The sequence below is a fragment of the Vulpes vulpes genome, chromosome 1 (genome assembly GCF_048418805.1).
Source record: "Vulpes vulpes isolate BD-2025 chromosome 1, VulVul3, whole genome shotgun sequence".
NCBI lineage: Eukaryota > Metazoa > Chordata > Mammalia > Carnivora > Canidae > Vulpes > Vulpes vulpes.
Genome location: NC_132780.1, coordinates 82188239 through 82764954, shown reverse-complemented (window position 1 = coordinate 82764954; position 576716 = coordinate 82188239). Strand labels below are relative to the sequence as shown.

Sequence of the window (576716 nt, the reverse complement as noted above, 5' to 3'; positions counted from 1 at the left end):
GAAAATTTTGTCCATGTAACTTCAATCAGTTGGCTATTGTCTTAGTCTTTGGAACTCTAAATCTCTTTTCCACATCACAGCACTTCAATTTTTTGAAGATTGGTGTAATGTCTTCTTTTCTAGTCTAAGTATCCCTACTTGTTTCTACCTCTCCAGAAATGACATGATCTCCTTAGGTTATATCTGGAATTGCTTCAGGTCACTCTGGATGTACTCTTCCAGGTATGGAGGACTGGCCAAGGATGAATATAGAGGACCTGCCTTCTCCAGTGTTCTCAAGGCTTGACTTCCACTAACGAAACCTAAGACTGATTAAGTTTGCAGTCAACAGAAACCAGATCTTCTCCATATAAACAAATGATTTTCTAGTTAGCTCAAACTTCTAACAGATTATGTGTTGAAATGAAGTTATAGAATATTTGGAGAATAGTTACCTACGTAAACCATATTGCTTTTAGCATGTACATATTTTTCCAGTTGTCTACTATTGAGGATTATCCACAATTTGCAAACCTGTAGGACCAAAATAAATTGATGAGTAACATATTATTTAATGTAATAAAGATAAGAAAACTTGGCCTGGAGACATTGAATGATGAGCAAATGTTTGCCCACTCAATTACCACAGTGTGACTGTATGTCCCAATTAGCCTGGAACAGTCACAGTTTTTATGCCAGCTGTCCTAGTGACATAGTTAATGAAACCTTTTCTCTAGAAAGAAATAAATGTCTAGGTTTGGATTTTTTTTTCAAGATTTATTTATTTTAGAAAGAGGGAGAGAGAGTGTGTGTGAGTGGAGTTAGGGCAGAGAGGGAGACAAGCAGACTCCTCGCTGATCAGGAAGCCTGATATGAGACTGAATCCCACGATCCTGAGATCATGACCAGAGCTGAAATCAAGAGTCAGACACTCAAGCGACTGAGCCACCCAGACACCTCTAGGTTTGGAAAATAATTTAAATGATTGCCTTAAGTAAGGGCTCTTTCTGCTGTATTACACTGTTTCTTATGCTAACTCTGTCCATCTTTGGATCTGCACGTGATAGTGTGATGTAGGACATTCAAAGAACTGAAATTACACAGATTTTCTTCATAGATTCAGACATCAGAAAACCATCCCAATCTAGATAAATGAATCTTGGATGGCTTTCAGTGCTGACATGTCTGAACAAAAACATCCCTCTATGTAGAACTCTGAGTAGACAAAACACATCTAACCAATCAGACTATGATAGAAGGGTCTAACAATTTTTTTATGGTACTAGAAGATATTTTGCAGTCATGGTAAAGTCATAGTTTAAGAAGCCAGACCTAGATAACTCTATTTCTTCCAGTATGTGAAAATGTACAAGTTGAGTGCTCTGTAAATGATGGGAAATTAGTTTAAAAGTAGAAAAATAGAATTTTGCCCTCTTCTCTCCATTCTTTCCTATAAGCAAAAAATATAGAGAGAGTATTTAAGGAAGTATATTGAAGGATATATTTAGGATTCATAAATGATTATCATGTGCACGCATGGGAAATGAGATGAAGTTTTATACTGTGGTCATTCATAAGTGCTTATATAGTGATGCACACTTTGGTAACTGCCAGAACTTAGTTATTAGAAGCTATAAAAATATGCAACAGTCCATAAAATACTTTGAAGATTTTTTTGTGTGTTTTGTGAAAAAGACTTTTGGTTGCTTCTCTGAGATGGCTATAATGGTTTGAGCAAGAAATAATATGTTGGCACATAAATACAATAGTGGTCTAATCACGAAGTTTGAAAAGATAGTGACAATAATAAATGTAAACTACTAATGTTATTGTTTGAGGCATCTGTCAAGTTGTATTAGACCTTAAATTTCCTACATGAAAACATTTGAGCACTCATCAATCACGTATCATTCCCAAAGGCAACCAATCATCGTGGCTGTTTCTCCATTAGGACAATGCCAAGCTTAAAGATTTTAAGTCCTGCCAGTGGCAGTAAAACTAAGTGTTCTTAGGGGAAAGATATAAAGGATACTTTTTTTCCTCTTTTGGTAGGAGCACTAAAAATGGTCACCAAACAATTGACTTTGATTTGACAGCTTACAAAGTGTTATTAAAAAGATTTTCTATAATCTCTTTTTATATTCCTCACGATAAAAAGAACTTACCTGTAACTTATGTTACTATATAAGTCCCTATATTTTATACAGACTTTTCTCTGAGACTTTCAAAAAATAATTTTACATATATATGTGAGTGAGTATGCCTGTGCCTGTGTATGACTCTTTTGTTTCTGGGGGTAAATTTGCACTTTATTCAGAAAACTAGAGGGTATCTTATCAAGGCAATGTAACTAATTCTGACCCCATGCAGACATTTTCAAGACATTTGAGGCCTGTATCTTTTTTTTTTTTAAGATTTTATTTTTTTATTCATGAGAGATGCACATACACAGAGAGGCAGAGACACAGGCAGAGGGAGAAGCAGGATCCATGCAGGGAGGCCGATGTGGGACTCAATCCTGGGTCTCCAGGATCAGGCCCTGGGCTGAAGGCGGTGCTAAACTGCAGAGCCACCTGGGCTGCCCTTGAGGCCTGTATCTTATACAGATATATAGAAGCCTAAACCTTAGATATGCATTGCCTCATACCTTTTAGATACAAATAGTTCTATATATTATAGATACAAAAAGGCATATATCTTATAAACACAGAGCTTGGGGCACCTGGGTGGCTCAGTGGTTGAGTGTCTGCCTTTGGCTCAGGTCATGATCCTGGGGTCCTAGGATCGAGTCCCACAGGAGGCTCCCCACCTATGTCTCTGCTTCTCTCTGTGTGTCTCTTATGAATAAATAAATAAAATGTTTAAAAAAACACACTCAGACACACAGAGCTCCTTACCTAATGCACTCATAGGCCTACCCTTTGTGGACACATGTTGGCTTACTCTTAGGAGCCTGTACTATATAGATACATATAGGCCTAAAACCATACCGACTCATAGAAGCCTATAAGGCCTTAGAGACATGTATAGGAATTTGCCTCATACACACATATAGGCCTATATAATCTATATATAATCTATAGATACCCATAGGCTAATAGACTCACAAGGCCTATATCTTATAAAAAGTGACTAAAAATTTCATAATGAATACATTAAAGACCTAAGTACACACAGTTGAGATGTCCTTCTAATCACAGAACTTTGAAACTTGAAGGTTTATCATTCTGGGCGCTCTCTTCCTTATGAACATTTGATGAACAAGGGCACTGACTCCAGATAATTTGTGCTAGGCTCACAGATTTGATCCACGGGGATGAGCTCAAAGTATTCTGATTCAAGACCTTATATATTTTCTTAGTGCGTAATCATAACCATATATTACATCTTAAGAGAGTTTTTCAACCTAAATCCTCTTTAGGTGTATATTCTGTGTTTATAGAACATTGATTCGGGTTAACTGGTCCTGTTTACTTCAACAATTCAAGCTCCAAATTTAGTTAGCACTTAATTTTTGTGCAATCTTTTTGTTCAATCTCCTTCATGGTATGCTCCTTTACATACAAGTATCTAAAACCCCACTCCAGTTTAAAAAAAAAAAAAAGAGAGTCTCTTAAGATATCCTAAAGCCTTCTGATATTTTGCATTGAATATGTTTCATTTAAAATATCACCAAGGCAGGTTATTGTCGACTTGTAATTTATTTAAATTGCCATTGGCTTCATTTCCATTTTCGGAGTCCTTAGCTTAGCATTCCAGAGACAAAAAGTGAATCTGAGTTCAGAAAATGCAGTATATTTTTTGAAAATGTGTGTTAAATCTTGTTAGGCCTGTAAATAATAAAGGATTTCAAAAACTAAAAATAAATACAGATACCTAATGTTAAGCTGGATACATTCTCTTCAAAATGAGAAGATGAACATTTTTAGAAAGGCTGTCACAGATATTGGAAACTGCCGAGAAGCTAGTGCAGGCTGGATATAGTATGGAGTATTGATTCAGATGTCATAATTAAATGAGCCTGAGACTGAGCTCAGATAGAAACTGTTTGGAAAGATGGATAAAGAGTCAGGAAGAGATATGAGTTAGAGTCTCTTCTCCTAATAGTACTTGTCAGAATTTCAAGGGTGAGAGGTTCTATCAATTGGAACAAGAACGGTGTGGGTGTGATGGAGTTTGGCACCTTATCAATTCTCTCCTTTCTAAGAGAGCATGTGTCTGACATCTGTGATTTATTTCCGATCTACCAGTCTGGTGAGCATGAGTCTTGAGTTTGCTGCCAAATTACTGTACTCGTCTACATGCTAAAAGGCTGCTGTCACATTTAAGACTGTCAGAAATTCACATCCTTCCCATGGGTGATCCCAGAGAATACATATAATAGAGACTTGCTTTTGCTTATGGAGAGTCATGTGTGGGAGTTACGTTGTTGCAAATCAATTAATATTATACCAAATTACCAAATTAGCTTCCCCCTCTCAACTTCTGCATAGATGGTTAAAACAGTATTATAGCCATATAAATGGAAATATAAAATATAAAAAAAAATTCTCCTATAATCTCACCACCCTAATACAAATGTTACCTCTGCAGTTTCTGTCTATATGCATTCTATAATATTGACATTTATTCTTAGAAAAGATTTTCTGGGGGCACCTGGGTAGCTCAGTCAGTTAAGCATCCAACTCTTGGGTGGTGAAATCATGTACTGCATCAAGCTCTGGGCCGGGCATGGAGCCTGCTTAAGATTCTCTGTCTCTCCCTCTCCTGCCACTTGCTCTCTCTCTCTCTCTCTCAAAAAAGAAAGAAATAAATAAGAAAGAGATTTCTGATTATTAGCAATTTATTCCCATAAGGGGAGATTCCCCCCCCTAAGTGGGAGGAGGGTATAATCTTGGTTGAATTGTGAAAAAGGAGGAGCATTCTAAAACCCATGACATACTAGTGGGATGGAAATGAATTAAATTGCAATGACCCCTGAAAAAGACACATTTCCCTTATCTCTGATGTAGCTCTTGAGAGGTTTTCTCATTTACCAGCCAACTTTGTACAGCTAAGACTCTCTCATCTTCATATCCTTGCCCTGGAGAGAGAGAAGCAGGTGATATACCTACAGAGGGCATCACTGATAGTCAATATGTTTCTCTAAATGCCACCTCCTCCTAGGCCTGTGGCAAGGAGAGATATCATTTAAAGTTGACACTGCAGTTCCTCTGGCCATTTGAATTGTGACCTTCCAACCCAGGAACTGGCCCACATCTACAGGATTTATCAAAAAGACCTTAATATTGCAGAATGGCAGCCCTCACCAATCATTCCTTCACTATCTCCCTCCTCCTCTTTATCCTCATTATTAGAACAGTCATTATTTTAAGCCACTCAGTTGCCTCGGGGTCTGTAAGATGCCCTTTGTGATAATTCTCTATGGCAAATATACCTACATAACCTTTCTCTGTTCATTTGCCCTAACCTTCCCCCTAGAGGAAATTTACAAATGTCCTTTATTCTTCAGGGCATTTGCACTAAAAGGCTTTTGCCATCCATTTTCTTGCCTAAGAGTTGTAAACAAACAAAACAAAGAGTTCTATTTATTGAAAAGTTAACTTCCTACAGTACGAAGGATACAAATGTTTGTGAATGATTATGAATATTGTAGGAATTATTTTAGGGCTGTTGGGAAGTGCTTACTTTTAATTTTCTTTCTTTCTTTTTTTTTTTTTTTTAGAACTCAAAAACTAGAAAGATCCTTAGTTTATTCCACTACCCAAACACCCTAGTCCCACAAATAAGGAAGAGGAAGTTAGAAGCTTCAGCTTGTTGGCGCAAAACCTGAAAGCCAACAGCCTAGCAGAGGCTTTGCTAGATCATTGATTGACCTCTAGCTTACTCCCTGGGAGTCCTTGTGCAGTTTACCCAGGTCCTCCCCATCCCATGGTCTTCTCAGCTGTGTGTTCAAAGAGAAGATACCAAAGTCTCCAGTTGTGAGGATTAAATGAGATCTTGTTGGCAAAATGCTTAGTACCATTCCTAGTGTATTTTAGTTACTGGGTGCTGCTCTTTCATGATGCTTCAGGTAGGAACTGAAGGTGGTGATAGTAACAGAATTATCATCATTCTTATGCCATACAAAGAGCATCAATCTCTAAAACTCCATCTTTTTTCTTGCCACACATCCCTTAGTCTTAGGGGAAAGAGACTCTGTCTTTAAAGAGCACCACCTTGAAGAAAGGCTTTTTCCTCTAGCAGTTGGACTTTCATTCCTGGGTCGAGAGATGAGGAAAGTGTGTTGTGCATTCAGACAATCCTTGCTGGAAAGTGTTGCCAGAAATAAACAAGCTGTCAGGAGCAAATGATTCATTTCTCATCTACTCAGATGACATCTGGTTTAAGTGTGATGAATACATGCTTGTTTAAATCATATGGTGACGGTGATGCTATCTGACAGAAATGTTTGCAAATATTTGGGGAATCCCTTAAGTGCTTGCTACCAAAAGAATGAGCTTATTTAAAAGGAGAAAGGCATAAACTTCCATCTATCAAATCAACGCTTGCTTCAACCTCCTAAGGCTATGAGATTTGCAGCTACACCTGCCACACTGTTTGAAGATTAAGAAGTGGCTCTTTTGACATTAAATGTGGATGCTACCATCAACATGCTGATGTGTAACGAATGCTCAATGGCCATTTGGATATTTAGGAAACAGCCTTTGAATAAAAGAAATGTCAAGCATACCTGCGTGTTTGAATTGGCTTCAGTACCTTTAATGGTTTGGTTATTGTTTTCATTTACCTTTGCAGCTATTCATTTAATAGTGTTTAGGGGGTTATATTATGCCAAACACAGAATTGCCTAAGAGGAAATGAAGATATGTGCCTGCTAGGGGACTTCACGTGCCACTAGGGAAATAATCAGTCTTAGCATAATGCTTGATTATTCAGATTCATAATGCAAAGATATGGCATGTCCTGCAGTCTCTATGTGCTGTGCCTTATCAGTCATTCTGGATTGTTCTTGCCAAGCCAATTGCTTGCCATCTTAAATAACCTGAGAATTAGCAGTATTTAACTGAAATATATTGATAGTCTTTTTTTATGGAGAAGATTTAAAATATATAGAGGGAAATTCTAAATTATCTGAATATTGAAAATTAAAGACTTATGCATAATGCATAGCAATTGCTCAGTGAGTTAGGAATAAACATTTACATGGAGAAAATCATGTGAAACATGTGTCAAAGCATAAAGAATGCGTGCTTGATATATAGCCCATTTAATAATATTTTTATGCAAAGAAGAGAGAACAAATATCTCTTTTTATGCATGACATCAATAGCTACTGTTTCTGTAGCACATTGCAGTTCTTAAAGCACTTTCCATGAGTTATATCATGTGAGATAATAATTCTACTTTAATCCAGGTAATTCATTATATTTTTCAATCATATAATTGACATTTCAAATATACAGTTGTTTTCCTGAAACATCAATAAACAAAACCAATTTTATGAGCTACTTATATAAAGTCAGCCTCAAGTATTTCAAAATAATTGATTTTTATATATTAAGTCTATCATCTCCATCATTATATTTTCAAGTTCTTTGTTTCTAATTTACATTCGGGAAGATAAAGAGGTTTATCAACAGCATTACAGTAGACATTTTATGGTTTTACTAAAAAATATTAGCTTGTATTTATCATAAATTACAAATTTTTGAAGCACATACAGAAGAATTAATGACAATAGATTAGGTGTACAGTGAGAAGAAGTCATCTCTGCCCCCCTGAGAATGAGCTTCAGCTATTGAGAAGAGGTCTGGTGATCTCAGATTTGAATAGAGTTTTTGAATACCTTCACCAGATTAGATTTTATGAAAATACAAAATGCCAAAAAGTACATGTAAATACATATGTGTACATAACACATACATGTGTGAAAATCTGTTTATATTCATATATACCTGTGTGAGTTTACAAAATAGAAGAGGTACATAAAGCTAATGAATACTTGAAAACAGTGTAAATGAGGTGGGGTGGATGAAAGAGGTCTTCTGTTTTTTACTCCTTAGACTACGGTATTATTTTGATTGTTGGCAATGATAATGTCTTCATTGATTGCTCGTGTGAAAATAGATAATTAGATAGATGGGTGGATGGATAGATAGATAGATAGATAGATAGATAGATAGATAGGTAGATAGACAGCAAGAAAGCCTAAATGCATAATAATACCAAGAATAAAAAGTGGGCTGACCTGGTCAACTCTGTCTTTTTTTGTTTGTTGTGTTGTAAAGGAACTTTCTGCTTGCTTTTCCCTCAAGCAGATGTGGTACTGAGTGCCTCAGGCTGAAGGATGGCTCTCTTTGGCTTTATCTCATTTAATATACTTTTGTCCACAGTGTGTTGTTAACTGCTGAACATCTGGCTTTTGAAGGAGAGAGGTTCTAATTTGTAGTATTTACTGATTTCCATTGTATAAATACTCTCAAGGTGGCCAATTTTAAACTACCAATTTGACATCAGTGTCTCACAGTCCCTGGAAATTATTGACTGACTTTGTGTCCCGTGGCTCAAATTGTGGCATCTAAAGCCTTGATTCTTTTCCATAGGGATGCTCCCTTGGATTGGGTATCATCTCTCCAGAAACTCTTGCTATGGGGGACAGGGTGTGGCTAATGACAGGAGGGCCAGGAAGACTTGCTTAAGCAACCAACCCAAGTGCAACCAAAGGCCTATTACTGAACATCACTGAACCTACCACCAGACCGAAGTGCCAGCTCCTAGTCTGCTCACAGGGGCAAGGCACAGATTTCCAACCCAGCACTGCTGAAAAAGAAGCAGGTTTAGTTGGCCTCTTCAAGCTCTTCATTTATAAAATAGAAATCATTCACAGGATGCTCAGAATTACAAACCATTTGGGGAAAAAAAAGTGCTATTTAAATATATGCACCCAGGGAGCCTGAGTGGCTCAGTCGGTGAAGTGTTTGCCTTCAGCTCAGGTCATGATCCCAGGGTCCTGGGATTGAGTCCCACATCAGGCTTCCTGCTCTGTGAGGAGCCTACTTCTCCCTCTGCCACTCCCCCTGCCAGTGTGCTCTCTCTCTGTCAAATAACTAAATAAAATCCTTTAAATTAATTAATTAATTAAATGCACCCAATTTTTTCTTCTTCAACACTTTTTGTTTTGTTTTGTTTTTTTCTTCTTCAACACTTTTAAAGGCTGTCCAGCTTTTTTCAAATGGCATGTGTTTGTATGATTCCCACAGCTTCATGCAATTATTCTGCTCAGCACTGAAATAATTAAATCAATTTAAGAGACAAAAGGGCAGTACCTCTGTACCTTTGTAAATGTCAATATCCCAACCAGTGGGGCTGAGATCGGAGGTGCATTTGGAGGAGAAAAGCACACTGGTGGTGGTCGGGAGTCTGGGAGTGATGCCTGGAAACAGTACATGAGAAGATCCACTTGTACTATCAACTACAGTAAGGACCTTCCTCTGGCTCAAGGAATCAAGTTTCAATAAAGGTTTCTAAGGAGGCTCTCCCTCCTCCTGTGTATCTGCTAAAGCCATGATGCGGTGGCCAATTTTCTAGCATGCTAGGGTGGCTTTTTTGGGCTTTTTTTTGGGGGGGGGGGAACTAATTCATAATTTCTCTACATATGTTTCTAACAATTTTGAGCACATATTTTTGTCATAATGCTTATTTAAAAACTTTACACTTAAATTGTCAAAAAAAAATTAAAAAAACATACCTCTGTACCTCTAAGAGGCTTCCTTTTAAGATACAGTTTACAGTAAAGGCCTATGTAGCCTAACCATATGCTTTGGGCTGGCCCAGTCAAGGACAACTACATTGTTGAAGGGGTTTTGACTTAACGAAGATGAGGCCTCTTTCTAGTGACTGCCTGGAAATCAACTGAGAGGAGCCTGGGGGCGTTTCTAACCGTCCTGCTTCCACAGGCAGGAGCTCTTGAGGACAGAATGGTATTTGAGGCTATGGGCAAAGTTGGATTCAAATGATGAGAATGTTTTGCTCCCTCCCACCCCAAGACCTTCTTCAGCCCTAGATGAGAAGTGGATGCTTGCTCCTTTGTGAGGCAGAGCCATTTACAATCAAGGAAGCAGCTGCTTGATTTTACGAATCAGACTTGTTCATCTCTGCAGGGGTTATTTAGGAGATGCTGACCGGGGAAAGTACGTTGACGCAGTCTGCGCAGGATGGTTTAGAATCTCCATGAGGCCGGCCTCACCCAGGATCCCACAGTAACCTTGGAAGGAGTCCTGGGGCTCTGTCTGCTGTCTTTACAGCTACCTGGGGAGGCAGACGTAAGAAAGAAGTGTTTGATTTGCGGATTACAGACCTAAGAGTGTCTATAAGAGAGGTAGCCTGAAGAATGTCTTCATCTCAGTTTGCTTTTGTTGCTTGCTGAGCATGTTCGCTCCACAGGAAGATTAGACGTTTCTTGTTTGTTTGGAACAAGCATTCAGAAAACCCAAAGCCCTCAGCCTCCTACAGCTGCTGGCCTGGCTAGTGGGGAGCCCAGGGCCCTGCCCTGAACTAAAAGGTCTTCATTAAAATTTCCTTTTTTCTCCCCTTCTAATCTATCCTGAACGAAGCTGATGGTTGGTTTATTATGTAGTTGTATTTCTTTTATTCTTTGATTTGTGGATTTCTTTGGGTGGAAGGGGCGGTCTATGCTCTCTAGTTTTTTAAGCGCGGTGATTTATAGAAAGCATGCTGGCCGGCCCAAATACCACCCCAGGTAGTCCTCAGAAGGGATCACCAAACTTGAGCAGCTGTTAGATCAAAGCATAAACCAAAACAGAGAGACTGGCTGGGGGTGAAACACTGGCCCTTCTGTGTGCAGGTTCCAATCACACACGGATTGTCCTTCCTGCCTGGGAGAATCATTTCCAAAGTCAAGTGCCTTTCACTAAAGAAATGTCAGCATTGTGATCAAAAGCTCCTGGTGCCTTCCTAAGAGTTCTACTGTAAGGATATAGTCTGTCCCCCTGGGTGTTGCCCAAATAAGGCAAGTAGCACCATGCTTACGGTGAATTTTGTGGTGGCTTATTTTTATGTTGTTTGAGCTTTGAAGGTGACTATGGTTTCCCAATTCTTCTATTAGCACTTCTCTTCTGCTGTATAAGTTTCTGTCTGCACCTCTACTTCTCATTTCTGCATAACACCCTGCAGGATGCAAGTGATAGAACTAAGGTTGCTAATGTATATCCTACCTCTATGAAGTCATAGGAAGGGATATTTCTAAATATTTGTTTGGTGTGTAATTAAGAATTCCAGTGAACTGAGGTTGTCGGAATGGCACCTTGTGCATCACCATATAAACAATCTCTAAGCTATGTGATTCCTGAAGAAACAGTACTTTCCACCATGTGAAATATTGATGGGATTATGGGTTGGTCATGGCTATGATTACAGAGCATCTACTGTACCAGGTAATGTGCTTCTATTGTACCAGGTAATGTAATAGACATTTCACATATTCATTTTTGAACCTCCTAGAGTAGACTTAAAGCTAGATAGTTTTCTCCATTTTATAATGTGAATAAAGGTAAAGTCATTTGTCCAGGATCAAACACCTACCAATTAGCAAAGCTGCAGTTTGAACCTGGATCTTCCTGCCACCAGAACCCCCCGCTCTTATCATGACTCAGTGTGGCCTTAAGGGAAAATGAGCAAGTGCTAGAACGTGGCATACCACAAATATGTGGAAACACCACTTTGGAGAGGCGATTTCTAATAGCACACTTAATCTGCCTATACAACTGCTGGCTTATTCAGAGTTAAATAAATCCTTTTAGTGGAATAAGATGCTCAAGGGAGATAAGATTAACATATAAGATGCTTATCACTCATTTTCCACATTTCAAACAGAAGCGCAAGATGTTTTGATAAGTGAATTGAACAACAAAGTAATTTCACTATTGCTTCTAAGAACACCTTAGAAAAATAGAAAAAGTTTGATATTATAAAACTCCCCCATCAAGGATTGAAAGTCATTATTTCTTTCACAGGTCCCTTTGACTGTTAAATTCTTTTTCTTTGTGGGGTGGTTGATTGGGATCATTTCCCCTACGTATAGAAAGTATTTACACCTATAGCAGATTTTTCAAGGATAAGGGCAAAAATGTACATTCCGGATGCTTTGGTAGCTCAGTCAGTTAAGCATCTGCCTTGAACTCAGGTAATGATCTCAGAGTCCTGGGATCAAGCCCCCGTGGGGCTCCCTGCTTGCAGAGAGTCTGCTTCTCCTTCTCCCTCTGCCCCTTCCCACCTTCTGTGCACTCTCTCTCTCTCTCTCTCTCTCTCTCTCTCTCAAATGAATAAATAAAATCTTTTTAAAAACACATATATTCAACATCAGCAATCAGGTCTACTGAAAAGGAAGATCCAAGTTAAAAACAGAACGGTTCTTCAGTGACATCAGAATATGGCATTCTTGGGGTGCCTGGGTGGCTTAGTTGGTTAAGTGCCTGCCTTCAGCTCAGGTCATGATCCTGGCATGGAGCCCCACATGGGGAATCCCTGCTCAGCTGGGAGTCGGCTTCTCCCTCCGTCCCTCACCCAGCTTGTGTTCCCTGTCTCTCTTGCTCTCTCTCTCCCAAATAAATAAATTAAATCTTAAAAAAAAAAAAAAGAATATGATTTCTTCCCTCTTTTCTAGTCTTTATTTTTTTAAATTTGGTCCTCAGGAAGTAAAGATTTCATGCTTTCAGTGGCTTGGCTCCCCGAAATAGCCAGTAAAAGATCCTCTAGAAACTGTTTGAAACTAAGGAATGCAGTGGAGTTAAGAACAAGACATTCTAGATGCCCTGCACACACAGGTATGTGTGTGCATGCATGCCTCACATTCAGGCACACATGCATTCCACAATACTCATACACACCGCAGAAACACACACATGCATACAGGCATGTATACGTGCATGCACGCACACACACTCATTCCCACCATACACATGCACACACATCAGTTAAAGTTAACGTGCAGCTCACATAACCAGAGCTGACCTTTAATGAGTGACTAAGGTGTGCCTTCCACTGTGCTGAGCACTCAGCCCCTGAAAGCATTCTTTCTCTGCAGCAAGGTGCTGTGATTACCATCATTTTGCAGGTGGGGAATGGAGCTCTGAAAAGTACAATAGGAAGGAAAGGAGTGCATATACATACTTCTCTGAACTCCATCGAAAAACTATGTACATAATCTAAAAACTCTTGAGCATTGCAGCTCAGATCTCTCTGGCAATTTTTTTCAACCTGCCATACAGCTAAGCAGAACTCTACTCAGCAAATTGTGATGCAAATTTGTATGCTTTGAATAAGCTTTTGGGATCCAGTTCCCTGACTTCATTCAGGGCTCAGCCCTGACTCCCTAGATGATGCCTTTGTCTCCTGAAAAGCTAGCCCACCTCTGTGTCTGTATCCCTCTGCCATTCTTCCCAAAACACAAGCCTAATCATAGTCCCTACCTGCTAAAAGAAAATCCTGCAATGAGGTATCCTCAAACCTTGAGCCTGACTTTAAAGACCTTTCACTACTGAATAACCACCTGCATAATAAACATGATCCCAATGCTGGATCTGTTCTCTCTCCCTTGCCTTTCCTTATCTATATCTGGAAAATTTCTTTCATTCAATACCTGGTTCACAAGTCACCTCTTTGGCAGTGCCCTGTCCAGCTCCTCTGCCCACGTGCTTTCTTTTTTTTTTTTTTAATTTAATTTTATTTATGAGAGACGCACAGAGAGAGAGAGAGAGAGAGAGAGAAGGAGAAGCAGGCTCCATGCAGGGAGCCCGATGTGGAACTCGATCCTGGGTCTCCAGGATCAGGCCCTGAGCCAAAGGCTGAGCTAAACCGCTGAGCCCCCCGGGCGGCCCCATGTGCTTTCATTTCAGCATTTCAGGTTATGTGATGGCTGTGTTTATTTGCATCTCTGTTCATTACACTTTCAGCTACTTGAGAGCAAAATGCCATTTACCCACCTTTGTTTCCCAAGCAATTAGCACAGTGCCTGGCATGTAATAAACACTAAAAGTAGTTTTTTTTTTTTTTAAATGATCAGTGAATGGATAAATATATGAACCTTGTTATGGTCTAATTTCAATCCCACACTTTCCTTGCAGCTGTGTAGTAGTTGACAGTGTGTTTTTAACTCAAGATTGTTTTCAGGCTTCCTGCACCTGGCCAGGTAGTTCTTTCAAAACACCTTGTACTTGTTCTTGTTGTTCCCCTCTCAAAATGTTCTTTTTAAAATTTGTTCATCTCTGAATGAAGATATTCATGAGGTAGTGTTTCATGGTAGTTTGGTACATGGGCCTAGTGCCAAGGGCTGGTGCTCTGCACCCGCCACACATGACTCTGTGATGGAGCAAGTTGCTTATGACAACTTCTCTAGCAGTCAAAATGACAGAGAATCTTGCCCATGTCATGTGGAGGAGGGGACAGAGCTTTTCTCATTCACCCAGGTCATTAAGGAAGGTCTCACAGAGCTCAGTGCCAGCCCAACTGTGTCCTCTTTGGTTGCTATTAAAACATTAATCTATTTTTAAAAATTTACTTATTTGAGAGAGAGAGCAAACAAGTATGGGGGATGGGAGGGGCAGAGAGAGAGAGAAAGAGAGAATCTCAAGCAGAATCCCTGCTGAGCATGGAGCCCAGTCCAGGGCTTGATCTCACAACCCTGAGATCATGACTTGAGCCAAAATCAAGAGCTGGATGCTCAAACAACTGAGCCACCCAGGTGCCTCTAAAATATTAATCATATTCTTGAATAGCATTTTCCCATGAACTGTGTCCATCTTAACTGCAAATGTATCCAGACAATTTTTAATCTGTGTACATCAAGAAGACGAAAAATGGCTTCCTTAGTTCTTTTGGGACACAGACATGTCATAAATTAAAAAGAAATTATGGAGAAAAAATAAAAATATACTTGCTGATGTTATGATAAAATCCCTTACCCTCCTCTCATAAGTCTAAAATATAAAAATATTTAGAAATCACTTGTTTGTCAAACCAGACTTGGAAATCAGGACTAGTGAATATATGGACTGATGTGAACTCTCAGACTTTGGCCAAATAACAAGTCAGTAGGCTTTCGTAAATTGATTTAACCCACTTTTCACACATATGATTAGAAAACTGCTTAGGATGTGATTTATTTTAAATAAAACTAGCACCTAGCATTTGGAGGTGCCCAAGTACTGATTCTCCTTCCTCTGCAAATCATTTATAAAGTTAACTAGAAGCTGTGAATTTAGATGCCTCCAAATCTACACTCCTGAACAGCTGGTTATCAGGCAAAGACTCCAGACAGCCTGCCTGGCAAAGAGGCTGGGCTGTTCCCCAGGTTGTGCTCATCTCCTGCAGAACAGAAATTCGCATTCTCCCTGTAGCTTTCAAGCCTCTTGGATCCTGTTTGGCATTTCTCTTTCTACTGATAGATGAACAGAGGGAGGGAGGAGGCAGGGAGGAGAGAAGGAAAAGAAAGGGAGGGAGGAAGAGAGAGGGGGAGTCAAGCCGGTTACTAGGTTTGTCCCTTTTAATTCTCTGCTTAAAGATTACTTTTAATAGATCCACCAGAATTGAAAATGAATATCCTTACCTAAAGGTCAGCATTATTATGTTTCCAAATAGGTCACATTTTTTGTAATTCCACAAGGAACAAATGTGTTGTCTACATTTCTGCCACAAAACATAGCTTCTAACCATGTTTGTGATTATGGGTCATGGAATTAACTGGATGGTCAAGAGAAAAACAGATTATGAGAAGAGGACCAAAATACTGGCATGGTTACATGTTGCACCATTTTGTTGGTATTCACATGATACCTTGGCATTTTATACACTTGTACCATGTTAATGTCTATGTATTTAGCTTAATATTTAAGAAATAGCGGCTACTGATGAACAATTCCCAGTTCACCATTCCAGCTCTACTTTCTGATAAGACCTATGGACAAGAAGAGGTAATAATGTCTAAGGGGCTGGAACTACAAATGACCACTTCTCATCTTACTAGAGATGAGGGAGGGGACTGTTATTTCTAGGCATTGTCTTCCACATCTTCTTTCTTAGCTCCCAGAATTCTGGTTTTTAAATATTTTATCGAGACATGAAAACTGGAGTGCCTGTGTGGCTCAGTCGAGCATCCAACTCTTGATTTCGGCTCAGGTCATGATCTCAGGGTTGTAAGATCAAGTCCCACATGGGGCTCCATGCTTAGCGTGGAACCTGCTTAAGATTCTCTTTTTTTCCATCTGCCCCTCCCACCCCCTACTCTCTCTCTCTCTCTCAAGTAAATACAAATATCCTTAAAAAAAAGTTCAGTTAATATCAATATTCTTATAAAAAGAAAAAAAAAACAAGAGAGGGAAAAATTCTTTGTGATGAGAACTCTTAAGATTTATTCTCTTAACAACATTCCTATATGTCATACAGCAGTGTTAACTAGTCATCATGTTGTACAAGACATCCCTCATGCTTATTTCTCTTATAACTGGAAATTTATACCTTTTGAACACTTTCCTCCAGTCCCCATTCCCTACCATCAACTTAGCAACCAACCATAAGTCTGATCTCTTTTTCTATGAGTTTGGTTTTTTGCTTTTCTTTTTTAGAATCTACGTACAAGTGAAATCATACAGTATTTGTCTTTCTCTACCTGACTTATTTCACTTAGGACAATGCCTTCAAGGTGCATCCCTATTGTCACAAATGGTAGGATTTCCTCATTTTAAATGTCAGTATAATATTCCAGTGTTTGTGTGTGTGTGTGTGTATCTCTCATCGTCTTTAGATTGACACTTAGATTGTTGGGCACTTAGACACTTAGATTGTTTCCATGTCTTGGCTATTCTAAATAATCCTGCTATGAATATGTGAGTGTAGATATCTTTTTGAGTTAGTGTTTTCATTACTTTTGTTTATATTCTCAGAAGGAACATTGCTAAATCATATGGTAGTTCTATTTTGAATTTTTTGAGGATCCTCCATACTGTTTTCCAGAGTGGCTGCACCTTTTTACAATCCTACCAACAGTGCAGGCGGGCTTCCTTTTCCCATCATCCTCGCCAGCATTTGTTATCTCTTGTCTTTTTGATGATGGCCATTCTAAGAAGCATGAGGTGATGTCTAACGAGGGCTTTAAGTTGAATTTTCCTTATGACTAGTGACTTTAAGCATCTTTTCATGGACCTGTTTGCCTTTCATAAACCTTTTGGATAAATGTCTGTTCAGATCTTTTGCCCATTTTTTAGTTGGGTTATTTGGTTTTTTGCTCTTGAGTAGTATGAGTTCTTATACACTTTGGAATTCTTTTTTTTTTTTTTAAGATTTTATTTATTTATTCTTGAGAGACACAGAGAGAGAGGCAGAGACAGGCAGAGAGAGAAGCAGGTTCCCTGTGGGGAGTCCATTGTAGGATTCAATCCCAGGACCCCAGGATCATGACCTGAGCCAAAGGCAGAGGCTCAACCACTGAGCCACCCAGGTGCTCCTACTTTGAAATTCATACCTTATCAGATGAATGACTTTCAATTTTTTTTCCCATTCTATAGGTTGTCTTTTCACTTTGTTGATGACTTCTTGGCTGTGCAGAAACTTTTTAGTTTAATATAGTTCCACTTGTTTATTTTTGATTTTGTTAACTTGTGTTTTTGATGTCATCAAGAAAATTGTTATCAAGACCCATGTTAAGGAATTTTGATCTTGTTTTCTTCTGGAAGTCTCATGGTTTTAGATCTTACATAGAAGTCTTTAATCCATTTTGAAATAATTTTTGTGAGTGGTGTTAGATATGGGTCCAGTTGCATTCATTTATATGTAAATACCCAATTATACCAGAACCATATTTGAAGGAATTATCTTTTCTCCATTGAGTATTCTTGGCGTCCTTGTCAAACATTAGTTGATCGTATATGCTAGGGTTTATTTCTGGGCTCTTGATTTTTTTTCCATTGGTTGATTTTTCTGTTTTTATGCCAATATCATACTATTTTGATGATCATAGTTTTATAGTGTAGCTTGAAATCGGGAAGTGTGAAATCTCCTGCTTTATTCTTCTTTCTTAGTATTTCTTTGGCTATTGGATGTCTTTGGTAAGTCAATATAAATTTTAGGAATACTTTATCAGTGCCTGTAAAAAATGCCATTGGAATCTTGATAGGGATTACATTAAATCTATAGATAGCTCTTGGCAGTATTATCATTTTAACAATATTAATTCTTCCAATCCATGAACGCAGGATACCTTTCCATTTATTTGTGTCTTCTTCAATTGATTTCATCAATGTCTTGTAGTTTTCAGTATAGAGATCTTTCATTTCCATAGTCAAATTTATTTCTGGGCAGCCTGGGTGGCTCAAAGGTTTAGCGCTGCCTTCAGCCCATGGCTTGATCCTGGAGACCGAGGATTGAGTCCCACATCGGGCTCCCTGCATGGAGCCTGCTTCCCCCTCTGCCTGTATCTCTGCCTCTCTCTGTCTCTCTCTGTGTCTCTCATTAATAAAAAAATAAATACTTTTTTAAAAATTTATTTCTAGGGGATCCCTGGGTGGCTCAGCGGTTTAGTGCCTGCCTTTGGCCCAGGGCGCGATCCTGGGGCAGGATCAAGTCCCACGTCGGGCTCCCGGCATGGAGCCTGCTTCTCCTTCCTCCTGTGTCTCTGCCTCTCTCTATGTCTATCATAAATAAATAAATAAATCTTTAAAAAAATTATTTCTAAGTATTTTATTGTTTTCAATGTTATTATAAATGGGATAATTTTTTTCAGAATTTTTTTTTAGTGTATAGAAATAGTGCTGATTTTTGCATGTTAATTTTGTATCTTTCACTTTACTGAAGTTGTTGATTAGATCAAACAGTTTTTTAGTTGAGTCTCAGATTTTCTATATATAAAATCACATTGTTTACAAATAGAGATAATTACACTAATTCCTTTCAAATTCTGATACCTTTTATTTCTTTTTCTTATCTGCTTTTTCTAGCAAGGATTTCAATATTTTGTTAAATAGGAGTGTTGAGAGTGGTCACCCTTGTCTTGTTTCTGATTTTAAAGCAAAAGCTTTTGTCTTTTACCATTGAGTATGATGTTAGGTAAGAGCTTATCATATGGGGCCTTTACTATGTTGAGATAGTTCTTCCATGCCTAACTTTGTTAAGACTTTAATCATGAATGGATGTTTGAATTTTGTCAAATGCTTTCTCTGTAACTATTGAGATAATCAGATGATTCTTTCTTTTATTCTATTAATGTGATGTATCACATTGATTGATTTGTTTATGTTAAGACATGCTCGCATCCCAGGGAAAATCCCACTTGACTGATCCTTTAAATGTGCTGCTGAATTCAGTTTGCTAGTATTTTATTGAGAATTTTTATACCTGTATTCATCAGGAGTATTGGCCTGTAGTTTTTCCTTCTGTTTTTGTTTTTTCCTGGTAATATCTCTTTATGGTTTTTGTATCAAGATAATGCTGACCCAATAAAATGAGTTTGGGAGTATTCCCTCCTCTTCAATTTTTTTGTAAGAGTTTGAGAAAGATTGGTGATTCTTTTTTGAACGTGTGATAAAAGCCATCCAGTCCCCCCGGGCTTATTTTCATTGGGAGACTTTGATTACTGATTTAATCTCCTTACTTTTAATTGATTTATTCAGATTTTCTTTCTTTTTTTTTTTTTCCTGATTCAGTCTTGGTAAGTTACACGTTTCTAAGAACCTTCCCTTTCTTTTAGGCCATCCAGTTTGTTGACATATAGCTGTTCACAGTAACCTCTTTCAATCCTTTATATTTCTGTGATATGTGCTGTAATGTCTTCCTTTTCATTTATAATTTTGTTGGTTTGGTTTACCTCTCTGTTTTTCTAGGATAGTCTATCTAAGAGTTGGGTAATTTTATTTATCTTTTCAAAGAACCAACTGTTACTTTAGTTTATTTTTCTCTCTCTCTTTTTTCTGTACTGTATTTCACTTATTTCTGCTCTAACCTTTATTATTTTCTTTCTTCTGTTAACTTTCAGCTAAGTTTCTTCTTTTTTCCTAGCTCCTTAAGGCATATAGTTCAGTTCTTTATTTGGGATTTTTCTTGCTTTTTAATGTAGGTATTTATTGCTATAAACTACCCTTTTAGATCTTCTTTTGTCATATTCCATGAGTTCTGGTATGTTGTGTTTCTGTTTTTGTTCGTCTTAAGGAACGTTTATTTCCCCTTTAATTTATTTGATCTATTGGTTGTTCAGGACAGTCTTGTTTAATTTCCACATGTTCTTGAATTTTTCAGTTTTTCCCTTGTTACTGATTTCTAGTTTTATGCCATTTTGATGAGAGAGGATATTCAGTCCTTTTGAATTGCTAGGACCTATTTGCCTAATATACAGTCTATCATAGAAAATGTTCCATGTGCCCCTGAGAAGAATGTGTATTCTGCTATTGTTGGAATAGAAAGTTGTCTATATGCCTGTCAGGTCCATTTGGTCTGTAGGTATAGCTACCTACCCCTGCCTTTTTGCTGGTGTTGTTGTGTTGCCATTTATTTGAAATGTCTTTTTCTGTCCCTTCACTCTCACTCTATGTGTGTCTTTAAGGCTTCTAGGCAGCATATTGTTGGATCTTGGTTGTTTCCAGTCAGCCATTCTGTGTTTCTGGGCTAGAGAATTTAACCAATTTATATTTAAAGTAATTATTGATAGGTAAGGACTTACTGTTGCCATTTTGTTAGTTTTCTGGTTATTTTGTAGATCCGTTGCTCCTTGTTTCTTATCCTGCTGTCCTTGTGCTTTGATGCTTTTTAACATCAATATGCTTTGACCACTTTATCAAGTTTTTTTTGTGTAATTACTACAAGATTTTCCCTTGTGGCTACTGTGGGCTTTATATAAAATACCTTGAACTTATTAACACTGTATTTTAAACTAATAGCACCTTAAATTCAATAGAAGTCATATACTTTACACTTTTACTTCTTTTCTGCTTCGCATTTTAGGTCATTGCTATGATAATTTACATGTATTCTTTACCAACTGGTAACATTATTATATTTATGGTTATTTTGCTGTATTCATTTTTTTAACTTTTAAACTGGAACTATGAGTTATGCATCACTGTTACCATATTGTAGAACCTAAAACTGTATGTTTACCACTACTAGTGAGATTTATGCTACCATTCTGGTTTTATAATGTTAATTAATGTTATTTTAGTTCCACTCAAAGAATTCCTTTTAGCATTTTCTGTAAGGCAGGTTGGGGGCTCAGCTTTTGTTTGTAAAGAAAAGTCCTTATCCCTCTTTTGTTTCTGAAGGATATCTTCATCAGCCATAGAGTTCTTGGTTGACAGTTATTTTCTTCTAATATTTTGAATATGTCATCCCATTCTCTCCTGCCTGAAAAATTTCTGTTGAGAAATCCACTGATAGTCTTATGGGGCTTTCCTTGATGTAATTTCTGTCTTTTCTCTGGCTGCTCTTAAATTTTTTTGTGTGTTTGATTTTTAACAATTTAATTATAATGTGTCTAAGTATAACCCTGCTGGGGTTCAACCTATTTGGGACCCTTTGGGTCTCTTGGATCTAGAGGCCGATTTTTTGCCCAAGGTTAGGGAAGTTTTCAGCCATTATTGCTTTAAGTGTATTTATTGTCCCTTTCTCTTTCTCTTCTTTCTGGAATTCCCATAATGTGAATACTGTTCCTTTTTATTGTGTTCTGTAATTCCTGAAGGCTTTCTTCACTCTTTTTCATTTTTTAATTTCTTTTTTAATCTTTGAGTAATTTCTAATGTCTTATGTTCTATTCTTTAGGTCTATGATTCTTTTTTTGCATAGGCAAGTCTACTTTTGAAATTCTCTGTTGAATTCTTCAGTTTAGTTATTATGTTTTTCAACTCTAGGATTTATATTTTTGTTTTGTTTTGTTTTGTTTTTGCTTTGGTTTTTTGATGATTGTATCTCTTTGTCAAGCTTCTCATTTTGTTCATGCATTGTTCTCCTAATTTTGTTTAGTTATCTGTCATCTTGTAGTTCACTTAACTTTCTTAAGAGGATTATTTTGAACTGTTTGACAGTTTATAGATCTCCATACCTTTAGCATCAGTTATTGGAGCTTTATTAGTTTCCTTTGATAGTGTCATATTTACTTGATTTTTGTGTGTGTGTCCTTGATTCCTTAAATTGGTGTCTGTGCCTTGAAGTAATGTTCATCTTCCAGATTTTATAAGATTGCTTTGGTAGAGACAGTTCACCAGTTTTGGTTTCTGGGTGTATCTATCAGTAATTAGGCAGGGTGGGGGCCTGCTATTAAAGTCTATTTTGGGGCAAGGCAACTGCTCAAGTTCTGCAGACAGGGATGTGAGATGGTTTGCCACTGCCTGAGAACAATTGGATAGGACTGCAGCTGGTTTGGTTCCCTACCCAAATGTGGCTGTAGGATGGACTCCATGGCTGCCTGAATTCTCTAGTTAGGCTTACTAAATCATTAGGACTGGACACTATATTTAGTAATAGAATGGGCTATGAATTTGCTTCCCTATGCTGGCAGGGGAACAAGTCAGAGCTCTGGGCCTTAAGAGCTCATTGTCTGGGGGCCCAAATCAGACCTGAGTGTACACTGAATTTTCTGGTCAAGTAAGGCCACTAGTTTTGTTTGACAAATGAGGTAAGACACACGCTGCTTTCTGAGCCATTTTACATAGGGCTGTTGAATGGCCTATGCAGTTTTCCATGTGCTCTGGCCAGGTTCCCTGGTCAGACAGGCTGAAGGTTGTATTCAGCAGTGAGTGGGACTATGAATTAGATTCCATGCCTGCGTGCAGTGGGACAAGCTGCTCTAAAACCAGTAAATCTCTTTATTTGTTGTCTCACCTCAAGCTGACCTGCACCTCAAGTTCCCTGGCCAAACACTGCCACTAGCTTTGCTCTTCAAACCGTTAGCTCTGTCTGTCCTTCTCTTGGCTTGAGTGCCCCTAAGCTGCACAGCTTTCAGGTATAAACCCTGTGGTTGACCCTGTGGTCAAACGGGGCTGGAAGACACCCTCTATAGTGGATGGGGCTAGGTTTCATCCTCCTTGACTGGGAAGGAAGGGCTCCTGCAGAGCAGACTCTGGCTGGGGTGGGCTGAGAGCTGTGCTAAGCCTAAATTGTGAATTAATCCCTGTCTGTGTCTAGCACAGGAAGCCTCCTACCTAGTAATGGCTTTGCTCTGGGGACTGTTGGGTCTATCTAACCACCAATGGGCTACAGCACTGCTGGGCCACACAGTTTCCAGGAATTGTCACCACCTTTTCTCATCAGGTGGGCCTGGAAGGCACTCCCTACAGTAGGTGGGGCTGTGATTCAGCATCCTACCGGGGTGGGGGCAAAGTAACTCTAGGACCAGCAAAACCCCTTGTTAGAGGATCCTAGTAGGGCAAATCTGCACCCCCACCAAGTTCCCTGGTCAGAGTGCACCCCCACCGTAGTTCTGCAGATGAGTAAAGCCAGCAGTTGGGATTACTACTTGGGCACTGCAGGCATGAAATCAGTTTTCCAGGATCCCTATGCTGGTTGTTGTAACTTCCTCCCCTCTTCTCTATTATGATCAGATTCCCAGTGGCTGGACCCTGCAGATTCCCCTGCAATCTGTATGGGGTGCAATCTGAATAGGGGCTCCCACAAAGCAACTCACAGTGTTTTAGGAGGCTATTTGCCCCCTGCATTCTTTTTCCACTGGAGGAATTGGAGACTCGGGGGGGGGGGGGGGGGGGGGGGGGGGGCGGGAACCTCCATGCATGGTATTGCATTGGCCTGGGGGAGGGGCAATATAGTCCCTGCTCTTATCCTTCTCATGCAGGCTCTCATACAGAGGGTGCTTCAGACTCACTCCTGTCCCGCTGTTCTAGGGCTGTCTTTGTGATGTCTTGTTTTTGAACAAATGCTCATCATTCTTGTGAGAGGGAGCCAAGTTAGAAATGACTTATGTCACCATATTGATGACCTTATTCCTCAATTTAATTCTTAATTCTATCTGCATCTAAATTGGCCTTTGAGAACATAATGCTCCAAAAATAAGGGCATAAGTTTTAGGCCTACATCAGCATGTGTTATTGGTAGGATTGTTAAGAGGGGGACAGAAGCAGAATTGGAATCTTGTTGGGTGTGCATTTACTCTTTTTTTGTGTTTCTCTGCAAATATTTGTCTATTCTACCTTTGCCAAATCTATTTGCCTTTTCCTTGGAGTCATTAAGAAACAATGCATGTTGCTGTGCTGTTTGAGGCTTAACAAGATTTTGAGGTTTACAGACCCCAAAATCCTGCAGAGACACAGGTCTTGCTGGTAGCATTTGGACAGAAGAAGACTGAAAAACAAAATGAGTTGACAGTTGTATTTCTCTGTCAAAAGCAGCAAAAACCCAGGTGTTATGTTTAAGGGAAAGAATAGCACATAATCTGAGTTTGAAAGATGATTTATGCCAGGGAAGTCACAAATTGTGCATGGCATGTAAGTTTTTTGTTTTTGTTTTGTTTCGTTGTTCTGTTTTGTTTGCAACCCTTGAGGCAAGATAGAAGCACAAAGCCTCAGTCCTAAGCAAGGTTTCTAAAAAAAGAAAGAGTAAAATCTATTCCTGTACTTCCAGCTGTAGTTCCAAGTAAAATGATTGAAAAATCTAAACAAAACCAATGTGAAATTCATTGCAAAGCCAAGGTTTTCTATCACCATGTCTGGTTCAAAAGTGAGTTGTTATAGCAACAGGAGAAAAGTAAATGAGCATTTCACATTGTAAAATTATGCCTGCCTCTGTTCTAAACAGTGCCGTCCATGCAGTCAAATGAGCTCAAGTCATTTAAAGGAGAAGAATTCCATTTTAATTGTGAAGGCTTGCACCAAACCTACCTTTAAAACCCAAAGTTCATTTCAATTAACCTTATTCCCCAAATCGATATAATAAATTCTCTGGCAGGATGAGACTGAGCAACATCCTGTCTGATGAAGATGACCTCAGGAAAATATGGTGCCATGGATTTCAGCGCTGAAGAATAGCCAAAGTGCTGAGTGGCACTGAGCTCATAGCACAGTACACAAGAGCCTTTCACCTCTAAATCATTGTTTTTAATCCAGTATAGATTGGAAGCAGGCGAGTGACCTTGCTTTTTAACACTTGTTCGCTGACCTGTATTAAATTGGATGTTGATCTGGGTCCAGTTTCAAATACGTGTCTACACAGTGAACATTTTCTGAGCCCCACACTGGCTTCCAGGAAACTAGACGGAATGAAATCAGAGAGGATTTTTTTGGCTTTGTGTTTATTTTTTCCACTTGTGTTGTTAGCCCCTCCATGACTGCAATGGAGTATTTATAGGGAGATTTTTTGGATCAGTGATTATGTCTTAGTCATCTCATAAGGAGCCTATCTCAAGACTAACACATTTTTATTTAGTTAAGCATTTATAATTATCAATGTTGCAGATTATCACATTTACATTAATTTGTAAATATATAGAACAACAAGGGAGAGAGAACCAACCCTTAGTCCCTAAGATCGACCCTCCCACAAAGCCTCAGGCAGATTTTAATTATTAGCTATAACTGATCTGTATAATTAGCCTGGGCTAATATCCCCTAATGTCTTTCTATTTAAAGACACAGACACACTATTTATATACCCAGACAAGTTTGCCATTCTGAGAAATCATATCCATTTCAACAATGAGAAGCACCAAGCCAGTAAACAGACTGACAATTTGGGACTGTAAGAGGAACCTAGATCCATAAAGCCATCATCAGAGGAGTCCTAGAGTGTGAACAACAAGAGAAAGAAGAGAGTGAGCCCAAATGCATTGGTCACAGTTGACTTTAGCCCATTCTGACCCCCATTCGGTAATTAGGAAGGTAATTAGTAACTTCCCCTTGCATTTCCTGGTCTCACTGACATCAATAGAATTGGCCTGCTCCTATGCCCTGCATCTCAACATGGCTGATGAGCTGAGTCAGCTAGGATGAAAGAGATTCTCCGGCCCCCACCATGTGATTTTGATTAACCAAGTCTGGGAGAGTATTCACAAAACTGAATTTTTAACAAGCTCCCCCAAGTTATTATGATGATCGTCAAGACTTGGACGCCATCACTAAATCACTTAATCTTAGGGGGAGTGGAGAGCCAGAAAGAGGGAGTTCCATCCGTGCATCAGTGGAATCAGGCCCAGGCACTGGCTGGGACTTTTGCGAAAGATCCTAAAAGTACTCCATCCAGCCTTCTATGTTTCTTTTCATAGGCTGTCCTTCCAGGATGTCTAATACTAAGATTTTTATAAATCTGGAGCAAATTGATATAATTTCTATGAGAAGATAGAGTCAAACCAAAACTCCATATCCTGGTGCTCCTACCTTATAGTTTTTATACTGGCCCAGCTATTGACAGGACCATTAACAGAAAAAAAACCCTAGATGTGCATATAGTTAAAACGGAAAAGAGGAACGCCTGAATGGCTCAGTGGTTGAGGATCTGCCTTTGACTCAGGTCATGATCTTGTGGTCCTGGGATAGAGTCCTGCATCAGGCTCCCGGCAGAGAGCCTGATTCTCTCTCTGCCTATGTCTGCCTCTCTCTGTGTGTCTCTCATGAATTAATAAGTATAATCTTTAAAAAAAAAAAAGGGGGGGGGACCATTAAAATGACAGTGTAAATTACATGTAAGAGAAACCAGAATGGAAGAGGAACTAGAACACACTGGCTACCCATTATTGGCATGTATTTGTTAAATAGTAGGTGCTTCTAACTCTAAAACTCAAAGAGCCTGTACGCCTGGCTCACCGGTTAAGCACCTATCTTTGGCCCAGGGCATGATCCTGGAGTCCTGGGATTGAATCCCACTTCGGGCTCCCTGCATGGAGCCTGCTTCTCCCTTTGTCTCTGTCTCTCTCTCTCTCTGTGTGTCTCATGAATGAATAAAAAAAAAAAAAACCCAAGAGCCCTTATTATACAATTGGACAGTAATGTTCAAGTTATTTTAAATTCAGATTTTCTTTAAACATTTCTAGTAATCTTCCCTTGTTTGTCTTTCCAAAGCCTTGTTCCTCTTCCCAACCCCCTCCAAATCAAGACACTTTTTTTCTTATTCTTATTATATTTTTTTTGTAAGAGAACTGCAAAAGAGTTGACACTTGGCATGTGGTGATTGAAAAAATACACTGTCCCTTCTCACCACCCCTGATGTCTTTATCTGACAAAATCCATATGCTGTGTGATCGCCATGGCAACTAAGTAGGATTGTAATTGCAACCCCAGAAAGCTAATTTTTTCACTCAAATTGTGGCATACGTTTAACCTGTCTGAAGTTTCAACAAACCATCTTTTAATGACAAGTGTTTTGAAAGGTCTAATTTAGTCTGTTTGTTTGAAGGCACATTTCTTCCTTTTTTTAACTTAATAAATTAGCTTTAAAAGGGGGAGTACAAGAGGCTGCAATATTTTCTGACCTTACCTTGCAAAATTATACCTGATTGTTTTATAGCAATCAAGTCTAAATGTATGACTCTTCCTGAAGGCACACAGGCATTAGAATCCTCACACTCCGTAGTGAGAGCCAGGTAAGTCTCTATGGAGGTACAACCACACAGACAAAAAGTTCTTAAGGTTCAAGTTCCAAACTCTTTTCTTCTATCTGCCATTAAGGAAAAGCTGCCTCCTCTGTGACCAATGGCATGGGTATTCAAGCTACATTGCTATTAAACTTTATCATGTAGACAAACCATAAGAGACTCTAAACTCTAGGGAACAAGCTGAATGTTGCTGGAGGGGAGGTGTGATGAGGGATGGGGTAACTAAGTGATGGACATTAAGGAGGGCATATGATGTAATGAGCACTGGGTGCTACATAAGACTGATGAATCACTGTCCTCTAACCCCTGAAACAAATAATATGCTATATGCTAACTAAATTGAATTTAAGTAAAGAATTTTTCTTTAAGTTTCTCATGTAATGAACTTCAGCTTAGGTGAAATTTTCCTTCGGTGCTTCTGATTCACAATAATTTCTAAAGTGGCTACATTTTATCTTTCTGGATGTGTAGATGAAGCATTATTTTGAAAAACTATGTGGGTTTAATCATCAAATTTTCTTTGGATACATGAGGAATGAAGTGCCTGGTAAAGAAACTTTAAGAACCTGGCTCTGACCCAGCCAAGAATTATAGGTATTGCCCTCAAGAAGCCTACAATCTAGCTACCTGGAACTTCATGGGTTTAAAAAGGAAAAAAAAAAAAAAAAAAAAAAAAAAAAAAAGCTTGGGAATGGAGTTCAAAAGAATTGGAATCTAGTTCGAGCTCCAATGGTTTCTAGCTGTGTGATCAAGCCCATAATGTGCAAATGGATGGCTTGACAAAATGAACAGTGTGTATCCTTGAGTCCAAGCCCAGGTCAGCCTGAAGGAGGAAGGGATAATCCAACATCAACCTCTCTGCTTGAGGGACAAGGAACTTCTCAGTGAAGACATGAACCTACAAGAAGGGAAAATGAGCCCCGCATGGCCCAAGGAAGAAAAGGTTGATGAAGCAGAGAGTTGCTCAGCACAGCACAAGGTATGGATTAGAATATGCCCTACCCCCTGACAATATCCATCCTGTACGTGCTAGGACCCCATCACAGTACACCAGAGGACAGAGACTGTGGCCCAGAAAGCCAAACAAGGGAAAGATCCTTCGTGCTAGAGTGACCGCCCTGTGATCTGTCTGGGATAACCTCAGGTTTACATACCTGTTGCCCCAGCATAGTTAGCAATGGCTCCCTCCCACCTTCGCTCTCAGAAGTGCCTCAGTCTGAATTTGGAAGTATGTGGTCACCTGCTCCATGCTGGAATTTCTGGATGGTGAAGAAAGCTACGAGGTGGTGCCCCTTTGTGAGTGTGTAACCACAGCTCCTGGGTGTGAATTGAGGAAGCTTCCCACTCCCCTTTGCCCAGAGGTGGCTGCAGAAGCCTGGAACAGGTGCAGTGAGGACTGGAGCGATTGGGCCCAGGAGCATGGGGCAGCCTCAGGAGCAGCAGTGCCACAGTCAGCAGATGGGAAGTCAAGGAGAATGACCATGGCAGCGGTGCTTCTGAGAACATGGAAAGTATACCCTACAAGCTCCTGGATGTAGTGGAAGGCAGAGAAGCATGGTTTTGCCATAGTGAGGGCGAGTATTGGCCACACCTGTCCCAGCTTAGGAGGCCCTCACACTGGCTGCATCAGGCTCTCCAGGGGACCGGGGAAGCATGCACAATGCAGGAGTAGCTCAGAAGCAGTAGGCAGGCTTCAAGTCATTTGTGAGCTTTCCAACAATGCTCCCGGTGTTAACCCTTCACATGGTCTAGCCACTGAGCTCATTCCAGGCAGTGGGTCCTTTCTTGGGCTACCAGTTCCTGAGAACCCTTCTGGTGAGTCTTCTTGGCCTCCTTCCCAGTCTTCTGCCTACAAACGTGGGGATAGCTCAGGTTCAAAAGGCACTCTCCCCTGTCCACCCTTCAGTCTTCTATTTCTATAAAAAAAGGCTGGAAAATGTGCAACAAATTCTGGGCACACTCCATACCTCATGGCTCCCCAAAACTAGAACATTGATTTTGTTTACATTTTTCAATCATTTTACTTGGAACTACAGCTAGAAGTACAGGAATAAATTTTACTCTTTCTTTTTCTAGAAACGTTGCTTAGGACTGAGGCTTTGTACTTCCGGTTTGAATGAAGAAAAGAAAGATGGGAAATTATGAGAAAAATGATAACTCTAACTGGTTTTCTATTTCTTCTATAACAAATTACAACAAGCTAAATGGCTTAAAATAGCACAAACTTAGTATCTCATGGATCTGTAGGTCAGAAGTCCTGGTGGGTTTAGCTGATTCTTCTGCTCTGAGACTCACAAGGCCAGAATCAAGGTGTTGGCCATCCTAGGCTCCTATGTGGAAGCCCTGGGGGTGGGATGGGCAGTCCTCTTGTTCTATGCTCATTTACACTCTTGGCACAAATCAGCTCCATGTGGCTGGCTATAGGTCCCCCCTTCCTTCCTGGCTGTCAGCCTGATGTTATTCCCAGATTCTAGAGGTGGCTCACATGCCCTCACTCATGACCCCCTTCATCTCCAAAGCCAGCAGCCCTGAGTCTAGTCTCTCCCACATTTTAAATCTCTTTTACTTCCTCCTCTGATACATCTTCTGCTTGCAAATGGAGAAAGTCCTCTGCTTTAAGATTGGTAATCCATGTTAATCTCCCTGTTTTAAGGCCCATAACCTTAATTACTTCTGCAGTCTTTTTTGCCACATAATATAACATAACCATGGTGTGTCACCAGAGGGAAGAGGGTTTGGGAATCAAAATCTGACTACCCACAAATTTAATATCTTGAAATGTGACCGGTCCCATTGCTATTCCTATAGCTCCAATTTCAACTTCAGCTAAAGGGAAGCCCTGAAGATGTAAGCAAAGAGATGGTAGATGAAAAACACCTAAAACGCATGCCAAGGTGGGAATCTAATGAGGACTGCAAAAGGTTTCAACGGAGAAAGTACTGTAACTTCTCAGGCAAAATAGGTGACCTAGATCCATTTCCCTCCAGCCACTGTCCAAAGATAGCATAAGCTTTTTTCTGAAGAGGACACAGCAGGGCCAAGGCAGCGGCAGGGACTACTGAAGGCAGAAGCCCTGAGCATGAGCTGTGTGTAGGGCACATTAACAGTCAGCCCAAGGATGCCAAGGTCTGACCTCATTGCTGATGCCAGCCCAGGAGTGGAATGACAGCACCACAAGAGTGGAAGTCCGAAAGAAAGACACTAGAGGGAAGGGCAACCAGAAGGAGAATAAAATTTATAAAGATGCCATTAAAAAAAGAAATTCAACTGAGTAAATTTGAAAATCAAATTGGCTTTATTAAGCTACTCGTGAAACAGAGAGCTTCTCATCTCGCAAGTAGGGGGAGCTCTGAGAAGTTGTATAAAGTGGAAGGTTTTTATAGGAAGGAGGGTGTGGCAAGAAAGTTACTAGCAAAAGAAAAGGACTGCTCCAGGTGAGGTCACCTCGGCTGAAGTGGAAGGACAGAGAGTCTTGAGGTGGATTCCTCATCTTCCTTTGGGGGAGAAGAGGGCCCATGTGACAGATGATAGCATTGGTTCTTATCAGAAAACTCCTGACTGAATGGCTAAGAGTTACATTTCTGGGGGAGGTTGAAACTACAAGTAGGTTAGGTATTAAGACCTTTGTAACTGGGCCAAAGTGACACCATTTTGGGCCTGTGGTTTTCTTTTCAACAACTCTTTGATATATTTTTCTAACAATGTGCATGTTTTAATGCACAGGATTAGACTGATCATAAACCAAATATGACATCCCAATTAACTGTGGTGATGTTCTAGGACCAAAAGACCACTTTAACCTTAATGCCAGCTGATGACTTTGACCTATATCTTCACAACTCACTAACCAGCAGGACCGTGTGCCCTCAGCTGCATGATGGCATTGAGCCAAGTTAGCTTGAGGATGTGAGAGACTCAAGAGGATAGAGGTCCATGGATGGGGACAGCACAATATCCCCATTCTTTCACTTGAATTAAGTACATAATTAGAAACTTTAAAGTAGAGGCCAATGTGTTCTCAGGACAGTTATTAAAATTGCTTTTTCAGTGTTTGCCTATCCAGTATTACAAAGTTGGGTTTTTTTTGTAGGAAAGAAAGTAATTCATGTTTCAGAACTGCTGTCATTATAAAAGAAGTCACAGCTACAAGTCTAGACATTTATGACTATTTCACAAGGACTTGTCCTTATGAAATAATCATTGTTTTATGCCAGCCATAGTTTATTGATCTGATATGTGCCTGAAATTATTTAGATAGGAGAAATAGGGCTCTCTTCTCTTTCCAGCATACAGAGAAAAATTATCCTAGACTCCTGAAAATATAATAAGCATCTTATATTGGAAACACATTAGGGTTATATTTTTCATTTATTAAAATCAGTTTAAAATATGCTCCAAATTCAGTTTCTACCCCTCTCTCCTCTTATAAAGAAAATAACTTTTCCTCAATTGTCTTCAGTTGTCAGGAATTTCATTTTTACAAAATAAGGGAAAAGGAGGAAGAGGAGGAGGAGAAGAAAGGGAAGATGAGAGGAGAAGGGAATGGAGAGAACAAGACAGTCTTTACAGTTAACTGGATTTTATAGATCTCCAATGAGCACATAGCTCATAGGCAGGAACACAAAGATTAGAGTATGTATGGCAAGGACTGTAGGGTCACCAGATAATAAGGGCTGGCCTAGAGGAAAAATTCTTATGCTCTGTAGCCTCAGCTTTCTGTGGTGCTTCCATGATTCATTGTCTTAAAACCAAGTAATTTTGGGGGTAGTTCATTGCAGAGGTCTATAGCTATGTATCATTTTTATATTCTCTAGAAATTACTTCTTTCTGTTTTACAGATGAAAATGTTAAGTGTAGCTTTCATGTTCTAATGTACTACATCAGTTAATATTGATAGGAAAGTATGTCCCTTGTGACTCAATATTGACCTTTAATATTTATTTTATTGCTTATGCAAGATATTTCAATGAACTCTATTCCCTCTTGATGTGTGTTGATGGTATTTTTCATTGCTTTCCCTTACTAAAACTACCTGTTGTCAGACAGTGTAGTCAGTCCATCAGGGTAGGAGTAAGAAGGAATCCTGCGTGAGAGGCCTGTATTGACAGATTAATCTCTGTTACTTGCCCTGAAGCCTGCAATTTGCCACAATTAATTTTGGACATCCTTTTGCCCCATGTAAGATATCTTTTTCCTTTGGTTACTTGCAGAAACTGAGACCTAAAATGTTACTTTTCAGTGTATCCCAATGTATTATCTCCAGAGGTTTATTATGTGTTGGATAAAAAGTGCTTCCCCAACCCAGCTCATAAAATAGTACCTATGTCATCTTCCAAAAGCTCTGTAATTTGGGGTTCCATTTTCAGTTTTTAATCCACTTGAAATTGATGTGCGTTTATGGTGTGAGATTAGGATTTAATTCCCCCTTTTTTTTAGATGACTAATGACTTTTGTTAAAAAGTCATCTTCTGGGCACCTGGGTGGCTCATCTGTTAAGCATTGACTTAGTTTTGGCTCAGGTCATGATCTCTTGGGTCCCGAAATTGAGCCCCGCTTCAGGCTCCACGCTTAGCTGGGAATCTGCTTAAAGATTTTCTCCTTCTGCCCCTTCCCCCATGCACTCTCTCTCAAAAAAATAAATAAATCTTAAAAAAAAATAGTGTTCTGCCCATAAATTAGCAGCGCCCACTTTGAAATAAGTCAGGTCTCCTGGATATGTGGCTCCCAAAACACCTAATCTCAGTATATTTCATAACAATCCCTGAATTCTCATAAACTTGAGTTCTCCACTCTTTGTTTTCTCTTTTTAAGAAATATATTAACCATTCTTGACCTTTTGTTCCTCCATATACATTATAAATCCATTTATTTTATTCTTTTATTCCACACACAATAAGAAATCCCTGCTCGGGTTTGAATGGGAGTTTTGATAGGAAATGAATCAATAGAATCAATAGGTCAATTTGTTAAGATTTAGCTTCATAATGATTTCAAGTTATGCCATCTCTGAACAGGGTATATCTTTTGTTGGAGTGGGTAGGGAATTCTTTAATAGGAACATTTTAGGAAAAAAATTAGGAAGTTTTTCAGAAAATTACATTTAAAAATTTTCTACACAAACTAGAAAAGTAGCTAGATTTATTCTTGGGAAATTTATATTTTTGATACTATTATACATGGTATCTTTTTTAAAAAGACTTATTTATTTCATTTTAGAAAGAGAGAGAGTACAAGTGTGGGGAGGAGTACAGTGAGAGGGAGAGAGAAACTTTACCATAATCTGCCACTGAGCATGGAGCTGTCACAGGGTTTGATCTCAAGAAACTGAAATCATGACCTGAGCTACAATCAAGAGTGGGGTGCTCTACTGACTTCACCACCCAAGTGCCCTATAAATGATGTTTTAAAACTATTCCCTGATAGGAGCACCTGGCTGGCTTAGTTGGTAGAACATGTACCTCTTAATGTTGGGGTTGTGAGATCCAGCCCCACACTGGGTGTGGAGATTACTTAAAAATAAAATATTTTTAAAAAGTATTCCCTGATGTGTAGAAAAATGTAATTGATATATTTATCTAGACAACTCTAAGGAGCCTAAATTATCCAGAAAATTCACTAAACTTTCTTAGGAACCATTATACTTTATTTGTAATTCCTTGGGATTTTTGATATAGATAATTTTACCATCAACCTATAATGACAATTTTATTTCTTTCTATCATGCTATTTTTCTCTTTTGATCTGTTAATGTGATAAAAATATATTAATGGATTGTCTTATGTTAAACCACATGGGATAAACACAATTTTTTTTTTAATATTCTTTGCTGGATTCAGTTTACTTATATATTTGTGATTCTTTTTTTTTTTTTTTTAATTTTTATTTATTTATGATAGTCACAGAGAGATAGAGAGAGAGGCAGAGACACAGGCAGAGGGAGAAGCAGGCTCCATGCACCGGGAGCCCGACGTGGGATTCGATCCCGGGTCTCCAGGATCGCGCCCTGGGCCAAAGGCAGGCGCCAAACCGCTGCGCCACCCAGGGATCCCTATATTTGTGATTCTTATATTTTGTATTAATTAAGCTAGAAACTAAAGTGCTATAACAAAAGAGACTGATCATACAGCAGTATACATACAATAGACATTTACTTTTCTTTCTGGTAATAATCTGGGGTACTTGAGTGTGTTCCTAGCTGGCAGGACAGCTTTATGTGTTTTGTTTTTGGCTTCAAAGTCATAGCACTTCTCAGCTACTTGAAAAAGAGACAAAAAATCCTGGACAGTTCTCTTAGAAAGATGACCAAGAAATTGCCCTTCTTGGATCCATTCATATCTCGTTCACCCAAAGTTAATCCCATGGCTACACATAGCTGCAAGGGAAACAGAAACATATTTCCTATGGCTGGGTGACCATGAGCCCATGTTAGATGAAGTTCTGTATGAGTTTCTTTTACTAAAGCAAAGGGAAACTCGAATTTGGGAGGCAATTAACAGTCTCCAAATACATATGGTTGTGAGAAAGAGTGAATTGTGGTTTTCTTTTTTGTATTGTCCTTGTCTCAGGTTTTGGCATCAAGATTTCATTAGTTTCCAAAACAACGACATAAAAAATAGAAAAAAAACCCCGCTTTGTAAATATTCTGTTTTATCTACCCTTTGGTGTAATTTGGGTAAATTTATAACTTAAAAAAATTTTATTAGAACTTTTGTTAGAAATACCACCTGGTTTTTATTTTTCTTTAGAAATAATTCTATTTAATAATTCCAAATATTCAAGAGACACAGTACTATTCAGCCTTTCTATCTCTTCTTGAGTCAATCTTTGGTGCAATTTTAAAAGTTACTTGTCTATCAGCATAAAGTTATTTAAAATACCATCTCTTACTATATTTTTAATTTGCCATGTCTGAATTTATTTCATCCTTTCCTTCTATGTATAATTTAATTATATGTTCTCTTTTTTTATTTGCTTCTAAATAGCATTATAAATTTTATTTGCTGATATTCAAGAATAACTTTAGTCTATCTTAGCCCTCTCTGTTGTATGCTTGGTCTTTATTCCTCTTATCTTTTCTCATTTCCTTCTTCCTTCTGTTTTACTCGCTTTTATACCAATGCTTTTGTTCTGACTTCCTAAGATGAATACTTAATTCATTCACTAAGTATTACTTAAGCTGCATCCATATGTTTTGATATTCGATGTCATCATTATTATTCCACCATAAATATTTCTAATTTTATCATAATCTTTTCTTTAACTCTTGAAGTTTTTAGAAGCAAAATATCTCCATAGAAACAAAATTCAAAGCAGAATAATATATAATGGGACACCTGGGTGGCTCAGTTGGTTGAGCATCCCACTCTTGGTTTGCTCTGGTCATGATCTCATACATCATGGGACTGAGCCCTGTGATGGACTCTGTGTTCAGCAGGTAGTCTGCTCTAGATTCTCTCCCTTTGCCCCCCTGACCACCAGATGCACATGCTCCCTCTTTTTCTCTCTTTCAAAGAAATGAGTTTATCTAAAAAACAAACAAACAAACAACAAAAAAAGCAGGATATATGGTATGCTAAGTCTTATGTAAAAAAAAAGAAATAATATATTCATATATCTGTTATTTATTGCAAAGAGAAACACAGGAAGGATAACTTATTTATTTCAGTAAAGTTTTTTGCCTACAAGTGATATTGGGGGTTAAGAGGAAGAAATTTGGGAGAGTGACTTTTCTCTAAATATACCTTTTTGTAGAATTTCACTTTTGGAAGCATATGAATGTTCTACATATTCAGAAAAATAAAATTAAATCAACAAGGTTGGGAAGAGAGGAAAAATTAAAGCTGAAAGCAGATTGAAACAAATACACTTAATTGTATTTTAAATGAATTCCATAAGCATCCCAAAAGAAAAAAATAACGCTAATTGATGTGATTTATGAACACAGTATTTGACTGTATACTTTCCATCTTGGGCAATGTTATGGGGCAAGTACTGCAAACAAATCTGGGAATCATTTTAGTGGATTTTGGTTTTTGCCATAGTGTAGGTCAAACAGTTCTAAAACAATTTAGATCTATGATAGGGTCCAAAAAGTGCGTAAATGTGTTGCTGGGAGCCAGATTTATCATTATGACATATGTGTATGGAATGAGGGCAGGAAAGAGTCACATGGGAATGGGTTGGAATTGGAACTATCAGTGTAAATTCATTATCTCTACAACACACATACATGTGTGTAATGCATATAATATGGGCATTTGAATACACGTACGTGTACACGTAGCTATATGTTTGCCCATGTGGGTATGCAGATATTGTCTCCTCTAGTGGCTGAAAAGGCCAAGAAGCAAAGACATCCTGGTAGTACCATGAGCACACCCAGCACCCTGATCTTAAATACTAACTCCAGCCTCACTAGCCAACTCCAGGTTTTCTTTATCTGAAAATTACTTTGCCTTTGTTTTTGAGAGATATTGTCACCAAGGCTACAAATTTATCTTTCTCTCTGCATACTGAAGATATTCGAGTGTTGTTACTTTTCTGTTGTTAATTTTGGGAAGTAAACTCTCAATAAAATTGTTAAATTTTGTAGGTAATTTGATCCATCCCCATGTCTTTAAGATCTTACCTTTGTCTTTGGTGTTGTGCAATTTACTTCTATGCATTAGGCTTATTTTTTATACTGCTCAATACAAAAAGTACAAGACAGTAATTATACCATAAATGGTATAAAACTAAGGAAATTCATAGCCATTAATTCTCCAGTTGTTGCCTCGGCCCCTGTTCTCTTCTCCTTCTGAATTTTCAGGAAGATACAGGTTTGACCTTCTCACCCTATTATCTGCATTACATGACTTACCTTCCCTATTTTGCATCTCTTTGTCTCTCTGTGTTCTGCTTTCAGTAATTTCTACAAATCTAGTTTCAAATTTCCTAATTCTCCCTAAGCTATAGGTAAAAACTAGTAGCAATAAAGTTTTTAACTCTGAAGAAGTTTTACATAATTTCTGGAAGCTCTATTTAGCTCTTTTTTTTTTAATATTTGGCCTTTTTTAAGTTGCTTGCTCATTTTATTCATGTTTTCAAACTTGCTAGGACTTTAAATACATACTAAATGTGATTATTTCATATGCTCTGCTTGATGATCATAATATCCAAAACCTTGCAGGTCTAGTCATACCATGTGCTCCTCGTCAGCACTCATGTTCTTGGTGCTCTTCATTTTGTGATTTTTTTCTCTCTTTCCTTTAGCACGTAGGCCACTCAGATATTTCTTTTTGTAGACCTCATATTAGAGACCTTGGCTGGACCTTAGAGTTCTCTGGCTTTGTTTGTCTTTCACCCTGTGTGTTTCATAAGACTACAAAAGCCAACATTTGAGTTCACTCTTGGAGTAAAGCCCTTAAAGCCATGAGCATGTGTCTTACCTCTTCAGAGTCTTATTTTCACTGGATCTTGGTCTTCCAGTCATCAACTACTTTTAGTATTTTATTTAGAAATTTTTACCTGTTTTCAGCAAGAGGGTCAGTCAAGGTATTTGGTCCTCCCTACTGCTGGACCCTTCTAGAAGTGCCTTGCATATATTTTAATGACCTTTATAAATTTGCACATATTGTATAAATGTTTGTGTTATTTTATTATAAGAAAATGTTTATTTTTTATTTTTTTAAAAAATATTTTATTTATTTACTCATGAGAGACGGAGAGAGGCAGAGACACAGGCAGAGGGAGAAGCAGGCTCCCTGCAGGGAGCCCGATGTGGGACTCTATCCAGAACTCTGGGATCACACCCTGAGCCAAAGGCAGACACCCAACCGCTGAGCCACCCAGGTGTCCCTATTATAAGAAAAATTTTAAACAAAAGACTAGAAAATCACTGACCTAACATAATATGCCCTTTGTCATCTAGGAAGAAATATAAAGAAATAATGGTAGAAATACCATGGCCATTGTTCACCTCTGACTCCTTTTCTAGTGCTTTCTGTGAGTGGGGTGCTAGCAGTGGGAAAAGGGTGAGAGGAGGGCTTGATTAATACATGGGCTGGAATTTAATGCCCCAGAATAACAGCATTTGTACATACTCCTTCCTGGACATGTAGAAGCCTATATAGTCCTCTCCCTATATAGTCTTTTGTCCTTTGAAACATTTAGACCCATCCTTTATTCTAGGTGCATTCTTGAGATAAACTCTTGATCTAGGAAATTCACCAGAACTCAGTAACGCACATGCATTTGTGGATTCTATTAATTACAATATTTGGTTAGACTTCTTTTCTGTTAAATAATATACCCAAAGAATTACATAATATAAATAATAATTTAATAATATGTCTTGAGGATTTTCATGCTGGATTGTCTTTACAAGTGTGCATTGAATGGTTATACCATAGTTTGACCGGTGTTTCATTTTTAGTACATTTCTGTGGCTTCTCACTCTTAGCTCTTACAAACTGAGCTGTTATGAGTGACCCTGTAATTCATCTTTATTTTATAATTATGTGCTTAAATTCCCAGAACTTAAATTGTAAGGTCACATGGCATACATATTCTTAATGCACTCCAGAAGAGTTGGGCCAATTTACCTTCCACAAGTGGCCATGGAAGTACAGCAAGAGAGGTTAGCTTGTTAAAGGTGACACATCCAGAGCTAATCCTCTGATTGAGCTCTAATAAAAAAATAATTTTATCAGATTTTTTCTTACTTAAAGATCTTACAAAATATCCAGACTTCCCTCCCCTTTCACTTCTTTGTAAAAATTTAATATCAGAGTTATTGCAGTTTTTCAAATTACTGACATATCTTTGCTTTGACAAAACCCCAGCTGTCACATGCTGACTAGTAGCCTGTGGTATTTTCACAATTAATTAGAACCAAATAGCAGTGCCACAACAAATGAACAGACAATTTTCCTATTGTTATCTCTTTGAATAACTCTGTCCACAGACCCCACTAGTGGTAATTCATGCTGAGTTCCCTGTAACCAATGTGAATTAGCAGTAGATATAGCTTTTTGACACTAATTCTGCTTGGATTTGGTCACATGAGCATCATATGTTATGATTTCTAGCAGATAATGTTGAAAGATTGATCTTATAAAATAAACAGGCAGCTGGCTATCTGGCATGACTTTACATTTGTTTTCGCTTAATAGGAGACAGGATTGTTGTTCATTAGATCTCTTGCTGTCCCTGGTTAAATCCTCCTGTCTTACTGTTCCTGCTTTTGAGATTAGGCTGCGCAAAATGGCATTTCTACATAAAGAGCTTGTGGCCAGGGGCAACAGTACATTTGAAAGGCTATTTCCTTCTCACCATGGACAGAAAGGTAGTTCAGGCGTATGTAACAGCTTCCCAGGCAAACATCTGTCAGTTGCGCCTGGGAAGATGTCAGATGCACAACTTCATCAGCTGGGAATCAAAATCCATTCAGAATACTTCTGTTTGCAAACTTCTGTCATCAAGGCTGTTCAGGTTGTAAGTTCTATGGCAAAGAGAAGTCAGGGCTTGAATGCTTAAAAAGAGGCTCAAATTTAAGGTAACACACGAAAATTGTAAGGAGTTGGCAATTGCCCAGAAGCCCCTTCTCTGAGTCGAGGTTGGGAAATTTGGATGTAGGGTAGGTTTGAATTATATACTAACCTTATCAAATCTTAACTTTTTTTCAGACACTGGTGGATTTTTCTGGTTGTTTGTGTTATTCATTTGGTTACAGAGAAGGCCTTTCACAAAGCTTTTATGTTGATTTTCCTTGAGGACTTGAGTTCAGCAGTATGAAGAATATTGAATATATGCAGGGTCAATCCCATAAAAACTGAGTCAGAGAAAGGAGGCAGATGATTACTCTTAATTTGCTATGAAATTGCACATAGACTCATAAATATCAATGTGACCTGTGAAAATGAAGCAAAGAAAGGATTTACACACTAGGAAGATTTTAGGCAGTATGCTTCTTGCCTTTTTTTAGCACATCTTACCGTGTTATTTGTTTAATGATATGTTTTTATTGCAGCATTACAGCCTGTACATTAGTTGTTATTCTTGTCCTTTGAAAGCAATTAAATTGTTGTGATTTTTAGGGCACGGTTATAGAATTGATTTAAGTAATACTTAAGAATTAGAACAATGCATAAGAATCATCTGGAGTATTTGTTTAAAATGCAGATTTGGGGGATGCAATTCCCCCATGGTTCTAATTGGGTACACAATCAGCAAAGCCTAGAAATCTGTTTTTCTAACAAGCATAAGAGAGTCTGGTTTGGGTGGTCCTCAGAAAAACACTGTTAAAAATACAATTTTTCAAAAGATTAAAATTAAAAATTAAATTTAAAAATCAGCTTTATAGAAAAGATAAATGAAGAATCTTGTTTTCTTGTATAATTTATTTTTATACTAAAGAGGTGTGACCAGAGTCCTGATTCTTTAAGAACCAAGGCAGATAAAGTGTGGAAAGTGTGTGCACTGGGATTCCTTGGAGGCTACCCCTGCTTGAGATTAGGAGATGACTTTAGTAAGTCACTGTCCTGCCTGTATCTCTCTTTCCTCTCCTTCAAACTGGGGGTGGGAGTGAAGCAAAACATTTCTTCCACCTGGATAGGTTGAATATAAAGCTGCTCAGTAAATCCAAACTGATGTTATTATATTCAACACTTGGACAATGTTTCATTCTTTCCAAATTGTTGAATTTGGTGCCCTGTAATCATAAATGTGCAGGCTTTAATATCAGACCCTAAACTGTGTAGTCATAGCCTCTTTGAGGCTTTGAAGGGTAAATTAAGGTCACAGCCACATTGCAAGTACACCAGCCCTGAAAGATACAATCTTAAAGGCTGCTAGAAAAAAGAAATTTCTCAGCTTCCCTTGGTAGTTGTGTTTCAGGCCTTAAAATCTTTCAAGATCGAATTCTCAATCCAAGCTGTCTGTGCCACATTCTTGCCTGTCCTTGAAAGAAGGAGAGAAACTGCCCACCCTGTGGGCAGAGTATCTCAAATGATACTCTTTCACAGACCACAAAGAGTCACACTCTCTCTTCTTACGTTGTTGTTGTTGTTGTTTTAATGCAGGGTATAAAGCCAGTCTCTTTGACCTTTCCTATAAAGCCTCAGTAAAACATCTGTATTTTGCCCATTGCTTCTTTTCATTCTAGGCACTCACATGCACTGTGCTGATGACCATGACTGTTGCATGTGACATCTTTCCTTAAACTTTCTGTTGTTGAGTAAATGTTCTCAGAGACCATTAAAAAAAAAAAAAAAAAAAAAAAAAACTAAGCCTATCTGGGAATTTTCATCATTAATCTCATCGTGGGGCTTCAGCAAGCCAATTTCACCCCACTAGTTCTCTGCATCCCTCAAATGAGAGGCTGGAACTAGACGCTCTTCGTTTTGTTCCTCTGCAAACTCTTCAAGTTGCTTCCTGTACAAAGAGGATGGTGTTAACCCAGAATGATTTGGTGGCAAGCAAGGACTCCTGTTTTGTCAAGGGCATCTTGTTTTTTCTAACACATCTGTTCTGGTGATGAGGATAGTCTCCCATGGCAGGAAAGAAGGGAAAGAGGGAGGGGCAAAGAAAACAGGAAGAGCAGAAGGGATTGAAGGAGAAACAGAAGGAGGAACAGAAAGAAGGGAAGAAAGTCGTAGCCAGCAATAATCACAAGGACTGTAGATGTCACAGGTACACAAGGGAAAATCACAAGTGTTTGGTGCCCATATATATCCTCTGCCTGAGGGCTGATTGAGTTCCTGAGACTGTTTCCTAGAATTCCATATATTTATTTGGAGGGAAAAGTATATTTTTATATATTTTTAATTGGGTCTAAATAAACATAGGGCCTTGAATCAGTTACTGGGCTTCTCATGGTTCATGGTCTCTGTCTAGTCACTGGTAAGATATTTGATCGATGCATTTTTCCTTCGATGTTCCTTTAGTTACTGTCCATTTTTACTTATAAATTTAAATTTTACAAATGGCATAAAAAACCCACTAAGAGGGGCACTGTCCTTACTAGCTTTTTCCTCCTTTAACTGCTGCTATGATTTGCAGTTAAGAGTTTATATCCAAGTCCACATGCTCAGTAAGGATTTGAGGCTTGGGGTTGTATACAGATCTTTAATTAGTCTTATAATTGTTATTATTTAGTCCAGGTATAGATTTTTTCCCCTTAGTAATTTATATACTGGAATATTCTCTGTGGAACATGATAGAAAAAAGAAAGGATAGAACTCTTGTTAGAACTTTATGAAAGAAAGAGCTTTAAATCACCTGCAAATGTAGAGTCACTTTCCAGCATGTCATGTCAAGGCATTGCCTCTAAATTTTCATTGTTTCAGGATTTAGCCAGACTGTTTTTACTCACTTTAATGAATGTAGCTGTCCATTCACCAATGTGAAAATACAGGGTTTAACAGTGTGAAATTCTGCATTGAATATGTGGAACTTCAGTCAAGGCCATGATTTTTTTCCTACACATTTTATGACATTATTTTATCTAGACATTTATGTCCTTGTTGCCCCAAACTATAGCATCTATTGCCAAATTGCTTTAATCATTCATCACCATTCAAAACTATGTGTCTGAAAGAGTTTACAAAGAAGCAAAGTACAATAATGATATGAAGAAAGTAAACTGTGTTAAACTATGCATCATGTTTCTTGATTAAAATACATATGAGGAGCCCTGTTACATTTCCAACCACCACCTCTGAGCCCACTTATGAAAACTTAGCCAGTTATATCCCACAGAACATTTTTACTCAGAGAACCTCAAATATTATGGGGGTGAAATCAGGCTTCCTCTACTACTTGTATTCTCCATAGTCTTGGACAAAAGCATAACAGCTAAATATATTTTTGAGTCCTAATACAGGAAAAGTTTGAAAGTATCAATGATTAGCCTTAAGACTATAAATAATCTTCCTTTACAAAAATTATATCTTGACAAAAAAGGGGGAGTGCAGGGGCGATGGTGGGAGGCAGAGTGGTGGGCCAGCAGTAGTGTGGGCTGGTAGCGCTGACTGGGCAGTGCCAATGTGGCCTCTGTCTGAAAAGGATGCAAGATGACCATGGAGGAACCTGTTCCCAGAAAGGTTTAGATGAGTGAAACAGACTTCACAGTCATGGCATGAGATGAAATGATTCTAAGATGGAGACAATATGAAGCATATGTCCAAGCTTCAGAAGGCAAGTACACAGATCTTAATTCTAATAATGTAACGAGTTAAGGGAGTCTGAAGAAAAACTAAAGCAACAATAAGGAACACATCCTTGTTATGTGGCCAGCAACCCAGGAGCAAGAGGAGCAAGAGTGTAGTACTCAAATCCAGTACCTCAAGCAAGTCCAATAGCCAAGTGTTGCCCAACTGAGATCAACAGTGGTAGGCCCAGCGATCAACTTATTTTTCCTAAACATGAAAGGTGTGTTGGAACCAACTAAAGACAAACTGGAACCAGCCCCAAATGAACTGAGTGCCTGGAAGTTTACAAGATATCCCCAGTCAAGACTTCCCTGACAATCCCACTCTAAGAGAGCTGTGGTGGGACAGCCAAGAACTCAGGTTCCACAACAAGATTCAGACTTTTTAGCCAAAAAAAGCCTCATTCTTATTTTTTTTTTTATGGTAAGCCTCATTCTTATACTATCTAGCTTATAATGGATCATATAAAACTTACCAGATGAACCTGTGTTTCAGTTTTTTTTTCTCTTCCCCTCCCTTCATCTCAAAGGACTAATGGCATTTAACTATTCCAAAGAAGTGGCCACCTCTGAAAAATTACCCTCCCAGAACATGTAGATACTTGGGAAATTTTTCTGAAAAAGAAAATAGAGGGAGAAATGAAAGTCTTAAGTCTGTAGCCCACTGTGTCTTCAGACAATTTAGAGGAATGAGAACCTAGAGATTTAAAATCATGAATTGAACAAGTAAAATTCCAGTAAAAAGTAAAAGTGGAATCTATTCTTAACCTTGAGCATAGTGACCTAGAGACACTGTATAGCGGTTTTGCCAATAAGACTGTGGACTTTGTGATTGTTGTTGAATTTCTGGGTCAAACCTCAAATGAGGTGGATTCTGCCTTTAAAGAGCTTTTTTGCTAAGAACCAATTTAATTGTCATGAGAGAATCAAATAACAGATGTCAGTACAGTACAATATTTAGCCATTTAGTTTGGGGCTCTGTATTGCTTAATTGAGCCTTAAATCAATATGGTTTTAATCCATGGTTTATTCTTTCAATGGTTGCTAATGCTGTAGGTACTCTTCTTGACTATATAAACATAAAACTGTGGTATCAAACTTCAGGATGAAGCTATTTGAAACATTATAAACATTTGTTTCACTACTAGAGTATAGTAGGATATTGGCTGTGATGAGACTCACTTATTTTTTTCAGTAGTAAAGTACAATCCCCCTTGGCTTCAGCAGGCACATGTTGAAAGAGCATTGTTATTGGTATTAATGGGGGAATGCTCTCAAATGCTTACAAATCCTTCATTGTATTTGGGCCTTTCGTATTATGCTCTTGATATTAAATTAAATGTACCTTGAAAAAAGCAAAACCAAAAATTATATCTTGACTATAACTTCAAATTTTCTACCTTAAAAAGTATTTTAAGAATTCTTCTCCCCTTTCAAATTAAATGTGGTGATTGCTACCAAGATTAGATCCTTCATATTTTTGTGAATAGAGTGGTTGCCACTATGGAAAACATGACGGCTCTAATTCTGGCTAACATTTAACAAGAAGTCATCAGCCAAGGTTACCAATTTCATGCCTTTAGTGCATCATAGTTACCAAAATAGTATTCACCATTTTACCTTTATATATTATATGGCTATAGTTATATAGCTATATTCAGTGTCTATTATTGTGCTGTATTAATGACTACATATCTGATTCACTAAGCATATGGCCTCAGTCACTTCTTTGTTCTCACTTTTTAAATGAAGTACTTTGGTTGGATGTTCTCTGAGGCCCATTTCAGCCCTAAAATTTTATGATTTTGTGTTCCATGAAATAAACTGGCCATCTTGTCTTTTATATGATCCCACCTGCTAACTCAGATGTAACCTCTCCCTCATTCCCAGCAGGAAAAAATTGGAAATATTTTGTATGTAGATCAGCTTTTTAAAAGTTAGCAAAATGAAGACAATAAGAAGGAATCAATGCAAATTTCAGCAGAAGAGAATGACATTTAAAAGTTATTCTTACCTTGAAGAAATTTGAGTCATTTTCAGATAACTCATTTGAAACCGTTTATTGTGGAGACTTCCTAGAATAGAGCCAGCTAATTTAAAAATGATTCAAGGTGGAGTTTCCCCTACTTTGGCCTAGAACATGAGACTTCATATTATATTATATTTTTATTTTTATTTTTTTAATATTTTATTTATTCATGAGAGACACGGGGGGAGAGGCAGAGACACGGGCAGAGGGAGAAGCAGGCTCCATGCAGGGAGCCCAACATGGGACTTGATCCCGGGTCTCCAGGATCACGCTCTGGACTGCTGAGCCACCCAGGGATCTCCTCTATATTATATTATAAAACAAGGTGTGATGCCGGCAATCTTCTGGAATATAATTATTCCAATGACTGAGGCCATAAAATATTGAGGAAACTGTTCTTTAACACTTAGGTTGATAGGAATACTATGCTGGCTCATCCATTCGGACATTCTAAGAGATAGATACTATCAGCATCTGTGGATGGATAGAATCAGGTTCTAACAATAAAGAGGATAGCTAACCTAAGAATATGCCAGGCACTATCCTGAAGTCCTGACAGTGGTTCAAAGCTGGGTACTATTATTCTTCCCATGAAAAGGAAAAAAAAAAAACAAAAAACAGAGAAGAAGTGTATGCGATGAAGGGAAGGACAGCTTTCCCCCGACCATTATTACAAGAAAGTCTTTCTTTAGAAATGGATTTTTACTTAGTTCATTCATTTATTCATTATTTACTTATTTTTTTTCTTTTAGCCCTAACGGTAGAACTGCCCTCTGATCCCTTACTGGTTGCTTCCCAGAATCACTCCCCATTCTAGTACCTGGTCCTCCCAGGAAAACCAAGCTGCACAAACTCAAAGCCTGGGGTCATTGCTAGGAGTCTCCTATCCCTCGGCCCAGACAGTCTGTGGCATCCTCATGTGTATTTTGTATAATTACCCTTTGCAGTTTCCTAGCCAAAGATCTCATATGAAGTTAAAAGAAGAAACTCATTTTCTCTTTGGATTTCTGTGCTCCTGGGAAACTTCATCTTGAACCAATTTTTAATTAGACAGCCCTATTACAGGAGTTCCCGAAATCCCACTTCTTGGTGTGGCTGGCTTTATTGAGGACACACAGCTTAACTCACAGAAGTCTGCAAAGATTGCTGCTGATTCTGTTGACCCATTTAAGCCCTGGTGATTTCTCTGCCACCAGGTCCCTTTCTAAATGGACAGCCAGCCGCACCGAAGGGGAGATTGGTATGAGGGGCAAGTGTCCACCAGGGAAAGTACAAGGCTATCAATTCACCATTTTTCTGCCACCTAAGGTGAACCTGAAGTCTAGACCCAAAGAAAAGCCTTTTTCCTAGTTCTTTAGATTATTTATAACATCTTTCCTCTCTAGCACCCCCAACTTGTTATCCTTTATTTCGGGAACTGAATTAAATAATGGATGCTCTGTCATCCGCATTTCCATAAGGTTAAGATGAAGTAACCTGTTTAACAAGTATTTCATTAGGGAGAATGAAAAAGGTAGACTGAGAAATTCCAGTAAAAGTTTGTTATATAATTTTAAATGCTTTAAAATAACGTCACAATGTCCTTCTAAAAAAGATCGGTCTTTTGTGGAAGATGTTATTAGTAAAGTCCTTGAAGCAAGTGGTGGAAAATGGCTTTTTCATTACTTCAAAGGCAATATTAAAGGACCATGAAATTCAAAGCTCCTGGTTTTATCACAGACATTTTTATGTCAGGATTTAAACATTTTCCTACTCGACATTCCCCTAACAACTGTAGTTTTACAGGAAAGAATTGTTATAATTGGCCCGGATCATAGTATGATTATTAAATGATAGGCATCAATTAAGCTGATATTTAAATTGAAGATATTCATATCAGATAAGAGGAAAGTATGATTGTAATTAAATGCATAAAATGTATAATCTGCTTTGGGAGTACACTTTAAACCATGCGATTATTTGTTGGAATACAAACTGTCACAAAAATTCTTCTGCCTATTTCCTCTTTGCTCACTGTCACTAAGCGTAAATAAAATGTTTCATACATATTTTCCTTAATCTTAATATGATTATGGGGGTGCTTTATGTAGATTATCATGTTGAAGCTGTATCATTTTGGAATAAAAAGAAGCAAAGAGAGGAGAAGCATTGAAAATGATAACCCAGGATTACTCTTGTGAATGCAGGGTTGTCAACACACTTGCATTCCCCAGAGTTAACCTTTTGGTTCCCAGGATTTTGCCATGTGTTATGATTTTAGCCTTAGCACTAATACAGCAATGCAATAATATAGTGATAAGGTGCTTGCTAAGGACTTAGCGAACTCACTACTTTTATGGATTTTTTTAAGTATAAAAATACTGTTAAGTAGCGACACTTGTATGTTTAAAGTATTATTTATTTACCTACTGGAGATCAGATAAGCTCCAAAAATCAGATTCACATATTTGACACTAATACTTTCTTAGATAAAGAAAAACACTAAGATCACAAAGGGAATAGTTTATCACTTTGATACATTTTTTTCACTTGGAAACTCTTGAAAATAGGATTTCTTCATTTATGTTGTGTGTATTTTCATCTATATCTAAAATATGAGTAATGTATGCCTTGCTGGCTGCCTCTTCAGGTATTGACAAGCAGCCAGGCAGTGTCCATTGGGGTTACTCGGCTCCAGCTACAGAGTGAGAAGCCATTGGCTTGGGTCTATCAAAGTAGTCCCATTCTTCCTACTATAGTTACTACCCAGAGGTGATTATGTGATCTAACTTTATCCAATTAAAGCAAAACTCTGGATTTTGTTTAATGATAAGAAGAAAAATCTGCCCACTGCCCTTCTAATCCCACCACACATGACCTGGAGAGAGACGTATGTATGCTGAGTTTTAGCTGCAGCTATGTTATGACTACAAGGGAAGATAGCCTAAGGCTATCTTCATCCATAAGGATGAAGGGACAAGAAGAATTGAAGGAAATGGAGCTAGATCTCTAGCTGTACTGCATCCAAAGCCCCACCTCTTCACTGTCAGTGATATGAGCCAATCAGTTCCCTTCATGATTTAAGCCAGATTGTAATGATGTACATTATTTGTAACCAAAAGCATCCTACCAGGTACAGATTTTAGTGTTAAGAGTGGTGCCTTACACATCATAGATCCTAAAATATTGCACAAACTACATCGGGTAAGCAGAGCAATGAGGAATAATCTTTTCTTTCTGTGATCAGAAGTTGGTCGATTTGTATGTGTGTGTGTGTGTGTGTGTGTGTGTGTATTTATTTATTTAAGCATAATTATACATAACTGGTTAAATGATTATACAACTGGTTGAATGATTGCCTGTTGTACCTTACAATAGAGTTCAAGGGTTAGCCAAAATTGCAATATTTGGTGATTTAGTAGAAAATGTTCAGCTTTCATTAGAATCCTTCAGGAGAGAGACAAGAGTGGACTAAAACTAACCAATATGAACAATCAATTTAAAGCAATATAGCTTTTCTAAAAGAAGCACTCTCTGCAAGTGACTTTCTTTCCTAGACTGGTAAAAGTCTGGTTAAGACTGACCAGTTAAAAAAAAAATAACAACGACAACAAAAACAAATTCTCTGCCCTAGGGTTAGGTCAATTGGAGCAAAAGCAGAATGGAGGAGCCATCACAGGAGGCAAAGCTGACATCTGAAGGAAACCTAATTCTTAATCCTCTCCCCAGTAACTAGAATTTCCATACACACCCCAAGCCAAGGATTAAGCTCTTGTTTATCCCTAGGACAATCTCCAGATAGGACCTAAAGGTGATACAGGCCCAAAAAGAGAATTCTCCCCAACTTCCATCTTTGACATAACCCTAAAAGACAAAGGATAGGTAAGATAGTTCTGCAGAGTAAAACTAGGGTCTTTGAGATTGGGCAACTACACCATTTAGTCCTCATGCAAGGCAAAAACTCACTCAGTGTTCTTGTCCAGCAGGATATGAAATGTAGTATGAGCCAATACCCACTCCATGTTGCTTCCTATTCTCCTCTTTACAAATGAAATCTGTATTGTAGCTTACCATCTTCTCTCCATCTTTTGTATACTGGGGAGTGTGAGGGATGGGTAACTTAAGTTTGTTGACTTCACATTGACAGAGGAGTTATAGCAGAATTTGATTTAAAAAGAAAAAGGACTTCACCTAGAAATCCTGCATGTGAGGTGCTAGTAGACTTGATTGTCTCTCCCTTTAGAATAGTGGTTCTCAACTTTAGTTGCTATTCAGGACAACTAGGAACTTCTCATGGCCAGGTTGCACCTTAGATTAATTCAGAATCTCTAGGGGAGAGACCAGACATCAATGTAGCTTAATTGAGAACCACTGCTTCCACTTAGGGGTGAACATTTGGGGAAACTGGATATGGGGAGGAAGATATATGGATGTTGATTTAACAGAAATGGCAATGGATCCTTTTGCTTGCTCCTTGGGTCATTGCACTCCTTTCTTTTTTAGTAATAGCCATGCTCTTGATTGACCCCATTTTGGCTTTAGTCAATCATGGGAACATGGACATTGATTTAGGAGAGGACATTTGACCTAATATATTCCAGTTAAAATAAAGCTCTAAATTTTTGCTTTATGGTTAGGAAAGAAAAAATATGAAAGAAGAGTATTAATACTGATTGTCCCTGGACAAATCGACTTCCAGAGGATACAAGACCCTGGAAAATTGCAGGAAAAGCATGCTGGAGCCTAGAATATGCCACATCTAAAACCTACCCTACCTCTGAATGAAGCTAGTAAATTCCTTTTGATTAGGACCGTTGGAACTGGGTTTTCTCTTGCAAGTATCTGAAAGCATCCTAACTGATAGGTTCTGCAGTGGACAGAGGCAGTGCTCTGCCAAGATCCCTGAGCTTCCTTTTCCATTGTCCCCCCATTGCTTGTTCTCCATTTGCTTCCAATGGCCTGTACCTAGGACACTCCTCAGAGGACTGCTCTCAGGCTACTGGAGCTGCTTTGCTAGTTTGCTCAGAGAAATAGAATTTACACCCTCTCCAGGACAGGCCTTAGCCAACCACCTCCCAGTACAGGAGCATAACACCCAGCCTCCTTGCCTGGAATTAGACAAACCCTGAGGCATATTTCACACTTCACAGCCTGGCATGGGATCTGCCCCTTAGCTGTACTTCTTCTATTCCTTATCCAACACATCCAACTCATTCCCCAGTTTCTGGTGCGGCGGGGGGGAGGGGTACTTCCTTAACAGATAACTTGAACACAAATCCTCCCTTAGCGTCTTCTTCTGTGGAACCCAAACTAAGGCACATGCTGATCCCCACTAGTGCTGAATTCTATGTGAAGCACATAGTGTGGGATTGATTTGTGTGACTGGCTCACCAGCCAATTGCCTTCTCTAAAAATATTTTGTCTTATTTTACATGTTAAACAAAATAGCAAAACATATTTAGCAATGAGACACATGGCAGGATCAAATTTTAGAAGTCCAGAGAGGTCACCAGGATAACCTGTTATGCTACATATAAAGAAATTAAATTCTAGTGAGGCTACATGACTTATTCCAAGCCTCTTGGCTGCTTAATGACAAGGCCAGTGTTTAAAGTCAGTGCTTCTTTGAGTGCCATTGGAAGTTTGTTTATTGCCATGCCTAACTGGAATCTTATTTAAATAAGATTCCAAGCATCTTCTTTAAATTATATTTTCTCTGTTGAGAGATAAACTCTCTATTCTTGCTGCATACTGTAGTCTACACTACACTTGGTCTTCACACTGTCATCTTGGAGGCCTTGGATTGTGTTTTGCTAATAAATTTACTTATTTTCCTTATATAGACCCAGAAGGGTTTTATTTAAAATAAATGTAGATGATACCTTAGATACCTTAGGAGCTTAGCATATCAATTTAGAGAGTACTTTACAGTAATCTCAAAGGCTTTGTTAATCAAGTTTATATAGGCTTGGATATGGTTTCTATCCTGTCTCCTAGATTATCAGGAAAGATCATCTAAAGCATATCTTTAAACGGAGGATAAGTGGAGGAAACTCTGTTCTAAAAAGACAGAGAAATATTTACACACATATATGGATTATTAAAGATTGAATAGATAGGGGCTTCAAATCAGATTCCAGAAATGTCAGCAATTTTTTTTTATTGCTTTTAATGCTCTAAAGCTAAAATGTACTGTTAACAGCATTTCTAAAATTCTCCCGATAGTCCTGCCCACATAAGAAAAGAAAAAGAAAAAAAAAAAAAGGTCAGGAGGAATTGGAAAAGGTTTGCCATTAAAACCAGCTTTGTTAAATCACCCATTATACTCCACCTGATTTCAACCTTATCTCATGTAATCTTCAAAACTACCTTCTAGATAGTATTTTATATATGAAGAAAGCAATTACACAGTAAGGTAAAATAATAACAATGGATTTAAACCCATGTCAGTCACATACAAAGTTATAGGAGAAATGAATAAACAATGCTAATAGATTGGAAAAAAAATCAATAATGAAAGATCTTTTTAAAAACTTTTATGAGGTTAATCATTACTTTGAAGAATATAAAATCTAACTCCTGCACTTTGTTATATCCTTAAAAGCAAAGGTGGTGTCTTAAAAACTAAGCAATATATAATCATTGGAACAGGAAGGATTGATGATTTGCCATGGAATTAACACTATGTGTGTTAGGTGTTCCTAGGCCAAAGGATGTACATTGGATGTACGTTCTGGTGTGTATGGAGTAGGTTCTGTAAATTTTTAAAATGTACCCTTGAAAGTTGATTAAAGTAAAATTTTGTCTACATACTCCGTTTTTCATTGACTTATTTGAAAGTAACAGTTGCATTCAATTCATCAACAAATATTTATTGAATATTTATTTATTTATTGAATAAATATTTTATTATTTATTTATTTATTGAATATTTATTTGAAACACAATTTTCATTAGGTTTTATAAAACAGAGACTAGAGAACAACAATGATGGAACTAATAGACCAAAGAAAAGATTTGGCCATGTTTGGTAACAGAAAAGTCATTTTAGCCCCTTTTACAACCATTTTTAGTTCTTTCTAATACTACACATACTTCAGCCTAACTCATCATCTCCCTTCCGATTCTCCATCTCAGGTCATTTGGATTTACCACTCAGCAGAGGCTGTTCGCTGCCAGACCCAAAGTATGAGAAAGTCAAGATGCCAAGACTAATTGTTAACATTTGTTTAGCACTTACTATATACCAAGAAATGAGCTAAAGTTTTAAGATGCAGTAACTGATTAAGTCCTAATAAATAACCCCATGAGTGGCTACTTTCATTATCTCTTATCTATCTGTGAAGATACTGATATACTACAATATTATTATGTTCACACTCTTTGAAGAAATAGGGATATTCTCAATGAGATAAGAGGTAATGAAGACAGGTAGAGTAAAGATATAGGTAAATTTTTAGATAAAATGGAGAGCAATTGAAAAGATGATCTTTATCTTTCCTACAGAATAAGAGGCCATAGGGGGAGATGGCGGTACAAGGGAACAAAAATAGGACTAAGGTAATTGTGGCTTGGCACTCTGATATTAGGTAGTTTACATAAAACTTTAACCTGGTGCTTACTATAGCCCTTCTAAGAAGGTAATAATACTCCCATTTTACAAAAAAAAAAAAAGCATCTTGAGATTTGAGCAGTTAAGTTACTTACCAAAGGCTACACAGTCTGCAAACTCAACATTGTTTGCCACCAAATCTTGGTTCTTTCCCCTATGGTCTTCTTACTTATCAATTCTCAAGTTGGTGGGAATGCATTTGGGAAATTAAGAACAGGATAGGTTTGGAATAATTACAGTAGGAAATGAACCTCGGAGCCAGACAGAAATAAACAAAAATTGTTGAGCAAGTCTCAGAACCAGATGTGAGGACTTGAGGTCTTCATAGAAGAAGAAGAAGAAGAAGAAGAAGAAGAAGAAGAAGAAGAAGAAGAAGAAGAAGAAGAAGAATGAACTGAAGAATGAATGATTTGATTCACCTATAGCAAAGCAGTGTGCATGACAGGAAGTTTGGAACTGTTAGAGATACGGAAGTAAACAGACCGATCCAAGTAGCACTTATAACATGGGTATACACAAATACTTAAAATACAAAGCAAAACAATTATATATGATACCTGCCATGAGTGAGGCACAGAGGATGCCATACTTCATTTATTCTAATTCCAAAATTTCACATTTTAACATCTTAAAATTCGGATGTTTCTTAGTATGAATGACATCCTTTTTCAGCAATGACCAGGTAGTTGTCATAACTTGGTTGTGATTGTCTGTACAATCTTGAACGTAGCCATGGGGGTTCAAATTGTCTTCACTTCCACTAGGTTGTGTTCACTGAGGATACTACAGATATAAATTTGTATGTGCCGGGATCCCTGGGTGGCGCAGCGGTTTGGCGCCTGCCTTTGGCCCAGGGCGCGATCCTGGAGACCCGGGATCGAATCCCACATCAGGCTCCCAGTGCATGGAGCCTGCTTCTCCCTCTGCCTGTGTCTCTGCCTCTCTCTCTCTCTCTCTCTCTCTCTGTGACTATCATAAAAAAAAAAAAAAAATTAAAAAAAAAATTTGTATGTGCCATTCAAAGTATCTTCTTGAAAAGTACCCTATTATTTCAATATGTATTTATCAACCATATATGTTAGTGAAGCAGATATTTCTGTTAATTAAGTAAAAATGACCACAAGTTCATATTTTTTGTGAAGCAGCAACTCCAATACTTTACATAAACTATCCACAAGTAGATGCAGCTACTTATATTTTGTTACTGAGATTCCTGAAAAAAGGAATGCACAGCACAAACCAATCAATTCAACTAAAAGTGGGCGAAATTGCCAGATCCCTAGGAATAGATGTATTCTAGTTATCTCTTGCTATGTAACAAATCAGCCCCCAAACCAAAGGACTTAAAGCAACTCATTGTTTTATTGTCTCTCAGAGGCTCAGTGGGGCAGGAATCCAGGAAGGGTTTGCCCAGGTGGTTCTGGTTCAAGGGCTGTCATGCAGTTTCAGTCACAAGGAAACTAGAGCTGGGATGGGAGCAAGCCAAAGCACCTGGAGGTGAGTCTGTCATCTTTCTCACTTCATGTAGTAAAAGAGCTTCTCCCTGTAATTTCTCTCCATGGGCTACTTTGGGCTTTATAATGTATTGACACCCATGAGACAGTTGGACTATTTATGTGGCAGTTAAAGGTTTTCACAATGAGTAGTCCAGTGAGCAAGATGGAAGCCAAAACACCTTCACAATCCTGCTTCAGAAGTTGTGCAGCGTCACTTCTGAGGCATTCTTTTGGCTACAAGCAAGTCAGAAGACAGCCAAGATTCAATGAGAGGGAAGTTAACGCCACCTTTTGATAGGGGAGCAAAATCCTAGAAGAGCATATGGGTTGGGAGCTACTGTTGCAGCTGTATTTGAAAAATACAATCTGCCACAAGATGAAAGAAATGTCAAAGCAATAAGAGGCAGCATTACTGATTCATTCATTGTGTAGAACTTAGCATTAAAGCGTTGGACTTCCATTGAACTTCTGCCTGACTTTGAACAGAAGCCATCTAACTTCCTGCAACATGCCATTCAATCGGGGAAAAGTGGAGACTATGAGGTTATGCTATTTAAACCATGGTGTTCTTGAAATAAGTTGTCAATGCTAAAGGTATTGAAGAAGTCAAGATCATGATCACCAATCACATGTCTTCTATGTGTAAATGACCCTGGAAGAGCTCATTCTGGTAAGTTAAAATAAGACTTCTAAGTGACAAGAGAACACCATGCTGTACTTAATTGGTAACATTTTTTATTTTAGTGCTGCATAAAATAATGGTGTGTCTTACAATTTTTGGCATTTTTTGCATTGATGAAGGACAGTAGTGCCATGAAAGCATGAGATCAGCATAAATTTCCTCTTCTCAGGATAGTCAGAAGGCTCAGAGAAGTGCTACACGGAAGTTTTAGACTTTGAGAGGTAGAAATAATACCTAAAGAGGAAGCAGGAAGTCAAGGAGTAGGTTGGAAAGACACTTTACTACCAAACCCCATTCCATGTGCCCAGGCTCTGCCCTGTTGTTCCATGTGTAATTCCTACTCTAATCAGTCTTGCCATTCCCCCTGTGAGCTCCCCAGGTGCCTGCCAATCCTTCATGACTCCTGTTAGTCCTGCCAACTCCATGTGGAGATCTTCATTGGTTGCAACTGGAGGTTACGAAGGGTAGGCTGGCAGGGCAGAATTTGGTTCATCTGTCTTACCTACTGGGATTTCTTATAAAGTTTCTATTGATGAATGGGGTGCACAGCTTAAAAACAAAAGCAAAAATGTAAGTCATTGTAACATACCATACACTTTCGTGCTCAATCTTAGAGCATACCATTAATTAGTCATCATCCTTCAATTAAAGCCTGCTTAGGAGTATCTTCCAGGTATTAAGTAGTATGTGAGGCATTGGCTATTTATGGTACACCTTGCTTCCTGGAATTTCAGACTGAGTTAGAATGGACATGTTTTACTTTGGGGGGCAGATGTCTAGGATTGGAATTGCTGGATTGTCTGGTATTTTTATGTTTAACTTTTGTTAAAGTAGCTGCACCATTTTACATTCCTGTTAGCATTGATTAGAGTTTTAGTTGTTTTACATCCTCACTGATACTTGGTATGATTAGCTTTTTTTTTAAAAAAGTCCAGCCATTCTAAGGATGTATATTAATATATCATGGTAGTTTTCATTTGTACGTTCTTGATACTGATATTGAGCATCTTTTCATGTGCTTATTCGCCATTCTTATATTTCCTGTTGTAAAATGTGAGTTCAGAGCCATTGTCATTTTAGCTGGAGTGTTTTACTTCTTATTACTGAGCTGGAAGAACTTTTTTTTTTTTTTTTAATAGCTCCTGTTGATGAGCTCTTTGTCAGATATATGTATGGTGGATTTGTTTCTTCCATGGTTTGCTTTTTCATTTTGTTTTAAAGATTTTATTTATTTATTCATGAAAGACACAGAGAGAGAGAGGGAGAGACACAGGCAGAGGGAGAAGCAGGCTCTGTGCAGGGAGCCCAACGTAGGACTCGATCCCGGGTCTCCAGGATCTTGACCTGGGCCAAAGGCGGCGCTAAACCACTGAGCCACCTGGGCTGCCCTGCTTTTTCATTTTCTTAATGGTGTCTTTCAAAGAGCAAAGTTTTAAATTTTGAGTGAGTCTAATTTATCAAAGTTTTCTTTTATGGTTCATGCTTTTGTATCACATCTAAAAAACTAGTTGCTTATACCAAAGGCACAAAGACTTTGTCTTATGTTTTCTTCTAAAGCTTTTATAGTTTAGTTTTCATGTATAGATATCATCTCTTTCTAGTTAAGTTTTTAATATGCTATGAGATAACAGTTGGGGGGTTATTTTTAAGTTTTCCTTTACTTTTCAGCTGTCACTGCTTCCTCCTATTACTGATCCCCTATTTTTTATACCCTCTAACCGCTTCTGATTTGTTGTCCCTAGTATTCTCGGACACTAGACAATCAGGCTCATTAGAAGACACTGTGAGCCAGAACCTAAGATACAACTATTTTAAAATGCATAGGAATTGAAGGCATTTATTTTGGCACCACAGCAGCCTGATTTTGCTGGCTTTAGGAGTCTCATATATTTTGGATGGCCACATAATAAGTTCTCTGGAGAAGTGACATGCTAGTTCCTACACTATATTATTTCAATTGAGTTCATTTTATGGTGTATAGTTTGTTAAACCCTAGGCCATCTATTTTACTATTAGTAATTCTACACACTATGCCTAGCATAATGTCTGTCTCATAAAAAGTATTTGGTAAGTTAAATATGTTCTAGTAATTGGCAGCAAATAGAAATGACAGTCTTTCAGACTTACTATTTTCTAGAGCAGTAGCCTTGCTTTTTTACTGCTGTGTAATTTTGATCATGCACTCTCCAATGCATGCATATTTGTTTATTTACATCGTAGAAGCACACATCATTTCAGTAATATTTTTATTTATAACATTAAAAATAGAAATTGAAAAGAATAAAATAAAATAAATTTAAGTAAAATTTAGCATTTTAATTTTGCACTGGAATCATATTATGATTTTGTACCTGGAGACATGATATTGGATTCCTAATTTTTGAATTAGATTCTGAAACTAAACACCAAGGATGTGAATGCTATAATAATGAAATTTCACACATAGGATTGCTGAATAATCAATAGAGGGACCATGTTTACTAACAATTATACTCTTATTTTTAGAACCCATATTAATTAATAAAATTTTTAAGAAGACACAATTATTGACAGTAACAATATCCTTTTAAAAATGTAAAATACCATATAATCAGTTTTAACCAACCTTTATCTGTTGCTTAAAAAATAAGTGTTTCTGAATTGCTTTAGTCTCATCACCAGAGTCATGAAGAGGATTGCTGTGCATTTCCTATGACAACATTTGGATACCCCCCCATACATCTGTACAATTTTTGTATTTCTAATCATTCATATTCAGCATGTGCCTTCTAAATATGCCAGTGAAAAATAAAATGATTACTTTTCCTCAAATGTTCAGCAGGCACTCTAAATTAGCCAGCTGGTCTCTTGTCATGGCTGGAAACATATAGTCTTTTTATAAAAAGTGACAGTAAATATGTCCATGGCTCAGACACTTTATATGCAAGTGGAAATTCCATTGGTGCAATGACTTATGATTGGAGAAGAGCAAAAAATGTGTAAAGAAAGAGAATTGGTGTGAATAGTGCTCCACAGGCCTTACAGTGGCTCCCAGAGAATAATTCATTTTAAGGAAGTGAAATCTCCTTGTTTTATGGCAAGGCAGTAATCTCAAGGTCCACATGTTAAGGTTTTTTTTATTATTATTAAAGATTCAGAAGTCATTTAAAAACATGACCTGTTAGAACAATTCAATGCACCAAGTCTATTTGCAAAATTCATGTTGTAAATCACAATTCATTATGTGATTGTGACCAGCATACATTGTTAGAAATGCATCTTTCTTGATGATATAGTCCTTTCTATGTGGTTCCTTTTATGCAACAGAATGGTCCCCACCTCCACTTTTATTCTCTTTTTTCTTTGCTCTATTTTGTTCCTCTTATTTTATTTTATTTTTATTTATTTATTTGCTGAGAGAGAGAGAGAGAGAGTGAGAGAGAGAGAAAGAGCACAAGCAGGAGGAGGGGTAGAGAGAGTGGAAGAAGCAGGCTCTCTGCTGAGCAGGGAGTCAGATGTGGTCTCCATCCTAGGACTCTGGGATCAGGACCTGAGCCAAAGGCATTTAACTGGCTGACCCATCCAGGCACCTCCCTTCTTTTTTATTGTTGACTCTTTTTAAATCTACCTTATGCTTTTTTATTTTGGCCTATCTTTTGTGATTTAACTTGTGTAAGCATACTCTATGATAAGTGGAAAATACCATAATGAAACCATTTTTATTTTCACTGAGACTCTGGACTTAGACTCTCTCACAAACTATGAAATAAAAAACAAACACCTGAATGATAGAGTTGGAGGATGCTTTAGAGATCTTCTATCCTAGTCTCCTGTTTAAAGACAAGAAATTGACACCCAGAGAAGCCATGTGACCTGCTCAGATAACAGAGTGATAACCTAGACTTGCCTTATCCTCAGCCTAGTGCTTTCTCCCTCTGTCAAAACTTCCTCTATGATTAAAACCAACTAAATTGTACAATTGGCAATCATCATTCTGATGGTCCAACTATTTGTGACAGTTATCTTTTTCCTTGATAATCCATCCAACCATCATTCTGTGATATTGGTTGAGCACCTACTATGCACAAGACCAGTTGAGGATATAGCAGTAAACAAAGAAAACAAAACCTTGCCTTCATAGGGTCAGCATTCCAGCAGAGTAAGATAGATGATATGCACCATAAATGGACAAATCATACAACATGCAAAATAATGGTAAATGTTGTGAAGAAAAATTAGGGAAAGAAACTTGGGAATAAGTTTATATTTTTGTGTTGAGGGGAAAAGGGTGGGTAAAATCTTAAGCAGTGTAGCCAGAAAAGATATCAACAGAAAAGATGATATTAAAGACCTAAGGCAGTAGAGAGCCAGGCATGACTGGAAAATGTTGACTTTGTCCATAGGGAAGAAAGCCAAGATTTTCCATACAGCTCTCCTTCATCTTCTGTAAGTATTTAGCTAAACCAGATGAACATCTTAAAGTCAGAGTCCTTTCTTTTACCCAGAACATTTGCATCCATCAGAAGTTTCCTTTATGTTGCACATCTAAATGTAAGTGATTTTAGCAACTATAACTGTGCACATGAAGAATGTAAATGAACTTAGCTGGCATTTGATAACTGGGCAGGAAAAACTGGATTTGTGTTGGTTGGGCCAGGGCCTGCTTTTCTACTTATTCTCTGCCCATCAATTAAGCTTGATCCACGGCGCTCAGATGAAGCCCAGCTTGAGATCTGCCCCGCTTGGAAACACTTTATCCTGAGACTTGGATAGCAGAGCAGGAGAAAAGTAATTTGTTTAGTTGAAAAAAGAGCAGTTTTCTGACAATGACCATACCCTTGAACATCTTTTGAAATAAAATAATTCTCAGGGAGCTCAAGAAGTTTAACCATTAACTGACTTTTATTGTAGATAGAGGAGAGCTAGGTTTGTGATTGTTAATTTTCTCATATTTTCGATGATGTAAAAGAAGCAAAAATGTTAAAAATAGAGGAGAGCTAGGTTTGTGATTAATTTTCTCATATTTTGGATGTTGTAAAAGAAGCAAAAATTCTTTGATTTTTAACTCAAAGAGTTAAAAATAGACCTGCCCTACGACCCAGCAATTGCACTGTTGGGGATTTACCCCAAAGATTCAGATGCAATGAAACGCCGGGACACCTGAACCCCGATGTTTCTAGCAGCAATGGCCACAATAGCCAAACTGTGGAAGGAGCCTTGGTGTCCATTGAAAGATGAATGGATAAGGAAGATGTGGTTTATGTATACAATGGAATATTACTCAGCCATTAGAAACGACAAATACCCGCCATTTGCTTCAACGTGGATGGAACTGGAGGGTATTATGCTGAGTGCAGTAAGTCAATCGGAGAAGGACAAACAGTGTATGTTCTCATTCATTTGGGGAATATAAATAATAGTGAAAGGGAATAGAGGGGAAGGGAGAAGAAATGTGTGGGAAATATTAGAAAGGGAGACAGAACATAAAGACTCCTAACTCTGGGAAATGAGCTAGGGGTGGTGGAAGGGGAGGAGGGGGAGGTGGGGGTGAATGGGTGACGGGCACTGAGGGGGGCACTTGATGGGATGAGCACTGGGTGTTATTCTGTATGTTGGTAAATTGAACACCAATAAAAATAAATTTATTAAAAAAATTTTCAAAATAAATAAAAAATAAATAAATAAAATAAAAAACAATTTCAAAAATTTCTGTGTATCTAACACAGAAAGAATAAATATGAGGCTTTATAACCGAAAACACTTTATGTGTGGCTGCAAAAACTACCTTTCTATATATAATTATAAATTCCCCTTAGATGCTTTTAGATTTTCTATATACATCTTAGTACAAAAATTTTGTTATTTCAGAGGAAAAAATACCTTCATTAAATTCCCAATACCATCTTCATTTATTCATTCATTTAGTATATACTGTATGCCAGGCACTGTACTAGGCGCAGTCTGTATGATCAGTAATAGAACTACCATTCCTACAGTTAATGTATTTCTTTATTTCTTAAGGATCAAAATCAGCTGTAATTAATTAGTTCTTTATTGAACAAATGCCTTTCCAAATTTGTTTATTGACACATTATAAAGTATAATGATGTATGAAATGTGTACAGTACTATTAACTTCTGGGAGGGGATGGTCAAGTTTAAATTAACTTATGTGTTAACTTAAAAGGTAGAGGATTACTATACAATACAACTGTACCTTATTTAAAAGATAGACTACTAGGGGCGCCTGGGTGGCTCAGTCAGTTAAGCATCTGCCTTCATCTGGGGTCATCCTAGGATCGAGCCACACATCAGGCTCCATGCTCAGCATCGAGTCTGCTTCTCTCTTCCTCTCCCTCTATGATCTCTTTCATCTCATTCACACTCTGTCTCAAATAAATTTTTTTAATCTTAAAAAAAAGCTACTAAGTAAGTCAATTAGGAGGATAGTGATATTACCAAGTAATAAAATTTCAAAACTTCCAATTTTATAAATAGGCTTTTCATAATAATATAATAACAGAAGAGATGTCTAATCTGTTTTCAGCCAGGGCATGGATATTTAGGATCTTAAAAAAAATTTAATCGCAGGAAGATTTCCACTTATGGAAAGATGGAGTAAATATACTTCTCCATTTTCCTTCTGCTAAATATAGCTAAAAACTCCAGACACATTTATAAAACAAACATAAGAAGACTCAGAAAGGTGATGAAGAAAACAGATTAGCTATGGATTTGAGGACCCAAGGAATAGCATAGCAGTAAGTTTGCTGAATTTTTCCCCCCTCATATGTCCAAGATTTATTGTTGAAGACGCCAGCAATCTGGAAACACCAATAGGTGCAGATAAAAACAGCCTCAACAAAAGCCTGCTCTCTGTTGCCAAAGGGCTAAGAAAGGGAAAAAAATCTTTTAGACAACAATTGCTCCGTTCTACTCTTGGATGTATTAGACAACAGCAGCTTCCTCTACTTCCTATCTCACCTAAAGCTCAAGGAGGAGGGAAGCTACGAAACACTTTTGAGAGGCACAACCTAGTCCACTAAAAGACTGAGATTTAATAAGATTATAGAAGACTTCCTCTTCCCCATATCTTAACACCACACCAGCAGGGCTCCAGTATAATAATATGGCTTCCAGCTAAAAGATCTGCAAGATGCAAAATATGTGGAGATATAACTGAACTGAAAGGAACAATCAACAAATCTATGGTTATAGTTGGAGAATTTGCTACCACTCTCAACAAGTGCTAGAACAACTAGAGAGAAAATTAGCAAGGATATAAAAGAACTCAACAATACCATCAACCAATAGAATCAAATTGATATTTATAGGACAGTCCAGCCAACAATAGCAATTCTTTTCAAGTATCCACAGAATGAACCTACATCAAGATAGACATAACATGGGCCATAAAAGAAACCTCAACAAACTTAAAAGAATTAAAATTATACAGTATTTCTCCTGACCTCAATGGAGTAAAACTAGAAGTAAATGACATACAGAAAACAGGAAAATCTTCAAACACTTGGAAACCAAATGCTTCTAAATCTATGAGTCAAAGAGGGAAATTTTTAAAAATACATTGAACTGAATGAAAATGAAAACACAATATATCAAAATTTGTGGAAAGCTGCTAAAGCAGTGTTGACAGGCAAACTTATTGCACTGAATCCATACATTACAAAGGAAGAGAAATTTTAAATCTGTATTCTAGAATCCCTCCTCAATAATTCAGGGGGAGAATGAGCAAGATAAACTCAAAGCAAGCAGAAAAAAGGATATAATAAAGCCAAAAGCCAATGAATTTGAAAGCAGGAAACTAGTATAGAAAATCCATAAAGAGCTATTCTTTGCAAATATAAAATTGATAAAAATTAACAAAGAAAAAAGAAGACACAAATGATTGTATCAAGAATGAAAATGTAGATTATCTATAAAGACCCTCTGTATTAGTTTGCTAGGGCTGCTCTAACAAAGTACCATAGACTGAGGGGCTTGAGCAGTAGAGATTTATTCTCACAGTGCTGGTGGCTGGAAGTCCACAAAGCAGGAAGAATCTGATCCACACTTCTTTTCTTGCTTTTAGATGGCTGTCCTCCCTCTACACATATCTTTGTGTCCAAACCTCCTTTTTATAAGGACACCAGTCATATTGGATTAAGGTTAACCTAAGTACTTCACTTTATTACCTCGTTAAAGACCCTATCTCCAAATAAGATCACATTCTGAGATTCTGAGAGTTAGAACTTCAATATATGAATTCTGTGGGACAGTACAACCCATAATAACTGCAAGCAACAAAAGAACAGCAAGGAAATGCTTCAAAAGACTCTATATACATAAAATTGACAATTTAGACAAAATAGGCCAGTGATTGAGTTCATTTTGTTGCTGTTGTTTTGTTTTGTTTTTGTTTTTGTTTTGTGAGGGGGGGGGAAAGTCTTTATTGATAAATAGTTTACAATGAAATAAATAGAGTGACGGTTTTGAGGGGAATAAAAACTCAGGCAGGATCTCAGTGTCTCCACTCCACCTCTAGCTCTCAGTCTCTGCCTTCCTACTGGCCAGTTTGGATGAGGAGCTCTTGGTGGGCGTGCCAGCCCTCCTAGGGCCCCTGTGGGCCTCTGTCTTCCTGGTCAGGTGTTCAGGGCAGCGTCTTAGACCTGCCACCATTTGGAGGAACATCGGCCTTGGCTTTAGGTCCCTCCTTGGCTGCATGGAAGGAAAAACAAAATATACCACAGCTCACCCAATATGAAATCCCTAGGCAACAAAAGTGAACCTAGTTGAATGTTTAAAACTATTAAGAAAATTAAATCTATCATTTAAAATAAAAACTTCAAAAAAAGAAGAAAGGAAGAAAGCCAACCAGCCAGCCTGCCCAGGTCCGGGTGATTAAGTGGGGAATTATACCAAACATTAATTCCTCAGAATCTCTTCCAGAAAATATAAGAGGGGAAACATTTTGCAATTCATCTTGTGAACCTAGTGTGATCTTGATACCAAAAACAGATTGAGATGATTCAAAAAAGAAAATTACAGACCAATATTTCTCATGAATATAGATGTAAAAAACCATAACAAGATAGTAACAAATAGAATTGAGCAAAATAAAATTAATTATACTCCATGGTCAATTAGAACTTATCCTACAGATATAAGACTAGTTCAATAAAATCCAACATATCAGCAGATTAAAGAAAAATTACCTGAAAAGAAAAATGACAATTAATGCAGAAAAGCATTTGATAAAATTCAACACCTATTCTTGACTCAGAAAAAAAAAATCCTCCCAGGAAAATAGGAAGAAAAGGAAATGTCCACAATTTCCTCAATTTGATTAAAAACATCTACAAAAAATTTATTGCTAAAATTTTGCTTAATAGTGAAAAACTGAATATTTTTCTCCTAAGATCATGAATAAGGCAACGATGTCTCCTCACAGACACACTGACCAATGGATCAGAACCCGGAAATAGGACTCGCACATGACCCATTGAATTTGACAAGATGAAAAAGCAATTCAACACGGGAATGATAGCCCTTTTGAGAAATGATACTGGGCGAGTGGACATCCATAGGCAACAAAAGTGAACATAGCTAGATTGAAGACTCATAATACCCTATATAAAGGTAACTCAAAATGGATTACAAACTTCAATGGAAAATTTAACTAAATTTTTTTTAAAGATTTTATTTATTTATTCATGAGAGACACAGAGAGAAAGAGAGGCAGAGACACAGGCAGAGGGAATAGCAGGCTCCATGCAGGGAGCCCAATATGGGACTCGATCCTGGGACTCCAGAATCATGCCCTGGGCCGAAGGCAGGCACTAAACCACTGAGCCACCCAGGGATCCCCATATCTAAATTTTTAAGGAAAAAAAATGAGAGTTAATCTTTGGCATCTAAATCTAGGCAATAAATTCTTAGATTTGACACCAAAAGTACAATCTATAAAAGGAAAAATAGGGGAGAGTGGTATCAGCAAGATTACAGTATAGGAACATCTAGTACATATCTCCTCCAAGAAATATCAATTTGAACAATATCCATGCACAAGAAGTAGGAATTATAGTACCTGAGTGCAGCACAGAAATAAGAAAAGACACATTACTGCTATCACCTCTCCAAACCCAGACAGCTCAGCATGAAGAGAAGTACACTTCTATGGGGGAAGTGTACACTTCCCCATAGGGGAAGGAGAATGAAGTGAGCATCTAATTTCATTATAGACCCTAATCAGCCCCACACCAGCTTCCAAAAATACAAGCCCCTGGTTCTCCCCAGTGCCAGCCCAGTATTCAGGGTCTTAATCTCTAGACTAGTTCCAACCTGCCCCAGCTCCTACAGTTTCAGGCTCTAGGAAGGATTCTGTAGACTAAAGTTTCTGGTCTGCCTAACACTCAACTGGCCCTAGGGGTGTCAGCCTACAGGCTAGCTCCCACAGACCCAACCTTCAGGCAGTCATCCCAAAGTCCTAGGCTCCAGGGTGATTCCTCTGAACTGGGGCTCCCAGCCTACCCCAGCATTGGTCAGCCCCCATGGGCCCATGATCCAAGCCCAAACACATGGACCCAGGTTCCAGGTCTACCATCACATATGCAAGTGCCAGGCCAATCCCAGTGAACTTAAGCTACAGACCCATCCCCCTGAATCCAGGCACCAGACATGCCTGCCTGAGAGTTTATAGTTTGTCCAATTTGTTGGTGATAATTGTTCATAGTGGTCTCTTATGAACTTTGGTATTTCTACAGTATCAATTGTAATATCTCCTCTTTCATTTCTTTATTTATTTGAGTTCTCTCTCTTTTTCTCTTGATAGGTCTAGCTTAAGGTTTGTCTATTTTGTTTTTTTTTTGTTTGTTTTGTTTTTTTAATAATAAATTTATTTTTTATTGGTGTTCAATTTGCCAACATACAGATTAACACCCAGTGCTCATCCCGTCAAGTGCCCCACTCAGTGCCCGCCACCCAGTCACCCCCACCCCCCGCCCTCCTCCCCTTCCACCACCCCTAGTTCGTTTCCCAGAGTTAGGAGTTTTCCATGTTCTGTCTCCCTTTCTGATATTTCCTACCCATTTCTTCTCCCTTCCCCTCTATTCCCTTTCACTATTATTTATATTCCCCAAATGAATGAGACCATATAATGTTTGTCCTTCTCCGATTGACTTATTTCATTCAGCATTATAACCTCCAGTTATGCCATCCGCGTCGAAGCAAATGGTGGGTATTTGTCATTTCTAATGGCTGAGTAATATTCCATTGTATACATAAACCACATCTTCTTTATCCATTCATCTTTTGATGGACACCAAGGCTCCTTCCACAGTTTGGCTATTGTGGACATTGCTGCTAGAAACATCGGGGTACAGGTGTCCCGGCATTTCATTGCATCTGAATCTTTGGGGTAAATCACCAGCAGTGCAATTGCTGGGTCGTAGGGCAGATCTATTTTTAACTCTTTGAGGAACCTCCACACAGTTTTCCAGAGTGGCTGTACCAGTTCACATTCCCACCAACAGTGCAAAAGGGTTCCCCTTTCTCCACATCCTCTCCAACATTTGTTGTTTCCTGCCTTGTTAATTTTCCCCATTCTCACTGGTGTGAGGTGGTATCTCATTGTGGTTTTGATTTGTATTTCCCTGATGGCAAGTGATGCAGAGCATTTTCTCATGTGCTTATTGGCCATGTCCATGTCTTCCTCTGTGAGATTTCTGTTCATGTCTTTTGCCCATTTCATGATTGGATTGTTTGTTTCTTTGCTGTTGAGTTAAGTAAGTTCTTTATAGATCTTGGAAACTAGCCCTTTATCTGATACGTCATTGGCAAATATCTTCTCCCATTCTGTAGGTTGTCTTTGAGTTTTGTTGACTGTATCCTTTGCTGTGCAAAAGCTTCTTATCTTGATGAAGTCCCAATAGTTCATTTTTACTTTTGTTTCTTTTGCCTTCGTGGATGTATCTTGCAAGAAGTTACTGTGGCTGAATTCAAAAAGGGCGTCTCCTCTAGGATTTTGATGGAATCTTGTCTCACATTTAGATCTTTCATCCATTTTGAGTTTATCTTTTTGTATGATGAAAGAGAGTGGTCTAGTTTCATTCTTCTGCATGTGGATGTCCAATTTTCCCAGCACCATTTATTGAAGAGACTGTCTTTCTTCCAGTGGATAGTCTTTCCTCCTTTGTCGAATATTAGTTGACCATAAAGTTGAGGGTCCACTTCTGGATTCTCTATTCTGTTCCATTGATCTATGTGTCTGTTTTTGTGCCAGTACCACACTGTCTTGATGACCACAGCTTTGTAGTACAACCTGAAATCTGGCATTGTGATGCCCCCAGCTATGGTTTTCTTTTTTAAAATTCCCCTGGCTATTTGGGGTCTTTTCTGATTCCACACAAATCTTAAAATAATTTGTTCTAACTCTCTGAAGAAAGTCCATGGTGTTTTGATAGGGATTGCATTAAACTTGTAAATTACCCTGGGTAACATTGACATTTTCACAATATTAATTCTGCCAATCCATTAGCATGGAATATTTTTCCATCTCTTTGTGTCTTCCTCAATTTCTTTCAGAAGTGTTCTATAGTTTTTAGGGTATAGAACCTTTACCTCTTTGGTTAGGTTTATTCCTAGGTATCGTATGCTTTTGGGTGCAATTGTAAATGGGATTGACTCCTTACTTTTTCTTTCTTCAGTCTCATTGTTAGTGTATAGAAATGCCACTGACTTCTGGGCATTGATTTTGTATCCTGCCACGCTGCCAAATTGCTGTATGAGTTCTAGCAATCTTGGGGTGGAGGCTTTTGAGTTTTTATGCAGAGTATCATGTCATCTTCTTTGCCAGTTTGAATGCCTTTTATGTCTTTTTGTTGTCTGATTGCCGAGGCTAGGACTTCTAGTACTAGGTTGAATAGCAGTGGGGAGACTGGACATCCCTGTCTTGTTCCTGATCTTAGGGGAAAGGCTCCCAGTGCTTCCCCATTGAGAATGATATTTGCTGTGGGCTTTTCATAGATGGCTTTTAAGATGTTGAGGAATGTTCCCTTTATCCCTGCACTCTGAAGAGTTTTGACCAGGAATGGATGCTGTATTTTGTCAAATGCCTTCTCTGCATCTATTGAGAGGATCATATGGTTCTTGGTTTTTCTCTTGCTGATATGATGAATCACATTGATTGTTTTACGAGTGTTGAACCAGCCTTATGTCCTGGGAATAAATCCTACTTGGTCATGGTGAATAATTTTCTTAATGTATTGTTGGATCTTATTGGCTAGTATCTTGTTGAGAATTTTTGCATCCATGTTCATCAGGGATATTGGTCTGTAATTCTCCTTTTTGGTGGGGTCTTTGGTTTCAGAATTAAGGTGATGCTGGCCTCATAGAACGAATTTGGAAGTACTCCATCTCTTTCTATCTTTCCAAACAGCTTTAGTAGAATAGGTATGGTTTATTCTTTAAACATTTGATAGAATTACTCAGGGAAGCCTTCTGGCCCTGGACTTATGTGTCTTGGGAGGTTTTTGAAGACTGCTTCAATTTCCTCCCTGGTTATTGGCCTGTTCAGGTTTTCTATTTCTTCCAGTTCCAGTTTTGGTAGTTTGTTTACCTTTTCAAAAATCAACTCTTAGTTTCATTTGTCATTTTAGACTATTTCATTTATTCCACTCTGATAATTACTATTTCCTTTTTTTTTCTTTTTTTCTTTTTTTTTTTTTTTTTTTTTTTACTAGCGTTGACTTAGTTTGTTTTTCTTCTAGTTCCTTGAGGAACAAAGAAAAGCTTTGCTTTTCACTGGTGAATTCTACCAAACATTTAAAGAAGAATTAACATTAATACTCAAATTCTGCAAAAAAATCTAAGAGAATGGAAACCCCCAAACTTGTTTTTTGAGGCCAGCATTACCTTTATATCAATATCAAAGAAAGTTACCACAAGAAAATATACTAGCTAATATCCCTGATGAGTACAAATGCAAAAATTCTCAACAAAATACTAGCAAACCAAATCCAACACACTATGATCAAATGAGATTTTTCCCTGGAATGCAAGGATATTTCAACCTACACAGATCAATATATGTAACACATTGCATTAATAGAATGGAAGATAAAATTATATGATCATTTCAAAAGATGGCAAAAAAGTATTTGACAAAATTCAGCATCCTTTTGATTACAAGAATTCTAAACAAACTGGATATAGAAGGAAAATACTTTAAAATAAAGGCTACCTATGACAAGTCCACAATTAACATCATACTTAATGGTGAAGGGTTGAAAGTTTCCCCTGTGAGGTCAGGAATAAGATGAGGGTGTTCACTCTTATTGTTCCTATTCAGCATAGTTCTGGAAGTCCTAACCAAAGCAATTAGGTAAGAAAAAGAAGCAAAGGGCATACAAACTGAGAAGGAATGATATGTATTCTGTATATAAGGTCAGATGATGTGAAATGATACTGGGCAAGTGTACATCTGTAGGCAACAAAAGTGAAGATCATAATAGATGATGACTTTGTATATAGAAAATAAGGTCAGATGATGATCTCCTATATAGAAAATCCTAAAGATTCCACCAAAAGTCTCTTAGAACTAATAAATTCAGTAATGTTTCAGGATACAAAATCAACATACAAAAATTAGTTGTATTTTCTTACACTAATAATAAACTATCTGAAAGAGAAATAAAGAAAATAATCCTACTTAGAATAGCATCAAAACAATAAAATACCTAGAAATAAATTTAACCAAGGAGGTAAAACATCTGTACACTGAAAATTATAGTATATTGATGAAAGAAATTAAAGAAGACACAAATGTATGGAAATGTATCCTACATTCATGAGTTGGGAAAATTAGAATTATTAAAATGTTCATCCTACCCAAAGTGATCTATAGCATCAGTGCAATCCTTATCAAAATCCCAATGGCAGTTTTTAAAGATACAGACCAAACAGTCCTAAAATGCATATAGAACCACAAAAGACCCTGAATAGCCAAAGCAGCCTTGAGAAAGAACAACTAAGTTGGAGGCATCATATTTACTTATTTCAACCCTTATTATAATACTATAGTAATCAAAACAACATGATACTGGCAGAAAATCAGACACATACATCAATGGGACAGAATTGCAAGCCCAGAAACAAACCCACACATATGCAGTCAACTAATATTTGACAAAGGACCCAAGAACACTCAATGGGGAAAGGATAGTCTCTTTAATAGATGGTCCTGGGAAAACTAAATAATCACGTGCAAAAGAAAGAAATTGGACCCCTATCATACCACACACACAAATTAACTCAAAATAGATTTAAATATGACTTTAAAACATAAAATTCCTAGAAAATACATGAGGTAAAACCTGCATGACATTGTACTTGGCAGCAGTTTTCTGGTTGTGTCACCAAAAACACAGGCAACAAAAGCAAAAATTAATAAGTGAAACCACATCAAACTAAAAATCTGCACAGCAAAAGGAACAATCAACAAAATTAAAAGGCAACCTACAGAATGAGAGAAAATATTTATAAACCATATATCTGACAAAAAGTTAATATCATAAATGTGCAAGGAATTTATATAATTCAATAGTAAAAACAAGTAACTTGATTAAAAACTGGGCAGAGGACCTGAAAAGACATTTTGCCAAAGAAGATATACAAATGGCCAACAGGTACACAAAAAAGTGTGCAGCTAATCATCAGGGAAATGCAAATCAAAACCACAATGAGATATCAGCTCACACCTGTTAGGATAGCCATATCAAAAAGATAAGAGATAACAAGTGTTGTTGAAAAGAGAACATTTATACCCTTTTACTTGGAATGTACATTGATGCAGCCACTAGAGTCAACAGTATCTGCATTCTTCAAAAAATTAAAAATAGAACTAACATATGATCCAGCAATTGCACTTTTTGGTATATATCCAAAGGAAATTAAATCAGTATCTCAAAGAAATATCTGCACCCCTATGTTCATTGCAGCATTGTTCACAATAAGCAAAAAGTGAAAACATAAGGGTCCAATGATACACATACACACAATCGAATATTATTCAGCTATAAGAAAGAAGTTCAAAGAAGTTCTGCTTTTTTGCAATAACATGGTTGGACCTTGAGGGTTAAGTGAAATAAGTCAGATAGAGAAAGACAAATATATGATATCACTTATATGTGGAATCTAAAAAAGCCAAACTCACAGAAATAGAATAGAATGGTGGTTGGCAGGCCTCTGGGATAGGGAAAACGAAGAGATACTGATCAAAAGGTACAAACTTCCAGTTATAAGATAACTAAGTTTGGGACTTATAATGTACAGTATGGTGACTATAGTTAATGATACTGTACTTGGAAGTTGCTAAGTGAGTAGATCTTAAATATTGTCACCATAGAAAAAAACAATAGTAATCATATGAGGTGTTGGAAGTGTTAAACTAATTTTAGTAATTATTCACAATATAAGTGTGTTTTAAATAATCCTACTGTATAACTTAAAACAATAGTATATGTCAATTATACATCACTAAAGCTAAGGGGAAGGAAGGTACTGAATCTTTTTAAAAAATGCACATTGCCAGGCAGAAATGTTTATATGTCTCCCCCATTTTCTTGGGTGAAAAAATAGAGTTCAGCAAACTTTACCTTAAAACAGGTTCAAGAAACATGGTATTGTGTCCATGTCATCAGGCCCAGAGAATAGAAAGGTAAAACCCTCAAATAGGAAACTCTGATAGCAGAAAGAATATTTAAAAGGGAAAAAATGGTAAATTAGACATCATCAACCTTAACAACTTATATTCTGTGAGAGACTGTGTTAATGAAATGAAAAAATAAACTACAGAGTGAGAGAAAATATTTACAAACCATATACCCAACAAGGGAATACTACCTTGAATATGTAAGGAACTCTTTTCTTTGAGAGAGAGAGCATGGAGTCAGGGGCAGGGAGTGGCAGAGGGAGAAGAGAGACAATTTTAAACAGACTTCTCACTGAGCACAGAGCCAATGCAGGACTCGATCTCACGACCCCGAGACCATCACCTGAACAGAAATCAAGAATTGGGCACTTGACCAAATGAGCCACACAGGTGCCCCTATAAAGAATTCTTAAAAAAGAATCAACATTAAAAACAAAGGACTTAACTAGGAATGGACAAAGATATGAAGAGACATTTCCCTCAGAGGATACCCAGATGCCAGATAACATGAAATGATGTTCAGCAACAATAGAAAAATTAAAACCACATTGAGCTATCTACACACATTTAACACAATGGCAAAAAGAAAAAAAAAAAAAGAAAAAGAAAACTCCAAAAGCTGGCAAAGATGCAGAGAAACTGGATTACTCATAAACTGCTAGAGAGAATATATAATAGTACAGTCACTCTAGAAACATTTTGCAAGTGACTTTAAAAAGCTAAACATACAGCTACGATTCCACCCAGTAATTGCTCCTTGGGCATTTGTTCCAGAGAAATAAAAACTTAAATTCACACAAAAACCTGTACATGAGTGATCATAACATCTTTATTCATAATAGCCACAACCTGGAAACTACCAAGATGTCCGTCACCAAGTGAATGGTTAAACAAACTGCAGTACATCCATACCATGAAATACTTCTTAAAAATAACAAGGAGCAAGCTACTGATAGAAATGGTAAGGTGGGTGAATCTCCAGAGACTCATTCTGAATGAAAAAAGTCAATCCTAAAAGATTACATGCTGCATGACTCCATATGTAACATTATTGAAATGGCAAAATTTCAGAAATAGAGAGCATGTTAGGTGCTGGAAGTGGGAGGGAGATGGGTGTGACAACCTGAAGATCCTTGTGGTGTAGACATGTTCAGTATCTTGCCCGTGTCAGTGTCTATATCTAGGTTGTGATATTGTACTTCATGCAGTCTTACAAATTGTTACCATTAAGGAAAAATTGGGTAAAGGATAGCCAGGGTTTCTCTGTATTATTTCTCACAACTGCATCTGAATCTACTATTATCTAAAAATAAAATTTTAACTTCAAAAAAAGTCTACTAACATTCAGAATGCAGTCACCTCTGCTTGCATGGACCATTTAGATTTTCAATATAGTAAACGGGGAATTCTCTGGAAGACTGAATGAGTTTTAAACTCTGTAATTGCCTTCCTTAAGAAGAAATTGGTAAATTCACCAAAGAGACTCACTAATGACTGCAGGGATTTATTCATATTATTGATTGGCTTATTAGTAAGCCACAGAAATAACAGAAAATCAAAATGAACAGGGTCTCAATTTGTTTTCTTTTTATTCCAGAGTTGTAGTGTTCCTTAATCAAATCAAATAGAAATTACAATTTATCCTGTGGTTCTGGCTATTATAGGGAATGATCTATTTCTCCATATGAGGATTGCCAGTTAAAATACATGTCTTTTTTTTATAAAACTCAAGTTGAATGTGTTTCGCTAAAATATGTTGTTCTTTTACTCATTCCTCCACTAAACATATATTTATGGAGTACCTATGATGTGCCAGACACTGCTCTAAATACAAAACTTCTAGAAGGGAGCAGAGGCTATGCTTTTCTGGCACACCACAGGCTCTTTTAATACGGCCTATGTCATAATTTTCTGCTTGAGTACAGTCCAATAAAAAGTTGTTTTCCTAAATTATGCTGGCTGGCTGGCTGGTTGGTTAGTTTGGTTTGATTTGATTACTAGAAAATAAACCCAAAGAGAGGACATTGCTGTGCTGTAACGATCATCTAGTAATGATAACTATTTGAGAATCTCAACCCAACCACCTGGAAACATCTTCTGTTCCCTTCTGGTGCATTCCCCACTGCCATGTCTCACTTTGCACTGTGTTTTGATATATAAACTGCCTCCAGTTCATCTAGAAGAACTGGAGAGTGTTGGGAGATTGAGTTCTTCCATTGTGTGGCCTTTGCTCACAGACGTGTCTCTCTAGTTTGCCACTTTTTGTGCATGCATCAGCCTGGGAATGGAAGCCAAGCAATGATGGAAAAGGTTCTTACTCTACAGTGTTTCCCTGTTTCCTAAAAAAGTAACTCACTACTCTGTCCTCTTCCTTTGTCGTTCTAAATCTAAATTAGATGTAAATTTTAGATTCATTCTCGTTCTGCTGGAAACCATGGTGAAAGATTGCTCAAGGTATTACAGACTTCATTTCTGTGTGTGACATACTGGGGGGAATCTGATGTCACTAGAACCACTGTAGGAGCCTAAACAGAACAGAAAAAGAGGAAAAAAACCAAGTGGGGCCCCAGCCCCATTGTCTTAGCTATGATTTTATGGACTTGTATTATGGATGGGAATGTTAGGTTAACTGTCGCTTCTTAGGAATATTTTACTTTCAATTTTTACTAGACATAAATCCCAAGGATGCCGTATTCATTAAGACTGCTTAAGTGATTTTTGCAACTAGAATTGGATAAGATGTCTGATTATGAATAAGAATTTGCTGCAGAGTGTTGTAAAAAGGGTAATGAGTTGCAGGTGGGTCACTGAACTCTACCAAAAGGGCTAAGAACAGTTGATAGATACATCTGTGTGTGACAAAGAATTTGAAGCTTTTTCCTAGACTCATGGTATAGCTTTGACAAAATGTTTTCTTTCATTTGTAATAAAAGCACATTAATTGTTCTAAGCTGCCAGTATCTACCTCACAACATAGAATCGAGAGCAGAGGGTAGCCATTGCTCCCCGTATACCTGTTAGGGTTATACCAGATTCATCTGAGATTAGCTCATACATATTCATCTTTCAGCCAGGATCCCCTTCGACTGCACAAAGGCACTAAACAGAATCCTCTCTGTATCAGAGGTGGGGGGCAGAGCTAAGCAGCCCCTCCTCCCTGGATTTTCCCCTCCAGCCAGGCATCCCTCAATAGGCTCCATCCTTAACCCCAGTACTAATTCTCTAGGTCTTTATCTGAACTACTTTTAAATTAAATTTAAGCAACTATTTGCTCCATTAATCCGTGCAGCCCGTTAGCACACTGTGTGCATTTACTGTACGATATTTCAAATGAAGTGAAACTTCAAAGCCGTTTGATAGGTATGGGAAAAGTGGGGGGAGGCTGATATAGCCAGAAGGAAGTAATAATCTCCCAAGGATTTCAGCAGGAGAGCTAAACTTAGCGGGAGACTTCACTTTCCATTTCACTTTAAATGTATAGCTACTTGGAGCAACTTGGGACCTTGCCTTGTGTTGCAGATCAAGTCTTAGGAATGACGAGAATGGATATATTCTGGTCAGGATGAATATTTCCCATCATCCCAAACATTCCTTTCCTGCCCAAGTTACCAAGGACATAGGATTCTAGTGTTTTGCTTGCAAATGTATGTTCTTTACCTTGAAGTGGGAGTCCTCTCCATGAGGAAAGGTCAGTGTCATAGGGAGATCCGGAGGGCTGGGGGAGAGGGGTAGGGTCAAAGGACAACAGCTGCCATCCCAGGATCTGGCTTCAGGCTATTACCAAGGGTCAGAGAGAATAAGACCATATTGCTCCATCCCCTTGTGGGAACTGAAATGCGTAAAAGATGGGTACATTTCTTTCCTTTGACTTCCACTCCCAGCTAAGCAGTGGACTGGACAGAGCAAGGTCTTTCCAAGCAAGTTGGAAATAGACCAGTATGGATTAAAGTTTTGCAAGTTTATGGTTTATGGACTCTTGTTCCAAGTCACATAAACCACACACACACACACTCACACACACACACACACACACACACACACACACACACACAGGCTGTATTCACTCATATGGTCCAGCCTTCCCCATTTGCAACTCATCTTACTGAAAGGGTTTCCCAAAATGTGAAAACTCACAGTCCCTACAATATAGTATAGAGGGTACATGGTTAAAATATCCAATTCTGGGTGAAAGGGGGAAAAAAGTTTTATTCTGAACTTCCTATCTGCAATTGGTTAGTCTCTTACCTAGAAATTAGAATCTTTTGACTCTAGTCAATAACTTCACTTCCTTCCCATTTTTGGTACCGTATCAATTCAACAAGACATTGTCATACCAGGAGCACCTGGGTGGCTCTGTCAGTCGATTGGGTGTCTGCCTTCTGCACAGGTCATGATCTCAGAGTCCTGGGATCAAGCCCCACATCTGGCTCCCTGCTCAGTGGGGACTCTGCTTCTCCCTCTGCCTCTGCCCCTCCCTCCCTGCTCATGCTTGCTCACCCTCTCTCTCTCTTTCAAATAAATAAATAAAATTTTAGAAAGAAAAGAAGAAAGAGAAAGAAAGAAGAAGAAAGAAAGAAAGAAAGAAAGAAAGAAGGAAGGAAGGAAGGAAGGAAGGAAGGAAGGAAGGAAGAAAGAAAGAAAGAAAGAAAGAAAGAAAGAAAGAAAGAAAGAAAGAAAGAGACTTTACCATACCAGGACCTTCCTGGAAAGAACTTTGAGTACTTTGGAGAAAAGACTGAAAGTATCTCAGAAACACTTAGACTTGAAAACATAGAAAACCCTACTAGGTAATGAAGAGTGAGATGCTAAAGGAATGCATTCAGATGCAAAAAAAGTTTCAGGTAGTGCATTGTGGGGGCTGAAAGGAAGAGAAAATCAGGGGGGCCAGGTTCTCCCCTGTAAACTCTAAAAAGATGCATCTGTCTTAGAGACCAAAGTAGGGGTCATTTTCCACGTGGTCTCATTTCCCCCTGCGTGAGTCACTTGGTTGTGAGTTCAGTATTTAAATCTGAAGGCCACATTTCTCCTCAGCTACAGTTGTGCTGGCCAGGCCAATCACAATCAGAATACTTAAGGGAAAAGCAAATAGCGCTCTGACTAGCAAATGTCCACCAATATGATGAGTAAGTAGCTACTCTCGGATATTTGTTCACTTGACCATACTCCAGATGTGGACGTGTGTTGTACTAGAATTGTTCATGAAAGCAGCCTTTCTATTTTTTTGTGTAGCTTTCTACTCCTGATGTTGTGACGGCACAGGTTTTCTTTTCATGCAAAATGTGAGTGGGAAGTGGAAAAAAAGAGAAGTATTTGATTGCCCTCAATCAGACGCCAGCTTTCTGTTGTCATTAAATCAGAGGCTTATTTGAAATCCGTTATTGACAGTAACCCATTCTTAGCCTGCTTATGTGACTCTCAAGTTCATGTGTAATTTCATGTTTTATTTGTTCTTCATGCACTGCTTCCGTGATGTGCTCATTCTTATGCATCATTTCTGGGGAGTCTCACCTTGGAGCGTGCTTAGATTGCTGGCAGAAGAGAGAACTCAGTCTGCGGATTAGTCAAGTGGAAATGACAGTGTAAAAATCAAATTGAATTTATAAGCCCACTTCTTCATTCCTTGCTTAAGATAGTAACTGCAATTTGAAATGGTATCGTTTTAACATGTTTTAGTTTCTTTATATCAGAGGTGTATCATGCTCAGAGTCAGCTAAATTATTAAACCTTTTCTAATTTCCATCAAAATTCTCTCTGGACTAAAAAATGTGACAACCTCAGGGTGAATGTGAACTGAAATTCTACTTGTAAAACTGGCTTAGAGGTGTGGGTGTTCTACTTCTCTGTTAGTGGTTGGTGGTTCTGTGTGAATGTATCTTGTAAATATATATGTAGATATTTGTGCCTACAAATGCATATATACTTTCACACTGATCTATTTCTCCATACCTTGTCCTCTATGACAATTAAATCTCTCCCAAGGAGTAATAGTCATGTCATGCAATATTTTAAGTAAACAAATGTGTACGTTAAGATCATTTCTTATCCATTTGTCACCTCTAACCTTTGTGTAAAATGTCTTTTGCATTAGCATAAATATTAAGAAGATGCCATTTCTGCTATATATAGGGCTGCCTTCAGCTAATCAGTTTTTCATGCATTTAAATAGGAATATTAGAATGATGGTAATTAGTTTAGTTTTCCATGAATGATCCATCAAGACATTGCTTTGCACTGGATGGTATTGCTGCGAGTAAGTAGAACGGAGTTAAATTGTTAGCGGGACTGGAATATCTTTAGTGTTTTGTTGGTGACTTTAAAAAAAAACAGAAAAACAAATTCATCTGAAGCCTATTATCTTTTCTAGGAGTAAATGCACAAGTTGCTTTGGAAAGACTAATGTGAATCATGGAGACTAAGTGAAATTGTAATGAATTGTAAAATAAGACCTGTTTGTTACATGCAAGAGAGACAAGGCTTTCAGGCAGATGACAAAACCTCACACACAGAGATGAATATGGGAAAATTCATAAGCACTTTCAGAAGAAGTGCCTTTTAACAAAATGAGACTGCTCTCTCTTCCATTGCACAAACATACCTGTATGGTTCCACAAATTACTATCACATGTAAACTGAAATGTTATGAGGTTGAATTTAAAACAACTTGCACTTTTATGCAATATGCATGTATATCCTTAAACTACCTTTACTCTGCTGGAGTTAGATGCCACCAACAAATATTTTAAACTGCCTGGTAGCTGGGAGTTCTTCAGCCGTGCTTTCCTCTTTGTCTGAACAGCAGTGTTTGTTTGATCCAAGATATCAAAATAATTGCATGTTTTGCTTCATTGTTTTCTAAAAATTAGTAGAAAATTTGAGAAAATTATTGGTTTGATACTGCAAAAAGTATAGTCTTTTAAACCTATAATCCAGATAAGGGCAGAAATCTCAACACATGCTGAAAATAGCAAAAAATCTAACTCAAAAAAAAATAATAATAATAGCAAATCTTAAGGAAGACGAATACACATTCAATGAGAAGTGAAAGAACAAACATGAAAACAAGATATCTTCCACAAAAGTCTATGTTGGTACAAATTTATAGAAACATGTATAGAAATATACATAATTCTTGTCAACACATGGAATGGAACACACCAGATTGACGATAATAGTTATCTTCGGGACTTGGAGTAGGAAATCTGAAAAAAAAGAAACTTTGCTGCTTATTTCAGTATCATCAGTATTTTTGCAACACATATTTGTATATTACTTGGGAAATTTAAAAGGCAGTAATGAGTAAATGACTAAAGGAACGTGCATAAAAAGCTTGAATATATTGCCAAAATTTCTGTCTACCAGGTGATGTTTAGAGATTTCAGAATACTTTTTACAGTTCAGAAAATAGAAGTTCCTTCCAACTCTCCAGTCTATCTTTGGGATGTTAGTCCCACTTACATTTTCTCAGGAAATCTTATGCACAAAAATACGGGACTACCTACCGGTTGTCAAGTTCCATCCTCCTCACAACCCAGTGTGTTCACTGGGCACGTGTAATCGTTTCCGTGTTATCAGCAGATGATGATACTGAAACTCCAGGTTTATAAGAAATTTGCCCAAGTCCACATGGCCATAAGTGGTAGAATTGAACATGAACCAATGATCACATCTCTGGGTATAGGTCCAATGTATTGCACTGGTTGCTATAGATTAAATGTGTTCCCCCCAAATTCATACATTGAAACCCTACCCGCCCCATACCCATGTGGATTGTTTTGGAGACAGTCTTTAAGGAGATGATTAAGATAAAATAACATCATAAGGATGAAGCCCTGATCTGATTGACTTAGTGTCCTTACCAAAAGAGGAAGAGACATCAAAGATCAGTCTCCCTTCCTCCCTCTCTCTCTTTCTTTTTACCATATGAGGACACAGTGGGCATCCATAAGCGAGGAGGAGAGCTTCCACCAAGTACAGTCAGCTGACGCCTTGATCTTAGCCTTCCCAGCCTCCAGAACTGCAAGAAAAATACATTTCTATTGTTTTAAGCCCCCCAAGATATGGTATTTTGTGATGGCAGCTGAGCAGATGGTAGAGGAAAGACACTTTGTGTTCCTGAAGGCCAAAGACATTCCAGTATCCTCCTGTCCTACCAAACCTTTTCACTCTCCCAAGGAACAATCTACATTATCTGTCTTTTTATGATTGTCAGTCACGAATATGTAATATCATGGCACAGGGTGGTCTGAGGCATGTTACTGTAGCAGAGAAAATAATGCTGTAGTGAAAAGGGAAGAACAGCACAGGCCTGCTAGCTGATCTAAGGAAAAGACTTGGCATGCCACTAACAAACCCCAGATGACTTTGAAGGGAACATTGAAGCCTTCTGTTTATAACAACCTGGAAAGACCATGATCTTTGGACTGAAACAGACATGGACTTAAATTCCAGCTCTGCTACTTAAAACTGTATGAACTGTATTGTTCCTTAGCCTAAGCCTCAGTTCTGTAGGAATTTAAGTTGTGCTTGAGTTGTGGCTTACACCTACTAGGATTATTGGAATGAAATATAACAATACACATCATATAATCCCCTCAGCTCCTGGCAAATGCTAGGTACCCAAGACAGTGTGGTCACTGTCCTTTTTGCCTCATTTTTTTTCTTGTATCTTGCTTCTATCCATACCCTTTTACCAAAAGAAAAAAATCATTTTTATTTTGCGAGTGTGTTGGGCAAAGCATAAAATCCATAGGCAAACTCTGTTATACCTCACATTTCTACAGTGGTTTGTGTTTCAACAAAGTGTTTCCACATACACTAATCCTACTTGCTCTTCTAAAAACTGTTATTAGCTATCAGTCCTCATTATTAACTTCCCTTTGATCAGCAGGTTGCTCCAAAGTCACTGGAATCTAGAATATTAACTATTAGAGAATACAAATATAGTGTCAACATAAAGCTCAAGAGGCTCTGTTTTATGTGCCCACATGTTTCATGCCATCAGCATATTATAACAACACTTTGAAAAAAGTTTAAGTAGATATTGGCTTTTGTTGCTGATATCAAGATTTATAGGTTCAAGAGTTATTGATCATGGGCAAATCTCGGCCATTATTATACCTTGAGGACAAATAAATCTTTATCAGCTGAACATGAATCAATATAATTATGCTTCACTTATGCACATCTTTTTCCTAACCATATTGGGTTTTCAACCAAATCATGAAATATGAGACAAACTACTTAGGGAGGCAGTTGTGAGGAATGATGCCAAGAACATTTATGTTTTGCAGCAGTGCCAATACTAGATAAAGCCAAGCCTTATCAGCTCTTGACAGAATGGAGGTAATCTCAGCAAAATGTAGAAGTTAATTTTTGAGGATACTGACTCAGAAATACAAAAATATCATAGGATAGAATAAAAGATTTTAGAACTAGAAGAATATAACAATCACATCACATACTAGAAGAGGTAGCTGCAAGAGGTCTAGAAAAAGAAGGTGGACAAGCTGTGGAAAGCCCAGGGAGCCTAAATTTATTCTAAATCTTCCTTGGTGACTCTAATGTGCAGCCTTTGAGGAAGGACGGACTCTTACTAGATGCAAAAAGTGTCTTTCAACATTTCTTTCTATGAACACAGATTAAATGTATGTCTTTTTATTCAATGCAACCATATCACCTCTGGTAAAACTGAAGCCTTCAGTTCTTCATTATAGGATCTTCCAGTTCTTACCTATGGCTTACTATAAATCTACTCGAAATGCTGGATTTTTTTCCTGTTAATTGTAATTCTGGCATGCTTCTTCATTATCCTGCCCATTTTTGTTTCATTTGCACATTTGATCAGCTCTCTTCTCTGTCTCAATCCCAGTTTCTGACAGAAGTTGGAGCAGAGATAGAGTCGTATAGTAGCCCCCAAATCCAAACTGTTTTACAGTTGTTAATACCTGCTGGGTCTTCTTTGCAGGCTGTCTCTGCACCTTATACACACGCTCTCATGTTAAGCTGTATCAAATGTAATGCTGACATTTAAAAAAAGAATCTTGAATAGGATTTAAGGTGGTTTCTAATTTGTATCGAGCTGTCTGTCAAAACACAAGCACAACATTAATTATGTGGGAGTGTGGTTAATACCTGGCATATGACTCTGAGCTCTTAGATGCAGGAAATATGTTATTTTCTTTTCTACTGACCCCCTAGTCAACTACAAACTGACTCTGTTTTTAGTGCCTTTTGATTTCTGGTTGACCTCACAGATAACTTGAAAACTCACCTAGGCTTGCTGTGACAGTATTACCGATGGAGATGGGAAGAGCTGCATTGTATAGAAGTCCATCCTTTATCATTCTCTTGCCTATGATTGAGGCAGACATATCTAAGCAAATTGAAGCTGATCATGATTGACATGATAATTTTGTGGGGTGTGATGCCCAGTAACAGGAATTCAAAAAAGGAAACAAAGAGCCAGGAAAGGGAAAGAAATAATTATGTGCTTCCCTGAAAAAAAGTTTTAATGAAAATATTCTTTGTTACATTTAGAAATCAAAGCTAGCAACTCAACTGTGAATGGTAGCTATCACACAAACACAGCTCTTCCAGTGGTTTACTGTTGATTACCTAAAGCGTACAAAATACTCAGTAATGCTATAATGAGGCACAAGCCATACTTCGCCATTTCCCAAGTGCCACATTTGGCATTTGCCTCATGACTTTAGGAATTGGTGCATCAAGTCAAAGAACAGCCATAGAGTGGGAGTTGGGGAGGAAAAGGGTAGGTGTCTGTAAAGTTTAGGAAGGTGGATTTACTACTTGGGTGGTTGGTACCATCAGGACAAAATCCACAACCAAGTTTTACAGCCACATGTGACAACCTGTCCTTCACATTGTCTTACCTTATGTATTGGTTTACAACCTACAGAGTACCTACACACTCAACCTAATTTACTCTTATAAACCTCTTTGTGGTATAAGTCGTTATCCCACATTTACAGAGAATGCCAAAGCTCAGAGAGGACTAGGGACTCACCCAAGGACTCCTGTTTCTCATGGCAGTATGGGGGCTGGCTCCAGTCATTGACTTTGGTTTCTAGCTCTCTTCCCTAAAATGCAGTTCCCTACTTTTATGTGTAAGATTTTTATCTATTCTCCAAACATTTCTGTACACATCAGAGCCATGAAGACTTTCTGCATCCCCCAGTTTACCTTTATGATGACGTTGGCTGGAATCAGATATTCTCTTAGATCCACACTGTGTCTTTCCACCTCATTTCACACCCTTCTGGGAAAGAACTTTTATCAGGAGTATGTTCCACACATAGTGGATATTTTATATGTGTTTCTTCATGGTGTGGAACTCTTCTGGGAGTTATTATCTATAAATGTTTTTCTAAACTTTCTCTTTAGTTATTTAGTGGTGTGTTTATCCATTGGCAAATTTTAATGAATCCATAATAAACCGTTGCTATGCTTGGAAATTAATGTTTATTTTGTGATATGGTAGAAAGAATCTCAAAACCAGAGATTAGATTTGTGGTGAGCATGATGTGATAAGCACTGGGTGTTATATGCAACTGATAAATTATTGAACACTACACCTGAAACTAAACTAACCTAACTAAGTATTGGTTAATTGAATTTAAATTTTAAAAAACAAAAAAATAAAAAAAAGATTTATGGTGAGTGACTAGATCAACTGTCAGTTTGCGGGATTTTTGTTTGCCCTTTCAGGTATGACAGTGGGAGGATAACCAGAGGGACATCAGGGAATTCCTGGGATCCCAATGGGCATAGCTGATATGACAGAATCAGTTGGAAGACTTGGGTTTTGTTTTGTTTTTAAGATTTATTTATTTATTTATCCATTCATGAGAGACACAGAGAGAGGCAGAGACATAGGCAAAGGGAAAAGCAGGCTCCCCACAAGGAGCCCGATGCAGAACTCAATCCCAGGACCCCAGGATCACGACCTGAGCCAAAGGCAGATGCTCAACCACTGAGCCATCCAGGTGTCCATGACTTGGGTTTTAGATGTGGCTTTGCTAACACTGCACTGTGGGACTTTGATGAGGTCATTCATTTGGTCTCTAAATTTCTATTCTTTCATCTGAAAAAGAAAGAGTAATATTACTGACTGTGTGAAAGCAGCCCATGAAGTACTATAGAAATATAAGATAAAATTGCCATAGTATACAACTTTTATGAAAACCATAATAATGTATTTTCTTTGCAAATGTTGAGTCAGTCCATTAAAATATACCCCATGTAAACATCTTTTAACCTAGATTCATATCACTCTCTGATTACTATTAAAAATCTCAAACAGGAAAAATAGAGATATATAGTATATAACATTCACAGATCTTAAGTAGACATAATGCTAAGGGCTGGTTTCTTTGATCAACTCCCCCTGACTCTTTTTCTCATTAACTTAATTGTCAATTTGTGTTTCATAGGTAAGCGCAGCTCATGGAAGAATTTAGTTTTAGCATAAAGTCATCAAGTGCCCACTGTGCAGCCCCCTAAAGTTTGTTCAACAATCCAGAGTTTCCTTTGCCTTTGTTCATTTTCAAGCAAATTCATCATATTTTCTCCTCAAAATCCAGAGATGGTTGAGTGAAGGTGAACACTTAAATAGATTTTTGAGGCAGATAGTTGGAATGTGTCTCTTTTCTAAAAGGGAGCAAGTATTGTCAAACCACTTTAACATAAGACAGGAGTCAATACTATGAAAAAAATTGCACACATCACAGGAAAGCATTACTTGGATGGGGGACAGAAGCAACCCAATAATGATGGACTATGATAAGATCATGTCACCACTGCTTTATAAACAAAAGCTCTTCAACAAAACCAATGTCAGCAAAAAGTTCACTTATTCTTGCTTTACTGAGCATGAAATGGGATTGAAAGATGGTATTAAATGGATTATTAAACTGAAGAAATGATGTCTTGTGATCTTTCACACGAAAGCCTCCACTTGAGACATGCATTGTCTCAGTGAAAAACTCTCCAAAGATTCAGGTCCTTTATATGAAACCTGAGCCTTTTAAATGTTAGACTGAAAGTTTTATTTCCCTTTTCCTTGCTGGACCTATGATCCCTTAAGAGATGACTGTTTCTCCTCGGCTTTTTTATTCTTATGTCAACATGTGGAAAAGTAATGTTTGTGAGAACTTAGAAATTTCAAGCACAGTAAACTCTTGATTTTTTTTATGTACCAAGAAAGGAAAAAGATTTTATTTTTAATTTTATTTATTTATTCATGAGAAACAGAGAGAGAGAGAGAGAGAGAGAGAGAGAGGCAGAGACACAGGCAGAGGGAGAAGCAGGCTCCATGCAAGGAGCCCGACGTGGGACTGGATCCCGGGTCTCCAGGATCATACCCTGGCTGAAGGCAGCACTAAACCACTGACCACCCAGGCTGCCCAGGAAAAAGATTTTAAAAATTTACAGGCCATTCTAGCATTTCTAGCATCTTCTCCTTTAATTAGTTTTTTAAGTTTGGTTTAGGCTTTTGGAAACAAGTTATGAAGCTTATTTATTAAAAATCTGAAGAACTAAAAACATCAAATAATCATCATTTTCTATTCTTATACAAAAGAAAATTGATATTCTTATATAATTAAGACCCAAGCCACAGAATGGCATTAGCAGCAAATATATGCTTTACTGTTTCTGAAACTTGTGATTATTTTAATATGTCAACTAAGCTAAACAAAAAACATCAAGCCTCGATGTGGTTTTTCTAGTCTTCAAAAGGACTCCAAGTTTTGTTTTTGGCAACACTGTAGACTATAAACTCTGAATAGACACTGTATCTAAGAATAACTGAAAATAATGGAATTTTTAAAACGCTTTAAATGCTTATATGAGATAGTAGAAATGTTAAAAATTCACAGCATCAAAAACCACTCAAAGTAGGAACCGGAGATGTGAGCTGATTACTTAACCAGCATTTACCCTGAGGGTGTTTGCTCCAGTTGATCTTGAACTTTATGATCTCAGTTACAGGCTAAGAGAATCTCTCCCAGGATGGCGAATTTAATAGGAATGTTTCCTAGTGTAAAGTGTAAAAGCAAACTAGAAAAAATCTAGCCCTTCAACATTCATCTGTATCCTAAGAGAAGCAACAAAAACTGCCTACCTGGATAGAAAGGAAAATTGACACTGGGAGGAAAACCTTTTCCCTGAAAATCTGTAACAACCCAGACATCAGATGAGTTTATCAAACAAATTCACACTCACTAGTCATTCACAAACTTCAAGTTAGAAATGTACTTTACAGTGTCCTTGGTTGAAGATTCAATCAGTAACTTTATAGAGACAGATGCAAATCCTATATGGAAACCTACTTGTGATCCAGCCTTCAAAGAAATGTCATAGACAATGTGTAATGAGCTTACAGGGGAGAACCTAAACACAAGAGCAAACAAGACTTCATAAGCAAGACTTTAGATACTGCAATTATCAGAAACAAGAAACAAAATATGTATGTTTAATATGTCTAAAGAAATAAAATACAGAAGTGAAAATGTGTGCCAGAAGAAGGAGACTTTAAGGAATAACCAAGGATGGGGCACCTGGGTGGCTCAGTTGGTTAAACATCTGACTCTTGATGTCAGCTCAGGTCTAGATCTTAGGGTCGTGAGTTCAAGCCCCACATCTCTACCCTGGGCATGGAGCCAACTTAAATAAATAAATAAACAAATGAGCAGATGTTTGAAAGAGAACTAATAGAACTTCCAGAAATAAAAAAAAAAAAGATAAATAATGAATGAAACTAAAATCAACAGAGGATTGGACACAGCTGAAGAGAGAATTAGAAAGCTGAAAAGTAGATTAAAAGAAAAATTTCAGATAACAGAACAGAAAGGAAAGAAGATGGAAAATATAAAGGACAGGTTGAGAAACATGGAGAATCATTTAAGAAGGAATAACATAAATATAATTAGAGTGCAGGAGAAAGAGAACTTAAAGAATGGAGAAAATGCTAATCTTCAGAATCAGGAAGCCCTAAAATCCAAAACAATAAATAAACACAAAGAAATCCACACTTAAAAAGATCATAATGAAGCTGCAAAATATCAAAAACAAAGAGATTAAGTCTCCAAGAAAGAAAATTCTAGTCCACATTGTTTCAAGAGGAAAATCTACCAAACATTTAAGAAATAAATAATTTGAATCATACACAGACCATTCATGAATATATTGAAAGATATGTACTCCTCAGCCATTTTATGAAGCTATGATAATCTTGTTACCAAAATCTTTACAAAGGATGATTATTAGAAGGAAATAATTATTGGCCTATCTCTCTTATGCTAATAGAGGCAAAAGTTCTAAGTAAATATTAACAATTTTAATCCAGCAATGCATTAAAAAGGTAAGAATATTTTTTACAAAGCAGATAATGTTTGTTTAATGTTAACATCTCTTAATGTTAGTATCTACTAATGAAATTTATTACACTAAGGATTTTTTAAATTATGTAATCAGTTTAATGGAGGCAGAAAAAATAAATACACTATCTAGAAATCTAACCAAAATATGGAATTGTCTTTTAAAATGAAAAGGACAGATGAGATATTAATGATTTGACTATGAATAATAAATCCCAAATTTGTTCAAGCATTGCCTATTTAATTTTTATACCTTTCTCATGATTAAGAAAGAAATGTGAGCATCTTAGATGAAAAACCAACAGATTCACTGGAACCATTAAAATTGAGATAACAATCCCTATATTCTCCAGGCAGACCCAGTCTCAGGTACTTTTCTTGACCACTAGAGATCTTATACTTTCTTTTGTTTGTAGAAGGGAATTGGGAATTTAAGGAAATGTAAATATGTTTTTCCAGTATTAAAGCCATTATCTTTCCCCAATATTTACCTTGAAAATTGTTATAAAGTTTTATTTAAAAGCCATTTATTTTAATATCAACAAAATTCACCAAAATGTGTTTTATTCTATTTTTCCATTAAATTCTAGAGAATCATACCTTTCATCAGCAATGTCTATCACAGCATCAGGCTGGTACCAGAAAGAAGTTTGCCCTGCCAAACTTACTTATTACTTATTTAAATAAATAGATACTATCCTATGTCAGGAAAATCATGAAGCAAACCAATAAGGGCAGGAGAATCTATGAGAAGGTAATTAGTTGTTTTGGGATTAAGAAAGGGGTCCACAGTTTGATTTCAGTCATTTTTTGGTGCACAAATGGGCAGTTTAGATTAGAGTCAGGTATTAAATTTCCCAAGAGAAGAAAGGGAATTTAAGTCAAACTACAACTGGAAATTAGTCTCTCAAAAAGCAAAAGCAAATATGCACACACACACACACACACACACACACACACTGGAAAAATACATATATATGACACATAAATGCTTTTTCTCAAATCCCAAATTCACATACAGTGCTTGAAAACGGAGAAGATGATGCTAAGTGGAAGACATTATCATCAGTTCGCATTTGTACATTTTAAGTAACATGACTGGCCCATTAAGTATGCCCAAAGCAGAACAGCATTTTGCCCGAGAGAAGACTAGGAATGGTAAGTGGTGATGTCTTCTAAAAAATACATCGATGAGCCACATGTCTTTAAGAACCCATTTTTTCTTTAGTTTATGAAGAATCCTGTCTTGGATGTCTAATTAGAGTATCAACTGCAGGATCTTTCAGATTCATCAGTTGGAGTGAAATCTCAGTTGCCTAAAGTTTCTGAATTTTTGTGAACAAATTTGTAAACTGCAATAGCAGAAGTAACTAGTAAAAGACTTCTCAGGGAGAATTTTGTCTTTAAAGAAGTACTTTTCCCTCTTTTAAATAATTTACCCATCTTGTAAAAAATGAATTTTATATCATGACAAAAAGGAATTGTGTTCCCTAGTGCCAGACTTCCGAGAAATATTGAGCTATGAGGCTGAATGAAGTCACCAGGGGGTTGGATGACGAAGGAACAGAAAAGAGGTATAAAAGCATGGAATTGAAGTCAACCCACTAAAGATAGGCTATGTTTTTCAACATCCTCATACAGATATGGGATAGGTGGAGAAGTGAATTTAAAAGGGTTTAGCTGGGGATCCCTGGGTGGCACAGCAGTTTGGCGCCTGCCTTTGGCCCAGGGCGCGATCCTGGAGACCCAAGATTGAATCCCACATCGGGCTCCCGGTGCACGGAGCCTGCTTCTCCCTCTGCCTGTGTCTCTGCCTCTCTCTCTCTCTCTCTCTCTCTCTCTCTCTCTCTGTGACTATCATAAGTAAATAAAAATTTAAAATAAATAAATAAATAAAAGGGTTTAGCTTTTGTCCTGCTGGTGTATCAAAATGAGAGAGGATGAGGGTGTGAACGATATAAGTAAGGGAGTTACTCTAATGATTGTCCACACTTTAGCTGAATAAGGAATTAAGGACATGAGGGCAGGTGAGGTCATCAGGAAACAGTGAGGAACAGTGAAAAGGAATATTGAACAATAGGATCTGACAGGGCCAAAGGATTGGAATAGGGATCCTAGAGGAATGGATATGAAATATATGAGGTGGTGGTATCAGATGGAATGGGATGCTGGGGGTAAATATTGCCTCACAGGTATTGAAAATGGCAAGGTTTAGGTATGATGACCATGGGAGTCACATTACTGAGGTAAGTGAGGAACAAGATAATTGGGAGAGAGGAGGTCAAGAAACTGAGAGGTCAAGGTTTGGAAGTAATTTCCTACATGGATATAAAAATCATGAGTTATAATAGAAATAGTTTTGTAGAGAGTGAGCCAGGAGCTAAAAACTTCAAGAAGTAATGGAGTATACCCTAGCTGTTGGTAGATAAGTGTAAGATTATAGTATGAATGCATAAGATTCATAAGGGAAAAGAAGAAAAAAAACCTAAATGGAGCAGAAAAAGACTTGCACCTCACTTCTGGATCCAATGAGAAGAGAGCTATAGGAGAAAAATGGCTACCAGCTGAGAGAGCGGCTGGGAAAACAACCTCCTTAGTGGTACCAAGTTTCAGGCAGGCAAAAGTGAAGAGACTCTTCAGAGAAGAGGTCAAGGATATGGGTATTTTCCAAATGACAGATTATGTTTTCCAGAAGGTGCAGAAGAAAGCTTTCCACAACCTGATGGGAGTGAGTACACAGGAGATGAGGGGAGAGGTGGGCTTCATATAGTGACAAGAATGATCAGGAGCAATTGCCATGGTGATATCAGTCCAGAGGCCTCCACATGGAAAGTATGAGAATACCACGAGCCCTGGGGGAAACTCGGAGAGTAGCCTTGCAAGGAGTGTGTACGATTCTGGAGATCCCTTTTGAGCCCTGATATTGAAGATAATTGTCATGCTAGAAGTCTCTGGATCTGTACTACATGCAGCTGAATTGTTGTCTTAATTGTGTGTGCCTTAACTTTGCAGAAAGACTATAAGGCCTCCTATCATGGTGTTGGTTTTTGTTTTTTGGTTGTTTTTTTTGTTTTGTTTTGTTTTGTTTTGCACTGCACTTTCTTTCTCTACTCTCTTCCCCCCAAGTTCATATGCTGAAGTTATAACCCCCAGTACCTCAGGATGTGGATGTGGCCCTTTTTTAGGTATATGGTCTTTACAAGGTAATCAATCTAAAGTGAAGTCCTTATACTGGGGCCCCAATCCAATATGACTGGTGTCATTATAAAAAGAGGAAATTTGAACATAGAGACAGACACATAGGGAGAATTCTACACAAACAGGAAGACAGCCAAGGAGAAAGGCCTGGAACACACCCTTCCTTCACAGCCCTCAGAAGGAACCAACTCTATGAACACCCATTAAACAGACTAATAGGGAAGTCTGGGTGGCTCAGTGGTTGAGCATCTACCTTTGGCTCAGGGCCTGATCCTGGAGTCCCGGAATCCAGTCTGCATTGGGCTCCCCGCAGGGAGTCTGCTTCTCCCTCTGCCTATGTCTCTGCCTCTCTCCCTGTGTCTCTCATCAATAAATAAATCTTTTAAAAAATAAATAAATAAAAAATAAACAGACTAATATATTCAGCGACACTTGGTAAAGGTGGTAAGGATTCAGGACCATCACAATAGGCATGGAGCCCAGTGCAATGGGATTTGACAGTTGGAGAGTTCGGGCCCAGCACTAAATACAGTATGAGCAAGTGGGAATTTACAGCCAACTTGTAGAATGGGGGTCGTGAAAAGAAAATTAACAAGAGGAAACATTAAGGGTAAGAATGGTGTTCTGGCTGAACCTACCTAACAAGTTTTTTGCTGAAGACAGGCAGGGTGGTCAGACATCACCTGGGGGGATATAGGAGCCTGATCCTGATTGGAGATAAAGGCTAGAGATGAAGTGGCTTGGCAGGATTCCTGCTAAAATTACATTTTACAAGGAAGTGCACAGATGGGCTACTAGAAGGTTGAGAACCCTGGCTAAAGTTTGATCAAGCAAAGAGTCTTTGTCACACCTTGATCATGGACTTCTGACCCCCCAGAACTGCGAGACAATGCATTTCTGGTGTTTAAGCCACTGAATCTGTGGCACTTCATTACAGCAACTCTAGAAAATTAATATACTACATCTGTATGTTGAGCTTCAGAGCAGGAACTGAATTTCATATATAACCCCGAGGGCTAGCAGCCCAGCATATGCCTTACTCAGATTTAACTACCATTGAGATCTTATGTGGGTGTATTTTCTTTTTATTTGAGTATTATATTTTAACTGTAGAGCAATTAGACAGGGAATCAGTGGAAATGTCTGAGGACTTAGTTTACAGTGTTAAATCATCATTGGAATCTTGAAAATTCTTTCCAGGCTTCAGGTTCATGGCTGTACTGTATGCCATAGCAATCTGGACCCAGCATCATCAATTTAGGCTCAATTTACTAGCTTCAGCTTTATGCCAACATCAGATCATTCTTATTGCTACTTCTCTTTCACTTGCCCTACCATTTGGGTGATTGAACCCAATTTAGAGACAGAGAAATCTTTTCCTCTGAATTCAGTTCACAAGACTTGTATTGACATTACATATGACTTTGCCTGTGTCTTCCTACCATATAAGTTAGAAGTATTTTTTTTTAACCCACTCCATTGAGAGGAGATAGGGCCCTGGGTCCAGTACACCTTTGATATATTATTAATTATATTCTGATAATTTATTGAAAGAAGGAAGAATAATTTGGGGGGCTGTGGCAACCTGCATGAATAGAATTGATGATGGAGAAAAACCATATTATGAATAGCCTTGGAAGTGGAATATATTTGAGTGGGATTAAAGATATTTATCAGCAGTAAGGGTGACAGTTCATGGTGTGATTTGCTTGGCTATTCAGCTATCTGAATATGATGAGATCTCTCTAACTCAACCTCCACTGCTAATCTCAGAATTCATAGTTTAAATGCCCACAAGCAGTAAGATTATCATTAAAAACCAATTTCAGCGAAAAACAAGAAACAAGAATGTCAGCAAAAATGCAAAGTTGTAAATTAAATTTGAGAAATTATGATGCAGGATTTGGAACAGTCTGAAGTGTGCTTTCAGATTCATTCTCTCTCTCTCTCTCTTTATATATATATATATGTATATGCATACATATATATATAAATTTTTGAGGAGAAAACTAAAGAGTTTAGCAAACCTTTGTAATATGTATATGTAATATACATATGTTACATGTAACAAAACCATAAAAGATGTTAAATCTATAAAAGTGAACACAGTACGGGAAGTGAGTGAACTAATTGTTCCAGCTACTTATTGCTGTATAACACATCATCCCAAGACTGAATGGCTAAGATAGTATTATCTCTTAGGATCCTGGGGTTGATTGGGTTTAGCTAAGGGTCTCATGCAGTTGCAGTCAGTGGCTAGAACTGGAGTCACCTCAAAGGACTCATATGCCTGGCAATTGATAGTAGCTGTCCACTGAGCCCTTAGCTGCGGCTTTCAGCCAGAACACCTGCAGGTGGCCTCTGCTTCCTCAGAGCATAGCAGCTGGGTTCCCAGAGCAAGTATCCCAAGAGAGACCATGTTGAAACTCTATATTCTTTTACAATCTTGCCTCAGAAATTACATCACTTCCTCTCTAGTCCCATGCCTGCTCAAATTCAAAGGGAACATTAACCCCACTTCTTGATGGGAGGCATGTAGATATCAAATTGTAAGAAGGGTATGTGGGATGAAAGACTTCGTTGTGGCCATCTTGAAAATATGATCGGCTACATACTCTGGTTATGGTAATTCACATCCCTCTCACATGCACACATCCTCATCCTCTCCCATCAAAAGCCCAAGAACCTGATGCAAGTCCTTGAAATCACAATGTTGATCATAATATCAGTATGTGATCTTTAGGTGTTTATAATTTTCAAGTATTAAAATTCATTTGAACCCTAGTCTAAAAGAATCAGTTATAAGAGAGAAAAATCCCTGTTCTTGCCTCCTGCTCTGTGAGTTATCAGATATCTGCACACATTGAGAGGCCCACTAAGCTAATGGGCACAGACTGGGGAAGCCTTGACCTCTAGTTCAATTCTTACTGAACTACTGGCAACATTATTGAAATAATTTCTCATACTTCCCAGAAACCAAAGCTCACTATTTAGAAAAGTTTTCATTCATTCAAAGCCTCATTGGGGCACATGTGCTGATGGAAACTCCTTGGAATCTTACACTTACATTTGAGGCATGAACCTGAGAAAACAGTCTAGATTGGGCAGACAGCAGAATATTCAGAGTTCTCTCTATTAATTCTCCCATCGATAAAGATTACATCTTTTCAAATTGAGCTGGTTCTTTCATATCCAGGATCATTCTATTTTTACCAATACCTTTTAAGGGAGAGTACTCCCTTGAGATAATTTCCAGTGCTAAAACCATCTTTATTAAATTCCACCAACACTTCTTAAATCTTGATTCTGCTCTAGACACTTAAATCTCCATCCTGATCTCCCACTCATACCCAAGCTTCAGAGACACAAAATGAGAGATAGTCCTTGCCCTCAGAGAATTTTTTTTGAGAATTTATAATCTAGAGAGAGATGAACATATAAGGAGAAAGGGAAGATGTAAGACATATGTGTAACTGTTAATTAAGACAGCATTGCACATGTAGTCAAAAGATCCCTGTTTTAGCAAACGCATGCTATTACCTAGTATGTAATTTTTGGCAAGTCACTAAACCCCTTTTAAGTTTCTTCATAACTAATAAACAAATTAATAATTTCCTTATAAGGAGAGTAGCATCTTCCTGATAGATTGCATTTGCTTGTTTAAAATACATAGGCTGGTTCTTGTAAAATGCTTGCCAGAGCTCCTGGTACATAGTAAGCACTCAATAAATGTTCATTTCATCATGACGTGGTAGTAATGGTGGTAGAGCATATGGGAATGCTTTGTAAACTGAAGTTTCGTAACAGCCTAGGCATTTCCGTTCATAATATTATATTGAATTCTGCAATTCTCAGCTCACCTACCAGCATCCCAAACACTACCTTTTGCTGTTTCTAGAAACTCTGGGGCTTCCCTGCTCTACTCCATCCCTGCTTTCTTCACTATTCAGAGTCCAGTTCAAAGACCATCTCAGCTTTACATCAGTCCAACCCCATGAGGCCAAATATGTAACTCCAGTCCATGTTCCTTTCACACTTTGCCCACACCATGATTCTGGTGCTTTTGTCTTATTTTGTATGTGTCCCTAGTGCCCAGAATAGTACCTGATGCATGATGGATGCTGGTGTGCATTGGGTGTTAAAGCAGTAGGAATGTTAATAGGAATCAAAGGAAAGAGACATGTGGGCAGAACCCTGACCTTGGGCCAGATTTCAGGTGTAGCTCTGGCTTTTTCAGACTTGCTGTTTACCTTTAAAAAAAAAAATTATTTGAGAGAGAGAGAGCTTGTGTGAGGTGAGAGGAGAGGAGGGACAGAGGGAGAGGGAGAGAGAGAATCTCCAGGAGACTCCCATTGAGCAAGGAGCCTGACATGGGGCTTGATCCCACAATCCATAGATCATGATCTGAGCTGGAATTAAGAGTCAGACTCAACTGATGGAGCCACCAGGTACCTCTAGATGTGCTGTTTACCTTTAATCCATGCTGCTTACCTGTGGTTTTCTCATCTGCAAAATAGGTCATGAAAGCCAAAAATAACTGCAGTGTACCACAAAGTCTTCATAGCTGTATGAGGAAGATACCAGTAACCCCACTTCAGAGGCGAGAAAATGAGCATTCAAGGGAGCTTAAGCACTTGCTTCAGAATCACCGCTTTATGTGCTACAGCCAGGTCTGTCCACCTGAAGAGTCCAAGTTCATAGCTGCCATACCGCATGGTGGCTTATTAGAACAGATAAGATCTTGGTTATTTCTGACTCTGAATTCCAGAACATCATGACACAATTCATCTCCTGTCCCTTCTGTTCTCTGCTTGTCACAGGAAAGACATTCTAAATCTACCCCATTCTATTATTTAGCATTACTCAGCTCTAGAATATTAACCCAGTGAAAGTCAAGGCCATTACTCCACCTCTTCATTTTCCCCCCAGAATGCAGTGGCTGGAGTTAATGGCAGGGTGTGGGGGATAGTGTTTAGCAGTGATTTGCTGTAGTTTAAACAGTTTTCAGGTAGATGAAGCCATTAGAGTCTGATAAGACCTAGAGGGGAAGAAAACAACAACTGCGTTTTTCATTTTTGTTTTTCTCTTGGATTCTTATCCCAAGGCAATCTATTAGGCATTTGAACAGCTTTTTGGTGAATAATTCTAAACAAATTCTAGGTAATCCTGTTATGAAATAAACTAGACCAAGGTTTCTTGATGCTGGCATTATTGACATCTTGTGCTGGATAATCCTTTGTTGCATCAGGCTCTTGTGTGCATTGTAGGGTGTTTGGCACCATCCCTGGTACCTACCCACCAGATAAAAGTAGTACCACCACGCTCAGTCATGACAATCCAGACTATCTCCAAATGTTACCAAATGTCCCCTGGGGGTAAAATCCCTCACCCCTCAACTTCTCCATCTCCATTTGAGAAACTGAATGGTCTAGGTGGGCCAGATTGCATTCATTACATTACACAGTCCAGTTTTAAATCAAAGATATTTTTACCTAATGGAGTAAGGGTACACTGGGGGAGACTGTTCTTCTCCCTGAAAAGAATCTGACTCTTAGCAGTAGGTCCATCCAGCGCTTTGCCAAAGATTATGATCCATGGTCCTCAGAAAGCTGGGGCAGCAAAAGCAATGTTAGGGTTTTGTTACACCAAAGTGTCCCTGAAATTCAAAGCTACTTGTTTATCAAGATGTATTCCCCTGTCACTATGACAACTTATGTTGCCTTGGACTGCAAAGAAAGGACAAGGAATGATTGAGTGTTTTTTTTTTTTTTTCTGTTCATGTATTGTACCTAAGTTCTGTCTTAGTCTGCTTCCCAAATAGAATAATCAATGCCATTATCTCTTCCTCCCTCATCTAAATCACATCAGGCCTCTACAGTAGATCAATAGTTACAACAAAGAAGGCCGGAGCTTTCATTCCAGGGGGACTCATTACTCTGCAGCCCAGGATCTGGGTATGGATTCCACCTAAGGTTATCTACTCTTCCGTAGGAGTTAACAACAGCTGTCAGTTATTAATACCAAGCCACAATCCCACCATAACCGGGCACGTGTGTGCAGGGAACATGCCCAAAGACCATACGAGACTGCTTCCTTTTTCCCCCTCCTTTGACTTCCTCTTCCTGTTCATATTGTTTAAAACTGTCTTCTCCGGCAATGTAAAACGTTTGAGACTTCATTGAGATTCTCAGCCAGTATAGGTTGCATCTAAGCAGACTCACATCTGCTGCAGTATTACAAAGACTAATTAAAGTAAATTCAGATCTTAAATTAGTCCTTTCAGTAACATTTATTGCATAAGCCACTGGGCAGTAAAATATACAATTCAGTTAAGCTGAAGAGAAAAAGTGATTTTCAGATCGTATTTCTTCACCAGCCCCACAAAGGGGGGTAAAATAAGAGAATGATTATGCCCCCACTTACCAATTTTCCAAGAGCAGTGGTTTTCCCATGGTTCTTCTTAGCCTTGGAGCCATCCTATTTCATTGCCAGTAGGGACTAGTCTGTGTGCAGTGTGAGCTAAAACACAGTCTTGGACAAACTCTAAGGCAAACTTTCCTTAGTGGAAAGGCTGGTCACTACTGTCCCTAGGTCACCTCCCACCCTAAGGGATTCTGCAATGGCCATTGTTTAAACCTGAGACCCAAAGGAGGGACCATTTGTTAGGAAAGCTCGCTAAGTCAGGGAAGATCAAAATGATGCCTACTTGTCACCAACTCTTCAAATTCCTCATATGGATTTTTTTTTTACAGCCTGCTAATATGGTATTTTAGTAGTTTAGCTGTACAGCTGAAATTCAATACTGCTCCACCTCAGTCTGGGTATCTCTTTGTGTGAGAATGAGTTTCCCATAGACTTCAATGACCTAAACTTTGTTTTTTCAAAAAAGAGGTTCATTTTTTTAGTTCAAAAAAGCCTTTACTTGAAGTCTGCTATGCATAGTGCTTGAAGTCTTGTCTTATTGAAGTGCAATAAGTCCACTTATTGTTCCTCTGGACTTATTTTAAAGAAAAATATCACAAAGAACCGAAGTGCCATGACATTTTTACACCTTTATACAATTCTCCAGATTATTCCCTTTTCAATACTGATCAGCCAGTTACTTTAACATGCTCTGAAATACCCCGGTAACTTCCTCCAGTGAGGAGATTCGTTAAATCTATTGGAACTTGTGTTGTGTTCCTAGGTATCATTGGGCTCTGGACCTTTCAGGACCTCTCTTCTTCTGGTGGCTCGGGAGGACACACAACAGTGAGGCTGGAGACAGGTGCAACTTCCAAATGCATAGAAGTCCGAGCAGTGTGTTCATCTATTACTAATGCCTTGGACACAGGACTGGAAAGCTCTAAACCTCTGCATCTCAGATTGTTTAAGACCCTTGAATAGACACCTTTATTTCTAGGCCATCTGGCTGATGGTTGGGTTAGTGACAAACTTTGATAAGTGGAATTCATGACAGTAAGAAAGCATTTTAAGTTGTGGGATTTCCTCTTATAACTTGACCTTGTAAAAATTATATTTAATGAAAGGCACCTTCCCTCTTAGAGTACTGAGCCCATGTGGGTTAGACTTTCCATATGATATTTTTATCGAAAAGAACTGACACTGTATTTATTATTTTGTTTACCATTTGGCCTTACTTATTCAACAGCAATTTTGTATGTTTTTTATGGTTGTTTCTTGTTCTGTGGGTATAAATGTCCTATACCTGTCTAAAGTTTGAAAATACAACTTTGTGCTGCATTGTGTGTGTGTGTGTGGAATGCATCCTAGGATGCATGACTGAGTCACATTGTTGGCTGCTGTCCACCAGCTGCCCAGCTCTGTTGCCCAAGGCATGAGGCACCCTCACCTTTATTTCTTTGCAGATATCAAGTATTTCCATGAGACATTATTCTGTAGATTTCTCAGAGGCCTTTTCTAATTAATCACCTGGCACCTGCCCTGGGTTTAAAAGATGCTACCTGCCTTCCTGTGGTGAGACAGTAGATTAATGAGTAAAGGTTTGCTTTCCTGGTTATTCATTTGATTCCTGTGTTAGCATTTTATTTCAAGAATGATTTATATCCATTTCTAATTTCTCCTATGGTTTTCTACTTGGGACTTACTCTCCTTAAGTTACCATTAGAGAGGAAAGTGTGTGTATATGTGTGTGTGTATGTGCGTGTGTGTAAATACTATGAATATATACATGCTGAACAGACTGCATTTAGGAGTGCTTTAGAATAAGAATATGATCTATTCTTTGTCATGCTGTTCTCTTTTGCTTTAGCATAACAACCAGTAGGGGAAATGTCGGGTCCCCATCATGATCTTTTTTTAGAAGCTTTAATTAGAGTTAATTTTTAAAAATTAAAAGCTGTCAATATTACTTACAGAGAAAATGCCCAAGAAGCTAAAAGACTGAGAAAAAAAAATAGGATTTCATAAAAACAACAGCTTTAAACTAACCACAAAAGATGCCCTCTTCCACATTATTTTCCCAAGAGTTTGAAGATTTCTGGTGTGGAGCCGGTTTTTCCTCTCCCTCTCTCTCTCTCTCTCTCTCTCTCTCTCTCTATTTCTCTCTCTCCCCCCTCCCTCTTTCTCTCTCTCCCTCTCTCTTTGTTACAGAATTCCAGTTTGAACTATTGATTGCGCTCTGCCTGTACATTTGCACCAGACCAATCCTAATTAGAGGTTGTTTAATAAATTGGGCCTGTGCTGCCTGCAGCTTCTTGACCTTTGTTCCCTGATTGTCTCCCATTAATCCCCTTGCCCTCTGGTGTTGGAAACCTCTAAACTTTGGGAATTCACTGATTCCAGTTCAATTTGTGGACCTTGTGAGCTCGCTGTAGCCCTTTAGGAGGTTTCCTTGTGCTAATAACCATCTGTCACTGCCTGTGCTTTACTGCTGCAGCTCTTACTGCTGGAGACCAAGGCAGGGCCCTAAGCAAACTGCTTGTATCTTTAAATCAAAGAGTGATCGTTAAGTAACATACCCCCAACATCTCTGCAATATAAAACTCTGAAGTTACATTAGGTGTAGCACTTTAACCTTTGCCATGTTGAAGAGGTAATGATATCAGAACTTGGCTTCTATCCCTCAAGGGCCCATAAACACGCTGTGTGGAGACCAAGTGATAGATCACAGGTTTACAGTGTATACTCCTGGTTTCTTACCTCTGCAACTTTAAAAATCAGGCAACTGATAAATTATCCTACATCGTGGATGATCGGCTTCTAAACCTCACCTCTTCATGTTCCTTCAACAGTGTTTGGCATTCTCAGGAAAGATGACAGTCCACACACTCTTTGGCACTACTCAGAAGGCTTGCTTTCCACAATAGCCTGAGAATTGGTGACCTTTCTCCTGAGTTGTCAGGAGGCACCAGGTACCAAAGTCAGTTGCCTCACCATGTTGGAGTTCCTTTTTCAAAGTTTACGAAGAGCAAAAGCAAAAAACGAGACATACAAAAGAAAATCCTATTACATATAATGTTTTTAGAAAAATTTAAATAATTCAGGCCTTTTTAATTGGAGAGGTTAGGGCAGAGAGATTTGGGAGCACATAAACTACTGAAAGGTCACATGTTCAATACCACTCTAAATCATAATAGCCTCGGGGCAAACATCTCATGGAATTTTAGAGACATAAGCAAAAAACCCTATTATCATAAACATCACTACATGCTATTCATTTCTCTTTTTTCTTTCCTTCCCTGCTTCTTTCCTTTTACTTCATAAAATTGTCCTTGAAATTGTCTCCTTAAAATTGTCTCCCTTTGGATACTGTGCAATTTCTCTCTCCTTCTCAAAGTTAAATTTCTGGAAAGAGGATTCTTCTGTACTTGCTACTTCCATTTTCTCTCCTCCTTGAATCCACAGGGATCTGGTTTCTATCTCTAACAGCCTGCTAAACTTTCTTTTACTAAAATCACAAGTGATATTTCTCCTAATCAAAATTCAGTGGACAATTCTGATTCCTTTTCTAATACATCTTTTCTGCATTGTCTGGATTTATGGATTATTTCCTCCATTGTAAACCTCCCTATTTTGTCAAGGTTATATTTCAAGTTCTCCTACAGCTTAACAACCACTGTTCCTCAGCTTCCTTCATGGGCTCTACCCAGCCCATCAGTGTTGAAGAGGAGCTTCCATGATAACATGAGGGGGTTCAGTCATGTGCTCTGCAAGACAGCATGCATACATGTGAGGGGGACAAGTTCAAGAGGAGCTGATATGAATATGGTTCAGAGAAAGAAGAAATGTAAAATATGCATTGGAATAGTTCTGGAAGCATCATGGCCACATAGAATATGTGTGACATTTGGGGTTTTCTGATTGCATTTAGATCCCAACACTTACTCCTAAGACCTTGGGCAAGTTACTTGAGCATAATGAACGCTTAATGGGGTGGTAATACTTACCTCAAAGGATTGTAAAGAGAATTAAAGCCATTTGTCATTATTTTTGTTGGCACATAGCATGTACTTGCTTCATGACTATTTGTTCATTTTTCTTGGTTCATAGAGAAGAGGAATCTTGAGAAGGCCTACAAAACAATGAAGTAGTATTTGGATAGGCAGAGAGAAAGAGGAAGGACATTTTAGGAGAGAAGACTGGTCTGAAGAAAGGGCTAGTGTAGAGGATTACTTCTAATATGCTTAAAGTGTGGCACCCCGGAGAGGAAAATGTGTATAGTGAATAAAAGGAAAAGATATTTAAACATGTAGATTGTGTCCATAAAATTATTTAGTGGCAAATTATTTAGTGGTTCAGCTTGCTAGTGCCATGTTTCTAAATAGCCCAATTTTGCTTATTCATTGCAAATCTTGTTCAAATATAACATCTTATTTCACTTCCCATTGATAAGATGTTGTGAATTTATGCTTTAAACTGCATCATCCCCTCCAATACATAGGATTGAAAGATAAGAAGCAAAATTAATAAGTATGCAATATGGCATTTAGAAAGTAAAAAGGGCTCTGGAGAAAGCGGGGTCCTAGAAAGTCCCCTCTAAGGAGGTGACATCTAACAAAGACTTGAGTTGGTAAAGGAGCTAATTGCCTGAATATCTGTGGGAAGGGTATTCCAGTCAAAGGGCCTAACCATTTCAAAGTTATGGAAGCAGGAGGGTCCCTGATATATTTGATAAAGAGCTGGAAGGCCAATAGGGCTGGAGGAGAGTGAGCCAGAGGGGAGGGAGGCTGGTGGAAGAGGAGGTCAGATGCAATTGGGACCAGATCATCAGGGCCTGGTAGGCCACTGCAAGGATGGTGAAGTTCATGTTAAGTATGATGGGAAGCCACTGAAGATCTTGAACAGCAGAGAGGCTGATGTGACTGAACTTACCTTTCATCAGGGTCACTCTGCTACTATGTGGGGGAGGATACTCTTGGCCCCTTTCACTCCTCTCCCCCATCCAAGCCAGAAGAACTTGAGGAGTAGAAGAGCAGAGGGGAAACTGAACACCTTCACTGTACCTCTTCCCTGCTGCATTCTGCTAAGCCATGGTCAGCCTGAGGTAGGAAGGAAAATACTAGATGGCTAGATGAGACCTTTGACCAATGTCAGAAAGGTGCCCTAAGAAGATATGGGAGCTGGTGCATTAGTTAGGGTTCTCCAGAGGAACAGAGCCAGTAAGATACAATGCTAGTCCCTTCCAGGAACAGCTACACCCAGAAATAATGTTTTACCAGCCATCTGGGCATCCCTTTGCCCAGTCAAGTTGACACATAAAATTAATCACCACACCTGGCTAAGAATAACTCAAAGACCTTGCTGGAAGGCGGTGGTGTGAAAAAATGTCCAGTTCTTTTTTTTTATTTTTTAAAGATTTTATTTATTCATTCATGAGAGACACAGACAGAGGCAGAGACATAGGCAGAGTGAGAAGCAGGCTCCATGCAGGGAGCCCAATGTGGGACTCGATTCTCGAACTCCAGGATCACACCCTGAGCCAAAGGCTCAACTGCTGAGCCACCTAGGCATCCCAGAATGTCCAGTTCTTGTTTAATTTCATCTATATCAGGTCCACCTCATTCAATAGCTGAGTTATATATACTTATAAATCATTATAGACATGGAGTACTCTCAAATGGTACATTACCTAGAAGTTTTAAGTTCCTTCCTATTCTAGATAATATCAATAGAGGCACCCCAGTGGATCACCCTCACCTCTCCATTTCAGAGAACATCGCAAAGTAGGACCTTCCATGGGGGCTGCAATGCCCCTAGAGTGCAGCTGATCAGTGAGCAGAGGAGACGGATGAACAAGAGATGCAGCATCCAGGCAGTGGTGGTGGTGCTTGACGCTTCCATAGTAGAAAACACAGGAGGAAAAAGCCAAGGGACAAGAGCTGAGGCTCTGGAGATTCATCCCACAAAGTAGAAGGAGAGGGAGGAAGGTAATGGCATCCCAAGGACAATCAATTAGAAAAGATGGAGCAGGGAAGAGGATGATAGGAGCACTCAAGGGGAGAAGGGGAAGCAAGCCATTGTGTTACTGGCCAAGGAGGAGTGAGTGGTCAGGTGTAAGGAAGATGGAGTGTTTGAGCGCCCAAGAGCCTAAGGAAAGAGAATTTTACTTATAGATCAGGCGATAATGCTGTAAAACTGAAAAGAACAAAAGATAAACTAAGACAATTGACAGACTGTGGAACAGGTGTATGAGTCCCGGGTGTACTCATACATTCTAAAAAGAACTACTGAAAAAATAAGCCATCTCAGCAAAGCAAGATTGGGTGAGAACTTAAGGTTATTCTAGTCCTGGATTGGCAGATGAAGGGCAGTATAATTGTCCAGAGTATCTCCTGCTCTGTTCTGGGATGCAGAGATGCTGCGTTAAAATGCTTTGCAACACAGCAAGAAGATAGTTTGAAGGTACTTGGCTTTCTAAAAAATATCTGTCCATAATAATGTTCTTCCATTTCAGAAACAGTTTAAATTGGCTAATGCTAATTGCTCTTGGCATCTCCGAATACATACTGAATGCAAAGAAAAGCACGCTGCAGTGGGAATTTCTGGTCTCTCTCCTGTTGACATTCGAGGCTCCCAACTCAGCTTTTACATAAGTGTCCTTCTAACTTGAGACGGGGATGCCATCATACTACTCCCCTTCCATTAGTGGCAGATACGTGAGTTGGGTCTCAGGAAGATTAAGAAAAGAAAGCTCTCTTTGCTGGAGATGCACAGTATGATACATTAGAACACTGGGCTCTCTATGGGTAGCTTCTGACCCTGGGGCTATCACACATCTGTGGACTTAGGAAAAGTCATATAATGGCTCAAGCTTGGGGTCCCAGTTAATCATTTTGACTTGTGTTGCTATTTGATGGTTCAGGATAATTCCTTGGAAGACCCATTTCCATAACACTCTGATGATGCTATTTGGAAAAATAGAGGGGCACAGCTGTTTAGATAGGAAATTTATGAAGGATAGACTAAAGAAACCTGGAAAATATACTGTGCAGCCAACCAGGGATTATGTAAATAGGGATGCTAATATAATAATGAAAACAGTAAATTTCCTCTATAAAATCAAGTAAAGAAATTAAATTACTATGTGCTCTTAAAATATGTTGCATCTGCGTGATTTGATTGTAATGGCTCCTGCCACATCCTCAATAGTTACATGATACCACCTAGTTTTGTATAATATATTAAAATCTATAAGTTGCTTTTGTTCAGACTCTCATCTGATTCTTGGGGTGACACCATCCAATTGGGAATATTGGTTTATTAACCCTACTTTACAGAAGAAATTCAGAGAGTCTAACTTAGTAGAAGTTTTGCAGCTAAAAATGACAAGTGGGAATTTTGAATTCAGATCTATCTGACTCCAGAGCCTGTGATCTTTGCATGACAGCATGCTTCCTTAGAAACTAAATGGACTTGCCTCACAGAAAGTGTTCTTCTAATTGGGGCATAGGAGGAGTCCTAGGTAAATATGCAAGTGATCTTGAAGAGGGATGTCTTTTTTTTAAGATTTTATTTACTTATTCATGAGAGACGCAGAGAGACAGGCAGAGACATAGGCAAAGGGAGAAGGAGGCTTCCCCTGCAGGGAACCTGATGTATGATGATCCCAAGACCCCAGGATCATGACCTGAGCCAAAGGCAGACTCTCAACCACTGAGCCACCCAGGTGCCCCTTGAAAAGGGATGTTTAGAGGCACCTGTCTGAAGTCCTGGCTAGTTAGCAGTACTCTGTCCCAAAATGTAGCTATCAGAGAGAATTCAGCCATGGGGACTGGTCTGCCAAAGGAGGACCTGGATGGGTAGACATAGGGTTGCTGTGCCCTGTGGCTTCCATTTGCTCCTCTAGATCCCACTGTGCTCTGTGTTCCTGGAAGTCAACCTGCATGCACATGATCAAAGGAAACCCTTGCTCCCTGGCTTGCTATTGCCTTTTGCCAAAGGGAATCACCAGCAGGATATCAGAGAGTGGAAGGAGGGTGTAGTGCGAGTGTTGTTTCCCCTAGATCCTTCCCTGTGAGTCTGTCTGGAGCTGGCTATAGCTCTCAGTCTCCCATTGGATGGCCTTTCCCATCGATTCCTATTACCACTCCTTTTTAGCCCCTCTGACCTAGCCCCAGGTGCTTCATGATTTCTTACACTTTCTGTATACCTTCCCTATACCTTTGCAAATGATTCCTGTGTCTAGCCCATCACATTACTCTGTTCTAGTGTGCTTTCTGTTTCCTAATGGGTCCTTCACTGATCAGACCCCAGAGGAACTGGGTCCAGGGCAGGAACTGATGTCTGGATTTAGGCAAATGATCAGTACAGGGACCCTGCTACTGGAACCAAACTTAGAACGAGGACTTAGAACCAGGAAGATGGAGCCAAGCATGCATTAGCAGAACTAGAGACAAGAATGGAATAGACTAGGAAGAAATCTGGCCCAAGGCTGAGTGGCTAGGATTCTGCTGGATAGGTTTGCTGCTCTTCCAGGGACCAAGATTCTTCAGAGATGTAGACTGTATGCTGGAAGTGTAAGAAATGCAAGAGGTAGCAGAACCTAGGGAAAGCTGTAGCCATAACCAAGCAGACATGTAGAGTGGCTGTATGTTTGAGCCTTTACTCCTTGTGGCAGAGGCTGACTGGCTGTTCAAAACCTATTTTTCCTTCCTCCTGGGTGCAGAGATGGTGATCCCATGTGCTGAGTCCTGGTGAATGGAATGTGGGCAGAAGGGATGTACTAGCCCCTAAAACCTCCCTCACTATGCTCCGCCTTCTGCTAGTTATAATTAAGAGTGGTGTGTGCCACAGTGACATCCACCATTCACTCATTTATTTATCTCATTTATTTCCTAAGACAAGACCTGGGAGTATAGCCTCTCAAGGAGCTCACTCAAGTGCCCTTTTATTAAACTGGTTTATGCCTGGGGACATGGTGGACCATTGCAACACCTGGTGTTCACAGAATTAGACAACTTTCTTATCTCTACCTCAGTTGTACCTCCTATAATGGCCATAGCAAAACACTGTCATCAGACCCCATTTTCTATCCTTTTCCCTTCAAAAATGATGATCATCTTTCTTGAGTACGAATGCTGCTGCAAGTGCTTCTGAAACCTGATGCTTTGATGAATATGAAAATGGGGACTTATAACTAAGTTAAGGCAGTAACTAATTTAAGCCTCATTCAGCAGCTAGGCAGCCTGAATCTTCTTATTAATATACAGGGAGTGGTTGCTGATAATAGACGCATTATCAAGCCCAGAGGCATCTTGGCAGTGCATGCTGAGGAATGGAGGAAATATGAGAAACTTGCAAGGAATTCTCCTGATATTTTTGCATTCATATGCATGTATGTTTTTTCCACTGTTTTTTTATCCTAAAAAGATCCTTAAAAGCAGACAGAAGCATGCTCTGGGTATGTACATCCGGGAGATATTTCCCAGAATCTGTTTCTCTGACATCCTTTTATCTACATTTTATCTCTCAGCATGAATCAGTTGCCTGACAACTCCTGTGATTATTTTCAAATCGCTTTAAATACAGTTTTTGACGCCCTAAGGTAATTTACGAAGGAGGAGAAAAAAGACTCTACTTCAAGAGTACCAATACTCATAGATACTAATTACAAAATGTAATTTTTTTGAATAAAATCTTTTTTTGATTTGGGGTTGCACAGAGCAGAGCATTTTGCTGGTTTAAATGCTTTTGCCCTTATGGGAGAATCCATCCCTGGGGTTGGAGTCCTAATCTGGGAGGGATGCTATAAAATGCTGCTTTCCAGGTGGCGCTGATCTCAGCCAGCACCCTTTCCTGAGAGAGCTGGGTGGAGGTGGGATGGTGAGGGTATGGACAGGCAGAGGCAAAAGCTGCAGTGTCCTGATTCCCTTGTACTGGAAATTTCATTACAGATACTTTTGCCCATCAAATGCATTGTTGGATCGAAGTGTCACATGTTCCTTCACAGATGTTATTTCAGATTAAGCCACAGGCAGCAGGGAGTGGACGTGGCACGCATTTTCCTCTTCACTTGGTAGCATCCTGTCTCCCCGCCGTCATTTGCGGAGCAGCATTACTTGCATAACAATTGAGCTGATCTGATATTTTAGGTTATGATGTCAAGATATATTATCCTGCAGCCTACTGACTTAAACAGCAGCCAAAGAAGGAATGATTAGGGCCAAGTTGGGATTGAAAAGGACCTAAGGGAATGTCATCTGTTATGAGAATCTTAAAAGCTTCTAATGACCTGTTATTCCCAAGAGGCTCTTGCTACTGTGACTATTGAATTTATTTTTTGCTAAACAAGCTTTGCATTTAGCGATATCTTTCTTTATAGTCTGAGGCCCACAGGAATTGATTTTACTTTTTTTCTGAATGAAGTATTTGGTCAACAATTCATCATGCTGACATCACCTATGCTTCCATCACTATATTTAGTATTCTATATTAAATGCATTTATGACTTTTTCTGTTAAGATTCTTATCTGTTTAAGAACCTTGACAGGCTATCTTAGAGAGGCCACATGTCATCTTTGCTTTTCTAAATATATTTTATGTTCTTAAACCAAATATGTTGTCTCTGAACATTTTCCTGGCAAAGAATGAACTGAGCAAAGAATAGAATATAGGCAAACCTTTTAAAAATAGTAGCAGTGATAATCATTAAATCCCAGTGTTTTTAGGATAACACATCCCACCTCTATGAGTTTTGTGATGGCAGAGACCTTGCCTGTTTATCTGCACCTGTGTCTTCGGGTACATAACAGGTATTCAGGAAATATTCGTTGGCTGGCTGGCTGGCTGGGTGGATGGGTGGATGGAAGGGTGGATGGAAGAGTGGATGGGTGGATGGGTAGGTGGATATAAGTATGTGATTTGGAGTTGGGGTTTGTGCTTCTCCTGTGAGCCTAGACTTACGTTGGGCTGTTTGGAAATACTGAGCTTCCAACATTTCCTGGAAGTCAGTGTCCTGCCGTTCAGGTAAAGAAGTAAACATGCAGGGGGCTAATCCACTCTTAGGAGGATGACACTGCTTTCTGTTAAAGCAAGCCAGTTCACTTTGGGCTTAGGAAATGAGTTAACAGTTGAAATTGCTTTCTCCGCAATGGTTGCAGTCTTTCGATAAAGGGCCATCTTAGATATTAGAGAATACATAAAACTGCAGAAACATTGCTGAATCTCACTCCTGATTGAAGAGTCTCCTTTGTGGTGGGCGCACTCACAAGGATGGAAATGGACACAAGTGACAGCCACTTTGAAATGTCTCTGGGTGTGAGTTTCTGAGAGGACAAATCACTTCCACACAGCCTCGAAAAGGATTTGGTTAGCATGATCCCAAGCAAGGCTAAAAACAGGACTGGGAAGCAGGAGTAATGGATTGTGCTGCTGTGTTTCTTAATACTGGGGACAGAAAAAGAAGGATTCTTCTTTTAGAGATAGGTATCATTTTAACATGCACATTACAGATGCTGGCTTTTTTTTTTTAACAGACATAAATGTAGCTATTGCCTAACGGGAGCAGTGTCCCTTCATATTTCTTACAGCTCTTGTCCCATGAGGCGACAGATGAGTATGTGATAGTGATACTGATTCCAGTGCTGAGATGCCATCTGATCCACCGGGAGAGCTGGTGGATTCAAATCAATGTCAGCTTGTGCCTTCTGGGCAGCAGTCTTTCTGTGCAGGATTTGCTCTATGGATCAGAAAAACAGCTGGCGACTCGCAGTATGTTGTACAAAAGACCTTCTAAGTGTTTTGTTGTTTCCAGCTATGATGTAGCGTGAGTCACTTCAAATATTTTTCTTATTTGTGCGCCTGCTTGTTGGAGCAGAATCCTGTTAAGCAACTGGTAAAAACACAATACCAATTTAAACTTTGTCTGCAGAATCCTGAGGCTTTCAAGTGCCTAGAAATAAGCCTTTGCCTTAATGTACATTTTTTAATATAAAAGTTTTATCCAGGGAAAGCATTTATTGGAAATCCAGTCCTGAAATTGCCTGTAAAACACAAGCATGTACTAAAACAAATAATCCTCTTGGGCTATTCAGAATTCTTGGAAAACAAGAACTTTTACATTTTGCTAAGTTTCAGCATAGAGTTATTTATTTCTAGAGCATGCTATTTACATATGACAGAATTTGGAGTCTCTTCTCTTTTTTGGGTCAAGTTCTTTTTTTTTTTTTAACCCATAAAAGATGTATAATTTCTATGAAGGTAAAAAACACATTTCTGGTTTTGGAAACTACTCAGTGCCTTAATCCTGGAAGCTAAATTTATTTCTCTCAGTTGTTTTTGCTTTCTTATCCCCCCCCCCCCCTTTTTTCATGATTTGGGGCCATTTGGGCTTTGTCTGTAGCTGTGTTTTTTGTTTTTCTTGTTTTTTTTTTTTTGCATGACATTCTTTCTCACTTTTTTTTTTTTTAATATTTTGCTTCCTGCTTCAGTAATTCAAGTTTCTGGTCATAGTTAGGGTCACTAGTGCAGAAATACTATGTGTATTTAGATTAAAAGTCAAAAAGGAAGCTAGCAAGATTTTTCGAAGATCTAGACTAAGTCAAAGAGAAAGATTGGAATTTTCTAAGCATTTGATAAATTTTAGTCTAGTTAACAGGTATTCAGTATCAAATCCGTTGGTGTTCAGTATAAGAAAAATTTTGACTGATTGATTGATTGAGCTGTGTTTTAGGCAAAACATTATCACTTTGTTCATCTATCTTGGGTAGCTATTTTTATATGTACTTAATATTCCAGCAATACTGATGTCCACTGTACACAATGGCCTCTGAATAAGTAAGAAAACAATTCCTTCAGGAAATGAGGTTGAAGGAGGGAAAAGAATAACAGACTGAATGAGCCTTGCCTGAAGTGTGTCTGGAAGCATACTAATTCTTGGAAAAATTAACAGAATTTGGAGAAGAAGAAGAAGAAGAAGAAGAAGAAGAAGAAGAAGAAGAAGAAGAAGAAGAAGAAGAACCCAATGAAAGGAGTTTGAGAAACACTGGAGATAATCCCTTAGTATATTTTCCTTACTGTAGGACTCATCAGAACTTTTAATATGCTGTGAATATTGCAAATCTCAAAGAGAGAAATCTACAATGCAATGCTTCCACACATTGTTTAATGGAATATCCCCCCTGCATCTAACTCCCCAATTTTCCCCTGAGGAATATTTTGAAAAACAACCTTCTGTGATGCTTGCTTGGTAGATGCAGACTTAAGTACTATGCTAAAGTAATAAATATTATGTGCTTATAAATAAAATTAAATACCAGCCAGAAAACTGGACATCTATAGGCAAACGAGTATCTAGATACAGATCTTATGTCTTTTACGAAAGTTATACAAAATGGATAACAAATATAAATGCAACTATAAGTATTTTATAGTTTTGCATTCAAAACTGTAAAACTCCTACAAGACAACATAGATGATGACCTTGGTTTGGCAATGGCTTTTTAGATACAACACCATAGGCACACTCCATGAAAGAATAATTGCAAGACTGGACTTCATTAAAATTAAAAATTTCTGAGGCACCTGAGTGGCCCTGTCTGTCTTCAGCTCTGATCATGATTCTAGAGTCCTGGAATTGAGCCCCATATGGAGGCCCACTCTTGGCGAGGAGTCTGCTTCTCTCTCTTCCTTTGCCCCTCCCCCCTGCTCATTCTCTCTTTCTCTCTCTCTCATTCAAATAAATTTTAAAAAAAATCTTTTTTAAAGATTCAAATTTCTGTTCTACAAAAGACACTATCCAATGAATGAAAAGACAAGCCACCAACTGAGAGAAAATATTTACAAAAAAACCGAGAGAGGACTATTATCCAAAATATAAAAAGAACTCTTAAAATTCATCAGTAAGTAAACAAAGAACTTGGTTTTAAAATAGGCCTCTGAATAAGACCTTAACAGATAGCTTCACCAAAGAAGATATACAGGTGGCAAATAAGCATATGAAAAGATGCTCCACAATGTAAGCCACCCAGGAAAGGCAAATTGAAACAATGAAATACTACTACACACCTATTAGAATGGCCTAAATCCAGAACACTGACAACACCAAATGCTGACGAGGATGTAGAACAATGGAACTCTAATTTGTTGCTGGTGGAAATGCAAAATAGCACAGCCACTTTGGAAGACAGTTGGCAGTTTCTTTAAAAAACTAAACATACTCTTACCACATGATCCAGTAATTGTGTTCCTTGGTGTTTACCCAAAGGAGTTGAAAACTTATGTCTATACAAAAACCTGCACAGATGTGTATAGCAGCTCTGCTCATAACTGCCAAAACTTGGAAGCAACCTAGGTGTTCTTCAGTAGGTGAATGAATAAATAAACTGTGTTATATCCAGACAATAGAATATTACTCAGCACTAAAATGAGCTATCAAGACATGAAAAGACATGGAGGAAACTTAAATGCATATTACTTAGTGAAAGATGCCAATATGAATCATATATACTACATGATTCCAGCAATATGATATTCTGGAAAAGGCAAAACTATGGAGAAAGTAAAAAGATCAGTGTTTCCCAGGGGTTAGGGCAAAGGAAGGGATCAGTAGGACTCAGGATTCTAGTGAAACTATCTTATGATGCTATAATATTGGGTGCATGCCATTTAACCTTTCTCCAATCCCATAGAATTACACCAAGAGTGAATCCTACTGTAAGCTATGAACTTTGGATGATAATGATGTGTGAATGTAGGTTCATCAGTTGTAGCAAATGTGCCACTGGTGAGAGATGCTGATAATGGGGAGGCTGTGCCTATGTGAGGTGAGGGGGTATATGGGATATACCTTCTGTACCTTCTGTTTCATTTTTCTTAGGACCTAAAAACTGCTCTGAAGATTAAAATTATTAAAAACAAAAACAAAAAATAAATACATAGAGGGGCGTATGGGTAGCTCAGTCAGTTGAGCATCCGACTCTTGATTTTGGCTTAGGTTGTGACTTCAGGGTGCTGGGACCAAGCCCTGAATTGGTTTCCACATTCTCTGCTTGAGATTCTCTCTCTCCTCTCCCTCTGCCCCTACCCTCCCCCTTACTTACATGCATGTGTGTGCTCTCTCTCTCTCACTCTCTCTCTAATGTTTCATATCCAAAAACCAGACTATAAATACAAAAGATATTTAAAATATTTAAAATTCTCCCAATGTCAAGATAAGAAAATGTAATGTCCAGGAAAATAAGATCAAACTATGACATTCGAATAAGAAGTGATGCAACTAGAGTAAAACTTAGACTTTTATTTTTGAAGATCAAAGCCTAAGCCCAGCTTTATATACAGGGGTTATAATCACTTCTGCAGTCTGATTTGAGATTAGACAGTACCATCTTGCTTCACTGCCTAGATTTCTACCTTTCCATGTTGCATTTGATAAAGGCAGTGTGTTTTAATAGTCATTTTTAATGAAAATAACTCTAGAATAGAAATACATAGAGCAGATTCTCAAATACTAAACCCAGCATTAGCTTGGGCTTGGCATATCACTTTTCATTGGTGTCAGCAAATAAAAGATAAATTTTGGCGGGGGAGGAGGTTCATGAAAATGTTCAGAAAATAAAAGGATGCTTGAGGCAAACAGGCTATATAAAGGCAGCAAGAATTAACAACACTGTGTAGGGGTTGGGGGCAAGGGGGAGAGCATGAGATCACCCAGAGGAAAATGACCCTAGAAGGAAATGCTGGAAAGTGCTATAGTAGTCAGTATTTTGCTTTTTGATGATGCAATCCAATCTTAGGAATTACCTACCATAGAGCAACATAGATTTCCAATCCCTTAAGCTTTTATAAATTTTATAAATTGGTACACACCAAAAAAAGAGATTGGGAACAGGAAAATATGCAGGAATATAACTCTAGCCCTGTCCTTGACCAGCTCTCATCAGGTGTGCAGCTGCTGTATATATAAGAGAAGTGGTGGATGGCTGGAAAATGAAATAAGCAGTTCCAGTGTGATCTCCTGAAATAGATAGAAGACTTGCAATTTCACACCAAGATCCACAGCCTGGCCTTGTTTTCTGGTTGCAAATCTGAAAGAGCAGTAATCCATCTGTCAGCCTGACATCTTTTTATGCTCCCTCTCAATCACTCTCAGCAAAAAAAAAAAAAAAATTTTTTTAGATTGATTCTGATTTGCCAGCTTCCTTATTGCCCTATCACTTTAAAGACATTAAAAGATAGCAGCAAATTTCATTTTCTCTGATCCTTCAGGTTTTAAAACTTGGCCTGTTCCCCATTCTATTTGGGTCCCAAGAACAGTCATATAACGTGCGCACAACTGACTGGCAAATGGATGGTGGAACAGCTGTTCTGTTCACCTTTGTGTAAATTTTAAAGGATGATAGAATAAATTTATTTATTCATTAAATAAACATATGCTGAGTGCATAATAGAAAATTGAAAAGAGATATTCCTTCTCCAAGCTGTGCAAGAAGCAAGAGTGAGAGTCTGAATGAAGGTGAAGATGGTAATGGCACCCCATGAGGGTCAAACTTCCAGGAAAACAGGTTGCTCGTGCCAGAGAGATCCAACTAGAAGCAGGCGGTGGGTGACTTAGAAAATTAGCTAAATGTAAAGGACCAGGAGATTAATTGATATCAAGGCATGTGTAGATGAAGTCTGGGAGATGTGTCGGCAGCAGCCATATAAAAAAGCAGTGTTCAAGTGTTCTTCCTGCAGAAGAAGCTCTTTGCTTTCCATTTCCCTTTTTATGCCTATTGGATTGAGATGACCCTGCGTGGTGTCTTACACATCAAAAGGCTCTAAGTCACTCAAGATTTTATGTGTTTTGAGAGATCTATTCCAGCATGCCAAAACGCATATCAGAACAAAGTGGGCAATGGTATCATGCACTGACAAACTAGTCAAAGTTCCTCTGTGCACGATGCTACAGAGCTAAGCTTGTTTCTTGTTTCTGTGTCATAGAGGGTAGCATCGTTGGAGTGAACATGAGTTGTACAAAGATCCCACTGACATGTGAGTGAATCAAGCCTTAAGAGGTATCATATGTATTTCCTTACTTCGAAATAAGGAATATTGGTTTGGTTTGGTTTAGTTTGGTTTGGGTTTGTTTGTGTCTATGAAAGAGTCTCATTTCATGATTCAGAAATAGTCACTCTTTCAAATTTTGGTTTTATTTCTAGTTTCCTCACAGTCTTTTGGGTCCTTTTATTAGAATTTGAGTTTTTTGAGTCTAATTCCACTAATATCTATAGATTCTACAGGAATATAAAATTAGCTAGGAGGCTGCTTTATGGACAAGAGCCAATTCCAAATCCTATAGTTTGCCCCTTAAGTTTGAAGTTTGGTTCATGGTACCATGAAGAACTTTGAAATCAACTGACATTATGGCAACTTTATAAAGGTTTGTTTGGATTAGAAGACTGTCCCATTTCTTCTGATTAAAATAAATTCTACTCACATCCTGCACCTGTTGCGTTGTTTTATGTTGTCATTTAACTGTTTGCATGCATGTGCACATACCTAGCACATCACTTCACTTAGGCTGAAAGCTCTCCAAGACTGAAATTGGATCCTTTATCTTGGGATCTTCAGTAGTAATCACAGAGCCTGATATATAGTAAATGTCCAGAGTTTCTAATGAATCAAGAAAGGTCAGATATCATCGTAATAACAGGCAAGACCAGCTTTTATAAAGACAATATTTTAAAACTTAGAAAGTGGATGTTGCCTTGAAAAGAAGAGAGAAAGATAAAGGAGAGAGAAAGGAGAGATGAGGAAGAAGGGGGAGGAGGAGGAAGTTAGGAGTGGTTAGGAATTCTTTGGTTGGAGGAAAATACTGACCTGTCACAGAACATGAAGATAATGTAGAGGAAGAGCAGCTTGAATTTTTTGAGTGGGATAAATAAGAAATCAGTGGAATGTATAGTTTCTATCCTTAGTCATATGTTCCTTTTAAGTTATAGGTCTTTAAATATAAACAGGGAAAAATTAAGTGTCTTTTACATATTTAATATGAAATGGTGGTGAAGTAACTATGTATACCTGGGAAATTGGGGCACATGGGTAATAAGGGATGTTTATTTTTTCATTTTTTCATTTTTAATAGCTTTGTCGAGATATTATTTGCATACCATAAATTTCACCTGTTTAAAGTATACAATTCAATGTTTTTTATTATATTTGTAGAGATGTGTAACCATAACTATTGTGTAAGTTTAGAACAATTTAATCACCCTCTAAATAAATCACTCTCCATTGTCCCTCATTCACTCCCAGCTCTGGGGTAACCACTAGTCTACCTTTCTTTATAGATTTACCTATCCTGACGTGTCATATAAATGAGATCATGCAATACATAGCCTTTTGTGACTGGCTTCTTTCACTTTGCACAATATTTTTCAGAAGGCTTATCCACATTGTAGCATACTTGAGTGGGTATATGTGAAAATACACTCTCGTGCTCAGTGTGCTGGTATGTAGGAGGAGTGGGAGCGAGTTAGGTGATGGTAGTAGAGAAAGACTGAGCTTTGGGCATGCTCATCTGTCCAGTACCAGGCTCACCTGAGCCCAAAGATGCACCGTATTTCTATGCAGTGATACTGATCAGAGTGGCACGTGGTCCTATGAAAAATGGAATCAGATAAGCCTGATTCTCTCCCTCTTGTGAGAACTCGTAAAGAACTAGAGAAGGGCTAAACGGGATTTATCCAAGAATCTACTGAGCAAAGAGAAGATGGATATTTTCTCTTATTAGCTGAGCTAAGCAGCTGGCAGAAGGGAAGCATGCCTTTTGTATCAGTCAGGATTCTCCAGAGAAAGAGAACCAGTAGGGGGTATATACACGAAAAGACTTAGCTCGCAAATTGGCTCACATGATTATGAGGCTGAGAAGTCCCACAGCCTGGCATTTTCAAACTGGAAACCCAAGAAAACCAATGCTATAATTCTACTCTGAGTCAGAAGGCCTGAGAACTAGAAGAGCCAGTGATGTAAACCCTAGTCCAAGGGAAGGAGAAGACTGATGTCACATCTCAAGCAGGAAGTCAGGAAGCAAAATGATCAAAGCTCTCTTTCTTCCTCCTTTTTGTTCTCTTCAGTACAACCGTGGATTGGATAATGCCCAACCACATTGAAGAGGGCAAATTTCAAGTATACACGTCAGTACTGTTAATGATAGTCACCATGCTAGCTATATATTAGATCTTCAGAAAATTTTCGTCTCGTATAACCATAACTTTGTACTCTTTGAGCAACATCTCCCCATTTCCTTCTCCCCCTTCCCCTAACAGCCCCATTCTACTTTCTGATTCTATGAATTTAACTGTTTCAAATTCCATGCATAAGTGAGATTATGTAGCATATATCTTTCTATGTCTGACTTATTTCACTTAGCATAATGTCCTCCAGGTTCATCTAGGTTGTCATAAATCTTTCTTGTTTAAGGCTTATAATATTTCATTGTTTATATACCACATTTGCTTTATCCATTCATCTATTGATAGACATTTAGTTTGTTTCCATAGCTTAACTATTGTGAATAATAGTGCAATGAACATGAGAGTGCAGCTATCTCTTCAAGATATTGACCTCATTTCCTTTGGATAGACACTCAGGAATGGCGTATATCAAGATCAAATGAAATTTCTATTTTTAATTTTTTGAGGAACTGCCATACTGTTTTCCAAAGTGACTGCACAAATTTACATTCCTAACAGCAATGTACATGGGTTTCTTTTTCTCCATATTCTTACCAATACATGTTATCTTTTGTCTTTTTTTAATAGCTATCCTAAAAGGTGTGAGTTGATATCTCATTGTGATTTTCATTCGCATTTTCCTAATAATTACTGATGGTGAGCATCTTTTCATGTACGTGTTAGCCCTTTATATATTTTCTTTTAAAAACTGTCTATCCCAGGGGGACCAGATCGGCTCAGTCAGTAAGTGTTTGATTCTTTAGTTTGACTTAGGGTTGTGAGATTGAGCCCTGAGTTGGGCTCTCCTAGATGTGGAGTCTGCTTAAGATTTTTTCTCTCCCTCTCCCTCTGCCCCACCACCTCCCTTTCATTCTCTCTTCCTCTCTCTAAAAAATAAAATAATAAAATTAAATAAAATGAGAGAAATGTCTATTCCAGTCCTCTACTCATTTTTAATCACATTATTTGCTTTATTGCTCTTGAGTTGTGAGTTCCTTGTGTATTTTAGTTGGCTTTTTTTTTGTCCTGGGGCATTTTATTTTTTATTGAATTATAATTGCCATATATTATACTCCAGGTGTTTTTTATATATTTTGGATATTAATCTCACATCAGGCATATGATTTGTAACTATTTTCTCCCATTCTGTAGGTTGCCATATCACAGTGTTGATTGTTTCCTTTGCTATGCAAAAGGTTTTTAGTTTGATGCAATCCCACTTGTCTGTTTTTACTTTTACTGCCTGTGATTTTGGTGTCATATCCAAATAAATCATTGCCAAGACCAATATCAAGAGGCTTTTTCCCTATGTTTTTTTGTAGTAGTTTCACAGTTTCACATCTTACATTTAAGCCTTTTGTTTTTCATTTAAATCTTTAATTCATTTTGAGTTGATTTTTTTTTTGTATTTAGTATAAGAACCCAATTTCATTTTTCTTCATATGGATGTCCAATTTTCCCAACGGCATTTATTGAAGGAACTATCCTTTCTTCAGTGTGTATTCTTGGTACCCTTGTCAAAAATAAGTTGACCGTAAATGCATGGATTTGTTTTTGGACTCTCTATTCTACTCCACTGGCCTATATATCTATTTTTATTATTATAGCTTTGTAATATATTTTGAAATCAGTATATGTGATGCCTCTAGCTTTGTTCTTGCTCAAGATTGCTTTGGTTATTCAAGACCTTTCATGATCCATATAAACTTTAAGATTTCTTTTTCTATTTTTGTAAGAATGCAAATTGGATTTTGATAGAGATTGCACTAAATCTGAAGATCACTTTGGGTAGTATGAACATTTTAACAATATTAGTTCTTCCAATTCTTAAACATGAAATATCTTTCTATTATCTGTGTCTTTAATTTTCCTCAGCAGTGTTTTATAACTTTTGGTGAGCTAATCTTTCACTTCTTTGTTTAAGTTTATTCATAAGTATTTTATTCTTTTTTTTTTTAAGATTTCATTTATTTATTCATGAGAGACACAGAGAGGTAGACGCATAGGTAGAGGGAGAAGCAATCTTCCCCTGTAGGGAGCCTGATGCAGAACTTGATCACGACTGAGTTAAAGGCAGCTGCTCAACCACTGAGCCACTCAGGTGCCCCAGTATTTTATTCTTTTTTGATGCTCTTATATATGCAATTGTTTTCTCAATTTCCTTTTCAGATAGTCAGTTGTTAGTGTAGAGAAATACCACTAACTGGATGCCTGGGTAGCTCAGCCCTGCATTGGGCTTCCTGCTCAGGAGGGGATCTGCTTCCCTCTCTCCCTCTGCTCCTCCCCTTACTTGTGCTCTCTCTATCAAATAAATAAATAAATAATTTTTAAAAAGCATCTAACTCCTTAAAAAAAGAAATACCACTTTTGTATGTTGATTTTGTATCCTACAACTTTACTGAATTTGTTTATTAGTTCTAAGAGTTTCCTTGTTGAGTCTTTAGTATTTCCTACATATATGATCATTTCATCTCCAGAGATAGTTTTACTTCTTTTTCTTTCTAATTGAGATGTCTTTTATTTCTTTTTATCGTCTAATTGCTTTGGCTAGAACTTCCAGTACTATGTTGCTAGAAATAGTGAGAGTGGGCATCTTTACCTTGTACTGGATTTTAGAAGAAAAACTTTCCATTTTTTCCCCATTGATTATAATGTTAGCTATGGACTTTTATGGACTTTTTAAGGATAGCCTTTATTGTGTTGAGATATGTTTTTCTGTATTTTGTTGAGTTTTTCCTCACAAATGGATATTGAATTTTGTCAAATGCTTTTTCTGTATCTACTGAGATGATCACATGGTTTTTATCTTTTGTTACTTTAATGTGAAGTATCACATTGATTTGCATGTGTTAAAACATCCTTGAATGCTAGAGGTAAATCTCACTTGGTCATAGTGTATAGTTATTTTATTGTGCTGCTGATTTTGGTTTGCTAGTATTTTACTGAGTATTTTTGTATCTGTGTTCTTTAGGGATGTTGACTGTGGTTTCCTTTTCATATGGCATCTTTGTCTAGCTTTGGTATCAGGGTGATGCTGATGAGTTCCCCTTAAAACAAATATGGAGTATTTCACTTCTTCCATTTTTCAGAAGAGCCTAAGATATATTGATGTTAATGCTCCTTTTAATGTTTGGTAGAATTACAGAAAGTCATCTGGTCCTGGAATTTCTTCATTGAGAGATTATTTTTTTTATTACTGATTCAATCTTCTTATTTGTTATTGATCTATTCATGCTTTCTATTCTTGATTCATTCTTGGTAGGTTGTATATTTCTAAGAATTTGTCCATTTGTTCTAGGTTATCTAGTTTGTTGACATACAGTGATTTGTAGCAGTTCCTTATGGTCCTTTTCTTCCCAAGGCATCTGTTGTAATGTCTCCTCTTTCATTTCTCATTTAATTTATTTGAATCTTTTCTCCTTTTTTTTTAATTTTTTTTTATTTATGATAGTCATACAGAGAGAGAGAGAGAGAGAGAGAGAGGCAGAGACACAGGCAGAGGGAGAAGCAGGCTCCATGCACCAGGAGCCTGACGTGGGATTCGATCCCGGGTCTCCAGGATCGCGCCCTGGGCTAAAGGCAGGCGCCAAACCACTGCGCCACCCAGGGATCCCCTCCTTTATTCTTTATTAGGGTTTGCGGATTTTATTTTTAAAGGACTCTTAGTTGTGGGGTGCCTGGGTGGCCCAGTTGGTTAAGCATCCAGCTCAGTTCCAACTCAGGTCATGATCTTAAAGTTGTGAGATTGAGCCTTTCATGGGGTTCTACACTCAGTGCAGAGTCTACTTAACACTTTCTCTCCCTCTGCCTCTCCTCTCAAATAAATAAATAAATCTTTTTTTTTAAGTAGTCCCATTTATTTTTTTCTATTTTTTCCTATTCTCTATCTTATTTATTTCTACTCTTACCTCATTATTTACTTCATTCATTATTTATTTCTGCTCTAATCTTATTATTTCCTTCATTCTGCCAAACTTGGGCTTAGCTTTTTCTTCTTTATCTAGTTCCTTCAGGTGTAAAATTAGGTTGCTGAGTGGACATCTTTTTTCTTTTTCAATGCAGGAATTCATTGCCAAAACTGATAGCAACACACAACTTATCTCTTAAAAATATACCCAAACATGTGCCTTTTCTCTCTACAAGCATAAACCACTAGTCTTTCCTTATTTGCTTGTGAAAACTGGAAGTCTAGTTAAAAGGGGTGGGGGGCAGCCCAGGTGGCTCAGCAGTTTAGCGCTGCCTTCGGCCCAGGGCTTGATCCTGGAGACCTGGGATGGAATCCTATGTCGGGGTCCCTGCGTGGAGCCTGCTTTTCATTCTCCCTGTGTCTCTGCTACTCTGCATCTCTCTGTGTCTTTCATGAATAAATAAATAAAATCTTTAAAAAAAAAAAAGATTCTTTGACAATGAAAGACGTCCATCTTTCAAAAAGACCACTTAATTGGGGCACCTGAGTGGTGCAGTCAGGTAAGCATCCAATTCTTGGTTTCAGCTCAGGTTGTGATCCCAGGATCATGAGATCAAGCCTGCGTCAGATTCTGCACAGTGCAGAGTCTACTTAAGTTTCTCTCTCCATCTCCCTCTGTCCCTCCTGCCACTCTCTCTCTCTCTCTCTCTCAAATAAATAGATAAATTTAAAACAAACAAACAAAAAAAAAAAACCACTTTTGCACTTTTACTTCCCAAATGGTTAGCACTTACTAAATTAATTGAGGCATCAGTTAAGTTCATTTAAATATAGTAGTCCCTCAATAAGTATTTATTACTCTTTTGCTAAATTAGTATAGCCAGTTCTGCCACTGGTGTTTAGAGGTAAGGTGATTACCCATTTCATTTTTCCAAATCCAATGATTATAGTTAGAAATAGCCATGCCACATTTAGAAAGGAAAGTAATTTGTAGTGGAGGATGAACTCTCAAAGGCTGTAAGTTCCAATATAATCCATCAACTTTATGAACAAACTTTAATACTCTCTGTGTACAAAAAAACTAGCTAGTGCTATGACTATAAGACAGTTTTTAAAATAGCTAGAGCTTTAAAATGCTTACATATAGTCCAGAAAGAGGGCACGAATAAAATTGAATTACTTAGCACAGCATTTCAAGGCTTATTCTCACATTATTCCCTCTTTCTTCTAGTCCTACCTGTTCTTCTAGCACCACCTGGTCAATGTTGGTGCCATTCAGAGGTTATTTATGGAGATAGGAAGCTGAGGAGGTGGTGTTAAAAAGAAACTGATGAGTTGAATGATGGACATGTTGAATTTGAAGTGCTAATGGAACATGTAAATTACTGAGCGGCAGTTGGATAATAATATTTAACGATTTGGTAATTTTGTGTGGACTAAGGAAAGGAAGAGTTTTAAGCCTAGGTTGTTGGAAAAAGATGTTAGAAAGTAAGAATTCAAAGAGAGTTGGCTTTGAGAGAAGGGTGGTGAGATTTCTTTTAGATTTGTTGTACTGTTGTATTTCAGATGATGATTGAGACATTAAAATTGACATTGGCCATGTAATTTTCACAATGAAAATGAAGGAAAGGTTGAGGAACTGCTCCAGATTGAAGGAGATTAGAAAGATGTGGCAATCAGGTACAACACAGGATCCTGGAGTGGTGCTTCTGCTATAAAGGAAGGACTTGGTTAGGGGCACCTGGGTTGCTCAGTGGTTGAGCGTCTGCCTCTGGCTCAGGGCATGATCCCGGGGTCCAGGGACTGAGTCCCACATCAGGCTCCCTGCAGGGCGCCTGCCTCTCCCTCTGCCTATGCCTCTGCCTCTCTCTATGTGTATCTCTCATGAATAAATAAATAAAATATTTTTAAAGAAAACGGACGTGGTTAGGACAATCGGTGAAATTTGATCCGGGTCTTTGGGCAAATGGTATATAGGAGTTCTTTGTACTAGGCTTATAATTTTTCTGTAAATTTGAAATGGTTTTAAAACAAAAAGCAAAAAATAAACAAACACATAATTTTATCACTTTTGGAGGCCAAAACCTGACATTGTCAAAATATCTTAGGATAGGGCAGCCCGGGTGGCTCAGTGGTTTAGCGCCGCCCTCGGCCAGGACGTGATCCTGGAGTCCCGGGATCGAGTCCCACATTGGGCTCCCTGCATGGAGCCTGCTTCTCCCTCTGCCTGTGTCTCTGCCTCTCTGCATCTCTCTTTGTCTCTCATGAATAAATAAATAAAATCTTTATATATATATATATATATATATATATATATATATATATATATATATCTTAGGTTATATGTAAGGTAGGTTAGATATATGTATGTTTAAATCCATGTAAGCATTCAGGTACTTAAACCCAGTAATTCCACTCTGAGTCTCTCTCTTGAAGAAATGATTCTATGCAGGAAGTATTCGATACAGCATTATTCATAATTGCAATATTAGAAACGATCTAAACATCATGTGGAGAAGGGATGATTAAATGTTGGTTTGTCTCCTTGACGAAGCCTACTTAGCTGTGTTACAATTTGATAAAGGACTGGATTGCAGCATGCAAATGTCTTTGGTCTAGTATCAAATGGAAAAGTAGAATATAATCCAAGATATTAACTGTGATTATCATGTTAAAATGTAGTGACACAATCCACTGAAATAACATGGAGGTTCTGGGATGGCAGAACTTTAAGTGAATTTTTCCCTTTTTAGTTGTTTAATTTCTCATAATGTATTTATATTGCTTTCAAGATTTTAAAGATATTTTAAGTCAAAAAGTCAGTAAGTAGCTAGGAGTGCACAAACTCAGGACTAATGATTTGTTGGTGGTGGTGGTGAATTTTGGATTTTATTTATTTATTCATGAGAGACACAGAGAGAAAGAGAGGCAGAGACACAGGCAGAGGGAGAGGCAGGCTCCCTGCAGGGAGCCTGATGGGGGAACTCAATTCCAGGACCCTGGGATCATGACCTGGGCCGGAGGTAGGCGCCCAACCACTGAGCCACCCAGGCGCCCAGGACTAATGATTTGTATTGAAGGTTATTTGCCACAGAGTTGTAACCACCTTAGGGGCGCCTGGTGGCTCTGTTCGTTAAGCATCTGCCTTTAGCCCAGGTCATGATCCCAAGGTCTTGGGCTAGAACCCTGAGTTGGGCTCCCTCCTCAGCGAGGAGTCTGCTTCTCCCTCTCCCTCTGCCTGCCACTCTGCCTACTTGTGCTCTCTCTCAAGTAAATAAATAAACTCTTTTAAAAAAATAAAAATAAAAAGGTCTTGGGGCACCTGGGTGGTTCAGTGGTTGAGCATCTGCCTTTGACTCAGGGCGTGATCCCGGGGTCCTGGGATCAAGTCCCACATCAGGCTCCCAGTAGGGAGCCTGCCTCTCCCTCTGCTTGTGTCTCTGCCTCTCTCTGTGTCTCTTATGAATAAATAAATAAATAAAATCTTAAAAAAAAAAAAAAAGAGTTGTAACTGCCTTTGAAAAATAGAATATAGAGAAGAAGGGGCCAGAGGGAGCCAAAAGGGAGCCATAGAGTGTTCCAACACTTGGAGGAGGAGAGGAATGTGGTGAGAAGAGGTGATGGGAGCTTGCTGAGAGGAGAAATCTCTAAAGTGTGTGTGTTGATGTGGTGCTGGAAGAGGGTTGCACTTGGGAGTATCACACTCTTAAAAAGACCAAGGAGAAAAGAGCATAAATAAAGAACTTGGCTATTTTTTCACTAAGCATTTCCCAGCAAGGAGCCTTCAATGAAGACAAACTGGCTTTTATAATTCTACACAAGCACATATGATTTTTTTAAAGTTCATTCCCATGGTTTGCATTGCAGTATTTTAAAGTGGAAAGTGGAGTTTAGAAACTGCAACAAAAGGGATCTGGGCCATGATAAGGTATTTGTAAGCCTCTCCCAATGACCTTGGTAATGAAAGAGACACTGCTCTCCTGTGTCACAGAAGGTTCTGGACCGCCTTTCCAGCAACATTTTATCATCAGAAAACGGTTCACTTCATAAGGTTTATAACCTTCCATAAAACTGCAGAACATTTTATTCTTTTTTCATTAAGCCACCTTTGGAATCATTTTGGTCCCTTTATAGTCTCTTATTTAATCTGTTTTTTCATAGACTAGAGGGAGAAAAAAATTCTATCAATGGTCAAAATAGTAATTAGATAGTATAAGTCACAGTCTAATGGCTTGAAGGCACATGTACTTACCAGTTATCTCCTCCATCTGCCTTCATCAGTGAATTCCTTTAAATCCCAAGCATATCTTTACCTTCTTCTTAAACAATGGAAAAAAGGAATTACCAAAATGTACACTTTCCCAATTACAAGAGTTGCTAATGTTTATTTTTCCTTCTGTTAAAATGTAACTCCCATGGTGTGAAAGCTCTTTTACAAAACTCTGAGGAAAACATGAATTAATAAAACATCAAGAGATTTTATTTCCTATATTGAAAAATCTTACATTTGCATAAAATCAACCACTGAGTCTCCCAGAAATAAATTTAATCATAAGGAGAGGACCATAAAAAAGGGGGAAAAAAAGAGGGAAAAAAAGAAACCCATTACAAAATAAACCTTAAAACCACATTTGGATTTAAAAAGAGGAAAATATCAGTTCTACTTATTCCTGAAGGATTTTTTAAAAAATCTTTTAATTAAGCACAGCCCTCAGGGCACTGAGCAATTGTTAATTAAAACAAGGAGGAAGGGGAGAGGAAGTAGGCAAGAATGCTGTGATGAACACGTTTCCTTTTCTCTGCAGGGGAATAACATTACTAAGCCAACATTAATAAATATGAATATTTTTGAGAGAAAGTATATAAAAATGTAAAAAAAAAAAAAAAAAGCTTAACTCAACTTGGCACACACTAGCAGGTGCATAAATTAATTGGGGCTCCTCAAGAATTGTAAACCCTGGGGTGTCCCCCTTTGTGTAATTGAGCAGAGGCAGTGATGTCCCGCCCGCGACAGGATGGAGCACTTCCTTCTCCGCACAAGCTGACTGCTGTCAGGGGAGAGTCCCTGATCAAAGGTCTTCTAAGGGATTTCATTCACTTTCATTCTGGGTGAGCATGCACGTGGGCAACCACCATCATTATGAAACGTTTCTTAAATGCTTAGAATTAGCAGCTAGACTCACTGCCCCTTCCATTCATTGCATTTTCTCCTTTCAACCATTAAAGTTTTACTTAAAAAAAAATAATAAATGATTAGCAGATCTTTTGGTTCACCCCCTGTGCTTACCTAATTTGGGCAGGTTATTAAAGAAAACATTTTTCCAGACCTTCCCTACCACTTTCCCTGTGCCCCACATGAAAAAGGCTTTTATCTTTCTCATGTGCTCAGAAATCTACTTAAAAAGCAGAGCTTTAGAAGCCAGGAACAAAAAATATATATATAAGAAAATCTGTTTCTCACTTTATTTGGAAGGTAACAGAAGCCAGAACCCATAGGCTGTATGTTTAACATGAATAAATTCATTCTTTGAAATTAAGACAATCTGAGATCATTTTATCAATTTTTCTGTGACCTTAGTTTTACATAATTTTATAGTCTTTTTATCAAAGTTGTTTTTCAAAAATAGCACTCAGCCTCTTAGGGTTTAGGTTTGGGTGTGTTCTTTTTTTTCTTTCCCTTTAGTCTATATGCATGCATCCCTTTGATGTTCTGCATGCTGGGATATCAGGGTCAGCTCATGGGGGTCAGTGTCCTTTACAAAATTTCTCAGATGCCAGCTAAGATCAGTAGCTAGGAGACAACTTTGAATTTCATTTTGCTGTTTGTAGTCAGAATCCATTCTTCACCACAGATAAGACTTTGGCTCCCTAGCACTCTATCTCTAAAAGAATAAACTCTAAGTAATCGGAAAACTATATTCTGTAAAAAAAAAACAAAAAACAAAAAAAAACCAACAACAACAACAACCAAATCTCTGCTTACTGGAGCAGTACCTGATCAAACATAGATGCCAGGGCAGAAAAAAAATATTTTATTTTCTCCCATCACTGCTATAATGATTTATATTGGAAAACTTCTGATTTTCTTCAGATGCCCTAAAAAAAGTTTGTTCATTGTTTGTACTAATGCAGTAGCTAAAGGCAGCCATTTACAGAGACATGGGGAAACATAGAAACCATTTTTTGTTCTCATCACTCGTGTATGGTATCTACTAATAATTTGTTGAAGCTAGTCATTTATATGTTATTTAAAAGGAAAGGGTAAAAGAAAAACTCTTGACTATTTTTCAAAGTGGACCTGCTTAAGTATTGTCAAGAGCACTCATTTAAAATGCTTTCTTGTTTCTCCTTCCCCACTGCACAAATCTGAGGTCAGTGACCAGGATTCTATATTTTTCATAAGTGATTGTCTTATATACTCAAGCCTGAGACATGAATATGCCAAATGTTTCTATAGGGTAACATGATTTGTAATTGTAATATATATTACATAATATTTTTATTGTTATTTTATTTAGATATAAAAATGTAGATTATTAAATATATGTAGTTATGATGTATGACTGCAAATGTATATGAAACTTTGTTCAAACTCCAAGCTAGCAGTATATATTATATTTTCAGACTCGAAAATATAATCCATAGTCAAGGTTTTGGAATTTGGGTCCTGGCTGGAGAGCAGACTGCAGGGTCAGGTTACAATGCCAAGATGGCATACCTGGAGTGGGAAGGGGAGAGGAAGGAAGAGGGGAAGGAAAAGTTTAGGGGAGGAGGAAGAAAAGAAGAAAAAAAAAAAATACCAGGTCTGGAAAAAGCAGGCAGGTAAAACTCAGGCCCAAAGCATCACTAATTATAGGCTAGGTTCCAAATGCTGACTCACCTTCCCCTAAAGGGATTTTTTTAAATTAAGGACTGGCATTAGAGATGACTTTATTTACACTTAATCTCAAACCTTCTCTCCAACCAGAAGGGTAGTGAAGCCAATATCCTTAGGCAACAATGACTTTGGACTATTCTAATGTCTATATTTTACTGAAATTCTGAAATTCGAGAACAGTTTCTCACCCTCTTGTGAACTGCAAAGAGGTGCAGGCCACCCACATTCTTTTGGGAATTCACTGAACAGAACTTGGCAGTAAAATATCATGGGTATCCAATAGGGGTTAGGGCTGGAATCGTTTTTAACTCCAGTTTTGGTTCAAGGAAGCTAAATGGTACCCTACATTTTCCAGAAAACTTAAAAAAAGCTTTCATCTCTCAAAGGCTTTTTCAGCCCACTTCCATCTCATTGGTGTTCTCACTAGGTTGCCTGTGGGATAATGCATTGGCTACCAGTGAGTCGGAACATGGACTTTCACATGCCTCACGCAAACTAAGACACTAGTTCTCTTTAGACTTTTGCTAATGAGAACTTGCTCAAGAAGGAAATTTATGTGCTGTTTGCAAATGACCATTTCCTAAGATTTATGTACCTATGAGAGATTTATCGGTATGGTTTGAAAAAAAAAGTTTTAATCTCTTTTTAAATAAATGCTCATTTATAAATATAGGAGCATGTACTTTTCATAAAAGTGTATCAAGAGGCCTTTCCACATACTGATGGTTTAAACTAACAGTAGCAATAATGCTTAAATACACTTGCCGATAGCATCCTCACACTTTACACCTTTTATTTTGGGGGCAAATTAGATTTAATTATTAAGCCTGTGAAGATCTCATAGCCTTGGGGAATTTGGATTTTGTTTCCTTGCATCATTCAGGAATGATGTGTTTAAAATTTGTAAATAGTTAAATCCATGAAGAGGTTGTCATATCCTAAAAGGGCAGACCTTGGTTACTGGTGTCTTGCTGCTGTGATTCTCCTGAGTTCTTCCTGCAGTGACCATCCTTGCCTCCTTACCTTTCCTTCCCTCCACTGTTCGCTGCCCTTCTTCCAACTGTCAGCTTTCCAGAGACCTCTTAAGGACTAAATCCAGAAGTATCCTTCTCTGCATGTCTTTCTTGTCCTCGCTGCTTCATGAGCAACTCTAGACTACTCTCTCGTTCAGACTCACCCATCTGGCAGCCATTCGCCTCCGTTCTGTTGCTGGCCATTCCTTTTTCTCTTCACTAACTGCTCTTCCCATGTTGACCTACGTCTAGGAAAACCACATTTCTGCCCTGTATTCTCACACACTTCTGACTCTGGACCTGTAGCTATTTCCCTAATTCTACAACACCAGCTGCATGTATGACACTTAGAGTCCATTCTTACAGTCATCTGAGCAAGCACCGCCCCTACCTGTTAAAGTCTCAGTCCCACAGGATTGCACCCAGTTCAGATGCCATTCACAAGCAGTGTCTCCAGGTACCCCCAATTTCTGTGTGACTTGGCTACAAATCACAGCATCCCATGACCTCCTCTTCAGGTTCCATAATTTGCCAGAGTGACGCAGAGAACCCTGGAAAAAAGTCTGCTTAGTGTTGCCAATTTATTACAAAGGATATTTCAAAAGATACAAATGAGCATTTAGATGAAGAGATCCCTAGAGTGAGGTTTGGAAGGGTCTTGAGCACAGGAGATTCTATCTGGTGGAGTTGGGGTGAGTCATCCTCCTAGCATGTGGATGTGTGCACCAACCAGGAAGCTCTCCAAACTCATAGTTCAGGGATTTTTAGGGAAGTTTTGCATCCACCCATAATCAATCATTGAATGAATCCTCAGCGCCTCTCCCCTCCCTGTAGGATAAGGGATGAGAGTTCCTTATCAGGGGACCAGCCACCGTCCAGGAGCCATCCAGTAGTCGTCTCATTGGAACAAAAGATGCTCCTATTAAATTCCAAAGTTTTAGGAACTCTGTGTTACAATCAGGGTCAAAGACCAAATATTAGGGGCAACTGGGTGGCTTAGTCAGTTAAGCATCTGCCTTTGGCTCAGGTCATGATCCCAGGGTCCTAGGATCGAGCTCCATGTTGGGCCCTTGCTCAGTGGGGAGTCTGCTTCTCCCTCTACTTGTGCTCTCTCTCTCTCTTACTTGCTTACTCACTCTCTCAAATAAATAAATAAAATCTTTTTTTAATAAAACAAATATTAGCTTATTAGCAGGAATAAGGTGTGTGTGTGTATAATGGATTTTCTTATACATATACCCCCAATAATAATATATATTATATATGATATATTATTATTTATCATATATTATTTTTATATACATCTTATTACTTCACAGGCCTTTAAATTTGTTATTCTTTCTTTCACGGGCATCATCCTTCTCTTCTTTCTACCTCTACCCATTGTATCCCATATTTGCTGATATATAGCATCACTATACTGTGTCATTTATACTGTGCCATATTTTTATTATCTTCAGTATGCATGATTCACCCCTAGGTATTCATTGGGGGTAGTCATTTGCTAATTATTTAGAAGTAAAAACTAAAAGAAAAACATTTTGCTGTATTTTTCCAAAGTGGACGTATGTGAGAATTGACTAGTAGGGAGGCTCATTAAAAATGCCTTTCTAGGGTGCCTGATTGGGTCAGTTGGTAGAGCAATGCAACTCTTGATCTCAGCCTTATAAGTTACTTAAAAATTAAAAAGTAAAAAAATAAAGTATTTCTGGTCCCTTTCCACTTTGCCAGTCTGGAGATGAGGGCTAGCAATCTGTATGTGTAACAAGGATCCAAGTGATTCTCCTGTACACTCAAGTATGAGACTTCTGAGAGGGGAGATATTTGTGTAAAGTAACATTTTTAGGGCGCCAGAGACTGAGGAACTACCTCTTTATTCTTCACCCTACAATAACACCTACTAGGTCTCTAAGTTGAGTTAATTGTGAATTTTCTCTTCTGTATTCTTCTCTTCTATTCATCCCCATTTGGCTTTCTCCGGGTCCATAATTCATTGTGTCTGGTACTATACCTCAAACCTACCATTTACAGTGTTTGCAAATTTGATAAAAGGCTGAAATAGAATAGCAAGATAAGTTATAAAGTTAAATTCCCTTCCAGGCTATCTTTACCACAAGAACACATAGTGGTTTATCTGTCTGTGAACTGTGAGCTTGGGAAAGAGATTGTCATTTATATTTTCAGGTCTTCCCATAAGTCTTGAATAATGTTGAATTTTATTATTGAATGTGTCCACATTTCTAATGGCTTCTTTATGATAATTTTCTAGAAGTGGAATTAATAGATTGGAAAACAGAAGCATTTGGAATGTCATTGGTGAATATCAACAACTCAATTTTCAGAAAACTCATACAATATTTCCTCTTCTGATAATTGAAAATGATCCTGATGTTATTTATATTTTATTTTTTTAATTAACTTGTTAAGTATTTATGTGTTTATAAGCCATTTGTATTTGTCAGTTTATAAACTGACTAGTTATTTGGGAGATTTTTGATCATTGTTTTTGCCCTTTCCTCCCCGTGAAACCTTAGCATATTTTTTATTTATTTGGAAGAGTTCTGTATCAGCAAAAGATATCAATCCTTTGTTTTATCTCTGGCATTTTCCCTTTATTTGCTATTGGTCTTTTAATTTTATTAAGGTTGCTTTCAACAAATGGAAATGCACCAGGATAACAAATTCACTCAATACAAGGTTTTGATGTGCAGGTAAATGTGATTTGTTTATTTTATCTGTAACTTTGCTGGTCTTCCTTAATAAACTCTCATCCATGGGGTAGGAAGGTAGAAATTAATTTGTAGGCCTTTTTTCTTTTTAAATTCTTTTTCTGAGCTGATTTTTTAAACAGGCCACCTAAGCAGTATTTGTTTTGTTGAGATAATTGCTTAGCCTCTCTTATTCCCAGCCCCATTCTCCAGTCCTGTTCCAAATAGAGTAAAAGAGTTGAGTGGTTACTGGTACACCCACTGGTATGACCTCTCTGTGGTGAACTGACTCTCTCTCTCTCTCTCACCCCCTTTCTCTCTCTCTCTCTCTCTCTCTCTCTTTCTCTCTCTCTCCCTCTCTCTCCCTCTGTCTCTTTCTCTCTCTCTCTCTAACTCCAGCCAGTTTAATGATGCTGTCTGACTTGGCTGGGCTTTCTTAGATTGATTATGTTGCTGGGTGAAGTGAGGAGAACTCAGGCCCTTGAGATGTCAATCCAGGCTATCCCGAAGTTGTCCCCCAAAGGTTCTTATTCTTGTCAGGAGAAAGAATTCAAGGACAGACACACAGCACTGCAGAAAGTTTATTAAAACAAAAGTACACTCTTGAGGTTTGAGAGCAGGCGAGCCCAAGAGGGAGAGAGCTGCATGCCCTGCGGTTTGGGGTTCTCTTTTATTGACAGTTGTTAACTAGGGAGTGATATACTCCTTCCTCAGAGCTCTAAGGGAGGAATTCTTGGAAGCAGGGTTTTTACACCTTTTCTTCCTTATTTGGTCAGGGTTTCCTGTCATGGCACCTGCCATCTTGGGCCTGTGTGCATTGTTCCAGCCTCTTGTGAAGTGCCACCTGGACAGGCCTCTGACTTTCCCTGATAGCTGGCCATGAGTTTCTGGAGGTATCCTGTTAGAACCTAACTAATTCCCTGCTCTAAAATGCGCCATACTGCCCTCTGACTACAGTCATGTTCTCCTGAGGTTAAGGAAACCACCCCCAACTCTGCTGAGCAGCCTTCTCACCGTCACCATGGTGCCGGGCCCATGGGCTCCCAACTCAGTTCCAAGACCTTCTAGGGGCAGGTTCTAGACACAGCACATGTGAATCAGAAGGTGCCCAGAAAAACTATTCTTCCAGACCTCCCTGCACCTAACCAGCAGCACCAGCAAGTCTCCCTCAATGTGGCTGCACTTGAGTCATTAAAGGAGAAGCCAGAGAGGCTGGCTTTTTCTAAGGTACCATGTGAAGATGGAGATAGAGACCCTTCCTCCCTCTGAGTCGCCATATGGAAGAGCCACACACAACATACACTTCCCACAACTTCTTTTCTCCTACATTCTCACTTTCCTCTTCCATGTACAATCCCTCTGGATTTTTTAGTTTTACCTTTCCTGTGTCAAACCACTATTCCAACCCAAAGCAGCAGGCCTCCTGGCCTTAGCCTCAGGGCACTCATAGAGAACTGTAGGAGATGGTCAGCTTCACCCAACCCCTGAGGGGTTAAATTGTAGCTAAACAAATTTAGGCCTTTAGCAGTCCTAACTTTTCCAGGGCTTTCCCCTGCTCTGGGCAAGTCATCAGGGGGCTCTGCCTCCCAAGGAGGAGGCTGCAGATGGGACCTGAATAAGGGAGAAAATAAGGATGCATGTGTTTGATCTTGGCAAAATATTGTCCTGGTTACATATATTTTATGTAGTCGTATCTTACATTGTTACTCTTGGAAAGTTCTTTCCCATGCAAATATCTGGTAAATATTCATCTGTGGTTTCTTTTCATTTTTAAAGATGTTCCTTTTTAAAAAAATTTTTAGTCCATATGGGATGTATTAGAGGAGATGCTGTGAATTAAAAGTTCCAGTAGTTTTTTTTTTTTAAAGATTTATTTATTTTGAGAGAGAGAGAGAGAGAGAAAGCATGTGGATGCATACACCTGCAAGTAGGGAGAGGAGCAGAAGGAAAGAAGCTCCAAGCAGACTCCTCGCTGAGTGGAGAGGCTGAGGGTAGTGTCTCAATCTCATGACTCTGAGACCATGACCTGAGCTGAAATCAAGAGTCAGATGCCTAACCTACTGAGGCACCAGGCACCCCAATAGTTCCAGTAATTTTATCTTTTAACGGTGTTCTCATAAATCTTTACTGTATTACCTTCTTTGGTTTCCACATGCTACAATTTCCTAGTATATGACTTTTCTTCTTCCTCTTTGCCCTTAATAGTAGGACATTACATAAATTTTTATTATTTTCTTTATTTCCTCTCAACCTGGGTTTCCTCAACATCACACACATACTTTCCACATCAGCAATCTTCAATATGTAGGGACTCAAATATATTCAGAGGACTGGAGGCTGTGTTTCAATTTACGATTGGGTTTTTTCATGAGGATTTTGCCCCTGCTCTATATAACACAGTCTGCCCTCCTGCTCCCAAACTCCCATGTGTTGCTGCTGCTCACCCATCTTCCTTGTTGTGTCTATACATGGGTCACCAACCCCTCCCTTCTCGGGCTCTAGGCCTCTCACCCACACTAACACTTCCCAGCCAGCCTGGACCCCTCTCTACCAATTTTCTGTCAGTTTTCAAGTACTTAAGATCCTTCTTGCATGGCATTTGCACTCCTAAAGCCTTTGGTCCCTTGAAATACTGCATATTCTTTGGAGTCAATCTGAAAGATAGATCCTTTCTGCAACCTTCACTCTGTTCTCCTTCCAAATCAATGCAGTCTCTTTTTATTTAAATGTTCCTAGCACTTCATGCTCTTCTGTCTCATTTGACCTTGTATTATAGATAGTTACACATGTCAGTTTCTCCTTCTATATTTTAAGTACCTTGTGTGTGGGATTTCTATGCTACCAGGTAATGATATAATAAAGGAGTAATACTTTCTAAATAAAGGTACATTGAAAAGTAGCCTACATTGAAACCTATATAAAGGGGAGTAAATAAATTCACCTTACAGAATTAATAAAACTAGAAATAATTAAGGTAAACTTATGATCGGCCTTTTGACCACAGCACACACGCTCTCCTTTTGTTCCTGGGGCTCCCCTCTCCCCTTTTCTTGCATAAACTGAAGGATGGAAACCACATCATACAGTTTTGTCTAATCCACATTGCCAGGGCAGTACTTTAAATGTTATAGATCTGCAGCACATATTTATTAGAAGGATGGATAGATAAAAGCCATGAGCATCTAACAAATAATATTAGAATTATTTATACAGGACCATAAAATACACATTCGGAAGTGTTCTCACTTTTCAGGAGATCCTCTCCTACTGATTTTCAGTGTGAGGATCAGCTCACCTCTGGCCTGAGCCTCTGCAGCCCCAGGGTACCAGCAGGCCTGTCAGCCTAGGCCTCCTTCTTCCCAAATCCAACTACATGAAGCCAGATTGCAATGGGAAATCTCATGCTAGCCTCCAAAACATTGCTTATAAGAAGTGAATAGAGCCATAAAATAACAGCGGTGGGGGAGTTCACTGGAAGTTCAGATAGCAAAACAAAAGCCAGCTCTCATCTACAAGGGATCAATTAATTCTGTGTGATATACTTTTGATGCTTACTATATGAAGTCCACACATGCTTCATGATGACCATTATGGACATTTGATTTTCTAATCAAACTCGATATTAATTATGTGTCACCCAGGTAAGCAGAAATCTGGTCTAGATAATGTTAGTGTACATGCAGACACCTCCTCTTTAATTAGGGGAACCAGCCTTCCACCAAGTAGCCTTTCCCAACTGTGGCTGTAAATGGGTTGCTAATCAGAAAGGCCTCAGGACAGAAGTAAGTGGGATAAATTCCTATTTACTGAATTAATATTACTGGTTCCCTGGGTGCCCTTCCTCTCCTTGGAAGCACTACTGGCAGTCTGATTTGGGATTCTTATCTGGCACTGTTCCGACACTGGGACTTTGGGGCCTATATTAATTTTAGATCCGAGTCTGTGGAGATTAGTCAATTCCATGAACTCTAATGTACTAGTGAAATAGTTTTCAGGAGCAAAAGTGCTTGCTTATCTGATCCATACTCTTCGGTATGAATTCCACCCGAACATTCTATGTTAAGGACGAGTATGATTAATTCATTACCCAAGATTACAGCAGTATGCTAAAAGCTACCTGGAGGCATTTCTTTTGGTGTGAAATATTAAAGATTCAACATTTATATCAGTTGCACCTAATTCATATTCCTGAGCCTGTGGGCTGAAAAGGAACTTGGAAATATTCAGCCATTTTCTGCAATGGTTTGTTAAAATGTTTAAGAGGATTATTGCATTAACTACCTCTTTGATAAGAACAAGAAGAACTCTATTCAGGAAGGCTAAAATACAAAAACTAAAAGCTATAGTGTCTTTTATTTCTTAAAAATGTTATAGATCAGGTTTTGACAATAGTGTACCTTGGGGTACCTGAAAGCTTCTCTGACAAAGAGAATGGCTAATACCGTAGAATCATTAATAAATAGGAACTAAAACATAGAATCCCATAGGCAGTAAATGTGAGAATTTTGTCAGCCATTTCCAGAATTTTGAGTAATAAAACTGGATTTCCAAATTTCTCTGAGGTGACTTTAGAAATGTATTTTAATGCTTAGATTTGAATCACAATGTGACTGAAATTCACCACCAATTCAAGTAAAATAACAATATGAACTCATGGTATCATACTATGAAGAAGTAACTTAAAAGCTGAAAAAAGTGCACAGCTTCCAGATCCTGCCTGTTTGCTCCAGGGTCTAGTAGAGGAGGCCAGGATGGTTGCACTGACTTTTCAACCCTCTAAACATGACTAAGGCACGCTCTCACCTTTTGGTGGATGTGGGGGTGGGGGGGGATGATATAATTAGGCATATAGTCAGATGCTATGTTATTTCCCTTTATTTGTAAAAACTATACTTTTAGAAGAAATAGATATATGTATTTCTAGAAGATCCAGTGGAATTATGACTTTGCTCTTTCAAATCATGGTTCCACTAAAAGTCCTTGCCGTCTAGAGATCATGTGTAAAGAATCAGTATTGAGTAAAAGTAAAATAGCACATTCTTCCCTGAATGGTAAAATTTCAAAGATTTATTGAAAATTAACCCCTTTAAGACTAGTCCTTGGGAGCAAATCCTTGGGAGACTACAGAAAAGCCTACGTATAAGAGTATGGTGAAGAAGTTCACACAGAGTTAATGTTTGCCAATTCAGATTCTCAGGCAATTATTGAGCACCGACTCAATGCAAAGCATGCCATGTGCCCCAGAGCATGTGAATTGTTATCAAAATAACCACTACATACACAAAAAGGTTTCTGCGGCCAAATACAGTAAAACATTTTTTTCTTTAAAGAGAATTTTTTCCTCCTAAAAGAGTCTTATAGCATAAAATGATTCCTCAAGTGTTTGGCTAAAGACAATCTTTTTGGAGCAATAATAGAAAAGACAACTAATGTTTTACAGATACACTTAGGGAAATTCTGTCCAAGAATATCAATATATTTCATCGGTCAGGTGTTTATAGATCCCCTAATTTAATTTGAAATCGTTTCAGACAGATGAAATCAGAAAAAGATTTTTCTAAAGTATGAAAACCTCTTGAGCCATCAAAAGCAATGTGCAGTGTGATTGGGTCATCACTCCTCTAAGAGAACAGGTCTTTGCTGTCATTGGTGCCTTTGGCAGCATACTTAGGTAGAAGGAGCCCTGACTTGGTAGCTTGAGGTCAAGGTGACCCTATCCAAGATAGTCAGCCTTTGGGGCCCCAGTTTTTTCAGACCTGAAAGAAAGGATGGGTTCAGACGGGATTATTATTTTTAAGAGTAAATATTCAAACAGACTGGCCTTGATCTCAAAGTACATGAATATAAACTGAAGGAAATCATGCAGCTGACCTATGACATTTTAATATTGTATCTTTTTTTTTTTTTTTTTTTTGGCCCTATTCATTGTCTAAGCATTGAATGTCTTTTGGTCCTATTCATTGTGAGAAGAACCTCCCCAAACCTCAAGGAAATCAGCACTGGATGGAGTTTTTTGTAAGCCACTAAATAATTTTGCTGGCCATTCCTAGAAGGAGTGAGATTAATTGGAACCAAATTTGAGCACAGCTTAGCAAGGCTCTGTGTACTTGTTTACCAGATTGCTCTTCACTGTACATAAATAATTGGTTAAGTCTTATCAGACCCTGAGGGTACTTTGTCAAAATAATGTGTGTTTTTCTATTTCAGTGTTAACTCCCATTACGTATTATTAATAGATTATTAACTTAGTATAAATAGCTTAGGGAAAACCATTTAGTTAGATTTGTTTGTTTTCAAACATTTTAATGGGGCAAGAAAAAGTGATCTCAAACTACTGAGCAATTATACACAATAAACAAAGTTTAGAGCATAAAAAATAGCTAGCTTCTCTCAGAAGCTGACCAAAGAGAGGATTGCTCAATCAATTACAAATAATGGACTCCAAGGAAAAGTATTCTAAATCCAAGATAGTAGCATATCTCACGGAGAATATATTCGGAAAATATGGAAGTAGAGATGGGAAACATATGCATTTGACTGCCTCTTTTAATCAAAGCAAAGGAAATAAAAACACCATGTTTCCTGGGGGCACCTGACTGGCTCAGCTGGAAGAGCACATGTCTCTTGATTCTTGGGGTTTTGAGTTCAAGCCCATATTGGGTATAGAGATTACATAAATAAATAAACAAATAAACAAACAAACTTTAAAAATATTTTTAAGGGGCATCTGGGTTGCTCAGTAGATTAAAGTGCCTGCCTTTGGCTCAGGTCACAATCTCAGGGTCCTGAAATCAAGCCCCAGGTTGGGCTCCCTGCTCGTCAGGGAACCTGCTTCTCCCTCTCCCTGTGCTACTCCCCCTTCTGTGCTCTCTCTCTCTCTCTCTCCTACAAACAAATACAATCTTTAAAAAAATTTTTTTCTTTAATCCCACCATGTTTCCTGTACTCTGAGTTATTAGAGGGTGTTCAGATATCCTGACCTTTCAGGAATCCTAATCTGACGGTTGGAAAAAAGGTGGAAAGTGCAATTTTACATTTAACTGAAATAATTATTCTTCTTTCTTGAGAACTGTGATCTGGGCATCATGTGCCTTGGGGACAAGAAAATACCAGATCAATCAATAATAAAGTTCTGCTTTTATGCTGGAGTCATGACTTCAGGGAATAAGGAGGAGATCAGGATGCATTTTTACAGTTGAGCACAGACAAGACAGATTGCTCTAAGATGGTTGATAGCTCTGCAAACACTGATGTTAGAAAGAAAGAGTGAGCTAGAGGAAAGAAGGAAAAAAGAAAGAACAATAATATTCCAGAAATGGATATTCACAAATATAAATGCATTGTTTTGTTTGTGAGCATAGAACACCTGGTACTAATACTATTTGCTTCTTTGGATAAAGATCACTAGACTATATTATTAAGAAGAAAATACTAGAGAAACTGTGTGCATTAGTGATCTGAAATGCATTAAGAAATATATTGTGTTTACAGAACTTTCAGCAAGAGATCTTTCAGCAACAAGATTGGCCATAGGCTGTGAATGGAGAAATAAACACTGTATTAGTCAGGATTCTCCAGAGAAACAGAACCAACAGGACATATGTGGAGATTTACTATAAGGAATTGATTCATGTGATTATGACAGCTGAGAAGTGCCACAGTCAGCTGCCTGCAAGCCAGAGCCCCAGGAAGCCAGTGGCATAATTTAGTCCCATCCTGAAGACCTGAGAACCAGGGAAGCCAATGGTGTAAATTCCAGTCCAAGAGCAGAAGAAGATGAGATAAGATGTCACAGCTCAAGCAGTAAAGCGGGGGGGGGGGGGGGGGGGGGGTGGCTGGAGGAGGGGGAAGCAGGTGTGTGAATTTCTCCTTCCTCTAGTTTTTGTTCTATCTAGGCCTCAACAGGTAAGGTGATCCTCACTCACTTTACTCTGTTTTAACTGAGTCTACTGAAATCAAACACTCTTCTCATCCAGAAGGACCCTCACAGACACATCTAGAGCTAACATTTTATCTGGGCACCCTGTGGCCAGTCAAGTTGACACATAAAATTAACAGCAAGAGGTGAAATTCACATTCTGGTGATAGTATAAACCAAAGAAAGTGAATAACAGAATGTCATCTTTTCTCATCTCTCTCAAATTGGCTGCAAAATTTTCCTCCATAATGTCGTAAATAGGAAAACCTGTAGTTTGAACTCTAGATTTTTTGCCTCATGTCTCCTCCTGGCAATTTTATTTTTTCTAAAGAAAAGAAATAATATCTTTCATTTTAAACTTAGAGATCATATCACACAAATAATTTGTAAAGTCACTTTGGTCCTACCCCTAAGAGATGAGATATACTGGTGAGTGAGTCAGTCTAAGAATAACAGAATCAACCAGAGATACCTGGGCATCCTACTATGCTGTGAGCTTAACAACCTAATTCATCTATCATCATTTTCTCACACATATGTTTACTTTTATGTGGTTGACAGAATAGGTTCCATATTAAAGGTACAATGTAGAAGGCCAACGTGTCAAATCTGACATCTTTAAACAATGGGTCACTGAGTTCTTGGGGTATGGGAGCAGTTCTTACAGATAAATCATAGAGCTTCTATTTGGAGGATGCGGTGCTGGCCACTTGTATCATTGCTGTGCAAACTACTGATGACTTGACCATGACCAGAGAGTAAATTTAATCCTGGGTCTATGTCAGGAAATTCTGTAGAATTTTGTGGTGTGTTAAATTTGAGTTCCAATATTGCATGTAATTTCTTTTTTTTTAAGGTCATATTTAATTATTTGAGAGAGAGAGAGGATGCAGGGAGGGACAGAGGGAAAAGGAGAGCAAAACCACAGAGCAGATTCCATCTCAGGGCTAGACCCTATGACCCTGAGATCATGACCTGAGCCAAAGTCAAGAGTCTGAAGTTTAATTGACTGAGCCACCCAGGTGTCCATTGCACATAATTTCTATTATTGACTACAAAAAGAAAAACATCCTTGGTATGTGGTGGCAGGTTCATGTTGTTTTACCTACAACTGGTCTTATGTCTATACATAAGAAAAATAGTCTCTGAGGTTCATCCCAAGTAAAATTTCCATTGCTGAAAATTTGATTGCCAACCTTCATGGGAAGGAAAAAAAATCTTGGGCAGAATGAACATTGATTTCAGAGAGTCAAGGTTTTGTGTCCCTTTTGAAGATAGAGGAAAAAGTTATTGGAAATTAATTTGAAATGGATACAGTGTTCATAACAAAAGCTATTTGCCAAAATCAGAATGTAGCAGACTTCAGTGTCTTTTTAGTTATCTAGCAATCAAAGGAATAGTGATTCCCTAGAAATTGGAATGTAATTTTTTAAATGTGTATACATCAATGTCTATTTTTCCAATGTGTCTCCACTCTAAAACTTGAAAAGAGTAACTCAAGTTTAAAAAAATAAAATAGCCCCTAAATAACAAAGTCACACTTGAAAATGAAGCCAGGTCATTAAATGTGTATACTTTTGGGACACCTGGGTGGCTCAGCAGTTGAGCATCTATATGCCTTGGGCTCAGGGCGTGATCCCAGGGTCCGGGGATCAAGTCCCACATCGGGCTCCTTGCAGGGAGCCTGCTTCTCCCTCCGCCTATGTCTCTGTCTCTCTCTGTGTGTCTCTCATGAATAAATAAATAAAATCTTTTTAAAAAATAAAAAGATAATAGAAGTCGTAGAACTACATTATAATTTTTGAAAGGTGGTGGGGGAGAATGATCTGTAACTACCTCTCTCTAAAATAATCACTATTCACAGTTTAAGTTTTTCTTAGTTATTATTTTTCATAGTTTTTGCTAGATATAACCGAAGTATATATGCTTCTCTCTGTATTTTCCATGAACACTATAACTTAAGTGTTTCTGCATTGCAGTGTAATATTCATAACCATCTGTTTAGTGACTACCTCAAGTGGATTAATACATTAAGTTAATCATTTCTTTGTTGTTGAACTTATAGGTAGACATGACCAAAACTCTAAAAAATGCATATTTAAACAAGAATCAGTCATCACTGGAAAATGTACTATATTTGCTACATAACAAAATAAATACACAGCAGCGCAGTTCTGGCAACTAGCACGCTCCCGTCAGGTGGGTGAGCACAAGCAAGCATCTCGCTTTGCAGTCCCACGGCACCTTTTATTCCTGTTGGATTGATCTGAATTGCATTTTCTTCTGTCAGGTTTTGTTATCAGCTGAGGAGTAAAGAGGGAGGCATTTGCTGTCTCTACACATTTTCAAATTTTATTTTTGTTTCTCTCCCCTTTGTGAAACTCTGCCACAGCGCCTGGTCCTCTTTGCCCTTGCCTTACATAATCTTTCTTTTCGATGAAACAACATAATAAATTGTCCAAAACATATATATTTTTTAAGGTGTTAAAATTGGAAGGAAACTTGGCATTGACTTTTCCGCCATACATTTGCATTGCTCTCGTGGAATATTAAAAGTGGAGCCTGGGTGGGGGCACCTGGGTGGCTCAGTGGTTGAGCGTCTGCCTTCGCCTTGGGTCCTGGGATCGAGTCCCGCATCGGGCTCCCCGCAGGGAGGCTGCTTCTCCCTCTGCCTGTGTCCGGGCCTCTCGCTCTATGTCTCTCATGAATAAATAAATAAAATCTTTAAAAGAAAAAAAAAATGGAGCCTGTGTCAACAAGGCAGCTGAGCGCTATTTCCTGAGGCAGTGCTGCTGGCCCAGACCCACAGACATGTGAAAGAATCTAAAATTCTGTGCCAGTCAGTTTAAGGCAATAGACAGTTAATTCCTACTATGAGTTAAAGGCTTTTTCTTCAGTCTTTCTTAAATATAGAAGAATCAGATTCTGGGGCACCTGGGTGGCTCAGTGGTGGAGTATCTGCCTTTGGCTTGGGTCATGATCCTGGGGTCCTGGGATTGAGTCCTGCATTGGGCTCCCCACAGGGAACCCCCCGCCCCCCACAGCCTGTGCCTGTGTCTGTGTCATAACCAAATAAATACAATCTTAAAAAAAAAAAAAAGAATCTGGGGATGCCTGGGTGGCTCAGTAGTTTAGTGCCTGCCTTCGGCCCAGGGCCTGATCCTGGAGTCCTGGGATCAAGTCCCACATCTGGCTCCCCACAGGGAGCCTGCTTCTCCCTCTACCTGTGTCTCTGCCTCTCTCTCTCTCCCTCTGCCTGTGTCTCTGCCTCTCTCTCTCTCTCTCTCTCTCTCTGTCCATCATGAATAAATAAATAAAATCTTTAAAAAAAAAAAAAGAATCAGATTCTGCGGGTAACAAGTTTGGGAATCACTGAATACAATGGTCATCTCATGGAGATCCAAGTTGGGAGGGGGTCCTACAGGTTAAAAAAAGCAGGAGGGGGGGGCTTTTCATTTGGTTTGTCCTAGCATTTACCAGCCTTGCTTCACTCTGGATTTCAGTTTTCCATCGGAGAAGGACAATCATTATATGGTTTCACTCATATGAGGAATATAAAAAATAGTGAAAGGGAATAAAGGGGAAAGGAGAGAAAATGAGTGGGAAATATCAGAGAGGGAGACAGAACATGAGAGACTCCTAACTCTGGGAAATGAACAAGGGGTAGTGGAAGAGGAGGAGGGCGGCAGGGGGATGGGGTGACTGGGTGACGGGCACTGAGGGGGGCACTTGATGGGATGAGCACTGGGTGATATACTATATGTTGGCAAATCGAACTCCAATAAAAAATATAATAAATAAATAAATAAATAAATAAATAAATAAATAAATAAATCCTATTGTTTCATTTACTAAGAGAACTTAGGTTTAGTGTAATGCCATCTTTTGAGTTGACATGTTTTAAAAATGGTACCTCCATCTTCATTCCTTCATTTGTATTCCACAGTATTAAGCACCTACTGTTTACAAGGCCCTGGGTTTCTCTTGACCTTCTTCTACCACCTCGACCTTGATGGACTCTCCAGGCAGGGAAGCACTAATGTAAGAAAAATGCTATCACAACCCTACGGGCACCTTCGACCATGTGATTTATCATTGAAAAGGAGAGAAGAGAATTGTTTATCAGCAATGCCTCCCGTGTTGGCAGTGCCCTGGAGGTGGAGACTGTAGAGGGTGTCTTCCCCACTCACCATCAGGGATTCTTGTCTGGCAACGGCTAGAGTTTACCTCCCTTTGGGAGAGTTTTAGATTGTGAAGCATGAAGTGAAGGATTTTCCTCTCCTTTCATCCATCCCCAAGTGGAGCACCAGCTGCTAGGGAGACCTAGCATTCCTTTCAACACAAGGGATTAAAGGGCATGTGGCAAGAGGATCTCTTTCAAAGAGCTGGTGGAAGGTGATCAATGACCTAGGAAATCAGAGTTGAAGAAGGAACACTGGTGCCTTGAAATGTTCCCTAGAGCTCTGACCCCATGAGGGTTTTAACTAAATGGCTACTTCGTTTATTGGATTTATCCACAGCACATATTTAAATGGAATGAACGGAGGAAAGAACCACTAAAGCTACATGACCGAAAAATGACAGAAAGCTTTTGAAGGTCAAGGAACATAGCACAATCACTTTAGACTAGTGGGAAAATGAAATTCTTCTCAGGACCTTGTAGACCTGGTGGTACTATCGATTCGAAAATGGATATAGTGCTTGAGAATGCGTATGTTTCATACTAAGTGACTATGTACTGAATTATAATAGCTTTGGACATTCACTTGAGAACTTAATTAATGACTTACATGAAATGTTAATATCATTAATACCAAAGGAATTATTTATTTATTACTGTCATCACATATTACAAAGCTGAGCTTCCAAGCTCCTTTGTGAAAACAAAAACAGGGAACCCTGGGTGGCTCAGTGGTTTGGCACCTGCCTTCAGCCCAGGGCCTGATCCTGGGGTCCTGGGATCGAGTCCCACATCGGGCTCCCTGCATGGAGTCTGCTTCTCCCTCTGCCTGTGTCTCTGCCCTCTCTCTCTCTCTGTGTCTCTCATGAATAAATAAATAAACTCTTTAAAAACAAATAAGCAAACACGCAGAAACCTATTTCAGTAATTCTCTTGAACAGAAGAACAACCCAACAATACTGATCTGAAAGGAAAAGGTATATAATCATAAAATAAATTCACATCCCCAAATTCTTTCTGTTCAATTGTCAGCCGATCTCACTCTATGGAATGCTACATGGTGGGAAATCGTGTTTGAATTTTCTTTAGCAAGCTGGTAGACATGAAGGGGCTTGTATCTCTTGATGTGATTTAAAACACAAATGGGATATTTTCTCCATTCAACGTACACATTTCACTATGAGATGAAAACATCTATTCATAGTAATGTGCTAAATTCCAAAATAATTCAATCAGGTGGCATTTTCAGTGTTTGGAAATATGTTAGGAAGCCTTAAACTGAAGATGCAGATAACCTCTGAGGTGTGTGTATGTGTATGAATGGATAGACAGACACATCCTCTTCTATCGTGTCTGTGGGTGTATATATGTATGTGTAAACATATTGTTAGCTCGTTAAGAGCGGTATTTGACAAAACACCACACGCTAGGTGGCTTCATAGACATTTATTTTCTCACAGTTCTGGAAACTAGGGATTGAAGATCAAGGTGCCAGCAGGTTCAGTTTTCTCTGGGGCACCTCCTTGGCTCACAGACAGCCTCCTTCTTATCAGCCCTGTCTCCAAATACCCATCCCATTCTGAGGTACTGGAGGTTAGGGCTTCAACATTAAAACTGGGGGGATGCAGTTCAACCCATAACACATACTATCTAGGGAAATGCATAACTATGGTTAAAACTGATTTTCCTGTATTCGGTCTCTGTATGTGTGCCATCATCTGTGCTGCTCAAGTGAGATGCCATTGGAAGAATCGGTGAATCCATTTTCTTCCTACAATAAACTGGCTTCCACTAGTCGATGAGAAAACCTTTATGATTAACAATAGATTAAAACTTTTATTTCAGGGAATCTTTTGTATGCTTATTTTTTTTAATGTAAAATAATTTACCACCCAAACATGGCTAATTAGTAAATAGGGGCGGGGAAAAAACATAAATATAGCCTCAAAGAAATTACTACCTTGAGGTGAGGCAGATGAGAAGAAATTCTAACAGGCATACTGATTTAAAGTTGGAATACACCTTAGAGAATTTCCTTTTCTTATCGATGGACCCTTTTTAAGAGACTAAAATATCACATAGAAATAGTAATGATTTTTTATACACCAAAAAAAAATCACATTTACATTTCTTAATAAATTGTTTGACCTTAGATTTGTTTAGCCATGATACAACCATAGGGTTTTAGAGTTGATCAATCTTTAAAAAAAATATTGTATTTATTTATTCATGAGAGACACATACAGAGAGAGAGAGAGAGAGAAAGAGAGAGAGAGAGAGAGAGGCAGAGACACAGGCAGAGGGAGAAGCAGGCTCCATGCATGGAGCTTGATGTGGGACTCAGTCCCAGGACTCCAGGATCATGGCCTGGGCCAAAGGCAGGTACTAAACCACAGAGCCACCCAGGCATCCCTAGAGTTGATCAATCTTCAGCAATTCTAGGTTAGGGAACTTAAGCCTGTGATTCCGAAGAGGGGCATGGGAGGGATGCTGAGCAGTTGAGGCTCCGAGCTCTTCTCTTGCCTTTGTTTTCCAACAAGAATTGATTCACTCTTACCTGTTTTAATATACCAAAGAACCACACAAGATCAATTTCTATGACTCTGAAACATTAAAGAGAACTTTGGATGTGGTGGTTTGTTCCCATTATACAGTCGTGACACTGAGGCCCAGACAGGTAGTGATCTGTCCAGGATCACACAGATTTTCTGATTCCCAAATCAATCCTCTTCTAGCTATACCATATTACTGGAATATCATTTGATGAATTCTTGTATAATTCAAACAATTTGGATTTTACTTTGGTTTTGCTTAATAGGTAAAAGTAAAGATTGAGATTATAACTTTATTCATTTGGAGTCTTGATAGAAAGCCAGGATAGGATTAGGTCTCCTGATTTGTCATCCCTGGGTGACACTACCTTTTTATTTTTCAATTAATATCATTTTAAGTTCTTTTCTTAGTTATGTATTATCCACAATTGAAGTTTTGCTTTTCCACTGGCCATTTTTTGAGGAAGTTAAGACTGAACCTAGATTCAAGAAATTGCTGTGATGGCAGTTCATTATGTAACTCACGAGAGCACATGTCTGTTTCGTTCAGTATTTTTTTTTTTTTGAGACTTGTTTTCCTTTATTCTCTGATTCTAGAACTGTACTTTAGATACTATGTGCATATGGGGTACAATTAAAATACATAATAAAGCAAATTCGTTTGAGCAAGTGCATCTTCATTAAAATGGCACCCAGTATGACCTTGGAAAGTAACTGCGTATTTTAGAACAATATTTGTTTTAATTAAGTGTTCACAGAGCATCAAGAGAGATGAACTTTACCTTTAATTCTCCTACCATGCTATGCTTTTTCCCTGTGGTTAGTGTTTGAATACCCCCTTTTACTGGGCTGTAGGTAGGAAACAGGACAGGAAAACTTAAACAAAGTTTGCCTGTCTATAGACAAATTCTCCTAAACCTTACAATCTAACACTGAACTCAGAATGTTTATTTTCTTTCCTACCCTAGATAGCTTGAAAACCCTCAAAACAGAGTCTTTTATTGAAGACAGTCATTCATTTAGCAAATGCCCATTCTTTTCTGGGCATTAGCACCATGGATGACAACTCTTTTATTTATCAGTAGCAATTAAAAATCAAAATATCTCAAACAATGGAAATAAAATTGTCTTTTTAGAAAGGGTGTAGAGATAGATGAAACAAGACTGGCAAAATGTTGACAATTTTTGAAGCTCAGTAACAAATTAATGAGATTTGTTGTTAAATGAGTCACTCATTGAATCATGATGTTTTTAACTATGTGCATGCTTGAAAACTTCCTAAATAAAAATTTTGAAATCATATTAATTGATGATGCCTGAGTAAGTCCAAAACCAGAAAATCAGCAATGAGACTTAATAGGAAAGAGATAATTTTTTTAAAAAAGAGGAAAAGTCAAATAAAAGTTAGAACCCCAATAGACATTAGAGGACACTCACTAGGGTTTTCCACCTCCTATGGTGAGATGAAGCTGGTGACTTGTAGCAGAACCAAGCTACAGTTGTGACCATATGTTATTTCTAGCACTAAGTGCATATTTCTGAGTCAGCTAACTGCTTCATAATTTATATTCAGTTATCTTCAAAGTATATGATACTTCTTTTCCCTGGGCCTTCTTGAATCTCTTGAAAATCAAGGATCTCTTTTGCTCACCATTTGAACCCCAGTAATTAGATCAATAAGTGGTGCATATCAGGTACTTAAAATAATTTTAAGTAAATGTTTTTAATGTTCCTATTTAGAGGTTCTTGCTCTCAGATTTTCCTGGAGAGGAGCCTGAACCAGTGATCCAAACATCTGTATGTATGATTCTAGAATCTCAGATGGGTAGGCTGGTTTGCGGGCACCTATAGAGAATATGCCCTGGTGACTGTTGGATGTGTTCCTTACATTTAATGACAAATTAATCTTTTTCACATTGTTTATTTTTCATTTTTTGTTTTTGGACTGACACTATGATAGTGCTGAATCACAGTGTCCACATGTTTGATTTTTGACAGCAAGCCAGAGATTTCCTCTCTGCAAATTGAGCAACACTGATCCCTTTACGTGAGGCTTGTGAGCATGTCCAATTGTTGGCATGATTATTTGATGAGTTTATTATTACTGGGCAGGGAGCCTCCTAGGATGTTCTAACCTGGAACTTGAATTAAATGACATTTTTATGGTTTTTTAAGAGACTTTTTGAAGTCAGACTGTAGGATTTATGGAATACTGATTCTGCAGAGCACTATCAAGTGTTCTGAGACCCTGTAAAGAAAAAGAGAAATGGTCCTTGTCTATCTAGCACTTAACATCTAGTGTGAAATTTTAAACCTACCTACCATTTGAGTCAAAATGATGCCCTCTTCTTGGATATTGTTTTCCTGTATTAATTCAAATTGTGATTAAAATAGGTTGATAACTGGCTAATAGCGTTCTTTATAGAATTTTCATTGTAGTTAAGGCCTGGAAATAGCAGTTTAATTAGAGACTTAACAGTCATGCAACTCATATTGATAAATGCCTTGTAAGTGTTTAGACTGTGAGCAAAAGTGAAATATTTTTGGCTTTCCATAACTTATTTAATATGCTCATTTTCTGGAATCAATTTCATAAGCAGATTTCAAACTCTTGTTCCAGTTGAAAATAGTGTCAGAGATGCTTTATTTTGAGGCTAGTCCTTTTTTTTTAATTTTTTTAAGATTTTATTTTTAAGTAATCTTGCACCCAACATAGTGCTGGAACCTGCAACCTTGTGATCAAGAGTACTATGCTCTACTGACTGAACCAGCCAGGCACCCGTGAGACTAGTTCTACCACCACCACCACCTCAAAAAACCTACCATGTCATAAAAGCTTACTGTTCGATTTTTTTCCTTAAAAATCACTAATAATAGAAAACTTTAAAGAGAAACAAGTCTCTTTGCTCTTTGCTAAGTGGTTTAATTGATATATAACCAGACACACACACACACACACACACACACACACACATACATACATAAATACATGGATGCATCCATGTGAAGTTTATTTGAGAAAAACACTTCAAAAACTCTACCTATTATCCAATTATTTATGATTTTAATATGTTTCTTTGAAACAAACTTATACCATTCTAGAAATTATTTTTACCATGTTATTCCAATTGACCAGTGGGTAATAATTTAGCAGAACTGGTATCAGCCATAACCTCAGCCACTCTGGTTAGGCTTTCCAGGAGAGGAGTGAAAACTGGATCATAAGTTTATCAACAAGGCCTGTGTCCATGGCTTTGGATCTACCAAAAACTGCAGCAACCCCAGGTCTACTTAGTTTACACACAAACACATACAATATCCAGAGTCACCATATGATGCTCACATATGCTTACATACAGACATCTCTGCAGCCAGTTAGTTCCCTCTACTCTCTTGCTCTGTCTGCTGCTGAGCCCCCTAAAGCCCTGAAGGTGTGTCTGAGTTGTTCTCAGGCCTGGGAAACCACTCAGCCACTGCTGAAGCCATGGGTGCTGCCCCCAGGGCTATCTGGCTCTGCCTTCCTGCCAGCAGAAGGCCTGTCCACTCCTTGTCCAGGTGTAGTTTCATCCCTCCCACCACTCAGCTACACACACTGTGAGCCCCCTGCCCAAACCACATTCAAAACACTCTACATCTCCCACCTCCCATTTAAAAAAAAAAGGCAAAAACAGAAAACAGAACTGCAGTCTATGATGGAAAGACTTCAAACCCCCTAATACCTTACCAAAGTTTGGGGGGATAAAAAAGGTATTTGATTTTCAGTTGTTACTATATTTTAGCTCCATCACCCTGAGATTTGTGCACGAGTCCTGGAGGAGCTGAAGCCATAGTTTCATAGAAATGCGTCATTTACTTTGCCACACAGCCATGAGTTCTTCCTTAACCTCTGGGCCGAGGCAGGACAGTGGCCCCAGACACAAGGGTGTGGGCCCAGCTGGTGTGTCATGGAGGACACAGGTCTCTGCAGCCAGCGAGTCTCCTTAGCCCAGCTCCACATCCATGCTGGTTTAATGTGCCAGCCTGTCTTTAAGTAGGAGAAATGGGAAATATTTTATTTCCTGCAAGTACAGCTCATATGAGGTTAATCAATGTCCTCTTTCCACCTTTCTCAGAATTCCTAACAGGCTTTCCAGTTGAGGACTACTTGGCAACTTTATCAAAAAAACTGGCTGCCTTACATAAGAATTTTTTATTCCAGTTTCCTTGAGAAAAACTCAGTGATTAAGTTTTTCTGAAAAAAAAAATCTTTATAAAAGAAATATTTATTGAATCATGTGGACAATGCACTTGCCTTTGAAACACTGAACACAAACATTTTGTGTTCTTCCTTTAAAGGTTTCAGTTTAGGTAGTTGTGAGAATCTTTGGTTTGTTTTTTCTTTGTTTCTGGTTTTTTGTTTTTTTTTTTTTATAAATCTGGATGTTTTCACCATGGAAAACACAGCTCTCTCCAGATCCTGTTTATGAGAAAGTCACTGGCCTGGACATGTTCATGTCCCTCGAGAGGACATTTCTTCAGAATTGGAAAGACTTTTTCAAGAAAAAAAAATCTGCTGGTCTCAGTTTGTTACATTTGGTTTTAGATTGTTTCAGCTTCAGTATGAACTATCTAGGTAGAAGAAGAAATATTTGTTTCATAGATAACTTCTGTATTTATTGCTAAAGTGAATCTCTAAAAATCTGGACTTTTTAATGTGCATTTAATTAGTTTTAAAACAAAAAAAAATTTTTGAGAAGTTAAATGTAAATTTTTATAAAGCCCTAGATTGCCATTGATAAACTGACTATGAAGTATATAAGTACTATAGATATAGTTATGAACATTGACTAGTCTTACCACGTGGGATTTGTATTTTTGTTAAATCCAAATGATAGGCACCTTGCTGTACACAGAAGCAGTGTCCCTTGCCAAAGCATTGTTCCTGTATATCTCCTTATTCTCTCAATGTTAATTCTTGCCCAAGAGACTTCTCAGTCTGTCAAGAAAGTAACCCTTTGGCTGGTCATCATACAGGCATATTTAGGCACATCTGAATCCTAATCTGAAAACAACTTTTGTTCAAATGGAGACCCTACTACATATATTATACAGATCATCCTGTCACCATAAGGCAGTTGAAATATTTGCCAGGTGGTTAAGCACAGGAGATCTGAGCCATTAAAGAGTATGGGTAACAGTACATTGCCCACTTTGCTCTTTCTCTGCAAATAACCATCTTTATAAGTCTTCTTTTTGGTTGTCTGTGTCCAGAGAGGTAAAAAGTGGTCTTGAACCTCTTCAGAAGAGGTTCAGAGGTTTATAGCACCAACCATGTATGATCAAAATGAGACATTTAGTACCTCACCCCTAGCCTTAAATACCAAGGTTTTAATCTTGTTTTTTTGGTAAATATGGTTCATTATTTACTGTATGGCACTAGTACAGCTCCTGTTGTACTAATCTCATTACCTTTTAGTAATTACATTCAAACACTCTTTGGAAAATCATCTTTTCTCTCTTGAAGATGTGTGCCGAGTTTTTACAATTAAAAAGTAATCTGTCCCAGCAAGCAGCATCCCTGTCTTTGAGTGCTCAGTTTGATCATCCATGTCCAGTAGCAGAGGGAGGCGTTGTCTCCAGGATTCCCCTGCTAGATGTAGTGGTTGTGTCTTTAGTTATCTAAGTGGAGGGTAAGTAAGAGCCCTGTCCTTTGAGATGGTATTTGTTATTCCTATCGTGATTCATAATTCTTCAAGGAATGTATGCAGGTTTGTCCTACACTTTTGCTGTCAAGGGCTTTGGGTTTCTACCCCTCTTCCTCGTGCTTTCAACAAGTCTCACCTACATTGTTGTTCTCTCTATCTACATGAATAGAAAGAAAAGTGGATTCTGATTCTGTAAGGGTTGGAATTCCTGCAAAGAGATTTGCCAATTAGATTTAAAGCATAGCTTCTAGTCTCCTAATAGCTATAATAACAAAATAATGGCAAAATGATCTGTGTGAGCTATTTTCCAGCAGATGATCACTACCCCTGAAAGAAAAATGCCTCCTCTCCAACCCGGGGAACTGTTTAACAGCCAAGTTGCTCCTCAAAGTAGCTGGGATGCATCCAGAAGTTTGACTGCATCACCTCCTTGCCTCTGGTCTTTCTATCACTGATGCTGAGAATGCTTTTGAGAATAACTTGCATGCTAAAGGAATAGTCTAGCTACGTAAAAACAATCTCTTTCCCAGTAGTGTTACCTACTAGATTAAATGCTACTTTTCAGCCTGTGCTCTACTTATTATCTACATGCGAGAAAAATGAAAACTTGGTTGACCTTCAGGATCGGGGAGGAGAACATAGGAGAAGTGGTGGCTGAGTTTAGTTTAATGTTCTGTAACAAACAAGGGGAAAAGATATAGAGATACCGATTTTGAGGAAATGTTAATTATCTAAAGCTTAATTACAGATAACATCATGAGGAGAATACATAAAAGACTTGAAATGCAGCCAAAGCATTTCCCTAAGAACATTAAAAAATGATTGTTGTTTACAATTCACAAATCGCACAGACATAAAGCTGAGACGGGAAAAACGGAGTCAGGCTTGAAGTAAAGCCCCAACCTGCTCTTTTAAAACCAGCTCGGAAGAGGAGTGATTGTATTACAGTTAGCTCATGTTTTGGAAGCAAACAAGATTCTGTACATGTTTCCCCTTTAAAAGAAAAATTAGCAGATCACTGGCAAATGCATCGAAGTAAAACCCAAGGAGACAACACAACCAAATAAAAATAAATAATTTATGAGGCCTTAGAATGGGACCTACAAATAAAGTAGAATTCACAGACATTTATCTCCATGTAAATACAATAGACATAAAGGAAGCAAGATTTTTATGTTCCTGTCACTTCATTACTGAATTCAATGATATGAAAATCTACCTTTTCACTCAAATGTAATTTCATTCGATGCAGCGAAGAATGGCTTACATTTATCTTGTTTACCCTTCAAAGAGTAGTCTAGTCTGGTCTTCCAGTTAGTTTATTCTTTGTCTTTTTTTTTTTTTTTTTTTTTTTTTTTTTTTTTTTTTTAACAATTGGTACCTGCTAATTTCCAATTACCTGTAGAGGTGAGTTTCAGGATAATGGAATGTAACATTTTGGAAGAAGTTTGCTTTTAAAAGAGGCTCTAGGAAATGAGTACCTGGCAGTTCTTATTTGCCTAAAGCCAATGGGATATAGTGACCTTGGGAAAGATCGGTCTTGGGTATGTAGGCCAGAGTTCCTGGTTCTGGCCTTTCTGGTGTTGCATTAGCTGTTAAGGGAGAAGTGTTGGGGATCTTTCTAGAAATAGTAGAGTTGCAACTAAAGGTCTTGACACTTGGTACTTTTTCAAAACATTGGAGATGCATGAACTTCTTTCTTTTTTTTTTTATTTCACATGTTTAGTTAACATGTATGGTAAAATTGGTTTCAGGTGTAGAATTTAATGATTTATCACTCACATATAACACCCAGCACTCATCACAAGTGCTCTCCTTAATGCCTATCACCCATGTAGCCCATGCCCCGCCCATCCCCCTCCATCAATCCTATTTTTTCTTTGTAGTTAAGAGACTCCTATGGTTCACTTCCCTTTCTCCCTTTCTTTCCCCTTCCCCAATGTTCAACTGTTTTGTTTCTTAAATTCCACATATGAGTGAAATAAAGATATACATACAAAGGAATATTACTCAGCCATGAAAAAGAATGAAATCTTGCCCTTTGCAATGACATAGATGGAGCTAGACTATATTATGCTAAGCGAAATAAGCCAGAGAAAGACAAATACCCTGTGATTTCACTCATATTTAGTGAACTTCTGCTGTGGCCAAAGGATTTTTACATATATATTTGAGTGAGTAGCTAGTGAGGATGGGGTTATTGAAGGAGAAGGAGAGTGAGAACTATGGGCAGATTAAGTCACATGTTTACTGAGAGAACAATTAGAGATCCAATGGTGAGAGCTTGCTGATCTTAGAGGAAATAAAAATAATTTTAAATTTGATAAACATTTGTTGAATGAACGAATGAATGAATGAATGAAAAGAGATTAGAGGTCTGTCTCTATTTGTTGACAGCTACTGAGGGGTTGTTCTTTGTCCTGTTTCTTCATGTAGTTTTTTTTTTTTCTCTAATGCCTTCTTTCATTAATTGAGAAATTCACATGGGCCACTAGGTTGGCTCAGTCAGTTAAGCATCATCGGATTCTTGATTTCTGCTCAGGTCATGATCTCAGGGTTGTGGAATCAAGCCCCACATCAGAATCCACACTCAGTGGGGAGTCTGCTTGAAGATCTCTCTGCCTCCATCCTTCCCCCCTTTAAACAAACAAACAAAAAGAAATTCATATAAAATAAAGTTACCCATTTTAAAGTGAATGACTCGGTGGCATTTAGTATACTCACAGTGATGTTAGTTCTATTTAGTTCCAGAACACTCTCATCATCTCAAAATGAAGCCCCTAAGTACATTAAACAGTGATTCCCATTCCCTCTTTCCCCAGACCCTGGCAACCACTGGTTTGTGTTCTGTCTCTCTGGGCTTATTCTGAAAGTTCATATAAATGGAATCATACAATATGTGGCCTTTTGTGTCTGGCTGCTTTTACTTAGCATATTAGTTGCAAAGTTTGTCCACATTGAAGCCTGTATCAGTGCTGCATTGCTTTTGATGGATGAATAATATTCCATCCTATGGATATACAATTTGTTTATCCATTCATCTCGTGATGCACTTTTAGGTTGTTTTCACCCTTTGGTTATTGTGAATAATGAAGCAAAACTTTTGGGGGATATTTCAGAAGATGCCATTGGAGGAAGAGAATGCAGAATCAAATGGGGCAAAAATTGAAAGGCACACATGCCACTTTTTTGTACTGCAAGAACAGAGTTTTTATATTTTTAATAAAAACTGAGATAATTTTTTGTAGAACACCCACGTTACAAGAAATAGTGAAAGAAGTTCTTCAGACTGAAATCAAGTGAGCCAGTATAAGAATGTCAATGTACATAAAAATACAAAGAGCCCTAGAAAAAGTAATTATGTAATGATAAGGCAATGTACATTAACATTTGTCTTCTTCTCATTTTTAATTTTTAAAATAGGCTTTATTTTTAAAGTAGATTTAGGTGCACAATAAACGAGTGAAATGTATAGAGAGTTCCTGTATTACCATCCCCACCCCCATGCACATCTTCTATTACCATCAACATCCTATGCCAGAGTGGTGCCCTTGTTACAGTTGATGACTATACATTAACACCTCATTATCATCCAAATTCCATAGCTTACATTAGTTTACATCCATGCTGTACGTTCTATGAATTTGACAAGTGTATAATGCCACATATCCACCTTTATTAGTATCATACAGAAGAATTTCACTGCTGTTAAAATTCTCTCTGTTCACATATTCATCCCTCTTTCCTCTCTAACCTCTGGCAACCACTGATCTTTTTACTGGCTTTATAGTTTTGCCTTTTACCAAATGTCATAGAGTTAGAATTATATAATATATAGCCTTTTCAGGTTGTCTTCTTTTACTTATTAATATACATGTGACTATGAACAGGGTCTTTAATGCAGAATGTTTTCAGCAGTTTTTCTTTCTTCATTTTTAAGATTTTATTTATTTATTCATGAGAGGCAAAGAGAGAGAGAGAGAGAGAGAGAGAGAGAGAGGCAGAGACACAGGCAGAGGGAGAAGCAGGCTTCATTCAGGGAGCCCAACATGGGACTGGATCCTGGGACTCCAGGATCATGCCCTGGGCCAAAGGCAGCGCTAAACCACTGAGCCACCAGGGATCCCCTTCAGCAATTTTTCTAAACAGAGTTTTAGAATTCTTCATATCATTTGAAAATCTACAATAGCCCCTACTTTTGTGGCAGAGTATGAGATTAGTGCAGGAGGGGAGACAATCTAGTTTTCAGTGACTATCACAGGAGCCTTAAAACTGAGTCTCTCCATTCAGTGAAGTCATGGGACCCCCTCTCTAACTGGGGATCCTGGTGACCTGATCTTCCCCTCAGCTCTCAAAGCATCTGCTCCAGTATGGCTGCTGTTCTCACCCGAGTGGAGAGAGTCCCTGGTCCACCCCTACCATAGCTTTCATGTTCTAAAGAGGTGCCTTACTTGTCCTTGTCCTTATAGCCTCATCTCTTGATGAACTACGGAATCCCCTAACAGACATCTTCAGAGTCTTCCCAGCCCTACTCCTCACCCAACCCTGTAACCCAAATAAGTCCCTTGGAGAAATTTTACCCTAGGTTTTCTCCATGGGCTCTGGGGAAGCTTTGGCTTCCATTTATTTCTAAAAGACAATCTGTTCTTTTTCAAACTTTTATCCCCATACCCCACTTAGTCCTCATACAGCCAGGATTCCAGGCATCCTGCCTTGGTACCCAGGCTCCCATAGGCAGTATGTGGACAGAGTGCCAGCCACTCTCCAGCTCAAACTAGATTAGCTTCCATTGCTTCATGGTCTTTTTATAGTTTTAAACCATTTCCAATGAGATATAAATGAAATAGCTTTAATTGTGTTTATACTCAGAATCCCATGGAAAAGAAAATTTATTGATGAAAAGCTAAGTGGTAGGCTGACCTAGGAAGGTCAACATCTTGTTTATCTGAAACCACACTTGAAAAATTTCATTACATTTTTTAAATTAAAACTAAATAATTTATTTAAATGTATTTCAAATTAATTCTAAATGAAATTAGAAATAAGTATTTTTAAAAGGTGTCAGAGGGAGTTGCCTGTGTGTCTCAGTGCTTGAGCATCTGCCTTTGGCTCAGGGCGTGGTCCCAGGGTCCAGGATCAAGTCCTGCATCAGGCTCCTTGTGGGGAGCCTGCTTCTCCCTCTGCCTATGTCTCTGCCTCTTTCTCTGTCTCTCATGAATAAATAGATAAAATCTTTTATTAAAAAAAAAAAAGGTCAGAGGAAGGCATTTACAACTGTTGATTAGTTTTGACTGCTCTGGCCACTCCTCCTTAGGTGTAACCACAACCATCCTTCACTACTTAGGGCCATTTCCTCCCATCTGGTCTTCAGATTTTCTCACAAAGGACCTTTTCCCCTAGAAGTGATGCCTTGCAGTGAAAAAGGAAGCCAGAGCGTGCATTTGATATACTCAGTCCAGCTGTACTTTGAGAGCACAAATACCTGATGTTCCCAGCTGCTCATTCTCCCATTCCCTCTGCTTATATTATCATTCCTTCAGCAAGTGATCACTAGAGTCTCCTCTCTCCCAGATCTCTTTTGTTCCTGTGATCAATCAGTCAATCTGTACCTCTGATTTTCCTGTTGAATTACAAATTATTGGGTTTTCTATTTTGTTTACTTACAAGGTTTTCTGGTATATAACAAAGAAGTATATAGCAGACAACTGGAGTGAACTTTGCTAACAGGGTAGAAACTATAAGGAAAGAGTCCTGAATTAACTTGGTTGCTTTTTACAATGAAAAAATAGCTATTTGCAAATATTAGAAAGCAAAAGCAATTTTCATCAATTCTAAAATCAGACTAGATTTTAAGAATTTGTTATTTAAGCCTGAGTTAGAATTATATGGAGAAATGAACTATCCATGTCACACTTTCTGATTCAGAAATGGAAAGAAGTTGATAGGTGATCCAATAGACATGGCACTTTTAAAGTCTTATAAAGGAGATACATAGTGTTTCTTATGAAAATTGCTGATGAATCTCCTCTAGAAAAACTGAACAAACTGGCATGGATTTAGTCGGAGTACACAGCACAGTGAAGGTTGCATTGCTTTCTAATCTGAAAATTGGCTCATACTGAGACCCAGTGACAGGACAACATTTGGGCCCTTTGTTTTAAATAAACCTGTTGTAGAATAAATGAAGAGCAACCAAATGAGAGAAGCAAAGGTTATTTATTCAGAGCCTGCTATTGCAAGGGAATAAGCCACCATCACTTGGGTTTTGACAGAGGCTTTTCAACTGAGGAATGAGGAAGATTTCAGGTGCCTTGATGGAGCCATAGGCATGGGGAAACTGTAGGCAGTTAACTAGAATCCTCCATAACTGGGTAGAAGTATATATTTGACTTTCTCTGGTTGGATCTGAGTTGGAAGCAGGGCCAAAAATTAGGGAAACTGTCAGTTATTAATGAAGTCTTGGCCATTTTGAGACAATTGTTACAGAAGAGATTGCTTAGCTTCCTGGAGTGTTACTATGGATAGTTATCTGGCTTCTTACAGGTTTGATGGAAGCAGGCTTGCATCCTAGCCTGGTTACTATATATCGTGGGCTGATTGCTGCAGCTTATGGGTCAGAGCTCTTTTTTTACACATGGTCTGGCCATTATCTCTGTGTATATATTCAGTCACTCACCATCAGATTGAATTCACACATGCTCACCAGCCTTCCTAAAGACACCTTTATCCAGGATTCATTTTTACTTTTAGCAGTTTGGGTGGCAGGAGTAGGTTGTACAAGTCCCACTGAAGTTGTCTCCATTGGTGTTGGGTGTGGTTACAAAGCAAGGGGCGTCCTCATCTAGGAGCAGAGCTGCTGCCAAGCTTCTCTGCCTGGTATAGTCCAATATTCACCAGGTTCTGTGAATAACTAACTGCCTTAGATTTAGTGGTCCTGTGCTTTCTTTACAATAAATAGAATATACTGAATCCTTACTACTCCTTTGGGGGTCTTGAAAGCTAAACAAAGGAAACTGAAATTATTTTTTTTTAAGATTTTATTTATTCATTGATGAGAGACCCAAAGAGAAAGAGAGGCAGAGACACAGGCAGAGGGAGAAGCAGGCTTTATGCAGGGAGCCCAACATCGGACACGATCCCAGGTCTCCAGGATCATGCCCTGGGATGAAGGCGGCGCTAAACCGCTGAGCCACCCGGGCTGCCCCGGAAGCTGAAATTAATACACAGTATCCAATAGTGAACAAATACATGTTCTTTCAATAGAAAATAATATGATTAAAGCCATGGTTCAAGAGCATTAATAATCTATCAGTGTATGTGAAATGCATTAGTAAGGAGAAGCACGAGGCCCAGAGCCCATCCAGGAAGCTGCTAGAGTAGTGATGAGATTCAGGTCTGGTGTGATGAGATTCTACATGGGGTAAAAAAGGGAAGAAATATAGATGGCCATAGGTTTAGCGGGAAAAAAATATGTATTTAAAGGAACCTTTTGAAGTAACAAACACTAGACCTGGTGACAGATTCGATAAAGAAAAAGCATGATTTTAAATGTTTCCCAGGAATAAAAGCCAAAATAGACTGTTGGGACTACATCAAAATAAAAAGCTTCTACACAGCAAAGAAAAGAATCAACAAAACTAAAAGACAACTTACTGAATGGGAGAAGGTATTTGCAAATGACATATCTGATAAAGGGTTACTATCCAAAATATATAAAGAGTTTATACAACTCAACGTCAAAAAAATATTTTGATTAAAAATGGACAGAAGACGTGAACAGACATTTCTCCAAAGAAGATAGACAAATGGCCAAACAGGCACAAAAAAAGAGGCTCAACATCACTCATCAGGGAAATGCAAATCAAAACCACAATGAGGTATCACCTCACATGTATCAGAATAGCAAAAATCAATAACAAGAAAAAACAAATGTTGGTAAGGATGTGGAGAAAAAGGAACCTCATGTACTGTTGGCAGGAATGTAGACTGGTGTAGTCACTGTTGAAAAGTATGAAGGTTCCTCAAACAATTACAAATAGAAATATCATATTAGAGGTAGTTCAGCATGTTAAGTGTCTACATTCAGCTCAAGACATGATCCCAAGGCCCTGGGATCAAGCCCTGAGTCAGGCTCCCTGCTCAGAGCTCCTTGTCTCTCCCTTCCTCACTCGTGCTCTCTCTTGCTATCTCTCTCTCTCTCTCTCAAATAAATAAAATCATATATGTATGTATGTCATATTTTTTTTTTCACCATCTGTGAGGCCTTAGCCACTGCCTCACTTCTCTGAGCCTGCACTCTTCCACTGTGACCTGTGGGTGGCAGCTCTGCCCTCAGTGCCTCTGAGTGGCTAAGAGGAACAAAGGAACAGATGGACTTCATTCCCTCAGTCTGTGGTTTGCACTGATGGGTGGAGGCTGATGTTTGGGATCCTGCAGCCCCAGGGTCAGTGGGAGCACAGTGGTCAAGGTGGAGCAGGGAATGGGCTCGGAGAATACCAGGCAGATGACAGAACAAATTAATAAACAGGACCTGTACAAGTAGGAAATAAATGGACTTACCATGAGTTGCTTCAGAAAAAAAAAATGTATGTATGTATGTATTTATTTATTTATTTATATGTATCATATGATCCAGTAATTCCACTTTCCACTACAGAGTATTGACCCAAAGAATACAAAAATACTGATGTGGAAAGATATATATGCATCCCTATATTTATTGCAGCATTATCTACAATAGCCAAATTATGGAAGCAGCCCAAATACCCATTGATAGATGAATGAATAAATAAGATTAGGTATGTGTATATATGTACGTGTGTGTGTGTGTGTGTGTGTGTGTGTGTGTATAAAAGATATATAATGGACTATTAAAGAATGAAATCTTGCCATTTGCAACACCATGGATGGATTTAGAGAGTAGAAAGGCTAAGTGAAATAAGTCAGTCAGAGACAGACAAATACCATAGATTTCACTTTTGGAACTTAAGAAATAAACAAAAAAAGAGAGGGGTGCCTGGGTGGCTCAGTGGAGTAACCATCCGACTTCAGCTCACGTCATGATCTCAGGGCTGTGGGGTCCTGGGATTGGGCCCCACCTCAGACTCACACTCAGCAGGGAGTCTACTTGTCCCTCTCCCTCTGCTGCTCCCCCTGCTTATGCTCTCTCTCTCAAAATATTTTTTTTTTAAAAAGAGACAAACCAAAAAACTTCTTAACTATAAAGAACAAACTGATGGCCACGAGAGGGGAGGTGGGTGGGGGGATGGGTCAAATAGGTGAAGGAGATTAAGAGGACACTTATCTTGATGAGCACTGAGCAATGTATAGAATTGTCGGATCACTCTATGGTACACCTGAAACAAATATAACACTGTATGGTAACTTTACTTGGATTAAGATAATAAAATAAAATGAAATAAGTCTCCTGGGTTACTAGTCAGGGCGATGAGAGGAGGTACACATTTGTACTGTGCAGATGCCCCTTCAGGAATGAATGTTTTACTGCTCCAGCTCCAGTAGTTTTGCCGGCAGACAGCGCTAGTCTTCAAGTCTCATTGGCCATTGTCTCAGTTGAGAGCCACAAACACACGATGGCTTCCCCTTCTGAACAGCTGCATCCAGTGATCCAGAGCAGGTATTAAAGACTCTGCTCACCTGCCCCCAGGTAGCTACAGCTCCAGAACTCCTTCTAAGGCACCTGAGGCTTCTGCTGGTGGCAGCGCAGCTCAACTTCCCAGTCTGTCCCATCCTGCTCCCTTCTTTTCCCTCCCCTTCCATGAGTGCTGACCACAGTGAACCCCCCGAAAATGGGCAGCGTGCTAATTTCCATCTCAGAGCCTGCCTCCTGGGGAACCTGACCTGTGAGACCAGAACAGGAATATCACTGATAAACTTGGAGAGTTGAACATTTTGCTGCTTCATGGCTAGAGAGCATTGGCAAATTTCTTCCTGGAAAGGAGCCTCTAGTAATGGTCAAGACACATCCAGAGCACCATTGCTGTGGATTATGAATTGCATCTTCTTTTTTTTTTTTTAAGAGATGAAAGTGAAAGTTTCTTTTCTTTCTTTCTTTTTTTTTTTTTTTTTTTTTTTTTTTTTTTTTGCCTTTTTAAAATAGCACAAAGAATATATAACAAACCAATGTAGATCCCATAAATGCCTGGTCCATAGTTAAACAAAGAGCACTTTTCTATTGAAATAAGCTCTTTTCTGTCAAGGTAGGAACTATCTAGCATACATAATTATTTGATGTTTTAAGTATTTTTTAAACCCAATTAGGAAAAACCAAAAAGACAGAGAGAGAAAGGATTGACTATTTCCCTCATGAGCCATGGTTTTTTGGCAAACTCAGAACTGGCCTCAAAAAATTTAGAGAAAGAGGGGCAACTGGGTGGCTGCCTTGGGCTCAACTCATGATATCAGTGTCCCGGGATTGAGCCCCATATCCCCCCCTGCTCATGCTTGTGCTCTCTCTCTCAAATAAATAAAATATTTTTAAAAATTTTAGGGAAACAGAATACCAATGTTTTAGTGATGACAAGTTTATGTCATATTAAATGAAAATTAAAATTAAAAATGTATAATATTCCAACTTAGAAGCAAATAAATATATCTTTTTATCTCTATATGAATGAAGTTGAAGGTGATATGTATCTATGTCACCAGTGATTGTCTCTGGGGAGTAGGGTTGTGGCAATTTTTCTTTGCCATGCTTATTAAAAATTTTAAGTATCAAAAAATCAGGGGTGCCTGGGTGGCTCAGTTGGTTAAGCATCTGCCTTCAGCTCAGGTCATGACCCCAGAGTCCTGTATTAGTGGTTGAGGAGGGGGGTGGTCCCTGCTCAGTGGAGAGTCTGTTTCTCCCTCTCCCTCTGCTAGTGCTCACTCTCTCTTTCACTCTTTCAAATAAATAAAATCTTTAAAAAAAGAAAATCAGCATGTATGATTCTATTAATACAGATAAATTTTAACATAACAAATGTTAACCTTTTGACTTAGCATTTTCATAGGACAAAATATCAATGGAGAAGAAGTTAGGGGATTTCACTATTATCTAAAACTTTAGTTTAATTCTGTTTAGTCTCCCACAGTAAACTTTTTAAATTACAGAAGTTTCCACTGTAATTATTTGAAAACTGTGGCCTTCACATTTCTCACCTTCCTAGAAATTTCATGTTTTTCTTCCTATTTTCTTTTTGATAAAAAAAAAAATCTCTGTTGTCCTGACAATTATAGTTTCAGAATGGACCAAAAAAATGTACTTCTATTTCATTTTTGAAAGATTGAGCCTTTTATAAAATTTAATGGAAGTGGCTGAACTACTGGGTTTTGTCTGAAATTGCAGTTAGTCATTATTTGAACAACAGCCAGCAACTATGCCTTTCTCCTTGAGTTTCAAGTTTAGAAATGTTGCTCTCTGTCTTCAGTTAGCAAATCCTATTGTTTTACATCTCATCCTTGGCCCTGGTAGACCTTGGGCAGTTGACTTTTCTAAGATTCTTTCCTCCACTTTTTAAAATGGAAAAAATCTTGGATGGGTCAGCCAAGTGCTAAATTGAACTACTTGCTCTTCTGAGGACAAAACAGTGGCACAAAAATGTTTGAAAATAAAAATAACGAAAACGTCTATGTTAACCTATTTTAATCATCTTAATTACATTCCTCTACTATAAAATCAATACATGTGTAATGCACAACTTTTGGAATTTTATGTATTTTAGTCAAAACTGACAACAAGGCAAAAACTATACTTTCCTGCTTTAAGTTCATAACATTGAACTTTTTGATTTTGAATTATTAAGGAAAACACAAACATGATATAATTCTCTTGCAGACATTTGATACAGTGTGATGTGGTAAACCAATTCCTCACAGTGGCTCTTGTTAACTTGCAAGTTTCAGAGTGACGGCTCCTTGCTGATGGCATCAGACTGCCCATTTTAAATGCCACTATAGCTAAAAACCAGCTATTTTTATGTTTAAATGTTCCTTTTACATGGTTGGCATTCAAAGACTTGACACAATATTATTGTCTGCATTTTATACCATCAGCATATTCCAAATTGCTATCATAGTCCTTTTTTAATTTAATTTTTGTACTTAACAAAGCAGGATACATACATAGTTCCAGTAAATAAATAGTGCTATAAACCCAGTAAAGGAAAATAAATGTTCCCTGTTCTCATCCCGCCTCAATCCTAATTTCCCTCTCTTCAGAGACAACCACATTGAAATCCTTTAACTACTTATCCTCATGGGGGCACATAGCATGATTAACAGGATATAGTTTTATTTTTAAATTACAGACCTTATTTATTGCCTTCCTTTTACCCAATCTTTGTCTTTTTGCCCCTGCCACACATATACTTCTCTCCACCATGCTTCCAATGAGATTTAAATTACAGTTTGTATTCATATCAATGGTATGCTGTTACATGGTAATAATCATGTAAGTACTAGTCACAACTGAGCCATGTAGTTTACTGTCATTTCGTTTACTAATATTATTACCTGACTTGTCTGGTGCTTTATTTTCTTTGCAGCTAATAATTATCTTGGTCTCCTAACTTTGTTTATTTCTTTGCTTCATTTTCTTTGTACTCACCACCTAATCCAACCCTAACTTTTCCAAAATAGCTATAAAAATTCTTTCTAGTATTGTCAGTCACATAATAAAGTAACTTCCACTTTTTTTCTTTGGGAATATTCCCTCCTAGACCTCTGGCTGCTCTTCTGCTCTAACCCACAATGTTTGTTCTAGAAGTTATCGGCACTGTCATTCTGGGAACACCTTTCATTTCTCCCCTGTGTGAGATCTCTTGTTTCCTGGATCCCATATCTTTCTCCTACTTGATATACTCTCTCATTTTGATGGAGTACATTCTCCAGTAGCTTTCTGAGAATAATCACAATGGGGTTAATTTTCGTAACTTGTTTCTCTCTAAATTTGACTTTTTAAGAATTTTCACACTTGAGAGTTTGGGCTAGTATCATATTCTAGACAGCAGATGATTTTTCTCTAAGGATTACTGAAGTCTTTGATTCATTGTTTTACATTTTCTAGTGGTACTATTATTCAAGGCCATTCTGATACCCAGTTCCTCATATGTGATATAGGTTTTTCCCCCCTCTTTCTCAAAAGTTCTAGAAAGTTCTCTGTAACCTTAAAATGTTACAATGAGAGGCACTCAGCTGGCTCAGTCAGTGGAACATGTGACTCTTGATCTTGGGGTATTGAATTCAAGCCCCACATTGGATGGAGAGATTACTTAAAAAATAAAATATTTTTAAAAATGTTACAGGGGTGCCTGGGTGGCTCAGTTGGTTAAGCAGCTGCCTTCATCTCAAGTTATGATCTCAGGGTCTAGGTATCAAGCCTCTCCCTCTCCCTCTGCTCCCCTGCTCCTGCACTCTCTCTCTCTTTCTCTCTCTCTCTCAAATAAATAAATAAAATATTTTTAAAACTCTTACAATGATATGCCTTTGTATAAATCTTTTTTTTTAATTTATTTTACTGGCCACATTGTGGGCCCTTTCAATCAGTACATTTCTGTTTTTCATAAATTCCTGAAATTTTTCATAAAACATTTATTGAATAAATTCCTTCTCTTTCCTTTTTGATTCCTTATCTGCCTTTTTGAGACTCATAAATGTATTAGTTAGATATATAATCTTATTTGATATGTGGTATTCTAGTTTTCTTATCTCTCTCTTGTCTTCCATCTCTGCCCTTTTTTGCTTTACTATGTGGAAGATATACTATGCTTTCTCTTCCACACCAGAATATCCTAGAATGGTGTTGTATGTCACAGTTGCATTCTGATAGATGTTAGGGGGTATTCCATGGGAAAATGGGGCACCATGGTCAAGGAATGATATATACCACTCATTTGGCTCTTGCTTTTAGTTTTCTTTGTGACGTCTTGATTATTATGCTCTTGATTCTGATTTAATTTCTAATATGTTTATTCTATAACCCCAGCTATACTCTAGGATCTCTTGAAGTTATATACTATGTTTCCATATATACTATATTTAGCGTAGTATATCATAACATCTATTTAGATATCTGGCAGTCCTGATTAGAATGTAAACCCCTTGAGCAAGAACTATGTCTTATTCATCTCTGTATTCCCAGCAGCTGGCGAGGGAGCTAGAATATCACAGGGATCAATAAATGTCTGCTGACAAGTGAGTGGGTGAGGGATGTGCTTTCTTACACATTCCTTAATCCCTTGTTTACCACATACAATAGATGCCTTCATATGTTCCTAAATGAAAAATCATGTAATACTAGGAGCTCTTCTCATGACAGAGAATAGGGACAGGGGTAGTAATTTGGGGAAAGGACATACATTCTCCCATTTTCTCCCCACCCCATGCACATGCCTGCCCCCCACAAAGTACTGGCCTAGTCATCCAAGCCAGACACTTTGCAGCTCCCAGTCAGAAGCTGGGTGGGTCTCCTGCTCTGAAGGAGAGGAGGTGTATTTCTGGTAGTCCTAAGGCAGACCAGAATTTATTTTCTCAGAGAAATAGTTTCATAAATATTGCCCAGCTATAGTAAAAAAGATATTGTTGGTAAAATATTTCCAGTTCAATATGAGTTAAATTGGTTTTAGAGGATTATCCTTGAAAAGTAATTGTCATTTTTTAGAAACTGTTTCTGTGGGAAAATGCATTTTGAGTTCCAACACATATATAAACTTTTGGAACACTGCTCATTCATATGTTGCGGACTGATTATATAATATTTGTAGTCCATTTGGGGCCGTGGGAACAAAAGGAAAATCAAATTATCAACTGGATTATACCACCACTGGGAACAGCAATTCTAAAGTTACAAAATAGCCTATAATATGGAATATCATATCAGAATAAAAGTGAACGTATTTTTCACAGTTTGTGTTATTTGTGAGCTGACTTGATGTCCACAGGAAAGAATGAATGTCTTATAAAATTGTATGGCATGTGTCTAATGAAGTTATGTTTGCTTTTGTCTTAAGCCCTGAGATAGTCTAACTAAATTATGAGCACAGAAAAAATGATGAATTGGTACTATGCCATATATCACCTTTACAGTGGACAGAATAATTATTCGATGCATTTTTAAAAATCTTTTGGAGACTTATGAATAGACTGAGATTGGATTGGTAGTGGAAGAAAGGATCTCAGAGGTTAAGGTGCTCTCTGAATTCGAGATTTGTGCTTTTTTTATATCATAATAATATGACCATATTAATAGTCAACTCAGTATTTCAGAGCAAAATGAAGATAGAATTTAGGACATACCAAATTTTGTGATGAAACAAACCAGACACCAGGGGGCTCAGTAGAGCCATTACTTTTTGAACCAACAAGGACGTTACTGGTTTTTTTTTTTTTATTATTATTATTTTTTTTTATTTATGATAGTCACAGAGAGAGAGAGAGAGGCAGAGACATAGGCAGAGGGAGAGGGAGAAGCAGGCTCCATGCACCGGGAGCCCGACGTGGGATTCGATCCCGGGTCTCCAGGATCGCGCCCTGGGCCAAAGGCAGGCGCCAAACCGCTGCGCCACCCAGGGATCCCCACGTTACTGGTTTCTGGAGAGAACACTGCACAGCACAAGCAGTGAGTGGTAGGCACAGAACAAAAATGAAGTGAGGGAATGTTCCATAAGAATAGTCTAAAGATAGACTAATTTCTTCTAAAACTAAAATCATGCTGCAAAGACTCTATGTCTACTTATTTATCCTTTGAGTGGCCTAAATACTTTTCATAGTCCATAGGTCCAAATATTTATACTAAATTGATAGTATTCATTTTGCTAAATCCATTTAAAAGTATTGTGAAATTACTAATGATGGATGTATTCTATAAAATATACACAATTAGTTATTGTTCAGAAAACAGATATTGACTGAGTATTTTATTTGGGTTAGACACAGGGTTAGGTGCAAACTACAGATTAAATATTGGACTACAGGGTTTAGTGACTCCACTTCATAATCTGTTACTGCTGGGCAACAAACAATGGAGTGACCTTTCCAATTAAGTATTTCTAAAATTGTCAGTAAGTGTTTTATTGAATATATTGCTTCCTAAACAAGCTTACTCTATGAGTTCTTTTATTATTTTAACATTGTATCTGCATTTTTTCAATTGAAGGAAATGTTATGGTCTTTCATTTTCTAGACTAAAGCCAAAGTATAAATATGCTTAGCACTTTATGGCTAACAAATTGTCATGTCAGGTGAATTGGACCCATTTCATTTAATAAATGAAGAGGGAAAAGTAAAAGACTATTAAGTTACTAACCAAACACATCCCTAAAAAGTAAACAATAGATTTGGAAAATATAAAATGTTCTTGACTCTCAGAGCCCTATGGAAGCACAAGAACTCATAGTGGTTTGTAGTTGATGATCATTATGGGTTTTTTTCTTGGCAGCTCTAAGAATCTATCACCTACCATAGTCATTGCATGGTGTTAGTAAAGGGGGAAAATTCAAAGACTATCAAAAAAAGCCAATTTCATCAGGATCTAATATTTTCCAGTATCAAATATGAAAAGTTGAGCTGGAAGTTTCTCCATCTTCCAAGAGGAGATGGGAACTGAGTTAGCTAATAACTCTCACCTTTGTAGGACCTCATATATGACCTCAGCTACTCTAAATCTGTTTCTTCATTCTAAAATGAAGACAATAATCTGCTCTGCCCCAGAGGTAAGGGTCAATTAAAATGGGAGATTACCGGTGTGTAAGCATTTCGTGAAGCGGAAGGACATTGTTGTTGTTGTTTTTTCTGTCATAATTATTTCCCTAACTCACTTCCTGTTGTGCCCCCTCAAGGTGGGTGGCACCTGTGAAAGTCTGACATTCAGGGGAGTTGTCTCTGGCTTAGTTCCTACTGGTGCTGCTAGGTAACCTGGCATGCATCCTGTGCAGAAGGACAGACGTGGTTTAGACTGGATGCCAAGGCTCCAGGCACGATCAGTCTCTCAGGATGGCTTTTTCCCTCCCCATCATGAGTCCTGCCTGTTCTTAGAACTGAGTCACTTCTTGCAGTTCGTACAAGCAGAAGGAAACACAGTTTACCTGGGTGCACCCACCCTCATGCGCACCCTTCACCCATAGTTTGGAGAATTGCTTTGGGTCAAGGCAGACCAGAGAGAACCCAGTGCAAAGAGGATGTGGGGAGGTACCTAGAGGGTCTGACGGTGGTGTATTTTCATCACAGCTCTGCTGTGCTGCATCCTTCACACTGATGAGCTCTGAAGAAGGTATTTGCTATGAAGTATGTCAGTTAAATGTAGTAATTATTTTTCTCCAAAGAAAAAAAGGCAGTAAGTAGCACGTGCTCGCTCACCAACATTACAGCTTTTGCCCCCTGATCACAACCATAGATTTGGGCTGATTTCCTATTCTCAGGCAATCAGTCACAGGAGGAGAGAGAGCCATTAGCAGGGTGCCCTAGTTGACCTTCAACTAAATTATTGTTCCATTCCCCTCCTGCCTTTCTTTCAATATAAGAGGGAGGAGAGTAAAGTAGCTCTCCATAAAAATAAAAAAAAAAAAAAAGGAAAGGGAAAGAAAACAGGTGCCAGGCCAGAGCTGTCTAGCAAAGGGATATAATTGAGGGTGACAACAGCCTTCTTAGTCTGACAGCTGTTTTGGTTGCCCCACCCCCTTTGTGTCAGCGAATAGGAAAATAACTTATTAGAGCTATTTATGTTGGAGATCTATTTAATAAATATTTGTTGGGCCGTTAAGTGTTGAATATTGCCTTAACAAGTAAGTTTTTGTTCTTTAATATTAAAAAATCCCAAAATGTGAAAGGCAAAGAGGGAGTCTAATTAGCCTTGTCATAGTTTTACCCTACCATATAAAGCCCTATAGGCAAATGACAATACATATTTCAAAGACATATTTTTGATTCTTGCTATGTCAGAGATGTCCTATCTCAAAGAGAAGATGTAAATCAGAAATATTGAAAGCTCAATTCAATGTCATCCCAATAAATATCTCTCAAGCTGTGCAAATGAGTACCAGTAAGTACAGCTTGAAACTTGGATAAAAGTACATTACTTTCCAACAATTGGTATTGCAAATAAAGCTACTGACAACTAGAGCCATTTGGGGAGATTGGATGTTCTCTTGTTATAACTTTTGGAGCATTTTATATCACTTGGGGAAACCTTAGAGGTGTTTTTCAGCAGTGCTGTGTAAGATGAATTTCTCCTAACAGTCTATCTCATTGTTATTACAGACGAGTTCAGCTTGAGTAGTCAAGAAGGTAATATAAGTGCTAATGGCACTTGGTGCTAATGGGTAGTGGAGTAGCTTAGGTTAACATAAAAAACAGTTAGGTGAAAGTGTGGGACTGGCCACAATTAATCTCAAGTAGAACCCAAATAAAGACAAAAACCACAAGTGTAAATAATGGCATTCTCTAGTTAGTTCAAAGGAAGACAAGTTGAGAATTATTTTTTAATTTCTTTTAACTGCAATATGAAAAATCCCCATCAAATTAAGTTCTTATCAATTGGCTAATAATAGATCTACCTCATGATGCTGTTACCTGTAATGGTCATCTCTGTGAACTTTCTAAATTCACTGTTAAAGGCTGAAATGAAGCTACAGATAAATTCTCTTAAGTTTTTATTAACACATTATGCAAAAGCAGTATCCTTTGTTTTATATGATGCTAGATACATATAATTAATGTATGTATATAATTTATATATACTCTAGTTATGAAACAGAATCATAAAAAGAGACACATGAATTCATTACTCAGCTTAAGAAATAGAACATTTTTACTACTTTTGAGGTGGCCTGAAAGTCCCTTCCCCTTCTGATCCCTCCTCCTTGTAATTGTTATCCTGGTGTTTTCAATGTTGTTTTTATTCTATCCACTTTGTCATTTTTTTCTTTATTTCTTTTATTTATTTATTTTAGAGAGCGAGAAAGGAGGAGCAGGGGCAGAGAGAAGGAGAGGAAGAGAATCTCAAAGAGACTCCCCACTGAGCAAGGAGCCTGATGCAGGGATCAATCTAAGGACCTCAAGTTCATGACCTGAGCCTAAATCAAGAGTTGAATGCTCAACCAACTGAGCCACCCAGGCACCCCATTTTGTCCACTCTTTAAAAGATTTCATTTATTTATTTGAGAGAGAGTGAACAAGAAACATACCATGATCAAGGTGGAGGGGCAAAAGGAGAGGGAGAATGAGGCTTTCAGCTGAGCAAGGGACCGGATGCAGGGCTCAATCCTAGGACCCTGTGATCATGACCTGAGTGGAAGGCAGATGCTTAACTAACTGAGCCACCAGGTGCCCCTTTCTTTCATTTTTTTAATGGTTTTCTACATACATATTTCATCTCTAAACAATATGTTGCTCGGTTTTACACTTTATAAAATATGTTATACTGTATATTCTTTCATTATTATTTTTAATTCAGTTGTTACTTTAATTCAGGTTACACAAAAACACATAAAGAGGCAAATTGTACCACAAGTCTTGACATTAAGGAAAAAAAACAAAAAACAAAAACAATTCCCACCTCAGTATCCACTCCCAATTTCAGCTTTTTACATGGATTTTTAAAATCCATTATTTACCTATATATCTTTAAATAATATGCTTATATTACTACTCATTGGCTTTTTCAGTTTTAAAAAATACTTCTCTTATCCCACTTTGAAATTAGAACTTGGTTCTTTCATACACGTCCTATCTCACCACCTATATACTGACTCTCCATTGCCTGGATCCTCCCCTCAGTAGACTTTTGTCAACAGTTAGATAATATATGGCTAGATCACTAGTTGGAGTTCATATAATTATGACTATGTGAACACCATCCACAGCCTCATACATGGTACAAATTTATTGCACATGTTGAGTTTTCCCTAAAATTAAAATTAACTTACTTTTTTATTCATTTAGTTTTCTATGTGCCCATAATGAATTCGACTCACAAATTTCCCCCTCTTTTGTAAATCTCCTTTTAAAATGTTCAAACCTGGGCAGCCCGGGTGGCTCAGTGGTTTAGCACCACCTTCAGCCCAGGGCCTGATTCTGGGGAACCTAGGATCGAGACCCATGTCAGGCTTCCTGCACGGAGCCTGCTTCTCTCTGTGTCTGTGTCTCTGCCTCTCTCTCTCTCTCTCTGTCTCTCATGAATAAATTAATAAAATCTTTAAAAAAATAAAATAAAAAGTTCAAACCTATTAAATAGTCTATTATTTTCACCTTCTTGTAGAAATTTTTCAACCTGTTCCAATCTGGAAGGTTCACAGGGGTCATTAGATATTTCATTCTAGAGACTGTCATTCTACAGTCTATCTTTGCTTCTCTGTTGCAGTGGATCTCCTATTTCCTAAGTTCCATATCTTTCTTTCTCTTAGTTTACATCCTTGTTTTGCTGGAGCACATGTGCCAGTAGCTTTGTAGGAAAGGATGTATGGATGATAAATTTTGATACAGGAAATCTAAAAGTGTCTTTGTTGACTGGTTATAAACATCTAGGTTAGAAAGATACCAGTCTTGCTACTGAAAAGTCTAGAGCTTTGCTGCGTCTTGATCCTTTGTATGAAAGTTGTAGTTTTCTCTGCAAGATTTTAGGGCCTTCTCTTTGTTGTAAATATATTGAAAGTTCATGATAATGCACCATTCCAAGATAGGGGCTGTTTTCATCCATTCTGCAGGGTGCTTGGTGAGTCTTTCAATCTGGAAAATCATGTTGTTCAGTTCTGAAGAACTTTCCTTCAACTGTTTTATTAATAGTTTTCTTCTGTCCTATTGTTATGGAATGATTATTATTTCAGATGTTGGATTTCCTGGACCAATCTTTATGTTTCCCTGTTTGTTTGTTTTTTCTGTTTTCATTCCCTTTGTCAATTTCTATTTTTTCTAAAAGATTTATTCAACTTTTCTTCTTATTCCCCAAATGAGCTTTTCATTTCTGCCATCAAGCTTTTACATTTCCCAAGAGCTCTTTCTTTTCTTGGACTGTTTCTTTTTTATAGCATTCTGCTATTTAATAGATATGGTTCTTTGCATACCTGAAGATCTCAAAGTTTCTTTTTCTAACATGTTCTCTACATGCTCAGAATTGTTTCACCTTCCCTTTTGTTTTCTTGATCTCTGTCTCAAAGTCTGGAGATCCATTTCTGCCTGTTCATGTTTGAGAGTGATGTGCTAAATAGTGTACAGGAATTTAGTTATGTGCATTAAAAAATATCTTTCCCAAGTTTATGGTTTCTCTTTTCACTTTTTTATTTAACTCATGAACAAACTTTCTTAAGCTGAATGTGGCATATTTTAATTTTTTCCCTTAGGTTTTCTGCTTTTTATTTCTTATCTAATAAATTCCTTTTGATGATAAATATATTTTCCTATATTGTCTTTTTAAAGTTTCATACTAATAGTTGTGCTTTTCACATTTAAGTCTTTAATTCACCTGGGATTAAATATTGCATATGATCAGAGACAGGCATCCAATTTCATCCTTTTTCCGTATGGATAACAAACTGCTCTAGCCCCATTTATTGAAAACTCTATTCTTTCCTCGCTGATAACAATGGCAGAAATGTCATAACTCAAGTTTTTGGCCATATTTCTGGGCTCTCTATTCTGTTCCATTGTTCAAATTGTCAATTTCTTTGTCAATATTATATAGTTATATAATAAGACTTAATAGGACAGATTTCCCTACCTTATTCAATATCTAGAATAGCAATCTAAAAAGAAAAGGCAGGGGAGGGTGGGGGGACAACAGCTTCTAATGTGAAATAAATGGTAGGCTTGACTTCATTCATTCATTCATTCATTCATCAAAAATGTATTAAGTATTCACCATGTTTCAGACAAGTTCCAGAAATTAAAAAATAAATGAGACCCAATTTCTGCCCTAAAGGAATGAATAACCTAGGAGAGGAAACTAATTAAGAGTTACACATTAATTCTGTTAGAAGCAAGAATAAGGGATGCATTAGATGCTGTGTGCACAAAGAGGGAGGAAGTAATTATGCCCAAGGACAGTTAGGAAAATCTTGACAGGTTTGACCAATAAAGGGTAGAATCAACTTGGTCTGAAAAGATTAAATGGTATTTAATAGGAGAGAAAATGGAAGAATTACAGGCAGAGGAGATTCTGTAGAGGTATGAAAGCCCATCATCTTTTCCATAATAAAGGGTCAAGCAAAGGAGAAGATAAGGTTAGGAAGGAGGTTATGGCCAGATGGGGAAAGACATTGTCTGCCCACCTGAGATTTTCGGACTTTACCCTCTAAACAGAGGAGTTGAAGTGGAAGGCGATGTCACTTTTGTTGTGCATTTGGCAGCACAAAAACCAGATCTGAGTAGGGGCTGGAGAAGGCAGTATGTATGGGGAGGCCAGTTCTAGGTTCCATGTCCATGGGAGAGATGCTGAGGTCTAAACTTAGGCAGGAATGAAGGGAGTGGAGAGAATGTAACAGATCAGGAAACACTTGGAAAGAGAAAGAAGGAAGTTTGGTAAAAGTGGTTGTCAATATAAAGGAAAGGGTGGAGTAAAAGACAGTCAAGTTTTGAGCTTGGGTAGCTAAGTGGGTAGAGACATCACTCACCTTTAAAAAACAGAAATCAAAATGTATTAAATGTATTAAGTATTCATCATGTATTAAATGTATTAAATGTCTGGTAGAAGAAAGGGACAATCCAGGATTTTAAATTTGATCATGTCAAGTTTAAGGGCTCCCAGGACACCCATGTGGAGAGATAGGGAAGCAGTTAGAAATACAGGTGGAGAGCTTAAGTTACCCACTGTCAAAACCCTAAACATACCCAAGTGTCCCTCTCATTACTTGAATAACCTGGATCCTCAAATGCACTAAATTATTTTTCTATATATGACAAATTTTCCAAATAAATACATTTAACTTTTCAGAATATTTATCCCCTATGCATTTTCAGCCTGAAGACCTGCATGGGACAGTACCTTGCTCTGCTTTTCATGGGGAGCTGGTGTGGGGAGAGGGTGCTAGCTCAGTGACTGTCTAAGTACTTAGTAACAAGGAAGTGCTGCCATGGGAAAGAATATTTCTGATGAGGATATCCAAAACCAATTCCTCACTCTTAGAGAGTCTCTGCCACAGTGACAGGAAAATAAGTGTCATTTAAATACACACCTTGTACCTCACCTTTTACAAAGGTTCTACCAGCATGCCTTAGGGTAGTTTTGGGAACCCAGAATCAATCATGAAAAGAATGAAATTTCAAAGAGAAAGAGCATGGGGTGCAGGAAGTAGGAAGTGTTCATGTATTTAAACCATAGGCTAGTTAAAAAGCTATTTGTCTTGTCCTGTGATTTGAGTGTGATGATTATATTTCCAGAGTAAGATAGAATAATTTTTAAAATTATTTTTGAAAAAAAGTAAAAAGAGGCTGATTTCCAGCTACATGTAAAACACTTAAAAATATGATGTTTTCCTTATTTCAAGAAATATCTATGGTACCTTTATAATGGTAGCTGTTACATTTTAAATGTGCACTGTCATCTTGTAGGAATTAAACAGTCATTGCCTTTGCCTTAGATACAAACTTCAGACATAGTGTGTGAACATCATCCTCCGCTTCAGGGGTATGAAACTAATCAGTGCTATGTGGTGGATAAAACAAATTATAATCTATAATACGTGGGGTGGTTACTACAAATCCAAGTCAGATCTCACTGTGGCAAGCCACTAAGGAAACGCTTGTTGCCTTATAGTATAGGCATTTAAGAGTACCCATATTGTTTGTCATGAGCAACCCATCAGGCTGAGCATTATAAATCCTTTTCCTATAGCTGTTATTTACACTGGGATATATTGATTCAAATGAGATTTGACTTCTATTGCCAAGAAAGGTGAAACCAGAAAACATGAAGGTGTGCCTGTAGACTAAACACTTTTCCATCCATCACATTGTCCTTCAGGCTTATTCCTCACCAAATCACCAAGCCACCAAAAGAGCAAAATGTTATACAGAGAGACTGGGAAACCTACTCTTTAAAACTCTTGATTCATGCTCTCCCCTAACATAAGCATTTTTCTCCCATTTAGCTGCTAAGAAGTACAAGAATACTCAGATATCAAATAACAGTGAGTCATATTTAAACTTTGACACTTGTTTTGGGGGTTTGAGAAGCCATTGATCAGGAATAGGGGACATCTTGTGAAAGTCTTCCCCAGCAATTCCAGGCAGATTTAGTGCTTGGTGCTCACTGCTCCAAAACAGCACTTCTTACCTTGCATCACAAGGTATATCTTTACACATGGTTCCAGCCCATCCTGTGAGCTCCATGGTGGCAGACCTGGGTGCTCCTGTCTAAGTGCTTCCTTAGTGTTGGAAGTGGTCCCTGCTCCCCAGTAGGGATCCCTGAGAGTGGATCAGTTGCTAAGCTTCCTATACACTGAGTCACCCGTTATCCAACTAGCCTTTTACGGGTTGAAGGATGTCCCCCAAACTGCAGATGTTGAAGTCCTACTCCCCAGTATCTTAGAATGTGATCTTACTTGGAAATAGGGTTGTTTAAGATGTAATTCATTAAGTTGGAATGAAGTCATACTAGATTATTAGGAGATTGGCTCTTCATCTAATATAACTGGTATCCTTATAAAAAGGAGATGTTTGGTCACACATAGGCAATGAGAATGCCATGTAAACATGAAGGCTGATCAAGGCAATGTACCTACAAGTCAAAAAAGCCAAAGATTGCTAGCAAACCCCCAGAAGCTAGAGAGAACCCCTAGATTCCTCCTCACAGTCTTCATACTCCTGCTGACCTTGATCTGAGACTTCTGGCCTCCAGAACTCTGAGACAATAAATCTCTGTTTTGGAAGCCACCCGGCCTGTGGTACTTTGCTATGGCAGCCCTAGCAAACTCCTACAAAGCCCATAGCCTAGAAAATAAGGAAGGGAATGACAAGGTTTATTATTATCAGTTCATAAGAACAGAAATGACAGCTTTCTAATGGCAAAATTAATCATTTTTAGATTATTCACTTTATAGCCTTCTGATTCTTAAACTTGTAATTGCCATATGTGGTAATAGAAAGTGGAGTGAGAAAAGGTATGATGGAAATGTATTCTTAAATGAGGGATGTATATTACACTGATGGATGGATGATGGATATATTTGAGAGAATGAGGCCCTATTACAGTAAAACAGGCTCAGAGCTATACATAATCTAAACATATTGGTACCAAGGGCCCAATACATAAAGCTTCTGCTTTGATATTAAACTGATGCATGTGTTAAAAAGATACTAAAGACAAATGTGCCCAAATAATCATAAACCAGATTTTTATGAGTAAAGAGGAGACACATGAACTCACATATTTTGCTTCTGCATCACTATGACCAGAATTGAAAATGGAAAATCAATAATACTGAAAGGTAAAATTGACAACAAAATGCTTTATTCTGGGGGTGCCTAGGTGACTCCCTAGGTTGAGTGTCTGCCTTCAGCTCAGGTCATGGTCCCAGGGTCCTTGGATCGAGCCCTGAGTTGGGCTTTCTGCTTAGCGGGGAGCCTGCTTCTCCCTCTCTGTTCTCCTTGCTTGTACTCTGGCTCTCTCTCTCTCTCTCTCTCTCTCTGTCAAATAAAATCTTAAAAAAAAAAAAAGAAAGGAAAGAAGAAAGAAAGAAAGAAAGAAAGAAAGAAAGAAAGAAAGAAAGAAAGAAAGAAAGAAAGAAAGAAGAAAGAAAGAAAGGCTCTATTCTGGAGGCTCAGGAGAAAGGACTGAAAGAGCACAAGATTTGGTGTCAGATAGAGCTGGGTGCTTATTCTTGATTCTGCTGCCTCCTAGTCATATGACCTGTCACAAATCATTTAACTCTCAAAGACTCCATTTCATTACCTGAAAAATAGAGATAATAATACTTCCCTCAGAGAACCAACCTGAGGATCAAGGGAGACAATATTGCTACAGTGACCAGCAAAATGCCTACAACATACTTAATAATGACATTTAGCAAGTGGTAACTGCACATTTTGAATTTTTTCTTGTTACGACCACATGCAACTGTTCTGCCAAAACACCAACCATTCTGGCAATGTCAGAACAGGAGGTCCATTTATTGGAGTCTCTATGGTAATGACACCTGTGAAGACTAGCAGGATCATGGAAGTGGCTACCAACCCTTTCCTTTTTCTTTTCCTCCTTCTTTTCTTAACCACAGAGTATATCCACCTTGTGAGCTGGAGCCTTCCAGTACACTGGCATGGCATATACTTGGCTTTGAATGAGCTCTGGTTCAAGTGAATCCAGGGGAACCCTCAGTCAAAAAAACTTCCAATTAAAAATAAAAGACTCAGGGAGCCTGGGTGGCTCACTCAGTTAAGTGTCTGCCTTCAGCTCAGGTCATGATCTCAGGGTCCTGGGATCGAGCCCCACATCAGGCTCCCTGTTTAGTGATGAGTCTGCTTCTCCCTCTGCTCCAGCCCCTTCCCCTGCTCATGTGCTAACTCTCTCTCTCTCTCAAATAAATAAATAAAAGACTCTATGATTAGGAAAAGATGATTAAGAGATAAAGTTTTAGAAATGGAGACTGTACAGTAGGCTCTTCTTAATTTCAAGGCAGTCTTTCTTTACTCACCAAAATAGAGGCTGCACTTTTAAACTTGATCCCGGTCCGTGTAGTCTTTGTGTGCAGTGTCTGAAGAAGCTGGGCCATGAGAACTGAAAATACAAAACAGGGAAAAGGCCTCAAGGAGCAAAGTAGGTTTCCTGATCATTTCTGGTGCATCCCTAGGCAGACTCTTCTTGTCAGCGAAATAATTGGGCTCCAGTTAGACTTCCAGTCAGCAAGCTGGAAATTACACCAGCTAGTTTGGGGCTGAACACAGTGATTTTGTTCAGAAGGAACTAACCCATCCACTCACGGGATGTCAAGGCACCAATCACTGAAGGGCTGGGTGGTTTTGAAGCTTCTGTTACAAATGCTCTCATCACCCTGAAGCTCCATTTTTCTAGCTCCTTGGTATTTGAACTCTGCAAGTTCAGCACCACCATGTGTTTTCCTGAAAGGAGGTTAATATTTTCTGATTCGAATGTAGTGAATCACTCCAGGTAATATTCATCCATCCCCTCCTGCCGACTCTCTCTACCTCTGTGTTACCTGTTCTAATTGCCCATTAATCAGCCTTCAGCTTGCCAAAAGGAAAACTCATCCACAAGGCTATGAACTTGACAGGATTAGGACAAATTAACCCAATGACGTGCAGTGACAGGCTCAGGTTGTGTGACAAGCCCAGAATGCACAATTTGGTGGGCGGGTGGACATCTTTTAGCAGAGGGCTACAGCAAAGCTACTGATGGGAAATGTCCATTTGTCTTGTACAGAGAGAAGGTGACATTTAGCAGTTTCTTCACTAACACATAAAACACAATTTGGGTAGCTTTTACATTTACTACTCCAAAATCAAAGACATATAGACAATTTAAGAGGTACATAAGACCTTATGTGTATATAATCTAAATCCCTAGCTTTGTAGATGAATAAACTGAAATCCACATGGGTAAAGGTGCTGTATAGATGCACATAGGACTAAAACCCAAGCCTCCTCCTTCTAACTTAAGAAATCCATCCAGGTGTAAGAAATAGATCATTTGAAATACATAGAGTGTGTCTAGATTCCAGTATTATCCATCCAACCACCCAGAGAGAAAGGCCATCCTTGCCCCAGAAGCTATAGACTTAACGAAAAAGGCCAGGGCTCTGCCTTAGTTTCTCCCTTCCCTCTTCTAAACAGGGCACTTGCTCAGTCCTGAAGAGCCTTAAAGTTCTCTGTCGCTCTAAACAAGGACTTCAGACCCTATCTTCCTGGGCTGGGATCTGAGCTGCCAAGCAGCCCCAGCACCGAGCACACCCTGAAGGGGAGACACTATAGATTCCTAGAAAACCAGCTGGAGGGTGTTTCTCTCTTTTAACAAGTCATTAATTTGACTGAAATGGACAAAGGGAAAGAAATTTAAATAACTATCATGTGACACAAAGGGCTCCCCTAACAAGCAACTCTCTTAGTTTGGGCTCCTACAACAGAGTACTATAGCCTGACTGGCTTCAATTTTTTATTTTTTTTTAATTTTTTAAAAAGATTTTATTTATTCATGAGACACATAGAGAGAGAGGCAGAGACACAGGCAGAGGGAGAAGCAGGCTTTCTGTGAGGAGCCTGATGCAGGACTCAATCCCAGGACCCTGGGACCACGATCTGAGCCAAAGGCAGACACTCAACCACTGAGCCACCCAGGTGCCCCTGGCTTCAATTTTTTTTTAAAAAGGCATTTGTGTCTTTCAGCTCTTGAGCCTGGAAGTCTTGAGATCAGGGTGCCAGCATGGTTGGGCTCTTAGGGGAGGGTCCTCTTCCTGAGTCCCAGATGACAATCTTCTTCTGGTCGTGCCCTCCAGTGATAGAAAAGTCATCTCCCCTGTCTCTTCTTATAAGACTCTCATGCCATCATGGGGCTCCACCCTGGTGACCTCATCTAATCCTAATCACCCCCAAAGTTCCCACCTCCAAATACTATCGTGTTGGCATCTGGTGTTTCAGCATATGAATTTGAAGGGGATACAGACATGCAATCTGTAACAGCAACTTACAGGCCACCCCACGAAACCTTCCTTAGAGACCTACAAAAATATTTTATTGCTAGTACTTATTTATGAAAGTGAAGTTCTACCTGGAGTCAGAGGATGGAACAGAAGAATCCTTCAAGTTCCTGCCAAACTTGAGATTGGATTTCTTTCATGTAAAAGAGTGAGATTTTTAGGGGGAGCAGTGGTTTCTGTGGGCCACCAACGGCCATGGAGGAAAGTATTGCAGCTGGTGAACAACATTGCCAACTCTGGTCTCTCCCTGTAATTCTTCTTTATCTGGAATGTCCAGCTGCCAAGTTCAGACTTCTCAGACATAGACACGATAACTCTTGAATAAATATACTTGAAGCACACAATCATTAACATACGTGTGTAGCTTGGGACCTCTGCATCCTCTGTACTAGCACGGTAGTCGGCTGGCAGGCCCATTCCTGGACCTCTCTGCTCAGTACCTTCTGTGATGCAGAACCGCTCATTTACAGAACTGCCTGTCTCCTAGGAAACGGGAAAGCCTTCGAGGATGGAAATGAGATGGAAATAGTTCGTGGATCTCAAACTTTACGTAGAACAACCTGCCGTCCTTTATGCGATCTCACTTCTTTTGGAAAAGAAATTCAGTGTTAATATTTTCAGGATTTGAATGAAACTTTAAAATCTACCCTTGTACATTTTGGTTCTAAATTTTTATTAGAATGTCACCCTGTTATAATATTGCCCAAAATTTGGACACCTGGGTTGCTCAGTGGTTGAGCATCTTGTCTTCGGCTCAGGGTGTGATCCCAGGGTCCTGGGATCGAGTCCTGCATCAGGCTCCCCACAGGGAGCCTGCTTCTCCCTCTGGCTATGTCTCTGCCTCCCTCTCTGTGTCTCTTATGAATAAATAAATAAAATCTTAAAAAAAAAAAAAAAGCTACACATTGCCCAAAATTTCACAGGCTCTTTTTTTGCAAGTAGGGTTTGGGAGACATTTATAACTGGAGGAAGTAGTCACTAGGATTGGTAGAGAAACTAGGAACCCCTCACATCCTTGAGGGTCAATATTCCACCTACCAAAGAGGCCACATTGTAGCATGAAAACCGTGCCAGCCAGCAGCTCACATGGCGTAGGCTTGCTTGCAACAGGCTCTTCCTCTGCCTGGCCCAGGACTTACAGGCGCCCTAAGAATGAGTATCTTTCTTACACTTTGAGCCCTAGGCAGGTGCCCCTCGTAGGCACGTCACTCTAGTCTCAGGCCTGACCTGTATGACTTAGGGGTAACGTTGAGCCTTCTATCCCTAACTGGTAATGCATCTCAGCATCAGTTCATTGTCAACATCCATGTTTCTGCCGGTGTGGTCCAGGGCCAGCAGCACCTGCATCACATGGGAACTTGTTAGGGATGCAGGTTCTCAGGGCTTGGCTTACACCTGCTGAATCAGAAACTCTTGGGAGACCAGACCTATCTGTGTTCCCTTCCAGTTGTTTCTGATGGAAGCTTAGGTTTGAAAACCACAAGTCTGGAGACAGGGGAGGTGGGTATTGATTCTTTGTTTGAATGGTTTGTCCAATTTTCTGAAAATAAATCTCTCGGAGCTGCTGCCACACACACCCCTCAAATATTCCACAAACCATAGTCTGTAAATTGCTAGTAACAGTCCCCTCCCCAGGCCTGACTCACATTTTTGGAATATGATAATCCCATCACCAGCATCCTGTATCTGGAGGGAGGTCCAGATACATAAGGAATGATGAGAAAAACCAAAGGAGCTTAGACTAAGAAAAGAGAAAGAAGATTAAAGATGGACATGATACATGACTTCAGATATTTTTAAGGACCATGATGTGGAGGTCTTAGAATTATTCCTTATTTATAGGTTAGAAGCAGGACCAATAAATAGGAGTTACGGGGACCCATATTTGTGCCAAATGATAAGGAAGAGCATCCTGATGCTCACAGGTGCACATATAGAACAGGAGGCCTCGAGGGGTAATAGGTTCCTCATCACTGCTCATGTTCAGCCAGAGGCCATAGGATTCCTATCAAGAATTTGATAGAACAATGGCACCTGGGGATGCCCGGGTGGCTCAGTGGTTGAGCATCTGCCTTTGGCTCAGGGCGTGACCCTGGGGTCCTGGAATCGAGTCCCACATCAGGCTCCCTGCAGGGAGCCTGCTTCTCCCTTTGCCTGTGTCTCTGCCCCTCTCTCTGTGTCTCTCATGAATAAATAAATAAAATCTTTTAAAAAGGGGGGGGGCACCTGGGTGGGTCCATTGGTTAAGTGTCTGATTCTTGATTTCAGCTCAGGTCATGACCTCAGGATTGTGAGATGGAGCCCTGTGTTAGGCTCCACACTGGGTGTGGAGTCTGCTTAAGATTCTCTCTCTCTCTCTCTCTCTCTCTCTCTCCCTCTCCCTCTGCTCCTGCCCACCCCCATTCTATCTCTCTAAAAAAATAAAAGGGAAAAAAAGAATATGATAGAACAACTTCACGATAAGCCAAGAATTGCCCCCGGTTACTTTAAGGTTCTTCTGTCATTCTGCAATCTTAGTGCCCTATGGATAATAAATATCAGCGCATATAAGAAGGAGAGAAATGAAGAAAGGAGGAGGAAACAGTGAGAATAATCCTCAAATTATTTATATTGTGGTTCTTATATTTGGTTTGCACTTGTATTGACTAAGTAACATCAAGTTTACCTTCCTACAATGTGTTGTGTTGCTATAATGTTACTTTTTATGTTTAATATGCATCTGTGAGCACATGTAAACTAAGAGGGGGAGAGGCAAAGTAGTAGGGGGAGAGGCAAAGCGGTGATTCATTGATTTATGCAAGATGTGCAGATGTGTGCCATCACCAGGTGCTGGCAGAGTAGGTGTTAGGGGTGCAGGAAAGAATTAAGTCATGGTTTCTGCACCAAGCTGCTGCAGCTGGCTTGGGACTGACCACGAAGATAGAACCCTAGAAAGGAAGGCTCCAAATGGATGAAACCTAAGGTATGATGGTTAATATCGAGGCAGAAAAATTAAATTCACTTACTAGAGGCCCATTTTCGTCTTCTTACTTTTCAAAAATTACTTTAGCCCTTCTTTCCCTTACAGGTTTCTTTCTTTTCCTTATATCCCCTACCTCCAGTCATCTTACGGCCCTATCTTTTTCTAACTCCGGTCACACTGTAGAAAACATTGGTTTTAACTGTTAAATTAACATTTTTAAAAGAAGGAAAGGTAGGTTTCAAAAAAATGGAAAGTTGGATAGTCCTTTTTTTAGTGGGGGTTTAAAGGAAGAGTTAATATTTTTATCATTAGCAAGCTGAGGAGGTTAACTGGTGGTCTCTAAAAGGTGTCATTTGTCTTCAGCTTATCTCCTCAGTCCCTGACATGTGAGCCACTCCAGACTCTCAGGAAGTGTTTTAGATTTTGAGGAAGTTTGGAAATCACACTCAGATTCACATGCATCAAACAGACTAATTTCTGATATTCTGGAGGCGCATCCCGGTCCCTGCCTCCCACCAGTCCGGCCTTATAGGGGTCAGTTGTTACCATATAGTGTTGCGGTCCAGGAGATTAGGCTGGGTGTCTGATCTCTCCCTATGACAGCCCTGGAAATTGCCCGGTTTGAATCACTCCCTGATAACTATTGTTGACTTCACATTTGTCCTTTGGGCACAGAAAATCTAGTCAGAATTGGGTGGGGAGAAAACCTCCCTCTAGGTTACTCCTGCTCTTGATATAACACTGGACTAAGAACACGGTCCCCCTGAGAACCCAGCCTGTGCTTCCTCTCCGCTTTCCTTCGTGTGCTTGTCACTCGGTGGGTGAGTGCACACGGGAGGCTTGAGCCTCGCACTGTGCCTCAGCAGGAAAGCAGCAAGGAGCCCGGCTCCCAGGAGGTGGCTCGGTGGCGCCATCTTTGTATATGAAGACCTGCCTGTCTTGCATCTGTTCCAAGATTATGTTTAAAAGTCTTCCTGCCTTCTCTAACGATGCTATCTGTGCTGAACTCTGTATATATTGAGAGGGGAAGAAAGGAAACACCCGTGACAGTCATTGTGCTATCTGTTCAGGTAATTTATCCAAATATTCAGATTAATGTAAGCAATCTTTGGGTTCTTGATTTGCTACACGTATTGCCAGCGTGCCAGTCTGTTCAAAGCTGAAAGTATATTCTTCACAAAGCTGGTGTTGCCATTCTCTCCTTCTGCCCCCATTGTCTTTCCAGCTGCATAAAATGTTCTTCTCCCTTTCTCTTCCCTCTCTTCACTTTTCACTCTGCCTGCCTTGCTAACCTCTCTTGTATCCATTCCCCTGTCTCTATTATCCTAGCCAGGCCTGCGGTTTTCGGAGCTGAAGAAAACCACCTGGTCCAACCTTTTGCTTTTTATACAAGGAAAATGACCTAAAGAAATGAAGTTAATGGTCCTGGCTTTAGGACGATAGCTTGGATATGACCCTACTACTGCCTCTCTCCAAAACTATCCACAATTGCACAGCGAGTTTCTCTATTTCCATCCATCCGGCACACAGATTCCAGGCTGTTTTGTCTGAAGCCCTGCTGCAAGGCTACTCCTCAGCTCAAAACCCTTCAGGGGCCCCCCACAGCCTCCCAAATAAAATCCAAACCCCAGCATCACCCAAAACTCTTGCATGCAGCATTCAGTCACCTAGGATTCAGAAATAAAACCAATTTGTTCATATACGGTTGACCCTCGAACAGCATGGATTTGAACAGTACAGGTCCACTTGCCACAGATTTTTTTTCAATAGATGTATTAGAAAAATTGTTTGGAGATTTTCAGCAACCTGAAAAAACTCACAGATGAACTGCATAGCCTAAAAATATTTTTAAAAAATTAAGAAAAGGTAGGTATTACTGTGAGAATACAGTATATAATACATGTAACATACAACATATGTGTTAATTGCTTTTCTATTTTTATCAGTAAGGCTTCCGGTCAATAGTAGGCTATAAGTTTCAGGGGAGTAAAAAGTTATGCATGAATTTTTCAACTGCACAGGCTTCAGTACCCCCAATACCTCACATTGTAAAGGTAAGGGTAAACTCTATTTTCAAGTCGTTAGGCAGTGTACTTAGAATGCTATAGTTTCACCAAGCCAAATGTTAATTTTTTTTTGTTTATCTTCTTTTGTCATATACAATTATATTAGTTTTGTTACGATACACAACTTAACTGCTATGATAAGCCATGTAACTGTCACCCACTTGAAAGCATTTTGAATTAATTACATACTGCTTTTCATTTGACACAAAAATATGAAACAAAATAAAAATCAAATAAAATTTTCTTCTAGAACAAGTCTTACTCCCCTTCTCCCGCTCCCCCCTCCCCATTTACACACAAAAGCTTAAAATTATCATAGACTCATCAAACATTTACTGCCATCTTGTGGACAGGGACACATTATCCAAACACCTAAATGGAATTGGAGTGGCCCTTTGCTTTCTTAGCTAAGCAGTCTGTCCGTGAATGTTCCATGATTCAACCAAAGGAAGCATCCTCTTCATTAATGAGACCATTTGCCCAGAAAGTGGTTAGTCAAAGCCAGAGAAACATTTGTTAATTATTCTTTATCATCACAGAACCCTAAATGGTTGTCAGAAATATGCATATAAATTATCTTCATTTTCTCATTCCTAATATCCAGGAAGGGGGTGAGGGCAATGTCAGAACATGGCAACTGGGTGATTTTTATAGGCTTTGCTTCTTGAATCAAAAAAGCCCAAGTTTTTTTAATTAGTGCATTAGCAATTAGAGGTTTGCACCCGAAAGAACACAATTTACTGTTGGTGATTCAATAGTCTCCCTGCTAAGTTAATGCTAAAGCTGAAGAAATGTGGGTTTCTCCACATGGATTGTAAAATCGGTATTTCACAGAAGAGACAACTAAGAAGCCCATATGTGGCCACCCACATATTGAAATTCAAATTAATTCATAAGCGGTGGGCATGAAATAGGAAGAATGAAATAAAACATTAAGCAAGCATCATTTCACTTTCTGTGGGAGGAGGGGACCCCATCCCTACAAATCTTTCTTTCCTTTGTTTTGTATGGCCAATCAATGATCTCCTATTTCAAATGGCACAGGTGCTCAGAATACTGGCCTTCTGTAGGAAATATAGTCCCTATACAAATACTGAGCCAGACCATATCTACAAATGTGTTCATGTCATTATTATGTCTTCAGGGTGCTTTATTGTCTCCTATTTGGCCTGTAATGAGACTTCTATGTGGCATTGAACTTGTCTTAAAGAAATGATTTCTTATATACATAAAATTAGGCCTCCCAGAGAACCAGGGCACTTCCAGCAGAGCTGATTCAGTGGGCGGCACTTCCCCTCATGTGTGCTACCTCTCTCCTTTCCCTTCCCTGTTCAGCCTCCCCGGGGGATCAGGATCATTTGTGTTTTGCATTTCTTTCTTTCAACCTTGCCTGACTGTGTTAATTACTCTTAAAAAGTTGTTTAGATATTAGCTGTCAGATAAGGTCATGCCTGTCAGTCAGCAGAGAATTGCATATTCATATATTTATTCACTGAACCAAAATGTATTGACCACTTACTATATACCAGATCCTATGATAGGCATTGGGATATAAAGATACAAAACCACTGTCTTCCATTGGCCCAGTCTGAGAAGAGTAAAACAGTAAATTGTTACAGAGCCACCTGAGAAGCCCAATGACAGAGGAATCTACGTGAGGTGAGTAGTAGGAGCTTGTAGTTGCTAAATATAAGGTGCGTGAGGGAGTACAGAAGGAGTGATTATCATGGAAAAGCAGAGGGAAGCTGAGTGGTAGGAGGACTTCATTCCACATTAGAGAACAATGGAGAAGATACGTGTGAGGGAGCCAAGACTAGAATCAGACTAATTATGCAAACTTCCATTAATCTCAGCAACAATGATCAAACCCTGAGCTAAGCAGTGGAAATAGACAAGAGTAGTTAGATAATCAGCTCTTAAAGAGGGAGAGAGAGCAGGACTTGGTGACAGGTGGAATATGGACTCTGACCATGATGCCCTGATTTCCAGCTTGGGTAACTACATAGAGTGTGGTGCCATTTTTATGAGTGAGGAAATGGAACTTCTGAGAATAGGTATGGAAGTCAGGGCTCTGGAACCTTATGTCCAGAGACCAGTGGTAGGACACGTTTCAGGAAGGAAACAGAGAAGATCTGAAAAAGATTGATGGAACCCTGTCACTAGACCATGGATGGACTCAGCAAGACACATCTAAGGGAAGTGAAAGAATCAGAAACCAGAAGACACAGCATTGGAGGAGTTCATAGAAACAATAATTAACCAGCACATCTCTCGTTTGGCTGCATATTAGAATCACATGAGGTTCTTCAAGAGCAACCAATGCCCAGGTGACATCCATGACCAATGAAAGCTCTCTGTGATTCAACAGTGGAGCTTAGATGAGGCCACTGATACAGATACAGTCCACCTCTCTTTCTAGAAGCTGAAATGGGAAAGAAGTGAGAAAGATTAAGGAGTACCATCATGGGAGGTTATTTTTAAGATGGGAGTTATCTGAAATGAAAGTAAGGGGGGGGGGGACAAAATACCAGTTGAGAAGGAAAGAACAAAACAGGGAAGGGAACAGTTGATGGTGAAAGTCTAAAGGGGAAGCAAAAAGAATGGGAAAGTATTTAGAATTTGTTTTGAATGGAAGAAAGAGTATCTGGAAGTGAGGTTGATGAGAGAAGATGGGTGTACATACAATTAAGTTTGTGGGTGGGAGAGGGAGAAGACTCTTCATTATCAACATGACAGTAATTAAATGCATCTTCAAACAGATCTGTTTGAAATGTGTCCTGCTGTGAATATACAAACTTGTTTTTTAAAAAAACATTTCGGAAGACTCATTGCAGGATGTACAGATTCCATCTGCTTTTTGCTCTGTCTTGAGGTCCCGATTCCTCACCCCGCCCCCATCATTACTCTGTTCTCAATGCAGAGTGGATCTTGCCAAGATAGGTATTGTTCTCTTTCTCTATCCATTACCATTTTGCCTTCTTCACCACCTTCACCCTTCACTGACACAAACTATCATGAGCATGTTGTCATCTTAGATTTCAGGAGAAATCATCTAGGTCGTATCCTGAGCTCAGGACATTTGTGATCTAACAGAGGACAGTGATATAAGGGTAAAGAAGTGAAACATTAAACACATGTCCATGCTTGCAGACGATAGGCTCAGTCCATTTACTCTACATATTTTGTGGTGTGTATGTGTGTGCACTCACACAACGAGTTCGCAGAGCTGTATTTGTCTCTACCTTTTGTCCCATAACAGTTTTGCCCAGACTGACCAACAGAAGCTCCTTTTAAGATACTAAATTTTGATGAGGTACCTAATGCCTACAAGCCAGTAGTTCTGTTGCCGTCCTTCACACTGCCTCCATACTGTTCTTGTAGCATCCTCTGCTGTAAAACTATTTCTGGCTGACTCTGCCATAAGGGGAGTTGGTTGGATGGGCCACTGTCCTTGGTCACCTTCACCTCTCTGACCAGTATAGCTAAGCCAGGCAACACATGGGATGTCAGTTCAATGGGTGTGACAGGTCTAGGACCTATGGATGGATGGCCAGCCTGGCTACCTCCTAAACTGACTTCCACACCTAGACCCATCCCCTGATTGTTTCTGTTCTGCTCAACCTGAACTTGAGAAGTTCAAAGAAGAGCAAAGGGGAGCATTTTGCATTTGGTATGTTGAAATTTAGACTCTTAACAAGGTCTATTTTAGGCTGCCATCTCATGAAATAAACATGATGCACAATAAACTTTTATGATACCACACATGATCTGTTAACGAGATTATTATCTCATTTTCCTGATAGAATCATCAGAAACAATCTGGGCCGTTGGGGAAATCCTTTAGGGAAATATAACCCGATAGAAGCTACCTAAAGATGTTTTCTTAACTATCTTGCAGATGCTTCTTTAAAAGTTGTCTTGCAGCAGATAAGGACAGAAACTTTGGAATCAGACAGATGCACTAACCACTGACTATGTCACTCCTGCCCCAAGCCTGTCTTCATCTGCAAATGAGCAGTACTATCTGCTACCACATCACGGATTTGTTGTCCTGTGTACTATAAAATATTGCAAGTAATTAACACAGCGCCGGCCTCACAATAAGAGCTTGGTAAACATGAATTATGATTGTTTTTATTACTATTAGGAAAATACTTTTATTGAGGGAAGACAAAATGGAGGAGAAGTGAGATAGTGGTCTTGCAAAGTGAAGAGCAGAGTCTCGTAATATCCTTCAAATGCCACTATATGGAAAGAAGTGTCTAGTGTCCTCATCAGGCAATGTTCTTCTTTCTCTGAACTAAGGGGGTTTTGTTTCTTTTGTTTGTTTGTTTGTGTTTACTCTATGGAGACTGATTCTTGTAAACAATAAAGTTTTCCTCTTCATATTTTATGCAAGAAAGCCAAACACAAGCAAATATCTAGGACTGTAGGACATGCTAGGCTCACTCCTGGCACCTTCTGATTTTCATATACTTTATTTTCTCTTTGCCTTATTTTTTGTAATTAAAATCTATATTAGGTAGCTTTATTATTATGTATCTCTATGTGAGCTGCTCTAAATCATTTTTGGGATAAAGAATATCTCTGATCAAAAATAAATAATCGATAACCATGTATTGTTTTTCTCTTGAGAGTCTAGTCTTGAATAATCCATTATTTATCCCAGATTTCAGCAAGTCAGACTCTTGCTCCAAGCCAGCCAAATCATCCAGGAGGGTGCTCCAGAATTACTGCCGAGGTCACCTTTAGGCGTGAATGGACCATGCATTTAAAATGGCCCATTCATTCTGCCCTTGGCACAGATGCTGTGGTGGTTGGTTAATTATTTTGATGCTAATATGTGTGTATATCTTTTTTAATGTGGATGCCAGATCGAAAATTTGGATTGAAACCAATAATCAACAGATGGCAATCACTCAGGGTCATGGCTGTCCTGGGCCAGATTTTCACCACTGCCTCTTAATAGAAGTCCCAATCTGGCCTGGTAGCAATTCCCCCAGTGTCTGCATGCCCACTCAGGACCTTTGCACGGAGAAAGTCTGTGACTGCTCTCCTTCGGTAAGGAAAGTTTCTTGTATGCACCTGTGCGAGGATCCCAGAGTAGAGATCATAGAGATGTTTTCACCTGTGGTGTACTTTAAATGTCCTGTATCTTTTATTTCTTTGTATTAAGTGATGTTTCTAAAGCCGTCCTTTCTTAATAAAAGTCTCTGTCCCATAGACAGAGAATAGCATGAAGAAAGAATCATAGATAATTGCAAACAGATCTGACCTATGTCCGTAATATTTGAGTGATTCAACTTAATTTCACACATCTCTATTGAAAACATATTCATTTGGGCATCTGGGTGGCTCAGTGGTTGAGCATCTGCCTTTGGCTCAGGGAGTGATCCCGGGGGTCCTGGGATCAGGTCCCACATCAGGTCCCCCAGGGGTAGCCTGCTTCCCCCTTTGCCTATGTCTCTGCCTCTCTCTCTGTGTCTCTCATGAATAAAGAAAATCATAAAAAGAAAAGAAAGGAAGAAAAAAGAAAGCATATTCTTTTCAAGTCACTGCATGTGCCACAGGATGATGCTCTGGAGTCCAACCTTTTTAATTGTCATATACAATAATGTAGAACATTTTGAGGATTTTTTTCCCATACTTCCTTTGTTGTTTTTAACCATTTTCATGCAATTCTAGGTATCACCTGAGGGCAGCTCTCTCTCCCCCTTGGTAGCAATGCCCCAAATCAACTCTTAGGTGCTAAACGTCTTGGTGGGGACTTTCCCTTGAGATAGATACTGGATGGAGAGAATATTCAGTTCAGCATGGAGTAAGCAAAAGGAATTTATTGGCCAGTATAACTGAAAACTCAAGGTCTGGAAGCTATTTCAAATGTTTTAATCCCGTGCCTCAAACAATGTCATCGGGACGGCATCTCTCTCACAATCTCTGCTCTGCCTATGTGGGCTGGCAGCAATATAGGGCAGGTTCTGTCCACTTGGCAACCCTGGAAGCTGAGTCTGACTTTTCTCACATTTATAAAAGGAAAGAGATCATCTCTTTTCCCAATTGCTTCAATAAAAATCCTGAGATTCCTGCTGATTTGCTTAGCTTCAGTCACATGATCACCCCCGTATTCGTTTGCTAAGGGCTGCCATCACAAAGTATCATAGACTGGGTGGCTTAAACAACAGAAACATATACTCTCACAGTTCTGGAGGCCAGATGTCCAAAATCAAGGTGTCTGTAGGGTTCACTCCTTCCGTGGACTGTGAGGGAGAATCCATTCCATTCTCTGTCCCAGTTTCTAGTAGCCTTGGCTTGTAGGTTACATTCGCCTATGTCTTCTCATCGTCTTCCCTCTATTCATATACTAGTGTCCAAACTTCTCCCTTCCCCCTTTTGTAGATAGAAACACCTGTCATATTGAATCAAGGCTCACCCTGATGACCTCATTTTACATGGATTTTCTCCAAAAAGAACCTATCTCTAAATAAGATCACATTGTGAAGTACTAAGGGCTAGGATTTCAACCCATCTTTTCTGGGGAATGAACAATTCAACTCATAACAATCCCTAAATCAAACACTATATTAAAGGGATCAAAAGCACTGATCTGTCATTCTGGATCACTTGAGCACCCCTGGAGCAGGAGTAGCCTCATCTCCATAAATATAAGTGGTAAAGTAAGAAAGGGCTAGCTCTCCAGGGAAGAATCGGTCTACTCCACCAAAAAAAGAGGGAATAGATAGTGGGCACACAAAAACAATATTTGTTACATTAAGTATCATTAAGTAGACATCTTCGTGCCCACAACTGGAAGGAAGCCCTTTATAAGTCCTCCTCCCATCAGGCTCCAGCAGCCTTTACCACAATCAGAATGGGCTCAGGAAGCCCAAGCCACTTGCCCTCCGAATGAGCCTGCTGAGTTATCTGCCCTTAAAAGTTTCCTGACCTTATCAATCTTATGCCCATCTTTGCTCCTGGATGCTTATTTTATATACATAAAATATAAAAAGCTACATATTCACTATTATATATAGTGATATCTTAATATTATATAACAAATTCCTTGGCTCGGTATACCTCTTGTATAAATTAGAAACAGTCTTCTTTATGTCAGGGAATGTCAGCTCATATTTCTAAGTTTCTAGCAGCTCAAGAATGCATTTTTCTGACAATGGCTCAGGATACAGGCTGGTGTTTTGCCAGCTTGCTCGCTGTTAGTTCATTTCTTTAATAGCATCGTGGTGAGAGTCTTTTCAGAACCGAGGGACTCCAGCCTCAACCCTTTCTATTAACTAAAAAACCCTGAATAACCCTCCATATGGTGCTGCCATGGCATTTGATAAATACCTTGCTGATTATTTATGTGGCTTTACACTTATTTTGACAGGTTGATCACATTAGTCTGTATTGCAACCAAACTTTTGTCACTGGGTTAAGTGATCTCCTGAATTTCTGCCACAGAAACTTGGTGAAAATGAGAATCAGGAAAGTACAATCTAAAACAAAAGCAGACAGAAACAATTCCAAAAAGCAAGAAAAGGGACAAAACTCTCTTAGAGCTCCTGGTGAATATATTTGTACCTTCCATCAGCACGGCTCTTGACTGTAAACAGCTTTAACCACCAGGATCAATAAAGGGCAAGGCCAGGAGATAGTAATTATGCTAACTGGTAATGACTAGAAAGCAGGCAGGCTGCAGGATAAGCAGACAGCGTCTCCAGAGAAACAGACACATTTGTTGAGGGTGGGCGAGAGGTAGTACCTTCCGTGTGGTTTTTCCTATAATCCGTTCAGGAAATGTCAAATGCATTTTTTAGGTTCTTACCTCAGTACATTAAGTCAGGCACTTCTGAACAATATCAAAGAAAGATACGACTGAGCACCTGTCTTCAGGAAGCTTATAGCTTAGCTTACTCTACAGCGGTGCACAAGCATATGTGTGCGCACACACGCATGTACACACATAAACTCAGTCATTTGCACTGTAAGAGTCAAGAACTGAGAACCTAAAAACCAGGGTGTTATCAAAAGGAGAAGGGACCAAAGTCAGACGGGATGAATCATAGCTTCTTGTAGGCACCATGTTTAGGGAGAGGCTTTGACTAGAGAGAGGATGAAGGCATCTCAAGGCCTTTCTCTTGATAAAGGAGCTTAAGAATTCTGACACAGAAGCTGCGCAATTGTCATTACATTATAGTTGTAAAAACATCTTATTATATGTGTAAGTATAAAAGCTCTCAAATATCATCCCTGTGAATGTAACGTGGATGCCATCTTGGAACTAGTAACTAAACCGGTTAATCAAAATGTATGGATAGGTATCAAAAGAATAGATGAGCTGGTTAAAATTTTTGGTTAATTATCCTGCCAGGCCTCTAGGAGATTCTGAACTTCCTAATAAACTTTGACCAGTAAAATTGTACACACAATATCCTTTCATCATTGGAATTATATTTAAGGCTCAAGTATTAATAAAGTCTAAATAAAACTTAGCTAAATGCATGAAAATTTAGAAGGACGATTGGAACCTCCTGGCCCTGTATATATCAAATTCATTTCTCTTAATTCCATCTTCAAATCATTAGCTTCAGTTATGAAAGAATCCTTTCCTCAGAAATAGAAATATAAAATAGTAGGTGAAAAGTTTCTATTATTTTTATTCCATGAAAAAGATGTAGGGAACCATAAATACTACCTATATTCCACAAATTGTATTTTGGTGTTTAAGGGAAATTCTAAAACTTCTAAGTTAAATGGGTCAGATACCAAGGATAAGATTCACCATAGAGCACCCAACTTCCATATATATCTTTAAAACACACGCACACATAAAAACAGCCCGGTCTATTTTGGAACTGTGAATTCTGTGTGTTGGGTGTCCCATGAAGATGGGTGGTATAGAAAGAGACCTGAAATGAAAGCTGTGCTAATGAGCAAGTCATTTCCCCTTCAAGGCTGACTGCAGCTTCCATTGTGCAGAAGAGGTGGGGTGGGCAGGGCTAGTGTGACCCAGATTATCTCCTAGAGTTTTAGAGTTCTAACACTTCCCAGCAGATCCTGGAAATGGGGAAATAGAAAACATTCATTTGCAGGGTTACATCACTCCTACCAGCAGGGGGAAGCACTGCTTAGATAATCACTCTATTTTTGCCCTTTCTTCTTTAGGAAAACCCACAGAAAAAAAAGGAATTTGTTCCCTCAGCTCTTAGCAGCTCAGTAACATTCTAGTGGACTAAAGCCAAGGAATGCCTTTGGTCCAAAAGATTTGCATTTTCAAGGCACCAACACCTCCCCAATAGGTGTACCAACAACTCACATTTCCTTGTGGACACTTACTTCATTGATACTACTTGTGGTTAGTTTTCCTTTTTATCTTTGCCCACTATTAATTTCCTACCTGTTCCTTGTCAGGCGGAGAACCATTTTATAAGAAAACTGAAAATCTAAGACACATAGGAAGATTTTGTCAATCTTTATGTCTTCGAAAATAAAGTCTCCTATTTGAAGTAGTGTTTCAAAAAGGGACTGGGAAGGCACTTCGCCAGAAGGCAACATGTCACACGATGAAGAGCAGAGATGAAAATGTATCACGGAAGGAAATGACTCTTCATGGAAAAGCCATGAATTGACCAGTGCTGCCCTCTGCTGCTGAACGGAAATGAGGCAGAAACAATAGAGTTCCTTGTTCTCTGAATCATATTTTATTTTAATGACGTAAATATTTATTGAAACATGTAACTTGCTTAGAGCATAATGCAAAACCACATCTTCCAGTTAATTCTTAAAGCTCAGATTCAATGATAGGATTGATTTTAACCTTACTTTCAAGTTAATTTAAAAATCACTAGAAACCATTTGTTCCATTTCATAAGAATGTATTATTATTTGACAGTAAATTTTAATTCAGATTATATTATGGGCTTTCATTCTGGTAAATTATGTACCCTTAAAATGTTTAATCTAAAATTAGAGACCATTTTCCATAAAACAATAATACTTGGGAGCTTTGAACATCTAAATATAGTATCTAAAAAGCAACAGGTCTTGTCATCGGGGAACTATCGTCACTTTCATGAAAACATCTACGTACACTTCTTTCTTTTTTCTTTACCTTTCCTTTCCTTGGGCACCCTTCATATACGTAATCATTTCAGGCAAGGTTGCATGATGTGAAAAACTTGTGCTTTGAACTACATATACCAGGATTTATTATTTTTTATTTTTTTATTTATTAATTAATTTTTATTGGTGTTCAATTTACCAACATACAGAAAAACACCCAGTGCTCATCCCGTCAAGTGTCCGCCCCAGTGCCCGTCACCCATTCCCCACCCCCACCCCCCCGCCCTCCTCCCCTTCTACCACCCCTAGTTCGTTTCCCAGAGTTAGGAGTCTTTATGTTCTGTCTCCCTTCCCGATATTTCCCACACATTTCTTTTCCCTTCCTTTATATTCCCTTTCACTATTATTTATATTCCCCAAATGAATGAGAACATACACTGTCCTTCTCCTATTGACTTACTTCACTCAGCATAATACCCTCCAGTTCCATCCACGTTGAAGCAAATGGTGTATACCAGGATTTAAAACCCAACTCTGCCACTTGTAATTTTCTTGACCTTGAACATCACATAACCATGTTGAGCCTATTTTGTCATCTCTGACATAGGGACAAATTTGATACTGATCTTATGAGGTTGTTAAGAAAATTAGTTGAGAAAACATGTAAAGCTGCAAAGTGAACAGTCAGTAATGGCAGCTAGCAGACTTTCCTCAAGGAAGCAGACAGTAGAAAGTCTCTAAGATCTCTGCCATTAATTCTTTCCCTTCTCGTATACACATGCTATTCCTCACATCAAGAGTCAGTGCCTCATTGTCCTCCTCTGAATCTGGACTGGCTTTGCTCACTAGTTTGACTGGTAGAAAGCAGTGGCAGTGATATTTTGGGACTTCCAAAGCAAGGTCATAAGCAGTCTTGAACTTCTATGATGGCAAGTCTCTTGGACACTTGTTCCTGTGATGCATTCTCTCAGAACCCAGCCACCAGGCCAAGAATCTCAGGCTACATGGAGATGCCTAATGTAGACATTTCAGCTGACAACCCAGCTGAGCTCCCAGTCAATAGCCATCATAAACTGCAGGCCACACGAGTGGGCCATCTTGGACATCTAGCCCTTGGGGGCCTGTAGACCACTCCAACTTCAGTCCTTATCTGACTGCAGCCATATGACAGATCCTGCATAAGAACTACCCAACTAAGCCCAGCAAATCCACTGAACTATGAAGGATAATCATAAATTGTATTTCAAGCCACAAAATTTGGGGATGGTTTGTTATGTGTGCAGTGATAGATAACTGGAATAAAGCTACAGGGAACATTCCTATTTTATTTTTTTTTTATTTTTTTTTAAAGAAGTTTATTTTTTTATTTATGATAGTCACAGAGAGAGAGAGAGGCAGAGACACAGGCAGAGGGAGAAGCAGGCTCCATGCACCGGGAGCCGACGTGGGATTCGATCCCGGGTCTCCAGGATCGCGCCCTGAGCCAAAGGCAGGCGCTAAACCGCTGCGCCACCCAGGGATCCCGGGAACATTCCTATTTTAAAGAGCCACTAGTCGAAACCCAGAGAAATAGCTGGGAGGGAGGGAATCTTACTATAAACATTTATCTGTAATTCACAGTTGTGTTACTCAAGTCATTTTTCACAACTTCCAGAAAAGCCCAATTCAGTTTTTAAAGGGACATATGGGAGTTCAATAAATGTTGGTTGGATGAATAAGGGAATGTGTGAATGAATAAATGTTTTCTATCAGTCCTCGAGTAGAAAGTTTCTAACAACCAGCAGTCAATCAAGAAATTTCATTAGGAATCTATTATTTCAAAGCCATTTGGGGGATATAAGGCACACTCTAAAGAAGTTCAAGTCTTAGAAAGATCAAAAAAAGAACATTAGAAAATAATGATAATGTGCAAACTTGTTCTGCAGCAATGACAGAAAGAACATGGATTAGGGATGAGAAAAGGCACTTTTGTTGGTAGAGTTGTAACCCACAGACTTGTAACCCACACTGTACCCAGAAGTTTGGGTGGATGACAGAAAGGGCATTTTGTGTGAGAAGATGTCTGGGAGCCAGGGCCAAGAGGGGAAGGTACAATGGGTAAGGAATAGAGATTCTGTGTAAGAGTTAGTACTGAATCTGGATAAGTGCCTAATACACAGAATGAGCACCAGTCAATAAGAGGTGAAAAGCTCAGCATAATCATTTGCCCCATCAGGACCATAAGAGACCATGAGGCCCCTTTATTGGAAACTCTGTATGGACTGGAGAGAGGAAAGAGGTCACGGAGTGAGACCTTGAGAAGCCTGTCCCTTGAGTTTGGAAGTGTGTGGGATGACCTACATCTTGTTCCCTTGACCTAAAAAATGTGCTTGAGGGAACTGGAATGGGGAGGGGGCAGTCCTCATTCAGGCCAAGGAAGCATTTCATAGTACGGTAATGGGGCATCGCCATTTGTGTGTATTGCCGTGGCATTTTCAGAGGATCTTCATTCTCATTGTTATCTCATTAAACCCTAGGAAGCAGATAGAATAGAAAGCTCCAGTGTGGGTATGGCCTGTCCAAGGTCACCTGACTAATTGGTGGCCAGCCCAGACTCCAATCTTCTGCCTACAGGTCAGGTTCATACCAAACCCTCTGCTCTCTCCAGATTTTACTGTGTCTGGAGCCCACCAGTGTCTCCAAATGACCTTGTTTACAGCACAAAATAATGCTACAAGGCTGCTCTTTAAAGCTATCTGAGAAATGGCGTATCACTCTTTGTTAGAAATAATGATACTGATTGCTAGACCAAAATAGAGGATGTCTATCACTGAAATAATTCAAAAAGCTATTTTTGTGGGTCACATTCTACGTGATAAAAACTGTCATTTCGGTTGACTTTAAAGGACACATCCCTCTGTAAATCCATACAGCGTGCTGTATTCTTGGTGGAATGGTGACACCTTCCACAAAGAGTGTATAAATGACTCTGATTCAGAGTGGAGGGAGAACAGATAAATAAAGTTGACAGTTCACAGAAGAGGTCTTCATTACTAAATTATTTTGGGAGGTTTTGTAAGTCGGGAAAACTAATCTGCAACTAATGCCCCTTCGGTGCCACTTATCCTGTATTCATCTCCTCACACCGACTATGAAAGAATCCAAACACAGAGTTTTGCCTCCCCATCATCAATTACAAATATGTCCTTTTTTTTCTCTGTGTGTGAAATTGCACTTCTTATAAATTGCCCCATGCTGGTGCCTTGTGAAGTAAACATCCCAGTTCCTGAGGCATCTGTCTGCCTTAGACAATGAGGGACACCCACCCTGTTGGTGCTCTTAGGCCAGGCTGGCCCCGTGTGTGGTCCCACACGAGTGGGAGGGCAGGGGACCTAGGAGGCCACATGCCTGGTTGTGAAGCTGTCCTTCTGCATTCCATATTATTGATCTGTAAAGGTTGCTTGGCTTGCAAGAAGCTGATGGCCACAGACACAAATTAAACCAGTGTCTCTTCTGCCTGGTGTCTACAAAAACATCTTTATGAGCCTGTGTAGCAGTGATGGTCAGGGGTCAGCTGCGTTATGGGTGGCGGGAGGGCTGGTGTGCACACCAGGGGAAGGTAGGAATCATTACTGCATGCCCCCTGGAGACTGGTTCCCAACTAGAACACCTTCATGCCTGGGGCCAGTAGCTCAGAACCTAGTCACTGAATATGAGGTAAAGATCTGAAAGGACTGTGTCTTTCCAGTTGGCCATTTGCCAGATGACACAGAAAGTTGATATTTATGGGGAAATTTTTCTTTTAAAATCTAAAAGTTCATCTGATCGAGTCCACGGTAATGCTTACAACAAAAGGACTTAAACATAATCACTTAAACTAATTTTAAACATTGGTAGCTGCATCATTAAATGATCTGGAAAAAAAAAAAGACATAGACAATGAAGACAATCTGCATTTTCTCTGTTTATTCTAATGCACAGCTCCATGTGTGTACTCCTTAGGAAAACCTGTGCATTTTGCTTCCCTTTATAGATTGTGTATGTTGAGTAAAGATGGCTTGATGGTGTACAAATCAGTCACTGTGTCACTAATTGCATTTGGTTTCGTTGTGTTTCAATAATTTCCAGAAAGGGCACAGCTAACACTTGACGTAACACTTTTTTTAAAAAATGATTTTATTTATTTATTCATGGGAGACACACAGAGAGGCAGAGACACAGGCAGAGGGAGAAGCAGGCTCCCTGCAGGGATCCCAATGTGGGACCCGATCCCAGGACCCCATGATCACAACCCCAGCCAAAGGCAGACGCTCAACCACTGAGCCACCCTAGTGCCCCTTGACGTAACACTTTTATGTAACACTTGTTACACTTCATCAACAAAATGAGTCCTTTGAATCTACTAGGAACTAAAAATATTATCAACTATTTGATCAGGTTATGCTTAAAAGAACATGAATTCACCAACATTCAGATTACTCAAAGCCCTAGTTTTCTGGGCGATCAGTATAGAGGTATTTATAGGCTCAGTGCACAGAAATGGCTTGCCTTTTGCACCGTTTTCTAGTGTACAAGAAACACTATAGTTGCATTTCTTAGTGTTCTCCAAATTGAGGGGCTACTGTTAAAGAGACAAAAGATAAGCCTTGGTAGACGTTGGCTATTGAGTTTGAAAGGAGGTGGTGGTGTCACCTCATGGGAGTTGAAGTTAGGGCCAGACCTGATATTCTGCTTCTGATGTGCAGGGTGAGGAATTCCTGTCACTTCCCCTTGTTAGGTGGCTGCAGATGCTGCTATGACATTTTTAAACTAACCCCCCAACCTTGCCCTAGACACAGAGGGAGCACATGAATATGCCATTAGCCCCATGCTCACGGAGCTCCAACTTGTCTAGATGGTCTCACAACTGCATCACATGCCCAATGTCAGATGCCATTCCCTTCCTTCTCTGGTCTCCAACTAGGACTGGACTTAGCACATTCTTTTAAGGTGTGCCTTCTACCTTATATGAAAAAGAGGGATCCCTGGGTGGCTCAGCGGTTTGGCGCCTGCCTTTGGCCCAGAGCGCGATCCTGGAGTCCCAGGATTGAGTCCCGCGTCAGGCTCTCAGCATGGAGCCTGCTTCTCCCTCCTCCTGTGTCTCTGCCTCTCTCTTTCTCTCTGTGTCTATCATAAATAAAAATAAATAAATCTTTAAAAAAAAAGAAAGAAAAAGAGACATGGATCTCTTTTTCAGATATCTCAGTTTTAATACCTACAAACTAATGCTTCCACGGACAATGGCTGAGTTTACTACACTGGGCTCAACAAAGTTGGAGACTGCAGATCCTCTAACTGGCTCATGTGACTTTGATTTTAACTAACCAAAAATACATTTTTCTTCCCTTGAATATTACCAGGTGTTGGGTTGGACTGAACATATTCAAGAAAATTATAGCATTAGAATTTCCAACAGTGGATACTAATATCTGATAAAAGCAATATTTCCCACCCTCTCTCCAAGAATGAACTTCAGTTGTGGCGAGATGATCAATTTAAGGGGTTCTCTCCATCCTAATTGCCTCTGCAATGTGTCCTTCAGGTACCTATGGTACTTTAGCACAAAGTAAAAAAAAAAAAAAAAAAAAAAAAGGCTAAATATGAATCAGAATGAAGCACAGAGGAAAGGAAGCCAAAGACAGAAAGCTAAAGCCTGATTTTACTGTAGACTTTGCCAGAGAGATAAATGATGTCTTTGTGGTCCAAATATGTTGAAACTTTAAGTAAAAGGCTAAGAAAACACCCTGGGAATTGGGATGGCATAATGGACTATTTTCTGCCTTAAATGTGCTGTGAGAAGTTTCTGGAAAAGATGGAATATCTACACTGCAAAGCTGAGGGAATTGGAGCCTCCAAATCCTCACTACCGCCATCTTTGACCATCTTTGACAGGGCTATGGAGCGATGCAAAAGTAATAGGATTGTATCAGCACAAAATGGGAGCAAATTGTACACTTTAAGATTCTATAGAATTGCTCAGAGTGAATCACAAATCTGACATTAATCTGTGTAGCAACTATTGCCAAGAAATTTAGACTCTGTCACTGCCGCACATTTTATACTTCGTTTTGCTTGACTTTTCAGATGGGTAGCTTTGATTTCAGCAAAATGTTTTGAGATCATCAGAAACAAAAAGGCTTTCAAAACAAAGGATGATTTATTTGAGTGATAATTTCAACCTCTTTTGCTTCAAGGGAGGGGTTAAGAAAAGAGAATAAGACAGTGGAGAGATGCTACCTAATGGAGTATAGAGCTGGGACATGTCCTGGCACATACATGCCTGGCAGGAGTAGCTCAGGAAACTGGGCTCAGGGCTCCTGTGTCTGTCAGAGGGCACCATCCACATATACATGGGGGTTGTCAAGTTCCAGAGACTTACTCTGCTCTTGACATTATGCCTGTGGTTTAGGTAAACTGCCATAGGTGGGCCATGAACTCAGGACCCAGTGTCCTGATACTCTGATTTTTAGGCCGGAACAACTGAGAGAGATAGTCTTCTCAATTATCCTTTTTTAGTGTCTTGAAATGAATCTATCATTAGTTTTTCTATCTTAAACAGTGAGGTATAATTCAGAGCAAAACATAAAGAAATTTGAATTACTAAGTCAAGGAATATCAGCCAGATAGTATTAGATATCTATTCTTTTCTGGCGTTCAACTGTTGTCAGTCACTCGTTATTTAACCTTAGCAAGGTTTCTGTGTTTATATGAAATACATTGATTAGACTATCTAACCTAGAGGTAGTCAGGCCTTGTCTGTGTCTCCTCAGTGGCACTAGCACACAGCAACTTTTACCAACTTTTGGTCCAAAGGCCTCTTAGGTATTCTGTTTAGATGGTTTTTTAATACCTTTTAATGAAAAAAATTATTTTCCACTTAGAAAAGAGCATCAAAGGGTGCTTTTTTGCATCTGGGTGGCTGAGTAGCTGTGGGTGGCTCAGTCGGTCATGTATCTGCCTTCGGCTCAGGTCATGATCTCAGGGTCCTGGGATGGAGCCCCATGTCAGGCTCCTTGCTCAGTGGGGAGTCTGCTTCTCCCTCTCCCTCTGCCTGCTGCTCCCCCTGCTTATGCTCTCTCTACCTCTCTCTCTTTCTCTCTGTCAAAGAAGTTAAATCGAAAGAAGAAAGAAAGAAAGAAAGAAGAAAGAAAGAAAGAAAGAAAGAAAGAAAGAAAGAAAGAAAGAAAGAAAGAAGAAAGAAAAGAAAAGAAAGAAAGAGAGAAAGAAATCATGATATGATGGAAAGAGCATGGAGTTTGCAGCAAATCAAACTGGGTTTGAATCTTGGTTGAATATTTAAATAATCACGACCATGTTATTGAAACTTTCTGAGGTTTTTAATCTGTAAAAATAATGTAGACCTTGCTTGGTTGTCGGACCATTAAATGAAGTAGCATGTAAAACTCCTAGCACATAGAGAGGTTGTGGTCTTCATTACTACCACATCAACCGTTTCCCTAATTTCACTATTACAACTACTGCCAACTGAGTGACCATGGGAGAAATCCAGGTAACACCCTGTACCTCAGCTTCCTCTTCAGCAAAACAAAGGTAACAATATCTACCTCCCAGGGCTCTGAGGATAATGAAACAGTATCATGTGTAGAGTGCTAAGGAGCATGGCATATAACTCAAAAATTGTCCCTCTTTTCTAGCAATAACAGGGAGCTCTCCAAGCACTTGTCATTCCCAGGCTAATAGTTCACTCTGATCTTGAGATTAGATTAGAGCCTGCAGGGTCACCCACCATAGATGTACTCTAACTTGGACCTAATGTCCAGATTTGTGTCCAGAAAAGATCCACACTCTTCTATCAGTCTTGCAAGGCCTGAATCAGTCTTTGGGCTGCAGAAGAAGCAAGAAACATGTGCAGCACATGGATATTCCCCTGAGCAGGGCTCCCTCTTTCTCTGGAGACCCTTCCTGGCCAATGCCCGATACAATAAATAGCCCTACACCTTTTCTTTGGGCCTCGGCCTGTGTTTCTTCTCTCTTTGCTCCGTAGCAAGAGGGTCTTTCCTCCTCTTCCTACTTGTTTCCTGGCCTCACTCACTATTTCCCATTGACAGAGACAAGAAAATGGACTACCTTCCCATGCGTACTGGGATCCCGTAGTGTCCCCCAAGGGCATCCTGATGCAGGAAACATGCAGCTGACCACAGCAACCTGATGATTGTCATGTCCTTACACTGCCTGAGGAAACAGTAGATTAAAATGAAGACACAGTCTCAGCACGTACGTTTTCTTCACCAACAACACGGACCATTCATTATCCCTCTCCTCTTGCTCTTGTGTTCTGTGCGCCTTCCTTCTGAAAAGTACAGAAGTTTCCTCTTGTCTGTGCTTGTATGGCTTACTAGGGTGGGGAGCAAATGCTTCCTACCAGCTTTTGGTGTTCAATTAAGGTTCAATGTGTTAACCATATTCACCCATCTATGGATCATTTAGGGAGAAAACTGAGAAAGGTCCCATTTTATCTTTCAGAGAGGCTCCAATGTGCATGGCAGGGCCCTTGACTATTTTTCCATTTTTATTTTTAGTTGCATCTGTCACTGGTCCCAGAAACTATTTGGAAATGGACATAGGCATTATGTACAATAAATTTCAGGAACAGCTACACTTAACGTTGGGAGAGAAAGGCCAGATTGACTTATGGGGTGATTGTGTCATGCTCATCATCTTATGGGGCCTCTGATAATTGATCCTAAATGGATCTTTTTCTCTGCCATAGAATTTTATTTGGTCCGGATGTGCTCTCTCTTTCATGGTCCAAAAGCTAAAATTGCAACGAACATGATAACTACTTCTAATTCAAAAATCTCACCATCTGTTCTTTCAACCAATGTCACTTAACCCTGCAGAGTCAGAAAACAACAGCAATAGAATGCTCAGCTTAGAGCCCAACGGTGAGGGTCAAGGTGATGCCCAAGGAGCAGAGGTTTCCAGGTGACCTTGAGGCCAGGAATAAAGTGACACACAACACTATCTCTTTTTTTTTTTTTTTGTATATTTTTTATTGGAGTTCGATTTGCCAACATATAATATAACACACAGTGCTCATCCCATCAAATGCTCCCCTCAGTGCCTGTCACCCAGTCACCCCATCCCCCTGCCCAACTCCCCTTCCACTACCCCTTGTTTGTTTCCCAGAGTTAGGAGTCTCTCATGTTCTATCACCCTGATATTTCACACTCATTTTCTCTCCTTTCCTCTTTAATCCCTTTCACTATTTTTTATATTCCCCGAATGAATGAAACCCTGTTTGTCCTTCTCTGATTGACTTGCTTCACTCAGCATAATACCCTCCAGTTATATCCACGTTGAAGCAAATGGTGGGTATTTGTCGTTTCTAATGACTGAGTAATATTAATATTCCGTGTATATATAGACCACATCTTCTTTATCCATTCTTCTTTCAATGGACACCGAGGTTCCTTCCACAGTTTGGCTATTGTGGACATTGCTGCTAGAAACATCGGGGTGCAGGTGTCCCGGCGTTTCACTGCATCTGTGTCTTTGGGGTAAATCCCCAGCAGTGCAATTGCTGGGTCGTAGGGCAGGTCTATTTTTAACTCTTTGAGGAACCTCCACACGGTTTTCCAGAGTGGCTGCACCAGTTCACATTCCCACGAACAGTGCAAGAGGGTTCCCCTTTCTCCACCTCCTCTCCAACATCTGTTGTTACCTGTCTTGTTAATTTTAGCCATTCCACTGGTGTGAGGTGGTATCTCATTGTGGTTTTGATTTGTATTTCCCTGATGGCAAGTGATGCAGAGCATTTTTTCATGTGTTTGTTGGCCATGTATATATGCCTTCTTTGGTGAAATTTCTGTTCATGTCTTTTGCCCATTTCATGATTGGATTGTTTGTTTCTTGCTGTTGAGTTTTAAAAATTCTTTATAGATCTTCGATACTAGCCCTTTATCTGATACGTCATTTGCAAATATCTTCTCCCATTCTGTAGGTTGTCTTTTAGTTTTGTTGACTGTTTCTTTTGCTGTGCAAAAGCTTCTTATCTTGATGAAGTCCCAATAGTTCATTTTTGCTTTTGTTTCTCTTGCCTTCACAGATGTATCTTGCAAGAAGTTGCTGTGGCCAAGTTCAAAAAAGGTGTTGCCTGTGTTCTCCTCTAGGATTTTGATGGATTCTTGTCTCACATTTAGATCTTTCATCCATTTTGAGTTTATCTTTGTGTCTGGTGTAAGAGAATGGTCTAGTTTATTCTTCTGCACATGGCTGTCCAATTTTCCCAGCACCATTTATTGAAGAGACTGTCCTTTTTCCAGTGGATAGTCTTTCCTGCTTTGTCAAATATTAGTTGACCATAGAGTTGAGGGCCCATTTCTGGGTTCTCTATTCTGTTCCACTGATCTATATGTCTGTTTTTGTGCCAGTACTACACTGTCTTGATGATCACAACTTTGTAATACAACTCGAAATCTGGCATTGTGATGACCCCAGATCTGGTTTTCTTTTTCAATAGCCCCCTGACTATTTGGGGTCTTTTCTGATTCCACACAAATCTTAAGATTATTTGTTCCAACTCTCTGAAGAAAGTCCATGGTAATTTGACAGGAATTGCATTGAACGTCTAAATTACCCTGGGTAGCATAGACATTTTCACAATACTAATTCTTCCAATCCATGAGCATGGAATATTTTTCCATATCTTTGTGTCTTCCTCAATTGCTTCCAGAAGTGTTCTGTAGTTTTTAGGATATAGATCTTTTACCTCTTTGGTTAGGTTTATTCCTAGGTATCTTATGCTTTTGGGTACAATTGTAAACAGTATTGACTCCTTAATTTCTCTTTCTTGAGTCTCATTGTTAGTATATAGAAATGCCACTGATTTCTGGGCATTGATTTTGTATCCTGCCACACTGCCGAATTGCTGTATGAGTTCTAGCAATCTTAGGGTGGAGTCTTTGGGGTTTTCTATGTACAGTATCATGTCATCTGCAAAGAGGGAGAGTTTGACTTCTTCTTTGCCAGTTTGAATGCCTTTTATTTCTTTTTGTTGCCTGTTTGCTGAGGCTAGAACTTCTACTACTATGTTGAATAGCGGTGGTGAGAGTGGACATCCCTGTCATGTTTCTGATCTTAGGGGAAAGGCTCAGTGTTTCCCCATTGGGAATAATATTTGCTCACACAGCACTATCTCTTCTAGTTGTAAGTCCAGGGACGTGACTCTACCTGCTTGTATAGAAAAAAAAAAAATTGACAAATTGGTGTTTGCCATCAGAATGAGTAGTTGATATGAATCCGTGTACTCAAAATCAGGTGAGAACTAAATGTAACTTGATTTAGATTTTTTTTATAGCAACTCTGAGCCCCCGGGGCATTTTATTTTTGTCATTGTTAGGCTCTCCTCTCCTTCCCAGGGCTGCACCAGATTCAGGAAGGCTTATACAGTGTCTAGAAAGGCAAGGGCCCTTAGCTGTGGGATCTGTCATGGTCTCACCAACACCCCACCACCGAGGCCCCCAGTGGTTTCTGACACCCAGCAGTTCTCAGCTGCTCCCATGCCCTCTGGAGGCATGGGGGTCTTTGTGGAAGTTGTGAGCCCCAGGCCTGCAGTTTCTCCTCCCTAAACACACCACCACTCTTCCTCCTGGGGATTTCTCTGCCTCCTCAGGGTGGAACCAGGGAGCCACCCTTCCCTGGGACCTCAGGACCTATCCCTGCCTCCAGACCAGGAGAAACTCTTCCTCATATGAATGAGACTTCACATCTCACCATGACCCATTTCTTAAATACATTCTGCTCCTTTCTTTAAATTCTATCTTCCTTTTAGGAATCAGGCTTTTAGAAAAGAAAAGCCAGGAAGTTTGGCAGGCTAGGTCTGGCTTCTGCCACACTAAAGCAAAGAGGCAAAGAGGCATGGAGAGAAAGAGGCAAGATACAGAAAGGGAGAAGGAAGGAAACCCTCAATTACAGCCGCCAGGCATTTGTTAATAATGTGGATGATAGCACTAAATGCAGCGCTGCCCTCCCTAAGAGACTCTAGCCTTTTCCTCAAGAAATGGAGGGGACATTGTACAAAGAGAAGGAAATGCGGGATCCTCAACTTCCTGCGTTTGTGCAAGGGAATGGGGAGGGGGACTGAAGGTTTATTTTCAAGGCATCACTGATTCATCCTTTACAGGTTACCCTTAAGACCATTTTCATTTGTTGGGAAAGGTACACCAATTCTGTATTCTCTTTTGCTTCTCGTAAATCATTTGTCAATGAGTAAAAATCATGAAACCCCAAGGAGGCTGTCTTAACTGTGCTCTGCTAGAGGGATGACCAGAGTTTGCCTGTGGAATCAGCTTTGTGATCCAGTGACATTAGTTGAGTCAGTCATAGGCCAAGGGGGCTGAACCCGTGGCCCTCAGCTGAAGAAAACACAATCTGTAAAACCTCACGCTTGCAAAACATTGATGTGGCAGATGGTTTTAAAGCAAAAGCTGTATCCCCTTCACAAGTAGATGTGCCAGGGATTCCTTTAAGTATCAAGATGTCCTTGAATTTAAAAAAAAAAAATGATGCAATTTAGAATCATGGGTTCATGTAGCTTCTCAAAAGCCTATCTGTTTCGTAAAGATGCGTGCATCCATGCTCCGTGAAATGAATGGTAAGCCAGAGAAAACAGGAGATTTCACCAGTGGGAACAAAAGACTCGCTGCCAGATTCGAATAGTTGTTTCACATGTTTGGGAGAGTTGCACAATACTCAAATGACTCAGCTCGTCCACAAACACAGTTAGAGGTGGACTGAGCCATGAGACGAGACCCGCAAAACAGGTTTTGATGGCGCAGTGGTGCATGGGGTGGTTACACTAAGTATAGCCCTCCTCAGCTTCCAGGAATGAAAAGTAAACAAGGGCTCTTACGTGTCCCCCCAACAGAATCCTCTTTCTCCTTTCGAATAGTTACTATTCTGTGGCCATTTTTGAAATTTTATTTCCCCAGGTCTTTTGGTTTGCAAATATTTGGTTCTGTATATTTAAGCAGTGACTCTGACAAGGTTGATCCTAATCTAGGGTACCAAGGAAATGGAGAAAATGTACCAAATATAAATAACTGCTTTCCTGGGTAAAGTGATATAAAACTAGGCATTTTAGAAGGCTCTGCCCATATTAAAATGAGGGAGAAAAATGTCTCTGGGCATGAGAGGAACCATAAAAGTGATATATTTTGTGCTGGAACAACATGATGTTAGCTTCTTGTGTTCCACACCAGGCTTTGGAGGTAAAGCTCAGCTGTTGACCACAGTTATGTTTTCCTGTAAAAGGCTACTGCTCACTAAGTCCTATGTAATTAGAAACTCACAGAGGAAGGAAATGTCATTAGAACACCCAGGGAAAGGTTTATTAAAGGATACACAGTTTGTGCATTTGAGTTTTGCTTTTCATCATAAGCTTTGACAGCTTCATTGGATCTAAATATCCAACGTATTGAATGTATAAAGGTCGAAAGGAATGACCAGAATTCTTCTAGGTCCCTACTATCAGATTTTATTGAGACTCTACTTTTCCTTATTCCTTTCATTTGTAGGAGTGGTAGGTATGAGGTGTTAGACTTCTCTACTTACAAATATGTTTCTTTTGCATGATCATTGGAGTAAACAATATTGATAAAGGTGGGAAAGTTCGAGTTAATGCCTAAAATGTTAACCACGGATCCAGTGCTCTAGGATATTTTAAGGAAGATACTTCTCCTGTACCTTTTAAGAAAAAAAAAAGTGAGAATATTTGAAGCATATGTATCTTTGTTCAGCTTTTTAAAATCAAATTTCACCTGTTCTAACAGAGCACACAGAGGATGGATCATTCAGCAGCCAACTTTGGTTAATTTTGCCCACAAGAATGCCTAAAGTTGTCTCCCTGAACTTGCCACCTAATACTTGCACTCCAGATGTCCATTCTTGTGTTACTGTGCACGCCTTAAATTGAGCTGGGAGATTTATAATTACCTGAGTCTTCCATGAAAGAAAAATGCCAGAAGTTACCTACACCACCCACTATAGGATTGTTCTTGGCATGGTGACTGAGGCGTGGTGAATTTGTGCGTGGCAGTATGAGTTGTCCTGTCTTAAGTGGCAGTAATGCTAGGGGGTACTTTTCTTCTTGAAGTTATATTATTAACTCCTTGAATGAAACATATCTTGGTTTTGAATCATAACCATGGGAAATGCCCACACCCACCTCGCCTTAACATATGTAAATTCCATTTCTCCCAAGACTCTCAGCTATGAGAGAATGCAACCCTCAGTATTATGAAAGTAGTTCAGCTGAAATGTTTGCCTTCCTGTGCTCAGTCACTTGAGCAGTCCAAGTGACACCTTTGACAAGACAGAACAAGAAATTTATTCCTTCAATATGGAGCATTTTGCAAGGGAGGCTGAGTTTTGGAGCAGGCTAATGGTGAGTTGAATGAAGTGTTTAAATACCAAGGGCATCATACTGGGCATTTTCCTTGTAGCTTTTCATAAAATTAAGATGAAAGAGGAATTTATAATCAAAAGATTATAGTCTTGTTCATTGTTTTAAAGTGAAACATGCCTTCTATATACCAAACGCCATTAGTGATAAATGACTTTGGATGAATTGTTTGAGTATAAATTTTTCTAACTTTATTGATGAACTATACAGAACAGCTTGTGGGCATACAAGCCATGATCTTACTGAAGCAATATGACTCGCTGGCAAAAAGGAACTGTAAAGTCAAGCTAGGTTTTTAACACAAATGAGGAATTTCTTGGAACTCTGTATTGGATTGTTTCTTTTGATTTTCTTTCAAAGTACCTCTTCTAAGATTTCACACATACACATGTATGTGAATATGTATACAATAATTATACTATAGATTATGATCAGAAAAGCATGATAAAAGAACATACCCGTTTCTAAAACTAATTTTTATGATTTTTGAACTGGACATATTCAGACTTGCTATTTCCTTTAATGTTACAAAGAACTACTGAGTTCAATTCCATATGAATTGGTCAAGTCCTGAAAGTCTCACAGAATGGCCCAGATTCCCTGACCTCAGTAACCCTGACTGGTCATCCATTTTAAGGTTGAATAAACTGGGCAGCCCCAGTAGCACAGTGGTTTAGTGCTGCCTGCAGCCCAGGGTGTAATCCTGGAGACCCGGGATCCAGTCCCATGTCAGGCTCCCTGCATGGAGCCTGCTTCTCCCTCTGCCTGTGTCTCTGCCTCTCTCTCTCTGTCTCTCATGAATAAACAAATAAAATCTTTAAAAATAAATAAAATTGAATAAACTGAAGTTCCTCTACTTGAACAACTCTACATTGGGCTACAAGATCAGAGGCTTCACCCCAGCCCAGGGCTTTTTTTCAGTTAGTATATCTCCCACCCCACAGTATACATTTTCATTTTGTTTTCTCCTTTTAATGTGAATTTGAACTTCACTGGAAATATAAGATGCTGTCACAACCAGAGGTGATTTTTAGATTGGATGGTATAACAAATTCTCCTCTGGTAGCAACAATGTGACCCATCTGTCTTTTCTGTGGGAATATTGACCTATGTTTACCTTCTTTTATGTCATAAAGTTGATTTTAAGAGCAAATCAGTTAAAACATTGGATTCTAAAGTAATCATCTATTTATTAAAGAGTGTTCATCATCCCTAATGTCTTGGCTTTTAATGTTATATCTAAGATGGCAAGTCATACTGTATACTTTGGAAGAAAGGAGTGTAAAAAATGCTGTATTGTTCCCAAGCCTAACTAAAAAAAAAAAAAAAAAAAAAAAAAAGCAAACAAACAAAAACAAAAAAAACCCCACAATTTTCAGATGGGTATTCAAGCTCTTCAGACATAGATCTTTGTTTATCCAAGTCATTCATTCATTTCCTTAGCTAAAATATCCCTGACACTGAGCCATTTCTATGCTCTTGTAATATTTAGATTTTTAAAATTCCTTTGTTTTTATGAGAAGATCATTTCTGACAAACTATGGAAAAATGAAAGGAGTTTTTTCCTGCATGCCCTCTGGCCAAAAAGGAACATCTGTGCTTCTAGGAGCTGAGAGCTGAGGTAGCACAGGTCTGATTGGCTCCAGGGTCCTAAGGGCCCACAGGGCCCAGCCAGAAGTTCAGAAAATACATGAAGAGATGAGATGAAGGCATTGGTCCTCACCACTCAGACATCCCCAGCCCCCTGCCTGAGTAGACTCCCAGTCACATGAGAGAATGTCAGAATTTTTAGGTCAACAGATATCATGCAAACTCAAGCTAGCTTTTTGTTCTGTTAAACCTTAATCACCCAAACTGCCATTTTGAAAATTCTCTCCACGTTTGGAATTTCTTTAGTCCCTGGCTCTGTCTCTGCCACTTCATTTTGTCACCAATTCCATTAACAGGCCACTACCACCAGATCAGTGGCCTCAGAGACTGCCACAGGTGGCTGGCAGCATCTCAGCGATCTCTCATCAGCTCCTTCCAGCCTGTGTAGTGGAGAAAACATGCAGAGGCAGGCACCCAGGACAGGAGGAACTGAAATTCATTGCAATCCTTAGCTGCTCCAGATATGGAATGAATTGAAGGAAATGGAGTTTTGAAAGCCTGGTTTATTTTCAGGGTCTTTCTATCACAATTAACACACCCCACCTCTCTCGTGGTCAACAAGTTGCTGCTGGGGTGGATCTTGTGCCAGTGCAGAGTCAGATACTGTCTTTAAATCTTTGGTGTTCAGTTATCATGGATGTTTTGGGTGAATTTTGATTTACAAAGTATTCCACTAAAATGTTTATCTTGATTACTGAGTTTCTCCATATCTCCTTAAGTTTTGTATATCACCCAAATTACTCCCCCCATCCTAAATCCAGCCCTGAAGACAGAAGGGTTTGCAATTTCAAATACTGTAGTTAAGGAGTCAAAAAGAGAGTCAAAGAATAAATAGGGTGATCAAAACAAAAAAAAATTTATCTTACAGATGCATAGATGGTGAGATATAGAGATTTAATGATGGGCTTGGTGCTCTCTGGTTAGCGAGCAGTGTGGAAGTGAGAAATGCAAGCCTCTGCCATCAGAAGCTGGCAACTTCATACATAATGTCAGACGTACTGTCTCTGCCTTCTCTGCCAGATAGAGGACCAGAATAGTTCCTCTATCCATAGTTTGCTGGTTATTCTTTGTTCTGAGTGCATTTGAGTTCTTGCACATCTTCCTTCTTGCAGATTGCTTGTGTGGCTTAGAAGTTCACTTCTGTGCTAGACGTCACTGGATAATGCTTCTCTCAAAGAGGAGAATAGTGGTCCCTGGAAGTTCAAATTCAGGATTGCCTCCAAGTGCAGCTTCAGATCCCCAAGGATCTGTGCTGTTCAAGGACAGCTGATTGATCAAGTCCCTTCCCTTCACACAACCTAGCACGACAGTTACACAGGCTAATTTCAACAAGGATGGACTAAATACAAGGATGTACTTGGCAGTGGATACAATGTATGGTGGGCAGCATGATTTGGGGAAAGTGGACAGTGGTAACTGGCTATGTAGCCCTGAGTGATTATCACCACCCAAGAGACCCAAACCATCTTTTTTTTTTTTTAAGCCTAAAACCCTCATTTGCCCCCATCCTCTTTCTCCACGTGAGCTCATCTGAGCAAAGCATCAAGAGCTCACTGAGTTCAGCCTCTGTACTAACTCTGTTGTTTCTTGAAGAGAACACGGAGGGAGAAGACATGCTCTTGACTCGTGAGGGTCAAAATATAATTAAGAGACAAGGCATGCATACATGAAACAATCAGAGAACAAAATAACATGTGATTGAGTGGCAGGGTGCATGGTTCAGACTTTAAATGGAATAGTGCTTCTGAAGTGAGGGTGGCCAAAGAAGACTTCATTAGAGAAATAGATCAAGAAGGACGGGTTGGATCTGAAAAGGAGAGGGATGAGCATCCGGGTGAAGGGGATAGTTTTGAGTAAATGCCAGCAGAGAGAAACGGCCCTGGTGGTGAAACAGTACTGAGTGTTTGAACAGGAAATTCAAGTGAGGGACCGGGGAGAGAGAAAGTTAAGCAGATCTTGGAGAGGCTTGAAGGCCAAGCAGAGGAGTTTGGATGTGGTAGGAAATGGGAGCCAGAGAAGGTGTTGGAATAGTGAAACAGCATGATAAAAGCAGTGTGTGAGGAAAATTATTGTATCCAGGTACATTGTATTCTGAAGACTCTGGAGGCCAGTCAGGAAGCTATTGTTACAGGACCGAAACAGGAGATGACAGTGGTCCCAGATTAGAGTGGTACCAGCAGAATAGGGAGAAAGAAGCATATTTCTAAGGGAAACTATGAAACACTCGTTGGTCATGAAAGACTCCTAACTCTGGGAAACGAACTAAGGGTGCTGGAAGGGGAGGTGGGCGGGGGGTGGGGGTGACTGGGTGACGGGCACTGAGGTGGGCACTTGACAGGATGAGCACTGAGTGTTATTCAATATGTTGGCAAATTGAACACCAATAAAAAATAAATTTATAAAAATAAAAAAAATTTAAAAAAAGAAACACTCGTTAGTGAATGGGATCCTGTACAGTGCAAACTATACAAAGTTAGCAAATTGCGGCTATTTTGTGTAAGTGACTGTCTTTGTGAAGAATAGAAGTCTGATTCTTCTCCTTAGACCTATCCGAAAGCCAGCCAACCTTTCTCATACCTCCTTCCCTATTCCTGGAGTTAACCAAAGCTCTAGAAAATTCTCCAAACCCCAGTACCCATCCTAACAGTTCAGGCCCAAGCTTTTCTTCCAGGCAACACTCCTGCCACTTAGAACACTTTCCTCCTTCAAAGCTACCCCCTCTCTTATAGCTGGGCTCCTGAATCGAGGTGCGTTTTCTCAGTTCTCCTTCCTAGCTGTTGTTGTACATGAAACAACTTTCTTCTCTCTCCCTCGCTTAGTTATATTTCTAGTTAGTTTAGTCCTCTCATCTGTCTGCTTTCTGGCTTATTCATGTCAATTTGCCCAGTGACATCTGGTTCCTTGGTGGTGTACTTTAGTGTTAGATGACTGACTGTGTCGTGTGCATATACATGGTTGCCTTTGACTTAAAGTCTCTCCTACCTACAGGGAAGAGGGGTATACAGTTCACCTGATAGTTTGAAAGGGAAAACAAGTCAGAAAGATGAAGAAAATCAAGGGGTTGCGTGTTTTGACAGACAAATCCCAGATAGATTTTGAGGGAAATTTGTAGGGGTTTTGGGTTTTTTGAAGATTTTATTTATTTACTTGATAGAGAGAGAGTATGAGCAGGGAAAGCAGCAGGCAGCGGGAGAGGGAGAAATAGACTCCCCACTCAGCAGGGAACCCAAAGTAGGTCTCCATCCCAGGACCCTGGGATCATGACCTGCCGAAGGCTGATACTTAACTGACTGAGCCACCCAGACGTCCCTCAAGGGAAATTTTGAATCATAGAAGATGAAGAATTTTAAGAAGTCATGCATGTGTTCTATTTGACCTGCAGAGTATTTTTTAATAACTTATTTCCTTTTAATCTTTGGGCCAATATTTAAAATTCAAAAGACTTGGCATACCGATCCAGAAACATATTTCCTTGAACAATCAGAAGATGTGTCAGTAATCAGCTGGAGCTGAGTATCGCTATCCCCTGTAGATGCAGCAAGCATGCATTCTCTTCCTCGGCTACATTTTTGCAGACTTATCAGGACCTGTGGACATTTGAGTTTTTATTTTGGGACCAGACTGATTTATTTTATAAAAAAGAGAAACTGAGGCACAGAGACGTTGAAAAGCTTTTTCAATATCACCCGAGAGGTTGGTAGCAATACAGGGGTTAGACCTGACCTTTGCTCTGACTCGTTGACCCTCTTTTTTCTGCCTTTTGGGACCACAGTTGTTTCTTGAATACAAGACCAGAAAGGTTGACAAGCTGGAGGAAGGCAAAGGCTTGCATGTAGGAATATGTTCATCGGCCTAAAGGGACACTGACCAGGAGTCCCTGAGAGCAAGAATCTGGAGAACACCTAAGAGTAATAATATTTCTCTGCTGTGACCTTTGATGTAATTTTCTTTTACTCTACCGTACTTGCTACTTATAATTCCAAGAAGCAACATGTTTCATAATTAGCTTTTCCCCTTTATTACAATGTCTTTACTTAAGAAAGAGTGCACTTGAAAATAAAGCCGTTGTGATAGAACATTGTAAGCATTTGTAGTGAAAATGTCCCAAATTTCTAAAGGAAGCTTACTGATAAAGACGATTTGTGTGTGTTTTTCTGTCCACTTTCCTGAATCATTTCATTTGCCTAGACCTCCGGCCTGCCCCGTTAGAGTCTCCGTCTTGAATATGTTAAAATGACATTGGCACTTGGCGAGAGGCTGGCAGGCTCCCGCAGACTCAGCCGGGCTGTGATCTCTGCAGGCTCACGGGGCAGGCAGGAGGGGGGAGTGATCATCCTGCTTATCATTATTGATGTGGCTTCGGCGACCTCTGATGCGTTTCTGTCCAGTGCGATTCTGGATGCCATTCAGAAAACACCTGCTGTAATCCTTGCGAGAAATCCGTGCGTGTGCCAAGGCCGGGGGATTGGTGTCGCTCTTGAACAACATGAAGGTCAACGTCTTGGCTCTCCTTTGGTAGTTATTTTTGTGAAAGTCAGAATTCTTTATGGAGTGAATTTTTATACAGACCCAGCACAGGCTGGCATTTCTACTTTTTGCAGAATAACATTTGAAATTGCCTTTTATCTAAAATGGAAGATGGGTGGAGATTTTGCAGGGCATTTGGAGTTGGAAGACACACAGGAAAGAGAGATTCTTTGTGTTCTCTGAAATACAGGAAAGCTTATAATTGATGTTGAATCTCTGCTTTCACTACTTTGCCCTCATCCTCCTCAAAGGAACTATGCCTCTGTGATTGCTTCTTTTCTTCGGTGGAGGAGTGCCTATCTTCCTCCCCCCACCCCACCAAACCCTTAAAGCCTTTGGCTGATGTAACAAGATCACTTCCTTATGTGGGTGAGATGTTTCAACTGTACCATTTATGCTATTGTTTTCAATGCAAGTTCTACATTTCTATCTACTATGTGCCTGTATGAGTTATAAATGAGAGACAAAAACTCTGTAGAGGTATTTGACACCCAGTCCACAGTAGAAGTTACCATACATAAGAATTCATCTGATTCGGGGATCCCTGGGTGGCTCAGCGGTTTGGCACCTGCCTTTGGCCCAGGGCACAATCCTGGAGTCCCGGGATCAAGTCCCACATCAGGCTCCCTGCATGGAGCCTGCTTCTCCCTCTGCCTGTGTCTCTGCCTCTCTTTCTCTCTATGTCTATCGTGAATAAATAAATAAAATCTTTAAAAAATATATTTAAAAAAATAATTCATCTGATTCAAGGCCACCTTGATAAAATGTGCTATAACTGTTACAACAAATTAACTAATGACAATAATAACTAACACATATTCCATGTTTACTAGGTGTTAGGAACTACGCTATGTATTTCATGGATATTATCTAATTTGATGTTCCTAATTGCTCCCATATTCCACAAAATGAATGCAATAATAGTCTGTGAGAGTAAAGGTTTAGTTTTAGGCACACAGTTTAAGAGGGATCCCAGCAAACTGAAGTACACAGCAAAGTGACAGCAGGGCCAGCTAGAGAGAACTGAGATTCTCAGTTAAACCTGAGCCTGCAGCAGAGTCTCCCTGAAGGCCAGTTAGAGCACGTATTGCAGCACCCACCACGATGTGCCTCCTCTAAAGTTTCTTATCCCGTGGTCTAAGGCGGGACCCCGACATTTGCATTTATAACCATTTCCCCAGGTGATGCCAGTGCTGCAGGTCCAGAGAGCGCAGCTAGAGCGCAGCTGGCCTAGAGCTCAAAACTACACCTACCACAGGGAGAACAGGTTGAATCACCCAGAGAAGACACTGCTCTGGGCACACAAGAGCCTCTTGCAGCCCATTCAAGGGCTGGAGTATGTAAGTGATACTGGCTGGGTCCCACCAGCGATGCTGGCTGTGACATTGGCCAGTGGGTGTGGGTTGAGACAAACATAGGTGGAGAGGAAGGGACAACAGATGGAGAGGCTGCTTGTGGAGGCAGCAAATCAAGAACCCTAGGAGTTGTCCAAGCAGAGGAGGGTGAAGCTTTCTGAGTAAGGTTTACAAACCGGAGACCGGAGGCTTAATGCAGACTGCAGACATGTCTTCAGCGAGTGTATGGGGCCAGCAAGTGTTTCCTTTGAATGTGACTAGAGTCAGATACCCTCTGGTCCCCCCAGTCCCTCTTCTCTCTTAATCCTCCTGAGCCATCCACAGGTGGCCCGGATCTGAAGGCTGTGGTGTACAAGGTGATGAAGCAGCAGTGAAGTGCTGGATTAGGTATTTTTTGTCATGCAAACCCTAAAGGATGAGAGAAAGGTCACTAGGTAAGGTGATCCCAGTTTGTTCACCTATAGGAACTGCACACAGTGGGGAGGACCCACTCTAAACTGTGACCCATGGAAGTGCATTCTCACATCCCCAGGCAAGGCGGTGTACCCTAGTAGGGCTCTCTCAGTCACTACCCCATGTTACCTCTACAACTCCTCCCTCCAGTGGCTCTGCTTCTACCTTAGTAGAGCTGACCACAGTGGCCAAAGAACCTAAATGGGAAAATGCACAAGAACTGTGGCCAAGCCCATCCCATCCCAGCCCTCCCTGCAAACATCACCCTAGGTCTGCCCTCCTTCAATCCAATGGGCTATTTCCCAGGTAGGAGGCAAGGGGGCCCTCCCAGAGCCTGGAAACCAGACATTTAGAAGTCATGGAATGACCAAGTCATGGAAAGAAGAGAAAGGAGAGAGAAGAGTTTGGAGTTGATTACAAAACAACCAGCACCAAAGAAGGTGGATTCTCAGGAGGGAAAGCTTATATAAGAAGTTCCAGTACAAGGAAGAGTAAAGAAAAAGAGAAATAGCAAAGAGAAGTCACAAGACCAAATTAAGAAATGGAAGACCCAGATAAATTGTCAGAATAAATTTTCAGTGATGAACACGTTGTCCTTAAGACATCTGGAACAAAACCAGAGAGAGCTAGAAGTATGCTCTGGCTCTAAGAACCTGGTTGGGTCTTTTCCACCTTTGTCTCTGGATTGGGTTGCTAAATTGTTGTCTTTACATTCCCCCTGCAAAGACACTGCTTTCTTAGTGATGAGAGTTCAGGGTTGGGGCTGCCATCCCAGTGGTAGAGCTAACAGCCTATCCCCCCTTTCTTGGGTCATCCTTCCATTCTCTTTTCTCTCTCTTCCCTCCCTCCCTGACTTCCTACAAGTAAGGAAAGAAACACTTGGGGAGACCTCTGGTGCAAGTTCCAGTAACGAGGCTGGCAGGTGAATTTTGCGCGTACAAAGTGAGTCATTTTCTCATAACTGAGATCAGGGGCTGTATTCCTCCCAGGAGAAAAAATACTTATATTGACGTGTTTATGTTTTGGAATAATAATATTTGTCCATGTGAAAATATGTGTGATTCCTTTCTGCCACACCATATGGCTGATTACTATTCATAATCCAAACAGTAGCAGCTGCTGCAGAATTTTGAGAATGAGTTTTCTTGAAGTAAAAACAGACAAACTATCGGATGCTGTATATAGTTTGCAAAGTGTCACTAGTTATTCACCAGAAACCTACATATGGGTCCCTTTCATTAATCCAGTATGGTCTTTATGAATAGCCCAGCAGTTCATTTTTCTATCCACTTTGATTCTCTCCCTTTCATCCAACCTACTCCGTCTTTCAACCCGTGCCCCCTGGGGCCAGTCTACCTTGGAACCATTGGGCACACAAGTTCTCAGTTTGGTTTTTGTTGACTGATGATAGCTGCCAGAAAAAATGGCAGGGCATTTTTGCCCTGGTTCTCCATGTGGCTTCCAACGCTGCTGAACCACATTATATATTTGTGGTTAATCAGACACATGGAGGCACTGAAGCAGTTAATGATCCCCTCTCGGGCCTACTTGGCCCAACTCTGAGGTAATGGAAAATGTAGAGTAGCACTTTCTACAGACCATTTGAAGGTGGTTAGCAGAAACCCTTGAGGTTTAAGAAGGAAGTGATTTGCAGAATAGGCACTGGACGCCACTGCAGAAACCACCACAATCCATGGTACAAAATCACAGGGAAGTATCCCTTATATCATTTCGTCATCATTCTAAGTCCCCAGAAGAGCTGGGAACTTTAGTAAATCAAAGCACTCTTTTTTTTGCTTTTCCATTAACTATGCAAAACATTCTTTATGCTGATTCTACGCATCACAATGGTGAACATCCAAACTATTTAGCAAAAAAAAAAAAAAAAAAAAAAAGTCCTGACCCAATATACCAAAACTTGAGCCTACGATGAAAGTAAATTTTAGATAATTTTCCACTTTCATTAGTTTAATCTTAATACCCCGCATGGTTGTTTTCAGGGTGTTTTTGTATATATTATTAGTAATTGAGACTTTTTTTCCAAGAAGACTGTCAGGTGCCCAAATCAATGGATGATCGTGAGCCTGGGATATTATCTCTGGCTTGGATGCCTTGTCCTGTTCTCCTCACAATGGGTATCACTAATTTCCAACTTGTTTCCATTGTCTTCCTGCAGCCATTTGTCTTTTTCAGGTGTCTACCGATCAGTTCTCTAAGTACCTGCTGCTTTTATCACAAGTTATAATAGGGTGATTTATCAATGTCATTCTCCTCACTTGCCACGAGAGAGCAACTACAAGATATTATAGAATTGGTCTGCATACTTGGCCTTGAACAACAGTCTCTGATTTGAAATGGTATTTATACCTCTGTCATCCCAGAGCTTGTCAAGAGGTCTCTGAGTCAGCCTTAACTTTGCCAGCCTTTGCCTTCAGGGGCCATTAGTTGATTGTTTCATAAACTTCTCTTTCCCAAAAGGAATATCTGACAACATTTCCAAGTCACGTCTTGTATTTAGGATATGTGTGTGAATGTGTGTGTCTGCGTCTCATTCCCGTGTCTCTTATCACCATAATCACCCTGACTCAGGCTAAATATGTGATGGCTCTAGATCCCTATAATGTGATTTCAGGACTGAATGGTCCAAACGGGTTGTTTCAGCTGATGCCTGAAATCCTCTCCTTGTCCATCCTCACCTTTCCCCAGCCTCCAGAAAATCGTTACCCTTAGAGCTCAGCGCTGTCCACATGCAGAATCTGTATGACCCACACATAGTCATCATTTGAACAGGGGTTGGTCCTGCCGTCCCATTTTGTTTTGTTTTTGTTTGTTTGTTTGTTTGTTTGTTTGTTTGTTTTTACTATAATGTCAAGTTTAATCTGCCAAATATACAAGTTGGACCCGTGGAGCATGTTTTGCCTGGGTGCTGCACAGTAAACAGAGGTTTCTTGAAATGATCAATGGGTAGGGTTAAGAATGGGCCTGAGCTCTGGCCAGAAGGGTGGGGATGGGACAGGGAAGGGCAGAATGGACTGGCTGGAGACAAGCCATGACCCTCAGGGACCCAGGGGCATGGGCTCCCAGACAACGACAACAGCCCCTCTGAGTGAGCACCCAGGCAACACAGACTAGGGCTGGTTGTTGCAAACTTGTCAACAGCCACCCCACACACAACCACCCCCTACTGTGCAACCTATGGGACAAATGGAAGCTCCTCTCACCCCACTTCCCAGGCACCCCCAACGAGAGTTCTGAATTCTAAAAACAATAAAAACATCCGAATGGTTACATATGAAACGCTCTCCCGCGTCTTTCTGTCTCAAAGATAGCAGCCACCCCCTCCCCCTAGCCCTCCCTAAGCCTGGGGTCTAGTGTGCCTGGGCTAAGCCCTGGGCATACCATCTCCTAACCCACACCTGAGCTCAGGCCATGCTAGGCTGGTGGGCATTCATGGGATGCTGCTACTGTCTTCTGATTTATGCTTGTGCCCCCCTACTGAGATCCAGCTACCCTACTCCTGCCCACTGGTTGTGCTGCTGAGCAAGCACTGCCCTTCTGTATTCCACTGACTCAGGGTGCCTTCCAAGTGTGTCTAGAAACAGAGTCATATTATGATTTTCATGGGTTGTAGACACGTTCACTTCCATAAGCCCCTTCCACCATTAAAAAAATCTTTAAAATTGCATTTTTTAGCTGTGTTGGAATAAGGACAATATATTGATATCATATATTAAAACATTTCTTTGACTTGAAAGTATATTCTTTTCTTCTGACTTGAATTTCTTGAAAGGAAATTAATACATTTACATGGATTCCTAAAAGTACCATAAGCCCTAGGCACTGTGCTGAGTGCACCTGATGGATAAGGTGGCTCCAGCTAGAAATGGACGTGTGGGGCAAACCCTTTTGCCTTAGATCAGTGTTTCAAAGTTCAGTCCTTTGTAAATCACACTTAGACCTGTCACCGTATTGCTCTTCCCAATATAAGTTTTCACCTAATATTTTTCTTTAAATTTACCTTCTTTGAAATTTTAGCAATTGTATTTTTATGAGAAGGTTTAAGTCACTAGCATAAAGCCAGTGTAGATTGCACTTAGGGACTGCATCTTTGCATTCTCCCAAAATTCATGTGTTGAAACCCTAATCCCCAGTGTGGTAGTATTTGGTAGTGGGAACTTTGAGAAGTAATTAGGTCATGAAGATAGAACCCTCAAGATAGGATTCGTGCTCTGATAAGAAGAGACACAGGAAGCTTGATCCTCTGACTGCTCTTTGTGTGTCCTCACATGGAGGACACAATGAAAAGATAGCTATGTGCAAAGTAGGAAGTAGGCGTCCACCAAGAACTGAATCCATGGGCACCTTGATCTTGCCCTCCCCAAGCTTTGGAATTATGAAAAACAAGTGCTGTTGTTTACACCACCTAGTCATGCTAATTTGGTATTAGCAACCCAAGCAGATTGAGACATGTGTCATAAATAGAAAATACTCATCAATACAAATTGGCATGAATAAAAATTATGCAATTTTTTAAAATTTAAGTTTGCTCAAGTTCAACCTAACTCTCGTTCTGAGTTCCTCAACATCCCTTGTCCTCTCCTAGTCCTCATGGAGTCAGTGGTTGGACCAGTGCTTCGCCCAATGTCCACCCTGGTCATGCTTTTCGATATATTCCCTGTTCACCCACTGACATCCAGCCCCTGTCCAAATGCCTGTCCCAAAACAAATGAACCAACTCAACCTCTCCAACTCAATTTAAACATTGACGATCATCCCCATCCATAAGACTGGACTTCTCTGGAAAACATCACTGGCTGTCATAATCCTGACTTTCCATTTCTCTCTAGAATGGCATGGTCCAATAGAACTCTCTGATGATGGAAATGTACTATGTCTGCAATTACCAGTATAGTACTCCCAGCTAGACACATGTAACTACTGAGCATTTGAAATGTGGCCAGTGTGGCTGAGAAAGGAAATGGTTACTTTTATTTAATTTTAATTAATTTACATGTAAAATCTTTAGCCATATATGTCTGTTGGTTACCGTATTGCTCAGGGCAGCAGTAGAGCATGTGATTTTGAGTCTGGCCATTCTTTTTTGGGTTCTAGATCTCCATCCCAGAAGTGATTAGTTCTAAAATTCTTTCCCTTTCCATGAGACCCATCATGCCACACAGCCAAGCTTATTAGCGAAATGGATGATACTTAAGCTATTCAATAGTAACTTCCTAGTGTGAAAGAAAGCTCTGGGAGGAGATATCGCAGAAGGAAGCAGGAATAAAATATGAGAACCCTGTGTGCCGCTGGGAGTCATGGGGGTGAGAAGGGGGGACGAGGGACAACAGAATGGAGAGATGGAGGTGTCAAAGATTAACTTCCTCCCACTTTTCAGTCACGTAAAGCTAACAATAACCAAGATACAAACTATATTAATATTATTTTATTTCTTCATTCTTCTTCATTTTATATTTTTCATTCTTCTCTTTTTTCCTTTTAAAACAATTGTCAGATATGGTTTCACTCATATGTGGAATATAAGAAATAGTGAAAGGGACCATAAGGGAAGGGGGGAAATTGAGTGGGGAAAAATTAGACAGGAAGGCAAACCATGGGAGATTCCTAACTCTGGGAAACAAGCAAAGGGTGGCAGAAGGTGAGGCAGGTGGGGGAATGGGATAACTGGGTGATGGGCAGTAAGGAGGGTGCATGAGATGAGCACTGAGTGCTATACTATAGATTGGCAAATTGAATTTAAATAAAAATAAATAAATAAAAATAAAATAAAACAGTTGTCAGTTGGAGTCCGAGGATTAGCTTCAGAATAAGCAATCTCCTCAATAGTTTCTCATTAATCTCCTAAACCTAGAAACTGCAGCCTTAACTGGCTTCAAGCCCCAGGCTTTAGTGTTTAAATCTTTGGATCAACTATATTGAATCAGATTTAGCACAAAACCTGGTACTCCCTCATAGATTCCAGTGAGGCCCCAGGTGTCCATGACTACATTTAAGTAGACCTTTGAGGAGCCCAGTAATGGAACTCACTGGCATGGCACACATACAGATGACTGTCTTCCATCCCCACACCACTGTCCCCTGCTTCCTCACCCTTGGAACCCTCCATTCCATGTGGTGTACAGCTTCTTCTGGGATACCATCAGTTCATGGATGGTGACCCTATCTGGAACTCATGGATGGGATGGCAAATTGATTACCTAAGCCAGTTGTGGAGGTCTACTCCTCTCACGGCTTGTTGATGATGGAGAGGAACAGGATCTAAGGCTGGCTGCTGAGAGACTCCTGGAAAAAACTTGCCTACCAATAAAAAGAGATGTATAGAAGATGATCTTCCTTCCTTCACTGTTGGTATTGGGTCTGCAACTGAGGCCAGCATCTTAGCAACATTGTTCACCATCGAAGTACAAAGATCACCTGCTGGATGGTGGAGGGCCAGGATGGACAGGGTCCTCAATAGCACAGTAGAACAGGCAAGTTAACCCTGAAATGACTTGGACTTCCTCTTTGTGAAATAATCAACCTCCTAATAGGTTAAGACATGTGGAATTGGGTCTTCTGTTATTAGTGGCCAAAAGCATCATTGCTGGTACAATGATGACACACTGTGGAGTTCTTATTGCCTCTAATTTGACTTAAAACTTCTTTCCACCAGAATATCAGCAGACTGAAGCCTTAGCCTTTTCCTGCTTTGTGAATTGGAAAAATGATCTTTCCTGACAGTTTATTGTTTTACTTCTGGGCTGCCTCTCTCAATAAAAGCCCTACCAAACTTGGCCTATTTCTTCCTCTTTGACACAGGAATGAAGAACTAGGAAACCATTCTCTTTCACTAGAATCAATGACTAGCCACAGCTGATAATAAAAATAACTTCTAGATAGCAAGTAGTAAATAATAGTAAGACATGGCCATTTGCTACAATGCTTTTAATTACAAAGACAAAATATAATTTTATTTGTGTCTTTAGGAGTGAGCCCCTTTTCTGCTGAGCATGGAGTATCGAACACTTACTTAATGGGCATAATTCTATTTCCATCATGGAGAAGGGACAAATAATAGCAGCTTTTGCCCCAAAGCAGAAACCCTTTGGGGAGTCTGTCTCCACTAATGCATATATTGATATACATGCATATTTCCCATTAATACTAATAGAACCTAATGCGATTGTATAAATCACCTGAATTTTGATGCAGTGTGAATGTGATGTTGGATGATTCAAGATGAACTCACAAAATACATTTGTCTGGGAGCTATTTCTTAATATGCCTTTATCGTGTAGCCAGCTTCCTCCTCTGTGACTGAAATATTAATCAAAGGCTGTTTCTGCTGGCTACCACCTTGTGTACCCCCTCTCATCATCAGAAGAGATGAAGTAGACTCATCTGTGTGACAGTGTACCTCTACCCAGGTATAATTTAAGATTCTATTGGAAGAAATAAAAAGGAATGGATGGAAAAGAGAAGTCAAGACAGATTTTCCTTCTTGTGGGGAGTAGTGCGTGGGGCTGGGCTGAATTAAGTGTACACATGTTCTTGAATCCTAGAAGAAGTGACAGGTCACATAGGACAAGTATGAGGAATTTAAGCATCTTTATTCACCACTTTGTCCTTACCCATTGTCAGCCCTGTCGAGCATCTTACCTCCAGCCTCCAGAGCAGCATTTTTCACCTCCACTGTCAGTGTGCTCTCTGGGAGAAATGGATTATATTACCTACCTCTCAGAGAGAGGTGAGAGCACATTCCAGCCAGCTGGTCTTGCTCTTCTGCTCTCTTCAGATCTTTCTCCTCTCCTACCTGGATTCTTGGCACAGCGATTGCTCATAGAGACTTTCATTTTACCCCATCACAGGCAAAAAAGAAAAAATGTACCCTTAAGAATCAGATGGAAGGAAAAAAGAAAATAATCAGAAGGAAAAATGTAGATTATAAGTAAAACCTACATAGTCCTTGTTTACCGCTAGACCACATAATCTTGGGATTATGAAAAATAAGCACTGAAAAGGATTTCTGGCAAAATAACAAAGTAAAGTGACATCCAGCAGCTGCAGCTTTGCACAGCTGGCCAAGCCCTGGGTGTTTCCATGCATGTTTCAGAGGGCACGGCAATCCTGCCAATGCCCCTTTTACAGGTAAAGCTACTGAGGCTAATCGAAAATGCTGCAAAAGCACATCAGTGATTTCTGTGTTAATAATTTTGAAATCATTTCCTTTCTTCTCTATTCCAAGAGAATGGAGGAATAATTAAATATAGAGCTGCTTGAATAGGTTTTAAAATTTACAGCATCTTAATTCCCAAAAGCTACATAAAGCCCTCAATGAATCTTGGGGTCTACTAAAACATTGCAGAATTAGTTTGGTCATTATAATCTGCCTGAACCCAAGGGAACACTAGGATTAAGCTAAATTTTAATTAATACCAGTTGAGGATTAGAGGAAAATATATTGAGCTGCAGTAGATCTTCAAATCTTACTCAAAATTGAGACATCATTTTAAAAATGTAACATTTTAACACTAGTTATCAGGAGGTATTAGTCTGTCTATACAATTAAAAGTTCCATTTTTTTAAAAGTTAAACACAAGATCAGGATGAAAGAGCTTGTGCAGTGTCACTCTGTTATCTACATCAGAAACAAATATGGTTATTTAGACCATAAAGCTCTGGCTCAGGCATCTTCACCCTGGTGGCCTCTCATCAAATTGTGAATATCAGATTTAGGAGGAACCAAAGGTGTGCCACCGACAACAAAAACAATCGTATTCATTCATCCATTTATTCAATAGTTTGTTGCATGCCTGCTACGGGCCAGACCCTGTGCTAAGAATAAATACAAAGAGAAGACATGTTCTTGCTCTTCCAGGGTTTCCTGGACTGGCAAGAGAAAACCGATGGAAAGGCCTGGAAGGAAGAGACTGGAAATTTATTGGGACATTTATTTAGGTTGTCTCACATTCTCCTAATTATAGCCTTTGTCGAGTAGTACCATTATCCCCATTTTACAGCTTGAAGCACAGAGAATTTAAGTAACTGACCCGAGGTCACACAGCATGCAAACGAATTCGAAATCAAACTCCCATATGTCTGATCATGCTCTTTGCACTGCACCAATGTTAAACTGTATGATCCCCGTGGCCATCCAGTATCACACAGGTGGCCTTTGACGACTGCCACATGCCGCTGACCCTGTGCCACTGGCAGTGTTGCTCTCTGCTGTCATGGTGATGTTAGAGCCCACATTCCTTCTCTGGGGACACTCTGGAATGGGGAAGAGAACCAAGGAGTGCCATCCCCAGGAGGATTTTCTGTGTCGTTCATTCTCAAGCAGCCTGGAAGCACCTCTCAGGCATAACCGAATGAAACTGAGGAATGTCCTCTCATCTCCAGGGGAAGAGTGTTCTTCTGACCAGTGAACAAACCAACGTCATCAGGAGTACTTTGAGAGCTCCTTGAGAATTTATTAGACAGGCAGCAGACAGCCCTTGGAATACTGGAGCTGTGGCGAGAGAGAGACTACCTCAGGAACTGGGAGAGTGCAAGGCAAAGCCTAGAGAAGAGAGGAATCTTCTTCAGCCAGAGCATTAATAGGAGAAGGGAGCTGCCGTGTTAAGCAGGACACAATTCAAATGAGCGTGAAGGTAAGAGATATACCGGGTAGCTGGCTCAGCTGTCAGCCCAACTCTGTAGTCAAAGGACTATCGATAAGAGGACAAGCCAAGGTTGGTAACTCAACGATGACATAAGAATGAGGACCTTGGGAACTGGAGAAAATAAGATGTAACCAATGGTTGTTGCAAGAAGACAGGTCTACAATTGCTTATTCTTGATCCCCAAATCCAAGTGCTCTGAACACTAAAATTTTTTGGTGGCAAACCTACTTTGAACTGATGTAAAACTGTAATCTAGAAAGTGCTGAGTTAGAATGAAACAGGATTCCTTTTAAAACTCTGATTTCAGGTGCCTGGATGGCTCAGTTGGTTAAGTATCTGCCTTTGGCTCAGGTTGTGATCCTGGGGTCCTGGCATTGAGTCTTCAGGGAGCCTGCTTCTCCCTCTGTCTCTGTCTCTGTCTCTCTGTCTCTCTCTTTCTCATGAATAAATAAAATCTTTTTAAAAATAAAATAAACTCTCATGTCGCTCAGCCTCATAGAGGCCTCTAGGACAGGGGTCTTGAAGCTAGGAAGGGGACTCAGAAAGCCTTTGAGAATCCCATTAAAGCTATGAAACTTCTCCACAGGACACTGTACAAACAATTCCACAGAGGAAATTGTTCATCCTATTTCAAGGGAGCCAATTTATGAACTCCAGTTTAAGAATCTCTGTTCTTAGCTTTTAGGGGATTAGTAAACTCTGCATAACAAAATTAATAGTGAAGTTCAACTTTAAGGAGTAAAGATCATTTCAATTAATATAGTCCAATGATCCAGTCAAGATATAATTACCATAGAAGCCAAAAAAAAAAAAAAATTACCATAGAAGCCTAGAATTCCTTGGTCAAAGGGCGTGCAAGCACGTGTGTGTGTGCACGTGCATGCGCGTGCATGCACATTGGGGTATTGGGAGGAAAGACTGGCAGGAGGGGAGATCCTTTGGCTTCTCCAGAAAATTACCTATACAGGTATTATTAAATCTTTATAGTTCTGTTGATCTCTCTGCTCTTAAAAGCAATGAAATGGTCAGTCCTAAAAGCAGGGATTACATTAAAAGTCACTTCCAGTCCCAGGATCTTGTAATTATCTTCTGTGTGTATGTGCTTGGAGATTTTGGTCCTCCTAGGCAGATTACTTTTTTCTTTCTTTCTTTCTTTCTTTCTTTTTTTTTTTTTTTATCATCGTCAACATGAAAACTTGCAAACCACTGTCAAGGCTCAACTATAAAGATTCTCCAGCTGGCATCATAACTGTATTGTTTATTTTCCCCCTTGCTTTTTTGATTTACTGGGATTCTAAGCCATTATATTCGGAAACTAAATGTTTCCTAGTCTTTTATATCTCTGGTTTGATAGTTATGATAACCTACTCCCAAGAGTATAAAACTGGAAATGATGAATAGAAGAAGTGTGTTCATCATTAGCCAGTACAGAAAACAACCCCTTCTCGGAAATTCAGAAACCTAATAATGGCAGATTTTGTTTTTTACATGATTACCTTTATGACAGCTCTGTCACTCCATACCAAGTGCAATATATTCGGGTGGGTTTTTCTCTGACGAGAGTATCCATGGCTCATGACACTGGGCTGAGATGTATTTCTGATTTGTGCATTTGGTAGTTGATAGAAACTGATGGTGCATGCATTTTGATGTGAAGTCAAAAAGTAGGCACGTTCAGATGAGTAAAATGCTTGTATGCCCCTCCTTTCTTACATATTAATAAATAAGATTAATGACAAATGCAATGTAGCAAAATTGGTTAAGTTCTTGGCCTCTGGAGTTAATCCAACCTGGGTATGGATCTTGAATCCATCACTTACAGGCCAAATGACTGTTGACAAGTTACCTCATCTCTGGATGCCTCATTCTCTGTAAAATGATATTAAAAATAGTACTCCCCCATAGAGTTGTTGTAAGGATTAATTGAGATGATGTGTATAAAGCTCTCAGCACAAGGTAATATTTTCTCTCAAGATGACAGTGCTGTCCCAGCTCCGTTCTCTGGTAAGGACCCTCTCTGGTGTTATTTGGGCTTAGATACAACTGAGTCTCCAGATGTGCCAAGGTGTATATTTATTTGGTATTTCTCCCAGCTCTGAGATAGAAAAGAATGAGCGCACGGAAGAGAAGAGGGGAGGTGAATCTCATATTACCATGGTGCTTTGCAGGAGAAGGAGCTGTGAGCCTCCATGACAAACAGCTTTTTTTGCAGACTGTATGGCAGCCTAACAAAAACTCAGTGTGCTTCTGCTGAACTGAGCTGAAGAGGCAAGAGAAAGAGAAAGACTGTACCCTTTCCACCTGCTTCGTCCCTGGCATCTGGTCCACCTCAGCTGTGGTCCTGTGGCTGTCACAGGTGAGCGGCTCAGATTTGTTCCAGACCCAAAAGATTCTAGGCAGGCAGGTGGGTCTGTCCAAGTCACCCCTGGTCCCCAGGAGCCCAGAGATGCCAGGTTCAGCTGAGATCAGCATGGGCATCACCTGTCACAGCAGAATTGGACTGAAGACCCTGAGGGGTCTGTCAGTACTGAGACAGGCTCTCTGTGGCAAAGGCTGCTGGCCCTACTTTATTTTTCTATCAGCCTTGAATAGCTTTGAGCCTAAGACCACCTGTCTAATTCCATCTGAAATCCAGTAAGTATCTGGAAGAAAGCAACCCCATGTGGAAATCGGTAGGGGTGTATAGATCCTGGTTTCTTAGAAATTAATAAAATTTCAAAATGCGCATCCTAACAAGGCTGAGGTTCTAAAAGAGAAAACGTTTATGAAGCTAAGTATGTTTAAAGAATGGTAAATAGGCCCTCCATAACTGGGCTTAGCAAAAGCAAATGCTTATGATCTTGTGCTCCCTGAAGAGGAGAGAGGCTGTCTTTAGGACAGGCACCGAGACTTTGCCAGGCTGCCTTTCCTTGTGGCGCATCATGAGGAAATTTGTAATAGGTCAAAACATTTGAAAACAAGATTCTCCATAATAAACGGCCCTGCCTGAGATGTCATAGAAAGCAACATTTTAATGACTATCCTATTACTGATGATAAACTATGGCGTCATCTCATCATATCCCCAGGTGTAAGGTTCAAGTATAAAATCAGTTAAAATCACCGTACAGGGAGAGCAGGCCTGGACTTTTCCACACTACTAAAATTTTGTTATGGTATGTAGTGGGCAGAACTAGCAGAAAATACTTAATTAAAAAAAAACAAAAACCAACCCTTTTCCTGGCAGAACTATAACCAGCAATACCTTCTAATAAGTAATTGTGGACAGTAATTTTCCAGAATATGGATAACATGAAGGAATTTGGCAGTATTATTTTCCCACATCTACTTTTACCACTTTTTAGCTTATTTCTTTTTCCTGCTACTTTTATTTTCTGAAGAAAAGTGCCCAGATTTCTTGTTTACTTGGCCTTCTGGACGTCCTCGTGCTTGTGCAAATTAGGTTTTTAATATTTATTCATTTTAGAATCTTTGTATTATTATAAGACTTGGGGCCAGAGGAAAAGAAAACATGAAGTATATTGAGTTACTCACAGTGGCAGTTAATAATGTTATTATAATACCATGAACAAAAACATAAAACAATGGTCTGGAGTCAGGACACGTGGGTTTCAACTCTTGTGTCTCCCGGAAACCTGTTGGCATCCTGATGACATTTATGGGAGGTGACCATGCAGGTCCATGCAGCTCTGAAGGATCTGGGGAACTGCCCAGCAGTGTGCAAGGAAACGGTGTGGGGCACCAGCTCTGGAGCCAGCCCCTCTCGGCAGCATATGTCCTCCCTGACCTCCTTTGATCTCACTGACTTCCCTCATCTCTAGCGTGAAGGGAGTAATAGCATCCCCCGGACCATGGTAAGAGAGTTAGCTTAGGGAGCTCAATGGAGCCTTGTGCTGTAAAGCGCTTACCCCTGATGCCTAAAACAGAGTGCGCACTGCCTACTATGTACCACCCAGCCCCCCTTAGCACCCAAAAGCACCGAACAGAGAGAGACTCTGGAGCCAGACTGCACTGCCACTTTACTAGCTGTGCTGCCTTGGGCACGTTACTTCACCTCTCTGTGCTTCACCTTCCTCATCTACAACTCAGTGATAATATTAATAGCAACCAACCCCATTGGAATATTAGAAGGTTTTTTAAAAATCAAGATAGAAATCATACCCACCATTTTGGCAGGAGCTGAGTGCTTATTCTGTGTCAGTCATTGAACGAACATGCTTTATGTACCTTATCACTTCTCATCCTCACAGCAGCCTATGAGGTGCTACCCCATTCGCATCCCCAAGTAACATACAAGAGACTGAGAGCTTTGCTCACGTTCATCCAAGTCAGCAGGCGATGGAGGCAGGGTTCAGATACAGGGCACCCTAATAGAAAGTGTGTGCTTCTCAGCCCTACAAGTGTGTGCTGGGCCTCCGTTCCTCCAGGGAATGGCCTGTGCAGGTCCGAGATGCTAAGATGCTTCCAGGCCCAGGCACTAATATCCCTGAGGAAAGCTGTCAAAGATCCCCATTCCCAGCACCCTCATTTGCAAACCAGATTCTGGCTTGAGTGTAGCCTCACCGTCAAGAGGGCACTGCATACTCTGCTTAAAAGTCAAGCACTTTTTAAAACATCTGCTTGAAATTGTGTGCCACTGATTGAAATGAAAAACAAACTCAGCTGCCAAGCAACCGTGGAAAGAGGACGGGGAAAAGAACTAGTGACAAACAACTAGTTAGCACATCCCAACAGATGGTTATAATAAGAGCCTAATGAAAAAATAACCTAACAAGTAAAATTACTGAGGTCTTTGCCAAAAGGCATTTTATATTCCAGTATGTAAAATATAAAACTGTTACTTTTCTATCAAATGGCACAAATCTATAGGCCTAGTTGTTTTTTGGGGTTTTTGTTTTGTTTTGGTTTTGGTTTTTTTTCATGGAAAATGCTTTTAATTTGTTGGCTCTATCATGACACTGCTGCCCCCAATGCTTCTGAGTGCCGTGAAAGCTCCCTGGCCTTTGTCTTCACTCCTCCATGTGGTAAAAGGAGGGACAGTTCCCTCTCCGCTCCCAGCACCCATGTCAGGACAGAAAACACTCATGCTAGCAGGACTTCGGAAGAAGAAGACGTTCTGGTTTGGACTTTCTAGGTCACACAGCTGGCAAGAGGCAGAGTCAGGATTCAAACCCGGGCAGTTTGGATACCACATCACCCTGTCAGCTCTTCTGTTTCCCGATGATGATCATTTAATGTTATCTGACCATGACTTGGGTGCCTGCCTCGGGATGGACTTGTTTATCCTTTTAGAATAATCCTACATTTTTATAATCTCTACAAAACCCCTCCTCCGCTCCCAAAGTGAACATAATTTAGAGCTCCCAGCTAACACTGCCCTCCTGGCTCAGCCAGACAGTGGATGGGGGTGCTGAGCTGGGGTGAGGTACTCGCTGGAAAAGACTTTGAGGGGGAGGCGAGGTTCATAGGAGCTGTGAGAAGTCAGACTTGGCATTGGTTATAGGAGCGGTGTTCAAAGCATACCCACACCTCCCTTGACCTCTCAGAGGGAAAAGAGCCTTCCTTCGAGTCTTACTCAGTTCGAGCTGCTGTAACAAGAATACCGTAAAGTGGGTGGCGTCAACCACAAGCATTTATTTCTCACAGTTCTGGAGGCTGGGAAGTCCAAGATCAAGCCTCTGGCAGATCCTGGCTTACAACTCCTTCTCCTTCCATCCTCACATAGCAGAGAGAGAGAAGGCTAGCTCTTTCCTCTTCTTAGAAGGACGCCAATCCCATTGTGGGGGTCAGACTCTCACAATGTAATTACTTCCCAGAGGCCCCACCTCCAAATACCGTCATATTAGAGCTTCAGCATATGAATTTGGAAGGGACACGAAATCCAGTCCACAGCACTAGGAATAAAGCAGCAGCCATATTTTCTCTTGCGAAACCATCCTTGACCCCATTTCTCTGTCTCCTTCAAGCCCTACTTCTAATTGATTGTCTCTTCTTCTTAGAAATTACATGAACTCCTTTCTCTCTGCTTTCAGTTCTTGTTACTTCTGGCCCTGACCCTCGCAGTCCATTAATTCTGCTCATATCACTGTCTCCCCTGCTTTCCCATCCAGCCTGTGCACAAATGTCTAATCATTTCTTCCTCTGCTTAAGAGTTTGAATTCCCCATTGCCTGTATGATCAAAGTTCTTTATCCTCAAATTCTTGTCCACCTAGGATCTGGTCTTCCCTCGGCTGTATGAATTCTCTGCTGCAAACAAACTAGTCTTTCTTTATTCCCTTAATATGCCTCACGATTCCCACCTGTTACCCCCTCAACCAGCACTGTCCTTAGATCCAGGTAAAAAAGGCCTTTGCCCCAGTTTCACCCTTTATATGGACCATGTTCTGGCTCTTACCCTTCCTCTGGGGGTGAAAAATTGTCAGGGCCAAAGGGAGGTGTTCACCCTGAGTCCTAGTCCTGCCGTCTAGTCCATGCTCTGGATACCTGAGACCCAAAATTCCCTTATCCAGTAACAGTCCAATGGCAGCTTCTGTGGCCTGATTGCACAGGGGCCAGGGGTTGAGGTACCCTCTACAGGCCAGAGGGTTCACACACATGAATATGAGGAATCTGGGATGGGCAGGGAGGGGGCATGCCTCATACCAGGGTCCAGGGGCTAGCTCTCCCATCCCATGGCCAAAGTATATTTGTCAAGGTTAAAGCATAGAGCATGTTTTATTTAACAGTTTGCTAGCTTGATTTATAACTTCAGAATAGACAGAATACATTTTATTTAACAGTCAATTAGTTTGACTTACAACTTTAAATATGAAGACATAAGGTATGTAGATCCAGAAATGTTAAGGACTCACATTCCCTCTACTTCCATTTCTACCAGTCAACACTTGACCATCTTTAAAGTTATAGGTCAATTCCCACGTTTACCACAAAGGCTTTGCTGACTGCCCCAGCTGCAACATATTTTTCCTTTCACTTCCTTTATTCTCAAAACAGTTTCAGTGACCTGTTAGGTGCCAGGTGTGAACTAAAAATGCAGATATGAAGAAATGGTCCCTTTCCACAAAGAGCTTACTTGCTACACAATGAGTCACAGACATAAACACCTACCACACACAATCCATCAGCATCTTCTATTGGCAATATATCCGAATTATTACCAAACATGACCCTTTCTGTGACTTCCCTGCTAAAATCCCAGTTCAAGACATCATGACCCTGAATCTAGGCTATGCCACTGCCTGTGATCCTACCCACTGCCATAAGAAACTTCTGCCCTACTGAAAACCCTCCAGTGGCTTTCCACTGCAATTAAAATAAATCCAAGCCCCTACCTGGCCCCCATTGACCTCTCCAGCCCATCTCCTGCATTGCTCCCTTTCATCTTCTACTTGAGTGACTTCTCAAGCCCCCCTGGCTTCTTTGCATCTCTCAAACATCTTATTACAATCTCAGGAGCCTTTCAACTTGCTGTTCCCTCCACTGGGAACCTTGTTCCTCTAGATCTTCAGACAGCCACTTTTATTGTTATCATTTATCTGTTCACATTACCTTCCCAGAGAGACCAGTGCCACCTTCCCTAATGGAAGGACCTCCAAGTCCCTTACTATCAATTTTTCTATGTTATTTTCCTTATTTATGTTTACTGTCTGTTTCTTCATCTAGAATTGGATTCCATGAGCACAAAAACTTTGTTTTGCCCAAAACTATCTCCCTGGTGCACAGAACACTGTCTGGCATATAGTTGGCACTCTGTACATTTTTGTTACTGAATAAATGATTGTAATAAAGTGTGATACATGCAGGGTGCCGTAGAAGTCATAGGAGGAACCTAATTTCACCTGGGACATTGGTTTTGACTATAGTCTGGGCTTGGGAAGGGGGAGCTGGTGGAAAATGTGAAGCCATGGACAGGGATGACCATCCATTTGCTCCTGCTAATGGGTCTGAACTTTAATATGAATTCCAGCAGGAGTCATTGAAGGCTTTGAGCAGAAGCCTATGATTAGATTTCCATCTTAGAAATGATTTGGGGCAGGCGGGAGAAGGGTCTATAGAAGGCAAAGCTGGAGGCAGGGATTAAACCTGAGGTAAAACTTAGGGGAATAGAAAGATAGAAGCATATTTAGGGGTAAGATAATGATTTCAGTTCTAACCATACTGAGTTTGAGATGAGGAGCGAGTGATGAGCTGTAAAAAAGAAAGAGAAATCAACATATAAGAGTTAGCTGATGCCAACAGAATAAAGGTGGTTACCCAGGAAAAGGGTAATGAAAGGAAAGAGCCAGGGCATAACCCTGGGAAACCTCATTATTTAAGGCTTACTTTAAAGCTACAGGTTAAAAAGTTGGCTGAATCAAAGCATCCCAGGAGGAAGACCTAGAAGGAGAAGACAGCAGCTTGCAGAGAAACAGTACACAATTATGCATGGTACTGGGGAAGCCAAAGAGTTTCAAGAACAAAGAGATGATCAGTAATGACAACCATAACAAAGGTGAAATAGGAAATGTATTGGAAACATACATGTGGATTTGGCAATATAGAGGTCACTTCATCTAATAGTGAGAAATCACCCCAGTGAGTCTTCTCATTTTGAAGTCAAGTGAGCTTGTTTTTATTACTATTATTAATTAGTAATTAGTATCATTACTACCAGTAGTAGTAGTGGTCATAGTAGTTCCAACGGTTGGGTGGGGAAAGCAAGAGTGAATTACCCTAATCATGTTTGAAGTAATTTTTCAAAATCTCTGTGGGTATAGTTATAAGATAGATTATGATAGATCCTTCATTCATCAGAGCTACAGCAGTCCATTATATGGGCTAGCTTCTTAAAAGTGTCCAATAGATCCTACACGCAATATATGATTTCTGTGTAGTTCACCATTAAAACAAAATCCATCTTTTTTTTTCCCCAGTGATGTGAATTTAATTTATTCTCATTTATTAAAGCTACTTTCTGGGACTTGAAAATGCTTTCTAAATGTTCTTTCCATTTTTACATTCATAATCCATTTCATTCAACACGCCTTACTGCAGATTGAATTGCTGGCTAAATTTGAAAGAGATCAATAAATAGCAGCAAAACTACAGGAGGTCATTTAATTTTTTTTTTTTTATTAACAGACCCAATAAATCTGAACGTATTTTCTTCAAATACATCAGCTGGAAATAAAAAATTGCTCTGGGGCAATTTATGAGGTTAAATCTAAAAATAAAATTTTACTTTCATTTGTGGCTGTATTAACATGACAAAGCTTCAACAGAGCTTGCTCAGTACCAAATTTATGTTCCCCCATTTGCACAAATATCTTGTGGATAACTGTATGCAAGTAAGTGACTAGATTTGAAACAGAAGACAGTGAAATTAAAAATGCAGTCAATAAGGAAGAAGTTCTCTGTGTTTAAAGGTTTTAAGCTACATGTTAAAATTCTGGTTTTTAGGCAAAAATTTTACAGGCTTGTTTCGTTTTGAACATCACCTAGAATTTACCCAGTCTAGAATTTACCAAGTCTACTTAAGGCAGGAGGAAGGAGTTGTTAACCTCCAAGACCGGTTTTCCTTGAGTTCATCTAGACCTGGGGTGATTTTGCTTTGGCTACAACTGGGAACATCATTTTCCCTTTGGTGAGCTGCGGGGGCTGTGAACAGTGATTAATTGGCTAATTAGAATTTCAAAGGGCAGTGATAACAGTGGTGAACAGCCAAAAGTGATGGGAGAAGTTCAAGTCCATTAAAGCACTTTGCAGTGTTGGAGCTTTCCCTAGCCAGTCTCTCTGTCCAAGTGTGCCTTTCCCTCCACTTCTCCGTGCTGGCCAGTCCCGTCCGCCATCAGGCCCCAAACCTGCCTCTCTAACTCACCCTCCACACTGGCAGTCTTGGATTTTTCTTTATCCTCTTTTTCAGCCTCTTTTTTATAGCTCTCTTCAGCACCCACAAAGCCAAAGTGAAAACTATGAGCCTTTTCCCTTATAAAGTTGTATTTTCTCTCTTTTTAAACCAAAAGCAAGTTGGATGCTTTTCCCCATTTCCTCCAACTTATGACTGTTCTTAGTAGTGTAGGGGCACCTAGATTTTGTTTTACCCCCTCTGCACCAGTGGGCCGCAATATCAAATGGATTCTCAGGCTACCTCGACCCCTAAGTAGCTTAGGAAGAGTGAATTTGACATATACATCAACAACTACCATTTTTTTTCCCAGAGACTACTTCACAAGTTTTCCTTCATTCCCAGATTAAAAACCAAGAATTAGGCAAGTGAACCAAACTTCTTTAATTAGGGAATGTACCAGCACAGAGCCCACCCTGTGTGACTCGTCTCACTCGAATTTCAACTCACTTTGGCCCACGGTGAGGCTAGATCATGACCCAGATCTTGAACCATATGGCACTGTAAGAGTCTCTCTCTTTTAAAAAAAAAATATATAGTTGGTACACAATGTTACATTATGCATTAGTTTCAGGCACACAACATAGTGATTCCATAAGTTTATACACTGTGCTGTGCTCACCCCAAGTATAGCTCCCATCTGCCCCCATCCATACATCACTACAATACCATTGACTATGTTCCTTATGCTGTGCTTTTCATCCCCATGACTTATTTATTCTGTACCTAGAAGCCTGTACCAGCCACATCATCCCTTTACTCATTTTACCCATTCCCCCCACCACCTCCCTCTTTGGCAACCATCAATTTGTTCTCTGTGTTAATGGGTCTGATTCTGCTTTTTGTTTGTTTATTCATTTGTTTTGTTTTTTAGATTCCACATGTAAGTGAAGTTATGTGTATTTGTCTCTCTCTGTCTGGCTTATTTCACTTAGCATGTTACCCTCTAGGTCCATCCATGTTGTTGCAAACAGCAAGAGCTCATTCTGTTGTTGTTTTTCTTTTCTTGAGAGAGAGAAAGGAGGGTGATCAGAGGCAGAGGGAGAGAGAAAATCTCAAGTAGACTCTGCACTGATCTTGGAGCCCGACATGAGGCTTGATCTCATGACCCTGAGATCACGACCTGAGCCGAAATCAAGAGTCAGACGCTTAACTGACTGAGTCACCCAGGAGCCCCAAGATCTCATTTTTTTTATGGCTGAGTTATTCATATATATAATTATATATATAATATAAAGTATTCCACATCTTTATCCAATCATCTATTGATAGAACCTAGGTTGCTTCCATATCTTGGCTATTTTAAAATAATACTGCAATAAACACAGGAATAAACATATATCTTTTCAAATCAGTGCTTTTTTTTTCTTTTCCTTTGGGTAAATAGTCAGTAGTGGACTTAATGGGTTTTATGGTATTTCTATTTTTAGTTTTTTGAGGAATCTCCATACTATTTTCCACAGGGACTACACCAATTTATATTCCCACCAAGCAGTGCGGGAGGATCCCGTTTTCTTCACATCCTCACCAACACTTGTTGTTTCTTGTGGTTTTGATTTTAGCCATTCTGACAGGTGTGAGGTAATATCTCATTGTGGTTTTGATTTACATTTCCCTGATGATGAGTGGGGTTGAGCACCTTTTTATGTGTCTGTTAGGCATCTGTGGGTCTTTTTTGGAAGACTGTCTATTCAGCTCCTCTATTCACTTTTTAATTGGATTATTGGGGGGGGAGGTGTTGAATTGGATAAGTTCTTTATATATTTTGGGCATTAACCCTTTATCACATATGTCATTTGCAGATATCTTCTATTCAGGAGTTTGCCTTTTCATTTTATTGATGGTTTCCTTCTCTATGCAAAAGCTTCACAACTGGTTTATCAAGCTAATACCCACAATATTATAATTATGACTATGTCCAAAATAATACGTTTCCCTCAACATAGGAAATGTTGAATAAATATGTAAAATAAGGGCAGCCCCGGTGGCGCAGTGGTTTAGCACCGCCTACAGCCTGGGGTGTGATCCTGGAGACCCGGGATCGAGTCCTGCATCAGGTTCCCTCCATGGAGTCTGCTTCTCCCTCTGCCTGTGTCTCTACCTCTCTCTCTCTCTCTCTGTGTGTCTCTATGAATAAATAAATAAAATTTAAAAATATATGTAAAATAATTTTGCTTCCATTGCCCTATAAATTTGATGAGGCAAAGGGTTTTACGTTTCAGATTTTTTGTCCCTACTTTCCCCTCAATGACATTCACTGTCTCTCTCTCCAAATCTGTTTACTAAGCAACTCATGGGAACGGAAACTTCTATTATGATTAGATCACAAGGCAAGGGGCTTCTATTTCCAACTTTGGCTCAGTTACACTTACCTGACCCTTTGTTCCTCCTTTCCTTATCTATGTAATGAAGATAATAATGCTCTGCAGGGCAACTGATTCTCAGATGAAAGCTGAGTGTCATTAAATGTTTTCATCATCATCCTCAAACAGTGGGCATAGCCAAGGTAAGAAGGGAATGATCCTGAGAAATCCCTAAGAAGACTCAAGAATTGAAAATGATTCTAGAGAGGCAGCTGTAGCACGGTGATTAAAAGCAAAGACCAAAAAAAAAAAAAAAAAAGCAAAGACCAAGAGAACCAGACAGACTGGATTTGAATGCCAGTTTTGCTACAGATTAAGTGGGGGTGTAACAGTGACCCCCTTGGGACTGTAATTAGGATTACACAAATTAATATTTATAAAGCTCTTAGAACAGTGCTTTCAATGTCAAAGTGCTATGTTAATAAAAATTTAGCATTTCTGATTATGCTGAAGAAGGGCTCCCTCTTTGTCTGAAAAGATAGAGTTCTGCTAGTCTCTCATGAGCAAAAACGGAGTTCAAACAAAGGAGCTTCAGCTGACAAGAGGCGGAAGTGGCCGATGGAGACCAGAAGAATCCATCAATTATGGGTCTTTAAGCTATTTTGCGTTTCTACCTCCTAAAAAACTCATGTAACTCACACAGTTTAAATTTGATATCTGAAATTGTATTGTAACTTTAAGTAAATTTGTTTTTGTTATTAGGAGGTAGAAATATGAAATGAATCTGATAAGGATTGACTGTAATTGCAAAAAATATCTCATGATTTGATTTGAAAAAATAGACTTTACCTGCCTTATTAAATAAAGCATGACAAATCTGAAATAAATCACATAAAATGTTGATGTGTGGATTTATCAAATATATCACCAAAATTTGGGGTAGACCCGCAAAAACATTCCAACTGCATTGAAACAGATCAGCTTCAATAACCTATACCACTTTTAAATTGAGAACATCTAGGGGGGCCCCACACAGATTGGTAGGTTAAGCATCTGACTCTTGATTTCAGCTCAGGTCATGATCTCAGGGTGGTGGGATTGAGCCCCAGGTAGGGCTCTGCACTCAGTGCAGAGTCTGCTTAAGATTCTCTTCTGCCCCTCCCCACCCCACTCACACACTCTTTCTCTTAAAAAACAATTAATAAATAAAAAAAATTTTGAGAGCATCTATCCCTACATAATCTTAAAAAATCACTTTATCCCAGCACCAATGTTTTACAAAATTATGTGTTAAAACAAGAAAAAGGTAACAAGCCTTATGTGTTTAAGTTGCCTTAATAAATCAGTAAAAGAGGCTCCCTCAAACCATTATTTCTCTTTATTTCTTTGTTTAGCTCTCCACAAAAGATTACACTCTTGGGCCATAGTAAGTAATGTGCCATAGTAAGATTTGGGACAAGAGATGGGTTGTTTTTATTCTTCTAAACTGATACAAACAAATTACTAAAATCTTTTCTAAATACATATGAACCAAGCTATCTGAAGTAAATCATCTTCAGAAAAAATATATATGAAAGTTGAGGATATGGAAACTGATACCTTTTAAAAAGTTGAGCATGTGTAGATATGACTCATAGCCTGTCTTCTTCCCAGGGAGATGGAGGGAAGAGGGGGGTGCTCTTTATTCCCCAAGGGCTACTGAGGGTTGCTGGTTAAAGGAAGCAAACAGGGAGAAATATAATGGTGGCTTGTTACATGTTGATATGATAGAAGAACAAACCAGAAGATGAACAGAGCAAGAGGTACTGTTGGTTCTAGGTGGAGGGAAGACTTGTGATGGTTTTGAAAGTGAAAGGAGATCTTCAGTGTAATTCCATCTACCCCTACTTCCACCTCACCCTCCCCTGGCTTCACTCACTAGTTAAAATGTGTTCCAGGTTGCAATACATCAAGATTGTTGATAGAGTTATACTGACAGAAGTAGCTTTATGAAGGCTATATATTTGGTTTTTTCACAAAGACAATTCCTTACCATTTGTCCTTTAGATATAACGGTTGAATTGCTAAATAACAACCCAATGAGGTGTTTATTGCCTTTTGGGTCTTTCTCAAAAAAAAAAAAAAAACAGATCTTTATAAATATTTATAAATATTCAGAAGCTCTGACTATATCGAAGTGACCAGTAGAACATTGCAAATGAGAAGCAGAAAATATTTGCAAGACAATTGCCATTTCATTTTTAGAGAAAGCTGTTTTCTGGCAGTAATAGTTTAGCATTTTTGCTTTCATTTTATTTAAAAGTAGACCCAATGGAGAAACTGTGGTTTAAAAGAAGAGGCAGTATGAAAAGGAACCCAGTCCCCCCCTCTCATTTCCATACATAATGTATGCTTGTGGGAGAGCTCTCTGGGAGAACAAACAGGCGATTGATAGCAATGACTGTTCTCTGTTTGTTCCAGTGATAAAATGAAAGACCAGGCTCAACATCAGATTTTTTTTTTTTTATTAAGGAACTTAAAGAAAAATTGGCTTATTTGATGTCTTATTACATCTTAAGCAGTTAACAGATTTGTAAGCATCTATTTTATTTTAGCATCATATCAGTAGATATTGAATTGAATTTTTAATTGTAGTAAATTCAGATATTTATTTTCAACCCTGAAATTTTCTAATTCTACTGTTGCTTTTGCCTGAGGTAAAAATAAATGTGACAATCATAGTGGAGTAGGGAGGTAATTTATGCCTACATATACATTTAATCAATCAGTCAGAATGCTCATTATATATGTGCATTTATATCTACTTTTATCTGTTAAAATGCTTTAGGCTGCTGGTAAGAAAACAGGCATATCTCACATAGCAAGAAGACTCAAAATGGGATGCCTCCAGGGTCCGACAATTCCATGGCTCAACTGCATCACCAAAAATATAGTTTCTTTCTTTCTTCTGGGCCCTCTTGGGCATGTTGGCTATATACCCTCACTGGCTTCTTTAGGGCTGCAAGGTGATTGTCATATGTATATGGTGTCTCACGAAGGACATCATATGATTTCCAGTGGTAAAAAAAAAAAAAATCTCTTCTTCCCACATCTTTGTTTTCTATGAGCCAGGAAACCTCCCTTAGAATCCTCTTGTCAGATCTCAAGTCCCATTAGCAAGGCTTGGGTCATATGCCTCCACCTAAAACAATCACAACCAAAGAGAGTAAGATTACTCTGATTGGTTTAGAGAGCTCAGATTAACTTCTAAATTCCTCAGGAGGAATGCAAACCCAGCAAAATTTTGGATTAGTGAGCAGAGAAGCTTGGGGGTGAGGGTGATCTGAGGTGGCAGCTGGCCATTGAGAGGCAATAGTACTAAACACATATTGTCATATGTATAAATCAAGGAAGTCTGAATTATTAGTTTAGGTATGTTCATTGTAGTCCTAGGGATTCTAGCCTTTAAAATGAAAAACCCAGAATCCAGACGCCATTTTGTTTTATTTTCTTAATAAAACTTCTCAGAAAAGTTTTTATGTACAAAGTTGGTTTTGGTCTCTCTTCTCTACTGGAATGGAAGTTCCTTAAGAGTGGAGACTGTATCTGTCTTGTTCACAGCTGTCTCCAACACTGAAAGCAGTATAATCAGCATGTGGTAAGCACTCAGGGACTATTTGTTGAATAAATGTGAACATTACAAGGAGGATATTCTAATCTTTATCCAGTCACAGTGTGGAAATCGTGATTTGGAAATTATATTTTTTCATATTGCAAATCAAAAATGTAAAGTCCCCATCCCCTTATATACATGTGGCTCTGTTCTCTCCCCAGAAATGGGACAACAGCACAATATTTATTATCCACCTTTCTTTCTTTAACATGGTTCTGTGACATGGTGCATAGAGAAGAGGTTTTATTGGGCAATGCTCCACCAGAACCTAATACAAACTAGAAAACACACCTGTAAGCACGAGAGCAACAGAAAAAGGTGAGCCATTGGTCCAAGACTGACAGAACTAAAACAGAAGAAGTACAAGTGCAAGAAACATTACATTCTAAGCTAGTATGGACTGGTTTGAAAACTCTAAAATGATTCAGTCTCTAAACTTTAAACATACAGATTGTGATATTCCTGTAAATTATGTCATGAATCATTGAAGAAGATTGGGGAAAGGTACCTACTCCAGCAGAGTTTTTGATATGGACTATTTTAATTTATTTTAGAATTACATATGTAATTTTAAATATATAGAACCCCCAGGTGTGAGTTTTAATAGCATTTTAATAGCACTAGATATTTTATTTAGTGTTATTTATAAAGCTAATGAAGCATTCTTAAATTCTAAGAGGAAAGAGTATCAAAGAAATCATAGTTCCTCCTTTTAAGATTCATATGATCTAGCGCAGCTGCTGAGACACACACATGAACAATTATAATTCAGGGTAGTACGAGATTATCCCAAGAGTAGTACAAATGAAATATTATAACAAATTAGAGAGACAGAGAGAGAGATTCTAGCTGAGGTGATTGGAGAATGGGCCGTGAAAGCGATGGCATTTATCTGAGCTTGTCAGATAGATTGTAAGAGGCAGGTAGAAGGGTAGGGCCAAGAAATTCCAGCCACTGAACTAACCCATAGTTTAGTTAAGTTGAGCCTTTAACCAAGTCGGTCTTCAAGTGAGTGTTTGATGTTCTACCAATCTTTGATTTTGGCTCTCTCCTACTCAATGTTATTATCAACATCTCGGAGAAAGATTTCTAAGTCTTTAATGATAAACTTAAAAGTCTTTAATAATAAGCGTGCTTATTCAGATTTGTTTGTGATATGAAGCAGATGAAAACAGAGACTCCATGATGGAGAAAAGATTTAAGGAAATCTTAACTGGCTGGAATGACTGATGGTATCTCAGAAGATAAAATCTAACAAACAAATGTAAAGCTCTTAACTTTGATTAAAAATGTATATATATCGCTGAAGCCCAAGATGGAATTGCCTGGCTTAACAACAATCCACCTAAAAGGAGAGAGTGGCTGGTTGTATGAGAAATGTCTATCCTAAAGCTGATGCAAGATACATTGATTTAGCCTAAAATTTATCCATTCAACCAACCGTTTTTTAATTAAGCACTCTGCACAAAATGCTAGCAAGAAAATTGAGGTATAACAATTAATAAAAACAATCCCTGTCCTTAGGGACATCCAGTTTATGATAGAGATGAACAAATACAAACTACAATGTGGGATTGTAAATATAAAAATGTAAAATAAAGCCGAGACCTCAAAAATCACTAATAATCCCAAGAAACAAATACTGGTCAGATCACAGTAGAGTTTTGTGCTACATTTGCACCATACATTTTTTTAACAGCTGCATTTAGATATAAGTAATATACAATATAGTTCACCCATTTGAAGTGTACACTTCAATGGTTTCTAATATATTCACAAAGCCATGCAACCAGCAACACAATCTTTTTTTTTTTTTAAACTTTTTTTTTTTAATTTTATTTATTTATGAGAGTCACAGAGAGAGAGAGAGAGAGAGAGAGAGGCAGAGACACAGGCAGAGGGAGAAGCAGGCTCCATGCACCGGGAGCCCGACGTGGGATTCGATCCCGGGTCTCCAGGATCGCGCCCTGGGCCAAAGGCAGGCGCCAAACCACTGCGCCACCCAGGGATCCCCAGCAACACAATCTTATTTCAAAACGTTTTGCCACCCCATAAAGAGACCCTTGAACTATTAGCAGTCTTGGTCACTTCCCTCCAACACCACTGCCACCACCACAGCACTATGTAACCTCTCATCTTCATTCCATCTGATAGATTTGCCTGTTCTGGATATTTCATATGAATGGGATCATACAATATGGGCTTTTTTTTTTTATTGGTGTTCAATTGGCCAACATACAGCATAACACCCAGTGCTCATCCCATCAAGTGCTCCCCTCAGTGCCCGTCACCCAGTCACCCCCCCCCCCCCCCCCCCGCCTTGTATGGGCTTTTCTGTGACTAGATTCTTTCACTTGTCACAATGCTTGGGGATTCATTCCTTTTGTACCACAGATCAGTATTTCATTTTTTGTTGTTGAGTAATACCATACCTCCTTTGTCCATTTATCAGTTGATGGAATTTTAGGTTGTTTTTGCCTTTTCGCTATTGTGAATAATGGTCCATGTTCAAGTTTTTGTGCCAACCTATGTTACATTTCTTTTGGGTATATATCTAGAGGTAGAATTGTTATGTCACAGGATAACTATGTTTAACATTTAAGGAACTATCACACAGTTTTCCAACGTTGCTAATTTTATATTCCATTTTACATTCCCACCAGTGATGTATGAGGTTTTCTCCACACACTTTCCAATACTTGTTATTGCTGTCTTTTTGATGATAGCAATTCTAGTGGGTATGAAGTCATACCTCGTCGTGGTTTTGATTTGCATTTCCTTAATGACTAATGATGTTGTGCATCTTTTCGTGTGCTTATTGTCCACTGGTATGTCTATTTTTTTCTTTTTTAAGATTTTATTTCTTTATTTATGAGCGACAGAGAGAGAGAGAGGGGGGCGGAGACACACAGGCAGAGGGAGAAGCAGGCTCCATGCAGGGAGCCTGACGTGGGACTCGATCCCAGGACTCCAGGATCACACCCTGGGCTGCAGGCGGCACCAAACCGCTGCGCCCCCAGGGCTACCCTTGTATGTCTTTCTGAGAAAAATATATACCTGGATCTTTTGCTCATTTTTAACTGAGTTATCTTTTTATTGTTAAGTTTTAATTTCTATATATTCTGAGTACAAGTCTCATATCAGATATATGGTTTGCAAAAATTTTCTTCCATTCTGTGGGTTATCTTTTCACTTTCTTATTGATACAATTTACAACACAGAAGTTTTTAATTTTATAAAGTCTAATTGTTGTTATTGTTTGTACTTTTGGTGTCCTTAGAAACTGTTGCCTAATCCAAGATCATAAAGATTTACTTCTATGTTTCCTTCTAAAAGTTTATTTAACTCTTAGATTCATGTGTATGATCCATATTGAATTAACTTCTGTGTATGGTGTGAGGAAAGAGTCTAACTTCTGTGGATATTCACTTAGCCCAGCATCATTTGTTGGAATGATTATGCTTTCCTCATTTAATTATCTTGACACCCTTGTCAAAATTCAATTGACAGTGCATGTTAGGGTTTATTTCTGGACTCTCAATTCTATTCCATGGATCTATACATCCATCCTTATGCCAGTACCACACTGTCTGGATTCTTGTACTTTGTACCAAGTTTGAAATGGGGAAATGTGACTCCTCCAACTTTGTTCTTTTTCAAGATTCTTTTGCCCATCGTTGGTCCATTTCCATGATCAGCTTAAGACAACATATTTTACGAAGGATATTGATAAAAAGGAGCAAACCAGAAGACATTAGAAGAAAATTTTCAATAATTTGTGATGTTTAATCTATAAGGAGAAAGATAAAAGTGGAACATTAAAATTTGATTTCATGAACTTAAGAGGTTGTTATAATGGAAAATGATTCCATCAAATTCTTTGTACTCCAGATGGTGAAAATTACTGAAAGGGGAGCCTCAGTTCAATATAAGGATGAACTTTAAAACCACTAAACTTCGTCATAAGTAAATCAGATTTTCTCATATCTGATCTACCTATCCCTAAAAAGTCAAGCCAAAGCCACATGACCTATTTATCAATAATGTTGTAGAAGAAATTTCAGCATTGAATAGAGGATATTATTAGTCTACAATAAGTAGATATGAATAGCAATATGAATCTAGACATTGTCACTAAACACTATCTTGATTAATCCCCCAAAACCATATGAAATGTGTACTATTATTATTTCTTTTATTGGATAAGGAAAGAGGCTTAGATAGGTTTAGTAACTTGCCCAACTACACAGTTAAAAAGCGACTGAGTGTATCCTCAAACCCAGTTCTATTTCATACCAAAGCCTATGCTTTTAACCTGTCTAATATGGACACAAGTTATGGTGGCAGATATAAGAAGAAAACTGAGCAGTAGATTATGTAAAAGGAGAACAGGAGCTATTTGGTTTATGAAGTATCATCAGTGAGAAAGAGTATGTGGTTAAGGATGAGTTTGAAAGGTTTCAAGCTTTAATAACTGCAGAGAGATATGCTCCCATATTCTAATAGAAAAATGGAAGTTCATGGGGCACCTGGGTGGCTCAGTTGGTTAAGCGTGTGCCTTCGGCTCAGGTCATGATCCTGGGGTTCTGGGATTGAGCCCTACGATGGTTCCCTCCTTGGTGGGGAGCCTGCTTCTCCCTCTCCTTCTGCCTGCCACTCCCCCAGTTCTTTCTCTCCCTGTGTCAAAAAGTAAGTAAAGTCTAAAAAAAGAAAAAGAAACAAACAGACACCTGGGTGGCTCAGGAGTTGAGCATCAGCCTTTGGCTCAGGGCGTGATCCCTGGGTCCTGGGATGGAATCCTGCATCAGGCTAGTGGATTCACACAGCAAGCTCACCCATTCAAAAGCAGGTAAGGGTCCATGTTCAGATCAGGGCTCAAGCCTACTTGCTCAAGACACTTGGTTTGACCACTCTTCTAGGTGAGGCAGAGATAGCTGATTCTGAGGCTTCCATCTTGGATTTCCAGAGAACAGAAGTGAAATTAACAAGAGAGGAAAACTGAATAGACACTAGCTTAGGATTCTTTGCTTGGTGTGTCACACATGTTAAATATGAGCATACAAAAAGTATTTTTCAAAAAATGTAAAATAGTATATCCAGCTGTGTAGAAGATAATTAAAATGTGGGATTGAGCCTTAGATCACTGGACAGGATTGGCCTTCAAGAAACCGCTAAAGAAGAGAAAATATTAAATCTCTAAGCCAAAGACTGTAAGGGAGGAAAATCGGAGGGCTTGGCATTTAGCTTTGTGTCCTTCAGCCCTACTGTGCATTTCCCAGAATTTGCAGCTCATATGCCTAAATTTCCTCAAATCAGTGCCCCTGGGAAAAAATTTAGTTAATGTCTCCTGATGCAGGTCTTGGGCCCGGCACCAAGCTAAGAGTTTTCATGGAGAGAATATTATTTGGTGCTTAGCACAAAGTCTGTTGCAGATGGTATTCTCTTCAGATGAGGAGATTGAGACTCCAGGAGGTTAACTAACTAGCCGCAAGTGAGAGCACAGCAAAGATGGAAACCCAGTCCGTCTGACACCAAGCCCACTCTGCCTGAAGGGCTGGAAGTCACCTCACTGCAGCCAGGCTGCTGTTCTTTCTGAGCCTCTAGAGGAGTGGAAGGTCTCTGACAGACTGGAGCCCTCACCCACCCAACTCCCACCTTTGTTCCTTCTTTCTTTCCTTTCTTTTATTCTTCCAACCATCTGAATATCCATTCATATCCTTTTAAAAATATGTCATCATGTGCATGCTAGATACCAGTTACTGATGATATAGGGAGGAACAAGATTCAGTTCTTACCCTCATGGTGCTTACAGACAAGAGAGAGATAAAGAAATTAAACAACTTACATACACATGGATTTAAATTAGCTAAATGCAGGCACTTGGGTGGCTCAGTTGGTTAAGTGTCTGCCTTTGGCTCAGTTCATGATCCTGGGGTCCTGGGATTGAGATCTGCGTCAGGCTCCGTCCTCAGCAGGGAGTCTCCTTCTCCCTCTCCCTCTGCCCCTACCCCCGTGCCCTCATCCCTGGCTTGTGCTGTCTCTCTCTCTCAAATAAATAAATAAAATATTTTTAAATAACTAAATTAGTTAAATACCCCTCCACTTATCTGATTTCATACAGAAAGAGAAAAAGAGTTCACTTAATAACATTTGCTATAAAATAAGAACCACTTAGTTTAATTAAAGAGTCCTAAATTTAGTCTTAAAGCAAGATCAGATTCAATAAGAATTGCTTATTTCTTTTAGAACATGAATTCTGCATTGCAGTCCTTTTAAAATACCTTAACCAAAAAAATCTAGCAAGCTTAGCAAATCTTTTCTTTAATGGATTCAAGTGGTTTGTAAGTTTGGACGTGTGTGTGTGTGTGTGTGTGTGTGTGTGTGTTTATATACTGACTATCCATATTTGGCTGCTGCCAGTGCGGTTTCTGCAAGGCAACTGGGGTTGCTGTGACCCTGACTTGTCACTCTGGGCATGTCTAGCCTTTGCTGAGTTAACCTAGGATGACAAGGTAAAGACAAGAAGAAGGTAGAGGTGAAGCAGGAACTGAGGCCAAGGAAGAAAACTTGCAGGACCTGAAAATCCTGTTTATCAAATGTTTTGAAAATATCTGAACTATGCCCTAAAATTCACCCTAATGGATCCATGGTTAATTTTGGCTCAAGAATAGAATTCATTTTGGAGAATGTGTTAAGGGGCTCCTAACGGTGCATGGGGTGTCCACCTTCCTCACTCAGCACCTCCACCATATGATTTAGACTTAGGCTTCTAACAAAAATGATGGACCACACCTCAGGGCGACTGTGTCACAACAATATGTGTCAAAAAAATTTTTTTTAAGATTTTATGTATTTATTCAGAGAGAGAGAGAGAGAGAGAGAGAGGCAGAGACACAGGCAGAGACACAGGCAGAGGGAGGCTCCATGCAGGGAACCCGATGTGGGACTCGATCCTGGGTCTCCAGGATCAGGCCCTGGGCTGAAGGCAGCACTAAACTGCTGAGCCACCAGGTCTACCCTATGTGTCAAATTTTAATCACATAACTAAACTCAATGCTGCAAAATCACAAATTTTAAAAGGCATTTGGTGGGTGAAAGGGGGAGGAGGAGCTCATAGGTAAATTAACACACCCTGATTGCTGACCTTATATTAATCATATGCTTAGTCTGGTCAAATGTAATCAACTCACTGAAAAGAAAGACAAAATCAGAAAAATAAAATCTCTAATCAAAAAGGTATTTTCTGTTACTATAACCCCTTATTGTCCCTTTTGACCTACTCAATTATGGAGGGATAACTAATAGTATTGTTTTTCAGCATGAATACTTTCCACAGAACATGCTAAACTGATTAGAAACTGTATAATTTTTAAAATATGTATTTATGCTTGGTTTTTATAAGTCTAAGTTATACACTAACTCAGCAGTTTCCAGGCTGTAATAACATGTCCAGGAGCCCTTTCGTTGACTCTCATATATTATGATGAGTCAAACCCACAACTCCTTTTTTCAGCCCACTTATCCGAAGCGACCAGTACAAACGTGTTTCTAGCAATTATAATCAGTAGTAATAGAAGATGCAAATAGTAAGAGAAAACTCCATGAGCCAAGGATCTGAGTCTCAGAAGATCCCTACTCATTCCAAAATGGCCTTGAATTTTCTTCCTTGGCTAATTACATGATATTTCTAGATCTTATATTTTTAAAGCTTACAGGTGGTTAAGTCAAGATTGGAAATGTCTCTCACAATTAATGAAAATGTAAAAGATGCTTGCTGAGACACGATAAGCATATTCCCTTCTTTTGATATTTTAAAATTACTTCTTTCCATACGAGGACTCTGAAGGCCCTGGTTCACTCATTATGAATGTCAGGATTCAGGAAATAATAACTGAATACAGGAACTATTAATAACTTCACAGCACCTTTAACTTTGCACTTAGATTATAAGGGTATGGTGAAATGGTAAGGAAATGTAGATGTGTGGGAAAACATCCTGAGATATCCCAGAGGTCGTGCAATAGGAAGGCACACTGATAAAATTAATATGCTAGAATCGTACCATTTATTAAATTGATTTAAAATACAAACAAAAAACAAGAGGAAAGAGATGGAGGCAGTCCGTGAGGATGGGATGCAAGCAGATGACAGACGGCACCCCCTACCTGAATCCTGCATTATGAAAGTCCATGTGCCCTGTTCTCTGCACTGATGGGGTGGTTTGGGGCCAGCACTAAGGTTTAAGCAAGGGAGGCTGCAGACAGAAGGGCCCGCTGGGCCAATGACACATTCTTGCTCTATCATGGAGATGCAGAGACAAGGATCCTGGTCAATATCTGCATTTTGCCAATTATCTTGCTGAACAGCTATAGATTTTTATCTGCATTTTTTTTTTTAGCACAGCTGTTGTTGGGCCAGAAATAGGACCATATAGAGGGTCACCAATGAGTGGCTAGTAATGCAGGGGCAGGCATAACTGTCAGCCCAGAGGCAGCATGATCAAGATTTATAATCTGATATTCCCATCCATTTCTGTCTATAGGTAACATTCTTGTTTGTTTCATCATATAGTTCATTTTTCTATTTATATGCCTTAGCATATTCTAAATTACTTCCTCTCTGTATTAACACATGCTGTGAATTTTGCCTGTAGCATGTAAGGAACTAGCTTACTTGCTATCTATGCCTAGGGATTTCATCATTCCACTTGTTTTCTTGTTTTCTTGTCCTCTGTAGCAGAATTGAATGTTCCAAATAATATAGCAAACTCCCATCACAACGTGTTGATTCTTACAGCAACTTTCATTCCCAAGTTCAGCAGGAAATGGAGAATTGAAAGGCCACCATGCAAACAAGATAAATATCTTTATATTTCAAGGAACTCACTTATTAACTATCAAACTGGAGGTATTTAGGCACATTCCAAACTTTTTAGAATCTGTGGCATTAGTAGTCATGAGCAATGAGGTGGTCTAAGATTTCTTTGAAAAAAAAAAAAAAATAGGGCAGCCCGGGTGGCTCAGCGGTTTGGTGCCTGCCTTCAGCCCAGGGCCTGATCCTGGAGACTTGGGATCGAGTCCCATGTTGAGCTCCCTGCATGGAGCCTGCTTCTCCCTCTGCCTGTGTCTCTGCCTCAATCTGTGTCTCTCTCATGAAAAAATAAATAAAACATTTAAAATAATAATAATAATAATAAGGTTTCTTTGTATAGTCAACTCATCTCCCTACAGTTACTCAAAAGAACCTGGAAATACTCAAAACAGCGTGGAAATATGTGGTCTTCCATTTTCTCTCTGACTCCTTCTACTTCTGGCTTCCTTGCTCTTCCCAGAATTATCCTGCCTCATGACAGGTCTCGCAGTGTTTCCTACCATATGCTATTCATGACACAGTTCCTGTGGACACCATTGACACAGGATACCATGAGAATGATAAAAATGGGCCATAGCTGAGAGCTAGTTCTACCTGCTATCTGGGTCTGAAAAGTTCTTCCCTACATAGCCTTAGGGGTTGCTACTTTTCTTTTTTTGCTAAAGTGTTACATTTTACACTGAACATTCTGTTATCACTTTATTTAAATTGTGCTCATCACTTCCCACCTCAACACTTCCTATCCTCTTTTTCTTTACTCTTTTTTTTTTTAAGATTTTATTTATTTGAAAGAGAGTGAGTGAGAGACACAAGGAGCAGGAGGAGAGGCGGAGGAAGAAGGAGAAGCAGACTCCCCAACTGAGCAGGGAGCCTGATGTGGGGCTCCATCCCTGAACTCAGGGGTCATGACCTGGAAAGGAAGCCAGACCCTTAACCCACTGAGCCACTGAAGCACTCGTCTTTACTCTTAAAAAAAAAAAAAAAGAAGACTTTATTTTTAAGCAATCTCTACACCCAACATGGGGCTCGAACTCATGGGGCTCAAGATCAAGAGTCCCGTGGTCCACCAACTGAACCAGTCAGGTGCCCCTCCTCTTTTTCTAGCTTGACTCTACAGCACTTTATTGCCTTCTAATATACCATTCAAAATTTTCCACTGATTTTGACCATTTGTCTTACCAATTCCTATACCAATTACACACACACACACACACACACACACACACACATACATACACACTATTGTAAATTCAACAAGAGGATTTTTGTGAACTTTGCTCAGTGCTCTATTTCCAGAAAAGTACCCAGCATATAGTGGGTTCTCAGTCTATATTTGCTTAGTACATCTACTCCACACCATTATCACAACTATATATATCAATTTCCATATCAGGTTAGTAAGGGAAAAAAAATCAAAATAGGTCAACTCAAAAATAGCTCCAAAAACTACTCTGGAAAACATTACCACTCTATGACCAAATTTGCAGGCAGATTACAGGAAGCTGGGCGTGGTTAATGTCACATGAAAGCAGAGATACAAATCGTATAACCCTGCAAAGTACTGAGTATTCCACTTGTTATGGGTTTGCCATGCCAGAGGATTGGCTCAACCAAGGATATTAGAATTACTTTAAGCTCTATCACTGGATCCTACCTTGAGGGGCTCCACAGCTTATTTGATACAGGACTTTTTGTTCACTGATTTCAAGCATATTTGTTTGAATGAAAAAGATATTTCCTTGATCTAAGAGGAGAGCTGTTGTTCTGAAGAACCTTGTGATGGCTAAATAGTTTAGGGGGTTTAGCATTTCCTAAAGGAAATGATAACATCTTGTGACCCTTCTGATAGGAAAATAATACTGTCCCACTGTCACCATATTATGGCCTTAGGATGTTTCACTAGAGGGAGTGCTGGCTCAACACTGACACGCCCACACACTCCTAGTCTTGTGCTCTCCATGATCTAGGACAGGATTTGAAGAAGTCTGACCAGTTGAACCATTGTGGAAGGGAAGCTTGCTTACTCTTTTAATCCTCTTCCTTTCCAAAATCTGGACTCCCTTTCGTTGTCAGAACTCAGAAGCAGGTATCAGACATTTTGAATGCTTCTCTGGGTCCTGCTCTGATTTGTTAATCTCAAGTAAGTCTTTCTACCTCCTGCTTTGTCCTTTCTCACTTTAGATCTTTCATCTGTAAAAGTGGGAACTTGCTAATCAGTTTCTCAACAATGACACAGAAGTCAGCTCAGAAATGGTTAACAAAAACAACTTTGGGGAATGCTGTCATTCTGTGACAGTGCTTCTTTTTTCTTTTTCTAACTTTATTTATTCTTCTGTCTCCCTCCCAAAAGGGAATGCCTGGACATCCAGCAAACCTCACCCCTCCTTGACCTCACATGACTCCTCATGCATACACCACATTGGAGGCAATGGATGTCAGGCCATAGGCAGTGCTTGTGCACCTGCCTCCAGCCCTCATGCTGCCTCTCTGGAATCTGCATTGGTTCAATCTCCCATGACATTGACATGTTTTAAGAGTTGGCTTGTACCGTGTGTCATTCTTGCCCACAGAAAAAAAACAGGGTTAAATCAGAGAAATATCATTCAAAGTTTCTAAATTAAGTAATTCCTGTGTCTGGCATGAGGAGTGTTTGTTTTTGTTGACTTGTTTTCTTTTTCTACCCTGTACCAAAGTGTCATTGAGGAAGAGAAACACTTGTATGTTCTTAGGCTGGGACGGAATATTCTCCTAACAGTCTTTAACATTTGGCCTGAGGCTACACTGCAGTTTTAGTTGTCTGAGTGTTAAATGTAGGGTAAATTCAAATCTTCCCTGTTTTCATGGAATAATCACTAATGAATATAATCATGTTCCGATGTAATTTGTTTCATTTGCAAGTTGGCAGGAGTGAATAAGGCAGCTTTCTTTAAAGATGATTAGACCATGGTTATTAGGGTGAGGTCATTGGTTTACAATTAAGTCATTTTTTTCCCTACAGTTATAATAATAGTGATGGAACCCAGAATCGTGTAGCTTGCTCTTTGGCAAAAGAAGGAGATCAAATTTTCAGAGTTTGGGCTGCCTTCCCTGAGTTGAGGAATAGTTTCCCACACCCGAGGCTGCTGGTGGATAATGGCCTCCTCATACCACAGGCATTACTCCCTGTCAGGCCTCTGTGGGCCCAGGCAGCTCACAGCATTCTCCAACTTGGAGCAGAAGCCTTTACAACATAATTGAGATGGAAGATATTTTAAATTTAAATCCTAGATTGGATTTATTGTCACCTGATCTACCCTCTGCTAATAAAGGGAAGAGATAGTCTTTAAAGGGAGAGTAAAAGCAGAGCCAAGGATTTTGTACTCCCCACGAAAGAAAAATATCTTCCCACTGGGGTCAGGGAAGGTTATCAGCTTTAGACCTCTAGGCATGGGACTTAATTTCCCATATAATTATTTTTGCCTGCATAGTCACCATTTTTTTTTAAGTTATGTTTTTATCTCTTTTCCTCTCTTACAAACAAAACATTTTATGGTCTCCACAGACCTATTTTTGGCAAGCTCCAAAAAATCTGTGAAATACTTAGAGCCCATCATAGGGAAAAATATCCACTGGAACTAAAACCATTGGATTCTAGGTACTAATTGAAATTCTGTTGCTCTGTTAAAGATTTCTCCTCTTTGTTCTTGGGGTTAGGATGGAGAAACAGTGGGGAGAGCCCTGAAACAGTGAATGAGACTTGTGCTTCATCTTGTCCATGTTGTTAACTAGTTATCAGGCCCTGAGCAAGTCACTGAACCCAGCTGAAGAGCTGGATTGTATATATATTAGACCTCTACCAGTCAAAATCCCTCCAACTGTGTGCAAGTATGAAAGTGCTGGAGTCACACATTCTCTAGTTGCACTTTTAGACTTTTCCTAAAATGCATACTTTGAAATGAAAACTACTTGGCAAATGGCATCTCCTCCTGCCTTTAAAACCTGAGATTTATGGACACTTAAAACTGTGCCTGTGTCTAAGAATTTCATAGGAATATACTTATTGTAACATACAAACATATAAACAGGGTTCTGTTTATATTCTCATACATATTTAAACAGAGAATTCTGAGTGCCAGATTGTCACCAAAGAAGGAGTACTGCAATATCACCTAGCTTCACAAAGCAATAAAGCTTCATGGTCAAGAGTGTGGGTTCTGGAGTCAAAAGGCTAGGACGCAAATCCTTATCCTGTTAATGTGTTTGTGATCTTGGGATGTTGGCTTAACTTCTGTGTGCTTCCAGCTTCTTATCTATACATGGGACTAATCCCATTATCTCCCTTCTAGGATGGTAGTAAGGACTCACATAAATAATGCATTTAGAGCAACCGATTCTGTTATTGGCACACAACAAGCATTCAGTAAACTTTAGGAACTATTTTTACAAACTTAGAATTAGGTCCAAAATGATGGAGTCTGAGACCCTCATTATTACTTTCAGTTTTTTTGTAACTTTAAATCTAATAGAATTAGATAAAAAACAGTCAAGAGTAGCCTTTGTTAGTTGCTTGGTTCCTTAGTAATTTCTAAGTGCAGACATTTTAAAATTATTTTTAAAGATGTTGTTTATTTATTTTTTTATTTATTTAAAAGAAACAGAGCACAAATGGGGAGGAGGCAGAAGGAGAGGGAGAAGCAGGCTCCCAGCTGAACAGCGAGCCCAACATGGGGCTCAATCCCAGGACCCGGAGATCATGACCTGAGCAGAAGTCAGATGCTTAACCGACTGAGCCACCCAGGTGCCCCTAAGTGTAGACATATTGAAATAATGTGGGACTATTCAGGATTAGCTATAGTCCTCTGGGGTCCTGCTATGCAGTGAGCCAAAAAGCAAATGGATTTGACTAGTAGAGCTAAGTGGTAGTTGAAAATGGAAATTTTTCTTTATGGATTTAAGTTTAAATAAGATTTGGGGGAGGGTAAGTTTTCTCTCTTCATAAAATAAAGCACCTTCATTATAGAAAGCATCTTATTTTATTCCTTTAGACAAGCACCTTTAACATTTTTTATTATTTGCCATCTTTTTCTGCACATAATTTTGCTCCATCATTATAGTCCTACATTATATCCTGCTATTTTTATTAACCTTTTTTTTTTTTTTTTTTTTTTTTTTAACCTGAAGACTGGTCTTTGGCCTAATTTTCAGGGACCATTTTCCTTTTGTAAATAACTAACTAAAATCAAGTCCTTGTGATTCAGAGACTGAAACGGGTGGGAAACTATGTGAATGACTTCTCCATTCCAGTGGGAACCTGGATGGAAACCCTCTTTTTGGAAGCCAAGAAGGCAAAGTTCCATTTTTTTCTTGGCAAGAGACTTTATGAGATTCTGAGTGTCTTTGGACTCTGCACTTTGGTAGCTTGGAATTAGCCTGAGAACACTTTCATGCCCCAGTGAGCTCAGAATCTCTCCCCTAACAACAAAGACCCTGATTTCCAGGGTTCCGTCGAATTTCTCAAGGCCCAATGAAGTGTTGGTTTGTATCCATCTCAAGTTCCCGTTTCCTTGTCCCTCACACACTGATGTTTATTATAACTTTCACAGAAAGAGGATTTCTCACCCATAAGGTAGTTTACAGGTTAAGGGATGACCTTAATATCCTGTTAGTGTTTTTCTTACAAAGGCTAGCTGCCACTCTAAAAATTACATACTGTATTTTATTCTGAACTCTTTTCTTTTCATACTCTTTTTTTTTTCTTATATTCTGTGGGTGCTTCAAAATCCCATATGCCATGGTGAATACAATTTTCTTTTCAGGATAAATATTTTTTCAGCCCAACCCAAAGAGGTAAAATAGTTTCTTCCTTAAGGACTGTGGACTGTGGCCAATTGCTATATAAACCTTCTCCAGTATTTTGGCTCTCAAATGTGCTAAATTTAACCCTTACTGATGGTATAAACCCTGTCTGTCGGCTACCCCTGCAAACAAGATGTTACAACTGGCAGATTATATGGAAGACTTGGAAGTGATTGGAAAACTTGAAATCCTACTTTAAAGTTGGATTTTAGGGGCACCTGAGTGGCTCAGGCAGCTAAGTGTCTGCCTTTGGCTCAGGTCATGATCCCAGGGTCCTGGGAGATTGAGCCATGCATCTACTTCTGTCTCCCTCTGCTTCCCTCTCTCTTGCCTGCTCCTCTCTCTCTCTCCCTGTCTCTCACTCTCCCATTCTCTCTCTCTCTCTCTCTCTCTGTCAAATAAATAAATAAAATCTTCAAAAAAAAAAAAAAACAAAGCTAGATTTTAACTTTTAGCTCTCTGAACAATCGTGACAGTCATTGTTGAGCTTTATGAACATGCTAGCTACTGGGCAAGCTATGGGAATAAATGATGAGAAGTGATCTGGGATTGCCCATCATTGAGTTAAATCAAACCTGATCCTCTCACTTATATGATACAGGGAGACTTGCCCCCTGGGAGGCTTGTGTACTGACTTGGTTATGATGCTGGGCTCTCCCCTGGCCTTTCCATGCCAGTCTCAGGGACATGCCCTCTCTCTAACATTACTCTCAATGGCTGATGCAAGACTGTCCTCTGAATACCCCAAAGCACTCTAAGACCAGGCTGGACCATTTAAAGAGGGTCTTACTAAGTGACTAAGCACAGCAAAAGGAATAGGAGAATACACAACTGTACAATATGTCCTCAATGTAGAGTTTCCTCATCTGCCTCCCTTGCCAGCTGTAGGCCTGTATCCATGCAGCAAAATCATCTGCCTCTCCTCTGTGAGGCCTGGATGCATGCTTAGACCTCTGGGAGCCCAGATCTAATCACTTAAACTAGGGTCTGGCTTCCTAACCTTGAACCCATGTTTTCTCTGCATGCTTGACACTGGAATATGTCTTCTTAGGCTGCAGGAAATATCAGCTTTATTTATACAACATGGCCTTTCCTGTAACCTCCACAGGACAACCACATCAGAATGCCACAGTCAGGTATGATGCAAAAGCACACCCAGTGACAGGAAGCTATGTTATTGCAAATGGCTATGATGGTAATATGAGTATCAAAGATACACCCCAAGAGGGGGCCAGTGTTCCTGGGTGCCCAGGTGCTGTTTGCAGCTCTAGTAGAAGGAGGCAGAGGATGGTATGGAACAAGCAAAATGATGTTTAAAGTATATGCTTTATGGCCTCCCCCTTCTTTAACGGGGACAAAGGTCTCTCAATGCAGTCATGTGGCAGTTTGGAGAAGGAGCTGTTACTCCTGCTGTTGTTCCTCCTGGCTTGGGTTTCTGGGGGGCTGCAGCTTCAAAGGCAGCTGGATCACCGTTGTGCTTCCTGCTGTAGAGTTCCTCTGAGCATGGGCCTCTGGAGGATGATATGAGAAAGGTCACTCCACTTGACAGAGGAGAGGCTGGATTCTTGCTTAGCCTGGCTGTAAGAGAAAAAAGAGCTTCAGCTGAGCTGCTCACAGGTTCTGGGGCCTGGGGCGTGTGTGTGTGTGTGTATGTGTGTGTGTGTGTGTGTGTGTGTGTGTTTACAAGCTGGATCTCAGCATTCCATTTTTTTCAAGCCCACATTCCATTACCCCATGTTCAACTCAGTTGGCTTCCAGGAACCCTCCCAAGAGAAACAGCTGTTTGATGCCTTAAAGAGGAAATTTTAAAAGCTCTTGAGGTTTAGAATTTTAGAATCTGCAGGGCTGATAACTTCCTCTCTGCTTATGAAAACAAATAGCACTAACTTCTCTCTTTCTCAATACAAACAATTCCAAAAATGCATGCTACTCTTCCAAATGCGATTCTATCAAGGAAGCAAAGATGAAATTGGGTAGCTGGTGATGAAGTTGTAGATGCAGCCAATAAAATCAGTTCTTGATATTATAGGGTGGGTACTGTTGATCTTTATGCTACAGTTGACAAGTGATAAAAAGATGGAGACCATATTATTGCTGCTTGAGACAAGAAAGTTTCCTATCCCACTTCTGACCCTCAAAGTACCAATCTAACAGAAGGGACACGTGATTCAGAAACACTTAGAATAACTTAGAATAATTAATTACTCCGCAGTAAATACACTTCTGGATGTTTCTGCTACAGTTCTTTAGTAAGCCAAGTTATAGAACCAGCAATATAGTTTACAATAACTGAAGGATGGTTTTTCTTTTGGAAGCTGTGTGCTTGAGGGATAGTGTTTAGTTCTGATTTTTTTCCAGTTTGAGAAAAATAAGAACTAAGCTTTAAAGAATCTGCTTGTCCCTAACACACACACACGCACACACACAAAGTTTTATTCTGGCCCATTTTCTCTCCTTCCCTCTATCTTTCTCTCTCTCCTTCCCTTCCTTTCTGTCTCTCTCCCTTTCTCTCTTCAATTACCCGTACCCTTGAGGGTTGATGGGCCAGGCCAGTGGAATCAGAAATGAGAACAGGAATGTATAGCTATGGATAAGCAAAAGGCTTTTCACTTTAATTTTTCTTAAATCATCCTGCTCATTCATTTTCTTCTGGATGTTCTTCTGTCTGAAAAGGCTATTTCCATTAGACTTATTTACCTTCCTTTAACTTCTGTCTCAAAATTTGAACATAGTGGGATAATGTTTTATGCGGGAGAGCTTCAAAACAAACAGTAGATTTTTCTGAGTGAAAATGATCTATATTAGCATGAATACCATTCATTTTTGTTATTTGAACACTCTTCAATAAACAAATTCATCTATATCAAGACTGCTTTATTCTTGATATAACTAGTTTCTAATCAGTAGCTCTTACAGCCAAGAACAGAATGATTTCCAGTGCTCCTAATTATTCATGGAGCTGATAGACATAAAATAACAAAGGGACTATTCTGTAGTGACAAAGTAAAATATTTTAAGGAAGAGATAACTTTATATCAACCATGGTCAAAGTTGTAATATATTTTATGTGACTTGTACACAAACAGATGAAAGCTCTTCAACCTCCAAGGCATTATGAATACTTTGCAATGAAAAAATTAATTAATTAAAAACAAAATGATCAATAAATCCAGCTAAAATTTGCATTGCTACTAGTTAACTGGTATCCAGAGTACCACACATTTTTTTCTTATTCCATTCAGTAAGTATATATTGAGTTTCTTTACTCTGTACTCTGCATTTGTACTGTTTGGAATATAGATGGCCCCAGTTCTCAAGGAGTTTACAGTCTACTTGGGAGACAAATAAACATTTCCAATAAAGTACAGCTGAAAGTAGAGGAAGAAAGCCAAGAGCAATACAGTGGAATATCTGTCCCTAGAGACAGGATGTTTATTTTAGCCAGTTTGCCATGGTCCAAAGTCTAGCTTCATAGGCTCAGATACCTTAGCATAAATTGTTTCTCAGTAACAAGTAATTGATCAAGTAGCGAGAATAATTACTAGCAAACTAGAATGCCAGTTTATTAATTTGTCCTGAGAAATAGAAATGCCCAAGGAACTAGACCCGAAGTCCAATGGCCAGTGCACCATCGGCGACCACAGCAGGAACTAGGTTATAATCAGAAGGTTTCTTGGTGGGATCCCTGGGTGGCGCAGCAGTTTGGCGCCTGCCTTTGGCCCAGGGCGCGATCCTGGAGACCCGGGATCGAATCCCACGTCGGGCTCCCGGTGCATGGAGCCTGCTTCTCCCTCTGCCTGTGTCTCTGCTTCTCTCTCTCTCACTGTGTGTCTATCGTAAATAAATAAAAATTTTTTTTAAAAAAGGTTTAAAAATAAAAAAAATTAAAAAAAAGAAGGTTTCTTGGTAAGCATGAAATAGAAGAAATTAATATTTGATGAAATATCAAACATTGATGATTTATACAAAATTATAATGATACTGGGCTATAATTATAATGATAGCCTCATAAATCTCTCTCCTAAAGTGGGTAGACCTGAGACCATGGAGGGGACAAGTTAAATTATGAACATACTTTTATACTAGTCAATAAAGCACTGCTGTCCTGACTCCTGTCCTCCTAGCCATCCTGACTCCTCCCTTCCTGGGAAATCCTGACTCCTCTCTTCCTGGGAAATCCTGGACCTTACCATGTTCCAACAATGAGAGGACTAACATCTGGGACTATAGCATCTGTTCTGATTGTGGTGATTGGTAAATATTATCAACACGGCTTTCTTTTTAAGGCACTTTTTATATATCTCTGATCTAATGAGTTACATACCTACTCTGCCATTTAACTCTGAATGTTAATCCCTTTTTCTCAAATTGTTGGCAGAAACCTCAGGATAACCCCTAACTTGTGACTACTAATACAAATCAGAAATAATTAAAATTCCTTTTAAAATGCTCTATATATTACCAAATAATGAAGCTGAGTGGAACCCTTTTTCTCTCAAGCAATACGGCTTTCAGGGCTTCCCCAGCAAGAAGTTCTAAGGAACAAGCCCTGTAAGTTTTGTTCCTGTGAGCAGTGGTCATAGCACAAGTTCCCAAAAGACTGGGAGAGAAGGCAATCAAGGGGATTTTCTTCTTTGGTTGTTTTATGTTTTGTTTGGTTTGGTGTGGTTTGGTTTTTTAATCAAGAGCCAGTACAAACCTTTCCCCAGGGAAGAGTTGGCATATTATTTAAAGGAGAAAGACTGGATGTTCAGTGAACAACAAACAGCAAATGCATTCTCAAAATGTATAGCTCGTTCAGGGCATTAAAATTGAGAATTCATGCCATACAGGGACAGCTCCTCAAAATCTCCTCCCTCCTGATTTAGGTACATGTGTTGGGGAGAAGGGGAGTATTCTTGTATTGTTTTTAAAGAAGCAGTTACTATATTTGACTATGAAACTTAGTTTCCCACAAATTCATTATCAGCTGGTATAATGTTGCTCTCTAGAACATTTGCAACATTTTCAATTTCATCAAGCCAAAAGGACAGTTTATTAAGGCAGTCACTTTCCCCCATGAGTCTCAGAAGGAGATTCATTTGGCTTTAAAGCATCTTCATATAATTTGTAGCTGTGGGTTTCCCAGGGGGAAGACATACAAAGGATACTGTGAGAAAATATGCTTCTTATTTAAGCTGTGAAGTGTTGATAGAACTATCTTCAGCTGACAATGACAACCACTGGGGATGTGAAAAGCAAACAAACAAACAATGTCTTTTGTTGCATTCTGTCCTTTTAAGCTAATTTGTACAAGATCTACAATTAGGATTGACTATTTTATATACTGAGAAACATAACATGTGGTTAATAAAAATTTAAGAATTTATCTTGAACAGGACCTGGCTCACAGTGACTGACAAATGACAGATGACAGAAAGAATGAATGAGTGAATGATTAAGTGAGCAAGACAGCACAACAGCTTTCTCTCTGAGAAAGCTCACAGATTGAAAAACTAAATTTACATTTTTAACTTACTGTCTAGCAAAAAGTAAACAGATTCTAGAAAAGCAAATGGCAACTTCGCTAAATGCATAACTGACAGTATAATTACCCCAAGGAGAGAAGCTGTTGCTCTGAATGAATGCTAAATGCAAAGTCTATAGATGAGCATGTAGGTGTATGTGCGTGTGCATATGTGTGTGTGCACGTGCACATGGATGCAAGCTCACCCATGGACACACTAACAGAGAGACCCAGAGGAACTGGGGAGTGGCACTTCAGAGGCAAAAGGGAGTTTCTGTGTAAACAGTCTGTGTGATCTCAAGAAGGGTGTTCAGTGCTTCTAGGAGGCACTAGGGTTCAGTGGGAAAAGCAGAGACAGGCTTTGGGTCCAGACAGATAAGGGTACCTACCAATATGCAGCCTACCCGCCCTTTGACCTTAATCAATTTACCTCACCTCCCTGAGCCTCAGTTAGCTCACCCTTAGATTGTTGATGATAACACTCCCTCTCCAGGGTGTTACTGAGAAACTGAGGTGATGGTACAAACACTTGTAGAGCATGCATTATGTGCTGGGCAGCATTCTGAGCACTTCATATACATGACCTCATGTGAACCTCACAAGAGCCCCATGAGACAAGAATTTCCCTTCACAGAAGCAGGGGTTAGGTAATTGCCCCCAGTATATGGGACAGGGTCTGCCCACAGTTGATTCTCAATAGATAATAACGGACATTATTTATTGCCACCGTGCTAAGAGTTTTACATTTATTCTCTCATTTGATCCTCCAAACAACCATATGCCTTTATCATGTGCCTGGAGGATAGCAAGTATGTAATAAATATTTGTTAAATGAACGTGGGAATCGTCCCTGTACAGAAAATTAGCTGAGGCTTACATAAGTAACTTGCTCGAGGTCATACAGCCAGAATGTGCACCCCACACGCTAACCCGGTGTGCGTGCTCCTAATCATGCCAGTTATTTATGGTCTGTGTGTCCATCTCCCCCAGGGTCAAAGAGAAGAAAGACCCTGGTAGTGGAACGGACATATCAAAACCATCAAGAGCAGCTAAGACCCAACACTTTGGTGTGTTTAGAAAATATGGAATCCATGATCTTTCCTTTCTCTGGCTCTGTCTTTTTCATTGCACTCTTGATCTCTGTCTCAGCCTCTAAAAAATCTATGTTCTGCAATCTCCGATTTCTAATTCTGGCTGGCAAAGGGAAAAATATTAGAAATTGTACTCTGAACTATCCATCATTTAGCTAAGACTTCTTAAGGGTTCTTAAGTAATCAGGCATTTGAGGCTTTGGATTGTATCTGAGGGGAAGAGGGCTTTAATGAGGTGAGTGAAGAAGTATGTGATCTGTTTTAATATACAATTCCCACACGCTACAAATAGTGAGGTCCAAAAAACCCGTCTTCAAGGAAAATTGCTTTACAAAACGGGATAATACTTTACTCAAACTATTACATGCTGACCTGTAATGGAATGTTAATATTGAATTAATTGCCTTTACATGCATCATTTCTATAATATGGATAAGTGGAGAGAGCTTCCAGAGACTCTTTCTTTGATTTAGAATGAAAGAATAATGGCTATTTGCTTCTAGCTTGGCGGACTAATTATTGAATGCTGTCATTCTTTGTGTTTCAGTACCTTGAGGTGATTAAGCAGGGATAAAAGCTAAAATTAAAAAGAAAAGCCCATTACCAAATACTAAACAGCTTCAGTAACTTCGTGCCAGTCTCTGAAGGACATTCCTGCCTTGTTATGACAAGGAATTGTTCATAATGTGTGCCTAGCATATAGATTGCATCCTTTATTTGAAACAATAAGAGAGTCATCCTGAGTAGTTGATGGAAATAAATAGGCAGGCAAATTTTAAAGGGAAGAAAAAAAGACCGACCAGTAGGCCTCTATAATAATTGCTTGTCACCGTAGCATCAAGTAGTCCATCCTTTTAGGAACTCGTTACGTGGCTAGGCCATTATGTTCTCTGGATGGAAAAAAAAATGTGGTAATTCACAGAAAAGCAATGACAGTATTCTGCTGGTTTACCTAATAGTATTGACTAGATAGGAGAATGGTGGCTTGAGAGCAAAGAGTGATTCTGTATTTGAAATTGTTTTTGCTGTCTTTTGTTCCCCGATCAGAATTTTTCTCATTTAAAAAATATTAATACCTTTGAAAAATATCAAAGAGACCTCCACCAGTGTTTAGATCTGACTATAGAGTGCACAGCTTCCAGATTTGTGCCCAATTACTCGCTTAGAGAAATGTTTGCTGTTGCTGGGAGGAAACGTGGAAGAGATGCTATGCTTTAGTGCCCCTTGCTGGTCAACCTGAAGAAAATCTGAGCGTAATGATTGCCAGAGCCCAGGTTTCCATAAATGGTATGCCACATTCCACTCACACGCATAGGAAGCCCAACTGATTTAGCTTAAACATATGTAGCTAGTCTTAAAAATCATTATAAGGATGAGATGTTGCATCTGGAAATGCATATATTATCTTAGAGAGGAAAAAGTTCAATTATAAAGACAAACTACACATTAGGTATTAACCTCACTTCAAAATAAATCCAAGTAAATACATTCCTGTGAATGCACTCTTAGAAGAAACTTTTCCTGTGCCCAAAGCATGTTTTTTGCTTCATTATGTCTCAAAAAATGTGTATGGCCTTTCAAACCATAGGGAAAAAAGAGGTACCAAAAAATACCAAATGGAATTCTCAATTCCAACTGACTTCCAAAAATGATCCAAAAATTTATTTCTACAGGAAAAAAAGGGCATATCAACAGTAATGTGCATTAGATCATTGTTAATTACATTATAATTTTAACAACTGAATTCTGATTTTGGTGAATTTTTTACCTGTTTGCCATTTTTTGAGAATGTAATGCTACTTTTATAATTTAAAAACAATAGCCACAACAAGGCTACACTGACAAGTTGTCTACCAAAGCTAATTAATTCTTAGGATTCCATAGTTATCCATCAGACCTAACACATCAGTCCTATTTGAAACACCATTAGAGCTGGGTTTAGAACTAGATCTCCTCCCCTATGAGGTACCCATCAAAAGACTGGATTCACAAGATCCAGTTCTGGGGGGCTTAAAAAGTCTATTCAGACAGACTAAATAATACCGAGATGTATGGTGACCAGCCATGTGGTAATCTTGGCAGATTTACAGGCCAACATCATATGCCTCAGCCAGCCAGTAGATCCTGGCAGAAGGCACCACAGAGAGATGATCCTTCAAAATCCTGAAGAGTTCAAGGGACCTAGAATAGCCAAAAAAAATCTCGAAAAAGTTGGAAGACACACTTCTCAATTTCAAAACCTACTATAGAGCTACTGTAATCAAGACAGTGTTGTATTGGCATTAACAATAGATGTATATTGTGGGACAAAATTGAGAGTCCAGAATTTTAAACTCTTTAATTTTGGTCAACTTAATTATGTTCATTAACAATTCCCAGACAATTCAATGGGGGAGAGTGAATAGTCTTTTCAACAAATAATGTTGAGATAACTGGATATCCACATGCAAAAGAATGAAGCCAAACCCCTACCTCACACCATATATAAAAAATTAACTCAAAAGTGATAAAAGATCTAAATGTAGGATCTAAAACCATAAAACTAGTAGAAGAAAACATATGAGTAAATCTTCATGATCTTAGATTTGACAGTGGTTTCTTAGATAAAACACCAAAAGCACAAGCAACAAAAGAAAAAAATAGATAAAGTTGACATCATCAAAATTAAAGCTTTTGTGCTTCAAAGAACACCATCAAGAAAATGAAAAGACAACACATAGAATGGTAGAGTGTTTTGCAAATCATGTGTCTGATAAGGAACTTGCATCTAGATTATATAAAGAATGATTGCAACTCAGTCATTAAAAAGTTAAAAGTTAAAAAAATAATAATAATAAAAAAATAAAAAATAAAAAGTTAAAAGTTATTTGCTAATTTAAAAATAAGCAAAGTATCTGAATAAACATTTCTCCAGTGAAGATATACAAATCAGCAATAAGCATATGAAAAGATGTTTAAAATCTTAGGGAACGGCAAATCTAAACCACTGTGAGAAGTATTTAACACCCACTAGCATGGCTACAGTAAAAACGACAGACAATTACAAATGTTGATGAGGATATAGAGAAATTGGAACCCTCGATCGTTGGTAGTAAGAATGTAAAATGGTGCAGCCATTTTAGAAAAGAGTTTAGCAGTTTCTCAAAGATTATAATGGAGCCCCTATATGACCTATAAATTCTACTCCTAGATATGTATACACACCCAAGATATATATGACAAGAGAAATAAAAACATATGTCTACACAAAAACTGGTACATGAATCTTGATAGCAGCATTATTGATAATAGCCAAAAGGTGGAAACCCACATGTTCATTAACAAATGAATGGATAAACAAAGTGTGGTACATTCATATAGTTGGAAATTATTTGTCATCAAAAAGAAGGAAGTACTGATACATGTTACAACATGGATTAAACCTTGAAAACTCTAAGCTAAATGAAAGAAGTCAGACACAAAAGTTACATATTGTATGAATCTACTATATTAATCTGCTAGAGCTGCCGTAACGAAATACCACAGACTGGGTGGCTTACATAACAGAAATTTGTTTTCTCATAGTTCTGAAGACTAGAAGGATAAGATCAAGGTGTTGTTGGCAGGTTTATTTTCTCCTGAGGCCTCTTTCCCTGGCTTACAGATGGCTGTCTCCTCACTTGCCCCTCACATGCACACACACCTATGGTATCTTTCTCTTCTTATAAAGGCACCAATCTGGGCACCTGGGTTGCTCAGTTCATTGGGAGACTGCCTTTGGCTCAGGTCATGATCCCAGGGTCCTGGGATCCAGTCCCACATCAGGCTCTCTACTCAGTGGGGAATCTGCTTCTCCCTCTGCTCCTCCCCCTGCTTGTGATGTCTCTCATGCTCTCTCTTTCTCTCTCTCTCAAATAAACAAATAAAATCTTAAAAATTAAAGGCACCAATCCTATTGGGTTAAGTCCCTTATGACCTAATTTAGCCTTAACTAAACCTCTTTCAAAGCCCTCCAAATACAGTCACATTGGAGGTTAGGACTTCAACATATGAATTTAGCAGGATATAACTCAATCTATAACATCCATGTATATGAAATATACAGAATAGGCAAATTTATAATGACAGACAATAGATAGTGGTTGCCAGAGGCTGGGGGATGGGTGTGAAGATTGGGGTGACAGCTAAGGAATGCAAAAGTTTCTTTTTGGGATGATGAGAATGTCTTGAAGTTTACTGTGTTGATGGTGGAGCAACTCTGTGAATATGCTAAAAGTCATTGAACTATACATTATTAAAGTATACATTGTGTTTATTTGTTTTAGAGAGGGAGAGAGGGGTGGGGGAGGGGCAGAGAGCAAGAGAGAATCTTAAGCAGGCTCCACACCCAACGCAGAGCCCAACATGGGGCTTAATGTCACAACCCTGAGATTGTGACCTGAGTCAAAATCAAGAGTTAGATGCTTCACCAACTGAGCCACCCAGGTGCCCCTTAATTATACATTTCAAATGAGTGAATTGTATGCTATGTGAATTGTATCTCAATAAAGTTATTACTGAAAAAAAAAAAGCCAAGTGGACTAGAAAGGCCATCAGTAAAGTTTTTAAAAGGAATCCACTCATAAGGATGAAGCTCAGAGCCAAAGTCCTTAAATGAAGACAGAAAAGAAAAAAGCCCACTTCTGACCCTAAACATTAAGTATTCAGTGAACTAGGGGCAGCAAAGCAGGTATCAGATATGGGGCATGTGGTCAAGGCTGCCCTGGCTATAAACATGGCATGAACCTAAGTCACAAAGTGTTGGCTTAGAGCTCCATGAGCTACTGCCAAGACCCACATTCATGTTAGAGATCGAAGAATGATGTCCCAGCCTGGGGAGAAAGAGAACACTGAGGTTGGGAACCAGGCAGGGTGTAAGGCAGGGCCTGAGGTAGTCTCTCTTATGTTCCTGACTTCCCTCCACCATTTCTTTAGAATTAGAATGTTCAACTTCAGGAGCACGTGGGTGGCTCAGTGGTCGAGCATCTGCCTTCAGCTCAGGATGTGATCCCAGGGTCCTGGGATTGAGTCCCACATCAGACTCCCCACAGGGAGCCTGCTTCTCCCTCTGCCTGTGTCTCTGCCTCTCTCTCTCTCTCTTTATCTCTCTCTTTCATGAATAAATAAATAAAATCTTTTTTTAAAAAAAAAAAAGGATGTTCCACTTCAGTAAGCATGGAATCCTTCTGGTATTCTTCTCTCACAAACTCTGTGTTTTCAAAGCATAGGTCTGCCAAACTATATTTCTTAAGCACAAATGCTATGCTGTCATTGTCAGTTTGCTTATTGATCTCCACTGGACTTCAAGACCCGGGAAGATGGGGACTATTACTTTTATCTCTACACCCCCCACAGGCTCTCCCATGGCTGAGCACATAGAAAATGCTCCATAGACATATGTGACATGAATAAGTAAATAAGTACTTGGCTTTCTCATTTTTGACTTCTTAGAATGCACATCAACATCTTGCTTCTGCTAGACGGAGCCATTGTCAGAACTAGTAAAACTCAAGAATTCTAACTAAAGTACTGATTTTTTTTCCAGTAGAATTGACATAATTATCAATAATAATGGTTTAGCATTTATTGAACATGTCTGGGCTGGGCCTTATGCTAAGCAATATATAGTCATTATCTCACTGAATCCTCACAATAAACCCCTGAATAGATATTTTTATTACACCCATTTTATAGATGTGGAAACTGAAACTTATGGAGGTTAACAGACTTGCCCAAAGCCACAGCATTGGTAGTAATAGAACCATGATTCACACCTCAGAACTCCAAAGTATATGCACTTATCCTCTGTGTAATTATGACCTCTCAATGCTTTATTCTGCTAACATACTCTGTCAGAGAAAAATGGAAAAAAAAAAAAAAGCAACAGTTGAAGTTTGAGATTACTCACACCTTTCAGGCCCTGTCAGAAGGCTTTCTGGCCTCAAAATTAGAGAATCCCTGCTTGAGTTTGGAATCACATCCAGCTTCCCTGCAAATTCAGGCTGCAATGTTCTCAGGTCACCTTGCTCCATAGGCAAAAATTACTTGCCCTGATGTAAGCAGCTCCTTGCATTGAGGAGACCACAAAAATAAGCCGTGTGTAGAAAGTATGGGTGGGCTTCTCTCCCTTGATATAAATTCAGTTTGTAATCAACCAAACCCAGAAAGCCTCTTCAGATTGTTTTCACTGTCTACTGACTCACAGCTTCCAGTTTGCATTTTATTCTCTTTCGTTCCCTTTATGCATTTTAGTTGCACTTCACAGAGTTCTGCACAAAGGGAAAACCCAGTATGAGTCGAATGCTTACCAGGATGGAACATTCTGACATTTCAGAACAACAAACTCAGCTTGAGGTGTTTCGACAAGGCCTGCATCAAAAGTCCTGAACACTGTTGTAAGAGATTCAACAGCTTTCACATTGACCTCAATAGACAAAATTAAATGTTTGCTTATTTCATGGTTACCATGTCCCAGTGCAAACAGCCTGGTGTTTTTCCTATTTTCTATCCACTTCTGTTACCTTGGCTGTGTGCATATCATGACTGAATGGCACTCAAGATCATCATCTGCAAAAGTGAAGGGAGTGGTCATGCCCATAATAGGGCAACTCTTGTTCCAGGAGAACTTGGAGCCGTTCAGGACCAATGTCTATGATTCGGAAAGCTAAAAAAGAACCTAAGTTAATCTACCACACTCAGGGCATTCATTGTATCTAGAACTAAGCCAAAATTCTAAGAAGGAACAGGGTTGCTGATGCCAATTGTATAAAATGTCCTCAGATTTCAAATGAACCTTGTGGGCAGAGAGAGAGGAAGTCCAGATATCTCTCTTAGATTCTTCTCAGAGCAAGAGGGAAATGCTCTACTTGCCCCCCCTCCCCAACCATCTTCACCAATGAACACGGATTGGTGAGCTGCTCCTGTCAAATGCCCAGTAAGTATTACTCCTTTTCCCTTCTGGCCCTGGCTCCATTGACATTGCTTACCTCACTGCCTGTCTCTGTACACTCTAGGAGGCAGGGCCAGGTCCTACTCATCATCGTACCTTCCAGAACCCAGCACATACCTGACTTACTACATTTTTGTGAACTTCATAAATGCACTACAAGGTCAATGGAGAAGAAATGCCTGGCAAAAATATGGCTGGAAATGGACTCCCCTGACATAGAGGAGAACTGGGGTCTCAAGAGGGTGCCCTTTACTCTAAGAATGAGTCAAAACCTATCTGCTGGGGGAAGACTTTTGTTGGATGATAGGATCTTTTAAAGACTAAGGTACTCTTCATCATTTTAACATGCTTTAAAAGCACAATAAAGCTTGGCTTTTTAATTTATTACTTCCTTAGTTTTTAAGTTCTGAACAAAATAGCGTATTTAAGCAACAACATTTTTCTTTAATCCATGATTAAATATGTGTATCTATTCAAAATAGACATTTTGAAAATACCAGAAGAATGGAGGTTAGAGGATATCATTTCCATAATGTTTCTTTTACTTATGAAATTTGAAGAAGCTTGATTTTTCAGTTATGTGAAATTCATTGGAAAGTATTTATAAATTTGAATCTAAATTATTTTTAAGGGACGCCTGGGTGGCTCAGCTGTGAAGTGCCTGCCTTTGGCCCAGGGCGTGATCCTGGAGTCCCAGAATCGCGTACTGTGTCAGGCTCCCTGCATGGAGCCTGCTTCTCCCTCTGCCTGTCTCTCTCTCTCTCTCTCTCTCTCTCTCTGTGTGTGTGTCTCTCATGAATAAATAAATAAATAAATAAATATCTTTTAAAAAATAAAAACTTAAAAAATAAATTATTTAAATATTTAAATAAATATTTAATAATAAATAATAAATTATTTAAATATTTAAATAAATTATTTAAATAAAATAATAAATTATTTTTAAATATCACTTATTACATTAATCATCTTATATTTGCCTCACTCCTTCCCCCCAAAATCTTAGGACAGATTATATAAAATATATAAGTATAATAACATTAATCAGTTTTTTATGGGCCTTGTCTTGAATCTGCATAATATTGGTGAACCTCCTAAAAAAGCTTTGTAAATATTAATCTATTATTTAAATTTTCAACCACTGAGTTGCTCATTTGGAAGATTTCCACCTGGTTTTGATGATGGAAAGTCAAGGATAAATCACTAGACAGAAAACCAGCCTTCTTGTTTCAATATTTCATCCAAACTCAGATTCTTACTAGAGGGACCTGCTATAGCCCCAAGGTCTTCCTGAGTCAGAAGGACATCCATTTGACACTTACTGTCTATTATCATCTGTTGAGTCCCTATGTCCCTGCCTGCCTCCCACTTATAAAACATGTGCCTATCTGCCTAGGAGAAAGGAGAGATGATCAGAATATTTCAAGCACCAAGTGGAAATGCAAACAGGGCAATATACAATAAACGGAAGCAAACGTGTCACAAAAACTAAGCCTGGGAGAAGGGAGGGGACTGGGTGCATTTTGTAGTCTTAGCCAAGGATTTCTAGATACAGGTGGCAGCAGCAAATTGCCTGTCAAGAGAGTCACTTCGTAACGAGGCCAGCCATGTAGAACAGCCACCGTGCCACGAGGGCACCACTGCTAGTTGGGGCTCCCAACCACCGCAGGAATGACAGTCCTGTGCTCCCCAGCAGCAGCCACATCCCTTGGGGGTACGGAGACAGACAACAGGGTTAATGCCACCAGCCATCCCTTCATACTGCCACTGCCAAACCGTCAGTCAAGAGAGGAATAGAAATAAGGGAATGGGGGCAGGGAATGAATCAGTCATGGGATGCAGGACGTAGATGCAGAGGAAATGGAGAAGAGCACCCATTTGTCTTCAGGATCTTTCTGTCATTTTTGGTTAACAGTAGGGGGGTATACAACAAGCTAAAGAATAGAAGGATTAAATAATGCTAGGTCCTGACCATGTTTTTCTCATGTTTTCCTCGGCTGGGTGCTTTCAGATGTCCCCCAAAACATGGTACACTTTTCCAAGCTCTATCTCTCTCTAACTCTCTGTCTCTCTCTCCCTTTCTCTCTCTCTCTCTCTCTCTCTCTCTCACACACACACACACACACACACACACATGCACACAAACACACACATTCCCAGTATCTTACTTGTGTCTGTTCATCTCTGAATTTAAAACTAAAATGACAGTAGGGAAACCTCAGTGTACCAACCTCATTTCTCACCATTTTGCTCCCGTGCAAGAGATTAATTTTCCAGGATGGCAAAGCAATGTCACTCTCAAAGTCAAGATCAATTTGAAAGGCACTCCCTCACACAGAGGAGAACCCCTTTTGTGTCCTTGAGCCACTCTTCTATCCTTGATGGGGTGACTTCACATTGAGAACATAGGCAGGTACAGTGCCACATCGGTGGTGGCCTCTAGACCCTTTGGCGGCTGACTTGCCACACCCAGGCACCCACGTGGGCTTGGCAGCGCCAAAGGAGGACACTAGGCTACCTGCGGGACAGGCTGCTGCAACTTTAAGGGAAATCTGGTTGCAAGTCAGATACATCCTGGGGGCCCAGGCTGAATAACAAAAACATCAATGAAAGGGAATGTCAAGCTTAAGAAAAAAAGAGATGCTCAGCATGTAAAGTTAGGTAAACATCCAACTCTGTAGAAAAACACCATGATATTAGGACTAGAGATTCAGGCAGAGGCAGTGGAGACATGGATCTTTAGAGACAATTCTGAAGAAGTTGGAAGAGAAGATCAGAAACTAGAGATCAGCCAGCCACTGAAGATTGGTCTGCAGCTCCCACTGCTCAGGCCACTGAATGGGTAGGAACAACCACTGAGTGGTCTTAAGCTGCTCTTCCACAGAAGGAACAGAATGGAAATAAGGTTGACGGAAAATAAACAGTTTCTAAAAAAAAAAAAAAAAAAAAAAAAGAAAGAAACTAGAGATCAAATGGTGGGTATTCGTCGTTTGTTTTTTTTTTTTTTTTTTTTATCTGTTCATCATTCGATGGACACCGAAGATCCTTCCACAGTTTGGTTATTTTGGACATCGCTGCTATAAACATTGGGGTGCAGGTGTCTTGGTCTTTCACTGCACCTGTATCTTTGAGGTAAATCCCAGCAGTGCAATTGCTGGGTCGTAGGGCAGATCTATTTTTAACTCTGAGGAACCTCCACACGGTTTTCCAGAGGGGCTGCACCAGCTCACATTCCCACCAACAGTGCAAGAGGGTTCCCCTTTCTCCACATCCTCTCCAACATCTGTTGTGGGTGGGGGATGGGGTGACTGGGTGACAGACACTGGGGGAGGGCACTTGACTGGAAGAGCACTGGGTGTTACACAGTATGTTGGCAAATCGAACTCCAATAAAAAAAATAGAAAGAAAGAAAAAGAAAGAAAGAAAGAAAGAAAGAAAGAAAGAAAGAAAGAAAGAAAGAAAGAAAAAAAAAAGAAAGAAAGAAAGAAAGAAAAGAAAGGAAAGAAAGAAAAAGGAAACTAGAGATCATTCCAGAGCACCTGGGGGGCAGAATCCTTGTCAGGTTCATCTTCAACTTCTTCAGAGTCCCTGGCCCAGGGCAGGCGCCCAGGGAAAACCTGATGAGTCAAAGCATGAATGTGCGGTGGTTGGAGATCTCTCTCAGAAAGCAAAAGGTTGCAGGCTGGACTGTGTGCTCTTCAGAAAGCCTACACCTGCCTCTGGGGAACCCAGGCTTCTTGCATCCTTAGATATGTTTTCTAAACTCGTGGCCTGGGGAAGCAGAAGGCAGTTCTCAGCTTCACTGAGCTAGAACAGCGTTTTGATGCAAACAGACCTGGGCCCACTGAAAGAGTTACGCACTTGGCAAGAATACCCCCTTGAGTTCAGACAGAAAGCACATCTGTGCCTCATTGATAATGTAATAACCTACATTACATTTTTGGCCGAGAGCACCTGTGCACAGCCCAGAAAGTCAACCCAGGGCCACCATTCTGATGGAGGTGATATTAGCAGCTCTCATTAAAACTGATGACTAGAGCGGTGCCCAGTAGTGCGGCTCTCGTGAGGCATCTTTGCATTTCCACCACCAGCCTCTCTTTTTGGAGTTCATAACTCAACCATCAACATAGGCCTAGCGTTGAACCGAAACCTGAAAAAAAAATGATCATGGGGTAAAGAGAGTTGGACTTCTGGAGCTGTCAAAGTATGTCAGTTGTCACATTTGTACCTGTTCAACTCTGCATTATATGGAGCCTTACTGTTTTGCTGCCCCCCGTCTGCACGTTGGAATTAGAAGACTGCGTGAGGGATAGAGAATTGATTTTTGAGCCAGCTAGGGGACAGTTTGAGTGTCTTCACATTTATGGACAGTATTTGGGGATGCCACGCATTCTGTTGTGATGGGCACCGACCCTGGTCTCCAGGCAGCCGTCCTACGTATGCATCCATGTGTTTTGTAGGCCATTACCTGCCCGAAACAAGGGAGCACAGAACTCTCAGTGCTCCACCTGGGACTTTAATGAGGTCACATATGGCTGGATCTTTCTCACTTTCAACACAGCACCCTTCCATGATGAAGGAGGGAGCCAAAGACATGCACCTCACTGACAGTGATTTGAAAAGGACTCTGTTATCTTTTATTTTGACGAAAGTGTGAAGTGCAATCCTGTCTTCAACCAGGCAGGTTAATGCTCAATTGTCTACATACCCATAAAGCTGTCCCACTGAGAATGTAAGAACTACTATTCTTAACAAAAATAGGAAGGAGTCTGTCCCTCGAAGGTTACTTTAGAAATATAGGCAGATTACTTCATAAGGTCTGCTTTCTTAACAAGGATTGCTTGGAAAGAGAAAGGTCATCACTGTCTACAATCTCTTCTCTCCACATGTAGTAGGAATTACATTAAGGCACGAGTCAGATCATGCTGCTTCTCCGCTTCCAGTTCCTCAATAGCTTTTTACTGGACTTATAATCTGTACTCATCATCCCCCAAGAGGGCCTGTGTGACCTGGCCCCTGAAGAGCCTCTGGCCTCAGGTCACATCCCTGCTCCCCTGCTCTCCACACACCAATTATCCTTGACCTTTCCAGTTTCTTAACTATATCAACCGTATCCCCCACCTTAGAGACTGCATTTATGACTCTCTTCTCTCACAATGCTTTTCATCTCACATTTAGAATACTAGTTTCTTCATCTTCGTGCAGCTTAAGTGTCCCCTCCTCCTGACTGCTCTGTCTGAAGTGGGTACTTATTCCAGCCATCTCTATCTTAGGCCTCTGTTGGTCTCTTTTTAGAAATTTAGCACATTTATTGTTTTACTAATCTGTCCCTGCACTTGTCCTTTGTCTGTGTGCCATCTAAAAAGTATGCTTCGTGAGCGTCACCCCTCTGTTCCTAGATCCTGCATGTAGTAAGTGCTCGGTTAATGTTTCTTGACTAAACCAAGTTTTATATACAAGGTGATAGGTTAAGCTTCTATTAATTGACTTAGCAAGTAGCCTTATTCTCTTTGTAGTATACATGAAAGAATTTTCACATAACCTCTTTACATAACCTCACATTTTGCAAAATTAGCTAGCATTCCCACAATTTTTAGGACAGTCCAAAATTGGAGGAATGAAGAGATTCTGTTCTTTTACCTCTTTCTCTCCTTTATGGCATCATAAAATAGTACCTAATTTCTGTAAAGAGTTTACTTAGCTAAAGAGAAAACACATGCCTCTTGAACTTCTAGGAACCAGACTCTTGACTTGATTTGCTTTGAGCTCTGGACACTGAAATAATAAAAATAAGTTCCATACATGTCAAGGACTAAGTGTACAGTCAGGGCCACCTATTAATAATACTGTATGTTTTTCCTACTTATTAGTGATTAATTGTGATCTAACAAGTAGTAAGTTCAATGATGATGATGATGGTAGTAATGATGTCTAGGATTATTTACTTATTCTGTATCAGGCATTGTAGGAAACATTTTATTTATTTATTTATTTATTATTTATTTATTTATTTATTTATTTATTTATTTATTTATTTATTTTTATTCATGAGAGACACAGAGAGGGAGAGAGGGAGAGAGGCAGAGACACAGGCAGAGGGAGAAGCAGGCTCCATGCAGGGAGCCTGACACAGGACTCGATCCCTGGTCTCCCTGGGCTGAATGTGGCAATAAACCACTGAGCCACCCAGGCTGCCCAGAAGCATTTTATTTATAAGTAAAATGAACTATAATGTAATATTTTGTTTTCATGGATAGTATAATATAACTTATCTCTGTAGTGATGATAGAAATGGTTACAAGAACAGCACTAACCACAGACACAGCTGGGGAAAAAATAGGTTCAATACTGTGGAAACCTTAAAAAAAAATAGAAGAATATTGATTGATGTTCTAGTTGGGCGTGATTCTCTCAAAATATCCTGTATATGATTGGCTCAAGACCCCAAAGCTTAAGAAAAAAAAAAAAGAAAGAAAGAAAGCATTCTGGACCCAGGCCCAAGTCTTTTGATACCAAATCAGTACACTATGATGATCTCTGGGAATGCAGGTTATCCTTAGGTATAGATAAAGTGGGTGGTTAAGAATTAACAGTCCATGGGGTGCCTGGGTGGCTCAGTTGGCTAAGCATCCAACTCTTGATTTTGGCTCAGGTCATGATCTCAAGGTCATGAGATAGAACACCAGTTGGGCTCCCCACTGAGCATGGAGCCTGCTTGGGATTACCTTGCTCCCTCTCCCTCTGTCTCTCCTCCCTGCTCCTGCTCTCTCTCTCTCTCTCTCTCTCTCTCCAAAAAAAATTAACAATCTATGATTTTTCCAATTAAACTCATCAAGTGCTAGATACTCATGTTTTCAAATGGCTGGCTCTAGAAGTTTTTTAAAAGATTTAATCCCCATATTAGGAGTGGCAGTACAATTCAGGAAAGCTGTAATTGTCTGTAACAGCTTTCTCTGAATTGCTTTATCTGATCCTTTCCTCTCTGCCACTTGCTGAAATTTGGGTGACTGCAAGGAAAAGAATAAGAGATTTAGATGAAATAAGAAGAATACTGCATAGAAATGTGATCTTGGCAGTTAATCTCAGTTTCCTCACCTGCAAAATGGGGATAATAATCTACCTATGGCATCTTTGAGGCAATTAAGATAATGTATGTGGAGCACTTAGCACCACGTGTAGAAAGGATCCGATGTTAGCTGCTGCTGTGCTTGTTATTAGTATCTCATTAATAACAATGCTGAAGTAAGAGAAGTTCTAGGCAATCAAAAGTTTTGTTTTGGGTTGTTTTGAAAGGGAGGCTGGGACAGGTGGGAGCAAGCAAGGAGCAAGGAAACATACGTAAGATAGTAGAACATCTCAGACAAATCTTACCAGTTCCCTAATTCTGCTTCAAGTAGGACCTCCATCCTGCCACTTCACTTCTCTGAGTTTTGATTGGCTGGTCCACAAAGAAAGATAATGTCCACTCTTCCCACCTCAACGGGTTGTCAAAGATTCAAGTGATACACTTTGAACATCTTAATAGAAGTGTTAAATATTGATTTCACACGTTTCCCTTAATTGACTGTCATTTCAATCCAATCAGTGATTCTCAACCCTGCCTGCACATTAGAATCAACTGGAAGCTTCTAAAAATCCAAATGCCAAGCCACACATGGAATCTCTAGGAGTGAGACCCAGGCTCAGTACTATTTTTCCCCCTCTGCAAGTGATTCCAATATCCAGCCAAGGTTAAGAGTCAAGAGAATCAAGTATTTCTCAGACTTGCACAGTGATAAAGAGCCCCAGAGTCCCTCCATTTCTACATAATCAGCTTCTAAGAGAAGCGCCTGGAAGTCCGTATTTTCAACAAGTACCCCTAGCTGTCTCTTCACAGCAGGCAAGTATGAGAAACACTATGTTGAATCAGAGTCTGAGTTGGAAGGAATATTGTTTAAAGTCTTCACACTTTATTCATCTCTAAACCATGTGAAACTTTATGAATCCCATGAATGAAATGCAAATGTGTGTTAACCAACTATGTGAACAGTAAATAACACAACTGATAACACTCTTAGTCCCAGAATTGACGCGGACCCCTTTCTAGAGTTTTGGGAAATCTTGACTGATGGAGAAGAATTTCAGTTCAGAACTTTCCTTGATCAAACAATTTGGAATGGCAAGAAATGAGCCAAAAGAATTCTGCCGATTAAGAACAAATGTTTGAATACTGTGAAATAAAATAATAAGCTCAAGTTTTGGTGCACACAATGAGAATGGGACACACATAACTAAATGTTTATTTGGTCCCCCACGAGAAGGATCTGTTGGGGATCCCTGGGTGGCTAAGCGGTCTAGTGCCTGCCTTTGGCCTGGGGCGCGATCCTGGGGTGCCGGGATCAAGGCCTCCGGCGGGCTCCCTGCATGGAGCCTGCTTCTCCCTCTGCTGTGTCTCTGCCTCTCTCTCTCTCTCTCTCTCTCTCTCTCTATCATGAATGAATAAATAAATAAAATCTTTAATAAAAAAAAAGAAAAGAAAAGGTTCTGTTGCACAGCTCTGTAAAGCCTCCGTTATTACTTTAGGTCTCCTGGGAAAGCTAGGTAGATGGGGTTTAATGTAAATAACATACAGACAAGCTACGATGGCAAATATGAAGGGAGAAAAGTTAATTAACTACTGTTATCCACGTTGCCAAACTCGGCTCAACTCTGCAAGGCAAGAGATATTTCCACTCCTCCTCACTATTTTGAAAGCATCAAACTCTGCCAGAACCACTGGTCTATCAGTTTCCGCTGAACATTCTAGCATTGTCTTTGAGAAGTTAAGTCTTGCAGAGTCCTGTTTTCTCTGGGGCCCCATCCACTTGCCTGGCCTACGTAGTTAACTTGAAAATCTTCCTTCCTACTTCCTGCACTGAGTCCAGCCTTTGTCTCAGCTTTGTGTGAGCCATAAATACTCTCAGTATTTAGAGGCTGTGTTTAATTCTAAGCTTGTTAAGAAGAAAGATAATGGAGATTGATTTTAATGAATATCTAAGTTCAGAACATTTGCATTTCCTTTAAAATGGCTTTGTAAAATTTGCTCACTTCCAAACTTTGCCAGATAAGGCATTTGGGAAAAATGAGGCTGGATCCAGGCTGGGTTTTATCTTTGGAAATGATATCAACTTGCCCCGGGTAATCAGTGCTTGTTTTAAAGTCCCTGTTTCTTAGCATCTCCCTCTGTTTCTGAAAGAGTGCCTTCATTGGGAGACTCACTTTTTTTGTGATATAAAATGTATGTTCTTGCTGCGTTTGTTTGTATTGGGGAAAAAAATCCTTCTAATTACTAAGAGGGTATAGTATGCATGCTCAGAGTGGGTGGCATGGTTGGTGGAGGCATGGCCCAGTGCTTGTGCTAAGTCAGCATACATGAAACTCAGATTGAGAAGGTGGCTGTGGGCATTCCCAAGTGTAGCCTTGGCCACTCCTAGCTTCTTTAGGTTTTTGTTATTATATTTGTTATTGTTTTAAAGATTTATTTACTTATTTGAGAGAGCAAGAAAGCATCGGTAGGGAGGAGAAGAGGGAGAGGGAGAGAGTCTTAAGCAGACTCTGCACTCAGTGCAGAGCCCAATGTGGGGCTCTCCCAGGATCCTGAGATCATAACCTATGCTGAAACCAAAAGTCAGAGCTTAACCAACTGTGCCACCCAGGTGCCCCTAACTTCATTAGGTTTTTACATTTGTACATTTGTTTGTATTTTGTGTGCCTTGTTGAATCATTTCTGTGTTATACTGTGTTTTGAATTCACGGACTGAGTGGGGGGAAGCGGCAGGTAATAGATAGTAGGAATTTTTTTAAACAAAAAATGTATTTATTGCTACTAATGGCCTTCCCCCATTGTCAGCCCATTCCCAGGGCCCATTTCTTCCACCTCTCACATTCTTCGCTTCTAGAATATTTTATTTGTTTACCTGAGTGTTTGATACACAGTAGGGTGCAAGACATCATGCACGATCGATCATTGTTCAGAGGATGTCAATTGCGTTAGTTTGCTAGGGCTGCTAAACAAGGTACCGCAGAGGAGGTGCTAAAACAACAGAGATGTACTGTCTCCCAGTTCTGGAGGCTAGAAGTCCAAAATCAAGGTGTCAGCAAGGTTGATCCTTCTGAGGGCCAGAAATGGGAATCTGTTCCAGGCAGCTCTCCTTGGCTTAAAGGTGGCCCTTGTTCTGTTCTCATGATGTCTTCTAGTATGCATGTGTCTATGGCTAAATTTCCCCTTTTTAATAGTCAGGTGAGTGCTCATCGTAATGACCTCATTTTAATTTAATTACCTCTATAAAGATCCTCCCTCCAAATAAAATCACATTCAGAAGTACTGGGTTTAGGACTTCAACATACGAATTTGAGGGAGACACAAGCCAGCCCACGGCACCAGTATTATACATGGCTTTTAAAAAAATGTTCATGGGACGCCTGGGTGGCTCAGTGGTTGAGCATCTACCTTGGGCTCAGATCGTGATCCCAGGGTCCTGGGATCGAGTCCCACATCAGGTTCCCTGCAGGGAGGCTGCTTCTCCCTCTGCCTATGTCTCTGCCTCTCTCTGTGTGTCTCTCATGAATAAATAAATAAAAAATTTTTTAAAAATAAAACTAAAAAAATGTTCATATACCAGGGGTACCTGGGTGGCTCAATCAGTTGAGTGCCCAACACTTGATCTCAGCTCAGGTCTTAATCTCGGGGTCATGGGTTTGAGTCTTGCATTGGGCTTCACACTGAGTATGGAGCCTACTAAAAAAAAACGATCAAATCATAAGTGAGAAATAAAAATAGGTTTATGGAAAGAAAACTAATTATTATGATGTTCTCTGTAACAGGACTTGACTGGTATACCTGAGCTCTTTTCTATAGAGCTGTTGCAAAAATGAAAATATCACAGGTTAACTGTAGATCTTTGCCTCATCTGCAGTTATTATCTGATGTACACAGAACTTCTGATTTTATAGGCATAGCTTCAGTGCTCCTGGAAGTCAAACTCCAAAACCAAAGTGACATCTCATGGGGCAAAATTTCTCCTTTGATTATTTAGGCAAGAAAGAAGATGCAGCAATCAATGCCTTCCTCGTATAGACAAGGAATCAGAGGCTTAGAAAAGAGAAGTACTCAGCAGCAGCCCTGGAACTAGCACTTGGACTTCACAGCTCAACCCCATATTCCGTTACCATCTCACACTACCTACCTCCTATGCCAGATATCCCCACCTTCCCCATCTATCAGAGTTACCCATGGCTCACTGACATCTGACTTACCCATTTAATCTTTTTTATTAACTAATCATAATAAATGTGCTAAGTACATTACTGATGCCCATGAGGAGGACCAGAATTCTAAAGTATCACTTAGATAATTCTTTCCCAAGAAGCCTATGAAACCAGAGGAAAACAAGAATCCAGGTGTCTAATTTATATAAGGTAGTAGGTTTCTTTACCCTTCAGCTCCAACTTTTTAGCTAAAACTTGCCTTTGCCATGAAAATAAATATATGTTTCAAAGTGGGAAACAAATTTTGTCTGAGATAGTCTGGCTAGTGGTAATTGGGGATTACCCCTGAAAACGAAAAAAGGCAAGTTTTCTGCTCTGTCAGATTTTGGTTAATGCATTATAACTGATACTTGAGGTATGGATTTTAGAAACCACCTACCGAATTCAGCCACTTTACAAAGAAACTGTAACCTGGGCCGTGGCTTGCCCAGAACTCCCCGTTAAAGTGATGTGGGGACAAGTCCCCTTAGGCCCCATCTAGAACACTTAACACCCCTTGAAATGCTGCCTACTGGTTATTTAGCACATGTGTAAGCTACTGGAAGCTTAACTTCTTCTGCCCCATGAAGATAAGAGAAATAGTAGCCCTTGTGTTCATTGGTGGGTGACTTAATATTTCACCATGTGAATCTGTTATGTCACTCTCATGGTATTAATTTTAAAGAGTAGACTGTTAGTTTTCTCAACATATAATTCAATGCTACTATTTTCTGACGCTAATGTTCCTTATACCTAAACTCATCTGTGTGTACTTTTCGGGGAAATGCCAGGCACGCTAACTTTGCATATTTTAAAGTTCTATGTAAAACTTGTTTCGTCAAAAGGAAAGTTCTATTTAAAAATCCTAAGATTTTTCTTTTAGATTTCTTACAAGTTAGTAGGGGTTTTTCTTACCCTTTTCTCAGAGCTGATAAATTGGGTTAAAATATATTAAACCCCAGCTTTGCTTTATTGAGTCTAAAATCCCGGCAGGGTCAGCCCTGCAGAGTGGTCTCAGAACAGAAGGGTGCTCCAAGATGCAGGCAGTTTGTGCTGTGTGAATAATAATTCTAGAACATTAAACGTATCGTGTAAAATTGATTTCTGGATGTTTCTCTGTGGAAGTCTTGGAATAGTCCTCCTCTTCCTTTCCTTGAGCCAAGAAAATTCTGAATCAGAACAGTTTAATTTTAACGTGTGGAAAAACTATACTCAATGAACCGAACATGGTGCTGAGAGAGTTTAGGGGGGGTGGAGGGATGGGGACATTTTGATCACTTTTGTGTGTTATTAAAATATCTGAATTTCTGCATAAAAGTTCTGCAATGTACTTACATGCCTTGTTTCCGAGGATCATTTGCAAGCTTTGTCTTAAAGTCTGACAACCTCAACAGCAAAACCTGCTTTTTGTGCCATAGTTATTGTGTTATATGTTAAGCATCTGGAAGGAACCCCAAGGAGGCCTCAGGAAACGGTTACTGCCTCTTGACTTATCATCCTGAAGGCGATTTGTTTTAAAGTTGATAATCCCTAGGGCTACAAGAGTGTCCCACATCTGCCCTGAATTGAAAACAGATTCCCATTAAGAGCCTTACATCAGTGCTGTGGATTCATTCGATCTGAGTCAGAAAGGAAGTCGGAGAACATTCGAACGTATGGCCTGATAGCAACACAGCCGCTCCCTTCATGGAGGATCGGGACTGCAGGGTATGTAGGATGTCCGTTTTCAAATTTTAAAACTGTTTTTGGGGTGTGGAAGCGGCCTTCGGACCTCGAGGCGGGAATATTGGGGAGGGGACTACGGTAGCAAACAGGTAAAAAGTCACGGTCAGTGTCAGGACTGTCAGTGCTACGGATGAATTGCTCAGAATTCAAGAGGCCAGGAAGCCTCCGCTGCTTCCGAATTCTCCTACCCGGTTTTGTTGAGGTTTGGTGACTTAGTGTTCATATAAAATATATACCTATAATTATGTAGAGATTTATATAAAAACTTCCCCCCAGACGCTGAGACTCTAACACGGGATTGTAAGCCAAGAAAAGTTTTTACTGTTAAAAAGCCAGCACTTTTCCAACCCCAGCTTATCTCTAAACTTATTTTAAAATCTTTCCACTCATGCTAGGAATGAAGGATGGAACTATGTACTCCTATTATAAGCCTCAGGGGACTGGGACCATCTGATTAACTATGTAGCATTCACTATCCTGCTGAGATTTTCTCTCAACTTTGTTTTGATCTTCTCTGTTAAAGCAGTATATCCTAGTGTGAAGTTCTTTTCCTTTTGAATTAGAAAGGAGGTTAGACTTATCCATTAAAGATAAAGACGTAAGAGAAGCCTATGGTGGTGATAAACAAGGCTCTGAGGGCCCAGCAGCATGAAGTGTGGATGCTGAGCCCTCCAGCCTGGCTCCTGGGGTCCTTCTGGCTCCTCCAATCCCAAACTGGGCTTGGATGAGCGGAGGCCTCACGGGTTACTTCCAGAAGTCTAGTCTGCTTACCATCTTCTCTGAGAAGCTTGGGGCAGTGTCTTCGACAATTGATACCCCATATATACTTGTGGAATGAAAACAGAATTATGAAAAGAAATCCTAGAAGAAGTGTCCATCTGGACATATTGGCCTACTGTGCCTCATTAAATTTCCACTCATCTTTTTTGGTAAGATGGATCCCCAAAGTGGAGCATTGGAGGTGATAGGTCATGGAGGAAAAAATGCTAGTGTGCCAGTCAGAACAACTGTGTGTAAAACACCTGGTTCTGTGGCTATGGCATTAAGAAAGTGAAGAAATCTGAAACAGGAGTCTTGAGAGGTAACCATCATGCCCTAGGAGAATGTTCAAGAATTCAGGAAAGGCTGGTATGGGAGAAAAGGAACAAACGCGCCTGCTTGTCTTTCCCTTTGACTCAGTGTGCTCATCACAAATGTTCTGACAGTACAGAGCCTCTGTTCTTGTGCTTCCCCTGGTTTCAGAAACAATACACTAAGAGCGGCCCAGTTGGCAGGTAAGATTGTCCATACAAATGCCAAAATGCTGTTCCCTCTTGACTGGTCGCCCACAGTTCTTGAAAGAGGGAAGGTTTTTCAGATGCCAGAAATTGACTGCAAACTGTGTCATGGGATTATGCCCTCTGAATCCCAGCAAGACAGAGGCTTCCTTTTAGAAAAGGAAGCACATTTGGGTTTTTGTGCTGGAGGATGCAAAAAAGATGTATTGATCATCTCAGACAGAAAGGGGAATTATTAGGCTTAGAAACATCGCTTCTGTCCTATCTAAGGAGACTGGCAAATGAGCCTTGAAATCTATAGAAATGTTTCTAGTTCACACCAGCTTCCTCTTTGGGAGATGATTGTATATATATCTTAATTCAACTAACCTACTTAATCTCAACCACAGATGTTTGGGAAGAAAATAAAAGCAATGTTGCAGACAATTTCCGGGTGAAACCTCTATCATAAATTTAACTACCATTACCATTAAGTAATATCCACTTCGAAAAAGCTCTCTGCTGCTTTTTGAGTAATAAAATAAACAAATGTTCAGATTCCCTTTCCTTGGCCCATATTTGAACATCAGGCATGTCACTAAGGGGCTATGCCACCAAGCCAATTCATGGCCTCATTTTTCTCTAGAAGTTTTGTAAGGCATTGTTTGGAATTCAGAACACATTATTTCCCAGAAACAAGTTTAGCCTCCTAGCTCAACTCCTGAATGCAAATTTACCCCCAAATATAGAGAATCTGTTACAAGTTTCTGGAAATGGACCATAAGAACTTTTACCATTTTGTTTAATGACACTAGAGAATAAATTTTATGATAAACTATAATACTCCTTTTGAGAACATTTTTCAATATCCTTGAGAATTAATTCTTGGCCTTGCACCCTGTTCCTTTTTTTATCTGAACCCTAACTACCTATTCTAGGTGCTTTGTCCCCTGCTACTCCCAAATGGTACTCTAGGTTGGAGTCTTAGCAAATTATTTGCCTGTGGTTTCTCACTTATGGTTTCTTTTGCCTATAATGTCTTCCTCCCCTTTTGATTCCTGGTAAACTCTTGACCAGCTCAAACATAAACATAATTAAAACTCCTCTATGAGGCCTTGGTCACAAACCTCTCTAAAAAGACTTTGCACACAGCTTCAGGTGGTTCCCCTATTGACCTTCTAAATCACCAAGGACCACAGTTTGAAAATATGCCTTATGAAAAATTAGAATTCCCTCCCCACCTCTCCTGCATTTCGAGAACACCTTGTAAATACCATGATATACTAACATTCACCACATTATATGTCAATTTTTAATTTATATTTTGCCCTTTTCCCTAACCTGAGACCTCCTTAAAGATACAGTTTTCTTTAGAACCTGCTACAATGCCTGGAACATAGATAATTAGTAAAAGGATGGATGGATGAATGAGTGGATAATTGGATAAATATGTGATCAGATAGGAGTGGGTGCACTCAGTCAGTTGGGGGTCCAACTCTTAATTTCAGCTCAAGTCATGATTTCAGGGGCCTGGCATAAGGCCCCTCATTGGGATCCATTCTCAGCAGAGTCTGCTTGAGGATTCTCTGTCTCCCTCTCTCTCTGCCCCTCCTTCCATTCTCTCTCTCCCTCCCTCTCTCTCTCTCTCTAATAAAAATAAATCTAAAAAATAAAATATAATAAAAATATGCGATCAGATGGATAAGTGGATGATATGATTGGATCAATGAATGGATGGATAGATGGATGGATAGAGTACAGGAGAAAAAGCTGATTTATTTAAAGGAGAATGGAGAGATATAAGAAATCTATGGAATTCTAGATGGGTCTTTTAGATAGTTTCAAGGGCATGATATTGATGGAATTTGTGCAGTATTATTTTATTTATACTGTTTTGTGAGGAAGGGGTTATGAGTAGAGGGAAGAGAATGGAGCTTGCGGTAAGAATAAACGGGTTCTCTCCCTAGCTCTCTACTTCCTAGTCATGAAGACTTGAGTAGGTAGTTTGCCTCTCTACTTTTGCTTCATCTTACAGATGAATAAAACTTTGGAGAGTTTTTGTAAGGATTAAATGATAATCCATCTAAAAGGTCTAGTCTAGTCCTTAAGCCATACCAGGTTAAAGATAGGTGGTAGTAAAAAAAAAAAAAAAGATAGGTGGTAATAAAATATCAATCTAAATCTGAAACAGCAGACATAGAACTTGAAGCCAGAAGAAACCTTGTCCAGCCTTGTCTAAATTAGATAAGCTGTGATGGAGGAAAAGGTAACATGTATACATCCAAAAACAGTGGGGGTGGGGGTAGGGATTATGAGAAAGCTGTTTAGTGGCAAGTAGCTGCAAAGTGAAAGGAGGAGAAAGTGCACTATTGAGAAATTGCACTTCCAGGATTATAAAAGGAATAATTGTGTGTATATATATATACCTGCAAGTATGCTCCCATGCATTTGTAACCCCAAAAAGTGCCTTATATATTGCATATACTTTACATAAACACTAATGATAGTAATACATTCCTAACTAACACTTATTATACCACTTACCAGGTCCTAGGCACCCTTCTAAGCTTTTTACACATTTTAACTCATTTTGTCCTCACAACAACCCTGTGAAGTAGTTACATAAAATCCTTACTTTACTGATAAGAGGGCACACAGCTAGTCACATAACCTGCATGCATAGGAGCCAGGGTTTGGACCCAAGAAGTCTAGCCCCGGAGTCTACACACTTCACACAGGAATGTACTCACAGCTGATGCAACTCCTGGCACAGACCAGACAGCCGACTCAGCTGTCACAGTCAACAACACTCTAAAGTCCCCTTTTGATGGATATCCCTATAGATATACTTTTCAAAAAACAATTTTAACTCCTGAAAAGTTAGAGTGGTAGAATTTTATAGCATGGAGGGACATTTGGTTCATTATGCCCAGACTGGTCAGCTGAGAGTTTCCAGGAAAAGTCCCCTTCAGAGTCAGGTGGTTGGAATCTCTGCCGACATACTGGCGGCAAGGATCAGATGATCTTAATGGCCCAGATAGCACTGTGGCAGCAGCGGGACATCACCTTTATTCCAGATAATGTCCAGGGAATTCTAAAAAAAAAAAATTCTTCCTGGAAGTTTGTAGACATTATGTTGACACTCCAATAGTTTTCCAAATATGAAAATAAAGATAATCATTCTTTATTCTTTTTTTTTACAAAGAATCATCTATTTTTTTAAAAGATTATATTTATCTATTTGACAGAGAGAGAGAGCACAAGTAGGGGGAACAGCAGGCAAACTCTCTGCTGAGCAGGGAGCTGATATGGACCCTGGCATCATGACTCAAGCCGAAGGCAGATGCTTAACTGAATGAGCCACCCAGGCACCCCAAGAATCATCTATTTTTATCATTTTTATAAAAAAAAGCAACAAAATATAGAGTCTTTGAACACTCTATGTTTCCTAAATTGAGTTTAATAGGACCATGTTCTTTTGTTTTTTTTTAAACAGGACCATGTTCTAAAATATTCTATAACTCTTTTTTTTAAGATTAATTAATTAATTTATTTATAGCATATGTGTGACCTTGGTGGCAGTATCAGACAAAGGGAGAGAGAGAACCCCAAGCGGACTCTGTGCTGACCGTGGAGCCTGGTGTGGGGCTTAATCCCACAACCCAGAGATCATGACCTGAGCCACCCAGGTACCCTAAAATATTCCATTACTTATATGGCATCCCTGAGCCCTTACCTCTTCCTCAAATTGCTCAGTGCAATCTTGATTCCATTTTCCCATACCAAAAATAGACTTGTTCAAGCAGTTAACACATTTAACAAACTCCACAAATTCTGAACCAAGGACATATGAGGTAGACAGAAAGAATGTGAGCTCCCCTTTTCTACCTGATTAAACTATTATAAGTGTTGCCATAATTAGTACAATCATTATGCAAGGGACGCCTGGGTGGCTTAGCGGTTTAGCGCCTGACTTTGGCCCAGGGCGTGATCCTGGGGTCCTGGGATCGAGTCCCACATCGCACTCCCTGCATGGAGCCTGCTTCTCCCTCTGCTTGTGTCTCTGCCTCTCTCTCTGTCTCTCATGAATAAATAAATAAAATCTTAAAAAAAAAAAAAACAACAACAACAATCACTATGCAAGTGCTACAAAGTTTTCTAATTCTCTGGCTATTTTAGTTATTCTTATTTTAAGCCATTCACGTGTTCCACTGATGTTTTGGGGCATGATTTTCGGATGAATAGGTAGGTAGGCTTGTTGCAGAGGTTGCCAGTTTTGCATACCTCCAATACATCTAGTGAGTGACCCACACGAGTCCATACTTTTAACTCAAGAGAAGTGGAAAAATAGCATTTAACACCTAGAATCATAAAAATCAGGAGCTGGGAGGAACCCACTCTCTTTCTCCGTGGATTACAGTATAAGGAGAGGAAGAAGGAAAGGAAGGGAGAGGAGGGTAGTAAGTGGATTCCCTAGGTCTTTGTCTCCATTTTTTTTTCCTCATTACAGTCTGGATAGAGAACATCTTACCCAAAAACCCATTCATGTAAAACTCAATCCCCTTTGGAGTGTTTTGCATCTATTCAGGTGTCCTGGAAATAAATATTAAATTAAATTAAGTTTTAATTTCATTTGAATTCTGAATAAAAGGCTTTGCATAAATGGACCAAAAGGAGTCTAACTCTCCAAAAGTAGGTCAAATGAAATAAGGCACTTTCAAGTATCCAGAACAATCCCATCATTTAAAAAAAGCCCTGCAAGTTCAATAAATACCTAATAGAAATACGAAATCAAGCCAGAAGTGGCCTTACAGGAAAGGATTGTTTTAAACCATTTAACTCTTCCAAAATGCCAAGGGAATAAAGGACACTAAAATGAAGTCCAGATTCTCAAACAGAGGTTGAATTTTAATAAAACTCTTCATTGGACAAATGGATATTTTGGAAATGGTTTTAGGCCAACAAGCTCTCTGGCAGGGCTATTGTAGAGATGAGAGGAGATTTAATGAATATAAATCTTACAGCCCAGTAGTACACAGTGGATACTCACTAATATTTTGTTGAATGAATGCTGACTAATTCTGGACTAACTTAGCCAAGCCAACTCAGCACTCTCCTTCAGGCCCAGTGGACACCTTAGCATAGGTTATTTCACAGATTACATGAAAGCCACACTTCCTGGAAAGAATGATCCTCTGGAAAAACACAGTCCCAAATTTCTGAGACTTGTTTCAGTTTTACAAAAGGTTAGTATCAGATATATTAACTCGAATATTAGAATATTAGAATGACTGACTAATTTGCTTTGAGAGTTAAATGAGGTCATGTTCATTCATTCATTCATTCATTTAAAAAATATTGATAGTGTATTTTCAGTACAGCAAATATTGTTCTGTGCTTGGGAGATGGAAGTGAGCAGGCAAATGAGGGCTCTGGCTCCATGGAACTCACATTTTCCCACGAAGCACTTGGCCTGCAAGTACTGCAGCCACCTAGCATAAACACCCTCTTCAGGGTGGGTAGGAAAGTGCCCTGGAAAGAGCGGTCGACTTTTAGAAGTAAGACTGAGGATTCAAGGCACCCAGGTGCCCCTCCCACCTCCACTCTCTCTCAAAAAAAAAAAAAAAAAAAAAAAGTAAGACTGATCCACTTGAGCCCAGCCTCCATGTCTTACCAGCTGTTTCCTAGGAAATATTTCCAAGCCATTGATCTTGTCTGTTGAATGGGTATAATAATACCTAGCTGGTGAGGATTCTATGAAGATGGAATGAGACTTCCTGTGTATAAAGTAGCACAGTATCAGACAGTAAGGGCAATCTTTCAGTACCTTCATGAAGAAATTGGTCAAAAGAGAGTCAAAGAGGAAGAGTATCTGGGAATAAGAAGAGTTGAGAGTAATTGCCTCTCTGAGCACATTTCTCAAAGGAGGTGCTTTTCAGCCACTTTTGATGCAGACTGTTGGCCTGGAGGGTGTTGACATTGTAATAATAAAACATAGAAGAAGCATGATGTCTCATTATACATAGTAGATTGAACGTATGCTCTTTTTCCCACTCTCTTCTCAAACCCTGGTTAAATGGAAATAAGAGAAAAAACAAAACCACCAGAACAATCGTGGTTGGGTGGGGAGGGTGGAGGGTAGATAACAGAAATGAGAAATGCCAGAAAAAGTTGGAAAGATTGAGCATAGGCTGAGGGAAAGAGTAGCAACTAATGTAGTATACAATGGGGAAAACTGAGAATTAATTACTTGGGGTGTGCGGTCTAGAGACTATCCATAAGAACAAGGTCATTGGAGTCACTCACTCTAGGAAGATTCTGGGAAAGGAGGCAGGGCTAGCGGGATGGGAAGGGCTGAAGGTAGGATTGTTTAGAAGCCTAAACATTTAGAAGCCCTACATTGTTTATGTATAGGGAATAATGAGAACTGCATGTCCCCTGCCCCCACCATCCTAGGCCTGTCTGGGGAGCCAAGAAGCTACACCATTTTACTCCCCATCATAGCAAAAGACTGGAGAAGCTGAACCAGAAACAGTCTGGTCTCAGAAATGGCTGAGGAAGGGGTACAGTCACTATCCTAAAAACAAGGGAACTGAGAAACTCTATGCAAGACTTTCCAGTTACCTTCCCAAACTTAGTTCCCAATATGCAAGGGCTTTATTTTTTTTTAAAGTTTTTTAAGATTTTATTTATTTATTCATGAGAGACACACAGAGAGAGAGAGGCAGAGACACAGGCAGAGGGAGAAGAGGCTTCTTGCAGGGAGCCTGACGTGGGACTTGATCCTGGGTCTCTAGGATCAGGCCCTGGACTGAAAGCAGTGCTAAACCGCTGAGCCACCTGGGCTGCCTGCAGCCAGGGCTTTAAACAGCCTCCTCAACCAAATACCACCACCAAGAGAAGAGACAGGAGGATTCCCCTGTGTTGAAAAAGACCTGCTCAACAGTGAAGATTTACAAATACTGACATTTGGGGATCCCCTACAAGAATCTGGGCCCTCTAGCAAATCAATCACAGTAAAGCCTACAGCAAAAAGCCCCACAATATAGGGCTTACAATCTGATTTCTGGTGCCCCAGTCTTAAGTGAGAAGAAAGGATCATCAAACAGTAGGAGAAAGCAGATGATTGGAGAAAATGAACCCAGAGGTAACAGAGACAATGTGGAGGACAGAACTGAATCCAAAATATACAATGAGTATCCTCAGTGAGGTAAGGGAAACAAAACTAAAAACAGATATAATAAAAAAGAAACATTCTGGTAACAAAAACAATCTGTAGAAGGCTTAGAAGATAAAGTTTAGAAAATCTGTCAGCACTAGATAGGAAGCAGGACAGAGCCTAAGGAAATTGGATGATCAGTCCAATAGGGTCAAATATCTGAATAATAAGAGTTCTAGGGGCACCTCAGTGGTTCAGTTGGCTGAGCATCTGATTCTTGATCTCAGCTCAGGTCTTGATCTCAGGGTCATGAGTTTAAGCCCTGCACGGGGCTCCACACTGAGGGAGCCTGCATTAAAAAGAAAAAGAAAAAAGAAAAAAAAATGTTCTAGAAAGCACTGAAAAAACAAAATATAAGAAATCAATGAAACAGTACAAAAATTTCTTGGAAATGAAAGACACAAGTTTCCTGATTAGAAAGACCCACCTAGCACCCAGCATAGAGAATAAGATATATCAGCATGAAATTTTAGAACACCAGGAATAAACAGGAGATCTTAAAAGCTGCCAGAAAGGGCAGCCCAGGTGGCTCAGCGGTTTGGCGCTGCCTTCAGTCCAGGGCGTGATCCTGGAGACCGGGGATCGAGTCCCCATCGGGCTCCCTGTATGGAGCCTGCTTCTCCCTCTGCCTATGTCTCTGCCTCTCTCTCGCGCTCTCTCTCTCTCTCTCTCTCTCTCTCTCTCTCATGAATAAATCAATAAAATCTTAAAAAAAAAAAAAAGCTGCCAGAAAGAAGAAAAAAAAAAGGCCACATAAACATCAAGAATCTGAATGGCATTAACTTCTCAGTAGAAACACTAGAAGCCAGGAAACAATAACTTCCAAATTCTGAGGCACAAATGATCTCTGACCCAGAAACTTACAAGCATGGGGTAGACTAAAAGTACATAAGGGATCAAAACATTCCCATCACTTACGCCCCTTTTCAGCAAGTTTCTAGAAGACATGCTCCACCAAAATGAGGGAATAAGCAAATCACAACCAACTCAGAATGGGGCTCCAGATGGAACATCTCCAAGAAAGAAAGAAAGGAAACTGGCTGATATACAAAAGGGCTCTACCATATTGCAGGGTGTTCTCTATTCTGTCAGAAAGTTTGGAGCAGGAGAGTGGATATGTATATAGAAAAGTAAACAAATTTAAAAAATAAAACTCTAAGGAAAAATAATTGATGAGAAAAGAAATAGAATTATAGCACCTGATATGATTCAGCTGTGAGCAATATTTACGGACAATAATGGAAGCACTGAACATTAAGAGAACCATCAATTAGAACCTAAGTGTGGTGGCCTGGAGATGCACAGCTCAGGTCCTCCCTTCAAAGGATGACCTGCAATGGGGAGCGTGTCACCTCTTGGGACCTGGCGTTGTCTTCATTGGGAAAGGTGGCCCTGCCAGGTTCCCAGCTATTGCCTGAGCACAGCAAGGGGATGAGATCCAGCCGCTGCCGCCCAGTGCAGGATTTCTCCACTGGCCAGTCAGGCTTTATTCGGGGTCTCTGCATCAGCCTGGCCCTGAACTTCTCAGAACTACTCTGAAGCCTAAGACTCTTCCTACCCAAACTTCCTCCCTTGACCCTCTGCTTCATGGTGTCAGATTAGCCCTGGAGCTGCCCTGTAAGCTTTCACAGGCACCTGTGCCAGTAGATCTTGTGCATTTCTAATTCTACCTCGGCTTCTGATTCAGAGGACCTGAAGGAGCACAATCACTATGCTGGGAGCATAAAAGAAGGAAAAATGGGGTGGGGTGGGAGAGACAGGGTAGAATGTTAAATCATTATTTTTTGTTTAGGAAAGTCAACCGATAATGTCTACGTGTCTATAATGGGAAAGGAATAAAAAAGAATTAGCAGGATAAGTTACATGCGTTAGAAATGAGGAAGGCAATGCCGGAAACAAATGCAAATAAAATAATTAAAAAGTGCTAGGAGTGATTGTGTCAGGAACTAACTCCATGTGTTGGGGAGGAAGGGGAGTCATGACTTGAGTACTATCTGACTTCATAAATGATGCTTACTGAGGCACCTGGCTGGCTCACTAGGTGGAGCGTGCAGCTCTTGATCTCAGGTCATGACTTCGAGCCCCATGTTGGGCATATACGGAGGACTTAAAAAAAAAGAGAGAGAGAAGTGAACAGTGCTTCATTTATAAATATATACATACATAAATGTTGCTTGCCAAGCTCTGCCTAATATTAGGATGATAAAAAGCACTTATATATCAAACATAGATATAAATACACCTACCAAACATTTCAAAATACATCTAACTATATATTAAAATGTATATCAAATGTACCTATAATCAAGTCTTTTTTTTTTAAAGATTTTATTTATTTATTCCTGAGAGACACAGAGAGAGAGGCAGAGACACAGGCAGAAGGAGAAGCAGGCTCCCCGCAGGGAGCCAGACATGGGACTCCATCTGGGGACCCTGAGATCACGCCCTGAGCCCAAGGCAGACGCTCAACCACTGAGCCACCCAGGCATCCCTCAAACATCTTTAAATATATATTTTAAAAATCAGATAAATATATTTTGCATTTTAAATATATGCTATTGATGTACAGTACTTAAAGACGCTTGACCCAGGTGTGGCCCGGCCTTAGCCCGGCTGTGCCCTCGCCCGCTCGCTCCTCCCCGCGGCAGAGCGGGCTGCAGCGCCTGCTGACGGGCTTACTGGCCAGTGCATTTCTCTGCAGGGGGACACGGGGACAGGGCCCCCAGGGTGCACCAGGAGGCAGGGAGGGACCCCCGCCATTCCCAGGACGCCGGCCTCACGGCCCGGGCCAGCTGCGCTCCACCTTCACCGAGGGCGAGGGTCCCACTCCAGAAGGCTCACTGGGTGCTCGCAGCTGAGCCGGGTTTGCCTCCTCCTGGCTCCCAGGCTTCAGCAGCTGGTTAGCCAGCGCGACGCATTCCTCCCGGATGACTGGCAGGACTGAGGGGGGGACGTGAAGAAGAGAGAGATGACCCCGGAGCAGCCCCTTCCTCCTCCGCCTCACCCCCAGCCCCACAGCTGTGACTGCTGCCCTGCAGCCACCTGGGCCCCGAGACAGCTGCCACAGAGGCCCCGGACCCTTGCCACATACTTTCCTCCCGAGGAGGTCAGGCCAGGGGGAATGGAGTGTGTGTGTGTGTGTGTGTGTGTGTAGAGAGAGAGAAAGAGAGAGTGAGAGAGTGTGTGAGGGATAGAGTGTGTGGGAGAGTGTGAGAGTGAAAGTGTGTGAGAGTGTGTGAGAGTGTGAGTGTGTGAGAGAGTGTGTGTGGGAAAGAGAGTGTGTGTGAGAGTGTGAGAGTGAAAATGTGAGTGTGTGAAAGAGTGAGAGTGTAAGTGGCAGATAGTGTGTGAGAGAGTGTGTGTGGGAAAGAAAGAGAGTGTGTGTGAGAGTGTGGGAGTGAAAATGTGAGTGTGTGAAAGAGTGAGAGTGTAAGTGGGAGATAGTGTGGGAGAAAGTGTGTGTAAGAGTGAAAGCCTGAGTGTGCAAGTGTGAGAGTGTGAGTGTGAGAGAGTGGGTGTGTGGGAGACCGTGTGAGAGTGAAAGTGTGAGTGGGAGAGAGTGAGTGGGAGAGTGTGAGAGAGTGTGTGAGAGAGTGTGTGAGAGAGTGTGTGTGGGAGAGAGTGTGTGTGGGAAAGAAAGAGAGTGTGTGTGAGAGTGTGAGAGTGAGAGTGTGAGTGTGAGAGTGTGGGAGAGAGTGTGAGTGTGTGAGAGAGTGTGTGTGGGAAAGAAAGAGAGTATGTGTGAGAGTGTGAGAGTGAAAGTGTGAGTGTGTGAAAGAGTGAGAGTGTAAGTGGGAGATAGTGTGGGAGAAAGTGTGTGTAAGAGTGAAAGCCCGAGTGTGTAAGTGTGAGAGTGTGAGTGTGAGAGAGTGGGTGTGTGGGAGACCGTGTGAGAGTGAAAGTGTGAGTGGGAGAGAGTGAGTGGGAGAGTGTGAGAGTGAAAGTGTGAGAGAGTGTGTGTGGGAAAGAAAGAGAGTGTGTGTGAGAGTGTGAGAGTGAAAGTGTGAGTGTGTGAAAGAGTGAGAGTGTAAGTGGGAGATAGTGTGGGAGAAAGTGTGTGTAAGAGTGAAAGCCCGAGTGTGTAAGTGTGAGAGTGTGAGTGTGAGAGAGTGGGTGTGTGGGAGACCGTGTGAGAGTGAAAGTGTGAGTGGGAGAGAGTGAGTGGGAGAGTGTGTGTGAGAGTGTGAGAGACTGTGTGTGTGTGTGTGTGTGTGTGTGTGTGTGTGTGTGTGAGTGAGGTCACCTCACACATTCATAGTTCTTCCCTGCTTGGTCAGAAGCAGGCATATCCACTCGGGCCTCCCAATGGCCTCCCTTCGTCTCCGGTGTTGGACTGGATGAGGCACCACAGGAAACAGTGAGCTGTCTGGAGGAGGAATTGTCACCTATATGTTGTGAAGTGCGGTGACCAGTGGGGCTGAGGACAGACCCTGAACTCCAAAATGGCGGCCCTAGCCCTGTGAGTTAGCTTGGCTGTCAGCAGCAGCATGTGATCTACTTCAGGACAAGAGACAAAAGTCCCAATTGCAGATGCAATTGGAATCTACCAGGAATCTACCAGGATATTTTTGATGACAAGAACCAATTTTCATTTTTTCCATTATATAAAAGTAATACATGCTCAGTTGTATAAAATTAAAACTTGGAAACAAGTACAAAGGGGCCATGGTTGCACAACCCAGAGGCACTCACTATGTGCCTTGTTTACTTTCAGTCTTTTTAAAGACTTTTCCAGAGCTTTGAAATTTTACTTTATGCATAATTGCATATCCTGCCTTTCCACTTACAAATTTCATCAAATGCATTTCCTCATACCACTAAAAACTCTCTGTAAAGCATCTTTTTTTTTAAGTCTGTGTAATAGTCCAGCTCACAAATGCAGCCTGATTTGTCCAATCATACTTTGTCAGGCTCTTTAAACTATTTCAAGATTTTCTAACTAGAAATAATGTTGTGATGAACTTTTGGCATATACATCTTTGTCCTCATTTCAGATTATTTCCTCAGAACAGATTCCCAGAAATAGAGCTGCTCAATCAACTGGTATGAACTTTTTTAAGGCTAAGTAAAAATATTTTAGACAGATTGTGAAAAAAATGTGTTCATGATTTAATGATATCCAGATTTTTTTTTTCAGAGAAAAATGTATAAACCAATAAGTGCATGCCCATGATCCACCTTAAGAAGATGTTTTACTGGGACGCCTGGGTGGCTCAGCTTTTGAGCGTCTGCCTTTGACTCAGGGCGTGATCCCACATCGGGCTCCCTGTGGGGTCCTGCTGCTCCCTCTACCTGTGTCTCTGCCTCTCTCTGTGAGAGGCATAATAAATAATAAATAATATTTATGTAATATTAATAAATATTATTTATTTAAATAATAATAATATTATATTAATAAATAATATTTAATTATAAATTATAATTAAATAAATAATATTTTATTATAAAAATAAATACTATTATTTTAATATTAATAATTAATATTATATTATTATAATATATAAATATTATTTAAATATTAAATAAATAATATATTTTTTAAAAAAAGAAGCAGAACTGCAAAGGATCATTCTGTTAGACAATAAGAGAAAACAAGTGAGGGGTGGGGTGAGAAGAGGGAGAGAGAGAAAGAAGGAGAGGGAAAAAGAGAGAGAGAGAGTTGTTATGCCTTGAGCCATATTATCCTGGAGTGAATTTTCTGAGGAAATCATTAGGAGATAAAACTTAAGCACCTCTGTAGCCAATCCATATTGTGTTTATGAGATGTCCATGTGAAGAAGGACACTCACTCACACTGAGCATATGTGATGCTACCTCCTTCTCCCCACCTCCAGCCTGCTCACCTCTGTCCCCACTCATAGGAATCGGACACAAATGCTGAGCCGCGAAGCAAGGCCTTCAGTAGGGCTGCCAGCACTTGAATCCAACTTCCAACCCTCCCCATCAGTGGCCTTAGAAAAGTTGCCTAATCATTTCTAAAGCCCTGTTTCTTCATCTGGAAAATGAGGATGAAGCTGATACTATCCACTTGCCACAGCTGTATGTAGCATGGCCTAAACGAGATAAGCACCTAGCACACTACAGAGTAGATAATATTACTTTATAATGTGTCCCTGGAGACATTGAGGGGGGAGGGGAGCAAGGAAAGCTGTTTCCCAGAGTAGAAGCCTGTAAACCCTTTACAAGCTCTTGCTCAGGGCGTGATATTGACATTACACTTGATGTTTTTCAAAAAGCAGGGAAAGGCTATGTATTTTTCCCTTTTCTGCAGTTGTTCTTGGGTTCCAATATTTCGGAGTAGTACCTGTATAAAACAGGTAATCCCAGTGGAAGCTTCACCCCACTTTGTTGACTTTCCAAGAGAAAAGTGAAATGGTCTAGACATGTTATCAAGCTGACACCCCTGGACTTACCTTTCCTATGTCCTAACCAACGAGGCATAGAGAACCAACAGTTTTCAGCCTGAACACACCTAATCAAGGTGATCAGATGTCTGGATTATAGGTTCGGTGACTAACAATGAGCAGGTGCCTCAGATTCTTTATGACCAGCACCTCTGGTTGCTTCTGTGGGTTAGAGATTCAAGGAATTACATGGGTGAGGGATTACAGTTTAGTTCTAGAAGGAACCTTATCAATAATCTACTGATGCTCAATGTTCATTAACTTTTTTGCATAAGAAACATCTCTAAAAATATGATTCTTTCCTAAAGAAGATGCTCTTCCTCTAGAAAGTGCACATATGCACACTCACATAAAATGGTGACAAACATCAAGGGAGTTAAGACTTCCCTAAAGCCAATTCATGGATTTTCCAATAAGGAATTCTGATCCTTTTTTTTTTTTTAAGATTTTATTTATTTTTTCATGAGAGACACAGAGAGAAAGAGAGGCAGAGACACAGGCAGAGGGAGAAGCAGGCTCCCTGCAGGGAGCCCGATGAGGGACTCGATCCTGGGTCTCCAGGATCATGACCTGGGCTGAAGGCAGGCACTAAACTGCCGAGCCACCCAGGGATCCCCAAGGAATTCTGATCTTCCTAGGGAACTGACACCCAGGGAGGTCCAGCACAAGCCCACGGTCACACAGTGAAGGTAGAATTGCAACCCAGGTGTCCTATCAGCCAGTCTTCTGTCCCCCTCTGCCTTTTCTCCATATGCTTTGCCAGCAGCGTGCTATACCAAGAGCCTATAGGGGAAGCCCAGAAGGTCACATTCAAGGATTGGACATGAGTCCAGGTGCTTGCCCTGGGTCTCTTATGCCATCATGATGGAGCTCAAGATCTAGAATGTACTCCTTTTTCCACAAGATGTCTTTGCAACAGCCAGAAAAATACCTTAAGAGGTGTGCTCCTAATGGCCTCCTGAGAATCAGTGCGATGACTGTGGTGTGCCAACGTGGCCCAATGTGATCCTTCCCCCACTCTCAAGATCCACAGTGCAGTCTAGGTCGATGACTCCTGGAAAGTTAGAGGTATTATAGGAACAAACATTAAGACCGTGGCAGCATATTATTAGCAAATATTCTTCAATCACTACTCTGTGCTGTTGGTGTCCAGTGACCCCTGCTCCCTCTCTTTCTGAGTGTCTCAGATCTTTTTGGAGATTCTTTCTGGACATGCACACCCCCTGCCACCATGGGCAGGGACTCCCCTCCTACCACCTGCAGTGTCCCTGTGACATTCTTCAGAGACAGCGACCTTCTGTTCTCAGGTTGTTGCATTACTCCTCATTAAATCTATGTTAATGTTTTCTTTAAATGCCTGTCTTTAAAATTATTTTATCTTCTATCTGTTTTCCAAGCTGTTACTTCATTTCCTGTTGTGTGTGCGTGTGTAATTAGTATGTGTGTGTGCATGCGCTCATGTGTGAGCCTCTGTTGTTTGCAACACCTCCCAGTTGGAGATCATTTGTAAATATAGTTAATGAGCATTTAACACATTCTCTTTGATGAAGCTGTTAAATCTGGCTTCACACTGGCACCCCACCAGACATCTCTCTTCTCCCGAGCCATTTGTGTTTACCTATTCTTAACTACTTAGTTATGGTTTCTTATTTGTTGGCACAATATCAAACTAACCTTTAGTCCTGTCTGGAAAAAGTAGGGCTTCGGTTTTGTGAGAAAATGCTTACATCTGTATTCAAAGCAAGTCCACTTTCCTGGTGGGCTTTCATTTTCGCCGAGCAAAATATACTGTAGACAGAACAAATATTTCATGATCACCCTAACTGGTCGTGCATGTGGCAGCAACATATAAGCTAGAGCTGTGGGCTTTTGCAAAAACAAATATCCAACTCAAAACCTGTGGGTTCCAGCTGGCAGAGTTTTCCTGGATTTAATTGTAACTTGATCTCTGAAGAGGGAGTGTGTCAAGTGTCCTTTTCAATCACTTAGAAAAAGCAGAGTAAGTGGCTGCACAGTCCTGGGATTCGCCTATGAGATGAGCCCTCATTGCTGTCCCCTAGAGGAGAGGATCACAGGAGTCACAGTCCTGTCATATGCAGAAACACAAAGCTGTCTCCTAAACTCTAGGCTTAACAAGGAAACAGCACACAGAGGTCTCTAAGATCAATTATTTAAAACTCAATACAATAAAAAATATAACAATGAACTAAAGGAGGGGAATGAATGATTATCTTTACACAAAGCAGGAGTAATCTCCCAACCTAGAAAAATCCTCCCAGTGCTTTGTTTTTTTGTTTTTTTTTTTTTAAGATTTTATTTATTTATTCAGGAGAGACTCGCAGAGAGAGGCAGAGACATAGGCAGAAGGAGAAGCAGGCTCCTCACAGGGAAACCAATGCGAGACTCAATCCCAGGACCCCAGGATCAAGGCCTGAGCTAAAGGCAGAGACGCTCAACCACTGAGCCACTCAGGCATCCCCCAGTGCTTTGTTTCTTATCTACTACCCATGCATTCCTCTCTTACCTTTCCCAGACTTCAGTTTCCTACCTCATAGCAAATCCTGCCAACCCTAGAGCCAACACAGACATATACAGAGAATGCACACACACACACACACACACACACACACACACACATTCGCAGTGTGGCGTCATCTGAAAAATTACCTGGTCGCAATTAGGTGAAAATCTGTAACCTGGTTCTCCGCAGCTGGCCCAGAGTCTTGCTTCTAAATATGAACACAGCTTGTTGCCCAGACCATTTACATCAAAGCCCTGGCTACCAAAGGAAGCGGGGCAGGGAGAGTTCACCTTCCAGCCTTTAGGTTACTGGGGAGGCAGTTAACTGCAGACAGCTGGATTTCACATGGTGTGTGATTTTTCTGTTTTACTCTGCAGAAACAATTCAGAACACAAGGTCAGTTTCAAGGGATTGTTTGGGTTAATTCCCACTCTGGGTCACCTGACATGCTTCATAATTTGAAAAGCGTTTTCTCCTTTAGGTTCATGGTAGGCAAGGAAAGAAGAGGGAGGGAACTGCTCATGTTGACTCAGGGTTGGGGAAGCATGACAAACCTTGAGCAGACACGGCCATTGGCGCATTCAGGTGTAAAGGCAGGATCTTCCCCATTCCTACCTGATTTCAGATACCTCAGTCTGAAGCCCTAGAGCCTCTAGCCTCCTTTTTGTTGCTGTTTTCCTTTCCTGTTGACTTGTGGGTAAAAGGCAGTGAAGTGGTTCGACAGGGGGCCTGGCCCCACAGGAGTCTCCAGACCTGTCTGGCAGATTTGAGGAGCAGGGGCCACCATGGGCTCTTCGCAGTAGCCAATGATAACCTTGGCCATTGTTCAGAACAAGCTTAAAGAGAAGGCTTTTAGGCAAAGATTTCTTTTTAAACCCGATTAGCTTCAGAGACTTGTTGTTAACAGTTACCAGATATAATTGTTCCTGATAAGGCTATCTGAAAAGCAGGAACTTAAACACAATGAGTATTATATGTTGGGGTGCCGGGGTTGGAGATGCTACTTCGTTTAATGTATAACCAGAGAGTGATTTGATTTGTCCTGCCTGCACACACTTGTTACATAGCAACTGTGAATGAAAATAAAAGCCATAAATTCTGTGAGGAAAGTCTACGTTTTAATGCAATGGTGAGTTTTGATCCGTCGTTAAAACCAATACCTTTAACTTCTAAGTATCTGATTTCCAGATAGATAGTAAGAAATTCCCTTCTCTCTCCTAGCCAAGAACCGGGAATTAACTAAAAAGTTGTTACTAGATTTCAATATGTTTTGTGAAAGAGGTGATAAGGCATCTTATCTTCCAGACTGCCTTTTTCTCTACATGATCCTATCCCTCAGCATTCCAGACATTTTCCCCTCATTCTACATGTGGTGTCAGAGCCAAATGGTCCAGAAATGACCATAATAATATCATCTCTTCTTATAAAATACAGGAGAATTAACTTTTTTGGCCGTGCTGATTCTCTTTCTGGATGTTTCTGGAAAATGTTCCCTTTCTGGATGTTCCGTGGATGTTCGATCCCCATTCATGTCCTTTTGTGTATTTTTCATGTCAGAGAGTAAATATCATAAAAACACTTGTGATCGTGATGTCACTTGTTTGGATCTCACGTTACTGGCCCCATTGGGAGGCCACCAGAATATCTTAAAGTGTTGTGACCTACGTGGTCAAGCCTGGAGCCCAAACATAGGGAAGATCAGCCCCCCCATACACTCTCATTCACAGAAAGTGCAATTAGGGTGATATCACACTGAGGGGGCACAATGTACCATTTTTAAATGTCTTTTAAATATTGAATAAACCTGAACTCCTATAATTTCAGAACCACAAAGGGTTATCAAAGCTCAGACTATTTGTTTTTCTGGAATAAGGTTTAAGATAGTGTAAGTCAATTTAGCAAAATGCAGATTACATCAGCAAAGGGGGAAAAAATGTTGAACTTTATTACAAAATGCCAAGGCTCTTAATATGGCTGATTGCCAGGGAATTTCTCCTGTGATGTATTTTATCTCACCTTCTTCTCACTGGCTTGAATTGTGGCCTAAATGGACCAAGACTATCCAGGCTACTGAGACTTTTCAATCCAGAACAAATATACGAAGTTCAGTTCTTATTTAATAAACTAAGAAACTTTGCTACGTATTAGCACCTCCACCAAAGTGAGTGTTGTGGGCACTGTTCATGTTCAACCAACTGGGTTGACATTGACAAATTTGGGGAGTCAGTTTTAGCTGTCTCCTGTCCTTCATCCCCTAGATACTTTCTTTCTTTTGTCTTTGAATGCCATCCTCTTTCCCTGCTTCTTTTTTGTTTTCTTCCTTATCAAAAGTGTTTTCACTTCTACTATGGCTGCAGCTCATCCCTAGCTCCATATCACCTTTCCCAGGGCATTTGTACCTCAATCCGTCTTCTCCATTTCTAGAGGAAAATGTCCTTGTTAAAGAAATTTCAGGTAACAGCATGCAGTTGGGGAGATGTTTTAAGGGGTAGAAAAGTAAAATCACTCAGTCCAAGTCTTGAAAGACTGACTCAGTAGGTAGAGTGGATCCCTGAAATCATATCTCTCCCATCTCTTCTGTTTACCTTAATCCTAACCCTTCCTATTCCGAGCCAAATCTCCAGATATGGTGACTCTGGGGCCATTTTGCCAGTGTCCTCTGCCCTGTTTCACCAACTCAAGTGGACATCTGTAATTTCCACTGCCCCGCTCAATTCTCCTTTTACTGATAACAGCATCCAATTTTCCTTTGTGCCCACAATTGCCCATCATCAGTCTATGTGATCAAATGGAACTAAGTGAATCTCCAGCTCTAAGATTTTCCCCAGATGATGGCCTGGCCATACATTCAGCCATCACATTCCCATGACCTCTCTGCTTAGTCCAGTTAAGGGCCAGGCAAATCAGAGCTGATCTCAGGAATTTTGCTGGAACTACTGAAGAGGTTCTTTCCTCTATGGTTTCTGAGATGGCTGATTTAAGCCCGCACTACTGATAGCCATCTTCCCACCATGCAGCAATGCCTGCCTATCTTTAAAGCAGCACGGGGAGAGCAGAGTTTAGGTAATGAGACACAGATCCCCAAGGACATCCCTGAAGCACCTGGATCTGCTCTCGATATTTCAGTTATGGGATCCAATAAATTCCCCTTGGTTTAAACAAATATGATAGGGCGACTTGCAACACAGAAATTCCACTCTCAGCCAGCAGCCCAGACTTAAGCCTTGCCTTCCCTTCCTGCAGCTCTGTTTCATGGTCTCTCACACTAACTCCAGCACATCTCCTATCCACAATATCAGAGGGAGCCCAGGGGTTAGGGACTTTAAGCTTTTGGCATCCAGGACATCCAAGGAGAAGGAAGAGCACAGCTTCAGCAGTTGCTGAAGGAGTCCTTCGGAGCATAAGTTTGGGAGAAGCCCAGTAAACTGAAAGGGACAAGGAACATGGCCACAATCCAAGAAGCAGCTAACCCAGGCTAGAGCTGAGAGAAGGAGGGGACAAGGAGACCCTAACATTAAAGGAAGAAATGCAAGAACCACACCTCTGCTGGTCAGTGCATATGATGATGATGATGACGGTGATGACAATGATACATGGCACTGGGGACACTGTCCACACTGACGCCTTGTATAAATCTGACAAAACTAAGTGTGGTAAGAGAAAACCTAAAAATTTGGCTTGACTGTACATAGTCAAGCCAATTACAGTCACTTATGTGGAATGCATCCCATTTATTCCTTAATTACCATGAAACATAATAATGATTATGTACTTCATTAAGTATGTGTCAGATTAATTTAATTTCTTAGACCTTATTTGATGGCATCTACAAACATGATACATTTGTGCTCTGGCTTCTCTGTTTACAACACATACAAATTGGTCATCTGTCTACAACTTTTACAAAATTTATAATATTGAAGCATTTCTACTTGAGGAAATGAGGGATCACCAGTTAATAAGTAAATGGCACTTCCTACAGTTTCCTTGTCAGCAGGGAGACGTCACAGATGTATCCTGGGTAATTAGGGTCCAAAGAGGATTAGGTGGATCACTGGCCTATACTTATTTGAGGTAAAGTCAGGTGAAAAGAGATATTAGGAAGAATTTTTAAAAGGGTAAGAAGTTGGACATCTGCACGGCTCAGTCAGTAAAGCATCTGCCTTCAGCTCAGGTCATAATCCCGGGGTCCTGGGATCAAGCCCCGATTTGGGCTCCATGCTCAGCAGGGAGCCTGTTTCTTTCTCTCCCTCTACCCCTCACCCTCTGCTCATGCTCTTTATCAAATAAATAAATAAAATATTTTAAATAAATAAATAGAAAGGGCAGGAGGTTAATGCAAACAGGAGGCCATATAGTAGAGAAGAAGCGCAGGCCTGCCTTCACTCAGCCGCTCGGAGCCTCAGTACTCTGATATGTGAAATGGGAATCATAATTCCCACCTCATGGAACTGAACCAAGGATACAGAAGAAGATACAGGATTGTCCAGTAAATGCTAGCTATTATCATCTTTAGAAAAATCTGGTATTCAGCCTGAAGGTAACCTATCAAAGGGGAAGATTGTCTTATTCTTTCTCTGAATGGTGCTTGCAGGAGAATTGTGGTTCACTGCATGAACGTGAGTCTCCAACCCCTACGTATTAGTTTAAACCATATGAATGTATTTGTAGAGGTCACAAATGGCCCAGTAGGTGATTCCATAGGGTTCAACCTGGTAGGAGTAATGGAAGCCCCTTGCTGCATCTGCTCCTCTCCAGGGCTTCTGAATCATAAAAGCCATTCACACCCTGCGCTGAGGTAGGCTAAGCTTTCTCCAAGATTCCTAAGCAGAGGGGCACCTGGGCGGCTCAGTGGTTGAGCATCTACCTTTGGCTCAGGGTGTGGTCCTGGGGTCCTGGGATTGAGTTCTCCACTGGGCTCCCCACAGGGAGCCTGCTTCTCTCTGTGTGTCTCTCATGAATGACTAAATAAAATCTTAAAAAAAAAAAAAAAGAATGCTAAGCAGAGCAGACTCTTGAGGAAAAAAAAAAAAAAAAACAAGAGAGATGGAGGGAGAGGCAAGATGTGACCAGTCTAGCGAGTATTGAAATGCTCTTTAAAATCAAATGAAAGCCAAAAATGGTGCTAAATATAAGAAAGCCATAGCTTGAGGCATCAGCCACTTATTGTCCTTGTTTTCCTTGTCTGTGCTGGTTTCCCAATGGGCTGGGGATAAGGTAAAAGGAAAAGAATGGGAAGAATCTGTGGAGGAAAAGAAAGTTTAGAACCAAGAAAAATAAATGCTAGTATTGAAAGGAATTTGGTTATTTTAAGTTCCTCCTGAAAAAGACCAACATCTGAAACACTTGTAACAAAATCGGGCAAAGCAAAAAAAAAAAAAAAGCACTGAATACGGAATAGGAAGGAACTACCTTTGTAACATGTACTTAATGAAGTGTTTTTAAGTGTTACTTGAGATTAGAGGTAGATAGTGCTCTTCTCTGATGATCTTTTCATAGAATCATGCAACTGGAAGAAACAGTTTAGTCTTATTTCCTGCCTCAGGGAGCTATATAACTAAGCCATCCAATTTGAATGATCATCTAATTCATTTTTTTTTTTTAAGTTTTAAACTACACTCTGCCCTGAGTTCTTTTTTTTTTTTTTTTTTTTTTTTTGCCCTGAGTTCTGAGCTCGTTTCTCCCGCGCACAAGCAGAGGCTGACACGTAGGCCCGCCCCTGCTTCATCCTGGAATATGGCCCAGGAGCCTTCCACAAAACGGAATTTTCTTTGGTGCGTGGGTATTATTACTACAGATGCTAGCAACACTTGGGCTCCAGTCTCCCCTGAGTGCATTGCATGTGGGCAGCTCAGAAATAGCCTCTAGACATCTCTGTACCCAGGAGAGGGCTATGAGGGACATTCTTCTGAACACTGAGTTTCACAGGACTCTGTCACTCGGATGTAGGTAGAGCAGAAGCTGAGTTTGGGCTCCTTTCTCCAGCAAATTAGCATTGGGGCATCGCAACAAAGGCAGCTGATGGGTGAGTTCAATCAACTATGAGCTCTATGCCAGGCTGTAAAAGGTCTACTTAAAGCAACAGCAGCCCAGGGAGATGGATTAGATCTACCATGATCTATAATCATCTGGAAATGTGCACTGAACCCAGATACAGGTCCTAACAGGGTGGCCACAGGGCACCTCACGAACCCTAGGTGATGCTGTCCCTACAGGTGGTCAGCCGTGCTGGCAATGACCCTTCAGATGTACTAGAACCAAACCAGCCCAGAACTAATGATCAGAGAAGTGGCCCTTTATTTCCTGAGGTGGGGCTCCTTGCATGCAGCAAGAAATCTGCAGCCCCAAACATGCCCCCAGTTGGTTTACAATTCTGTCGACTAAATGCATGGTTTGAGGAAGAGTCCTAGAACTGTGTTTTTCTTCCCTTCAGAATGGGAGTGCCATGATTGTCTTGCAGGGGTTTTAGAAAGGTCTCGGGACTCCACTGGCTTAGCACAGACCCTGGGCAGCACTGTGAGCCGGCGCTTCCCTGCACCCAACACCCCAGCCCTTCTCTCCAGCTGCACTCTGCCCAGCAGGCACTGGAGCCAGAGAGCCAGCTAGCCTGGGAGGGGTGGGGGACACTTGAAAATTCTCATTTATAAAAAAAAAGAAAGAAAGAAAGAAAAAAAGAAAAAGAAAAAGAAAATTCTCATTTATGCCCCTGATGCTACCATCTAAACTTCCTGAAATCTGCATGCCAGGGCCCTTAGCCTGCCTAAAGGGCACAGTGAGTTGGAATCCCAGAGGAAGCCAGAGCCTCCTGAGAGGCCACACAACACTGTGCTCCCCATTCCCTGCCCACTGTACTCAGTCCTTCTCTTAGCACAGCCAGGCCACTCATGGGGTGAGGGGGAGGAAAAGGGAAGGTCTCCTCCTTATCAGAACTTAGAAAATTAGGGATCCCTGGGTGGCTCAGTGGTTTAGCGCCGCCATCGGCCCAGGGTGTGATCCTGGAGTCCCAGGATCGAGTCACACATCGGGCTCCCTGCATGGAGCCTGCTTCTCCCTCTGCCTGTGTCTCTGCCTCTCTCTCTCTCTCTCTCTCTCTCTCTCTGTGTATGTGTGTGTGTGTGTGTGTGTGTGTGTGTGTGTGTCTCATGAATAAATAAAATAAAATCTTTAAAAAAAAAAGAACTTAAAAAAAATTTAAAAAAATAAAAAAAAAAGAACTTAGAAAATTGTGATCCTTACACACCCAGAGAGTATTAAGGTTCATCAGGGAGCAAGAGAAACCAGAGACATGAGCCTAATTTGGATGGCCGAATGTTTCATGGAAAATCCTGTGAATTATAGTAGGGTGCTTGCAATGGCTCTGGGAGACCAAGGGGAATCTCTTCTCGGAAAAGCATGCCCTGTCTTTGCCTGCCTCACCCAGGCTGGCCCCATCAAACAAAGAGACTCACATGGTGCCGGGCATTCGCTTAGGTGTGGAGTGGGACATTCAGATTTTGCACAGAGAAATTCAGTTCCATGACCACATTCCTCTGCAGAAGCACTGGCCCTGTGAGAAGGCAGAGGAGAATGTGATTGAGCCAGGAGACTGTCACAGGGTTGGTGATCTAAGGGAGATTGGTGTCAGAATCCAGAAATGGCCAAAAACACAAGCTTCAGTGTCGGGATTGTACAAATCTTGGGTCCTTCCCTTACCGGAGGAAGCTCTGAGACACTGGATAAATGATTGAACCCCTCTGTGGAGATGGGTGATGGGTCCTTTCTCACTGGAATGAGGTCCAAATCGAGATGATAGTACATTTCTCACCAGAATGTACGGTGATTAAGTAATAACCAGTAAAACCCTTACTTAAAACTCTGCCCAGAACATAACCAGGTACTTAATGCATGGTCACTGCTATTATTTTATTTTATTTTTTAAAACAGAAAGATTACATGAGGCATGGAATTGCTAATGCCCACATTTAAATAAGAAGCATAACTAGCAGTGCCAAGCTGTGACCTCAGCTTGCCTAATTAAATCCCAAGCCCCTATTGGTCATGGAGAAAGGGTGGAGGAGCAAGGAAATGGGCTTGAAATTTTGAATTGCCATTATAGCTTGTTGGGTGGGAAAAGCACCTGGAAAAAGCACCAGGTTTCTTTCTAAAATGGTTTAGTGACTCAGTGGGGGATTCAAGTTTTTAGCCTCAGCTCTCTGTGCTACTGACATTTATGTTTCTCAAAGAATGGGGGTTAAAACCGACCAGCACAGCCATAGAATCTGGTTCCTACTTTTGAAATAGGCAAAGAAAAATTTCATGAATGCCTAGTAAGTCCTTTGTACTAAGAAGACCATTTTCACGCACACAGTGTTGACTTTGCTTTGATTACGGGGAATTCTAGTCCACTCTCCCTGTTTCAATAACATACTAAGAGCATTTTTAGATCCGGAAAAATCTGAGATTGTGTCTAATCCAATGTCTTCATTTTATAGATGAGCAAAGAAAGGCCCAGGATAATGAAGTAAATGAGTACCAGCATTCCCAGTGAGCCACTTTAAAGGTGGCCTAAGCTTAGCTTTGGGGAGAAAGGAACCCTAGTTCAGATGCCTCAGCTGGAGCGGGGGGGGAGGCTCATTCCTGGGGCATTTTGAACCCTTTAGAGACAAGAGCTCTCTGTTTGCACACATGCATGCACGCTTCCTCTTCTCCCTCTCTCTCTCCTTGCTCCCAATTTTGCTTTGTCCCCAAAATTCTCTTACTCTCCTTCAGAAAAGGAGCTGAAGTAAACAAATCAACAATCAAGGCTTTTTTTTTTTGAGCAGAATAGATCCATTATTCTTTGGGTGAGCAGATTCCAGATGCTGATTGCTGTTCTTAACTCCGCTGCTTCTCCCTTGGAGAGAGAAAGAAATGGCAAAAAAGTGAAACAGACAATATTGCTAAGTCTTCTGACTTCCTTTTGAACGTTGATTGACTGGGTAAGGATCCCACGGGATAGAGGCATCTTCTCAGTGGTCTGCGGTGGTACATTCAAATTAAGCTAATGGTCAGCACGCCAGTGGAGACCACAGACTTGCACTTTCCCCTACTTAAAGACGGATGCCTGAAGAATAGTGCAGAATTGTTCCCAGCAAGGCTATCTCCCTCAGCAGCACTTCACCTGTATTGCCCATGCCTCCTGCCTCTGTGAAACCACTGCCACCTGGCTCTCCGACCTCTGCGCTACTACAAGAACACTGCAGTGCTTGTCATCCTTCCGTAAGCATTGGGAAGCCAACTGCTGAGAGTTCTTTCCAAAAATGAAAGTTAAATTTCTGCATAATTCTAATACCACTTACTACATGCATCGACTTTATGAAGCCTTCACTTAGTTTCCATGAAAACCTGTCGGCAATCCTTACCACTTTAAAAGAGAGAATACTTGTTAAAAAGCACATTTCTATGAATATTTGTATATTCTTAAATATGTATTTTTGTATTAAAAATAGTAACATTTCCCTAGCACTTAGGTCTCTGGGCACTTTACACCAGCATCTCATAAGACCCCATAGACTATATGATACTCACAGTCCCACTTGATTGATGGGAAAACTGAAGTTTAGCACTGTTGAGCTACTGACTTAAGGACCGTTAGCTTTGAATGTTGCTCTGTTGGGTTCTAAAAGTAGCATGCTGGGACCTGCAGCCCCCCACCCCCCCAGCCTGTTTATCCGAAGTTAACACAGTGTGTTTGGTGTCCATTTGGGGTCAGTTTGAAGAACAGGGGTAAGAGCAGGGGAAAGAATCATGCTGAGAACAGGAGTCATTGCATGGAGGCTCTGACTTTGTCTCTTGTTTAAAGAATTTAGGGAATTTAGCAAAATATTGAAGGCACACATTTCCATACTTGTGAAGGCAAAGATCAAACAGCCAAAGGCCTGCAGCTGTAGAGGCTTTTACCTCTGGGTAGGGTTAACCTGAGGGAAGAAGAGTCTTGGAAAAGAGAATATTCCTTGTTGCTGCATTCTTAAAATTTCTAGCATTTCCATGTGGTCAGGACTGCATTTTCAGAGTGAGAAGAAACTTCTGGAAGAATACACTGATAAGGGCCTCTAACGTGAATAGGGTTCATTCAGCACAGAGAATTGGACTCTGCGCCCTGGTGTGGCACTGTCCCCAGGAGCCACTGACCTTACAGAACTACAAAGGAGTGGCCCTGTGGAGAGTCACTGCCCTGCTGTCACTGGGGAAGCCATTTTCTTCTCTACTTTGTTTATTTTCCTGAGGAAGGATGATGATAAATAGTGTAGACTAAAAACATTGTGGTTGAAGATAGCCAGTCATGAGTTTACATATTAAGCAACCGTATTTTGATCATGACACACTTTAAGATGAGAGCAATGATACTTTGAAGATAGAGCAGTCAAGTTTAGAAGGAAAAAAATAGAGGATTTCCAGTTGAATTTGAATTTCAGATAGATAATGAATAATTTTTTTAGTATACATAAGTCTCATGCCATATTTGAGGCACATACACACTAAAAATATTATTTGTGTTTTATCTGGTAATCCTATTTTTTTTTAAAGATTTTATTTATTCATGAGAGACACACAGAGGCAGAAACATAGGCAGAGGGAAAAGCAGGTTCCCAGCAGGAAGCCTGATGTAGAACTCAATCCCAAGACCCCGGGATCACGACCCACTGAACTACCCAGGTGCCCGTCAGCACCACTACTTTTAGCAAAAACTAGTATATGGCTATAATTTATAAGTTTTAAGGGCAATGTTATTGCCCTTAAAAATATCATGAATTACTGACCTGAAACAAATTTTACCTTAATTTCTTATTTGGCAATTCCCCACTTTATTATTATTTTTTAAGTTGTATTTAAGAAATCTCTCCACTGAACATGGGGTCAAACTCACAACCCCAAGACCAAGAGTCACATGCTCTTCTGACTGAGCCAGCCAGGCACCCTGGCAATTTCCCACTGTAAATCAGTCTCTATATTTGGTATCAGAGAATCAATAAAGAATCATATGTTCATTTGAGTTGAAATATGAGTAAATGATTCATAAAGCGCATGGAAAATTTTGTGAGCATTTAACATACTTTGCATATAAATGTTTACATGTTAAAGGAGAGAATTCATTCAACAAATACCCATTGAGCACACACTTTACACTAGACTCTGCTGGAGGTGTTTGCGGGGGGGGGCATCAGGGAAGTAAATGAACTTCTCTGTCCTCTTGGACCTTACATTCTAGAGAATGGTTTTATGAGGATGCGTGGGTTTTAAACTATAGCAAATTCCAGGAGGCTTAGTAACATTTTATGGAGCCATCTAACATGATTTCTTTTTCAGAATGCTTGGTTGGCTTAGTCAGAAGAGTGTGTGACTCTGGATCTCAGAGTCATGAGTTCAAGCCCCACATTGGGTGTGGAGATTATTTAAAAAAAGAAAAAAAGACTTTTTTTTCATAATTTAGACTTTAGAGATGGATTTTTATTTTTCAGCACTTATTGGCAAATTATACCTCCTGCTATCAATTGAGTCCTTTAAGAAGTTCTGTGGGGTGTTATGCTTGAGATTACATAAACCTTAGAAGCCTTTGGCGGGGGACATATCAGACTGAATTGGGAGAGCAAGAAAAGCAATACAGTAATTCAAGATGTTATCTTTAGTTACAAAGTCTCAAATCTTAAATAAGAATAAATTTACCCATGTCCCCCCCCTACACACACACACACCTTTGGGTTGAGGTTTTCAGGAGCAGAGAATTGTCAAGATGTTCAAGAGGAAATGAAACTTTAAGTTTCTGGGGCCTGTTTTCATTGATGCATGGATATCAGTTTAGCAACACATTGTAGTTCTTATTCTACACTTGAGAGGTAGTAAATTGCTTTTGAGTAGAGATGAATTAACTCTTTCCTATGACTACATTACCATAACGCTGTCAGAAGTGATTTAAACTAAATATGGAAGGCTAAAAACTTTAATATCATTCCAAGAAATAAATTGATTAATGTGTCCCTTTTTCATTAGTATGATCAGATTCATAACATAATTTTATGCTAATACTCATTTTCATAACCTCTACTGTCTATCTCTGCAAGCTCAAGGTTGGAAAGACATTAATAGTTACTAGTCTGACCTTCCTGCACCCATGAGATGCTTATTCTCCTCCATAATATCCTCACAAATGATCCAAAATTTTGGGGTGTCAGAGGTTTCAGGCATCTGGCTGAAAAAAACAAAACAAAACAGAGGCGTCTGCCTGGCTCAGTCAGTGGAGCATGTGACTCCTGATCTTGAGGTCATAAGTTCAAGCCCTATGTTGGGTGTGGAGATTGCTTTCATACAAAAAAAAGCTTAAAAACAACAACAGCTAAAGCCCTCTGCCTCCCATAACTAAAATATTCTGTTCCTTTTAGTGAGAACAAGGAAATAAGGCCAAAATTTCAAAAAACCTACAGCTTTGTAAAGAAGAATTTCCTGTACCTTTAACTTGAGGGAAGAAAAAGAGCTTTATTGCTGATAAAGGCAATTTCCATGTCTAAGATAAACTAGCATTTTATATCTAAATACACCTATATCTAAATACAACTGACATAGGGGCTCCTGTCTGGCTCAGTGGGTGGAACATGTGACTCTTGATCTTGGGGTTGTAATTTCGAGCCCCATGTTGGGTGTAGAAATTACTTAAAAATAAAATCAAGGGTCCCTGGATGGCTTAGTCAGCTAAGCATCTGCTTTTGGCTCAGGTTATGATCCCAGGGTCCTGAAATCGAGCCCCAAGTCGGGCTCCCTGCTCAGCAAGGAGTCTGCTTTTTCCTCTTCCTCTGCCCTTCCCTGTGTTTGTGACTTCTTTCTCTCTCAAATAAGTAAAATCTTTAAAATAAATAAATAAATAAATAAATAAATAAATAAATAAATAAAATCCTTAGGGACACCTGAGTGGTATAGTTGGTTAAGCATCTCTTAGTTTCAGCTCAGGTTGTGATCTCAGGTTTATGAGAAGGAGTCCTGAGTTGGGCTGCACACTGGGCACAGAATCTGCTTAAGACTCTCTCTCTCTCTCCTCACAGCACCCCCCACCCCAGGCGCTCCCTCTCTGTGTCAAGTAAAATGAATAAATCTTTAAGAAATAATATAAAATTGGGCAGTCCAGGTGGCCCAGCAGTTTAGTGCTGCCTTTGGCCCACGGTGTGATCCTGGAGATCTGGGAGCGAGTCCCACATCAGGCTCCCTGCATGGAGCTCTCTGCCTATGCCTATGTCTCTCTGTCTCTCTCTCTCTCTCTGTCTCTCATAATTGAATTAATAAAATCTTAAAAAAAAGAATATAAAATCATTTAAAAAGTAAAATAAATTTTAAAAAACTGATATAATTATCATGTGCCTAACACTGTACTATGTCATTTTCATGTCATTTTTTACTCAAATATTTGTCATTTAACTTTCCCAAGACCCTTAAGAACCTAGTACTATTATGATCTTAGTTAACAGTGATGATCAAAGGGAGATTCTGAGAAGTTAGTAATTTGCCTACTATTTTAACAGCAGAGAGGATCTTCAGAATCCTAATTTTCTAGGATTTGCCTTTGTGTTTTCGTCAGAAAGTTGGAGTTGGAAATCTTAGATCCACGGTGTTTCTGTAACTTCATGCTTCCTTATTCTCAAACTTATATATCTCCACAGTGCATAAAGTATTCTGTATTTACAAACATTTATGTATCTATATATAGGTAGACAGTAACAAATTATTGCAATTATTCTCCCAATCTGGCCATGGATAAGATAAGAAGATAACAATGTGTTTGATTCTAGGCACCTTTGTACTTTAAAAACTAAAAGCATGGCTCCATCCAACAGCAATAGGATACATATTTATCTCAAGCACAAATGGAACATTCTCTAGGGTTGACCATATATTAAGCCATAATAAAAGATTCAATAAAAAGAATTGAAATCATACAAATATGTTTTTTGACCATGATGTAATTGAATTAGAAATCAACAACAGAAGAAAATTTGGGAAATTCACATATATGGGAAAATTAAAGAGCAGACATAAAACCAATGAATCCAAAGAAGAAATCACAAGGAAAATTAGAAAATGTTTTGAGATGAAATAAAATAATACAACATACCAAAACTTATGGGATGCAGCTAATGTGGTGCTTAGGAGGTAATTTAGAGCTATAAAAGTCTACATTAAAAAAGAGGGATCTTAAATCCACAACATCATCTTCCATCTTAAAAAGCTAGAAAAAGAAGAATAAACTAAACTCGTATCAATCAGAAAGGATGAAGTTAAAGACTACAGCAGAAATAAATAATAGGAATAGAAAAATCATAAAGAAAACCAATAAAATTAAAAGTTGGTTCTTTGATGAAATCAACAAAGTTGACAAACTTTTAGCTAGCCTGACTAAGGAAAAAAAGAGAGAAGACTTAAATAATTAAAATTAGAAATGAAAGGAAGACCATCACTACCCACTTTACAGAAATAAGAAGAATTATAAAGGAATACTATGAACAACTCTTCACCAAAAATTAGATAACTTAAACGAAATGACAAATCACTAGAAAGACACAAATTACTAAAAAGGACTCAAGAAGAAATAGAAAACCTGAATAGGCCTATAACAAGTAAAGCTATTAAAATAGTGATTTCAAAACTTTTCACGAAGGAAAGCCCAAGGCCAGGTGGCTTTACTGGTGAATTCTACAAAACTTTCAAAGAATGAATACCTATCCCTCCCAAACTCTTTCAAAAAGCAGAAGAGAAAAAACACTTCTCAACTCATTCTAAACTCATACACTAAAGCCATTATTACCCTGATATCAAAACTAAAGAAACTATAAGAGACCTACAACAAATATTCCTTACATTTATGTTTTATATGAATATAGACACATACCTAATATTCATATTACATATGAATATAGACATAAAAATCCTCAACAAAATTGTAGCCAATTAAATCTGGCAGTTTCTAAGGTTTCTATGTCATGATCAAATGGGATTTAACTGAGGAATACGAGGTTGGTGTAGCATCCAAAATCAATTAATGTAATAAACTAATAGAATAAAAGATAACATATAATCATCCCAATAGACATAGAATATACACTTGGCAATATTCAATACCCATTCACAATAAAACAAACAACAACAACAAAAAAAGAATCCTTCAACTTTCTGGGAATAGAAGAGAACTTCCTGAACCCGATAAAAGACATCTACAAAAAAATTCATCATATTTCATGGTTAAAGACTGAATATTTTTCACTTTAGATAAGAAACAAGATAAAAATGTCCAGTCTTACCACTCCTATTTAACACATTACCAAAGCTTCCAGCCAAGGTAACTCTGCAAAAAATAATGAAATAAAAGCCATTCACATTGAAAAGGGAAAAGTAAAACTACCTTTATTTGCAGATGATATTTTTTACATAGAAAATCTTAAGAAATCCAGTAAAATACTACTAAATAATAAATCAAGGTCAATAATTTCTATACACTGACAATAAACATTCTAAAACTAAAATTAAGAAAATAATTTCATTTACAATAGCATCAAAAAAAGAATAGAATACTTAGATGTAAATTTAACAGAAGAGTGCAGGATTTATACATTGAACACTCCAAAACATTGTTGAAATTCAAGATCTAATTAAATGGAAAAACAGCCCATGTTCATGGATCAGAAGATAATATTTGTAAGATGGCAGTACTCCACAAATTGATCTACAGAGTCAACACAATCCCTATAGAGGGGCCCAGAATAGCAAAAACAATCCTGTAAAAAAAGAAAAGTAAAATTAGAAGGTTCACAATGCTCAATTTCAAACCTTACCAGAAAGCTACTGTAATCAAGATAGCACGGTACTGGTATGAATATAGACATATAGATCAATAGAATAGAATTGAGAGTCCACAAATAAATGATGACAAATACGATCAATTGGTTTTCAGTAGGGATACCAGGGCAATTCAATGGGAGAAGGGAGAGATATTGCAACAGTCAGTGCTGGGACAACTGGATATCTGTATGCAAAAGGATAAAAATTGGACTTCTTCCTCACACCATACATAAAAATTAACTCAACATAGATCATAATCCTAAATGCTTAATTATAAAACTCTTAAAAGAAAACATGGGTATAAAAAACTTAGGTATAAATCTTTGTGACCTTGGGTTAGGCAGTAGTTTCTCAGATATGACGCCAAAAGTACAAGTAAAAGAAAATATAAATAAATTGGACTACACCAAAATTCAAAACTTTTGTGGTATAAGCAATACCATCAGGAAAGTGAAAAGACAAGCCACAAAATGGAAGAAAATATTTGCAAAACATATGATAGGGGACTTATATCCAGAATAGATTAAGAATTATTGGGCTTCAATAAGAAAAAGACAAGCCAATCAAAAAATAGGCAAAAGATTTGAATAAGTAATTCTGCAAATAAGATGTCTAAATGGTCAAATAAATTCATGACAAGATGCTCAACATCATTTTTCATAAAGGAAATACAATTCAAAACCACAATGAGATACCCCTATGGTAGCTATAATCAAAGAGAGGGTGCCTGGCTGGCTCTGTCAGGAGAGCATATGACTCTCAATGTCGGGATTGTGAGTTTGAGCCCCACGTTAGGTGTAGGGATTACTTAAAAAATAAAATCTTTGGGTGCCTGGGTGGCTCGGTCAGTTAAGCACTGGCCTTCGGCTCAGGTCGTGAACCCAGAGTCCTGGGTTCCCACATCAGGCCGTCTGCTCAGAGGGAGCCTGCTTTTCCCTCTCCCTCTGCTCCTCCCCATGCTTGTGTGCTCTCTCTCTCTCTCTCTCACTCTCTCTCACACACACACACACAGTCTCTCGAATAAATAAATAAAATCTTAAAAAAATAAAATCCTTTAAAAAGAGAGAGATAATAAGTGATGAGGATGTGGAAAAATTGGAACCCTCATTCATGGCTGGTGAGAATTTAAGATGATATAGCTTCTTTAGAGAAATAGCCCAGCAGTTACTCCAAATTGAACAGAATTCCTACACGACCCAGCTGTTGCATATACCCAAGAGAAATGAAAATGTGTGTCCACATAAAAATGTATGCAGCAATGTTTCTAGCAGCATTATTCACAGTAGCCAAAAAGTAGAAGCAACTCAGATGTCCATCAACTGATGACAAATCATATGTATATATCCATGCAATGAAATACGATTTAGCAATAAAAAAGAAATGAAGTACTGACACATGCTGCATGTATCAAGGGATGACCTTTGAAAACATTTTGCTCAGTGAAAATCAGTCCAAACGTCACATTATACAACTCCATTTATATGAACTATACTCCATAGGCATATCTATAGAGACATAAAGTAGATTAGAGGTGCTTGGGGCTGGAGGTGAGAGACGGGGGTAGGAAATGGACATTGACTACTAATGGGTACAACGTTTCTTTATAAGGGCATGAAAAATTTCTAAAATTAAGCTATGATGATAGTTTTATAACCCTGTGAAGGTGCTCACATACCTTCAACTGTACACTTTAAATAGGTGAATTGGATTTTGTGTGAACTGAATCTCAAAAAAGCTATTAAAAAAAAAAAGGACATGGCATCTTATTCTGTTCTTTCCTAAATCTACAGTACTCATACAATCCCTCAAATATTTTCAATAATTTTACGATCACTCGTTTAAGACCAAGCTTTAAAAAATCCACAACTTCTAGAAAACTTGCTTAAAATGACTCTTATGTTCTGTGCTAATCAGTTTCTGAGTGAACATTTCTCCAGAAGGTAGTCAGCCATTTAACCCCTGCTTATATAATCTTGGTAATTGTTCTAGAGTAATTTTCTCATGGCCATTCCTGAGCTAAGACTTATTTCCTCAAGTCCTTTACTTACATTATGTTTTGCTGCGTGGTTCCTGAGGAAAGTTGATGATTCCACTTGCTCCTGAGTTTACAGTTTGGAGCTCATCAAAGTTCATGCTCAATTAGTGGGAGCTTTGACCTTGATCTTTATTTCGGGCAGGGTCCAGGCAATAAACCACAGGCTGACTCCAAGAGTTTGACAGGAACTGCATGAGGGCACTATTTCACAGAGGTGTAGGCAGGATTAAAGAACAAAGAATGGTGAGGCACCAGACACTAGCAACAGCAGGAAGTTTTTGCCACCTCTGAGCCTGAAGGCAAAATTGGAGAAAACAGTCATTAAATCAAGAACCATAACCCTGGAAAAATAGGGTCACCTCTACTGAGCCCCAGGCTTGGAGGAACATAGCAATTGCCCAAACCATGGCAGGAGTCAGGCATGGGTAGGGACAGACATGAGTCCCCACCTTCCTTCTCTTCTTCTGCTCTCTTATCCTCCACTATTGACCCAACCCAGAGGAAGCCAGAGGACCAGGGAGTCAGGCCACTGTCTGTAGATGTCAGCCTCCCAGGGGACAGATAACAGAAAAGGCAGAAATGGATCTAGAGGGGCAGATGGAGACGAACTGGCATCCTGAGCCACAGGGGTCCTTGGCCTGTAAACCCCAAGGTTCCCACCTCTAGCTGGGTCCCAGGAAGCCTTTTCTAGATTGTCAAGGAACATCATTGCTGTCATTCCTCTGTTGCTGGTGTTCTCTGCTCCCAAAATTTTGGGACCTTTCAAAAGCAGCTGTTGTTTCAAACCTCTACTAGTTTTCTCCAGGGAGTCTCTGATGTTGCTAGCGTAGGAGAGCTGTACTTCCCCACTCAAATTTATAGCCCTTCATCGGGTTGACAAAAGTAGTCTTTTCCCTTGCGTGTTCACAGCCTCCTCTCTCTGGAAACACAGACAGGTCCCCTAGGGCTAAGTCAGGGGTGGAGTTTCTTTTGCCTCCCTCCAATCTCTCTGAGAGCAAGGCTGTAGAACACATCACCCAGCAGCCCCCTCAAAACTTCTTCCAGCTGATAATTATCGTGTGCCAAGTCCTTTTACACTCCCACGTACAGAACAAAATTCCTTATTGGCCTTTTCATATTTATTTGACACTTAGGAGTGGGATGGAGCTGCTGTAAGAAGAGCCTTAATATTTTGAAAACCAATTACAGTGTTTTACTTACAATGTAGTGATGATCTAAGAAGCCACTACCAGGTCAAATCACACAATTTGTTCCTACAGATAATACAGCCTGATGTTTCCTCCTTCACGTTTCTTTTGTCCTTATCTTGCAATTGATGCATCTTCACTTTTCCATGGGTACTGGTTTATTTACACTCAGAGGTAGAGAGGTCTTTCCACTGTTACCCCCTACAGAGTACCGTAACTTTTTCAGAGGCTTAATTCAACAATTCAAAGACCTTATCTTGCTTCCGAGTTTGCAACAATGTTCCAAATCTTGAAGGTTGTCAAAAGTCTGACCTCTGTAAAAGTGAAATGTCGTTGGTTTCATTGTGACTATTTTCTAAAATTATAGAATCATTCTGTAGTTTCTAAATTCTGAAGATTCCCTCATGGGTCAAGCTTAAAGGAAAAGAAGAAGGAAATGTTACCTAAGCAAATGCTGATGCTGTAGTTCTCAAACTGTGGCTCCCAACTTGCAGCAGCAACACTACCTGGGAACTTGTTAGAAATGCAAATTCTCAGGCCCAGCCCAAACCCACTGACTCAGATACTCTGGGAGCCTTCCAGAAATTTTGGATGCTGGTTAAAGTTTAAGAATCCCTGGTTTAGTATACAAAAGTAGGACAAGGGACATATTTTAGTCAGAGCACTTTACAGTGCCTAAATAATGGGCATCACCATTAAAAGTGGCCTTTGAATTATGATTACCATGCCCCTGCCTTGTTGCTTTTTGTTTTACTGTCCAGAAAGAAGGCCACATGGGGCTGCTCTGAGTTCATTCAATGGCATCCCAATCAGTCAGCCCACGGAGTATCAGAAACAAGTTGCACCCAAAGAGTGGGAGAACTTTGTCCTGGCCACAGGACTTAATACCTCTAGGGACTCACTTTATGCAATGTGCTTAAGTAAATATGGATGAAATGACTAGACCTAACTATTTTTAAACATATGTGGTGACAGTACCTCTTAGCTGTCCTTGAATGCCCCAGGGAACTGGCTATGTGCCACATCTTCAGCATAACACTTATAGGCAACTGAAGAGGAAGCTGGGAGTCCTGCCCTGAAAAAGTTTACAGTATAATGAGCTGCCAAACCCATTAAATAATGTCATCCTTCTGGAAGAGGATAATTATGAACCAGGTTCCGTGGGTGCCTCAATGTTTCATACATCCTATTGTATTTATTACTCTTCTACCCCTTGATGATCTCAGGCTTCAAAGAATGGTGTATGATTTGTCCTGAGAACCCAGCTCCACCAGGATGGCCTGTTATCTCCCACACGCTGCTAATGGGCATCTGCTTTTTGTAATAGGTTCTTAAAATTTTTGCTGAGCCTCTTATTCAACTTAACTTGGCTCTCTCTCTCTCTCTCTCTCTCTCTCTCTCTTCCTGGAAAACAAGTCAGTTGGCTGGTAGAAGTTTGTTGAATTGGTCATTTGGCTTAGAGTTTGATGACTTTTTTATTAATGTTTATTCACCAAGTGTATTTTATTTAATTTTCCCTGAAAAAAACAAGCTGATTCTGAATGTTCAAGACATGCAGAGCACTGAAGAAGAGCCATGATCTCAGAATTTCTGATAATATGAGGTTAGAAAACAAGAAAAAGACACAGTCTAAAGGCTCAGAGATTTAGCATGGGGATAAGCAAGATACACAACCAACCACAGCATTCTATCTTTTATCTCTTTCTTTCCTATATGTATCTGAATCTATCTTTTTCTCTGTGTTCCTAATCTCTATGTCCCTATATATTTCTCTCTCTCTACTGTCCCATACATGTGTGTATATGTGTGTGTATAAGCACACACACCCATATGCATTGCGGGTACACACATGCATGTTTGTATGTGCATTACACCTCATATAAAATATAATAATGACAGTTTACCACAATAAAAAATTGTAAAAAAAATAAAAATATATAATAATGGCTAAAAATCTGTCATTTCTGAGAATTTACTCTGTTATAGGCCCTGGGTGAAAAACTCTTGTATTATATCAGTTGTTTGCTAGAAACTTGATAACTTTAAAACAATTTTTTTAACTTGGTAGCTTTTTAAAATATTTTCTACTTTTCTTCCTTGTTCTCCATTTTTCTCATATCTAGAAAATGGAATTATTCGTTTTCAGTCTTAGGATTCTCTTCTTCTCTGTAGCCCCACCAGAAATGGTTGGGTGCTTGTTGTTATGCCAAGAATGTGGACTATTGGATGAGACCTAAAGGTTATTATAATCCAAAATAAGTGATGGGGTAAAAAGGTAAAATCCCCTAAGATGGACTTTGTAAGATCTTCTTCCCTTTACAGTGGCAAGGGTCAAGCAGTGGTCTACTGGCCTTTCCCTCTGTGAGTTACAGAAAACCCTCTGCTTATAAGTCAATGGAGCCGTAGGTCAGGCTAAAGACTTGCCCACATCAGCTTATTTACTTTAGGATCAGAAGCAAGACCTCAGTTAATCTCAGTTATACTAGTGTTGCACATTTGCCACCTCCGCCCCCATCCACCCACTAGTTCTGGCCTTAAATTGCTTCTAAAATGACCCTGGCCACTGGCCAGAACAGACTGGTGAATGATCATTCCTCAGGACAGCCAGAGCTTGTACATCAGGCTGGAGTTGTCAGAAGAAATGTAATTATCTTCATGCCATTGGTAGATGGGGACTCATGTTGCTGTAGGGAAAAGACTAGTTCCTCTACTCTTGCATTAAAGGGCTTAAGTATGGTACTCCACTGTAAATATGGGACAGGTGACTTTTGCCTGCCTACTGGGTGGGTCAGAGCTCTGAATGCATAGGCACCATATTATGAGGGCACTGTTTTTTTTTTCTTGGACAAGGGAGAATAAGGATTGGCCGGTTTGGAGTGATTATTATCCATCCTCCATTTAAACACTCAGTCCAAGGGTATTTATTGAGGGGATATTATGTTCAAGGCACCATGCTATGGGAGATATAGAGAAGTCCATCAGAGTTTAGGATCCAGCAGAGGATTAAAAATATACATAAACATAGTGCAAGAAAGTACATGTTAAGAATGTGACCTCTAGAATGAGAGAAACCCTAGTTCAAATTTCTGCTCATCATTTTGATAAGTAGTTCTGTAATAATTGGAAACCCATCAGTGAAAAATTAATTTCAAGCCATACATCATGTGTTACATGGAGGTTAACTCAAAATAGATCATTGACCTAAACATAAAATCTAGAACTAGAAAATTTTCTGGAGGAAAACATAGGAGAAAGTCTTTTTGATTTTGATAGGAAAACATTCCTTTGATAACAAAAAAATAAGATCCATAAAAGAAAAAATGAATAAGTTGAACTTAATCAAAAGTAAAAATTCTCCTTGAAAGATAGTAGAAAATGAAAAGACATCCACAGACTGGGAGAAAATATTTATAAGGCATGTATCTGATAAAAGGCTTATATTTATAATATATATTCAGATATCTCAAAATTCAATAGGAAAACAGCCCAGTTTTTAAAATGGGCAGAAGACTGAACAGAACACATGAAAATATCCTCAACATCATTAGCCATTAGAGAAATGCCAATAAAAACCACAATGAGATACCTCTAGATGCCTATTAGGATGTCTTTTATTTTTTTTTTATTTTTTTAAAATATTTATTTGTTTAATCTCTACACCCAATGTGGGGCTCAAACTCAAGACCTTGAGATTAAGAGCCTCATGCTCCCCCAACTGAGCCAGCCAGGCACCCCCTTTTAGGATGTCAAAAGAAAGAAAGAAAGAAAGAAAGAAAGAAAGAAAGAAAGAAAGAAAGAAAGAAAGAAGAGAGAACTGGTAATAGCAAGTGCTGGCAAGACTATAGCAAGGTGCACTCTCACACATTGCTTATTGGAATGCAAAATGGTACAACCACTTCAGAAGACCAATTTGGCAATTTCTTACCCTATCTAGCAATCTTCCTCCTAGGCATCTACCCAAGTGAAATGAAAACCTATGTTCACACAATACCTATCCATGAATTTTGTTTGTTTGTTTTAGAGATTTTTAAAAAGATTTTATTCATTTATGAGAGAGTGTGAGCAGGCTCAGGGCAGAGAAAAGGGAGAGGGAAAAGCAGACTCCCCACTGAGCAGGGAGCCTGATGCAGGACTCTATCCTAGGACCCTGAAATCATGACCTAAGCAGAGGGCAGACACTTATCAGACTGAGCCACCCAGGCACCCCTCCATGAATGTTTATAAATATTTTTGCTCCTAATCAACAAAACCAGGAAGTACCCAAGCACACTTCGATGGTTAATGAATAAAAAAAAATGCTATACATCTATACAATGGAATACCTCTCAGCAATAAAACAGAACTCCTGACGCACACAGCAATATAGATGAATCATAGATGCTTCACACACATGAAATGCTAAGTGAAGGGATCTAGCTAGACTCAAAAGGCTACGTGCTGTATGACTCCACTTTCGTGATGTTTTGGAAAAGGCAGGACAGTAAGGACAGAGATCAGATTAGTATTTTCTAGAGCCTAGGAGTAGTGGAAGGAGTTGACCACTGCAGGTCATGAGGGCATTTTTTTGGATGATGACACTGTCCTTTTTTTTTAAGTTTTTATTTAAATTCCAGTTAATTAATATATGGCTTAATATTAGTTTCCAGTGTACAATATGGTGATTCAACACTTCTAATATCTTGATTATCATAGTGGTTATATGACTGTAAAACTCACAGCACTGTACAGTCAAAAGCATGAACTTTACTACATGTAAATTATACTTCCATAAATATGACTTGGAAGAAAAAGAAGCAATACTGTAGACAGTACTTAGTTGTCAAAAACTATGAAAGTGATATTAAAACAAAATGAAACTCTGCCCTGGCACTTTAAGCTGGGTGAGTGACCTTAGGCAAGCTTTTAACTTTTACAAATATTCATTTCCTGGGGCACCTGGATGGTTCTGTGTGTTAAATGTCTGCCTTGGGCCCAGGTCATGATCTCAGGGTGCTGAGATGGAGCCCCTCATCACATCGGGCTCCCTGCTCAGTGGGGAGTCTGCTTGTCCATCTCCCTCTGCCGCTCCCCCTGCTTGTGCTCACTCTCAAATAAATAATAAATCACTCAGATAAATAAATAAAAACTTTAAAAAAAAACATAAAAAACCTTCCAGGAGAGTTGGCTTTTGATTTTATCTGTGTCAGCCGACAGAGATCCAGTAAGATGCGGAGTGATTGAGGAAACAAGCCAACTGATAACCAGAAAGAAATGTCCCTCATCACCCCAAAAACAGGTCATGGGAATTCGTGGCAGGGGAGCTTTTGAGCCAAACCTCCAAGCTGGGCTTGGATATTGTATAGGAAGACCGCATCATCAGGGGCCGGGTGGGAGCTCACATAAGAGGAGGTGACGTCCTGATTCGGACATACTATCCTAACGTCCAGGTCTTTGGAAAAGAGCTTGTATAAACCCCTCCTCCCCCCATTCCAGTGTCTTAGATTTACCCTGAGGAAAATTCATCATAAGCTCAAATTTAAAACCTCTTGGCTGCAGTCTTTCTTTACACTTCCTTGTTGAATGCATGGGGAAAGTGGTTCAAGAATAACTTAAAGCTGTTGTTTTGTCTACTATTTGAGGTATAGTGCATGTTTCTCAATGGCCTGTGCTTCTTGGGGCCTGGTATTTAAAAACAGCTAACTCTCTTCTGGGTGCAAAATACCACGGCAAAGCTATTTGAAAGATTTCTGGCAAAGCAGGGAAATAGAGGGTGGGGTAGAAGCAGAACATTGAATGAAGTGGCTCTTTGTTTATATAAATAGATAAACGTGTGTCGAGACTCTTTGCCCTTCTACTGTCCCTACAATCCCTCAACAGGTGGCACAAGCTCCTTGACATTTGTAGAGCAGATGGGATGTCATTTTAATGTTGCTTCTAATTGACAAGGGCCTCAGTGGCTGTGCGTACAGCTGCATCCCTGGTTTAGGGTGGGCAGCAGAATCAGAAACTGCTACCTGCTCTGGTGGAGGAGGGAGAGCTGTAATTGTGTCAACTGGCCAGAGCACATTGTGTTAGGTCCTAATCAAAGGCCTTATTTTGCTGGTTTTATTTCCCTTAACTTGCCAATCCTTCCCTCTCCCTTGCATAGCTCTGAATGTTGGACAACCTCAACAAGGAAACTTTGTTCCTCTGAAAATTACCTTTAGCATAAGCCCAGTGTTTTCCTGTCCAGATTTTCCAAAGCAATTCAGGTTGCATTAAATTTACACCAGAAGCGAGCTTGTGCTTCTCAGAAATGGTCTAGAGAGGAAGTGAAAGGGCTGGGAAGTAGCTCAGGCAGTCCTTGGAGCCTACCAGGTATTCTAATCAGCATATAAACAACACGGAGTCAGAAGGCCTGTCCCTGTGCAGCCGTAATTTTTGCAATTCTCATTTCATAAGCCATATGGTGAGTAGATGCGGCCCCACTTCCTGTAGTGAACACATGCGATGCCAAGACTACAGCCACGTACTTCCTCACTCAGCATCTATGAGGATTCTGTGCGCTAATTAGAATATTTTTATTTATACGAAACAAAGCAGAAAACACTTACTTGATTTGGAAATGGTCTTTTACACTGTATTGGATTCTCTTCAAATATTCAGCTTCTTGGAAGAAAACAAATCCCAATTATTAATCATATCTTATTAGATCAGACTTGAAAACAATTTATATGGTAATGAGGAATTTACAGTGCCCCCTGAGTATATTATATTGTGCCTGAGTCTAAGGGTTATTTCTAAGACATTCATGGTCATTTTCCTGTAATCAATAGCATACATTTTCATTTTAGGCCCTCAAACAAATTTTGGAAATAAATGTCTTACTATTCTCTTTCTCTCTTCTCCCTAAGGACCATCACTGTGTCCTTTAGCTCAAGAGGAGGGACTAGAAAGAGAAGATGTGTTTATAATACCTTATTCTCTCTGAAGCTCCCAAGTCTATTTTTAAAATTTTTTAAATTTATTTTATTCAATTTAGTTGACATATAGTGTAGTAGTAGTTTCAGGGGTAGAATTTAGTGGTACTTGCACCTAACAGCCAGTACTCATTGCACCATGTGCCCTCCTTAATGCCCATCACCCAGTTACCCCATCTACCCACCCACCTCTCCTCCAACAACCCTGTTTGTTTCCTAGAGTTAAGAGTCTCTTGTGGTTTACCTCCCTCTTTGTTTTTCTTATTTTATTTTTCTCCCCCTTCACCTATGTTCTTCTGTTTTGTTTCTTAAATTCCACATGAGTGAGATCATATGGTATTTGTCTTTCTCTGACTGACTTATTTCATTTAGCATAATACTTTCTAGTTCTATCCACGTCATTGCAAATGGCAATATTTCCTTCTTTTTAATGGCTGAGTAATATTCCATTGCATATACATACCATATCTTCTTTATCCATTCGTCTGTCAATTGACATCTGTAAATCCAAGTCTATTAATGAACAAAAGTATAGATGATTTAAAAAAAAACACTTAATTATCTGCAGCATTCAGGTGACAAAGTGGGCTAGTATTTATCATTAGTATTAAACAGAATTGAAATGAAAATTTTAATAGCCATTGTTATCATTCATTCAGGGCTTCCTTTATGACAGGTATTGTACTAAGTGCTTTTCCATGTAATATTAAAAGTAACATTATTAGCAATATTATTATTGATAATTTATTATATTCCATGCATAGTGTCAAGTTCTTTAGCTGATTTATTCCTTTGATCAATGTATGTCAAAGACATTATCATTAACCCAGTTTTATTTTATTTTTACTTTTTAAACATATTTTGTTTATTTATTCATGAGAGACACAGAGAGAGAGAGAGAGGCAAAGAGACACAGGCAGAGGGAGAAGCAGGCTCCATGCAGGGAGCCTGATGTGGGACTTGATCCTGAGACTCCAGGATCACGTCCTGGGCCGAAGGCAGGCGCTAAACCACTGAGCCACCCAGGTGTCCCTATTTTTACTTATTTAACCCTATTTTATAACTGAAGAAAGTAAGGCTTGAAAGTTCAGCTTGGTAGGTCTGAAGCCAAAGCCTGTGTGTGAATCTTTGGATCCTTGGATGAATCCTTAAGTGGACAGTTGTGGGGGATTTTTTCTGATGCATTGATTGAGTAAATTCAAACTATTTTAAAGCTAAAGGATTGTCTTGCCTTGGTCATGGGAGCTTGCTGGGCTGTCAAAATCTCAGAAATGAGAAAACCTGCCGTACCCTTGAGCAGTTCTGCCTTCCTGAGTGCTTGTGCTATGGGCCAATGGATTTTTCCCCTTCACGACTCTGAGGATGCAGTCATCCTTTTGTTCACCGATTTCCTGGCACACCAGTGTTTTCTAGAACAAAAACAGAGTCTGAATATTACTTCTGCCTAGCTTGATTTAAAACTTTTATGGTTTTTCCAAGTGATTTACTTAAAAATATAACATCGCTAGAGTCACATCACTGTGTTTACTATTTGCCATCGTTTCACTCTTATCTAGGTTTTTCCAGCTGCAGGCAGCTCCCATGGTCTTTCCTCTGCTTCTCCCATTTTAGATGGGAGAGGCTGAGTGGAAACCCACCATGCTCCCCGGTGGAGGCAGCATGGAGCAGACGGGCCCTTTCATTTTTAATTCAATGAATATGAAGGGAGCCGCTCTGTAGCTGTTTTCAGTCTAGACAGGATATGATGATAATAGCACAAGGAAAAGTTCATGTCTTGCAGCCAGGGACAAATGAAGTGGGTACAGGGCATAGATATATGTCATGCTGTGATTAACATCGAGCAGCACACTGCCCACTTCAGGGCATGGTGCCCAGATTAATTGGCTTGCCCAGAATGCATCTGTGATTAGAAGAAAGCTCTCAAGAAATGCTGGGCAGTGTGCATTTGGACTCTGAATTGTTCTCCTCACAGGCATTGAAAGTTAGGCATTTTATTTTATAGACCAAGAGCAAGAGTGGGTGTTTGACACCACTGGTTTATGAAATGTTTTGCTGGTTTTCCTTCACAGGTTATAAATATTTCTGGGAGAACCCAGCCGCCATATGTTGGTAGTATTTATTATTGCTTTTCCGAGGTGCCCAAGCTCTGGTTCAGGCGGGGATTGTAAAATTATGGGGAGAGGTGTGTATCTTGAGTATATGCTTGAAAGATCAAAGTGAGGCCCTTTATGTCACATGAGCTACTGAAATAAAACCTCTGTTATTGCCATGCTTAAAAATACTGCTGTTTGTGCCTCGAGGAATATAATGGTGATCGGACGTGGCACCTGCCTGGCTGACTGAACTTCGTTCTGCGTCGGCCAGAAAGGGAAGGAGTCAGGAGAAATAGCCAACGGCACAGAGCAACTTCAAAAATAGTTTCTCTCGGTGGAAAAGCTGAGATGAATAGTAAAGAAGGTAGACTCTGTATCCAAGAAAAATCAAGGGTGAAATTGCTTGTATTGCTGGCCAAAGGCTCAATACTTGTCTTGGATGCAGACAAGCAATTCCAATGGCCTCTAAAAAACCGAGGCATGCATAAGCCAATGATAAAACTCAGCCCAATAAAGAGCCCTTGTTAATCTGCGACACCATGTTTATCATCATACCTGCAAAGCCAGGCAAATTAAACACCATGGGTGGGTCAAAAGAGAGGGTTCCTGAATATTTGTTATGATTAAGAAACTTTGAGGAAATATTGAGAAAACCTTTTTAAATGTGACTCCCAACAGCTCCTGCTTGCTTTTATTGGATGCTTGGATCAGTTCAGGTTCCATTCCTTAAAAATTTGTCATAATACATTCCTCTTCCTTTCTGGAAATGCTACAATAGGTAAACCTTACCCAGCATAGCCCATCATTTATCAGTGAAGCATTCAAGAATTGTAAAAAGTTATACTTTCTGAGACTGGGTTTTGAGAAGAACTCTTTGTCTTTCAGCCTCAGAAACTCAATCCTTCCAATTTTTGGAAGAGAATCTTACATAGAGAATTTAGAAGTCTAACTTTGAGTGAACAGTGAGAATTCCTGCCTTGGTGTCACATCAGAGACCTTGTGGTCTAAGGCACTAGTAGCGTGGACTTCAGTCTCTGCCACTCTCATTCATTGAGATATTCATTCATTCATTCATTCATTCATTCATCAGACCATTAGAGCACAACTGTCTCTGGCCAGCATTGAATTTGGTTCCATGAAGGCTTGAATCTAGAGGAGGAAAAGTGGTAGGCATGTTTTGGAAGGCAATAGATGAATAGGTAGTGTTTCAAAATATGAAGTGTATAGGAGAGTGTCCATTCACAGTAAACAGTTAACAAATATTAGCCTTAACATTAACTCTGTGTTTATCATTAGAGAGTAACAGCATAGAGAACTTTCCAATGACAATTTATTTTTTTGAAAGATTTTATTTATTTATTCATGAGAGACACAGAGAGAGAGGGGCATAGACATAGGCAGAGGGAGAAGCAGGCTCCTTGCAGAGAGCCTGACGTGGGACTCGATCCCGGGTCTCCAGGATCACACCCTAGGCTTCAGCTAAGCCACTGGGCCACCAGGGCTGCCCTCAATGACAATTTAATTCAAAATTCCAGTATCCACATGCATCACCAGTTTTCGTTTTACATTCATTTATCCAAAGTTATTTATCAATTTTTCTCCTACAATACTGGAAACAATGGCATAGACTATTTGCAGATTTTCTTCTCACTTCTGGGCATATGCACTCCTAATTTTTCAGAGTTAAATATCCCATACATAAATACAGAGGATTTCCCATGCTGTTACATGTTCTTTAACATTTAATCAGTGGATATTATTCTTCCAATATCATTTCTTTGACCATTTTTCTCTTGTGGAATATGAAGCTTCTTTCCAAATTTTCAATATTAAAAAAAATAAGCCTCTGAGCATCTCATTTCCCCCCCAATAATTTAATAATTTACCAGAATAAATTCCCAGAAATCTAAATACTGGGTTAGAGATATAAACATTTTTATGGATTTTGATGCATCCTGCCAAATTTCTGAGTCTTATACTAATTTACAATGATAATTTTCTTATATCAGTCACATTCCATTGCCACCTTCACGAAGACACAATTTGATTTCTAGAAGGAAAACTGAGGAACACTCTAGTCTCATCAAGAATGTATACATAAGCCTTTTCTTATACGTGTTATCTTCCAGATGGCATAACCCATTCATTGTGTAAATAACTTGCACTAAGCAGGAAAGGCATTCTTAGCACCTCCTTACTTCCTTAGTCCTTATTAGTTCAGCCCATTTCCATACCTAAACACCCTCCTCTGGCCCCTTGCCTTTGGCATTACAGAGTGTCATAAATGGCAGAGACCTCAAATATCTCTTTTACCCCTTTCATTTTAGAGTTAAGGACTCGAAGAGCCAGGGAGATTGTGAACTACTTCAGATCACAGACTCAGTGGAGAGATGTGGGACAAGATCCTCTGCATAAAGCTGATTGGTGCTGCTGCCAGAAAATATCAAGGGGGGTGGCCCATATACGAATATAGGAAAGAGAAAGAAAAAATCTGCATGGCCTTTGGGCAGGTATGACCTGAACATTAATGAAGTGTTCTAAATTTTACTCCCTCCCTAACGTGCCCAGGGCATTTCATGTGTACCCTGTTTTTGCAAGCTGCGGAATTACCTACCGAGCCCAGGGACAGCCACAGTTTGTGGTGCACTTCAAAAGTAAAAGGAAAGTTATCATCCCAGAAAGGAAATTAGGAAGCACCAAAATACAAAGGATGAACTCTTCCAGAGCAGTAAGACTAACCTTTTTAGCTCATAGCATACAAAGTGCAGTGTGATTGACCAGCCCCATACCCTGAGCTTTGGATCCACCCATTCTCTCTCCAGCATTTCTTAAAACAGCTTCATGTTCCCCCAACACATACTGTTATTTTATTTCTCTGTGCCTTTGCACCTGTTGCTCTCATAGCCTGAAACCAATTTAGCCCCTAGCTAGCTAGCTAATTTGACTCATCCTTCAAGACTTATTAAGTCAGACAATGCCTCTTACAGGAAGTCCTCCATGATGACTCCAGGCTGCAGTCTCTCAGTTTATAAAGGACCTGTGCATTCTTTTGTCACAATGGATTGAGAGTATTTGTTTCTGTGTCTGTCTCCCTCACTAGACTAAGCTGATCAAGATCAGGATCTGCGACTTATTTTCACATTCCCAATACTGAGCACACAGTAGGCATTTCATAAATATTTATAGAACTGAAATACTTAAAATGTTTTTAAAAGAATTTTGTGAAAACTCCAAAATCTATTGAAGGTGGTCTGTGTATAGCACAGGAAAATGTGACTAGAGTATAATTCTTACATAGAATGCTTAGATCAATTTTGTTGTATTCCTGGGCAGGACAAAATGTGTTGGCAAGAAAGAGGTAGTCTATTTGGTCTCAAAATAAGAGAAGCCGACAACAATAATTTCTCAAAAGCGTAAATTGTTAATATCATCACCATCATCTCCTGGCGATCTTCTAGAAGTACCCTCTCTTAAAGTTTCAACCTCTCCTTCTCCACTAGTTCTTTTCTGCTTAACTTACAAATTCACTCAAATCTTTCACATGCTTCAAAACCTTTCTTCAGACCTTATGAACCTGTCTGTCATTTTTCTTCATCCAGTTTTCTTCATTATTCTTCACTTCCCTGCAATATAGCTTCTACTCCTTCCCCTGATGCCGAAATTGCACCGGCCAAGTAAGATTGCCAGTGACCCCCAAAATGAGTATTCTGCTGGTACTTCTGTTGACTTTCCCATCATGTTGGACACTGTTGATCTCGATTTCCTATAATTCTCACCTTCCCTGACAATGTGGCATCATGATCCTCCCCCTGGGAGACCACTTTCACTCAGACAATGCGTCATTCCCTAAAGCATTCTCTTGAATGCTGGTGTTCTCCAAGTTATGTCTTTCTCAGTTTTCCATTCTCATTTATACCAATTTCATTTTTTTTGCTACCCATCATATCTTGTGGCTCTTTCAAAAAGTAAAGATACTTGAGGGACACCCTAGGTGACTCAGTTGGCTCAGCATCCGAGTCTTGGCTCAGGTCATAATCTCAGAGTCATGAGATCCAGCCCCACATCAGCTACATGCTCAGTGGGGAGTCTGCTCTCTCTCTTTCTCTCTCTCTCTCTCTCTCTCGAAAAATAAAAAATAAAAAATAAGTGAAAATACTTGAGAAAAAGGAACCTTTGTGAACTGTTGGTGAGAATGTAAATTGGCACAACTACTATGGAAAACAGTCTGGAGATTTTTTAAGATACTAAAAATAGAACTACCATTTGATCTAGCAATTCCACTTCTGGATATATATCCAAAGGAAATGAAAAAAAAAAATCTCAAAGTGACATCTGCACTCCTATGTTCATTGCAACATCGTTCACAATAGTCAAGATGTAGAAACAACCTAAGTCAACAAATGAATGGGTAAAATATGTAATACATACAAATATAAATGGAATGGAATATTATTTCGTCATCAGAAAAAAAGGAAATTGTGCCATTTGTGACAATGTGGATGGACCCTGGGGGCATTATGCTAAGTCAGATAAGTCAGGCAGAGAAAGACAAATACCGTATGACATCACTTACATGTAGAATCTAAAAAAGCCAAATTCAGAACCAGAGTAGAATGGTGGTGACAGTGGTGGGCAGGGGGTAGTAGATACTGGTCAAAGGGTACAAACTTCATTTGTAAGACAAGTAAGTTTTGGGATCTAATATACAGCATGGATTATAGTTACTAACACTATTATATATTTGAAAGTTGCTAACAGAGTAGATCTTAAATGTTCTCACCACAAAAGAGAAATGGTAATTATGTGACATTATGATGATGGAAGTGTTAGTTTCATGTTATGATGATAATCATTTTGCAATATGTAAGTGGAGCAAATCAACTTGTTGCACACCTTAAACTTACACCAAGTTAGATGTCAATTATATCTCAATAAAGCTGGGAAGAGAAAGCGGGAATGTTTCAGGAAAAATGAATAGACTGAACAAAACAGAGAAGCAGAAAATAGAAAATCCAATGTGGAGAAAGGTAGATAGGAGCCTCCCGGAGTAATTCTGCGTTGGACCTTAACAGAAATTAAGCTGGAAAAGCCGTGCGGGATCAGACAGGAACTGATATGCATGTGCTAAAGCACCCGTATTATTAACCTTTGCAACCTCTTGTCTAGATTACTAGCATGACTTAAAAATTGCCTTGTCCCAAATTTCACTTTCCTCTAGGCTCCTTATCACCATTAATTATAAAGCAAACCTAATTGGACAGTTTAACCCTTCACTTAAAAAAAATAAAAAAGATTGGATGCTCCTGAAAACCATGGCTATCTTTTGTCAATACCTAACTCGATGTCAGACATAATCAGCATTCAATCAGTATTTGTTGAATGACTGCCTGACTAAATGAATAATAGACCAAAATCTCTCTAATTTAAACCAATAGGAGAAAGACTAGTCAAAAGTATGCAATATTCTCAAAGAGTATAAAAAGTAGTATAAATAGAAGAATTGTACATGAAATGTTTTATGGCACTTTTTAAAAAATTTTTATTTATTTATGATAGTCACACACAGAGAGAGAGAGAGGCAGAGACATAGGCAGAGGGAGAAGCAGGCTCCATGCACCGGGAGCCCGACGTGGGATTCGATCCCGGGTCTCCAGGATCGTGCCCTGGGCCAAAGGCAGGCGCCAAATCGCTGCGCCACCCAGGGATCCCATTTATGGCACTTTTTAAAAAAAGATATATATATTGAGAGAGAGAGAGAGAGCACACACAAGCCAGGGGAGGGACAAAGAGAGAGGGAGAGAGAAAATCCCAGCATTGATCCTGCTATAGAGCTGGATCTCACAACCCTGAGAGCACCACCCAAGCCAAAATCAAGAGTCAGATACTCAGCTAACAGAGCCACCCAGGAGCCCAGTTTTATAACGCTTTTAACTGGCATTAAAAGACTATTTTCTGGGATGCCTGGGTGGCTCAGTGGTTAAGCGTCTGCCTTTGGCTCAGGGCATGATCCCGGAGTCCTGGAATCGAGTCCCACATCAGGCTCCCTGAGAGGACCCTGTTTCTCCCTCTGCTTATGTCTCTGCCTCTCTCTTGTGTGTCTCTCATGAAGAAATAAATAAATATTAAAAAAAGATTATTTTCTGATATTGGTTGAATATCTTCCCATTTCTCTTCTTTAAGTTTTATTCTGTTGATTTAATAGATCTCTCTCTCTCTCTTTCACCCCCCCAACCCCCACAGTACAAAAGCAAATCTGGCCCAGCCTGGGATGAATCATCATGAACTGTGATGAGTTAGTCTAGACTAAAGTAGATTTATTTATGGATTTACCAGTGAATGGTTGATTTGCTATGATTTAGCTTTAGCCCTTTAATTTTGCCTTTAAGTAGTTAGTACAGAAAGAAAGAAAATTTTCAGACAGATATTTCACTGTTTTTTGTTTGCTAGTTTTGATCATGCAAGAATAGCTGTTTTTTGGAGAATTTTTATAATCTATGCTACTGTTGAGGAATCTTCAGCAAATGAAGATTTGTATTTTTTATCTTTTTTTCTTTCATGTGTGTTCCATTTAGACCAGGAAATTGACATTTCAGCCCAGAAGACTTAGGCCAGATGTTAGTCCACTGGCTGAAAGATGGATTTCCTGCCCTCATAGGTGACCTCTGAAAGCAAAATAGGCTTTTTCTTAATGGATAGACTGTCCAAATGACCTCATTTCTAGAACAAGTGTTCTTTGTTCAGTGTCTCTTTGCTATTGGAATCAACATCATCTGATTTTTGAGAACATTCATTAGATAAAGAGTAGCTAGCACCTAGTTGTTTCATTTATAAGGCATAGGGAAAAAATTACGCCTGGACAATCCATTTTTTGTCCCTTTAAACATATTTGTGTTCATTGAGAGGGAAAATGGTGCAGAAAATCTGGTGCTTGCTTACCCATATTAATATTTCTTTTAGATTTCAAACCTATTCGGGCCAGTGCTAACCATAGGAGCACAGCATATTATGTGCTTCCCTAGACAGGGAAGTGTTTCACTAAGCTTGACCAAGGCACTATTTAAAGAAGTAGCTATGACCCCAATGCCCTGTCACTTAAACCTCTATCTCCATATGTGAAAAGCTCATTGAGACATTCCCAGGGCACCACCTCTTTTGACAAATTCTTCACCAAGTTCATTTATTTATATCTTCAATTGTATGAGGCAGCTCAGAAAAACTTGGATAACTGAACTTTTGTGTGTATGTGTGTGTGTGTGTGTGTGTGTGTGTTCACATGCACTCATGCCTGTGCGTGTATCACAGGAAGTGCAATTTGAAATAAAGTATCCAAGAGAGGACAATAGCCTTGAATGACAGAGGGGAAACCATAGGACTTACTATACATGGAAAAGAGGGGAGTCAGATTGCGTGAGAAGGAAGATATATGTCTCTAAGATTCTAAAATGATAGAATTTTATAGCTGAAGGGAAAGTTGAGAGTTTTTTTGTTTTGTTTTGTTTTTTCCAGGAACAGGAATGGGAGTGTTTCTTTATAATAGCTAGACGATAAATTTTACTAGTGTTAAAATCTTGCTCCTTGTGATCTGAAATGTTGGCTTCTTTACAAAAGACATAGAACAGAATAAAGCAGAACCGTGTAGAGTTAATATCAGTCTGGGCATTACATCTAAGACTCAATGGTTCTCCCTCAAGTAATTTATATAGTAAATGCGTGACTCTTTAAAAAGTGAGTGGTCAAAGGATATCACACTTTTCCTTTGTTTTAATGAGTCAACAAGTATTTTTTCCAGAATGCTGATACACAGCTCAGGGCTCTCCTCTTTTTTAAATAGTCATATGGAAGTGTCTGCAATCATAAGTTATTTTTGGTGGTTGTTCAAGTAAAGTATTTTGGCTAATACTTCAATTCCAGATAAGATTGTAATAGTCTTCTTATGGTTACCAGGATTAATTATGTGAGAATCTTTTGTCCCCAATACATAATATTATGGAACTTCAAAGAAGCACAGCAACAGTTTTAAGTAGAGATTTTCAATTTAATGGAAAAATTTATTTTTCACAAGTGTGTTTAAGCAATAGGGACAGCCAAGTAGGCATTCTTATAAGGTAAAGTTTATAAAATAGACAAGATGGATGAGGCGGTTTGGTTGGTGGATGATACATCCCAGCTGTGCTTTTAAGCCTTTCCTTGCATAATTTGGAAATATTTAACATAATCTCTGGTCTCTTATTAGCACATTCCTTTTTTTTTTCCTTCTTAACACTCTCCCAAGATAAAAAGATATATGAAGGAGTATGATTCCTCTAGATGCTTCCTGTTTTCCTCTCTTAGGTATCAAGGTTGTTCTCATATAACCAGGAGAGAGACACTGTTCTCAAATTAATTCAGAAGTAATTTTATTTTATTTTTAAAGATTTATTTATTTATTCATGAGAGACAGAGAGACAGAGAGAGAGACAGAGGGAGAGGGAGAGGGAGAAGGAGATGCAGGTTCTCCTCAGACAGCCCAATGCGGGACTTGATCCCAGATCCTGGGTTCACGCCCTGAGCCTAAGGCAGAGGCTCAACCGTTGAGCCACCCAGCTGTCCCCAGAAGTAATTTTATGAATTAAAGTCTTTTAGTTCTTTGCCATCAACATTGTGGATTCAGTAGTGGCAGCCCACCAGCATTGTTTTGCTTCTTGTCCTTAAGGTGCTTTGCCTAATAGTTCAGAATCCTCGTATTTTAGAATTACACATGGCTTTAGGAATGATTGAGGCTGATCCTACTATGTAAAATGAAATTGCAGTCGTGGTACCATGATGACTGATGGAATAATTTCCAGGCAGAACCTCGGTGTTTACGCATCAACACAGATGACAACCTAAATGGCGAGGCTAGTAACATAGCTTATCCGAGTGGAAGAAGAGATTGCAGAGAAAAGCATTTATAGTCCTGCATCTCTTTTTTGCTTATTTACCTTCTCTCCCTAACCAGTGGTCTCTGTCTTCACTATGTTTTAATTCTTTAGTTTGTGCTGAGCTCTTTTCTCATCTCTCTTACTGAGTATTTTGAGATGAAGAGGCTTTTAAGCAGGTAATGCTTTAGCATGGGCTTGGTTCACCTTTAAGGCATTTATGGAAAAAAAAAATTGTTTGGGATTATTGTCAAAGGGAAAAATGTTGTAGCACTTCAGTCTTTCCTTAAAGTGAGATCCCTGAGGCATTGTGGAATGCCCCGCGTTGGAGTGCCAGAGAGGGCTGCTGATGGTAGGCAAAAATTAAATGAGCTTATCTATTTTCATTGCTCAATTTCAGAAAGCAGCATGGTAAAAAATAAATGGGGCTATTTATAATCTTTCAGACTTAATCTTTGCTTAATCTTACATTTTCTCTGCAGAATACGTGTTGTCTTTTTAAAAATAACAAGTATTTAAATGAAGCTATGTTCCTAAAGCATGTCTATCCTATGGATAATACATTTTAATTCCAATATTTAATTGCCTTTTAAAACCAAGTACCCGGGGTGCCTCAGTTGGTTAAGTGCTAAGCGTCTGCCTTCAGTCATGCTCAGGACATGATTCCTAGGTCCTGGGTTCAAGCGCCCCCCCCCCCCCCCCAAATCAGGCTCCCTGCTCAGCAGGGAGTCTGCTTCTTCCTCTCCTTCTGCCCCTTTCCCCTGCTTGTGTATGCGTGTGCAACACACACACACACACACACACTCTCTCTCTCTCTCTCTCAAATAAATAACATCTTAAAAAAATAAAACCAGGGATCCCTGGGTGGCACAGCGGTTTGGCGCCTGCCTTTGGCCCAGGACGTGATCCTGGAGACCTGGGATCGAATCCCACACGATCCTGGAGACCCGGGATCGAATCCCACGTCGGGCTCCTGGTGCATGGAGCCTGCTTCTCCCTCTGCCTATGTCTCTGCCTCTCTCTCTCTCTCTCTGTGTGACTATCATAAATAAATTAAAAAAATAAAAAAAAAACAAGTGTCTAGTTTGGAGATCTCCATTCACTTATGATGATACAGTTTCTTTTACCAATTAATTTTTTAAGGTGTTAATTATTTTCTTATGAGAGACACAGAGAGAGAGGCAGAGACATAGGCAGAGGGAAAAACAGGCTTCCTTTGGGGAACCTGATGCAGACTTGATCCCAAGACCCCAGGATCATGCCCTAAGCCAAAGGTCATTCTATCACTGAGCCACCCAGGTATCCCCCAATTGATTTTTCTAAAGCAATCTCCTGGTATGGCTTTTCAGTATATTATATTGTAAAACTTCACATTTCCTCAGCAATGTGCTTTTTTCCCTTATTCTGACATTTCCATTGTTCCAAATGGCACTCAAAAGTGAGCAGATATCACAGCCACCTTGGTGGGTGGGTGGGGAGTATTAAAGTACAGATGGCTGGTCCCACTCCTAGGTTGTCTCATTCTGTAGGCTTGAGGCAGGGCCCCAAAATGCACATTTCCAACAAGTTCCTGGGTGATGCCAATGCCTCTGTAATTAAGTCTACACGTTGAGAAGCAGTGATCTAGATAAAATATCACAAGAGGTGCTGGTAATAATGACTAAGACAGTGGCAGTGGAGATGGAAAGAGGTGGAGGAGTTTGACAAGTATCTAGGAAGTAGAATCAACAGGGCTTATCCATGGTTTAGACACGAGTGTTGGTAAGTGAGGGGAAGGACTCAAGCAGGTCTCTTGACTTTGGTAGCTTGAACAAATACATGGATATAACAAGTACTGAAATAAGAAATGAGCAGGGTGGGAGGGTTAGATCAAGGTGAAAAATCATAAACTCCATTTAACTAAAATGTTTTTTAAATGTCAAACATAATGCTTAGCCTAGAGTAGATGTGAAGTAAATGACAGATGTTGTTCTTGCTGTTATTACTCCCTTGATCATAAAAACTGATCACTCCTCATCACCCCACCCTGCCAGAGGTGACCTCCCTACCCTTTTCTCAATAACCACATTCCAAGACTAAGAACTACTCCTTTGTGTGGATTAAGGTATGAACAAGGAAATTTCCTGCTTATAGCTCTCACCTCATGGTATGAGTAGATAGGGGAAGAAAAAGCTAAGGGAGGGGAAAGGTGGGGAAAGGTTATAATTAACAGAGAATTATTGCCCTCATTATTGCAGATAACCTCACAACAATCATATTAAATAGGTGGAATTATCCCATTTTACAGATGAAAAAAATAACTTGCCCAATGGCTTATAAAAACTTGAGTGAAAATTCAAACCCAGCTGTCCTGACCCCATTATGTTTGGGCTTCCTGCTCCAAACTCTGCCTTTAATGCCAAGTAATAGACTGGTTATCCTTCCTATGTCAGGATGATGACCTACATGCAGGCAACACCCTATAATTTCTGGACTAGTGACTTTTAACCTTTTAAAATCCTGATTTGTAGCAAGGACCACTTTTTACACAGCAAGTCATATTTACATTTGTATGTATATGTCTGTATATATGTACATATATATGCGGACACATACATATATGTGCAACACTATGACTAATTTTCAAGGAAGTGCTTAGTGAGATAGGTATTATCAGTATTTACTCCCTATGAATACCATCTGATACTCTCATTCATTGCAATAAATATTTATTAGGACCCACAGAATGTATTTCACGGTCAACTTTTGGGTCACCACTAGATTTTGGAAAATCTTCTAGATCCTTTTCTTTCCTTGGAAGTCATTCACCAACACTGTAACAATTCCAATTAGCTACGTGAGAGAGAGCGATGGGTGGAAAGGAAAAAGAGGAGAGTAGGATTCCTGTGTATTTTTCCATAGATACGTCATTAGTGGCACATCTACACTTGCCTACCCTGCAGATCTTTGTAAGGACAAATATATTTTGCTGGAGATGAAAGAACTTTAAAAATAATCAAATAATCTGACTGATCCTGCCAGGTAGCTATGTTCACTTGGACTGGTTGTTGTTCAAGTTTTCTGGAGCCCATTTCTTCACCTGGGAGATGAGGGATTTCACTCTGATCACCTCCAAAATGCTTTCCTGCTATCATGGGATGCAAGTCTATTATAAAAAGTTCTTAGTAAACGGGACTGTATGGGATCTGAAATAGTATGATGATGCCCATGATGTTGATGATGATCCTTCTTTTACATTTTGTTAAAAAGCCCCTAAAGAAATTTTGGAAAGTAAAGATTGACATTAATTAAAGGAGAAAAGACTCAAATTTGAGGGAAGTAATCGGACTCATTTTGAGTATACACATTATGAAGCTGAGGTTCATTTTTAAAATGCTCAACAAAATTATTCATGCTATAGAAGTTGAAGAGTGACTCCTCAAAAGTCCTTAGTTATCTATAGACAGCAAAATGATAGGAATCAACATCCCCCCTCCCAACCCCGCCAAATATTACTTACCTCATTTTCCTATACATTTACTAGGAAGCATGGAGAAAAGGAACTTCAATATCTAGGATAGGCTGATTTCTAGAGGTGCCAAAATGCTGGCTAAGGTTTAATTATATTGATGGTGCATATACGTTGCTATTAAAAAGTACCTATCTTTGGATGGCCCTGAACTATATTATCACCTCTGAGGAGTCGGGTGGCAATTAGTGAGGCCTTGCCACATCTAGGATTGGGCAACCATAGCGTGGAAACGTTAAATGCTTTGCCCCTAGGTTGTCTGATGAATCAAGAAGAGTCATGATTGGTGCTGGAGACTTAGCCTTCCTCCAGCTCAGCCCCTGCCACCCTGCTTGGTTGGCTTCTTGCTCAGTCACTTGGCAGGAAAGTATTTATGTGGAGAACAAGCTGCCTCCTGGCAGACCTGGCGTGGTTCTATGTATTTTCTTGAATTTAGTAAAGTCCTACATGGTTAACACACTGACATTCTTAAATACACTAGTAAAATCAACTCTAAAAGGTGGTTTTCAGTTTTTTCCATCATTTGCTTTTCATGTCTCTATAGATGTGATAATAATGATATTTTACATAAAGCCCATGACTACTGTCGCTGAATTTATTGGGGTTCCCAGATTCTTAGAGCACACATCTGGTATACCTCCCGCATCAACCCAGGAAAGCACAGGCATGGTCAGGTTGACTCAGTCAGTGTCCGGCACTTTCCACCCTTCACCATGATGCTTCCCTACTCTCCAGGGGAAACTTTCTCATTCTTTTTCTTTCAAAAATATTGCCATATGGGATTATACTCCCAAATTTAATTACTTTTGGAAAAGTTTTTCAGTTTTGAACTTTCTGGTAGGGGCTATTCATCCATTGGCATTGATAGGTGCTCCCAGTAATTACTGCTTTTGAGTAGGGGGATTTCGAGGACTTGCTCTTATCTCCCCCCCTTTTCCCCTGTGGACTGAGAAGGAAAGACAAAACAAAACAAAACAAAACAAAACAAAACAAAACAAAACAACCACTAGAGGCCTCTAAAGCAAGCAAGGGCTCTCTCCCTGGAGCATCTCCCCTGCCTTTTTTTGGGGGGGGGGGGTGGTTTCCTTGAGTTTTCTTAACTGTTTCACCAAGTGATCAGTCATCAAATCAGATGTGAGGTGTATTGCCATCTCCCAGGGAAAACTCTCTGAGTGGTTTTTAAAGAACGAATCACAAGAGGATAAATACCTCTACCGGGCTATATGCCTCCTAAAATAAATCCGTCACGGCTCTTGCCCTTGGAAAAACACACAGCCGCCCCCCCCCCCCCCCCCCCCCCCCCCCCGTGTGTGCTACAGCTAAGTGGTCACAACAGGGACACCTTCCCGGTGCCCTCGCCCTAAGGCAACCATTCAAACCCAGAGCGCACTGCCCCTGAACAGCGGAAAGCCCGAGCGCTGGGGGGCACTGGGGGGCCCCGGGCACCAAGACGCCCCGGCCCCCCGCTCCTCGTGAAGACGGGGCCCACAGTGGCTCGCGCCCAAGCTTTCCCGCTTGTTTTCTTGCAAGTGTTGGCTGGCAGCAGGCCGGCCCCGGGAGGGCAGGGCGGGCTGCAGGGGCACGGGGCGACCCGGGGGCTCTCCCGGGGCGCCCGGGGCCGAGCGCGTTCCCGGGGCGGCGCGCGGCGAAGCCAGGGCGGGCGGAGGCGCGGCGCGGCGCGGCGCGGCGGCTCTTTCAACAGGCGATCTGTCCCCCTTCTGCGGCTCATTTCCATGCGAAGAGCCTGACATCAGAGCACCTTTTGTTGCTAGACGCTTTCTTCAGCGGCGAGGGAGAGTCCCGTGGAGCGAGCTGGAAGAGCTCACTTCCGACGCAGGGGTCCCGAGCAGCGGCCGCCCGGGGCCGAGGCCCGGCGCTCAGCCCCGCGGGGCCCGCCGCAGCCTCGCCGCAGCCTCGCCGCGGGGGGAGGGCCGCGGGGCTCCCGCAGCCGGTCCCGGCCCAGGCGGGGGCGCCTCCGCGCGGCCCGAGCGGCGCCCGGGCCTCCCGCCCTCCCCGCCGCGCAGCGCGGTGGTGCGGACTTTGCCTCCCGCTCCCCGCGGCCCGGGAGCCGGGCTGGGAAAGTTGGCGGAGTTGCCCGGCGCGCGGCCCGCCCGCCCGGGAGCCGAGGTGCAGGCGCCGGCGCGGGGCCCCCGCGGGGGCGGCCCGGGCGTGCGGCGCGGGGGCGCGGGGGCGCGGCCGGCGGACGCGGCGGGCGGGGGCCGGCGGCGCGCGGGCGCGGAGCGAGGGCGCCCGGGGGCCCGGGACGCACAGGCCGGCGCGCGCGCGGGACCCCGCCATGGAGGACGCGGGAGCGGCCGGCCCGGGGCGCGAGCCCGAGCCCGACCCCGAGCCCGACCCCGAGCCCGAGCCCGACCCCGAGCCCGAGCCCGAGGGGCGCGCCGGCATGTCCGAGGCGTTCTCCCGGCTCTGGACCGACGTGATGGGCATCCTGGTGAGTTACCTGGAGCCGGCGGGCGGGGCGGGGCGGGGCGCACCCCCAGGTGCGGGACGGCGCCCTCCCCCTCGGCGACCCGCGCTCCCTCGGCGCTGCCCGCCCGGCAGCCCCCCCCCCCCCCCAGGTCCCCGGGGCTGCACGCACTCGGTCAGGATTTCAAACCCGAGTTAAAGACTAACCGGCCCCGGATCACATCCTGGGGGCTCTGCAGCCGTCGGGGACGACAGTGGCCGGTTCACTCCGGGACACCTGCTGAGTGTGCCTGCTGGTGTGCAGAGGGCTAGAGAGGCTGCTTCGGACCGTCGGTGTAAATACATAGTGTTTGGCTGCTGTGCTGTCACGGTCGGGTCGGGGAGGAGGCTGATGTGCCTCCTGTTTATCTCTTCATTTGTTGTCCGACCACGAGGGGAAAACAAACCCATCTTCTTAACCAAACCACCAAAAAGTGTACTTACTCCGTTTGCAGTTTTTCGACTTGTAGAATTACAGGATAGCTGTTGTTTTATGTTTGGAACTAAAAACAATAGGACTTGTTTAGCTAAATCTGTATTGTCATGTAGTTTGAAGTGCCCAGTAACTAAAACCGCCCATGGCTTTGGCATAATTTCTGAAAAATAGTTCTCAGGCACTGAGGATGAAGCTTTAACTTGTGCGGGGTTCAGAGCCCCCCGGGAATTAGTAGATGCACTTTGGTGGAGCTGTAGATAGGCAGGTAGATGGGAATCAGATGGGTGGGGGTTATTACAGTCAGACATGTCAATCCACATTTTTATTTAAAAAATCAATTTTAGTTTAAAGATTTAGAATTGGCAGTTGTCGGAAAAGGCTCTATATTTACTCTGGGATGTTTTATCTTTCTAATGGAAGGTGTGGTTTTTGAAAAGAAACACTTTTTTTTCTTTTTTTGAAAAGAAACACTTCTTTGGGGATGAGAAGTGTACCTTTTTTTTTTTTTTTTTTGCACAAGAATTAAGCACTTGGGCTTTGGAGTGAGTGAGACTGGTTCAAATCCCCACTCTCCAGTTGACTGACCTTGGCCAAGGTGTCCAACCTCACTGATCTTCAGTTTCATTACCTGCAAAATGAGGCAAAGAAATGAGATCTTCGGTTACATTACCTTGCTTCTTAGGTTCTCTGAGATTTAGTTATGTAGATGTATAGCTAGTGCTCAGCATACTGGCATATAGTAGGTGCTCAATAAATGATAGCTCTCTACTGTTTTCCCCTGCAGATAGTCTTGGGTTTCATCTTTCCAGACATCCTAAAGTCTCACCTACTTCGTTTTTAGGTGTTCATTGGTGTTTATGATTATTCCTGTACAGAAAACCAGGAATGATTGGTCAAAGATTTCTGCTTTTTTCACTCTCCAGTATTTAGAAAAAGTATATTTTTAAAAATCTCAAGTTCTTGCATTTTCTGAACTTTATTGGTGGATATGGGCCTGTAAGTGAAATTTCAGAAAACCCAATGAATGTTTTAAAGTTAATAGTGATAGGTTTTTAAGTTAGTCAAGCAGGAAGCTTATCTTGTTATTTCTTGCTTAGATCCTGCTCTGTAAATTTTTAGTCACTGAGAAAATTGGTCTGATAACATCACATTGCATCCCTTACTAGGGTGTGACTGTGGAGGGGAGAGCTGGAGGGGCTCACTTAATGGGAGTGTGGGCTCAGGGTTGCTTGGGAGGGGGGTGGTGGTTGGCAGGTGGCACTTACTGAAGATTTGCTTTCCCTTCCCTGGCAGATTCCAGCACTGTTTGGTCAGTTGTAGCAGTGTTCTTTGGCTGATTTAAAAGATGGGGTGGGGCTGGAGAAGCTCAAACCTGTTATTCAAAGGGCAGATGTAGGAGAAAAGAAAATATGTACTTCTTACAGAGCCAGTAGTTCAGTGCGAGGCTGGTAAGAATGTAAATGATTATACCAAAGAGAATATGTTCACTTCTGTTTTCCCATCTTTTAGACAATCTTATATTTTCCTCTGGGGTAAACATAGGCATCACGATTGTTCCTTTGTAAAATTCAGAAGAAGATATGGTTTACCTCTGCTTTATGTACATCTGTAAAAAGTCACCAGGTTAGGAGGATCTTTAATCTGCTTTTAGAAAACTCTCATCCCCATGTTTAGAGGAAACTGTCTTTCTAGAAATATATCAAGACACAAAATTAACAGTTGACTTTCTCTATTCTTTCTGAGATAAAAGATTGCATTTCTTTCATTTTTTTAAAATAAGATTTTGCAGTCTATCAGCCTACACAGGTGAAGTGACTTGCCCAATGGCACACACACCGTGGTGACAATGACAGACTGTACCCCGGTTCTCTGACCTCTTACCTATACCAGCAAGTAGGGGATGCCGTGATACTCCACAGTTAACTATCCCAGATCAACATAGTAGACATGTAATTACATCTGGTATTTTAGGAAAATGCTACATGGAAGGTTCTTTTTAACTACTCAACTCGAGGGGAGTAGAGATAGTAAGGGAATTATAAATCCAAACATACAAGATTTCAGGCACAGTGGCTGCTTTACTTTTTAGACTCCTCTAAGTGGGGGATCCCTGGGTGGCTCAGTGGTTTGGCGCCTGCCTTTGGCCCAGGGCGCGATCCTGGAGTCCCAGGATGGAGTCCCGGGGATCCAGTCCTGGGATGGAGTCCTGCGTCTTGCGTCCGGCTCCTGGCATGGAGCCTGCTTCTCCCTCTGCCTGTGTCTCTGCCTCTCTCTGTGTCTATCATGAATGAATGAATGAATGAATAAATAAATAAATCTTAAAAAAAAAAAGATTCCTCTAAGTGTAGAATTCGATCCTCCAAGCCTATTAAGTTAAACATTCTTCATTCTTTTAGCTGAATGACACAACTCCCTTTTCCTCCTTGAGAGGCACTGAGCATCCGCCCCCAGGATTTTGTAGGTTCTAACCCTCTGAAGGGTGTTGCCCCAGAGGCATAGATTTCCATATATACGGGATGGTTGTTTGAGTTCATTAGGACACATTTTGCATTTAAATTAATTCAGTCCTGCACAGTTCTGAACCAACCAGTTGCTTTATACAATTGTTAACAAAATGCTTATTTAGAGAAGAAATAATAGTATAATTTATGGCATGAAAATGTTCTGGCTGTGCTAGAATGAATACATGCTAGTAAGTGAGTATGTAAATAGAGAGTTAGGAGAAAAGGAGCTTGCTGGAACACTAGCCACTGTGAGTGCCTGGAGGGCAGGGTCAGTATTTTATACTTTTTAATCTCCAGTGCTTGGGATTCACAGGATCCTGAGGACATGGTTTTATTGAATGGAAAAGGAAAATAGTCTATACTTCTTAAATGCAGGAACCACATCAAAATCCAGTTCTGTAGAGACTGTACCCACTGTAATGGGGTGTGTTTGTGAAGACATTAATAAATTCTACTCTTGCTTGAATTTATCGCTTGAGCAGATTCATCATGCAAACCAAAATCCTGGTGCTTCCACTGGAAATGGTAATGGCAAATTGTGAAATGTTTGTAAACCCTGAGCTATCAGACCGTGGCTTTCTTGTGAAATGTGTTCTGTTCTCTAACTCCATACAACATGTGGTCTGCCTGGGTTTTCAAAGCATGTCACCTTTCACGAGGACATGCTTACATTTCTGTGGAGAAGTGCAAAACAACTTAGGATCCTGTGGGATTTCACTCTTTTATCTTTATTCCTTGTTGCAGACACAACATTCCTTTTTTGGGGAGAGGGGGAGGAGGGTAGTTGTTTTTCAAAGTAGGAACTGCTAAGGTTATTAGATATGGTAGGTCACTTTTTCAGCACTGATTGATTATCTATTTGGGTAAGATGTGATGGTTCTTATTTTTCCTTCAGAATTGGAGGGTTTCTAAAAGCTGAGCCAATCCTTTAAAGCTACTTGCTAACTGGGAAGGGAGCAGAAGGGAGTTAGTTAGTGAGTGCCTATTGTTTGCAAGATCCTGCAAGATGCACCTCCCCCAAACCTTATATTTCCTCCCTGCTCTGTTCCTACAATTTACACCCATTTCCTAGCAGTGCTGAGAGAATATCCATTGTATAAAGATACTGTGGACCTTCCCTCATTCTTATTCCAATAGAAGCCACAAAAAAATATGTAGTAGGCTTCATTCCAAAAATGGTTAGGTTTACCAGTTTTGCTATTTACTGAAGAAACTCCTTAAAAAAACAACAACAAACAACCCCAACACTCCTCCTTTGCTTTGTAGTTTTAGGCAAAGGGGGCGGGGCAGGTGGTAGTAAGAGCCCTAGGGGGCTTTTAAAATGCAAACTCCTTTGAAAGCATTAATTTACATATCCTTTGGGTGGCGTCTCCTGCTTCGCTGACCAGCTAATGACTTAATTAATTTTAGGTCTTGGAATTTAAGAGTCAGTCCCAATTTCAAATATTCTGACTTCATCTTAATTTTATGTTCCTGTACACCAGCTTAAAGCCTTGTGATTTTTATAAGTGAAGCCGCGGGCTGCTGGAACACCGGGATCGGGGACCTTGGAAGCGAGCCCTCCACCCCCTCATTTAGAGGAGGAATTAGAGGCTCAAGGTACTGAGTAGGGACCGGAACTCTGGCCTCCTGATTTTCAGTTGTTTGCCAGAGACAAAATTAAGTCTCATCTTTCTGGCTGGAGTCACTAAGTCGTTTGCAATAGGAAGACTCCCTTGCCCTACAGTGGCCTTTGATGCCCCTCTTCCCCTGACTTAGAGCCTTCATCGGCCAGGCCATGCTCTACCTGTTGCCCTTCCCTCTTTGACCTGGCTTACTACTCGCATTCTAGTTTTTAACTGTTTACTCCAACCCTGGCCGTGGAACGCAGTGGGTGGGAGTGGGGGTGGGGGCAGGAAGAGGAAGAGAAGGGAGAGGAGGAGGGAACGTGTCCAAGCACGGAGTCCCAATACTGGCCTGGGCCCTTCCCATACTTACCTTCCTAGATTCTCTTGTGGCCAATGAACATTACTGTCCCCATTTTACAGTGGAGACGTGCCCATGGGTGTCTTCAAATCACACAGAGTAAACAGGAGCTGACGTTTGCATCCTGTGTTGTTTCCCAGAAATTAACTCCTAGTTGTAGTTGAGTAGTTTATTCTTTCACATATCTATGGAGACATTTATTGGCTGCCAACTTTTTTTGCTTAAGCTCTTGGGCTAAATACTAGCGACACTTGCTCCTGGCTTCCAGAAAGATGTAGTTTTGTAGGAGAAACTGCAGTAGCCCCCACGTCCCTCCTGTAAAGAAGCACTAGGTCCCCACAGTGCTGTGGGCAGGGCGGCGTGTACAGGCAATCAGGGGGACAGAGTGGGGGCCGGGGTGGCCGTGGTGCAGCCGGAGGCTGCTTCCCAGAAATGCCATTCAGTTTGGACCGAGGCTGTGAGTTAGGCCTTCCCTGAGGTGTTCTCCAGTGAGGGGGAAGGAAGGAAGAAAGAGAAGGAGGGTTTGCTGGGCAGAGCCAAGGGGAATAAAGCTGAGATAGCCCGGAGCACTGAGGCGGGCGCAGTCATTCAGTGGACACCAGTGAGAAGCTGTTGCAGAATTTGAAATTGACATCTGACACGATCCCTTCCTCCCTTCCGTGTCATACAAAAGTAACTTTGGTGGGTGATGAGTTGGCGATGGTGAGAACCTGGGCTTAATGTTTAGAGACAGATCAAGTTATGTGTCTGGCTTCCGTTAGTCCCCATATTTTGCTCCGTATCTCTAAGTAATCAAGGATTGCTCCATGGTACTTGTCTTTTGGTGATTCTCGTAAGCTCCCAAGTAGGCTGTGTTAGGTCAAGAGATATTTAGAGGTGTTGTAGTCTTAGGATTCTTTTTGTTCTAAAGAAAAAAAAATCTAGGCACATAGATACATACATATTGTCTATCTACCTGTGTTTTTCTATTGTATTAAATCTATAGGGTTAGGGATCCCTGGGTGGCGCAGTGGTTTGGCGCTTGCCTTTGGCCCAGGGCGCGATCCTGGAGACCCGGGATCGAATCCCACATCGGGCTCCCGGTGCATGGAGCCTGCTTCTCCCTCTGCCTGTGTCTCTGCCTCTCTCTCTCTCTCTGTGACTATCATAAATAAATAAAAATTTTAAAAAAATTAAAAAAAAATCTATAGGGTTAAATTCCTTAAAGAGGAGAATTATTCTTTGTAGCAATATGCACATGGTGTTATAGCTAAACGATCTTTAATTCCATCTTCTCAAAGCCAGTTCCAGAGAACAGCAAAGTAGAAGGAAATATCCAGTTGTGCATATTGATTCAGAAGCAAATCTGTAAGCTCAGTTTTACAAAAGGCTTAAGAAAACCTGTAACTAGTAGTTTGTCTAATGTATTATTTTTAAGAGTGCTTTTTGCTTCAGACTAAACCATAATAATCTCACAGTGATATATGATGCTCATGGTTTTTTTTTTTTTTTAAAGATTTATTTATTTATTCATGAGAGACACAGACAGAGAGAGAGGCAGAGACACAGGCAGAGGGAGAAGCAGGCTCCTCGCAGGGAGCCGAATGCGGGACCTGATCCTGGATTCTGGGATGACGACCCGAGCTGAAGGCAGGCGCCCAACTGCTGAGCCACCCAGATGTCCCTTACTCATAGTTTATACACGTTCTTATCATACAGTAGAAATAAAATTGATCTCGGAGTAATGAGTTTAAGTGGATAGAGGCTAAGGCTGTAAGAGTTGACTATGCCATTTAATACCAGTGAGTATGGACTAAGATTGGCACTGTAAGGATTAACCAAACCTTTGGACTAATTTTGAGGTAAAATGTATTTTTGTGACCATTTGGATTCAGCATTGTTCAGATACTTTGCTCACTTATTTATTCATTTGCTTTTGGTAATGAGACTCGAAAATGGTAGCATTAGCTGTGCTCCTGGCCAGCTGTCTGGTGTCCCATCTTTTGTTCCATAATATGGAACAATTCACTGGATAGCATTAATTCTTCATGAGATGAGATGCTTCATTGAGATAACTTAGCTTATATTTTTTCTTGCAAGTCAAGTCAGGAGATAGAGACACTCTAGCACAGACACTGGGTACCTAGGCTTCATGGTATATCTCTGACATTCAGAAGACAAAAGCTTGATAATGGGATAGTTTTTCCTCTCTAATCAGTATTCTTTCTTTTCTGAAGGGCTCTCTTGCTGTCTTTTACCTTTTTTTTTTCTTTTAAGATTTTATTTATTTATTTGACAGAGAGAAAGAGTGCATGTGCACACAAGCAGGGGGAGTGGTAGGAGGAGAGGGAGAAGCAGGCTTCTGCTGAGCAGAGAGCTCTACATGGGGCTCCATCCCAGGAATCTGGGATCTTGACCTGAGCCAAAGGCATATGTTTAACCGACTGAGCCACCCAGGCATGCCTGTCTTTCACCTTTCTAAGATGATTGGTAAAAACATGAATACATTCATATCTATAATGAATGCTTGTTCAACTCTTGTGCCCTCCATCATAGAGGGACACTGTGGCTCTCCTTGGTGTCTGTGATGCAGATTTGATTCAATTTTGTTTTTTTGTATTTTTTTTAAAGGTTTTATTTATTCATTCATGAGAGAAACACAGAGAGAGAGAAGCAGAGACATAGGCAAAGGGAGAAGTAGGCTCCATGCGGGGTTTGATTCAGTTAATTTTGGTGCTTCATCCATTGTTCCTTAGTTTGGTTTAACAGGATGTAGGGTGAGGAGGGTCTAGTGTGTCTACCCGTGACCCTGTGCTTGGTTATAGCTTCATTTTCCTCTTGGTATTCAGGAATAGTGGAATTTTAAGTGAAAGAAAAAATGCATATAATTGCAATTTTAATGAAAAGTCCCATGGGAAAAAAAAGTGCCATTGAAGAGCAGAATGAAAAAAATCTTAGAATGTATATGCTGAGCTCTAGTTACTTTAAAAAATTATCCCAGTTAATTTTGTGGGATAAAAAAACTTTTTTTTAAAGTTTATATATTTAAGAAATCTCTACACCCAATGTGGGGATTGAACTCACAACCCTAAGATTAAGAGTTGCATGCTCTTCCAGCTGAGCCCGCCAGGCACCCCTGGGCTTTAATACTTTTGCTTAAGACTTGTTATCAACCACCAAATTTTTTATTAGAGCTAAAAAAATGTTTCTAAGCTTTTTGAGGTGCTTTTAAAAATACAGTGTTTCAATATTAAAGTTTTTGTAGAAGAAAGGAATATTCTAGTTTAAGAATAAGTATCTTTGCTATAGGCTTATACTCATTTTTAGAGGATTTAAAATACTTCACTTACAAAGTAAACCATTGGCAATTCTACAGATGTGTTTGTTTGGAAATACCCAGAGTTAAAAAAAATTTTTTTAACGAAAACAATGGGATATTGCTACACACCTATAATAATGGCCAAAATGTGGAAAACTGACAACAACAAGTGCTTAAGAGGATGTGGAGTAACTGAATCTCTCATTCATTGCTAATGGGAATGATGCAGACACTTTGGAGGACAGTTGGGTGATTTCTTGTAAAACTGAACATATTAACATTTGATCCAGCAGTTGTGCTCCTTGGTATTTACCCAAAGAAGTTCAAAAGTTATGTTCACACAAAAACACTCATGGATGTTTATAGCAGCTTATTCATAATTTCTAAAACTTGGAAGCAACCAAGAGGTCCTTTAGTAAGTAATTGGGTAAATAATCTGTGATCCATCCAGACAATGGAATATTTTTCAGCACTAAAAAGAAATGAGCTATCAAGCTATCAAAAGACATGGAGGAACCTTAACTGCATATTACTAAATGAAAGAAGCTGATGAGAAAATGTTTCTGACTCTGTGACATTTTGGAAAAGGCAAAACAATGGAGACAGTGTAAAGATTAATGGTTGGAAGGTGTTAAGGGGGACAGAGGGATGAACAATTGGAGCACAGAGGATTTTTATAGTGGTGGCTGCATGTCATTATAAATTAGTGCAAACCCATACATAGAACGTACAACACCAAGAATAAACCATAACGTAAACTTTGGATTTTGAGTGATAACGAAGTCTCAGCTTAGGTTCATCAGTTGTAATAAATGTACTACTAGAGTGGATCTAACGGGATTTTGTTGATGTTGTTGTTTTTTAACAACAGCAATGGAGGGTTTGAACTTAAGATCCTGAGATCAAGACCTGAGCTGAGATCAAGAGTTGGATGCTCAACCATCTGAGCCACCCAGGCACCACCTGATGGGTTTTTTCACCACAGCAAGCAATCGTCCACTTCTCAGTGGACACTAACCACAAATTTGACTCAAGTCTGGAGCTATCTACTACAGGTTAAAGGCCCAGTCCTAAAGACTATCTTTACTTGAGTGCCAGTCACAGGTTGCTACCTGTGCTGCTTACACACTGCTACAAACCGGAGGTTCCATGACTTCCTCCTCTTGTTTGATTAATGTGCTAGAGCAGCTCACAGAATTCAGGAAACCAATTTACTTCCTAGATTAACTAGTTTATCTAATAGATCACCTGTTTATAATAAAGGATATAACTCAGGAGTAGCCGAATGAAAGAGATGCACAGGGCAAGGTATGTGGGAGCTCCCATGTTCTCTGAAGTGCCACTCCCCATAACACCTTGTGTTATGGAACACAATCTAGAAGTGCTCTGAACCTTGTCCTTTTGGGTTTTTATGGAAGCTTTATTACATAGGTGTGATTGATTAAATCATTGGCCATTGGCTATGGATTGAATTCAATCTCCAGTGCCTTTCCCCTACCTGGAAGTGGAGGGTAGGTGGGTTGATGCTAAACGTTCCTACCCTCTGATCTTCTGGTCTTTCAGGTAACCAGCCAGATCTTGAGGCTCTCTAGCAGCCCCACCCCAAGGCACTTCATTAGCATAAACTCAGTTGTGCTCTAAAGGGACTCCAGTGAACTAAGGAAGATAGTCCTATACTCCAGAAATTCTAAGAGTTTTAGGAGCCCGTGCCAGGATTGGAAGGAAGACCAAGTACATAATATCTTCTTATAAATCACAAAAGTACTGTGGGAGATGTTGCTAATGGGAAGGCTCTGCATGTGTGGAGGTGGGAGATACACGGAAATCCCTGAACCTTTCCCGCAGTTTTATGAATCCGAAACTAGTCTAAAAAAATGAAGTCTTAATAAAAAGCAACAATTTTTTTTTTATTTTTAAGCAGAGAAGAGTAACAGTAATTCTGAACATTTAGAAAAAAACAAAAAAATTAAAGATCTTAGAAAACTGAAAGATTGTTTTGTAAAGTAGTTAAGAACAAAGGGAATAGTTTAGACTGTTTGAGTTCAAATCCTGGCTTCACATATTTAGTGGATGTGTGATCTGGCAACTTCCTTAACCATTCTGTGCCTCAGTTTCCTTATCTGTAAAATGAGCACGATAGCCATAGGCATCATCAAGTATAGTGAAGGTGAGTTGAACCACTAAAACTGCATGGCGTATCATAAATGTTATCATAAGCAGATCATAAATGTTCATTTTTATTAAATATTAATAACTGGATCTCCTTTAGTTAGAATGTGAATTAATTTCCTTTCACTTTTCATCTGTAGATGGAGGGATGATCTGATTCCACATGCTCAATTGATATTAACTTGATTTAATTTATGTCAGATGCTTTTTTTAAAATACATGACTTAAAAATAAATTCATGAAAGGGTACCTGGGTGGCTCAGTCGGTTAATAATATATCTGCCTGGGCTCAGGTCATGATCTCAGGGTCCTGTGATTGAGCCCTGCATAGGGCTCCCCGTTCATCAGGGAGACTGCCTCTCCTCCCTCTCCTCCTCCCTCATCTCTCACCTCCCAAGCTCGTGCTCTCTCTCTCTCAAATAAATAAATATTTTAATTAAAAAAAAATGGTTCAAAGTGTTAACCTTCAGGTAACATGTTAGGAGATATTTGTTAAAATATTCTCTATACTCGAGAGAATGTATAAAATTTGTGACTAGTGGGGCGCCTGGGTAGTTCAGCAGTTGAGCTTCTGCCTTTGGCTCAGGGCATGATCCTGGAGGCCAGGGATGAGTCCGACAACAGGCTCCCTGCATGGAGCCTGCTTCTCCCTCTGCCTGTGTCTCTCATGAAAAAATAAATAAAATCTTAAAAAAAAAATTTGTAACAAGGCTGGTTTTTCTGGAGGCAAGAAGAGATTTGTAATGAAAACATATTTTCTGTTTAAATGATGTTCAAACTGCAATAAAAGGAGTTTTTTTTTAGTCGTTGACTTGGTAGAAACATGTAAAATATCGAAAGCATCCACTAAATGATTTTATTTTTTGAGTGTTGGACTCATATGAATGTACTAAATCTATTTTCATTATCTTGAGCTTTTTTGTAAAGCTTTTTCCCAGGGTTTTATTGAATTAACCGCTGTTTCTGTCAGGGTTGCCAGTCATTTATTCTGGGTCTTTGCATCTTAATTAGGAGTCTTCAGTCTCCAATCAAGAATTTCTAAAAGTATCACATGGGAGTGTCCCTACTGGACACATTTCAGTGTGAATATAGTAGAAAATGGGATTCACTGTGGTTGGAGGAAGAGTTGTAAGCTTGTAATGAATAAATTTGCCATTTACATGCATTTTTATTTTAGGGGACATTAATTTATCCATCCAAAGAAAACCGGAAGGAATTTAAAATCTTTGGAAAAATCTATAAAAGCATTTATAGAAAATGAACATTTTCTACTGGAAAGAAAACATTTAATTTTCAAGGCATATTTTTTCATGAATTACAGTTTAATTGAAAACTTTCCACCAAAGTGTAGCGTTAGGACATAGTCTACTGGGGAAGAGTCATTACTGCCTTCTGCAGCATATTGCTCCAACTTCTGTAACATGTGGGGTCCAGGTGGTAACTTAATGAAAGCCCCTCATAACACTGATGCATGTGGTGATTTGCCTTGATTAGGCTATTATGAAATTGAGACTATATGATGAGCTTTAAAACAAATAGGTATCAAATGATTCATAAATGGTACATGAAAGATATAGTAAAATCCATGTGATGTAACTTGAACATTAGCAAAGAACTATGTGCTGTTTCAACAGAACAGAATGTCCGTAACCCCCACATTCTGTATCAAAGGACTTCTAAGCTTGTCATGTCACCGAAGAGCTGTGCATTCCAGACCTTGTGTCTTCAGAAGGCAGGATGCCTTCTGTGGTGGATGAACTTCCATACGCTGAGAGGGGAGGCAAATAGAACTAATTCACTCCTTAAAACATTAAGAGATTTTTAGCTGATCATATCACTTATTCTAAGAGGTGCTGCTGTGGAGATTAGATGATAATATTTTCTTTTCTTTTTTTTTTTTAAATTTATGATAGTCATACAGAGAGAGGCAGAGAGGCAGAGACACAGGCAGAGGGAGAAGCAGGCTCCATGCACCGGGAGCCTGACGTGGGATTCGATCCCGGGTCTCCAGGATCGCGCCCTGGGCCAGAAGCAGGTGCCAAACCGCTGCGCCACCCAGGGATCCCAGATGATAATATTTTCATTGGTATAATTCCTTGCACTTCATCGTGTGTCTTTACATACATTGACTGGTTTAAAGCTCTGATAGCCACTAGAAACTCAGTCTTATTGGCCGCCTCTGTTCTTCAGCCACGTGAATAAAGTTGGGTTCCTCCTTTTCTTTTCTTTTTTAAAAAGATTTCATTTATTTATTCATGAGAGACACAGAGAGAGAGAGAGAAAGAGGCAGAGACACAGGCAGAGAGAAGCAGGCTCCATGCAGGGAGCCCAATGTGGGACTCGATCCTGGGACTCCAGGATTATGCCCTGGGCAGGAGGCAGGCGCCCAATCCCTGAGCCACCCAGGCGTCCCCCTCCTTTCCTTTTCAAACATGCTGATGTTTCATTGTCCATATTTCAATACTCATAATGCAACAACTGCTAGTTGATTTTGCCTAACTGAAATTTTACAAGTTTTAGACTGCTAAGTCTATCTATTAGATGTGTGAAACATTGAAGTTGTGTTTTTGGAAATGTTTGCAAATTGCCACCTGAAGTAGACCGGATCCAGATGAATGGCGGTTCTACTATTCTCTGAGCAGAATTTGGAGGCAAAGGAAGAAAGGGATCAGCAGTTTATGTTTTCCCATTTTCCACCCAGACTACCTGGTCTCTTTTGGGGTCTTGGGTGTCAGAGTGTGTTAGGTCAGGATGGCATACCTTTGTGGGCTCACCCCTTCCAAGGAGGCAGAGAGAAGCACAAGGGTCTGGTGTCCTATTGCCACTAGGGTGCTACAGATTCTGGACAGCACCACTTTATTTCTCAGGACTTCCAGTTTGTTCTATTGTGGAAAACAGGAAAGCCCTCTTCCCCAGCACTGGGAAAGGCAAAACTGTCCCGTTGTCGGCCAAAAAGTTTTTCAAGCTGCAAAACAGTTTGTTTTTGTAACAGTAGGTATGACTTTAAAAAAAAAATAAGATTTTTGAAAAGACACATAAACTTATTGTTTGTATACCTGTGGACTTACTTACAGGCAAGTATGAGGATGTTCTGTTTCAAGTCCTTACATATAATGGGGAAAGTACAGGGCAGGTATTGCTCAGAGGCACTATGTTACAAATGGTTCCAGAGAATCAGCCAAAGACCAAGTGAACAAGCCAAAGCAAGATTGGTTGGAGTCCTGAATTTGCTAGTTAGGTCAAGATAAGTACTGAATTATGCAATATAGTTGGCAGCGAGGATTGATGAGGCTCTGAGTGTTGTTTTGGTAGAAAAATGACTTAGCAAAATGCATGGGGATCTGGGTAGTGACACACACACTACCTTTTGTTGTTCCAAGAAGATCCAAATCAAAACAAGCTTTATTAGTGCAGAGGAGAGCATGCTGATGTCGCAGCAATGCCTTGGTTGTGACTAATGGTCACTGTTGTACAACTATGAATATATTTTAGTCTCTGAAATATATTTTAAAACTAAGAGTGATCACCTGTCTTTTTTCTTTATTTTAAAAAATATTTTATTTATTTATTCATGAGAGATACAGAGAAAGAGGCAGAAACATATATGGGCAGAGGGAGAAGCAGGCTCCCCGCGGGGAGCCTTTTGTGGAACTTGAACCCAGGACCCTGGGATCATGACCTGAGCCCAAAGCAGACACTCAACCACTGAGCCACCCAGGTGCCCCTGTCTTTTTTCTTTAAATATAAGTCTCTGCTCCTTAGACTATTAGCAGTTAATTAATTGGTTCGTTGGCTTCTGATTTTCTAATGCTGTGTGTATGTTGTTCTAAATGGGTTTCTATTTTTAAAAATATGGACATATATTCTTTGTGGCAGTGTAGGGGGAATGTTAGGGTAGAATCCAAATTTTTTTCTTCCAACCAAAAGAACTTAGAAATTTATTTGTAAGCAGATTAGAGGACTTTCTTTACTGATTCCTACACTGCTCTACATTCCATGCTTCCTTGATGCTTCAGAGCTCGATGGATAGAACAAAGAATGTTCTATAATTTACTATCCAACAAACCATGGGAATTATTTCCTTTACCAGGGAGTTTGGAGGTTATATATATTTTACAATAGTTAGAATATTCTTCTCTGAAACCCAATTGCTATAAAGACTTGTTTTTAAAGCTTTTTAAGCAAAGATGCAATGGGACAGAAAGACTGCATGACCAGTTAATAATAACAGTAAGTGCAATATTAATGTTAGCTGATATTTATTGATCGTGAATTGTGTGTCAAGCACTGTACTAAACTCTTTTCATGCATTATCTCATTTTTTCTTTTTAAATTGAAGTAGAGTTGACACACTATATTAACGTTAGTTTCAGGTGCACAGCATAGTGATTGGACAACTCAATATATTATACTGTGGTCATCACAAGTTTAATCATCTTGTCACCATCGAATGCCATTTCGACACCATTGACTGTATTTCCTACACTGTGCCTTTCATTCCTGTGACTTACTCATTCTGCAGCTGGAAACCTGTACTTCCCACTTGCCTTCACCCATTTTGCCCATCCCTCCACTCCCCACTACCAACCATTAGTGTTTCTCTGTATTTATGGGTATGTTTTTGCTTTTGTTTTATTTTTTTAGATTCCACATATAAATGAAATCGTATGGTATTTGTTTTTCTCGGACTTCTTTCCCTTAGCATAATATCCTCTAGGTCCATCCGTGTTGTTGCAAATGGTAAGATTCCATTCTTTTTTATGACTGAATAATTTTCTAATGTATATAGATTTCACATATTCTTTATTCATTCATCTATCAGTAGACACTTGGGTTACTTCCATATCTTGGCTGTTGTAAATAATGCTGCAATAAATATAGGTGTGCTTATATCTTGTCAAATTAGTGTTTTGGTTTCTTTGGGTAAATACTCACTAGTGGAATTACTGTATCATATAGTATTTCTTTCTATTTTTAGTTTTTTGAGGAACCTCCATACTGCTTTTCACAGAGGCTACACCAATTTATATTCCTACCAACAGTGTAAGAGGGTTCCTTTTTCTCCATATCCTCACCAACATTTGTTATTTCTTGTCTTTTTTATTCTAGCCAGTCTGATAGGTGTGAGGTGATATTTCATTATAGTTTTGATTTACATTTCCCTAATTAGTGGTGTTGAGCTTCTTTTCATGTATCTGTTGGCCATTTATATGTTTTCTTTGGAAAAATATCTATGCAGGTCCTCTGCCTATTTTCTAATCAGATTTTATCTGTGAGGTTTTTTGGTGTTGATTTGTATAAGTTGTTTATATATTTTGGATACTAACCCCTAATTGGATATATCATTTACAGATATCTTCTCTTATTTAGTAGGATTGCCTTTTTGTTTTGTTGATGGCTTTCTTTGCTGTGCAACCCTTTTTATTTTGGTGTAGTCCCAATAGTTTAATTTTGCTTTTGTTTCCCTTGCTTGAGGGAACATATCTAGAAAAATATTCCTAAGCCATATATCAAAGAGATGACTGCCTATGTTTTCTCACAGGAGTTTTCTGGTTTCAGGTCTCACATTTAGGACTTTGCATCATGTCCTTTCATTGTCCAAATAACCCTGTGAGGTGGTCTTATGGGTTAAATCGTGTCCACTAAAAGAAGATATGTTAAAGTCTTAACCCTCTGTATCTCAGAGTGCAACCTGGTTTGGAGATAGAATCTTTGTAGGTTTAGTCAAGTTAAGATGAGGTTATTAGAGTGACCCCTGATTCAGTGTGGGGAAATTGGATACAGACACAGAAGGTGATATGAAGACATGGAACTATATGTGGATGGAAGACTGAGGTGATCCACCTATACTCATCTACAAGGAGTGCCAAAGATTGCTGGCAAGCTTACCCCCTAGGATTTCCCTACAGATTTCAGAGGGAGCATGGCTTTGCTGAAACCTTGGTTTTTGGTCTTCTAGGTTCTAGAACCTTGAGACAATAAATTCCTTTTTGAAGGCACCTAGTTTGGGTGCTTTTATATAGTAGCCCTGGGAAACTGATATAAGTGGATACTTTATTATCTCCTTTCTACAGGGAAGTAGCTGTTGGGAAAAGGAGGAAAGCATAAGGAGAGTAGCACTTTGTCCAGGCTTAGTACTTTGCATGGACCAACAACTTCCCTAGCAGGAAAAGGAAAATTGAGAAGATAGATAAGCAGTGAGTCCTAGTAAGAACCTGTCCATGGCACCACAGGCATCTGTGCAACAAAGGTTACTAGGTAGGGATGGGTTCCACGAGGCATGTGGAAGACAGACTCCTCTGTTCCTCTCCCAAGTGCTTAGGGAATAACAAGCGAGACAAAAATAGAGGCAAGTCAGTCAGTTTCCTTGGTGAAGTCTAGCATTTATTAGGTTATATGAGAAGAGGAATGAAGTAGACTTGAGAAGAGGAAGAAGGTTGCTTGGTATCCCATTTTTCCACACAAATAAGGCCTCAGTCAAATGTCTATGGCTTTTCCCTCTTGCTCCCCATTTTTATTACTGTTATATATATAGTTGACCCTTGAACATGCAAGGGTTAGAGGCACCAACCCCTGCAGAGTCAAAATCCACATACAGCTTTACTAATAGCCTATTGTTGACCGTAATAAGCCTTACTAGTAACATAGTTGATTAACACATTTTGTATAAGTATTATATATTGCATTTTTAATAATGATTTTATTATTTGAGAGAGAGAGAGAGAGAAAGAGCAGGGAGGAGGGGCAGAGAGAGATTCCTTGAGCAGGGAGCCAGATGTGGGGCTTGATCCCAGGACCCTGAGATCATGACCTAAGGCGAGGGTAGACACGTGACCGATGGAGCCACCCAGGCACCCCTATACTGTATTATTAAAAAATAATTAATTAATTAATTAATTTGAGAGAGAGAGAGAGAGAACATGAGTTGGCGGGGGGGGGGGGAACGGAGGGAGAAGCAGACCCCCTGTTGAGCAGGGAACCTGATGTGGAGCTCAATCCTAGGATCCCAGTATCATAACCTGACCCGAAGGCAGATGCTTAACTGACTGAGCCACCCAGGTGTCTCTTATATACTTAAAAATGTTGTATTCTTACAATAAAGTAAGCTAGAGAAAAGAAAATGTTACTAGAAAATTATAAGGAAGAGAAAATGCCTTTATAGTATTATCCTCTACTTATCAAAGAAAAATATCTACATAAAGTGGACCTGCACACTTCAAAGCCATGTTGTTAAAGGGTCAACCATATCTAAATTTTGATAAAAGTGAGGAGAAGGGTGATTGTGGGTGATGGAAATGAAGACTTAAGAAAACTTTACATCTTTGTTATGAACTGATGGTATTGAGTTAGTCCTTCAAAGAAGATGACACTTCTTTGCCATGCACTCCTCCTCCCATCCCAACCACTACCTAGGACAGAGTTGGGAGTGTGTGAAGAGAAAAATCTTAGCAACACATATTAAATGCCATTGATGCTAGATTTCTTTCTTTCTATTTTTTTTTAATTTTGTATTTATTTATTTATGAGAAACACGGAGAGAGAGCATAGGCATAGGCAGAAGGAGAAACAGGCTCCCTTCAGGGAGCCTGATGTGGAACTCGATCCCAGGACCCCCAGGATCATGACCTGAGCCCAAGGCAGATACTCAACCACTGAGCCACCCAGGTGGCTGGATTTCTTGAACTGACTTCTAGGATAGGGTGGATAAGCTGGGGTGGAGGTGTCAGAGACTCTAACAAAGAAAGGATTGTAGGGGATAGGATTATATATGATCCCAAAGGGATGTTGGTGAAGCTTGCCCGCTTCACCCTGTGGGCTCACCCTCTGAATTTTCTGCCCTCAATCCTTCTAGTCCAGCAAGAGGGAGATGAATTATGGTACAAATGATCCCCAGTTTATGGTAGTTCAATTTAATAATTTTTTTTTGACTTCATGATGGTACAAAAGTGATCTACATTCATTCAAAACTCTCACTTTGGATTTTATCTTTTCCTGGACTAGCAATATTTCAGTACAACACTGTCATGGTGCTGGGCAGCGGCAGGGGGCCGCAGCTCCCCTTCAGCTACCTGATCATGATCAGGGTAAACAGCCAGTACACTTAATTATTCTGTTCCCATGCATTCATTCCATTTTCCACTTTCAGTACAGTATTCAATAAGTTACATGAGCTGTTCAGCACTTTATCATAAGATTGGTTTTGTGTTAAATGATTTTGCCCAACTGTTGCCTAATCTAAATGTTAAGGCTGGCGAGACTGAGCTAGGATGTGCAGTAGGTTAGGTGTATCCCATGCATTTTCAACTTAGGATATCTTCAATTTACTATGAGTTTGTTTGGATGTAACCCCATTGTAAGGCTAGGAAAATCTATTCCATAAGGACTGTGTTAGGGAAGGAGGGATAGAGGTTTCTGGATAAAAATGTTAACCTCTGTTTGAGATGCCTCCTGGTACCACTTTACCCCCTGGTTGGTGAGGCTGTGTAGCATGCCAGAGGCATTCTAGCTGTGATGCAGGATGCGGGGAGTTGGAAATCACTCCTTATTAGATTGCTGAGGGTTTAGGATGAGTGTAAGAGAGGATATGGAGAAAGTGGAAATAATTTATATTTTATTCCCTGTGGATTCTTTACTGGACATTTTAATTAAAATCTTACAGGATATTCATTCTAACAGGTTCAGACCCATGAATAAATTAGTTTTAATCTTCACCATTCATTCAGAATAAATGCTTTCACAGAACTGTCTTGGTAAAGTAAAATAAAAATGGATAGTTAGAAAAGTAAATTTTTTTTAGATCATCTGTAGCCCATCCTGTTATGTTAGTAAGGCACTGCTCCCTTTAGTACATTACTGTAGATTACTTTTCCAACTCGAGTTCAATGATTCAAGCCAAAACCTTCATCACTTCCCTTTGGAGTCTATTACACAGCCCAGCAGACATCCTATTAAGCTTCTGATTCTCAGAGGAAAAGGAAAGTTTCTTAAAGTTGAGACTGAAAAGGAAGATGATTCATGGTCATCAAAGAAGAAGGCCCCAAAAGTTTTTAGAAGTGGCCCCAGCTGCCACCCCTTCCTCTGGGTACATACTCACCAACTGGCCCCAGAAAGTTAACAGAGAGAGTGCATTGACCACAGTGTAGTCCCTTAACAGAATGGCAAAGGAATCATTCACTTGGCATCAAGCTCAGCAGTGGGCAAAAAAAAAAAAAAAAAAAAAAGGGTGCTGACACTTTAGTGAAGTGTGGGAGTTGAAATGCAAAAGCTGGCTGTCCTGACCACATTTAAAGTTTATGATTCAATATTTAAGAATACTGTAAAAGCAGAAATATGCTATAGTTGGGGCAGGAAATGACTCAAGATTTCTGTTGATGCAAGGTCAAGGTGAGGGTTCACCCTGGCTGGTGGCTGGTGGCTCTGCTCGGGATGGACTAGCTTGCTGACACAGGAGCTGGTGGGAACACAAGGACAGCAATGAGCACTGTGCCCAAGAGTTCTGACAGCAGGAACTATTGCAAAAGAGTAAAAGTGAAATACAAAGTCAAGGATGTCAATATTTACAAAATAGGGAACATTTTATGATTAGCAAAATCCTTTTCTCCAAATGTTTTATTGTGTCCCATTTTGACCAGACAAGTTCCTGGCTGTCTGCTTCACTGTCAAATGACTTACAGTTCTGGACTGTTTTTATAGTAGGTAGCTTAACATAGCAAAGTCACTATTTCTCTTCTCCACAAACACCCACCGTTTGTATCATCCGTTTGATATTTACAGCCCGTGTGCCATTGGATTGCCTTCTTACCATCGTTTTTCTTACTGAGACCTGTTGTGCATCGTGCTCCCTACCACAGATGCTGTTGGTTCTCCTGTAGAATTTTATAAGGAGGGAGGTAACACTGTGTAGTTCTCCTCCCCCGAGCCACCCACCCTACCCTCTAATTGCAGTTGTTAGGAATTCAAATGCTGTCTTCTACTTTCTTGAAGGACTATCTTTGTCTTGCTGCCCATTGCTGATGTGATTCAGTTAAAGGGAGGTTCAGTGGAAGGAGTGATTGGGCTAGGAAGATAGAAATAAGTTTGTTTTTTTTTTTTTAATCAAAGTGTAGTTGAAGAACACACAATGTTGTATTAGTTTCAGATGTAAAATGTAGTGATTGGACAACTCTGTATGTTATGCTGTGCTTGCCACAAGTGTAGCTATCATCTGTCATCGTACAAACACTATTACAATACCACTGACTATATTCCCTGCTTTGTGCCTTTCATCCTCGTGACTTAGATTCCCTCTCCCTTTCACTCTTTTCCCATCCCCCTACTCTCCTCCCCTTGGCAAACATCAGTTTTTCCTTTATGCTTATGTGTCTATTTCTGCTTTTTTGTTTGTTTATTCGTTGTTTCATTTTTTAGATTTTACATATAAGTGAAATCATACGGTATTTGTCTTTTTCTGATTTATTTTATTTAGTACAGTACCTTCTAGGTCCATCCATGTTGTTGCATATGAAAAGATTTCATTCTTTTATTTATGGCTGAGTAACATTCCATCTTTTATGTGTGTGTGTGTGTATAAATATATAAATATACCACATCTTGTTTATCCATTCATCTATTGATGAACACTTAGGTTGCTTCTGTGTCTTGGCTATTGAAAATAATGCTGCAGTGAACATAGGCGTGCATATGTCTTTTCAAATTAGTGTTTTTGTTTCCTTTGGGTAAATATCCACTAGTGGAATTACTGGATCATATGATTTTTCTATTTTTAATTTTTTGAGGAACCTTGAAACTTTTCCACAGTGGCTGTATCAATTTGCATTCCCACCGACAGTGTAAGAGGGTTCCTTTTGCTCCACATCCTTGCCAACACTTGTTATTTAATGTCGTTTTATTGTAGACATTCTGGCAGGTATAAGATAATATCTTTTTGTGGTTTTGATTTGCATTTCTCTGATGATTAGTGGTGTTGAGCTTCTCATGTATTTGTTGGCCATTTATATGTCTCCTTTGGAAAACTATTCAGGTCTTCTGCCTATTTGTAAGCAAATTATTTAGTGGTTTTTTTTTTTTTTTTTTGGTGCTGAGTTGTGCAAGTTCTTTATGTATTTTGGATATTAAACCCTGGAGGGATAATTTTTGAGGAGGGATGTTTAGGAAAGGAAGAGATTGTGCTCAGGAAGTTAGTTGTAATGTAGAAGCGCAAGAAGGTGTTAAATATTGAGAAGGAATGAAGCATAAGATGGAATAAGAAGGAAGTTCGTTTCCTTGGTTTTATCTGGACTTGGTGAGGTGAAGGCAGGTTTCTAAGTGTCTGACTTGAAATGCCTGGATTTTATGTATAATAAACTTGACTGGTATTTAAGTTTGGGCCTGAACTTTGTCATTCTCAAAATGAAAGAAAATGAGGCTTCCATCGAGGTACTCTTGTCCAAGTAAGTTCTCATTTTTCCTTTTTAGCATCTATGTAATGGGCTCTGATGGATTGTGGAATTTGCAGGTGGCCCTTTTCTTAAAATATATATATATATATATATTTTATTTATTTATTCATGAGAGACACAGAGAGTGGCAGAGACACAGGCAGAGGAAGAAGCAGGCTCCATGCAGGGAGCCCGATGTGGGACTCGATCCCAGGACCCCTGGATCATGGCCTGAGCCAAAGGCAGACACTCAACCACTGAGCCACCCACATGCCCCTGCAGGTGACTCTTAGTTCTATTTCTGGGTGTTTAGGATTTCTTATACTACCTTATCAGTATCTGTGGCTCCCGGTTTTGATTGCAATTCTCTGAGAAAGAATCTGTCCTGCAGCATACAGAAATGTGTATGCTCTGGGGAGATGACCGTGTTGGAACTGAGTTCTTTTGAACTAAACCATGGAAGGTGGATAAATCATGACTCTTTCTTTACTTGTGCCTCTTTAAAAACTGTTTACCACTTACTACTTTTTTTTTGAGATTTTATTTTTAACTAATCTCTACACCTAATGTGAGGCTCGAACTCACAATTCTGAGATCGAGTCACATGCTCCACCAGCTGAACCAGCCAGGCCCCACCCCTCCTTAAGATTTTATCCCTTATGATTTTGAATTGCCAGCTCAAATTAATTGTGAAAGCAAGATATAAATTCATTATCTAATATGATTATATAAATACACGGTATATTCAGTTTCTTCTGTGCTCTTTCAAGACTGAACAAGCAGTTCAGTTTCTTGAGGGGCCAGATTTATTTTATCATTTTATTTAAATTTTAGGTAGTTGGGATCCCTGGGTGGCGCAGCGGTTTGGTGCCTGCCTTCGGCCCAGGGCGTGATCCTGGAAACCCGGGATCGAGTCCCACGTCGGGCTCCTGGTGCATGGAGCCTGCTTCTCCCTCTGACTGTGTCTCTGCCTCTCTCTCTCTCTCTCTCTCTCTCTGACTATCATAAATAAATAAAAAATGTTTAAAAAAAATAAATAAATAAATTTTAGGTAGTTAACATACATAGCCAGATTTAAATAGGGTGGTCAAGGAAGGAGCTTGACAATGAGCCAGAATCAGGGGGGAGGGAAGCCCTCTTTGAAGCAAGGAGAAAGTCAAAGGCCCTAAGAAGGAAATGAACTTGGTGAATTCTAGGAACAGAAATAAGGCCAAAATGATAATTGTTTGGAGAGCATCAGAGACTTGAGAGTGGGTCAAAGAGACATTCAGGCCGGGTGACATTGGCTATAGTCTGGGTTCTATTTTAAGCATGATTGGAAGCCATTGGAGTATAAATTAGCTTATTATTTTTGAAAGATCACTGACAGTATTATGGAAAATGGACTGTAATGAGATGGGAGTAGCTTGGACCAGGCTGTAGTCCAGGAGTTGGAGAGAAGCACACAGATATAGAATAGGTTTTGAAGGTGTAGAGCCTCTGAATTTGGGCTGGTGGTTAACAGAGCAGAGAAGAACTGAAGATGACATTTAGGTGTTTCACCTGAAGACTGTCTCTGGTTGTGAGGATCAGGGTGGGGAATTGAGATAAACCCAACGTTAATCAACTCATTTACGGTGAGAATTTAAAACTGCTGAGCAGACTGGATTCCCACGATGTTCTCTTTCCTGTAAGAAAGTCCACTTGAGAAATTTAATTGAGATCAGAGGTGTATGGAGGTGACCAGTCCATCCTGTGCCCCATTCCCCTCACCACCACCAACCCTCCCCCCCTCCCCACCACAGGTGGGCCTCTAGTGTGGGCCAGAATCTTCATCACCCTCTGGAAGGTGCTAGAGGCCCCGTCAATCACTGCTGGCTCTGTCAACAGTGAGCAGTGGAGCCTTGTACCTCAGAGCAGAGAGTGGTACGGTTGTGCATGTTTCCAAGCTGGGAAGATAGGAAGGCGGGGGCGGGGGGGTGGTGGTGGCGCTAAGGTACTGAAACAGGTGGATTTGAGAGATGCGTATGGGAGAGATGCTGAAACTTGGCAGCTGGTTCGTGGCCAGGTGGGATGAGAGAGGGAGAAGTCCTCATGCTTGCACGTCAGTGAGCCTCAGCTCACTGTTGAAAGAGGTGATGAGTGTGTAGGGGGAAAGTAAAAAAGAAATGAGTAGCCTTCATGTGTGTATATTGTATATCTTCAGCTAAGTTTTTTTTTTTTTAAGATTTTATTTATTTATTCATGAGGGACACAGAGAGGGGCAGAGACATAGGCAGAGGGAGAAGCAGGCTCTCTACGGGACGCTCGATGCGGGACTTGATCCCAGGACCCTGGGTTCATGACCTGAGCCAAAGGCAGACTCTCAGCCACTGAGCCACCCAGGTATCCCTTCAGCTAAGTTTTTAAACTTATGGCCCAGTCAGTCTGCTTAGTTTTCTTGTAATTTTTAAGGCATTTGATGAATTAAAAAAGACCTTCAGTGCCCCTTGCCTACCCCAACCTTTCCCATGATGCATGACCCACATGTTTTCTTCTAAAATAAGACATTTTCACATTAAGCTCATTGCTTCTCTGAGGAAACACAGTGACTAACGGTGACAATAGTCATTTGGTACAGCCCTCGGTGCTCACTGACTCCCCCCTTTGGGCAGACAGGGCGTTCTCAGGTGTTTGAGAAAAGTAGGGCTTCACAAGAGACCCTGTGGTCGTGATAGAATCCACTGTGGGAAAGGGCAGCAAATCCTGCAGTCCTAGCGATTGTTGATGACAAAGGGGAGAGATCTCTTCCCATACTGATCTCTCTGGTTGGTATAAACACTAACACACATGCAGTGTCTGGTATTTAGAAGTAGGATTCCAAGTAATGTTTAAATGAAGCTTTGTGTTTAAAAAGCTCACTGGGGCGTGGGGTGGGGATAACTGTGTCAGACTTAATTAAATGCCTTCAAAAATCTCAAATACCTCTGTGGTACTGTTCCTAAAAATAAAATGCTGAGCATATAGAGGTGTCCTATAGGTTTGTGTAGACAATTAATTCTTGAATTCTGCTACCTAGTAATACTTATTAAGACTTACTGAATGCTTACTGTGCAGCAGGCACTGTGCTCAGTATTATCTGTGGGGAATGTCTCTTGGTCTAGATGAGAGGTAGGGGCTGCCCTCATCACCCCATTTTACAGATTAGGCTGAGTAAGTTTACGTATTTTTGTCTGTGGTCACACAGTGCTACACAACTGGGAAATAAGCCCAGGAATTTTGGCTTCACAGCTCATATTGGTTTCTTTCTTTTTTAAAGATTTTATTTATTTGACAGAGAAAGAGAGAGCACAAGGAGAGGGTGTGGGAGAGGGAGAAGCAGACTCCTCCCTGAGCAGGGAGCCTGATATGGGGATGGATCCCAGTACCTGGGGATCATGACTGGGCTGAGGGCAGACACTTAACCGACTGAGCCACCAATACACCCTTCTTTATTGAATTTTTAATATTCCTCTTTCCTAAGAAGAGTTATGAGCCATTGGTACGCCGGAGAGTGGCAGTGTCTGTGATGGCCAGGTGCTGGCTTGCTGGCAGCTTGCTTCCTTCCATATGACTGTGCCTGACAAGATGGCAGACAGGAAGATGGGCAGGATAGGGAAAGGGGAGACAGTTTTCTACACTGGAGTATAATGAACAAAAATTCTATTCAGTTCCCTGGAGCCTGAATTTATTAAGATAGCATAAGATAAAATGTCTGTCAGAGTCCTGTGTTTGACATTTTGAGTTGCTGCAAAGGCAGGCACTATTGCATCTTGAGAAGCAGCTGGGCCCCTAGTGGTCTCAAGAGTCCCCTGGTCCTAGAGAGAATTTCTGAGGAGAAACCCAAACATGAGATAGAGTGGCTGCCATTGATTTGAACAGAGAGGATGAGTGTGGGGAAAAGCAACGTCCTCTCTACCCATCCTCTTTCCGTTGTCTTCTATAATGTTTCATGCCCTGCTCTTGGTATGCATGTATACTCTTAGAAGTGGGTATGTATGGATTTTCCCACTTTAGCTGGGATGGATTTTCCCACTTCAGCATCTTTATTCATTAAATGTCTGCTGAGTGTCTGCCACATGCCAGGCCCCCTGATAAGTTCCGAGGAGACACAAGGGCACGTGGTGCTGACTGTTGGAGTTTCGTTCCCAGCCACCTGGGGACACACCCCAGTTGACTTGTTCTGGTCTCTAAAGCTTTTTGATCCGTGGCTAGGGAACATGTAGAAGAGCACTGTGTGTGGAATTTCAGAAACAAAACAAATGGACATGGAGTGAGGATAAAGGGAAAACCACGAAACAGACTCTTAACTATAGAAAACAAACTGGTGGGGACCAGAGGGGAGGGGAGTGGGAGATGGGTGAAGTGGAGGGATGGGGATTAAGGAGGGCACTTGTGATGAGCACTGGGTGTTGCGTATAAATGTCAAATTACTAAATTCCATACCTAAAACTAATATTAACACTATGTTAACTAACTTGACTTCTTTTTAAAAAATATTTTATTTATTTACTCATGAGAGACACAGAGAGAGGGAGAGACATAGGCAGAGGGAGAAGCAGGCTCCCTGCCAGGATCCCGATGTCGGACTCAATCCGAGGACCATGGGATCATGACCTGAGCCAAAGGCAGATACTCAACCACTGAGCCACGCAGGCGTCCCAACTAACTTGAAATTTAAATGAAAACTTGGGGCAGGGGGAGGGTACTGTGTGTCTTATTTATTATAATTCTTTCATAACTGAGGGCTTGGGAGTGAACAATTTAGTCCTTCAACAGTCTTCAGTTGAGGCAAACTATGTTCATTCTTGACTTGCAAATCCGAGTCAATCAAGCCATCTCTCAGCCTGGCTTTTTAGTTGTGCTGCTGCCAAAAAATTGTTCAGCAGAGGCCTTGCTCGGGTGGGCAGGGACACAGAACAAAACACGCTGCTCCTGTTTACATCCTCTGGCTGAGCCACCCCTTTCTCTAGAGCCGGCAGGATTTCCTCAGGAAGCTTTCCTGGTGGAGGGTGGGCCAGGGCTAACCAGGATGTGATGACATGTAGCCCCCTCTGCCCTCTGGGAGCTGTGCTGAGGTCAGGCCTGGGTCCCCGCCCTTTCCAGTCTTTTAAGTTCCAAGGCCCATTCTCCTGCCCACATTAGGATGGGGGTGGGGTGCAGGGCCATTGGTGGGGATAGACTGGGTTTGTGCCTCTCTTGCACATGGCTTCTTTTTCCTATTTCCTATTTCCTAGGTGCACACGCTCTTGCACCTAGTACTGGGGTAAAGTGCTTGGGAGAGAGCACCCACTCCTCAGCGGCCCCGAGAGCAGCTGTGTCCACACTTGCAAGTCCTAGCATTTCCCGCAGTGCCAGGGGGCCAGTACTTGAGGGCTGCTGGGTCAGCTGGGGCCCAGCTTCAGGAAGAAGTGATGGATTGGATGAGGTGCCAATGTGTTTGGCCTGGCCAAGCCCACAGGTATATGTTTCCTCATATGTGGTTTAGTGAATGATTCAACTGTGCACCTCTGTGGCTCAGGAGTACTACACTGTAACTGATCCGCATTTTTATTTAAAAAATGTAATGGGAGGGGCAGTCTTCTGTGGAGGCCTCAGGAGATGGCTTTATAATTTAAATCAGCAGTAAGATAAGCTATGGTTTGGTATATACCCAACTGCTCTAAGCCTATGTTTTTGGAGTGATGAAGTCAGGTTTTGGAGTAGGTCATCATGGATTTGAAACCTTTTTCAAAGGTTTTTTCTAAAACCTTTTGCGCTTTATTAAGCAAGTGACCATGGGCACGTCTGTCACCTCTCTTGAGTGTCTATGCCCTCACTAGTGTTGTACATTTAGTATAATCTTGTATGTTTTACGTGAATTAACATGCACGAATACCTAATACATAATATAAGCATATGGATGTTCAATAAATGTTAATTTCTTCCCAGCACATCCTTTTAGCCTCCCTAACACACTTGTACGTGCATACACAAGCCAGATTCTACTTTTCATGAAGATTTTATTTATTCATTTGAGAGAGAGAGCGAGAAAGTGCACATGCGCAAGTTGGGGGAGACGGTGAGGGAGAAGCAAGACTCCCTGCTGAGCAGGGAGCCTGCCATGACATTGGGCTCCATCCTGGGACCCCAACCTCATGACCTGAGCCAAAATAAGACACTTAAGCGACTGAGCCACCCAGGCACCTCCATGCCAGATTCTAGTGTCAGCATATTCTATAAACTTGATCAAACATAACAAAAGCAAATCATTTTAAAGGCATCCATATGATGCATAAAGCTCCATGCTGTTAGTCCCGAAGATTATTGAGCTTTTATTAAATGCCTACCTTTGCAACCTTTTGGTCGGCACCGCAAAGAGTTACAAATGCACCGCATTGTAGGGAAACCCATGTGTTGGTCTGGCATTGCTAGTATGTGTTGGGGAGAGTGCCTGGATGTGCATATGTGAGACAACCAGGAATAGATACACGCAAGGCAGAGTGACTAAAAATTGCTGAGGGGATACACAGCATAGGAGGGATATGCCTGTAGATTCAGTCCCCTGCAATGAATGAGAACAAAGCTATTTTGAAATCTGGGTTTATCACAGGTTTCAAATCTACTTCACCCATTGAAACTGTTTCTACCTGGACAAAAGTGATTTCATTATGACATGGGAAAAAATTTTAAGCCAGGCAATTCAGATTTGATCATGATGTTCCATGACATTGTAAGTGACAATGGCAATTATTAATGATAAAAGCAATGATTTATTGAGCTCTGGGTGCCAGATACTATTTTGAGTGCTCTACATGGATTATTAATCTCATTTACTAAGCCTCGTTGCCCTGGGGGCAGGTACTTCCAAGGCACGAGGAAATTTAATAACTTGCTTTTTTTGAGGTTAGAGATTGGAGTAGTAGCAGTTGTGCCATACTAGTTCTTCCTTTTCCTTTTCCAAAAAAAGAGAAAGAAACCCTAAAACAAACCGAGCCAAGAAAATCCTCCACAAAAGTAGATAAAATAACTTCTTAAGAACAAATAGAATTTTTCTTTTATAAATAGAAGGTGGAGGTGAGGTAGGGTTAGAAGGATAGATCAAATGATCCTTCACATGTCTCCTGGACAAAGTCTTTGGAGGTCTTTTAAGTTTATCTCAACATCTTTGATTAAAAAACAGGTTGTGGAATAGGACAACATCCAGTGCAATTCTAAGAAAGAAATAGGAGATTAATTATTGGAGATTCAAGGGTGGTTGGCAAGATTTTGAATCAGGAGGAAATTCACACAGAAGTAGTCTGTGGAAAGTTTGGAAACCTTAGTTCCCGTATTCTAGTCCTGGAGGTATCCGTATTGGAACGGTTGATCCCAGGCCTTTTCCTTTTCTTGTCCTTCAAACAGTGCCATCTTGGTTTCCTTCTATTAAATTCTCTCTCTGCTCTAGAGATAGTTAGGGTCTCTTATCTTGTCAAAAATATGTTGCAACCTAATAAGGTATTCTCAAAGGAAGACTGCAACACATGAATGAAACAACAAATGAAATTTGTCAATGGAAAAACAATTGGTGAAGTATATTGCCAAGTGCCTTATGCTTTAGTATCTTGCCTTGGTCATCTCCTAAAATGTTGCTGTCAGAATGCCAGCCTCATGGGCTGTATTTTTCAAGAATGGCTGTGATTCCCTTCTTCCATATTTTATACCTTTTAGTGGTTTTGTTGCCACGGAGAGGGGCCTGGGAGAGAAGTGCCTCTTGTCACTGGGCAAATGTTTCGGAAAAAAATGAAGCAAGGTTGAAATTAATTGGCATAGCTTTTTAGATATTTCTTGAATCATTCCTATGGAAAATGGAATCGGTTTTTCTGCATTTTTGCCCGTGCGTCATGTCAGGCTTCTGCAGCCACGATTGTCTGTGGGGAGGTGGGAAGAAGATCTGACTTAAGTCTAGGCACAGAGCAAGGGTACTTTGCGGGTTCTTCATGCTCACGAGGAAGGAAAGGCAGGGAATGGGGGCAGGGAGCTTCTACTCACCAGTTTTCCCAATTCCTGCCTTCTGTGACCAGAGTGGTAAAGAACCTACAGTGGGAGGACAGTTAACTCTAATGGCCTTTCGAGAATCTTTATTATCTGCATTTATGGCCTGGTTTGCGGGTGGAGATCAGAAGGTCTAATCTGGCATATTTATTAACAGAACCAATTTCCCCACATTCATGGAACGTTCTCTCTAAATGCATTACAAAAAATATTTGGAATTATCAAACTAGCTCATTTATGACCAAGATAGATACAGAGAATATCTTAAAATAGTCTTCACTCATTTTTAAAGAAGGGGATACTACAAATACTTCTGACTTTGTGAAAGTGCTTACCTTGCAAATTCCATGATTGTTCATTGCATAAAGAAGCACAACATCACCATGAATTCAGAAACACTGACATATAAAAAACCTGCTTCTGCTGCCATGTTCTTTCACTTTCAAACTTGAAGCCAAGAGCCAGTTCTTTAAAAGGCTTGTCTATGTAGGTGAAATAATTTTCCCTTGATAGTGGCTGTTTTGCAATATTATGCTTACTACATTTGACTTTCTCACATTTAAAAACTAATAAACTACATAAACATAAAAGTGCTAAGTGTTAAAACCAACACCTCTTAGGAGTTTGTTCTTAATAAGCTTATGTAATTAACACCTTGAATTATATATTCCATTTGTTTCTTTTGAAACCATACAAAGAGAACAGGATGATACACATACAGAAGGCACTGGCATGGTTAATATTGGCTTTTTAAATTATGATGAAGTCATGGGTGTTTTAGAAATTAAACCTTGCCAGTTACTTTTAAGTCTGAGAACTGAAGAGCCGATCCATTACCTAGAGAAAAATAAATCAGAGCATAAAGCAACATATAAATTGTTTGTATTTCTCTTCCCAAGGGCCTGAGCATAGTGCCTGGCACAGTGCTTGTTGATTGATATTTTTATTTATTCTATTCATTCTTTGATCCAGTAAATTTATACTGGGATTCTTCTAGGCACTGTCCTAAGCACTGAACAGTGAACAAAACTTAAAAAAATCTCTGCCTGTATGGATCTTATACTTTAGTTGGGGAAGAGGACTAAAACAGACATGAGTTATATGCAGACTAGTTTAGATGATGATAAGTGGTGGGGGGGTAGAGAGCGAGACAGAGGTTGGGATCAGAGACTGTGTGTCTGAGACGCGGGTTGCCATTGTAGATAGGGCACGCTTGGGAAGCAGGTAGTTGAGTCACCTCTGTGGCAGGTGAGGGAAGAGCAGTGTGGGCAGAGGGAGAAGCATGTTCCAAGGCTGGGCTAGCTGGTGGGTTTTGGAGTGTTGGAGGAGAAGCAAGGTAGCCTGTGTGGCCAGGCAATGAGCCGGAGAGGCTCCAGATGGGGCACAAGAGAGAAGTAGGGGTGTGTATAAATGCGGTTCATGGGGGGCAGACTTTCAGTTCATGGGGGGCAGACTGCAGCCTTTACTCTGAGAGGGGCTAGAGTCCAACTAAGGCTTTTGAGCAGAAGGGCTGAGGCTCTGACTTGGGTACAAACAGGATGTCTCCGATGCTGTGTGTAGAGGGTGCCCGAGGTGAAGGGGAGGCAGCCAGGTGTTTCATTTCCCAGTATGAAATAGAGCTGTTAAATTGTGCTTTTTGCCAAGGGAAAAACGCAGCCCATCCTGACAGAGTCAGCATGCAAGGCAACAACTAGGGGACCCTTTAAGAGACTTGCTAGTACACTTTTTTTCTTGCAGGCTTTTCCCCCACAATGTGGGAAACAATTAAAATAAAAATTTATCTTCTCCACATCACAGAGAAAAAAGTGAAATTGCTCTTTTTTATAGAGCAATTGAGAAGCATAAAAAAGTTTGGGTAGGTGGTAGGCATGTGACTAGTCTATAAATTTAGGAGCTTGGCTAGGAAGGAGGGGACCGTGTTCCAGCAAACACTGACCTGTAAAACTGTTAAAAGTAACAAGACTTGGCTGATAAGTACGTAAAAATGTTCATTCTTCAGTAGAAGTGAATCACTCTTTAAGAAAAATTATATGTTAGAAATTTAAACATTAGATGTTATGAAAAAGGCAGTGGTGATGTTATTAAATTCTCAGCTTGTGAGCATGTTGGAAAAACGAACATTTTCATTCTAGTGATAAGTGGCTTGGTAGAATGATGTGAATTCATCATAGGTGGAGCTTTTTTTTTTTTTCTTTTAGGCATAAGATGCCTGTCAAAGTTACGTTGTAACTCTGTATAGAATGTGGTACATAGCAAATAAGTTTTCACTCTCAATTTCCAAGATGTTTTTAATCTATGAGTAAGAGGAGATCCATGTGCTAAGGATGCTTTTTTAGAGATCTTTCACATTATATTCTTGGCAAATATGGAAGTCTCTTATGATGAAAATTGAGATCATCTTGAGAGGAAATGATGTAGTTAGGAAAGAACTTTGCTTCCCAGAGAGTTGAAATAAAAGTATGGCCTTCATGTCCTGTACTATTTTCTATGGTTACATCCATAGATGGTCACCGAGATACAGATACAGATAATACTCAGCTATATGCTTGGGACAAGAAGAGTAGTTTTGTGCACTGAATTCTCTAAATTTGGTTTTTCCTATATAGATTACAGGTCAGAATGTGCACAGGATAAAGCCAGTGGATTTCTCGTTTACCCCACATTCACAGGGGGCTTTTGAGTTCCTAAATGAAGTCCTCAGAGCACTGAGTGTTGTGAGCGTCCTTGAGATCAAGGGGATGGACCAAAGGGCAGATGTTGTGGAAGCTAGGTCTTGAAATGTGCCGGAGGAGGGTTAGGTGTGCGGTAAAGAGTTGTTTTTGGATTACTTGAAGTTTTTCCAGGGCAGTGGGTGAACTGGTTTCTCCCTGACTTTGGAAAGAAACCACCCAGTTGGTGTCATGTGAACGAAGGGCCCTAAAATAGCCTACATTGTGTAGGAGCAGATAGGTTACCATTCGACTCATTATAGTTCATTCCCAGAAAGGGAACATGCTTGCTTCCTTGGCCACAGCGTCACTCTTGTATGTGTTCTCTGACATCGCCTGACCCAGCAGCATTCCAGGTGTGTTTTCCTCCTGGTCTCCCCCATAGGGATTGAATGGGGAGGAATCAACCAGGATATGTTCCTCCTTTTTATATAGTCCTTACAAAACACTTACCTTTTCTCTAAGCATATGAGAAGAATTTAAAACCTTAGGGACCTTAAGGGGCACCTGGGTGGCTCAGTGGTTGAGCGTCTTCCTTTGGCTCAGATCATGATCCTGGGGTCCTGGAATCAAGTCCCGCATCGGGTTCCCTGCAGGGAGCCTGCTTCTCCCTCTGCCTATGTCTCTGCCTCTCTCTGTGTGTCTCTCATGAATAAATAAATAAAATCTTTTTTTTTTTTTTGAAGACCTTAGTGACCTTGAGCCCATGGCCCCAAGGAGCTTTTCCCCATTAATCTTTTTGGTGTAAGAATCTTCCACTGGATTCCAACAAGATCCATGCCCATCAACAGGTTAAGAATTAACAGCAGTAAGTGGAAATTATTAGAAATCAATTCTGCAGATGAAGAATCCTCTACCCGGGTTTCCTTCTTGCTCTCCCACCTCCTGTGCTCCAACACCTTTGCACCAATTCTTTAGCCACCTAGGTAGCTTTTCCTCTTGGAACAGGTGAGGCTGTCTGTCTCTCCTGACTCAGACACATTGCATTTGTGGTCCCTTCTGCTTGAAAACATATTCCCCACCCCTTCACCTAGTTTTTCTTTTCTTTTCTTTTCTTTTCTTTTCTTTTCTTTTCTTTTCTTTTCTTTTATTTATTTATTTTTTGTTTATGATAGTCAGAGAGAGAGAGAGGGAGAGGCAGAGACACAGGCAGAGGGAGAAGCAGGCTCCATGCACCAGGAGCCCAACGCGGGACTCGATCCTGAGGATCGCGCCCTGGGCCAAAGGCAGGTGCCAAACCGCTGCGCCACCCAGGGATCCCCTTCACCTAGTTTTTCATTTGTTGTTATTTCAAATAATGTATTTCATATTTGAATATCTCACTCTCTAGACTCAGTTACTGCTCTAAAGTTGGTGAGGACAGAATCTGAGACTAAAAGCTCATCATTATATATGAAAATACTGAATGGATGTTAGGGGGACCCTCAGGAAGTGAGGAAATCAGTTCTCTTGGCTTCCAATCCTTCCATCCTTCCTTCCTTTCTGCTTCTGATAAGACACTTATTAGGTAATTGCTAAATATCTATTTTGATGGTGTTAAGTGCTGAGGTTACAAAAATGAGTAAGACCCAGCTCTAGCTATCAAGGACTTTGGAGTCTCCTTGGGATAACAATCATGTAAATAAGTAAAAGTCACTTTTTAAGGATGCCTTAAAATAGAAACAGAAAGTTTCAAATCTATACCAAATAGAAAATTTCAAATCTATACCAAAGTAGCAATATGGGGATTTTAAAGAATCCCCATATTTCCAAACTACCATTTATCAGTTGTGGCCAATCTTGTTTCGTCTATACCAGACCCCCACGTCTTCCCCCTCCCCCCATGACTTTGAAGCAGATTGCAGACATCAGATCATTCTATTTGTAGGTAAAATGTATGATTTACAGTAATGCAGTGGGAAGTTCACATGACATGCAAAGTCCATTGTGAAGCATAGGCTGCTGTCTGTAGGGCGAGTAGGGCGAAAAAAGATGTTCCAAGCAGAAGAAACACCATGGAGGAGCAGGGATGTTATAGTGCTGCATGTACTAGTTTGGTCTGGTCAAAACTGGTATATGGATGGGGAGGTGGAGCCATGGAGCAGGTCTAGAAAGGCAGACAGTCCAGATAAAAAGGCCCTTGTATTATATACAACAGACCGACTTTGTCAAGTCCTCACTGGGAGACATTAACAGTTTTCAAGATCTATATTTTAAAAGTTACAGTGGGCATGGGACATAGAGCAGATTGTAAGTGAGATGAGGTTGGAGGGAGTGTGAGTGGCTGGAAAGTTTTGTCCACCACTTGAAACACTGCTAGGGTTAGGATGGAGGAATATTTTGAGACACTTGAGACATGGAGAGATATTAGGGATGTTATACTAGCATTGACTTATTTATGACACATTAGTAATAAGTTATATTAGACATAGTGACCTCTTTGGGGTAAGTGAATGACTCCTCAGAGTCTGGTGTGGGTAGAACTGGTTGAGGTTAATCTCTGGAACACTGGAATCCAGAATGAAAGTTTGGGGAGTTGGAGAGTTCATAATACCTAGGAAGAGGGGGCATAGGCATTTGTCTGCAGCTAAGGAGGTGGAGAAAGAGTTTTGAGAGTTAGCAAAGTATAAGTTAGAGGTATCCAAGTATTTCAGTACGGGTCATCTGGTCAGTGTCCTGAGGATTGCTGACCATCTGAATTTTTATTCATAACACTATTTAGGCAATACCTACCAGTTCTTAAAAATGTGGAACTTTGGGAGCATCACCAAAAAATAATTAATCAACACTGCTTCTGTAACAGTGAATGGTTATGAGCATGAATCCTGTTGTTAGTTTTGATCAGGTCACCAGGACTTCCAAATCTCTCTTAGCCTGCCTCAAGGAAATCAGCCATGGTGGTCAAGTCCAGTTCTGATTCCATGTGTTATCACCCTTCTAACTCTCAGCTTAAGCCATGACAGAATATAATTTTATTAAAACATGACAAACTCAAATATTGTACAAAGTTTAACAACCAGAAATTTCAGGATTGTTTTGAGACTAATATATTCATTTCCAAATTTCTAGGAAATTAAAGATCATTTCATCCCTCCCCCCGCCCCCCCGCAGATCATTGTTAGCCAAATGCTTGAGAATGCTCATATCCTCATGATTATGTGCCAGAGGCAGCCAGAGAAAGTGCTAAGTGTGATTCATACTCCTCAAAATCTGCAAATATGGTCAGAAATTGTGACTTCATTTCCACCAAACTAGCTCGTTCATTGCCACCCAACCAGCTCACTCTGCTGTTCTTTCCAAATCTGTGATTCTATTAAGCTCAGGGCAATTTAGAAATGAGAAATGAGTTTAGTCTGAAATTGCCATCTGCTAATTCCACATGTCCATTTTGAGTGTGAATCTGTACTTGAATTTTTTTGAATTGTCAACGTTCCAGTCCTTTCCCTTCATTTTCAAGTTCTGAAGCTTCCTGTGAAATGTTCTTTTGAGCCATTGATAGATAGCTCAACAAATTGGATCTTTCAGAGCCTTTAATTCCAAAAACACCTTACGTTAAGTGCACAATCTAATAAACCCCTCCAACATGTTTCTATGACTTAACCATATGACTACATTAAAATAAAGACCATACTTTACGTTTTATTAATAATAAGCATTCATGTTTCTTGATTTTATATTGTATACATGGCACCTAACATAGCACCTGGAGTGTCATAGATGTTCAATAAATACTATTTGAATTAATGAAATATGCTACTAGGTGTTGATTGGAGAACATACTAATTTTCTAGCCTTGGTCAATTCTTCATCATACCTGTCGGTTAATGTGGTGTCAGAGATTCCACCCCCCCCACCCCCCACCCCCCGCCGGAGGAATGCAGAGGAGGACTTTGTTTTATCCCATTTTATTATAGCCAAACCCCTCTGTGGTCAGGAAACTGAATTTTCATACTTTTCAAATTGCTTCTGAGCTGATAATTAGAGGTTACTAGTTTGTGCATGAGATTCTGGTAATCACGTTTTTTGCTAAAAATCTCAAAGCCTTTCATACCTTCAGGTCAAGCAGGCTGCACTGGGCCTGAGGGAGGAAGATGCATATTTCTCCTGTGCTTTTAAATCTATCCAACCACTGATGACATTTCCCCAAGAAACCTGGGAGGATGGCAAGAGAAAAATGCAGGGAAAGCCTTGGGGAAGCATCTGCTTGTAGGGGTGACCTGAGGAGGAAAGTTTGAGGTCCGGAAGGAGGCCACTGGATAGTGGAGCTCTAGAATAGACTCCAAAGTCAGAGTACTCCCAGGATTGCAGCCTGGGAGGAAAATACCTTCAGTGACTTCCATACTTTTTCTCATATATTCACTGGAAGATACAATTTACATTGTGATCAAGTACAGTTAGACCTACACATAACTGAGACAAATGTTGCAAGTAATAGTATCCTTTCTTCATGTGTCGTATGCCAACATTTTCTATTCTCTTCTATGCTATGCTATGTCATTAAACAAATGCTGGTCTCAGATGTCTCCATTTATATTAGGACCCTGCTGGCTTAGCACTATATGAACCCAGAAGCCAGAAATGAATCATAGCAGCCATATTTTTTATTTTTTAATTTAATTTTTTAACTTTTAAATTTAAATTCAATTTGCCAACATATAGTATAACACCCAGTGCTCATCCTATCAAGTGCCCTCCTTAGTGCCCATCACCCAGTTACCTCATCCCCCTACCCACCTCCCCTTCTGCAACTCTTTGTTTCCCAGAGGTAGGAATCTCTCATGGTTGGTCTCCCTCTCTAATTTTGCCCCACTCAGTTTCCCTCCTTTCCCTTATAATCCCTTTCACTATTTCTTATATATTCCATGTATGAGAGAAACCATATGATGATTTCCTTCACCGATTTGACTTATTTCACTCAGCATAATACCCTCCAGTTCCATCCACATTGAAGGAAATGGTGGGTATTCGTCCTTTCTGATGGCTGAGTAATATTCCATTGTATATAGACCACATCTTCTTTATCCATTCATCTGTCGAAGGACATCAAGGCTCCTTCCAGTTTGGCTATTGTGTACATTGCTGTTAGGAACATTGGGTTGCAGGTGTCCTGGCGTTTCACTACATCTGTATCTTTGGGGTAAATACCCAGTAGTGCAACTGCTGGGTCGTAGGGCAGCTCTATTTTTAACTTCTTGAGGAATCTCCACAGAGTTTTCCAGAGTGGCTGTACCAGTTCACATTCCCACCAACAGTGCAAGAGGGTTCCCCTTTCTCCACATCCTCTCCAACATTTGCTGTTTCCTGTCTTGTTAATTTTAGCCATTCTCACAATATCTCATTGTGGTCTTGATTTGTATTTCCCTGATGGCAAGTGATATGGAGCATGTTTTCATGTGCTTGTTGGCCATGTCTATGTCTTCTTTGGAGAAATATCTGTTCATGTCTTCTGCCCGTTTCATGACTGGATTGTTTGTTTCTTGGGTGTTGAGTTTGATAAGTTCTTTATAGATCTTGGATACTAGCCCTTTATCTGATAGGTCATTTGCAAATATCTTCTCCCATTCGGTAGGTTGTCTTTTAGTTTTGTTGTTTCCTTTGCTGTAGCAGCCATATTTTTTAGACTGAAGGTTGATGGTAGGTGACAGGTATTGTGGCAGCTCCCATGTGGTATCACTGATCCACTCCTACCTTACCTTGTTGGCATGAGGTGGCACCTGGACCCGCAGCAAGTCCAGGTCCTGCCAGATCTTCTTCATCTTCTGGGATTCTTGAGCCAAGTGTGTGTGTGTAGATCTATCATAAAGAGTTCTAGCTTCAGAGGTCACCCCGAGCACCAGGGCTTCGGTTAATGAGAAACAGATACAGATTTTAGTTGTCTCTGGGTGGTTTCAGTGTTCTTGTGGAATCAGTTTTGTGGCTGCTATTTCACACCTAGCTTCTTTCATAATTGCCAGTCTGGTAGTACTGACTTTGGACTCAGTACTAGACACAGAGGTAGCAGCCTGTATAGACTGTTTCACCAGCTTGCAATCACCATGGCAGTTGCTTCTCTGATCCATGCTTGACCCATAGAGCCCTAATGGGTCATGATCTGCTAGGTGAATACCACTGCACTTACTTATTCATTTGGGAATAGGAAAGAATTTAGAACTTTTTGTTTATACTTGTGTTTATCTCATTTAAAGTGCATAATTCTGTATGCATTTTTAATGTACATAGATATAATTTATATTAGTAAGTACTTATAATTATAGGTAGATCTAATACATATTTATAAATAATTATATCAAGGAAGTTCCATGCCCCAGTTTTTGTTGTTTGTTTTTGTTTTTGTGCCTTGTGTCTGTGTGTTTTGTGCTGTTTGTTTTTTGGATGTTTTTTTGTTGTTGAGAGAGTGCTGGGAAGGAGGGAGTGGTCGGTGCTGCCTGTCCCAGGGACCTTCCTCCTTCAGGAGCAGATTTATGTTAATCTGAGATCTCCATGTTGCAGAATAGTGAGGGCCTTGGGCACCAAGGTCATATTTGGCAAAGGAAGAATTAGACATAGGGCCTGGCAAGTTCTGGGTGTTTTTGGAGAGGGGGAGTGGAAGATGTGAGGTCAGCCATCCAGCCACCTGCCCCATGGGTGTGCCCCCAGGGAGAGCTCTTTGGTCACCACCAGCATGATCTAATATTGTCCTTTTAGTGTGTATTTTTGGTTGTCATGTGCAAAAAACTTTTTTCCTTAGACAAACTGTATTCCAGCTCCAAACATCTTGCAGAGATTCTGGGAGTGGTATTTGAGATCATTATCTCTTCAGTGAATTTCTCTATCATAACATGGCAGGATGGGATAACAGAGCGGGTGCAAACAGTGACATTGTTAGGAGTGAGTTGGACAGTTAGTAGTCAGGGCCGGGGTCCCCAACAAGAAAATAGGGAGCCAGGACAGCTAAGATAAAACAGCACTGACATCCTGTTTTGCAGCTTAGATAGGAGCACTCTAGCATTCTGTTTTACAGCCTTTGCAGAAGTGACTTCTGCATAAAATAAGACAATTGACCACAAGGCACTTGTCCCTATTGTGGGAAGGGGGCAGTTAAGACATATGCCCTCCGATGTCAGCATAAAAGACCATCAGCATGTGGACACGAACCTAATAGGGAGACAGATACGTGACCAAAGCCCAGATTGGCACAACTTGGCACACCTGATTGCTGAAGGTAGTTCCGCAAAAGAGCTCATACAACCTGCTACATTTAGAAACTCCGGGGCAACCCTCCCTCTCCGGGAGCTTTATACTATTGCTCAATCAACTTTGCTTTGCTGCCCACCACTCTTCATCTGGTCCACCTCATCATTCTTCGAAGTGGTGTTACCCAGAACCACGGGCAGTAGAGACAGAGAAATCCTGCAACAACATCTCAGAGATGCGGTGAGGCTGAACAAGGAAACAGAATTAACGTCTTTTTTATGGTAGTAGCAGTTTCACCTGAAAGGTTGCTGAAAGTGTTTATCACCTCAAAATCTTTAAAGAAGCTAATTAAGAATGAAAACGCATTGTGAAGTCATTCAAGAAATCAGGCTTCATGATTTCTTTCAGTGGATTTAGCCTGTAGGGAACTGATATACTGATAGAGCTCCATCCCTCTCAAAACAACAGGTAGCAATGTAAATATAACGTATAATTTATATTATTCAAAATATATATGTATTTCTTATAGACAAAGAAGGTGGAGACACACTAAATAAATGAGCCAGGAGACTGTTCTCTTTCTCCCCCTCAACTTTGGGGATTCAGAGCAACACATGGAGTTTTCCCTTGGGGCTCTGTCTTTATAGATACATAAAATAGCAGGACCACAAGTTCATTTGCATTCATTTGCATGTGATCTGCATACAGCTATACAGATTACATTGTATTTCCTGGTGTTTTCAGGACTTTTTTCTTTTTTTCTCCCTTAAAGACTGTCAAGATAATCTGAACCATAAATGACATCTGGGAAAGAAAAGAGCAAAAATAACAGAAGTTAATGATACAAATGCTTTGTTTTCCTAGTACTTTTAGTTTTCACATTTCTCAGAGACAGAAGTACATTGGGATAAATACCAGAAATACTGTTAAATCAGTTGTTGAGAGAACAGTGCTGTTTCTTTTCTCCTTAATTGCAGCAGCAGTCTACCTGATGTGAATTGTTTGGTACAAATGCCCCTTATCTCTATATTTTTATGTTGGTTGTATAAAAGAGGAGTGTTTGGTAGAAATGCATGCTACGGCTTCTTGGGAAGATTACACAATATTTGTCTTCCGTTGACCTGCTATTGGGAGTGAAACTACAGATTTAATTTAAAGCCATACCAAGTGAAGTGGATGGCCGTATGGAAAGATGCTGTGACCTGATTTGGTAAAAAGGAAAAGGAAAGAGAACTTGAATTTGCATGGATTATACTCTTTTATTTTTTAAGATGAAGATGTAAAAATTCTTATAAAAAGATCATGTGGCACAAAATTTCACAATTCACTTAAAAAAAATCTTTGAGGAAATAAGATCTCCCCCTTGTTCCTAAACTTGAACCCATATTGCTTCAGCCTGATGCGTGAGAACCAAAGGTGGAAAATAAGAAGTGAAACAAATAAGGCAAGTAATCACTCTAAGGCTGAAACTGTGAACACCTTAAAAGAAAAATAAGTTTAAAAAGGAATCCATTTCAGAGTTTTAATAATTGTATTTAGAGAGAGTTTAAAGTTGTAGTCAAAGGTTTATTTTGTAATAACATCAGTGCCTCTTGAAATTAGCATTGTGGAGTGTTGAGTCAGACACAAACTTCACATCTCAAAAAGAGAGATGAGCGAGATGTGGTGCTATTAAACATCGGCTACATTATTTGAATTCCCTGCAGACTACTTTTGCAAACATTTCTGGTAGAAGTGAATGTTTTTACTGAATAGGACTGTGCTATCTCAAGTAGGAACAGGTTGGACAGAAATGGTGTGGAGGTTTCCAGATAGTCCTGAAAGAGCATAGATTTTGAGAGGATAAAGAGAAAATCATCTTGTGGTTCATTGATTCCATTTGATGGGGATGAGCAGGATTCCTTTCTGGATATGGTAGACGAGCTACTTTTTAAAAACACATTCTTTTATTTTTTTGCCCTTCTTGGCATTTAAATCATCAAGACTGATGGAAGTGGAAATTTGGGGACTTATTGCACATCTGGAAGGCGACTTGGGAAAACAGAGGCGGCTATGCCACCCTGTGGTAAATTATTGTTTGCTGAGTGCCAAGTAAGGAGTGGATAATGCAGCATGTTGCAGGGTGTGAAGCATTTTCTGCCTTTGGCCTGCGTTAAGTTGAAGAGTTACCTATTTTTGTGTGTGTGAGCCAGAGATAAATTTTCCAGGACCCCAAGTTACTGCAGAATTTTGGGTGATTTGGACTGAAAAATAGGGACTTCAACTTTTTTTACTAGTGGCAAAAAACATTTGATCAGCAAGTCTGGAAACTTGAGAACCAAACAGTTGGTTTTGAAAGTGTTGCTAGGAAAAAGGGGAGAAGGTAATTTGAATAAAGCTATCTAAATAATTGAGAGTTATTTTGGGGTGGACTTGATTAACCCAAGAAGACAGTTGATTGTGTTAAGTTGTATACTTTGGCTGATGCTTTTGGGGAAGCTAGAATTCAAGATTGGCATGCCTTGGCTAAAACAGTACAATTCTTAGTGCCTCTATGAAAGAGACAGAGGGGTTTCCATTTTTAAAAAAATGTTATTTATTTATTCATGAGAGAATGAGAGAGAGAGAGAGAGAGAAGAGAGAGGCAGAAACAAAGGCAGTGGGAGAAGTACCCTGGGATCAGGCCCTGAGCCTAAGGCAGATGCTCAACCACTGATCCACCCAGGTGCCTCGAGGGATTTCCATTTAAGAACAGCAAGCCTAGGAAAGTATGGAGCTACACGGTGTAAGGCCTCTAACAGATTCACCCCAGTATTAGAAGATGTGGGTTTTGTATTGGGTCAGAAGTCGCAGGCATGTTTCCCTTCCTGAATGGATGAAGGTAGACATTTCTGGCTGACGATAGGATAGCATCATATTCTCGAGAGACTGGACACAGTCCTGAAGGGCCCAGGAACTTCCAGGGGCCCCAGCAGTTGGGGACAGTGGCAGAATCCAGGCAGTCACTCATAAAAGTGGGTTCTCAGGGTGATGTGGCTGCCAGCCCTGTTCCCTCCACCTTCCAACACACACATGGAAGGGAGCACCGTGGTCTTTTCCAGTATATACCATGGGCGAGGACTAAGGAAACCCGAGGCTCTTGAAGAGAAGGCGGCCGGGGAGGATTTTGTTTCTGTGAAGCTTGAACCATAAGCAAACGAGCTAGGTTAACAGGCTGCTGCTGGGCAGCTGTGGGCACAAGCCCTCGGCTCAGGGGGCACCGCGCTCTCCTCACAGTCCTGGCTGTGCTCGCAGCTGGTGTTCAGAACTCAGTTCTCATGGTGCTGGGGCTGAGGTGGGTGAGTGGGAGAGAGCCCGTGCTGAGTGCCAGGTGCTGCCGTCGGAAGCTGCTGGTTGCCCTTCTGGCTGCCCTGGGCCTCCCAGTCTGCGGGCCTGCGCTCCTTCCTCAGCGGGCGGGACGGGGAGCAGATGTGAAGTGAGGGGCCCTGAGATCTGGGCTGGCAAGCTGGGGCTTTATTTTGTCACCTGGGTGATAGGTGATTCTCAGAAGAAGGAGAGACTGTCAGCTCTGTTTAGCAAGGTCACTTCGGTGGCTGGGTTGATGGCAGAGTAGGCCCAAGTGGGGAAACGGATGGGAAGACTTGTCAGGAGGTTGTGGCTTTTCATGCTGTGGCCCCCAGGGTACGTGGTGTTGAGTTGAGGCGAGTCAGGGCAAACCTTGGGATCATGATTTGATTTATCATGTTGTATTACAGGAACATCACCTTAAGATATTCTGGTCTGGCTCCCTTCCTCCACAGTGGTTCTGGTTTCAGGCACTTTACTGACAGCAGTACAGCCAAAACCAGCAGGCTGACCACCCCTGGGCCTTTCCTCAGCGGCTCAGCAGCAGATTGCTTACCTTGACCGATGTTACTTCCCTACTGGAAACTTGACAATAAACCTATTGAAGAGGAGGCTAGGCTCCCAGCTCCTCTACTGTGTCCATCCAGCCTCCTGACTGAGACAGACAGATAGACCGACAGACTGGGGAATAACTTTTGCCCAGACATGTTCAGATACTCAAACATCTTATGGGTCTTGTAAGAGTGCCTCTCGCCCCTAGCTCTGCAATGGGGGCTTGGAAGCAGTTACCAAAAAGGGAACATTTTACTGATGGGAGAGGAGGAGTTGTTTTGTTTTGTTTTGTTTCTTTTCCTAGGAAATCATTTCTTTCCATTTCTGTTTCTCCTGTCCATTGGTTGCATAAAATCAGTGAACGCAGGCCTTGGCTAGGGATTGCTTTGACCCAGGCCTCTTGACAAGGCCTGAAGAGGGTCTTTAGCAGAAAGGCTTCTGAAGAACTCTTAATTCCCAAACCCCACTTACATCTGAGTGTGTTTTGCAGATTCAGACAAGTGTTGCTGTGTGATGTGATAGGGCTGTGGTCTGTAAAATGGAAACCTTCTAGACTCTGATAAAAGTTGTGTTCCTTTGGTTGTCTTGGTAGGGCCATTTATTTATACCAAAGAAAGGACATTTGGGGGATATTAAAAGGATCAGGGGAAATGTTTCTATGAATGAATGAATGAATGAACAAATAGAAGAAATGGCATAACTTACAAACGCATGCAGCATTTGTCCTCCCATATGTATATGTTCAGACATGCATTTAGGCATCAGTTCCCCTAAGGGAAGACTATAGTCTGAAACATTATCTTGTACTGAATAGGAGTAGCTAAATAAGTTTCAAGTGCCTCCTGTGTGCCAGGTGGACTGTGTTACTTCATTACTTCTCACTGTGAGATAGGTACTATGCTGTCCCAGTGATCCCAGAGATTAGGATATCTGCCTCGGGCCATGGGATTGTAAATGGCAGCAGAGGTGAGTGTAAACCCAGGATGGGGGGGATCCAGAGCAGCTTCTGGGGCGACAGACATGCTTCCTCTTTAGGTGAATTTGTCACGTGTACTCTTCTTGCATGTTATTCCTATTTCTTGGAATAATTCAAGGAATAGGGTTGTCTTTTCAGAGGTCTCATGGGAGGGCATGGCCCAAATTGTCTCAGATGCAGGATTTCAGTGGTCCTCGATTCTCTGGTTCCCGTCAGAATTTCTGGGAGTGGTGTCCTGGTATCAGAATTTCTCAAAACTTCCCAGGAGGTTCTGGTGCAGTCACTGATTGGGCTTTCAGGAGCCTCTTACCTGCTGAGTGCCTTTTCTGAAGGCTCTCTCCTGGGGCTTTCTTAGCCCTGATGGGCAGGCAGAGGTGTGGATACAAGACCATGACTTTGGTACCAGGCAGTCCTATGTTGGAGGCCTGGCTTCTTTACTTGTTAGCCCTAGGACACTTGGGCAGGCAGTCACTCAACTTCTTTGACCTACAGTTTGTTCACTTGTACAGTGAGGAAATAGGTCTTGTGTCCAATGGGTATCCTGAGGATTAGGAGGTGTCACACACAGAAGTTAGCCTGGCACATGCTCGCCATTTAATGACCACCAGCTATTAGTGTAAATGCTGTGGAGAGTGAGAACCAAAAGCAGTGGGTTTCTCTACAGGTGGACTGACTGTCTTTGTTCTTTTCCTGTTTCTTCCTGTTGCCCTCCTCGCCCCCAGGATGGCTCCCTGGGAAACATCGATGACCTGGCACAGCAATATGCAGATTATTACAACACCTGCTTCTCTGATGTGTGTGAGAGGATGGAGGAGCTCCGCAAACGACGGGTTTCCCAGGACCTGGATGTGGTGAGTGGGTGGTACTGGGAATATGCTTCTGCCTGGCGGGGCTGCTCTGTGTCCTGCTCCTGATCCAGCACTCCCCCCCAGGCCTTCTAGCAGTCCTGCTCCTGCCAGGAGCATCTCTCTGTAAGCTGCTGTGCTAAATTGGGGTGCAAAGTTCAGGTCTCAAAGGATTAATCATCTAGCTCTCTGGTCATCAGATGGAATGAGTATTGGCTAGGATGGTATGACCAAATACTTGTATTCGGTAAACACTAGATTTTATTTTTTAACTTAAGTGAAAAAAATGTTTTCACTGTTAGCCAGTGTATAGTATATTTTTATGGATTCTAAGTGCAAATAATGTCTAGGTTAATCCTTTTTTCTTTCTTCCTTTTTTTTTTCTTTCTTTCTCTTTTTCTTTCAAAAACAAAATAAAATGTAAAGAAGCTAGAAACCACCCTAATCTCTCACCTGGTAATTACCATATTGGTATTTTAGCAGCCCTCCTCAGTGTTTCTCAGCATTTTTACGTTAGCAATATAATTCTTGCTTTTTTACTGAATATTTTATTATAGTTCTTCCATGTCATTTAAGAGCTCTTCATAATCACCATTTTACATGGCTCCATTCTTGCACTTAGGTGTTGAAATTCATTTGGCTGTTTCTTTAAGACCATTATGTGGGATTAGTGCAGTATTTGAACTTGCATGTGATAAATAGTAAATAAATAATTTAGGCCTGTCTCTCTCTGTAATCTGTATATATACTAATATTTGCATGTTGTGTATTTGCTACAAAAAAACTTACTGAAATTTCTGCATTTATAAATTTAAATTTTCATTACATATTCTATTTGGATTCATTCTGGTTCAGTGCTTTTCAAATTGTTTTATTTCACTGTGGTCACCTCAAGACCCCTTCAGGAATGTCTTCTCATCCAGACCAACTCCTTTTTGACCATCTTTTATATTTTGGGGGTAGGGTGGGGGAGGGGCCGCATGGATCTCTTTTGCATAAGCCTCTCTGCCTTTAAAAACAGTTTGAAAACTGCTGATTTCACTGGAATCCTTATTTATTTATTTATTTCCATAAATCTGCTTAGGATAGGAATAAAAGAAAAAGCAATAATTAAGAAACTTGGAACAAAGAGTTCTTTTATTAAAACCCTTTTTATGTTATAAAGGACCTATTATATAACAGACCTACCAACTAGTTTAGGCACCTCTGTTATTCTACAACTGGACATGCTTCACTTCTACAGTAAGACTGGCATTCCTATGTGCTTTAATTTCTTTCCTTAACTCAACCTAAGTGAAGATTCCTTAGGTCAGGAGTAACAGTGTATCATGACTGTCAGATGATTATTGATTCTCTTTCCTTTTGTTGGTTGCCTGAGCAGTTGTCAGTGGTGGGAGTTAGTACAATTGAGTTGATTGAGGCTGAGAAGCATCGGTTGGGGGCTGGGAGCCATCATCCCGGAGCCTAACATGGTCGCCCAGGCAGGCCTGTGGGCCTGTCATTGCCCAGGGCATCTTTCCTATAACTCTGTCATCTGGCAGGTGTGAATGGCAGGGTTGTTTCCTCCTTTTTTAACAAAAGTAACCTCATGTGGCATAAGCCTCCATTGAAATTAATTAGGCTCTCTGATTGGGCGTAGTTAATGAAAAAAGACTTTCCCCCTTTTTTGGTGGGGGCAAGATTGTGGCTGAACAGCAACCTAAAAATTGCACCGAATTCTTGGACGTTGTAATTTTGACCTTGAATGATAGTCTGGTAGCATGCTCTGTGGCTTCCTTGGACATTGTGCCATGTGAGGAAGTGATTGCTGTGGATTGGTAGATGATCCTTGTTGTAACATGCAACTACTCTTCCCAGAATTCTAGCTGGTTAGGAGTTGGGGTTACTGTAATCACCATAAGGTGTTTAGGAACCTTGAAAGGCAGAGTCTGGGTAGGAAAGAAAGCCTGCTTGGCAGTGGGATAAATAACTTCTTCCCACTTAGACAGATGGGCTTAATTTGGTGTGCTCTGTTCCAGAGCAGCAAAAGACAGTCTGGGGAAAAAAAAACACCACATGAGCTTAATTAGTTCTCATCAAAGGTGCAGGAATGTAGTGGTGGGTAAAATTGATGGGAGCTCATCCGAGCCAGGCAGGAAACTTCGTTCATCCTTTAAACAGTAGTTAGTGAGAAAAGTAAGATCCCAGATGGGCATATTCAGGTTCTCTTTCTATGAAATTCCAGGCAAGTGGGAGAGGTAATGGGGAGCTCTTGAACTGCTGAATGCCAGGTTAGATGCCATGTGTTCCATATGTCATTCACATGGCTCAGAAATCTAGAAGTCCATGTGAGACGTGCTTTAAGGTTATCCAAAATTTATTCAGACCATGTATGCAACACTAGCGACATATTGAAAGTTCCCTCTCATGGTGGTTAGCTCATCACAGATTGAGACCTGATGGGAACTCCTCTTCTTGAAGAGCTGTAACTTGCTGTCCATGATGCTCTCTTCATTGCATTCTTTTATTTTATTGCATATTATTCCACTTGAGGACAAGTAGACAAACTTCTGTGTTCAGCTGTTTGAGCAGCTTTGGGTCTGAGGACCTGCAAGTTCATACTTCCTTTCTGTGTCTGTAAGCAGTCCCAGGAAAGCTGAATCAAGGTGGCTTGGAAAAGAAATAATCCACCAAAAGCAGTAAGAGGAATACAGGAGCCTAAAGCTTTTTTATTTATTTATTTTTTTTAAGAGAGAGAGCATGACAGCAAGGGGTTGAGGGGTAGACTCCTAAGCAGGCTCCACACCCAGCCCAGAGCCAGACACAGAGCTTGATCTCATGTCTCTGAGATCATGATCTGAGCCCAAATCAAGAGTCCAACCCTGAATCTCCTGAGCCACGAGAGGCCCCACCTTAAAGCATTTTATATGGAAAAAAGTAGCATTAGAAAAAAGTAGAAAAAGTCATTCAGAGACGGTCTTGAATACAGAGAGTTTTGAATGATGGGTTGAATCAGTTTATGACTTTATTTCATTTCAAATTCTCGAGGTGAATTTTGGCAATCGAGGGAATATTCTATAGATAAAATAGATATGTAGATATTTGAGTTTGGCTTTAAAAGTCAAAGAATGTATTGTCTTTAAGAACTAATTATTGTCAGCCAGAGAACAGACCAACCAAAAAGACATTCTGCCCACGGCAATGCTTGACTTAACCCTGAAAAATATAAGGTTTTGATAATTATGTTAGTAATTAACTTTCTGGACTGGATATCAAGCTACTTTTCCAGGACCTAATCACCCGGCTCCTGACTAGAATAAAGCACTTCCTTGATAAAGTGTTTTTGGGGCCAGTTAGTTTAGATGAAGGCAACAGAGAGTACAGATGGGTGAACATTCAACAGTATAAACAGGGATTATGATTCACATTTATAACTATGGAGAGAGTTTTTATTCAGCACCAAATGAGCCCTAAAGGAACGGTATGTCTGGACCACAGCCTTTGCCTCTGCTGGGGATTGAGACATGAGTGCTTGTGAACAGCAGGGAAGCTGCCCATATTTCCACACATTTGGCACATCTCTGAGCACTGCATGTTTTTTTGGCTGGGCAAGTCTACATTTGGAAATGATATGGCTTTCCAAGTCCATAATGGGCCCATCTCTGGTGATGCTAAGTCTGACATCTGTCAAAGTGACACGGCGGCCAGGAAAGGGACATAGGCAAGGTGGGAGATTATCACCGGCCATATCAGCCTCCTTGGCGTCTGTGAGATTTTGAGTCTGCTTGAGTATGGACAGAAAACAAGTGTGTGTGTTGTTGTTACAGTATAGCTATGATGCAGAAGTGCCTAATTACACGGGGACCCTGTTGACAACTTCGGCCAAAGCCTGGCTTGGGATCTGTGCCAAATCATGATCACATCTGTGTGTGTACCAGGACATGGGAGCCTGGGGGAGACTCATGCAGGTCTTTAGGGACCAGGGATGTAAATTAAAATATTGCATATTATAACAGACAAATGTGACATCAAAACCATTGCCGATGGTGTAGGTACAATTCTAGGGTATAACTATTATTCCTTGAAATTTTAATAATTTCACTGCTTCAGATATAATTCTGACCTAATCAGAGGCAGTAAGATTGTATTTATCATGACTAGTGGTGCTTCCTGGGCTCCTTCAGACTGTACCACCCCAGCCCCAGTGGGGGTCCCAGCCCCTGTGCTTGATGCAGTATGGCAAAGGATATGAGAAATGCTGGTGGAAGGAGGTGTTGGGACGTAGGCCCTTGTTCTGGCTGTTGTATTTAGTTGGCAAGTCGTGTAATCTCTCCAAGCCTCAGTTTTCCCATCTACAAAATGGGGATAAAAACATCCCATAAAGGTATTGTGAGGATAAGGTGAAAAAACTGCTATAAAGGACTTGGCAAATCATTGTAAATGACCTGTAACTGATTCTTTCCCCTCGATTCTGAGTTTAAAACCCCTCTAATTAACACTTAAGAATATCTGTTACTCATATTTCATTAATATGTATTTATAGGAGTACACACTTTATCTACCTTTTTATTTTGGCAATTACACATATAGAAACAGCGAACTATAACAAATTTCCATGCCTCTAATCCAGCTTCTACAGTTCTTAGCATTTTGACATTCTTACATTATCCTTACTTGGCACACCCACTTGATTATTGTTATTTTTAAAAAATTCTTTATGAGGTTAAATTTGCATATTGAAATGCACAGATCTCAGCTCCGTAGATCTCAGCTCTACCAAGAGGATGTATCCATACCATGCACACTCCAGCATGACATATAGGACATAGTTACCACTTCACAAAATTCCCTCTGTCCCTTCCCAGCAAATCCTGTGTTGAGGACAGGGATTTTTGTTAGTCTGTTTTGGTCACTTCTGCGTTCCAACATAGAGAACAGTGCATGGTTCATAAGAGGTGCGTGTTAAGTATTTGTTGAGTTCATTTATTATGGAATTATTTTTTAAATATTTTATGAACATCAAACCTGTATCTGAGATCTTGCCTTTCTTTCTAGAAAGACCAGTAAAAGATGTTTTCCCCATCTACAAAGAGGTCACAATTTAGTTGGGGGTACTAGACAAGTAAACACACTATTAAAATGCTGTGCGGGAGTACAAAGAAGAACCCTAGCCTAGTGTAGGAAAATCAAAGAAGGCTTCCTGCAAGAAGTGATACCCAAGTGTGCTCATTAAGGACACAGAAGATTAACCTGATTTGGGGATGGGGGTGTGGATAGTGCAGAATAACTTTAAGGCAGAGGTCGCAGTTTTCACAAAGATCAAAAATTAGGAGAGAAAATGTGGCTTTTATAGGCAATTACAAGAAGTTTACTGTGGCTGAAACCTAGGATATAAATGATGTGGAAAAAAAAGATACATGCTCTTCTTTCCCAGGTTCCTGGATTATTAATAATATAAAAAGATAGGATGTTCTGATTCATCACTATTCACAAGACAAAACAAAAATAATTGCCATTTCACAATGGTTGGCTGCTCGGTGAAGGTGAATTTGAGATTACACAGGGTCGTGCAGACTTAGTCCAGTCTCAGTGGCTGGTGGGGGCAGTGGTGGTAGTGGGGGGGGGGGGGCGTTCATTGACTTCTCTTTTGTTATTTGCTAGACGGCAAAACCCGTGGAAAATACCTTTCCTGTGCTGCCTCAGTGAATATTCAAGAAAATGATGAGGGAAGGCAAGGTTGCCCCCACCTGAGTGCATAGGCAGGGTGTTCTGAAGGAATGGTGCCCCCCCCCCCCCCCGCCCTAGGAATATGGAAGCTCAGAAAGAAGGCAGATGTACTCCTGAACCCATATTCTCTTTTCCAAAGGATGGCAATGTGATCGTGTGGCAAAGTGTCTTGACTTAAAATATTTAACCGCTTAAAGCCCAACTGTTCCTCCAAAAGGCATTTGGTTTAGTTTTGTTTCATTTTGTCTTCACTGACATTACTTGCCAGCTTCGGGCTACTGTTAATTTGCAGATTGCAGGCAGAAACAGTGGGCATTAGACGTTGAGTCTGAACTACATTCTGCTGTGCGATTCACATACTTGATGTCAAAATACACTGAGGCATTATGCCTTAAGCCACATGGTGATACAGTGCTCTGCTCTGGCTCTTCTCAGACAAAGTCTCATTTATTGTCAGATACCCAGTGGCAATTTAGTCAGCATTTTTGTGCATTGTACCGCGTTAACATGGATGGACATAAACAGATCTCTTGGCTGCCAGATTTGATCTCAGCATCCATTGCCGCTTGTCATTTAGGTGTGCTTCTATCCTTTTACACTTAGAAAACCTTTGTCAACCACTTGTATAGTTATGGGAACAGTTTAGATGTGTTATGTGTGGTATAGTCTACAAGTCGAGAGATTCTGTCAGGTTTTTCAAATAGGGATTAACAACATCAGCTTCATTTTTTGCTCTTGAGCATTTAGAAATGACTTTTTGTTTGTTTGCATTTTATAAAACACAATATGCCTGGGGGACTAAAAACCAAAATAGCATCTTGCTTAAAATACAAATGTTGGCCAGAAAGGGACACAAGTCTGAGCTTTGTGGTTGTTTTCGTTTACGTACAACAGAGAATTACTAAATGTTAATCACATTGACAGTAACTGGGGAGAAAAGCCAAGGAATTAAAAAGAGGCCACTTTGATGGCAGAATCAGGGCTTGGGAGGGTTTGGCCAGTGTTTGGGAGGGGAAAGGAGCATTCCTGTTTTTGGAATTCCTGTAGTTGAACGATTTATTACCACCAGGTCACCCAAGCTGTAGTGCCATCTAAATGTTTACATTTAACAATTCAGCATTTCTAACATGGGAGATTACAGTGTAATTTATTTGTGCATATCACAAGGGAATTAGAGGCTTTTAAACATGTGAATTTGTAGCACGCTTGAGGCAGTATGGTCTTGGCTCTCAGACTAAATGAAAAGGACTGTGATGGATGTTTATTTTCAGGGCCCAAGTGGGTTTCTGCAGCTGTATCTATGTCTATAATGATGTAATAACCAAAGGTCTAAATTTGAGGCCTCAAATGGAGACTGAGTGGCTCAGGCCAAGTGGCCAATCTGTCCTTCAAGGCTCTGTTTAGGGACTGACGAGTGCTGGGGGTCAGAAATGGAATCAGACACATAGGGGCAGGGCCCAGACAGGAAGTTACCTGGGGTAGGGCTGGGAGACTTTGCTAGTATTGCCACCAAACAGCTGACATTGGCCTCTTGACTTAGGCTGATCTCACCACAGCTCCAGAGCATCAGCATAACTAAAGACAGAAAGAATTGGGTCCTGGAAGACCTAGGTTATTTGACATAGCTTTGGAATGTTGGCGGGGTCTGGATCCTATGGCCAAGAAAGAACTCTTGAGACATCTTTGGTGCAAAAAGGTAGTTTTATTAAAGCATGGAGACAGGACCCATGGGCAGGAAGAGCTGTGCTGCCTGCTGCCTTTAGATCCAGGATTGTGAGGAGCAACTGATTATCTACTTTGGGGTTAGGGATTTGGGGTTAGGGGAAGTAATGAGAAGGGATCTTCCAAAAGGATTTTCATATGTTAAAAAAACTCTGGGGATACCAGAGGCCTTGCTTTGTCAGGCTAAGGTTGCTTTTCCCTCTAGCAGGGCATTAACATGAAGACAGTTGGGAGCTTCCTGGAGGAAGGTTATACTCTGCCTGGCTCAAGTATTTGTCAATGGGCTGCAGTTCATAAGGACATTTAATTTTATCTACATTTTCTTCTGCCTTTGTTCCCCACATCATACTGATCATAGCCACTTCCTGTTAGATCATTACTAATACCAGGGGCACCTGGGTGGCTCAGTTAGTTAAGGATCCGACTCTTAGTTTCAGCACAGGTCCTGAGTTCCAGCCCTGCATTGGGTTTGACGCTGGATGTCAAACCTACTTAAAAAAAAAAAAAATTCATTGCACCCATTTCAGCAGCATTTTTTTTTTTTTTTTATGCTTTTTTAAATCTGAAGCTGCCTTTCCTTCAGTTTGGAGGTTTTGAGAATTTTAAGTAGAAGCAGGATGGTACACTCTTGGACTAATGTCTTCAGTGTAGTTGATTCAGTGATTCTTCAGGCTTTTCATCCATTTGGGTATCTGGAAGGACACAAACTAATTGGGTGGCTTTAGGAAAATACATCTCTGCTTCCTTTAATGTACTCAAAAGAGAACATTGGTTTTTAGCTTTTTTGTTTTTTCTTTCTTTTTTAATCCCCTAACATAATAGCCTATATTAGAGATGGAGGCTTAATTTCTCACCTGCAGCAATGATGTTAGAGTTCAGGTTCTAGTAGTAGTCCAGTTTCTCTATGTCTGGCTGTTCTGAGGCTTGTGCAGAAATCATTTATTTATAAGGGATAGTTTGAAACTTTCTGCAATTACTTACAATATGAAGATTTCCTAAATTTGTGCTACAGCAGTGCCATGCATCTCATGGACCCCAGCCGAAGCTGGGGGAACTTAATCAAAAATCAATCAAGGACAAGTCCAAACCAGATTGGAAGCACATCATGAATATTCGTGAACATCTGGATGTGTTTGTGGGGGTGTATGTTATTTTTTTAATGTGTGTGACAGCCAAGGCATGGCTTCTTAACAGAGATGCCAAGAGGAAGACAGATTTCCAGCTGTGATTTCAAAGGGTTAGTTTTGTTTATTTGCATATATCCTTTCTCCTTAGGGTGTGGGTTTAGTCTTCCAATATATTCCTTTGATCCCTTTCATCTTCTGGAATCTGTTTTGATATTTTATCGGAATTCTTCATTGGATTTAGTTGCTTGATTCATGAAGATTAAGCCCTTCTAAAGGAGAGTTTTAACTTAAGGAAAAACATACTGTTTAATATAGTCTTTTATTTAAAAAAAAATATATATTCTTTTATTTAAAGATTTAATTTGTTTTATTTTAGAGATAGGGAGAGAGAGAGAGAGAGCAACAGTGGTGAGAGCAGGGGGAGGAACAGAGGGAGAGGGAGACTCTCAAGTAAATTCTGACTCTCATGAGGTCCAGCCCAATGTAGGGCTTGACCTCATGACCCCGAGATCATGACCCAAGCTGAAACCGAGTCAGACATTCCACTGACTGAGCCACCCAGGCACCCCTACTGTTTAATATTTTTGATGAATCTTTTAAGTGTTGGTGATATCAGATAATTATCAGTTAAGCTATTCTGCATGATTGATCATTACTATGACTTACCATGTCACTCGGTGTACTTTATCTGGGTTACTAAAGTACTGCCAATAACTAGAAAGTCAGGGTGAATACAGTATGAGGAGGCCATAATAACAATCATGCTGATAATGATCACAATAATGACATTTTAAAAAGTACATTGGAGTTGTACATTGGCATCCACATCTACTACCTAATTTAGTCTTTTTAATAACCCTGTGAGATGGATATTAGTAGTCTTACGATTTTGACTGGGCAGTGGCAGAAATGAATGCTCTCAAAGGGAGGCCTTATTGGCTGGAAGAGAAGACCCAGACTGCATTGCCCACCCACCTGGATGTTCATGGCCTGTGGTGTCAGTCTGGATGCTGACTGAGGGGGATGACAATGGCTTCTTCACCAGGTTGCTGTAAAGATTAAATGAAGATCATGTTTGTAGCACCCTCAGGAGAATTCCTGGGTACAAGTTGGAGATAAATGAATATCAGTAACAAATATTGTTTTTGTTATCTTAGAAATACTAATGTTTTATTTAGAAATAACTAACTATTGATAAAAGTAATAATTATGAAAATAGGACTTGTTTAAAGTCCAGCAGCTTACAATACTTATTGTATCTGGAAAGGGATTTGAAGCAAGAGGTCAATGCCAAATCTGACTCTCCCGAGGCTGCTTTAACCTTGCTTTTTACTCCCTGAGATTCTCAGTCTTCTTTCCCAAGGATGTGAATCTTGATTTATAGATTAGTTTATATTTTTGTGTAATATAATACAAAAGTGTAATATTACAAAGCATAATATAAAATAAATTTTATTATACAAAATACAATACATTCATTGTAAAAAAAAAAGAAAAAAAAAGAAACCTACAAAAATAGAAGTTTAAAATCTCCTAATACTCACTTACCAACAATAGCAATTTTAAACAGTTAGGTTTTATTTAAAAATTAAAAAAAATTATTATTGAAGTACATCGACCTACAGTATTATATTAGTTTCAGGAGTATAGAATAGCGATTTAGCAATTTTGTGTATCATGCAGTGCTCACCATGGCAAGTGTAGTCACCATGTGTCACTATACAAAGTTATTACACTATTATTGACTGTATTCCCTGTGTTGTACTTTTCATCCTTGTGACTTGTTTATAAGTGGAAATTTGCACCTTTTAATCCCCTTTATCTGTTTTGCCCATCCCCCTCCACTCATCTCCCTTCTGGCAACCACCACTTTGTTCTTTGTATTTAAGGGTCTGTTCCTTTTGTTTGTTCATTTGTTTTTTAGATTCTACATGTAAGTGAAATTATGTAGTATTTGTCTTTCTCTGATTTATTTCACCTAGCATAACACCTCTAGGTCCATCCGTGTTGTTGCAAATGACAAGATTTCATTCTTTTTTATGGGTGAGTAATGTTCCTTTGTATATAAATACCACATCCTCTTTATCCATTCATCAAATGACTACTTGGTCTACTTCCATATCTTGGTTATTGTAAATAATGCTTCAATAATTAGTGTGTTTTTTTTTTCCTTTGGATAAATACCCAGTAGTGGAAGGTACATGGATCATATGGTATTTCTGTTGTTAATTTTTAAAGGATCCTTTATACTGTTTTTCACAGTGGCTGTACCAGTTCACATTCCCACCAATAGTGCACAAGAGTTCCTTTTTCTCCACGTTTTTGCCAACACTTGTTATTTTATGTCTTTTTGATACCAGCCATTCTGAGTGGTATGAGGTGCTGTCTCATTGTGATTTTGATTTGCATTTCTCTGAGAAGTAGTGATGTTGAGCATTTTTTCATATGTTCTTAAGCATTAACTTTTAAATAATTTTCTGGAGTTCCACATTATTTTTTATTCTTTCTCTTTACACATCTTTATTTATCTTTTTTTTCTCTTTGCACACACAGAAATATATGCTTACATACAGAGAGACATCATGTTTTACCTAGGGCACGGTTAAAGCAGCAAATTAAAAGAGGATTGACTAGTTGCTAGAGACAGTCATCTGATAGTTATATGAAGTAAATGAAGAGATAAGAAATTTAGAAAGAACTCAAAAGCTCAAATATTGAGAATATGGACTACTTAGAATAGGGGCAAGCAACTTTGTAGATTTTGTGAGCAATCCTGAATTAAAAATAATCTCTTAGGACAGCCCGGGTGGCTCAGCGGTTTGGCACCGCCTTCAGCCCAGGGCGTGATCCTAGAGACCCAGGATTGAATCCCCCATTGGGTTCCCTGTATGGAGCCTGCTTCTCCCTCTGCCTGTGTCTTTGCCTCTCTCTCTTTCTCTCTCTCTCTCTGTGTCTCTCATGAATAAATAAATAAAATATTTTTAAAAATCTCTTAAAATTATATTCCCTACATTGTACAAAACACAGGAGATCATAGACTTTAGAAAAATTAAGTTCAAGAAGATAAAATAACATGAAGACATTTTACTGTACATCTATATGTTTACTGTATATTCAGGATATTTAGCAGAATAACCCAATATTAGAGAGTTTATGATATTGTAATTTAAATGTGTTAAGTAGTAACTATTTTAGAGATGGGTAAATGACGGCATTCAGTATTCTTCCTGAAAGCGAGTGCAGGGAATTGGTAAAATCAGCAAAGTAAAAACAACATTTACTGGATTGCTGGTGTGTTTCAATAACATATTTGGTGCCATGGGGAAGCTATTAGTGTCATGAGGAAGCTCATGTTGCAATAGAACAAGACAGCCAAGGATAAGATTATATTAGTCACAGTCGTAAGTGGGCAATACAGATCTGCCTACAACATATTCTAGTTTTACATTATGCAATAGGCAAACAGAAAAGGTAAAGATCGTGGTGCTTGTTGGTTGGAAGGCTTAGCTTAACTGAACTGGTTTGGAAGAGCAGGTCCCTTGGGCTGGGGTCAGGACTCTACAATATAAAATCAAGTGAAAGACAAGTTTCTGAGTAATTGGGACAAAACTTGTACAGTTGCTTAGCTTATGCTGTGCCATAAGCTAGACCAACAGAAGTTAACAGCTAAGATTTAGGTGAATTTAACAGGGGTGAACTTATAAGGGCCCTTATAGTTAGAATGATAATGCCAGCTACAGTAATGACCAAGGTTATAGATAGATATTGTTTTTCCAAGGAGATACCTTCTTTTAAATTAAATTATAGTTGACTGTGTTCTTGATAATGCATTTGTTGAATACTTACAATGTGAAAGCACATAGTACGTTGTGGCTCTCTTCAGTATACTCCCATAGGCCTTTTTATTTTATTTTATTTTATTGTATTTATTTATTTGAGAGAGAAAGAGAGAATGAGCAGGAGTGAGGAGGGGCAGAGGGAGAGGAAGAAGCAGGTTCCCCACTGAGCAGGGAGCCAGATGTGGTGCTCCCAGGACCCTGAGATCATGACCCAAGCTGAAGGCAGACTCCCAACCAACTGAACCACCCAGGCACCCCTCCCATAGGGCTTTTTTTTTGTAATAATAAATTTATTTTTATTGGTGTTCAATTTGCCAACATACAGAATAACACCCAGTGCTCATCCCGTCAAGTGTCCCCCTCAGTGTCCGCCACCCAGTCACTCCCACCCCCCGCCCTCCTCACCTTCCACCACCCCTAATTCGTTTCCCAGAGTTAGGAGTCTTCCATGTTCTGTCTCTCTTTCTGATATTTCCTACCCATTTCTTCTCCCTTCCCCTCTATTCCCTTTCACTATTATTTATATTCCCCAAATGAATGAGACCGTATAATGTTTGTCCTTCTCCAATTGACTTATTTCACTCAGCATAATACCCTCCAGTTCCATCCATGTCGAAGCAAATGGTGGGTATTTGTCATTTCTAATGGCTGAGTAATATTCCATTGTATACATAAACCACATCTTCTTTATCCATTCATCTTTCGATGGACACCGAGGCTCCTTCCACAGTTTGGCTATTGTGGACATTGCTGCTAGAAACATCAGGGTGCAGGTGTCCCAGAGTTTCATTGCATCTGTATCTTTGGGGTAAATCCCCAGCAGTGCAATTGCTGGGTCATAGGGCAGGTCTATTTTTAACTCTTTGAGGAACCTCCACACAGTTTTCCAGAGTGGCTGCACCATTTCACATCCCCACCAACAGTGTAAGAGGGTTCCCTTTTCTCCGCATCCTCTCCAACACTTGTGTTTTCCTGCCTTGTTAATTTTCCCCATTCTCACTGGTGTGCCAGATTTCAGGTTGTACTACAAAGCTGTGGTCATCAAGACTGTGGTACTGGCACAAAAACAGACACATAGATCAACGGAACAGAATAGAGAATCCAGAAGTGGACCCTCAACTTTATGGTCAACTAATATTCGACAAAGGAGGAAAGACTATCCACTGGAAGAAAGACAGTCTCTTCAGTAAATGGTGCTGGGAAAATTGGACATCCACATGCAGAAGAATGAAACTAGACCACTCTCTTTCACCATACACAAAGATAAACTCAAAATGGATGAAAGATCCAAATGTGAGATAAGATTCCATCAAAATCCTAGAGGAGAACACAGGCAACACTCTTTTTGAACTCGGCCACAGTAACTTCTTGCAAGATACATCCACGAAGGCAAAAGAAACAAAAGCAAAAATGAACTATTGGGACTTCACCAAGATAAGAAGCTTTTGCACAGCAAAGGATACAGTCAACAAAACTCAGAGACAACCTACAGAATGGGAGAAGATATTTGCAAATGACCTATCAGATAAAGGGCTAGTTTCCAAAATCTGTAAAGAACTTATTAAACTCAACAGCAAAGAAACAAGCAATCCAATCATGAAATGGGCAAAAGACATGAAGAGAAATCTCACAGAGGAAGACATAGACATGGCCAACATGCACATGAGAAAATGCTCTGCATCACTTGCCATCAGGGAAATACAAATCAAAACCACAATGAGATACCACCTCCCACAGGGCTTTTTAACAGTGACTTTGTATTGAGATAAAATTCATATGCCAAAAAAAGCCACTGAATTTTAAATGTATAATTCGCTGGTTTTAGTATATTTACAGATGTAGTCTTTATAAAAACAGTCTAATCCTAGAATTCCATGGTACTTTGTATCATTTTCATCTTTTTTCTTTAAATTTATTTAAATTCTATTAACATATATTACTGATTTCAGAGGTAGAGCTCAGTGATTCATCAGTCTTATATAATACCCAGTGCTCATTTCCATAATGCCCATCACTCATTACCCTATCCCTCCACCCTCCTCACCTCCAGCGACCCTGTTTGTTTCTTATGATTAAGAGTTTCTTATAGTTTGTCTCTGTCTCTGATTTCATCATTTTATTTTTCCATCTTCCTCTATCCTCTATTTTGTTTCTTGAATTCCACATGAGTGAAATCATATGATAATTGTCTTTCTCTGATTGACTATTTCACTTAGTATAATATCCTCTAGTTCCATCCACATCATTGCAAATGGCAAGATTTCATATTTTTTTATGGCTAAGTAGTAGTCTATTTTATATATGTACTACATCTTCTTTATGTATTCACCTATCGATGGATATTTGGGCTCTTTCCATTGTTTAGCTATTGTGGACATTGCTGTTATAAACGCTGGGATGCGAGTGCCCCTTTGGATCACTACATTTATTTTTATTTTTATTTTTTTTTAAATTTTTTATTTATTATTTATGATAGTCACAGAGAGAGAGAGAGAGAGAGAGGCAGAGACACAGGCAGTGGGAGAAGCAGGCTCCATGCACCGGGAGCCTGACATGGGATTCGATCCCGGGTCTCCAGGATCGCGCCCTGGGCCAAAGGCAGGTGCCAAACCGCTGCGCCACCCAGGGATCCCTGGATCACTACATTTATATCTTTGGGGTAAATACCCAGTAGTGTAATTGCTGGGTTGTAGGGTAGTTCTTTTTTCAACTTTTTGAGGAACCTCCACACTGTCTTCCAGAGTGGCTGCACTAGCAGCCACTAGCTTGCTGCACTAGCTTGCATTCCCACAAACAGTGTAAGAGGGTTCCCCTTTCTCCACATTATCACACATCTGTTTTTTCCTGACTTGTTAATTTTAGCCATTCTGACTGGTGAGGTGGTACCACATTGTGGTTTTGATTTGTATTTCCCTGATGCTGACTGATGTTGAACTGTATAGTTCCCAGAATGTAATAAGTGATCAATAAATATCTTTGGAATGAATTTATGGCAATAATTGGGCACTTTGGAGATATTTAGTTTCCTGTCCTCAAAAAGCAAGGCTTTCTTAATCCTCTCTTGGTTTTAAAATAAGCATGAATAAGAAAAATTTTTTTAAACAAGAAAATTTTAAAACACATAATCCTGGGGAAAGAGTGCCTTTATTATAGAATCAATCATTTGGCTAATAAAAACATAAAATGTGTTAAAAGATTCAAACTACTAATCAGAGGAGAAAAGGCTCCCAATGAAAGTATATTTGATAATTAAAAAATCTCTTTCATGATGTAAACTTTGCTTATATCTGTTTTTTAATATGGTTTGAAGGGATAAGCTACTGTCTTAAAATGGGTATCTAAGTGTAAAAATCCAACATCCTACGAGGACTATTTTCATAGACATTGGATTATAATAAGGAAATGCAAAAAAAAATAAAAATAAAAAAAAAAAGGAAATGCATTTCATATTCCAGTTCTTTCCAAACTGACTTACCCTCCCACTTCCCTGGTCATGGCATTGCTTGGACCCACTCCCCTGTTGGGTTTTCTTTGTATCCCACGTGATCGTCAGCTTCAAGACAGCAACCTACTTTCTTTGTTTAGCACACCAGAGCCCATGGTGAGATTGCATGGAACTGCAGAATAGCAGAGAGGGGGAGAGTAGTAAGCAAGTGTTGGAGGCTGGGTACGACCCATGAAAGAACCAACACTATCTCTTTACAGGCTAGGAGATAGTGGATTCTGCCCAGAGCATGGCTGGACCAAAAGTCTCGAGTTGACACATTTTGGTGTTAATGAGCAGATGCTCAAACTGGGTTGGGGGTGGGGGTGGGGAGACACTCTCCTCCTACCTCTTGCCCCTCCTCCCCACTCCCTTGTCATCTGTGTACTGCACACTCTGGACATGGGTAGTTCCATGCCCCTTCATGGGCCTGCCTGTCCCTCTGGCCCTAACATCCTATTTCTTACCTCCTGCCTGTGATCATCTCCGTATATGTATATATGTAATAGGTGAGTGCTGTGAGAGAGAGAATATTAGCAAATAATGGTGGCCAGGATTGTAGAAAATACCATAAAAAGAGGGATGGGCAAGAAGGAAGGTGACCAGAGAAAATGCACCTTCTGCCCACACTTCTTAATACTCTGCCCCAACTTTGGTGGTATTTGCTTTGGAGGCATAGAGAAGAACAGGACATCCTGCCCCTACTCCTGCCATGTTCTGCTCCAGGGCTAGTTGGCAGCAGGGCTGAGAGTACAAATACCAAGGAGTTGTCCTGCCCACTACCTTTGCTATCCCATCTGCTCCTCAGCATCCCACCCCTTCCACTCTCATCTTCTACCTTCACTTTCTCCTCTCACCACCTGGCCCTCTGTCTACCTGGAGCCCACTCTTGCTCCTGAGCCCATCCCTCCCCACCTGCCCATGTAAAAGTGTCCATCAGTAACACCTCCAAACTCACTCCTCTGGGAGCAAATCCATCTTGGAATCCCTAATTGGATGTCAACTCCATTTTGCCATAGAAACTTGTTCTGTGTGGCAGGTAGGCTGCATTCTGTATCCTAGCACCTCATGAGATAAACTGAACTGTGAGACTTGATCTGGGGATATGCTCAAATTTCCTAACATTAAAGCTCAATGTTACCTCAAACACACACACACACACACACACACACACACACACAGAGAGAGAGAGAGAGAGAGAGAGAGAGAGAGAGAGAGAAATTGACAAGGTAATCTTTGTAACCCAACCTGTGCAGGGTAGTGGCCTCCATAGTAACACAGAACTGGAAGATGCTTTCCCCAGGTGGAAAGGTGTTTGTGCTCATGTCACACTGACTTGAGGATGGGACAGAAGATAAGGCAGGGCTGTAGAACAAGCCAGATGGACATGCTTCTCATTCCTGGGTGCCCATCGTGTGGTGTGGCCTGACCTGCGGAGATGCAAATTTTTGAACATAAGCCAGCATTTTAGTCGTATCTGAATGTATTGAGCAATCCTTCTGTTTGTTTCCTTTGACTGGAATGTTTACCATATGAACCTCAAAGAATGCCTCTGAAGGAGTTCATTAGGAGGCTCAGTGTGTATGCTGCTGATAATAAGTGGTATCTGTTTGTGAACTGCAAGAGATAAAAAGGAGTTCTAAATAAATGGAGTTGGCATGTTATTTTAACTTGCTATGTTATGTTAAATAATGTTACTCTTTGCATACAGATTCCTAAATTCAGTGCTCCAACTTAGAGAGAACGTGTTCTATGCATGAGCACCCAGCAGAGAGACAGCCAGCATGTGCCTTGTCCCTTTTAGGACAATTTACAGGTGATTGTGGAACATCAGTGCTGAGACGTTAGGCCTTAGGAATACAGGTAGTCCAGGAAGGATCTGGTCCCCAGGGACTAGTCCGACAGAATGCTGTGTTTGTGAATGTCCATGAAGGCAGAGTTAACCAGGGAGACTTGGCCCTTCTCAGGGGCCGGGAAGGCAGGCCCTTCTCAGGTCTAGGAAGGCAGTGTTCATAAAGGTGGTGGTAGTGAGGGGAGCTGAATTTTTTTAGTTTAGCTTTTGTTGTTGTTGTAGTTGTTTTAGTTGGAGAATTATTTTCAGAAAAGAATGTAGTAAATACACATAAAATTTACCATCTTAACCCTTTTAAGTGTGCAGAGTCAGCTGCATTGGTATAGTCTCATGGTTGTGCTACCAGAGCCATCATCTGACCACAGATGGTCATCCTTCATCCTACAAAACTGGAGCCCTGTGCCTGTTACAACTCCCCATTCCTCCTGCCTCCAGCCCCCAGCAACCACTTTTCTACTTTCTGTCTCCGTGGATTTGACTACTCTAAATATCTCATATAATTGGAATTCTATAGTACTTGTTCTTGTTTAAAACAAATCTCTTGAAATTATGTGATCATGTCTAAATTATATGATAATAAAAGCTAAAGGGATACCTTACACCATATACAAAATTTAACTCAAAATGGATCAAAGATCTAACTGTAAAAGCTAAAACTATAAAACTATACTGTGGTATAGTACTATATTTCACTTAGTATAATGTCCTCAAGATTCATTCATGTTGTAGAATGTGTCAGAATTTCCTTTTCTAAGGCTGAATAATATTCTGCTGTAAGTGACATTTTGTTTATCTGGTAATCCATCAGTGGATGGTTGGGTTGCTTCCACCATTTGGCCATTAAAAGTAAAGCTGCTGTGAACCCGAGTATACAAATATCTCTTTAGGTCTCTGCTTTCAGTTCTTTGGAGGTATGTACCCAGAAGTGGAGTCGCTGGAATTTGTGGTAATTCTATTTTTGAGTTTTTGAGGAACCTTCATATTGTTTTCCATAGCACTTGCACCATTTTACATTCCCACCAACAGTACACAAAGGTTCCGGTTTCTCCACATTCTTGGCCAAAACTTGTTCATTTCTCCCTTTCTTCTTTCCTTCTTTGCTGGTAGCCATCTTAGTGAATGGGAAGTTCGTTCCTTATTGTGGTTTTGATTTGATCTCCCTAAAGATGAGTGATGTTGAGCATCTTTTCATGTGCTTGTTGAATATTTGTATATTTTCTTTGGAGAAGTATCTATTCAATGGCTTTTTTCATTTTTGAATTGGGTTGTTTTTGATTTGAGTTGTAGGAGTTCTTTAGGTATTCTGGATCTTAATCCCTTATAAAATATGTTACTTTCAAATACGTTCTTCCATCCATTGATGAACAAAAATTTTGTAATTTTTATGAAGTTTAATACATCTAATTTTTGTCTTATTGCCTGTGATTTTAGTATCCTATCCAAGAAATAATTGCCAAAGGTAGTATCATGAGCCTTTTTCTCTGTATTTTCTTGTAAGAGTTTTATAGTTTTCGCTCTTCTTACAGTTAGATCTTTGATCCATCTTGAGTTAAATTTTGTGTATGGTGTAAGGTACCCCTTTAGCTTTTACTATCATATAGTTTAGACATGATCACATAATTTCAAGAGATTTGTTTTGAAGAAAAACAGTCTCTGCCTCTCTTCCACCTCATTCCTTGCCTATAGACTGTTGATCACCCACTACACTTCACTGTGTCCTGCTCTAGAGCCACCTTTCTGCATTCTCTTTCTTGGATCCCTAAGGATATTGATACCTTTGTTTTTCTGAATCCCCATTACAGTTTTATCATACTTCTCATATGGTACCTGTTCTTTCCTACCTTGTATTATTACTCATACTTGTCTCATCCCTTTTACCAGATTATAAGCAACTTAATAATGGCATCTGTCTGTCCTCGTATCCTTCAGAGCATTTTCCACAGTACCTTGTGCCTCATGGTCACTTGTACCTTGCAGAGGCTAAGGATTATTAACTGAATATCCAATTATAAAGAGTTTTAAGTAGCATTATGTGAATAGCAATGTTGAATTTAAATGTTCTTGTGTTTCCATTTTTGTTTTAATGAATTCTAGAGTTCAGTTTTATTTCCTTTAAAGTGCCCAAAGTGCCATGAAAACTGCCATCAACATAATAATAAGAGAATTAGAGAACAATAAAAGATTAAGAGAAGGGTAACATTTTATACCAATATCACCTCGGGGCTATATAAGATATTTCATATCTAAGTGACTTCAAGTTTGTCCTTAAAAACTGCAATCTATATTTAAAGCCAGACAATAAGCAGAAGAAGATTTCTTGTGCTTTTAATAAAGTTGAACTGCTAAGGGCAGTCAGGAAGCAGGTATCAAATTACCAGTCTGGTCATGTGGAGAGTACCATAACAGAACATACACTTAGCTTGACACAGAAACTCATGCTTCTCCCATCAGGATGTTGCCTGTGGAAAGCCTCCTGGTGTGTGTCAGTTGTAGGTTGTGAATGCAGCTGTGATAGAGTAACCATAAGTTTAGAAAGTGTTTGTAGGGTAATCCTGGTGAGTACTCATCATGAGAAACTGCTAAAGTATCAAGGTGGGTTGTTTTGTTATAAGAAAAGGTGAGGGGCACCTGGATAGCTCAGTGGGTTGAGCATATGACTCTTGATTTTGGCTCAGGTCACGATCTCAGGGTCCTGGGATCGAGCCCTCATCAGCCTCAGTAGGGAGTTTGCTTGAGATTGTCTCTCTTTCTCCCTCTATCCCCCTCCCTGCTCTCTCTCTCTCTCTCAAATAAAAATAAATAAGTCTTTTAAAAGGCAGTGTTGTGGAAAGCAATACTCATGGTTATATTTTTGATGGTTTCATAACCATATAATAAAAGAGATTACTTATAATCTAGAATAGTTCTCAATCAATTCTCTTGAGACAAGAGCCATACCTTCCTATGAACCAACAAACCATATTACCAGCATTACATTTTCTCTACAGGACAGTCTTAGTTATAAGATGCACATAAAGTCACATTCCTTAGTAAATGGAAACCTCATGAAGTAATAAACAAGCACATTGCATTAGAGGTAATAAGCATTCTAAGATGGGCTACCCATAAGGAGGACTTCATCATGAACTAGTATAACACACCGCGGTGTCACAAGCCACTCTGAGGTGTAATATAAAACTTTGCCCACACATCTGTGACACAGACATAAAAATTGCCTCCTGGGCCTGTATTTTTATTTAAGCAATTTCACGAATTTTAGTTAAATATGTAATCTTGTGATTCAGTCACTAAGTATTGATTGAGCACTTTACCAGGTGTCCTGGGGGCCAAGAGAAATGCAATATAATCTTTTCCCTCACTAAATAAACATACATGAAAAAGTAGAGACAAGAATTTATGTAGTTCAGCATTATATAGTTACATTCAGTCAGCATTTATTGGGTCCTCACCATGTGCAAGGCTACATCTAAAACTGTGTATGGAATTGAAAATATGTCGTTTGGGTTTTTAGTAATTTCCTATGTTAAATTTAATGAAATTAATATATGAAGCATTAATTGCCCCTTATAATTTCTACTTATTTCCAAATTCATTCTCAAAAGACCATAATGGGAATATTTACCGAAGCTTCTTTGCAGGCTATACTCTTGATGGATTTTCCACTAATTTTTTTTTAAGAGTTTATTTATTTGAGAGAGATAGAGCACGAGCCAGGGGGGAGGGACAAAGGGAAAGGGAGAAGCAGGCTCCCCACTGAGCACGGAGCCCAAAGCAGGGGCTCAATCCCAGGACCTTGATATCATGACCTGAGCTGAAGGCAGACATTTAACCAACTGAGCCACCCAGGCACCCCTCCGCTAGTTTTTTAAATCTTCATTTTGATATAATTCATGTTGTTACAAAATCCCTTTATGGCCTGAAGGTAGACTGAACATCAGTGCTTATGACTGGTTATGACTTGCAGTTGAGGTGTTACAGTATATATCTGAATAACCATATTTCAAAACATTTAAGATAATTTATAGTTTTGCAAGGTAGAGGGATTATTTTAACTAGATTCTGCTTTAAGGTTGGAGAAAATCACAGTCACTTAATAAATGATTAATAAGCATCCAGTGTTTGTTTTTCACTTAAATTTCAATTTGTACCCTCACTCTCTCCTGATAATAGAGACAGGTGTCTACTCAGGTGCCAGCACTTTGAGAGGAAGATTTGTCAGTATGTTACAGTTACACCTAAAGCATCCATGAATGAAAGAAAAAAAATTGCTTAAGAAAATGGTATAAAATGACATAATGAAGTAGTTATTGTTTGGGTTTTAAACTTAGAACTTATACCATAGTTACTTCGGTTTGCAATGAGCCCCCAAAAGCTAGAATACTACAGCATGGATTATTTAGGGAAAGATTCATGGGAAAAGAAGCATTTCTTAAAGCAGCTCAGTGATGCTGAGTGATACCAGGATTTTAATGATGATAGTCTACATGGAAGCATTTTGGAAATTGTGTGAACCTGGTATGTGTACTGATTAAATTTAATTACCGCACAAAACTTAACAGTATTTTTACTAGTTGGAGCTGTGTTGGTATTTAATTTGAATCATGTTTGGATGTTCAGGGGACCTTCGTGTAGATCTGTTTCAGTTAAATTATTAGTAAGACAGTAAACTTGCAGAGGAAGTGGTACCCAAATCGTGGAAGCATTGAATGCCAAGTTAGCAGTTTGACATTATTCTGTTGTTAAGAGGGAACATAGGAAAGTTTTTGATTAGGACAAGGACAGGTGGATTATGTTCTTGGAAAGTTTGGCTTAGCAATAGTGCATTTGATTCTTTGGGAGGAGGAAGAGCAGTTAGAAGGCTGTCTCTGCCATCCAGACAAAAGGTAACAAAAGCCTGAACAAAAATACTAGGTGTAGAAATGGAAACAGATGCAAGAAGCATGTTGTGGAAGGGACTGAGAGCTTGACTGAATCTCTGGGAGGGAGAGGATAAGTGAAAGTGATGGGAGGTTGGTGTGGTTGTTAACAGGTGACAGGTAGGAGGAGCTGGGGTACAGAAGAGGAGCCCACTTGATCATGTGCAGAGACTGAGGTCTGAGGTCCTATCCAGAGACTCTTGTGGAGCTGAATAGCCAGGGACTTAAGAATGGTGGCCTCTGATTTAGAGAAGCCCCTTGAGTGGGAGAGAGACGTTCTGAGACTTCCTCATCATTGTCTTCTTGGCACCTAACTTGATGTATGGCCTTCAGTGATAGATCAACAGGAGGTGGGTAGAGGCAGTGGGTATAGAAAATTAACTCAAGCATTCAGGAAGTTTGGCTCTGAAGAAGTGGATGCAATGAACGGGTAGAGAATGAACCTCCCTCCCTTTCTTCCTTTCTTCTAACCCCCTCCTCTGTCATCCTTTCCTAACTGTTCATCTCACCTCCTCCTGTCCCCTCCCACCACTTCTTTCTTTCTCTGGGGAGAGCTGGGCAGGGCTGTGTGCCACAAGGAAAAGAAAAGAATGATGAAGAAAAAAAAAGATCAGTAGGTTGTGCAAATTACTCGTTTTTATAGTCTATGTAAAAACAGATGAAGTGTGACCTTCCCTCTTTGGAAAATGAAGAGTACTTAAAGCTTGGGTGCCTTTTCTGGTCCTCCCTTTGCCAGGGAGGACATCTTTAATATTTAAAGCAGGCAAAAGTAATCCCACAAAGTTTCTTTTTCTGTGTTTGTCAGCGTGGTATTTGCTTAAAAGAAGGGTAATTAGGCAAGGAAATAGAAGAAACACCCAAATAATTAGGTTTTGAGACCTCAGACATGGTAAAGAGTTGGTCATAAGGTGCAGTCAGAAAGCACATAAAGGGAACAATTTATGTTCTGTTCCTATGGATATGTCTGTGCCTATGGACATTGTTGGATGCAAGTGGTTTTAGTAGGTAATTGAATATAGAAGACTCTTAGGCAGTGGAGCAGAGTGCTACAGGGTGAGTTTAGGAGGCAGAGGGACAGGAGTGGAAATCCTGGCTTTGCCATTTACTAGCCGTATGACTGGGTGCAAGTTACTTCACTTTCTGAGCCTCAGTTTCTCCACATGTAAAAAGAAATACACATAATCTCTACCTTTGAATGTCACTGTGAGAACTATGGGAAATAATTTTTTTAAATGTATTCAACAAATATTTATTGAACACCTACTGTGTGCTAGGCAATGAGGCTGCAGCTATGAAGAAAACCAGTGAAGCATCTGCCCTCATGGAGCTTACATTCTACAGGGTCCTGGAGGGCTCCGTTTGTTACTCAAGAGGTAGTATTTATAAAGCGCCAAGCATAATACCTGCCTGTGCTTAACATGAGGCAACACTATTGACATCACAGAGGACAGAATGTTTTTTCTTGATGACAAATGGGCAGCACTTTCACTGACAAGTGAATTTTAAAACAGGTGAATATTATTAATTTGGGGGAGGAAATCACTTAGTACTATTGGTGTGTGCATGTGAACTGAACAATGTTACATGTTGGTATTAATCAGTGATGATTGTTTGTATGCTTCAGAAATTCTGATTACAGTAAAAGGGCCTGGGTACCGATTTTGGGTATTGTGATTCTTCTACCTTTTAAATAGTAAGCATGAAGGAAGAACATTAAGTTTTCTGACATTTGATATCTTTGACGGGCTTTTCTCTAAAGCATTTCCCTCTTATGTTCCACATCTCACGGACAAAACTATACTGAGAAAGCAATACTTGAAGAAGAGTATTGATTTTATAGGTAATATACTACAGAGTAGTTTTTTTTTTAAGATTTTATTTATTTATTCATGAGAGACAGAGAGATTGGCAGAAACACAGGTAGAGGGAGAAGCAGATCCATGCAGGGAGCCTGACGTGGGACTGGATCCTGGATCTCCAGGATCACGCCATGAGCCAAAGGCAGATGCTTAACTGCTGAGCCACCCAGGCGTCCCCAGAGTAGTTTTCTTAAAGAAAAAAAAAAAAAGTGATTTCAATCAGAAGATCACTATTCAGGTTTGACTGACTCATTTGATATGATTAGCATTGTTGTCTCAGAGCATAGGTATTAGAAATGTAAATATGAGTGGGTCTGAGAACATGCCAGCACCTGCCCCTGCAAACTTCAGAAATTTGAAAATTAGTGGCAGTCATCTGAGAGCCAGCAGGATCCAGGTCATTCAGAGCTGCCACGATCATTTATTATGAGAGAGAAAGCCTAGGTAGAAAGGAGGCAAACCCCAATGGCTCAGCCATTGGAGAAGTACAACTATTTTAGGGAATTATCCACAGACCTCTTAGCCAAAGGCAATCCGTTAAAACTACCCACTCAATCATAGGATTCCCTTTGGCGAAAGGAGGCATTCTTAAAGAGGGAACAAGGGACCTGCCCTCATCCATTAAAAATAAACCTTTTATTTTTCCAGAAGCCAGAAAAGCTTTGTGTAATTATAGTCTAGAGAGATAAAGGTGATCCCACACTTAAACCTACACCCATCAAAGTACTTCACTTAACTGACCAAGCAAGTCTAGCCAGGGCTCCAGAGAGAGACACTGGCCTTGGTGTTTATAGGTTCCAGGGCATCCCAGAAGCTGCTTCCTTGTGCCCTCTGCCAGTCCACTGCGCCCGGACTCATTCTCATACGTGGACATGACATTTGCACAGACAAGATGCAAGATATTTATATTTCCTTCTTTACCCCCTTAAATTGCTTGTTTAAAAAAAATAGATGAAACAAAGCAAGTTCTTTGAGGTTTCCCTGAAAACTTGGCATGGATTGCAACTAGCTTTGTTTTTCCTTTTTAAAGTGTCTTTTATGTCCTATTCAGTAATCCCCACCAGTTGCATGCTCTTTTGGAGGGATTCTCAATGAAAGAGTAACGGGTTTACAACAGTCTGCAAAATGCTCTAGGTTTTGCTCAACTGGTAGCTAGATTTTAAAAATAGCTCTTGAATTTTGCAATGCGGTATGCCATGTGTGAGCTCCTGGGACAACACGTGTGCTACACATCGCAAAACCCTTCACAAGTGTTACCTAATTAAGCTGCGCAGTATCTGACAGGTGGTGGGCTCCTCAGCAGCTTGCAGGGAAAGGGAACTATTGCGCATGCACCATCAGCTCAGAACAGTGTCTCTGTTGTCTTGGAGTCATGCAGCCTTAAGAGAGAAGGAGCCTTCCTTGAATCGCAAGTGGAATAGTTAGATCACCCAGTATCTTCTTCGGGACGTAGAGAATTATTGAGCAAGATTCATTACCCCCCATAGCACCTTCAGATTTTTGACGGACAAGGCCAGTTATTGGTAGCAGGACCAGAAACAGGCAGGAGAGACTGGTACTTGGATGTAGATCTGCCTTCTGCTGGCAGAAGCCACATGATTCTGATTCACTGGAGAGGCTCAGGTCTTTTTTAGGAAGTCTGGGTGAGCGGCAGGTGATGGGGGTCCTCAGGACAAAGTTGTGAGGGAGGGAACAGCACTAGGGAAATGAGAGCAGACTGAACTGGGATGTGTACCTACTGTTAGATCTGTGAGGAGGTGGAAGGGTCTGAAGACTGACCATGGATGGGGCACAACCCCTGTCTTGGGAGAAAACTGGAATTATGGTATAGTTACCAGAACAAAGCTTTGAAAAGGAAGACAACAGCAAAACAGAAACACTTGGGTACAGGCTAAGGAGTAGGGAAGAGAAAGCTAAAGGTGGCCTGGTTGTCGGCCCTGAGGCACTGGCCAGAAGAGCCAGTAGATGTTCACATAGCAATTAAGAGTATGTGTCATGGAATCAGATGGACTCTGCACCTTCTAGCATGTGGTCTGGGGCAAGATACTTGATCTCTATGCCTCAGTCTCCTTTTTGGTAAAAATAGAAATCGTAAAATATCCTCCTACCTTATGGGGTTTCTGAGACAATGAAATAATAGATGTAAAGTGCCTTAGAATGGTATGTGTGGCATCAAGTAGCACTTGATAAATGTTGGCAGTGAAGATGATGATGAAGATGAATCAGGAAGTACTGAAGAAGTACCTTCTCAAGGAGGAATTAGCCCAGAACATATACTCAATTTGTAGGTGGAGATGCATGGATTCCCAGAAGGTAGGGAAGTGGCATGCAGGGTGAGAACTAGCCTCATGGTGAATCACTTGGTAAATACTTGGTATTAATGGGGTGTATTGACTAGGGAACCCCAAGGAGTTTGTTACTGTTCTTTCTATAGTTATTTGACGATACCTTGGTGTGAATAGTTGAATCAGTCCATCAGTTCAATTTTAAAAATATGTACCATTTAAATATAACTATTTAAGAGAGGATTTTTAAGAAAATAAGGATTTGCTTTTTTTTTCTTTTTTTTTTTTTTTTTAAGGATTTGCTTTTATCTATTCCCAACCCACTCTATCTAGTTTTTCCCCTGGTTGACTACTCAGGATAAACAGGGACAAATGGCAGCCTATGTGATCCTTAACAAAACCCTTGACATGTGTGGTAGAAGATATAAATAGAACTTAACACGGTTTCTGTCTTTGTTTTGCCCAGACTGTTCAACATACTATCTTTCTCTTTGTGGATGAAATTATACAGTGTCAACACCCAGGTAGTAAAAAATGTAATAGAAATTTTAATCCAATTGACAAATGTGAATTGATTTCCCATTCTGTGCCATAGTCTCTCCACTTCTAGTCTCCTCTGCCACCTTTCATTCATTCCTTCATCCAGCAAATATCTATTATGTGGCTGTATAGTCTTTTCCAGGCACTTTGCTGGGTCTCAGGTTATTACTGAGCCACTTCTGTGCGAAATTCTCCTGTGCAGTCCGTTGTAGGTGGGCGTGGGTCGTTGCAGTGCAGTGTGGTTGGTACTGTAGTGGGAACACCTGAAGTCCTAGGGGGTCAGGGAGGACCCGTGGAGAAGAGGGCATCTTTACTTTCCTGAAGTTCTGCAGAAAATATGCAGTGACTTCTAGATTCCCAAACGTGACTGCAGAGCACTTTCCGTTTCTGCACATCTAAGCTTTCTCCCAAGCATTGAACCTGGCAGCGCGCCCCTTCCTGTCTCCCACCTCTTCTCATGTGCTGCACTGCCCAGCCCAGCATTCTGACATTTTTGGTGAGGTTTGAGGGCTTTGCGTATTTGTTCTGTGAAGACTTTGTGGCAAAGAACTGGGGAATCCTCTCCATTTCCAAAGATATTTTTTTCTCTTCAGTATATGAAGTATTTTCATGAGTTGTTAAGGTAATATGTCTGGTGATTAAAATTTGGAATATTCAAAGAGACATTTCATAGTAACTTTCAAAATGGATGCCTTGGGTGGCTCCATGGTTAAGCATCTGCCTTTGGCTCAGGTCACGATCTCAGGGCCTGGCATCAAGCCCCATGTGTCGGGCTCTCAGCTCAGTGGGGAATCTGCTTCTCCCTCTTCCCCTCTTCCCTGGTCATGCTCTCTCCCTTATTCACTCTCTGATCCTTGGGTTCGCTTTATGTTAAGTTTTATGGAATGAATGAAAAATTCAAATGTTAGTGCTTTCAATTTGCATGTATTATTTTAGGAATTGACAGGGAAATCATGGTAGCTTAGATGTGATACCATATCATTACTGGGATTACATCTTTTTTTTAAAAAGATTTTATTTATTTATTAATGAGAGACTCACAGAGAGAGAGGGAGGCAGAGACACAGGCAGAGAGAGGGAGAGAGGGAGGCAGAGGGAGAGAGAGGCAGAGACACAGGCAGAGCGAGAAGCAGGTTCCATGCAGGGAGCCTGATGTGGGACTCGATCCTGGGTCTCCAGGATCAGGCCCTGGGCTGAAGGCAGCGCTAAACGAGCCACCCAGGCTGCCCAGGTTACATCTTTTTAAAGATTGTAGCATGGAGGAAGCCTCTTACTCTGTCGATTCTCAAGGTAAAAGTCACAGTTCTAGGTTCATTCCAGCCTTTTAATTTTTTTAAAAACGGATTTGTTTATTTATTTATTTGAGAGAGACAGAGATCACACAGAGGGAGAGAGAAACAGACTCCTTGCTGAGCAGGGAGCCCAATGTCGGGCTCCATCCCAGGACCCTGAGATCATGATCTGAGCGGAAGGCAGGCGCTTAACCGACTGAGCCACCTGGGTGCCCCCGTTCCAGCCTTTTTAGGGGGATACATAATAGGGACACAGTCAGCCCTTCTCTCCAGTTTCCCAGGCAATTGGTCATCATGTTTGGACTCACTGCTTTTATTTGTCCTGCTCCAGATGCTAGGAAAGGGCCATCCATCTGTTTTCTGCCCTTTGAGAGCAGGTCCTGATAATATTTTCTGTTTGTACTCTTAGGTTTTTGTTTGTTTGCTTTTCCTGAGGGAAAATTGTTTTCTCCTAGGTGGAAATTGGCTTACTATTTGTGAACGTGCTTATTTTTTGTCATATAATATGCATAATCTTATACAAAGTAACTGTTTTCCCATTAACAACCTGATGATATTTATGTGATTGAGGCTAATTAGCAGATGACAAGAAAATTTTTCCAATTCTTTCTTTTTGTGCTACAGAAAAGGAGAATTTGACAGAGCAGTTTAAGAAAAAGGGAAAGGAAAGCAAAATTTCCATGAGGAAAATTCTAAATTATTGACATTTTTGAACCTTTAGTAATATAATATAGTTTAAAACGATAAAATACTATGTATTTGTGTTGACTAATGTGTCTTTAAATGACAAATGCTCCACAAAAGGCCTATTTGTAGAAAAGAAATTGATCATCATGCATGATTTTTAAAAAAATTCTATGTAGGTGCACCTGGGAGGCACAGTCAGTTAATCGTCCAGTTCTTGGTTTCAGCTCAGGTCATATTCTCAGGGTCATGGGATCCAGCCCTGCATGGGGCTCTGCACTTAGAGTGGAGTCTGCTGGAGATTCTCTCTCCCTCTCCCTCTCCCATCCCATTCGTGTTTTCTCTGTCATTCTCTCTCTCTGTCTCCAATCAATCAATCAATCAATCTCTTTAAAAAATCCGTATAGGTCTTCTATGACTTGGATATTCTACACCCCCATTATGGTATGGAATCTTGACAGTGTGCTATGTATATTTGTAAAGTTTGAACCAAGTCTGACTCTAGGTCTGTAGAAGTAATAACATTAGAAAAAAATACATTTTAAATAGGAAGATTTTTGTTTTGCTTTCAGGTGGTAAAAGTAGTACTTGAGAAATAAGAAATAAAATACAGAAAATCCTGAAAGAGAAAATAAAGGTTATACTTAAGCCTCCCACCCCCACCCCCATCTCAGATATAGCCACATTTTGGCTTATTTCTTCCCAGACTTTCATCTGTACATATATATTCATTCAACAGATATTGAGTATCCTCTAAGTGCCAGGTACTCTGCTGGGTTCTAGGGATCTATAGTGAAAAAGACTCACAAAATTTCCTGATCCAGTGGAATTTACATTCTGTATATGTATACTTATATACCCAAGTATTAAGATCAAGTTGTTTGTACAGTGTACCTGGTTATATTTCTCAGCCTTCTATACGGAACATCCTTCCCTTATTTACTATTTTTTATTTAGCATTATGATTTTTAATGAGTGTATACCTTTTTATCTTGTGAATGTGTCATAATTTATCTCTCAACTTGAGCTATTCAGGTGTTTTTCACTCTCTTGTTATTCTAAAAGTAATTGACCATGAGCATTTTTAAATGTGTACCTTCACTTTCATAACTTAATTCCTTAGGGTATATTATTAGATAATGAGCATAACAGGTTGAAAAGTAGGAACATTTTAAAGACTCCAGAAGCACTGTTAAATTCTCATCTGAAAATATTTTATATTTGCACTTCTACTAGTAGTATATCTGTGCTCCTGTTTCAAATTTATGCTTCCTAGTATTTATGCTCAGGAGAAAGAAAACTTTACCAGTTTGATTGGTGAAAAGTAGTCTCATTGTGTTTTAAATTGTATTTTATTATTTCTAAAAATACATACATTTTTCTGTAACTCCTCTCTTAAAAGTTATTTGCCCATTTTTTCTATCTAAAATAGTTTTTCTTATTTGTTTATCAGTACTCTTTATATATATTGAGCTATTTAGTCCATTATCATGTATGTGGCAACTTTTTCCCTTGTTGGAGAATATACACTGTCCACTTTCTCCATGAGCCAAATTATGAGAAGGGAAATGAAGAGGGAGGTCCTTTTCTTGATATGAATAAGACGTTGGATTTTAGGCCAAAATCTCCTTTCCTGGCCTAGAAGCAATGGCATGAGTGCTATGATAGCAGTACCTACAAGCAACAATGCCCAAGAAATATATTAGTTCTACAAAGCTGTCTTTAGTGCCATGCAGGATGCAACTAGGCATGTGACATGGGGAGTAGACTCTATAAGTGGCTAAGCGTAATGACACCTTGCCCCTTCCTCCACTGTAGTAATCATGGTGCATATGGATTTAATTAGTTTTCAAAAAATGAGAGTCATTTATCTACATCTACTTCAACATACATACCGATACATTTTCAGGTTTATAAAGAAAAAGTAGGGGCCGTTAGTTGTGGGTAAATGAATGAGATCCTGGCAAACAGTTGTTGTGCTGAACAGGGAAGGCAGATTTATGTTTAAAACTAAGTAAACTATGCAACCAGGTAATAATTTTGAGCAACGAAGTATGTTTGCTACAATCACCATTAAAGAAGCAGATAAATCACAGTAATTTCAACATGACACTTTACCCATTCAATAAATCGGTATTTTAAATTTCATTTGCTTTTGAACTAAGTTCAATAATTTATCGAGTAAGTCATTCAAAGATTAATGCTCAGAAGGGAGGAAAATCACTAACTATACAGGAACAGAAACATATCATTTATGTATATTACATTGAGACTTGGTCTGCCGGTATTTCCATTGTAAACCTGAGTTTTTCTAGCATTTATAATACAGCAGTAAAAAAGTTTGCCCAGGCCTAAAAGCTGGTATTTGTCTCATCTTTCTGATACTTCAATTTTAACTTTATCCTTCTTTGTCAAATACTGTGACCTCTATCCCTGCGTTTTTAGATGTTTACATCATTAGGTAACACTATTAATTCCAAAAGCTCATTTGTTTTAGAAGCACAAATTTATGGCTCATGATTTCAGAATGCACTGAATTGTCTTTGATTCTGAGGCTTTTTAGGATGGTTATAAAACTTACAAAGATAATTTGAAAATATAATTCAAAGAGTGAAAAAGGATAGTTCAATGTCATGACAGCACCTTTTGATTCAGTAGCTACAAAGACAATAATGCTCTAAATCATGACAAAATGTGACCAGTCTATGAGAGGATTCATTTAAATTTGGCATCTTCAGTTTGATCAGGCTACATAATTTTTTTTTGTAAAATCCATATTCAGACACCCAATCTGCTTACTAATCAGTTCAGATGTTATTTGTATGATAATATGGAAGCTTTGGTTTTTTATATTCTCAGTTATGAGTTTTCTTTACTTGGCCATGAGCTCCTGAAGGTCAGTGACTGTTCTTTCTACTCTTGATACCCAGCATGTCAACTAAGTACAGAGTTGACACTTAGGAAATATTGGTTGAATAAATGAATACATGAATGTTCAGTTACAGGCTGTCACCAGCTTTTGAAGATTATCCATTCCAAAACATTGGAGTCATTGGGTTAGGACTCATAGTTCATTTTCCCATAAATAATATAATATAAAAAGTTAAATTATCCCGGAACAGCTTACTTAACTTCCAATTGTTAAACTCCAGAACAAATAATAGAATCACTGTAATGGAACAGTGGTCTGAAAGAAACCCCACCCCAGCCCTCCGATGGTCCTGGGGTCCTGCTCAAACAACAATATAGATTTTGCATATTGTAAAAAATTGTTCTGTTGTTGGTCACCCAGCTTTCCTACCTTTTTTTTTTTAATGATGTCAAACCTATCTCTTTCTTTTTACTTTAAAATCATTTATCTTGGTCACCCCTTCACTCCTTTTTAGAGTACTGAAGATGTGTCACACCAGGTTTAGGTGTGACTCAGGATATATAGATCCTTTCAACCTTCAGATCACTGAATTCCAGCCTAGAGGCCTCTCTGAGCAGCCTTGTCTGGGACAGAAGTTCTAAAAGAGTGCTTCATCATCACCTGGGAACTCAATAGAAATGTAAATTAGTGCCTCCCGCCCCCCCCCCCCCCCCCCCACACCAAGTACTGTCTCTGAAACTCTGGGGAGGGGTCCAACAATCTGTGTTGAATAAGCCCACCAGGTGACTGCAATGTACTAAGTGTGGAACTGTTATTCTAAGACTTACTGGAGCATGGTCCCAGATGGGATCTTAATAGTCAATTCCTTTGGGCAATGAGCTCAATGGTGGTGTGTGCTCTGGCAGCCAGCTGCCCAGTGCTCTGCTGCTGTATCACATACAAGGGGCCTTGGAGCTGTCAGAACAACTTGGCTTAAGGTTCAGACATGGTGGTTGGGCATAGGGACCCTCTGGTTCAGTGTAGCCAAGCTAGCTTCAGGATGACATTGGATACACCAAGGCTGTTCATTTTAATTTTGTCAGTATTTTGTAGTATCTAATAAGAAAATTTTCAACTGGATTTGAAATCTGTTACATTTTCATAAGAAATTTCACTATGATGTTAATCAGAGAAAGTGCTGCTAGATCTTCAAAATAGGAACTGCTATATTTCAGGGTTTATAAAAATAGCTAAGACCATTTTTATTACTTTGTTGTGTGAATGAAATTCCTTATTAGTAATCACCAACCATAAAATTAAAAGCTCATCATTAAAAGTTTCTAGCGAATACAATTTATAGTCATTTCAAGTATATAACCTAATTTTTTAAAGTTATTTTTTTTTAAAGATTTTTGTTTATTTCTTCATGAGAGACACAGTGAGAGGCAAAGACACAGGAAGAGGAAGAAGCAGGCTCCATGCAGGGATCCCAATGTGGGACTCGATCCCGGGACTTTGGGATCATGCCCTAAGCCAAAGGCAGGTGCTCAACCACTGAGCCACCCAAGTGTCCCTAAAGTTTTTTTTTTTTTTTAATATTTTATTTCTTTATTTGAGAGAGCGGGTGAGAGAGAGCATGAGTCAGCAGAGAGACAGATAGAGAGGGAGACTCAGACTCCCTGCTGAGCAGGGAGCCAGCCCAATTCAGGTCTTGATCCTAGGACCCTAGGATCATGACCTGAGCCAAAGGCAGATGCCTGACTGACTGAGCCACCCAGGCACCCCTAAAATGTTATTTTCAAGTAAATAAGCATAAGATTCTTTATCTAAGAAATTAAAAGGTTTATTTTGGAAGTTTTCTACTAAGTAGTTAATATTTTCACTATTATTCTGATTTAATTCTCTTTATAATTCCTATATATTTTTTAAAACTGTAGCAACTGTTTTTTCAGTCCATATTCACCCCAGTGGGTTCCAGTGTGCAGGATGCTGCAGCTGTCTGTGTGTCCCCGGGGGGACCTGTGCTGGATACCTGCCTATCCTCTGCTCCCTGGAAGCCCTTCATGTTCCCTTACAACAGCCCTGGTTCTTCTGGTTGATCCTGTGTAAAGGACCCCCTTTCCAGACACCATTTCTAGTGAAGGTTCTCTTGGTTTTCATTATCTCCCAGAAAATGTGGCATCCAGAGATGAGCATGGCCATTCAGATGTCCTCTGCTTTGTGCCAGAAAGAAGGAATGTAATTGGACTTGTGGTTTAGATGTTGAATGCAAATGATTCCCATGACGGACTTTAGAAATCACTAGAATTTAAGTTACCTGAAGGCAGTGATGCTCTTTTCCATTGTTTTATCCTTGACTAGAATGGTGCTTACTCAGCACACGGTTTTTGCTCATTAAATAGTTGTAAAAGTAAGGTATGATTAGATGAGAGAGGTGGGGAGAAACAGAAAGAAAGAGAAAGTAAGTGTTCCCATTTAGTTGCTTCTGTTAACTTTTGTACCCTGTCCGTCAATCCCAATCAGGGACCAGTTGTACTCAGAAAATCATTTTATGAGTGTGGATCACTCCACGCTGTTGTCAAAATAGGTTGGATAGACTCTTTGGGTGGCAATACCATCCAGAGTGGTCCATTGTCATGGTATCCACCCCTGGGATATGTATGCAGAGCCCAGTTGTTAGTGACCATAAGCCAAGTCCTGCTAGTAAAATGAAAAATTGAATTATACAACGTGTTAGATTCTTTTTTAAAGAATAATTAAAATGCCTTTAAGGACGCTGTGCCTTTTCATATTTACATTTAGATGGCATGACACTCGTGTTAGTTTTTGTTCATAGTAGAAGATGCATTCTTGACACATGACTCATCTTTTGTAATGATCTGTTGTTAGGGTTTGGTCTTATTCCTATCTCTATGCAGGGTGCTTTGTAGGTGGTGTGTACTCAGCAGTGTTAAAGTTGAAGCCTGGAAGATGCAATACATTGTTTCCTAAGACAGCTTAGAAGTTAAAGAGGCATACTACGTTGTTTGAAATAAGATTCAGGAGCACCAGGCTGGACACTCTTAGATTCAGATTCTTCCTGAATTTAACCAAGTCATCTAACTTTTATTAACTCCCCAGTGTTTTATAGCAGTTATGCTTTGAGATGGTAAAACTGACCTGGCTGTCTCCACAGGCTGAGTTCTGCCCCTGCCCTGGGGACTCCTCTCACTTAGGTAGGGGAGTGTACACTTCGGGATTTGTAAGCTCCCTCCGTGGTTTTCTTCGTGATTTTCGTTAGAGGATCTCAGGAGGACCGCTAGCATTAAAAGTTAAAGCCCTTGGGGCACCTGGGTGGCTCAGTCAGTTAAGCATCTGCCTTCCACTCAGGTCATGATCCCAGAGAGCCTGCTTCGCTTTCTCCCTCTGCCTGCTGCTCCTCCTGCTTGGTTTCTCTTTCTCTCTGTCAAGTAAATAAAATATCTTTAAAAAAAGTTAAAGCCCTTTTGGGGCAAAAGGAGTTCTGCAGGGACATTGTTCCTAATGTTGGTAGTGTGTTACAGTCCTCTCTGCCAGAAGCCGGAGGAGAAATTCTCTCTCACAGGAATAGCCATGTGTCTTGTGAATACCTTAAGACATTAAAGTATGGATGATGTCACCCCTGGAATTGATCATGTTTCCTTCTTTACTTTAAATGTTGTAAATTAGCCCAAAATGTAGTCCATTTCAGGCGTAGGATCCCATCATCCACATTTCTTAACTAGCTTAATTCCTGCACCAATTTTACTGTATAATCGTGATTCTCCCTCTTTATTTCGTTAGCTTTACTTCATCTCATATAATGTTGAACTTAACTTTTGTAAGCCATCTTGTCTTTTTTTTCTTTGAAAATGGTGCAGTTTAAATAAATATGTAATGAACACTTGTGCATAACATAGACTCCTGCAGCAAGAAGATTTAAGAATTTTACTACAGAGTATTAATGACCAGATGGAGATTGCCACTTTTGGTTTCTTTCTTATCAGTATTTCTCAAAATTTTCCGATCTGTTCATTATGGATGGATTTTAAGGTTGAAGTTAGTAGAATAGCATTCATCTATGAAAACCTTTTTCCTTAGAACCTTCCTTCTTTGATGTGGGGGGAGGAGAGTACGTTTCCATTCACTTTCACTCATTAGAAACAATTTCGTATGCCAGGCCATGAGCTTATGAATGCCTGAAAAATGGCTAACATTTCCTGTTTCACATATGAATGATTTGGGTGAAACCAGTCATTAAAATGTGAAAAGGTAGAGGGTTGGAGCTGGAACTCACAGGCCAGTGCAGATTTTATCCTAAAAGTGGCTAAACATCCCAACATTTTCTTTTTAAGTTCTTACAGATCTAAGTTGTAGATCTTTTTGAAAACACTTGCCTAATTACTTTTACTTACCACTGTAACTCTACAACCCCAAAGTAAATCTGAGATCAAAGCATTGAAACACTTGTCCTAGACAGTGAAGTTTTTTTTCCTTTTAAGATTTTATTTATTTATTCATGAGAGACCGAGAGAGAGAGAGAGAGAGAGAGAGAGAGAGGCAGAAACATAGGCAGAAGGAGAAGCAGGCGCCTTGCAGGAACCTGATGTGGGACTTGATCCCAGGATTCTGAGATCATGCCCTAAGCCAAAGGTAGATGCTCAACCACTGAGCCACGCAGGCATCCCTAGTCAGTGAAGTTTTTTTTTTTTTTTAAGATTTTATTTATTTATTCATGAGAGACAGAGAGAGAGAGAGAGGCAGAGACACAGGCAGAGAGAGAAGCAGGCTCCATGCAGGGAGCCTGACGTGGGACTCGATCCCAGGACTCCAGGATCACACCCTGGGCCAAAGGCAGGTGCTCGATTGCTGAGCCACACAGGCGTCCCTAGACAGTGAAGTTTTAAACAAAAATTAATAGAAGAGTCAGAATTACTGGCAAAGTAATCAATTTTAAAGAACTGAAACTAATAGATGCCCATCAAGCACTTCTCTGGGGCAGAGCCTGTGTCATCCTTGACAGGAGGGACCCATGTCTGCTTCACTGTTGCCTCTTCATATGGGACCTGCCACATAAGAAGTACTAAATAGTTTTTATTGGACTCTGTGTGTGTGTGTTGGGGGGGTACATTGAATCCCTGTTAAGAAGGCATTTATAGTCTAGGTGAGGGAGTAAGCTAGAGATGAGAAGAATTGCTAAACATAGATATACCTAATAATAATAAGCAATATAGCTCCTTGCCATTATGACTGAACTCAGGCATATCATTTAAGGCATGGTCAGGCAGAGAAGGTATGAGGTGGGTTTGGAGTTAGATCTAAAGGATGACTCAGAAGGATGGACAGGAAGAAGAAGGCCATCCCAGATACTAGGAGCAAAAGTGAGACACTGGGACAACATACACTTAGCAGACCCAGCACCCATTCTCCTAAGAGGGTTTCGATGAGACCAGTTGGCAGAAGGGCCTCTTTTTCAGAAATGTGGATTTTATCCTGTTAATACTGTGTTTGCAAGGTTTTGGATCAGAGCAATGATACAAAGCAATGAGCTGCTCAAACTGCAACGAGCATACAGAACACCTGGAGATCTTGGTAAAGTGCAGACTTTGATTCTGGTCTGGGGTGAGGCCCAAGACTGCTTTTTGAAGAAGCTTCCAGGTGGTTCTAATGCTCATGTTGCATAAACCACGCTTTAGACAGCAAGGACAGAGTATTAAGAAGATTTATTTGTCAGGATGCCTGGGTGGCTCAGTGGTTGAGCGTCTGCCTTTGGCTTGGGGCATGATCCTGGGGTCCTGGGATCGAGTCCCACATCGGGCTCCCTGCAGAGAGCCTGCTTCTCCCTCTGCCTGTGTCTCTTCCTCGCTCTTTCTGTGTGTCTCATGAAGAAATAAATAAAATCTTAAAAAATAAATTGTCAGTCATGATTGGATTGGAAAGTGCTTCATCTAAGTAGAGATAACCAAGTGGTCCATTTCTTTTCTTTGCCATTACAAAACCAAACTAAAACAAAACTGAGGTCTAAAGGTCTTACTGTAGTGGGGGCAGGACTGGAACTCAGTCCTCCCAGCTCCCACTCAGTATCTCCTACTCCACTCTGCAGTGGTGGGCAGGCATCTGTGAGGTGCAGACCACAGAGAAGCTGATGCCTGTGGGAATGTGATGGGATGGCTGGATGTAAGAAACCTTGTGAAAAGAGAGGCAACAGCCCCTGGTAGCTGATTTACTGGGGAGTGGGAAAACTCTGAAGAAATTGTTGAGGTTTACATCCTGGTAAAATGAGCTGATGCCCCATTGCTTGTCCAGAATGGAGAAGTCAGATGAGAGTGGGACATACTTTGCCAATTGGGAGATATCACAACTTCATAGTCTTCTTATAAAGTGATAAATGCCACATGAGTCTTAAAACCCATCACAGGCAGCAACTTTCCACAGCAATTTGGCGCTTGTTCTCCCCATTAATTGAACACATCAGCGATGTGTGTGTACTTTACTTGTAAGCTGAGTGTTGCCAGGCCTGTGGTCCTCTCGCCTTTCCACCCACCTCCTTCCTGTGTCCAGTGTGGAGGAGGAGAGCTTGGCACTCGGCTGAACTGATAGGCATCTGATGGTTTTCCACTCTCCTGGAATAAGAGAGGGATTTATCCCACTTGCTTTGCCAGCTGTAAAGTTCATTTGGTTGGGAACACTGGCAGGTAAAGGGAAGAAGCATGGATTTCCACAAGAAAGTGGAAACAAAGTTGGAGTGTGGACGAGAATGTGATATTTGTTTTTTTTTTTCCAGGACCTGATTCTACCCCAAGTGGGTTTTTGACTCTAGTGTATTACACTGCGTGCCAGACTCTTAGTTTTATATTTGATGCAGGCCCTGTTAGTGTGAGTGTAGACATGCTTGTGTGTGCATGCTCACACGCAAACATACACACGCACAGGCACGAGCAGGTGGAAACGTGTTGGTGGAAGCACACATGTTCACTTTTTTGGTTTTGGCAAACTACTGATTTCATCTGGAAAATTTGTTCTTTTTTTTGCTTCTATGTTAGACATCATAAACTTTGAGGGAATTACTATTTCCAGAATTGGCCCAAGTTGACAAGAAATGAATTTGAAGTTCCCCTCTACCCAGTAATGTTTTGTCATCTGATTCCTTTTAAAACAAACAAAACAAACATATGGAACTACAGTTATGTCTCTTTCAATCAAAATATGAATGTGAGATGATTCCTAAAATCATTATGGATCTTCACTATTAATCAGAAGATACGTGCATAGTTTTCTATGATATTCGTTACTAAAAATTTTAATATCTCAAGAAATTATTTTAATATAGAGCATGACCTAATTTGAGAAATTTAAGTTTCAGTATTTCTTTTTTTTTTTAATTTTTTAAAATTAATTAATTTATTTATGATAGTCACAGAGAGAGAGAGAGAGAGGCAGAGACACAGGCAGAGGGAGAAGCAGGCTCCATGTACCGGGAGCCCGATGTGGGATTCGATCCCGGGTCTCCAGGATTGCACCCTGGGCCAAAGGCAGGCGCTAAACCGCTGCACCACCCAGGGATCCCTAAGTTTCAATATTTCTTAAGAAGTTTCTTGGTTTATTTGTTGGGATACAACTAAAATTATTATAAGCTTTAATTTTTTGAAACTTGTATTACATTTTAAGAAATATTTAAAAGTAATATGTGTTTGACAAATGTGTTAAAAATCGAGGAATGGGGGATCCCTGGGTGGCTCAGCGGTTTGGTGCCTGCCTTTGGTCTGGGGCGTAATCCTGGAGTTCCGGAATTGAGTCCCATGTCGGGCTCCTTGCATGGGGCCTGCCTTCTGCCTGTGTCTCTGCCTCTCTTTCTCTCTCTCTCCCTCTCTCTCTCTCTCTCTCTGTGTGTCTCTCGTGAATAAACAAATGGAATCTTAAAAAAAAAAATTGAGGCATAGTGGCCTTTGTAGACGTAACCATTGGTGTGTAAGGAATCTTTGAGATGTTTTGTCATCATACAGTTTTAAACACAGACATGTAGATAATTTTAAAACATAGGATTTGAAGACTGTACTTTTTTTTTCAATAAATTAATTTTTTATTGGTGTTCAGTTTACCAACATACAGAATAACACCCAGTGCTCATCCCGTCAAGTGCCCCCCTCAGTGCCCATCACCCATTCACCCTCACCCCCCGCCCTCCTCCCCTTCCACCACCCCTAGTTCGTTTCCCCGAGTTAGGAGTGAAGACTGTACTTTTAAGCTGATCTTATGTTAGAGAAAAATAATAAAGGTAATGTAAGACTACATGCTCTTAAAAAAATAAGCATAGGTAACTTCTATTAACATTTGGTGTATAGCCTCTCTAACTTTGCTTTTTGCATGTGCATATGCATACATGCACATATGGTGAGCTGTATTTATAATTTGGTTTAGTTTCCACTGTAATACTTCATTAAGTTAGAGAGATTTCCTTGAGGATTTATAGTGTACAAACTCACTATGGATTTGTAATGTTTAATATTTGACATTCTTTTTAAAGTTTTTTGATTGCTTGCTTGATTGATTTAAAGATTTTATTTATTTATTCATGAGAGACACAGAGAGAGAGGCAGAGATATAGGCAGAGGGAGAAGCAGGCTCCATGCTGGGAGCCCGATGTGGGACTCAATCCCGGGACTCCAGGATCATGCCCCAGGCCGAAGGCAGGCGCTAAACCGCTGAGCCACCCAGGGATTCCCTTATGTTTTTTTTTTTTTTTTTTTTTTTTTTTTTTTAATTTTTTATTTATTTATTTATGGTAGTCACAGAGAGAGAGAGAGAGAGAGAGGCAGAGACACAGGCAGAGGGAGAAGCAGGCTCCATGCACCGGGAGCCCGACGTGGGATTCGATCCCGGGTCTCCAGGATCGCGCCCTGGGCCAAAGGCAGGCGCCTAACCGCTGCGCCACCCAGGGATCCCCCCTTATGTTTTATTTTTTAAGTAGACTCTGCACCCAGCATGAAGCGCAATGCAAGGCTTGAACTCATGACCCTGAGATCAAGACCTGAGCTGATGCTTAACCAACTGAGCCATTTAGGTGCCCCAGTATTTATCATTCTTAACCAAGATATCCATATGTGGCTTAAAGATGACAGTTTAGCCCACAGATCAGAATCCATGCACTCACTTTATTTTTTAATTTATTTTTTTAAAAAGTTAACTAAGTTATAATACCCTAACTTACAATTATAGGTTCTTGTTTAGCCATCATTGTTGTGTGGCTCTCTGGATTCTCATAGGGACCACGTACCAAATTGTGGTGTTATAGCTCACTAAATACTGCTTAGAATCTACTGTCAAGTGCAAAGTCAATGAACATATCATACTGAAAAAGGATTAGAGATGTATTTAGACTTGGGCTACAGAAGTAAGTACTGTTCTAATGAACTTTTTGGTTGTGTTCAATTTTGAATGCTTTTTTTTCATGTTCTTTTGTAACATTTAGTGGATTATATAAATCTGTTGAATATGATTTTTTTCTACAATGACTAAAGAAAGTTCTCCCGTGTTAGGAAAGAATCAAATTCTTGGTGATTGAACATTTACTCAAGATTGAGTCACAGGACTTAAGATAGCCTGATAACTAAATCTTAACATTAAAAATTCTTATATTTCATGATATGGTATCTGGGATTTTCTTCAAATTAAATTAAGATGAAGCCAAAGCATGTGTGAAGGTATAAATGAAACAAGATTGACCATGAGTAGATAATTAGTGAAGCTGGGTAATAAGAATTTGTAATTCATTGTACTGTTCTCCTTACTTTTGCATATTTGAGATTTTTTATGATAATAAAGTTGAAACAAGAAAGATCATAATTGTAGCCTAAAACATTGTGATTATTTCAACCTTCAAGTGATAAGTTCAGGTTGAAATATATTGCCAAGATGTGTTACTTAGGTAAACTCTAAAAATCGCAAAAGGATCCTAATGGACATCGTCGTGAATAAATAGTCTCATCTAATTCCCCATTTAGAAAACTCAGGTGAGCTCCTTGGCAGCTAGTGTGGCAGCCTGATTTCCAAAGTGGGCCATAATGGTATCACCCAGTTCAGGGCTTTCTTACCATGTGACTTTGGTATCCCTCGCATTGGCAGCTGGGGCTGTGTATGTACTCTCTTGAACCTGGGAGAGCTAGTAACTCCAGCAGAAGTGATAATATATGAATCTAGGTTATAAAAGGTAATAAAACTTCTGCCTAGCTCTCTAGGTATGTGCCTGATTCTTCTTGAAACCCAACATCCTGCTGGGGGGAAGACAAGCAGCTACATGTAGCACCCTTGCACAGATGTTCCAGCAGATGGTCCCTGCTTAGGTTCCAGTTGTTAGCCAGTATCAGCCTCTGGACATGGAAGCCGGTGAGCATCCTAGTGGTTACAGCTCCAGCCAACCAGTAACCACCATCTTTCAAAACTTCCCGGCCAAGGCCCCAGACACCAGGGGGTAGAGATAAGCCTATTCTGCTTTCCCCTTTCTGAATTCTTACCCACTGAATCTGTCAGCAGAATGAAATGCTTGTTGATTTATGCAACTAAATTTGGGATGATTTGTTACACAGCAGCGGTAACTACATCAGTCAGCATGTGTTATTGAGGAGAACTTTATTTCTCAGTGATCATCTCTTTCCCTAACATGTTTAAAAGATACATGTTTACTCAGTGACTGTGTTCTGATTATTCACGATGTTTACTATGTCCATCAACATGATGACTTCCAAATCAGGAGTCAGCTGAGGATCATCAGTTGTTCCCTCAAATAGAGTAGTTTGCAACTAGGCAGTCAGATGTGTCAGATCTTACTCCATCATCCCTCTTCATCAGGACATCCCTGTCCTCCTGGCAATCTATCTAGAACCATGAAGATTCCCTTGTTGAATTGGGAGCAAAGAAGAGAGCAAGCTCATCTGTGGAGAGGGAAGGGGAATATCAAGGAGCCTTTCTCTGTCCATTTTGACCTGAATCCCTGCTTCTTTACTGTGTAAGCAACACCCTTTATTGCTGCACACATAGCTGGTGCTTCTTCTGTCTGATTCCATCATACTTTTCACTTCACACTGTGTCATGAAAAAACGAATCTAATTCTTTTCAGTGATAAGCAGAATAAAAGTGTCAGCACTTCTCTAGGTGTATGATATGTCTACCAAGACTTTATTCATACTCTGCACATGGGTGTTTTATCCAGGTGTGTGGCAGCTACCTGCTAATTTAATTCTTATTTGTAGTGTTGCATCGCTCAGGTTTGATGGTGGGTCCTCATGTGTTTGCTGTGTTTTTGATTGTATATGTCTATATGTCTTAAATATTTAACAATATGCACACATATATTATAGTAATTAGTAACTCTTCATCTGTACTTTTGTCAATGATATCATGTGACATCCATCGGTGCCATAATAATGGAATTTTTCCAGTATTCCATTGTTTTCTTTCCAAGCATCACAGCAGTCCTTACTTAGTGAATAACTTTACAATCTTCTCAGTTGTATGATACTTTTACTTGAGGGTGTGTTTGCTCTAAGAAACACCTCTTTTTTAGAGAGAGGGGGAGAGCAAGGGGTGAGGAGGGGCAGAGGGAATCTCAAGTAAGCTCCACATTCATTGTGGAGCCTGATGCAGGACTCAATCCCATGACCCTGATCATGACCTGAGCCGAAATCATCAGTCTGATGCTCAACAGACCAAGCCACTCATGTGCCCCAAGAAATGCCTGTCAATAATGATGGTAGTCCATCCTTGAGAGTTGAAATTAATAAAATTTGTTCTGAAAAACATCACTTTGTAGCATACTTTGGGGGAAAAAAAGTAGAAAGATCACTGCACAAGATCTGTTGAACATCTCCTTTTCCTGATAAAACAGACGTTCTTCATGAAAACATTAACTGGGTCCATTATTTTAAAGGAACGCAGTTTAGTACATTATACATCAAACTATACCCCTAAACAATTTCCTAAAAAGCCCCCAAACACAGTCTATTATTAGTGACAAACTAACATGTGAAGATGAATTATTTAGCATGTTACTTCCTGGTCAGCAAACATTTAATGTGGTTAACGAGCACCTGCTTTGTATGCAGAAAAAGGTACATTTTGCATAAGGTACCATAAATGTTATGTTTATGATACAGAGTAACAAATGATGTGCTCAATAAATAAAATTTATTAGAAAAAATGCAGATAAAAATGTGCAATAAAAGCAGGTAGTTTCCTATCGTGGACTATTACCTAGTAAATAAAGTAAAGTAGAGACTTAGAGCTTGAAGAACAGTTAAGAATGGAGGAGAAAGGAGAGTTAATCAGTCATTTTTTTCATTGATAGTTAGGGAAGGACATGGGCTAGTATTGGGTATTCAAGGGGATATTTTAGAGACAATTTCAGAGGAAGTAATAGAGTTTTGTCATCATTCTGAGGTTCCCACATCCACTCTGAATAGGAAGTTCTAGGATGAAAAATTGCAAGCTACCTTTTTCTTACTTCCTGCTGTTTAAGTTAAGTTTCTGTCTGTGACACTTAGAGGTTAGGAATCAGGGCATCATGATTAGTCACTCAGTAGGAGGGACTTCTCAAATACATATCTCCTGTGTTGATTACACCTGAGTCTGATGTCATACCAATTGGACTTGAAATGTAACTCAAACATTTCCATATGTTGCTTTGTAAATACAGTGTATCAAGTCTGGGACAGGAATCTAAAATTGTCCATTATGAATGAAGGTGGCAATAAAAACCAGGAGGATGTTAAGCAAAGAGAAGTTCTATGAGGTTTTACACCACTCTGGTATTATTTTCATAATAAACAAGACCCTGGAACTAGGAGTGAGTGAATATCCAGTCCATTAAGGTACTTTTCTCTTTCGATCTACTTATCTAAAATCATCTAGCTCTCATTACTCACATAGGACATTCATTTTATACTCTCTATATACTGGATTCCTGTTATTTAAATTTATAAATGTATTTTGAGGGCATCTGGGTGGCTCAGTGGTTGAGCATCTGCCTTTGGCTCAGATCATGATCCTGGGATCCTAGGATCAAGTCTCGCATCGGGCACCCCCCGCAGGGAGCCTGCTTCTCCATTTGCCTGTGTCTCTGCCTCTCTCTGTGTGTCTCTCATGAATAAATAAATAACATCTTTTTTTTAAAATGTACTTTGAGTTATACTCATTCTAATATTTCATTGCTACGTTTTTAAAATATTGGCCTAGTTTTATAATTATCCTAATAATGAAATAGGCAACTTTAATAAATTGAAGAATTAGATGCAGCGAGATTTCCTAATTTGAGATAATCTGCTCCCATGTCCTGAACGTCAGATAAGACTTAACAAAACAATCTTCATATGGTACGTGTGCAGACTTGAGAATATAACAACTATTAAGAAGACAATAAGATTATTGGAAAACACATAATTAACCTGATATTTCAAACTTCTATTGTTAGTGATATTATTCCTTCCTCTAAAACTGCCTGTCGTCTTGCTTATGACTTGATTAGCTGGAGACCACCCTGGATTGTGCACCACACTTTGATGAGGACCTCCACTTTAGCACCTATGTAGATTTAGAATTATTCTCTATTTGTGAAAAATATCAGTGTGGTGTTCTGTGCTATGTTCACTACTATAGCTCTTATTTTCCCGTAGTATATTCCAATACTTCTAATGGTGCAATTTTCCCATTTTTCTGTTAATGCTTATTTCAATGTAGTATTTTCATCATAGGCCACTGGTTTATCCCCCCCCCTCCGTCTTTTTTTTTAACCAAAGGGGAAATGGAGTTTTTAACTGTAAAATAGTTTTACCTCTAAAATGATTCAATTCCTTTCTTTATGATTTGATGATTTATTTTTTTTTTTGATTTGATGATTTTTAATAATGTCATTGCATTTATTTCATCGATTAACTGGATGCTGAAAGTCGTTTTTTAAATTCCCAGCTAGGCCAATTCATTTGTGTTATTATGGGCATGGTGATTTCTAGGGCTACAAGTTAATACCAGGTTAGCTTTCTGCCTTCCTAAATACACTTAAAACTAGTCCTATGTTATGAAATACTCTGAATACATTTAGAATTTTAAAATCAGATTGGAACTCCAATATTATTGAAAAAAGAAACAAAACAAATGGATTCCCATAAATTCTGTGTACTGGTGATGGCATAATCACATCCAGAGAATTATTTCACCATTAACTCTCTGTGCCCTTCCAATTGTGCTTTTTTTTTTTCTTCCGCAGTAAAATTGTTAACAGTGTCAAGTGGTGAAGTTTGGAAAGCAGTTCAATTTTAAGATTAGAGTTCTCAATTTAAAAGCACTTTACTTTTTCCAGAAAATCTGTTTATCTCCACCATCTCCTCCCACCGTGTCCTAGCATTTCTCAAATCCCCCCATCTCTTCTTACATATCTATTTGTCTTTCTGGTGTATGCCACGTTGGGAAGTCTCATTAAACCCGCATCTGTTCTCTTTTAGGAGAAACCTGATGCCAGCCCCACGTCACTTCAGCTGCGGTCCCAAATCGAAGTAAGCACAATGACTTTAATCATCTATTTTTGCTTCTGCTTTTTTTTTTTCTTAAGTGATATTCTGTACAAATCAGATGAAGCCTACCGCTCTGTGCTGACGCTGTGCCTCTTTCTCCTAGGAGTCACTTGGCTTCTGTAGCGCCGTGTCAACACCAGAAGTAGAGAGAAAGTAAGTTTCTTTCCTTCTGCCGGGGATCAGAATCTCTAAGAAGGTCTCTCTCTTGGGTTCATCCTGATGAAAGTCGAATGGGTGATTGTGTTGTATATGTACTGTGGAGCATGATGTCATTTTCCTTGTGTGTGTGTGTGTGTGTGTGTGTATACATGTAGTTGGATAAAGGTGTGTTTGTAATTCAGTTGGTGAGGACTAAGGATTCTGCAAGGGTTATTGGTTTCATGCTGCATATTGTGAGTGAACTCTAAATAAATATCTGGAAATGAGCAGAGAAAGGAAAAGGACACTTAGGTCCACCAAGATGGGTTTTTTCTTTTAAAATAGTTTCTGATTCAGGATGCAAGTCATAAAGAAGTGAGGTACAAAAATACAACATATTCCAGAATAAAACAATGACTAAAAAATACCCAAAAAAACCCTGCTCTGCATCTGGCTTTGGTGGGTGCCCTTAAAACAATAAATGTTTGTGACAAAAGATGGCAAATGCTCACTTACCTTTCCTGTTAAGGGTCATATTTTTGCTTCTTTGTCCTGACTTGGGCCCTGTAATTTTTACTGTCATGGGAGATAATTCTATGTTACATATTGTATCTGTAGGATTTCTTTTAGGCAACTTTAAAAAACAAAACAAAACCAGAAACAAAGCAAATGGGTTTTTTTGTTTTGTTTTGTTTTGTTTTGTTTTCTATAATGTTTCCCTTTTCTTTATTCCATCATAATTACACTAGAATGTTCTATTTGTGATTTTCTGAGGTAAAGAAATTTTAAGAAAGTCCTCGTCTTTAAACAGACGCTTCCTTTGGCGCAGAGCCACTTACACTGTTTTGTGCCAAGAGAAGCATAGAAGTGGTTTAGGAATAAAGTATTTCTGGAATGAAAAGCACACGTTGGGAGAGTGTGTGTGTGCTTTACAGCACAGCTCTGCCTAATCCATCCACGTGTGTGTGCTGCTGGCACAGAGGCAGCTTCAAAGCTGCTTTGCCAAAGCTTCAGTTCTCAAGAGGTTAAGCAGACTTGGTTCAGGACGAGGAACATTGGGGTGATGAGCAAACAACAAACCAAGGCCATTGCCCACTCAAGGTTAGAGAATAAATGTGCAATTAACTTGAATCTCCTTTGTTTTCATTGCATATAACCTCCTAGCACCTTAGTGTGGAGGCTGAAGTAGCTCAGAGATTTGAGTTGACGTTCATTTGGAAATTGGAAGTACTATGGAGATAAATTAGTTGAGTGTGGGTAGAAGCATGGAGTTAATGGACTATAGTTTCTTCTGACCTAGTTTGCTACCTCTTTGACATGATTCAGGCTGAGAACTCAGGTGTTCCTCAGAATCTGAGCCCTCCGGGAAACAAGACAGGTTTTCCTTTCCTCCTAAGGGGAAGTGACTCACCAAATTTGTACTAATCTTAGGCTGGGTATTTCTTCTTCCCCTCAATTGTGGGTAGTCATTCTTTCCGTGTTTATATCCTTCCCTTAGTAAAATGTGGCATGGCTCTTGTGGCCAAGGGAGAGACTCTCAGCCTCCTCTGAGGTTAACAAAAAAATTTGAACACACACACACACACACAACACTCAGTACTGTTGACAACCCCAACCCTTCCATCTGTAATACTGCCATTTTCCTTCTATTCTTATAAGTGATTTGCTTAAACCTAGGTGTTTCTAAGTAACTTGGAAGTCTTAATCCATTTTGTCCTGTATTTCCCTATTAATTTTTTTAAAACTATGGTACTCTTGTTTTTCTTACAAGAGTAAGAATTTTTTATTCTTATTTTTCCCTTAAAAATTTTAAATTTTAAAAATTTTAAAAATTTTAAAAGAATTCTTTTATTCTTATTTTTCCCTTAAAAATTTTAAACTTACAGAAAAGTTGCAAGAGTTGTGCAGTGAACTTCCATATAACTTTTACTTAGACTCAGCAGTTTGCATGCTCTTATTCTCCCTCATAGACACACATACACAGATTTAAATAATACTGTTAATTAAGATTATTGCAGAACCGGGGCACCTGGGTGGCTCATTTGGTTAAACACTTGCTTTTGGCTCAGGTCAGGATCCTAGGGTCCTGGGATCAAAGCCCCATGCTGGGCTTCCTGCTCAAGCTCTGCCTGCCACTGCCCCTGCTTGTGCCCTCTGTCTGTCTCTGTTAAATAAATAAATAAAATCTTAAAAAAAAAGATCATTGCAGAACTTTTGGAGAGTAAGTTACAAACTTTGTGACTCTCACTAATCAATACATCAGCAGGTATCTCCTAAGGACAAGGACATTCTCTTACAGAACTCCATAATATAATTACCAGGTAGAGGAATTTTAATAGGGATTTTCCTAATGTACAGTTCTTGTTGAGTTTCTCTAATTGCCCCAGCAGTGTTTCTTATAGCACTTTTTCTTCAACACTTAAAAAAATTACTCCTCACATTTATATGCATCCCTCTTGTCATATTTAATCTGAAAGGATTTCTTGGCCTTTCTTTGTCTTTTATGGTATCGATGGGTTTTTAAGAGGATAGGCTAGTTTTGTGAAACAGTCCTCCACCTGGGTTTCTTTTTAGGATTCAGGATATATATTTTTGATGTGTTCTTTACAGTGTGCATCGCATCATGATGTCAATTTGTTCTATCATTGGTGATACTAATGTTTATCGTTTGATTGTGGTGATGTCTCTCAGGTTTCTTCTGAGAAGATAGAATTTTCCCTTTGCAATTTGTAGCTATTTGGTGGGAGATAATCTGAGACTCTAAATGTCTTATTCCTCATCAAACCTTTAACTGACAGTTTTAGATTCCTTTAATGACTATTGGCTTTTATAGTGATGGTTACAAAATGATGATACTTATTCTTAAATTGATAATTACTTTGGATTAAATCTTCCAAAAGGTTTTATTGTTGTTATTTTTAATAAAGTGGACACTCTAGGTCAGATTATAATCTGAGTTATTTTGTTTGTATTGAATTATTTGGGTTTTTAAAAAAGATTTTACTTATTTACTCATGAGAGACACAGAGAGAAGCAGAGTCATAGACAGAGGGAGAAGCAGGCTCCCTGCAGGGAACCTGATGCAGGATTTGATCCTGGACTCCTTGATCACCTCCCTCCCCAGCCAGAGGCAGACACTCACCTGCTGAGCCACTCAGGCTGTCCCTGTATTGAATCATTTGTATTTTTGTACTTGAAAATGCGAATATTTTGAAATGCAGAATCCTGCTCTTCTTCACATCAAAATGCTTGCTGGAGGATGACCTGGCAAACCATGGGTTGCGTCTGGTTAGTATCCGCCAAGTATCTGCCAACCAAAATATCCTTCTGAGTCAGCAGTGTTGTTTTATGGGCAAAAGTTTTCTTCTGCTTTCAAAAGGCAGGAGAACTAAGTAGACAAAAGTAGGCAAATCCTACAACAGCCCGCCCTTAAACCAGAAACCTAGATGACAGGACCTCCCTCTCTACCCCCACTTGACTCAGGGGCTTCAGCACATCTTTCTCCCACCCTTCTCTCCCAGTTAAAACCTGAGCTAAGGAAGGTGTTGGTTGTTAATTATAATGCAAATACCTGATTTCTAAAGAATACATCATCTCTGCCAGTAGGATTTACTATTTAACAGGGTTTAAAGTCGTGAGCTAAGGAATATAGCTCTGACCTGGAGAGACCAAGGAGGTGAATCTTTTGTGGGGATGACAAGCAGTGAGAAGCCAGACAAGAAGTGAGAATATACCTGACATCACTGCACCGGGAACCTTTGTCAGATGGGGCTGCTCAGGCTGTACTTGGCCTATAGATGTGCGACACCCACAGGATAGTTCCATCCTTACATAGAACAGACCTGCTCCCCCTCCCTCCCCCCCCCCCCCCCCGCCCCCAGTCTGACAAAGGCTTTTCATCCTTATTTTCTTATGTTCTATCCAGTCTCTGTGCTTTCGCTGGAAAAAAAAAAAGTAAATAAATGCCAAGGGAGCATTTCATTTGAACCTCTCCTATTTATATTTGTTTACATTGCCTATTGATGAGACTATCTACTTTATTACACCAATCTTGGATCTGTGTCAACTGGCAAAAAAGCTGAATGTTAGTTACATTTTTTTGTTACTCACTGCTAGTCTGAGAAAAAAAAAAAAGCAATGTTCATTTGCTCTGTCCTTGTCCTTGTTCCACTCTAGGAGGTCTAGGGGCTGGTACAGTGGCTCAGCTAAGTCTTCAGGAGGACAGATTGTATTGTTTATTGTTGTTATCCTATGATTTTAAAGTGGCTGCTGCATCTTCCAGGTGGGAAGGAGAAACTGAGTGAAGAAGAGCAAAGAGTCACAGGCACATCCTTTAGAAAAGCTTTCCTAGAAATCCTGTCCAACACATTCCAGTTTGTCTCACTCATTTCTTCAAGCAGCAGCTGTTCACTGAGCACCGGCTTTGTGTGCAGGACCTCATTCGTGATGCTAGGATGTATGATAAATGGACATGAGCTGCATGTAGGGAGATGTCATAAAAAAATGTATATACTTTAAATGGTGCTATGGAGAAAAATAAAGCAAAGAAAGTAAGCCCCAAATTGGGGCACTTGGCCACCATTGCCATAGGAGAGCTTGGAGAGATGAGTGTTTTTTTTTTGCTGACTGCTTTATTGCCCTGAACAAAATGAGTGTCTTAAGGAAGGCTAGAGACCAGACGTTGGGCAGGGAACTAGCAACTTTTTCCACAACAATTTAATCTTTTATTTGTATGTGTATATCTGGAACAGGGTAATCTGAAAATTTGCTAATGTCTAATAAATAAGTGGTGTGTCAAGATGATTTAGATTCATTACATTCAAGGAAGCCAACTGTAGGGGATCCCATCTGGTTATTATTTCTCGCTGTCTATCTAGATTGGAAGTAGTCTTAATAAGGTTGGTTCTGCAACTGGAAAAGAAAAAGCAGGAAATAGCAGGTAACATTTACTGAGCCCTGATTATGGGCCAGGAACTGATCTAAGCACTTAACATTGACTCAATTAATACTCACAACATCCCTGTGTGGTTTGCTATGATATTATTCCCATTGGCAAATGCAGAAACTGAGGCACAGAGAGGTTAATAAGTTGCTCAAGGCTACACAGCTAATTAGGTGGCAGAGCGCAGAATGTATCCCAGTTGAGAACTCGTGCTCCTGCCATTAAGCTATAAATCCAAAGTACTTATAATTGAATTGCTTATGCAGATAGAGAGGTTAGGGGCAAATTGAGTTCATTAGCATTATAGAAATAGCAGCAGTTAAAACCTACACTCCAGTGGTCCTCTTGGAGGTAGGGGCAAGTTTTACTCACATTCAGATATAAGTTGTGTCTCATTTATTTATAGAGGAAGGAAGGTCCAAAATAAATCTCAAACCTTCACCTTTGCCAGTATTTATAAGCTCTTTTGTACTAAGTCTTTCACCAGAGTTGAAAATTCACTGATTTAGTTTCACTTTCTTTCATCACCTATGACTACAACTGAACTGTTTTATGGCGAAAAAGTCCAAAAATATATCGCATGATGGGAGAGGAAGATAAATCAAAGGGGGGCAAGCCAATAGAGCAGTGTTCTGTGGTCGAATGAAATGGATGGAATCTGGTTTACAAACAGGCAATTACTGTTTGGACACTGCTTCACTCTCAGATTTGTTTCATCTGGCAAGCTGATAGTATACTCTTGATGGCGTCAACTCTCCTTTTCTCCCCTCTTCCCCTAATCCCTGTTTCACCTCCTCCTTCTCCTTTTCCTTCAGGGAAGAAGTCCTCCTATTGTTGCTGTATTCAGTTGCTCTCTAGCTCCTGCTCCTCCCTGGATTGCTTGTGTCTCTGATCTGATCCTGCCTTCCTGTCCCTCACAGTCCGTCTCTACCTGCCTGTCCACCAACCTCATCTTTTGACCTGCTCTCCAGGCTGGTACAGTGGCTCAGCTAAGTCTTCAGGAGGTAAAGCTCCTGTGATTGCTCACAGGGGCCCTATGCTCTCATGGCATGCCAGCCTCTGAAACTGTTGTTCCTTCCAGTGGAGTGCCCTGTCCCCTACTCTCACCATCCTCTCTACCCCCCTTCTCTGGGCAAACTCCATCAAACTTAGAAATCCAGCTCTGGTCTTGGATCCCTACAGAAGTCTCTCCTCATTCACAGAGTTGGAGCACAATGTCCTGCTACTGGACTGTGTCACCTCATGCTGTCCTGCTACTGTTACCATGGACCAAGGTTACAGTTGTGTGCATGTGTCACCTCCTGCTCTGAACCCTGGGTCTTTCACATGAAAGACTTTCAATCATGTTGGATAAATGAGCAAGTGGGTGTGTGTCACAAATGTACTTTGTTCTTCTCCATCCCATAGAAGGCTTCTTGCCATTCTCAAGAACCACAGTTTGACTTCTCCTCCAGTTACTGAACTTGGCCCCCACAGCCCAACTCTTGCCTTTGTTCCTTGCCAAAATGCTCTCTGAAGTCAGTGTTGCAACAACTCACCCTGAGGCCCCTCCTGACTCACAGATCCTTGTGTTTGGCACCACTGCCTTTCCATGAGTCCCACTTCTATCTTTGCCCTTGGTATCTGTGACGTCATAGCTTCTGATTTCTCCCCATTGGATGCCCATTCTTGGCAGTTCCCTTTTTTCTGCCCATTCCTTACCATGGGTGTCCCCCGGGGGCTTTTTACCCAGCCTGCAAGTTCTGCTCAGGTACCTCCACCCAGGGTTTTGACTTCTTGTCTCTCGGCACCCACCTCAAATCCACTTCCGTCCTTCTGCCCCATTTCCCAATCTGGTGACCTGCGCATGGGTGCAACTTGCTGGATGCCTGCTCATTACTGTCACTGTCACCCCAGCTGCCCATTCTTACAGCAGAACTGTTCACTCCCTCTTTATCCTTCATTCTTTCCCTGTCTGACAGCCTGTTCTTGATCATATGTCCCCCTTCTATCCTTGAGACCACTTTTCTACTCTTCATACGGCCTTCACATCATTATCTCCTGCTTTTCTTTTGTGATTCCAAAACCCCTATCATGAAATCCTGTTGCTTCTACTTCTATAGCTGTATCTGTGTTTCCCACTTTTTTATATTCACTACTGCAAGCGATACCTTTAATGCTCTTTTCATGAACTAGAAAAGCACATTCAGGAAATAACCCCCATATCAGTCTCCCTAAAGTACAATTAGGCCACACTGCAGTGAGGGGATGCGGAGATCTCCCTAGTGGCACCTATAAATTAGGACCTCTACATGTTTGCACTTTGATCAAAATTCCCCCAGTCCAGCCCTGGCCCATCTGTACCAATGACTGCCGCATTTTCCAGTGCCAGCCCCTCTGCTTCCTCTCATCTCCCAGTTGCCTCCTGGGTGGTTTGGAGCTCCTGCCTTGAAAGCATCTCCTTTCTTTAGGTCCTCTTTTAAGAACTGCTTCTCCTTGTATGCTTTTTCAGTCACTGCACTGGCTGTATTCTTTCCACCTTTTGGAATCCTGTAGCATTTGGTACTGACCTGAAGTCTCAAATGCACTGTAACAGGTATCATCATAGTGCTTGTTGGGTTATTTCTATTATTGGACATGATGCTAATCACTTTTGCTGTATTTTGTCATTTACTTTTTCATGGACTCATTGAAGTATGTACTGTTTTTGAGAGTAATTAGCTTGCCTAAGGATTCAGAGCTAGAGATAAACCGATCCAGTCTGAATGCCATGACGCGTTGGGGTTAAGATGTCCTGTCTGATACCTCTAGGTTCAAATCCAGGTTGTTTCTTACCAGCTCTACAGCTCTTGACAAATTTCTCGATTTCTGCAGTTTCCACAGCTGTAAAATAAGGATGATTAGTACAGTATATACCTCACTTAATAAGCTACCCAGGGCACACCTGGGTGGCTCAGTTGTTGAGTATCTGCCTTTGACTCAGGGCATGATCCCAGGATCCTGGGATCGAATCCCATAACAGGCTCCCCACAGGAAGCCTGCTTCTCCCTCTGCCTGTGTCTCTGCCTCTCTCTTTCTGTGTCTCTCATGAATAAATAAATAAAATCTTAAAAAAAAAAAAAAAAAAGCTATCCTGCACCTAATCAGTGCTCAGTTATCTTGTCTGTTATCTATCCCATCTGGCCCAAATTCATGCCCTCATCCACAGCTCTAGCTTTGTATACTTTCCTAATCCCACCCAACCCAGCATAATCATGAGCTCCAGGAGGCTAAGAGCTCACATTCTTCCTCCCTTTGAATTTTCTCCAGTGTCCAGAAGAGTATTTTCACAGAGCCAGTGCTCATCATTAAGTATAGGCACAGAAATCATCAATTGTTTCAGTTCTTTGAAAGAAGGTTAAAACCAGACTGTTCCCAGGACTGGAATTACAGAAGACGTACTTTGGTCTTACTTGTTAACTAGCATTTATCAGTATTTCCTTCAACTGATAGCAATGTAACAAGAAGGAAGTGCTTTCTGCTGGTGACTATTAACATTAAAAAGACACCTGTTAAAACATGTTAAAAACATGTAGTGCAGAGAATAGTAGCTTCCACAAATGCCCAAATCTATTTCTTAGGCATGGCCCCTCTCCCCCGCAAGTCCATTCTGCAATCTTGTTCAGGTCTCCTCAAATTTTTCCTCTGCTATATAGAAATGAAAGCGCATATACTACCTCCAGATAAAGGTTCAGCATTGAGAAATGTACACAAGATATTATAGTTTTTTTTGTTTTGTTTTGTTTTGTTTTAGAAAAATCCTCAACACTTTTAAAACCTGCAATTTTGTTGGGAAAGTATGTTTATTTTATTTTTGGTAACACGTTCATTGAGATCTAATTCACATACAACTCACCTATTAAAAGTTTATAATTCAGAGGGCGTCTTCACAATGTTTTTTATTTATTTATTCATTCATTCATTCATTCATTCATTCATTTACTTATTTACTTACTTATTTATTTATTTATTTATTTATTTATTTATTTATTTATTTATTTATTTAGAGAGGGAGACAGAAGGATGGGAGGGGCTGAAGGAGAAGACAGAATCTCAAGCAGACTCCCCAGTGAGTGCAGAGCCAGAGATGGGGCTGGACCTCAACCCTGAGATCGTGACCTGAGCCAAAATCAAGAGTTAGATGCTTAACTGACTGATCCCTCAGGCACCCCAAAGAGTCATATGTGTTTTAAATGACGGATTTCGTTAGCATAATGTTCTTAGTGCTCATCCATGTTCATTTCTTTTTGTATGAATATGCTACATTTTGTTTATCCATTTATTGATTGGTGGACACTTGGCTCTTTTGACTTTTTGGCTATTATGAATATGTTGCTGTGAAGATTTGAATACAGGTTGATGTGTAGTCATTAGTTGTTTTTTATTTTTTTTTATTAATTTTAAAAAAGATTTTATTTATTCATTCACAAGAGACACAGAGAAGCAGAGACATAGGCAGAGGGAGAAGCAGTCTCCCTGCAAGGAGCCTGAAGCAGGACTGGATCCCAGGACCCCGGGATCACGACCTGAGCCAAAGCAGATACTCAACCACTGAGCTCCCCAGGTGTCCCCATTTAGTTGTTTTTAAATTGGCTTTATCGAGATACAGTGTACATACATGCCATGTAAGTCACCTATTTAAAGTATACAAAGTGTGTAGCATATTCACAGACTTGTGCCACCATCGCCAGAGTCAATTTGAGAACCTTTTGATCACCCCAAAAAGAAACCCTGTAACTCTCACTCCTCCAGCTTCTGATGACCCCCGTTCCCTTAAGCAATCACTGATCTAATTTCTGTCTCTCTAGAATTGCCTGTTCTGGACATTTCATAGAAATAGGAAGTGCATTTTTTTTAAAGAAAATTGGTTTGCTATGGCTCTATTAAGAGTAGAACTTTGAATCCAGTTCTTGAACTTTGTCTCCAGCCTCCTTGAAATGTGTAAGGCATTCTTCTCCTTTCAGTAAGTTGTTTCCTACTGGGGATCTCTGCCCTCTTCCTCAACAAGAAAGTCTCTCCTTCCTGAAGACAGTGTTGAGAGGTGACGGGCTCAGACCCCATCCCTCGTGGATGCCCCCGAAAACAGGGTCTGCTGTCTGTGGTTATGTGTATTTCTCAGTCTGACAAGGTGGGGCTCTCTCTGCTCATTCTCTTTTGTAGAAGTAAGCACCAGAAACCCACAGGCTGTGCAGTCATTAATCCTCCTTTGGAACAGGCTAGATTCACTAAGAATTGCTGATGAGGTCTGCAAGTTTGCTGGGAAATCCAGGTCAAGCTGTGTCCCCTGGAGCTGAGACGAATGCATCCTGTTTCCACATCCTGTTTGTGGCAGGACTGTGGGTTGGGGGGGAGAATGCCAGATCTTTCCTCATGGGGAACATGCATGTGTGCACTGGGACGAGGAAGCCACGTAGAGGTGTGTCCTTCAGAATAGTTCACAAGGTGGTTCTACCCTGTTCAGATGGATGTGTCCTCACTGTGTGCTCACTGTCCTCCCAGGAGAAGGAGGTTAGCCCTCATGGCTTGTGAGCACAGAGCCACAAAGGGAACCAGAGGTCACTTGGACTGCCATTGTTTGAGCTCACCAGGGTGGGAAGTATAGGTAGAAGGGCAAGCTTAGGTTTCAGAAAATGGGTGGGCTACACCAAGAGCCAGGCATTAGATTAGTATGTTTATTATGTATTCTTTCCCTTTGATCACTTTGCCAGTAGCCATCACCCAGGCTGTGGGCATGAGGGCCAGGTCACTGTCCAAGGGACTGGAGCTTTCAGTGTACTCGCTGTCTGTGATGGTGATCTGTATCATGCCACCCCTCCGGACTTCAGCTGCTCAGTGATGAGTCTGAGTCAGGTGGTCTCCTTTCATTCTCTGACCCAGTCCAAAGCATGCCCTGAACCGACCAGTTTTGGGTGGACTGTCCACATGTTGCTGCTATGCTGTTAATCTGAGCCTGAAGTTAAGCTCTGCTGGTTGTGGGATTGGGAACAATTTACCTAAATTCTCTAAGCCGCAGGTTCCCTAACCCATAATGTGTGCCCAATAAAAGTTCTTTCTGAGGGTGGTTGTGTGAAATACCCAGCACAGTGCCTGGCGTGCGATGGGGACTCACACTTTGCTTGCTCTCTCTCCTGAACCTCCGTAACTACCATTAGCAATGATGGTGTGTGTCTGTGGTTTTCATCTTCTCTCATAATACATAGTGTCCTACACAGAGCTCATCAATGACCCTAGCCACTTAAAATACACCATTCCTACATGAGCTTTACTCTTACTTTCATACCCCAAAGGGGGGGGGGGGGTAGGAGACAAGCATTCTCATAGAGCTTGCGCAGTTGCAACGTGAAGTATGTGTTTGTGTGGGCGGATCTGTGTCTGCACACATGTGTGCTCCATCACATAGCATATTTGAGGGGCTCAACATTCCAGAATGCAGGAGCTCAGGGGTAGGAGCAGCTGTGCTAGAATTCTCCACCTCAGCTGTTTCCCACTGCAAACTCTGTTGCCCTTCACTTCATCTGGTGAGTGAGCCCCAGCTGCCTAGCCCCAGCTGGAGTCCACACGTCGGGGCTGCAGCCCTCCTGGCAGCGGGGTGTGTGCAGCGGCTGGAGACAGGCTACTGCTGCCAGGAAGTGTTTAGGATGCGAGGGGGCTGCAATTTCTTCTGTCTCCTGCAGGAGAGGTGAACAGGACACTGGGCTAGGCGGGGGTCGGGGGGGAGGGTAGTGGAGAGAGGCCACCAGTAAATAAATAGCAATCCTGTCCTGGCAGGAACAGGCCAGACCCATACATACAACTATATAGTACAAAGGAAATGGTAGTTAACAGTGAGGGAAATGGGGTGGGGTAGAGTGGGGGGTCAGTAAGTCTAAATGACTTACCAAGATCATGATCACAAAGCTGGGGCAAGGCAGAGGTGGAATTCTAGCCCAGATCCATTTATCTGCCAGGGCCAGGCCTCTTATCACAGATGCTGCCACACAGACCAGGGACTGGTGCGTCAGGAAAAACCAGTGATGGGCCAGGGAGCCATGAAGGGGAAGTGAATAAACATTGTCTAGATTTCTGCAGTGTGGACGAATTTGCTAGGTGCTGGAAAGATGAGTGCGTTGGGAAGGTAGCTATCCTCTGATGACCTGCAGAAATCACGAGACCATGAGTGCAATGTGCCATGAGTGCAGTGCAGAGAAACTGTAGGAGCAGGGCCAGTCAGGCGCCCGGGGGACAGGCATAGGCTGCAGACACTTAAGTTCGGTATCATACAGGCTTCTGTTGGAGAAGAAGACGTTAAGGGGACGTTATTATAGGGTTTTCCAGGTGACTGCTTGTGTTGCTGGGTTCCACAGCCCAGGTGAGGCTGTTTCTTCCGTGTCCGATGATGTGGCCTGACATCAGCAGGACTGGCATGCAGAGCAAAAAAAGATACAGGCAAAGCAGGGAAAGAGGAAAAACTGCCACCTGCAAATGTAGACACGTCCTCTCTCACCACCTCCATGCAAGCGTCCAATTTCAACTCACCAGGAACCTGCAGGAGGAGCTGGCATCCTTCCCAAGATGCTCACCAGCCATAGGCCGGGGACTCAGAGCACCTAAAGAGCAGACTCAGCAGGAACTTCAGCACAGTGGGCCCAGCTGCTGTCCCATGCCACCGAGTGACCCTGGGGCCACGCAATGACATGTGTCAGTGAGCACGGGGCCTCATGCCCTGCACTGGCTTTGAAGCATAGAAAGAAGATAGCCACTTTGCCTCTGTTCTCTATACCTCCCGTGAAATATCTCACGTGACTCATGCTGATCCAGCACATGGCAGGGGAGGGAATTCTGGGAGACGTGATCCAGCTGGGCTAAGTTGACAGGCTACAGATCCACCACAGGTGCCCAAAGGAATGAGCACCATGGGAATGGTTGGGGGTTTCGTAGGCAAAATTGGAGGGGAAAGGAATCCCAGGCAGAAGCCAGGGTATGCAGAGGTGTGTGAGCACATCACCTGGAGGGTGGGCAAGTGCTTCAGAATCTGTGCAGCCCCAGGGCCAGCCCATGGGAGGTCTTCACAGCAGCTCAGGGGTTGCCTCGTGGTGGGTATTGCATGTTAGAAGGACCCTTGTCAATGTAAGAGGACAGGGAGACCAGGGATCCAGCGGACAGATCCTATAAGTCTGAAACTTGCCAGAACCTTTATTGGGCTTCTGGTTTTTAAATTCTTCCATCTCACTGGAATTTTCTTCATTCATTTTTTAAAAGACTTTATTTATTCATTTGAGACAGAGCATGAACAAGGGGGAGAAAAGAGGCAGAGGAAAGAGGAAGAGGGAGAAGCAGACTCCCTGCTGAGCCAGAAGCCTGATGTGGGACATGATCCTAGGACCCTCGATCATGACCTGAACCAAAGGCAGACGCTTAACCATCTGAGCCGCCCAGGTGCCCCCCTTCTTTCAGTGGTTAAGGAGTGTTTCCTGTATGCCAAGTACTATGGATGGATATGTGGCACTCAACCCTAACCCTGGCCCCCAACGTCTTGTCTACAAGCTTGGTTGCTTATTTGATCTTACTGTATTCTTGTGTTCTGAATTCTCTTCTGAAGACTTCACGTGTGACCCTGCTTACTAGATTTGGGAGATCTTGGAGTAGAAGGGTACAAGGAGGAAATGGAGAGGGAAGGGTGGGGAATATGTTCCCAGTGTCTCCTGTGTTAAACTGGTGGTCACAAGTATACCTATACATCAGCTAGCTGGAGAGCTTGTTGGAAAGACAGACCCTCAGGCCCCACCCAGGCCTAATGCATTGACTTCTCTGGATGTGGCTGAGATGTGGAACTCTAGAGTCTCTACTAAGTTTTCTAGGAGGTTCTTAGGCAGCCAGCTTGGTGTTACAAATTACCACCAAAACCTGTTTCTTTTCCTTTGGATTGACGCTCTCTGCTTCTGCTGCACATCTTACTCACGCATGGGAAGGGGTGGTGGCACCCAGCTGTGGCTGGTAGAGGATGTTTGTTGTCATAGTGACCTTGGCACTGCTTCCTGGTGCCTGTGTCAGGTGCTGGTGCGTCACTTGAGGATCCGAAAGGGGAAGGGTGTGAAGCAATCCGAGAGCAAAGTGAGACCCGCGAGCAGAGTCAGAGTACAGTGCACGTGGATGTCACAGAGGACATGTGTGAGAATTTAAAAGTGAGATCTGAATGGTGACGGAAGTTAACTAGACTTATCGGGGTGGTCATTTCACAACATATACCAGTATCAACTCATTATGCTTTCCTCTTAGAACTAATGCGTCATATGTCAGTTATTTCTCAGTTAAAAAAAAAAAAAAGAAAGATCTGAATCTGAGAAGACAGGAAAGCCCGAGTTCCCATCTTTATGGTGTTTGTAACATAAAAATTTTCCATCAGCTGTGTCTGAAGGAGTTGAAAGTGGGGCTGTGGCATCAGTCGCCGTGGAAAGGACCCAATCCTTTGTGCCACCCGCCAGGAGAAGTAGGGCAGGCAGGCGGCTCCCACAGCCATGCCCCGGATGGTGGCCGGCCCCTGTGCCTCCAACGTGTGACCTGCAAGGCGAGGAAGGGCCCTCCGAGCCCGCAGCTCCTCCAGCCTTCGGGCGGCCTCGGCGCCCCTGCTCCCGGAGCGGCTGCCAGAGGCGAGGCGGGCAGCCCGGGCCCCCTGCGCCCAGACAGCACAGCGGCCGCGGCCAGCCTGGATGGGCGGTGTGAATGAGCCGCTGTTTGTTTCCACTGAGAAAGTTCTGACCCGCTTCCGGAGCCATTGCCATGGAAACAGACTGAGGAGATAATTGAATGGAGCCTCTCTTCCTGCCATCTCCTTTCTCCCCTTTCCCCACTGCTGAGGCTGAGGCTCTCGGGCCGGCTCTCTGCAGCCTGGCTTTCCCTGCAGGTTTATGCACATTTGATAGGAATCTCAAAGGCTGGGTTTGCTAACCGTGCCAGCCTCTGCTGGCATAAATGACCCCACATGCACCCTGTACCAGGCGGCGTGGCAGCCCGTTCCCATAGCTGTTCTGAGCTGAGCCCGTACCACGCACCCCGACAACCACGGCCTTCCACGGGGACATGCAGGTGCTTCCCTGTCCATCCAGCTGGACTCACATTTCCTTGCAGAAAACCCTTTCTTGGACCACAGATGTGTTACATGGGTGCACCAAATTTTGTTATTTTTTTAAAGATGTATTTATTTATGAGAGAGTGCATGCGCATGCAGACACAGCGGGGAAGGGCAGAGGCAGAGGGAGAGAGTCCCAAGCAGACTCTGTGCTGAGCGGGGAGCCCGGTGCAGGGCTGGGTCCCATGACCCCGAGATCATGACCTGAGCCGAAACTGACACTTAACTCACTGTGCCACCCAGGTGCCCGGAATGCACTAAATTTTAAAGGGGAAATAGAAGGGAAGAATAATTTTGCCTCATTTACAGAATAAGTAGCCAACATTAGAAAATGTAAACACATCTACTTGCGGTTCTTTTCTTATTTTATAAAAATTAGCTTTTGTGGTAAAACCAATGTCCTAGGGCAGCCTGGGTGGCTCAGTGGTTTAAGCGCCTGCCTTTGGCACAGGGCGTGATCCTGGATTCCAGGGTTTGAGTCCCACATCGGACTCCCTGCATGGAGCCTGCTTCTCCCTCTGCCTATGTCTCTGCCTCTCTCTCTCTCATGAATAAATAAATAAAATCTTAAAAAAAAAAACAATGTCCTAAAATCCTGTTTTATTTTGCTTTTGATAGTAATTCAGTAATTCTTAAGATGGATCTCAATAAAATTTCAGATTCACATTGATGCTCTAAAAGGAAGTCATTAGTTTTCAGTGGCTGCACCAAAAGCAGAAGAAACAGAGGAGGAGTTGAAATTTCCTTTTTGTTCAACACCTTTGTGATTCTGTTGAGGAAACGTCAAAAATCAGAGCTTGACCTGCATCTGCAGACAGCAATGGCCAAGTTGCTAACTTAAATTGTGCTTTCAGTGCCCATAATTAGAGAATATAGACACACACACTTCAGGCTCTGTACCTGGCACCGTGAATCCAGTGGTGATTCAGACAGAAGATGCTCCTGGCTTCATGAATCGGGTGTTTTAGTAGGATGAGCATCGGATTGGGGCCAGAAGAGCTGAGCCCCAGCTCTCTGACTTGCAATTGGATAAGTCACTTATATGAACTCACCAGGCCTCCATTTCTTGATCTGTATGATGGGGCTTTTCAGGTCTGGATCTCTAGGAGCTGAAAATACAATGAGACAGATAGAATGCACTTGGTAAAACCAGACCAATGCTTAAGTTGGCCATTTTTACTTCTTTTTTTGAGAGAGAGAGAAAGCACACACATGGTGGGGAGGTCAGTAGGTGAGAGAGGGAGAGCGAGAATCCCAAGCAGGCTCCATGCCCAGAGTGGAGCTTGATCTTAGGCCCTCATCCCCAAGATCATGACCCAAACCAAAATCAAGAGTCAGATGCTTAACCAATGGAGCCACCCAGGTGTGGCTGGTCATTTGTACTACCTGACCACTGAATCTGTTAGGATTATACTCAGTTGTATGTAACTGAACCTGACTACAGTGTTGAGGCAAATGGGAGCCTATTTTCCTCCATACAGCAAGGAGTCTGGAGGTGACTGCTCCAGGAAACACAGCTGCTCAAGGAAGTATTTCCTCTCCACCATTTTTAATACATGATTTTTTTCCTTCTGATAAAATGATGACTGTTTGGGCCTTGTGCCCATGTTTCAGGAAGGACCAATGGGAGGAGTGAAGGGCAAGACACATTTAAAAGTGAGTGAGTCTTTTATATTATGAAACACTAGCTTTCCCATTAACACCTCACTGTGAATTTTCAGCTGTATCATCTCGATCAGATGCTGACACTTGGCCTCTGTTAGTTGCAAGGGAGTGTGGAGAAGTGTTTTAACAGGGTACCCTGCTACCCCAACAAAATCAGGGTTCTTTTAGTAAGAAGGAAGATAAGAGGGATATTGGAATGGGAGGCAGCTGGCCCTGCCAGCTAGAGCCACTCACTCAGCCATTCTTATCTTGCAGCACGTCGATATAATCTACCTTATTATGTTGTAAACTCCTGGAAGGTATGAACCGTGTTGTTTATGTTTCCTTCCTCAGGCTGCAGACAGCTTCATTATCTATACCAAGCAGTAGATACCAAACCAAAAATTCTGGTTGGTTGTTTTGATAGGAGACTGATCAGTTCCTGAACTTACTGAATTTATATAAAAAATAGTTACAGACACCATCTAGTCTGTCATGGGGACATTCTGTCTGGTTACTAAACTTGCAGAATCAGGAAGGCATCTGTTAGCTTCTCAAGGCTGGGGTATATGTGATTACTTTCAGAAGTGTTACAGCATCAAAGCTGCCACCCATACAGCAAGTTTTTATCAACTTTCTCAGATAGGCCAGACCTGTGAGGCGACAAAGAACAATATGTCCCAGGTGGACAAGACATGGCCCACTGGGAGGGTTTTGGAAATCTTGGAAGATGACTGTATGCATCTCAGATTTGATTCTCTCTGCCATAAGCCCGCATCTGCGAGCATGTCCAGCTCCGCACTTCTGCACTTGTATAGTCCTGGCCTAAGTGAGGTTGTGGCACAAGCATGTCATGGCTCTCTGCTGTGGAGAGAGAACATTTGGCCACTTTCTAGGCAGGATACTTACACTTCTGCCAGTGTCCTGCATTTTTAGCTTTTGGTACAAATTACCATTCAATGAATGAAAGGGCACAAATCTCTTCCAGTGCGCCTTTGGGATGCATTTTCAGATTCACCAAGGATGAGCCTTTTTTGGCCACCACTGAGGTGCCTAGGAACCAGCCTCTTGCACGTCAACAAACCGAAGTATACTCTGAGCAGGACCAAAAGACACTGGACTCCACAGGGAGAGCTGGTTAATAGAAAAGGCCAGCAGTCCTAATCATTAGCTTCTTGTTGGTGGTGCTTTGCATGTACAGGGTGTTCTAAATACCATGCAAGTCCATAGTTCACAGAAACCTCTAGAAAATCTACATGATAGGTAATATTGTCTCTGTCTTGCATAGTAGGAAACTGAGATTTACTGGGACAAAGTAATTTGTCCAAAGTTGCTGGTTGGTAAATGGTAGAACTGGGCTTTGAACACTGGTGACTGGGCTCCAGAGCCCACATTGTGAGCCATGGTGCTAGGCAGCTTCCTGAGTAGTGAGCTGTAGGAAATGTCATTCATTCACATTTGGATACCAACATCTGCCCATACGTCTTTACCTTGACATCATGTTCAATCGTGTGTGTGTGTTTTAATTCTAAGAGAAACATGGATTGCTTTTGTATAGCGCAATTGAGAAGTGGAAGAGGAGTCACTATGTCCATCCTAGCTATTTGGGGGAAGTTAATGTTGAAAAGGGGGGGCTTGATTTGCAGCAGAAGAGATAGTGTTTGGATACTTAGAATTTCCATATACCTTTAGCAAGAGATTGAAGCATAACAAAAGCCATTGTTAGAAATAAAGTTGCATACCTACATGACTCTATTTTTCTGAATAAGATACCCTTTCGAGACATATGGAAGGAATAGGCTCACCTATAGTGATTCTAATGACATTTTTCAACCAGAGATAGAAAAAAAAGTGGGGGAGTGAGGCAGAAAAAAGTAAAAAATATCAAAACTCACGGCTGGAAATATCAAACTTTTAAAATGTCCTTTCAGCACTTTTTAAGGGTGAACATTTGATCACCTAAGGGTATGTCAAGAGGGCCTCTTCAAATTAGAAATGAACATTGGATGGTATTGTTTTGAGACCATCTCCACACATCACTGCGACTCATTTGGGAGAGTTAATACCACATGATGGGTGCCTCCAAACCACTTCCCATGGTATATGTCTCTATTGAAAGCTCAACATCCACAAAAAACTATTTAGTGTACCCTGTGCTGTCTGCAATAAGCTAGCTAAATTGGTTGCTCTTACTGCTTAAGGAGGACAATAAGTTATCAGCAAATGGGAGGACTATGGTGCTGGGGAATGTGAATAAAGAACTGATGACATCATGTTCAATTATTATTGTGAGAAAAACAATGGATTGTGAGAAAACATGAATTGCTTGTATAGAGTGCAGTTGAGAAGAGGAATTGTCATGGCCATCCAAATTATTTGAGGGAAGTTAATGTTAAAAAAATTAAAAGGAGGAACTGACAATTTAGAAACTGCAAGAGCCTAGAATAGGACTGTGTGGTGGCAGTGCTGAGTGGAATGGGGATCGAGCATTCTATGCAGGGACCAAAAGCAGTCATCTGTTTGGGGCCCCCATGAATATTAAAAGAGGTCACATTTATTGGAAACTCACCCAGTGCCAGGATCACGTAATTCTCATAACAGCCCAGTAAAGTAGGCCCTGTGTTTGTCATCGCTACTTCACATGACAAGGAAAAAGGGCTTAGATTTGTCGCAGCGCTGCCGCAGGTGTGCCTGACTCCTGAGTGTGTGAGCACCTGGCTTATGCTGTGGCAGGTCATGGGTTTGCCTTGGGTTTGGTACTTCAGACGCCTGCCTTAATCGTGTGTAAAGGTGACTGTGCTTGTACCAGTGTAACAAAACGTCCTTATCCAATGATAACCAACCTTATCATTGATAGTGAATAATCTTGCAGTTCTAACATACCAGATTTGAGCAATAGAATTACCTTCAGTCCGAGCCAGTAAGTTTTCAGGGTAAGTTCTATTATGTGCATGCAAATCGAGCAGCTGTTGCCTGGGAAGGGCCAGATCTAGGGGGAGAACCTGAGAGACACAACACAGAGTTGGAGGAGGTGCTCACTCCCTACAGCTGCCTCACCCTGAGAGTCAGCACCACTAGCTGTGCGGACCCCTTGTGTCTGTCCTCCCTCACCCTGGTCCTGGCCCCAGGGCTGGGGAAGGGCTGACCCTTGAATTTTTATAGCAGACAGTAAATAGTGTATACAGAATTTTGTTTCATATATATTTTTATGAAATAGGGGAGATATGTTCCTGTGATGAAAAATATCTCTGGTAGCCAAAGGATAACAAGAAATATCAAAGTAAGGAATTACCTATTTTATGCATAATGATTTGTCACTAAATAAGCAACATGTGAATATGTAAGGAGTTAGTCATATTTAAGGAAGCCATATCAACTTATAAGGAATAAGCTACATATAAGAAAAAAATCAACTACTAAAAAGGATGACCCTTCTACCTTCTTTCCGCCTCCTTCTTCCACTCAGAATTCAATAGCACAGATGTCTTAGTCCTTTTCCTACATCTTGAGGAAAATGCCACTATGTTTGGGGACTGCCTTGGCAGGCCTGGAATGATGCAGGAAAAGACCCAGACATAGCGAAAGCCCTGATTCAAAATTCAGCAGGAAAGAAACTAATGAAGAAGTGTATTTCCGGAGACTCAAGATAAAGGAAACTTAAAAATCTCTTAAGTATAGGTTTTCCAGTAACATATAACACATGTTCCGTTCTTAGAAATTAGATTATAGCTGTTTTTCTTTTCTTTTCTTTCTTTCTTTCTTTTTTCTTTTTGGCTTGGTTATGAAGTTTCTGGACAGGCCATCAAAACAAAAACATGAAGTCTATTTTAGGAATTCCTTTATGCTTGGGCATTCGGTACATTTCTCCGATGTGCCAGAGTAAGTGTATCGCAAAGAGACAGAGTTGTCTTTGCCTGGAGGTACCTAAGAGTCTTTGTATATAAATAGACATAGGAAGAAAAATGAGCCTGAGCCAAAGTACGTGACCTCTTTTCCTTCAACAAGCAGGCAGATCATACAACAGCAGCACAACCAGGTCCTGCAGTGTTCTTGAAATACTTAGTTCTAACAAACCCAGAGGCCATGTTCATTTTGGGTGTTGAGAACATGCCCAGTCTTCACAGGTTCTTCCAAGTATCGTTTTTGTAATTCACCCAATAAATAGGTTCAGAATGTATGTGACGTAATATGAATTTCTGTTCCGTAAATGAGAAATGGTATGGTGCAGTGGGTGATGCCTTGGGCTCCTCTGGTGTCAGAGATGTGGCTTCGCAGCCCAGTATGTCCCTGCCTGGCCTTGTGTCCTTAGCCACATCATCACTCCCCAGTCTCGGGGAGTGTTCTATGATGGGGGTTGCCAATCAGAGTGTTATTTTTTTAAGACGTAGAATTCCTTTCAAATGAATTTCATTCTAACCTTTGTGTTTCTCCTACTCTGTGGCCTCATGGAGATCCCTTCTGTGAAGCAACAGATTCAAGAGAAAAGAAAATAGAGCGACTAGATTTACCCTGTATGACATTGGAGGCAGTGATATAGTTTGTATAAAATCAATTTTAATATTATTTTAGCCAGAAAAGGTAAAAGCATACTCATGGTTTTCCTTCTCCCCACTGACTACTTCTCCTAAGTCCCACTACTGCTTCACTTCCTGACCCTGAGATTGGATTCCCTTGAGCCCAGTCCTCATGCCACTTCTCTTCATTGTGTTCAGTTGGTCTCCTAGTGACTTGAACGTGCAAGTGACTTCCAAAATCTGATCTCCACAGAAGTATTCAGGAAGCACCTCAAACTGAGTATGTGCAGAGTAGACCTCTTGCTTTCTTCCTCTGCTCTTTCCCTATCCAGCCTTCCCCATCGGGGTGAGTGCCTGTCATGCCAGCGCATCACTTACATCTCTATTCACTTATCACCTCTTCAGAGACACCTTCTCTGTCCATCCCATCCAAAACTCTCCCCACTTCTTGACCTGCGCCCCCCCCCCCGCCTTACTTCTCCATCCCCCCCATCCTTAGTTCCAAGAGAACAGGGATTTTACCTGTCCTGTTTATTGCTACATTCTCAATACCTCAAAGGATGCCAGACTCATAATGGGAGTTGGATAAATGTTTATTGAAGGAAGTAAAGACTGAATGAATGAATGAATGAATGAGTGAGTGAAAAGAAAGGAACGAAACAGTTGAACAAAGAATTTGCTAAAGACTGAGGTAGGATGAAAGAAACTGGTTAAGTGTTGGGATGCTATCCCTTAAATTTTTTTTTAATCTGATTCATAAATTCTTTATTGAATTTTCTTAAATGAATTTGAGTTCAGGGAGGGCTAAAGTAGTTTAGGGATTGAGGAAAAATCACTTATACTTGGGATCTATTAGTAGTAGTTATTGAGGAAAAGGTACTTCTAAGATTGAATTCAGAGACAAAATGCAATACTCCTATTACTCAGTGCTTAAGTAGATACTAATTACTGCATCCTAATGATTCCTAGGCGTAGAAACCGGCAAGCAAACGAGGCTGAAGTTCCCATTCTTTTTACCCTGGTGACAGTGAAAGTGATGGAGAGGGGCTGGCAAACCTGCTTCCAGCACAGCCATTCCTAGGCCTGTGGCGTCTGGCTGCAAGGTGCTCTGAGGAGGAGGAGGCCTCTTTGGAATGGACTCCTGAGCATTAATTTCTTCCACCAGGAGATCAGTAAATGACCCTTTCCACCTGCTGCCATCCAAATTTGGAATTTGGTTACATCATGGATTTTTCCTCCTGCTGGATGAATCTTATAATCCGTCTCAAGGAGAAAGATGGCATTTCGCATCACTGCACTGCCAGCCTCTGTTTGCAGGGACGATTCACTGCATCCAAATTAAACTTCTTACGGTGTCATTTCCCACCTTTGCAAACTGATGAGTTGGGGAGCCTCACACTTAGGAAACACTGACATGCTGTTCTTTGGCCAGTATCTAGATTGTGAACTTGTGAAATGTTGAAAAAAAAAAAAAAAAAAAAAATCCCCATTTGTCCCCGCAAGATGAATAGAGGAGCTGCAGTGCCATCTGCTGGCCTCCAAGGGAAATGCAAACAATCGTTAGAAACCCCTCAAATGTAATGAAAAGATCCAAAGTGCAAACTAGATGGTGAATTTTATATATGTGTGATTATTTGAAGAAAGTAGATAAAAAACCTTTAAAATTGTAAGCTAGAATTTTATTTATTTATTATTTATTTATTTATTTATTTTTTATTTGGGTTTTTTTTGTAAGCTAGTATTTTATAGAGGAAAACATATTTATATTTTGTGATAACTTTGTAATAGGGAGAACTTACCTTTTTATGCCTTGTGGGTTCTGGAGTATATTTATGGTAGAAGACATTCCCATTTGGCAGGAAGAATGAGAAATGAGTTGGAAAATAGAGGTTAGGGGATCGCTGGGTGGCGCAGCGGTTTAGCGCCTGCCTTTGGCCCAGGGCGCGATCCTGGAGACCCGGGATCTAATCCCACATCGGGCTCCCGGTGCATGGAGCCTGCTTCTCCCTCTGCCTGTGTCTCTGCCTCTCTCTCTCTCTCTCTGTGACTATCATAAATAAATAAAAATTAAAAAAATTAAAAAAAAAAAGGAAAATAGAGGTTAGCTTTTGAATTCTTCAAGAATAGAATAGAAACAATTTTATATATATTTTATCTGGAGAGGAAGAGTCCAGTGTCTGGTAGGAAGACGGCTGGGCTGCCAGTGCCTGGGGAGAGCTCCTTGTTGGCTTCTAACCAGCTGATGGAACCTTGGACTACTCCTGTAGCTTCTGGAGGTCATTGTTCCCTATAAAATTGGAATTGGATTAAATGATGGGTACAATTCCTTACAACTGGTATTATTCTAATCAGCAAAGGACTGAAGAAAAGTAATTTTTTTTTAGGCCATTTCCCTCATGAAAACATTTCTTTTAGGAAAAGTGAAAGTTCACCTAAATATTTGTATTTTATTACATAGTTAAGTAGTTGATCAAGAGCTAGGGATGTTTGATGTCTTTGGTCCTTTAGCAATTAGGTCAAGACTCTCCACGTCCTTAGAGTGATTTTAAAAATAAATGTGGTGCTTCCTTTGCTATGAGCAGTAAGGCAAAAGCTGTGGTTGGTGGTGCTGGAAGGTGGACCGATGCATATTATATATGACTTTGAGCTCAGAATGCAACAGAGTAAAATTTGAAAAAAAAATTTAGAAACCCAGACTTTAGCTCAAATATTGTTTCTTTTTATTTTTTTAAGATTTATTTTTTTATTTTAGAGTGAGAGAGCATGGTGGGGGGGGGGGTAGTTGAAGGGCAGAGGGAGAAGGAGAAACCCAAACAGACTCCACACTGAACATGGAGCCCAACTTGGGGCTCTATTTCATGGCCCTGGGGTCACCACTTGAGCCAAAACCGAGTTGATTGCTTAACCGACTGCACCACCCATGCACCCCACAGATAGTATTTCTTTAGAAGAATTCTCTGCTTTAATTCCCCAGCCAGCCAGCCAACTCTGCAGTCTGCTCACACCTGCCATTTTGCCGGCCCGTACCTCTGTGGGCTTGAGTGGTCTCCATGATGTGCTGCTGCTTCTCTCCTTCTTGTCCTGCTCCACCCCCAGCCCTGCCTTCCCCTTCTTCCTGCTGTTGCTTCTCCCTTTTTTTTTTAAGCTTTGCTTTTTTTTTTTTAAGATTTTATTTATTTATTCATGAGAGACACACAGAGAGAGAGAGAGAGGCAGAGACACAGGCAGAGGGAGAAGCAGGCTCCATGCAGGGAGATTGACATGGGACTCGATCCCAGGTCTCCAGGATCAGACCCTGGGCTGAAGGCGGCGCTAAACCGCTGAGCCACAGGGGCTGCCCTGTTACTTCTCCCTTGAGTGTGCTTCTCCTTTGTTTATGTTTGTCGCCCTCCTTGCATCGTAAGTCCCATTTCTTTGTAATCATCCATATACCTGACTCATAATGGCACTCAATACATTTTTGCTGAATGAATTAAGAACTGAAATGGCTTTTTAAAATAAGTAAATCTTTAGTCATTTATTTTCTATTTTTAAAAAATATTTATTTCCTTGAGAGAGAGTGTGAGAGCAAGCACAGAGGGAGAGGGAAAAGCAGACTCCCCGCCGAGCAGGGAGCCTGATACGGGGCTTGATCCCAGAACCCAGAGATCATGACCTGAGTGAAAGCAGACACTCAAACAACTGAGCCACCCCGGCACCCCTGTCTTTAGTCATTTTCATTTTTGTATGGGTAGGAGGGCAGAGAGTAGACCTTTGGAGCTATATCTTGGCAAAATATGACGAGACGGTAGATTTTCCTTACATTTTCTTTGTTCACTGCTAGTAGTGATGGGAAATAATGACTTCAGGTCTAGCGTTCATCCTCAGCAACTGAGATGCCTCCCCTGCTTCTAGTCTTAGTGCCTCCCCTCTCCCCTTATTGACAGTAGTATGCGCCAGTTCTCTTCTCTCAGACTTTGGGTATGAGGGTGCTTGCAGGGCCTCCCCTTATTGACAGTAGAGGTCTGTTAGATTTGTGCGCCAGTTCTCTTCTCTCAGTCTTTGGGTATGAGGGTGCTTGCAGGGCCTGGGCTTTTGGGTTCAATCAGGTAGCATCAGTGACCCTGCACTGAAGAGCACAGGCTTATCACAGGTGCACAGGTGGCTTTGCATAACAGATAGTCCCTTCTTGCTTCCTCTGGTTGCCTTAAATTTTAGAGGTCCTATTTCACCTGGAGGGTAGCCAGCAGGTCAGCATTAGCAGGTTCTTCTTCTCTTTCTCTGATCTCTTCAGTGCAACACAGTTCTGGCTGTGTCATCCCATGCATTCTTTAAATCAAGAATGCACTTTTGCCAGATGCCCCCTCTGTCCTCCCTGGAAGAGGAACGACGTGAGGATTCAGGTGTAAACACCCTGAGTATCTGTGCTTCTGTCCCAAAGCAGATTCCTTCTTCCCCGTTTTCCTTGTCAGCAGTGGTCACCCAACTTAGCCTCTAGGCTTTGGATCAACCCAGTGAAAGACTGTGCTCCACCTCTACTCTGACCATTTTGAGAGTTAGTTTTGACTTTCTTTGTTTTCTTTCCTTCTTACCCGAAGTTGGTGTTTGTCTTTGTGTTTTCTAGGGAAACCAAATTTAATTAATTTGGTTTTGGGTTGTGTTTGTGTTTCAAATTATTTGGATTTGTCTGTATTTGTCACAAACTAGCAGCCAGAATAGGGTAGAGTATGGCCAAATTTGCTGCACAGACATGCATTGATTAACTTGGACACATTTTAAAAAACATTGAATTATTCGCCATTACTTACAAATGTGGAGCTGTTTTTCTTTTGTTTTTTTGTTTTTTAAAAAGCAGATTTCCTGGCTTCTCTTTGTATATAGGTAGCTCTAGCAAGGCAGATAACATGCCTGTGGATTGTCAGCAACCCACTGCAGGAGCTGCATACCACCTGCCCCCTCTGTTTGGAGCATCTTATTTTCTACACTTCTGCAGCTGACCACTATACTCACCTGCTGGCCTCAGTGGCTGGCATTTGTGGTGATGGGTCTCTATTCTTATTATTATCTGCTCTTTCCCACTTACACAAGAGACTTTTCAATGGCAATAACTTCACATGTGGTTAATAGTTCACAGAAGTGGATCATCCGGTGATCATCCAGTGAAATTTGTTCCCCTCATTTAATGGAGGTCTTACCCTGGAGTGAGTCTTCAGTGAATACTGACAAATGGTTCATGAGTGTATTTCTAGAAAGGCAGCAGCTGGCTAGATAAGGCCAGTGGTAAATACCCTATCAGAATCCCCCTGGCTCTGCTAAGTGGTATTGATGCCAGGTCAGACTAGTTGGGAGTTTTTGTCCTCCCACAAAGGCAAGGCTTCCCTGGTAATCACACTTGTTTTTCTTTTCTAGGAACACTCTTCCTAAGTCCAACTCAGAGGACGGCTCTGTAGGTTAGTACTCCTTTTCTTGGTTTAATGCCTTAAAATTATCTTAATGCTTTATAGAACATATAAGCTGTGAAAAAGACAAAAACCACAAAGAATCTTTGCACCCAGAAAGAAACACTGTTAAGATTTTGATATCTACCTCTCCTCTCTTTTTTTTCCCACATGTATTTATGTGGCTTTTCTTTTAAAAACAGTTGGGATCATACTCTGCATATTATTTTATAAATTTTTTCAATAGAATGTGTGCTGAGCATTTTCCCACATTGATTACAGTAAAAATGTTTAAGTCTATAATATTCCATCATATTGGATGGGCCACAATTTAATCAACTGCCTCTTCTTTTGCTGGACATTTGTTTCTAATTTTTTGCTCTCAGAGAATTGATGCTATCCTAGAAATCCTTGAGCCTTTCTCTGACCATGGCCTTAGGATAAATCCTTTGATTTGGAACTTTTGAATCAAAGACTGCACAATTAAAGTGTTATATATTTCACATTTTCTTGATTACAAAATCCTCTCTTGATTTAGTGACATCTTTTCTGTTCAGGTCAGAGTGATTCTGGCAGTTGGGCAAGGTTTTGGGATTAGGAGCATAAGTGCTCAAACCAGGTTTTGATTTGGATTTGAATCAGGATTCCAACTCAGTGGTTATGGCTTTGGGCAAGTCATTTGCCTCCAAAGCCTCGGTTTTCTCATCCACTAAATGGGAACAATAACGCATCCTGTTCATTGCATGTATTAAGTGAGATAAGCCATTAGATAGCAAGGTGCCTGGGCATGGTAAGTGCTCAATAAATGTTCGCTACTATTTATTTTTTAGTTAGCACCTCCATTCCAGAAACGTTAAAAGAGGAAAGTGAGGAGTATAGCTTCCAGCAAAAGAAATATGTTGCAATTATCCAAGAGAAAGGTGGAGTAAGTGATAATCCTACTTCTGCTTTCCCTTCTCATGGCTATTTGCTGCCGTGTTTAGCTGAAAAGCAGTAGATGCCCTCACACTCCCCTGCAAGATTCTGAGTACATAGGAAGTCTCAGCGAAGCTGGGGTGGGCCTTATTCCAGAGCTCCGGGGCTTGTCAGCACTTAAATGAGGGCATCTTGTTTTGACACATGGTGCCTTTTTGAGCCTGGGAGCCCCGTGGACAGGAGTCTCCGCACGTCTGTGTTGTGCCGCATTGCCTGGCACCACCAGTCTAGACTGTGCAAACCCAACAGTGCCTTACACTCCTGGGTCCTGTTTTCCAGTGGCCACAGAGCAACCAGACACCAAATGGTGACAGTGACAAAGCTGCTGCTTTGAGTGTGCCACATCTACATGAGAGCTGCTGCTGCGTTTCATTTTTAAATAAAGGGCTACTCGATTCTTTTATTTTACTTCCTCTCTTCCCTTCTTTTTGCCTTTTAGAAGGCATTAGATGTCAGCGATGATCAGAACCCTAGCAGACACTACAGGTGTCTAGCTACGGCAGTGAGCTTGTTTTCACCCGAAGACAAGTGAAACAGATTGTCCCCTGAACAGTCGGGGGAGGGAGGATGATGGGAGAGACAAGGGGGCTCACTTGGGAGATGTCACAGCAGGCTAGCAGTCTGCTTTCCTTATCATCATACCTGGGTAAGCTGCAGGTAGTGGCTCACCAAGTAGCCCGAATGCCGGAGAGGTGGGCATGCCCTCTCTGCACCCCGCCTGTGCCAAAGCCGTCCCTGAGCAAGCCCGACACCCTAGGGAAACAGCTCATGGGCCGGCTCCGTCAGCTGGCTGGTACACCCAGGTCACACCAGCCATTCCGTCACCTTCTTTAAACCTGGCACGACAGCAGGCAATCAAGGGGAGGTCAGCCACAGGGCTAACGACAAAACAAAGTTCGCTTCTCAAAGTATCCTATCCGTGGTTTCGTTGGAATAATTGCGGCTGAGACCAGAGGGGGCGAGGCCACCGCAAGACTAGATGAGGCCAAATTAGACGTAGCAGTCAAACAACATCAAAGAGAATAGACGATTGTGTGTTTTGCCTTTTTTGATGTTTATTTCTCATCTTAACCCCCACTGCACCCTTACTGGCTGTTAGGAAATTTGCATTTCTTTTAAATGACTTTTTAGGCTATTTCCAAGTCTTTCACAAACAGAAAGAAGAAAACTGTCTTTTTTGTGAAATCAAAGTATCCTTAGAAGCTTTGAATTGTAAAGAAGAGGCTACTTTTGTTATTAATGAATTTATTGCTTGTGCCTTTCTTTCTTTTTTTTTTTTTTTCCTTTCATTTTTAAAGGAAAAGGAGATTGGAAGAAGAAAAATAAGTACTTCTGGCAGAACTTCCGAAAGAACCAGAAAGGAATAATGAGACAGACGTCCAAAGGTACTGTGACACAGCTGGCAGACAGTAGGCTCCTTTAGCTCTCGATGTTGAGAAGCCTGTGCCACTAATCCCGCCGAAGGCTGCCAGTCGAATCTCCTGGCGTTCCTATCATGACTTTAAGACTTCATCCCAGTGGTGTTATTTGTTTTTGTTTTGTTTTGTTTTGTTTTTTAATCAAAGAAAACCCAATGAGGAGAGTTGGCAGGTCCTCCTTTTTCATAGATCTGACGGCAAAGACCCAATCTTTTTTTTCTCGGTCACGCCAACCTCAGAAAGGTTGTTACTCGCCAAGATCTATCCTAAAAGGGTCTAGGAAGTCATAGCATTTGTTAGTTTTGGACTCATCCCCCTGTCCCGCCACTTGGGGCCTTTGCAATCTTCTGAACTTTTGATGCTTTTCTGTGGCAGGGACAGTTACGGGCTGTTGCCCCTGGAGACTCTGTCTAATGGTCTGACATCATGGGAATTTGCCCGGGCTGCTTTGTGCAGGGAGTCCTGCCCTTCTTTTGGCTGGGTCTTTGTTGTTGTTTATATAGTAAGTAAATATGTCATCCCTTCGAGGCCTAGTTATGTAATTTATGTTTCCCCAGTATTCAGAGAGGAAACAGCAACAAAGCTACTTCTCGATTCCAATCCAGCTGAGTGAGGTTATCACGAGATGAAGATTTTTAGTCGCTCACCAGTGACGCTGTTTGTTTTCTTTCACGAAACTGTAGTGTCCTATCCTGTTCAGAATGCTTCTCCTGTTATTCATACACGTGGAAATGAGAAACGTGGACAAGGAGAGTGTGCGCACTGGGACCCCAGCAACATTCACTGGGGTTATTTCAGTTGTCCTGGTTTAAAGTTATGATTCTTAAGCATTCCCAGTTTTTTCCGTTTGGTACACAGCCAAGAGCACTTGTGATTCAAAGAAAATCTTGGATCCTAACAAAGTCTTATTTAGAAAGAAAGGGAAGAAGAAAGAGAGAAAGGGATGGAGGGAAGAAGCCAACAGTTAACTGACTCATGTGGATTTTTTTTTTTTTACAAAACCCAACCAGCTCCCCATTGCTCCCTCCACCCTCAGAGGTGACGCAGATAGTAAAATGAATCAAACCAGCAGGCTTGTCTCCTCACCCAGCATACACTATTATTCTTCCCAGACAAGTAGATGAGTGTCGAAGGAAACTTGAGTCTTATTTCTGGACTGATTGATTATAGAATGGAAATGAGATAGGGAAACACAGGGGAACATGAATTCTAGCATAGGCCCTGACTTCAGTGGGTTCCTACAAGTCTGCAGCCAGACTCTTTTGCTGTCCTTCGGCACCAAGGGCAGACGTAGCCATGGCCAAGCATCCTAGTGACACCGACGCTGGCTGGTAAAGTATGTATGAGAAAGGGCAGGAGAAAGATGAGGAATAAGAATGTGGGTTGATTCCCAGTCTGTGCATGACAGTCCACTTCCGTGGACATATCCTTCCCTACGTGCTCACCAAAGGCACACAGGTGAATGTGGCTCACATATATTACAGATAACGGCAATCTGTTTGCTCTGCTGGAAAGCATTTTTGAAGGATTCTAGTAGGGGAATTCTCTTTTCCTCAGCAGTTCTGGTTGCCTTTTGTTTTGTTTTTAGAGGAAAAGGGGGAGGGACAGAGGGAGAGAGAGAATCTTAAGCAGGTTCCATGCCTAGCCCAGAGCCTGACACGGAGCTTGATCTCATGACCCTGAGATGGTGACCTGAGCCAAAACCAAGAGTTGGACACTTAACTGACTGAGCCCCCAGTCAGTTGCCCAGGCACCCCCAGCTGCCTTCATTTTTGAATAGGAATTTGAGTTCCCCTCATAGTTCGGATACCTATTTATGGCAGAACTTTCAGATATATGTATATATATATATACATATATATGTGTGAACATATATATGTGTGAACACACACACACACACAGCATATATGGCATATATCTTCAAATATGGCATATATGTATATATGCCAGAACTTCCCAATGTATGCCAAAACTTTCCTTCCTTCCAATGAACTCTAAATGCTTCTTACCTATCATTTTATTTATTTGCACATATCCTCTAAGGAACACCAAACAGCTTCTTAGGAATCTAGGATCTCACCACCCTCCAGGTCTTGTTCTGCAGCTGACTCTGTGACCTTCAAGTTCTGTGTTTTGAAAGAGGGGTCCCTCCCACTCCTCTGAAAAAGATTTTTTTCTTGTTCATATTTGAGATAGAAGGTACACAGAAGACCATCAGCCGAAGGAGCCTTGGAATGCTTGTCTGCTCTAGGTGGGTCTTTAAATTAGTCTGAAGTATCAGATTTCCTGTCAGCTTTCTTCCAAAACTCTTCCACTAGACCCTCCATCACAAAGGCTCTGATCATTTTGAAGGATTTGTTTCTATGGTAACATCCGTATGTTCTCAGAACCTATTTCTCAATAAGATGGGATCTTTGGCTTCCTGAAAAACAACCCATTACTGCTCCTGTTGCTTCATCGGTAACGTGCAATGCTGGACATTGCCCCTGAACTATCTCCTTCTCTAGTCCTGAATGATGACCTTTGAGGATTAGCATTCTGTTTTATCTTCCTTTTTTTCACTCCTGTCTTTTGTCTTCAATCTCTAGGAGAAGATGTGGGCTATGTTGCAAGTGAGATAACAATGAGCGATGAGGAACGGATTCAGCTGATGATGATGGTCAAGGAGAAGATGATCACTATTGAAGAAGCACTTGCAAGGGTAAGTGCATGGTTACTTGGTTTACATTTGTGAGCACTTGACTCTCTTACATGGAAAAATGTTTGGAGAGTCGCCATAGATCGTTTGTGTCCCCCCTGCCCCAATCCATGTATTAAATTCTAATGCCCAATGCAGTGTTACTTGGAGGTAAGGCCTTTGGAGATGCTTAGGTTCTAAAGGTGGAACCCTCGCGAATGGAATAAGTGAGCTTGTAAAAGAGGCCCCAGAGAGCTCCCACACCCCTTCTGCCACTGAGGACTCACCATGAGAAGATGACAGTCGGTGAACCAGAAGCAGGTCCTCACCACACACTAAAATCTTGCCAGCTCCTTGATCTTGGACTTCCCAGCCTCCAGAACTGTGAGGAATCTGTTGTTGTTTATAAGCCATCCGGTCTATGGTAATTTGTTATAGCAGCTCTTGTGGACTAAAATGAGGACCTCAAGGCGTATAGAAACATTTTATTTATTTGTTTGTTTGTTTATTTAAGATTTTATTTATTCATGAGAGAGAGAGAGAGAGAGGCAGAGACACAGGCAGAGGGAGAAGCAGGCTCCATGCAGGGAGCCCGATGTGAGTCTCGATCCTGGGTCTCCAGGATCATGCCCTGGACTGAAGGCGGCGCTAAACTGCTGAGCCACCAGGGCTGCCCAGGAACATATTATTTAAAGTAGTATTTTGATGATACTTTAGTGGTCATCGAATACCTATGTTATCAGATAAAATACTGATTCCATTCTATTTACTTAATATAAGCTTTCCACGTTGTGAGTTTTAAATTCCATATTTAGTGACTACCGAATGAATGAACGGCAAATATTTTTGAGCTGTGGACCACGTTAATGAGGAAAATGACTCTCTGAATGCCATTGCAAAATACACAAGCCTTATAAAAAGATTTATAAGAATATAATAATGATAAAAAATTATCAAATAAAAAAGTTAAACTTATGGTACAACCATTGTAAACATCAGTTCTATAAAATGCTGTCACAGACTACACTTTGAATAATTTAAAATTTAAGCTTTAGGTATACCTTAAAATTTTGTTTACTTTTCTTTCTAAGTAGGTATTCATCATAGCGAGTCATATTTCTTGCTCTCAGTTAAATCGATTACTAAAAGAAGCCTAATTAACCTTAGGGCACTGGTATAGCGTTTATGATGGAGAGATAGCAATTATTAAGAGATTTCCTGCTTGGTTGTTGCCCAACAAAGTGCCTGATGGATTCTTGGGTTTCCACTTAGAATAGCTGGTTTGGTTCTGTGTTGATGAGTCATAAATCAGGCTGGTTTAGAAACAAGTGAAAACTCTAAAGTCCCTAAAGAATCATTGAATGAGTTATGATTTTACCATTAAATAGAATCTTAAAGATCTGAAACCTTGAAACCATGACAACAAGCACATTCAATTTAGTTTCATATACCTGACTCTAAACCTCAGTAGTTTAAGGAACAAAAAGTTTAATTTATTCTTGAGACAACCTGAGAGGAATAAAGCACTTGATGGGAGTGAGAGATGGGACTGGGTTTAGTTGGAGGCCTGAGGGCCAAGGCCATCTCCAGATGCCCATCTACCCACTTCTCTTGCTCTGTTGATTTGAAGGAATAGAAATCATCTTGGCTCACAGTGTCTCTGGTGGACCAAAGTAGTGCTGGGCCAGCGATGGAGCAGATGACAGGTGGCAGCCTCCCGTCCTTGTTGCTGATCCACCTTCTCTCTCAACCTGGTCTCCCTGCTCCATCACACCTTTGGCCACCTGGCCCAGCTGCCAGCAGAGACAAAAAGCCCACCATACATTTTCTCTCCAGTTCCATTTCTTGAACATGGCATAGCATTTTGGGAGAAGTCCAGCTGAATGCCTATGAAATACATGTGAGGAACATGGACGTGTATTTAGTTTTACTGTGGTAGGCAAGATGTGTACTTACCTTCTGGGGAGCGATGCATGCTGCTGCACTGCTTTTTTAAAAAGCACAAATGAAGATCAGAATGCAAAAGAAGTCTACAGTCGTCTGACTACACTTGTGTTTGGGAAGAGAGTTGCATGTGATGTACCTAACCCAGTTTTCATGAAACAGAAGAAAATATGAGAAGTGGCCTTAACATAGTTTTAGGTGGTAGCACATTCCTATAATTGAAAAGAAAGGAATATTTTCAAAGTTGGGGAGAAAAAAAATTAGCTTGAAGCTCCTTCTGAGTTCGTCATTTTTACAGCTAGCCATTATTCATACAGAAAGGAAATTAGAAGTTAACTCCACAAGAAGGTGGCACAGCCGTGTGTGCATTTGGGTGGAGGCTTTAATAGTGCAATCTGTCGATTCCCAGTGGGGCTGCCTTGCCTAGTTTTAGGACAGAGCTCATCAAGAGATCAAGAATATTTTCTGTAAGGCAATTCAGAAACACAGATTGAAGAACAAAATTGATTACATTCTCTAAACTCTACTAGATTCTGCACACAAATATGGGTGTCCTTTGGCAGATGATGAAGTGGCAGGGAAGCCTTTTGGCCTGTTCTTGGCAGGGCAGCCTACATCTTCAGCTACTAGTGCCTAGATGGGCTGTTTCTTTGGCCAGAGACAAAACACTTCATGAAAAATGTTATTTAGAGCAGAAAACAGTCTGTGGAAAGGATCTTCCCCCTTTTTGACCAGCTCAGGGATCTAAATTTACTTGAATATATATGTGTGTATACACACACACACACACACACACACTCATACTCGGGCTGCCCCCAGCAGGTAGATTTATTTATTTATTTATTTTTTAAATAAATTAATTTTTATTGGTGTTCAATTTACCAACATACAGAAAAACACCCAGTGCTCATCCTGTCAAGTGTCCCCCTCAGTGCCCGTCACCCATTCCCCCCCACCCTCCGCCCTCCTCCCCTTCCACCACCCGTAGTTCGTTTCCCAGAGTTAGGAGTCTTTATGTTCTGTCTCCCTTCCTGATATTTCCCACACATTTCTTCTCCCTTCCCTTATATTCCCTTTCACTATTATTTATATTTCCCAAATGAATGAGAACATACACTGTTTGTCCTTCTCCGATTGACTTATTTCACTCAGCATAATACCCTCCAGTTCCATCCACGTTGAAGCAAATGGTGGGTATTTGTCGTTTCTAATGGCTGAGTAATATTCCATTGTATACATAAACCACATCTTCTTTATCCATTCATCTTTCGATGGACACCGAGGCTCCTTCCACAGTTTGGCTATTGTGGACATTGCTGCTAGAAACATCAGGGTGCAGGTGTCCCAGCATTTCATCGCATCTGAATCTTTGGGGTAAATCCCCAACAGTGCAATTGCTGGGTCGTAGGGCAGGTCTATTTTTAACTCTTTGAGGAACCTCCACACAGTTTTCCAGAGGGGCTGCACCAGTTCACATTCCCACCAACAGTGTAAGAGGGTTCCCTTTTCTCCGCATCCTCTCCAACATTTGTGGTTTCCTGCCTTGTTAATTTTCCCCATTCTCACTGGTGTGAGGTGGTATCTCATTGTGGTTTTGATTTGTATTTCCCTGATGGCAAGTGATGCAGAGCATTTTCTCATGTGCATGTTGGCCATGCCCATGTCTTCCTCTGTGAGATTTCTCTTCATGGTAGATTTAAAGTCCCTTTTCACAGTATTCAACAAAGTGGTCTCGGGAAGCCTGGGTGGTTCAGTGGTTTAGCGCCGCCTTCAGCCCAGGGCCTGATCCTGGAGACGCGGGATCGAGTTCCATGTCAGGCTCCCTGCATGGAGCCTGCTTCTCCCCCTGCCAGTGTCATCTCTCTCTCACTCCTCTCTGTATCTCTCATGAATAAATAATGAACAGCTATTCACATTATAAAAATTATGATTTAATGAAAAGAAGCACTTTTTAAAGAAGATATGTATTTGCAAATATTTGTAGTTTCCTCCAACTTCATTTATACTTAAGATTTATGTCTTTCTTTTCTCTACTTCATGGTAAAACGAATTTTCTAAAGGATATAGGCCTTTGTGTTTTATAACATTTATTAAGAATAATTTGTTCCAAGGCTAATGGCTTACTGTATTTTATTGAATCATATATATGATTTTATATATATGATTTTATTGAATCATGTATGTATGTACACACACATACATACACTCTTAAGACTTGGATCTCCTATAATGATCATGCTGAGAATGTCCTTCAGAACATCAGGTGTATGTTTTCCTGCTGTCAGTCAGATACTTAAAGATCCACGAGTAGAACATCTGAACTTTACTCCTGACAGGACAACCCAGTAGCAGGAGAGAAATTTGCCTGTGTGCTTCTTGGAGCTGGGAGTATCCCTCAATACATCCTTGTATTGCGGAAAATTTTGTCTGATGTCAAAGATGATTTGGTCCATTGTGCTTTGTTTATATGAATTTCATCTCATTGATGGGTATTTTCCCTCTGGGAAGTGTACAGCCATGATTCACACACCTGAAAACCCAGTTATTGATACAAACAGAGATCAAAATGAAAAAGGCTACAAGGAATTAATATGTGAAACACTACCATAAGCTGCAAAAAAAAAAAAAAAAAACATCTGAAGGGAATGAACTTTACAAAACACCTCTGTATTTTCTTTGAGTGTGTAATTTAAAAAGACAACAGCTTGAAAAAAAGATAGCATAACTTAGGATTTTTATATTTTGTTAACTGAATAGTTTCATCAAATCTAATGGCATTTCACACATTTTCTAATAGTTTTATGATGGATACTTACTACATGTACTTTAAGGAAGTCAAGCTTATTAGTAAAAAAAAAATTGTTTAGGGCGATGTAGGTAATTGGGATATTCTATGTAACACAATTTCCAAATGGTAATTTTAAGAGCATACATAGCTCTTGACAGGTAAGCTCAGGCAAGTAAGTTAGATCTTGGGCTAGTTCTGCAAGGTTTGGAAGACCTGTGAGATACTTGAAAGCCATAGGTTATTTATCTGGGTGATTTTTGTGGCATATGAGTGAGGATGGGTGGGTAGGGAATAAACTCAGTTTTAAAGCTTTGGCTAAAAAAAAAAAATAATAATAATAATAATAATAATAAAGCTTTGGCTAAAAGAGAACTCTACTGTTTTGGTATGATGGTGCTGAGTCGTGATGAAGCTATGTTGTAGAAAAGTATGTCCTTTGAGATTTTAACGGGAAATACTATCTCTAGGAAATTGAGGGGGATCTATGACCGTGATTTGATAATCATATTTCCTAAAATATAATTATGAATATAAAAGACTACTCATGTAACTTGATCTAATTACTAAATATTACATATTTATCCATCTGATAAATATATGTCTAGTTCCATAAGGTCATACCTGTGTGAAAGTCCAAAATAAAGTCAATTGAAGTTTTTTTTTTAGTTTTAGTTTTAGTTTTTTAAAGGTACTTGATGATTGTCACTGATTTGACTGCTGCAAAGTGAGGGAAGGGAGCAGGAGAGCCAGAGGAAAAAGCTGGACAGAGATGCAATTTCAGGAGAAATCTAGCCTTAGGCTGATCCCATAGGGAGTAGGAAGCTCTGAAAGGTGAATTGAACTGTAGAGTTGTCCTGCCAGAGAAAAAGAAGCTTAAAGCTGATTGGGGAGGAGGAGGCAGCTGTCTAGGCATCTCTGGAAAACAACTGTCAACCGTGGATAGTTCTCCAGAGCAGCATGTAGATGTGAGCCCAAATGCACAGTCACTGGGCACTTGGTGAACAGTTTTGTGAATGGAGTCTGAGCATCTGGTATACCAGAGTACATGATTAGGAACTGGAAACCTATGTGTATTATTAAATTGTTTTCCTTACAGCAGCTACTGTGCATTAATCACAGAGATTTGGACAACTAGAGAGGCTCATGGAGAGAGTCCATAGGAGAACAATGAAATGATTGTCGTATTTTTTTTTAAATAGGCCCATGGGTGAAAATTGGAAAGGATTTAATCTCAGAGAAGAAACAGAAAAGAACTTAATCACTATCTTCAAGTATATGAAGGATTATTAAACAACATATCTTCAGGATATACTGAAGAGTGTTTTATTTTGTTTTAATCTCTACTGAGGACAAAATAAAAGGAAATGATTTTAACTTGGAGCTGGAGGGGATTTAGATTAGATATAGTACAAATGTTCTTTTCTTGTATAAATGGGAAACATTTTAGGATCTCATTCAAAGGTCTTTAAAATACAGTAAGCATTAACCTACTAAGGATGGCCATCCCTCCAGGAATCCTGTCCCAGACTTAAAGTATGAGAAAACTATGAGACTAGAGAAAATAGGATGTGGAAAGAGTATTTCTTCCTGAGACACACACACACACACACACACACACACTTTAAAACTTCTGTCATTGTTTTAAAGCTGTGCGTTTGCTTTAAAAGATCTAAGTTCTCAAATGAAATCATCAACTGTCTTTCTTCCATGAAATTATATTTAAGTAAAAGCTTCTTTAGAAGCAAAGTAGAATATAAAAATGTAATTATATAAATAATAACTAGGTTGGATTTTTTTCCCTGTAAAATGCACTTAAACCTCTTTTTAGAGATCCTGTTTGAAACATAAAATTTTTAAAATAGAAAATTAAGAAACAAAGTAAATTTGGGTAGAACACAAATTTGAATCTCTCTCTGAGGAAGCACACATATTCTTAGACCCCAAAGTAAATGAAGGACATGGACAGATAAAAGAAGAAAAATATTAAATCTGTTATGATTGACTAATTAGGAATTTATTTTGTTTTCATTGAAGATGAAGCTTATTTAGTGACTGCTAGGAGTTGGGCATAAGTTTGAATATAAAAGTATGCTAGAGACTCGGAGAAAACAGATGATAACCCTGTTTTTCAGCTGGCAGCTATTTCAGTCATGCAGGGAGAATGTAGCATTTCAGAAACCAATATATTTGGAAGGAAAGGGCATTCTCATACATAACTTTATTTATTTATTTATTTATTTATTTATTTTTATTTTTTATTTTTTAAATATTTTATTTACTCATAGAGACACACAGAGAGAGAGGCAGAGACACAGGCAGAGGGATAAGCAGGCTCCATGCAGAGAGCCTGAGGTGGAACTCCATCCTGGGACTCCAGGATCCATGCCCCCAGCTGCAGGCGGCACTAAACTGCTGCACCACCGGGGAGCCCTCTCATACATAACTTAAATGTACGATAAAGATTAGAACAATGTTAATGCCCCTAGTGCACTGGAAAGATTAAAATGAAATTAGCAAATAGCAAAAGTTAAAACACCTGGTGTTGATGTGAACTTTGAGCTCTCTTTTATCTGAAACCACAAGGCTGGTGGTAATACCATGCTTGTAATGCATCTGTTGCATGGGTACAGTGTGCTAAGCAGTTTTTTTGTGTTATCTTATGTAACTCTGGTAATAGTTCTATGAGACAGTTTATCATCACCCCCGTTTTCCAGGTAGAGGAAGTGAGGCACAGAGGAGTTAAGTAATTTGCCCAAGGGTTCCTGGTTGATACTTGGTTCTGCAGCCAAGCTCTTATACATTAATCAACCCTGTCTGCCTACCCCAGTCTGTCTCCAGTCATACATTATGTGCAGAAAAAAAATTTATGGTAGAAGTGATACTTTGAAAAGTTGCTTTTCCCTAAAGGGATATTGTCAGCATGGTGGTTTTGCCATTTCCACATAGCTCCAATGGTTGAGAACAATCTTCATACCATCTCCTGTTAGGTCATATCATTTCTGGCTTTTGGTGTCTTGATTTATGGAACATGGTTTAATCGGTGTCTTAAATTCCTATCTAAAAGTTGCTTTATAATAGAATTTTAATACAATGGCAACTTAATTGTATTATGTTGCAGAGCTAAATTTCTACATGTTTTATGAGAACACACCTGGAACTTCTTACATTTGCCATTCTAAAAGATCTTTCTGTTCTCTTAAATTTACCAATGTCCTATAATGTTTCACTTGTCTATTTCAGAGAGTAGAAACCTAGTTTCTAAAACCAAACTTTAGATGTCTCTGAACATATTCCAGATAGCTTGTTATTGTTCTGTCATTCACTAGGGTTCCCAATAAAACCCATTATGTTTGTTAGGCGATAATATTGAATAGGTGACTTGAAGCAGTCTAGAACTCTTAGTTTCAAGCTACCACCTCTGTTTCACTAAAATGTCTGTGGTCTACCACATTGTGTCTTCTACAAAGAGAGGCCAACCTATAGACGGTTTCTGTTTTTGAATTTATAAGTGAACTGGAAAAGATGAGTGTTGAGGCTGGAGGACCTTTGAGGGAAAAATCAAGGTTCTTTTTGGAACACAGACTATGAAGAATCTGTTGTGTCTGTCAGTTGGATGTAGATGAAAAATTACAGGACAGGGCATGTGTCTTCCTTTCAGTTTGGGGAACCTCATCTTTGACTGGCACTGAGTCCCCAACAGTGGCATGAAGAAGGTGCCCAGAGCATTCTCTCTGCTGCCTGGTATGCAGCCCTGGCCATTATTCCCACGTCAATCTTTCATTTTCTCTTGTTTGTAGCTCAAGGAGTATGAGGCCCAGCACCGGCAGTCAGCAGCCTTGGACCCTGCCGACTGGCCAGATGGTTCTTACCCAACATTCGATGGCTCGTCAAACTGCAATGTAAGTTTGCTGTCTCTGAGCATCTTGACTGCTCCTACTACAAAGCAGATTTTAGCCAACTTCCGCCTTTGGACTTCTTTCCATAACTAAGCTCCTACCTGGATCTGAAAAGAAGGGTTTCTTCTGACACGTTACTTGGTTTTCTTTACTTGATAGACTTATCTGCAGTCAAAATAGTGCTATTCATTCCTGTTTTTTTTTTTTTAATTGTGGTAAATTCTATGTAACTTAAAATTTAATCTTATAAGCATTTTTAAGTTCAGTTAATATTCAGTTCAGTGGCATTAAGCACATTCACATTGCTGTGCCATCATCACCAAAATCCACTTCCAGAACTTTCTTAGCATCCAAAACAGAAATTCCATAACCATTAAACAGTAACTCCCCTTCCTTAAGTTCAGGAAGCCACCATTCCACTTTCGAGCTCTATGAAATTTGACTATTCTAGGTCCTTTATGTACATTAGAACCATACAATATTTGTCCTTCTCTGGCTTATTACATGTAGCATTATATATATATTGTAGCATTATATTTTATTTTTGCAGCATATGTCAGAACTTTATTCCTTTTTAAGGATGAATAATATTCTACCAAATGGATATACCACATTTTGTGTATCCATTTATGTTGATTGACATTTGGGCGTTTTTATCTTTTGACTGTTGTAAACAGTGCTGCTGCAAAAATTTGTATATGAATATCTGTTTAAGTCTTGCTTTCAATTCTTTCCAGTATGCATCTAGAATTAGAATTTCTAGATCACAAGTTAATTATATGTTTACTTTTTTAAGGAGCCATTCTTCTGTTTGCCAGTGTGGCTGCATCATTGCACATTTTTTACAGCAATGTGGGAATGTGTGTGAGAGATTGAGATGTTACTCTTAATAAATGTATCCTATGCTAGCCACCATTTTGTGCTGAGACTATGAGATAATCAAAAGAACTGTGTTCATGGATTGCAGTGTGCCTTTTTGGGTATTGTATCCCCTGGTTCTAAAGACTAGCATAATATAAATGTAAATCATGAACCTAAGGAATTGTAAAGAATAAATACAGTAACTCAGGACTGATGTGATTCAAACCCAACTTGAGAACACAAAGACCCAGTTGTCCTTAGTGGGTCCTTTAGTGTCAAACTCACTCTCACCAACACTTGTAATGTCCTCATTTTTTGTTAAAGAGCCATCCTAATGGGTATAAATTGGTGTCTCATTGTGACTTTGTTTTGCATTTCTCTAATGACTAATAATATATATCTTCCTTAAATCACTATTCAAGTCCTTGTTCATTCTTGAATTGGGTTGCTTTATTTTTGGTTATTGAGTTGTTCTTTGTATATTCTGGCTATTAACCCCTTATCAGATGCCTGATTCATAAATAGTTTCTTTGATTTTTAGGGTTGCCTTTTTACTTTCTTGATAATATCTTTTGACACAAAGAAGTTTTGGGTTTTGTTTTTTTTTTTTAAGTTTGAAGTCCAGTTTACATTTGCTTTTGTTCCCTGTGCTTTTGGTGTCATATCCAAGAAATCATAGCCTGATAATCTGATATCATAAGGATTTTCTCCTCTTTTTAAGAGTTTTATAGTTTTAGCTCATAATTTTAGGTCTTTGACCCATTGTAAGTTTATGTTTATATATGCTATAACATATGCTTCCAACTTCATTCTTTTGCAGATAGATACCCTGTTTTCCCAGAACCATTTGTTGAAAAGACTGTTCTGTCCTCATTGAATGGTCTTGGCATCCTTTTCAAGAATTAATTGACCATATATGCTAGGTTTTATTTCTGGGCTCTCTTATTCCATTGGTTGTATGTCTGTCCTTTGTAGGTATTACACTGTTTTGATTAATGTAGCTTTGTAGTAAGTTTTGAAATCAAGACATGTGAGGCCTCTAATTTGGTTCTTCTTTTTCAGCTTGTTTTAGCCATTCAAATCCTTTGTAGATTTCATGTGAATTTTAAGATGGGCTTTTCTATTTCTGCAAAAGATGCTGTGAGATTTTGATAGGGATTGCAATGGATCTGTAGTTGATTTGGATAGTACTGTCATCTTAATAATATAAAGTTCTTTCAATCCATGTACATAGGTATATTTTTATTTCTTTATGTCTTCTTTAATTTCTTTCAGCAGGGTTTTGTAATTTTCAGTGTACATGTCTTACTCCTTAGTTAAGTTTATTTCCAAGTATTTTATCATTTTTGAAGCTATTATAAGTGAAATTGTTTTCTTTTTCACATTGTTCATTGCTAAGGTCTAAAAACGGAACTGATTTTTACATGTTGATTTTGTGTCCTGCAACTTTGCTGAATTCATTTCTTCTCTCTAATAGTTTTTGTGTGGTGGAATCTTCAGGGTTTTCTTCATAGGAGATTGTGTCATCTGTGAACAGAGACCATTTTACTTCTTTTCCAATTTGGATGACTTTTATTTTTCATGCTATTTTAATGTGACCAAACAGTGCTTTCTAGGAGTTCCGCAGGGATTGTGGGAATTAGATTTGAAAGTTTCAAGCAGATATTTTTTGATGCCATCATCCCAACTGCATGGAATGAGAATGGAGGGAGTTATCCGTTTTCATTTATTATGTAGTTGTTTTATTTGTTAGGTTATTTCTTCCTTAAAATCTAGAAGCAGGGGCACCTGGGTGGCTCAGTTGGTTAAATGTCTGCCTTCGGCTCCGGTCATGATCCTAAGTCCTGGGATTGAGCCCTGAGTCAGGATCTGTCCTCAGCAAGGGAGTCTCCTTCTCCCTCTCCCCCTGCCCCTGCTCATGCTCATGTGCACATGTGTGTTTTTTCTCCCTCTCTCTTTCTCTCTCTCTTTCTTTCTCTTTCTCTCTCTGAAATAAAGAAACAAAATCTTAAAAAAAAAAAAATCTGGAAGCAACTCTACCTCCGTGTCTTGAACTTCTTGTCTCCTTTTGTCCATGCTGTGGACAGGTAGTCATCTCTCCAGAACATACCTTTTTTCTTGCATCTCCTGTTTCCAAAAAGCCTGATGTTTTTACAGTTCTGTAAGATAAATTCCAAACATTTTGGCACACTCAAGATACTTTGCAATCTGGGTTTAATCAATATCTGTGTTCTCCTCTGCCACCCCCCACCCCTAATAGCCTCCATTCCATCCCCATTGGACCCCGCCTATGTTACTGAACATATTTTGTATTTTCATACACTCTTCTTTAATTCATGCATTAAATATGCTTCCAGATTTTTCTAGGTAAAATTCTAGGTGTCCTTCAAGATAAAGTCCAACTGCCATCCCCTCTGAAACTTCCTCCAGCCTCCTTAAGTGTATTTTATTGCTTCTTATTCTGGGCTCTGTTAAACTAGCTCTGTACATGAAACCTGACAGTTATCCTGGAGTATCAGAATTAATTGTACACATTTTAGCCTGCTTGGGAATCATGAGCTCTTGAGCAAGAAAGGCATGCTATCTTATCATCTTATCTTTGTGTCTCCAGTGAGTATCTAACTCAGTGTCTAGTTCATATGGCATGTTATTTTTTTTTTAAGATTTTTATTCATTTATTCATGAGAGACAGAGAGAGAGAGAGAGATGCAGAGAGACAGGCAGAGGGAGAAGGAGACTCTCTACAAGGAACCCGATGTGGGACTTGATCCCAGGATCCTGGAATCCTGCCTGAACTGAAGGCAGATGCTCAAGCGCTGAGCCACCCCGGCGTCCCATATGGCATGTTCAAGAAATATTTAGTGGACAAAGTTGTATTTAAATGCTCCTCTTTCTTGGTTGTTCAAAGAGCATGTTTCATGTCCTACAACCACAGCCTCTGTCTTTACACCTTCTTTGCATCTAAACAACAGGTGATGGCTTATCAGAAGTAAATATACGCTTCCCACTATCTTCTTGTCCTTCATTTCCTGAGTCAAGCATCGGATTTCCATTTCAGCTATAAAAACAAACAACAACAGCAACAAAAAAAAAACCCCAAAACTCTAGGGGATTGTTAATTTGAAAGCCCTGGTTGGTTTGCTTTTGTGTGAGAGACTGAGATGTTATCCTTTATAATAATAAATGTATCATATGCTAGCCACCATTTTGTGCTGGGACTATGAGATAATCAAAAGAACTGTGTTCATGGATTTCAATGTGCCTTTTTGGGTCTCTTATCCCCTAGTTCTAAAGACTAGCGTAATATAAATGTAAATCATGAACCTAAAGAATTGTGAAGAATAAATACAGTAACTCAGAATTGATGTGATTCAAACCCAACTTGAGAACACAAAGACCCAATTGTCCATAGTGGGTCCTTTAGTATCAGACTCACGATATATTGTCCTGATTAAAAGCATCTGAGTCAAGGGGGAGGTTATAAGACCATGCAGTCAGAAAAACAGGACTGCCGTAAAAACCTCACACACTCAGACAGCAGGGAAAGAGGTTTGTCTCATTTAGAGAGTGTTAATATAAATTGAGTACTGTAGTGGTTTTGAATGAGCTGCTCAGAAAGCATTATTAGGTATTTGTTTGTTAGTTATTACCCCCTTCAGAGAGTAAGTCAGAACCATTAGCTTGGTATAAATTGTCAGAGTAAAATGGGTACTTTGTAGAAATTGGACATTCATTCCCTTGAGCATTTCTGTTCAGTGAGGAGACACCTACCAAGTGCTTGCTGTATATCAGGCTTAGTGCTAGATCATCAAGTTACACAGGTAAAGGAGCAGGAGAGACAGACCCTGCCCCAACAGAGTTTACCCAGCAGTGCAGAGGTTAAAATCACTCCAACATGTGCTCCCACAGACTTGAGATGTCATATACACACTGACATTTATTAGTTTCTTAGCAAACCATTTCTTCATAAATGACTCAAAAATAAACTCAGCCTGTTCTCGTGGGATGAAGGGCCAGGAATACCATATGCACCCTCCATTTCCAGTACGATCTTCCAGAAGCTCCAAAGTGACTCTTTTCTGAGAGATGTAGGTGAAGACAGACCGTTCAGCAATGGGAGTTTTTTGAAGCGGTGTTATTTATTCTGCATATTTTGCTCGTTGGCTTTGTGCAAACAACCCACACCCATTTCCAGTCACGCTGTTCATTCCTATAGCTGACCACCGTTGGCATTGAAATTGGCTTGAACTTGATTGCAGTCCTAATGTATGTGACACTCGCCCCTCTTACCCCTACTTTAGCCTGTCCTATGTTTTTATGGAGACTCAGCAAGAAACTCCATCCAAAATAGTCCTTCTCAATTATGCTTCATTGGCCTGATAGCAGAGTAATTAATTTCAGATAATTCCCACTGTGTCCTTACTCGAGCCGCTGTGGGTTAGGCGCTTTGATTATCTTTTGTGCGAGGGCCAGGGCTTTTCAGTTTTCTATTGATTCTTTTCCATACTGAGATGTAAATAGCTCACTGGCTGTAGTCGGGAATGTCCAGGCCATGAAAGTTTCAGGGATCACAAGCCCTTTGTCAGGAGACCTCAATGCCTATATTGATGCCTGTCGTGCTTTAGGATTTCATTTGCATTGATTTCATAGACTGTCCTACCCCCATAACTGACATTAGATAATTGCGTGTTGCCTCACAATAAATCCATATTCACATTCCTGGTTTCCAAGAATGTAAAGTACTAAAGATAGTTACCAGGGGAAGTGAAAAATAGCTTTCTTTTTGCCAGAGGAGAATGTGTTCTCTGCTGTTTCTCATTAATAACAAACTTCTGTTGTGAGTGTTAGAGTTTTTTAAAAAAATTTCTGATTGAGCACTTAACTTGACTCCTTGTTAAATATCTGAACATTTATTTTAATTTTAGTTTGATAAATTTTGTTTTTCTTTGCCTCCTGGATGGGGAAGGTTGTAAGGGTTCTCATTTTAAGCTTTCAACTTTATGCCTTGAGGTTCAGTTTACCTTCTGGTTAAAAAAACGTTTAGTGAAATTATGCTCTCCATCCTCCTGGGGTTTTTTTAGTTTTTTTTTACTCCAGGAGTAAGTTTTCTTAAATCATACTTTTTATGTTCCTACAAGATTGATAGGTAACAGTTGGTGATCTGTGTTTGGTTCTTAAATATTAATGAAAATGCTTTCAGTGAAACATCTTTCCAAAAATGTCAAACTGTAAATTGTTTAATTATGATGTGGCTTAAGTCATTTCTAAAAATATATGATGTTAAAGAAAAATTAAAGCAACAACAAGGATAATAAGGTACTGGAGGAGCTCTCAGAGTCCATTGTAGACATTTATTTTGGTCCCATTTGTGTGTTTCACTTGATACAAAATGTGTTCCAGAAAAAAATTGGAATTAGGTTTCTGTATCTGGAGCTCCTCTCTAGGATGAAGCAACTATGGTGAAATGTTTTGTGAAGCGAGTTATTTTGTAACGCAAGCCATCATTTTATAATTGATCTTCTACATTTGGGGAAACTTAGCTGGGAAGGATTTATGCAAGGAATGCTCTAATGTTAGAGCTGAGGTATAGTAATGCCTTACATCCACCTGTGCATCTCTTCATAGTCTTCATTTCTAGCTCTGAATATATTTTGCCACCAACTGGTTTGAAGAACAGAGAGCCATGGGTTGAATTATGTCCCAGATTTTGGGCAACAGAGACACAATGTCAAGTGGTCACTTCTTCGACTTCTTTCAAAATACTATTTTAAGTGTTTCCTTAATTGAGGACTTCCAAAGTCTCAACTAAAATATCCCCATATTATGAAATGTTTTGGTTCACATAAGGCAAGACCATTACATCTTTTTGGGACTTCCTAAAATTGTAAACTGTAAACTTGTCCCTTGCTGCCCAGACAGGTTTTACTAGCTTTTCAGAGTCGTTTCACCTGCCTTACTTAGAGCCAGAGGATTCAGGTCTGATATTTTGAAAGGAGAAATTGCCACAGCCTTGGTCTAAACTAGAACTTCCTAAAAGATAATGTGCAGAAAGCCAAGAAGACATTCCACAAAGTTACTTTATTAAATGGTTCTTGCGGTGAATGGTTTGATTTCTATTATGGCCAAAGAAAAGGCTAACGATTTAATCACTTAATATATAATGTGACAGGAGAACAGAGTTGTGCACATGGTGTGTGCCTTCACCAACAAACTGACCTGTCCTCATTTAAGGGGTGTCCATTTATTGATGCTCTTTTTAGAGTCTGGCATTATGAGTTGAACCAGATTTTTTTTTTTTTAATTGGCTATCTTGATGTGTTTATTTTGAATATGTTTCCTTTACTAGGGTGAGCTTCTAGACAAGGTGTGTAAGTTAAAATTTATGAAAAGTTTTATTTTTATATTTCAAAGGTGTTAGAAGAAAATATAAATCAATATCTTAGCTTCCTCATTTGGGGAAATCTAACCCCATAAGAAGACTTTTTTTTAATGATAGCGCATGATGAATTTACAAAATTTTCTCCCACTTATAGATACTCCTAGCAATTACAAAAAACACAATATTCATATTTGCTGACTCTGAGTGAATATTTTTTGGATGCATAAATTGTGTGAAGATTCACATATACCACAAAATGAGAGTTGGCATTATAGGTACAGAAAGGTTTTCTGTGAAAATGGTCGACTTCCTTATACTGTCTCCTATATTGGTTTTAACAAGGAAATTTAAGAGAGGTAGATTCCAAGCATATAAAAATAACTTATATTTCTGGATAAACTGTTTGCTTATTTGTTTGTTTATCTATCTATCTGTCTATTAATTTATTTATTTTGAGAGGGAGTAGGGGGAGGGGCAGAGGGAGAGAGAATCTTAAGCAGACTCCACACCCAGCATGGAGCCCAACGCAGGGCACAGTCTCATGACCCTGAGATCATGACCGAAGCTGAAATCAAGAGTCAGACACTCAACTGACAGCCACCCAGGTGCCCCTAAACTGTTTGCTTTTAATGGTGTTTATAGTTTTTCTTCGTAAATCTTTTTCTAGAGAATTTTTTTTCATAATCTTAATATACTAAGAGTTTCAGCTTTAATAGAATTCTGATTGGCAAGGTAACTTTTGATTTGTGGCTAGAAGATGGTTCTGCTCATTGAAGCTTTAATGGTTATATTAGCTGGGCTTGAACATGGGATGGTTGGATGTGTGCTTCAGCTCTTTATTTCTTAAACATAAGAGCTTTGCTCATTTGACTTGTATTATGGCCAGGAGAAAGAGAAATATGGCCACCAGTAATTTACCAGAACATTTATACCCTGCATCCCTGGGACACATAATCAACAATTCTTTATACCATGCTATGTACCAGAATAATGACCACTTTTCTAAATCTTTCTAAATGTAACTATGTTAAAAATAACTTTTATTGATTCTTGTCTTTTAACGCATACTTGAAGCCGTCAGATGATTACTCAGACTTTTATGGAAATTTACTTTCTGTAAATTTGTTTTTTATTTGGGAAGGTACAGGAAGAAATACTACTCTTAATTTCAGTAAAGGTGATTTTGAAACTAAAAATGACAGGAACATATTAAAATTCTCTTTAGAAGGGTAAAAGTAATGATTCTTTAGACCTACAGCTTATGCTGAGTCCAGGAGACAAAAATCAGTCCATTGGAACAAGGTGCATAGTGCAGTCTCTTGAGAAAGATGAATTTTGTTCTAACTGCATGTAAGCTGACCAAGAAGCATTGTTTAGAGGACTTCTTGTCATTGATTCCATACCACCCTCTTGTCCCCAGGCTTCTCCCTGGGACAGGAGCCAAAGTTTGAGGCGTATATTTGCTGAGAGTGCCTAAAGATCATCCTCTGTTAACAAAGTTAGCCCAGAAGGAGGTTCTGCCCTTGGGAAAGCCAGGTGCTTGCCTTTGCCCAGAGTCCTTATGGTAAGGAGCTGGTTAAATTGAATGCAGTCTTTAGGTTCAGATCTAGCTGTACCACCTATTAGCTCCGCATCTGTGGGAAAGTTGTTGTTTCATCAATTTGAGCCTCTGCTTTCTTATCTGGAAAGCAAGCTCAAGAATATCTATCTCATACAGGTGTTGCAAGAATTAAATGGCACAAAGTAAATACCCAGTGAATGTCACTTTCTATTACTTTATGTTTAGATCTTTTACCTTTCCATTCACTGTTACTCTTAAAATACTTGACCCTCCCATGAAAGTGCTGTTTTTTGTACATGTCATTAACATGCTAGCAAAGGCTGATGTAGTGCAGCAGATAGGCTTGTGTCGTCGGAACAAGCTGAATACAGCTAGTGTATGTTTACTTAGCTATGCTTTTACCAAACACATCATCAGTTTATCTTCTGTTTCAGAAGGTGTTATTCTGTAAGTGGGTTCAGGGGTGGGTCCAATATGATGTCTTTCATCATGTTGTACTTTGGGATTACTGTTTGGGAAGAATAAGCAGTTAATTGTGCTGAAATTACCTAGGACCATGCTGTGCTAGGAGGTGGTGGTTTCACTGAGTGTGTGGGCATGGGCTTCTGTGCCTGTCATGGTGGAGAGCACTCTTGTGGCAGGCCCCAAGGTCACTGGGGATGTGGCTCTTTGTACCCAGCAGATTAACCAGGCACATCTCTATTTTTGCCAGTCTGTACAGTTACAGAAAGTTGAGTTTGCTGCCTGCAGACCCTCCTTAGAACATACCAGGGCCACATGAACAGAAATAAATACTGACAAAATAGCCAGGTACTATATAATCTGAGGGAACCTATTTTTAACACTTTTAAATTTTAAGATAGCTTTTGGTTACATTCTGGTCTGTTGTTTCTTTCATTAGGTTGAGTCATTGAAACTGGAGTTAAGCTTTTGACTTATAAAAATGGCAATTTGATTTGTCCAACCCAATACATGAATACCAAACAGGATGTACCACATGTCCCCTGCTAGCTGTATCTAAGTAAATACATTTGTAATGTAATCTGGGGTAAGGATTGGCATTTGGATTTTCATCACCAGTTTTTATTTTGCTTTTAGAAGTAACCTCAGGGAGATTGGAGTAAGAGAGGATTTCCATCACTTGTTTAATGAGATTTATCACATGTTAATTCCTCCTTGAATCATTTGCCCTAATGCCAAATCTTATATAATGGATGAGTTAGAAAGATCCCGGCCTTTACTGTGGTTCAAGAGTAGGATCTGGATCGAGGGCCACCTCTAGCTTAAGCCAACTTATTGAAGTCATAGGCTTCCCATAATTTTGTTTTGAATCCATTTGAATCTTAAGTTACCAGTTACTTATTTTATAAAAATTCCTGGGGCACCTGGGGCACCTGGGTGGCTCATTTGGTTAAGTGTCCAACTCTTGATTTTGGCTGAGATCATGATCTCGGAATCCCAGGATTGAGCCCCATATCAGGCTCCATATTCAGTGGGGAGTCTGCTTGAGGATTCTCTGTCTCCCTCTGCCCCTCCCCCTGATCTCTCTCTCTCTCTCTCTAAAATGAATAAATAAATCTTTAAAAAAAAAAAACTCTTAGCACTATAGTGACTATAGTCAGTCATCAGACAATGAATGACACTCATTTGGAAAGCAATATTTTAATACAACCAAATTTCATTTTAAGATTTTATTTATTTATTTGACAGAGAAAGAGAGAGCACAAACAAGAGAGTGGGAGAGGGAGAGACAGACTCCCCGTGGAGCAGGAAGCCAGATGTGTGACTCAATCCCAGGACCCTTAACCAACTGAGCCATGTAGGCACCCAATACAACCAAATTCTAATTCAATTTTTTTTAAGAGAATAATGTCTGTAGAAATACCCTTTATTCTCTTATCATTCATCTCCCTCTATGTACCGTACCACACCCTCTATCATCCCCTTATTGTTGTACTATTACTGGTATAATGCTAATAGCATTGCACAATTAGTTCCTAAAAGGATTTCTTGCCCTGTACTTTTGACCCAGAGTGTCGGTGAAAGAATGCCATCTAGAGCATTCTTTTACTCATTTGTAGTGCAAGCATTACTGAGTACCTACCACATGCTAGTCTCTATATACAGGGGTTTGTATTTAATAAGAAGAGACGAGTGGATAGCATGGTTGAGGATTTAGTTGGAATGTTTCTACCTAGTGTGTTAAGCATACACACAGAATCCATCAAGTCCCAGTGAGGAGAGTTTGGGAAGGCTTCCCAGAGCAGGTGGCTGAAACTGAGTAAGAGTTCACCAGGAGAAGAAAGAGAAATATATGTCGGGCAGAGATAGCACCAAGGCACTTAGGTAAAACAACCAGGTAAATCTTAAAACTTGGACCATATAGGGAAATGGATTTAAATAATACAGCTCTTCTCTGTATCAGTGTTTTGACTGCTAGAGTATATATATCCTGGTTCTTTGTTCATTCTTACTTACAAATTGGTTCTGTAATAGATCATTTGGGTCCTCTCTTTCCTTATGACTGCAGTTTTTAAATTAATATCGTTAATGTTTTTCATCTTGTCTTTGAAGTCGTAGTTAATTGAATTCATATTCTTATTAAATTATTTTATAGAGTGAAGCAACTGTTAGGAATTTCTTCTGCTCTTTGAGTTGTATTTTCATTTGATGGGGACATGGGATCAAAAAATAGGATCTTTGTGTTTTTCCATGCCTTTTCTCTCTTTTTTCCCCCTTGCCATACATTTGTTTGAATAGTTGTCATATATTTCTTTTCACTTGATCATGCCTGGGTAGTTCAGATCAGATTTTCTATTCATGCTGCTATAATGAGGATTGTTTTTTGACCTGTTCAGCATGCTGTCTGACAGAGATTGTTTCCTTTTTTTCAAGCTACAGTTGAGAGCTTTATTTTGTCCATTCATGTTTGTTTTTGCTATAGCCTGATGTAATGACCAGAGAACTGGGGATACCCCATGAGAGGGAATGTGGTCTTTACTAGGATACCTGGGCTCTGCTCCTCTCTCTTAAGATTGTATTAAATGTGCTGCACCACGGTTCATGGAACTTGGTGTGGATGGATGGGTATGGTGTCAGTCTGCTTTGAATTAATTTCTCCAATTCTGGTGAATTTCTAAGAGGCTTTATTTCACTCAGGATCAGCCTTACTACTGACTTTCCATTCTTTCACTCATTATTCTCCTGAAGCAATTTCCATTGGTCCTAGGTCAAACAAAAAAAAAAAAAAAAGGAAGACCACAGTTTATTTCCTTCAAGATTTGAAATTCTATGGAATAATTCTCAAGATTCCCACTGATATCACTTTTAGAAAAGTGAGGCCTTTTCCCTTGGTCTTCAGAAATTAGTTTCCTCCCTCATCCATGAAGTTTTAAAACTCAGTATATTAGATTATATGCATTTCCTTGTCTGGGTGCCCTTGGTGGAATATTTTTGCTAGTTTTTAGTAATTCTGTTTTTTGGAAGCTATTGCTTATTTTGTTCATTGTTGTGGGAAGGATATTCTGTGGTCTGGTTTTTTAGCAGTCATCATGACTTGATAGCCAAGGAGAGGACCACAAACAACATAGTCCTGAATGATTCTTTTCTAAGGATTCAGCCTAGATTTCTTCAATTTGGAAGTAAATTTGCTTTCTTTCTTTCTTTCTTTCTTTCTTTCTTTCTTTCTTTCTTTTTTTAAAATATTTTATTTATTTATTTATTTGAGAGATAGAGACAGAGCATGAGCAGAGGGGAGAAGCAGAGGGGTAGGGAGAAGCACCTGGCTCTATCCCAGGACCCCGGGATAAAGACCTGAGCCAAAGGTAGCTGTTTAACCAGCTGAGCCACCCAGGCTGCCCTGGAGGTAAACTTGCTTATTGAAGCAATTTAATCAAAAAATAAATTTGATTATTATTTGTTCTACAGACATAAGGATAATTATGTTAAGGTGAGAGATCATGACTCTAGGAGGTGATATTAGCCCATTTGCATCCAGGTTTAAGGGAGAATTGTACTGACTGTGGCTTAAGTTTTGGTTGGAGGAAAGAACCAGATGTCTGTACCTTTCCTCCGTTGCCATGTAGGTTCTATGAGTTTTCTGTATTTTTTCATCATCATGTGCCTAGACAAGGTTGTTTGGCAGCCCTGTCCAAGAAGTCATCGTGCTTGATCCATGAATCAGTCCATTTCAGATGCCATAAAAGTAATGTGACTTTGCAAACACCACCCAATCCCTTAGGAGACTTACCGCTTTGGGGATGAAAACTTCTATCAGGTCCAGAAACTAGAGCCTCAATCACATATGTAATTGCCCTACTTGGCAGTTCTGTTCTGAATCATCCTTTTTCCATGGCACAGGCTATGTGAGAACTGAGTGCACTTGAGAATGAGTGGGTTTGGTGTTTTGCTTTAGTCTTCAGTGTGCTTGGCACCATAGCTTTGCTTTGGGTAACACTACCCAACTCTTTTTGTTTTTAAGATTTTATTTATTTATTTGACAGAGGTTGGAGAGAACACAAGCAGGGGGAATAGCAGAGGCTGAGGGAGAAGCAAGCTGGATCCCAGGACCCTGACATCATGGCCTAAGCCAAAGGCAGACGCTTAACTGACTGAGCCACCCAGGTGCCCCAACACTACCCAACTCCTAACAGAGAGACTTGAAGAACTCTTGACTGCTTTCCACCATGTCTTTGTTACCTTAACTCAGCTAATTTATGTGTCAGTGGGGTTCTCTGGCACATAGGCAGGATGACATAATCTCAGGCAGAAAAATCTTCCAAACATTTACAGAGTAAAGGGAGAACACAGTTCTCTTTCCTCCACTTATCTTTCTCATCCCTGTCAGCCCCTTTGAGAAGGAAAGGCATTTTCTCTGCTCCATGGCAACTTGAAGAATTGAAATGAGTGGGTTTACCCGTCACCCCAGTCTCCCCAAACTCGGCTGTATTACTTCTAGAGTCTTGTTTTCTTCCTTCTCCTATGAGGAAATTAGCAACTTTATTTGGAGGTGATTTAAAATAATGTAGAGTTCAGGAGTTTAAGGAAAAGAATAGACTTTATTGTGGAATGTAGCAGCCATTTGCTGTTCCTTTGGTTTTATAGTTAGTTCTTTAAACAGTTTCTTAAATGAATTAAGTGCTGACAAGCCTTCACTCCTGAGGGATAGTAATATTACCTCAAATTCTCACATACTTTCTACAAATAAAAGTATCATATAATTATATTCTCCTCTTCCTCTTCTTTCTTCAACTCTGGCGACAACTAGTTAATTTTGAAACTGCCAGAGAGATTATTTCAGTGTTATACTGCACCTCTGGGAAAAGAATGGAATCTTCTCTTTTTTGTCCATATGCTGACAAAAATCTCCTAATTTCAGAGGGCAATGATGTCACCAGCTAATGAGCAAAATATTTCTTACTAAACAGATGAGTCCTTCCCTGATGCCTTTGTGAAATAAAGAAAAAAAGCCACAATGTGTTTCATATTGTCTATAGTTACTCTGACAACTCATAAACACTTCAAAATGCAGTTCTGACTTCTTTAGAGAGTGAGACTAATTTTTTTGGTAAACACAAAGAAAACCCATTAAACTGATGGCTGTGACCGGAAGGCCTCTACCATGGCCGGACACCGATGACAAGTAGTCATCAGCACTGATCTTGAACATACCCAGCCGGAGCCAATGTGCTGCCCCCAAGGTAGGGAGTGACCTTGAATGCATCACTTCTTGGACCAGTGGAGGATGATCAGGCATGTTGGAGAGATTATGAAATCAAGCTTGGAAAAGAGGAGGCCGGAAAGCTGCTGTTGATTGGTGTCACATGCTGTTTAGCAGGGCAGCAGCAGCCCATCTTTCTTTGCCTGTCCAAAAAGGCAGGCATCTAAGGTCAGGGGGAGAGAGAAGTGAGCCATAGGGCCATCTAATCACTGATCTTCTGGAATCTGGGAAGGACACAGAAATGCCCCCAAACTCATGGCAGGTGCCCCACTCCTCAATGTGTCAGTTCCCCTAGCCAAACTTTGAGTTCTCGCACTTCTGAATGCCTGTGCCTCTTTTTTTCCTCTTACACGTTTATCACGGCTACTTATGCTAATCATATCTCTGAACCTTTCTGGGGTATCTCTCTGCCCTCAGACTTCTAGATGATAACCTTTGCAGGCCCAGGTAAAGTTGGCTCACTCCCATTTCAGTTCCTTGCTCTTCCTTATACCTTGAATCAGCACATCCATCCATTGATGTCCACCAGGAAATATTTATCACAAACAGATCCCATTTTAATCGTCTCAGTGTAAGAGAGTATTGTAATGCTCAGTGTTGGCGACTGTGTGAGGAAGTAGGCACTCTTTTTTGTTTTTGTTTTTTTAAGATTTATTTATTTATTTATTTATTTATTTACTTACTTACTTACTTACTTACTACTTACTTACTTACTTACTTACTTACTTACTTACTTACTTACTTAAATGAGTGAGTGAGTGAGTGCACACAAGAGTGCAGGGCAGGGCAGAGGGAAAGGAAGAGAATCTCAGGCAGACTCTTTGCTGAGTGTGGAGCCAGACGCAGGACTTGATCTTACAACCCTGAGGTCATGACCTGAGCTGAAATCAAGAGTTGGGCATTTAACTGACTGAGCCACCCAGGTGTCCCTAGACACTCTTTTTATACTACTTGTGAGATTTTAAAATAATAGTATACAGTTTTTCTTCTGAGGAAATTGTTAATATATATCAGAGGTCCTAAAGCTATGCCCATTTTTCACCCATAAATCCTACAATCTAATCATTTTTTTCTAAAAAGAAAAATATTGTTAGATGTCTTAGAAATTTTATGGCAAACTGTTCATTAGAGTATTGTTTATGATATCGAAAAATTGGAAACACACCAATGTTTAATGATTTGAGGGCGTTAAGAAAATTGTGGTTTATGGGATCCCTGGGTGGCGCAGCGGTTTGGCGCCTGCCTTTGGCCCAGGGCGCGATCCTGGAGTCCCGGGATCGAGTCCCACGTCGGGCTCCCGGTGCATGGAGCCTGCTTCTCCTTCTGCCTGTGTCTCTGCCTCTCTCTCTCTCTCTCTCTCTCTGTGACTATCATAAATAAATAAAAATTAAAACAAAACAAAACAAAAAAGACTTTATAAAAAAAAAGAAAATTGTGGTTTACTTCTGTGAATATGAATGAATCATGAAAAGATTGTATTTTATCTGTTGGACATTTGTTGACATGAGAAAATGTTCAAAATGTATCACTTGATAAAGCAGATTTTTAAACAGTTTGGACAGTATCCATTGAGAGCTCCAAGGTTTCTCTAAGAGATGCCTTTTAGAGGTGGCTCTGTGGCTCAGAGAGGGTAACAGCTCTAAGCAGGCACTTTGTTTCTCCTCACACTGTGTGTTCATGTGAGGGAGACTCTGAGGACCCTGATAGTGACTATGGGAGGTGGTACAGCTAAAGATCACAAAGTCATCCTTTTTTGTAAAAGACAACACAAAACAGACAGAAACCTAAGGGTGGGGACACCTGGGTGGCTCAGTGGTTGGGCGTCTAACCTTTGGCTCAGGTGATGATCCTGGGGTCCTGGGATCAAGCCCTGCATCGGGCTCCCCACGGGGAGCCTGCCTCTCCCACTGCCTATGTCTCTGCCTCTCATGAATAAATACATAAAATCTTAAAAAAAAGAAAGAAAGAAGAAAGAAAGAAAGAAAGAAAGAAAGAAAGAAAGAAGAAAGAAAGAAAGAAAGAAAGAAAGAAAGAAAAAGAAACCAAAGGGTATATAGTGTGTGGCGGGTACATGCATATGCGTGCGTGTGTGTGTGTGTGTGTGAGAGAGAGAGAGAGAGAGAGAAGTAGGAGGATAGAAACCAAAATATGACTTAGCTTTTCTGAATGTGGGAGGTATGGGTGATTTCTGTTTCTCCTTCTGTATCTGCATTTCCCACATTTTCTAATTAAAAATATATTACATGTGATCGTAAATAAATGAACAGGACAGTGCCCATTGTCTTTCATGAAGATATTTAGACATTTAGAGAAGGACTGGGTCATACAGTGATTACCATATTCTGGGCTGAATTCTGTGGAAGATGTGGAGGAAGGGTTTTCCAAGGAAGGTGACACATGAATATTGAAGGATTGGTAGGAGCTAGAAAAGTAGATGGGGTGGGCAGAGATATTCCTTAAAAAGGAATCCACTGGTGCAAAGGTGTGCAGGCGCAGGAGAAAGAGAGTATTTGAGGTGCTCTGAGGAAGTCAACGGATGAGAGCCATATGCTATGAGAGGCCTTTCCACACAGTATCTGCATAGACACAGAAAACGGACATCAGGGCAGGACTCTAATAACCTTACAAAGTCCTGTACTCCACAATAAGGCCTTTGGGCTTTGCTCTGAAGACCTACCGAACAATTCCTTATAGTGGCATCAAATGCTCAAATCTTCCTGCAGCAAATTTGCCCATTTCCTGGGTGCTAAGTAAGTTCAAGTCCACTACCCAATGAACAAGATCAGCGATGCCCTTCCTTCATGAAGTGTATTCCCCAGTTTCCAGCAAGAAGCTTCCCAGGGTAGCCTGACCCAGCCCGGTCCTTCAAATATTCAGATACCACAGCAGGGGCTGGGAACGATGGGGCTGGAGAGTCCAAACTTCTTCGTTGCACACTGATGTGGGTGGTGCCTGCACTGGGCACCAGGAGTACAAGGAGGGGGAGTGATGTGGCCTCTGACCCGTGGACCTTCCTGTCTTCTAAAGGATGAACTGTGGTAGATATCCGTGTAGTAGCTGACAGTGAGGACCCTCGTAAAGACCTGAGTCAGCCTCCAAGAATTGTGGCAGTGACAGCTAACGGGGTTCACAGGATGAGTTGGCCACCAGGAGGGTAAGCAGGGATGTGTCTTTCCCCCAACCTCCTCACAGAACTGGGTGCAGTCAGTGCCCAGCTTCCCAGGCAGCTCTCAGCAACACAGGCTCCACTACCTTCCAGGCCCTAGGCCTCACATTCAGGGTCTCTTTTTACCTTCTCAGGAATTTTCAGAAGCTGCCTATTTTACAAATGAGAGAAATTTTAAGAAACATGCCTAAGACACACACTGTTCACAGGGGGACCTGAGCCTACCTCTGCCAGATCCCAGAGTTTTGGCTCCTAATCCTGCTCAGAATCTTCTCTACATCTAAACAACCTGTTCAGGCACCTAAGTGGCTCAGTGGGTTAAGCATCTGCCTTTGGCTTGGGTCATAATCCCTGGGTCCTGAGATCAAGCCCCATGTCGGGCTCCCTAAAGAGTCGGCTTCTCCCTCTCCCTCTGCTGCTCCCCCTGCTTGTGCACATGCTCTCTCTCTCTCTCTCTCTCTGTCAAATAAATAAATAAAATCTTTAAAAAATAACCTATCCAGACCCAGCCTCAGATGTTGGCCATATCATTAGCTTTCACATGTTTTCTTTGCCTTTGCTGTTTACACAGCACCTAAAACAGCAGCTTCTAAGAGTTAAAATGGGTCTTGTTTAAATTCTAATCAGTAATAGATTACAGATGTAATCAGCACTCACTGAGCTCCACTTGTTGATGGGACAGACAGTTTTTAAAACAACGCTTGAAGATAAGTGTTAGTAGATGAAATTTGCAAGGAGGAATACTACGACCCACAGAACTGAAGTGATTTGCTGGAGGACTTGGAAATTAAACCCAGGTTGTTGAGCTCCAGAGCCTTTTGGGTTTCCTCTTCCCTTTATCCCACTCCCATTGGGGCATAATACAGTTTCTTAGTTTGCACTAAGTAACCAGGAAATTCAACCAGAGACTTCTACTGACAGTTTTAGGGAACTCGAAGCATAACGTTGCACGCACTGTGGTTGGCAGTCCTGGGTGAAGAAAGCTCAAGCGCAGGTTGGGGGCACAGGAGCAAAACCATAAAGTTTCACGTTCCCTCTGCCATTTATGGTCTGTGAAATTAGGTCCAATGTGTAAACACTTAGCACAGTGCCTGCGAAGTAAGAGCATTCAATAAATATGGGTGTTGAAAGTATAATGTCAGAAAAGCACCTGCCACTGTTTCTGGCACATGTGGGCCCTCAGAAGGCAGCGGGGAAGGGAGAAAGCAGAGGTGTGGGGGAGCAGACTGGCGGACCTAGACAGTAGGGGGGAGGTGGAGCAGACCCTTGTGGACTTGCAACCCACGTCGCGGAGGCTTCAGAGGGGCTTTCAGTCCTGTCTTGTTTCGATGCGGTTCTGTTTAAGAGCATGTGCCTCTGGCTCCCCAGGCACCCCTGAGAAAATTAAATGATCATCTTGTGACACAGTCCCCGTGCACACATTTCTAGAACACAAGAGCACTCCGCTGCCCTGAGGTGGTTACTGAGACAATTCGGTGCGACAGTTTTAGAAGCATCACTGGACGGGAAATAACCTGCATTTACTCGTTAAAATAGAAGAAAAGGAGTAGGGAGAGAGACAGAAAGTGACAACTCCGGGAGAAAACCAAAATCATAAGTTTTAATTCAGTAGTGTCAAAAATAGCCGTCGGAAGGTGTCTATTTTCAATCGAGCCTACTCCCTGCGGGGAGTGTTTGCGAGAATATCTGTGAGAGAGATCTTTTTTTAAGTTAAGGCACTTGTAAGGGTTTATCCTCGTCCCGGATTTGCTCAGATTCCCGCGTTCTTTTTTTCTTTCTCTGGAATTCCATAGACAGTAATTAAGGAACTGGAGGCCAGCGGGAGGTCAGGGAGCCTTCGTCAGTGAAAACAGGGATTGTTTGCCACGTACAACACTCCCTTTTTTCCTGGTGGTGAATAGGAGATTTGCTTAGAGCTGATGACTTATGCCTTTCTTACAAGTTATGCAGTTAGCGAGTAACTGGGGGATCAGTCAGCAAGCAGAAAGCAGCTAATTGAATCCAGTGTCTTCACTTTTTCCTCCGTCGGATACTCAGCTGTGCTGGTGGAGCCTGTCTGATCATGTAACTGCAAAGGAACATGTTTGAGGAGTGCCTCCACCTCACTTTGCGATTACAGACTTGACGGACCCAGAGCGAAGAGGCTCCCGGCGTGGGGAGGGGGCGGGGGTGCCAGCCGAGCTCAGCATCGCCCCTCAGGCCTGCTAAATGCCGAAGCCGGTAAGTCCCGCCGGAGGCGTCCTGCGTGAAAGGGAGAATGTGCTAATGTGCTTTCGGTCACTTGCCGGCAGAGCTTTTTGATCGCTCCTAGCTGTGGTGGCTTTCCCCTTTCTCTGTTCAAACTCTGCGAGATGCATCCTTCTTTCCTCCTTTCCCCCCACCCCGGCTCTGTGGAACCCTGAGCACTCTTTCCTAGCACGCTCGCCAGTAAGAAGACGCAGCTTGAGGGGGGGAGAACAGGGAACATTATTCTGAGAGTAAAGGGATTCTCAGGAGACGGAGGGTATGTATGCGGCCGGAGCTCAGCTGTCAGGAGCGGAGGCTGGACTGCAGACCCCCTGGCACGATGTAACTTTCCAGAAACCTACGAACGGTCGGGTTCCTTCCCTTCGGGGTGATGCCACTGACAGTGTGGACTGAGGAAGTGGGAGCGTCTAGGTCGGATTATGCACCCGGTTAACCAGAAACCATTGTGTGAATTTCATAAGCAAATACATTTCCAGTTTCAGGATACATTCAGAAATATTTAAATATCTTACAGTGTTATGTGTGTGACTCCAGGGAAGATAAATGGACTTAGTCTGGCTGTTAATTGGGACAGTGTGCCGAGTGTTTGGGGCAGGGGAAGCACGCATGTGGAGTGCATTTCTACAGAAAGGCACAGTCGTATGTAATCCTGTGCTCAGCGTGGTCTCGAGCAGTCCCCGAAAGGGTTCTGGTTGCTTTTTGCAAAGTTCAGTTTAACTTTTATCATGGGACAGTGCCCCTGTGCCTGCACGACAGTGCCATGTGGCTTTTGGAAAGCATTTGTTAGAGTGCACCATAGTTGCAGGAACTTTTATTTTTTTTAACGGGGTCCATTGACCAACCTGCAGTGACAGGCTTGAGAGTGAGGGGATGCTTTTCGTTTGCTCCGGCACACAAACTCTTCTATCATACAGATGCTATTAATTGTGTTCCTTTTTTTCTGATCATCCTTAATGTAACTGTGTTATGAAAAGTTCTCCACGCTGGCTCCGTGTCTTTCCTATTAGAACATTGCAGATGTGTCAAGGACACACATGTTCCAAAAGAAGCTGAGAAAGAAGGAGGCTCCACCCTCCTTCGCCTGCCAAGTGGGCCCCATAGTCCTCATTCAGCACCCTGGCAGGCAAATGGTGTACTATCTCTTTAAAGCAGCTATAGTTTTGTGCCTTGGCTTGGTCAATTTGTTATGGTTTAAAACGGTGGAGCCAGCTGTCTGCAATCTGATGTAATGTTGCCATGGAAACCAGAAATGAAACACTTAAGCATTCACCACAGAATTACTACATATAGCATTAGCCAAAGTAATTAAAAGTTGAGCCATATGGGCTTTCTGGTGGAAAAATCTGCAATAGAGAGGCTGGAAATCAAATGTTTCTATTTACAATAATGTAAATCCACTTTTCCACATCCTTTGGTGGAATACATTAATTGCCTTTTTCAACTAAAGTTTAGAGATGGGGAGTTTTATACTGATGATTGAGTTTTCACCTTCTCCCTTAGATGATGGTCAAACTAAAGTTTACTTTAGTCCTCTGACCTGGGGCAGGACAGGGAGAGGAGGAGATCCTGTGTCATGTTACAACGTGCATAAACATACGCTGTTATTTTTGCACTTAAGTTTATTTCAAACCTGTTTTCTAGTAGTTCTCTTTAATTTTAGGATTCTATTTCTTGGAATCCACCATTCATTTTTTATGTTAATGCAGATTCCCTTCATCTTCTACTAGAGTTCATCCGGGTGTGAAGATACCTATTAAATGTGTGTGTCCTCGCACACTTCTTAATTAAATAGTTATTTTTAAATTCTCACACCCTCATCTTTGGGGATGTAATTTCTGAATAAAAAGACATGACATTTTCAGTATTTGGGAAGTAGTGTGTGCTAATTTAAAAGAAACATGAAATGAGGAATTTAAGCTTTAGTCCCCAGTTTAAAAGAAATGCACTCCTTATACAGGGTCTTTATTGTTAAAACAGCCAGAGAGAATTTCTTAAAGGCAAATATTTCACAACTCCTTTTATTCTGGACTCAGGAGGAAATGAGAAGTCAACACCTCTCTATCAATAAAAAGAATCTTTGAGCTGCACTTAACTCCAGTGACTTCTATCATACAATGACTTCAACTCCAGGCTTATTCAAGGGAAGATTTTCTACTTTTTTTTTAAAGTACATAGATATAAATATATATCTTGATTGATTTTGGTTTTATCTCTTACATTTTTCTTCGTATAAATTGTGCTGCATCTACCTTGTTTAGTGTCCAAATCATGATAATGAAAAGTTACTGGTTACTGTGATTTGTGATTTGCCAGTGGCAAACACCCCCAAAATCTTTTTTTTTTAAAGAAAAGTAAAAATAACATTAGTTCAAAGTTCTAAAGAGCTCCTGTTTCTCAAAAATAGATGGAACATGTGAAAGCAATTAAGTACCTGGACTATGTTATTTTTCACCACGGTGGATCAGGGCAAAGGAAGGTAGGACTTGGGGAGGGGAATCTCTGCCTTTAATTCTGTTGTCCTGGTTTAACAATTTCATTTCTCCTGCAAAAGTTCCCTCTGATAGCATATTTCCTACATATGATTTGTCTTTATGGAATGTGAAGGCACACACAGCACCCACCCCAGCAGCAGCAACCCCAAGCTAGGTACAAGGCCTATATATACACACATTGTTGATTTTCATTCCGTAACATAGCCTCTTGTATCTTGATTGTAAACAACCTGTGTTTGTATCATTTTTCACTCGACTTCAGAATTTTTTATATATTTATTTATGACTTAAGAATGTTTTATTTTTTTTAATTTTTATTTATTTATGATAGTCATACAGAGAAAGAGAGAGAGAGGCAGAGACACAGGCAGAGGGAGAAGTAGGCTCCATGCACCAGGAGCCCGATGTGGGATTTGATCCCTGGTCTCGAGGATCCAAAGGCAAAGGCAGGCGCCAAACCGCTGCGCCACCCAGGGATCCCCTTAAGAATGTTTTAATGTGAGAGTTATAAACGTGCTCTAGGTTTGTCTTACTATAACGCTGGTTGTCCTATTATTTTTTGAGACACGTCAAGAGGGCAGGATCCTTTAAATGTTTGTGTATAACTCCATGCACTATAGTTTTGTTCAGGTGCTGATTACCCAGAATGAGGGTTAACGCAGTTCTCATTCCTCTGGTTGACCACTCTGACCATTTCATCACACATTAACAATTCAACCAAGTAAAAATGAAATTCAAACCAGACAATGCCCTTATGTCGCAAAAGTTATCCTTCCTATTTCATTTTAAGTGTTTACATTTTAAGTTTTAGACCAAACTAAGCCGCATTGCCAGCAGGCAGTGTATCCTCCTTCCCCCATTACCTGGGTGTTCCATTTCTGTTTTTCGTTATCCAGTAAGTAGTAGTTCACTTTAATTCTGAAATGGATATGCAACATCTTATCTAGGAATTTTGGAGAAATTGAATACAGTTCACAGAAGGGAAGCCTGAGAAATCCCCCTGTCCTGATGACTTGCCATTTATGGGTTATAATAATTATTCCTCAGTGGGTGAATGGTTTGCTTATAGTCCTGCAGAGGGAAAGTACAATGACCCTATGCTAGGAGCTCCAGGCTGAGGCAGAGGCCAGGAAACGGGTTGAATTTATCCCTTACATAGTGCCACAGTGCTACAGAAATATTTGTGAACTCACAACATGCTGCACCATTTTTCTGCTTAAGTAATTTCTACAGTCTCTACTGTCTTTACTCTTGAACAGCTGTTCTCTGCTAATTCTTGTGTACCTATTTGTTGATTATGGAAAGCATTTCTTGCCAGGAAATGGCTTCATATTTAAGGCCCTTTGTTCAGAGATGTGGTTTTTGTTTTGCTTTTTGTTGTTTATCTGAGGCATTTCTGCCCTTACTATTTCTGTGACCGAGGTTTGAGGAAATGGAGAGAAGGTTGTTGCCAGGATGTGCGGGATCCACTGGGGTCGCTCCCAGGCTGCCTAGGGTGTGTGGAGGCTGCGCACTTTGGCGCATCTCTGCTCCCAGGAATGCCTGAGCACCCAGCCCCTGCAGAACGCCCCTTTAGTTGGGGATTTCTTTTGCTTTTCCACATTTTAAACAGATAAAACAGAGGAAGCTGCATATTGAATGTTGGGGCTGACTTGGAACCAAAACCCTCATTTTGTTCACAAGGAAAGGATTGTTTTCACTGGGGTCACTGCTGCAGAGAGAATTTTTTTTTCTCTCTGTAATGTTTGATACTTGAGGGAAAACAGCTGGGTTGAGCATACTTGAATCACTGCAAAATAAAATGGGATGCTGGAGAATATGCACTGTACTGTATGGCTGAAAAGGTCAGCTTTTTCCCTTGTCCCTCGTGGAGGAATGCAGGGTCTGTCCTCATGCTCGCCTTGTGAGCTCTGGGAAGGAGCTGGGAGAGGCGAAAGGCATGGCTGAGATGTGGCAGGCCCTCCGAACGAATGGGACAGCAGGCGGCTTTTTGCTTCTCTTCCCTCTCCCTGGCCTGCTGTTTTTGATTTTGGGGGAGGACTGGAACAAGTCAAGAGAACTTGGGTTTGGAGAAGTAGCTGATGACTGCGTTAAGTAGTCCTGATCGGCCAGACAGATGAGAGCCGGGCCCAAACCACAGCAGTGGGACTGGAATGACAGGGCCGGCCAGCCTTGCCGAGAGAGTCCTGTCGCAGTTCTCCTAGAAGAGGCCTGGGAAGTAATTGAGACAAATACGTCCCACACTGGTCCAGGGCCCCGGGGTGTGTGGTGGTGCCCGGGACCTGGTTCTCCACCACATTAGGTCCTGGGGTGCTCTGTGGGGCTTCATGAGCCCGTAGGGCCTATCGGTTGGCACCCCAGTATTCAGCTGCACGACTGCCGAGCTTCAGACTGGCGGTGAGGCTGGGCTGCACCCAGCTGCCAGAGCAAAGCTCCAGGACAATTATTCGATTAACTTTTCCTTTGTTTCTTTGCCAGTCAAGAGAACAATCGGATGATGAGACCGAGGAGTCGGTGAAGTTTAAGAGGTTACACAAGCTGGTCAACTCCACTCGCAGAGTGAGAAAGAAACTGATCAGAGTGGAAGAAATGAGAAAGCCCAGCACTGAAGGTAAAATACAAAGCAAAACAAAACAAAACAAAGTACACTCCACCCTGCTTATTCCAAATTAAATCAGTTGAGGTTGGCTTTTCAGTAGAAAAAGAATATGATTTCAAGTGGAAAATGGGTTGCATTCCGGCTGAGGCTGGCAGCACCTTGGGTCTGCATGTGCAGGGCATTGCTTGGCACGTTATGGATCCTAGTGTCCAGCGTTCCAGGAGGCTTAGAAATTTTAATGTTACAGCAATGGGAAAAGGCTAGTATGTGACAATGACAAGTCTTCTCGAGGTGTGGCAGAGCTTTAATGTTGAGCTTACACCATTTTATATAAACTTCATTTTATAACTTCTTCGCAGCAGTAGCATCTGTGCCCAAAGGATGATGGTTCTTGCCCATTGAATTTAGTCCAAATTTGATATACATCCGTCTTAAACAAACATCCAACAATCAAGGCACTTAATATCCTTTCAGATCTCCGAGGGATGATTTGTTCTTCCAGTAAACAGTCTCAAGACTCAGTTCAGCTGGGGCTCTGAGGACCTTCCATTCTAAGTGGATCTTCAGAGCTATATTACTGGCTTAAGCTGCTTGTCAGATGAAGCAATAATGTCAGAAGGGGCATGAGCTTGGATTTATTGTACTGAATAGTTAACCTTTGAAGTGTGATTATGACAGTTTAAATCTCAACCATATTCATCACTCCTGTTGTTAGCAGTGTGCATTTACAGCATCTTGTAAGAATCTCCCAAAAGGATAAGATAAAAGAATAGATTTCCTGTTTGGAAAACCATAAGTGAACGGGAAAAAAAAATGCTGGAAAGAATAGGTCTTATTTTTAAAAAGCACATGACTTGTTAAAATGTAATATGTACATTCTGAGGAATTTCAAAATTTTAACACGTACATTTGAAAATGGTCATTGAGAGGCCTTTTTGTCCTACATAAATAAAATCAGTGCATAGAGAGAACTGGGATTTCCTCTGATTTACATAGATGAGGGTTTCCTGTTGTTTTTATTGCTGTTTTTAAATTTCTGTTTGCTGTAATTATCAGCTTAAATCCACTAGAGAAATATTGAAGGTGAGGGGAATTACTCTGGGAGTGTGGGAGCGAGAAAGGAAAAGAGGGAGAAGGGGTAGCAAGAGAGATGTGCTTGGGGCAATTTCATAGAGTTGTATTGAATTCCAGGTTTCGTTTGGGTGTCTTCTTGCATGATAGTTCTGTTTGCCTTTGGGTGCAATGCTGATTTCACATTTGGATGTTTTAACACCTGCTTTAACCAGTCATGGTTTTCACAGCACATAATATAGCCTGATTTCCTCTCACTGGCAGCTCTTAATGAAATCACACACATAGTGTCAGTTGGTAAATAGTAAGTAGAACCATACGGAATTGCCATCATTCAACCTTAGGCACCACATTTTAAAATAAACCTACCACACTTGCCAAAATGAAATCTCAAATACAGTGAATGGATTGGTGGGTCTTGTCCACCAAAGGGCAGAGGGCCTGGTACTCTGGGCGTACCACCCAGTTGCCCATGCATACATAGTTGTCATGTGCATTAGGGCCACCTCTTCACCAGACTAACATTTGTGACAATACAGAGCTACTCTGATTTGCATGTTTATGTCAAAATAAGTCAGTTCAACTATCTCTGAGAGACATAGGTGAAAAAAGGGAAAATATACCTAGAGAGGTGGCTTTAGGGTCGAAAGTAGTAATTGTATGGACTTCTAGCCCTGAACTGTAATTCATCTGTGAATTGGGTGCCACAGATGGAAGATGGATTAAATGAGCTTGAGTCCCCATTAACCTCGGGTGTCTGATGAGTTGGGAAGCTCATGTGCCACTAATTGGGCCTGTCAGTGTTGCCAGGAGAGGTGTCAGTGTGTGCAGCTCAGGACATCCACTTGGGGCTGTCCCTGACTGGACCGGACTAGACTAGAACTGTCCTCCAGCTGCTGTGTAGTAGAACTCTGTGAGGTTCCTCATTGGCAGAAGAACTGGTACTTGGCCACTGCTTCTGCAAAGCAGGAAAGAGTCACATTCCCAGTAACCCTCCTTCACTGCCCCAGGACCTTCAAAGAGCTGAGCCTTTCACTCACTACATGTCTATGCCAATACTAAGTTGTCTGAATAATAATTAACCTTTGCTGAGAGCATTCTGTGTGCCAGCCACTTTTCTAAACACTTTAGGTTTTATGTTCCTTTTAATATGTCATCCTCAGAATAGCCACCAGAGGCGGGCATTAATACTATCCTCATTTCACAAATGAGGGAACTGACGCACCAAGAGGTGAAATAATTTGCTCAAGGTCACTGAGCCGGCTGGCAGAAGTCCCAGGATTCAGTCCAGGCAACCTGGATCTCCACTCTGCTCCCACCTCTAATCCACCCCTCAGCTCTGAAGTCCTGCCACAGCCAGGAGAGTTACAGTTTCTCGCCTGGTCCCACTCGTGGGACCTTGAATTTCAAGTCCTTATCCAGGGCATCGATGACCCTCGATAATATTAAATCAGAGGCCAGATCATGCCCTTCATCTGCCTGTTTTTGTGTTTTTTCCCCTAGAGCTGATACCTCCCTACCCTCTTCCTTCATTGGCCCATCTTCTCTGTGACCCAATAATGAATCATTAACTTTTGTAGAGGGCTTTTTAGCTTATAAATTACCTTCATGTATTTCTTTTCATTTAATTTCATCCTCTTAATAGCCTTATAGTAGATATTACTAAGGTAGGACGACATTATTACAGGTGAGGAAACAGACTCAGAGAGATGAAATTATTCCCAGGGTCATGGAGATGGTGAGTGGCAGAGTGAGAGCTGGAATCAGGACATAAGTCTATGTTCTTGGCTTTGAGTTATCCCATACCCTAGCTCTAGTTCCTTCCACATTCTGATTTTAGCCAATGAGGATAGGTAAAGGTTATTATGTGAAGCAACCACACCACATGACAATGGGGTCAGTGCGTGTTGACTGTTGTTTTCCCAAAGTATAGCTATACTTGGAGGTCCCAGAATGGGAGAAGTGCAGTGCTCTGAATCCAAGGAATTGAGTCAAGGCTGGGATTTCAGGCCTCAGGGCGGATGTAGACTGAAGAGCTTACACCATGCAAGGCCTCCCCCCAACACACAGGCCAATGCAGCCCCTGGAGAAGCATTTGCCACATTTCCCTCCAAAGTCCTTACCAAATGCAGACTTTTCAGAACCAGGACGTAGAGCTATAGATTATGGACAGGTGTGTACCAGCTGGTTCCAGACTCAAAACATGCTATGGAAGTATTGGAATCTGTGATGATAGCCCTAAATACAGAGTCCAGGAAATTTCCAGACCACTGGTGGGTGACAGGTCATTAAAATCCCCAGTAGACCCACCTGAATCTCCCAAGGCCCCTTCAGACTGTAGGTAGATCAGAGCCTTGCACAACTCCGTGGACACCTGGGCTAAATGTAAAGCCACAGTCTATGGTCTGGACACTTCTATAGAGGAAGTCCAGGGCTGGACTGCCTCTGCCACCAGGCTGTGCCTCTCATCTTGGCCCTGTCGCTTCTTCCCAAGACTGGAGGGTAGATTTTATCTAGAAGAGATTGCCATGTTTACTTCTACCAACAGAAGGACCCTTGGCCTCCATACCTTATTAGTCAGGTATCCTGAAGAAAGAGCAGGAGACTTTCACGGTATTTGCACATTGGCTCTGGTCTGGCAAATAACCTCTCAGAACCCTGGTCCTTGCTTTAAAACTCTCCTGAAAGATCCGAGAATAATCCTCCAAGGAATATATTTGTGCTGCAGATCACGGAGGACTTTGGACTGGACATTAGTCTTGAACCTCCCTTCCCACCACCGTCTCTGTGACATCAGAATCGATCTTGGGTCGTATTTCATAAGTGCGGTTCTAATTTTCTTTACATTTGTAACAATAACTCTCATCATTTAGAAAAGTAAGAAACCTTTAGAATTTGGAAGGACTGCTACTGATTCTCTCGTCCTTCTCCTCCTATCTGAAGTGAGCAGTTCGCTCTGACATTTAACCATGCGCTGGCACCCTCACCCCAGCTGGTATATTTAGGGCCATCCTTCTGTTCCAAGGAACTTTTTATTTTTTCCTTTTCACAGTTCAGCTGGTGGAAAGCTGCAGTGCTCAAAAGTTTCCTTATAATTAAAGGGACACAGCCAGTTAGGATCACTACACCCACAGTTTGACCTACTTCTTTTGCACATCTGTTCACATAACACACGCAGAAAAGAACTCAGTTTTCCTGCCAGTGAGTCCAAACCTTTCCACTGGGCTCCAGAGGGCTTGGCTCAATACCTTGCTCCAGGGAAGGCTTCACAAGCTGGAATCCTTGAAACAAAGTGGAACGCTCTATGGGGCTGCCTACGTGTCCAGGCCCTTAAATGCCCTTACTTGCTTCCTAGCAGGGCCAGTTGATGGCAATTTCTGCCTGGAGTCACCCACTTCCCTAACTTTTCGTGTTTGGCTTGTCAACTGGGGACCATTTGTCAGTTGCACTTGCACGCTATAACCCCATATGGTGTCTTTGCACCCAAACTGCCTTGGTGATTTAATTACTTAAATGGCACATGTACCAATAAAAAATTAAAAAAAAAAAAAATCACTGTCGGCCACGTGGCATTCATCACGTTCTGACTATAAAAAAAACAACCAGACTCAACAGGAGGGCCTTTCAGAAGGGGAAGAGATTCTGATTCCTAGCTTCTGCAGATTGCACTTACAGACTGGAGAGGATAATCATATTTTGGGGGGAGAGGTAATTATCTTTAAATGCTAAAGGCTAAGGAATATGGTGATGATGACTGGCTTAGGTTTCCCAAATGGCATTTTGAATGGGTTTCTTGAGGTGTTTGTTCTACAAAGATATTTAAAGAAGAAAACATAGCCAGTACCTTTTAATATTTAGCTGTGTGAAACCATACATTTGCACAGTTTGGTTATTTTCTACATGCATTGTTTAGGCAGGAGCTGGGTTTATGAAGAGGGTAAGTGGTATGGGGAGGTGGTGATAGCTGTGGTGTCCGTGAGGTTTAGCTTATTCTTTGTAGGGCGGGTGCTGTAACGAAAGAAAGATCTGTGAGGGGATACAGAGGTCGATTTATAAGAGACCGTGAACATCTCCGTATTGATTTCCCTCCAGGTGGGGAGGAGCACGTGTTTGAGAATTCCCCGGTTCTGGATGAAAGGTCGGCCCTTTACTCTGGAGTGCACAAGAAGCCATTTTTCTTTGATGGCTCTCCTGAGAAACCTCCGGAAGATGATTCAGACTCTCTCACCACCTCTCCATCATCCAGCAGCCTGGATACCTGGGGGGCTGGCCGGAAACTGGTCAAAACCTTCAGCAAAGGAGAGAGCCGGGGCCTGATTAAGCCCCCCAAGAAGATGGGGACATTCTTCTCGTATCCAGAAGAAGAGAAGGCCCAGAAGGTTTCCCGCTCGCTAACTGAGGGGGAGATGAAGAAGGGTCTCGGGTCCCTGAGCCACGGGGTAAGTACGGACGGTGTTTGCTTCTATGACAGCCACCGGCGTAGGCACCACCTCCTGGTGTCCCTGGAGGAGGTTCAGAGTGTCCGGAAGCAAATCCGCTTGAAGAAAATGGATACTAATTATTCATGTTCCAGAGCTTTTCTCTGCCAGCGTCCCTCCAGAAAAGGAGTCCACAGCAGCATCTGTGACCTGCAGCTGCTCCGGCAGAAACCCAAAGGGGGAGGGAGCTGCGGCGCCCCCAGCAGGAGGGTGCGCGCGCGCCCCTCGGTCAGCGAGTTCAATATCACCTACGTGGTGGAGCGGAGCCTGTACAGCCACCTGAACCTGGCCCAGCTAGTGCGGCCCGCCTCAGACAGGACCCTGAGCAAGGCCGAGAGGCAGGACCTGAGGCGGTGCTTGCTGGAGGAGGATGAGGAGACAAGGAGGAAGTGGGCCGCCACGGTCGACCGCTGTACTAAAAGGGTTCTCTTGAGAATCCACCAGAAGTCTGTGAGTCGGAACCATTGGTCACCAGGACGGCCTTGTCATTTCTGTGAGGTGCAGTCAAGCATTATGGCCTCTCCTCGGTGGAGCCTGGCGTCCTCCCCCTCTCTTCTGCTCCTGACTTCATGACTTCCGGGTCCATCCCGCCATCACCTCAGTTTTCTAACCCTACTTTCATTTAGCAATGGCTTCTTTTCCATTTGTCCTCTTCTTGCCAGTTAAAGCTCTTTGATTTTTAATTGAAACTAAACACTGAAGATGATCCCGGGAAGGGCTTTCAGAGTACAGGGCTGGGGTTTGGCCTCCTCCTAGGAGTGGCTGTCTTGATTCTCAGCAGTCACGTCACTTAACCTCAAAGAAGCTGTTTCAAAACAAGGATATTTTGCCCTTAGAAGACACGTTCATTCTTTCAGTTAATTAGAACAATAGAACTGGCTCACGGGAAGATTGTCATCAACACAATCACCGATTTGATGATTTGAAAACATTGTAAAGTACATTTATTTTATTAGTAGGGCCTGCCAGAAGGTTCTGGAAGGGAAAGGGGGGAAAAAAAAACTTTAGAGCTCTTTTGTTTTACTTCAATCTATTTGGTAGTCTAGCTAATCTTCTTAACCAGAGGGGTCGACATTTAGAAATGTCTTCCACTGCCCCATAGATTCTTCTACACATAGCAAGGAATGAAGTACTTATATTCAAAAGTATTTTTCAGTTTCATTACTGAATGGTTAGAGACCTGGTAAGACCACTTTTTAGGACATGACTTGTGTCCAACTTGAGAATATAAGCATTTTCCTCCTTAAATTTCCACCCAGCTTTTAGCTTGCCCAGGAACCCATACAAAATGACACAGAGTGGTGAGAGCTGTGGGCTTCCTGGCTCCTCTGTCCCCTGGTGCCCTGCTCAGTCCACTGGGACCGCTAGCTCTGTCCCCTTGAAGGGTCTAAAGGCACAAGCTCTGGTACAGCCTCCCATGGGGGCTTTTCCTGGGGTTCTTTCACATTCACTTGTGAGACGTTCTTCCCTGGACGACTGCTGTAACTTCTGTTCATGCAGTCACGTTCTGCTTCTTGTGGAAATGGAGACCGGTCCATGTCATCCCTAAAATGATCTTCCCTATTCCAAAAGGATCGGCAGGTCCATCCTAGCCTTTAGTTTTTCCAGATGCTCCCACATGCATTGACTTTCTTGCTGGAGCTTATTTTTCATCTTTTCTCATTCATACAAATCTTCTAACAATTTTTTTTTTGTCTTCTAACAATTGAAAACTATTAGCAACAACTTCCCCCTCTGCTTCTTCCTCTGCATCATGGCTATAGCTTGTGGTTGATTTTGTGTTTGTTGTACAGTAACAGAATTCTCTTTCTCACTCATTCAGTTCTGACTCACAGGTCCTCTGTAAAGTGCTATAGTGAACCAACCTTAGTAATAATTTATTAACTTCAGAGGACCTCTGCTCAGTTCATCTGCACAGAAAGAACCTTGATTGAACAGTTAATTGGTTACTCACCCCCACGAACTTAAATCATGTCATTCTGAGAATTTTTCCACCTTCAGTACTTTGAATTCCTTATGCGTCCCTCGTATTTATTGCCAGGCTAATAATATCACTTCTGCAAGACTTTTTAGAAGTTAATTTTCTAAGATTTGTGCTAAGTAAATTGTGGGCCAGTGATCTTAATTCTTCACTGACATTAAATATGGACATAGGGCAACTTTCTTTTCAAGCACCATGCTCCCCACCCCCCCATAAACGTGGCACTGTGTAATCTCTTTCCCAGATGGCACCCAATACTGGATATTTTTAAGGTACTATGAGCCTGAAGTAGTACTGGACAGCTCTAGTACTTGCTAAAATATGTGTCCAGTATTAAATTAGAAATGTGCACATACCTCTTCCTGTTAAGTATAACTGCACAATCAGGAAGATGAAATTTAATTTTCCAATTATTCAGAGACTATAAGTGAAAATAAACATTTTAACAACAGAGTTTTTTGGGGTTGTTTTGGTTTGGTTTTACGGGACTAATTTCTTTGCTTGGTTTACCTAAACATTTTTTTTCCATCCTTCTTGTCCTATCTCCTCCACTTTATCTGAAAGTGCACAGTTTATCCTCTACTCTCTAAACCTGATCCTTCTGTCTTTCAAAAAATGCCATATTTGCTTGATGAAACCTTAGGGAAATGATAATGCTGTATATTCACTAGAAATGGTCACGTGTCTTGCTTTTTATTTGGTCATTCAGTTTTTGTTTGGGGGAACAGGCATGCATGACATTTTGGAATCTTGTCCATTTTTAAAAGTCAACTCCCCACCCCCACCCAAAACATGTTTTCAACTGCATGACCATTCCATTGACTGGCTCTCCTCATCCACAAGCCTCTATCCCAAATGTTCTTATCGTTATCTGTACAGGAGATATAGGATCTTAAAAAAACCTCACTTAGGTTTGAATTATGTAGACCACCAAAGTCAAAGATTGGTTTACTTTCTTTTACTATTCTCTCTATAATCTGTGTTCTCTGTTGAAGGATTGCTGTGTCAAGAACTGCTTGATATTACAGAACAAGCTGAAGATTTGCTCAAGCGACGTTTATTGTTATATTCTTTGTCTCTCCTCCACTGATAAGAGTTTGTTCCAGACACCTTAGCATATCACTGAGAGAGGTTTTAGTTGGTAGCAAAGAAACCCAGCCCACTCTTCACTCTGGGCTTTTTATTCAGGAATAAATGCATACAGCTGGTGTATGAAGACATAAATGAGCTAATTTATTGCAGTAAAGTTTCCACATAAATTCTTTCTCAATTATTTCATGTGCATCAGAAAGTACATGCTGGGCTCCAGTGTTGCAGTCGATACTGGAATTTAAAGCAGGGAAATGCAGAAGCCATAAAATGATGAGGCATCTGGGCGCCATACTAGATCTGTGAAGCCCTGAGTCACAGGAAAGGAACTAGAAATAAAATCACTGCCTTTGCAAAAATGCACAAATCTATCAGCATTATAAAGCTGGAAAGGGAAGGTAAATGTTAAAAATTAGCCTTGAGAGGTGGCCATAACATTGCTTACAAGGTTACAGGATTTGGTGTTTTTGTATAAAGCGGTCTCTTTTTATAGAATAGAAAACAGTTAGGTTGACTATTAAGGGAGATCAGATTGTCCATTGATATTTAATATCAAATTAGAATTATATCCGTGGTAGATTATTTTCAGCAGCAACACCAGTTTATTGAAAGAGAAAAAAACAGTTGTGTGAGCTCCTGATTTTGGTAATCCCGAAGTGCCCCCTGCAATACTTCTGTATCTCCAGGCCCTCAACTCTGCTGTGCCATGCCTGCCATCTCTCACTTTCTGGTCCATTCCTGGGAGGCTGTGATTTTACAATGGAAGCTCCTAGAGTCTAAGGCCCAGAAAGAAGCTTCAGTCTTTCATTTGCATACTTGTAACGTTGACTAAGCCTAAAACTTCAGTATAATTGTCTGGACAAGCTACCAATTGAATCCTCAGAGCAGCCGTGATGAAAGTGAAAGCCCAGCATTCATAACACGTCTGCTACTCATGGACAAAGCAAAACTCAGAGTCTAAGTACTTTCCCTGTCACACAGCACACAAGTGGCAGGATCAGAGCAATCTGTGATTCCAGAAACCTTGGCATTTTGCTTCCTGGCTGTTTCTGCTTTCTCAATTCAGTTACTATATATCTCAAGTATATTTATTCTAAACAAGCAATGTTTATAGTATACCTTGTGCTTCTCTGTTCATTTCTTCCATTGAACAGCTGTTAACTAGATTTCTTAGAGAAACAATATAAAATACTGGAACCCAAATCTGCTCTTCAGCTTTTACCACCATTTGCTTAAAAAGTAAATCAGTTGTAACAAAAATTAATGTGCTTCGAGTCTGCCCTGCAGACTTTTTTGGGTGGGGGAGGGAGTGGCCATTGAATAGCTTTTGCTGGAAAAACAGCAGAATTCAAAGCAAGTTCTGAAATATAAAATTGCTGAAATATAAGCAATTCCATAAAGTTTGAAACCAACTAAAGGACAATGAGGTTTTCATTCTTTATAACATCAGTGTTTTTCCTCCTGGGATTAAGGAAGTGTGGTCAGAGACAGTCACTGAATCAACCTTTTCTTTCTGGGCAAATGTGGTGTCTTCATACACTCCGAGTTAAAGGGTCGTGATTAGTTAAGTTGGGCAGTTAGATGGGAAAGTTAGCAGCACATTTGGCAAGGTCAAGGAAGCAACGAGTGAGTAATCCTCTTGGCCTGATTGGACTACGAGGAACATAAGCTTTTTTCCCCTTCTCAGCGATTTAAAACCAAACTAAACAAGAATCTGTTAGAAAAGCCTGCTGTCAGTGGCAGAGCGATACAGGATTTCAGACTTGGGTTTCCAAGACCACTCTAAGCGCATGGATTCCCCTGGTACATACCCCCTTGTCATCACTACTGTATGTGGCTGATACAGGGGGGACTGGAAGGGGATGTTCTGTTGCTAAGCGACAGGGAATCTTAGAACAATTAACCCGTGGGTGGCTTTTTGGTGTGTGTGTGTGTGTGTGTGTGTGTGTGTGTGTGTGTTTTGTTTTTGTTTTTTAACTATTTGGTTTTTGCATGTTCAGGGGATTCTAGACCTCTAGCGTAGGCCAAGTTCCAGTGACCTCTGGAAGACAAAAGGAGGGAAATTTCCTTAAAACATGAATCATGGATTTTTTTCTCATCATTTCTTATTTCCTACTTTCATCCTGTAACATATTTGTGATTCAGTGATTGTCCTGCAAGTGGGAAAATGTGTGGGGTTGGTGCACTGCTGGCTGGCTTAAACATAACTGGATTATTCCTGCCCTACCCTTTCCTTTGCACAGAGAACCTGCAGTTTTGGAGGATTTGACTTAACGAACCGTTCTCTACACATTGGCAGCAACAATTCTGACCCAATGGTGAGTATACATCAAAGGAAAAGCAAAGAAGGTTTGGATTCAAGCAATCTGGTTGCCATAGTTTCATATCGAGTGTCTTTGAGAAACGATAGTGTGTTACATCGGTGATCCTACATCGTATTTGGAAAGAAGCCCTGTCTTTCCCATCTTATGCTCTGCTGTTCCATGAGGAAGGAATAGTGACTGCCTTGCTGCCTGTAATGCCTTTGCTTCCTGTTCTCTTCAAGTTGCAAATCCAGAAGAGGTTGGCTTCTACCATCCTAGCCATTTAAGCAACACATGCTTTTTGTTCCCACTAGTTGCAAGTGCACACAACCACTACATATAGGTAGTGTGATAGGATGGATCCCCGTGATGAGGGTCCGAGAATAGGACCCAGTCTATTTCCAAGACACCAGTCTTACCATAGGCCAAGTTCATGGCCCTATGCGAATCTAGGTTTTTCTGATCTGGGGTGTCCTCGAATGAACCCCAGTCTCCTCGGGCCCAAAGCAAACCCAACTCTTTAGAGTCAGGGTTCTAGCTGCCTCACACCTGCTTCTGGATCACTGTGGGGACAGGGTACCACTGTGGTGTACATACCCTGTTCCCTAAGGTTTCTTTTGGTGAGGCTCCAAGGACATAGGTCAGTTGTACCTACAGGTTTGTTTTCCCCTTATGCATTCTGTCTCAAACTGTGGAATTAAAATTCCATGCTTTATGTTTGTATATATGTCATGTGTCAGCTAAAATATCCATCTGTGATTTCTGAAGTGTTTGAGAATTTTCTAGCAGAATAACACTATTTTATTTGGATATCAAATTTTATTGATTCATAAACTATTAATTTTATGTAGTCAATCTTTAAAAAAAATGAGAGAGGAAGTATGATTTCTTTTTTTCCTTTCTCAGGGGAAAGATCCCCCCCCCCCCCACACACACACAATGTAAAATAAAATGAGCGGTGACCACAAGTCTAACTTGTTCAGAGAAGGAAATGTACAGTTGACCACACAGAGCTCTGGAGTGATGTAAGTCCCATCAGACGTGGGACTTCCAATTACTGAGATTTGCCATTTTGTTCATTATCACTGAAATGCAGTCCCCTTGGGTATCTAAAAATGAGAAAAAGTAGAATAGAAGATACTAAGGTTAAAAAAAATGTGACCCACATGCCACTTTAAACAAATAAGCAGAGGCACCTGGGTGGCTCAGTGGTTCAGTGTCTGCCTTTGGCTCAGGTTGTGATCCCGGGGTCCTGGGATTGAGTCCTGCATCAGGCTCCCCTTAGGGAGCCTGTTTCTCTCTCTGCCTATGCCTCTCTCTCTGTGTCTCTCATGAATAAATAAATAAAATCTTATAAAATAAATTCCATAAAAAAATAAAAATAAACCTGCAAAGCCCCTTAGTGAGTAGCTTTTAATTTTTAGTCGAAAAGATAAATAACCTAGCACTGAGTTAACATAGGAAAAAATTTCAAGATCCTGAGGGAATGCCAATATTTCTCTGAGAGGTAGAACATTAATGGTTTGAATAATAAAACCTGTTTCTGGGCTTCATTTGTGATTAAAGATACTTACTTTGTTTTGCAGAGTAAAGAAGGAGATTTTGTGTACAAAGAAGTTATCAAATCACCCACTGCCTCTCGCATCTCTCTTGGGAAAAAGGTGAAATCAGTGAAAGAGACAATGAGGAAGAGGATGTCTAAAAAATATAGCAGCTCTGTCTCTGAGCAGGTATGTAACTCCTGAGCAAAGTGCCAAGCCAAGGATAATTAGTCCTGAGATTTGATAAGGTGCTAAATACTATTCATTAATATTAATGAGGCTCTCGGACCATGCTTAGTTTATGGACACAGAAGTTCGATAGACCTTTATTCAGTAATTTATTCAAAGATTCAGTAAACATTTACAAAGCACTTAGAGCAGTCCGTGGTCAGTGCTAGGAATCCATGATGCAGACCCTGCCTTTTATAGACACATAAGAAAAAGATAACATGTAAAGAAATGATTATTCCTTAGTGCAATAAGCACTTAACATTTGATACAAAGGGAGGATTTTATTTGCAGAAATATTCCTTGCTACAAAATGGATGTTACCATAATCGAACCTAAAAAAGACACTCCTGTTTCCTTAGCAGATTTTTTAAAAAGGTTGCAGAAGTTTCTCCAAAAGATCATAGCAAGTAGACTCAAAGTCTTCTGACTGCAGGGCTCCCCATAGTGGTCATTTCTGTAGGGGCATTTTTCACTAACTGGACCTCCCTGTGGCCATTAAGATAGCACAGCATAGACCACCCCTTCCAGTTTTATAAATTCATCAGTAGAAACATGACCAGTTCCTGTCCTTAATTGTATGGGTGAAGGGAATAAAGGTATTTGGAGAGCTGAGCCTTGAGGTAATTTTGACCATTTGCACCTTTGTAGCATTCATTCTGTAGTCCGTTGAAGTATCTGTGTGTGAGATGTTTGTTTTCTTGAAATGTGTAGGTAATGCTGCTCTATCCACCAAATAAAACCAGGAAAAGCAGACATTTTTGCTCAGCTGCTGCCCTCTGGTGGACATAGTAAGCTAAAACCCAAGCAGCTCCCTGTTTGAATTCCTGACCACCCGCTCTAGCTGGTGGCCTGCACTGTGATTCAGACAAAGCCCACATGGTGTCTTCACCGAATTACAGTGGTTCTCATTGAAGGGATTAGAGGGTAGATTTTTGTTTCCCCTCCAGTCCCAGGGCAACTGGGGCTATTTTTGATAGCCACAACTGGGTGGGGGTGGGGGGCAGGGTGGCTGCTACCGGCATCCAGTGGATACACGATAGGGATGCTGGCAAACGTTTTATGACAGCTCCCCACACAGTTATCCATCCAATATGCTGACAGTGCTCAGGTTGAGAAACTGGCTTGTGAGACCTACAGGGGAAGTCTGGGCTGCCTCCCTGATTATTTTCCTTCCTTGTCTAGTGGCCCAGCAATGAGGCAAACTGTTCACTCTCCTGTGAAGCAGATGACATGCCAGTCACTGAAAGCAGCACCAGGGAGTGAAAGCACTTTGTTTAGTTGCTTTTCCCATGAATTGAAACATCCACTAAAAGCTCCTGTGTATGTACATTGTTAGTGGGTTTCTGCCTTACGGATCAGGAGCACAGAATGTTAATGTTGTTTTGAGCTGTTTTCTATAATTTTACTACCATAGAACAGGCACAAGCCTTAATTCTCTTTTTTAAAGCAGTCATTTCACATAAGTGGGGGAAGAAAAGGAATAAATGATCATTACAAAGCTTTTTGGAGACAGAAAACTACTGTTGCAAGGTTTTGGTTTGTTTTTGGTTTTTTTCCTAACATTTTAGTAGATATATCAACCATTACAGTAAAGATCTTTGCTCTGTTTCTGCTTTATGCCCGACACCTAGACTAATACTTGTTCTTGTAGGTAAAATCAGCAAATATGTGATAAATAAATTAATAAAAGCATTTGAGAACATACAGTATCAGAGATGTATATTGCTGTTTTGCAAAATGTGCATGGTTTTCAGAAGCATTAAAAAAAGATAATTGGACAGATGACTTCTTTGATGATTCAGAAAGAGGATTAAAAACGCATTTAAGAATTCACACTTTGCAGCTTCAGTTACTTTACACTGATGGCACCTCTGTTTATAGTTGTTTTTCAGGTTGTTTGCTCACTTAAATGTAAAGCACAGGGACGCGTGAGTGGCTCAGTGGTTGAGCATGTGCCTTTGGCTCAGGGCATGATCCTGGTCCTGGGATCGAGTCCCCCATCAGGTTCCCCACATGGAGCCTGCTTCTCCCTCTGCCTGTGTCTCTGCCTCTGTGTATCTCTCATGAATAAATAAAATCTAAAAAAAAAAATGTAAAGCACAAATATGTTTTGGGGGCACCTGACTGGCTTAGTCAGTAGAGCATGTGACTCCTGATGTCAGAGTCGTGAGTTCAAGCCCCACATTGGGCACAGAGCTTACTTAAAAAAAAAATGTGTTTTGGATCAGAGGCTGCCATTACTGTTGTCCTTAAATGTTTGCAGGACCCGCAGAATCGGGTCAGAGCCCTTCTGATGATTCGGCACTATGCAAATAACAGGTTTCACTTAGATGGTTTTGTGCTCACGTGGTTATGGAACATGCCAGAAAGAGGTCTATTTTGGCAAGTAAACCACTCTGACTGCATGATATTGTCTATCCGTATAGCACCACCAATCAAGCATGCTGTACTTATATGTGCAAACAAGGGGCTGCCAAGCTAATGCTACACAGCCACCCTAAGAGTAGAAGAGTACTGCTGAGTCATGCCTGTCAGCATTCTGACCTGGAAGGGACTTCACAGCTTTGTACTAACAACACACAAAGGAATTAAAAGGAGCAAAAACCAAATGGTGATAGAGAAATTTTATTATAGACCAAAAAATTGGTATTTTTGCTGTATATCCTAAATTGGTATTTCATTAGCTAATTCCAAGCATTTGCATAAACAGAAAAAGAATTCGGCCTTTTTGGTTTTTTTAAGTTTAAACATTTCTGATTAAATATTCTCTGATAGTACTTCCAGATACTACATTACTGATAGATTGTACTTGATCTGCATTTGAACTCCAGCTTTATTACTGGCCTATAGACCATGCTAGAAGGTTCTAAGCCTTTAATAAAATGTTCTCAGAGGGAGATAGATTTTTCTTGGAGATTTCAAGAATATCTATTTAAGCACAAGAAATGATTGAGTTACATGAACCACAACTTTAGACTGATGCAAGGGTATATAGATTTAAAAGGAGAATATTGGGTACAGAATGAAATATGGGTATAAAAATGGATTTGATTGATTTTGTTGAGAGCTAAATTGCCTCAGATTATAAAATGACACCCATCGACTCTGATGAAACTTAATTTCATTGAAACTCATTTCAGGACTCGGGCCTTGATGGAATGCCTGGCTCCCCCCCATCTTCACAGCCTGACAGTGAACACATGGACAAGCCCAAGCTCAAAGCCGGAGGTTCTGTAGAGAGTCTGCGCAGCTCTCTGAGTGGGCAGAGCTCGATGAGTACGTCTAGTTTGTAATTATACAAGATTTCAGTTGGAGTCAAAATCAGACTTTCCTGAGTGTCAGAGTCAGGCAATTTAAAGATGAGTAAGATCAAGTTCCTACCTTTAGGATGCTATTAAGAGACAGACCTGCAAAACAGGTGGACCTAGCATCCTATTTGTTTAGTAGCAGACGTATAGCAGTGGCAAAGAAGGGGTGATGAATTTTGATTGGAGAAAATGGGGAATTCAGCTCAAAGGAAGGATCTGGAGAATGGAAGGATATGGAAAAATAAGTCAAGGGGAAAGGCTCATGAAATGACCAACAAATTAAGAGGTGGGGGAAGAGAGAATTTGGAATGTCACATGTAACACAAGCTACTCGACCACTCCTGGGCTAATGGGGGTGCCAGCTGGATGGCAAAGGGGAAGAGAGCAACTTAAAACACCACTTTCAAAGCCACTGGCCTTGGGCAAGTAACTGGACTTCTGAGTTTCCTCACCTGTAAAACAGGGTGGTAAAAACAGTAAGCCTGGGAGCTTATGAATGTTGAAGGCTTGTGGTGTGTGGAACCTGGATTCCCAGGTCATAAAGGCAACTTGCTGAGTCCCTGGTCTACTTAGGTGGTTGATTAGGGATAAAAAACAGAAAACTCAGATCTCCTGGACTCCTAATCTGGCCCTGCTGTGGTCCTGACATATGCCTGTGACTTTTCCGCTCTGTCCCTTTGTTTCCTAACCTGTGATACCTTTGATGTCTTTAAGCTTTGCTATACAAGAAATCCGTATTTACCCTTGTTCTTCCTGTTTTTTCTGTGCAGGTGGTCAGACAGTGAGTACCACTGATTCCTCGACCAGCAACAGGGAGAGTGTCAAGTCAGAAGATGGTGATGATGAGGAGCCCCCTTACCGGGGCCCCTTCTGTGGGCGTGCCAGGGTGCACACGGACTTCACGCCCAGTCCCTATGACACAGACTCACTCAAGCTCAAGGTAGGTCTCCACCTCAGAGCCATTCTTGGTATTTTCAAGAGGTGTTCTATTTTCCTTGCTGCTCAGTGCTGGGCTCCTGTGGTGCATACTGGCCAGTATCTTGGCTACTGTGATAAACCTGTCTCTCCTGTACAGAAAAACAAAAACAGAGACCCAGCTAGCATTGAGGACAAAGGTGGGTCTTGTGTTAATCCTCTGTCATCACCTTATCCACTAGCCCTTCCCTTTGAACTCAGCTTCCTTTTAGAATTCCTGTTGCCCTCCACCCTCCAGCTCTTGTCTTTCTCTGGCTGAAGAAACCTTCTTGTCTTCTCTGTGTGACTGACCAGTAATGTTTATATGGGACAGATGGCGCTGCACAAAATACATTAAGCAGTTATAGAACAGGGACTGCTGCTGGCATTTGCTTGGTGGGGAGTCTTTCTCTAGGAAGTAGGAGCTCTGGATGATGGCCAGGCATCCAGAAAGCCAGGTGCCCACCTAGTTGGAAGCCCTAAGAAAGACTTTAGCCACACCTCATCTTGTGGTGCAAGGGGTGGAGGGTATGGGACCTCAGGCCTGCATGGAATCTAGCAGAGTCAGGAGAGCTCTGGCTCACTGCCAAGCTCCCAGTTATGTGTGGTAATTTGTGGAATCCTGATTAACACATCTAATTGGTGCACAGTTCATGCCTAGAGATGTACCTAATGCAAAGATCTTTATTCCCTGGGCTGCAGAAAGGAGACGTCATTGATATAATTAGCAAGCCACCCATGGGCACCTGGATGGGTCTCTTGAACAACAAAGTTGGCACATTCAAGTTCATCTATGTAGATGTGCTAAATGAGGAAGAAGAGAAGCCCAAGCGCCCCACCAGGAGGAGGAGAAAAGGAAGACCACCCCAGCCCAAATCGGTGGAAGATCTACTTGATCGGATCAACCTGAAAGTTAGTTTCTTCCTGTTGTAGTCACACATGGCAACCTATTGCCTTCTCCTTTTCCTAAAATAAGCAAGGGCACTTTCCGGGAAGGGAGTGGGTGATCTATGTCATCCAACAAGGGTGGCCCATTACTACAATAAATATCTATTATTCTACAGAAACAGGTACCAGTGTTCAAACATGGCTGTTGACCTCCGCTGCAGGTGACCACATAAGTCCCAGGTCACAATTTACTGTAGCCCCAAGAATAGCTTTCAAAGAGCTGTGAGTTTCCAGCTATACCACCAGGGAGGGCTATAATCGCAAACCCCCTGGCGCCCTGCTCACTCAGCCCCACAGGCTGTGAGGATCAACCCACGGCCCCTCTCCCAGTGTTATTCCCAGGATCTAGTGCATAGGGGCTGCAGCCGTACCTTCTGTTTCCTCCTTGCAAAACCCTCTTGCTCCTGAAGAAGTCACAGGGCTTTGAGTTGGGATTTCAGTAGCTCTGTAAAGGAAGAAAAGTGACTCCACTGTGTGCTGTGTGGCCTTAAAGGCGTCAGTCAGAGCAAAGGCACAGTTCAAATGCAAGCCAGTGGAGTCCACCTCAGCCTGCAAGGTCCATCTTCTTAACCCATGATTAATGAAATGCCCTGCCTTCCTGCTAAGCTGTTCAACTGGGAGGTGCAGAACAGATTACAAATGATAGTTACCAATCTTGCAATTAGCAGGAAAGGGACTGTGGAGAGAGTTCAGAAGTTTGAGGCTGGGTGTTGGTCGTGGATCACGTAGCAGAGCTTGCTGACTCACTTGTGTCCTCCCTCCCAGGAGCACATGCCCACTTTCCTGTTCAATGGATATGAAGATCTGGACACCTTTAAGCTCCTGGAGGAGGAAGACTTGGATGAGTTAAATATCAGGGACCCAGAACACAGGGCCGTTCTCTTGACAGCAGTGGAGCTGTTACAGGAATACGACAGTAAGTTCCTCCCAGCACACAAGTGTGCCTTGTTAGATCAGCCACAAGCTTGGGTCCCTAGAGTCACTCCTTTGGTCCCACTCCATCAAAAGCCAGGATCCGTTTGTTCTGTACTCTGTCAAATGGCACAAAGGTATGAATTGCCAACATAGCCCTTTTGGTTGATGCTGGAGAGCAAAAGAAAACACTACTGGTTCCTTTCCTGGTGTGTTTCTAGGTAACATTTGAGGAAAACGCTGCCCTCAGGGATTGAGAAACGAATTACAGTTTTCTTAGCACAGTAGACGGCACCTTTGGCAGTGCTGAGATGTACAGCTTGGCAGGTCATCAGGAGACCTGGGCATAGATGAAGCTGATGCCCTGGAAGTGCCCTGCCAGCCATGGGCTAATCACTTCTCAGAGCACACTGGAGTAGTTTTCTTATTGAATGGGAGGGTTCATGAATACTTGACATTCATCAGTTTCCACTGAAACAGCAGGAAATACCTGAAGTGAATACAGCGAGCAGAGAATTCCATATTGCTCGTTTTCAGCCGAGGCGAGAGCTCATTTTTATAGTCCACGGGCAGAGTTCAGTAGGCTCGCAGCTTTTATGGAGTCTATTTGAATACACTGTATCCTTTGCTCCATTAACCTAGTCTTATCTTGCTCTTTATTCTTCAATCTGACATCAAAAATACCCCTGAAATTATTCATCACGAGGGGAGTATCCTTTCTAGTTATTGAATTCAAATGCATTTTCTTTCAAGCGCCCTGCTTCCCTAGCTAATAGCATTTCTGTTGCTAAAAGACAACCAAAACCATGGTTAATGGTGGGGAAAAAAAAAAAATATATATATATATATATATTACTGAATGGGTCAGGCCCACGAGACATGGAAGCAAGTGAGTCGGTACAGTTAAGTTCACTTCTGCTTAATCAGTCCTCCCTCTAAATTAACTGATAAACATAGAGGACCACACAACATCCAATAGATATCTGAACCCTAGATAAATACACTGCCTCCAGGGATAGATTTGAAGAGAATTGTGCTTCGTAGTCACTACTACTTTATAACCGCGTCTCTTTGGTATAGGAGCTGTCTCTTGGGAAGTGGACGTGCGGCCAGGTTGTGTAGAGAGAGCCACCTGGCCCAGTGCCTGGTGTGGCCAGCCAGCTATATGAATATCAATTAACATTCAATCATCTACTCTCCTGAACCACATCTGCTCTATAAAATAGCTCATTTGCTCTTCCTTAGCCACTAGGAACAGCTGGTTTATAAACCCTATCTGTTATGTTTCCTGTCGCATTCAGAACATAGGAGTGAGGGTAAACCCTGAGTGTAAGGATGGATCTGTGCTTAGTGTCTTTCCTGCCACACTGGCTCAAATTCATTGTCCCTCCAGGGATCACATCCTGAGGTTTGTACCAGGGGAGATTTTATAGGAGGGAATCTGCCTATCATCATGCATACTTAGAAGTATAAAGAGGGCTCTTTGCTACTTTATTTTTTTTTTTAAGATTTTATTTATTTATTCATGAGACACACAGAGAGAGAGAGAGAGAGACAGAGACATAGGCAGAGGGAGAAGCAGGCTCCATGCAGGGAGCCCGATGTGGGACTCAATCCCGGGACTCCAGGATCACACCCTGGGCCAAAGGCAGGCCCCAAACCGCTGAGCCACCCAGGTGTCCCTCTTTGTTTTTTTATAAATACCATTTGAACTCCGTGCTGTGCCACTGCTTAGAATATCCCTAATGCATGAAGTAGCACTTCCCCTTATTGGTTCTTTTTTTTTTTTAAGATTTTTTTAAAATTTTTATTTATTTATGATACTCACAGAGAGAGAGAGAGAGAGAGAGAGGCAGAGACACAGGCAGAGGGAGAAGCAGGCTCCATGCACCAGGAGTCCGACGTGGGATTCGATCCCGGGTCTCCAGGATCGCGCCCTGAGCCAAAGGCAGGCGCTAAGTCGCTGCGCCACCCAGGGATCCCCCCTTTATTGGTTCTAAAACAAAGGCTTGAGGGGCTCTGGGGTGCTCATGAGTGCCAACGGTCTGGGTCCAGGCCTATCCTAGGATTATAAGACTTTACATTCAGTGCAGTTAAATTGTGTTTAAGAAGTATTCTAAGTAACTGATAACCTAAAGGAACACTGTAGATTTCTGTCAAACTAAATTTCTATGTACAAGACAGATCCAGAGATCTACTGATCTAGCTCTGCCACCCACAAGAGCAAGAAGCATGTACATCTCCAGCACTGCTTGGCAGTCAGACCTACCAGTTCCGCTCATTGCACAGCCATGCGTGGGAAATGCAGGCCTTCGTAACAGGGTTCCATTTGGAAAAGACTCTAATTATCTAATAGTACTTCCCTACACTGACACCAAAACCACTGTGCTAGGCCTGCCACGGAAAAGCTCTTTTTAAATAATTAAGAATTTTAATCCACAATTATTTCTCACAGAAAAGTACAGAGGAAAAACAAATCCACATATCCACCTCTTAAATCCAACTAAAAGTCAACATTTTGGCATATTTGCTTCGGTTCTTTTTTAAAAACATACAGGGAACTGTAACCAGCTCCCTGAAAGGCCTACTATCCAAGTTTTCCTTTCCGAGGTAACTGCTCTCCAGAAGGTGGTGTGTGTCCTAGTGCACAAGCACCTTTTCATGATGGACTATCTCCATGTCTTAGCAGGTTCTTCTCTCCCCCCCCCCCCCCCCCACAGCCACTCCATGAGTATGTGAGATAGGGGGAGGGCTTAACCCAGAACCCCTTCAGGCCTGAGGTCAGGTCGTGCCCAAACGGGTTTACAGCCCCCAAACCCTGTCCTCCACGCTTGAGTATGAGAATTTTCATGGTCTTAGCTCACCTTCTTTGTTATCCTTTGTATCTTGGCATTCATGCTAGTATAAGTGGGGGGAGAGGATATGGCTTTGAATCTACAGAACATCTAAGAGGTCTCCCTAATGAAGGAAGGCAAATTACTTGGTAAATATTGGCTTTCAGTGTTAGTTGGAGTCCTGCTAAGTAGCTATTGAATGGATCTTTGAGGAAGAAAGTGACTGTGTAGCCCTTTGACATGTGTCATGATTACATCATCTGAACTGGTTTTCAGGCAATATGAGGGGGTGATCCCTTCACTCACCATAACTTCAGGCACCCCGACTGTGTCTGCTGAGGTTGGCATCCCTGAAGACACAGACACAGTCTGCATGTTCATACAGTGAGAGGGACAAGTGCACTCTTTCATTCCCATTGGTCAGCACTTTAGAGTCTGTTTTGGCTGAAGCGGTACACTGAACTGTCTCGCCAAGGACAAACTACACTGATTCCTCTCCTGGGTTGTAATTGATAGCTCAAAGCCCTCATTTTATACGTATCATTTTCCTAAATAACATACTAGATGAGGACAAAGGCCACTTCAAATCCACAGACTCTTCCACATAATGAGGACATCACTCTAGAATGTTCTACTTTCGGGGGGGGGGGGGGGGGAGGGTGATGGTTTTGCTGTTGTGCTTCCAATTAATTTTTCATTAATCATTTAAAAAATAGCACTTCTTAATGTGGGGTTCTACTTTAAGGACTTACTCTGCCATGATGAGTGTCCTAAACTGCTTTCTATGTGAGAAATGCAAACAGGAAATGGTGAGTGGGCAGTAGGGATGGGATGGCTAGTGTGTTGCAGGATGGTGCTCGTCTGCCTTCCTACAATTTATTTTTTAATGACCTGAGAAAGGGCATCAGATTTATTTTTTTTTCTTTATGTATGTGATGGTGGGGAGGGACAGTGAAAACAAAAGAAAGCCATTTATGCAGAAAATGTTTTCTTGGTTTCTGTTTTATGTGACCCAAGTACTTTCTCTGAATAATAATACAATAACCTCACTCCCAGGTAAGATGAATGTGCAGGTGACATGGCTGGGTGATGAAGGTTCCCCTGCCCCTTACTTCCCATGTGATTGCCTTTAGGGACTTTCCCTGGACAGAAAACACCACATCCTTCTCTTTAAGAGGGTTTTTAAAATGAGGACATCTAACTTACAGTAACCCTCCTGAAAGAGTATTCAAGTTAGAGACTTCCTGAACTTTCCTGGTCTTACCTTTGTGTCCAGTAAATAGAAATGCTGACCCCAAACAAAGGGAGAGGCAGAAAGGAAATCAAACCTTTTAACACATTCCAAATAACAAAAACAGAAGGATTTAATGAGTGTCCCCCATCAGGTTAAGGCTTTATTTTTTTTTCATTTTTTTTAAAGATTTTATTTATTTATTCATGAGAGACACAGAGAGAGAGAGGCAGAGACACAGGCAGAGGGAGAAGCAGGCTCTATGCAGGGAGCCTGACATGGGACTTGATCCCAGGTCTCCAGGATCAGGCCCTGGGCTAAAGGCAGTGCTAAACCGCTGAGCCACCCGGGCTGCCCAGATTAGGGCTTTATGCCCCCATTTGCTAGCCTTACTCCTATTGAGAGAATATGAAAACCAGCACTTGTCACCGAGACCTCAGAATGCCCCTAAATTAGTAATAAAATTTAATATTTCATTTACCACTTACTTTATGTTGGCTTCCAAATTTAGAAAGCTGGTGACACATAACTTGGGAGACAACTCTTAGAGTAACCTGCTTGTGAAAGGAGCATCTTCACTCTTGGTTTTCATTCTGTGGTACAATCTCCCAGAAAGGACCATGACTGCTAACACAATGCTCTGAATTTTCCCTCTTCCTGATTGGCCTTGATGCCAGAGTCCTCCTCTGGGTATCTTAAAACACATGACCTGCAGCTACATACTCTCCCTCTAAATTTATTATCATAATAATACTTTATAGGAAAATGATCTGATCTCCTCTGTTCATTTTTATTTTGCTCACTTTAAAATAGTTTGCTCTCTTGAAGAAATTCAAGGCTTAAAAACATATGATTGATAGCAGGATAAAATCAGGGTCTGATTGATTCTGAACCTCTGCTTTTCCTTCCCTGATTCCATGCTATGTGTTTACCTTCTCTAGGTAACAGTGACCAGTCAGGATCCCAGGAGAAACTTCTTGTTGACAGCCAGGGCCTGAGTGGATGCTCTCCACGAGACTCAGGATGCTATGAAAGCAGTGAGAACCTGGAACACGGTAATGTCCACACAGATTATTATGAATGTGCCTTAATATTCAAGCCATTTGGGTCATTTATGACTATCTTTCTTCCTTAGCCCGAGCCACGCTTTTGGAAATACTGCAATAGGAAGGAAGAATTTTTTCAGGATTACTGGTACTTAAGATTCGTAAAAAGACTAAATATCTCTCAAGAAGCTAGGCAATGGAGTTTTTTGAGAAACGAGCATAATGGTCTTCTTATTCTTCCATCCCAGTTCACACATAAATGGAAAGTTTAAGACACTTGTGTGTCAGAGAAAGGATCCTCAACTTCGCGTTATCTGGAAGCTCTTAGTGCCTTAGCCCCTGTGTGGATCATGAAAAGAACCAGAGGGTTTAGAACGAGATAGTCCTGGTTCTGGGGGTTTGAACAGAGATTTTACAAGCCCAAGACTTTGGTCAAATGACTTCACACCTCTGAGCCCCCTCACCACTGAAATAGTAAATGAGCATCTTTCTTACAGATTGTTCTAAGAGTTAAACAAAGTAAGGATATATTAATACCTAGGCTTTTTTAAACACGGACTACAAATTGTTCAGTGTTTGGACATGCCCAGTGAAGCAAACTGTCTTGTCCTCCTGTGGATCACGGTTGCATCACTCCTCTGATGAACAGATAGATTTGGCAGTGGTATGTCACAGATGACAGTGCAAAAACACCTAAATCCATACCGCAATACAGCAAAAAGACTGACTTTATCCAAAAGTCTTTGCTTCATTTCTGTGGAAGCTAAATCTCTGAATAAGTATAGGCTATATGATTAAATCTTAAAATACTACATTTTTGTCTTTAAAAAAAAAAATCTCAAATTTCAGACCAGCTAGACATAACTACCATACATCTAATATGGTACTTCCTTCTCCCACAGAGAGCATTACGGGGGCTCATTGTTATGTCCCCACACTTCACCTACCCATGGCCTACTTCCTGGAAATTATTAGAGAATATGTTTTTGCCCTTAACTGGAGCACTGAGCACCAGCCATACCCACTGCAAATGACAAACTCAATCTCAATCAGTAGTTTACTTATAATATATTCTTCATAATTATACACACATAGATGTTCAACAGACAGATTTTGGAACAAACAGCATCAGCCATAAACTTTATTTTGAAAACAAGCATAACAGTATACTAGCAAGGTATAACATTGCCAAAGTCCACAACTCAAATCAAAAAGCACTTCAAAAGCAAGAGGTTTTCAAAATAGGTATGACTTTTTTTTTTTTTTTTTTTCATCTTTTCTGCCTGGTCCACTTAACAGTTAAGAACATGGTATCTCCCCACCCCACCCCACCCCCTTTGTTAAAGCTGTTCTAGTTCTCACTAGGAAAGTATTTTCATTGAAGGTAGAGATAAATGTGAGGTGCATTTAAAGGAGCCAGTGCTTGTTCTGCAACTGTTAAGCCCTGGTCTGTGGAGTTGGCAGCCAGTCTCAGGGGGGTTCCCAGGGCCTTGGTGCTGGGAGGGATGGTGGCCACGGTGGGCCGGGGAGGGGGGGTGGGGGGTAGCAACATGTCTGGGCTTTGCCTTGAGCCATCTCAACACTAGCTTTGATCTTTTTGTAAATGAAGCTTCATTAAAAAGGATACACCTGATTTGAAAAGTATGGTTTTATGAAAAAGGATGATTCTGTTACCATTATGAACTTGGCAATCATCTTTTCCTTTCTGATCTCTTCTTCTCCTAGCACATAGTCTGCAGTGTCTGCTCCTCCTGACTGCCATGTGAGGCAAATAAATTGCATCCAAAATACCTGCAGCTGTAAAACCTAAATTGTGTGTCTCCTATGTCCTTTTCTTTTCACAGTAAAAACCCGCATTTGAGTTTTGGGAGCTATTAGGTCCTTAAGGAAAACAATTTACCAGGTCAGCCATCCATCAGGGTCACAAAGGCAGCAGTATCTTAAACGCTCTGCGCCATGGCCTGAGTGCAGAGCAATTACTGAGGCAGAGGGTGATCTGAAGGCCACGTGTCTTATTTCCTCCCTGTCCTCACAGGGAGGCCCTCAGTAGGAAATTTCAGGAAGCTTACTTGTCTCACACAGGCATCTGACATTAAATGGGGTCAGGTGCATTCCATTTTACCATTGGTGGGTCTGATGTCCTCTTGCCCCAGACTCCTTTTATAGCAAGAAACGTAACTACTGTTAAAGACCGTTGTAAAGGATCCCCTAAAGTCCTGTCGAACACATGAAGACCATCATGAAAAATGCCCAGGGTTGATAGTTGCTATTTAATCCTATCAAGTAGCCCATCTGTTAAAATATTGAGCACCTACCGAAGCAAAGCTTTTTAAACTGCAGATTGCAGTTCATTAGTGGACTGTAAAATCAGTTTAGAAGGTCACAGAGAGTAGTTTTATAAAATAGAAAATACCAGGGTGCATTCCAAAGGTAAGATTGGTATTGTTACTTGTAATCTTTGTTTCATTATGTCTCTGTGTGTACTGGATGAATGTATAATGTGTTTCTTACTGTAGGTCATAATTTAAAAAAATAGTTTGAGAGCCATTATGAGCTCAAAACCAGGACTGGACTGGGGTTCTCCCAGTGAGTGGGCAGGGTGTGGACTTTACGGAGGTACTCACTGTCAGGTACTCACCTATACCTGCCTGACCTTGACAGCAGTCACCTCCACTTGTGCCCCCTAGGCACTTTGCTCACCTCCCCTAATCCCAATTCTGATGAGCATTTTGGGGACTTCAAAATTTGATCCATGAACTCTGCCAAAATGTTTTATCAATTTGGGAAGATAGTGGTTCTCCCTAAATCCTAGTGTTACAGCAGCCTGTGTTAAGATGGCACTGAAAACTCACCTAGGGGACTTCTGGAAGGTGGCAGAGTAGGAGGATCCTAAGCTTACCTTGTCCCATGGACACAACTAGGTAACAGCCACATCAATGCATCCAACCCAGAATACAACCCAACAATGGGCAAAACAGACTTTCCAGTTGAGTGGAGACATGGTCAGGAACCAAACTCCTGGTGAAACCAACCACAAACAGGAGGAACTCCATAAGCACCAGAGAATGGAGAACAGACCCCACACCAGGCACCCTAGACATGGGGGGGGTGGGGTGGCTACAATGAGAAGATGAGTCTCCACCATCTGGCTTTGAAAACCAGTGGGTCTTAGCTTTGTGAGTTTTTAATAGCCAGCTGGACTTAACTCCAGGTACTTTAAAAATCAGTGGCCCAGCTCCAGGAGAGCTGAGGGTGACAGGAAATAGTCCTGGCCCTGAAAGAGTTAGCATAACAAACAACCTTGCTGAGATATGGCATAGAAGCAGCAGTCTGAAAAGCACCTGGGGTATGCATGCAGGAGATTTACTTAATAATCTCAGAATTGGTGCTGGAGAGACCAGGATCTTTAGGAGACTTCTCCAAGAACAAAAGAGCTGGCTGGTGCCATTGCCTCCACCCCCACCTGGTCTACCTGCAGGAAACAGAGTGAAGACTCTCCACCTACCTTGCTAACACCATGCACCCTGCCCCCAGGTTCTCCTGTGAACTTGCTCCATCCAGACCACCTCAGTTGGCAGGACTCCCTCCAAAGCAGAGCTTGCCAGGTCTCATCCTATAAGCAGCCTTGGCAGGGATTGTTGCCTCTGAAAAATGATTCGTGCCCCACAGAGAGGGGAAGATAACCACACACCCCACTATACTCAGTCCCAGCAGCCAAACCTTATAAATACCAGTGCAGAGTGAGTGCCCTACCAATCAATGCATCTGCAGTCCTGGCAGGCATCTGGCCTGACTACCAGCCCTGCCCACCAACAAAAACTTCTCAGAACAACGCAAGGAGAACACTGTAGTTGAGTATGACTGCAGCTCTTGCAAATGGGCAGAGAGTAGGCATCTGATGTGACTGCTACCACCACCCAACTGCAAGCCCATGACTACCCAAACTGATCTCTTAGCATAGGGACCAAACCCAGCCCACCACAGGCAAAGTAGACACAACCAACTGGACTGAAGGCAAATGAGGCTCAGCCACAACAGTAGGGTACACTCAGTTCACATAGAAGACACCCTTGAAGCTTCTGGTTGAGGTGAATTAGGGACATTGTGCTATAGGGCACCACAGGACCTCTCCTTCATAAGGTTACATAAGGAGACATAACTGACTTTCCTAATAAGTACAAACAAATGCAGTGTTAGACAAAATAAGGAGATAGAAGGATATGTCCCAAATGAAAGAACAGGACAAAACCACAGCCAAAGAGCTGAATGAAACAGATAAGTAATATGCCTGAAGAATTAAAAATAATGGTCATAAAGATACTGGATTCGAGAAGAGTAGAAGATCCCAGATCTTCAACAAAGATGGAAAATATGAAAAAGAACCAATCGGAGATGAACTCAATCATTGAAACTTTAAGTAACTAGAAGGAATCAGTAGTAGATTAGAGGAAGCAAAGAATGGATCAGTGAGCTGGAAGACAGAGTATTGGTAAGTAACCAAGCTGAACATCAAAAAGACAAAAGAAAAAGAATAGGTTAAGGGAACTCAGTGACATAATCAAGTAATAACTTCACATTATAGGGATCCCAGGAAGAGAAAATGGGGCAGAAAATTGATTTTAAGAAATAATAGCTGAAAACTTCCCAAATCTAGGGAAAGAAACAGACATCTGCCTCCAGGAGGCAGAGAGAGCGCTCAACAAAATCAATACAAAGAGGTCCACACAGAGATACATAATAATTGGCAAAAAGTGCTAACAAAGAGAATCTTTAAAGCCGCAAGAGAGAACAGTTACATATAAGGAAAACCCCATAAGGCTATATCAGCTGAGTTTTCGCCAGAAACATTGCAGGGGCCAGAGGGAATGGCATGATATATTCAAAATGCTGAAACAACAACAACAAAAAATTGCAACCAAGAATGCCCTACCCAGCATGGCTATTATTCAGAATAGGAGGAGAGCTAAAGTGTTTCTCAGACAAACAAGGTAAGTTAATCACCACTTAACCAGCCTTACAAGAAACACTAAAGGGAATTAAGTAGAAAGAAGATGCTATAATCAGGAATAAGAAAATTATGAAAGGAAAACATTTCACAGGTAAATACAAATATAAAAGTAGAAGATCAATCATTTACAAAACCAGTACAGAGGTTAAAGCACAAAAGCAGTACAGTCAATTGTATCTGTAAAAATCAGTCAAGCAATGCATAAAATAAGATGTAAAGTATGACATCATATACATAAAACATGGGGTTTAGGGGTGGAAGGAGTAAAAATTTAGTGCTTTTAGAAAGGTTTCAAATTTAAGTGACCATCAAATTAATATAAACTGCTAGGTGCATAGGATGTTCCATATCAAATTAATGGTAACCACAGATCAAAACCTATAACAGATATGTAAAAATGAAGGGAAAAGAATTACGGCATATCAAGAGAGTAAGAGAAGAAAGGAACAAAGAACTAAGACAACTATAAAATAAGGAACAAAATGGCAATAAGTACATACTTATCAGTAATTAATTTGAATGTAAATGGACTCAAAGCTCCAGTCAAAAGATGTGGCATGACTGAATATATAAAAAAGCAAGACCCACCTATATGCGGCCTACAAGAGACTTGCTTCAGACCTACCTAAAGACACAGAGTGAAAATGAAGGAATAGAAAAACACTTACCATGTTAATGAATGTGAAAAAGAAAGCTGAGGTAGCAATATTTATATTGGAACAAACTGACTTTCACACAAACAGTGTAACAAGAGACAAAGCAGTACTCTCTATAAAGAGAACAATCCAGTAAGAGTATATAACAATTGTAAATATTTATGCACCCATCATGGGAGAACCTGCATATATAAAGCAATATTAACAGATATAAAGGAAGACATTGGCAGGAATACAGTAATAGGGGGCTTGAACCCATGGATAGATCGTCCAGACAGAAAATCAGCAAAGGAACAGTGGCTTTGAATAACACAATGGGTCAGTTGGACCTAATAGATATATTCAGAACATTCCACCCAAAAACAGAATACACATTCAGGTGCACATGGAACATTCCAGAATAGATCACATGTTAGGCCACAAAGCAAGTCTCAACAAAGTCAAAAAGACTGGAACAATATCAGGTATCTTTTCCAACCACAAAGGTATGAGACTAGAAATTAACCACAAGAAAAAGTCTGGAAAGAATATGAATACATGGAAGCTAAGTAACAAGCTATGAAACAATGAATAGGTCAATGAAGAAATCAAAGAGCAAATCGGCAAATACATTGAGACAAATGAAAATGAAAATACAATGGTCCAGAATCTTTGGGATGCAGCAAAAGCTGTTCTAAGAGGGCAGTTTATAGCAATACAGGCCTACCTCAGAAAGCAAGAAAGATCTCAAACAACCTAACCTTACATCTAAGGGAGCTAGATAAAAAAAGAAAGCCCAAAGCCAGTAGAGGAAGCAAAGATAGAACAGAAATAAAAGAAAGATTAAAAAAAAAAAAAAAAAAGGAACAGATGAAATCAGGAGCTGGTTCTTTTAAAAGATCAAGAAAATTGGTAAACTATTAGCCAGACTCATCAGAAAGAGAGGATGCATATCAGAAATGGAGGCGAAAGAACAGCTGACACCACAGAAATACAAAGGATAAGAGAATATTATGATAAATTATATGCCAAGAAATTAGACAACCTAGAAGAAATGGGTAAGTTCCTACAAACCTAACCTTTCCAAGACTGAATCAGGAAGAAATAGAAAATTTGAACAGACCATTTACTAGCAATGAAATCGGAAGTCATCTTGCTCAGCACTATACGACCAACAATGCCATTGATTCAGTAATAAAAATATACTCAACCAGGGGTGCCTGGGTGGCTCAGTCAGTTAAGCCTCTGACTCTTGATTTTGGCTCAGGTCATCATTTCCAGAGTTGTGAGACCCAGCCCCGAGTGTGGAGCCTGCTTAAGAATCTCTCTTCCTCTTCCTCCCTGACTTGAGTGTGTGTGCTCTTAAAAAAAATCTAAAATAGAATAAAAATAAATTTTAAAAAAAACTCAACCAGAAAAGGTCCAGGACCCAGTGGCTTCACAGGTGAATTCTACCAAACATTTAGAGAAGAGTACCATATGATCCAGTAATTTCACCACTTAGGTATTTACACAAAGAAAATGAAAACACTAATTTGAAAAGATAGATATATTCCTATGTTTATTACAGTATTACTTATAATAGTGAAGATATAGAATAACCCATGTCCACTAATAGGTGGATAAAGAAGATGTGCTATATAGGCACAACACACAATCTTACTCAGACATTAAAAAAATAAAAAGAACAAAATCTTGTCATTTGCAACAACATGAATGGACCTAAAGGGTATAATGCTGAGATAAATCAGAGAAGACAAATACCATAGGATTTCACTCTTACGTGGAGTATAAGAAACAAAATGAACAAAGGGAGACAAATACAGAGGACAAAGGGGAGGTGGGTGAAGGGATGGATGGGAAAAAATGGGATTAAGAGTACACCGATGAGCGCTGAGAAACGTACAGAATCATTGAATCACTGTATTATACACCTGAAACTAATAGAACACTGTGCATGAACTGTTTGAAAAGAAAACACACCACCTGGAGTGCTGAATGCAGCGACTCCTGAGCTCCAGGAAACATCTGAGTCCTCCCATAAGTCCTGAAGGTTTTTCTTTCCTGTTAATAAGCTTTTTGCATCCAAACATGTTCAGGAATTTCATTCTCCAAACTGTTTTTGGATTGGTAAGGATTTCACAGATAACAGTGACAGATGTAAAGCTCAAAAGCATCCAGATGTACCTGCTGAAGAACTACAGAAGCTGGCAAACCATTCTTTACCTGCAAGGTGAATTCAGGGATCTTTCCAATATAAGCAGAATGGGGAAGTGTAATCTCTACATACAGTTTCTATTAACAGTTAAAGGGAAGGGAAGAAAGCCTTTAGTTACAAGATAGTGGTCTTTCAGAGTACAGCCAGCCAGTTCTTTGTACCTTCCAAACCTGATGTGGGTTTTACATTTTTATGTTGTTCTGTTGGCCTGGAATACTAGGGTCATCTGAGGTACTATTCTCCTTAGGCATTTCAGCCCATCATAAAAGAACACATCAAATGTGGGATTAACCAAAATATAGCAAAGGACAGTTAATTATGGGGTGTGTGTGTGTGTGTTAAAAAGTACTGATGAAGACTAAGCATTTAGCACACAGGCCCTGACCACAGGGTAAATTCTCAGCAAAGCTTATCAAGCAATACTAGCAGTTGATCTCAAACACCATCAAATTAATAGATGATGTCTGGTTAATAAGTTCAGTGATAGCTGACGATTGATTTTAATCAGAGCTGGCACCTCCCTGGAAATTAGAACCATATCAGTATTTTATAGATCGTCTCCGTCAAAATACTCCCATTAGCTTGTTTACTTACTTGAGCCAAGGTTGGTTGACTGTTTCAAGGATGCATCTACTTCACACACACCAACGAACCAGTGACAGGGGGAGCTTAGGGGACCGTGTGCTTGGTGAGTTCTGTGGTCACCAGCGAGCCTTAGGGAGCACGGGTGGAATTCAGTATGCCGGCCCCTAACAACACTGACCTTGGGAAACTGTCCTCCCAAAACCAAAATCCCACTGTATGGTTTCTGAACCGGGTACCAGTGATCCAGACTCTTCTATACTGACTGCAGCTGGGAACAGACGTTAGGCCTAGACTTACCTTCCTGCCTGACACAGCCTATTTCTTTCTCTCATGACAATTAATTTCAGTCTCTACGAGTCCATTAATAAGTCTGGAAACTCTAAAAATAAAAATGGGACCCGAATAATCCTGTACCACCCAACATCATAAATGGGGATTTTTCTGTTCTTAGTACCATTCAACTGCGGGACATAGGAGTGGGGAGATTTCAATTATGTCAGCACATCTTTACAGGAGTTTGATTTCTTAAAATGATTGTAAAATACGTCCTTGTCTCACAGGCAAGACTCGGAAGACGGGCCTTCTCTCGGTCAAGTCGCCAGCGGAGTCCAGCTTGAAGTCCTTCACCAGGAGCCAGCGGGGCAGCTACCCGACCCTGCCTTTAACGAAGTCGGCAGATGCCCTGAAGCAGGGGGACGAGGGCAGGCTGGGCAGCGGTCCTCCCGCCCACGCCTCTAAGTGCTGTGACCAGCCGTGTGTGACTGGTTCCAACAAAAACCGAAGAAGCCTCCCTGTTTCCATCTGTCGGAGCTGTGAGACCCTGGAGGACCCCCAGCCTGTGGAAGCATGGCCCCGATCCCACTCCCTGGACGGCCTTCAAGGAGAGCCTGCCGCTGAGAAGGACGTGCCTGGCAAGGTGACACCACCTTCCCCTCAGACTGTACCACAAGTGCCACAAAAGACAACCCCCTCCGTCGCAAAGGCTCAAAGCCCCAAACGAGATCCTGCTGTTGACAATGCACTGCTACTGACCCAAAGCAAGAGATTCCCTGAACCTCAGAAGACAGCTACTAAGAAACCGGAGGGCCCCATAGCGGCCCCTGCCAGGGGCACATCACCTCCTCCGTGCCTGCCCAGAAGCTACGATGCTCAGCCTCCCGGGGTGAAACACGGTTTAACAAGGACGCCTCTGGAGGGTCACAGGAAGGGACTCGATTGCGAAGGCCCGCATCACCCCCTGGGCACCAAAGAAGGCCCAGATGCTGAGCAGCGGGGCCCCGAGGCCAGAGCACAGGCGAAACCGCCCGCACAGCCTCCGCCCGTGCCCGCCAAGAAGAGCCGAGAGCGCCTGGCCAACGGACTCCACCCCGGCCCCGCCGGCGCCGACGCGCCCAGCCTGCCGGCTAAGAAGGGCAGCCCCGGTGACTGGCCCTCCCCTCCTCAGGCTTCTAGTTGCCCCTCAGGACAGGAGCCCGGCAGCCCGCCCAGCGCCAGACCCCCGCCCTGGCTGTCCGAGCTCCCGGAGAGCACGAGCCTCCAGGAGCACGGCGTCAAGCTGGGCCCGGCTCTGAGCAGGAAGATCTCCTGCGCCCGGGGCCTAGACCTGGAGATGCTCACCGAAAACAAGCTACGAGCCGAGGGCATCGACCTCACCGAGGAGCCGTATTCGGATAAGGTACCGAGGGCGTTGCAGGCCCCTGCTTTTTGTAGGTCAGGCAGCCGCGTGAGAAGAGGCCCCCGGGGCCTGGCCTGGCGGCGGGAGGCCTAGAAGCCTGAGCATGGCCTCTGCTGCCCGGCGCCGGCATGAACGGGAGCCGAGTCCAGAGAAAACACAAATGCAGCCTTGGACTTTTCCATTCTTGTCTCTATTTTTCCCCTCCTCTTTGGCTTACTTTTAATTTTTGGTAGCCGTATTTTGCAGGGAGAACAATCAGGGAGTACTAGAACTGGTTCCAGAAAAGGCCGGCTCAGTGGGCAGACCTGAGGTGCAGTTTCCATGTCTCACTGAACGCTTATGTGTGTAGATGTCAACAAATCCCCATTTCCTGTTTGTTTGGGTTCTTTTAAAAGATTTTATTTATACGTGAGAGACAGAGAGAGAGAGGCAGAGATATAGGCAGAGGGAGAAGCAGGCTCCACGCAGGGAGCCCGACATGGGACTCGATCCTGGGACTCCTGGAACACACCGTGGGCCAAAGGCAGGCACTAAACCACTTAGCCACCCAGGCGTCCCCTCATTTCCTGTTTGTAAAACAGGATTAATAATAACCTGCATAACTACCTTCCTTAGGTATTATTAGGAGCAAATAAATGTGAAAATACTTTGAAAACTGTAGAACCCTTTTCAAACGTAATTATATCATAATTGTATGAGTAACAGGGGGAATGATTATATGAGCTATCCCACTGTACCAAAGACACTGAGAAAACTCATTTAAGCTCATATAATGAAAACTCCTTGCTTACTGGGGGGAAAAAGATCTAGAAGTGTGTATTTTGTTATAATGCATTCCTGGGAGTCCCTGTTACAAAATTCTTTTGACCCTCCACCTCCTTCTCCTCCTCCTTGATATTGAGTGAAATAACCCTTTAGAATGGAAAGCAGTGAGAACTGCACTCTACAATAAACGGTGGCCTCGGGCCTGGCAGGATAAGACAGAGCGCAAACAGCAGACTACCTGTAGAGCACGAGTTTGCTCTTCTCCCCTGCGTTTAGGAGATGGTCTTCAGAACCACTGTGCAAAATGATCTGGTGAAGTGAGGGGAGGTCGCTGGCTCACATATACAACTGTGTTCTGCTTTACTTACATTTCAAAACCTTTTCCTAGAGCTCATCAGTACCTGAAAGATTAAAACATCAACATATTCTCTCCAAAACATCCATCTTGACTATAAATATATTAATTTCAAATGAAAACTTTTGGTGATACTTCCCAGTAGCTGCCTGTGTCTTATCCTACCTGTGGTTGCTGTTCTTAGAGATAGAATTCCTTGATGCCACATTTCTCTTGTCCCCTGCAGCACGGCCGCTGTGGGATTCCCGAAGCCCTGGTGCAGAGATATGCAGAAGACTTAGATCAGCCCGAGAGGGACGTCGCCACCAACATGGACCAGATCCGCGTGAAGCTGCTTCGGAAGCAGCACCGCATGGCGGTGAGCAGCTGGCACCTAGGGTCTCCCCTTGCTCAGCTTCTGAAATCCATGTAGTTCTAGCACTTATGATGAGGATACTGGCAACCGCTAAGTACCCGGGGTTTGTTTCAGCTATCAGGAAACACTAGAGGGAAAGTAATATTCAGCCTACAGAGTCTTAAAAATACAGTTTTGGCAAGAAAAAAAATTAAAATTATCCATAATCCTAGCACTGGAAAGAAGTTAAAAAAAAATCTGGTCATTTCACTGCACCTACAATAATATAGTTTTGAAACCTGTTTTCAGTTATCAGATCATGGCTCTGTTACCAAACATTCTTTTATATTATCAATAGGTCAGAATGCTCTGGTAAATGTGCCCTTACTTAGCCAGTCCTATTTTTGAAACACTTAAGTTTTTCACCAACTTATTATTTCAAAAAAGTTTAGTAAAGAACTCCCCTGTTAACATATAATAAAACTTTGTAGACTCCCAAGGTTAATTTCTGAGTATATATATTCCTTTAGGACAGTTTGCTTACAAAAGCCTGCACAAAATCTCAAGGATTTGCACCCTCATTGGTAAACCATCTTCCTGAAAGATAAGCATTTGGTCTTCTCAGAAGTCAAGTGTAAATGTCCATTTCCCTGCCCTAGCCATCACTTGGTATTATTGTATTTTAATTTCTTTAGAACTACATTGATGAAGTATTTTATTTTCTGGTTAACGTAGATTCAAAGTACAATGGAAAATCTGTTTTATAAAAACTACTCACTGAGTATCTTTACTTCCTACACTACTGCACAGGCCTGCCTCTTTAATCACCTAGGGATTTCCTTAGCATGTCACCACACAAGACAAAAGAGCAGGTTATAGAAATACTTCCAGTTTGGAGACTTGAACACATAATTAGGGTTAGATCTAATTCCAAGTACTTTCTAGAACCTGAAAAACTTCCTTGAAGATGTGTCTCACCTTTGAGAAGCTGAGAAAGAATTCTAGATGCTACTCTTGGTCTTTGACATCTCATGGCATTGGCACTTCCTAATAGCCTGGCAATGTAGTATTTAAGTAGCATTCCTATTAGGAGTATAAGAAACCCTCCAGGAGCCTGTGTCAAGTCTTTAAAATTGCTTTCTTTATTTATCCAGATCCCAAGTGGTGGACTCACAGAAATCTGTAGAAAGCCCCTCTCTCCTGGATGCGTTTCGTCTGTGTCGGATTGGCTGGTTTCCATTGGTCTGCCCATGTACACCAGCGCCCTCACTGAAGCTGGGTTCAGCACACTGGGCCAAGTGCCTTCTCTGTCCCACACTTGCCTTCAGGAGGCCGGCATTACAGAGGAGAGACACATAAGCAAGCTCGTGTCTGCAGCCAGACTCTTCAAACTGCCCCCAGGCCCTGAGGCCATGTAGCCAGGCCCATAATGGAGCTCCCTGGACAAGAGCCACCCTTTCACTGTGCTTATGCTAATGCAAATCCTCCTCCTCGGGACATGCAGACCAGATCCTGAAGAAAGGCCTAGTGTATGGCCACACAGAGCACGAAACCTTGGCATAGGACTGATGACCCTCTCTTCTCCAGAAAGGCCCCCTCGAGGAAATTGGTGTGGTTCTCTTTGACCCCCAAAGAAAAGACAAGCACTTATTTTTATTTTCAGAACACAAAAGAACCAGGATGCCAACTTGCCACATATGCTGTGCCTCCAGTCCCGTCTTGGTGTGCTGGGAGAGGGCTGGGAGCAGAGGGAGGGGCAGCCTGTTTCGTTCCTGATAACGCCCTTGCCCTTCCATCTGTCACCCTGCAGGATACCTGAGGGCCAGACGGGCTTTATCTAGGCCAAAGTAACAGACTCGGGAGTTATTGTACACTATTGACCATGCCTGTTTGTTCTAAAGTAAGAAAATCTGGCTGCACTAGGAAAAAAGAAAAAAAAAAAAAAAGGCCTGTTCTCCTTTAAGTAAACAAGAGACATTTTAATAATTGCTTTCTAGCAATCAGCTTTTATTTGCCTTAATATAAGCTTTGAAGCAGTTATCTTAGTGTTCACTACCCTGTAACCATAGTTTCCAATCTTCAGCTTAGACTGCCATCTAACATATGTGAGATGTTTTCAGCAAGAAAAAAAAAATTGGGCTTTTCTAATTGCCTCATTCTAACATGGCTTATTTTATAGAGGTGTTTATCAGGCACAAACTTCATGTTGGCTTTCAGTTTTTACACTAACTATAAATCCAGTAAAAAGCTATCTGAAATTCACAGAGATCAGGTGTGTATGTGGGTGTGCATGCATGTGCGTGAGTGTGTGTGTATAGTAACTACCTTCATTTTAATCAGTTTAGTTTTGTTTACCATGTCGGTCATCGTGCTGCAGTATTGACTTGGATCCTGACCATGTCCATCCCAAAATTCAGTCATCAGTTAACAGGTCACCTTTGCAAAGTCACTGTAAGGTTGAATATTTCAGAAAGATCTTTTTAAAAGGGAAGTGATTTATAAGATGTTAAAAGGGTTTTCTTTTTTCACTTTTATAATTAAGTTTTCCTTCCTTTCATATTGAGATAATTCTTTAAATTTGGATAAAAGTTCATTTTGGAGCTAGATAAACTACATTAGCCATGTATTAATAAGCATTTGCATATTTTCAGTTGTTTTCCAACTGACTGTAGCATTTCCCATCCTCTTTTAGTCTGGGGTCTAATTTTTCTAGCACACAAATTTAGAAAACTAAATTAAGGTTTCTGTTGCTTACTAAGTGAATTTTCTTTACATTCTTAATCATCAGAACTATTTTAAGCACTGAATGTGATCACTTACAATAGAAACACTTTGAACACAAAGCCTTCATCAAAAGCTCTTAAACACTCATTAAAATGATTTCCCTCAGTGCAGGATGGGGGGTGGATAATTTTATTCATTACAAAGCCATCTTCAGCATTTGCTCTATGTACTTGGATCCATGTTTCTGAGGGAAAAGATATGCTCAGGTGATCTATTTTTTCATGCTTTGGTACACGTTTTAAAAATAGGCTTCTTCAACAATATTCACCTTCTAGAAGATGCCATGTGAAGAAGTTGTGGAAATGCAGAAAAAGGTAAAGCTGCCAATTTTCTACTGAAATCTCTAAAATAGCCCATTTTTTACCATCTTGGGTTGTGCACACAGCCCACATGGAATGTAGTGGCTGCAGGTCTCTCCTGTGACCACGCCGCTGAAACATATCTCTCATGCTGAGGTGGACGTGGGTGCGAGGCCACACACTCCTCCTGCTGCCCAGTGCCTTGGCATGACATTCTGCGATCCTGCTCATAGTTTAAGCTGACCACACACAAGCCACACAGTAGATAATAAAGGAGGAGGAGAAATCTTATGTGTAATTCCCAGTGTTCATTTATTTTCAGTGTAAGATTTTCTTTTCCATAAAAGTGGTGCCAGAAAAGGGAAAACTTTGGAGTTTTTGAGAATGCCAAATCATATTTTTGTCACTCTTCTTTGGAAGTCATTGCCTCTGCAGAGAAAAATCAAATTCAGGGACCATGAGTGATTTTCAGTGGGAAGATCCTCCTAATCTGAAAGGTCTTGAGGTTTTTACTTTATTGTGTTTTTTTAAAAAATATATTTTTTTTCTTGTTAGTATTTGTTTGGTCTTCTTTTGCTTTAAACTTTAATTTGATCCTAGAAAAGCCTGAATGTTTGTGTGTGACATTTGACTAAGGTGGTTTAGGGGCCACCTGTCAGAAAGGCAGGTGTTAGGCATCAACAATACCCAGGTTTAATCAGTTGCACTTGATACAGAATGTGGAGGAAGGGTGAAAGGTGTTGTCTTTGGAAAGCACAAAAGAAACCTAGAAAGGCAGTTTGGCTCAGGTAGCTACACATCGGTTGTGTGTAATTTTTACTTTAAAGCTGTCTAGAAGGAAATGCAGCCAGCCCCAACCACTATTTACATTCCCAGATAACCAAGAAGCAGATACATTTTCATGGCCTTCCCTTCACAGCCCTTTTCTCTGTCCCGATCCCCGGTGTGGGTGAAATTGGAAATTACTAGTCTATGGCAAACCAGTTCCTGACATAGCAAAATTTGCTTTCATAACTGCAGCAAAAGAAATCAGTTCACCAAGTCAATGCTGCACGTGTGTACTGTATTATTTTCAGAAAATCTAGTAGTCTGAGTCCGAATTATCTTGATTTTAAATTGATAGAGAAAACAAACTGTCAAGCAAGTTATATAACAACTAACAACATTGCACTTTCTGTATATGAAATCAATATTTAAATAACTTATTTTTCTCCATTGCTGTTCTTAAACATTGTAAGTAGCTGTAATATACCAGTCCCAATATGTCCTTGCGATTGCTTCAGCCCAGGAAAGCTGTGTATTGTTTTAAAAATTGTAAAAATTATTGTGATGATTCACTTAGCAAAGAGAAAGGTGGACAGAAGGGTTTTCCTATGTATCAAAACTTGTCTATAATTATGTCATCTATGTACCTAGAAAAAAAATAAATTTCTTCAGTTGACTATGCCTTTTTGTTGTTCCTTGGTATGAACAGAGTAGAAAGGAAACGTAATTTACAAAGTGTATACACACAGTTGTATTTAGTTACTTTTGCCACATCACCAAAACGGACATACACTCGTTCTCTTTGCCAGTTTGGTTCCCCCCCTCCCCCAGATATTGCATAATCAGATCCTGTAACCACAGCATCTTAGACCAGAAGGAACTTCAGAAGTCATCTGTAGCCTAAGCCCATCATTTTCAAATGAAGTGGCTTGAGTTCACGTCGGTGGTTGACTCGCCTAGTATTAATACAGTTAAATGATAACAAAACCCAAACCTTTCATTGAGACACACACACACAAAAATCTAGGTTGGGATATTATAGGAATTGATTGACCTGACAATTTTTCAATATTGGTGTACCCACAATTGATATAAAAACATGCTTTTTTAATTAGGAGGGACTGTGTAATAAAAATTTTGATTAGGTAATACCCATACTTGAGATTAAAAAAAAAAAAAATCACCCTCTCCCTTCCTCCCAGCCACCTATTCTGGTCATTGCCAATCTTTTTAGAACTGCTCCATATATTTACAAATATAACTGCTTATGTATTTTTCCATACAAGAATGATGACCTGTTCTTCACACTTCTTCACCTTGATTTTACATTCAGTGTATCTTGGAGATCTTTCCATGTTGTGACTCCTCCATTCTCTTAAAGGCTGCATAACATTGTTATGCCAATAATTTAATCACCACTCGGTGAGAGGACAGTATCTTGCAGTTACAAAAAACGCTGTTAGGAATACCCTTGTACCCACATCACTTAGCATGCGGAATTGTGTTAAAAGTACATGTATTTTAGGTTTTGATGGAATATTTTAAATCCACTGGTGGATTTCATTAGAGGAAACTTTACCATGATAGGTTTTGTTTATAAATCACTGTCTTACTCTCCTCCTAATCCATTTTGTATATGGGGTATTTCACACATCGTTAGTGTGGGGGTTCATGTGAAGTGCTGCACTGTGTTAAAGAACTAGTCATAAGCCTCCAATCTTATCTCAAACTGACTCCTAAGATTTAACAGATCAATTCAAAGAAGATACTTCTTTATGATTTCTAAAAATCGCTGACCCCACTCTTGGCCTTAAATATTTGTTCTAGGGACACTTCATGTATGGACACTTATGTTGCATTCTCTTAGAGGTTACAGAGCACATTTGATTAGGGAATGGGGAAAACAGAAGGGTGGTTGTCATTCTCTAACCACATGTGCCATTTGGGAGACCTCAGAATGATGGCTTTCTTACTCCTAGCTAAGAAGACCCACAGCACCCTGTACCTAGTCCTTGGAGGATGTGCACGTGTGTGTGAGAGGCAGGATGCATGCTCGCTCAAGTGTAGGTCTGGTCTTCTCATCAGGACTGTGGGCAGGCTTATTTGCAAGCATTCCCCTCACACAGTGCCCCTCCAACACTACACCAGGTGCTAAGAGCACTAGACACTTAGAAACACAGAGTCTTGAAAAGCACGAGAAAATAACTGAGAGACTGCCCTCCAAATCCTTCTGCAGCCATTGCCACAACCATGATGCCCAAACGAAAGAAGCAGAATCAGCAGCAGCCCCCGCTGCCAGAGCAGGAGGAGACTGGAGACAGGAGGATGGGAGTCCCATCGGACCACCCAGCCTTCTGGGCCCTCCCCCCGTGGCCAGTGGAAAGCCTGGTGACCCCAAGTCAGCCCCAAACTGGAATCCACCCCCATGTCCACCATCAGTCGAGTGGATAAGTAAGTTGTGTGTGCATGCAACGGGATGCCACGTGGCAATGAAAACGAACGAATTCCTGCTACAGGCAACCTGGATGAATCTCACAAACACGGTGTTGAGTGAAAGGAGCCAGACAAACAGGAATGCAGACTCTCTTCACAGAGGTCCTCCAGGGTCAAGGGGACCAAGGACTCCACCACTGCTGAGCCTCCCACCTCCTCCCAGGGGCAGAGGCCTGATCCAGGGAGGTGGCCCAAATGGTCATGGCTGGTGGGGGGGCCAATACTAAACCTTTTCCTGGACCGGGCCATGGGGGTCCTTCCAGAGGAGGCTTTCATAAAGAGCAGAGAAAACCCCAAAGCTCAAAAGTTGGTCTCTTATCAAAAATACCTGCCCACCCAACGATGGCCCCCAAGTTATGGAAGACAAATCCAACCGCCCTGTCTGCCGACACTTTGCCAAAAAGGACCACTGTCGATATGAGGACCTCTGTGCCTTCTACCACCCAGGCGCCCATGGACCTCCTCTATGAGACTGTGCCCTCCCATCTGGGCTGGAAGGAGCCCTCTGACCTAGCAGCCATATATTGCCCTGTGGGCCTGTGACGGCTACTGTGAGGCTGTTCTGCCCACCACCCTCAATCAGTGACACCCACCTCCATCTGCCACCTCCCCCATCTGGGGTCCAGAGTTGTGTTTCATCACTGGTACCCAGAGTGTGGGCTTTCTTCTGATCCAGCCTCCAGAGACTCGCCTTCAGGACCCCACCTCTGCTCTCTTCAACTGCCTCCTGGATCCTCTTCTCCTTCACCGACTCACTGCTGAACAGGAAACCTCTTTGGTGCTGTTTCTTGTGCATCTGTCCACCCAGCCCTCAGTACTGCCCTCGATTCGTATGAGCCCTGGAGCAGTTTCCTACCATTCCCTTCTTCTAGATGCTTGTTTTAAATCCTTTTTATGTGACAAACCCTACCCCCAGAGCTGCCAGTTGACCTGAGGTCAAGTATGGATGACTGGTGCAGAGTCACTCCCTGGAAGGCCACCCTCCCAGCTTTTGGATTGTGTAGGTTCTGCGTCAGTAGCGTGATCCCCACCACTCTGGTCTGTGATCACTGTGCTTCGTGAAACTGTGCATCCCCTCGTACACAGCCTTTCTCAGTGTCCGTGGCATCACTGTGACTTCCCAACACTAAAGTAAGTTTTTCTGCCAAAATGAGTGAGGCTCTTGATGCCCTCTAGACTTTCCACACCTCCCAACATGGGAGAATTGTGAAACTTTCTGCAAGACTGCCTCCCTGGTCTCCCCATTCTCCTGGTGTTGGCTTTTCGGCGTTTGACACAAGCCCATGAGATGTCCTCTAAAGCCTCTTATGGGCTATCCTATCTCCTCTCCAGCCCACTTTAGTTAGAGTACGTCATTGTGAGGCCACCAGCCCTTTCATCTGAATTCTGTGAATCTCCACCTGGCCTACCCTTGGGTGAAACCTGGACGGTACTGTCGCCCTTGTCTAACCTTCTTCCCTACATCCCTGGCACTGGTTGTTTTCTGTGAAAACGGGAGTGAACAGGTTCGGTTTTGCACTGGCCCTGAGGAAATGGGTCAGGAGTTGTGTGGGCAAGAGGGAGGGATGAGAGCCGCTGGAGAACTGAGAATGAATTTTTTTCTTTTTAACTTTTTTTTTATATTAGTAATAAATGCAGTGGAAACAAGAGAAAAGAAAGAAAGAAAATAACTGAGAAATTATCTCCTGCATCCCCAAACTGCAGATCCACTTGCCTCTCATCCTGACTGGATAATCTCTTCCGTCCCCCATTCAATAGAACACTTGGAAACCACCCACTGGGCCTCCTCTCTGGACCTTCTCTCAGCACACATCCTTACCTAGTTTTTCCTCCTCCCTCCATCCATGACTACAGAGCCATCCCTCCATCTGTCTAATCCTTCTGCCCATGCTCAGGATCCTGTCCAGGATTATAGCCATCGCACATTCCCTCACTTCTCTGTAGCTTTCCCTTGAACATGTTTGCAGCAGTCTGGGGCTTTGCTTTCCAGGCCCAACCAAATTTCCCCTTTATGGATATTCACACTGCATTTCTCTGGGGAGCACTCACATTTCATGGGGGTGCAACCTTTAGTCATGGTATCTCCCATGCCTCTCTGAGTGGTGAGGATGGCTGATGCCAGGTCATTCAGCCTCCATGACCAAAGAACTGGGCCCTGGATTTGAAGATCAGAGACCTCAGAGGGTTGAACTGTCTGAATGTGGTTGCCCAGAAAGCTTGGCAATGAAGAACCCTAGGCCTTCTTGTCCTTTCCAAAGCTTGTTCAGCCGTTCTTTTATTTGATTCCTTATGCCACTGGCCAAATATCTCTTTTCAGGTACCCCGAATATTAAAAAACTAAAGACTCCCATTTTGAACTTCCAAATTAAGCAATAAAAATTGGTATGTACGGGCAAGGCTAAAGCTACGACTTGGGCCCCAGTCCCCCTCGGACAGAGCCCACGCATCTCCAGCCACTCTCAGCCCTTCGTTTGAATTAGGCTGATGTCGAAGGGCGCAAATGCCTCCTGGGCATTCCCAACTGATGGTGAACGTATAGTCACTAGATTCATTCTGGACTGGAAGGAAAACCAAACTTAAGATTAATTGGCTAATGAGGATCCACACGTGGGTTTTGAAGAGCTGACTGTGATCCCTGAGGTATCCCAGGGATCATCAGCAATTTGAAAATATATGTTGTAAGTCTGCCTTTAAGGTGCAATGGGAGATGCAACATAGTGGGTATAAAACACCGGACACAGAAATGTTAATCTCGCCAGGAAAACAGGTCATATGAGATACGGAGAGGGCCGAGAATAAGGAGACAGTGGCTCTGCGATGCAAACAAAGCAAAACAACAAACAACTGGACCAGCAGAGAAGAGTTGTGTCTCTACTGTCCTGGGAGTAGGCATTTGGCGCATCCACTCCCTCTGATTTTGGAGGATTCCTGCTGGCGTGTGCAGTGGCTAGCAGGAAGTGCCCCTCGGCCCCCTCCCTGCCCACAGTGTGGGACACAACTCAGGCTGGACAAGCCACCAGATGCTCCACCTGCGTCTGGATCTAGACCGACCAATGCCAGGGTGTGAGAACAAATGAGGCTCGCGCACGGTGTCTGCGGCGGGTGTTCCCGGCCTCGAGGCCTGTGCCCGAAGTCCCACCGTGGCCTCCTGCTTTTCCAGCTGCGGCACCTACCTCGGTTCCAGTCTCTGCTGGTCGGTGGGTCTCCTGCTGACCCTCTGGGGCCTGTGACTGTCTCCTGAAGCCGTGTGCTGTTGCTCTACCAAAAATACTGACTTCTGTTAAGCTTAAAAATAAAGCTGCTAGCAACGTCACCAGCAAAAGATGGGTTTACTTGGGAAGAGCAGAGAACTGCAGTGCGGGACTAACACGCTGGGACAAACCACAGAGAAGCCCGCAGTGGAAAGGAGATGCGTGCTCTCTTCTAGAAAAAGCAGACGGTCGGGGAGGCTGTTAAGAGCAAAGAGGTCATTGGCATAAACTGGGCGGCTTCTCACTGGCTGTGCTGTGACCATCTCTCTCTCTCTTTGGCTGGGCTGTTGTCAGGGAAGGAGCAAAGCCTTTCTTTCACCTGCGGGGTATTAGAAGGCGTTTCCACCTGCAAGGTACATCCCTTCCTGTGGAGTTTGCAATTAACTGTGAGCCCCAGGGCCTGAGAGCTCTCCTTTGCCAGGCCACCAGGCCCCATTCTCATGAGGTTTCCCTTCATTAATTTTCACACTTCTCAGGTCATCCAATTTGTAGGAAATGTCTTCATTTCTATTGTATTACTAGTTAGTTAGTTAGTTAGTTAGTTAGTTAGTTAGTTAGTTAAACTAGCTTTTAAAAAATAAGAGCTGTGGGCAGCCAGGGTGGCTCAGCGGTTTAGCGCTGCTCTCAGCCCAGGGCGTGATCCTGGAGACCTTGGATCAAGTCCCATGTCGGGCTCCCTGTATGGAGCCTGCTTCTCCCTCTGCCTGTGTCTCTGCCTGTCTCTCTCTCTCTCTCTCTGTGTGTGTGTGTGTCATGAATAAATAAATAAAATCTAAAAAAAATAAGAACTGTGCTTGTCTTTTCTGGCTTCAGAGTTCTTAACACTGACATCTCCTCAGGAACGGAATATCTAACAAGAAAAAAAAAGTAAAGGCATCAAATGAGTATGTATGTGTGTTTTACCAGCAGCTGGGATTGTCGTAGAACTTTGCCTTTGGAGTCACATTAAATTCCACTTGTTACGGGGCATTCCTTGGGGCCTCAGGCAAGTCACTTAACCTACCCTGGCCTTAGTTTCCTCACTTATAAGTGGAACAATAATTCCTACCTCACTGGACTATTGTAAAAGGTAAATGAGACATTAAAGTGGGAGTTCTAGCCCACTTGTCCTCCCAACAAGTAGTGCTAGAACAAGTGGATATACGCTTATGAAAAAATGAAGTCAGCCCCTACCTACCACACATCATTATACAAAGATGATCTCAAAGTGGATCACTGGCCCAAGTGTAGGATCTAAAACTAGAAAGCTCTTTGGAAAAACATGAAAATAAATGTTCATGGCCTTGGATAAAGCAAAGGATTTGTGGAGATGATAAAGAAAAGCACAAGCAACAAAAGGAAAAATACATTAATAGGACTTAATCAAAATTAGAAGTTCTAATGACACTATAAAAAAATAAGCCATCAGAATGGGAGAATATATTTATAAGTCATATATCTGACCTAGGTACCAGAATTTACTAGAGTGTTTGGGAGAGTAAGAGTGACTCCTAATACAGGATTCTCTTCTGGGGTGGTGAAAGTGTACTAACATTACAGAGGGATGATGATTGCACATATCTGAATATGCTAAAAACCACTGAATTATATATGTTAAACAGCATATGAGTTATGTCAATAAGGTTATTAAAAATTAATTGAAACAGTGTATACATAACAGTGTACAAATAGAAAATGTATACATCTAACCATTGCACATAAGTGTACATGTAGTACATTTTACAAAATATTTTACTTCTTGTTGCTTTGATTTATGATGATTGATTGAGCAGAAAGTGCTGGAAAGAGAGTGACTGCCAGAAGGTGCTTCAGATTGGATTAGTAGAAGATTCCTCCGACCCAAAGCCTTTGGGACTGATGCATTCTTTTGTAAGAATCTTCTGTATGTCTCACAGGATCTGGGAGTCGTGTTCATGTGCATCCCTTTTGTGTTCTCATTTGCCATCACTGTACCCAGTGCCCCAACTAGGCTTGTCCTTCTTGACCTTTATCCCTTCGTTCAGAATACATATAAAATGTCGCTCCTCTTAGAAATTGGACTCTTGGGATCCCTGGGTGGCGCAGCGGTTTGGCGCCTGCCTTTGGCCCAGGGCGCGATCCTGGAGACCCGGGATCGAATCCCACGTCGGGCTCCCGGTGCATGGAGCCTGCTTCTCCCTCTGCCTGTGTCTCTGCCTCTCTCTCTATCTCTCTGTGACTATCATAAATAAATAAAAATTAAAAAAAAAATTAAAAAAAAAAAAAAAAGAAATTGGACTCTTTCTTGTGGCTCTCACCTCTCAGCATTTTGTTCTTATTACTCACTTATGTGGGATGAGTTTAGCACAAAAATTTAAATCCTGATATTAAAATTCTTCATGTATGGTAAAAAAAAAAAAACTTTCTTGCACATTTTGAAGTTGCCCTTTAAAAGTTCTAAATCATAAGTTTAAATAGTTGTAAGACTGTACATTTCCAGCTTACTATAAATACTTGTATAAAATTGCAACATTATTTTAAAAAATATATTCTGTGGAAAACAAATACCATAGCAATTTGATACCTATCCATCTAAAGCACAGACAAAAAAAATAATTCAAAAATTTTACTGTGCTCCCTTTTCTCCTTAAAATCTTGTATCCTTTCTACCGCCTTCACACATTTTTACCCTAATACATTTTTATATGTGAGAGTGTCTTTGTGATCATCATATTTCCCTATAATAAAAATGTTTGTGAATTGACATTTAATTTCTCTTGACCATTAGGCTTTTTGTAAATCTGAATTTAGTTATCTTTTCCATGATTATTATTAATAAATTATCAATGTACAGATATATAACAATTTTGATAAATACTGATAAAACATAAGAACTGAAGATGTTATTGGAAGTGTCTCTGATAGATGAGTGGCAGGAACTGGGGGCTGCCTTATGGTGCCTTGATGATAGAAGATGATACAAAACCAGCTGTCTTAAGTTTGTCTAATTGTATGGAGCACAGATGTTTTCACAACCTGTTGAGATGTACACTTTTGTGTGTGTGTATATGTGTGAAGCAGGAGAGGGGCATTTATGGAAGAAGAGGTGGGAAAGGCATGCTGGCAGGAGGCATCCCCAGGCAGGTCAATTTTAGGACTATTGTTGAGCTGGAAGCAGATTCCCATATTGAAGATTCCAAGGCAGTGGCATCCCAGCCTGAAGGCCTCTGCAGTAGGCTACCTGTGGTTCTTAAAAAAAATTCCAAACCTTGCTTGTGAGTCAGAGCTGTCTGTTGGTTTTGCCTACAAAGAGAGATCAACCAATCAGAACACTATTAATCATTCCTCACTTTAAAAATCCTCCCTCAGGGCGCCTGGATGGCTCAGTTGATTCAGCGTCCACTCTTGACCTCGGCTCAGGTCATTATCTTAGGGTCCTGAGATCAAGCCCCACACCGGGCTCTGTGCTCAGTATAGAGTCTGCCAGAGATTCTCTCCCTCTCCTGATCCTCCTTGCCTCTCTAAAGTAAATAAATCTTTTAAGAAAAGATAAATAAAACTAAAATTCTCTCTCAACTCCACACTTCCCTGGCCTAGATAATTCCCACCCCACCCCCTTGCTTTTCAGAGGAAAGTTCTTGACCATTTCTCCAGCTCTTGTTGTCTCTCCTTCCTTATCCTCCACATGTCCTGAGTCCACAGCTCCCTGGATGCACCTATGGCCACTGACAGAAGAAACATCCCGACTGTGAAATCCAGTGTTCACCTCCCACCTCCGACCTCCTGGAGCCCATCCGTGTGTGCTTTCTTGCAGAGCTTCACCTCACCCACTCCTGTTGCCCACCCCCCCATCTCTACAGATGCTGCCGTTCAGTGTTCCTCCTCTCCTTGCCCTTTGTTCCAGAACATCAGACTTCCAGGGTCTGACCAGGCTCTTTTCTCTCCCATGGTGATCTCCTCTCTGTGGTTTACTTTTTACCAAGAAAAGCCCACTTGGAGTAAAAGAAGTGATCCTAAACAGCTATCATTTCAGAAGAAATATAATGCTTTTAACTAAGGGGATGATGCTTGCAACAAAAACGAACTACATGTTAAGACACGGTCCCAGCTATTTGCTATTAGTTTGTTAGTCTAGCACCATCTCACTTATGACATTATGCTGGCTTCCAGTGGGTTCCAGAATAAAATCAAAGAATAAAAATCAGAGGCTGCACTCTGCTGTGGAGGCAGCATATCATTTGTATAATTTCTATAAGAATATCCCATATTTTATTCTTAGGGAGTCAATTCTGTAGTTTCTGGAAAACTGGGAGGCTGCCACTCAAAATGCCCTCTGGCCCCTCACTGGTCCACTCAAGCATGTGACACATAATTTCCTCTGGTAGAAAGCAAGAGGAGGATGTAGAATCAGCTGCGAATTGGACAAAGCACCATACTGAGTGCTTGAGGCAATTTACATTATCATTCAGTCAACTCCAAGTGGTCATTTATTATCATCTTTATTTCGCCAAAGGTAAGCTCCATGACGGCGGGGACTTTGTTTTACTTCTGTATCCCCAGCATCCAGCACAGTACCTGACACGTGGGGGGGAACAAATACATCCTGAATAACAAGGCTCAGAGAAGTTAAGGTACTTTTCCAGACTGATGCAGCCGGGCAGTACCAGGAATGAACACAAATCTCAGAATATGGTCATTATCTCCAGCAACAAGTCCCCCCTGAAAGCTGCACATTCAATTCCCTTCACAAATCGACCTCTTAACCTCAATACATCCCAATTTTCAGGTACTCAGTTCAAAATCCTTGGCCATCCTTTTTCTTTTTTTCTCCCAGCCTCCACCTACGGCCAGTCAGGAAATCCCGCTGCCTCTGCTTTCACCGCCTCTCCAGAAGCTGGCCACGGGTCACCACCTCCGCTGCTACCTCACCGTTCGAGACACAGCCACCAGCACCTCTGGCGGGTAGTTCCCCAGCCTCTGGCTTTCCTGCCTCCATCACCACCTTCCCTGCTATCTAGCTCACAGCGCTGCCCGAGTGACTGCTGGCCTGAATGTTTGTGCTCCTCAAAACTCCATGGTTTTAGGAGAAGGGGCCTTTGGGAGGTGATTAGGTTTAGATGAGAGGATGAAGGGAAGCCCTCGGGCGGGCTAAGTGCCCTTATAAGAAGAGGAAGACACCCCAGGGCTTCATCTCTCTGCCATGTGAGGACACAGTGAGACGGCTGTCCTCTACAAGCCAAGGAGAGGGTTCTCACCAGACACTGAACTCTGCTGGACTTTGATCCTAGACTTTCCAGCCTCCAGAATGGTAAGAAAACTAATTTCTGATGTTTAAGCCTCTCAGTCTACAATGTTTTTTTTTTTTAAAGGATTTATTTTATTTATTTGAGAGAGAGTATGTGATCGGGGAAGAGAGACTCCCAAGCAGACTCTGTGCTGAGAGCCTGATGCTGGGCTCGATCTCACGACCCTGAGATCATGACCTGAGCCGACATCAAGAGTAGGACACTTAACTGACTGAGCCACCCAGGGGCCCTGATGGTGTTTTATTTTGGCAGCCTGAACAGACTAAGACCCTGTTAGAACATAAGGCAGATCATGTCATTCCTCTGCTCAAAACCCACTAGTGGCTTCGTTCTTTAAGAGTCAAGGATAGACTCTTCACAGTGGCCTGCAGGGTTCTATGGAATCAACCCCTTTCCTATCTGGTCTCCCCAACCCCACCATCATACCCTCCCAGCTGGCTAAGTCACCAACACAAGCCTTCTTATTTGTCCTCAAATCCGTCAGTCAGGCTTGTGCTTTGGGTCTTTGTAGGGTGCTTTCCTCCATCTGGAATGACGGTAGAGCCAGTCCCCTGCTCCCCCCCCCAGCCAAATCTGAATGACTGCCCCCCCCACCTTTGTCCTCCAGGTCTCTGCTCCAGCTGACTGGTCAGAGCCCCGTCCTGACTCCATCACCGTAGCCTTCACCATTGCTACCACTCCTGATTGCCTCTCTGCTCTGTCTTCAGCGGTAGCACGGATCATTTTCTGACATATTACTTACTTTCTTCTCTATGTTGCTTATCACCTGTCCCCTCCTGCTACAGTGTAAGGCCCAGGAATGCACAGGTTTGCTCTCTAACCAGTCTGAACCTCTGCACTCGACACATTTGTATTTGTTGAATGAGTGACTGTCTGTGAATCACAAGTTCTTGAATCCTCAATGTCAAAACCCAGAGGATCTATTTCAACCCTCCCAGTTTATAGGTGAGGAGACAGGACCCTGAGAGGTAACAGGAGCGGCTGAGGTCACACACAGATGGCTGGTGACAGTAAGTCGGTGAAGCGGCTGATCTTCTCCACCTGTCAAAGTCTTAGCCAAACTGTGGAAGGAACCTCGGTGTCCATCGAAAGATGATGGATAAAGAAGCTGTGGTCTGTGTATACAGTGGAATATTACTCAGCCATTAGAAACGACAAATACCCACCATTTGCTTCAATGTGGATGGAACTGGAGGGTATTATGCTGAGTGCAGTAAGTCAATCGGAGAAGGACAAACAGTGTATGTTCTCATTCATTTGGGGAATATAAATAATAGTGAAAGGGAATAGAAGGGAAGGGAGAAGAAATGTGTGTGAAATATCAGAAAGGGAGACAGAACATGAGAGACTCCTAACTCTGGGAAACGAACAAGGGGTAGTAGAAGGGGAGGTGGGTGGGGGTGGGGGTGACTGGGTAATGGGCACCGAGGGGGGCACTTGGCGGGATGAGCACTGGGTGTTATGCTATATGTTGGCAAACTGAACTCCAATAAAAAAAAAAAATAAAAAAAAAAAGGCTTCACAGGGGCCTGTGAGCAGCAGCAAAGGCAAGGACCCCGGACCACAGCCGAAGCAGGAGCAGTCGCTGCGGCGTGCGGCCACCAGGGGGCACTCGTGCGCCAGGCTGAGCCGCACCGGACCCCGGGGAGCGAGCGCCCGCCCAGCGCCGCTGGAGGGAGCAGCGGGGCTCGGCGCCCGGAGGAAAAGCGGCGGCGGGAGGCGCAGCAGCGTTTTCACCGCTGTCCTGCTCGCCAGACACCTGGCGCCTTCCAGCCGAGGGCGCATCGGAGAATGTTGGTCCCCGGGCCGCTGTGAGACACCCCGTGGCGCTCCTGGCTCTCGCCTTTCACTCCTTGACTCCCGGGGCGGGGCGCCTGCCCCCCGGGCTGCACCTGCCCCCCGGGTGCACCTGCCCCCCCCCAGGCTGCACCTGCCCCCCGGGTGCACCTGTCCCCCCCCCCCCCAGGCTGCACCTGCTCCCCGGGTGCACCTGCCCCTCCCCGGGGCTGCACCTGCTCCCCGGGTGCACCTGCCCCCCCCCCCCCCGGGGCTGCACCTGCTCCCCGGGTGCACCTGCCCCCCTCCGGGGCTGCACCTGCCCCCCGGGTGCACCTGCGGGGCCGCGCGCCAAGTGCCTTCCCGCCGCGCTCGCGCTCGGAGCAGGCTCGGGAAGGACGCATCAGGTGACCCGAAAGGGAGGCCCCAAACCTCAGGTGTCAATGAGGTGGGAAACCAGACTCGTCGCTGTTTGAATGGCATTTCATCCCCGCGAATGAAGCGCCCAGAGCAGCCCCAGATTGCAAGAGCCGCCGCGACCTCCCCTGCCGTAGACGCCGGGATCCCGTTCACAGCCCCAGGGCCTCACACAGGGGCAGGCAGAGAGATGAGCGCTGGCCTTGAGCAGTTTGATCCCCACGCCCTTTGGCTTTAACCACTGCCGGATATTCCCTGGTCTCAGCCTGAGCAGCATATAGAAATCACCTGGCCTATCAGTCTGGGTTCAACCAGAGAAGCAGAACCGGTGGGAGATGCATCTTAAGGGCACAGATGAGCTTTTGTGATTGTGGGGCCTGGCCAGGCAAGCCTGAACCCAGAGGATGTGATGTCAGGGAGGCCAGGGGCAGCTGCTGTCTGCAGGCCGGGGTGTCCGCTTCACCAGGAATGCTCCGCTCTGCTCTTGAGGCCTTTCAACACACCGGATCAGGCCCACCCAGATCAGACTCCCTTAAAGTCAACTGATTATGGACTAGAATCACAGCCACAAATACCTTCGCAGCTAGTGTTTAATTGACTAACCGGGGACTGACTGTAGCTGTCCTAATGAATTCCGGCTGTTATAACAGAATGCCACAGACTGAGTGGTTTAGCAACAACCGAAATCTTATTTCTCACAGTTCTGGAGGCTGGAAGCCTGAGATCAGAGGGCCAGCGCAGTCAGGTTCTGGTCAGAGTCCTCTTCCAGGTTGCAGACTACGACTTCTCACTGTATTCTTGGGGAAAGAGAGAAGCAGCAAGCTGTCTCATGTCTTATAAAGACACTAATCCCATTCCCGAAGGCTCCAGTCTCAGGACTAATCTAAACCTAATTACCCCTAAAAGCCCCACCTCCTGATACCGTCATACTGCGGGGGCAGGGTGGGGGGTAAGGTCCTGACATAATGAATTTTGGGGAGAACACAGTATAACAATAGCCCAGCCAAGCTGACCCGTTAAAAACACACCACTATGCCTCAAAAGCTTTTGAAAAGTAGGTCTCTGGGGCCCCACCCCAAACCAGTTGAATCTGCATCTCATGGGATAGAAGATGGACATTCATTTTCTTTCCTTGTTTTAAAGTTCTCCCCGTAATACTCTGACACAGAGTGAGAGTTAAGAACTACGAGTACCATCAGTGAGATGAGGGCCTTCAGAATTTGAACAGAACCACCAGTACTTGGTTTTCTGTGTTGGGAATCACCATAGAGAAGACAGTGACCAGCCTGGAGGGAGCACATGCTGGCTCTGTGTTTGCTCTGTGACCCTGGGTGGGTGCCTCCAGTACTCAGCCTCCCAGGTGTCATCACCTGGGAAAAGAGGAGAATGGGAGAAAAGGCCCAGATCGCCCCCCTAACCTTTACCCAAATGCCATTCCCCTTCTTATGCCAGAATCTCAGATTTGTTTGGCCTTCCTATTCCCAGCCCCAGGAGATGACTCCTGATTGGCTCAGAACAATTTTCTTCTTCTTTGGGCCCTCCCTTCAATAGCCTCCCTTGCAGCCACTTCTGGGCAATGAGATACAGGGGAAGTTGACTATGGTCTCTGGGGTAATATTTCCCTCACCAATGAGGGTAAGACCCTCCTTCTGCTCTTTGGTCATAAAGGGGTGAGAGCCTGACATGATGGCACCCCATGTGACACCAGTCAAGGGACAAAAGCCCACCTGCAGAGGGGGGAAATCAGAAGGGTAGATAAAAGCTTGGGTCCTTCGGTGCCCTCAAGCCAGAGCACCACTTTCTACCAGTGATTATGAAATATTTGCTGAGAACACTTCCCTGATTAGCAGTAGTCCAAGTTTGGGGGAAAGAGAAAGCTTCTGCAGCCATCTCATTCCAGGGACTTGGTATTGGTGAAGCAGACAGTGAGATTTTGGAGACAGAAAAGCCTCAACTCAGTAATCCTGAGTAATCCTGACTAATCCTCCACAGGTAGAATGTCTCTTATTTACCACAAGCTCTTTCAGGACGTAGCAATCAATCCTGAAAGTAGCATTCAAGACCCTCCACAAATACAGCTATTCCCTACTCGAGTCAGAGGTGCCGTGTAGCTTCAATGAAATGTCTCTGGAATATTCCATAGTGATCCCCATGTTCATCTTGGCTTGAATTTCTTCCCCACTTTAGAATCCTGTCTGCCCAACCTTCTTTCTCTGTCCGAATCCCACCATTTTAGGTCTAATCCCCTCCAGAAAGATGTGAATAACTTGTCTACACTACCCCCTTTCTGACAACCCAGAGCCCTGTCTTAGTGCCCTTTGCTAGAACATTTGACCTCACAGTCAAACAAGAGCCCTGAGGGAGGTCTCTGGATGCCTACCAAACCCACAAAGCATCTTGTTTCCTTTTATTTCTTTTCCCAATTTTATTGAGACATTACTGACATACAACATTGTATTAGTTTAGGTGTACAACATAATGTGATACATGTATATACTGCAAAATGATCACAATAACTCTAATTAGTGTCTCTTACTTCACACAGTTATGAACCTTTTTCCCTTGTGAGACTTTTAAGACCTACTCTCTTAGCAAGTTTTAAAGATACATAATACTATTGTTCGCTATAATCATCATCAGGTTGTACATCATGTCCCCAGAACTTATTTATCTCATGACTGGAAGTTTATACTTTTTGACCCCCTCTACCTAATTCACCCACCCTTAAGTCCTGCCTCTGGCAACTACCAATCTGGTCTCTATTTTTGTGAGTTTGGTTTATTTATTTATTTATTTATTTATTTATTTAAGATTTATTTATTTGTTTATTTATTCATGAGAGACACAGAGAGAGGCAGAGACACAAGCAGAGGGAGAATCAGGCTCCATGCAGGGAGCCCGATGCGGTACTCGATCCCGGGACTCCAAATCATGCCCTGGGCCAAAGGCAGGTGCTAAAGCACTGAGCCACCCAGTCACCCCAAGAGTTTGGTTTTCTAGATTCCACACGTGTCATCATACAGTATTTGTCTTTCTCTGTCTGGCTTATTTCATTTAGTGTAATGCTTTTGAGTTTCATCCATAATGTCACAAATAGCAGGATTTCCTCCTTTTTTTCATGGCTCAATAGATTTCCATATGTATATATATATATATATATATATATATATATATATATATACACACATACATATATATATATATATTCTTTATCCATTCATATGTCTGTGAACATTTAGGTTGCTTCCATATCTTTATTGTAAATACATCATAGTGCAGAAAAAGAACTGCTAGATCTTATCATAGTTATTTCCTCTTTTATTCCTTCCTAATAAATCAATTCCTCTTAAATCAATTCAAAGCCATGTTTGGAAGTTCCACAAAGTGGCTAAAGTTCTGTTCAATGAGATTTTGTGATCTCTCACACATGCTGCTCAGTTTCCTTAAACTCGTCATTCATCTGAAGGACCAGGAATAGAAGGAAGAGAATACTGCTAACAGCTTCAAGGTTGTTCCATCTCTGACAATAACTACCCAGTTTGATCTCCTTTACCAATGTGGGATGGTGTTTTTCTATTAATTTTTTAAAGATTTTATTTATTTATTTGAGAGGAAGAGAGAACACGAGCAGAGGGTGGGAGGAACAGAGGGAGGGATAAGCAGACCCCAGGATCATGACGTGAGGAAGTCAGGTGCTTCACCTACTGAGCCCACCTAGCACCCCTTTTTCTCTATTAAATTTAATTTCTTTATTTTGCATTTGCCTGAATTAGGGCATCCTGTATCTCTTCCTGAGACATGCCTGAAAACCTTGCTGGAGCATCCCAGGATGTATTCAATCCCAAGAGGTGTGTCTTGCTTCCAAAAGGTAGGCTAGGATCAGAGCCAGAGAAGCAGGCAAAGATGAATGTGCTCCAACTTTCTGCCATCATAATTTCTTGTGCTCTAAGGTAACTGTTGAAAACTCCGTCTTTATGGTTCAGTATGTCCTTGCTTTTACCACTCCAATTGAACTCAAAAGCCAAAGTGATATTTTATTTTGAGGGAGGACAAAGGACAATCCCAATCTCTCCAGTTATGTCTGTCTGAGGCTTAAAGCCCCCAGACGGGGTTTACAGTCAGCCCTATGTGATGCTCTCTTTGGTTAGTTTTATTGGGGGGCACTTGGAGGCTTAGTCACACAATCAGCCCAAACCAGCCCCCAAAAGGACCTTCTAGGGGGGCATTGGGCCCAGGTCATCATCTGGACTCATTCTTCCCCAGAACTGGGCTCCTTGTTGGGCAACCTTGGCATCCGTTCCTGTCTGACTCATCTTTGCGGGAGTCCTATCACACTGCATTCTCGAAAGGGAAGGAGATAGGAGACTATATCTCTTTATTTCCGAGGTGGCAACTTGGTCCCTATTCAAATTGACCCACATCCCTCTAAGTGATCACTCTGCCTATGAATGGAAATAGGAAGACTGAGTTGTTCAGGAGGCAAATGCCTCAGTGACTACTTGCCTTACAACAGAGTCTCTGGGTGGTGCTACTCTGGTGGCTGCACAGGAGGGTGACCACAGGACCACCTAGGCAGAGAACTAGCTCATCCTTTTCCTTTCAACTGCTGCTTTAAGTGAGATTAATTTCAGTCCTTTCCCCATTGCCTGGTGTCACTCCTCACTCAGCTTCCAGAACCCTCCTCTGGGCTTCTATGGTAGGTGCCAAATGGAAAGTCTCTTTCTGGGTGGTGTTTCTGGGGCAGTGGGCAACCGTAGGATTGCAGGGGAGGAGGAGAGATTAGATACTGCCCTACACCTGGTACCTAAGCCTTTGGTAAGAAGGTCTCCCTTTCTCCAGGTTCAGGATCATTGACTCAGAAGTGCTGGCTGCTTCCCTAACAGACCGAGTGCGTGTCCGGGGCCTCCTCAGGAAAGATAGAGGCCCCACACCTGAGAGCTGCTGAGCCCTGCAGTGGTTTGCAGAGCAGATTTGGAGCCTTTCCATCGGACACAGGGACAGTATGTGAATTTCTTCCATTCTCCTAGGGGAAGTTTCCAAAAGTTTTCCAAGAGCCTTTTGAGCTGTGGTCTAAATCCAGGGCCTTGGCACCACTCCAGGGAGGAACCTCATTTACTTTGGCACCTGGCCGCTTCCTATTCCATCACAGGCTCAGAAAGTATGGAATCAGGCTCTGCTGGGAGGCACATGGAGACTGTGGCTGCCCAAGCCCTCAGGGACCTCCCATTCTCACCCCACTGTTGGCTTTGAGGTTTAAGGGAGTTGTGCACAAAAGAATATTTGATGAAGAGTTCATGCTTGTTGGATCATGGACGATTTTACAAATACTCACATTTTCCTTGCAGATATTTTCCCCCTCCAAGACTAGAGAAAATGTATAGTGTTCATTTTGGAGGATCTATTCAAGAGGCTTATCAGGAATGATTTTCACAATCAAGAAATCGATTTTTTTTTCATCAGGCTCATGGGTAACACAGTCTTGTGAGGCCAAGTGTATGCCTGATGCAGGAATGCTGGTTTTGCCCCTAACATTCTCAAAATGTACAAATTGGACAATTAATTTACTCTTTTATTTTTGGCAGGGGTAGGTAAGGAGGGCTTGCCAGTTCCCATTACTTTACCGCAGGCACTCCCAGAAATATATTAATTACTTGAGTGTCAGGAAGGCCACCAATTGTGTACCAATGCTAGGGCTCTCAGCTCCAGCTTCTTGCTCCCACTTTTCCACCAGTGGGTCATCATTTCAAAGATATCTTAGAGCCTCCCCTCCATCAACATGCATGGAAACACCACCATGGTTCACCAGAGACCTCATCCCTGCCTCATCCTGCCCAATGTCCCCAGGAAGCAGGATGCTAAAGCCCGCTAGTGCTGGCATTGCCTCTTGGCATTTGCCCAACCCGTTGGGCTGTGACTGTGGTGCTCAGTATCTCTCAGGACTGAGATCTGTTCCACTTTCCCCTGCTCATCCCCAGATAGTAATTAGCTCATGTCTTTCAGAGGTATGGTGACCAGAATTAGTTTTCCACTTTGGCTGCCTTATGGAATTTTATAAACAGTTTTATTCTTGTGTTTTATGTCTTGGTGTTTTTGTTGGCTTTGGCAGGGAATAGGCCTGAGGTCAAGGTGTGTTAGAAGTGGGAGGGGTGGAAATCGAGTGCATTCTCAAGGGGTCATGACCAGAAATTCTGTCCCCATTCTCTCCTCTTGATTTGATATGTGTTGCTTATATTTCTGTTTAGGGTAAAAGCACTAAAAAGAAAAGTAACCCGGAGTTTAGAAGGTTTTATTTTCATAGTTTAAAATAAAGCACTTTGTTAGGGGTGCCTGGCTGGCTCAGTTGGAGGAAGCATGGGACTCAATTTTCGGATTGTGAGTTTGCACCCCACATTGAGTGTAGAGATTATAAATAAACTTAAAAAATTTTTAAAGTAAAGCATTTTGATGGTCATTTTTCCTTTTTGTGTGCGTGTGTGGTAAAAGCGTTTACTTGGAATGCCTATATGCATCCCCCCCCCCCCAGTTTATTAAGAGATAATTGACATAAAACATTACCATAGTTTTAGGTATACAACATGAGGATTTGATATTTATATATATTGTGAAATGATCTCTGTAGTAAGTTTATTTAACATCCACCACCTCACATAGTTGCATTTTGTCTGGTGATGAGAACTTTTAATATTTACTCTTTAGCAACTTTTTTTTTTTTTTTTAAGTAGACTCTGTGCCCAGCATGGAGCCCAGCACAGGGCTTGAACTCACAACCCTGAGATCAAGACCTGAGCTGAGATGAAGAGTCAGACACTTAACTAAGCCACCCAGGCACCCCATCTCTTAACAACTTTCAAATTGTGTCATTTTTTAAAAATGGAGTTTTTAATGGAGTGAATGGGCCCTCTCCACTCCCTGCTCCAACGGTGCCAGGTTCACTTCTGGGCTCATCTAGTTATCACACGACACTGTAGCTGTTTGCCTACTTGTCTGTTTCTCTCACTAGACTGAGTTCCCTGAGGCCCGGAATACTTCATCATTATTTTCCCAGCAACCAGCACAGTGCCTGGCACACATCGGGGCTCAATAGACATTTGTTGGATGAAGAGAACACACCAATAAATATGCCAGCACCTTTTTTCTTCCTTTTTATTTTTATTTTTTTTTCATTTTTTAGGAGACTGCCGCAAGGCAGCGGAATTGGGCAGGAAGCAAACGTGCAGCCTCCTGGATGTTAGGTCTACGTGCCAGCCTGTACTGGCCAGTGTGGGCCACTCTGTCCTATCTTCTGGGCCTGGTTATAATTTAGGACTTCCGTTTCCAGAATGTATGACACAATGAGAGAAGCCAGCCTTGTCTTCATCCTCGTTGGCCAAGTGGTCAGTGGGTCAGTTGTACTATCCAGCTCCACCCATGCAACTGTGGAAGGAGCCTCGGTATCCATCGAAAGATGAATGGATAAAGAAGATGTGGTCTATGTATACAATGGAATGTTACTCAGCCATTAGAAACGACGAATACCCACCATTTGCTTCAACATGGATGGAACTGGAGGGTATTATGCTGAGTGAAGTAACTCAATTGGAGAAGGACAAACATTATATGTTCTCATTCATTTGGGGAATATAAATAATAGTGTAAGGGAATATAAGGGAAGGGAAAAGAAATGTGTGTGAAATATCAGAAAGGGAGACAGAACATAAAGACTCCTGACTCTGGGAAACGAACTAGGGGTGGTGGAAGCGGGGGGGGGTGGTGAATGAGTGACGGGCACTGAGTGGGGCACTTGACGGGATGAGCACTGGGTGTTATTCTGTATGTTGGTAAATTGAACACCAATAAGAAATAAATTTATTATAAAAAAATTTTTTTATAATCAGAAAAATCAATGTTTATTTAAATTATAAGCTTAGGTACTAACTTATATAATAAATAAAAAGTATATTACTTCAGAAAAATTAAATAACATATGGCTTTCTTTCCTAGAAATATTAACCTATAAAATTTTCACAATTATACAATTTCAGAATAAATACTTCTAAGTTATGAGAATCAAATAGGACTGAGAAATGCAACACTTCCAATCATCTAAGGTATGGTTATAATCAGTACATTGGACCACAGAGAGCTGAGCTGATTACTAGTATTCTTGGAGGGTAAAGCCACAGACAGAAAGGCAAGATTGGAGGTGGTAATTCAAGGGCTGTGATGAACAAGCAGATTCTCTTGATCAGTAACTCATATTGCACCAAAACCAAGGTTTTTGATGTTCTTTTCAAGAGGTAACCAGTAGTTCCTGTGTCTTGCCCTATCAGCCCATTGCAGTACATGGCATGTCGCTCAATCTTTGTGTTTCCTCCTTGACTGACTCACTTGGCCTGGGTGGGAGCAGAGCCACATGACCCCTCCACCAAAAATGAAGAAGTATGTCATTGTGTTCTCGGGGTGTGAGCACTGTGAAGCTGGGAACCTCCCTCTTCCCCACTTTTAAGGTCACATGCATTTGTGTTTTGCATACGTCCCTGAGCATGAGGCAGTAACCACAGTGAGGCTGAGGCCCAAGGAGCAGCAGAGGCCTTCGGGGGTGGCTCATGCAGAGATGTGTCTAAACTCTATGACAGTACTGTGTGTGCATCGAATGTTGACCCTTGGGTTGGGTGATTCGAGCCCCAGGCAAAAATACCTGCCTGATGTGTAGTGAGATCTAGGCCAGCCTCAGTGCTAATGCTGGAATTTCCCCTATCAATGGGGTTCTGAACTCAGAGGCTCCCCAAACTTAAATAAAAGAATGCCATCTTTCCTTCCCCCAAAAACCTGCCCCTCAAATTTAGTATTTTCTTCGATTATGAATGTAAGCAGCAGCACCAGTAATAGCACCAACTGAAAGAGACTATTTTCAGACTACTTCACAGTGTTTAGAGGGATCCCACAATGTCATTTCCAGTCACTGCTACTTAGAAATCATGTAGCTCTTAGACCCAATAGGAGATCTTGTTTTTGTTTTTTTTTTTAACGCATTAATAAAGAAGCATTTGATGTATTTGTCAGGGTTCTCCAGAGAATCAAAACTGATGACTTATTATGAGGAACTGACTTACATGATTATGGAAGTGGAGAAGTCCGATGGTCTCTAGGGGCGAGCTGGAGGCCCAGAAAAGCCAGTGACGTAGTCCTCAGAGATGGAGGGCAGATGATAGAAGTCCCAATAGAGGTCAGGAGATGACATCCCAGTACAGGTGGTCAGAGAGAGCAAATTCTCCCTGCCTCTGCCTTTTTCTTGTATTCAGGCCCTCAGTGGATTGAATGAGGCGCACCCACACTGGGGAGAGCAATCTCTTTACTCAGTCTACCAACTGAATGCTAATCTCATCCACAAACAACCTCAAAGATACACCCTGAAAAAGCGTTTAACCTAATTTCTGGGTATTCATGACCCAGTCAAGTTGATACATAAAATTAACCGGCACACAATATAACAAACTTGGTTATTTAAAAAGTATTTTTATTACTGTATTTCAATGTCATTGGCTTCTTTGTAGTTCTATGTATTTTAGGTTATGTATTTCAAAACATCATTTTCAGAAGAGACATACAGGCTTCACTGCACAGCCAAAAGGGCTCATGACACCTAAAAATGTTAAGAACTCCCAGGAGAATAAATTCTCTCTCATGTGGCCACTAGCCTCTGGCTACTACCTGGGAGGAAACAAATCCTTCTCAAAATACTACATTTCATTGTACATTCTTTCAATGCATTTCAGGAAAGGAAGGGTATGCCATCCATACATTTATTGTCCCTTAACTCCAAATTCTCCTTCCATGGCTTGTTGGGCCATAGAACTGGGCACAGTAAGCTTTTCTCCTTCGCTGTTGGCATGATGCTACAACTTGTCAGTAGAGGACACTAGAGAGACCATGGCCAGAAGAAAGGGCTTCTACTCCTGGAAGACCCCATGTTTCCTTTTTCTTTTTGCTCCTATTGCAAGGCTACCAGAGGCATGGGGGTGAGTATCCAATGGCGCTCACCCCCATCAAGCTTTGGTGGCACCCCACAATTGTGAGTTCCATTTGTCCTTTCCTGCCCACCAGTGATGACCCACCAGCTCCCACTGGAGGTCTCCAGCTGCCACCTGGGAGAGGCAGGGGTGTTTCCTGCCAGCCATAGTCCCGGAACTTGGACAGGCTCTAACCTAAGGCAATTTAGCAAACTAATCTATCCTCCATGTGGCTAGAGCCACACCTTCCTCACCTGAATTCCAGTAGGGCTGCCCTAACAGTGTACCATAAACTGGTGGGTTAAATGACAGAAATGTATCATCTCAGAGCTCTGAGGGCTGGAAGTCCAACATGAAGGGAAGGTATTGACAAGGCTGGTTTCTTCTGCAGGGCTGGAAGTGGCTTCTGGTGGTTTGCTGGCAATCTTTGGCATTTCTCGGTTTGTAGAAGCATCCCTCTGGTCGCTGCCTTAATCTTCACGTGGTGTTCTCCCTGTGTCTGTGTCTGTGTCCGAATTTCCCCTTTTTACATATGACACCAGTCATTTTGGATTAGGGGACCCACTCTACTCCAGTACAAGCTTATACTGACAACTGATTGCATCTACAACGATCCTATTTCCAAATAATGTCACACTCCAAGGTACTGGGGGTTAGGACTTCAATGTATGGATTTTGGGGGACATAATTCAACCTATATCACCTACCTCTTAAGTTTGCTCTTGCCTTCAGTTCTCTCTCAGCCTTAGGGTATTTTTTTGAGATAATTTTTGCCCCTTTATAGCTAACACCCTTATAACTAGATAATTTTTCCTCTGTTAAACTTTTCCCCTCTCCTGACTAAGCCCTAACTGATATGAGAGTAAAGGGATCTAATAGACGGAGTGTGTGCCAGGCACTTTGCTTTCAATTTTTCTCAACCTTATGAGGTAGGTATTATCCTCATGCCCAGCTATAAGCTTTGTCTCACTTTTGGTGAGTGCCCGTGCTGGGACTCAAACTCAGTTGTGTTTTTTTGGTTTTGTGTTTGGTTTTCCCAAAGGTTGTGCCCTCTATTGCACAGTGCTAAAGACAACACAGACTAAACATGACTATATGGATATCTAGCTAGTCTTGGCCTCACCATGATGGGCACTGTCTCCATCCCATAGAAATGTTGGCTTCATTGATTCATTCTCTCATTTATTCATTCAAAAAGACATTTGCTGCATGTATTGACTACCATATGCTAAGTTCTGTATGCTAAGGTTCACAGAGGTGGCTGGAGCCCTGATTGCCAAGAGCTAAAAGAAAAATGGTGGAGGTTGACAAGGGAGAAACATGTCAGATGTTGTCAGAAGGCATCTCTGAAAAGGTGAGGCTTGAAGTCTGGAAAACAGCCAACCAGGAAGAAATTGAGGGAAGGATGTTCCCAATAGAAGAAAGTGCAGAAACAAAGGTATGAAGAGAACTAGGCATGGATTGCTAGGGAAATCATATCTGCATTGGCTGAAGGAAGTGCGAATGTTAAAGCCAGGGAATAGGTAATGTTTCTCAACACAAGGGATTCCGAAGTTTGTTTTTAAAGATTTTATTTATTTATTTATTCATGAGAGACACAAAGAGAGAGGCAGAGACACAGGCAGAGGGAGACGTAGGCTCCCTGTGAGGAGCCCGATGCAAGATGCAATCCCAGGACCCCAGGATTACGACAAGAGCTGAAGCAGACACTCAACCACTTAGCCACCCCACCCAGATGTCCAGATTTTTCAGGTTTTCAAGTGCAAAACAAAAGTGTTTTAGGCATGGTAAAGCAGAGTATTCATGAAGTGAAAATGGAGTTGTAGAAAGGCCATTTATATGGAAGGTCTGGGCAGCATAATAACAAAAGGAACACATGCTTTGGGTCAGTACGGTCTGGGTTCATCATAATACAGACTCTGCCCCTTACAGTGACATAATGTGGTACCAGTGACTCAGCCCAGAGAGTCACAATGTCCTAATCTGGGAAATGGGGATAATTATTTACCTCATAGAATAAGATAAAATATGAAAATCTCACATTGGATATTAAGACCACAGCTGTGAGCTAGAGGCTCAAAGGGTCACAGTGTGGTTCTTTGCTGGGCCAGCCTGGGGGGCAATCCCCAAACAATACCTCTCTTGAGCAATTCTTCGGTGATACCAGTGCTCCTCAAACATTTTTGGCCTTGCATGCTTGTCAGTCACAAAATTCTGAATGCACACCCCAAATAGAGAGGTATTTATTAACAGATTATGTAAATGTGTTATTACTCTATTAACATACTATATACCCATTATGAAACATAAACAAGATTGAGGAGTACAAGATAAAGACAAAATAAACAATCTAAATAAATTGTTTTACTTTATTTGTGGTGCCAAGAGCCTTTGCCCTATCGCCAATCAGAAACCCCATTTTATGTGAGAACACTCTGATTATAGAGACTTCATTTCTGAAAATCTTAATTTACATTTTGTGATACAGTGACTACTTGATTTATAAGCTTGCTTTTAAGGCCATTAGCGACTAGGGAGATCCGTCACACAGATGCAAATGAAAGAAGTGCATGCATCTTTGGCTCAGCTCACTAAATTATCATGGTCGCTAGCAACTTAGCTGAGGCCAAATGGTGACTGAGGGCAATGGAATGATGCCCCCTCACCGTAGACTTGCCCAGAAATGAATAAATACATATAAAACTAGGGTGAATTCATGTGTTCAATGTTCAACAAATCTAAGGATATTAACTCGGTGCAAAATTGAAATGAAAAATTCTCTTAGCTGTGTCTTTGCAGCTCCCCCCTAGCCAGCCCTGCAGAAATGAACTTTTGCACTACTTCCCCATCGTGGGCAGGGTATTCTATTTGACATGGCAGCTGACTTCCCACAGAGCAAGCGAGAGATCTGAGAGAGTGAGGCAGGAGGCAGTGCCTCCTATGACTTAGCCTCAGAAGTGAAATGCCATTGCTTTCCTGCATTCAATTCAGGGGTACCCTGATTTGGTGTAGGAGGGGACTACCTAAGAGCACAAATCTCAGGCAGCATGGATCTTTGGGGACCATGGGAGACTGGCTATGAAAGAAGGTGGAAGAAAAATGAGAGAGGAAGCTGGGGAAAAAGAGAACAGAACACTCACAAAACAGTGAATCCAACTCAGCAAAGTAACAGAGAAGTACCAGCATGTCACTCTGTAGTGGCCTTAAGAAAGAACCAGATCAGATTATATGAGGAGGATGGAGGATGCTGGGAGGAAGTTTTCCAGAAAAAAAAAAAAAGTAATAGACTGACCATCTGATATGTTTAAGTATCTTAAAAAATTTCGTTGGTATAGAAATATTTTATAGGAGAAGATCAAGCCTTCCCCATATAGGTAACTATAAAGGGAAAAACTGACAAGGCAACTGTAAGGACAGGAAAACAAAACATTTTGCAAGCAAGAAAACATAATAATAGTAGACAACTTAGGTTTTACAATGAATATTATTTATATGAAGATACCTTTATTGGCCTAAAAATGGGACATAAGTATTAGGAAGATGGCCAGAGAGGACATGGGGTAGGGAATGCACAAGCACTAAATCTTCATTTAGCATAACAGAAAATCAATAAGTAATGTCCAGCTTTTAAAAAACTCACATAAGCATACTACTTAGAAATCTAGAAGTAAATATCAAACAAAACAGTTGAAGAATTTAAGTCATCTCCTCTGGGAATCAGAACCAAAGGTGTGGGAGGTAGAGGGGGAAGGCAGGGACCACTGCTTTTTGTTATAAGCCATTTAGTACAATTTAATTTTTCTCTGCTTCTATTTAAAAAAAAAGTCTAGTTCAAACAATATGTATAAAGTAGAACTCCTAGGAACTAGCGGCAAGCATTTCTGAGTTTCTGCATCATGCTTTAAAATTACATCTACGGCTGCATGTATACTTGAAGAATAAACTGCCACTGTGATGAATATATAAACGTTTTTACCATATCATGTGTAGTCCATTATGGGAACTAAAACAGATGGGAAGTATACAAATAAATGACTATTTACACATACACAAATTTTTGTTTGGTATTTTTAAACTGAGCATCCAGAACATGAAGACAGACCTCTATAATTGGTATACTGGAGGAAGTGGTATTTATTTCTAGAGTTCCAAGTGTACATACAAATAAATTACCCATTAAAAACAAACCCTTTCAGAAAGCATTGCTGTGGTCCTTCAGCTGTCCAGCCTCTTCCCTTTCTGCCCATCTCTGGATTTTTCAGTCCTGCCTCCAGGGTGCCTGCAACACCTCCTCCTTCAAGATTTCAAGGCCTCGGCTCCACTTCCACTCCTCCCTCCCGCTCCACATCCCACAGCTCTGGATCCACACTTCATTTATGAAATTTTAAGCTTCTGCCTTGTATTATTTATGTCCATGTCTTAAGGAGGTTTGTATTCCAATTAGCAGTTTTCTCCTCCAAGTATGCGTCCTTCTTTGCACCCCCTTCACTAGAATATTCTACACTCATTTTTTCAATTGCTAAGTTATTATAAGCAGCCAGCCGCCCTTATCAAAGCTTAAGGCTACCCACAGTTATTCTATAATGAAAAGAGTAGCTTTTAAAAGTTATTACCTGGGAGCTTAGTGTTCTTATTAATATTTCTGGGAAGCTAGAGGCTCCTAGGGAGCATGTGAATGAACACTTTGGTCAATAGCTGGCTTTCTTCAGTGATAAATTCACTTCAGCATTACTCCTTTATCTTACTAGTGTGCTTCAAACATTCCAGGTACCTGAACAACAAGCTAAACGGAGACCTCTGCCTGAACTATCACTTTTTGTCATATTTACCTAACTTAAATGCAAATACATTTGATTAAACCTGCATAGGTATAATGTTCTTAAATGGAAAACAAAATATATGTAAAACATGAAGATGAACAAAAGAACTCAAAGAAATATCTTACTTGCTTTGCACTGGCCAGAGCTCCCCTTTCCCTTAGAAGCCTTGAGGGCCCCCTCTGTCTCCTTTGTGCTTCAGAGACATCTTAGCAAAAGCTGAAAAGTGAGTACATTGAGGTGGGCCCTTTAAGGACTTACCTTGGGACCCTGTAGTGGGAGGGGTGGTGAAAACTCACTAGATTAAAGGTAAGCATATTAGAACTTCTATTTGTATTTAATTTTTATATTAAAAGTAATTAAGTTACTAACATTATATAGGAGTTGTCACCAACATCATCGTCAACTCCACATGTCAGATGCCACCTGTCACTTAGAGCCCTGAGGAAAGAGTTCCCACACATGGCAGTGGGGGTGTGTATGACCATGACCCCCATTCAACTGTTTAAAAGTAGCTTTTAGAATATACCACCAAATCTAACTGAAATAAGCCTCACAGAATAGACAAGGAAGCACTAATAATGCAATGGACCACCAGAAAGTGGCAAAATGGACATGTGGTCTCAGGATGCTTTCTTTATCGGCCCTAAGATGATAAGGTAAAAAAAAAATGATCATGTGATTTTATTCTGTTAAGACTGATCAAAACCTTCAAGAATTTCAAGAAAAGACTCAAAAGAGGGACGCACAGCCATTATTTGTAATAATGAACCTTAACAATAGTGTATATTGTGCCTTGGGGATTGACAATTAGCTACAAATGTTTCCTGGAAGAGTAAGATATTTTTAAACTGAGCATCTAGAACATGAAGACAGACCTCTATACTTGGTATACTGAAGGCAATAGTATTTATTTCTCTAGAGTTCTAAGTAGTAGTTTATGGAACTATTTAAAAAAAAAGTTGGACACTATCTATTGATTTTCTGCTATCCTAGATGAAGATTTAGTGCTCCTATATTCCTTACCCCCACGTCCTCTCTTGCCATCCTCCCAATAGTTGTATCCCGTTGTTAGCTAAATCAATAAAGGTATTGACATTAGTATGTTCTTGTGCATAATACCCATTGCAAAACCCACGTAATCCACTATGTTTTTATTCTTGCAGTCTTTTCCCTGTAGTTTGCTTTCTTTATACTGAGACTTCATTTTCTCCCTATCATTTTGTTTATCAACCAACTTTTTTATGCTTAAATCTATCAGATGGTGTACCATTTTATCATTGTTGCTTTTTTTCCTGGAAACCGCCCCTACCCCAGCACCCTCAATCCTCTTCATACAATCTGAACTGTTTGCTCTCTAAGCCTGCTGCACTACATTGTTCTGTATTATCCGAGGCTTATTAAGGGACGAAGTGGAAAAGGAATTACAGTAAGATTGACAAGGGGCTGGTTTGCCCCAAGAAGGAATTTGGATTTCATTAAGTTATTGGAGAACCATTAAGAAGTGACGAGAGGAAATCTGTTTGAAGGAGTCACTGCACCAGAGCAAACCATGGTCAAGATCTCATCTATCCTGAAGTTCAGCTCATAGCTACACCCTATCCTTCCTGTGGAACCATCATCCATACAGTTAGGCTATAAAAAGTAGGACTTGGAATAATGAAACATGCTGGTCTCAAATTGAATGTTGAGGCACTTATAATGGGAAGAAAACAATCTCTGATAAAAGGTCAAGGATAAGGAATTTTCAGTGTCACAGGAATTCATGGTCAGGCTCGTGTAGATCTCAAAATTTCTTCACATGTCGTGCTTCTCAAAATCCACGTCAGAGCAAATATTTATTTCTTTTGTTATTTTTTAAAGATTTTATGTATTTATTCATGAGAGACAGAGAGAGAGAGGCAGAGACACAGGCAGAGGGAGAAGCAGGCTCCACGCAGGGTGTGGGATTGGATCCCGGGTCTCCAGGATCACTCCCTGGGCTAAAGGCGGCGCTAAACCACTGAGCCACCCAGGCTGCCCACAAACATTTATTTAAAATGTAAACCTCGAAGCTGGAAATAAGGCCAATCAGGACCATTCAAGAAATTACAAAGGTGATTTGAATTTCAAAGGGCAGAGACAGAAGGAGAAATGTGGTTCTGATGGCCACATTGATGTAGGCAGAGGCAACAGAACCACCCCTCCAATTCCCTCATACTTTGGACTCTCTTCACCTACTTTTGTCCTGTCTATACTTTTGTCATTTATATTAAAATTAATACTATCATAATGATTTTACTGTCTTATAGTAAACTATTTTACTGTCTTATAGCACTTAATAATTTTCCAATGATTTCACAAAAATCCTATTAGGCCTCTGAACAGCATTTGAGGTAGATATATGGTGGGGGATAGGTTATGTAATTGGATAGGGTTCGTTGTATAATTCCCATTTTTATAGGTAAAGAAGCTGGGACAAAGAGAGGTTTAATGGCTTCCTGAGAGTTCCATAGCTGGTCAGCAGCCTCAACAACTTGGAAGAGTAGTTTTCCAACAGTTGGAAAAACTACTTCCTGTCTTTCTTATTTCACTTCCAATTCTTTGTTTCCTTCTTCTCAACATGGTATACATTATAAGCAAAGTGTACCACTTATCGTATTTTGTTTTCTGTTAATAATTTATGAATACTTTTAATGATCATAAAAATTGATATTAATGAGTTTATTGTGCTGATATAAATATACATTAAAATTCTATTGCAATTTATTTGTTTTAAGATTTTATTTATTTAGGGATGCCTGGGTGGCTCAGCAGTTGAGCATCTGCCTTCAGCTCAGGGCGTGATCTTGGAGTTCTGGGATCGAGTCCCACATCAGGGTCCTGCAGGGAGCCTGCTTCTCCCTCTGCCTAGAGGCAGATTCACGAACTGAGCCAAAGGCAGAGGCTCAACCTCTGAGCTATCCAGGTGCCCCTAAAATTGCAATTTAATATATTTTAATAATTATAGAAGTTTAATCATTTAAAATTATTAAGCCAGGCTTTTAAATAATGAATAGTTTTACAAATAATGAATAGTTTATCTTAAAATCCCATCTTTTTTACTTGCATATGGTTCTCAACCTTCTCCCCTGCCCCATCCTATTGATCCAAGGGTTACCCACTCCTGAAGTGGTGTGGAAATGTTCCCCCCACTCTCCTGTTTGAAGTTCACATGAGCCTCAATTTCAGAAAGCTGGATTCTCACGCTCTAAATGTGTACAAGAAATTAGGAGGGTTTAAGTGAGGAGAGGCACGGCTGATCCACTTTGCCAGCAGATTCTTTGGCTTACAAAGGTTTCCTCATAGGATCTGTACAAACATCAAACTTTCTGTGTGTTTTTAGTTTAATCCAATGATCAATGTAAATTCAGCATCCCTGGCGTCTCCAGGCAGGTGCACCCCGCCTACTGCTGTGGCGCTGAAGCCCCGACCACACGGGGGAGCTGACATCCGAGTGGGGTGGATGGCACCTCCCCCTACTTCCCTGGCAGTGGGTCCAAACATCTGGCCCACGCAGGAGCGTGTCATTCCGTGCAGCTGAGGCGCCACTCCGAGCTCCAGGATCATCAGGAAGATCAGGACTACTGTGCCCTGCCATGAAGTGCTCTTGGCGGTTAACCATCACCAGTCAGTCTTCATCTTTATTGCTTTCTGCTCAGTGAGTCCAGAGCCTTGCTCCTCCAGGGCCACAAACACAGAATATCCCCCAAACACCCAGGCCAGTGTCCCCAAGAGCTCCCAATGGGACAAAGACAGTTCTCAGTAGGGGACTGTGCCACGTGGACCTAATCCCCAGCCACACACTGTCTGCCTGGGGTCAAGCTGGCCTGCATACATGTTTTGTTTAATTTGCAGCATTTTTTAAATTGTTTAAAACAGATATCAACAATTTAGAATGAAGAGTCACAGCAAGTCCTGCTTTTCCATTCCTTTTGAAAAACAGGAATTCTCCAAAAAAGAATGACATTTTGCCATTTGCAGTGACCTGGATGGAACTAGAGGGAGCTATGCTAAGTGAAACAGGCCAGTTGGAGACAAATACATGCTCTCACTCATTTGCAGAATTTAAGAAACAAAACAGAGGCTCATAGGGGAGGGGACGGAAAAATAAAAGAAGATGCAATCAGAGAGGGAGATAAACCATAATAGACTCTTAACTCTAGGAAACAAATTGAGTGTCGCTGGAGGGGAGGCGGGTTGGAGGGATGGGGTACCTGGGGGACCAGCATTAAGGAGGGCACGTAATGAAATGAGCACTGGGTATTATTGCAACTGATGAACAACCACTAAATTACAACTGAAACTAATAATACCCTATATGTTAATTAAAGTGAATTTAAGATTTTATTTATTTATGAGAGAGAGAGAGAGGCAGAGACACAGACAGAGGGAGAACCAGGCTCCATGCAGGGAGCCTGATGTGGGACTCAATCCCGAGTCTCCAGAATCAGGCTCTGGGCCCAAGGCAAGGGCTAAACCACTGGGCCACCCGGGCTGCCCTAAATTGAATTTAAAGAAAAGAAAAAAAAAGGAAAATAGGTATTTTGGCAGCCCTGGCCCCAAATTCCTATAAGACACCTGTGGATTTGTATTAGGCCAAGACTCCCCTGTTCACAGCAGCACCCACCTGCCAGAGGGGATCTCCAGGTGCCTCCCTGGTCCCAAAGGGTTGGAGTGCAGGGTGCCTGCCCCATGACGCTCCCTTAGGGGCCTCCCTCCCTTCTCAGCCTGGGCCACCCAGTGCTTTCGTGGCTTGCAGTGTCCGTGCGCTGGGGAAGGGTCAAGGCTTCTTCTCTGGTTAACCTTGAGTTCTCACTTTGTTCTGTCACTTTCAGAGCTGGAGCTGCCTCTTACCCCAAGTAGCCCTGATTTTCATCCCGCAGGCCCCAGAACTAGCTCCTATCACCCCACACGTGATAGGACTTTCCTCTCAGACTCCGGGAACACATCTGGTGGACACCAGGTGTACCCAGCTGAAGTGAGGTTCAGAGCAGCAAAGGCTGTCCCAGGTCAGCTGGAGCTGGCAGATGTCAGGCAGAGAGAAGCGCGGCGGCGGCCTGTCCCCAGCTTTCTCGGGCCCAGGGAACAGCTTCTTTCTCCTGCTGCTCCAGAGCCACCGGAGGGAGGTGGCCCTGCCAGGCTTCACGCCTAAATTGGTTCAGAGGGGAACAGAACAAGCCTGTGAAGGAAAGGGGGCCTGAGAGGGAAGGCCTAAGGGTGCACACAGCGCATGGGGAGGAAGAGGAAGGCTCATGTCTTGTCTTTGCCACTCGTTAGCAGTGAGACATTAAAACAGTACTTAAGTTCACTAAGTTTCAATTTTCTCATTAATAGGACCATTAATACTTTATAGGTTTTTTGGAGAATTAATGACATAAAGATTGTACAAAATTCAGTCAAGTGCCTGGCACATAGTAAGTCCTTATTAAATAATATTGCGCCCAGGCAATAAGTGATTGAGAGGCCAGGTTTGAGAAGGGCTGTCCAGAACATCTGTAATTAATCTCTGAATCTTTTTTTTTTTTCCAGCTCCACAAGGAGATGATTAAACTAGATTTGATTGTGATTTTCAAACCTTTTATTTATTTATTTATTTATTTATTTTTAACTGCAAAACTCTTCCTTCGAGAATAATCTTAGATAAATATTTGATCTAACCTAGGTGGGAACAGTGTGGTAGAGGCCAGGATGAAGGAGACCCACCGGCTTTCTTTCACATCGCCTCTCCAAATTATCCCTGAGTCACCTTTGTGGAATCCTAGGGCTCCTCAGCACAGTTTCGTAGTTTATAGGATTTGAAGTTCTCTAAACTATTTTGCTCCAGCTCTAATATTTTATGACCACGAAGACTGGCATTTGGCCATGAAATGGAAGTTGAACTTGAAATTACACTGACACAACCTGTTCCCTATGCTAAGTCCTCTTCTGACTTAATGCATTTCTTCCGTCATTGCCATTCTTGGTCACCAGTTAGACCCCCCTCTCTTAGGGAACAATCCCTCCCTTCACCTGCTTCTACCACAGGGAGACACTGGGGCAGGAAGCTGACACGATGCCACTGCCCAGATGTCTCAGGTGCCATTTTGCGGCCTAGCCTCTAGGCGAGCAGTGGACCTACACTAAAGCCAGAGGCCGAGTTTTTGACTGATAAGGCCCTTGGCTAATTGCAGGGCATAGTTTTAAAACAAAATAACCTATCTTGAGGAAAATGAGCTGTCTCAGTATTTCAGTGCTTTCCTTCAATTAATAGGTAACCTATCACTCATATTTTCTTCTCTAACTCTACTTATTTATGAAGGTATAAACTGTCCACAAAACTCCAGTCAGCTCTGACTGGGCAGGAGCTGCTCCATTTCCTTCATATTCAGAGCAGGTCACTTTGCTGCTCAAACCCTCAGGGCACTCTCACTTGGGATGAGATGAAATTCAAAGACTTCCTTAGCCCCAGACCTCATCTACTGCTTTCCTCCTGGCCCTCACTGCCACAGTCATACTTGACTCTGTGGTTCTTCCAATACCTGAAACATCTCTTCTCACATGCTGTTTCTGTGTCTGGAAGACTTGCCCTCCAGAGAACCATGGGACTCCATCCTTCCTCAACATCCCCCTCAAGGAGGTTTTTCCTGACCACCTTATCTACAAAGAGCATCCCCAGCCTTTTTTTAGACCTGTACCCTGCTCTTACTCCGTACCTCTCATCTCCATCCTACATAGAGTGGGTGCATATGTTGGCCATTGCTTGTCCTCCACCCCTTCTCAGGAGAGCAGAGATTTGATCTACCGATTTCACTACTGAGCTCTGCTTCTGGAACAGTGTTTGGCATGTAGGTGCTCAACAAAAACCTGTCAATGAATGGCTGGATGACCTAAGCTGTTGCTTGTGCATGTGCATCAAGGTTATAAACTCACAATCCTGCAGAGGTGTAGTGGAACCAGTTGGCTGTCAGCTGCTTGTCTTGTGTGCAATCTAACAACGTCTAGATTTCTGTCCCTTTTAAGCTCATGCCATCTCATCAGAGAATGAGCCAGACATCCTGTTAGCAGGTAACTTCGGTCTGACTCCAGATATATGTTCATTATCTTAACCCCAGCATTATGATTACACCTCCGGTCCCCATTCTTTTTTTTTTTTTTTTTTTTTAAGATTTTATTTACTTATTCATGATAGACACACACACACACACACAGAGAGAGAGAGAGAGAGAGAGAGAGAGAGAGAGAGG

The 576716-nt window shown here is 40.6% G+C and overlaps 1 protein-coding gene and 3 pseudogenes across 7 annotated transcripts; all 4 read left to right on the top strand.

Annotated features, from left to right (window-relative positions):
- The first annotated feature begins 43620 nt into the window (after positions 1 to 43620).
- LOC112919405 (pre-mRNA-splicing regulator WTAP-like) lies at positions 43621 to 44355 on the top strand (annotated as a pseudogene).
- Positions 44356 to 209272: 164917 nt separating this feature from the next.
- On the top strand, positions 209273 to 542146 carry SASH1 (SAM and SH3 domain containing 1). Of its 7 annotated transcripts, XM_072718853.1 has the most exons (21): positions 209273 to 209426; positions 226829 to 227079; positions 389781 to 389909; positions 436547 to 436597; positions 436719 to 436768; positions 463365 to 463405; positions 465667 to 465753; positions 468375 to 468487; positions 476993 to 477094; positions 501995 to 502127; positions 507279 to 507625; positions 512978 to 513052; positions 514624 to 514767; positions 517950 to 518085; positions 518888 to 519057; positions 519774 to 519983; positions 520785 to 520935; positions 525938 to 526051; positions 535049 to 536163; positions 537510 to 537641; positions 538772 to 542146. In XM_072718853.1, exons 2-21 carry the CDS (start codon positions 227068 to 227070, stop codon positions 539033 to 539035), a joined length of 3576 nt encoding a protein of 1191 aa, XP_072574954.1. In that variant the 5' UTR covers positions 209273 to 209426; positions 226829 to 227067; the 3' UTR covers positions 539036 to 542146. The 7 variants fall into 7 exon arrangements, with proteins under 7 accessions (XP_072574954.1, XP_072574949.1, XP_072574947.1 ...); XM_072718846.1 differs by lacking the exons at positions 209273 to 209426; positions 226829 to 227079 and adding an exon at positions 344317 to 344533 and having other exon boundaries at positions 507279 to 508114; XM_072718849.1 differs by lacking the exons at positions 209273 to 209426; positions 226829 to 227079 and adding an exon at positions 344320 to 344533.
- On the top strand, positions 470154 to 474485 carry LOC112919377 (lanosterol 14-alpha demethylase-like; annotated as a pseudogene).
- Positions 542147 to 543700: 1554 nt separating the features above from the next.
- On the top strand, positions 543701 to 544428 carry LOC112919507 (proline-rich protein 3-like; annotated as a pseudogene).
- The last annotated feature ends 32288 nt before the right edge of the window (positions 544429 to 576716 follow it).

Bases quoted from the DNA above. Each gene is read 5' to 3' on its own strand.
- SASH1 (XM_072718846.1), top strand. From the start codon at position 344,378: ATGGAGGACGCGGGAGCGGCCGGCCCGGGGCGCGAGCCCGAGCCCGAC. The intron at 389,910-436,546 runs GTGAGTGGGTGG...GTTCTCTTTTAG, and splicing joins TTTCCCAGGACCTGGATGTG to GAGAAACCTGATGCCAGCCC. The intron at 514,768-517,949 runs GTATGTAACTCC...AACTCATTTCAG, and splicing joins GCAGCTCTGTCTCTGAGCAG to GACTCGGGCCTTGATGGAAT.